The sequence below is a fragment of the Euleptes europaea genome, chromosome 3, assembly GCF_029931775.1.
Source record: "Euleptes europaea isolate rEulEur1 chromosome 3, rEulEur1.hap1, whole genome shotgun sequence".
Lineage (NCBI taxonomy): Eukaryota > Metazoa > Chordata > Lepidosauria > Squamata > Sphaerodactylidae > Euleptes > Euleptes europaea.
The window spans coordinates 70,851,729-71,418,900 of NC_079314.1; the positions used below are offsets into that span (position 1 = coordinate 70,851,729).

At 41.7% G+C, this 567,172-nt stretch overlaps 4 protein-coding genes across 12 annotated transcripts; 1 reads left to right on the top strand and 3 right to left on the bottom strand.

Moving 5' to 3' along the window:
- Positions 1-55,391: 55,391 nt before the first annotated feature.
- LLPH (LLP homolog, long-term synaptic facilitation factor) lies at positions 55,392-58,220 on the bottom strand. The gene is made up of 3 exons (XM_056847114.1): positions 58,196-58,220; positions 56,962-57,163; positions 55,392-55,582 (listed from the first exon to the last, which is right to left on the bottom strand). The coding sequence occupies exons 2-3, from the start codon at positions 57,149-57,151 to the stop codon at positions 55,419-55,421; spliced, it is 354 nt and encodes a 117-aa protein (XP_056703092.1). The 5' UTR covers positions 57,152-57,163; positions 58,196-58,220; the 3' UTR covers positions 55,392-55,418.
- Positions 58,221-61,220: 3,000 nt separating this feature from the next.
- Positions 61,221-68,433, bottom strand: TMBIM4 (transmembrane BAX inhibitor motif containing 4). The gene is made up of 7 exons (XM_056846897.1): positions 68,334-68,433; positions 67,620-67,728; positions 66,448-66,553; positions 65,233-65,266; positions 64,149-64,266; positions 63,737-63,782; positions 61,221-61,872 (listed from the first exon to the last, which is right to left on the bottom strand). Exons 1-7 carry the CDS (start codon positions 68,431-68,433, stop codon positions 61,666-61,668), a joined length of 720 nt encoding a protein of 239 aa, XP_056702875.1. The 3' UTR covers positions 61,221-61,665.
- Positions 68,434-79,489: 11,056 nt separating this feature from the next.
- On the top strand, positions 79,490-102,839 carry HELB (DNA helicase B). Its single transcript, XM_056847388.1, has 13 exons — positions 79,490-79,676; positions 81,097-81,453; positions 81,607-81,806; positions 82,715-83,584; positions 90,381-90,537; positions 91,821-91,962; positions 92,449-92,570; positions 93,513-93,597; positions 95,341-95,400; positions 98,086-98,332; positions 98,992-99,126; positions 99,944-100,387; positions 102,750-102,839. The coding sequence occupies exons 1-13, from the start codon at positions 79,490-79,492 to the stop codon at positions 102,837-102,839; spliced, it is 3,096 nt and encodes a 1,031-aa protein (XP_056703366.1).
- A 3,256-nt stretch (positions 102,840-106,095) lies between these two features.
- On the bottom strand, positions 106,096-395,726 carry GRIP1 (glutamate receptor interacting protein 1). 9 transcript variants are annotated; one of them, XM_056846357.1, is made up of 24 exons: positions 395,387-395,726; positions 227,338-227,418; positions 205,532-205,667; positions 204,661-204,806; positions 200,700-200,783; positions 199,126-199,201; positions 187,855-188,000; positions 163,841-163,988; positions 162,469-162,638; positions 151,098-151,250; positions 146,986-147,172; positions 146,260-146,405; positions 144,387-144,467; positions 139,946-140,015; positions 136,113-136,258; positions 129,328-129,472; positions 124,830-124,969; positions 123,388-123,573; positions 119,330-119,486; positions 117,178-117,280; positions 116,983-117,027; positions 113,328-113,561; positions 108,628-108,774; positions 106,096-106,578 (listed from the first exon to the last, which is right to left on the bottom strand). In XM_056846357.1, the coding sequence occupies exons 1-24, from the start codon at positions 395,517-395,519 to the stop codon at positions 106,342-106,344; spliced, it is 3,297 nt and encodes a 1,098-aa protein (XP_056702335.1). In that variant the 5' UTR covers positions 395,520-395,726; the 3' UTR covers positions 106,096-106,341. The 9 variants fall into 9 exon arrangements, with proteins under 9 accessions (XP_056702335.1, XP_056702333.1, XP_056702334.1 ...); XM_056846355.1 differs by having other exon boundaries at positions 129,328-129,505; XM_056846356.1 differs by having other exon boundaries at positions 136,104-136,258.
- Positions 395,727-567,172: the final 171,446 nt, after the last annotated feature.

Below are 567,172 nucleotides of genomic sequence, written 5' to 3' on the forward strand. Positions count from 1 at the left end.
GGAAGGAAGGAAGGAAGGAAGGAAGGAAGGAAGGAAGGAAGGAAGGAAGGAAGGAAGGAAGGAAGGAAGGAAGAAAGAAAGAAAGAAAGAAAGAAAGAAAGAAAGAAAGAAAGAAAGAAAGAAAGAAAGAAAGAAAGAAAGAAAGAAAGAAAGTTTTGTTTTTTAGTAAATATTAATAGGATCAAGTTAGTGGTAGAATGTTTGCAGTCAAAGCGAGAAGGCAAGTCATCTGGAAAGAAGGGGGAGGAATGCCATAGTACATTGAGGTTTTTATTGCAGCAGGAGCTACAACACCCTGCAAAACCAGGTGGACTTGACGGAGCTACGTGATTTGGACATTCAGGTTACTTTCAGTATTAGAACACGTGAAGCCTCAAAAGTGCCCCCATCCACCACTGTCCACAAAGCTCTTCCTGTTCTTCAGCTATACACAGCTGGATATGCAAGAATTACTCTCATCTTTCTGTGCTATGAATGCCAGTTTTGCCCAAAGAAGAATTTTGTGTAACTTAGAAGCATGCACATCTTTAAATTGCTATTTGATCTAATGAAGAGGAAAGAATTGGAAACATATGAGCTAGCTAAACAAACCCTGTTCCTGAATAGCTGTCCCTCCCCTTTTGTAGGTAATTTAAGCCTGGGCTTGTCCAAAGGTCTGATGCTGTCATACAGGGCGGGATCTACATTTTTTTTGAAGGGGGGAACTACAGAATGACACCCTCTGTATATTATATACATACTTTTTCTTTATATATACGTATATAATAAATGTATATAATATACACCGTCCCTAATCATTTATCCAAGTCAGTTTGGGAACCCTTTTGTACAGTACAACCTTATTACCTGCGCAGAAAAGCCCTCTTGAATAGTTCAGTTTTGCATAGTTCGCAGAAAGCCAGGTTTGCAGGAGCCTTCCTGACCTCCTCAGGCAGGACGTTCCACAAGGTGGGGGCCACAACAGAGAAGGCACATATACAGGCAGTTGTTGACTTTGCTCATTTGCAGGTTGGCACCTATAAAGGACCCTGCTCAGATGAGAGAAGGTTTTAGGGTTGTATCAGATAGCTCTATGAAAGTGTCAACCCAGTGTGTTGCAGTGGTGAAAAAGGCAAACTCTATGTTAGGGATTATTAGGAAAGGGATTGAAAATAAAACGGCTGATATTATAATGCCCCCAAATAGTTCTATGGTGCAGCCTCATTTGGAATACTGAGTGCAGTTCTGGTTACTGTATCTCAAAAAGGACTTCACAGAGCTGGAAAAAGCACAGAAGAGGGCAACCAAGATGACCAGGGAGTTGGAGCACCTTCGCTATGAAGAAGGGATGAAGAGTCTGGGAATTTTCAGCTTACAAAAGAGACAACTAAGGGGGAGCATGAGAGAGGTTTATAACTAACAACAACCCTGTGGGGTAGGCCAGGCTGAGAGAGAGCAGCTGGTCCAAAGCCAATGAACTCCATGGCTGAGCAGGGATTTAGAGTCTTTCCAACAACAGTCAAACTATCTAACCACTACACTTCATTGTCATCATTTCAGGAAGACTGAAAATAAGGAAAGTGAAGAACAGTGGGAAATTGTACTGGGAAAATGACAGGTTTATTTCCTGATAAACATTCAAAAGATACAAAATCACAGCAATAATTCGAAACATCTGTCATCTGCAGTCACAGTAGGGCTGCCAGCTCCAGGTTGGGAAATACCTGGAGATATTTGGGGCAGAGCCTGAGGGTGGAGTTTGGGGAGGGGAGGGACTTCATTGCCATAGAGTCCAATGGCCCAAGCGACCATTTTCTCCAGGTGAACTGATCTTTATTGGCTGGAGATCAGTTGTAATAGCAGGAGATCTGCAGCTAGTACCTGCAGGTTGGCAACCCTAAGTCATAGCCATACAAAAAGTCTCTCTAAGGCCAGGATTCCTCTCAGTTTAGACGGCCACAGAACTGCTAGAACATTGCGTGTGGGGGGTGGCGGCGGCTTTGCAGGGTTGGTCCTTGCCAGTCCCCCCACCCACTCTAACCACACTACACTAGCTAAATATGACCATCAGTTCTAGGCACAGAACTTTTCCTTTTAAACATGTTTTGTTTGAAATGTAGCACCATTTCATTCCCTCAAGCATATGGGAGGCTCAGCAGAAGCTGCAGTCTCTACATTGATCTGGTCCAGACAGCTCTGTTAAAAGCAGGGTTGTTTAAAGAAAGAAAGCAATGAACTGAGCAGGTCGCACTCTCCTTACCTTAATGTAAGATGTTAACAATGGCAACTGGCTGAGAGTGACAGAGTGCACATGCGTGGCAGGAAGAAACCATTCAAAAGAAATATTTCAGAATAGCCAGGCCCCTTGTTATTGAGGCCTATAAAGGTTAAACAGAGCTGCTGAAAACTAATATGCCACTTTTTAACCAGATGCGCACTAACGGAGGTGAGGAATAACAATCCACATCATTCTGAATGTGATACTGGCAGAAGAGGAAGTCTGCCAGGACTCGCATTCGAAGTTGGGCCTTTTAGCACTTGCAGTAAAACTTTGTCTCCACGGAAGTCGATATTAATTTTTTCTTATGGAACCAGAGTTTTCATTAATAATACTTGACTGAACCAGAGCCTTATCAATTGCATCAATGTGCTCATTAGAAAAACCAAGGAAAATGCAAGTATGAACAGCAGGACTGCAGGCGCTCTCTAATGACCAGCTATCACTCTCCAAATCCTTTGCTTTCCTTAATATGAAAAGGGAGATCATATGGTAGGGGGGGTCACTTGTGAATAAACAGAACCCCTGCACGCCATGCCAAGAAGCTGTCAGAAGAGGAAACTAGTTCTCTGGACATTTGAACTGAAATTCATCTCAATTTGCAAAGTCTCTGGAGCAAAAAAACCTTTTTTTAATGTTGGTAGTGCCTGTTAAGGAAAGTCTATGGCCTGTAATCCAAGAAGCAAAATCTTCCTCTAACCTAAGGAGACTTCGGTCGTTTATGCATGGTTGATTCTCCTGCAATTGTCTCGGTTCTCTGCGGGGGTTATGCATGATGTTCTCTTCCTTGAGGGCTCAGCTTGCTTCCGTCCCATGACTTCCCTGGGTTTTCTAATCCCTGTTTTATTCTGAATTTAACTCAGTTACAGGAAGGTGCATAGTCATGTCACAGGTTGATCTTCTCACACCCTGATACACCCCCGTTCTCCAATTCCTCCTCCAACTCCTCCTCCAGCCAGCCTTCAGCCTTCCTCTCTGCAACACCCCGGGAAGCCATACTGGAGACAGAGGCGGCCATGTAGCCGCCTCCTTCTCTGGGCGCCATTTTCCCCTTGCTGGTCTGATGGCATATCGATATAGCATTAAATCATCTAAAATATTAATCAAAAATGCACAGAGGCAGCAGAGGTTAGGATCATTTGCTCACTACCCCCCCCCCGGTAACTCATGACCCAAATGCAGGGGGAGGAGGCCAGCGAGTGCCCTATCCTAGCCTCTGCTGCCTCTCTCTGCAATTTGATTAGTGTTTTAGATTATTTAATGCTATATCGATATGCCATCAGACCAGCGGGAGAAAAAAAGGCTCCCAGAGAAGAACTTCCCTCCCCCATAGTGTCCTCTCCCATCTGTTTCAACAGTGTTTTGTTCACAGAATCACACATGAGTGGAGAATCTCCCTCCTCCCTTTTCCTTTTCTGAGTAGAGCTGCATTTTCAAGGGGCGGGGACTCAGACGCTTATGGGTTTTGGCTGGTGATTCTACAGTCCTCCATTTTGAGAAATGGGTTGCAAGTGGCCACTCACAGGTAAGAAAGGGAGGCTGGCTGGATGACGTTATTATCACAGTAAGCCCTGCAACCAATTACAAAGCAGCATTTTCAAGGGGCTTCCTAATTTCTCAGATGCTTCCTAATTTCTGCATGTAATTATGCATTGCTCCTGCAACAAGTCACATCATGCATAAGGTTTTCTGATACCGGGATAAAGAAGTGTGAGACAAGAGAGGGACAAACCAGGAACCTATCCATGCATAAATGACCTTCTTCTAACTTAAGTGGCTCCTCCCTGGAAGAGGCCCTTAACTTTGGGGAAGGGTCCTTAGGCTGGAAGAAAGCTTCTAAGCTTGCTGAACAGAAGGGTAGGATACAGATCTAAGTTTCCAAAAGAGAAACAGAAAAAAATTGACACTATGGGTTGGATTCAAGAACTCCCTTCTGTGAAGTGAGGAGGCTTCCTAATGTCTTGGTGTTTGGACAAAGACATCTCATTCAGCAAATGCATCCAACCTAATGAAGAATGATATTTATCATGTCAAAAGATTCCAGTTTCTGTGCTCCTCCCCTCCATCATTGGGACACCTGTCTATTCTGATTTTTGTTAGAAGGCGGGGATCTCAGAACAACAGCAGTTGGCTAGCAGTGGAAACCCATCATTGCGCAGCTCAAGAGCAGCTCAACAGAAATCCCTGTCTCAAGACAGATTAAAACTGACAGGTTCTAGAATGTTCAATTCTAGGGAATTCATCTACATTTCATTACAGTGCTGAGGAAAAAAATTCCACAGCATTACTTCTTGGGATCTGTTCCCATTAGCCAACAGGGTGAGATGACTATATATTTTACCAGGAAAATGTTCCCAATCACTCTAGCCTGCTACATTTTACAGAAGCCTGAACAAAGAAAGAATCACACAATGAATCCTGACTTTTTGAGTAAATCTGTAAGTGAAGTTTTCATTCAGTGGTCTCATATGTTCATGTAGTTTGTAACATGAAGTGCATAGATGGTATTTGCCGCACGTTAACTTTTCTTAACTTTTCTATTAAAAGGATCACATCACCATACTTTATAGGAATAAAAGAATAAATAATTTCAAAGGCTTGCTTGATAGCAGACTTCTTAATGGACCTTGAAAATATGTGGAAAATCTCCAACATAATAGTACCTAATTGACTAGTTACTGTGAAGGTCTTTAAAAGATCAGTTTCACGTATTGTGCGTAAGTAGATACAATGTCATCACTGGAGTACTAAAAGAATGTATTACAATTTGCCTTTTGTTTTACACATTTAGACCATTAAAGATTACATATTAATAAGTGTAGGAACAAAAACAGTCATTCCATACAAACAAGATGAAAAGAATTATGATTTAATGATTCAATTAGATTATTATTATATATAGTATGGTATTTATTGTTGTTAACCACCTTGGGTTGAGATTGTGCTGGGAGAAAGGTGGTATATATAAATACCCTAAAAATATTAATCCCACTCAAATTGATATATGCTGTGAAAATAAGGAGGGTGAGGGTTATGTCATCTGGCACAGTGACACACTGGCCCACCCAGTGCTCTATCACTAGGAAGGAAAGTACCAGCTTCTGTGTGTGTGTGTGTGTGTGTGTGTGTGTGTGTGTGTGTGTGTAATTGAGATGTATCTGGAATAAACTTATTGTTAGAAACAGGCCTTCACAATCTCTACAAAAGATCAATCCACACTCAAATCTGCATTTCATAACACAAAACAGTGTGCAACCTTTTGAGTTCTTCAGGAACTCTTTAATAGGCTTGATGTTAAAAACTAAATGCTTCATTATGAAAAATGATCCCTTCAAGTTTAATTCTAGTTCTGCAGGAGAAAGGGTGTTAGAAATTCTCCCTGTGCTAAGTTTTCTGCTTGCCAGTAGTTTTGTTTTATGGGTTATCATTCCAAGCATGCCCATGCCCTTGGGAAGGTGCAGAAGTTGACATTGTTGGGCATGTCCTGTTGTATTGCCCTTTTTACTGTGATCTCAGACACAGTTTTATTACTCCTGTTCTTCAAAAAATTCCAGATATATCTGAGGAATCATATATGGCCTTTCTTCTCTCAGGCCATGAGCCTTGTATCATGGATAAAGTGGTCAGATTTTGTGCAGCTGCTAGAGTTTATCACAGTTTTATATTGATCGAATGGATTATACTTACTCGTTTTAATACAATTTGTGTAACTTTTATATATATCTGTTACACACAGCTGCATTCTATGGAGTTGTCCTGGTCATAGAACCAACTTGATTGACAGGGAGTTCGAATGGAATTCTGAGAATGGCAGGTGGAGAGTTCTGACAGTTGAGAACTGACAGTTGACTGAGAGAAGTTAACAGACAGAGCTTAGAGACAGCGGTGTGAGCTTTAAGCTCTCTGGTGGAGGATTCTCCTCTGGAGTGAAAAGGAACACATTTGGGTTTTGGATCAGGAAGTATCCATAACTTCTTATCTAGAGAACTAGCTTTACAGTTGATAGAGTGATCCCTAAGAGTTTAAAGAGAAATAGCTCTGATGAAAGACGTTATCCCAGGCCAGTTTAACGAAGAAACTGGGGAAGTGTGTTAATGTTCCTAACTCCTCCAACTAAAGAACCACTGCATAAAAGAAGCTTAAGTTTAAGAAACAAACCAGTGACTGCCAAGAGTAATAACTCTCTGTAGAAAATAATACTTTAAACACTTGTATGTGAACCATCTTAATACATTTGGAATTACAATTTATCACTTGAACATAATCATCTCATATTCCTCAATTCTGTTATTCTGGCTTCCGGTGGTGCCGCTGGGGTGAGTGCCACGTTTCCCCAGGCTGTCCTGGGGGAAATCCAAGTTTGCATTAATCCTGGGATGCTATATGCACCCCAACCCGATCCTTGCAAGTGGGTCGGATAGCAGGAACTCCCTGCAGCCCGCAAAAGCAGTTTGACCTCCCAAATACTCTGAGGGAGCTTCTTTAAGTCCCTCGGAGTTTTGGACGCCGGTCCTGCGAGGGCACCAAGGAAAGAAATCGCCAAAACGCAACTTCGGCACAAGGCTCTACCCTCCACCACCTTATAACCACCACAAAGACTACTTTAAGATAAGAACCTCACCTCTAGACGCTCAAGTGAGTACGTAAGAACCCTTCGTCTTTTATTGATGTTACTGAATAACCGGGGGGTAGATGAAGACATTTCCAGAATCCTTGTCCCTCCCTTAATCGAACTGGATAAGTTTGACCTATAAAATCCATCAGGATTAGAGGCAGGAGCCTTATCAAGTTGATCAGCTTAAACTAAAACAAAGAGCTAGAAAGACGCCTATAAGATGGACTAAAATCTCCACCAATGAGAAATACTTTTGAGGGAAGGGGAGGGTGAACTTCTCTCTTCCGGTGGAAGAAGAAAAGGAAAAAAGGAGTCCTCCAGCCACGTTTGCAACAAGGAACTCCTTAATCCGGAAGACCCTCTATACCACCCTCTCTATCATCTGGCTTACAACAACAGGAAGCAACTCGTAGGACCGGATACATGTCGCACTCGAGCAACATAGAAATAGTTCCTGAAGGGAACAACCATCGAGAAGAGGCGATAGAAGGTCCACGGTGAAATCAACTTCCGGAATACTTCCTGATTGATCCGACCTAGAGCGGCCGGCAAAACTCGCTGGTATTTCAAAACTTTAAAAAGCTGTTTTAAAGTGAAATAGGGGTCTTTTCAAAGCGAAAAAATTATTAAGCTGATCATTGAAACATTTTCTATCAACAACTAATCAGAGGGTCCTGATTGAGGACATGTATTTTACCAGCCTTACTTCAATGTAAATGTCTGCATCCCGACCCCGTTCTGGCTCATTACATAGCCCTGCCTATACAAAACTGAAAGAAGCGACACAAACCTTAACCATGGAAAAGAAGTTGCAAGACATGTTAGCCAAGCAAACAGAGGCAACAACTAAGCAGTTTGAACAGATGTCTACACAAATGAAACAGCTGACTGCTATGATGACAAATCTTGGCCAAGCATCTCAAGCTATTAACCAAAAGCTAGATGTGGTTACAGAAGACCTTAAAGTTGTAAAGACCCAAATGAATACTATGAAGACGGATATGCAAGCAATGGATTCATCAGTTAAGAAAGTGATGGAAGAACACAAGGATACAAAGAAAAAATTAGAAAGCCAAGAGAAGGAGATTGAAACAATACAAACTAATCAGACAGCTGTTAAAGATCAGATAGCAATGATGGTGATGAGAGTTAGAGAAACCAACCTTCATCTGCGCAATTTTCCAGATATGATGGGAGACAACAAAGAAACTGTAGTCCCAAATCTGGCTTATTTATTTCAAATAGAAGAACAAGAATTGAACCAAGCCATCAACAGAGTTTACAGAATACCATTACCTGCTAGAATGAAAAGATCTAAACCAAGAGATCTCATGATTGTTTTTTATGACACTAGGATCAAGGATAGGATCATGAAGATCCATTATGACAGTCCAGTTTCAGCAGGAGATATTCCTCTAATATTATTAAAGGACATACCAAGACATTTACTCTCACAGAGGAATAATTACAAAGAATTTGTGTCTGTCTTGAAAGCTAAGGGTATCAAATATCGTTGGATTATGCCACAAGGCTTGGCTTTTACCTACAAAGAAATGAAAATGACAATCTTATCTCCATCGGAGGTGGGAAAATTTCTGAGGAAATACAAGACAGAGCTTAAAGGACTAACCCTGGAACAAAAGGAAGAGGAAGAAGAAGAAGAAGAACCACAGGGAGCAGAAGGAGGCACTGTGTTATAGACTGAATATTTTGCTTCAATAACTACTACATCATGGCAAAAGTAATTTCTTGGAATGTGAATGGTTTGAATGAAAAAACCAAACGGGCTAGAATTTTTAAACATTTACAGAAATACAAATACTCCCTAATTTGTCTGCAAGAGACTCATATAGCAATAAAACACAAAAAATACCTGGATAGGCAAATGCTTGGACAAGCATTTGTTGCATCGGCTAAAACAAAAACAAAGGGAGTTGTGATATATGCTCATTCTAGCCTTAGTCCTGAACTACTGTACAAAGACAATGAAGGGAGAATTGTAATTATCAAGACCAAAATACTGGGGCAAAAGACGATTGTAGTAGGAATATATGCACCTAACGAAGGAAAAGCTAAATTTTATGGACAACTACATGAACTGATTTCTCAGTATGCAAATGATCAGATTCTTTGATGGGCGATTTCAATGGTGTCACTCTCCCAATCTTGGATAAAAAATCAAAAGGAAAAGACGAAAATGAAGGATGCTTACCTAAAACCTTCTTCACCATGGCTTCAGAATTGGAAATACAAGACATCTGGAGAACAATGAATACAACGGCTAAAGAATATACTTTTTATTCAGCGAGACACGACTCACACTCCAGAATAGACATGATACAGGCTAGTAAATCTATTTTCACGCAACTACGTAAAATCCAAATTGTACCAAGAACTTTTTCTGATCATAATCCAGTTACATTTGAATGGAACAATAAACAAGCATTTAGATGGTGATTAAATGATAAACTTTTAAAGGATAACAAGATTCAAAAAGAACTACAGGATTTAATTAAAGATTTTTTTGAAATTAACCTTAATGGGGAAACTTCGCTGAATACAGTTTGGGATGCATTTAAAGCTGTTCTAAGAGGATTTATGATACAGAAACACACGGCCTGGAAGAAAACTCAACTACAATTTACCAATAATATACTTTGGGATTTACAAAATTTGGAGCAAAAACTGGTTATGGCTTTACATGAAGAAGAGAAAAATGATATACAAATAAAGATTTCTGTATCTAAACACCAACTAAATTTGATAATAATGGAGGAAATGAACAAAAATTTAAAATCCGCTAAACAAAAATACTTTGAACATGCTAATAAACCTGGAAAATTTTTGGCGACCCAACTGAAAGATGCATTTCAAAAGAAGATTATAACAAAAATTCAATCCGCTAAAGGACCAGTTTATACAACTACGGATAGTAGAAACAAAAAGAATTTGTTTCATTCTATACTAAGTTATATCAGAAAGAAAATATCTCAAAAAAGAAAATAGACAAGTTTTTAAATTCAATACAGATGAATGTCCTTTCAAAGCCCCAACAAGAATGGATAGATGCACCAATTACAAAGGATGAAATACAAGAAGCAATAATGAAACAAAAAACGGACAAGACACCAGGACCAGATGGAATTACTGCACTATTTTATAAAACATTTAGTGACAATTTAGTGAACTTTTTTGTATTACTTTGTAATACAATTTTGGATAAGGGAGCATCCCCAGAGACTTGGTCACATGCATTTATATCGTTGATACCTAAGGAAGGAAGAGATCCAGAAAAAACTTCAAATTATAGACCTATCTCGCTGTTAAATGTGGATTATAAGTTTTATGCTTCGGTCTTATCGAATAGGATAAAGCATTTTATTAAGGACCTTATACATGAAGACCAAGCAGGTTTTGTTCCAGGAAGGCAAATTAAAGATAATATAAGAGTTTTATTAGATTCATTGGAATATTATGATCAGAATATTCAACAAACGGCTGCCTTTGTATTTTTGGATGCAGAGAAAGCCTTTGATATGGTCTCCTGGGACTTTATGAAAAAGATATTGGAAAAATTAAATTTTGGAGACCGTTTCTTGAGAGGTATATCAGCCATATATACATCCCAACAGGCAAAAATTCTGGTGAATGAATCGATGTCTGACAACTGCGCAATCAAGAAAGGAACCAGACAAGGATGTCCTCTGTCTCCATTATTATTTTTGTTGGTGTTGGAATCACTATGCTGTAAGTTAAGGAGTATGGAGGACATTCGCGGATTAAAAATTAAAAAACATGAATTCAAATTGAGAGCATTCGCGGATGATCTTCTGTTAATCTTGGAGAACCCAACACAATCAATGAAGATATTGTTGGAAACTTTGGACGATTTTGGAAATGTATCGGGATTTAAAGTTAACCAGGAAAAAATAAAGACAATATTTAAGGATTTATCAGAAACAGAACAACAGGAATTCATATCATATACAGGTTGGGAGAAGGCTAATAAGATCAAATATTTGGGAATCTGGATCTCTGCAAAGAATAAAGACTTGATAACCAATAACTATCTTAAACTATGGGACAAAATAAAAACTGATATGATCATTTGGTCAAATAAAAAATTGTCACTTTTGGGACGTATATCAACAGTTCAAATGAACGTTTTACCAAGGATGCTTTTTTTATTCCAAAATATGCCTATAATATCACATGTTAAATACTTTGATACCTGGAGGAAAGACGTATTAAATTTCATCTGGCAAGGGAAAAAACCGAGGATTGCTTATAAACATCTGGTGGACTCTAAAGTTAGAGGAGGTTTAGCACTACCTAACTTTCAACTTTATGCTGAAGCGGCCGCTTTAGTATGGCTAAAGGACTGGATGAACTTATCCAATTTGCGTTTGTTAGATCTTGAAGGATTTAACAGTATAAGTGGATGGCATGGCTATTTATGGTATGGTAAAATTAAGATATAAGCATCATTTCGTAACCATATAATCAGGTCCTCCTTATTTCATATATGGATGAGGTATAAACATATTCTTGAACCAGTAACACCGATGTGGATATCACCTCAATAAATGTTGACATTACGCCCACTTAGATTGGACAAATTTATCACCTACCAAGAGTTAATTAACTGGGAAGGAAAGAAAAGCTCACTAAAAGACTTTCAGTTACTTAAAGACGATTTACAATGGCTTCAATATCATCAAATTAAATCAGTATTTACACAAGATATGAAGAATGGATTCTCTAAAGAAAAATCGCCTTTTCACAGGATGCTATTAGATAACAATACTCAACTGATTTCTAAAATGTATAATCTTCTTTTAACAATTTATTGTGAGCAGGAAATAATCAAACCAACAATGATTAATTGGGCTCAAACTGTGGGACATGATATTGCCCTAAACAAATGGGAAAGACTATGGGCGAAAGACCTGAAAGGAATAAATGCGCAGTCAATTCGAGAAAATATCTAAAAAATGATGTATAGATGGCATTTAACGCCTAAGAAGATTGCAAAGATCTACAAAGTGACATCCCCTAAATGTTGGAAATGTAATAAAGAAGTTGGTTCTTTTTATCATATGTGGTGGACTTGTGATAAAGCTAAGGATTTTTGGGTATGATATATAACGAATTAAGACTAATAGTACAAAAAAATATACCCAAAACACCAGAAATGATGCTATTAAGTATGATACCTGACGATTTGTTAAAACAAAGGACTTTTTTGATTTACGCGACTACAGCTGCAAGACTGCTTTATGCAGCAAAATGGAAAGGGGCAGACACTCCTGGGAAAAAAGACTGGACTATGAAAATGTTTGAACTGGTGGAAATGGCAAAACTTACAGCTATTTTAAATCAAAAAGACAATGTTCAATTTATGGGGGAATGGGAGGCTTGGATGAAATATTGTGAATATGAACTAGGACTGGGGAAAATGGAAGAGTACCTTTTAATCTGATCTAGAAGACATTGTTAACATAAAGAAACGTAATCAATTATATTGATAGTATAAAGTGATTGAAACCTAATTGAGATATAAGAATAATTAAGATCAGACCATATCATGATGGGATAGAATACTTTATTAAGAGGCGGACGGAGGTGATGGGGAAGTCAATAAATTTTCCTTTATTTTTTATTTTTATTTAGCACTTAAACAATTATAACAACATTACCTATGATTTAGTTTTTAATATTACATATATTGTTGTTTGTTAACATGGAAAATTTATATTATAAAAACCAATAAAATTTTCAAAAAAAAAATTATGTTATTCGGTTACAAACCACATTCTTGTTATGAAGCTTTGCTAATCTGTCTTTTAAATCCTCCCAAAGAGACAAATAAAACCATTTTAAGTTGTACTTCAAAAAGACTCTTGAGTGCCATATATTTCTAACCTTTTATAGAAAATAAGTGATCCATCCTAATTAGTGGCAATGGTATAACAAATTGTAAGTCTCAACAGAGATAGTGAGAGTTGGTGTGTGTGAGAACAAAATTAAAAAAATAATTGAAACAAGAGGAGGTCTGTCATAGTATCACTACTGCTATTGTATTTACTTCTGAGTTGTATTCACTTTAACTGTAGTCCCCTTTAACATACAATTCCCTATCTGTGTAGAATACAATGCCTGTTTCTTCATTACACAGTTAAAAACAGCATCCGGAAGATGAAGGGGAATTCAGGCCTTTTATGCAGTGACGTTTCCCTGTGGTCATCACCCTCTCTGACTGCTTTGGGGCTTCCTTTTGATTATGCAATGCCTTTTTTTGACAGTCAGAGATCAGCTCGCTCTCCCTATGCATTTTGCCTGTGTTTTCTGGATGCTGTTCTAGCCAGAATCTGGAAAATGTGGGCAAAATGCACAGGGAGAGCAAGGCGATCTCTGACAGTTGGAAAAGGCATGCATAATCAAAAGGAAGCCCCAAAGCAATTGGTGGGAAGGACCACCAATTTTATGCTCCTGCATAAAAGGCCTTAAACTCCTACCACCAGTGCAATCAGACGTAAAGTTACTCCTGTCTAAGCCCACTGAATGTGGTGAGCATTGAATGCAATAACTCTGCATAGAATTGTACTGTAACATCCTGCAGAGGAGAAGCAGAAATACAAACTTCTCATATCCATTTTTCTTCCTTCTCAACCTGTGCATGCATGGAGCTAAGTTTGTATCTATCTCCATTAGAGTGAATTGTGCCTCTTTTAAACTTAACCTCTTTTAAAAACAAAAGCTGTACACATGGATTTCCCCAAAAGGTCAAATAGTGTACCCCCAGGACTATTTCTGGTTGGAAAGATGGTACAATGGGGAACTCTTAAGCCCCATCCCCACCTGTGTCACAGCCACAAGGAATTGAGGAGCACCTGCAACTCCCATTTGACTGTTACACTAGTGACAGGGTACAGACCACCCAGACCCAAACCCTGTTTTTCATAACAAGTGAATCTGGATTGAAAAATGAACCTGACATACACATAGATAACACAATTGGCATGAAATGCAAGTTTCATTTTGTAGCTGATGCTGCGTTTTAAAGAAAAGGAAACCGTTTTGAAAACATTGGTACATCAGATATCAGAATTAACTTTTTAGCATATAACTGGCAGAATCTGTGCCTTTAAATACGTATTTAAAAAAACCCAATTTCAAAACAGTGCACCATTTCAACAAAGAAAAGTTAAACGTTTTAAAAGCATTCCCTTGCAGCCAGTGACAGAATTCCAACAGTCTTTGTAGCCTGTAGGATCACTTTACAGCAGACTTTATATCTACCATGAAAAGCTGTCTGGAATTTATTATGAAGCAAAAATGCCACCAAACTGGAAATTTCACATAGAGGGAAAACAGTGATATTGTTCTTTTAGCCTGATATGCTGGAGATGATGTAATCCAAGTATTATGATTTACAACAAATTCATACGTTATGCAGGGAAGTCATTCTCCAGGGAGATGTGCGGTAAATGGAGAATACCAGTGGCAAATAGAATTTACATCAAAGCAATCCTAGAAACCTCAAACACTCATTATTCTATTCATGACCTTTGCTATTGTGCAGACGGAGAATATAGCTGAACATAATGGTAGTTTTTACTGAAAACTAAACATTTCTATTTAAATGATTGCTGAAAATGAGATGAAAACCTTTATGTAAACAATGCAATAGATCCTTCCAATACTATGCACCCTTGTTAATCAGCAAATTGGCTATAAATCCTGAAGGCATTTTATTAAATTGATGCTGTTAAAATGGTGGGGTTGCTTAAAACGGTGGGGTAGCTTAGGTGATAAAGTGCCCATTGTGCACTATGGGGATCATGGCTTGAATCAAACCTAAGACATAAACCCAATGTGTTTGTGATCTCTACTGAGCTTTCTGTAGTCATGGAAAGCATTTTAACATTTTGCCCAACGCTCACTGCTCCCCACCGCCACCACTTGTGTTCAAGACCCATACCAGCTGCCAACCACTTTTCAAGCTACCAAAATGACTGTTAGTCCTTTCCCATGAGTACCTGTCTAGTAAGAAGCTTTTACCACTCATGTTTGGAAAACCCTGACATTCCCTATGCGTCAAAATTCTGATCTTCATGAGAGGAGATAGAAAATCTCATTGCCTGCTTTCATTGAGCTCATTTTTTTCCAGAGTTTTTGTGTCCACTGTTAAATCTCCCCATTCCAAGCTCCTGCACCAGGACCATTCTGCCTCCATTTTGTGGTGCCTCCATTTTGTGTGAGCCAGCTAGCTCAACCACAGAAAGGTGAAATGTTAGTACAGGCCAAAACAAGGCAAGGTCAGCTCCATACATGTTTTTCTAGGATATTTCAATTGAGCCAAAACACCATGCCCTGATTGCCTGATCTTGATATAGCCTAACAGAAGGAACCTCCAGAGATCACAAAACCTGTAATGAAAGAAAGTTGTTGCAGTGGTGCCCTATTATTATCTGGTTTGGGCTCCCCTTATTTGGAAAACCTTCTTCCTGAACGTATCTTTCTGTCTCAAGCCTTACCCTTTACACACTGCTCAGCTGACCCTGATCCTTATATCCAACACCTCTGCCTCCCTCCAACCCCATAAGAATCATACGTTTGTTTCTATTACTGCTCATCTCTTTAACAAGAGCTGCCCTCATCCTTTTCAATTCAGCTTTCAGCTCAGTGTTCCTCTTTGGAATCTTGACTGTATTGCAGGTCTGATGTGCTTGTCAATCCCAGCCTCCCTCCATATGCTGTACTCCTTTATTCCCTGAAATGCTGCCTGGATTCCCCATTGGCACCATCCCCAAGTGATCCCCTCCTTCTGCTCCTAACCTTCAGGTTATAACAGGTATGAGGTCCGCCTGAGATCTTTGGACCCTGGAATAGCATCCCAGTGCACAAAAGGATAGTCAGCATCTCCCTTCAATCCCCCTTCTCTTCCCCCCCTTTTCTTTTTTACCTCTGACATTCAAATTACACATTATGGATAAATATTGTGTAGGTACTAGAATCTGGGATATATATTCATGGGTACTTTAATATTACTGTATAGCACCTACAGATTACTCTATGTCCAAGTATCTTGGTTTCTCTCAACAAACTTTCTCTGATTACTCTTCTAAATTACCACCTGTCTTCATTTCAACCTTGTATTGGAGCTCTATTAGTTTGTCAAAAAGATTCTTAAAATAAAACTATGCTGGTCAAAATCCCAATCTGGGGGTGGGGGTGAATATTCCCTTCTAGCCTGGTGTTAACACCTGAGAGGCCTTTTATACAGGGACGTTTCTCCGCGGTCTCCCCTGCCAACTGCTTCAGGGGCTTCCTTTTGATTATGCATCCCTTATCCTCTTGTCTGAGGTTGCCTCCCTCTCCCCGCACATTTTGCCCAAATTTTCAGATTCTGGCTAAAATAGCATCTGGAAAACACGGGCAAACACAGGGAGAATGAGGCGACCTCTGTTGGGCGGGAAAGTGATGCATAATCAAAAGGAAGCCATGAAGCAGTCTGCGGGGGTGAACGTGGGGAAACGTCCCTGCATAAAAGGCCAAAAAACCAGGACAGGAAGTGTAATATGGCAGAAGAAAGCTTTCATACCTCAGAGTCCAGATTGGGAAGCAGACTCATTCACACAAGACACGAGCATAACTGACATGTGTAAAGACTACACATGGAAACAAGGCCCAATTGCATAAACTTTTGGTGTGGTCCCAGGGCACAGCAGGCAGGTCAGACATCGACAAAGACTGTTACCGGACTGCCTACCAGCCTTCATCGCCACTGTTAAGTCCGCGTGGGGAGGACACACGAGGTCGAGACGGAGTTCCAACAACAACGCTTTATTATAGTGAAGAACAGAACTAAAGAACACAGTGCAAACGGCCCTGCTTATATGCCCCCCTGGCTGCCCGCGGCCACTCCCCCCGATCCGTGATAGGGGGGGAACAACCCCGGGTCGCCAATGGCGCGTGCCGGTTTGGGCCAATGGCGCGTGCAGGGTTTAGGATCCTTCGTCCGAGACTCAAGTTCCTAAGTTTCCCCCTGCATATCGCCTAACTATATACATATATAACAAAGACCATGACAGGAGTGGACCAGCCAGGCAGGTGCTTCAGGTGCAGGCAAGGAAGCAGCAGAGTGACCTGTTGGCAGGGCATGGCCAGGAACTCCAATGTGGGTCGCTCATGCATGCTACACCAGTAAGGGGGAAAGGTACCCCATCAGGGCAGTGGAGAGACTGGGGCTGAAGAAGAAGAGTTGGTTTTTATACCCTGCTTTTCTCTACTGTAAGGAGTTTCAAAGCAGCTTACAATCGCCTTCCCTTCCGCCCCCCAAAAGGCACCTTGTGAGGTAGATAGGGCTGAGAGAGTTCTGAGAGAACTGTGACTAGCCCAAGGTCACCCAGCAGGCTTTGTGTAGAAGAGTGGGGAATCAAACCTGGTTCTCCAGAGTCTGCTACTCATGTGTAGGAGCTGGGAATCAAACACAATTCTCCAGATTAGAGTCCACCACTCTTAACCACGCTGGCTCTCACACTGACAGCCAGAAGGGCAGTAGCTAAAACAAAGAGGGCATGCTTGGTTATTAGGAATGGATCTTGAGGTGGTTGGAGTTGGTAGCTGGTGGAAGACTGAGTAGGACTGTGCGAAAGGTGCATCAGTCAGGGGAGTGCAGTGAACCACCCTTGATGGGATGAATTGTAAGGCTCCAGGGCAGCTAACATGTGAAGGAACACAAGCAAAGGAGTAATAAAGGATGGACTCAGACTGATTGCAAGTAAGCCAGTATGGACACAGAAACCCAGCCTCCCCCTAGCCTGTTGCAGGCATCCCCCCCCCACCCCCCCACCGGCCCTAGTCACACTTGTCTTTCTCTGAGACCACTATCCCAGAGCAGGTCTCTTGGAGTAAGGTTGCTGGTAAGGAGGGATTTTTGTCACATCCCTTCATTGGAGCCAGTGTGGTGTTAAGAGTGGTGGTTAAGAGTGGTGGTTTGGAGCAGTGGACTCATTGCAGAACTGGGTTTGATTCCTCACTCCTCCACGTGAGCGGTGGACACTAATCTGGTAAACTGGATTTGTTTCCCCACTCCTCCGCATGAAGCCATCTGGGTGACCTTGGGCTAGTCACAGTTCTCTGAACTCTTTCAGCCCCACCTACCTCACAAGGTGTATGTTGTAAGGAGAGGAAGGGAAGGAGATTGTAAGCTGGTTTGAGTCTCCTTAAAGGGTAGAGAAATTCAGGACGTAAAAACCAACTCTTCCTCTTCTTCTTCCCATAAAAATACAGCCTCCTTGCATATTACAGCAATAGCAAAACAGTGGGCTTCTTCTCACAAAGAATACAGCACAATGTGGCCTGACTGTATTTGTACCCTGCAACTGCAGGTTCATTTGCCACAGCCAGGGATCATCAGGTTTTCTTTGATGGCTTAGGAAACAATACAGTCTTTATAGCAAACCATGATTCAATGTAAAATAATTGCCTTATACCCATGATACCAGTCAAACATTACTCAATCTAGAAAGTAACAAGAGTGTGGGAACTAACTGAGGCTCTTGGTGAAGCAATAATGATAGAGTTACTACAGATTGAGGTCTTACCACATCTTGTGTTCCACCACAAAACTTCTGAGAGCATATTGATGGTGGCAAGTTTATGTGGGATGACCTGCAGACCGAGTACACGATGACTCCTGCAGCAGTTGCTCATGTGGTGCCAAGCTAGGGATCTATGGGAAACAAAAATGCAATTACCTGAGCCACACAAGATAAGAAGAAACAGTTGAGTCAGACTCACTAGACCCTGGTGGTAACCACAGAGAGTAACTACTTCAATATGGTAAAGCCTGCTGAGTGCTACACGTAACAGCTGCCATATGGTTGCTCAAGCCATCTGAGCACACAGCATCTAATCAGGGCACTATCTTTAAAGCTCTGCACACAATTCTAGGACAGTCTGCTGTGGACAAACTGCTTGTTGCATGAAAACAGCAACCAAAGGAACCCGGTATAGAGTAAGATATAATGTGTAAGACGCACATGTCTGTCCAAGGCTAGAGACCCAAAGTATTGTCTTTACAGATAATTGATGCATTTGTTGTAGGTGCTTTTATTCCCCCCCCCATTGAATTGGGTCTGACCCATATTTCTTTCTTTCCGAGAATGTCCCTTCATTGGAGCTTTCGCAGTATTTGGAAAAGGCCCAGATCTCATTCAGATTTGCCAACTGACCAGAGAGCAGCAATTTGCCCCACCCACCCATTTGTAGGGTTGCCAGATGGCTGCTTCCCCTGTCCCCACCCTCTCTTGCCCACCCTCACTTCGGTTCACAGCAGGAAGAAAATAGGGAGGGTGACACTTATGGACAAAGTCCCGCAAATAATGTCACTGACCTCCTCCTGCAAGATTGTAGGAACTGACCAAATTGCTATGGCATTTATTTACCATAGAGTTTTGTGGATTCCTAAAACATTTCGGGGAAGCAGTGAATTCAAAAACCCTGAAGTGATGTCATAGCAGCCACAAAGCTTCCTGTCCCAGGTCCCGACCCCACACAGCTCCTGGGTAATGTAGGCCTGGCATTCATATCCATTTAGCTTGCCTAAGACTCAATTTCAGAAAAGCATATAACTAAACTCTTCAACAGGGCTCAGTGGTAGAGGATCTGCTTTGCATGAAGAAAATCCCCAGTATTTTCAGTTAAAAGTATCAGGTAGTGGTAGTGGAAAGGGCTGTGAAGTGACAGCTGAATTGTGGTGACCTTGTTGGGTTTTCAAGGCAAGAGACATCCAGAGGTGGCTTGCCATTGCCTTTCTGTGCATAGTGACCCTGGTATTCCTTGGTGGTCTCCCATCCAAGTACTAACCAGGACCAACTCTGCTTAGCAGCCAAGATCTGATGAGATCAGGCTAGCATGGAGCATCCAGGTCAGGGCAGATCAGATAGTAGGTGATGTGAAAACCTCTGGAGAGCCGCTGTCAGTCACAGCAGACAATACTGACCTTGACCGAGCAATGGTCTGACTTAGTAGAAGGAAGTTTCATGTGTCCAATACACATCTGGCCAAGAACAAAAATGCCAGATCACAAATGCCATACAACAAGTAAAGACATGGGGTCAGCTGATCAAAGAATTTGTTCCGACAGGAATGTTTGTGTGTATGTTTGTATTACTTTTGTAAGGTTTTACAGCATGCTGCAGATGGGTGATTCTTTTTCTTCCAAAGTTAATATGAACGTGGTACTCAGTTTCTCTGGGCAAATCAATGCAGTATCACAAGAGGGGCAACAGGGGGCTCTGCCTGGGTCCTTGAGATTGCCATCACAGACGTGCTTTTTGTGTGTGGAGGCATGACAGAGAAAGGGGGAGGAGTGTGTGGGGATGATGTTCTTACCCACTTCTTCTCCGGTTTCTGTTGCTGCCATGGCAGAAGTGCATTTTTGCCACCCCCATGTGAAAGCAGCCTGAGGTGCAGAAGGCTGGATTTTTGGTCCCAAGTTAGCCAAGGCATGAGGGAACAGTTCTCTTACAATTCAAGTTCACTCTTCTATGGTCCATATTATTGAGGTTCAAACATGTCATTGTTTTCTGGAAAGAAAACAAAATCCACGTCGCCCTTTTTGTTATCTGTAGCAAGAGTGGGCTGTTGTCAAAGGCACTTCAATCACTTCAGTTTTATCTGCCCAAAAACTGGGCCAACTGGCACATCCACTATTATTTCTAACAACAAATGATAAAGGAAATGGTCATGAATATTATGCAGCCTGTGTGCTAAAAAAAGTCACATTAATACAGCAAATTACTGCAAAAGGTGTAGTAATCCACACACCACAAGGTACAGTTAAATATACACTCAGGAGCACAAACAATGAACAGCTTTTATTGTATTGGTTGTCCACCAAAATACTACTCTTTTGGATACCTTGCTATGCACATAGTGGGAATTCATTTTGTGACAATCATTGTAGCTCTTGCTCTGTGTTCTTTACCAAATGTTCATCACAAATAATATGGGAAAAGGAAAACGTTGCATAATTTCTGTTGTTGACTGTGGTTTGGATCCAAAGGTTACTTCCACCTTCAGGACGGAGAGGGTGACCTTTGCTAATTCCTCTTTTCACTATAGATTGTAGTTCATCTTATCCCTACCACTTTTTCTGAAGGTCACTTGTTCCCCTGGAGTGAGATTTCCAGGAGCTTAGGGAGATGCAGTGGAAGGGAGAAATCAACCAGAATCCTCCCTCCAACACTGGCCTTACACCGGAATACCACCTTTGGATTCAACCATATGTCTCATAGGTTCTTTCTTTTGTGACATATGGAAGGGATTATTTATATGCTGTACTGAGCTCTGCAAAGGAAAGGTAGGATATAGATGTAACGGATGGATATTATAAACATCTTTTTATTTTTATTTTTTACAAAATCCACGATTTGCTTTCTAGGACTATTTCACTACATTGATCAGAATGAAAATGTGGAAAGAAGCATAACATCATGTACTAGAGAAGAAGAAGAAGAAGAAGAAGGAGAAAAGGAGAAGAACAAGAGTTGGTTTTAAGGAGTCTCAAACTGGGTTACAATTGCCTTGCCTTCCTCTCCCCACAACAGTCACCTTGTGAGGTAGGTGGGGCTTATTAGTGGAGTTATAGCAAATGATAAGAGTACTTTCTTATTCAGTAAATAACTGTTAGACACCTCAGTTGTGCTGGTTGTTAAAGTTGAGTAAAGAAAAATAAACTTGCTGTTTTTACATCAGGGCTTCTCCTCCGCTCATCCCGGCTTAGATGAATGGCATCTGCTTCTCGGCTGCTCCCGTCCGAGTGATCTCCGCCGATTTCTCGGCAGAGACAGCTTCTAGGACGGAGCGCCTGCTGGCGCCTAAATCAGCACCCCCTCTTTCTCCAAGGGGTGCTGCTTGCCTGGGGGGGCAGTTTTTCTTGCCCCCCAGCAGCTTTTAGCCGGTGTGCGATCCAACGCACGTCCCACGGGGGTTCTTCCCTGTATGTACCCTTTTGTATTGTTTCATTTTTTGTTGTTTTGTTTTTTGTTATAAAAATAAAATAAAAATTTATTTTAAAAAAGGTAGGTGGGGCTGAGAGAGTTCTGAGAGAACCATGACTAGCCCAAGGTCAACCAGCTGGTTTCATATGGAGGAGTGGGGAAACGAACCCGGTTCTCCAGATTAGATTCTGCCGCTGTTAACCACTATACCATGCTGGCTCTCATAGATATTTAAAGACTTACCTGTTGACATGAGAAGCATATTTCACTGACTTGCCTGAACACATGAAGAAGCGTTATGTTGAGTCAGGTCACCAGTTCATCTTTCTCAGTGTTGTTCAACGTGCTTCTTGAGCTTCTCTACTGGAGATGCTGAGAGGTGAATTTGGGAGATGCTGAGAGGTGAATTTGGGACCTTCTGCTTGCATAGCAGCCAGTCTCATTGTGCCATGATCCCTCCCCATTACCTGCTACACTCCTCCCTATTACAATTCAAGCCCCCTCTTTTATTTTATTTTTACTCTCCCCATCTAGTTTTATATACCTTATTTTTACTGGAGACACATTGCAATGGTTGCTATAAATTGGGTCATGAAATAATTTCCTCGTTGGATCAAACCAAGGTCCTATTATAATGCAGCAGCCAAAGCCCTAGTCTTAGCATGAATGACACTATCATGGGGGAAAATACACGGATTCAGCACTCCCAGTGGGCAGCCTCAGAACAAGTAGTGGGATGTCCACATTCCTGGCTGTTGGTTAGTTTTCTTAACCATCTCCCCTCCCTGAAACTAGAAGAAGAAGAGTTGGTTTTTATATGCCGACTTTCTCTACCACTTAAGGGAGAGTGAAACCGGCTTACAATCACCTTCCCTTCCCCTCCCTACAACAGACACCCTGTGCAGTAGGTGGGGCTGAGAGAGCTCTAACAGAGCTGTAACTTGCCCAAGGTCACCCAGCTGGCTTTGTGTGTAGGAGGTTCACCAGATTAGCCTCCATCGCTCATGGGGAGAAGTGGGGAATCAAACCCAGTTCTCCAGATCAGACTCCACCGCTCCAAACCACCGCTCTGTCTTAACCACTACACCATGCTGGCTAGCATAGCAGGAGGAACTTGGGTGGTGTAGTCAGATAGTAAGGCAGAATGTGTGGTTAGAACTGGAGAGCACAAAGATCATCAGTGAAGATCAAGATGACCTTGATCCAGCCACTAACTTGCAGCCTTGCCTACCTCAGATGGTCGTCATGAGTATCAAACAGCAGAGGCGAGAACCACATACCTTTCTGTGAGCTCCATGAAGGAAAGGTGGGATAATGGTGATGGATAGTGGATAGTGATAGAGGATGGAGGAAGATGATGGGGGATAGTAACAGATAAGAAGCGCTGGCTGCCTGCTTGGGACTGAAAATGGTGAGTATGCATAGCATTTATTTATTTATGTATAGCCCATCTTTTTCTCTGAGACTCCGGATGGATGACGCAGCGTAAATCAATGCAATCATGTAATCTACAAGCAATGTAGTAGGACTAGGATTATAGCAACCTGAAACAAAGCCAAGAGCATTTAACATGATAAACAATGCAGAAAATGGTATTATATAAGAACATAACAGTGAAAGCAGGATAATACATTCAGCAAACGGATAATATATACTATACATACCTATACGAAAGAACTTTCCTGAACCATTTTGTTATAATATAGCTTTATTAGTTTCTATGAAACTGCCCACATGAACAACTGTGTTTTACATAGTTTGCAGAATGACAGAAGCATCAAAGCAGCCATACAAAATCACGTCTGGCTTTACAAAAGCCAAGCAAGTAAGACAGAATAAAGTTTTTCATAACAGGTAAAGCGTGAATGAATATCATTCCATTTTCCCCCTCTTAATGGTTGAAACACTTCAATCCACTAAGCACCAAAAATACAAAAAACCCAAAAAACTTCCATGCATTAAAAAAATAAAATAAACTCCAGATCAAAGCCACATATGTTTAACTGGGAGACTGAATTTGTAGCTTCTTTTCAAACATGCAAACTTGTCTAATTAAGAAATCCATATTAAGCTGGGCTCTTATTTTTCAAATTAATTGCAGATAAAGTGCCACTTCTTCCCGTACTGTGAATCAAGAGACCTCTGCCTTTGGAATTAACTCCACATAGTTGGTCTGGACATGAACTTCACAGTTATTCCCTCCTCCATCCTTCTGACATTTTCCCATTAATTTCTTTTTTCCTTTCATCCATTCATTGGCTGATGAGTCTATAAATACACTTCATCTGCTTTTACTTTGCTTTCTAAGGACAAACCAGTCCCAAACATGTTGTCTTGATTACATTCAAAAGCAAAAGCCCTCGGTGTTTCTATGTTGGAGTGAAAGGCTGAAACGTAACATTTTGTCTGTTATGTCAGAAAGCAGTTTCAATGGGCAATTTTATCATAATGTCAACAATGTAAAGAACCTTATGCTGAAGAAATGCCATATGTGTTAAAGCTGTATCTATTAGCACCATCAGCCAAACAGACACAGAGTTGGGCAGAAAGAAAAATTGGCTGTAGGATCTTGGTAAACTATGTTATTTTCTCCAGGTGTCTTACCCCATTTCTTTTGCCCTTTCCTTCCCCATTTTCAAATAAAAGATAAAATACTCTTTTACTGATTGAGATTCTTGGGTTTAACATCTTTTTCTTAGGTTCTCTGGTGGTTTGGAGCAGTGGACTCTGATCTGGAGAACGAGGTTTGATTCCCCACTCCTCCACATGAGCGGCGGAGACTAATCTGGTGAACTGGATTGGTTTCCCCACTCCTACACATGAATCCAGCTGGGTGACCTTGAGCTAGTCACACTCTCTCAGCCCCACCCATCTACCTCACAGGGTGTCTGTTGCGGGGAGGGGAAGGGAAGGTCATTGTAAGCTGGTTTGATTTTTGGGTCAGCGCCTGAGGAGGGAGAGTTTGGGGAGGGGAGGTACTTCAATGCCATAGAGTCCAATTGCCAAAGCAGCTATTTTCTCCAGGTGAACTGATCTCTATCCGCTGGAGATCAGTTCTAATAGCAGGATCCCCTTGAATAATTGGAATCATACTGTATGTGAAAAATAACGAGCGTGTTGTGTTTATGTGTTACGTTTAGTTTGATGTTACTGGAATCATATTATTTTTGCAGGGCTGTAATACCTAAGCAGAAGACAGAAGCCGGGTTCCAGATTGTTCCACGATCCAGAGGACTGTAGCAAGGGACTTGGGCACTTGGGGAGACCTGAAAGTTGGACTTTGCTCACCCTGAAGGGGTTTAAAAAGACAACCTGTTACTCAGCTGAACTTAAGACATTATTGGCTGCAAGTTTCTGTTCCTTGTTGCGCACTTCTGTGTTAAAAAAAGAAAGAAAGTTGTATTGCTCTGACTGTTGAAAGGTTTTGATTTAAAAGAAATTTCTTAACTTAGATTGTCTTGCAAGTTTAATTCCTACTTAGCCCCATGAAACCCATATGGAAAGAGGTTATAGGTAAGAAATCATGTAAGCAAAATAAACAAATAAATAACCCTCCAAATAAGAGTATTTTATTTATTCATTTGTGTATTTATTTGTGCTATTTATAGTCTACCTTTCCCACTGGGACTCAAGGTGGATTACACAGAGTGAGTCAATACAATCAACAGGATGGGACATTCAATAAACAGTGAAATAGAATTTGGGTTGTAGAATCAACCAGAAATCTTTTTTTAAAAAAAGAATCAAAACAAAACATAGGTGTTAACGTGACACATAAATTGATGCAAGATTACACAGTAGGATCCAATTTACAGCAAATTGTAAACAGTAGTATAGACCAAAGCTTCTTAAACTGTAGGTTGCGAAAAATTTGATTTATTATCTGTAAATGTTTGATTTGTGTACCTGCTTTATGTACCTATATATCCGGGGTCGTGTAAAAATTTCTCAGGCGAAAAAGGGTCGCAAGAGGGAAAAGTTTAAGAAGCCCTGGTATAGACCACAGTACCTAATAATTAATCCAAGTAAGTTATCCGGGTTGTGTAACCGTGGTCTTGGAATTTTCTTTCCTGACGTTTCGCCAGCAACTGTGGCAGGCATCTTCAGAGTAGTAACACTGAAGGACAGTGTCTCCTTCAGTGTTACTACTCTGAAGATGCCTGCCACAGTTGCTGGCGAAACGTCAGGAAAGAAAATTCCAAGACCACGGTTACACAACCCGGATAACCTACAAGAACCAATGAACTCTGACCGTGAAAGCCTTCGACAATAATCCAAGTAAGTTTGTGAATCATGTTGCACAGTGCTATCTTATTGCCCACACAGAAAAGCCTTCTTGCATAATTCAGTTTTGCATAGTTTGCCAAAAGCCAAGAGAGTTTGAACCTTCCTGGCATCCTCAGCATCATTCAACAAGGTGGGCGCCACAACAGAGAAGGCATATGTATGGTAGGGTTGCCAACCTTCTGGTGGTGGATGGAGGTCTCCTGCTATTACAACGGATCTCCAGGTGATATAGATCAGTTCCCCTGGAGAAAATGGCCGCTTTGGCATTGGACTCAATGGCATTGAAGTCCTTTCCCTCCCCAAACCCCACCCTCCTCAGGCTCCACCCCCAAAACTTCCCACCAGTGGCGAAGAGGGACCTGGCAACCCTAGTTTACGGGGAGATGTTGATTTTGCCCATTTGCAGGTTAGTCCATCCAAACAGACACTGCATAGAGAAGAGTTGCAGTTCGGCAAGAAAAGGGTCCTTGACTAGTCCAGGCCTTGTCCAATAAGGATTGGATTCACCAGAAGAGTTCTGGGAAGATGTTGTTGTAGCAGACCTTTCCCTGCCTTCCTCTTTAAGCAGCCTGCCATTTGTCCTGAAACTCCCCAGGGTTGGCAGAGCCTCGGAAGCAAAATGAGCTACAGGATGGAAGTTTGCAGGAACAAAACAAATTAACTTTTTCCTCTTCTGCAGTCAAAAGCTGTGAACGGAAGCGGGAAAGAGGCATTTGACTAGATTGCTGGTTGTTGCTGCAACCTTTTCCTCCTCCTGTTGCTCATTCACTTTGGAGATTCTGCCAGCCCTCAGAAGAGTTTCAGGACAAATGGCAGGCTGCATGAGGAAAGGGAAGGCTAGGAAAGGTCGCTTCCATAAAGGCTGTAGTGTTTTGACAACTCTTACTGTAATCCGGGCCAGTATTTTACACTGCCCCAGTCAACTGTAGTGCCAGACAGAGAAAGAACTGGACATTAAACTGTGCTCCTGTTTGAAATGTTGCTGCCTCCTTATTTTGATGCTTAGCATTAAGGACATGACAAATGCCTTATGTGAAGTCTTCCAGTGGATCCAACCCCAAGTATTCTGTGTGAAATAAGCCTTTCGATGGGAGGAGCACTCAGCCATGTGAGCCCCACTTGAAATATATGATTAACACCTCAAGGAAACTTCAGCCCAGCCCTCCTGCCACACACATCAGAAGGCAGGATGACTATCAATACATTCACCTCTTTTTCACATCAGAATGTGTGTGAAATCGCTGAGAACAGAAACAACCAGGCAGAACAGGTGGACAGCCTCCCTATCTGCATGGATGAAGACTTAAAAATTGAATCGTTTTGATTTTCAGCAAGTTCCTGATGTGTTTCCTCTTCAGTCTTTGAACTGTAGGATCCCTACTGACATTGACCAAGGGTTGCTGGTTCTACCAGTGCAGCCTCAAATATTCCTGTAGTTGAGGGGATATATGGCAGTATAGCCATTCCGTGCTCATTGAAGCATTGCAATTGGATCAAGTAGTGAAGCAGCTCTAAAGACTAAGGCCAAGGGCATAATGGAGATGTTGCTGAGGGTAAAGGTGGCCCTGTGTTGGACAGTCTATAGGGATCTCTTGAAGATCGTCCATACTTCTGGAGAAGTGATTAGCAACACAGTCACAGATGAAGAGCAAACATAGCCTCTCAGGGCAATAGACCCTTCTGTTTCAGCATTTTGAAGCTCAGTAATGAAGCATTATCAGTCCTCCCTATGCATCTCAATCAGGGTGAAAATAGCTTAAACTAGCCACAGCTACTTTAAAATTCTCACCTGGTTATAGATCACTAATAGGCAGCCATGTTAGTCTGTCAATAGCAGTAGAAAAGAGCCAGAGTCCAGTAGCACCTTAAATACTAACAATATTTCTGGCAGGGTATGAGCTTTTGTGAGCCACTGCTCACTTCTTCAGATGCAGCTGTGGCTCATGAAAGCTTATACCCTGCCAGAAATGTTGTTAGTCTTTAAGGTGCTACTAGACTCTGGCTCTTTTCTACTGGTATTTGAATTTTTAATGACTGAGACGTGCAACAGATTAAAACCAAGTGTGAGAAGATGTGCTTAGTGAATATCCCAAGCTTTGAGGGGACTTTCACCACAAAGATGCAATCCTACTCATATTCACTTGTAAGTAAATCCCATTGCTCGCAGGGAGAGGGGGAGGGAACAAGCCCTCCCACTGACATGGAGGGGGAGCAGTGGCAAAAGTGCTGCCCATCACCTAAACCGTTTGTCCCTGCCAAGTATAGGACTGAACTGTGAGTAAGCCCATTGAGTAGGTTTTTAAGTAGACTTGTTTTGAATTGTATTGTTAATCTGTGGCAACCAAAACTACGAAGACTAATCCATTTATCAAAGCATAACCTTTTGTGGACTCTGGCTCACTAACGTTTATGCCTCCCACAATGAACACATTAATTTTTAAGGTGACAGTGGAGTCTTCATCCTAATTATGTCTCCCCTCACAGCTAAATTTCACTGATTTCAACAGAATTTAGGGCTTTTCAAAACAATTTATTCTATCGTTTAAAAGAGATGTTGATTATATATGTATATGATATACATTGATTATATACATATAAAATAAGGAAAATATATGTATGTAATATATGGGGGGTGCCATTTTGTACTTTTGCCTCCCTTCAAAAAAAAAAATGTAGATCCAGCACTGATCCCAAAACATTTTATGCTGATCACTGATATCATTGACAATGCAACCAATGTCGCTCTGATATTGTGTTTTGCTTCTTATTACTTCAGATGACTAATCCATAGTGGAATTAGTTCAGTCTTAGACACAGATCCATAAACTATTTTTCCAGACAGGTGTGGGACTTTGGATTCCCCCAAGTGCTGGTAGCTTCTGATCCCAGTTGATTACGATCTCCACTTCTGATCCAGTCCCCTAATCCAACAAGTTAGTAACTCTCCCCCCAAAAAGGAGAGGCAGAAAGCTGCTCAGGAAAAAGCAACTGTGCTGTCCCCAGACCCACCCCAACTACCCCTGACTTAAGATTGCTCTGTTAGTTGTAGTTTTAAAGCCTGGGAAACAAGGAAAGTATAGTATGTTACATAAAGACAATTGATTGACTTGTTGAATGATCATTGCATTTTTGAAAACTTAGAAAACTTGAAAAGTGGCAAACGTTAGATATTTTAAAATTGATGTACTTATATTAAGACACAAAAGTCATTTTAAAGTGTTAGTAAGATTCATATGCTTTTCTTGTGGAAATTGTTTGGCTAATTCTAACTTCTAATTAATAGCCTCTGGATTTCAATAAGCTGTATACCTTGGAATGTTACCGGTGTGAAGTGAAAGATCAGTGTGTTACTGTAAGAGAGATCAAAACAAATCTTGTATACTCCGACCGCATTATATCCTGCTGTGACTTGATGGAGGATATTTTTTTTTCACTTGCAAAAGAAAAAATTAATTCATGATGTTGCCAGATGTTGTCCCCTAATTTTTCAACCTCACTGCCTGCCTACAGAGTAGGTGGTCTCCTGAGGTAAAGCTAAGTATGTGTACACAGAGCCATGAATATGCTTAGTTAAACAGTTTCTGAAATATTAAAATTACACCAGTGGAGGGAAAAAAAGGTAAGTAGCAAGTGGCTTTATGTAGTTAAAGCTAAAGCTGGATTTTTCTCATGCTCTCAAGATACATCCACTTGTAGGACTAAATATTCAAATGGAAAATATGTTGATAACCTTGTATCGGCCATTGATCCTAATCGTTGGATCCTACCACTTGATCTTACTCAATTTTCCTCCTCACAGCAACTTCTATCCCACATGCTTATCCCATAATTCCTGGCATAGCCTTTTTGGAGGAGAAAAGGGGCTCCTCCTCCTCCTCTTACTAAAGGGGAATCTGGTTGGATCAATCCTAAATCTTTACTTTCAAAATCAGAAATGAGCCAGAGGTCTAATCTGCATGGCTTATCTATAACCATAGTCAACCAGCACCTTCTAAGTCAAACTTCAATTGTTGACACATTAGTTTGTTTCCAGTGCTTTGCAACTGACAGTCTTACAGCCAGTATCAGATTTCTCAAAATGTAACCACATTTCTTTCCCAATGGTTCTTCCATTTGGCAGAATAACATCAGCATCGGGAGTGCACTTCATTTACTTACTTGAAGTTACAGTTTCACTTATGACTTTTCATACTTTGTCTCAAATTGTTTTATAATAGAACATGACCATCAGATACAATACAGAGAGAACCTTTCACTTGATGGCATCTCCAGCATTGATCTGAAGTATTAACATCTTCCCCCGTTTTTGCTGGGGTATAATACCATCTAAAAAGGAGCTTCAGGCCATTTCCCCTAATACTGATGTTAATTGATGTACTCAGAATATCTCTAAATATTTTTCCTATTTATCATTTTTTACTTCTAGTATCAAACCACTCCACCACTTTTACCTATGTATCCCAGATGTTTGTTGCATCTGATCCTTGCACCATGGCAACTTTGGATAGAAGTGAGGATCACCACCTCAAATGACAGAAACAGTAGAGATTCACTCACAGTGCACGGGAAGTTGAGACCAAATGTGTGGCACACAATACCAAACCGTGCCATCATTTCTTTCCATAAGCTGTCATAAGGTCAAGCACTAACCCTACTATTCTTGAGATAATGAGTATGACCCTGGGCTTGGAAGAATGGTCCAGATCTAAATATGCCTCTCAGCTTCAGGGCCAGCATCTCTGGCCTCTTGTAAAAGATATCTGAGTAGCTTGAAGGGAGGACATGCATATGAAATGTGCAGCAAGAAACTTTGAGAATACCAGCTTCAGGAGAACATACGTGTATATACATACAAGTCGGCCAACTAAGCATACATTTTATGAAGAAGGCAATAAGCCATGGAAGTTTATGTCCTAATAAACCTGTTAGTATTTTGCAATTTTACAGGACTCTTTGAATTTTGCTTCCCAAATGGCCCTTTTGCTCCCTCCCCATCCCTTCCAAAAATGTCTAACCATTTGAAGGTTGCTACTTTGGAGGCCCTCTACCAGCGAATACATCCAGGTCTTTTGTGTCTTTCTGTTTCTCTCAGATAAGTACTAATGATTATAGCCAAATGATTCTATTGCTAGACCACAAGTGAGCTGCTTTGCTCCCCTACTGGTTTCTGGGGTTTTTTTGTGTGTGTGTTAATACTCTGATTGCTCTCTCTACTGACACTCTTGTCAGTTTTGGTATTAGCAGTTGTCATAAACATTCAGTCTAGCATTGTTTAGGGTAAAAAGTTAAGCTTCCAGCCTGGATTTTATGGAACCCTGCTCATAATAACCTTGCTTTGGCTTGTTCACCTTTCAGCGTGGCCCTTGGTATTCTTTCGTTCAGCCTATTCCTTGTTCATTTAATAATTTTGGAACTAATCCCCATCTTTTCCAGATTAGCTAATAATCTCCCGTATAGTACTGTGCCAAATGCTTTAGTGAAATTTAAGTGGACAGGATGTATCGCATTTCTATTGTCACTAAAGCAGTTAACTTATGAGAGGAAATAGGCATGATGTGCCTCTAATGAACAGATGTTATTTCCCGCTCCTATGTTTCATTTGTCCCCGTTTCATCATAAGGGTGTCCTTAACTTTATTCTAAAGCATTAGTGATCATTATTTTAGACTGCCATCTATCACTTTTTTATGTAAGGTGTGTATGAGAATGATTTCCCAACTTACATGCAGTTATAGAATGACATTTCCAAAGTACATTTTAATTCGCTTTTGTCTCTAAAAATAACACGGAGGCTTAAGCCTGAATTCTCAGAAGATTCTTATGCAGTATGCTTGGGTTAGGTTACAGAAATCCTATCTGTCACAGTACTTAGGACAAGCATGTGACTGTTTTGAATTCAATGGCATGTTCTGTTTTTTTCTAATGCAGATTTAGAGCACTGTTTCAGACATTCTGCATACAACAGTTCCTCAGACTCTAATTGGACTGCACATGTGCTCACCTAGGCACAGCAGGAAATGTGTATGCATCAAAAAGTCTTTATTCCAACCATGCAGTAAGCTGATTGTCCCAGATAACTAAAAAAATGTCATATTTATCCAGGGTGTTCATTAAACACTTGGGAATCCCAGCTTTATTTCTTTCCTTGAATTGAGCACCACACAAAAGTGGAAGAGAGAGATGACAACGACTTTCTCGTCCCATCCTACTCCTTGGTTCTCCACAACTGCATTGAACATCAGCGATGAGACTACAGTCTGAAGGACCTTGGAGCTTTCCCTGGGGCATATATAGGTAAACTAGTGCTCATTTTCTACTCTGCCCTGGTACAGAATTTCCACTCAAAGCAAGCTGGGTTTTTCCTCTGCTGAATTACAGTACAGAAAAATCCGCTCCTGGTTTACTACTCTTCCCTGCTATTTCACTTGTGCTCAAGGCAAAGGGAAGAGAGGCATCCTTGCCCAGCATCCAATTTGCCTTTTAAGTCCACTAGAGTCATCATAGCTGGTGCAGTACTGTGCCTATAAGAATGGGTTGTTGACTGCCTGTTACATCTTCATTGTATTACGAGAAGCTGGATATCTGCATTCTATTGGCAGGCAGAGGTCTTGCTTCAGTTGCATATCTGAAGTCATTTTGTCACTTCTGCTCATCTAGCATATTGGTTATGCTACTGCAGTGCATAATCTCCTGCCGGTGGCAAAGAAGGACCTGGCAACCCTATCAATGAGGACAGCATCAATGTACTGTGGGGGTTTGGCTTGCTCCTGGCCATCTGCAGCATATGAAGGGCTGGGCCTGCCCCCTGTGCCTGCCCCAGCCAGATGTGAGGCAAGTCCCTATAGCTTGGAGCTGGCTGCCAGTAGTAAAAAAGGAAGCAGGGGGTGTACCTTGCTTGAAGCAACAAAGTACCTTGAACCTGCCATGATTTGTAACTGATTGTACATTCATCTGATTTATGGGAAGGCAGGGCATTAATATTATGATCTAATAAATGAATAACATAAAATTAATGTAAGACAGGTATGCCCTTGTATCTGCTGAAATAGAGTATTTTCAGAAAAACGCATGCTGCAAAAAATATTATTTTAATCCGCTGTAGGACTTTGCTGTTTTTGCTGCAAGAGATGTATCTTCCCTTTTGGAGTGCTGCATAACCTACCATTAGTAGCTGAAGCCTTATCTTTACAAGGGGGAAACTTGCAATGTTTCTTTACTACAGGCAAAACTGTACTCTGAACCACTCTTCTGGAGCAAGACAACTTTCTAGGCCTGAACTCTCAACATTAAGAGCATTGTTCAAGATTTCCACTATAGCCCTCCAGGGTGGCAGTCCCACCACAACTCCTTTCTTTCTTCTTTTAATCCCTACACATTTCCTTCCCTGAGAGCCTCCACCCGCCACTAACTTCATCTACAATAATGCCAAAGGAAACAAAGTATTCCCTCCCTTTTTAAAGAAGCCCAATCTTTAACCACAGAAACCACCTGAGGGCTCAATTTCCACTCTTCGTTAAAATCCAGTGGATAACTTGTGATAAATAAAGGTGAAAAAAATAGCATTGAACCAACTAAAATATACACAGGATGCGGATTCCATGAATTCACTACAAAGCGCAGTCAGATTTGGGTGTAGGTGTAATTGTTTTTTTCCAAAGAACCGTACACAAGCTTAATCATATTAAACAACCAAGTAGACCACTATTTAGATTTTGATGTGGGGTGGGGAAGGAAACAGGGTACACAATGAGACCGGGGATGTGCGGTCGGAATTGCCAACAGACATTGCTTTGAAAACACAAACTCAGGCAGATAACTACACTTTAAGCTTTCCGTTTCTCTTTTTCAAAAAGCAGACTTGTTGAATATATGTAATGCATTAAAGATATTTCACCTTTCAGAAAGCACACCTGCTCAAAAATATAGAGGGCAAGTGACATGGTTGTTGTCTTGCAGAGGGCCAGGCTTGGCAACAGTTACCCCTCAGCCCCGGCACGGAGAGTGAAGTAACTCCCTGGGTCAGGAGGACCAGACTTCGGCGGCAGCTTAGGGGGGAGGAGGGGGAGGGAGGGTCATCTCTTGCTCTTCATCCTGGGTGTTATTTATGCAGGCCGAGTGAACAGCAGGTCAATTTTCCAGGCCTCTGGAACATAACCAAGAATAACTGGTTTTAATATATATGATTCATCTTTTTTTTTAAAAAAAAATCTATACTAAGAAAACAAGGGGGAATCTGTGGCAGGAAGGAAAAGAAGAGGAGGAAGAAATTAACAAGTGGGCTTTGATCCCCCCTCCCCCCATGCTGAAACCTTTAGCAGCCTTGGAAAGCCTACGGATATTCGGATACTCATACAGCCAGAGGGTGAGACTGAAAGGGCATTGAAGGGGAAAGCACGCTCTCCGCAGCAGCTTATGAAAATTGCTGGCAGTGGCTCAGATCCGGTTCAGTGTGGGAATGAGTGTAGGAGTAGTGTCAGGGTGTGGGCGGTAGAGAAGGTTGGGAGTTACGAATGTTTGCTTAGAGCTGATTATAAGCTGCAACGCAGGTTATTCAGCACTTTTCTCATTTACAAGCTCCAGGGATTCCGATGACTAACTCACCAATCACCGACTTGGCAGCAGAAAGGTACAAATGTCTCATAGCAAACAAGGCTTTGAACAATCACTTGAGTTTTTAAAGAAGTCAGGCGCTGATTTAATTCTGCCTGCCTCTTTTACTGAAAACCATTCAAAGTTTATGAATGATGTATATAACAAGAATAATGAGCAAACTATGTACTGATTAGGCTTCAACTCGGCTCTGTTTTGAGTTTTAAAGCAGTTCTATCAATTGCTTGAACACACACACACACACACACACACACACATACATACCCTTCCTCAGCTAACTCCAAAAAGACATTACATTGTGGTCAATAAAATCATAGCAGCTGATCACCAGTGCAGTAAAGCACACCAGATGTCCCACTGATGCAGCAGGACAGGATTTTTATTTAGATTTATATCTTCACCTGATATCCTCCCCCACACCAACCACCCAAGCATGAATCAGACATGGCCAGAGATGTTGTGTCATATAGCAAACCAAAGGTCACTCCTACTCATGTCAGCAAGACCAGCCCATAGCCCCATGCCACCTTTACAAAGCTGTACCCATCAAACATAACCATTACTATGAGTGGTAAGCTTCAATGTGCATAGCCCAAACAGGAAAATGATCGGAAATAGGATACTGGCTTACTTGGATTGGTGCCAAAGCAAGTACCCGACAGCAAGTACCCGTCAAATGACACAGAGGCACAAAGCAACAATACGCTTCAATCCACCATTTTATTCAGTCTTGAATCATGTTGAGACCATGACTGCAGACAGACAGGTTAAAAACATTCTAAAAAATAAATGGTTGCTTTGTTTGTAACTACATTCAGTTGTTCCACTACTATTGCACCATTACTACCGCTTAGATCAATTTTATGGCTCTGTTGATCCCCTGCTGTTTTGGAGAAATGTTGTATTTCGATTAATATCATGGGGGAAATTATATATAAATGGCACCATCATTAGATCACATAGGATTTTAGTTTATGGAACAATTTTTAAAATATATGTATATAAATTTTATTATTGTATTGAATGTTTTATATTATTGAATAGTATTGTCTGTATGTTGTGAGCCGCCCTGAGCCCTACCTTGACAGGGCGGGATAAAAATCAAAAACAACAACAACAATAGAAGAAGAGGAGTTGGTTTTTATATGCCAACTTTCCCTATCACTTAAGGAAGAATCAAACCGGGTTACAATCACCTTCTCTTCCCCTCCCCACAACAGACACCCTGTGAGGTAGGTGGGGCTGAGAGAGCTCTAAGAGAACAGTGACTAGCCCTAGGTCACCCAGCTGGCTTCATGTGTAAGAGTAGGGAATCAAACCCAGTTCTCCAGATTAGAGTTCACCGCTCTTAATAGGCATAGGGACCCGAGAAAATGGAACTGTGCCAGAGGGCACTGTCTAGAAAGCAAATAGTGTTGAATTTTAAATTTCTGTGAAAATTTTATTCAGCTCTCGTTTTCCTCCTCCTTCATACTGGATTGTTTATTATACTGTCTTTATCTCATTTTTCTGAAATTGTGAAATCCAGTTCATTGGACCCTATTATTTGTGAAAATCCAGGCTATTGTATACATTATACAGTTTTTATTCCATCGTTTATTGTATACATTATACAGCTTTCTTGCATTATTCATTATATGCATTATACTGGTCTTTTTCACGTGGCTCTTATAACTCTGTAATCCACCTTGAGTCTCAATGAATGCAATGAATAATTAAAGCCTTAATTAAGTAACTGACTTGCAGCTGATCTCTTGTAAAGCTGGTTTTAAGCAATGTTTCAAGAAACTATTTCACGAAGTTGTGATCTGATCTATCAGTTAATTTTTTTCCTAATCACCATCACCAGTTAGTATTGTTGAGCTCAACGAAGGAGCACTTTGTAGTATTTAAACAAAATGGAACAGAGCAAGAGCCAATTATGGATGTCATGAGTGATCCTAATCCTTTGAATTAAAGCCATGCAGAAAGTCTTGAAAGAGCAACATATTCAAGTGCATTTCCTAGAAATTCTGTATGAGAAAAAACGTGTGCCCCTTCATGTCCAAACGTCATGTGAGTGTCTATTTGACAGAAGTACATGTATGTATTCCAGGCACATGTCATCACTGAAAAATAAGCACCTGCACAATTTTAACCCACCAGGAGTGGATTGGGAAGTTAAAACAAGCCATGCTGAGTGGTCCCGCAGCACTGCAAGCCATAACGTGCAGGGGCCACTGACTTCAACCCGATCAACAGTGGGCATTAGCTCCCCCATTGCTTCCTCCCACAAAATGGTGGTCAGTGTGGGAGGAGGCAACTGATGAGGTGACCCTGTTTAATGTTATTGTGGAAGGATCTAACCATTCAAAAATCATAGCTTGCTACTAAATGGAACCTTGACACAGCCAAAGAGCATAATCCATAACCTTTGATCATGTAGTCCTCATGCACTGCAGAGTTACAGACACCAGGCACAGTTCAGTTTGGCTCTGTCTGTTAGGTAAGTGAGGGTACTGAGTAAGATGACTTAAGGATGGCAGCCAGGACAGACCTCAGCCCTTTTGAAGCACTGATTTACCTCACCCAATTTTTTTAAACAGCCTTTTTCGTGACAAAGGAGAATTTCTGGGTCCAAAAGTTCATCTCGAACTACTATGACTGTCAGCCTCTCAGAGCGATTAAGGAGGGTAAAGGTAAATTATGACAGGTATTGTTTATTTAAGGAAGCTATTCTGTATAAGCAGGCTAAAGCATCTAAACTTAAAAATAGCTATTCTTAGCTTATACAGTTCTGACCCTAATAATTCAAATACAATAAAATATACATAAATAGAATTCCTGTTATGCTGGTTATGAGGAAGTCACTGATGTTCCCTTTGTGTCTTTGAAGTTCCACATGGAAATGTAGCAGCCTCACCAAAGGAGGAAGGGGGGGCACAGCCCTGCCCATCATTTGCAATCCAAGGCTGCAGTCCTAAGCATGCTTATTTAGAAGTAAGTCCCTTTGAAAAAAGTGGGATCTGAATCCCTAAAAACATACTTAAGATTCGGTTGTGAGTGAGCAGAACTTGTAATCATTAAAGATTGGTGATTATGGGGCATGAGATGGAAAAGAAATATGATGTTTGCTCAGAGAGTTGGAGGGTACAAATGTAGAGTACAAGATCACTTGTAGGGTTATTCTGGTGCAATGAAAATGGTAAATCCTGCATTCTGACAATTATGATGCCTTCCTAGTCCTGGGTCTGGAAGAAAGAAATGTAACACATTTAATAGTGTGTTATTTATAATGCTTAACCTCAGAAGTCATTTTTTTTCCTGTTGTGTCTGACAGATGGTCACCACTCAGTGTTAGGCACTTTCACACATCCTGAATAATGCTCTTTCAATCCACTTTCAATGCACTTTAACGATCGTTTGCAAGTGGCTTTTGCCATTTCAAACGGGGGACTTCCAAGATGGCGACCAGCACGCTGCTGAGTTATGCTCTCTTGCCAGAATTTTAGAGATTTAGCATTTATTTTATCTCATTTTAGTTTAATTTTAGTTGGAGAGATTGTTGATTTCTAGCAGTCCCAGGTAATTAATTTCATGTACTCCAGCTGGACTTATCTTTGCTGTGGTTGTAAACCATGAGCCCGCGTCTGAGATGGAAAAGAAAATGGAGGAGGAACTCAGGCCAGCTTTCTCCAACGAAGTCTACAAAACAACTGAAAATTGACAATTTTATTCCTTCTAAAGATGATGTCAGTGGCTTATCAGCTTTTTACTCTTTAAATAGATACGAAGCCATTTCACACAGTAAAATCCAGCTGCAAAGTGCATTGAAATTGGATTGAAAGTGCATTATTCGGCATGTGTGAAAAGTGCCTTATAAGTATAGGCTTATATATTTACACTAAGAGTTTTGTTTGTTGAGAACTTCATGGTGAACATCATTGCCAGCAGAACATACTAGGTTTGAGTGTTACGAGCCTTAGATCAGTTCGTCCCATTCTTACAGTTTATTATCCATCTGGAACACCAAACTGGGCAGCTTTGGTATGCTGTTTGTTTGCACAGGAGATAAATCAATTTCTCCCTAGAGTAGGATTGCCAACCTCCAGGTACTTAAGAACCAGCACACAGCTCAAATTTGCAAAAAGTATCAAACAGTTATAATCAAATATTATACAATACAGTGACTACAATAGTAAGGTGCAAGCAAGAAAAAACAACATACAATAAATGTACAAGGACAACAAAAATGATAGACAGAGAGTTGCGATGTCTCCAAAAAAGTATCACAACAGACTTTTCAAAGAGCCAGAAGATCCAACGATCTTTTAAAGGTGTCTAAGCAGACTTTTCCATACTGACGAGTCAAAAAATCCTCATGGACTACAAGGATGGAACAAAAAGGGGGGAAATAACCCCGGTACCACGGAAGAATGTAGAATGGAAAACGTCTTCCGGAATTATAACGTTTTTCGCAAATATATCGCTTCTTCAGCCTAATAAAAAAAACACATTTGTTCCATCCTGTTAGTCCACGAGGACTTTTTGACTCATCAGTATGGAAAAGTCTGCTTAGACACCTTTAAAAGATCATTGGATCTTCTGGCTCTTTGAAAAGTCTGTTGTGACACTTTTTTGGAGACATCACAACTCTCTGTCTATTGTTTTTGTTGTCCTTGTACATTTATTGTATGTTGTTTTTTCTTGCTTGCACCTCACTATTGTAGTCACTGTATTGTATAATATTTGATTATAACTGTTTGATACTTTTGCAAATTTGAGCTGCATGCTGGTTCTTATTTATCTGCTAACTGTACAGTGCAGGTGATCCTTGTGTTTGAACCTCCAGGTACTAGCTGGAGATCTCCTGCTATTAAAACTGATTTCCAGCCAACAGAGATCAGTTCACCTGGAGAAAATGGCCGCTTTGGCAATTGGACTCAATGGCATTTAAGCCCCTCCCTAAACCCTCCCCTCCTCAGGCTCCTCCCCAAAAACCTCCTGCTGATGGCAAAGAGGGATCTGTCATGATAGGTCAGGCCAGATAACTAAAGTGCACAGATCCCTCAGTTTGCCCCTACTCTGTGCACTTTATTATTTCTTTGTTGAAAGTGCAGCCCAGAGATTCTTCTAAAATATTATCAGCATCTGGCATATGGCTGAACTTCCTCATATTCATTTTGAAAAAATTAAAATGGCATTGGAACAGTCTGGAAATGTTAGTTCTTGGAAATAGCATCTTGGACAGTTAAAATTGCTGACTCCCCCCCCCCCCATTTTCTATTGTTGATTTCTGTTTAGTGGCTCAGACAAGGCTTCATTTTATGAAAAGACCCACACTGAACACTAAATCTTATTTTTTTCAGTTAATGTTTATGCTCATCTGGTTTGCATTTAGCATTCTTATGAGTCATTTCACTTCGATAGGAACACTATGCTATAGAAAATGGCCACAAATATTTCAACTTTGTAAAATCAAACATGATATCATGGATTCCTTAAAAACAAATGACAATTGGGGGAAAACCTAACGTTATATTTTGTCATTTCATGAAGTGAATATCTCTCAAGGTCGATAAGTCTGTAACCCACGTGTGATCAAGGACTTCCATCTTCTACTGTCATATCCTCTTCCATTTTTGGAAGCAGCCTCAGCAGTGGGATGAGGGCATCAGAGGAAGTTCAGATGCTCTGTGCTTCCTTACATCTGACATTTCACCCGGACAGTAGTGCAATATTTTTGTTTCTATCAACATTGCTTGATTACTTCTTCTGTTCTTATTCCATGTATTTCCTGATTTTAAAGTAATGGGAAAGTATTTCTTTAAAATAAAACAAAACACATACCACACGGGAAATAAACTACTCATAGCTGGGAATTTAAACAAGATTGTTGTTTTTTGATTTCATTGAAGTGATTTATCTGAAAAAAATGTACTAAGCAACCCATAAAATCCCCAAAATGTCCTAGAGAACAAATTAATTTCCAAGTACAGCTTTTAAGTATATCGTATAGTGTGTGACTAATGACTGATTCATCACTCAAAGCAGAAGGGGCCAACTCTACTTTGGAAACAGAACCATTTAAGAGCTATTTGTGGCTGTTAAAAGGAAACGTTCTGGAAAGCTGACTCTATGATGCCTCTGCTGGTTTTCTGAATACATTTCAATGTTTTAAATGGCTGTTTACAAACAGAACCTATGCAAACCCACTAATTTCAGAGCACTTGTGTAGATCAATGTAAACACAAAGAACGTTTACACTAGCCAACCGTTTTCCAAAACAATCCAACTTACCTCCTTAGAGTCTCCCTTCATTCTAGTCCTATATTTACTGCATTTAACATATTTAGGTCTCTTCCTTTGACAAATGGCACATTGCTTAACACCTGCTTAGAATTGCACGAATAACTGATTAACATTTGAACTGGTGAATTTCCCATCAGTACCAGTAAAAGCATTCATGAAAAAGCTTTCCAGGAAACCTAGATGGACAAGGCTGTCACATCCATCATGATGCTTAATTTAATTTTTAATTAATTTTTAAGATTAGCATGGCTGGATCTCAAGTTTTTTTTTTAGAACAACCCAGTCATCCTAGTCCCAGATTGGTAGGAACAGGCTCTGTTTCGTCGGGCAGGGGATAGGTATACCATACAGTCATATTTTGCTTTTCCACTAGCAAAATGTTCGTAAAAATAAGACAGAGAGGGGGCCCATGCTGCAAAGATCCTTTGAAGGGACAATATGTTCATGTATCACAATATGTGAGATATAATACAACTCCCTCTGAAAAGACTCCCAGTGGAGGTGGAGCCACCGTCAAGGGTTGGAGGACTGGTTTTGCTCCTGCTACATCTCCATGTGAAATTGCCCCATAGAACTAGGGGTGAATTGTATAACAGCCAAGTTTTCAGATGTCACTAAATTATTCTGGATGGTGAAAACCAAAAATGAATGTGAAGAGCTCCACGAGAATCTCCACAGATTGGGTGAGTGGATGACAATGTGGCAAATGAAGTTCAGTTTTGGTAAGTGTAAGGTGATGCACACTGGGACAAAAAATCCCAACTTCAAGTATAGGCTAATGGGGTCTGAATTTGCTGAGACTCAAAGGGCAAAAGATCTTGGGGTTGTAGTAGATAGCTCAATGAAAGTGTCAATCCAGTGTGCTGCAGTGGTGAAAAAGGCAAATTATATGTTGGGGATTATTAGGAAAGGGATTGAAAATAAAATGGCCAATATTATTAATGCCCCTGTATGGTGGCCTCATTCAGAATTCTGTGTACAGTTCTGGTCACCATATCTCAAAAAGGACATAAGTACAGAAGAGGGCAGCCAAGATTATTAGGGGGTTGGAGCACCTTCCCTATGAGGAAAGGCTAAAGAGTCTGGGACTTTTCAGTTTACAAGAAATGACTAAGGGGGGAACATGATAAAGATTTATAAAACTATGCACAGGGTGGAGAGAGTTGACAAAGAGAACGTTTCCTCCCTCTCCCTAAATATTAGAACTTGAGAGCATCCCATGAAGCTGATGGGCAGTAGATTCAAGATGGACAAAAGGAAATATTTATTTACACAGAGAGTAATTAAAATGTGGAATTCGCTGCCAGAGGATGTAGTGATGGCCACAGTCATAGACAGCTTTAATAGGGGATTAGATAGATTCTTGGAGGACAGGTCTGTTAGTGGCTACTAGCCATGGTGACTGAAGGGACTCTCCATGTTCACAGACAGACAGCCTCTGAATCCCAATGCCAGGAATCAACATAAGGGGAAGGTCTCTATACCTTGTTTTTGGTCCTCCAGAGAAACTGGTTGGCCACAATGTGAGACAGGATGCTGGACTAGATGGACCACTGGTCTGATCCAGCAGGGCTCTTCTTAGGTTCTTATATATGGAATTCCATTGACAAATTAATGAGAGCCTCGCTGCATTTTTTTACAATGATTCTGAAATGGATAATGAAAGGGTGTTTTATATACATCAGAGTTATTTCATTCATCAGATAATGTCTTTACCACAAATCTGAAACATACAGTGTACAGAATAGATCATTTTAAAAGTCAATTTATAAGTTTTAACTATGAATCAGACCTGCCACATCTTCCCACACTTTCAAGTTTGTAATTCAGGGATTACAGTGCCTTGCCAAAAAAGTTTTTTTTCCTCACAGGGAAATACATTACAGGAAAATATATTACATAAAGAATTGAAATTACTGTGGTGATTTCATATTAACATCTGGAATTTCCACTTTTCCCATTTGGGTTGCAATACCATTTGGGTAGCAAAACCTGCCTGCCACTGGGATTATTATTTTTTCTTTCTGGAATATTGAACAAAATGTTGACATTTGTGTTTGTGTGACATCGAAGTGTGCTGTCACACAGTAAATTAATTGATTAAATCACAAATATGTCACAGAGAATATAACATTTACCTGGTACCATGGAGAGATGAGAGCCAAGCATTCTGCACACCAATGGTCACTTTTTGCTCTGTAAAGTGCATGAACATAGCAAAGAAGATTGTTCATGGAATACATTCAGTGCTTCCTGGACTTCCTTGGCATCACTCAAACTATGTTTACATATGGTGGTGGGAAGTGACATCAAGTCATAGCTGGCTTATGGTGACCCAATAGGGCCTTCAAGGCAAGAGACTAACAGAAGCAGTTTGCCATTGCCTACCTCTGTGTAGCGACCCTGGACTTCCATGGTGGTCTTCCAACCAAGCACTAACTAGGGCTAACCTTGCATAGCTTCCAAGATCTGACGAGATAGGGCTAGCATCCAGAGCAGGGCACTTCCATTAACACGTGTGATTGTGTGTGTGTTAAGTGCCGTCAAGTCGCTTCCGACTCATGGTGACCTATGAATGAAAGTCCTCCAAAATGTCCTATCTTTGACAGCCTTGCTCAGATCTTGCAAATTGAGGACTGTGGCTTCCTTTATTGAGTCAATCCATCTCTTGTTGGGTCTTCCTCTTTTCCTGCTGCCCTCAACTTTTCCTAGCATAACTGTGTTTTCCAGTGACTCTTGTTGTCTCATGATGTGACCAAAATACCATAGCCTCAGTTTAGTCATTTTAGCTTCTAGGGTCAGTTCAGGCTTGATTTGATCTATAACCCACTGATTTGTTTTTTTGGCAGTCTATGGTATCTGTAACACTCTCCTCCAACACCACATTTCAAAGGAATCTATTTTCTTCCTATCAGCTTTCTTCACTGTCCAGCTTTCACACCCATACATAGTAATAGGGAATATGATGGCATGAATTACTCTAGTCTTGGTGGCCAATGACACATCCTTACACTGCAAAATATTTTCTATCTCCTTCATGGCTGCCCTTCCTAGTCTCAATCTCCTTCTGATTTCTTGGCTGAAGTCTCCCTTTTTTGTTGATGGTGGAGCCAAGGAATAGAAAGTCTTCAGCAATTTCAATTTCCTCATTGTCAACCTTAAAGTTGTGTAATTCTCCTGTAGTCATTACTTTTGTCTTCTTGATATTCGGCTGTAGTCCTGCTTTGGCACTTTCTCTTTTAACTTTCAGCAGTAGTCGTTTCAAATCTTCACTATTTTCTGCCAATAATGTAGTGTCATCGGCATATCTCAAATTATTAATGTTACTCCCTCCAATTTTCACTCCACCTTCATCTAAATCTAATCCAGCTTTCCTAATTATATGTTCTGCATATAGATTGAACAGGTAGGGAGATAAAATACATCCTTGTCTGACTCCTTTGCCAATTGGAAACTATTCCGTTTCTCCATATTCTGTTCTAACTGTGGCCTCTTGTCCAGAGTATAGGTTGCGCATCAAAACGATCAAATGTAGAGGCACGCCCATTTCCTTTAAAACAAGCCATAGCTTTTTGTGATCCACACAGCCAAAAGCTTTGCTGTAATCTATGAAACGCAAGCTGATTTTCTTCCAAAATTCTCTCATATGCTCCAGTAACCAGCATATATTTGCAATATGATCTCTAGTGCCTCTTCCTTTTCTGAAACCAGCTTGAACATCAGGAATTTCTCGTTTCAGATATGGTAACAGCCTTTGCTGTAAGATTTTGAACATGTGTAATTAGAAAGGTGATATAGCTATGCATTGTAGATACAAATGGCCTGTTTTAATTTTAAAATGTACTGCAGCATGTGTGTGTGTGTGTGTGTGTGTGTGTGTGTGTGTGTGTGTGTGTGTGTGTGTAAAGTGCCGTCAAGCTGCAGCCGACTTATGGCGACCCCTTTTGGGGATTTCATGGCAAGAGACTAACAGAGGTGGTTTGCCAGTGCCTTCCTCTGCACAGCAACCCTGGTATACCTTGGCAGTCTCCCATCCAAATACTAACCAGGGCTGACCCTGCTTAGCTTCTGAGATCTGACAAGATCAGGCTAGCCTGGGCCATCCAGGTCAGGGCACTACAGCATGTACTGTATGTTAATGCAGTCTTGGAAAGTGTTGCGATCTGTCCAGCCATCAAGATTCCCTTACTAGACATTTTTCAGTACCAAACTTTTTATTTCATTGTTGTTGCCAGTAAGTAATGAATCAGGGTCAGAACGATTAATGAGCTTAATCCACAGCTAACTTGGCATATTTCCTTTAAGTTCTTTTATCCGTTTAGCTCTTTCTGGTAGGCATGTGTCTTTTGTATTAGCCAGTTTTGTGACTTATTTGTCCTTTTACACTGATATTTATTCTAACACAACTTGCTTCCTTTTTTGGCGTATCCTTAATACTCATGTATAGCATAATGCATCCATTGAACTTGCATTTTGCTTTGCCATACCAAAATGGTGCTTTTCTTTTCCTAAAATTCTTTCTTTTAATGCTGTTGTATGAGAGGGTAAGCACACAAAATTTATTATACTCCTGAATTTCCCCAGCACACTTTCGACAGCCTTCTTTCTGTAGCCACGGGTAATGTTCTAAGAATGCACTTATAATTTTGTCCTCAAAAGGCAGGATCATTGAGTATGGGTTTTAAGGTTTTGAAAAATCATATAAGAGAATGATGTAAAGAACCAATCCCACATATGTGAAGATGCACATTTACTTAGCTGCTTTGTAATCCTACTACAAGTAGCCACCTTGTGTCATGTGAACTAAGTTGTCTGAGGCCCAAAGCATCCCATGGACACTTGCAGAAGTCACATGGGGCTAACTGCTCAATCAGTGTTCATTTCACACACAGAGACTGAGTTGCACAGCATGGCCACCACCCAATAGTAATAGTAATATGTCTACCCCAAAGATCCTTTGCCATACTTAGACCTCCAAAGGTTCTAAAAGGCACTCCCAAACACTGCTAGCCTCTTGATGTTAGTAGTACCCTACTGATAATTATGGACCCCAAAAAGCCATTTTACCACTTACATGAGAGATGCAAGTTTTGTACATACTAGGTTCGGAGGGATGGAAGTTTTGTACTTTCCTTCCATATGCCCCCATGTTCTCCATCAAATTACAGTAATCTTTTTAAGGGGGATGGGTGGCTTTGGTGTACAGTTATCCATGTTTCAGGTTTCCCCCTGCTTCTCTACAAGTTTGAACAGCAGGCATCAGTTAAGGAGGAGGAGGAAAAGAGATACAGGGGTTGCTATTTTAGTTTGGTTTTAACTGAAAATGTTTTAAACTATTATTGTAAGCCGCCTTGAACCACGAGAAAAGGCAGGATATACATGTTTTGATAAAGAAATTTTCCTCAAACTTGCTATTTACCAGCCTTTTTACAAAAATAGTAGATATATCATAATAGCAGTATTAGATTACCAACTACCTATTTTTTAGTCTTCAGAAAGCACTTCAGTGTTGTTTTTGGTGGGGATAAAGGGATGGCACGGACAGCCTCCTCATCTAGAGCCTCCACTGCTGCGGCTAATGCAGTGGCAACGAGAGCACACCAAGGACACCCACCCCCCATTTAGAAGCAACCCCAGCCAGTGTTTCCAAATGGAATCTTAGGCTATAGAACTTAACGGAGGAGCCATTGACAATCGGTCCCAGTCCCAAACATGCCAATTCCTCCCTGTCCTGAATTACATTTCTTGGTCACATGATAGTATGAGAATTTGAAAACTGCCTTTGTGCACATGATTAACTTTTAGCGTAATCCAACTTTTATTCATAGTAATTTTCATCAATTAAGGCACAATTTCCCCCAAGCGTTACACAGATACCTAGTCTCGGATCCCTGAATTGCACAGGGCTCAAATGCAGGAGCTGAAATTGACATCACTGGGTAGTGTACAGAAGCAATGCTTACCAAATTCCTCTCACTGGTAATGCGGTTCTGAGCAGACCTTTAGTGAACCAAACAGACTAGTTCATCTTTTAAATTCAAACAGTTCTTAAGAAAGATTTTAAAAATTATTAGGTCCCTGCATATAAGTAAGGATATTGGTTTTGTGTTGTCTTAAAGCAGACCTTCAAAAAAATAATAATCAAAAACCACCTTCACTGAATTCTGCTAATGCATTCTGAGGGAACTCTTCTTCCATGGATTTACACTGGGGTCCAATACAAACCCTTTTAGAAGGTATTCAGATTTATTAGCGATGAACAGATACAATCACAAAGCAACCCTGAGGAAGAAAAATGAACAGATTTCCCACTGAGTCATATCTGGATATGATCCAGTCACCATTCACATAACCAGATTGATTCACTAAGAACAGTTGAATGCAAGTGTAACTGAATAGCAAATGATATTTCTCTGCTACTTGCAAACTATTTTAAAAAAATAATTGCAAGGCAAACAGGGAGTGTAGCAAATTGTGAATTTACCAATTTCTTCCCTGCCCCCATTAGCCATGCCAGCTATTTCAACTATTTACAATGAACCTTAATTCTGGGGAGGCACTTCTCCCCATCATCATTTTTGTATGCATGTTAGATACACGACATAAATGGTTGTAATGAGTTCAGTTATGTATTGAAACAGGACCAAGGAAACATGGGTTCAGATCCAGCTCAGCCATGAAGTGGGCTGACCCTGGACCAAACAGTCCCAGGCAGATCTATTGTACAGGTTTACTGTGAGGATAAAATGGGGAGGTGGTTAATAAAATTCTCACCAAGTTAAATAATGGAGAATCAGCTCATTAGATAAGGAAGCATATTTGACTGTGAACTGGGGGAGTAGAAAGTGTATGGAACTGGGTTCTAGGAATGTGCGGTGCTCTCTCTCATAAAGTGGAGTTGCTGCCATCCCCGCCCCCCAAGTTACAGCCTGGTTTAAAAATGCCCTGGACTCCCATGCAAGCACAATCTTCCTTTTCACGTGCCTGAAATGGAAAAGACATTAATTTCACATGTATCACAGCACTGTTATTCTTCCATCCTAAAATTTGTATCAAGCACTAGCTTAAGCTTTAAAAAACAGGTCTATGGCTGCACCACCGTGAAGGGTTCCTGTCCTTGGAGGCTGAGATGCTCAGTGCTAAAAGTTGGGGGCAGATAAAGAACCCTTTGAAGCATGCTGTTGTTCCAAAAGACAGAAATGGCTGTCATACTATTTAGCTTGGTGTAATTTAGTAATTGCCCTAACAGGGATAGCCTAAGCTAGCCTGATCTCATCAGGCTAAGTAGGGTCGGCCCTGGTCAGTAATTGGATGGGAGAACACAAAGGAACACCAGGGTCACAACGCAGAGGCAGGCAGTGGCAACCACCTCTGTTAAGACTCTTCCTTTGAAAATCCCATGGGGTTTCCATAAATCAGCTGTGACTTGATGGCAAAAAATATATATCACTGGTGGCAGATGCTAATAGGCAGACAGAGGTTCCAAGCATATGCAGTCAGAGTGACACCTGATTTGGTGGAGGAGAGAGGCTGAAACTAGTTCCAGCTCATGTGTGCAAGAGGAGCCAAAAGCAGCAGTTTGGATGGAGTTTCCAGGGAGGTGACTCTGATATTGCAGTGCATCTGTGCAGCCATTGTGCTCGCTTCTGCACTCCACAATACCAGCCAGTTTATTTGCAAATGGACAGGATTACTAGAAGATAGCATAAGCCTCAAAGCCTTGTCTCTCTAAAGGAAACGTATGCTGTCGAGATTATTCTAAATTGCCCACCACATGGGGGAAAAGAATGAGAAGTAATAATTTTATTTTTGTTAAAAAAGATTTCTGTTTTCTGCAGCACTTTATATCTAGAGGATTTCTTTGGGAGGATTATATGTAGACACGAAAATACAACTTAGTATCTTATATCTTGAAATAATGTAGGAGGAGGAGGAGGAAGAGAAGGCTTTTATAGCCCACTTTTCTCTACCTTTAAGGAGGCTCAAACCAGTTTACAATCTCCTTCTCTTCCTCTCCCCACAACAGACACCTTGTGAGGTGCGTAGGGCTGAGAGAGTTCTGAGAGAACTGTAACTGGCCCAAGGTCACCCAGCTGGCTTCATGTGGAGCAGGGGGTGGGGGGAACAAACCTGGTTCACCAGATTAGAGTCTACTGCTCATGTGGAAGAGCGGGGAATCAAACTGGTTCTCCAGATTAGAATCTGCAGCTCCTAACCACTACACCACGATGGCAGTACTGATAATGAGATTTGTCTAATAATTACTTGTGTCACGGAAAAAAACCAAAAATGTCGTTTCACTTTTTGAAGAAAACCTTTAAAAAAAAAAAAACCTTTAAGGGGACACTGCCCTTCAAGATTGTTTTTGTAACAAACAAATGCTATTTTTGCAGTGACAACAGCTAATTTTAGAATGATTCTTTAACTGTGCATTGTGCTCATGTAATGTTTTGTCCTCTAGATTAGACTATTTATAAGAGTGGTCAGGCGCACTTATGTTTCATTTGCCAACTTCCTTGTCTAGCACTTCAGCCATACGGAAATGTTAAAATTCAAACAAAGCATCCTTATTTATGGCAATTTAAAAATAAATAACACAAAATACCAAGACATTTATTTACAATGATAAGGCAATACATTTTCGCAAAAAAACTTCAACTACCAAAAAATGTTAGGAAATTCTCACTTTTTCAGCCATGAATAAACACATTAATAAAGGTTAATTCCTATCAAACAACATGAAAATAATTATTGTATGAAAATGATTTTATTGGGGAACAATAAATAGAAGAAAAAATATTTACTGTAACATTGTTAAAATTCCTTTAAAACAAAATCAATTTGAGAGGGTTTTTGTGTGTGTGTAGCACCAAAAATTTCTAAGCACTTAAACTAATAGTATAATTGTCTTTACTGCTAACAGTACTAAAATGAAATTCTTTAGAAATATAAAAAAACTGGAATTAAAGCAATTTTAACTGCGGGTTTCTTGGCCACTTCCTCAGCATCCGAAATCTGATATTTTTCCTTGGCTTGTTAGTGGGCTTAACTGATTCTCATACTGCCATCTGCTGGACATCATGTAAACCTCAGGTTTTATTTATCTGACAAGTATGAATCAGGCTACTGCTGGACCAACATCTGAGTCCTCTCATGTCTTCCAAAATCATTTCTTCAAGAGTGAGTGAGGTGGACTTATTGCCCTGGATGTCAACAGAAGTCCCAATTAGTGTCAACTGGGATCGGGACAAGTGACAGTGGGGAGCTGGAGGGAGACCACCGACTCATACAAAATTGCCCAACTGAATAGCCATCAGAGGGTAATGACTTGTCATCACTGGGCTGTGTTTGAGCCAGTGACCTAGAGGTGAATAAAAAATGTCCTCTTGGATTACCAATTGCTCAGTTCATCCAGGCAACATCGACTGTGCGTGTTTTAAGGGAATTTGAGGATGTGATAGAGAACAGAGCTTGCAACAAGAGGAACAAAGAAGTAATAAACTTCCATTTGTCTCCTTTTGCCCCTACCTATTATGTCATGAAGCAATTCAACTTCACTGTGGGAAATTAATGCAGATCAGTCAATTTACCAGTGTTTCCTGAGAACAAACGTGTTTTGGTCAGTGGCACTTAATTGTGTGCACTTCTTCCATTCCATTTTTACTGCCAAATCACCTCTCTGTCAAAATAATAATCAGACATTTACATTCATAACCATACAGGTTATTAGATACCAGGATTGTAATGCTGGTTTTTTGTAATTACAACCGTAAATCTACGGAAAAAGTACAGATATTCTCAGAGCTGTATGAGCTCATATATGTAATCAGTGAATGCTATTCACAAATATCACAATATTGCCAATTATTATCAGAAGTATAAAAGATAAGAATGATAATCCAGCAAGTGCAGTCTATAAATCTGTACATATATGTGGCCTGGAAGGGAAAAAGAGGCCGTTACAGCCAAGCAGGAGTACTATATGTTCCCCATATATTTCCTATATCTGAGCACCAGGATGTGTGGGAAGAGGTTGGTAGGGTATTATCTCACTTTCTCCTATCATTGAACAGAGTGGAGTGCGCACATAAGGCAATGTTTAATGAGAAAGGGCATCCAGCCGCAGGTGAACCCAGAGAATGAACTTCCTTACTTTCTCATGCTTGTACACAAGAAAGAAATTAGGGATAAGAGGAGGAGGTACCTCTCACTTCTCCACCAGACAACTGTGTGTGCTGTGCAAACCGAGTTCAGCAGCGCATTGATGAAGAACTCCCCCCCTGCTGTGAGTACCAAAGCCATACAGCACACGAGAGTTAATGCAAAATGTTGCATATGGTGCTCAGGTAAAACATCAAAATAATGTGGAAGGTGTTCCTGGAATCTATCCATCCCATTAATTACTGGAAATCTCCCATGCCTTAGGCACATAGTGGAGTGACAAGGCAGGGGACAAAACTGTTTACAATTGTATAAAGACAAATCAGTAATTAACTATCCTTACCCAAAAAGATCTCAAAGGATCAGCTGTGAAGATAAATGTGGGGGGCATGAAGTATTTCAGAGTACAATTGGAAGTAACATTGGTCTATATTTGAAAATGCTTGAGTGAACATTTTTTCTTGCAGGTCACCGGAACTGCAGACCTGAAGCACATGTGAGAACTTGTTCAGAAATCCAAAGGGGTCAGTGGGCTTAAAAGTCTTGACAGCAAGGTTTTAGACACTGTGTGGCTTATTGCGCCCCCTAGAGATCATTCGCTCCTCATAGGTCACATTTCACCGTCACCCTTCCACTTTGTCATTCCAGACCCTAAGAAATAATTAACGTACCACTTTTCCTTCATGTGACTTTGAGTGGCAGGGAGCAAGAAATGTTTTCTCCAGTTACTTCCTAATTAAAATATTCACTGATTAATCAGGGGCTTATTAACTGTGGATTGCAGATATGAGATATACATCTAATTAAGTGTTTTACCATGCTTGCTTACCACACAGCTAACCAAGGATAGCAGTTCCACTGCATTTTGGCTTGAGATGTATAACTGACTGTTCTACTATTCAGAAAATCATGGCAGTCTCATGAGACTGTGCTGTGCCACTTTGCAGCACAAATGAAAAACGACACGTTCAAATGTATCTGAATTACAAAAACAAAACCCCCAACCCACTGTACTTGTGATGCTAATAAAAAGGCAATGCTAGTATCACTGTTCTAGGATCGTGCAATCAAAAATTAAATAACCAACATCTGAACTAACTCCCTTTGTTAATATTCTACAGCTGCTACAAGACAACTGGTAATCTCCAACAATTCTCGGAAAGAACTTGGAAAGGACTGGTGCCTCAGCACTTTTTATAATTGCACAGGGCAAGAGTGGCAAGGAAAGACAGTGACTCAGGGGATAACCTGACAGGGAACCTTCCAGTCAGAAAAGCTAATGTTCTCACCAGAGAATCATCCCTATAGGCATTTCTACACATGGTATTTCTACTTTCCACCTCTCATTACACAGTTGCAGTGGCTTGGGGAGGTTACCTGTTAGCCAAGCTTGGAAGCTTCAGACGGAGAGAGGAAGTAAGAGAGAGATGCAAACAGAGGGATATATTCCTCCCAGAAATAAGTATCAGAGATGGAGGCAGATGCCTTGCTTTTTTTCCCTGGAATGAACGAGGCAGAGGGAGAATGGTTGTACCACACTCCCCCACCCACCCATGAGCACCATGTTTGAAGGGGAGTGGCAAAGTGTTGTTTGCTGCATGCTACAAGGTAGGAAGGATGCTGCACAATATACTGGGAGAGGGGAGTCATAGGCAAATTCTTTCCCCCTTCTCCTGCAAAGGGAAGGCCAAAACAGATAAGATGGGAGAGATCTATGATGACAAAGAAACAGAGACATCTCTCTCAGTATAAGATCTCAGCATCTTTCATTTCACATAAAAGCAGCCACATTCTTTCCCTGATACTGTCTCAATGCAGGCGACAGCTACGAGCCCTAGTAAGGAAAAAGACAAGCCATCTCCCATCCACAAACAAAGAAAGCAGGGAATATAATTAGATGAAAAATGTATTAGAACCACTCTATTGTATACTGGAGGAGAATCTTGTTGCAGATATGATGTATGAAGAGTGTGTGATGTTTGTGAAGTTGTTTGTTTTATTAACAAAGAAAGAAAGAAAGGGAGAGAAAGCCATTTCAAAACAAAATTGGAGCAGATGGTCAGTGGGTGCTAAAGCCTATTCTCTAGCATACTTCCCATACTAAATTAATTAATTAATTTTATTTTTTCGGTTTCTTGCCCGCCCTCCTCAGCTGAGGCCAGGCTCAGGGCGGGTCACATCATTTAAAATGTGCTAGAAGTAATCCAGGCCAAAAGGAAAATGCTGCAACCCTCAAGTGTAGCACGGCAAAGTAGCACATTCTGGCTATCTTTAAAAGGAGAACCTCTGCACTTGCTGCTCGAGGATCATGGGAAAGGGGCAAAAACTCACTCAATCATCAACACGTCGCACCTCTCTGTGCAAGGAGCTGAAGTTAAACCGCCTTTTTGGCTGGGAGTGACTCTTGCATGAGGGGGAGAACCTCTGACATCATCATCATCCCACTGGGTAGATAATGAAGAGAGCTACAAATTGGCTTTTTAAATCATTGTTGCAATGGAAAGCACAACACATTAACTAATACTTTTAAACCTGATCATAAAAGAAAGAAAACACTGAACATGAAATAAAACATTTGCAAAGATTTTTATGCTCTACCAGCTGCACTGAACTTTCCAAGCACAGGGCTGGATCTGGTCAGCTTTTTCACAAAATGTCAACCAATTCCACTCCTTACTCCAGAGCCCACGCTGCACCTGCATTTTACCGACACAGATCCTATGATTTCCAGCACAGCTTTTCTGGTGATCAAAGGGGACCCCCTCTCCTCCCTTTTTCACTAGCAGAAAAGCTGGCTGGATTCAACTCAGAGAGTTTTACCACAGGAGACTATGTTAATGTTTCCACCAGCACCGTAAAATGAATATGTAAAAATTAATTATGTAAAAATAATTATGTGAGAACTGTACATTATTTCTCTGAAAGAGAACACAACCCTTTGTTTCCAAAACTAGCAATCAGGGCTTACATTGCAATGACCATTTACACTACCCCAAGCTCAGGGTCAAGGAAGATAGGCAGTTTATGTTCTCACCTCACATGGTGGAATAAGGATGCAAGATTTAGGGACATTCCAAATAATGTCCACATGTTTGCAAATTACATGTGGTTCTACTGGGCTGCAAGAAATACTTTCCAAAGTCCTTCTTTACTAAATAAATCCAACCAACAAGAGAAGTTCAGTAAGACGTCCTGATCGTCATCAGCTTCTGTTGTTATCTTTGTGCCCTTTTCACATGCAAGGACATATTAATCAGTTTATCCAGAATGAGACCTCCCCCAAAATTTGTCTGCAGTGCAGTCCCAAGCAGTTACACCCTTCCAAGCCCATTTAGGACTGCTCATGTACACTGACTCATGGCATGACAGTTAATCTGTATGCTTTTAACAAAACAAAGCCTGCTTAAAATTCAGTTACAGATTGGAAACAGAAGTTCTAGGGCATACACGCATTTTAAAAATTGGAAAATTTATTTCTGCTAGGGAAATCTGAAGAGTATAACCCCATATTTCAGGTGGAGTTGCTTGCAATGCTTATGTTCAATTTAAAATATTCTTCATGATGGGTAGACATGTTTGTCAATAGCAGCAGAAAAGAGCAAGAGACCAGTAGCACCTTAACAAAATTTAAGCTGCAGTACTGCAGTCAAAAGCTCTGCTCACTACATGAGTCCGATCCCAACGGAAGTTGGTTTCAGGTAGCCGGCTAAGGTTGACTCAGCCTTCCATCCTTCCGAGGTCGGTGAAATGAGTACCCAGCTTGCTGGGGGTAAAGGGAAGATGACTGGGGAAGGCACTGGCAAACCACCCCGCAAAGTCTGCCTAGAAAATGTCGGGATGTGACGTCACCCCATGGGTCAGGAATGACCCAGTGCTTGCACAGGGGACCTTTACCTTTACCTTATATGAGCTTTCTGAAGTATCTGAAGAAGTGAGCTATGGCTCACGAAAGCTCATACCCTGCCAGAAATTTTGTTAAGGTGCTAGTGGACTCTTGCTCTTTTCTATTAAAATATTCTAATTTGTTCAACAACAAAAAAGTATTTTAAAGACAAGGAGTCTTATTAAATAAGTAAAAAAGTAACCAACTCCCTGTGTGACTCTGCACAGGGCATGTGTCTTTATTTATGTTACTTCTCTATATACAAAGGTTTTTTTTCAGTTTCTTAAAACTCAACCAGTCTCTACCATGCTAATCCTTTTGGTACTTTGGGCTTATTTTTTCCTTTGGTACGCTTTGCCTTAAGCTTCTTCCTCTGCCTTGGATTCATCCATACTGGATACTGTCCATGTTGATCTAGAAGAGTCTTCTGATTTCTTTTGGTATCCATGTCCATCTTGCTTTCCTCTGAAACAGCATTACAAAATTTAAACAACAGAGCTCTTTACATACACAGGAGTTAAAAGCTCATAAAAATATAATGGAGGAGGCTGTATTGATATGTCCCAATTACAAGAATAAGACAGGAAATTTTCATGCTCGTATGTCTCCTTTTCTTTTCCATGCAGACACCACACTGAGATTGCAGGTAATTCTAAACCAAAAAAATTCAATCTTGGTGCAGAACACAGTAAGGGGAATGGAATATGTGAGCCCAAGGACTTCCTGGCTAATCATGAAAAATAATAGCACATTCATGATGGCTTAATGCATGCCAGTGATTCAGGCAATTTCTCTTACTGTAGTGCTGATAGGAGGGAACATGATTGGGCAGAGTTGGAGAGTACATGTATGTGTTGTACTAAAAGACAATGGCAGAGTCTTCAAAAAGAGGTAGAAAAAGAATTTCAAGATTGGAACAGAGAAGGAGAGGTAATAACAACTGGGGAATAAAGTCAGGAGATTGAGCAGTTTTGAGATTCTACTTCAATATGTTCTACACAAGTGTATTAAAATTGTGGCTCAATTTTACAAATCACAAATTACAACTGAAAACATACAAAATCAAACCACAAACAAATCCGCTCTGCCCAATATGTTACCTGTAGTCTATACACCACTAAAATTAAACTGACAAAATTAAACAGACTTCTTGTGCCAGTTGAAGATTTCCAGCGACAGAGAGCCAGAGTGATATAGTGGTCAGAGTACTGAACTAGGATCTGTGAGACCCAGGTTCAAATCTCCAATCAGCCATTAAGTTCACTGGGTGCCTACCTTACCTCACTGGGTTGTTGTGAGGATACAATGGAGGAAAAAATGATGTAAGCCACTTAGGGTCTCCATTGGACAGAAGGCAGGGTATAAATGAAGATAATAGATAGTGACAGCACCACCTTCACCTCCTCAGGCAGCCTGTACTACAGAGAAGAGCACTTGCCTTCCTGTATCTGATCGTCTGAGTACACAAGTATCAGTCCAACAGATGGCTCTATCCCATGGCCAGCCCCAAGGGACACTACAAATCAAAACAAATGAACAACAGCATATTGTCCTTTAATATAAATATTCTATCTGGTGAACCACAAGGCCATGCTCTACACTAACTAATACCAACGAGGTAAACAGCTGCTTGTACCTAACGGCTTTAATGGGAATGCTGAGAGACTCTGGCAAAGCAAAAAGAGTAATAAAATAACTAAAGAAAGTGGATGGGGAGGGGAGATGAGATCAGGTCAAGCACATAGAGCTACCCTCATATAGAACTAAAAATAACCAAGGGGTCTCGTTTCCAGAGTCCAACTGCTTTATTCCTTACAGCAAAATCTAAAAATAGGCCAACTTACCATTAAGATCCTTTTTTTCTTTGATTTTCTCAGCAGGAACAACAGTTGCTATCTCTTTCACTTCATCCATCACAACATCGCTGTTTGTTTTCAGGATGCTCTGCAATCTGGCAAGCTCCTTGGGGGCATTCTTCTTCCTTTTCTCTGCTCGCATCTTTCTTTTCCATTTGCTCCTTAGGCTTTTTGCCATTTTTGTTTGCTTCTATGAATGGAGAAATTAGGTTTAGTAGTACAGTACTTAACCCCAGCAAAGCTGGGTACATTATAGGAACTGTCTACATACAGAAATAGCATGAGGTTCACAGATGCATTGTAGTGTAATGCTATGTTTTGGTCCTCTTTCAGGCAGCAGAAGTACAGATATCTGTACAAGTTAGTCTAAATATAAACTAAACAATTACTTCTATGACAGGTAAGATCCACATCATACCCACGTTTATTGCAATTTTTTGTTTTCTTATTTTTTGTATATTCTATATGACTAGTGAGAATACAAGTTCTAAGAAAAATAAAAAATAAAGTACATAATGCTTAGTTCTAAGGTATGGCCTGAAGGTATTTGATCCACTGTGAAATTAAGTAGACATAGATATTAACATAGAGCCAGGGTTGTATAGTGGTTAGTTTCGGACTTGGATCTGGGAGACCCCGATTCGAATCCCAACTCTGCCATGAAAGCTTGCTTGGATGACCTTAGATCAGCCGTACACTCTCAGGAGTCGAAAAGAGCAAGAGTCCAGTAGCACCTTAAAGACTAACAACATTTCTGGCAGGGTGTGAGCTTTCGTGAGCCGCAGCTCACTTCTTCAGATACAGCTCACGAAAGCTCACACCCTGCCAGAAATGTTGTTAGTCTTTAAGGTGCTGCTGGGCTCTTGCTCTTTTCTACTGCTAGTGACAGCCTAACTCGGCTACCCATCGTGATCTACCTCACAGGGTTACTGTGAAGTTAAACCGGAGGAGAGGAGGGGGCAAGCTGCTTTGGCTCCCCACTGGGGAGAAAGGCGGCGTATAACTGAAGTAAACAGATAAATAATAAATCTTGGATGGGAAGAAAGAGGGTACAAATGAAGTAAACAAGAAATTGGAGGGGGGGACTAGGCACCCCCCCCCATAACACAGACTGGCTCTTTCATACTATTTTTTTCTACAAAAAGGGTTTCCCCCCCCCTCAGACAGAGAATGCAGGGAACCTCCTCGAAGCGGGGAATCAAAGTGCCCCCCAGCCCCTTACCTGCGCGTCCCTCGCGGCTCTCCAACCTCGCGCTCCCAAGGTTCCGGCTCACAAACGCACGAGACTCAGCACTTCCGAAGCTCCGCGCTTGCCGTCCGCAGGAAAGGCGGGGCCGCCGAGGCCGCCGCGCTCAGCACGAGCGTCACTCTCTCGGCCCCCCACAGAGCCCCCCAGCGAGCTCCTCCAGCACTGCAAGACCGTGCCGCGCGGAGGGAAGAGGGACGGGGGCGGCGTCGGTCCCGCTCGAGGGGCGCTGAAAGGAAAGGCCCGCAGGACTGTACAAACAAATAAATATCGCCGTGCTGACGAGAAAATCGCCCTCGATACGGCGGGCAAGTTACTGAAGACCTTCCTTCCGCCCTTGCCACATCAGTGCTTCCAATAGGGTTGCCAACCTCCAGGTCGTGGGGAGCAAAATAGACACCACTGTACCAGTATCTAAGGATTTGGAAATCAGTACAGGAGCGAAAACAATTTAAACAAAGTGCAAAATTCTTTATAAGCTACTACATGAAAATAAAGACAACACAAGACAAAATGTACACCAAAGACCTACAAAAGCCATATATACGTGTCCATATGTACAATAGGAATAGTTTTTCAAAGTTGTCTCAATTATGAGTACAAATTCTTGTTGAAGGCAAATATGTAGTAAGGTAGAAGCCAACAGTTTATGGAGGATACGGCCGTTTCAGATTCTTAGCTGCTAAACAATTCTTCAGTCCTTCATTGAATGTCCTTCATGTATTTCTACATATTTCATTTTCAAAATGTAGGTTACATCAGATGTCCCACAAAGGGTAAAGAGCTAGTGCACATCCCACGAAGGGTAAGGCTGCTTGGGCAATTGGGTTCTATGACATTGAAGTCCCGCCCCTCCTAAAACCCCGCCCTCCTCAGGCTCCACCCCAAAAACCTCCCGCCGGTGGCGAAGAGGGACCTGGCAACCCTAGCTTCCAAATTGCAGAGCTTTACTTATCGGCATGCTTGGCAATCGTGCATGCATGTGTGGGCATCCCTGCCCGTGGTGCCCCCATTGAGATTTAAGCCAGCTCCCAACTGCCTTATAGACCAGTGCTTTGGAGAAATTACGTTGCAGTGGGATGCGTTGTAGGAGGCGGTTAGGGACAGGGATTTAGATAAACTCCTAAACGGGACTCACAAGGGATTGGTACATGTGTGTGAGCAATAAGCCGCGGCGAGCACACAGAGTGGATGCGTTAACCCCCTTTCCCTACACTGTATAGGAGTTTAGTAGGAAATTCACACAGTGGATAGATGGGGTTGCTGCAGCTTGAGCAGTACTTAGGAAAGACAACTGAGAATGGAGGATGTAGTTTCACATCCAGTCCTAATTAGCAACCCTGAAGGTGCCAGATCCCAAGACCTTTGCACTGTTCACGTTTCATTGAAAGCACACACATGCATACATCTGTTTGTAAGAAAGAGCTAACATACATTCACTTTACAAAGGGAATGGGACCAAGACCTGGATAAATGCAGGGTTTTAGCCACACATTCAGCTGTACATGTGTTGAATATGACATGAGAATTACTTGATGCACATATATAGAAGAAACGAGTACACGATCAGAATTCTCAAAGAATTTAGCTCAAAGGAGCTTTAGGACAGGGGTGACTGAAGCTGGAAAAGTGTACAAGTATCTGCCAACCCCAAATTCCCTCCGGCAAAAGGCCCTGGGCTGGACAGAAGCAAGTGGTCATACAGCCACACAGAATGCAGCATACAAATACAGCCTGTTCTCCCCACACACACATACATGGTGGGGGGGAATGCCAGTATTTTTTCTTAACTTGTGACCTGTGCCAAAGTAACCTCTTTCCCTAAGGAACCACATTTTGGTATGGCACTGGTGTGCATGGAACTATCCAGTTTGCTACTGGAATGAGATTACAGAAGTCTGGCCACTATTACAGCAGGAACCTATCTGGTTTCCCATATCAATCAGAAAGAGGTCAGCCAAACCACTCACCCCAGTCCTGTGTTCAGAAAAGCACCTTCAAGTGGCAGTCACTATTTTGTCATTTTTGCTGTAAATAAAATTAAGTTGGGCCCTCCTTTATTAAATCTTCAAGCCTGTGGCTATAGTTTGAGTCAGGACTCAGTACCCAATTTTTAATACAAGGACTGAGGCTGTAAAAATTAAGCAGATGTAGAATGTCCTTTCCTTGCTGCTGAGTGACCTGACCTGGCTTTCCACTCCTGAGATTATATTGAACAGTTTCTAGTTTAGAGAGCATGGGGTGAAGGCAGCCTTCAACTCTGGCACATCTTATTTTATAACTTAAACATTGGGCAAGTCTAGGACAACATCAAAATGGGAAGCAGTTACCCTTGTGGAGCACAGCAGTAGGAATATGTTGATTATCAAATATTAGGATTCCTTTTCTGTTTAAATGATAAAGAAACTTCCTTTACAGTCTTATAGCACTAAACAATAAAAGACACCTGGCTTGCATAACAATCATTTCATATTATTTATTTTCATCCATTCTTAACATTCTAATGCAAGATCAGGTTCAATGGAATTGCCTCTCCTGTTCTGTCAACACTTCAAGTACAAAACCAATCAGAATACTATCCTATAAACACTCTACACATAAATATTTGTGTCTATTGACACAAATGTAATGTAAAACTGGAATGTAAAAACTTGAGATGAGGTTCAATTTTCTCCAACACCTCAAAAGGATTGGAAGAATTGTGAAGATATGGTATGTATTCCTTTCCCCATTTATTACAAATTTACCAACCTGCAGATCTTCACAACAAAAGAAACGGCTGGCAAATAAAATAAAATAAAAATTTCTGAGAGTTACCAACCTCCAGAACCAAGTCATCTAAAAATGCTATAACTTCACTGAGGTTATTCCTTTCAAAATATGGTAGTATTTGAGAATATGAATATTGATTTTATTTAAGTAAAATTATATTAAAACATTTTAACAGAAGTAGAACTATGTTTTGGAGTAACTCCTTCAATTAAAGTGTAAGCTTTCCAAATGACCAAAACCAGTACAATTTTGTCTTATTTAAATATTCAGTGTGCAACAGCAAAATTAAGGAGATTCAGTTTTATGTCATCCATCCAGTCACAATTGTGAATTTCAAAGGACACATCTGTGGCAATTACTGCAGAAATAAAATAGAATTTTAATACTGCTTGTTGACAATTGGTGGTTGATGAACAAGTCTTTCAATCAAGAATATGCAAACAGATGCAGTGAAGCCTTTGCAAAACAGCGAAGATGACTGCAATATGTAATTAACTGATCTCAGAATAGAATCATAACTATCAGTTCTAACACATCCTTTGTACTGAAAACACTCAATAGGCCTGGAATGTAAAAACAAGCTTCAGTCTCAAAGAACACCGTAGATTTTCTATGCCTTACGTTAACGCTTTAGACGCCATAGCCAAATCTCAGTTTTGAAGGACAACTTGCAATTACTTTTTATTAAATGCTTCTAGCAAACGCAGCAGGTGCAGAAACAGATTGATGATATCCAAATAGAGGTTGATTGCAGCCAGTATATATTCTTCTGGAGACAGTTTGTGCATTAGCAGATGAGTGTCATAGATAATAAATCCACAGAACAGAAGTGCTCCTGCAGCGGCAAATATCAGCTCTGCTACTTCACTGTAGAAGAAGAGCTACAGCCAAAGAGCACACATACAAACATATTTAGTTCAAAATGTCTAGTATAAAAACTTATCAGAATCTGAGTTAACCATAATATATCAATAATTAAAAATAGGAATATTTGGTTTGCTTACAGAGCTTACAAATCAGATATTAGAATCAAACCACTGCAACTAGTCAATCTCTCATTGATACTTGGCCTTGGAGCACAACTGAAATGAATGTAGGTTGTGCATCAGAAGTCCTTGGTGGTCTGAACAGATCGAATCGGCAAGAGCAGATACACCCTCTATCTTTATGGTGCCCATAGGAATGAATGGGGAGTAGTGAGCCTGGGAGCAAAACATTCCTACATGACACTTGTCAGCTCAGATGCAATAAGTAGGGCCATATGGGAGGAAAATGTATTTTTGACATCTGAAAGCAGCTTCAGGCTTGGGTGGAAGGAGCAAGTATTTAATCCTTCTCCCTAACAGTCTAGAAAATAGAAGGCAGGCCAAAAAGGTTGTGTAGGTCATGCTGTCTTCCTGGTGCATGCCTCTCTTCTAAGAGGTGGGCATACACCAAAAGTGGAGCACAATCAATGTACGGTGCAGGGAAGAGGTTGTCATGAACATGGGAAAAGGAATGACAACTGGAGTTGGGCGAGGGAGCAAGGACCTTCCTCCTGGATTTGTCTGATGGTGGAAACAACAGGAATCCTGATGGATTAGTTCCTCCTCCAGTGTTGCCAGCAACTTCTTCATATGCTTGCTGAACAGAACTCCTGAATTTGATTAGATATTTAAATCTGGAAACTGGAGCCATAAACAGATAAGAGATCTTTGTACAAACTTGAGAAAAGCTCCAGGTTTGCAGTAAAATCTGAAATCTTAAAAATAAAACCCAACCCACCAGGGGTTTAACCCGTCAGTAAAAGACTCTCCAGTAAGAGGGCCCTCTCCAGGACAGTTTTGGCCTGCCAGTCCACCCCTGCTCCTCTCCCTCCTGGCCTGCTTCTCTCCCTCATTAGGGGCCAGGCCCAGCAGTAACCACCAGGCAATTTCCTACCATGCAGTTTGTAGGACTCTCCCAGGAGCAGCAATGGCAACCAGATGACTTGATGCCACACAACATGCCTGGGACCAGTGGCAGGCAATGAACAACGTGTGTGACTTGGCTAGGCCTGGCAGTGACCACAACACAACTCACCTGAGCAACTTGCTACCTGTCCTGAGCCCAGCTTTGGCTGGGTATGGGGGGCAGCGGCTTGATATCCAAATAAATAAATAATAAATTTGAAGACTAGGGGAGGGGTAGATAAAAGAAAGGCTGGTTGGTGAGTAGGAAGGATTTCATGCATTTATGTTATATATATTTGTGTTTGAAATGTTTTTCCCCTTGGGGACCTTGGATCAGGTGAAAAGGCAACATATAAATGTTTCAATAAACAAATAAATAAAAGCATTATAAAGTTTCTTTCAATTTCATAATTATTAATACAGACAAATTCTCTAAATGGACTGTTTACTAGCACACTGACATAAAAGGTTTTGCCTTAAAGTTAATCAACAATACAAACTATAAGATAAACCTACATAATAATAATAAGAATGATTAAAATGATTTAGATCGCACCAAACCTTTCCACTGAAGGAAGGATGTCCATCAGCAAAGTACATCTTGCCTCCCTCTGAAGTCTAAAATGCTACTCCAAGGTGACTGCAAAGAACAGTCAGAAGTCTGCAGAGAGGGGAGGATTGATAAAAACTGCCCCACATGAAGAGTTTAACTGTGCATAGGATTGTTCTGACAAAATTGTCAGTACATAAATAGCTCTGAAATTGTAATTACCCATTACTGTTTTCAATATTAATCAAGAACATAATCTCTTACCCTTAGAAAGCCTGAGAGGAGAAGAATCCATAAGCAAGCAAACAGCCTGTGAACACAGAGAGGTATGTTAATCTCCTGAAAATTGTCAAAGCTCATTCTATCTTAGATTTAAAAGTATAGGACACCTAAATCCTCTGAATAAATATTATTATAAAATGTACACTCATACTCTGAACACAGATAATTACATAGCCCTAATGTAACCCCCTTGTTTTTTGTATGACGCTGGTCAGCTGCCTATCCTGTTTTGCAGCTCCGGAGGGCTCTTGATAGAAAGCCCTTCATAATATTGCAGCGTGAAAAAGGATTTATGACTTCCAACAATACCCTAAATTTACTGTTTATATATCAATTGTAGAAAGTTCAACAATGTAGTCCTATGGCTGTTTTGATATATTATTAGGCAACTTACCCAGCTCCAGCTTTGCTGAAATCCCTTTTGGACTGTAAGGTGTATACAGTGAGAGCCAGAAATACAGCAGTAGTAAGAATAAAGGCTTGCAGGACAACAGATACTTCATAGAAAGTCACTAAATTAAAATGGTAAAAAAGGGAACAATTAAATTTACTTACACCTCATGCATCATTCATTTGATATCATTGCTTGTTTAAACCAAAATCATAGGGACATTACACTGAAATGTCAGTCTGGCCTAAGGATGGTATCTGATATAAACCACTTATCCTATAAAGAACCCAAGATCTAAGCTCTAAATTCAAGATAAGAACATTTACCCATTTCTACAAACCACAATGGAACAGTAATGTGCACACGTCTGTGTTCTTGGGGCACAGACTACGTTCTGGTAAGTGCTGCACTTTTCTACTATTACTTGTTATATCATAGAAAAGTGATTTTGTTCACTTCAGTAGGAAGATGCTTAATAGGGAAGACATTAAGTCTGGCTCCTGTTGTTTACCCCTCTTGTTCTGCCAAAAATAATGAAGAAAATGATTCCCTTCAAAGGCTGAAACTCTTTTGTAATGGGAACAGAAGCAGCCGTTTGCAGCTGCTTCATTTACTAGCGCACCCGCAAACAATAGGGTGGCATGGGCATGGTTACTGAGTTTAGTCCCCCACAACTCAGGATTCAGAGGGCCATGAAGCTTCCAAACATACAGACTGCCACAGATGTCCCCAAATTTTGGTTATGATCACCACTGATCTTGTTCCTCCCTCTGGGTTCAAGTCTGTTTCTTTGTACTAGGCTTTGAGAGCACCTGAAAATGGAAGACTTTCAGGAAACAGGCAGGGGACTACCTTGGCAGTCACTCCAAAACAGTGAGAAGTATCACCCCTTCCAAAGCTTAACGTAAGGTTGATTCCCCAATTATCTCTGACTTAGCTCTTGACACGAAAGCATTGGCCACAGGAGTGTATTTATGGGCTCCTGTGTCACTGTACAGCTACCACTAAGCTGATAGTTACAAGAAGTAAAAATCTACATGTTTTTTTCTTACTGGGATGAAAAGACTACATAAGGGTGAATGTTTACCTGTGATAGCAACAGTCAGTGCTTCCAAAAGTGTCTGTAAGAAATAAAAATAAGGCACTATAATTTAGAGTCAACACTATAGCAGCGTCACAAACATTCCAATCCAAAGGGCTCTATGTGGGCAGAATTGTTTCTAACGCTGAAGAGATGGGAAAAGCCCAGCTCATGAGCTCAGTGCATACTGGAACCACTATGAGAAGTCCCTCATAAATCAGCCGATTAAAAAAAATTGTACACGTTAGATATATTAGGAGTGAGACACACTGAGATCCTTTCTCCTTCCTAGAACATACCAAACAGTACAAAGTGGACTTTTAGCAAGTGACCTGATATTAATGCGAGGTGAGGGCCTTTATGCTTGCACCAAAAGGTTCATCAGTATGACAAACTATTACTTGATTCTGAACCCTGAACATAATTTGTGTTTGGAGATATATTTAGGAAAATGCACACTGAAGTTTAAGAAGACAACACAGAATATGCAGTTATTTGTCTGGGACTTTTCAGTTAAGAAAAGAGTGGACTACAGGAGGACATGATACAAATTTATAAAATTATGCACAGGGTGGAGAGAGCTGACAAAGAACTCTTTCTCCCTTTTCCAAAATACTAGAACTCAAGGGCATCCAATGAAGCTGATGGGCAGTAGATTCAGACAGACAAAAAGAAATATTTCTTTACACAGAGTGATTAAAATGTGGAATTCATTGTCAGAGGATGTCATGATAGCCACAGGTACTGAAAGGGGATTAGATGGATGAATGGAGGATTAGGTCTATCGGTGGCTACTAGCCATGGTGACTAAAGGAAACCTCCACGTTCAGAGGCAGTCAATCTCTGAATCCCAATTCCAGGAAGCAACATCAGGGGAAGGCCTCAGCATCTATGCACTGTTGTTAGCCCTCCAGAGGAACTGGTTGGCCATTGTGTGATACACGATGGTGGACTAGATGAACCACTGGTCTGATCCAGCAGGGTTCTTATGTTCATATTTGACAGGCACATCATTTTACACAATATATCCTCCCCAAACATCTGTGAAATTTATTTTTAAAGGAAGTGACATTGGCAGAAATATAGAAAAAACAAAGAAATAATTAAAACAAAAGGTATTCTAAAAATATCAAGGGGTTGATAATAAAATATAAGTGGTCTACAACTATTTTTAAAACATTTGCAAAGATTTTGAGATTAAAAGGTAATGACAGTACTTACAAATCCAAAGAGAAGATATAAATTAACTGGATGCTGATGTCTGTATATAGTTAATGCCACAATCACAGCCAAAGAGCCAAGCAAGGACACCAGAAGTACAACAGGGCTGCAAAATTGAACCAAGAGCACAGGTGATATTAGAGAAAGAGTTACTCTTCCTACTGCTTTTGTCATATGTAAAAAAATTTAAATATTTTCATAAGAAATGTACATCTTGTTACTGCTGAGTTTTCCTTTAAGGCATAGTTCAAAAATCAAGTGGTAAGAAGAAACGTTGGGATAGGGAAGAAGGAGGGAAGAAGGAAAAAGACATCTGTATAGATCATACAGGCTTTTAAAAAAAAACATAAAATAGTTACAAGCAACAAATATTTCGTGCCTACCAAATTCTCAAGTCTTAAATGTATAAAATAAAAATACATCATGTATATTTGTTAAACAGCTTACTTCTGGATGAATGTTATGAAAGAAAGTAGATAGGGTGTATTAAAGGACACTATTGGAATGAATGCAAAGACTTTCCATGTCATGAGCCGGGTGGTAAGAACTCCAGGTTCACATCTTAGCTTTAAACTTAGGAGACTGCCATACATGAGCCATTATCTCGCAACCTCAACATCTCTCAACCATATGGGGATGATAATGCTGACCCATCTTTACAGGCTCACTGCAAGGGATACCAAGATCAAAAAACACTATTTGTGTATTATCATTTTAGAACATTAAATAACCACACCAGCAGCACCATTTCTATTTCCTTCTTTTGTAAGGTTCTCATCCTTTAATGCTGCTCTACTCCTATGCCATTAACAGAACACTAAAACACAAGCTGGCAAGGCTGTCCCATACTTTTATCTTCATCAGGAAAATTGTCAGGTGCTTGTTGTCTCTTAGATTGCTGTTATAGGAATAGATGCAGATAAAGTTTTTTCTTTTAAAAAAAGGTGGCAACCCCAATTCCTTGCTATACTAGTGATGACCAAACAAAAGTTCTTTATGGCTCTGAGCCCCTGATTATTCTCAAGGCAACTCTACTACAGAAGCAAAGATGCAATTCTTACAGATTTTCCTAAACAACCACAGTCTAACACTACATTAAAATATATGTCGTTCTTTACAGTAAAAGGTAGGAAGAAAGTGCTTATGCAACAGGATTCATTAGAGGACTCTACCTGTCATGTACAAATGTCCGAATTGTGGTGGAGTACAGAAAAACAGCAGCGGTCACTGTAGTCAAGAAAACTTGAGCTGAAAGGATGCTGTAGACTTTGCGCAAGAAAGCTAGGTAGGAAATAAAAACAACATATTAGCATGGATTAGTTACTGCTGAATTTCCTTCAAGATTTAATTCGAGAAGGAAATGATAAGAAAGAACTGAGAAGTGGATGATGCGCTGAAATGAGCAAGAATGCAACCATAAGACATGAAGAAATAAAGATGTAATAAGTGTCAACTGGATCCAAAATTGGTTCCTCCATAGACGGCAACAGGTCAACCTTATGTTTATTTAGCATTACAGCACTTGTAATATGGGGACAATGGTACTGGGCAGCCCCATTCCTTTAATATATATGAAAGATTTGCTGAGCAATGGTTAAGTTAAAAACAATCTACGCCTCCACCCACACAGCCCGTATGTAAAAGAAAATGAATTTGCTGGGGGGAGGAGAAGCGGGCGACCTGGAGGTTCTGGGTTTTTCCATCAGTCTTATGAGCAGTCGTTACTTTTATCTCCCCAACCGAGGTAGAGTGATGCCGTCAGACATAACCAGGAAGGCTGATCTGAAGACGAGCGCTTCCTTACGCCTGTGATAATTCCCTGGGTAGGTTTCAGCACAGGGGGGAAACGGGAGTGGGCAAAGGCGGGGACGAGCGGGATTCTTTACCCATGCGGATGTGCACACTGGCGGAGGCCACATTGCTGCCGTAGTTAAAATCGTCCTCAATGGACGTCCTTGGGTAGCCCTGAGTCTCCGCAGCCATCATGACCGCGGCCCTGGGTTCCGTAGCGAATATCGCGGCTCTACGGCGACGAGGCGCTTCTCTTCCGGATGAGCAATGCAAATCGATCGCAGAGAGCGCCGATCGCGCCGATCTCTCCTTTTCCCCCTCGACAAATGTTGTTTTCCTTTCGGTGGCAGAGCTTCCGCTTACAGAATCAGCCTAGCCCTTGGCAGAGGAAGGGGGCGGAGCCGGAGGGAGGTCAGGGGGTTACTAGAGGCTCATTTAAATTGAATTTCAAATTAAACGGCACCCCCGAACGGTGAGTTTACAGAGGCAGTCTTTGGAATGTGAGCGACGTCATAAAGGGTGAAAGGCCGAGAGGGTGGCGCGTTGAACAAGCACAGCTTGAAGACCAGAAGCGTTAAACATATATACAGCATTTCAGAACAGGTCTGCAGCGCTCGAGCGGAGAAAACCTTCCTTTCCCATTTTCACGAAGACTCTAGCCTCCAGTTGTAACTTGCCGTATGAGGGCAATATACAGTTATCTCTGTGTTTTCCTTAGATGCAGAAAATAAAAGCTTTGATACAGAGGGAAATAATCTATTGCACTTTCCTTTCCCATTCATAGCAAGGGAGGATGCGTGTAAAAGAGCCTGCATGGCGAAGTGGTTAAGAGCGTCGGACTCTAATCTGGGTTTGATTCCCCACTCCTCCACTTGAGCAGCGGACTCCAATCTGGTGAACAGGATTTGTTTTCTTAGTTCTCCACATGCAGCCTGCTGGGTGACCTTGGGTTAGTCACAGCTCTCTTAGAGCTCTCTCAGCCCCATCTACCTCCCAGGGTGTCTGTTGTGGGGAGGGGAAGGGAAGTTGATTGTAAACAGCTTTGAGACTCCTTTCAGTAAAGAAAAGCTAGGTATAAAAACCAACTCTTCTAAAAGAGAAAGGAGGCAGACGGGAAAGCTGGTACTATCATTTCCCCATCCACAGCCAAGGTGAATTCATGCATGTGTTGCCTTCTTCACACAAAAGAGAAAGAGGAGCGAAACTGCTGTGGTAGCTTTAACCAGTGGTAAATATTAACACACATAAGGTTTAAAAATGGTTGATGGAATGCTGGCTGCACAATTAGTATTACCAGCTTCGCAAGTGAAGATGTATTGTTTGTACTTTTCTTTTCAGCAAATAAGTAGATAGTCAATTAGATAACTTTTGACAGGCAGCTGCACCCCCAGCTTAGCACCCCAGGTGGTTGCTCGCCTCCAGAATCTAGGCCTCAGTCACTTTTTACTGGCCAAATCCCCATTCCAGCCTCAGCATGTCTTGAATTTTTTCTGGATAAATTCCTCCAAAGAAAATGTATTTATACCCAGTAACCTTGCAAGATGGATGTAAATGAGTGGATATAAATACCTGTGTTACACAACTCTTACAGTGCAATCCTGAAGGAGGGGTCAGTCGGTTTAGGAGCTGACGTGACCCCGCAGCGGCGTACCTGGTTACCTTGGGATAACAGGCACTTACACCACTACAGAGGGCATCCCTGCCGGCCTTGGGATGCCATGCCGCAGCACAGTGCTTGGGTGCTGGCGGGGCCTTCTGCTGGTGTTCTTCTGGCGCAAATCCCTGCACTGGCATCCCAGGAGGCGTTCCTGGGGTGTTGCAGGGGGTGGCACTGCCTTGAGGCAGCTTTCAAACCACTTTCACCCTGGGAATGTCTCCTGGGATGCTGGTGGTTCTGCACCACCTTTTTAGGTGGTGAAGGCCCGCTTTCCCCTATGGGGGAAAAAGTCTTTTCCCCTGTTTTTATTTTGAAGAAAAAAAAAAGGCTTTTCCCCCCTCCGTGGCAGCTGGGAAGCCTCTGAGGAGGCTTCTCAGCTGCTCTGTCCTGGCTGCCGTGTTTCAAACACCCCCCCCCCTCAGGAATGGGCTCTTAGAAAGATTTCAAAGTCACACTCAGTACAAGCATGAAAAATCTGAATAAAATAGGCTCTTGCCTTCTGAATATTCTTTGGCAGGTAAAAAAATTTGTTAGATCAGGTATCAACTGACTGGAAACATCTGCAATGTCTAGTGTGCAAGAGAAGTAGCTCTTACAGGGGGCAAGATATAGGAAAACAAGTCAGATAGGATGTGGCATACTCCCATTTTCTTTCTGCTAAACATATTTTCTTGTTTTTCCCCTAAATGCAATTCATAGGTTTTTTTCTCAATTTTTTTGTTCTCTCTTCCCTCCAGACACGTTGTTAGCATGCCTACTCATCTCTTGTCTTTTCTGTGCAACAATGTTACCTCCTAAAATAAACTACTTTGTTTTCTTTAATTGTCTCCACTTCTCTTTGCAATAAATAGTCACTCTGCTGACTCAATTACTATCAACTGCTTCTCAAGCCATAAGTAAAAAATAGGACATAAAATGCATTCCAGCCAAGGTGGATTTGTTTATGTAGGTTTATATGTAATAGACCAATCTAAGTCATACATTCAGTGAGACCCTTGTAGCTGACGGCTATCCGACAATTCTTAAATTGTGGGTTTGACTACTATCTGCAGTGGGCTGCTTTTTTAAGGATCTAAGGGAGAAATCTAGGATCTGGTATTTTACTCTCAAGATTGGGCAAGCAGTATGAAACAACTTCCCTCAGTTGGCTATCAGAAGCCATTGTAAATTGGGAGAAGGGACTGCTTCACAGAACATTAATCTTGAAAGATCTATGTTGCTTACTGTTTGTTTCTAATCCCAGTTCAAAGTGCCGCTTTGGACCTGAATAAAAGAGGAAATACCTCCTCCCATTTCTCCCCTCCCTTCAGCACTGGATTAACCCAGCTTTAATCCTGGGTTAGAACCCCAGTTTTTGAGGAAGATGCAAACTCTGATTTATCCAAGCAACCACACTTAGATGTCACGGTGAATTGGGGTTTGATCCTTGCTGGATCAGGGGAATTCTGTAGACATAGTTTATATTTCTGTAAGGCTTTTGATAAGGTTCCACATAGTATTCTAGTTGACAAATTGGGAAAATGTGGTTTAGATCCTAGTATTGTTAGGTGGATCTGCAACTGGTTGACAGATCGTACCCAAAGAGTGCTAGTTAATGGTTCCTCATCCACTTGGAGAGAAGTGACTAGTGGAGTTCCTCAAGGATCTGTGCTGGGCCCTGTGTTGTTCAACATCTTTATAAATGATTTGGATGAAGGAATAGAGGAGATGCTTATTAAATTTGCAGATACCAATTTGGGAGGGGTAGCAAATACGGTAGAAGACAGAGCCAAGATCCAGGATGATCTTGACAGGCTGGAGAAGTGGGCTAGAACTAATAAAATGCACTTCAACAAATGTAAAGTTCTGCATTTAGGTAGGAAAAATAAAATGCATAATTATAGGATGGGGGAGACTGGTCTGAGCAGTAGTGTGTGTGAAAAGAATCTTGGGGTCTTAGACCAAACACAACATGTGTCAGCAGTGTGATGCGGTAGCTAAAAAGGCAAATGCGGTCTTGGGCTGCATCAACAGAAGTATAGTGTCCAGATCACGCTACGTGATGGTATCGCTTTACTCTGCTCTGGTTAGACCTCACCTAGAGTACTGTGTTCAGTTTTGGGCACCACAATTCAAGAAAGATGTAGACAAGCTGGAACGTGTCCAGAGGAGGGCAACAAAGATGGTAAGGGGTCCGGAGACCAAGTCCTATGAGGAAAGGTTGAAGGAGCTGGGTATGTTTAGCCTGAAGAGGAGAAGACTGATAACCATGTTCAAATACTTGAGGGGCTGTCATATAGAGGATGGTGATGAGTTGTTTTCTATTGCCCAAGAAGGTCGGACCAGAACTAACGGGTTGAAATTCAATCAAGAGTTTCCGTCTAGACATTAGGAAGAATTTTCTAACAGTTAAAGCGGTTCCTCAGTGGAACAGGCTTCCTCGGAAGGTGGTAAGCTCTCCTATCTGGAGGTTTTTAAGAAGAGATTAGATGGCCATCTGTCAGCAATGCTGATTCTGTGACCTTAGGCAGATGATGAGAGGGAGGGCATCTTGGGCATCTTCTGGTCACTAGGGGTGTGTGTGTGGGGGTGGTAGTTGTGAATTTCCTGCATTGTGCAGGGGGTTGGACTTGATGACCCTGGTGGTCCCTTCCAACTCTATGATTCTAAAGGCCTCCAGAAGTCTTCAGCTGAGCTCTGCGTGCAAGGAGAAAGGGGATGGTAAGGACCTCACAAAAACAGCAACAGACTATGGTAGGTTCGGGCATGTTTTGAATGCAGTCACAAGTCTTCTGAGAAGCTTCATTTTGTCTTTTGACAGCATTGGCTTCTCTAGTAAAAATAACTTTCAAAATCTTTAAATAATTGCTGGTGACAGCCTTGAGATTTCAGCCTAAATTAGTGCTTCATTTTAGAGCAAACTCTCAGATGAAGACTGCCTCTTTCAAAGTGTAGAGTTCATTTTCCAAGTTGGAGTCATGGGCTGTGGTTCATGGATTTGCATACAACTGCATGATACAAGTTCAATATAAGAATCAACCACTGTCTAAAATTGTGTAGGATGGGGTCTGTGCATGAATCTATATTATATGTAGCAAAGCAAAATCTCTTGGACTAAGGTCAACACAGTGCTATATATCAAATTTATCAATCAAAAAATCAAGACTCTAGAAAGGTGACTTACTTATTGCTATAGGGACTTTTTAAATGATGATTTGAATTTGAGTGGTTAGGACTCCATATAGATCAAAGCGTGATAGATGAGTTTTTTTTACAAAGATAAAGCACCCGCACAGATCATGGTACATTTTTAATCATATGCCGATCAAATTTAAAAGATAAATAGTAGTAGCCATTTGCTTTATTTGGATGTTCCAGGGCCTGTACAAAGTGTGTCCCAAACCATCAATGTTTTAAAAGCCTGTCTTCCTGGTTTTATTATGAATTCCTACAGAATCATGGTATTGAATGTTTTCTTTTAACAGCCAGAACCACTCGACATTGCTTTATGGGACCTTTTATGTTAAAGGACATTGAAACAATCAATCTAATCAAAAGGTGGAATCAATTTACTTTGCTTTCAGTATCATGCATGAGTAGCTTTCAGTATGCTGCTTTTAATCCTCCTGACCTCTGAAAATAGCAATTAATAACCAACCTAGTGAACTTGAAATCAGTAGATAAGCGCAAATAGCTGGATTTCTGTATATGAAGAATCTTGGACCTGGGCTCTTAAGAGCCACTCACTGAAATGTACTACGACTTTTCTTTTATCACTTTGGGATGATTCATGGCTCTTTACGGCTACCAGTAATCTGTTGGAATGATGATGTATGTTAAGTGCTGTCAAATCAGTCGACTTATAGCGACCCCAGGTGGGGTTTTCAAGGCAAGTGCAGAGGTGATTTGCCATTGCCTTCCTCTGCAGTCTTTCTTGGAGGTCTCCCTACCAAGTACTGACCCAGCTTATCTTCTGTAAGCAAACGGGTCGCCTATCTCCCGGACTGGTCATGGCACCCGTAAACATTCTACGTGTGCGCCCTGTTCCAGCCGTGCGCCTGCCCTAAAAGCTACAGGGAAGGCTTGTGCGCGCCCCAGCGAAACTGACACGACTGCTCCAGTGTGTTCCGAGCAGCAGGCAGCTGAGCAACCGAGGCCAGAGCAAACCTCCAGCGAACCTGAGAGACGCCATGTTCCTGGTCACCTCTGTTCCAGCAGAAGCCATGCCAGAGAAAGCACACAAGCACGTAGCCTGCATCTGCATCCCCCCTTGCATCATCGAACTGCTTAAGCTAAGCCGTTCAGAGACATTAAGATAACGATGACTCGTTCTTCCAGCTATGCGAGATCACGATCTCTGACGATCTCTGGACGTTAGCAAGATCGCGCCTTGTGTTTAGGATCGTTAAGCCCATCAGTGAGAGTCTCCCAGTTCCTCCCAGGTTGCACAAGCCACTGGAATTGAATAATTTCCAAATTCCAATCTCCACACCCCAGTAGCCAAACATTAAAACTTTTGTCACCTGGGAACCTCGAAGGGGTAATCCAATCACCCCGCCCCCAGAAAAACAGTATAACTGGGGTCGCCCACACCCATAACGTTACCTTAGGTCTTTCCCTGGCATCTTTGCCGTTACTCTGTTGGTTCAGGTTTTTGCGCAGCCTGCCCACGCTCCCTCCCGCCTCGCTGGTCGAGCCGACGGGAAGCCCTTGCCCTCGCCCTCTCTATATTTTCTTCTGTCTACTGGAACTTGGGACAACTCCTCTACAGGAAAGGTGAAGTATTGCCCCACCAACGATCTCCTGCCACATTGGCATCCATCTCTAATCTACTCTTTTGAATTTTTAGATTTTCTGTATGCTTGTGTTGCACCATTGAATGAATGAAAACATAAACTCTCTTAATTCGGAATCCATTGTCTCTGTCGTTATTCTAAAGGTCACAGAATACTGGAACTGGTATACATAGGTTGCATTCCACTTTATAAATATTGTAGTTTCCGATTGCTCAGCTAATTTCCCCATTTAAAGAGCAATTTGGCTAACACTTCCGAGATCTGATGAGAACGGGCTATACTAAACCATTCCACATCCCTTGGAATGATGGGAGCAACATCTTTATTAGTTTTAGCATTTGGGGGCACCATATTTGGTCTTTGATTGCCATGGGGTCAGACTCAGCAGTCCTATCACTAGTAAGATTTTAAATTACATTCCTAAAGTAAGCCAGATTGCTAAAGAAAACTCAACAACATATTTTTATTGATATTCAGCAGGTACCATATCTGTTCTGGTTTGTTATTGGGTGAGGTCAAGAGCGTTTAGATTATGCCACCATACTGAATTGGTGACATCAGCACACCTAAAGGCTGGCACTTTCTGATGGGAAACAAGAAATCTATCCAGATACTTTTTATATGATGTCTATAAAATAAAACAAGCATTCCAGAATGCTTGTCTGCTCTTTCAGCCTCTAACATAAATTCACTGACCTCTAACTTTAAAGCTACCAGATTTGTCTTTTGAGTCAGTTCAAAAGCTATCATTCTGGGAAGTTATTCTGAGAAGTCTCTACTATGATGATAAGCTAATATAAGTGTCAAAGGGATGAGGCATGTACATGTCTTACCAGCACACTGGTGGTAAAGTGATTCTCCTGAATTTATGAAGTGTGAGTCTTTATTTCCCATAAATTAAATAATGATTAAATTTATATGTCATTATCTCAAGTTTATTAATTGTCATCTTGTAAACTAATGAATTGCTATTTTCTCATTTGTTCCACTGCCCAGCACTGAATTTGATGTTCAGATGAAGTAAAAAGCTAATGTTGAGGTTGTGGGAGATGGCTGCTGGGTTAAATTCCATGTTATTTCTGAAATACACTCCAATTTTTCAAAATGTCTTATAATGTAAAAAATTAAATATATATAGAGTTAGGCTATTTTCACACATATATTTCATAACTTGATGAACATAAGAAGAGCTTGCTGGATCAGACCAGTAGTTAATCTAGTTGACCACACTATGGTCAACCCGTTGCCTTGGAGGGTCAAACAGACAGGGTACCTCACCCCGGCTGCTGCCTCCCTGCGCTGCTATGCAGAGGTTTGCTGCCTCTGTAGACGGAAGATCCCTTCAGATAACTGCAGCATCACATGATTTCTTGGATAGAGACACAAGCTGATACAAATGCTGAGACTGAATTTTCTCATCATTCCAATGCATCCAATGAAGTCAGATCACAAATTCAGCTGCAAATGATCAAGTAATGTTTAAATTAGGTGAGGCATATGTATGTATAAAATGAAACTTCAATGTTATTCCCCATTACAAAGTCTCAGTCATTTGGCATGTGGTTTAGGGTACTTCCAACCCATTCGTAAAGGGGGGGGGGTAGTTGCAGCGAGCTCAGGAATGGCGCAGGCACCCTGCCCCCCTGATCAGTTTGCTGCCGGGCACAGCAAGCCGAAAATGGTATTTTAACTATGCCGGTCTTTTAGGAGGCGTAACTCGGCAAAAAGGGACGTTCCCAGACCGAAAGGGCTTTGGAGACTGCCTAAAGGCAGCTCCACCTTTGGGAATGCCCTCTTCGGTGCCCGCACAAGTCCTTGCGTCGGAAATATGCTGGCGGCGAGGCTGCGCCAGTGCCCATGGCACACGCTGCTGCATGGCTCCCCTGCAGCGGTATAAGTGTCCCTGCACTGGTGTTCATGCCAGTTTGGATGGTGTAAGTGGTACTTACGCCACCATACAGGGCATGCCTCCTCCTCACATATCAGCTAGGTTTGCCAAACTTCAGGTGGGGCCTGGAGATCTCCTGCTTTTAGTGTTGGGTCACCAAATGACAGTGTGGCATTGTATCCTGCTAAGCTCCTTTCCCTTCCCTCCCTAAATCCTAGCCTCCCCAGGCTTCACCCCCAAAATCTCCAGGTATTTCCCAATCCAGAGTTGGCAATTCTAACATCAGCCCATATGACAGATCCAAATGCTGGATTCAGAAATAACTTCCCCTTAGCAGTTTTTTATGTGCTTATTACAACAGATCAACTCATGTATTGCTATCACTGGATTGAGAAAAAATAAAAGTATAATTGCAACTAATTAGGAATAATTCAAGCAGATAATCAAGAACATCGAAGAACATTTTTAATACCACTTTGCAATCTTTTTTCACGACAAATAGTGCATTAAAAATTCAAAGCACTTGTCCTAACTGCGTGAAATAGGTTTAATAATACCACTTCTAGTTATTATACACTTCTACTTACAGCTTGCTTTTTAATTAAATTTCCCAGTATCCATATGTTCCCTAATTTTTCATTTTTAGTAATCCTTTGGTTTATGACTTTTTAAATTGTTGATTACCTTATTTTCATCTGTGCAAAAACAGGCCAACAAAACATTTTGCATTTGAAAGGAAATACTGAATTGAAAAATCAGTTATAAATTGCAGGTGTGTGCTTGGAAGTAAAAATTCTTTCAGAATATGTTTTTGTTTAGGTTCTCTGCAGTTTATTGACTTCAGTTTCTGTTATGGTTATAATTTCCCCCCTAAAATTATAAAAATGTACTTTAAGTTTAGAATTGAGAAAGACTGCATTTAAAAAAATAGGATTTACTGTAGCAGAATTAGATTTATAGCCCCATGCTTCTAAGATGGACTAGTGTTTACCAATATGGCAAAATACTGAAGTGTTGCCCTGCAGCTTGCACCAAAACATAAAATTTTTAGGCCCAGGTGTGTATCCTGAACCTGAGGTTTATAAAACTCCAGTTAAGCATGGTGTAGTTGTTAAGAGCGGTGGTTTGGAGCAGCGGAGTCTGATCTGGAGAACCGGGTTTGATTCCCCTCCACATGAGCGGTGGAGGCTAATCTGGTGAATTGGATTTGTCCATTCCTACACACGAAGCCAGCTGGGTGACCTTGAGCAAGACACATTCTCTCAGCCCCACCCACCTCACAGGGTGTCTGTTGTGGTGAGGGGAAAGGAAGGTGATTGTAAGCCGGTTTGAGTCTCCCTTAAGTGGTAGAGAAAGCCGGCATATAAAAACCAACTCTTCTTCTACTCTTCTAATCAGTTTAAAACAGGCAAAAATCCAGGTGGGAATTCACCACCACCACCCGCAACAATTCACACAAACTGTATTTCTGCCCTATTATCACTTAATAATGTGTAATATAAAGAAAGAAACCAGTGGTACCTTAAAGATGAACAAAATTTTATTCCAACATGAATTTTTCTGGCGTAGAACCCATTTTGTCAGATACATCCTGTTTATGCTGGAACTTGGTTAGTCTTTAATGTGCCATAGACTTGAACATACACTAAGCTGTCTTAAAATGAATCGGACCATTGGTCTGTTATAGTATTGTCTACTCAGACTGGCAGGAGCTTTTCAGGGTCTCAAGAAAAAATCTTTCACATCACCTACCACCTAATCTTTTTAGCTGGAGATCCTGGAGATTTAACCTGGGACTTTCTGCATACCAACTTTTAAGAAATATTGGTTAAAATAAAGCTGACACTAGATTGTTGGTGTATTATTCTCCTTCCCAGAAATAAGAGCTGTTTTGTTTGTTGCCTGATAAGTTTTTTTTAAGAAGAGGGTTGGTTTTTATATGCCAACTTTCTCCACCATTTAAGGAAGAATCACTGGCTTACAATCACCTTCTCTTCCCCTCCCCACAACAGACACCCTGTGAAGTAGGTGGGGCTGAGAGAGTGTGACTAGCCCAATGTCACCCAGCTGGCTTCATGTGTAGACGTGAGGAAACAAATCCAGTTCACCAGATTAGCCTCCGCCGCTCATGTGGAGGAGTGGGGAATCAAACCCAGTTCTCCAGATCAGACCCCACCGCTCCAAATCACCACTCTTAACACCACCACCATGCTGGCTCTATTTTTTTCCATCCCAGACTCTGGATAGTTGTTTTTAAACAACTCAACTGCAAGCATGGCTACTTCACTGTAAACCCCATTTAGTACAATTGGATTTTAAAGTATACTTTGACAGGTTTTAAGAATAAGGATATAGCCTCTAACCCGAACATGATTTCTATTGCATACTTGAACATTTATTATTATTCCCACCATACATATACCAAGGGTATTGAATGTTAATATGATCACAAAAAATATTTACTGCTTAATGAGTTTAAAATAAACAGGAGTCCTGTGACGTTTTAAAGGCTAACACCACTTTATCCAGCATAAGCTTTTGTGGATTAGAAACCACGTCTTAAAAAATAATGAGCAGATCTTCACCATTTCGTTTAGAGGCATGAACCTTGTTTTTTTTGTTTTTTTTGTCTTACACCCTTGTATAAAATGCCTAGTAAGGTGGGCTTTTTAAGTGGGCTCTATTCCACAAAAGGCTGTGCCGGAATAAAATGTGCGCCACAAGTCTCCCCTTTATCTTTGCTGCAGCAAGGAACACTACCACGCCCACCCCTCCGGAACGGTTTAGATAGGTACCAGTTTGAAACCGCGACGCCCGAAGGAGGCCGTGGGGCCCTCCCACCGTCGACAATTTGCCAGGGTGCGCCGGGGTGGGTGGATTTGGGCGCCGGGGTCAGGCCGCCCCCTTGGGTCGCAGCCAATCGGCGGGAAAATGGCCCGACGGAGCGGCCAGGGCAGCCCAGGAGCCTGCTTCGAGCTCCGGGGCTTGTTGCTGCCGGCCAAGACCACCGATGGAAAAGAGGAGGAAGACGAAGGGCAGGGCGACGACCCGGAGCCCCTGCTTGAGCTCCCCGAAGACTCGAGCCAACTGTCTTTTTCCCAGCCCTCGCTCCGGACAGGTAAGCAACTGCCCGCCGCCACCGCCGCACGTTTCTCCCGCCTTCCCCACTCACAGCCCCTCATTGAGGCCATGGTGTGCACGAGCGCTTCTCTGGGCGGAAGTCCCTTGAACTCTGTGAGAATAACTTCCGGGTAGACGGCGCCCTTTTCCGGCTGTGCCATCGCTTGCTTGAGAGGCGGGAGCCGCAGTTGCCCAACCCTAGGAGTCCTGCAGGGGCGGGTTATCTAAGGGGCTGGGTTGGCTTTGTTCTTGGGTCCACAGCATGATGTTAATTATCATCTAGACTGGCAAACACGAGAAGTCATCAGGAAAGCATCTCCGAGGCTGCAATCCTAGAATTGATGGAAAGGGGAGAGTTCATAATTACACTCATTTGGGGAGGGGCTGTGTCTCAGTGGTAGAACATCTGCTTGGCCTGCAGAAGGTCCCAGGTTCAATCCCTGGCATCTCCAGTTAAAGGGGCTAGGCAAGTTAGTGATGTGAAAAACCCCTGCCTGAGAGCTGGAGAGCCGCTGCTGGTCTGAGTAGACAATACTGACTTTGATGGACCAAGGGTCTGATTCAGTAGAAGACAGCTTCATGTGTTAATCACAAAAACTCACTGGATTAAAAAAAAAAATCCCACTGGAATGAAAAACAACGAAGAACATTGTGGCACCTTAAAGCCTAATAGAACTATTATGGTGTAAGATCTTATACGATCCACATTGTCCTAATTTGGCAGGTTTTACACATGATAAACAATTTTTCCATGGGGTAAAAAGTCTAGGAAATGTGCGAAGAACAAGATTTCTCTGCAAAGCTCAGATGTGCACAAGATATGTAAGAATAACTGCTGTTCACAACATCAGTTGCTGGTAGATAACTCAGTCTCCCCCTCCCCCTCCATTTTTGCTGTCACAGAATAACGGCTTCTTTTGAATTTGTAATTATTGAATTCAGTAGGATGTACTTTTGAGGAAACAAAGTTAGGACTGGGCTGTGATGGTGAGTAACTGAAAGCTCGCTTTATCACACACTTAGGTTTAAAAGCTTCTCCTAATTTTTTTTTGTATTGGACATAATTCTTTAAAATTTCTGAAAAGTATAGATCACTTCCTAGCCAAATCATTGCATTTTTGTAGTGACTTTAGCAGCCTGCTATAGAACACTGAGGAGATAAACTCTACTTTGGAGAGCATCCTGTTTCCTTAATTGACAAGTTTTTAGAGATGGGAATGAACTATTGGAAATGTTAAACAGAAGACTGATTTGTGAAATGGCTGCAGATAAAAATAATTGTTGCTGCTGTCAGATTTGTTGTTGTTCATCAGGGCCTAAGATTATTGGGATTAATCTGTGATATAGCTGAAACAAAAAAAAATTAAGTCACAATATTTTAATATGTTGACATCTTTTCCCCTTCTAAATGATTTCAGTTATAATAAAAGAAGAAAAATCCCAAAAAGAATACCAAGTGGTTGGACGATTTTCATTTATTGGCCCTTGGTGGAAAGTGAATGTTAAAGTAGTGCAGGATGGATCAAAGTACAAGGTACAGGGGTACCCATCTTACATTCTACAGACTCATCCAGGAAAAAATTGGAAAGCAGTTATTTCACTCTTTTTTAAGGAATGTAAGGTTCCAGAAGAATTTAAAACAGCATTTTTTGAGTGGCTTTCTGAACGGTCTTCCCTAAACTTTAAACACCTGGAAGAAATCTTAAACCAGTTTACAGTGTCAAAACTTCAGGAAGGAAGACACTTAGACATTTTTCATTACATTAAGAACTCACGTGAGTATAAATATTTTATGTGTGATTTTTTTATTATGATAGTGGCTCACTTGCTGCTCATAATTTTACTTATATAGCACTCAGATTTGAATTTACAAAGGCAGGTTAGTTACTGTAGGTAATAACCTTTTTTCTTTCTTGTTGGCTGTATAGCTGCAGGGAAAGCTGTTCTGGTAGCCTTGGTCTTCCCTGCTATCATGGAATTCTTGCCTACTCTTCTGCCACACAGTATATCCAGTTGCATTGGGTGGTTGGACTGGAGTGAAAGCAGTGACAAAGAATGCAAAAATGGTAAACTAACAAAACTGAACACAATCTTAACAGAAGAACCATGGAAACTTGGATTCAGCACAGTAAGAAAACATTTATTGCATCTGGTATATACACTAATATAATTCAAAACCTTTTTTTGAATGGTTTTTAACTTTAAAAACGCATGGACAGAGGTGAGACTGTTGACAGGCAGAAAGGACAGTCAGAGGAAGTGCTAGCAAAAGAGGTTTTGGTTTCGAGTATCTCTTGCCAGCCATCTCTGTAGCCTGTGGAGAGTGTGACATGGCTCTGAAGAACAAGTCAGGGTGTCTGAATTAGTTTCACATGATGTAGTTGACCTACTGTGGATAATAAACCAAAATTCTGATTCTGGTTTAAGGTAGCCAAGGTAACCAGTGTTAGTGAGATGGGCTGATTTCAGACAATCAACTAACCATTGTTGGTTTAATTAAAACAGTGGATTTGCAAGTTGTCTAAGACAAGGCAGGTTCTTTAACAAATTTCTCTTTCCAATTTTGTACCTCAGCTGTGTTTAGTTGGAATCATTCAGACCTAAGGATACCCAGCTGGTACAGGAGTGCAACCTTGGTGTTTTTTAGGGTTGCCAACCTCCAGGTAGGGCCTTGAGATCTGGAATTACAATAGATCTCCAGTCTACAAAAATAGGTTCCCCTGGAGAAAATGGCTGCTTTGGAGGGTGAACTGTACGGCATTATACCCTTCTGTGGTTCAGCCTATTTCCAAACCCTCCTCTCCCCAGGCTCCTGTCCCAAATCTCCAGGAATTTTCCAACCCAGAGTTGGCAACTGTAGTGTTTTGGGAAGCAAATTGGCTGAGTGGGTTTTTGAAGGGCTTTTGAAATTGTCTGCAATTGATTGCAAGTAGTCCATGGCAACTGATTTAAGGAGACATATTTTCTGTTTTTAACTTATGTCAGTTCCCTTGGGAATGCTATGTCTAAGTAATAGAGTTTTGCTTTCTCTAAAAGCTAGTATACAGAGATCTGCAGTCTTACGTTGGTGAAGCATCTTGGAAAGCCTTCTCTGAATTCCCAGAACTTCTTGAAAAGATTCCTGATTTACAGAAAAATGCATTAATAATATATGCAAAACTCCAGAAGAGGTGTAGAGACATGGGACATACATATGAAGAACTGGATGCATTGATGCGTATGGTCCCTGACATATCCACTGAACATACTTGGCAGTCACTTACATTTATGAAAGATGAGAAGATAGTGGTGATTGAGAGAAAATTAGTGTTCCTTTACAAGCTGTACAAAGCAGAAAAAGACATTGCATTGGTTATGTATGAGCTCCTAAAGAAAACCCCGTGGCGGTTGAATGTTGATGTGACAAAGGTACTTAATAGAGGTGCACATATTAACGGTTCAAAAGGCCCAGATGAGAATAAATTAAATGAAGAAGAGGAACCTTGTGAACTGGATCATGTAGAACCTAACAGCAATTTGGATGTGCAAGAAAATATGGAAGAAACCACCAATAAAGAAATGCATGAAGCAGAACTGGATCCAGATCAGGAGAATGCAATGGAATTGATTTGTTCCAATCCAGTGACTGTCATGAGTGGCAAAGGTGGCTGTGGGAAAACAACAGTGGTTAGTTATCTTTTTAGCTATCTAAAGCAGATGGAAGTTGAAGAAGTTAGAAGAGCCTGTGAAGATTTTGAGGCAGACCTGGATACATCAGAAGAATGGAAAACTTCTAGGCCGTCTTCTCATTTGAACATCCATTCAAATAAAAGTGAATCATTAGAAGTCTTGTTTACTGCACCTACAGGGAGGGCAGCAGGTTTGTTGAGTAAGAAAACAGATCTTCCTGCTTATACTCTGCATCAGGTATGAAATATTTTTAAAGTTTTCTAGTAATCTGGTGGGATTGTTGTATAACTCAAGTGTTCAAGAAATAGCACACACAAAATATCATATGCAAATATAAATAATTTGATACTTTAGGATATTTATCATAGCATTAAAAGACTTGGAAAGTTTTGTTTCCAACCTAAAGCGTATTTTCTTTTATAGTATTTTGGCTAGGTGCCATAAGTCTTCCAGAATCTGGAAGTTTGTACCTCTAGATCAGGGGTGGGGAACCTTTTTTTTGCCAAGGGCCATTTGGATATCTTGGACATTATTCGGGGGCCATACAAAATTTATATATATAAAATAAAAAGTAATCAGCAGTGCAATGTTATGCAGGTCTACTCTAAATCCTACTCAAGTCTAGTCAGCGGGGCTTACTCATTGGAAAGTGTCAACAGGTTTGTCCTGCAGATGTCTAGGATCTTAACCAATTGGCAATCTACCCATTTTGGTCCAGAGAAACTATGAAGTACATTTTGTTTATTGAATAATTTTACATGCTGCCTGGAACGTGACTTGGATGGCCCAATGTCAGGCTGCTATCTCGGTTTCGTTATTGCCTCTGTCTCTGTGCTGTATTGTCTGCCCCCCAAGGTCGCATACCTAGGCCTGGGAACTCAGCTCCTGGGAAACTGTATTCATGCGTGTAATCTCCCGCCTTGCCTGCCTTATAATATCTCCCAGCTAGTGAGCCTCTCAGAGCTGTCATTTTATTCGTTTGCACTGTATGCCTATTTGATCAGTAAAAACCATCTGTTTGGACTCTATATGACTTTGTGGTGACTTCTGGTTCTGTGGGCCAAGGGCTGACATTATGACAGCTCTCTCTCATCTTCACCATTTTTCTAGCCAGGCTGGAGCCCAGGGGGGTTCGCCTGCCACTTGGATGGGAGCTGTGCAGCTCTCCAGGTGATCTACTACCCTGGAGCCCTTCTCAGAGGATCCTACTCTGTTACAAGACTTAATCGCTGAACTTTTCCGGACGACCCGAGAGGTTTGCCGCTTGAGGGAACTGGTACAGGCGCAGTGGCAATCTCTTACAGGACGTCTCTGGATGTTAACATCGGAGGATACTGATGCTCGTTTAGATCTTCAGGACTTGGATCAATTACTGGACGATGCCCGATTGGCGACTGAGGATTTACAAATATTAACTGGACTTTTGGATAATCTTATTTCTCGACAAACTCTTTCTACCATGGCGGGAGCCCCGCCGGAGGGTTTTTCCCTGATCCCGGATGCGGCCAGCTGCCAGGCTGAGGCCAAGCGAGTCGCTATTAGCACCGCTCTTCTCCTTGTGGAATGTACAAAGGACACCCCGGTAGCCACCTTGGCTCAAGTTTTGACCCCGACGTTTGGAGCCGAGGCATCCGCACTGGCGGTTCGAGTACAACCTCTGCTGGGCGGGGAACCTGACCCCATACTCTTGCTCCTCGAGACAGAACTTTTGCCGCGCATTACGGCAGAGGCTGCCCTAAGACTTGAGAACGCCAAAGTTCTTGCGGATCAGCAAGCCGCCGAAGCGGCTAGGGTCGCAAGAGAGAGAGAGGCGGCGGAAGCAGCCAGGGCGGCTGCAGCAAGGATTAGGAATCAGGCGAACGTGGACACGCGCCCCAAGGACTATGTACTGGGACTATCAGGTCTAACTTTTTCCCCGGCGTTTGTCCCGTCGCGTGCGACCCAACGCGCACGCCGTTTGGCTGACCGACGTCGAGACTCAGATGAGTCTGAAGACGAGGATTTATATGGGGATAGCTCTCAATGGGCCACGAGCTTCCGAACCAGTAAGCCTCATCTTACTGGTGGCCCAAGTGAGGAGGTTCATCTTTTACGAGCCCAGAATCGGGAGCTCTCCGACCGTGTTGATCGACTCCAGGAAGTAATGGAACTTATGCTTCAAGAGAACAGGCAATTACAACACACCCTGATAGCTCAGAGACAGCCCGTTCCGATACCGGGTCAGGGGGTACCCGTACAACCACCCGCTAATGTGCCTGCTCCACCCTTACCTCCTGGAGCTCCTGTTGCTCCTCCGCCCGGACCACCCGTGCAACCACCTGCTAATGTGCCCGCTCCACCCTTGCCTCCTGGAGTTCCTGTTGCTCCTCCGCCCGGACCACCCGTGCAACCGGGTCAACCCGCGCCCGGCCCTTGGAAGCAACTCAAATTGAGGACTACGTATGACGGATCTCTTGAGACTTTGCCTTGTTTCTTGCATCAAGTGGACAGTTATATGCGAGAACAAGGTCAACTTTTCCCCACGGAAGATAGCCGGGTGCGGTACGTAGCTTCCCTCCTGACAGGCAAAGCGGCTGACTGGATGGTCCTCCAGTTTGACACCCGCTCTCGTGCGATTCGTTCCCTCAACAACTTCATGACTGCCCTGAGAAGGAGGTTTGAGGACCCCTTCCTGGGGGAAAGAGCCAAAACGGAACTCTTACAATTAAAACAAGGCTCTGCTACAGTTCGGGAATTTGCCGATGAATTTCAGCGACTGGCAAGTAAAATTGTAGGCTGGCCCGAGACCACCCTAATCCATCATTTCAGGGAAGCCTTGCATCCTGACATTCTGAACTGGTCTTACATGCGGGGCGATCCCGATACCCTCGAAGGCTGGATCCTATTAGCCGAGGAAGTGGAAAGCCGCCGCCGCTTTATTTCTCTCGTACGTCAAAAACACAAGGAGAAGGGCACCCAAAAGCCTCAACCCAAGGCACCACTGCTCGTCCCACGAAATCCCCCACGTCCGCTCCAGGAACGTGAAGCCCGATTTCAAAGGGGTGCCTGTCTTACATGCGGAGAAATGGGCCACTTTGCAGCCGTTTGCCCAGCCGCCACCGCAACAGACCGGAGTTCCCGCCCCTCCTACCCCTCCGACCGCTCAGCCGCCTGCAGTCTGCGCGCCGCCGCACGTAAGCACTAGCCCTATAACTGTTTCTCAGATCTCCATGACCGACGGGGGGGCTCCCTCCAAAATCCCCATCTCCGAATCCTTTTTAACTGTCCTTCGGGACCAGTGCCTTTTAGAACGTTCCGCTCATACCCTACCTCCTGGTGTTTTGGAACAAGGGGGGTCCTGGTACAAAGACTCAAAATTGTATGTACCCAAAGCTCTCCGGAAAGACGTTTTACATTTAGCTCATGGAGCCAAAACAGCTGGGCACTTTGGGTTTCTGAAGACCCTTCACTTATTGCGCAGACAGTTCTGGTGGGGGGGAATGCGTTCCGACATTGACTCCTTCATCCGCAGCTGTCCCGTTTGTGCCGCTGCGAAACGATCGCAGGGCAAACCCCCGGGACTGCTACAACCTCTTGAAACGCCCAGCAGACCTTGGGAAGTGATTGCTATGGACTTCATGACTGATCTCCCTCTCAGTGGGGGTAAAACTGTGTTGTGGGTTGTTACTGATTTGTTTTCTAAGCAAATACATTTGATTCCATGCGCAGGGATCCCCTCTGCTCAGAAACTGGCCCGCCTCTTCGTGACGCATATCTTTCGTTTACATTCGTTTCCGCGTAAAATAATTTGTGACCGCGGAAGTGGTTTCGTTTCTAAGTTTTGGAAAGCTTTCCTCAAGTTGGTGGGGGTGGAACAGGGATTGTCTAGTGCATACCATCCTCAAACTGATGGTCAAACTGAACGTGTCAATGCTGTACTTGAATGTTATTTGCGTTGTTATGTTAACTACCACCAGGATAACTGGGTGGAACTGTTACCTTTAGCAGAATATGCCTACAATAATGCCATGCATCAATCCACAGGTTTTAGCCCGTTTTTTGCTGTGTATGGACAAGATTTCAGTCCCATCGCTCCTACAGATGATGTAGAGGGGGAGGGGAACCCCGACATTGCCTCCTGGGCACACGCCCTCCGTACCACTTGGCCCTGGCTCGTTAGCAACCTCGACCGGGCCAAACGTAAATACAAAGCGCAAGCTGACAAACATCGCTCCCCCGGGGGTGATCTGCAAGTGGGTGCTTTGGTTTACCTTTCCACCAAAAATCTCCGTTCCACCCAACCGTGCCATAAGCTCAGCGCCAAATTCATTGGCCCTTTCCCCATTACTCGGGTCATAAACCCTGTCACAGTGGAACTGGCTCTCCCCAAATCCTTGAGGCGTGTGCATCCTGTTTTCCACATAAGCCTCCTCAAACCCCATGTTGCTTCTCCACGATGGCATCCGGACCCACCGCCTGCGCAACCCATCATGGTGGGGGGGGAAGAACACTTCGAAGTCTCCAAGATCCTTGACTCCCGTATTCACCATGGCAATCTGCAATATCTAGTTCGTTGGAAACATTTCCCCCCTGCCTATGACGAATGGGTGCGCGCACGGGATGTCTCCGCCCCCGACCTCGTCGACGCCTTTCACATTGCTTACCCGAACAGGCCAGCCCCCTTGCGAACTGGGAGGGGGCCTTGAGGGGAGCAGAATGTCAGGCTGCTATCTCGGTTTCGTTATTGCCTCTGTCTCTGTGCTGTATTGTCTGCCCCCCAAGGTCGCATACCTAGGCCTGGGAACTCAGCTCCTGGGAAACTGTATTCATGCGTGTAATCTCCCGCCTTGCCTGCCTTATAATATCTCCCAGCTAGTGAGCCTCTCAGAGCTGTCATTTTATTCGTTTGCACTGTATGCCTATTTGATCAGTAAAAACCATCTGTTTGGACTCTATATGACTTTGTGGTGACTTCTGGTTCTGTGGGCCAAGGGCTGACACCCAGCCTGATCTCATCAGATCTCAAAAGCTAAGCAAGGTCGGCCCTGGTTAATATTTGGATATGAGACCACCAAGGAATACCAGACTTGTTATGCAGAGAAAGGCAATGGCAACCCACCTCTGTTCATTTCTTGCCCGAGCCAGCAATGCCGTGGATTGAATTTAGAAGGGTACAGATTGGGGAGGGGCACAGAGTACACAGAGAGAGATGCTTCATGTTTGGTAGTCCATCCTGCACCGGGGACCTTCTGCATGCCTAACAGATGCTCTACCTCTGAGCCACAACCCCTGCCAAGCAGAGGCTCTACTCCTGATCCACAGCCCTTCCCAAGCAGTTGCTCTCCCCGTGATCCACAGCCCCTCCCAAGCAGATGCTCTCCCTCTGATCCACAGCCCCTCCCAAGCAGATGCTCTCCCCCTGATCCACAGCCCCTCCCAAGCAGATGCTTTCCCCCTGATCCACAGCCCCTCCCAAGCAGATGCTCTCCCCCTGATCCACAGCACCTCCCAAGCAGATGCTCTCCCCCTGATCCGCAGCCCCTCCCAAGGAGATGCTCTCCCCCGATCCACAGCCCCTGCCAAGGAGATGCTCTCCCCCTGATCCACAGCCCCTGCCAAGGAGATGCTCTCCCCCTGATCCACAGCCCCTGCCAAGGAGATGCTCTCCCTCTGATCCACAGCCCCTACCAAGAAGATGCTCTCCCCCTGATCCACAGCCCCTGCCAAGGAGATGCTCTCCCCCTGATCCACAGCCCCTGCCAAGGAGATGCTCTCCCCCTGATCCACAGCCCCTGCCAAGGAGATGCTCTCCCCCTGATCCACAGCACCTCCCAAGCAGATGCTCTCCCCCTGATCCACAGCCCCTACCAAGGAGATGCTCTCCCCCTGATCCACAGCCCCTGCCAAGGAGATGCTCTCCCCCTGATCCACAGCCCCTCCCAAGCAGATGCTCTCCCCCTGATCCACAGCCCCTGCCAAGACGCTCTACTGAAGCGTGCCAGCCGGGAGATCCAGCGGGGAGGGGCTGGCCAGGGGGCCTGCCGGCAGCCGCTCGAGAAGCATGCGCCAGCCGGGGGTTCAAGCAGGGAGGGGCTTGGCAGGGGGCCCTCTGGCTGCCGCTCGGGAAGTGTGCTCCAGCCGGGAGATCCAGCGGGGAGGGGTTGGCCGGGGGGGGCTTCCGACGGCCCCTCGGGAAGCTTGCTCCAGCTGGGGGTTCAAGCGGGGAGGGGCTTGGCAGGTGGCCCTCCGCAGGTGGGCCGGGGGCCGGATGAAATGATCCCGCTGTCCGTAAACGGCCTGCGGGCCGGAGGTTCCCCACCCCTGCTCTAGATCCTGAGTCCAGACATTTCTCTTGGTCCATGCCCTGTAACTTTTTATGACAAGGTTACACACCTACAGCAGTTATGAAATTGTGTTATTATCCCAAGTTGAGTGTGCTGTCTTTGCTTTTCAATATGCCTGATGAGACTGGTTGGACAGTTTTATCAAGATGTTGGTTTGAAATAGTTTTAAGCAAATTTCTAACTTGCTTGCACAACAAAATGGGGAAAATAAAGTGGTGCCACCTTAAGAATACTATCCTGGGAGTAAGTCACATTGGCAGTGAAAGACTGAGCAACAAGTTTAGCTAGTTTTTTTAAAAAATCTGATTGTGCTATAGAACGGATTGGCACTTAAGAGAAGAGGCTTGGGGGACCATCCCCTGCAGGACCAGCTCCAACCCAGAACTGCCATCCCAGGCCAAAATGAGAGGCAGGTACAAGCTGGAGGCACGGGAAAGGAGGGCTTGCCATGGCAAGGGACACGCTTGCTCAACCTCATGCCTTCTGGGCCTTGCTGAGGCAAGGGGTGGGATGCACCCACCCGGCATCTCCATAGTACGGAACTGTCCCAGCCACCCAGCTTGGTCAGGCACATCCTGCTTGGGGCTGGACAGGCAGCCTCTTCCTCCTTTGTGAGATGGGGCTGGGGGCAGGGCCCTTTTCCAGGGCCACCCCCCCCCCCATCCATCCCTGATTGTACTTAATGTAAAATTTATATGATGTGCTTTCAGGTTGTCTACAGCTATTACTCTGGGGCCAAACCATGGAAGTTTTCTAATGTCAAAGTGTTGGTTGTAGATGAAGGAAGCTTGGTGTCTGTAGCTGTTCTTAGCAGAGTCTTAAAACTCTTATTCCACAGTGCTCAACTTGCAAAGCTTGTTATTCTTGGTAAGTATAAAGCCTTGGTTAAAAATCAAGACAAACTTGAAATGAGAATAATATTTCATATTTCATCCAATTTATACGATGTCCTTCTTTGGTTCCTGCTACTTTCATTGAGATTTATGGAAAGAGATTACGTAAAGAATATATTGCTGCCCAGCCCTTGAGAAACAATCTAATTTTACAAACTAGTATCCTGACACAACTTTTACTCACTAATTTGTGCAGATGATCTAGTATTGGGACCAGATTTCTCTGGCCTGGCAGGAGATCAGTTGTGCACTGATTTTTATTTTGTTCTGATATGGACCCATCCTTATCAAGCACACACCTGTGTCAAAGGGATTAGGTTTAGCAGCTTCTGGCCATGTTCACAATTCCAGAAATCTTACTTGTAAAATAATCTCTGAATGCATATTTTTAAGAAGCAATAAGGGAAATCGTAAGAAGAACTTCAGTTTATATAATGTTCACTTTAATTCTTGAAGGCTACTTCCATAAATTCCTTCAAGTCAAAATTGCAGCCCTCTTTTAGACTCTGAAATCTCACATGTAGAGGGAGAGCAGGATTGGTAGGGCTCTGTTTGATATTCACATGTTCAGTTTCATATCAAGTGGTACAGTGAAAGTTTTGTTTTCTGGCACTCATGGGAAGTGAGTGTTGCTGGTTGATCAAATGTGCTGGATACTCAAGCTTATTGCTCTGCCTCAGTGCCTAGCAGAGGAATCCACAGTGATCAAACCCCATCCCATTTGGAGTGCCATTGGCAACAGCCTCCATGCCAGTTAAGACCTTTCCTGGGACCCTTTCCCCTGAACCGTAGAACCATCCTATGCAGCAGGCAGACAAGCTGCCTAGGGGCCCTCAAGCAGAGCTGGTTCCCAATGCCTCAGGGCAGGGTGAGGGGAAAGGAGGTACTTCGGGATAGTGTCAGCTGGCAGTGCTGCCTGTCAAAAGCCCAACAATAGCTGGAGACATCAGGCTAGCCAGCTGGAGAGATGTGAGTGGGCCATGTGTGTGCCCAGAGACACGTGTATGGTGGCTGAAATTGTCCTCTGGGCAATAGTGGCTAACTGAACGTTCTGGATAATCAAGTGCCAGACAGTAAAGCTTTTAAAGGTAAAGGCAGTCCTTTTTACTTTACATGATATTAGTCTGCTTTCTTTCTAAAAAGAAAAACATGACAATCAGATTTGGAGGTACTGAGAGAACCTAAGCATGGGACTGAAATGCACTTAACAATAATGGTTCAGTGTGACTATTGAATATAATTTTGCAATTTTTGTAGGTGATATTAGACAGTTACCCAGTATTGAGCCTGGTAACATGCTGTGCGATGTATTTGAGAGTCTGAAATCAAGAATTTGGTCAGTAGAGCTCAGAACTAATCACAGAGCCGAGTCGCAGTTAATTGTGAATAATTCAACAAGGTAGGATTTTTAAAAAATCTCTTTGGTTACCAGAACTTGCTCTACAGCATGTAAGATATTACATTCCCAGTTACTTTGTGGTGGCATTTGTTTGGACATTTTTCACTCTAGGATGCATATGATTGCTCAAAACCCTCCGCTTCACACTGTCATTTGTATTGGCGAGCAGCATTTCCTCAGTAAGTGTGTGTGTGTGTAAAAACATAAAACCACAGCCAAACATTTTGACTGAAGCTTTTTTTTAAAAAAATTAAACAGTCCCAGTACCCAAATTCTGAAGACCTAACTGTTGCGATTGGTCTGTATGATTTCTGTTGTACATAATGTGCAATGGGGCAATGTCCTCTGAATGTATTCTTAAGCACAAAATGAAATTATGGCACATTGGGTAAAACATAGAATGATGTACCAGGATGACAAAAATTCTGCCTGGGCAGCTGTGGCATCTTTATCATTCAACATTTCCCCCCTTTTTCTTGGATCCAGAATCTCTAAGCGGGTGTACCCAGAGTTTGATGCAGTTCTCAGAAGTTCTGACCAGAGTAAAACCTGGCCAATGCCAAGTCCAGAGAAAAAATTTATTTTAGTTGTCCTGTCTTCTAAAAATGGTAAGTGTTCAGCATTAGTGAGATCCGTGTTAAATAGTGCACTTATGCAAGATATGCTTAGTTGACACTGATTCAGTTTTAGCTTCTGCACAGTACGGGAGTAGAATGCCTTCAGCACTGCATGTGTTTGCATGACGGATTTTTTGTTTTGTTTTAACCAGGACTCTTGTGAACCCTCTGCTGTGTGTTAAATTGACCAGAGAGCAGAATGTACTCTTGATAGTTAAAGCATAAGTAACCTGTGTTAAGTGATCCCCAGTTCAGTTGTTTTGCAAGAGTACTAGCTGGCCAGTAATTGTCAACTAGAAATCAGCCAGTGGTACGTCAAGTGGACTCTTGCTTAACTTCCGCTTTCTCCTGATAGTTCAGTGGCAGACGGCTGGCCATTTCTGGTGGTCAAATTGAGTGCTGCAAGCGTGTGGTGGTGGAAAGCTCCATCAAGTCACAGCTGACTTATGGCGACCTTGTAGGATTTTCAAGACAAGAGACATTCAGAGGTGGTTTTCCAGTGCCTGCCTCCATGTCACAACCTTGGTATTCCTTGGTAGTCTCTCATCCAAATACTAGCTAGGGCCAGCCCTGCTTAGCTTCCGAGATCTGATGAAATTGGGCTAGCCTGGGCCATCCAGGTCAGGGCACTGGAAGTGTAGTTATCCTAATAACTTTCGGATGTCATGTAATTGGTGCAGTTTATCTGCCTTTGTAGCAAAACATATTTCTAATTTATTGTTTCCCATGGTTCAACATTTCTTAAATCTTTGCTCCAGCTCTAAGACTGCCTTGCAAGAGATTCATAAAAGAGTGTTAGTTGTACTTCCAAGAGCTGCACTTGCATTGTTGCAAGTAGTTACAAGCAGCTGACATTATCATGGTGAAATATCTTTTTTATTATTATTATTATTTTGAACTTATGCTTTGTATTTGTTATGTGTTTGTAATCAGACTTGGAGCCTGCCATAAAGTCTTTGCTTAAAGGAGGACCAGGGCTTGAAGATGCTGAACAGTCACAGTTCATTTCTTTTAGAAGGTAATAGTTGTTTATGTAGACATGAAGAGCTCTCCTGGCTATGTGCTAAAATTAGAACTGGTGCAGGTATGCCTGTTCTTCAGATAAAGAGTTGGGAGCTAGCTGCAGGATCAATTGCTTTCTGTCCTTGTTCCTCTCCTTACGCATGGAGGTTGCCCCCATTCTCCTCCTCCTCCATGACATTATACCCCTCTGAGTTCCTGCTTCTCCCCAGGCCTCACCCCAGATCTCCAGGAATTTCCCAATCCAGCACCATGCAACTGGGCCATAGTTTTCCTGGGCAGAGGCTACTGGGGAAGGGAAGGAGGCAAAGATGAAAACAGATTAAGGTAGGTTGGTTGGGGGGGGAGAAGGAGAAAAGGAAGCAGGGAAAGGGAGAGGCTGTGGGGATTTTTAAGGGAGGAAAAGAGGAAACAGAGTGGGGGGGAGGGGAAAATGAGCTCCCCACAAGTCCTTGTAGGCCCCTTCTTGTAATGACTAATACCAATTAAAGGCGATGGAGTAGGGGAGGGAATTTTAACATAAGGGAGAAAAGGTTAGCAGGGAGGAAGTGTCACCCATATAGCCCAGATGCTTAACAATGATTAAGGAAGGGACTCTTATGCACCTGTTAGACCTTAACGGTAGTACCGTCAGCAAAATCAGAAGGGTAATGAATAGCGCATCTGGTTTTTTTCTTTATCATATTCTCCAGATTGTTTTTTTCACCACCAAGGACTGAGTGTTGCAGAAGATGACAGTGGTGTTGCTGTGTAATTATGCATCTCCTATTCCATTATGCAATTGGCTAAAGTAAAAAATCCCAACTATCCTGTCTAATCCAGAGAACAGCCAGTGTATCATACTTTAAGTGTGTATCATACTTTAGAGTGACCAAGGGATGGAACACGGGGTGGGGATGATTGGAGCTATGCAGATAGTGGCTGGCTTAGTTTATAATGTTTACCATTGTGTTCTATGGGATAAATTAAACAAGTTGCAGACAGCTCCTGAGTATGCCTGTTTTAATGGTAGTACCGTCAGCAAAACCAGAAGGGTAATGAATAGCAGCACTTCGAATGAATGTCCTTCGCTGTTAAGGGATCCAACTAAAGCACTGCACTTGTAAATAAATGTAAAAAATAAATAAAATTGAGGAAAAAATTGCTACGTAGGGGAGGAGCAGTGCAGACACAGAACCCTGGCAATTACAGGCCCTCTCCATGTGCATACACCTTGCCTCCCAAGATAATGCTGGGCATATAACAAATGTTAGGTGTGGATCACAGGTGTTTTCTGATCTCATTTTGTATTATTCCTTAAGTCATAAAGTCTTCCTGTTCCTTCCCTAATAACAATTTCGGTATATATTGTTGGCGTAAATAGCTACTCCTTTCTTTGAGCAGCAAGCTTCAGTTCAGAAAGAATGGTGTATTACTGAGGGTTCTAGTAGTAACAAGAACAGCTGTTGGTATAAAGAAATTGAGGTAAAGATCTATACCAAACCTCAGTTCCTGAGGGCTTTTTTCAGGGTGCTGTGTGGTATGGTATACCTTGTTTTAATTTCTCAGTGGCAGCATTTCATTGTGCAAGTTTTTTTTCTGTTTGAGCAAGAAATAATCTATTTAAATATAGCAAGTGGTTTTTTTTTAGAGGTTGGTTAAAGACTGCATTTAACAACAACTATTATTCTGAAATGTTGCATGTGTGCTTGTGTTCATAATTAAACTGAATATGGTGTTGTTGTTTTCCCCCATGTGTTAGGGACGATTGTAGCATCATCAATGAACTCTGTTGTCAGCACTACTCAAATCATCCAATGCGGTATGGATCTGTTCAGGTTTTATCTTTTACCACTATTTGTGTTGTAAGCCAGTAGCGCAAGGAAACGTTCTACCTGCAGTAAAGGGAACTATTTTAAACTTCATCTTCATAGATACATTCAGCTCCCTAAATTTGTACTTTACAATTGGCAATCGCCTCACAAGAGCGCTTCTATTAAATGCAGGGGGCAGGGAGAGGAATATACTCCATCATTTTGTAGCAGGTCCTCACTTGTAAACACAATTTAGGAAGATGATTTGTGATCACGCTCTTGTGTGGGGCTTGAGATGCCATGGGGAGAGGGGTTTCAGAAGTAGTGATAGTAAAAAGGATACTTCTTCCCCACCTTCTAGAAATTTTCCTTATCCTCTGTTAATGGTAATGGTATTTGTAAGGAGTTCAACCAAGCACAAGACATCAGTTGTGCTGTGTTATCACACTGTAGAATGAAAGAGAAAGATCACCGTTTGAGCCAGTAAGGGTAAGAAAGGACATATTCTAATTTAAAAGAAAGGCCCTAGATTTGCACTAAACTTTATATTTTATCTTCCATATCAGTTATGACGCACCCCCCTTTCAACCACTTCAGTGTCCCACTCACTCAGCCCGGCCGTATATGCTGAGGGGAAAAGTGTTGGCCTGAGTATATTTATGAGGAGATTATTTTTCTTTCTCCTCCAGTCCCACACCCGTATTTACCTCAGTGAGAAATAGGAGACAAGAGGCTTTTCAACTTAAATAGACAAAACAGGGAAGTTTATTAAAGAGAATTTACAGAGATTGGTTTTTAAGAAAAGGCAGAAATTTGGAGGGAAAACTCAGGTCAGTTGCTTCAGAGAAATAGCTTAGATGTTTCCTTCACTCAAGTTCCTTCAGTTCTCAGTTTCTAGCTTATTTCTACCTCTCAGAACTATTATTCAGACGTTCAGACTCTCAGTCTGTCATTCAGCTTCAGACTCTCAGACTCTGTCCCCAGCCTAGCTCTCTCTGACTACCCCACCTTAGTGGCTATAATCCTCCACACCTTCCTGCTACTGGAATAGCTCTACCTCAGAGACTAATTCCCCTTGTGACTTGAGAATGGGCCCTCTCTAACCCAGTTCTCACTCCTGTCACTACCACAGGTTGTGTGTGTCAATAGCTTTGGCTTTCACTGAACCCTCAGGTTCACAGAGTATAGTCTCGCTTCTTCTTCGTCTCTTCACCCAGCTCTGAATCTATCACAGCCTTCTCTGGCTGGTCCCAAGCTTCGAATGCTTTCACAGCCTCCTGTCAGGCTGGGTCCCAAGCTTCGAATGCCTTTTGTCTCTCAGAGCTCAGGGTGTCAGCTCTCTGGCTCTGCACACTCTTGGTCTGTCAGCTCTTTCTGCAGATTAACCCCTTATCCATCACATCAGTCATCAAAGCTTTCCTAACTTGGCTTTGAAGTTGGGACCTTCCATTCGGAAGCATGTTTTAAGCAGCACTGAAACAAGTAAGAATTGGATAAAAGATTACCCTACAGGTGTATCTAGAGATATTTACAGAAGTGCACTGGCTGCTATTTAATCTGATTGGCTGGTGCAATTTATGTGGTTTTGTCAGAAGATAGCAAATGGCATTAAAAAAAATGGGGCTGAGAATAAGTGGTAGCCAGTGAAACCAAAGGGTACCAAATAGTATCAAAACCATGAAAACATTTGATAAAGTTAGTGTTTTCAGTAATCAGTTCTTCTGTGTCATATTCGCTAATTTCAAAGAGAAAATTAAAATGAGAGATATATGGTACATTCCCAAGTTTCTGGTCAGCAAACAGCTTCATATTAAAGCCCCATCATCCAACTTATCTATGTCTGCAGCATAATTTTACAGATCTGCCTCATATCCAAAAATGCTGCGAACAGGACTACTGTTCCCCCTATGGCAAGGCTACCCCTTTCCATCCTATTGGCTTGAGATATCGTTGTGGATTGAAAGTGTCATAACACTCCTGCACACTGTTAAAATCCAGGGGACTTTACAGTCCGAGGCCTTAATTGTGATTCTAGCTCTAATCAATCACAGGATAGAATCCTGTCCTTTCTCCAGCCAGCTTTGGTTGGCATACATGGTTCTTCCATTGCTGTTTCATCCTCACCACAATCCTGTGAAGTAGTTTAGGCTGAAAGAGGGTAAATGGTCAGAGATCACTCCGTGAGTTTTATGGCTGAATGGGGATTTGAGCACAGGCCTCGACTGTTCTGTTCTGGCTGTCTAGCCGTTCGGCCACTCTGGATTGCAATAAACAAAGTACAATGTTTAGAATCCAGGAGTTTGTCAGCTTTTTGACCTGAAAAAATTTGTTTCAGAATGGCTTTGTGTTTTGCTGTTTTTAATTGAGGTCCTGAAGTTTGGAAGCTATACTTCAAAATGTTTTTTAAATAGTGAAGATATAAGAGGCTTATTAGGGTGGTTCATGGAATTTCTGAAGAACTTTCTATGAGATTTCAGGGGTACACTCTTTGAAGCTATTTTCCTTTGTGCTGATGTGGTGAAGTTGCTGAATGTATTACAGAACCCCAATATCTTTTGTGGATTTTTTTCCACTGATGCCCTGTAGGAAAACTGGGAAATACTTTTGGAGGGTGTGTGGATGTGTTGGGGTTTTTCTTTTTGCAATTATGAATGCTGTAAGTGAATCTTCAATATGCTTCTCTTTTCATTCAGAGATCATAAAAACCAATTACAATTTCAGTGTGGTGATAAAATTAGTTCCACAAGGAATGCATACATAAGAGATCTTCTTCCAACTGATAAGACTTGCACAAAGAATAATAAAGATTCTGGTCCATGTGTTTGTGACATGTGCTTTACAAGAGAAGATTGCCTTTCTGGACGGACTGCACCTTCCCATGAAAATGAAGCTACTGATTATACACGCTTGTGCAACGGAGACATATTCTTCATTGAAGAGGCATGTGCTTTGTAACTGATTTCCAGAATCTCTTTTGAAGCAGAAAAACACCTTTGTTGTGTCATGTACCAAGAAGCAATTACAGGGCCAAACAAGATCTGTCACTGGGTGTGACTTTCTCCTCCCCACTGCCCCTGCTGCCCAAGTTGCACCCTGAAAAGCTACTCCTGGCGGCTGCAGTGGGGCTAGGAACAGCATGAAAGGGGAGTTGCTGCCAGGGGGGAATCAGTGCCTGTCGATTTGTTCAGGATCCAACCCACAGTGAGGAAATATTCTGCACTGCATTACTGTTTAAAATGTCTGCTGTTATTAAACTTCATTCAGTAGTATTGGTCTGCTGGTTGCCCTGCTTACCTGTTAAATGTTAGGAATCAGGCACAGAGGAAGTATTGCTGTTCTCCAGGTGCTTAGCAGCAAGCAAAGCACCATGGCAAGGAAGAAATATTGTGCAGCTGCTGCTAGCACTCTGGCCCATGTGGTTAAGGCATCCTGCTAGGATACATTCCTGCTGGAGGTAGATAGTTTTAAAAAAATTAATTTTCTTCTGCATCTGTTTTGGAATCATGAAGGGCAACTCTTGGGTAAGGTCTGAGTTGGCTGATTTACTGAGTACTCGCTATTACCTAATAAAGCCTTGTGTTTGTATATTGTGTTTGTAGGACCGAGAGGTTGACAAGTGTCGCCTCCTGACCATTAGAAGCACTGATGGATCTACATACACCCTGCTTTATCGAGGTCTCCTGAGAGTCTGTAAGATACAGCATGCCTGGGCCAGAACTATTCACACATTTCAGGTAAGAGAGATGGTAGTTTTAATGAAGTTCTGCCAACCTAAAAAAATGCTGCTTGTCACATGCAACATATTGGGAGTAATTTTATAACATCTGTGAGGTGAAAACATTGTAATTTTTTGACTTAGATTACTGTGGGAAGCCTAAAAGGCATCTTCTGTAAAGCTTGATTGTGATCCAGTTATGTCATAAAGTTAGAAATTAGTCATCCATTGTGAAAAGGGTCTTTAAATTTAGAAATGGTTTTTATGGGAGCAGTGATTTTGCCTTTAGATGGCATGTGATGGTTAGTGTGCTGTATTGGGGCCTGGGGGGGGGTCCCACATTCACATCCTTATTGAGCTATGAAATGTCACTGAATGACCTTTGTCCAGCTATACTCTCTCTGCCTAACCTACTCCACAGGCTTATTATGAGGACAAAATGGTGGAGACAGAACCATGCATGCCACCCTGCGCTTCTTGTAGGAAGGGTGGGATAAAAGTGTATAGTTGATAGAACAACGGAGAAGCCAAAACGAGACAGTATAAAAACCTTATCTGGTGCCTTACCAAAAACACACTTGGGCCTCTTTTTAAAAAATCCTGGTAAATTAAATGGGCAGATGCAAGCTTTCCGTTTCCATCTGATTTATTTGCTTTTGTGATTAAAGTTACTTAAAGTTTGTAAGACCAGTGGCAGCACTTGATTGTTTGCTGCCTTGGGACTCCAAGCTGGGTGGAAAGGCATCAAAAAAATGTTCTAAATAAATGGATAAGCAAGAAGGCTAACTGGCTTGAAACAGGTTTGTCCAAGAATTCTTTCTGAATACTGTTTTCAGGGTTCTGAGGAGAAGACCATTGTTTATGTCGTTGGAAATGCTGGTCGCCAGAACTGGCAGCATGTTTACACAGCTGTCACTAGAGGACGTAGCCGGGTCTATATTGTCGCTGAAGAAGACAACCTCCAAAAAGCCATAGCTACCAAAGAGTTCTCCAGAAAAACTTACTTACGAAAACATTTGCAAGATGCATTGATGGGAAAAATTGATTCTTTTGAGGAAACGTTTTCTTCTCAAAGGAACATGCAGAGTGAAGAGGACAGGATTTATGATTTTGCTACTCATGCTGGAAATAATTGTATTAACTGTGAGCAGTCTGCAGTTTCTGATGAAATTAAAGATGACAACAGATGGAGAACTGTTGAGCTGACTGAAATGTCACGTCACCCAAGTGGGCTTAAAAGGCAAAGAACCTTTCCAGAGGACTCTTCAAGCCCCTCTCAAGTAACTTTTTAAAGAAATTTATTTAGAAGCAAAGGTTATAAAATTTTACCTGTGCAATTTCTTCACTTGTAGAAATCTTTATAAGTTGTAATGTGATCTTTGTGGATATTAGAGTCCAGTCATGCCCCAGATCGGTAGGCTTTTAATGTTTCACAGTGATGGTCACCAGCATGGTGGTGTTGGCACTGGAAAAATGTCTCCTCATGAAGTTAGAAATGTGTAAAAGCACCACTCATGTGCTGCCTGGATTGCGCAGACGCTCCCTTTGCATAACTTAAAAACCTGAGAGGGAGCAGCAGTGATTCTCCATGAAGCATTGCATTATCTCCAGGCAATATAGGAGATCAGTGCTTTTCATGTTACTGAGGTGACTTTCATGTGGGGAGGTGGGATGCACAAAAGTAGTCCATAACTTTGGGCCTCTCCTTGAAATGTAAAATTTCTGGAAATTATGAAGTCAAAGGAGGGGGAAAACCTGAAATTTTGAGAAAAATGAAAATATATGCAAACCTAAATTTCTTTTTCTGATTTAATAACATAAAACACATCATTTATAACTTAGCATATAAAATTGTACTGGTTGGCATATGTATAGAATGTCCTCATTTTTTATAAGAAAAATTGCAAGTGTACCCAGTACTTGAGAGTGAGTTTCAAACTTCTGCAGCCTATTTTATCATAGCACAGGTATCCTAATGTTTGCCATCTGAGAGGTAGGGAAAATTAAAACTTTAAGGTAGAAAACAAATTCTTTAGTGAGCAAAAGAAATTGTAGTATTTGGATAGAAACACTCGTAGTCACAAGTGGGATGTGTTAAACAAATTATAGCACATAAACTGTTGCCGAAATTAATTTTTTAATTGTATACTGCTACAGTATACATCGGGATTATCATTATATAATCTGTAGATTCTTACATAAAAATTTGCATACTATATATTTTGAGTAAAACCTTGTCTTTCATTACACTCATTCCGAAAGGGAAAAAAACAAACACTGGAGCTTTTTCAGTGTTCTCTTAGGCTTCCCAGTTTTTCCTTGCAAATAATGAGCAAGTCCATCAGATTTTTTCATGATGTACATGTTGAATGAGTGAAATCCTAAACCACGTATATGATTCTAAGGAAGAGTCTTAACTCAAGTTTTAAAATCCTCCTTTTATCCTAATATGTATTTATTTATTTTATGCCAATAAAGGTTTTGATATTGATATTGAATGAGTGAAATGCTTTTTAAGACAGTTTTTCTCACTCAAAAAGAAAATAATTCATAGGAGGTTTTTCCAGTTTCAATTTCAAAAATTTCCCAAGTTTTAATGGAAATTTTTTTTTTTAAATGGAGGGAAGGATTCCCCCCTTGAATTTTTCCATTTTTTCCCTAAGCCTTTACATTTTTATCCTCTCTGTATGTTTAATGCAATGCCATGCAGAATTATACCCTTCTATGCCCATCAACTTTAGTGGACTTACAAGGGTTAATTCTGTTTAGGATTGCAATGTTAAGAGTGCAGTCTAGGCATCACAGTGTGGAGACTGAATTCTATAGGGGAATAGAATTTGACCTCTTGTACACATGAAGCAGTGCCTTGGAATCCCTAACGTTTCAAAGTCTGCAGTAAATACATTTTGTGAGCCAAGAATTTTTTGTGTGGAAGCTCGGTGCTTCGGATAGCTAAAAAGCTTTTAAAATGCCGAAAATCCATGAAACTGATTATAGGCTACATTACTGAGTAAACCCAAAAGAATTCTGTGACTTCACACACAAAATAAATATGGCATTTATGTCTCGTTAGAAAGTACAAAGATCATCAGGTTGGGCACAGCAGTAACTGGGAATAGTTGCAGGTTCGTGAAGGGGCTGTGGTGGCATTTTTTGTCTCACCTTGGCAAATAAATTTGTGACTCAAGATGGCACTGAAAGCAGCAGCTCAGGAAGTGGCATAAAGGTGGGGGAAACTTGTACTGTGAAGGCATTATATGATATGGGGAGAAACTGAGGTGAGATTGCTTATTTCAGCTTCCCTTAGCACATACTTTGTACAAATTACATTCATTAAGATCCACAAAAGTATCAATACTTTTATAAGTTAAGTTTATTGACAGCAATGATGGTCCTCTTTTGGGGGGATTTCTGCTGATTCCTCCTTTAAAAAATGTATTATGAATGTTAAACTTTTATTCAAAAATACACAGTATACAGAAAAAAATTACATAAAATAACTAAACAATGACGCTACTTGGTGAGATAACATAACTTAGCCAAAATGGGACTCCAAAGCAACCTACACAGAGATTAGGTTATTAAACTCAACCAGCATTACTTCTTCATCTCATTGTTGTTCCCTTTTTGGGCATGTCACAGATAATGGAAGACAACTCCACACCTGGAATTAACGGACTTCAAAACAAGGCACTGGAGGGTACTGTTCCTAAAAAACCTTTTCTATTGTAACAAATCTGTCATCTGGGTATGTGCTTCCTTTTGATTTGTTTCTACAAAGCATGCCTCCGAACAGAAGTATAATGCTAGGGGATGAGTTGTCAGTTTTTAAAAATGGATTTTTCAGCATAAAAGGGCAGACTTTTTTGTTCAAAAAAGTTATTTTAAAGAATTCAAATAGTATTATTTTTAATACAGTTATTTGCATCTCAGAAATTTATAATAGTAATCACCATAGCAAGCTTTTTATCTATTCTTACCAAGTATTGTATAGGGTATGCTATAATTTATGTTAAGATATATTATTATGATAATCACCATCTAATGTATTACAATGTTGTTGCCAATAGGTGGTGTCGACTTCTGCAGCTAGTATTCTGAAGATGTTACCAGAAGTTGTATGGAATAATTTGCTCCTGGTGAGAGTTTACATACTAAAAAGGATATGAGAATGTTATACGCTGGCTTTGTCGGAGGACCCCTTTCCCTAAAAGCAGCAGGGTATTATTGACAAAAATAATTTCATTCCAAGACAAATTATGTTTAACATTGTTTCTGCTTAAATGCTGTGTGTGTGAAGTACTAGTTTTAGATGAGGATGAGAGAAACTGTACTCACAGAACTCAATGTTAGACATGTATTTTCCCAGTCCATTCAGGGCTATGTACTCAGAAGCCAAAGTTATGCACTGTTGTCCTTCCTTGGATCTGGGCATAAAAATAGTTAATCTTGGTCTTTTAAAATCTGAAAAGCAGGGGAGCTTTGAGACCTGTGGGAGGGAAATCCCATCTGCCTCCTACTTTCCCCCAATTTCTCCAACTCCCTGCCTTATCACCACTTTGTCTCTCTTTTCCCATCCATCCCCATTTCCCCTCTGTAGTTTCTCCATGCCAGGCTGTTGGGGATGCTAAGCAACCTCAGTGTGTTTCCCAAAATCTTACAAGGCTTATCCATATTTTGGCTGACATTCTCCCAGTTTGGGGGAGATTTTGATCTGCTTGCTCTCTAAAATATTTTGGGATTTTTCCTGCAAACCAGGTTTGCCAAAGTATCTCCCCTTTCTGTACCCGGCCCCATTGTGCAGGTTTTTAATCTACACTCTTGGGGACAAGATCAGAATGTATGTGTAAGAGGTTTGTATGTGTATTAAAAGACGGGCAGCCCAATCCTGAAGGGGGGGCAGATCCGTGGCGGCTGGGAGCAGCGCAGCCACGTTACCTTCTCAGAGCCTTCCTGACTGCCATGGAGGCAAAAAGAGACAATCAAAAATTTTAAAAACAAAAAGGGGGGATCTTCCATTGCCTACAATGGGGCTGCACCACTGAAAAGGTGGCACAGACCCACCTCCGCTCAAGGGGACATGCCTGGGGCGAAAGGGCTGTGGAAGCTGCCTTCCGGGAAGCTGGTGGCGGGGGCTGGCAGTGCCTGGATGCTAGTGTGTTTGCCTTACCATCGTAGGTGCCACCTTATTTCGTGATAAAGTGGAACCTATGCTGGCACGGGGTCACGCCGGCTCCAAAGGCACTTTGCCCCCCCCTTCAGGAAATTGGGACATAAGCTTGGTACATAAGTCATGACAGCCCCTCACGTTCACTGAGAGGGCACAAGGCGGGAGATCAGGAGCGAGCAGTGGCCCCGCCTGGCCATCTGCAGGCGAGGCTGTACTTTCTGAAATCAGCGTTGTAGATGACAGGCAAGGAGAGTTTGCACAGCCATTCTTCCATGTGTGCTTAAGTAAAACTGTCTTTGTAAATTGTAAACGCAGTTTCTAAATCTTTCTCAGTTATTTGCATTTTAAATGTGAGACCTGGATAATGTAAATTATAGAGAATGATGGATAATTTCTTGAGAATGTTTCATTAACTGGACAGAAGTCAGCATCAAAAACACAACACATGCAAATGCTGCAAGAATATCATCGTCTTTAAATCATTGTTTATTTGGGTTTTTTTACATTTTCCATACAAATTTTTCAACAGTTTGAATTCCCAGAAACCATACATAGACGATAAATACCATGCTATTAAAGTATTAAATTTGTACAAAAATACTTTCATTTTAATACTCATTTGTTACAAATAAAAATACATATTAAGTGGGTCATGATTTGGGTTTCAGTTTCATTTTAAATGAATTTTCTCTGGCGGTGCTGACAAATGAGTAAAACATTTCACTGGTGTGTGCATAGGACAGGTAAGCTTGCTTATGAAACAGGTTAAGGAAAATAGCATTAGGGTTACATCAACAATTCAAATCGATGGAAAAAAATCCTGGTTGTTGGAAGGATTGCTAAAATATGAAGACTACAGTTATAATCGACAAATCCAGTGTCTTTTCACTCACCAAGTAACATTAATTACCATAACAATACAGTAAACAAATCAAAGCAGCTGCTGGTGAGCCTAAGAAGCAACTGGCGCATTTTATTGCTCTGACGGGAAGGGTGGGGGAGAGCAAAATTTGGGAATGTGTGTGCATGTGTGTGAGTGCAAAATGTATTTACAGTTTAAAAATTAATCGCCCAAAATGGTAAGGGTCAAGGAGATCCCACAAAGATTATTTAAATAGACATTTTAAAGCAATGCATTCACTTCAGTTTTAAAAATTTATCCTGTGTAGCTATCCAATTTAATTTGCATGTGTCCTAAGTTAAAGATTTGCATCAATATTCCTTTGCTACCATAATTCAAAGTAAAAAAAATCACTTGAATGTTTTCTTTGTGTATATAAACTTTTCCTTTTTTTTAAATATCACTAAAATTTATTTTACTGCATTTTTTTAAAATCAGTTATTCATCAGAAGTTCCAAATACCCCAAAGTCAAAAAATCCTTACAGGCTGCAAGACATATCCTGTTCAGTACATTGTTGCATAGGGAATAATATAACTCCTAATAAAATCATACTACAGCTGAGCGCTACACGTTCCCTTCCCCCACCCCCCGCATTTCAGATTCCTGCTGCACCCCTTTGCTCAAACCCAGTTGTAAAGCCACTTTGTAGTTCTTGTGTCCACCCCTTTTTCACTACAGCAGAGGCAGCGGAATCATAGCCTGCTACAAAGCAACTACTGTGATAGCCAAGATACAAGCCCCCTTCTGGGCGCAGCAGCAACGTTTCAACCTTCCTTCATTCAGTTACATCACCTGGTCTTCAAATGAGCTACGCATTCTGCAGATCAATCTGCATGTTTATGACAGATGTTAAAAGTGGTTGTTGTGTGTATGTCTGTGTGTTTAAATCAGGGCTTTTCTCTCAATTCTATCTTTCATGATAAAAAATAAATCCACTTTCACCATTCATTTTCGCATGAATTTAGGGTCTGTTTGGAATGGCACTGTTTGTGATCATAAAAAAACAAGAACAAAACTCTGTTTGGGAAGCAAGTACCAAATAACGAGTCTTGAGAAATAGTCAGGCTTCCCTGTGCTTCTTAAGAGTTGTGTCTCCAGTGTAGTAGAAATCTCAAAGGGATATAGCACCATTTAAATATCCTGTACTAATACAGTTTTTGGCTATAAAGTGTTCGTAGGTTCCCGTGGCATCTCTGATCCGGTGTTGTGTCCACTTTGTTGAAGGAAGGCATTGTTTGCATCGCTCCATTCCCCAGTGACAAAAGTCTGTTGCTCAGTGCTCATCTTTTGAGAGGCTAGAGGATTTCTGCTAATAACGAGTTCTAGTTTATTGCCAGACTCTGCTATGAGGGGCACAACTAGACAGCAGTCAAAGTCTCTTGTGCGGACATGATTTACCTGAAAGGTAAAAAATGGTTGTTTAGACAAACCCCCAAAGAAAAGCAGAAGAAATCTGACCTTAAGTGAAATGCTATCTTTGTTTCTGCAGGACCATATAAAGGATCATCAACGGAGGGAAAAAATATGACAAGAGGTTAACGGCAGAGGGGGTGGGGATGGGGTGGAGGGAATAAAGATCTTGTTGGCAACAAGCTAACAGTAGCTGAGGGCCAAACTAGACGTGACGGCATTCTTATGTCCACCACAGGGAAGTTGATGCAATTTTGAAGTGATTTAAACATGCTAGAAAGGCCTGATTGGGTCCACAGCACAGAGGGCTGAGGTGCTCTTGTTTTGTTTCCGGCACCTTTTCAAGCGCTGAAAGGTGTCTCCGGGACCTTTTCACAGCTCTTTGGCGATTAAAAGGCTCAGGGGAAACAAGAGCACCTCAGCCCACCATTCTGCAGCCCTGATCAGGATTGGGCCCTCCAGTCCTGGAATTTTAAAATTACTTTAAAATGGCAGTAGAATCCCTGTTGAGGACATGAGGATGCTGTCGTGTTTAGCTTGGCTCTGAGTTCCATCTCAGCTAAGTTTGTCTTCATGGAGTTATTTATTTATGTCATCATTATGTCATTTATTTATGCCCACCTTTCTCAACTCAAGGCGGATGCTTAACACCTGGGTTGGGCCAGTGGTGTGAGACCTTGAGGTCAAGCTGAAGGACGCTTGGCTCTCCGCCCAAGGTCTGCGTAAGCAGCTTTGTTGATCAAGAACCGCCCAGGATCTATTCCTTTTATTTGTTTTAGTTGTTTAATTGTATTATTTAAGAAATTAGATTTCATTACTTTTTCTGTGAGCTGCTTTGGATCCTTTCAGGGAGAAAAGCAACATACAAATGCTATTAATAAATAAATTATTAAGTTGGGTTTAGTCTGGCTTGTTAAGATTTAAAGCTGAAGAGTTGTAGCCTAATTCTGCGTGTGCTTTACTTGGGAGTAAATCCCAGTGTGTTCAATGGAGCCTATGGTCAAGCAAATCAAGCATATGATTGCAGCTTTCAGAAGCCTGAAATTATGCCAGATCTGATGATTGTTTTGCCCAGCTTATACTTCTATTGAATCATCCTTCAATCAATAACTAGAGCAGGGGTGGGGAACGTCAGGCCTGGGGGCCTTTTAAGGCCTGCAAAATCATTTGGTCTGGTCCTTCGTGGGTCCTGGCAGATCTCTAGCTCAGAAGGATCTAAGACTGGTGATCCGCCTCCTCCAGCGGACAGGAATAGCCTCTATTCAAGGCAGATGTGAGTTTGTTTTGCCGAGAAAAGGAACTTTTTTCCCCCTTGCAGAAGAGTCGTTAGCTATGGAGCTGCTAGGACCACACAAGAAACTGTGTTAACCCTTTCCCACCCGGGCCATGGAGAAACGTATTCCCTCTACTACAAGAGGGCTGGGGGCGGAAGTGGTGACAATGGAGGGGTTAAAAGAGGCAGGGTCAGAAAGCACGGGGGGGGGGGAGTTCTTAGCCAGTGTGTCCTCATTTCATCCCTGCAGGTGGAGGTAGCAGGAGCCGGCTGTAGAATCCAGCCCCGACCATGCAGAGCAGGAGCAACTTCAGCGTGAGGCTGGACTGCTACGTCCGGCTGGTGCAACAGATCATCCTGTGCCACCAGGTGGGCGAGTGCGCCACTGGTTGGATGCCTGTCTACTTGCCTATGCTTGGGGGATCATCTGGGGCAGCTGCCTGCTTGGGGCTTGGTCGGCTAATTTTTAAGTTGATAATTTTGTATGGCCCACGAATGATGTTATAAATATCCAAATGGCCCTTGGCAGAAAAAAGGTTCCCTACCCCTGGGCTAGAGTCTTCCACAGTTTTTTTCTCCCTTTCCTCTCGATACAGTTCTCAAAACAGATGAATGAGGGACATGAACTAAAATTTACAGCTTCTAGCAATTTTTGCCCATTATTGTATACTGAGTTTGGCTGCATACTTGTTCTCTCATATAACAAAACTAATGCCCTGTATTCAGACACTGTAGTTCAAGAAAACACAAGGATCCTATACTACCTGTAGAAGTCTGTCATATGGCTTCAAACCACCCACATCTCCAGGTCCAGCTGGCCGAATATTTTTAACATACACGCCTTTTTCCAGCAATCCGTCTGATACGCTGAACCCAAAGTCCTCCATGTCAGAATCCTTATACAAAGTTACCTGTGAAGAAAATACTTTTCTCATGTCTGCACTGCAAACAGTATGTCTATTTACTCTGTTCTGACCAGCTTTCCCATGATTTAGAGTTTGATACAGAACCCTGCTACATGTATTAGTTTGGGAAGGTGGATGTGCTGAAACAGCATATGTGGTCACAGAAGTGGATAAACTCAAAAAAGTTTCACTGGACTAAAGAGCAGAAGGCATACTGCTGAAAAACGCTTACCTTTTCTAGACACAGAATATTTGGAATTAAATCGAATTGAATCTAGCTCTTGATTATGCATAGGGCATTTCTCCCTTAGGTTAAATGAAATAGGGCTTTAGCAGAGATACCCCCAAAAATGAAATTTACAAAGAATAATAGTTCAGGCCCTTCATAGAAGAAATGTATCTGTACCTTCCTGTCCTCATCTGGTCCTATGTCTTGCTTGGGAGCAAGAGACCGTATGTGTGGATCCCTCCTCTATAAAGCTGTAGGTGTGACTGTTGGCAGTTTGGGAGAGGAAGCAGGAGATGGATTTGCTCCCTCTCCCCACAAACACTGGTCAGTATGATCAGAGAGTCTTTAAAGGGTGCACAGCTGCACCAGGGACTCTGTACTGTGTGTGTTAAGTCCCGTCATAAATTAATGTTCTCCAAAATGTCCTATCGTTAACAGTCTTACTTGGGTCTTGCAAACTGAGGGCTGGGGCTTTCTTTATAGAGTCAATCCATCTCATGTTGGGTCTTCCTCTTTTCCTGCTGCCTTCAACTTTTCCTAGCATTTCATCTTTTCCAGTGACTCTTGTCTTCTCATAATGTGACCAAAGTACAATAGCCTCAGTTTGGTCATTTTAGCTTCTAAGACAGTTAAGGCTTGATTTGACCTAGAACCCTCATTTGTCTTTTTGGCAGTCAACGGTAACTGTAAAACTCTCCTCCAACACCACATTTCAAATGAATCAACTTTCTTCTTGTCAGCTTTCTTCAGTGTCCAATTTTCACACCCATACAAAGTAATAGGAAATACAATGGCATGAATTAACTTGATCTTGGTTGCCAGTGACCCATTCTTACACTTAGGAATCTTTGCTAGCTCTTTCATGGTTGCCCTTCTCAGTCTCAATTTCCTTCTCATTTCTTGGTTGCAGTCGCCCTTTTGGTTCAGGATGAAGTCAAGGAATAGAAATTCTTGAACAATTTCAGTTTCCTCATTGTCCACCTTAAAGCTGAGTAATTCTTCAGTAGTCATTACTTTTGTCTTACTGATGTTCAGCAGTAGTCCTGCTTTGGCACTTTCTGCTTTACCTTTCAGCAGTAGTAATTTCAAGTCTTCACTATTTTCTGCCAGTAATGTGGTATCATTGGCATATCTCAAATTGTTAACGCGTTTTCCACCAATTTTCACTCCACCTTCATCTAATTCTATTCCAGCTTTCCTTATGATATGTTCTGCATATAGATTGAAGATATTGGGAAGTAAAAAACATCCTTGTCTGACACCTTTGCCAACTGGAAACCATTCTGTTTCTCCATATTCTGTCCTAACAATAGCCTCTTGTCCAGGATTCAGGTTGTACATCAAAACATTCAGATGCTGTGGCACACCCATTTCCTTTAAAGCCAGACGTAGCTTTTTATGATCCACACAGTCAAAAGCTTTGCTGTAATCTATGAAACACAAGCTTATTTTCTTCTGAAATTCTCTCGTATGCTCCAGTAACCAACATAAATTTGCAGTATGATCTCTAGTGCCTCTTCCTTTTCTGAATCCAGCTTGAACATCAGGCATATATTGTTCTATATATGGTAACAGTCTTTGTTATATGATTTTGAATATCACTTTACTCACGTGAGAAATTAATGTGCTGGTTCAACAGCTGCTGCAGTCTCTGACGTATCTTTTTTGGGAATTGGAATGTAAATTGACCATTTCCAGTCTGTGGGCTATTGTTTTGTTTTCCATATTTCTTGGCATATTCTTGTTAAGATTTTGATGGACTCCGTTTCTGTGGCTTGGAATAGCTCTATTGATATCCCGTTTGCTTCTGGTGATTTGTTTCTCCCAATTTCTCTTAGTGCAGCTTTCACTTTACTTTCTAAAACTTTGGATTTTTCTTCAAAAGATTCTTCTTGGAAGGAATCCATTATCCTTTCACCTCTTCTGTATAGTTCTTCAGTGTATTTCTTCAAAAGATTCTTCTTGGAATCCATCATCCTTTCATCTCTTCTGTATAGTTCTTCAGTGTATTGCTCCTACCTTTTCTTTATTTTGTCCCCTTCAGTTAATGTATTTCCATGATGATCTTTCAGCATGCCTAACCATGCTTTAATTTTCCCTTGGATTTTACTTTTTTGTTGAGCTCTTCTATTTCTTTACACTGGTTATTATAATAGTTCTCTTTGTCTCTATGTGCCAGTCATTGGAACACTACATTTAAACTTTTGATTCTGTTACTGTTGCCTTTTACTTTTTGCCTATGTTTAGCTTTTTAAGAGTTTTCTTAGTCATCCATCAAGGCTTTTTATTTCTTTTGGCTACAGGAATAGTTTTTGTGCATTCTTCTCTGATAATATCTCTAGTTTCAACCCATAGTTCTTCTGATTCACAATCACTTTAACTTAGTAATACAAATTTGTTCTTTACATGGTTTTTAAATTTTGTTCTTTACATGGTTTTTAAATTATTCAGGAATGGTGCATAGCTTGTATTTAGGCACGATGAATGTTTCAGTATTTTTCTTCAGCTTTATTCTAATTTTTGATATTAACAATTCATAGTCTATACCACAATTGACGCCTGGTCTTGATTTAGCAGAAAGAACAGAGCTCCTCCATACTCTGCTTCCAATTATGTAATGTATTTGATTTCTATATTGGCTGTCCAGTGATAACCAAATAAACAATTGTATATATGGACATCTGAAATGTGTTTACAATGAACAAATGATTGTCTTCACAGAATTCGGAGTCGCTCTCCTGCTTTATTTTGTGCTCCTAGCCCAAATCTACCAACAATATTTGATTCTGCTTTGTTTCCTACTTTGGTGTTCCAGTCACCTATGATTATCAGCACACCTTGTTTAGGTGTGTGATCAATTTCTTCCTGGACACTTGTATAAAAGCTTTCAATTTCTTCCTCATCAGCATCTGTAGTTGGGGCATAAACTTGAATGATGGTTATGTTAATAGGCTTTCTCTGAAGTCTGATTGATGTTATTCGTCATACCTTGCAATATAGCCCCTGACTACCTATGCTACATCTCACCTCGCTATTAAAGCAACTGTTTCTTCTGTTTTTGTCATTCCCGAGTAAAACACTTTGTAATTTTTTGACTGAAAATGTCCAAACCCAGTCCACTTTAGTTCACTCACTCCCAGGATTGAAATGTTTAAATATTCCATTTCTTTTTTACAATTTCAAGCTTACCTTGATTCACACTTCTCATGTTTCATTTTCCTATTATATGTGTCAAACACCTTGGGACTTTCCTTTTGTGTCCATTCACGTCAACAACTAAACATTCTTTCAGCTATAGTCCAGTTGTGTCATTAAGAATAGTGCTACTCGTACCAGCACTATATCTTCTTTCATTTTGGATTGTCTCATCATAGGGTTTTCAAGGTAAGGGTTGGTCGGAAGTGGTTTACCACTGCCTTCTTCGGCACAGTATTAACCAGGTTTAACTGAAGTGCCATTGTCGTTGTCTACAAAAGATCCTCCGCCAGTGTCACTTTCCACTACTGCTGCTACCCAGTAGCTACCTTCAAGGATTCCTCCACCACCACTGGAACTGTCTGTTCTCTTCTGCTGGTGTGGCCATTGATCTCTATACTACCCACCACCTTTTTTCTTTTATTTATCATGTTGTCTGACTCATCAGCCATCTAAGTTGAGAAACACACCATCTCCCTTCTGCAAATGGTAACAATCCCTCTTTGACAAGGTCACATTCTGTCCTTCACACCTGTTCCTTTGCACCATGAGGCAAAATTTGTCCTTTATATACAACCTTATTACTGTACACCACAAGTCCCCCCTGCAAATACAAATATCTTTCTTCTGCATTTTCTGAATTACCGGTAAGAGTGTAGCAAAGAGGAAGACTAGATCCTTTTTGTTTTTCTAGTCCCTGAAACTGATTCTCATGCCTTTGTTGTAAAGTAGACAGATAATGTTCTTTTACAAAGGGAGAGAATAAAATTTTATGGGGGAAAGAATTATTGTAGCTTAACACAGGAGTCAACAGAAAAGACGTGGCTGTAAATCAAATTGTTTTCTTTCAAGTGCAAAGATGGGGGTCACCGAGTATCTGCTCAAAATATGGTAGAAATGGCTTATGAAAGCCATTCACCACTGCAAAGCCTGCTACAAGAAGATGTAGATAAGCTTGACACCATTTCCTTTTCTTCAGTGACACATTATCAAGGACCTTACCAACAAGGTCATTCACATCCCTCACATTTATCTGAAGGACCATTATAGGAAGCATTGCCAAGTAGCTGGTTTCTTTGGCAAAAGCTTTGCAATCAACACTGTACAAAGAGGGACAATCAAATGGCACCTGTACCTTGTGTAACTCCACAGGAGTTGGTGACATGATCTCCTTCATCTCTTGCTTCATTTTTCGCAGAGCTACGGACTTCCTCCCCACATCAGACGGCAAAGTGTTGCTACGGGTTGTCTGGCTGTAGTGTGGCCTTGAAGTGCTTCTTTCCTGGAAGCTGGCTTGCCTTCCCAGATGGCTGCGATGCTGCGGGTTGTCGTGGTCCAGACTCATTGTACTCCCTGACATAATTGTTGCCTGCAGCATTAATTAAACAGGTTTTTTAATAACAAGTAGCACAGTGGAAGAAGATGAAGATCATCTGATGACAATAGGCAACCTCATCTGTTCTGTTGTCATTGTCAAACACAGTCATTTTTAGGGCACAGCAAATGGCAGGAGGATAGACGGACAATTTCTCTGTGAGTCCTTTGAGAAATTACTGGATGAAAGGTTACTGGATGACATTTTTAACCAGAATGCCAGGGAACTATTAAAAGCTACTATACATTCTAAGCTGAATGGCCAGGAGACTGAAATTAAACTGCAGAAATGTTTGCTGACAATTCAAAAGATTTTTATGTAACCATTTTTAAACATTCTAGAACCTACAGAATTAGCTTACCCTAATACGATAATGAAGATTTTTACTGTCATGGTGTTTTTAAAGATTTGAAGCAAACAGTGCAACTCATTAAAGGTGGCGGAAACTTTGATCATGGCAGAACAACATGAGAAAATGTCAAACAGCCTAGAGATTACTTTGATGTCAGGATGAAGGGGGAAAACACTTGAATAGAAAAATCAGGCTGTAAAAACTGCTTACAAAATGTTGGAGCATTCAGTACCTCCTGAAACAAATAGGTATTGCTCTGTCTTTTAACAAATCTGTCAGGGGTCTAACTACACTTACTTGTGTGTAATATGTAGCTAGGCCTCTAAGGGCAAAACTAGACATGACGCTGTTGCCAGATTCACACCCACCTTCAGGATGTGGCTCTATTTTGTAGTGCTGGTAAGCTGTTTAAAAATGCTGCAAGGCCCAGTTCTGGCTGGGGGAGGTAGGACTCCTGCCTTCCTCCCACAATGGATTTGACCTGAAACTCCCCCATGCTGCAGTGGTCTCGACTAGAATTGGCCCTCCCTGCAGCTTTCTTAAGTGACTTTCTGACACAGGCTAAAGGAGGCATGTCCCTGGGGGAAACCTGGGAATAGCACCCCATCTTGTGCCCTGTTTCCCATTGTGAAGTGTTCCTAAGGTTACTTTCTCAAAAATAAGAAGTCTTGCTGTTCGAACAGGAACTCATTTAAGTAACCAATGGATCGTGGAATAGCTCAGAAAGGTTTGTAAAAATATAGTGTTCAGGTGCCCTGAAATGAGAGTTTTCCTTACTCTCATATGCGATCAGCAGGGTTCAATGAAGAATTGGTCATACAAAGAAGAACCGTCTCTTTGTAGGAAGATGGCAGAATAGCAGAACACTTATGTCTTGACAGAGGAAGAGAGCAAGGCATCAATACTCCATATTGGAAAAGGAATAGGAAAAGCCGTACAACATTAAACATTCTTTGGGACTTAACATGACAAGCCTAATATGCCAAATCATTGTACCTAAAGCTATGCAGTAGAAGACCAGTAACAATAATTATGAAAATACCCAGTACTTTTGTTTCAGACTTCTTCAAAGTATCATCCACATAATCACGATTTGTGCTGAAGAAGCCACTGCCAAACTGTTTATGAACAGACATCTCAATGATAACATTCAAAAACATTCTCAGTGGCACATGGTACACAAAAAGCAAGCAACAAGTTAGAATGCAAGACATGGTTTCCTCTTTTGGAATATGAATATACATATTCAAAATCAGAAAACTGTCCTTCATTCTTCCCTACTATCTGAGTGACATGTTACACTGGTTGTTTCAGTAGGATAGCCATGTTGGTCTGCAGTAGAAGAAGATTTGAGTCAAATAGTACCTTAGAGGCTTACAAGATTTTCAGGGTGTGAGCTTTTGGGAGTCAAAGTTTTCCCTTCATCAGATACAAGAAGGAATGGAGATCCCTCAGTCCTTATATCCCAGTCAGAAGGTGGGAGGGGTGTTGCAAAGAAAGAACTCTGGATGCAACAGTACAATGCATATTGTAATCACCTTGATTTGAGCAAGGAGGAAATGCTTAGGATTCATAGTGGCTAATATCTTGAGCTGTGATAAGGGAAGCTATTTACTTTAAATCTTAGCCAAAAGCTCGTTAAATGGGCTTAGTCACTACACTCTTTCTCTGCCTCAATCTCTAATCTGCATTATGGGAATAATGGCCTTGGCCTTCCTGTTGAAGATAACTGTGATAATGCATGGCAAGTATGTTGAATGGACACACTGTATAAAAACAAATATGCTAATTTTTTAAGATGAACACTTATTATCAATTTTTCAGCGCATTTGCAATTAAAGATACAGACAAGTATTTTGGAATTCTAACCTGATTTCTTTTTCTGAGAACTGATGCAAGATCTGATCAATAATATTAGCTCCTTATTGTTGAGAAATGCAAGAAGGGTGTTCCTAGCAAGCATAAGGGAACTGTGCTTTGAGATGAGTGCAGAAAGGTTGGACTCATTGAAAAACAAGTGCCTGAGTGTGAACGTAAATTGCACAGCGGGTGCCTGATCACAGAGGTGCTGACAAGACAGTTAAGAATAAGTATTCTAGTAACTGCTCAATTAATGTGTTTCATTTTAAGAGCTTTAGGCTTCCCTTCAAACTAAGAATTAGCAATTTACTGGAATGTTCATTCTTGCTTATCTATTTCCATACCCATTTGCTGTGCTCTCCGCAAAGAACTCTGTAAGAGAAGCTTGAAGTACCATGCCTTTGACAAAAGTCAATCAAACTGACATATTTTTGCTGAAGTTCCTCTGGATTGCAATTAAACATACATCAGATCAACATTAAAGTAAACATACATGCAAGACAGAAGCCATAAATCTGAGGCTATGCAATCAACTGGAACTGCATGAGTCTTACCTAGTTATGCCATTCACATTCCTTGTGGCTGCTCAGGGATTTCGATATGACGTAAAAATGAAATGAAACTCTGCCAGTATTGCAGCACAGGGAGTTTTGAAGAACATAAAAGACAGTTCTTGAGAACTCACCCTTTTAAGCATTAATACTGCTTAATACTATATATTTGCTATGATCAAGGAACATACAAGCAACTGTAAACCAATGGGCATCTTATTACTTTGTTTTTTGAAGAAAATCTGGATGAACATGCAGAATTCATAAACGTCAGATTGCAGCATAATTGTCTTCCTTTTCTGGTCATTTTGGTTCATCGAGTGAATCCAAGTTTGAAAATGTTTAGGGATTGTTTCTCTTTTATGTTCTTCTCAATTCAGATTAAGTTCTGTTGCAAAAGGGGTACATGCTAAGAAAGTCCTTGTTAAAAGCAGCTGGGGTGGGGGGAGGAAGTATGTCATATGCTGCTTTGAGGGCAAAATAAGCCTGCAAACAGGTGCAGCCAGCAGTAGCACAAGAGAAGCTTTGGTGCGCACACATTGGTATAATTTCAACAGCAGTTCCATGAAAGAAAATAGCTTGATTAGGAAGGAAATGTGTGTTAGGGAAGGCAGCTGCACAAGCCAAAAAGATAAACATAAAGGGTAGGTACCAAGAGAGTCATGTTTCTCAAACACAGACGCCTGTCAGCCTTGTCCTGTGGAAAGGGGGTGATGGTTAAAGCTTTAAAATGAATTTGTGTGATTAATGCAAACTTAGAAAAAAGAAGGAGAAAAGAAGAGGGGAAAAATGAGTGTTAATTGAAAAAGAAATTGGAATAGTGTGATGGGATTAAGGTTGCTTCTACCTCTAATTCCCTTAGAATTCCTGACTGTCCACAGGTCTCCAAGTCCTCCAGTGCTTGAGACCAGAAATTTTCCTCCTGTTCAGTCTCAGGGGCACCTGCAAAGCTGGATTCATAGAGAAAGGTTTGCTTATCATGGCAGTGAAGTTCACAGGAATGGCTTATCACACATAGTATTAACAATACAATTGCAAAAGGATGCAGCAGGAAAGCAAGCCATGGAAGGCCGCGGATCATGGAGAACAAGTGGATTAACTGGCAGAAGACTTTACAATAGGCATGTCAATGAACATCAAGCAAACTTTATGCTGAAACCATCCATGCACTGAAAGGCCCTGGTGGGAATGTTCAGAGCTAAAAATTTGCCCGTGTAGCAGGGGGAAAACAGCTCAAGCCTTTAATTGTGTCAGACACAAAATACAAAAGGAGCAAAAACTTCCTGGTAAAGAGAAATTCATCCTTATTGGCCCTCCAAAAAAAAAGCAATTACAGTCCTCTCATCCAATCCCTTTATCACAGCCATTTTGCTGCTTCCCAACTGCTACAATTTGTGCAGGGACAAGGGCAGATGTGTTTGTGGGGACAGGAATAGATGCGGGATCAGAGTGCATGTTAATTCCATTGGAACAAATCCTGCAACATCTCCAGGCTCTACAACTATTAATGCAAACTAGTCACTTTGCACTTAAACCATGCTCCCAAGGTCACATAATGCAGATCAGTAAATGACTAGCGTTTAAAATAGGATTAGAAGGGGGAAAGTATATTTTCCCAAATGTATTAATCCATATTGGTGGAATTCAATCAGAGCCTTATTTCTGTGCCATATTCTAGTAGGTTTCATCCCAGATTTATTAATCTGAGGCTTTCTCCCAACCACTCAGCACAGGATCACCTGGCCACTAGGCACCCTTTTAGGCCATCGCCCGGGGCACCAGAGGGGGAAGGGTGCCTTCCAACCCTCTTGCCCCCCCCCCACCTGCCCATGGCATCTGGGTCTGCCACAGCAAGAAGCAGCCCTGGGCGGCACCCCCTGGCCCCAGTGGGAGGTCATGGGGACCCTGCTTTTCCCTCCCTCTATAGGGGGTGGGCCTGGCCCTCTTCCACCTTCTCTCTCTGCCTTGCTGCAGAGTGAGGTGGCAAGGAGGGTGGGTGCTGCCATGCCCCTCTGCTGCAGTGTGTGTGTGGGAGACGGGCAGGAGCTGTGTTGCCAGGGCACTAGCACACTTTGCCTTGCCGCCTCTCTACAGTTTGTGTAGGGGATTTGAGCAGAGAAGGCGCTGCCTTGCCGTGGTGCTGGTGGGCGAGGAAGGCAGGCAGCAGCTTCTCAGTGTGCCTCATGCAGGGGGGAGGGGAGAGGTTGCCAAGGGCACCAAAAGTGGTTGTCTCCCACCATCATGTAAATTTTGGTTTAAGACTTGCTTAATCAAGCCTTTTGCTTATTGCAGAAAATGAAAATGTGAACATCTTCAGTCCTGGCTAGAAATAATTTCTTCAAGACCAGTGATCCTTTTGAAATGGTAATACTGGGAACTAGCTAGAAATGCACATTCCAGTGCATTGCACTATTACCGATACCGCATGCAAAGGGAGACAAGCATAGGAAAGATGACATCCAGGGAAGTGTAGCATGGGTTTTTGAAATAGCAGTGTTGCTCACTTGTTCCACACAGTGTGTTTATTTCAAAGGCTACTGGGCCAAAATGAAACCCAGCCATATGGAAGAGACAATCACACTGCGTAAATACTAAGAAGCAGCCCTACTTAATGCACAGGTGCCATAGGTGTAGAAATGTATTATTTAATAGGAGACTTGAAAACAAAGCCTCTTGTAACCTGATGGGAAAGGATGGGGGTGAGGGAGAAGGGCCATTTTCAGCTTAACTTTTTCAGCTTCACTTTTTACATCAAGAATCAATGAGCTGTCCTTCGATGCACAGAAATTCACCAGCCGCACAAGTCTTGCTTTCAGCGCCATAACCTTTCATGAAGGTCACTAACCTAACCTAATAAATGTCATTCAGCATGAAGTGTAAATATGAAATATCTGCATAGATAGAGGACAAGTTGCCAGTTGGTATTTTGAGCCCACGAGGTGTACTGTTAATAAAGAGCTCTGCTGGCATTGTAAATAGGTATTGGGTACAGAACTTACCTGCTCGGGGCTGTTTTGTCCCATTCATCATCACTTAGCCCTGTATCATGGAAGGGGTTTGTTCTGGGTCTATTTGGAGGAGACAAACTGCCTCTTTGTTTTGGACTTCTCCATTCAAAGGTATTGAAGCTGTATCCTGAAGCCTGATAACTGGGACCTAAAATATCAATTGTATATTTAGGAATGCTGCTGTTTTCTAAAAAATCTATATCACACTTCTAATGTGCTTTTCTCCTCATCTTTGTTTTCCCAAGAACTATGTTAAACCACAGTTATTCCCATTTTAGAGACTTATCCAAAGTTGTGAGAATTGCTCAAAGCTATTAAAAGTCTGTGCTATGATTTGAGCCTGAAGCACAACCTTAACACACTGTCATTGTGTCTCAAAAGCACAGTTCATTTTTCAGACCCAAGGGGTGCAAATTCTCATTGGCATCTGGCATACATGATCAGGCAATTATTGTTCTTAGTTGTGTTTCCAATTAATTGTGCAAACAATTAGATTCATTATAATTAATTAAAATTGTCATGTATCTTCTGTATGCAACAAAATGTGTTCTGCTCCATACCCATTCTACTTGCTGTCCTGGTTATTTTCACTTCTGTCTTAAAGATCTGGGATGATGGAAAGCAGAATAAGAGAGGGACTGAAATTCAAACAGTCTCTCACAGATCAGCTCACAGAAAGCAGAAAGCAATGGCACCACAGAAAGGACAAAGATACTGAGATAATCCATGCAACAAGGCAAACCACATCTTTCAGTGGAAAGTCACTGCTCATCTGACCTTGGGGAAATTCCTTCCTCCAATTAAATATGGTCAAGACAGAGGCTGAGTGTGAGCAGAACCTCTCTACCAACAGTGACACTCTTTTATGCCCATTTACATCCATGGCCCTAGAAGGATGTAACTCTGCCTAAGATTGCGCTGTAAATAGTCTAACAGGAAATGTAACTGCGTCCATCTCTACCTGATTTGTCACTGGGCTGCAAGGCAGAACTGTTCAAGGAGAACAGGCAACAAACTAAAGAACGATGAATGAAAGGCTGTGTGCAAAAACACTTTGAACCACACAGCCTTTGCTCTGCCAACATTTTTGAAGCTAAAGGTAGCCATAGGGCCAGTTAAATTTATTCAGGGAAGCAGCATGAATTCTGTTCCTGCATGCCATTTTCTTGACCTAAAGAGATGACTTGGTACCCCTCCAAGTCTGGAAGAGACTGGCACCTACTCAGCTGCCTAGGTCTGCTGAGTGGATTGGCCGGCAAGGGCTGTTAAAATGTTTCCTCAATCAAATTACAGCACTCCCCCTCGATGTACACAGCAGGATGTATTTAAAATCAGAAGATCTCCTGGCATGATACAGTATATAAATATTGGATCTAATATGTGGTATAATCACTACGTGCCATCCCATATATGATAAAATGGCCTCTTAGCCACAAAGCCATATGCCCTTAGGATGTAGCAGGACTCTTTCATTAACTGTAGTTGCTCTTTTTTTTTGTACCTGTTAAATTTAGCAGTCTTGAATGTGAGTAGCCACAAGTGAATGCAGATGTGATATCAACAACAGGTTACTTCCTGTTTTTGTTAGAAATGGCTTGTTCATTCACATTCAAGAATCATGCTTTTCCCTTCACATGGCACGTCTCACAATCATCTTACGATCAATCTGTATTCCAAAATCCAATCGCTATGTTTCCCGCCCCCCAGATAATGAGCCCCCAAGGGATAAATAAGTGTTTAGAACTGTTTCCCCCCACCCCATGTGTGACCTTGAACTACTGAATTTCACATCTCTATTATTCAGGCCTGTGCACTGCAGTTCTAAGAAGTCATAATAATGTCTACTGCCGCCAGAGATGGGGGGCTCAACATTCCTTGAGACCTATTTTCATTTTAGAAAAATATTCACAATTCAATATTTCATTAGTTTTTCAGATATGTGAACAAACGGCCTACAGGGAGCCATGTGGGATTGATGTGCTGCTTACTATCAAACAAACTAAACGATTGCCTCATGCCGAAACTTGCCTTCTCCAAAGTTAAAAAGGATGACAGCTGAACAGTGATTTCTGGCACAAAGGCAACCTAAACTGAGTCATGCCCTTTGAAATTAAATATAAAAAACCCCGTTTGTAGAGTACAAATTTCAACTCACAAAAGTGAGTTTAAAAAGTAGGATTAATCAGATCTAACAACAATAAAATCCCTTTCAATATTTCAGTACTCAGTGATCAGTCCTGAAACAGCACATATAGCAGTAAGAGCCAGAGTAAGTGGCCTTCTGACCCTATTCTAAAATTATTTAAGAAACAAACCTGCAATCAATTTTTATATCTTTTCTTAAACTGATGGGACTGAATGACTATTAAGAAATAATTAGAATGTGTCCTGTGAACAAATATATAATAAATTACAGATCATCACTGAAAGTGATCCGTGCTTATCTGCCTTGATCTCAGTAATGAGTTTCATTTGGACCGCTTTACATCAAGTTACAAAAATCTCATACACAGTTGATATACATTCAATACACATAACCTGCCTTCCAGGCCCTGTGTTTTTAACAAATTTATAGTGTACACTTTGTAATAAAAAAATTTTTTATAGTTTATTGTGCAACCTTTGAAGCTCCCTGTACTTATCTGGTTGAACCCCCCCTTTTTTAGTTGTTGCCCTCTTTACATCAAGCCATAAACACTTTCACAGCCCTTTGGTGAAGCAGAAAGGTGAACTGGCCTCTACATAGATAGGGATGTAATTATTCTCATGAACATATAGTTGAAAGACATGCTCTTCTAATCAGGAAAACTGTGGCTGGGATATCTACAGTTGAAGAAGAAGAAGAAGAGTTGGTTTTTATATGCCAACTTTCTCTACCACTTAAGGAAGAATCAAACCGGCTTACAATTACCTTCCCTTCCCCTCCCCACAACAGACACCCTGTGAGGTAGGTGGGGTGAGAGAGTGTGACTAGCCCAAGGTCACCCAGCTGGCTTCATGTGTAGGAGGAAACAAATCCAGTTCACCAGATTAGCCTCCGCCGCTCATGTGGAGGAGTGGGGAATCAAACTCAGTTCTCCAGATCAGAGTCCACTGCTCCAAACCACCGCTCTTAACCAGTACACCACACTGGTGTTCTCAGTATCTTCATATAATCAGAAGGGACAAAGATGGGTTCTAATAGCTTTTACAGAGGAGAAAGTAAGCATGTGACTAGGCCATAAAGCAAAGTATAAAGCCTAAGAAAGACAATATTGTCCACTGGATCTCTATGATTTATTTAAATACTATCATAAAAACCAGTGGCTTAATATCTTAATTTAGCAGAAACAAAATATCTTTGTTCTTTTTCCAATCTCTTATGGCATTTTAAAAATCTACACTTCTACAGCTCAAAATTAAACTGAGATTTAAAGACAAATGCTTAAATAATGCTTGAATACTAAAAAGTAACCATGAAAATCTATAGGGGTAAAAGAAATTCTGTTATTCTTATTTCAAAATCTTCTCTCAAGCCAGTTATTATTCTGAAAGCCCCGACATTTTAATGTCAGGAGATGAGGAAGAAACAAAAAAAGGCAACAAATCACTGAATAATCCTTTCATGCTCCCCTTTGGTTTACAATAAATCATGACTACAGTCAACTTAAAAATCACAATGCATGGGCCTCAGATGTTCACATTAATGAACACCTTCAATGTGTTCTGCATCTTTTATTAATCTAAACTTGAAGGATAAACCTATTTAGCTGTGGATGAGCTATGGGTTGGCCATTCAGACATCAGTAAAACCAGCAGAAGGCTGTTAGGTATATTGATATATGGTTTATAACCTGTCACAGTATCATGAAAGAGTGAAACCAAGGTTAGGTGAAAGCAAGAGGTAACATAATGTGCTAAGGTGTGCAGTCTTAATGAGGCACAAGTATCCAGCAAACTATAAAGCTGAAAGGTGAGACTGCCTCTTAGGCCTGGCAAAGTCACCTTACAAAGTCTTGCCACTGAACTGCTACCTGCAGGAAGTGAGTTTGCTGAAATTCATGACCCACCTTGGCTTGCATAGCTGTTGTCTATACCAGAGCCATCCCATGACTCTACAGCACTGTCCACGCTTGGGACAGTAGTGGAGTATATTTCTGAAAGTTTGCCTGGTTTTTGTGTGGTAGCTGCATCTTCTTCCATATCACTTGATTCATTTAGGTGACCAGAGGCAGGGAACTTCTTGGGGCTCGTAACTGGCGGGAATGAAGGACATAAAGAATAAGGAGCCAGTTGTAAAATTAAATACTATGCACAGCAGGAATTTTTGCCTATAAGAAGTATACACAAACAGGCTGTATACAGATAATTATTTCTATCATGAAATCTAAGTGATGTCTCTTTTACTACTACCATGGTAGTAAGCCTGATGCAACAGTGATGGCTTGACATCTATAGAGATGTCATAGAGAAGAAGCCTTTGTCATATCCCCAATTATGACTATTTATTCCATACCAGTTAATTAAGTGATACTAGATCAAACAGAAACAATACCATTAAAACACACACATGTGTATTGCAACCACAATGGTTAACCTTGTGGAGGCTAGTTTAATCAGATACCATGGCTGGACATATATGTGCCACAAGATCTACAATAGTGCCTCTTCAGAAAAGCAACTGTCTATACAAAAAAAAAAAAAAGTCTATCCAAATGATTCCCTTTAAAGTAATGAATACACCTAGATTCACAGTTTTGAATAACTAAGGAGTTCTTTAAGTAACATCAGCCTTACAAAATATCCATACTTGTTTGAATATAGGTGTCCATGAAGCATTAGATCATGGAATTAGATGGGACCAGTGGATGCTCTGTGCCCAAAGTATTCCTGTCAAGATGCCTGTTAATTTTTCTATGAAAATCATCCAGAAGAGGAATTTTACAATTTTACTCAGCATTTTGTGCTACTGATGAATTAAGATATGAAACCTATCCTATGTAAATTTAAGCCAATGGGCTTCAAAAGGTGTAACTCTGTTTAGGACTGCACGAGAACTATCCTCACTGGATGTGGCAAATGACTGTATTTCTCCTTCCTGGTCATCTCTCTTAAATACTGCAAAGCTTCATATCTTAACTTTTTAAAAATCTAGGCCACACGGGTGCTGTTTTAGGCACCTTAAAGAAAGATAATTGTATGGACAAACTGAAAATGATCATCCTTCTTGAATCATGGCACTTAAAAATGATCACAGTAGTCCAAGGAAGTAGTACAACTACTTCATAAATCTGAATATATAATACAACTGTTAAAAAATTAAAATGGAGTTGGCAATTTTCTGCTACTCCATCCCATCACTGCTGCCTTTTCTGCTGATACCTCTGGCTTCTAACTAGATAGCTCCCTTCTTATGTCTGTAAAGTTGTTTCTGCTTACCTATGCATATGTATTACGGGCAGAATGTATATATAAACACTGTACATGGTGTAAAAATGCTAGTCACACTCACCATCTGTTTGCTTTTTGATTTTCAAGGTTACTGTTTCTCCTGCCATCTGTAACAAATGTATAGCTTCACTCAGTGGTTTTCCTTTTAAACTGCTACTGTTTATTGCTAAGATCCGGTCTCCAATGTGAATTGCACCTGTCCTGGAACACGATGAATAAAACATTGAAAAATCAAACAAAAAATGACAGTGAGCTGACATTTACTATATTTCACTATATTTTAGATAAGCAAAACCATGTTCAGTTTTTCCTTTGATTTCACATTTAATTTAAAGTGTGATATTACTAGGAGCTGCTTTCCAATTCTTGCCACAAAGGCTATGCGAATTAGATGGTCTCAGTTTCAGAGTCAGTGGCAGAGCCAATGCTCAGCAGCAAAGAATTCTGCTTCTTTCAATATCATTGCATGGCCAAGAGTTACACATTTATGACATAATCTTAACTAAAGTTACAGTCTTCTAAATCCATTGAAGTCAAATAGTTCTAAATACTTGATGCATTTTAAGAAAACAAATGCTCTATATAGAACCAATTTTCCAGTCAAAAGAAAAACACTGCAATTACAATGGTAACATGAACAACCACTTACTATCTTCCCGTTGCATGGACAAGAAATGAAGATGTGGATACGTGGGATTAAGGAGCTCAGATTAAACAAGCAACAATAGCCCACTCTGATGAGATGGTTGGGGAGCTAGCACACTCATGGACATCTATGATCATGGCATAACTCAGCTTACTCTAAAGCTGAATTTATTCCCCTTGTTGTGTGAGAGGGGTGTGAGGGAAATTCTGCACTGGAGTTGCTTGCAACACCATTGGTTGAACAGCTACCCATAGACATACTTGTAGGCCTCTCCAGTCTCGTGAATGCTCCATCATTTCTCACCACAACTATGATGCCCCTTTCAGACACATTCTCATAATCTCCCAATCATGGGTGCTTTTTCATGTTCACTTCTGCTAAAGTTGTGATACATTAATAAAATAAACAAGTATCCAAAACAGCCACATTTAACCAGTTAACTCATGATAAGAAAAATCCAGCCTAGGGGAAATACTACAAGGGGAAAACAAACCAACAAACAAACAATTCCTAACCAGAGCCAAGAGTAACCATCTGAGGCCACTGTGACCTTCCATTCAAGTCAGTAGATAAGAAGGTTGGGCTGTCAGATCTATATTTGCCCAATTACCGCTTCTCTCGCCTGACCTCCTTTCCAAACTTTGAATTTTATGAGGTTTTGGGTTGTGGATGGCTACTTCTTTCTCCAACTTCTGGCAGCTAGGGATGCCAGGCCTCCCATAATAGTGGGGGGCTTCTTGGTATCCTGGTGCTTTCCTGGGGGTGAAAAGGAAGAGCATCCTAGCATTGGACTGGAATGGCATCGTGGATGCTCTAGAATTTACAAAAACTCTATGGTAAACCATAGGGTTTTTGTAAATCCTAGAGTATCTAATAATGTCATGTCCAATTTTTACCAGATGTGATGTCAACACAACTTCGCCAGATTCCCCCCCATTTGTCCTAGGGGTCGCTGGCCATGGCCTGGCAACCCTACCGGCAGTTCCTAGGCCATCACTGCTCCTGTAGCAGTCCTTTTGCTTGTTTTGAAATATCTCAAAAATTCAGAAAACTAATCTTATGTTGCTAAATTATTTATGTCCTCGCGTTCTATGCTTATATTACTAAGTGTTGCAAAGGAAAGTCAGGATGGTCTTCCTGGTTCCCAAAAGAACTGATCCAAGCCACTTCTGAAGAAACTCAACGAGTTCATTTATATATTATACAACTTGGGCCTAGAAGCCCTAACTGCAACAACTCCAGCAGCCGTCTTAACAACAACACAATTTCTTCTTCCTAGACATCACCAGTAGGCAGAGTGGTCATTCCTCCCAAACTAACTCTTTCTTAACTGGATCATCCTTTGTAACTCTTTGCCTCACTAACAGTGCATTCCTGAAGGGGGGGGGCGAACCGTGGTGGCCGAGACAGCACAACTGAGAAGCCTCTTCAGAGGTTTCCCGGCTGCCCCAGAAGGGAAAAAAGGCTTTCCTCCCCATATGGTAAAGTGGGCCTGTGCCACGTAAAAAGGTGGCGCAGGACCTCCGCCATACCAGGAGGCATTCCTGGGGTGAAAGGAGTTTGAAAGCTGCCTAATGGCAGCTTTGCCCCCAAGAATGCCCCAAGAACACCTCCCAGGACACTGGTGCAGGGACTTGTGCCAGGAAAATGCTGGCAGGAAGCCCCACCAGTGCCCGAGCCCAGTGCTGCCGCTGCGGTCCAGAGGGGCTGGCATAAGTGGCACTATGCTGGTGTCCGTGCCAGTTTGCATGGGGCAAGTGGCATGGATGCCAGCGTAGGGGTCATGCCAGCTCCTAAAAGCATTTGCCCCCCCTTTCAGGAATGCACTATAAGAAATGCACCAACTGCAATTGTCTTTAGTCATGGCTGACAGTCTTTCAGAAAGGAAAATTTGCAAAGGAAGTAACTCACCCAAGATACCTTGACTGAAAAGCATATACTTAATGCTCAGTGGTTACAATAAATACCTGGAGAGACTTCTGAAAATGTCACCTAGAGGTGGGCTAAGATTCCCATGTGTTGAATTAACTGTAGGATAATCTTCTGCTGGGTAGTCACTAATGAATGGATGAAAGGAAGGTTGTACAGAAAGAGATCAGTTCCCTTTGGGATCTCTATGAGTTTACATGGATCATGTCCTCAAAATCAAGTTATTGCCCACTGGAGATGGTACAATTAAAATTTCTCAGGGTGGTATTATAAGTTCCTCGTTTTGTTTCAAATTCATGGGTTCGCCTGGAAACAGACATGTTGACAATTGAGGCAAGAATTACCTTAGCTTCTATCTCACTATGGTGAAAGTACATGAGGCCTCAGAAGGTCTTTTACCCTTGCTTAGGCTGGAACAGTTTAAATCTAAATGGCGGACGTGCTCTACTAAAAGAATGGAAATTCTTGGCTTCTCTCCCCAATCCCTTTTAGAGCTTAATCGAGAGCAAGTGAAGGTCTCTAGTGAAGCAAAGGATAGGTGACATTGAAAGACAAACAGAGCTTCGGAGATCCCTGGCTTATCTAGCTCCTATGAGAACTCACTATCGACTGGTCCCAGCTGAATATTTATCTACTCTAGAGCTGAATAAGCAAAGGAGAGCTTTAACCCTCACGAGAGGAGCAGCTTTACCCTCAGCATTACTGGAGGGGAAATTTAGGAAGTTCCCAAGAGCACAGTGGAAATGCCCTTGTGGGGCAGGGGAAATTGAAAATACTAGCCATGTCTTTCTCAGGTGCAGTTATTATGAAGGTATTCGGCAGAAGTTGATTTATCCTATTATTAATTCAAGGAAGGTCAGCACGGAGGAAGAGGAAATGAAATGTCTTCTATGGGAAGGGGACTCTTTCTGTCTTGCTCTAGCAACCAAATTCTGCGCTGCAGCAATTAAGATCCATTTGGAAAGGACTAATAACATTAAGAATGGTATTGGTTAATTTTAACTGGTAAATTTGTGATTTTAAATGTTTAAATCCTTTTAATTTTAAATGTTTAATTTTTTGATATTTCCTAGACAAAGAGATTATTTTACTTCTTTTAGGTTGGTAACATGGCTGAGGTGTTCTGGCTAATGCTGTAAAAATAAATTCATTCATACATGGATCATGAGAACAAGACCAAATGGAACACATCCTATGGACTTTCCTGCATTTGGCCACCTCAGTCTTCTAAAGGAAAGCCTGGACATTTTTAGGAAGCAGGATACAACATAACAGTGAGCCTCAGGCAGCCCTGCTTTAATCTATCTGGACTCCACCTCTCCCTCCACCAGTTTCCAGGCCTTTCCAGTTTCTTCTGAGGTCACCCATCCACATCAAATAGCTTTTCTCCCTTGAAGTAAATGCAGTTATGACTGTCTATGGAAATGACTACTCCTAAACATATAACACACTGGATTTGTAAATTGCTAAGAGAATTTTCATATTATAACCCTTCCACAATAATACTCAATACTTGGGATTTGTTTTAGAAAATAAACATGAGAAAGATTTATTGGCAGCCACTCTGTGTCACATATTTGTATGGTAAATATAACTTCCCATATTCTGATGTATAGCAATGTGCACATGCACAAAATAAGGCACAGATTACTAATTCTATCACACAAGTAAATATTAGTTTTTTTAAAAAAAAGAACAAGTTAATAAAACCATCACTTATCTCAGTGTGGCTGAAGCGGAAAGTTTCTTTATGTGATTTATGATGACAATAGCCTTTGCAAAATTATATTCTAGATTTAACAACAGCCTCGTAGCATATACCAGCAAGAAAAAGACTGAAGATCATTAAATGTTTTCTTTGTGATAAATTGTGGGAAATGCATAGATTGCTAGGGAAGAATTATTTCATATGACTAAATGAATTGTTACACATGAATGAACACAGAAAAATAGCTGCACTATGAATGACTTTATTTCAATTTACCTTTCAGCGAGTCCACCTTTAGTAAGACTGGAGATGATAATGGGATCAAAGGGCTCTTCAGTGCCAGAAATAGTGATCCCAAGAGGTCCTCCATACCGCTTGAGCTCAACAGTATAAATAATTGCTCCTGAGCTCTCTTGTTCATCTGCAATACATGCCAAGAGGATGCAATTGGTTTCTCATGAAAGAATAAAAAAAAATAACACATTCAGACTCACGATCAGAAACCAAAGAGCACATTCTCAAACCGTTACACTTCAGATACATAGCTTTCTTCCATTTGGAAGCCTACACTTGACTTCACTAGCAACAACAGAAAATCTCTTTCCTATTTGCTGAAGCGGAACCATGTATAGGATCCTTGTTTTGTTGGATATTGCACTGTTGTAATCCTTCACTTTCGTTGGGTTTCCTGTGTAGATAGGATAAGCAACCAGGTAAATATACAACAGCACTATATCCAATAATATCTGGATCTCCACCCAGCATTTAAAATCAGAAATTGGTTGTGATAGTATTGTATGCATTTTGATTGATTGGTTGAGTTAGAATCATTCTATGCTGCCTCTTCAGAGTCCTGCTCAAGGCAGCTTGCAATTAAAAACCACAATATTCAAACACAACCCATTAAATCACATTCTGATGTGTTTTCCTACACAGACACAACTTCATGACAAAATTATAGCAACCTGGCACTGGCGTCAGGGCTTCAGTCTAGCCAAAGCAATTTGATGTAATCTAACTTACATGTCTTGATACGGTTTCATGGTCATAACCTTTATCCATTGAACTCCAGTGCTTGCTAATTACTGTTATTCACACCTGGGCTGTTTATAGGATAGTCTCTACACTTGACCACATTTTCACTGAATGCAGGAAAACTACAACCAAGGAAGTAGAAATAAATAGGCCATCCTGCATGGTTGACTGAATTAAGTAGTCTATATATGGTGGTACATTCACTTTGGCTTGCTAGTACTGAAACCCTCTCAGGAGACTAAAAAGCACTAACCGCCCTAAGCCCCACTTGGGCAGAGAGAGGATATAGAAGTTGAAAAAAATAAAGAAATAAAGAAAAGAAAATTTCCAGTATACCAAGACAGCTTGTTGTCATAGCTTGTGGCTCTATCTGCAGAACTGGCTAGAACTTTACCACCCCTACAGCCTTTTGCACTGGGGCCTCAGGCCTCCAAGATAGTTTTTGCACATCAGGTTTCAATGATATTATCAGCAGGCAAGTATGGTGGAGCAGGAATGTCATGCTCCCATCCCCATCTCCATTATCTTTTCAGCTGTTCTCTTTTGATTTCATGAAACAAGGACTCACTGTTTTAAAGATTTAAAAATATATTTTAATAGCCCAGTAAGTCACTTGAGTATTTTGTATTAATACAGAAATGTTCATTGATTATGAATCTAATCTGTCTTTGTGTCCAAATTTAAATGGGATCATTTACCTTATAGATCATAACAGTTAATCATGTAGTAACAAGCAATTCACACAGTAGATAAAATAAATGTTTTCAATCTATGTAACATATTCAATTAGTAATAGAATTAAAAAGCTAGTCATTATTAGCTGCTGTAATTCACATTAAAAATATATTATCAGACTTTGTAACCACCAGAAGCCCATGTCTTCTGCTTCTGCACAAACACAGATTTGGATAGGTTGTAATAGTAATTGAACTGGAAAAAAAGGAATAATTGTTAAGGCTCATGGAACCATGACTTTTATTCATACAGTCTACTGATGGTTATGAATTGTCAGACTGAAAGCTATTCTAATAGCTCCCTGCCTTTCTAATGACTTCAAGTGCTGAAATGCTCTCCATTCCATATGGGAATGTATATGGGAAGTATAGCTTTTCCATGGGACTCTCTTACTTGGCAACAGCACTATAACTTGGGGGAATCTTAATTAAGAGGAAAATACCATTATGAGTTTTTTGGGACACATCTGTGGAAAATGCTCTTCTTAAGCTTATGTCTGAAAGCTGGACATTGAAGAAAGCTGATAGGAAGAAAGTAGATTCTTTTGAAATGTGGTGTTTGAGGAGAGTGTTACGGATACCATGGATGGCCAAAAAAACAAATCAGTGGGTTATAGATCAAATCAAGCCTGAACTGACCCTAGAAGCTAAAATGACTAAACTGAGGCTATCGTATTTTGGTCACGTTATGAGAAGACAAGAGTCACTGGAAAACACAGTCATGCTAGGAAACGTTGAGGGCAGCAGGAAAAGAGGAAGACCCAACAAGAGATGGATTGACCCAATAAAGGAAGCCACAGCCCTCAATTTGCAAGACCTGAGCAAGGCTGTCAAAGATAGGACATTTTGGAGGACACTGATTCATAGGGTCGCCATTAGTTGGAAGCGACTTGATGGCACTTAACACACACACAAGCTTATGTCTGAGAGCCTGGTTATCCTTATCTATCTATCTATCTATCTATCTATCTATCTATCTATCTATCTATCTATCAATCATTTCCCAACTCTGCGCCCTGCCTGTGGGTAATTAAATCTGCAGATAGAAGGCAGACTGACCCCCAACAGGTTTTTCTGCAGACTTGGGGGGACCCCCTGTGTGTGTGTAAAGTGCTGTCAACTCGTAGCCGACGTATGGCAACCACTTATGGGGTTTTCAAGGCAAGAGACTGAGGAGTTTGCAAGTGCCTTCCTCTGCATAGCGACCCTGGTATTCCTTGGTGGTCTCCCATCCAAGTACTAACCAGGGCTGACCCTGCTTAGCTTCCAAGATCTGATGAGATCAGGCTATATCATGCTGCCTTCCCTCCAGAGGACCCTAGTTCTGCAGAAAAAAATATGAAAATGTAAAAAAAATATTGGGGGGGGGTTTAAATTCCCCCCGTTTAAAAAACAGCATTGTCTGTACATGTGCCACTGAAGCGGTGCCACATAGATCCATGCCAGGCCTACTGTGGCTTTGAGTGGGCAAGGCCTCCACACACACACACACACAGCCCCACTCTCCTTGGCTCACCAGAAGCTGCTCCAGGTGGTCAAGCGAGGTAGGCCTCCCCTCCCACTCTCACAAGCTTATCCAAAGCTAAACTTTAAAAAAAAAACTGGGATGAGAAGGATGTGTGCCAGAGGAGAAATGGGGAAGGAAGCCGCAGTGAGTTTGACAGCAGAGACTGGGAGACTTGTTGGGCCCAGGATTGATGGCAATGGCGTTGTGGGGGAGGGAAGGAAGCCATACCCGAGGGGGTAGGTGGGGAGAGGATTAAAGGTGGAGGTAGGTGAGGAGAGCAGTAAGGGCGGGGGTGAGAGGTGTGCTATGGGTGGGGGTAGGTGGGGAGAACAGCAAGGATGGGGGTGAGAGGAGTGCCAAAGGTGGGTAGATGGGGAGATAAGTGAGGGTGGGGCAGGAAGAAATGCACCCTCTCTGCAAGTTTCTTGAGGGTCCCCACTTCTACTTTCTAATAAGAAAATGCATACAAGAAAACAAAAATCATGCAGAAATCATGTTCTTTTGCATGGTAAGAATATGAAGTATGAAAATGAGAGGAAGCTATGGACTGATATATATCATGGCTGCATTGGTAATTGCTATATTGCTATAGTGCGTATGAGTGGAGGGGAGGAAATGGAGGGCCCAAGGGGATGAATGAGGAAAATTGGTGGAAAGTCCCTTGTGAATTCTCTGTTGCCACTGCCTCTTTATTCACAGTATCAATGAATGTGCAATGGAAATTTTTTGCCATGGAGAAGTAGATTTTGTGTGTGAAAGAGGTAGCATTTGATGGCCTTAGCAATGAATTGAAGAGCGAATTTCTTTGAATTAATGTGGCGTCCTCTAAAAAGCTCCCCAACATTATTTCAGAAATTTCTGGTTTAATTTTTCTACGCAGCATTCAGAACTGGCTCTGAAGTAACCAGAGTGGTATAGCGGTTAGAATGTTGAACTATAATCTAGGAGACCCAGGTTTGAATCTCCACTGTGCCATGGAACCTCAATGGCTTACCTTGGGCCAGTCACTCTCTGTCAACCTAACCTACCTCACAGGGTTATTGTGAGGATAAAATGGAAGAGGGGAAAGATGATGTAAAAATGGGGCATACATATCTAAATAAATAAACAGAAGATGTTAAAGTATGAATTAAGCAAGAAGTGCCATTTCTCCATCAAGGACAGCCAGTGGCGGACCTACATTTTTGGGGCCCTGAAGCTTGAACTGTTATGGGGGCCCCTTCGCAACCAGCAACAATAGGGCAACATCCAACAAGGTCCAAAGGGCCTTGCTGCCCTTGCAAGCACCTTGAGGCCCAAATGGTGGAGAACAGGGTGGTGGGGTGGAGTCCTTGAAAATGGGCCATACAGTGAGCCCCTTCCCACCACCAACAAGATCTGGGTAACTGCTGTTATCTTCTTCAGTGGGGTTGTTCTATGGCAGATCACCACAACTTTTTAATAAATTAACTACTGCAGCTCAGATATTGATTAAAATTGCTGTACTGGGTTATCTCACATGTCAGTCACTGGTGTGAATAAAAAATGTTGTAGAAGCAAAACAATAGTTATATAAAAACTCAGTAGATGGCACTGGGGAGGACCGAAGATGCCATGAGGAAGACAGACTCGGGTCAACCATCGTAAAGGCATTATCCTCAACATGACCCACATGAATACTTATGTTGAACTGTCTAAAAAGAATTCTACCACTAGAAATTCAGTAAATGAGAAATAATCCAGGTCTGCCTCTTCCAAAAAACTCAATTGAATAAGCGAAATATCAAAAAAAAGTATGCTAGAAAACAGAAATATCTTGGTAAATATAGGTACTAAAGGACTAGTTGCTAGTTAACGAAACCTGTAGAAATAAACACATAAAAATATCATCCATGCTAACTATGGACCAAGCTTATAAACACACCTTGGCCTATACATCTTTAACACTAAACACTAGCAAAGATATAATCAAAAACTTACCAAAAAAGAAGAAAAAGAAAATTTGGAGGAATGAAAGTCACACTACCCAACATCAATGCGTGGAAAAAAGTATTGGTTCATTCTCTAAAAATGTGCGGTTGTCCTCAACAAGGGCCAGGGCTTTTTCGGCCCTGGCCCCAGCCTGATGGAATGTTCTTCCAAGTAACATCAGGGCCCTATGGGACCTTCAGAAGTTCTGCAGGGCCTGTAAAACAGAGCTTTCCCACCAGGCCTACAATTGAGGGCCACCACAGGTTGTCATCCTTACTGGCCTCCCTCTCCTCTCCCTCGGGGCTTCTGATATGAGAATTTGGCTGCTTGGCCAGGCCTCCAATGGCCCTGTAATTATATGAGTACCATCTTGTTAACTGTATTGAATAGTTTTATGAATTTTATTATTTATGAATTTCAGATATATATGATTTTATTATGATTGTTGTTACCTGCTGTCAGGTAAGAGAGAGGAATGGGGATCTTCAGTAGCTGCCACCACTCTGGTATGAGCCTAACTCAAGAAGGCCCAGAGCACCCTCCCTGCCCCTGGCTGCTGCTTCTCCCAACAGGGTGTACTTTCTAGGTGACCAAATGAGGCATGAGGACCCAGAACAGAGTAACAAACAGTTTATTAAAGAGGTCTAATAATAATAACTCAAGCCACAATAGGACAACAAAACCAGTAAAGGCAGGCAATGAAACAAATAAAAACCCCAACACAACTATCTTTACTGTCCCTAGCCATCTCCTGGCACTAGGCCTCAGGCTAACTCACCCCTTCCTGGATGAAGGATCCCTCCATCTGCAGCAGCCTCTCCCCAACCCTGCTCCCTAGGAGTGAACCCCCTCCCTTTTCAGGCAAGGCATTTTATTCCTTCTCCCCTGGCACCACTCCCTTACCCCTGATAGGCCCTAGCCTTCCCTCCAAATCCTCTTCCACCAATCACAAGGCCCAGAGGGTACCTGGAAGATGTAGGCCTGGTAACTACTTTAATACAGGCCTCCCTAGGGTCTGTAGGCTGCACTTGAAGCCTAGGATCATGACATCCAACCTGAGCCCGGCTTTGACCGGGAATGAGGGTGGGCTACAAATTTAACTAATAAATAATAATAATAGGGAGGGGGTCATCAGAGGGGGCACGTTAGGATAAAGAGGTGAAAATCTGATCTTTTGGTGTTAAAATGCACAAGCGAGACGAATGCAGCCTGAATTGAGAATTCAGATGTCTTTTTATGGTTCTGATTGGCTCTAGCCTAAGGGTTGAGCTATAGAATTATTAAGCCGTGCACCAATGAAGGATTTGAGGATCCAGCTGCCAAAATGTAGGCTATGAATGTGCTCAGTAAGCCCTTACAACTGGGGGTTCGAGCACCGCAAGCCCCCAAGAAAGTTTTGAAATTTGACCAATTACAGGGACATTTTGAGGCCATGTGAAATGGGTATTAGAGCATATTCTAAAGTCAATATTAAGTACTTCAACCCATTGGCTTATTATTCTATCACTAAAAAACTCTTATCGATTTTGTAGAGAAATTCACTCATTAAAAAAAAGTTGCTTCGGGGGGCCCTCCAGGATTAAGCTTAAACTTCATTAGTTTCATAGTAGATCCACCTCTGCTTCCAGCATCTGGCAAAACTGTTCTCTAGAAGCATTCACCTTGGAAGTAAGCCTGGTAGAGTTAAAAAATATTCAGACTACTGAAGTATACTGATTACCTTAATTTACATACACACACATCCATATATAACATTATAATATATAAATGATATACTGAACTTAAGAGACATTTTTGGAGCATGTAAAAATTTTAAAGTAGCTCACTATGAATACCAGAGTTATCTTCATCTTTCCGGATTTTTAGCTTTACAAGCTCCTCACAGTGCTGCAGGATTTGAACAGCATCTTCCATGGAACAGTTATCCAGTCGAATATTGTCTATGGCAAGCAGTTTATCACCTAGTTCCAATGTTCCAGTTCTGTTAACAAATGGAAATCATTATGTGATTAATTATTTGAATGTGTTGTCTCACATCCTATCAACGCAAATGTGCCCATTAACATTTTTAAACAATTTAATTAAAAAAGAAACAAGGATTTTGTTTCCATCTTGAAGTAGGGGAAATTAAAAGCATCCAGCAGAATAGTTTCACTTAGTTTAGAAATATTACACAGAACATTTACAAGTTGTGAATCTGTTTAAAATCTCTGGAATATGAGAATAGCCAACATAGTAACTTTTTTTTACTATGTTGGCTATTCTCATATTCCAGAGATTTTAAACAGATTCACAACTAGTAAATGTTCTGGGTTTTTTGGGGGGAATCCTCACTGTATGCCGCCTTTATAGATCTTAAGGCAGCTTTTGATTCTATTTCCAGATCCCTATTATGGGCTAAATTGGAATCCTCCTCCATCAACAGGAGGCTTCTCTTCCTCATACGTGCCCTGCATAATCAGACCACATTAAGAGTAAGATGCAGTAGGGAAGGACAGCTTATAGACCCACTCAACACCTATAAGGGAGTCAGGCAGGGCTGCCTTTTAGCCCCTGCATTATTTATTTACTACATAAACAACATCCCCAACTGCCTAAATGAAGCATCCCCTTAAACTGGCACATCGGCATATTTCGGTTCTATTGTATGCAGATGACACCGTTATATTATCCAGAACCCCTATAGGACTTAAAAGAGCTCTTGCCAAATTCGCCTTAGATTGCGACAATGAAAAACTAACCATCAATTTTCAAAAAACAAAGATAATGGCTTTTGGCAAACACCCAAAACTTAGAGTCTGGAACTTAAAAGGGCATAGGCTGGAGCAGGTGAACACCTTTAAGTATTTGGGAGTAGTCCTACAGGCTTCAGGCTCCAAGCAGGCCCACAGTAACTATGTGGCCAGCCTGGGGGATAGATCAGTCTACAGTATAACCAAATTCCTCCACACAAAGGGGGGACACTTCATCCCAGCAGCTCTCAAACTATATCACGCCAAAACACTGGCACAACTGCTCTACGGAACACATCTCGGACCCCCCTCTTCTTGTTTCGCACCACTGGAACGAGTCCAGTCTAAGTTTCTTAGACTGGTTCTCCAGGTCCCTAGATGTGTATCAAACCCCTTGGCACGCCTAGAAACAGGGATGCTAAGAGTAGAAGCAAGAGTGTGCATATCATCCTAGGGCTGTTGAAAAAAAAATTCAGTATAGTTCGGATTCGGCAGAATTCAGCCCGTTTCGATTTGGGATATGCTGAAGTCCGAACTCCCCCGATTTGGATCTGTGGAATTCGGCACCTAGTTCAAGTTCGGGGGAAAATTCGGCCAAATAAAGTCATTAAAAATGCATTCGCGCCTTTCCATGGCTTTTGGGGGGCATTTTTGGGGGTAGAGGTCTCAAACTTTCAGGGTAGCTTGAGGAGACGCTTCTTGCGAGAACCCCCAAGTTTTGTAAAGATTGGGTCAGGGGGTCCAGAGATACGGGGCCCGGAAGAGGTTGCCCCCCCAAATCACCCACAGTGACAGGAATAAAGCCACTTAAAGCACATTGGCGCTTTTCCGCGGCTCAGGGGGGGCATTTTTGGGGGTAGAGGTTTCAAACTTTCAGGGTAGCTTCAGATGAGCCTTCTTGCAAGACCCCCACATTTTGTAAAGATTGGGTCAGGGGGTCTCGAGATATGGGGCCCGAAAGGGGTCCCCCCTTAATGTGCATTTTTATTCCATTTACAGCATACATTCGAGCCACTCCATGGCTGCAGGGGGCGCATTTTGGGGGTGCAGCCCCCAAACATTCAGCGTAGCTTCAGATGAGGCTTCTTGCAGGAACCCCCAAGTTTTGTAAATATGGGATCAGGGGGTCCAGAGATATCCAAGGCTTCCCCCCCACACAGAAACTGCCCCCCCACAGACTTTGCTTTCCCCCCACATACACACGGGAAAAATTATAGATTAAAGCCCCAAAAGGGGTCTTACTGTGGATGTCTTCTGTTCCATCAGGAGGGACTGGGTAATCCAATACGATTCCATTTAAGCATGGGAGGTTTTGCCTTGGATTTGCCGCTCTCTAGATGCATAGGATCGGCTGATCCCATTCATCCCAATAGTGAAAAGGGGGGAAACCCATATCTCTGGACCCCCTGATCCCATCTTTACAAAACTTGGGGGTTCTTGCAAGAAGCCTCATCTGAAGCTACGCTGAACGTTTGGGGGCTGCATCCCCAAAAATGCGCCCCCTGCAGCCACGGAATGGCTCAAATGTGTGCTGTAAATGGAATAAAAATGCACATTAAGGGGGGTCCCTTTCGGGCCCCATATCTCGAGACCCCCTGACCCAATCTTAAAAAAACTTGGGGGTTCTTGCAAGAAGCCTCATCTGAAGCTACGCTAAAGGTTTGGGGGCTGTACCCCCAAATATGCGCCCCCTGCAGCCACGGAAAGGAGCAAATGTGCACACGCACCCCCCCATGGGGATTTCTCTTTCACACAAACAGATACTCTCTTTCTCTCCCCGGGCCACGCAGCAGCTGGGCTCACGTGCTCAATCACGACTGATTGGCCAGAAGAAGACCCTGCTTGGCCACCGATTGGCCGCGGGAGAATGCTGCTTACTAACTGACGGTTATGCTGCTATGCCGAACCCCGAATTTGCTGAATTTATTTGCCGAACACCCCAAACTCGCCGAATTCGGCTCCCCGTTTTCCAGCCTTTTTTGAGTTCGGTTCCATCCGAACTAAAAACCGCCGAATCGGGGGAAATTCGGCTGTTTTTCAGTTCGGGACGAACCGAATCGACAGCCCTATATCATCCTTCTTCCTATGGTTAAAAATAAAACTCAATCCCCATGGTCTTCTTCCCCTGATTCTAATTGACAAAATGGCAAAAGGCTGTGAAAAGCAAGCTGGAGAGTCTGGGTCTCTTCCCCCAGGCTTTGCTGAAGATGGGTAGAGACCAAGCAAAGAAAATTATAACCCAGAGAGTTAATGATATTGAAAGGCACACTGACTTGCTGAGGGCATCGGGATTTATGTCCACCCCTATGACCAGATACATTCCGGCCCCAGCTGCCAACCTTTCAATTTTGGAAATCCACACCCATAGAAGGGCATTCACTCTAGTGAGGTGTTCAGCCCTACCTTCTGCGGTCTTACAGGGAAGGTATAATAAGATCCCAAGCTCAGAGAGATTTTGTCCATGCAATTCTGGGGAAGCTGAAACACTGGATCACATATTTCTTAGATGCCCATTCTACAAGGTTGCCTGTTCTAAGCTGACTCGATCCATGTATGAGAAAATGTCAGGATATTCTGATAAATTTCAGGTTAGGAAGCTCCTCTCGGAGGAAAATCCTCACCAAATTAGTGAGGTTGCTAAATTCTGTGCAGCAATCTATAAACTTCGTCAAAGTCTTTTATTATAAAATCCAAAGAAATTACGGAAAACAAAAGAGAGGGATTTTTTTAAAATATGTGTCAAAATGTTTATTTTTTACCTAACTGTAAATTATTTTAATTATATATACTCTTTCAATTTAATACGACATAACTTTTAAATTATATCAATGTAGCCTTGGTAACATTGCTGTTATGTTCTTAATCTTTATTGGCACAATGCCGCAATAAATGTACTACTAGTAGTAACTTTTTTTGGCCAGCCTGAAAGTTCCTACCTGTGTGCTACACTTCCCTTCTTAATATCAGAAATAACAAGAGGGTCTCCTGGTTTTCGACTGGATGGAGCTGAAATAAATAAAACACATGTACACTGTAGTTTTAAATTTAAAATAAATCTCCCTGATTACACACAACATACGATAATGAACACACATATTTTATGTAAAATATAAATGACTTTTCCCATCTAGCAGATAGTCTCTTAAGAACATAAGTAAAGGCTGCTGGATCAGACCAGGGGTTCATCTAGTCCTGCACTAGGGTTGACAGGTACACTCTGGGAGCTGGCAGGGGAGGGGGTGGGGCAAATCTATCAGCAGCAAACTCAGTCCAAGCCCCCATGACGTTGAAAGTGACATCAACGATGTGGGGGCCAGGCCTCAGTTCGCCACTGATAAGACCCTTGCCGGCCAGCTGAATGGTGTCAGGGGGAACAGGCCCAAAGCGGGGGATCCCCCACCCCCAGTGGGGGTATGGGAACCCTATCCTGTACAGACAGGCCTACTAACCCCCCAGTTAGGGTGGGGGAATCCCCTCCACCAAGCTTCTGGTGTCCAACCCCACTCCAAGCAGAAGAGGGGGGGGATTTAAAAACTCATTGGTGTTGTGAGCATGATGACATAATTCCCAGGGGAAACTTGGAAGCAACTGCAGTAGCTCTAGGAATTGCTGGAAACACTATGGTTACTCAATCGTTTCCGGAAATTTGTAGACCTATAGCTGTCGCTTCTGGGTTTTCCCAGGAAGTGATATCTTCATGCTCATGATGCCACCCCCAGAATGTCCCTGCCCCCAACCCTCTCATCAGTTGCCAGGCTCAACTTGGTAACCTTAATCACAGATGTGCTTCTCACAGCAGCCAACTAGTTGTCCTGGAAGGTCCTGTTAAGTAAATGCAGGAGGCACGTGCACTGCCATAGGGCAAATTGCTTTATGTTAGGACTATTGTCCTAGATTGCTGCATGATACTTAACAAGATCAAAGTGAATTGCTGAAAGTTACCAATCCTGGGTACTCTGAACAATGGTACTGTTGGCTTCCGTGGAGGGAGCAATTTACTCAAAACTTAGCAAAATGCAAAGAGACCACAAAGATATCATGATTTTATGATATAGAGAAGCCATAGGAGCTTCCTTTTATGCTTAACATTGCAGACAGAAACTGGGAACACTGGACTTGTGCAAAGATCCACTGAAATTCAGTTCCATATCATATAAAGCACAGAGCCCATGAAACATGAGTTATTTTCTTCACATGAAATGTTGATATATTCCACATGTAGTGTGGAATATAGGTCTAGTTGTATGAAATTATTATTTTCATATTGCATTAGCACATACATCTTTTTGGACATCTTTCAATGCCCTTTTAAAATATTTGGTGATGATAAAGTAGCTGTGTTATAAAAATTGATCTTTTAAAGATCTATACTTCATTTCTCTCTTTAAAATCAATTTAGATGGAAAACAAATTAGATTAAATTAGAATTCTTTACTTCTTTTAACGGCTGTATTCCTTAGTAATTTGTTAAAACTGATCTGCTTTAAATGTAATGGTCCTATATGAAGCATATTTTGTACTACATCTGGTTCAAATGGCCTTAGTCATTACAAAACCTAAAATGTGTTAAGTGCTCCTCCATACAATGGCTGAAATGTAATATAGCAATCTAGAATGCAGACCAATAAACCAAGGAATATTTAGAAGCAAAGACTGGATTATGGGCATCATCACCTTCTTCACTGCAAGAAATATGACTTTATCTATTAATTTATTAATTAATTACTTTATACTCTGCCTTTCTCCCTAATGAGGACCCAACTCCACACCTTCAATTTATCCTGACAATGAGTGTGTGACTGGCCCAATGTCACCCAACAAGCTTCCACGGCACAGTGGGGATACAAATGTGGATCTCCCAGATCCTAGTCCAACACACTAACTGGCTCTCTATTAAACTGTGATAAAAATGTGGGCTGTTAAAAAAGGCTATGTCAGTGAAGTATTAAAACTGAGAAACCAGCAATGAAAACACTGGGACAACACATGTGATTTTATTATGAAACTCACACGCAACCATACTGTGGATTGATTCATTTGTTCTCTCTCTTCTTCAATGTCCTACTATAGGCCTTATTAGGGCTACATTTTTTCTGGATTAACAACCATCACTTCAACAAGAAAGATTAAAAACCTATTTAATATATGAAGCTTGGACCATTTATCCTTCAAGTTCAGTATTATCTATTTGACCAGTAGCGCATTTTGTACTGTGATCTTTCCCAGCCCTGCTACCCAAGATCCTTTTAACTGGAGATTCCAGGGAACTTCTATATTGAAAGAACTAATGCCCTACCCCATTCTCCTATTTCTAAGGAATAACTCCTTAATGCTTGAGCTATTGATAGGCTGCCTTTCCAGTCTGAGAACTGTCCAGAGTGGTGTTATAATCGCCACTAAATTTGCATAATGATTGACAATCATTCTAAATATCTAACATAAACACCTTTATTCCATAACTTTCAGCCACGCTCTCTTATCCTTTCCTCCACAGCCACAAAGAATAAACAGCTTTCACGCTTTAGTGGAATAATCTGAAAAATATTATATATCTGACTATTCCAACATTTCGTTGTCAAAAATCAGAATATTCTTGTATACTTATAACATTCCTATAAAAGTAAAGGTAAAGGTCCCCTGTGCAAACATCCCTATAGTCACATCAAAATAAATTTAAACTTTAGCACATCACATTTTGCTGTGAAAGAACTAAATATGTCAAAAAATAGCTAATCTGTACTAACACCTTTTGCAAAGTCTTCCTAAACTGTTTCAGAGTAATGAGTAGCGCTGCAAACTCCAGGTTGGGAAATTCCCAGGTATTTGGGGGTGGAACCTAGAGAAGGCAGGGACTTAAGCAGGGTATAATATCATACAGTCTACCCTCCCAAGCACCCAATTTCTCCAGGGAAACTGATGTCTGTTGTCTGAACATCAGCTGTAATTCCAGGATATCTTGAGGCCCCACCTGGAGGATGCCAACCCAAAACTTGCCGCAAAAGCATCATATGACTCTTGGTATTGCTTTGTTGGAACTCAAAAAGGGCAAGAGTCCAGTAGCACCTTAAAGACTAACAAAAATATTTTCTGGTAGGATATGAGCTTTCATGAGCCACAGCTCACTTCTTGTTGGAACTGTTTTCCATATTGTGGAAACCAAGGTACTTGGAATTTTGACAGTACTATAAATAACATGCTTGATGTTAATGAGCTACAAATGCCCAGAATATAACTTTAAGAAATTAGTTAGTGCAAAACCACTCACCCTACTCAACATTATCAAGATTAATTTCTGAGTAAATTAGCTAGAACAGAGCAAGTCTCAAACCAAGGCTATCCAACTCTTCAAGGATTTCATGATCCCCTGAACTTGTTACCTGATGGGCATAAACATTTTCATTAGAGAAATTTAAGAAATTTAATGTATGGATCAAATGAGATTTTCCCTATTGGAAGAATTGGAGAACCAGCATGGTGGTTGCAGTATCAGACTACAATATGAGAGACCTTTAGATCCCCACTCTACTACAGAAGCTTGTTGGATAACCACAGCCCAATCACACTCTCTTGGCCTAACTTACATCACAAGGTTGTTGTTGTGAGGATAAAATGGAGGAGGAGAGAATGATATAGTAAGCCTCTTTGGGTCCCCGTTGGGAAGAAAGACAAGGTATAAAGTGTTCTCAAAGTTTCAAAGAAAGCAAGAAATGTAATGCTGGATTTAAAGGGAGAATATAAGAACTCAAGATTAATATAGGTGGCAAATTTAAAATAGATAGCATTGTTTGCAAAACGTATCTCAACCAGACAGCATTAGAAGAGAATTTTGGACATAGAATTTTGACAAAAACCACAGCACAATGATGAGTGACTCATAAAAGCTGCACAGCAGTCAAAGCAAAGAACCATCTTCTGACCTTTCCCCAATTGTTAATGTACTTTTATCTTATTAATATCCTGTATCTGTAACTCATTTTGCTGACAAACCTAAGCTTTTAATTTCCTTCAAATTCTATTCCTTACTAAAAAAAAACCAACCTCTGTGATTAAATTTATAGAAAGAATCATAGAATTTTCATCAAAGTTTTAGATAGTATTCTTTATACTAAAGGAAAGACTTCGTTATAGCTTCTAGATAGAACTTTTGACCAATTTTGATGTACTCTGTAGTCAAAAGCTCCTAGAAAGTAAAAGAAAGCTCAAGATAATACTACAATAATTCTGATACTGAACAGCACAGAGAATCCCCAAGAACGATAGGAAAGGGGAGCTGGAGGGCTACCACAGGAGGAGAATGGGTGAAAATCCCCTTCTTTTTGATGGGTCGAAACCTATTTACGACATAAAGAAAATGACAAATATATATATTTTACTTACAGCTTATAGTGATTCCAAGCTCTACATTATGCTTCTTTGGTAGTTTTACATGAAAAGTGCCACTACTTGGTATGACAGACTCTGTAATTAAAAGCTGAGTTATTTATATTGCACACCAGGCTCAACCATATTTACAGAATTTTTGATATTCACACCCTGCCCATTCCTTAAAAATAACATACAAATTTGAGAAATGAGCACAGCAAATGTTTTATGTTTCTGCTCTTTATAGTGAAGAATCTAAATCACATTGCTAGAAAAGCGAAATAAGAGGTTATGTAACAAAATCCATATAATATCATACTGACAGTGCAATCCTAAGTGACGTTACACTCTTGTAAGTCCACAGAAGTTGAGTGGCTTAGAAGGGCTTCCCTCTGCTTAGCATTGCAGATGTAGCACTGATTTAAAGGTGGTTTGCAGATACTGATTAGTTACAAGAAATACAGTTCCAACGACAGCGAGTACATCTGAGCATACACACACACAAAAAGACGGAATTTGTTTAAGACTAAAGATGCTCAAACAGGAGCCAGCATGGTGTAGTGGTTAAGAGCGGCAGACTCTAATCTGGAGAACCAGGTTTGATTCTCCACTCCTCGACATGAAGCCTGCTGTGTTACCTTGGGCCAGTCACAGTTCTCTGAGAACTCTCTCAGCCCACGCAGAGGCAGGTAATGGCAAACCACCTCTGAAGGTCCCTTGCCTTGACAACCCTATGGGGTCACCATACGTCAGCTTTGACTTGATGGCACACACACATGTTCAAACAGCCAATAGTTCAGCTCACAACATGTTCACCTGTCATGAACAAGGGGCTGATGTATCACTGCACTGTTTGTCTATTCGTCAGCCTATTCATGGCTGTTCAGCAGGTTGCATCACTATGCTTCTTCCTAACAGTGCAGTATAACACCATTGGCCTTTTGCACATGCACATATTCACATAGCCCAATTGCATTCCACTCCCCCCTTTTTTGCACTGCTGCTTTGCCCAGCAGGCAATTGCTTATACAGGTTGCTTCCCCCACCCCTGCATGCCTTCAGAGAACTGTTAAAAAAAATGGCAATGACACAATAATATTCTAATGAACATTTGTCACAATATCTTGCTCAAAATGGTCTCAGACTTATTTTGTTCCTTTAATGAAAGCTGGAAATTCAGAGGAACTAGTAGGTTGTGGCCATAGATGGTTAGAAGATTATTGTAAAATTGTGATGTAACAACCCTCCAGTGGCATGGGGGAATGCATGGACAGTTAAAGCAGTCACACATTATATAAATTAGTCATAAATAAACATTGTGTTTAAAACTAAATCCTACCATTCAGTGTTCATCTTGGTAGTCCTTAGTGATGTTAATGGCTGGTGATCTGTTTGGATCAGCAGCATTTTGACACATGTGCAGTTTTACAAAAATACTGATGGAAAAGTTTTTTGATGCCATCCATCCATTTGGCAGACATTCAATTCATTGCCGAAAGAAATGGACCCAGTGATTAACTCATATCTGATCATCACAGTAGGACAAAGTAAGTCCGACTGTCAAACACATTTGATATGACATTTGTGGCATCCCTTCTTGTCTCATTGGATGGCAGCAACTATAGTATAGTATAGTATAGTATAGTATAGTATAGTATAGTATAGTATAGTATAGTATAGTATAACTAAGCTGCCGAGTCACTGAGCAAATTGTGGTCTGCCTGGTTACCCTATGTACACCACCTTTGGTTCCATAACAGTATAAAAGAAGGGTACAAATGAAATAAGAAGACAACTGACCCATGTTTGTATGTGTGATAGAAATTTCAGATTCAAAAGAAACAGGCTGGACTACTAGCATTCTAGCAAGATACTTGAGTATTCATACCTGCAACATCAAATTCTATTTCCAAAGTGACCTTGCTGGTGATAGAAGAATCTCTGAGGAGCTGATTAGCTTCATCAAAAGTGCTGTCTTCTGTTGGGATTCCATTTATAGCCAGTACCCTGTCTCCAATTTGTAAGATGCCACACCTTGATACAATAAACAGGTCAGCATTATAACTCATAAAGAATCAAAACAATAGCTAAAGAAATCCAGTTCAGTCCATACAACAGAAGGGTGGTACAACCATCACAACTTGCTTGGCATTTTCTCCTGAATTGAAAATACTAAAAAATGGTATATTAATGGGATAATTTTGTTATATGGAATGATTTAGACTATGTAATCCAAAACTTATTCTTAAACTTTGACTTCAGCTAAAACTAAACAGAGATGGATGCATTTTCTGCTAGTTTAGCATCAAAATGATTAAAGACTTTGAATTAAGTTTTAGAAACTCTATTAGGAAAAACGCTGTCTAATTAAAATAGTCCCTAGTAGCTTGTCAAAGGCAGTCTTCTAGATAAGGCACTCTTGTTTGTTATTCTTCCCATACCTGATCAAGACTTTAAAAATCATTTACTGTTGGGACAGAGAATTCATCCCATATCTTTATCACTGAAAAACATTCTATTATTTGTCAGAAATCTGAAAATAGCTGGCACAAAGCTACTGTGTAGAAGTTCCCAGTGACAAATATATACAAGGAATCCTTTCAAAGTAGCTCACCTTTCTGCTGGGCTGTCAGCCTCAATATATGAAATCAGAGGTGGTGAAGACAAGGTCTCAGTAGCAAACACACTACCCTGGAGCTGTATCCCAAACCCAACAACAGGGTCAGCTGTCAGCACTACTTCCGTGGTTTCTGTGTGGACAACCTGCCCAGCCAGGCCAACGGTGCTAGAAGCAAGGGACACTACAGAATATGTCAGACAAGGGTCAGTGACATCCAGAAATAGGCAGCACAATTTAAATCACTTTCTGAAACAAATGCCATCAAAAATAAAGTGTAACTATTATACATTTCTATTTAAAAAAAAATCATAACATTTAAGACCAACACAGCAAGCAACATTTAAACTTTTATTGCATATCGAAGTGAACAAATGAAATTTTACAATGATTGGTGAGATCACATTTTCTGAGTATATAATATATAATGTCTGTCTAATATGATTTTGATCCTTGAGTCACTAAGGATCTCAGAGTTTTTGTTGAGGCTTAGAGGTGTTGATTCAGAGTTTCCAGTTTTCCCAAGGTGTTTCCTAAAGGAAAATTATGTCTTGTATAAACCTGAGCCTATAGAATGCTGGCAATTCCATCTTAGACACATAGAATATTGACGGTTCATACAGGTCATCTAGTCCAATCCCCTGCTCAATTCAGGATCATCTTAAAGCATCCTTGACAAGTGTTCATCCAGCTACTGTTTGAAGACTGCCAGTGAGGGGGAGCTCACTGTCTCCCAGGGAAGCCAATTCTACTACTGAACTACTCTCCCTGTAAAACATTTTTTCCTAATGTCCAGCTGGTACATTTCCACTCATAATTTATACCCATTATTTCAAGTCCTATCCTCTGCTGCCAACAGGAACAGCTCCCTGTTCTCCTCTAAGTGACAGCCTTTCAAATACTTAGAGAGCAATCATGACCCCCCTCAATCTCCTCTTTTCCAGACTGAACATTCCCAGTTCCCTCAGCCTTTCCTCATAGGGCTTGGTCTCCAGGCCCTGTATCTCCACTGGGATTGCATCTTGTGTTAGATCCCACAGAAACTATCTGTTGACAGAAACAATTTCCATCAGCAGAGCATGACTTCCTTTCTTGCCCGCTCTCGCAGTCTAAACTGACTTTCAAAATGCTGCTTCTAAGGGACAGGGGACCATGAGCGGGAGGGTGATCTGCAGCAGGCAGAGGGGAATTGATAAAAATCACCTCCTTCCCATTAGTAGAATTTTACTGGTGGATCTTGTCCCATCTACGTAGAGAAAGACTGATGATTTCTTAAGATCAACAGCTAGTGTGTATGGGGGGGGGGGGGAGTCTCATAGACTGTCATGTATATGATGTTTTAATAGAAAAGGGGACAAAATACAGTTCTGTTTTATCCTCCCTATGATTAATTTATTTTTAAAAGTTATTATCACTCTTATATCCCACTCTTCCTGGAAATAGATGTTATAGACCAGTGAATATTTCTCAACAGATATTGTTGGCAATCCATATTTAATCTAATCGTTTAACAGAGTTAAGCATTAATTGGAAAATTTACTTCAACCATAACAAATTAATAGTTGTCAAATGTTCCACCTAGAATTGTTGCCAGTTGACTGGTTGTTCCAACCCCCCGTCCCCGTAATTTCACTAAATTTTGTATCAATTTGGGAATATCCCCCTTGTGCGTGTTAAGTGCCGTCAAGTCGCTTCCGACATCCCCCTTATCCATGTTTATAGACTTCACTTTATAAATACTGAGGAAAACAGTGAGGGTGAAAGCTTATGTCTTCCCAAGACATATTCTTCAAACATGAGAAACCAAGGGGTGTTTATAAAAGAAAACAAATCCTGAACAAAGGTAATAAATAGCATGTGACAGTGTAGGGCATCTTTACAGCCATGTGTTTGGAAAGCCTACATAAGTAATGCAGCCACTGCAAACCTCTGTTAATAAAAAGTTTATGGTTCCCTACACCAGCACAGTTTATTGTCAGGCATTTGGGAAGACTCTGCATCAGCTATGCAAGCTTCTCTACACAAAGCACCATGAAACTTTATAGCATCTTTCACTCATCCATATTCTAGACTTTCCAAGGCAGATTTATTAAATTGTGCATTTTTAAGTGCCCCATTAGAAACTGGTTTCTACCTCAAGCCTTGAATACATCAAGGAAAGAGAAACAAATGCTTTCACATAAAAATAAAATTAAGAACAGCTTTTGTCAAAGAGTTACTAGATGATGGAAAAAGCCATTTGTTTTGATATTTCTAGTTAACAATATATTTAGACAAGCTAAATATATTGTTATGAGTTGAAGGAGGTGGCCAGTTAAAAGCAAATGACTGCCACTTGTGATTACAAAGAAGATACTCTTGTGTGTGAACATTTTTAAACATGGAAAAAATGTACTGTCAGAAATTTCTTTATCAAATATTTTAACAAGCATTCTCTTCTTGCTTCTATATATTAGAGAAAGGAACAAGGACACTGCAGTCGGCTAGAAGAGAATACTTGCCTTATTTTTTTAAAACGGAATGTTGATTTTGTAATTAATACAGTAATTTTGGCATGATACAGAACGTTTTTAATTAAATGAAGTAAGACAAGCCATGTTTAATTATGCCTACTAGTGGTGGTGTAAAAACTGGTTTACAATCCTAATTGAACAACAACTGTGAAATGGGACCCTCATGCTGACTTGTACAGTGTTATTCACAGACATTAGGGATGAGTGCTCATTTGAGTTTCAGAAAATATTCCTGCATTCAGTCCACTGGGGCACAGTAACTTAAGCTGGCCTCCTGGCTCCGTTTTTGTTCCACCTTTGGTTTATTGTTTATTTACACCTGATCGTTCTCCCTCCACAATGTTCACCACTACTACCAGTATGGAGGTGTTGTTGAAGCTATCTGGATCTTAGACTGTATGGTTTTAAATTGCTTAATTTATATTGTATTATAGATTTTAAATTATTTTATATGTTCTATTGTTATGAAGTAGATCTAATTGGACTATGTTTTGGTGCATTGATGTATGCCGTCCTGAGCCCTACTTTGGTAGGAATTGGGCAGGATAAAAATCTAATAAAATAAAAATGAAATAAATAAAATTTCCTGGCCCCAATAAATTACTAAGGAGGAGGACCTTGGACACATTCATTGCCTGGCACCACATTAATCAGAATCCACTCTGAACTATAATTTAATCCTGTTGATTTAATATATTAATGCTATATGTACTAAAGCCTACACTCTCCATTTCAGCCAATCTGTTAACAATCTGTAGTGCTTTCTTCACTTCAATTAGGTTACGCAGGCTGCAATCCTAAGAACAATTTGCTGGGAGTACGTTCCATTGAATAAAATGGGACTTGTTTCTAAAAAGACCAGTTTAGGATTACTCTAGCAGTCTCTACTATAGCTTCAAAATGTAATAGGAGGAACTTATAAACTAAAACAAAGCTTTTTCAGTATGATGCCCAATTATAAACAACAAAATGCTGATAATTTTAGCAGTGCGTTGGTATCAGAACTCCATTACCTTCAACTCAGCTGAAGACCACGCTCAGACAAAAAAGTGACCTAAGTAACAGAACATTCTGAGCATGTGCAGAAAGTTTACACTGAGAGCCAATTCAGAGTTATTGGTAAAAAACCAGTTTTCTAATGGTGCTTGTAGCTGAAAACCCAATTAGCTCTTAAAATGGATGGAATTAGCCCACCGCTACTCTGTGGCAGAGCAGCTTAAAAATACAAACATTGCACAGGTAGGGGTTTGGGGAGATTGGGGGGGGGGGTGGAATTCTGTATTTTTGTTCCTGTGGGTTTGGGTTTTAGATACTGATAACACACTAAAAACTCCAGATGTTTGAAGTAACATTTTCACACATAGAATGCATAAATGAGTAACAGAAGGCAGAAGACATCATCTCTTTGATGCTGGATGTGGCAAATATGTAGCTTATGGCTGAACGCTCCTCTTGCACACCAAAAAGTACATGTAAACTATTCCCCTCTCCTAACTCCAAACAAATCTGAACTGCAGTGTACTGTTATATCGTTTGAAAGGTTCCCTTCACAGCCCTTTTGATTATATACTGCAAACAACTAAAGTGGTTACCTACATGAGCTTTTGAAATCCTTCTTTTTCATTCGCCTTCTCATCATTGTTCCCCGTGGGCTAGTAGAGTAAAGACTGCGAGGTAAGGTCCCCATGTTCAGGGAGCTTAGGCTGTATGCACTCATGGAGGCAGGAGAGAAGGATGAAGACACCAAGGCTGCAGAAAGAAAGGAAGCATTTAGCAAGAGGCATGTTACTGGGGGGAACAGTAAAATACATGCCTTTCACTCACTAATAAAAGGTAGACAGGGTTGCCAGCTCTGGGTTAGGAAATACCTGGAGAATTTGGGGGTGGAGTCTGAGCAGGTTGGGGTTTGGGGAGGGGAGGGACTACAATGGGGCATAATGCCACAGAGTCCAGCTGCCAAAGCGGCCGTTTTCTCCAGATTAACTGATCTCTGTCGCTTGGAGATCAGTTGTAATAGCAGGAGATCTCCAGTTGCCACCTGGAGGTTAGGCAACAAGAATAAACCAGCACAGTTGCCTAGTCTCTAGACAGCACAGGTGAATTTTTTTATGAAGACCACCTGGAGGTTGGGAACCCTATACAGTGCATACAGCACACAATAATAGTTCATGTAGATTCTGTTGCAAAATCACAAACTGCGAGAAACCTTGGCAAACACAGTCAGAACTTCAGGGTCATGTGGGGTATAGCCATAGATACCAACATAAGTATTTGTCAAATGTTTAAGTAGCTGACGTTCTCATGATGAATACAAATGACTTCAACAATCGTTTAAACATACAGCTGTGTGCATGTGCTTCAACAAACTGAATCTAGCAATGCATTTTTAAAAAAAAAGGTAATTTCTGACATAGGCTTTGAATGCAAAGTTAAGCTGCTAATAAGGTACAAAACTGGATGACATATCTGGGAAATTGGATCTTTTATGGTATTAAAATTCCGCCCCCCCTCTACTAACTATGTAAAATTTCCAGAATTTTTCAAGCCATGAGTAAAACTCTTTTTTGCCCCAAGAAAGAATGGAAAATTTGGGAGAAATTGAAATAATGCAATACTTACTTTCTTATCAAATCTGAACTTATTCTATTGGAAGACAGGGTTGCCAGCCACAGCTGGAAGAACCGAGGGAAAATTTTGGGACGGGGACAAACTGTTTAGCATCATGCCAGCAAGAAACCAGAAGTGATGGCCTCACACTGGGCGATGCTCTAGAATTCATCCTAAACTCTGTGGTTAAACCTAGAGAGTGAATCCCACGGCATTGCACCAACACAACGATGTTACTTCTGGTTTTGCACTAGAAGTGAAATTGTGCACTGGTGTGTGATGTGGAATTCCCCCTCCCCACATTTCTCGCTCTGGTCTGTCAAGCAGCAGCAGGAAACGGGGGGCCCAGGCCAGGAGAGCAGGAGACCTGCCCCCTTGAAAGAACAACATAAAGCACATAATTTATAGCTTACTTTGTATGTAAAATTGTACTGTTTGGCATACTGGTGAAATGTACAGCCTATCCTATGTAGTTACTTCTGTCTAAGCTAGGGTTGCCAGGTCCCTCTTCGCCAAAGGCGGGAGGTTTTTGGGGCAGAGCTTGAGGAGGGCGGGCATTGGGGAGGGGAGGGACTTCAATGCCATAGAGTCCAATTGCCAAAGTGGCCATTTTCTCCAGGTGAACTGATCTCTATCGGCTGGAGATCAGTTGTAATAGCAGGAGATCTCCAGCTAGTACCTGGAGGTTGGCAACCCTAATCCAATTACTTCAATTGCTCAATGGGTACAGTCCCACTGATTTCCTACCAAAAAAAAAAACCCTGCAAAGACATGCAGTGTCACATCCACTGCTACCTTAGCACATGTAACTTAGTTTATTCCATCTGAGAAGCAGGGGGCGGGAAACTGAAAACAGAAAAGGCAAATTTTGTGGTAAGAAAATGCAATATGTTATTTGCACACGGAGGGAAGGAAGGTGGCATGGTATAACCCAATCTTGTCAGATCTCAGAAGCTAAGCAAGGTAGCTCTTGGAAGGGATACCACCAAGTAAGACTCCGCAGAGGAAGGCGATGACACACCACCTCTGCTTCTCACTTGCCTTGAAAAGTCCCTTGCTGGGGTCACCATAAGTCACCTTTGACTTGACAGCACTTTACACACACACACACACACTTGTTCAGAGACAGTCTTATACAGTCACAAAAGGACTAGCAGCATATTTGGATATCAAATTAAAGTTTAAACAGTGAAATACGGTAGTTGTGTTTTAGCATTGTATACACAGCAGCATATTAATTAAGGACAAATCAGTCACATTTAAACAACTATATCCTTGAAAATGTTGCATATGTCTTTAGTGTTTACAGGAATTATTGCTCTCTAATACTAAAAAATACTATGCGTAGTGAGTAAAGCCTTGCTTCGAAAAGTATGTTGTACGAATTCCCAAAAAGACAATATTTCATAAGAGTTTTTTTAGTGGTTCCCAAAATTTACAATTTTCTTGCAGGATTTTTTTTTTAACGTCCTTGGTGAAATGTTCACTGTTTCCCCTCCATTCCTCCCTGAGCCGTTATATTGCTAACTAAAATCATGCATATTAAAGAAGAGGAAAATGCTTCAGATGTCAGAAATAACCTCAAAAGGATGTAACAAAAAAGTGAGACCTCTGTGAAATGGCAAGATTTTAAATCTCAAAATGGGAAAAGTATGAGCAGAAGAGGAGAAAATGATGATGACAATAATAATAATGATAATGATGATAATAATGATAATAATAATAATAATATGTCCAAAGGAAAAAACATGGAACATTACGAAGGTGAAGGTGTTTTTGAGGAGGCGTTTTCAGGCATTTCAAAGCTGGTGTCCTGCAATGGTCAGGATGGTTGGTATTATAATATTGGCAGGTGAGGAGGTCGCTGTGGCTGTTGGCATAAGAATCCCAGATAAGCTGCCTGTTGCTTCTTTGAACCTTTACTGCCCACATGAATGGATCACAGGAAATTAAAGAAAAGGACAGGAGAAGAGGGAAAGATAAATGGATTACATTTAAAAAAATAACAAAAATGAAAGCAGTTAGAAAAAAAGAAGAAAAAAATACCCCTTGCTTCTTTCTTGGTGGTGAGCAAATATACTAAAAGTCACAACAACCTTTTACAGTCATGGAACTAATGCATTTGACACCATTTTAAAAAGCGGTCAGTACTCAATCAGTTTTTAATCTGCCGCTGCTCTTAGCTGCTGTAATTAAATATATACAAAAAGGCACATTTAAATCAACATTATCAGGATGCATGATATACAATTAGTAATTAAGTTCTGAAAACATCCACGCCACTGAAAAGTACTTGTATAAATTTAAAAAATAAAATAAACAAAACAAAGGCACATATATCACATTTTGCATGGTAATTTACGAGAGCTTACATGCCACTCATTTCAATTTACTGCTTTGACGTTTTAATTTTGCCAGTATCCATCACTGGCATTATATTATCCTGGGCAATGAACTACATCTCTGAAGCATCAGCACAAAAATCCCATTTAGAGAACTTTATTAATCAAGACAAAGCCGAAATCAAAGTCATTATTTTTCATTCTGAAGTATGATTTTCAGACTGTTTTAGTCATTTCAGGCAAGCTAGCTGATTCCTGCTCATAGTCAGTATTGTGTCTGGTGCACCTTAAATTAGTCATAGCAAAAAAAAAAAAAAAACCTATCAAAAAGAAAAACGAAGAGAAGAGAGCTTTCCCATATATTCAAGCCAGAAGGCTTCAATACTCTTTTATTTTTTTAAAAAGGAAAAAAATATAGATGGCATTCTTATACTAATTCAAACTTCCAGACTATATACATTCAGACTTGCAATGTAGCATTTCTGCTCTAAACAAGATGAAGATGAAGACATGGGGATTTGAATTACCAAATGATGAAGGGATGGGAATTGTGCTCTTGGAACATTCTATCACTCATATTGTGCAATGCTGGCTGTTCTTGGGACATTGTTCTGGTAAAGCATTTGAGATAATGCTGCAAATATTTCCATAGTATCAAATATGTGGAATACCTTTTGCAGTAACTAGAACTGGTCCCCAATGATGAGCAATTCACCAAGACAGTCACGGGGGTGGATAACAAAAATTTTAAAAGAAAAAAATTAAAAAGTGCTTGGCCACTAGCATTATCTACAAATATGATTATAATTCTTCCTGTGTTTGTTTTTGGAACCTCAGTTTTGTAACCTATAAGCCCAGCTACTCACTGGCTACATTTTCTTTGCATTTCTTATAAAACACAGATCAAGCAGAATAATTGGAAGAATAGAAAATTCTGTCTGATGTAACTATAAAGTGCTGACTTCCTTGTAAGAATATGGCTTTGGTTATTTCTCTCATCTTAGGAATTCAAATGAAGCTGTTTTATCATCTTAAAATCTACCTAGATGATATAATTATTTTCTATATAAAATGAATACATTATATTTAGATTGGAAGAATAATTGAAAAGGGCCACTGGTGTGCTTTTATAATACAAAGTTTGCTGAGAGCTAGGTTTAATTAAAAAGCTCAATACAACAGGAAATTATATGAAGATTTTCAGTTTCTTTTCCAGCAAAATAGACAGTTAAAAAAAATCTTGAGAAAGAAAAAAGTTTATACAAAGAGCTTTCCTCACATTTTAGGCTAGAAGAATGGCAGTTTTGTCAATGGCATGATGTCCTTTCTGAGGGGAAACCCTGAAATGGCATCACAACATCGACCTGATGCTCTAGCATTCACTGGAAACTCTATTTTTTACTAATGAGTGTGTGGTGAATGCTAAAGCATCATGTTGATGGCATGACATCACTTTTGGGTTTTACCATGGAGTTTCAGATGAATGCTAGAGTGTTGCTTTGCACTTCTGAGTTCACCCCTAGAAATGATGTCTCTCTGTTGGCGCAACATGTCTCTGCCCAAGAGCTACCAGCTGGCACCTCTAGCCTAGACTGCAAGTGTTGGTGGAGGTCTAGTCTGTTGTAGTCTGGTTGAACCCTAATTTAGAGTTGGCAGGATTGTGGGTTTGGTGATTCAGGTGCATTAGATTTCCCAATGGAGCTTTTAGCTCTCTATGAAAAACAACATAGCAGTCTCAACAATTTGCTGTTAGAAGATTGAGGGCCTGTGCCTCTGTGGTAGAGCATCTGCTTGGCATGCAGAACATTCCAGGTTCAATCCCTGGCATTGCCAGTTAAAAGGATCAGGTTGTAGGAGATCTAAAAGACCTCTCCTGGAGACCCTGGAGAGCTTATGCCAGTCTGTGTAGACAATTTGAGGGATCAATGGTCTGATTCAGTGTTCACATAAATCCCCCTTACATATGCAAAACAATCCCAAACTGCTCCTCAAACTTCTCATATTTCCAAAAGCTTACCCTGACTTTTCTCCACCTATTCAGTGCTAGTTGTGCTTTAGGAGAGCCTCATGAGGCACCACTTTTGTGTTAACAGGGAGCACTCATTTCCAAATAGCTGCCTTCATTGTACAAGGACACTTGACTTGGAAGCTTCCAATATTTTGAGATTGGCCATGTCACCATGGCAACCATTTTGCTGTTGCATCCACTTAGAGTTGCCAATTCCAGCTTGGGAAATTCCTGGAGATTGGGGGGCAATGCCTGAAGAGGACAGGGATTTGGGAGAGGAGGGAACTCAGTGGAGATGTTATGCCATAGAGCAGGGGTGTCAAACTGGCGACCTGCGGGCCGGATCTGGCCCCTGGGGGGCTCCTCACCAGCCCACGAGCCAAGGCCCCCCCACCCCCCACACTCTTCCAGCCGCGCCTGGCCCTCCCCGCCACCCCCCCACTCTCCCGGGCGCTCCTGGCCCCAGCGCTTCTGGCCACTCTCAAGTGTGCTCCTCACCCTTCCCCGCCATCCCCCCTCTCCCGTGCCTTCCCCGTCATTCCCCCCACTCTCCCGGGCGCTCCTGGCCCCAGTGGGGGCCAGGATTGCCTTCCCCGCCACCTCCCCCCTCTCCCGGGCCTTCCCCACCATCCCCCCCCACTCTCCCGGGCGCTGCCAGGCCGCCGCTTGCATGGCGGTAGACCTGGCCTCCCGACGGGGACTTTCTCCCCCCCCCACGGAGGCAAGGTCTACTCATTGGTTTCTATGCCCATAGAAACCAGTGGGTAGACCTGGCCTCTGGGGGGGGGTCTCAGTCAGGAGGCCAGGTCTACTGCCATGCAAACCAATGAGTAGACCTGGCCTCTGTGGGGGAAAAAACCCCATCTTCTATGAAAACCAATGGGCAGACCTGGCCTCCGTGAGGGGGGGGGAAGCTTCCCAATGGGGACTCCCCCCCCCCATGGAGGCCACCCATTTTCGGCCCGACCACTGATGTTAGATCCGGCCCTCCTCACAAATGAGTTCGACACCCCTGCCATAGAGTCTGTTCTTGGAAGCTGCCATTTCCTCCCAGAGAACTGATCTCTGTGGCGTTGAGATCAGTTGTAATTCCAGGAGACCTTCAGGCCCCGGCTGGAGGAAGGATTGCCAGCCCTGCAGTGGGGAGGGGAGACTGCTGGGATGTCACTAAAAACCATAGACATCTGGAAATTCCAAGATGATCCTGATATCACTTTTGTTCCCAAAACAGGAAAGTACATCGTGGCATTGACTGATGCTATTTTATCCCCTCTTCTTCCCCACCACTCCATTGAGAGATGGTGGGGGATGGAAAGCATTGCTAGGAGGTCCCCAACCAGAACCAGGTTAGTAACTACCCTGCCTGGAGGCTGCAACTTACACCTATGACCCTCTCTCAAAACTCCAGAAGTGCCCTCAGGTTCATCAAGGTTGAAGACTCCTCTTCTAGCCTAACCTCTTACAGTTGCAGTGAGGCTAAAATGGAGGAGGACAGAACATTATATTCCATCCTGAACTCCATTTGCTAGATAAATAGACAGTGGTAACTCAGTATAGTGTACATATACCTACACAGTAAGCCTCCCCTCAGTAACCAGTCCTATTGAATAAGCTTACAGAAGAAATAAGGATGGCACCTCTCCTTCAGGTGTTCAGAAAATGCTATAAGGTAGTTAAGGTAGTTCTGTAATAGTTTTCTAGGCATTGTAGTTATTTGGGATGTTTTTTTCTTTGAGTTTTAATTAAATGTGAGACCCAGTGAGAAAGGTAGAGTATAAATGTTTAAAATAAAGTGATAGCTTGCAGTATGTGAGGGGAAGCTGGAAGAATTATAGTGAATCCCAGGTTCCTTCCAAGCTCATTCCTGCAGCACCAAACAATGGCTTGATGTTACATCTGAAATAGGGATGCCAGCCTCCAGGTGGGACGTTAGGATCCCCTGGAATTATAGTTCATCTCCAAACTACAGAGATCAGTTCCCCTGGAGAAAATGGCAGCTATACCCCATTGAGGTCCCTGTCTTCCCTGGGCTCCATCCCAAATCTCCAGGAGTTCCCTAACCTAGATCTGGCAACCCTACCCCCAATCCCTTGCCAGTGACCGGGGGCACCTGGCAACCCCAATCTGAAACAAGCCCATGTATCTCACCTTTCAAAAGGTTGTGATGCCCAAACACTTCAAAAGTAACAAGTTACAATTCAAAGTATATAGGCTCAGTCCCTAGCTGGTTAGCCAGAGCACATGTACTCTGCCACTGAACCCCCTCCTCCCTAAACATCTAATGAAGGAAAGCCCTTGACTAGAAGGACTTCCTGATGATCCTATTAATGTTTATGTCTTTGGAAAACCTTTTACCATCAAAGAACAGAATAGAAAGTGCTAAAGCAGATATATCATTATATTTAAAATAACTGAAGGCAAAGTGAACATTTTCAACCCTGAACCATACAATTTTCAACATACCGGTCACTCAGCACTTCATACACACACACACATATTCAAAATGTGGTGTTCCTGTGAGCTCAGGAAACATTTGTTTGATAGCATGAAGGTGTCCTCCTTACTTAAGATGGGCAGGTTAAAAGAATCATATCACCACTGTGCTGAAAGATTTGCAGTGACTGCCCATCTGTTTCCAGGCATAATCCTAAATGCTGGATTTTATTTTTAAGGTTCTAAATGGCTCAGAGCTGGGACACTGGAAGGGCTACCACTTCCTATACTGTGCAGCCCACCAGTTAAGATCATTTCCCCAAGTCCTGTGTCCCTGCTTGCAGTGCTGAGGTAGATGACAATGACAGACAGGGCTTTTTCAATGGTTGAGCCTCCTCTTTGGAAAGCCCTGTGCCCCTTGAGGCTCTCCTAGCATCTACCTTACTGTCCTTTAGGTACTGACAGGCCCCCACATTTTTTTAACTCAGGCTTTAAACGGAAGGATTCCATCTTTTAAAGCTGTTTAGTCTGCATCTATCCTGAGGACTGTTTTACGAATATGATTTTAAGCTTTTGAATGTTATTTTTGGATGCCCCAGCTTGAGTTTCTGGTTTTCTTTATTATAATAATAATTATTATTATTATGTTTTTGTGATTTCATTGCATTGTTTTTACTTTGTGAGCATCTTGAAATAGTCTCTGTAGAAGCAGAATAAATTTTATAAATAAATACATAGATCCTTGGTATTTCCTTACTGAATATGTGCAACTGGACATTCATCCATCACAGAGTTAGAAACTCTTTCTTGAAAGGGGTGAGTGTAGAGTTGCCAGCTTCGGGTTAGGAAATACCTAGACATTTTGGGGGTGGAGCTTGAGGAGGGCGGGGTTTGGAGAGAGGAGGGATTTTAATGGGCATTAAAATGGCAAATGAGATTCCATGTGAGTAAGTGTAAAATGATGCATATTGGGGCAAAAAATCCCAACTTCACATATATATTGATGGGATCTGTGCTGGCAGTGACAGACCAAGAAAGGGATCTTGGGGTGGTAGTGGATAGCTCAATGAAGATGTCAACCCAGTGTGCGGCTGCTGTAAAAAAGGCAAATTTCATGCTGGCCATAATTAGACGAGTAATAGAGAATAAAACTGCTGGTATCATACTGCCCTTGTACAAATCTATGGTGAGACCACACTTGGAATACTGTGTACAGTTCTGGTCACCACACCTAAAAAAGGATATTACAGAGCTTGAGAAGGTGCAGAAAAGAGCAACCAAAATGATTAGGGGACTAGAGCAACTGTCCTATGGGGAGCAGTTAAGACGCTTAGGGCTGTTTAGCTTGGAAAGAAGGCGGCTAAGGGGGAGACATGATAGAGACATAAAATTATGCATGGTTTGGAGAGAGTGGACAGGGAGAAGTTTTTCTCCCTCTCCCATAATACTAGAACACGGGGTCATCTGCTAAAGCTGGAGGGTGAGAGATTCAAAACAGATAAAAGGAAGTATTTTTTCACACAACGCATAGTTAAATTGTGGAACTCTCTGCCCCAGGATGTGGTGATGGCTGCCAGCTTGGAGGGCTTTAAAAGGGGAGTGGACATATTCATGGAGGAGAGGGGTATTCATGGCTATTAGCTAGAATGGATACTAGTCGTGCTGCATACCAATTCTCTCTAGTATCAGAGGAGCATGCCTATTATATTGGGTGCGGTGGAACACAGGCAGGATGGTGCTGCTGCAGTCGTCTTGTTTATGGCTTCCTAGAGGCACCTGGTTGGCCACTGTGTAAGCAGACTGCTGGACTTGATGGGCCTTGGTCTGATCCAGCAAGGCCTTTCTTATGTTCAATGGGGTATAATGCTAAAGTCCACCTCCCTAAGGGGCCGTTTTCTCCAGGTGAACTGATCTCTGTCGCCTGGAGATCAGTTGAAATAGTGGGGTTACAACCCTAAACAAAAACCTGTTGGCAACCCTAGGTGAATGGGATTATTACATCTAAGAAGTCCTTTTGATTGAAAAAGTATAGGAACAATGATACCATGGTGTGTAAGGATGTATAGTCACCTGGAATTGCATCCCAAATTGTGAGGAAATTTTGGCAATGTGTGCATCTAGAAATTTGTGAGAGTAGAAGAGTTATTTCCTAATTTGCAGCGAGCCATAGTGTGCCATTATGTCTGACGCATGGTTTGCACTTGCCCTGCAAACTGGGTTGTAAACAAAGGTTTGCAATCCAAGTGCAAGTCAGCATGTGGAAAAGTCCTTGGTTTATTCAGATGTAACATAAACAATGGTTTGCCTCAAATGGAATAACTGTTGAGCTCACAGTGTGTGCAGGGAGGAGGAAGCAGTAAAATAAGTAACCGTTTTATATATTCAAAGCTCCTTCTAATTTTATTGCCATAACCAGTTTTTAATGTTATTTCTGAACCAAGCATGGTTTCCATTACATAACAAAAAGAAGTCATTGCAAAAAATGTCACCTTGGTCTTAACTGATCACCCAAACTCTGTAAGAAAAACTGGATTCCATTTTTATCACCATATGCAACACTTCTCCCATTTTGCTGCTCTGTCTGTGGAAGGAGCTTTTCTATTCCTTTTGAGAGTGATTAGCTCAGTCACGTGTGTTCTACTTAGCCCTTAAGTTTTATCTTAATTAAGGTCTGAATATGTACATTATCACTGTCTTTTGCAATGAAATAAGCCATTAATTCTTAAAGTCTACCATGGATAACCTATTGCTATGTCTGCATCTGATAAGGAGAATGTAATTTTTTTGGTTGAGTAAATTAAACTCTAACTTCTTTATATAAACGAAATGCATATTAATCCAGTCCTGAAGCAAGGCTCATACTGTATTTTAAGTGAAAATGAATAGATGTACCCTGGTTTGAAAATCAGATTTCTTAAGGAATGACACTGAATTACTCTGCTTGATATGCCATATTCTTGTACATTACATAACAACGCTGATTTCTCTTAATAATCAATTCTTTTTATAGATGAAAATAAACAAGTAGTTGATAGATGAAAGTGAACAGGAATGTCACTGAAACAAATTCCTCTTGTTTAAGTGCATCTTTGAAGGTTAAGATAAACCAAAATTGTTTACAATTGATTTTAGATTTACCCCTCAGAATATAGCCCCCATCATTTTAAATGCATTTCAGCAAATTCCATCCACTCTAACTCCTAAGAATGCTTACAGGAAGTAAATCCTACTAAACCCAATGGGTTCTTGTTCTGAATAATTATCAGGTCTGGGCACCAGAACATAATAAGCATATTCAAAATTGCAGCCTTGAATAATAAAAATAAATTACTCAGAATCAGAATGTGTGGATCCTACCAGTTTTCCTAATGGCACAGATTTCACAGAAGCCCCAGTCCACTTGGCCTATTGTGACACAGGTTCCATAATTCTTGATATACCCTTTGTGGGGAGCTCTTCTCCCTCTTGAGTCATTGGAAATCTAGTAGGGGCCAATTCGATGCCAATAGTCTTCTAGATTTCTTCTACAGTAGAAAATGGAAGGGAAAAGTCATCTGTGGACTAGGAGACTTCCTACCGTGTTCTGGTCCCTTTAGAGCCAGCCGTGTCTGATGATGAGGAAGGATTTCAAGTTTGACATTGTCAGAAGTATTAGCCAAGAACTGTGTTGCTTCTGCTAATGTACAGTACTCCATGCTGGTGCCGTCAATGGAAAGAATATGATCCCCTACATGTAATGCGCCACATCTATGGAAAAAAAGGGGGGAAAGATACTATTTTAAATGGATTTTTTTGTACTGAAACTAACAACAACAAAAACAAACAAACCAGAAACTAGTCTCTTTCATGTCTTTGTGGTGTTCTAAAGAGCCAGACCAGATGAGATGCTTGGAGTTCCCTGTAGACAACTCCCAAGCACCTTTATTTTTTAAAAATAGCAGACACACAGGACACCAGATTAGGACAGGGATGTAGGAAGTACGGCATGTCAAAACTTCCTTGTTCCATTTTCCCAACCCAAAATGGTCCTGCTCAGCTTCTATTTCCCCGTTGCAGCCAGCATACAGGAGCATAGGTAACCAAAGATACAGAGAACTTTTCCCCCCTCTCCCAAAATACTAGAACTTGGGGGCACCCAATGAAGTTAAGTGGCAACCGATTCAAGATGGACAAAAGGAAGTAATTGTTTACTCAATGAGTGATTAAAATATGGAATGCAATGCCAGAGGCTACAAGCACATACAGCTTTAGAAGGGGACTGGACAAATTAATGATATGTCCATAATTGGGTACTAGCCATGGCGACTAAAGGGAACCTCCATGTTCAGAGGCAGAAAGCCTCTGAATACCAGTGTTAGGAGGCAGCATCAGGGGAGGGCTCTGGGCCTTATTGTTGGCCCTCCATAGTAACTGGGTGGCTATTGTGTGAGACAGGATGCTGGACTAGATGGGTCACTGGTCTGATCCAGCAGGAATATTTCTATATTCCTTGTTTCTCAAGTATTTATGCATTTAATTTATTTTAAACATTTATCAGCTGCCTTTCTCCTTGTGGAAATCATAGCAGCTCTGTGGGGTGAAGAAGTCTCATACTCCTTCCCCTGCACTGCAGTCCTGATCTTGTGTGATCCTGAGTGGCTGGTATTAAAAAATAAATACTTGGGAGTGCTATACATAAAACTCCCAGTGTCTTATTGGGCTTGGCTCTAAGATAGCGCAGAATGAAAACAACACCACCCCAAAATCTGATTACTGTACCACAAGACTGCAGACAATCTTAAAGAATACTTGAAGACTGCCAGAATACTTGAAATTTTACTGCCATCCTGCTGCCGTGTAAGACGTTGTTACCTGCCCTAGCTGCTCCTCAGAATGCTGCATTTTGATCAACAAGTGGTGCACTGAGACATAAACGACATGGGTGATACAGCCACTTCTGTACTACTCACCTGTCTGCGATACTTGCAGATTTTATCTTGTCAATGACAATGACTTGTTTGCTACAGCACATCGAGGTAGATAGTGCAACTCCCAGAGCAGAACCAGCAGTTTTGGCAACCTCAACAAGCAGTGGCCCAGAAGCTGTTGCTACCGTATCTATGAAAAGGAGACATGAGCAAAGACAATTCCCCACTATTATGTCTTTCATTCATTTTAGAGCTCTTCATTAACCTATACGGTCAAAATAAGAAAAAAAGGTGCTGCTGCTCCATCAAACTGGCTATATTCCCCCTTCTCTTATCTAGTAATGAAGCATTAAAGTGGGGAAGAACCTCCAAAAAGAAGGAGCAACCAGTTTAATAGCCCATTTCAATCTTTGCTAACTGCACTGGTCTTGTTAGCTGCAGCAGACTAGCAGCAGTCTTTGTGGGCGTGTGAGCCATGCTTTGCAACACCTCCAGAAGGAAACTGCTATCAATGGCAAGAACTGCTCAAATTAAAGGAACATTTAAGGCTCTGTACTGTGGTGCAACCGGAACAGCATCTCCTACTATTATGGTTGAACTAAGCCCTGACCTTGCTTATTAGCAAGGGAGTTTGAGTGGTAAAAGGCCCCTTGCAATGTGGCACTTCCGGATGTAAACACATCGCAAGGGGCCTGGGAGTCTGAGTGATAAAAGGCCCCTTGCAATGCGTTTACACCCAGCAGTGCCGCATTGCAACGGGCCTTTTACCACTCAAAACCCCAGTTTGAGTGGTAAAAGGCCCCTTGCAATGCAGCACATCCGGGTGTAAACCGGAAGTGATGCAACTGCATCAGTGCGGCCGCATGCACATGATCCCTGCCTCATCTCCGCCCCAAAACCTCCCACTGGAGGAGAGGGGGGACCTGGCAACCCTAGAGGTAGGTTAGGCTGAAAGTATGTGACTGACACAACATTACTTAGTGAGCTTCCATGGCAGACTGATTATTTAAACCTGGGTCTCTCAGGCCCTACTCTGAAGCTCTAACAGCTACACCACACTGGCTGTAATATGGTGGCTGCTGTTGAACAATAGCAAGCTGCCAAGCCTCCATTAGTCAAGCAACTGAGATGGTATCAAGTCACCAAGTGGTTGCTGCCAGAGGTAAGCCTGGACCAGATAAGACTTCCCTCAAAGGCCAAAACAGCATTAGAAAGGGCCCTTCCCCCTCCCCCTTCTACTGACAGAAACTAAGCCTAGTATATGTAGTTGCCAAGTAATGACCACTGAGGGTTTCCATTTCTTAAAGCTGCAGTGTTCTTTTTATCATATTGGATATTTTTACACACACACCCTTATTTTTTTAAGGTCGCATACTTTTCTGCAATCTGGGGTGCTTTTCAGGTTTGTAGAAAGATCTGGCTTGCCTGTTCACAGCTCCAGTCACCAGAGTTAAGTATCCTCAGATTTGGCCGATGGCTATTAGAATGTATAAGTGAGAACCTGCAAGGACTTGTGGGAGGCATCTAATTCCCTCCTTCTGTTCTTTAAAGAGAGCTGGAACCGTCTTCATGATTAGATGGCTACAATATTGTGAGAGCACAAATCTTTTAAACACATTTTAAAACCTCATGAATATTGAGAACAAATATGCAGTAGAGATACATTTAGGATTAATTGGTTTGTGTTACGTTCTACTGAAAGCATACCCTATAGCATAAAGCAGAAATTCTACATCCATGTTTGTGATTATGAGAATTAAAAAAACTCCAACAAAAACCTCTCTAAAAATGCCCCCACCTCAAAGTGTTCCCCTAGCTACCTGTAAAATTAGAATTAGCCGTTACTTGCATAGGGTCGTAGCAACAATCCTTAGAGGCCTTCCTGATGAACGTCTCACAATTCAATAAATATGCAGTTGCGGCTCATTAACTGAACAGGATCCAAATGTCTTCCCTCAAGTAAATACTTCTGCTTTAGAGATATTATATTTTCTCAATATTGTTGCTGGGGAAACCTGATCGTTTCCACAGCTTGCAGGACTATTGAAGTTTGAAGTGCTGTTTTGAGAGTGAATATGAGAGAATCACGTACAACTTTTGAATGGAGCTTACAAAAGCACTGCTCATAAAGGCACAATCCAATTCATTTAATGTTTTTAAACTGTTATGGTAAGCTGCCTTGAACCATGAGGAAAGGCGGTGTAAATGTTTTAATAAACTAGCAGCTAGTGTGCACTTGCAGAGAACCTCACATTTCTCTCTCCCCCCCCCCCTGCCTCCACACTTCCTGGAATGAGCAAGAGTGCCATTCTCGGAGCACTTTCCTGGGAGTAAGCCCCATTGAATAGACAAATAGATCTGCTTAGGATTGCTCTCAAAGTGAATGAAAGAAAAATGGATAAGGGTCTTGTTCAGATTCTCTGGGAAAAGTGTTCTACTTCTAAGTAGGGCTGTTGAAAAATAAAAAATTCGGTAAAATTCAGATTCGGTAAAATTCGGCCCGTTTTTATTCGGGAAATGCCGAAGTCCGAACTCCCCCGCTTCGGGTCCGTGCAATTCGGCATGAGGTCCGGAGTTCGGGGGGAAATTCGGCCGAATAAAGCCATTAAAATCACAACCGCACCTTTCTGCGGCTCCGGGGGGCATTTTTGGGGGTAGAGGTCCCAAACTTTCAGCGTAGCTTCAAAGGACCCTTCTTGCAATACCCCCAAGTTTTGTAAAGATTGGATCAGCGGGGGCTGAGATATGGGCCCCGAAAGGGGTCCCCCCTCCTTAATGTGCATTTGCAATTAGCAGAGCTTGCCGCCCACTCAAAGCTCCCAGCCCTGACAAACAGCTGAGCTGCGGGGAGCAAGGGCGGGCAGGTGCAAAGAAGTTTGCAAACCATGAAAAGCAACACAATCATGCAAACCATCACGTTTGCAACCATGCAAAGCAACACCTGAAGCCTGGGAGTTTGCAAACCATGGAAAGGGACAGAAGAAGTTTGCAAACATTGCAAAGCAACACAACCATGCAAAGCAACACGTTTGCAACCATGCAAAACAACACCTGATGCCTGGGAGTTTGCAAACCATGGAAAGGGACAGAGGCATGCTAGTTAAGCATCAGGAGCAGGAGGGGGTAGAATTTCCCCTTTTGCATCGGACTCGGGACCAGGCAAATGCATTCTTTAAGTCACAATTTGAAAACAATTTTTGAGCAAGCATCAAAATAGACCTAACCGATCTTATGAATGAGGGAAAACCTGAGGACACACAACTGAAGCCCCCCCCCCTCAAACCAGGGAGAGAGAGACTCGAGGGGGCACACACACCCCAGACAGAACGGGCGAAAGCCCCCTTTGGCTTCCCCCCCCACCACAGAAACTGCTCCCTCCCCCCCCACACACAGACTCTGCTTCCCCCCCACACACACACACAGAGGAGAAAAATTATAGGTTAAAGCCCCAAAAGGGGTCTTACTGTGGGTGTCTTCTGTTCCATCAGGAGGGACTGGGAGGACTGGATAATCCAATACGATTCCATTTAAGCACAGGAGGTTTTGACTTGGATTTGCTGCTCTCGAGATGCACACAGGATTGGCTGATCCCATTCATCCCAATAGGGAAAAGGGGGGACCCCATACCTTGGGACCCCCTGACCCAATGTTTACAAAACTTGGGGGGTCTTGCAAGAAGGGTCCCTTGAAGCTCCGCTGAAAGTTTGGGGTCTCTACCACCAAAAATGTGCCCCCTGCAGCCATCAAAAGGAGTGAATGTGTGCTTTAAATGGAATAAAAATGCACATTAAGGGGAGGACCCCTTTCGGGCCCCATATCTCGGGACCCCCTGACCCAATGTTTACAAAACTTGGGGGGTCTCACAAGAAGGGTCCTTTGAAGCTCCGTTGAAAGTTTGGGGTCTCTACCCCCAAAAAATGCGCCCCCTGCAGCCACAAAAAGGAGCGAATGTGTGCTTTAAATGGAATAAAAATGCACATTAAGGGGAGGACCCCTTTCGGGCTTCATATCTCAGGACCCCCTGACCCAATGTTTACAAAACTTGAGGGGTCTAGCAAGAAGGGTCCTTTGAAGCTTCGCTGAAAGTTTGGAGTCTCTACCCCCAAAAATGCACCCCCTTCAGCCACGGAAAGGAGCAAATGTGCACAAGCACCCCCCCACGGGGATTTCTCTCTCACACACAAACAGATACTCTCTCTTTCTTTTCCCGGGCCGTGCAGCAGCTGAGCTCATGCACTCAATCACTCAAACTGATTGGCCAGAAGAAGACCCAGCTTGGCCACCGATTGCTGCAGGAGAATGCTGCTTACTAACTGACGGTTATGCTGCTATGCCGAACCCCGAATTTGCCAAACCCCGAATTTATTTGCCGAACACCCTGAATTCACTGAATTCGGCTTCCCATTTTCCCACCTTTTTTGAGTTCGGCTCCATCCGAACTAAAAACCGCTGAATCAGGGGAAATTCAGCTGGTTTTCGGTTCAGGACGAACTGAATTGACAGCCCTACTTCTAAGGTGCAGGAAACCTAGCTCAGTTTTGTATAGGGGTAGGAATAAAAACCCTGGAACTTTCTGCATCTCAGCTACTGCAGTGCTTTATATATAAATTTGGTTATTGTGTTTTCAGGTTGGGCCTTAACACAACACTCGGCAAAGGTCAAAATGTGGTGGGAATTTGAACTGGTCATCCAGCGAAGTCCTCACATATCTATTCGAATACACTAGGGAGGCAAACCAGGGTAGACATTGAACAAAACCTGAGAGTCACATTAGGGCATGAAGAAGAAAAGAACTCGCACTTGGAGAGGTGAGAAAAATAAACACAAGGACAAGAAATCAGAAAACAGTGATCAAGCGCACCTTCCTTGACAGAGACAGATTAGTCTATCGTGGCAGGAGTAAAAAGCATGGGTATGAAAAATGAATCATACAGCTATAAATTATTCATGGGTAAAAGATGTTTCAGTCATTAAGATATTTACACCATGACTAGAGCACTTACACACTATGTTGATTTATCAGCTGTGTAATTACATAAGATATGCTGATGAATGTTTGCATGGAAAACACTCTTAGATTTTTATTTCGTTAATAAGTTTCCCCACTTTCAAACCCTGCGTCTCAATCAGGGCCCAAGGCTTGATTAAAGCTTCCCTGTGGCACTGAAATTACTTTCAGCATGCTAATAACAACCTTCACTGCCGTATTTTTCTTCCGCTAAATAACAGGGTACCTTTCTTTCTTAGTAAACACAAACCGTTAAAAAAAAAAGCACAAAATTTATTTTTAGTATCCCACTGAAATGGGAATTGGTATATGGATTTGGGTTGTTTAAAATAAAGCAGAACAAAATTAGGACACTTGCTCTTCTTTCACTACTTGCATAGAAATCTCTGGAAAATTAAAAAAAATACTTTCAGTGTTTATATGGAAAATGCTGAAGTAGCATTAAGCATACCAATCCTTGACAGAATCCAAGTTTTGTTTCAAACTCAATGTGCTCTGCAGGTTTTATTCTACACACAGATATTGAAAGGAGGAGCTGGTGCTGAATGTTTAAGTAACAGGAGGATGCCAAAGGAGATCTCTCGCTATGGGTGATGATTATAGTTGTGAGCAGCCATTTAAAACTATTTTTGACTAGGGAGGCTGGGTGAACAGAGAGTGATGCCACGGCATCCACTTAGAGCAGCTGTTGCCCACTGCCCAGAAGCTACTAGAATTATTCCATCTGTTCTTTAGGAAGTCCAAGTCTTTTACTGCTAGCGTGAATACTAAACAAGACACCCATGTTGGCTGAAATCCAGTAGTGTGCAACGAGCATGGCACAAGAATAAGGGTGTTTGTGGAGGGCGTTTATGCGGCTGCCAAAAAAAGAGAGAGGCGCATCTGCCTTCTTGTAACAAAGGATGGCAAAGAAAGCATTTCCAGGTATTGCAGAGCCTTGTTTCATCTGCACCCCCTCCAATTCTCCCACAGAAGGCACGCTCGTCCCTTCCCTGCTGCCTTGTTTAGCAATACACACAGAAGCCAAAAAATTGCCATTGCACTCCCCACCCCCACCCTTATTTCTGCTCCACCACTGACATCATTTTTTGACAGCAGCAACTCATGTTGTAGTACAAGGATCCCTACAAAATGTAAAACCTGCCTTTTCTGTGTTGCCAAGCTCTGTTTGACTGGTCCTCATGCAAATGTTCTAGCTTTAATCAGCACAGAATTTTTACTAGCACGGTCTGAATGCCAAGCAGATAAATCAAATAAATCTTACCTTTTGCCTTAACTTCAGTGGAGATAATGGCTTTTTAATATTATCAGTCTAACACCCAGGGACTAATATTGTTCCCCCCCCTTGGAAACATTTAAACAAGATTATGCATCCTTTCACATACAGCTACAAGGTTCTACAAGGAAATATGGGTAAGGAGCTACTGTAGGATTACTTCTTTTTAAAATTATGTAGGTTTGGAAGCATCAGGGTGATACAACCTTTAAAGAAAACATGTAGCAACCCCTCAAAAGCCAGCCTTACTGATTACGCATGGGTGTTCCAAACATTCCGCTTTGTACAAAGGTCATCCCCATACCAGTATTCATGTTGCCATTTGTTTTTTACTAATGCAACAGGGTTTATATCCTGGCTAAATCCATGCCTCATTAAGCAGAAAAATCTTTTATGCGTTCCAGTTCTCAAGGGAAAATCCAAAACATTATTAGTGAGCAAACCCTGACAGTGAAAGCCGAAACGTCCAAGCTGTTGCTAATTCACCTCAACAGTCTGAATTATATATTTAATATGGTTAATCAAGCATAAAGCCTGACTTCCAAAATAACATTGTCAAGGCATAGCAGAAAGTATGGAGGTGCTAAAGGAGGACAGTTTCTAAAGAATAAAACTATTTAAAATGTTAAATTATTCAAAAAATGTCTGGCTGGCCCAAAGTGTGGTCTACACAGTATTTACCTATGTGTTCATTCACAAGTACAGAACAATGGACCCCTCCCCCCCCCACTAGGGACTTAGGATTCTTATCTCACTACAGGTGCTAATTTTCTGCCCCCAAGCATTTCCTCTGTGCTCTAACCAAGCTGATTACAATATACATTGTACCTCTCCATCCTGAGTTCCTTCTTTGCAACACCCCTCCCACCTTCTGACTGGGATATAAGGACTCCATTCCTACTTGTTTCTTCCATGGTACAGGTGGTTTGGGAAAGAGCCACATCACCACATATGGTTCTTTTTTTCATAGTTTCTGACAAAATGTTGATAGTATTTGGGTGGCCTGTTAAATGTCATTACAGTATTATCCCAACTTGACTATAAAGCCTAGCCTCAAGAGGTTCTGAACCAAGGTACAGTGTGTGTGTCTAAAGTGCCCATCAAGTCGCAGCCGACTTTCGGCGACCCCTTTTGGGGTTTTCATGGCAAGAGACTAACAGAGGTGGTTTGCCAGTGCCTTCCTCTGCACAGCAACCCTGGTATTCCTTGGTGGTCTCCCATCCAAATACTAACCAGGGCTGACCCTGCTTAGCTTCTGAGATCTGACTGGATCAGTCTAGCCTGGGCCATCCAGGTCAGGGCTTGGTACTAAACTAAAAACTAAGACACAGCTCTGGTGTGCCCATACTAGAATAAAATTAGCCTAACCTGAGCCATTTCTTACAAGGAACTGGAGTTTCTTTGTCCTCTGTTGTTAAAAGTTACAAGCAATTTAAAAATATTGAACTGTTGACGAACTTGAAGAGACTGAGCTTTTTCATCACTGATGGAACAAACAGGCAAAGCAGAGAGACAGTGTAATTTGTGCCTTCTAGATAAATACAGCTGGAATGTCAGATTTTATGTGCTGGCCTTGAAAGCATACCTTTAAGTGCATACCACACTAAATAATATAAAGGACCTCAAGTGCTCATAAACTAAATTCCATTGCTAGGATAACTAGTTTTTGTTTAACAGAAACAACCACAACTACAGAAAGGATGGAGGAGAAAGAGGGCAGGAAGATGTCCCTCATGCAAGAAGTATCAGAGCAGACAAATCCTATTACCCTTTCTTATCTGTTCTGTTTAGAAATGCCATAAAGAGTGATCAAGTTAAATTTAGAGTCGCTGTCAGCACAGCCAATGTAGCAGCTTCTGAAGAATACACTAGGGTACATCTACGTACCTAGGTAAAGGTCCCCTGTGCAAACACCGGGTCATTCCTGACCCATGGGTGATGTCACATGTCGATGTTTACTAGGCAGGCTTTGTTTGTGGGGTGGTTTGCCAGTGCCTTCCCCAGTCAGCTTCCCTTTACCCCCAGCAAGCTGGGTACTCATTTTACCGACCTCGGAAGAATGGAAGGCTGAGTCAACCTTGAGCTGGCTACCTGAAACCAACTTCCCTTGGGATCGAACTCAGGTAGTGAGCAGAGCTTGGACTGCAGTACTGCAGCTTACCACTCTGTGCCACGGGGCTCTTCATCTACGTACCTACTAGATCTGAATTTTAAAAGGGCATATGCAAAAATATCATATCATATATTGACCATGCAGTTGTAAGTGGACAGAGCAATGTTCTTTTTCCCCTTGCCGAAAAACAACCATCACATACAACCCTTTGTATGAACAGTAATGGAATGTCATGGCTCTGGCCAAGAAATAGATGAGACCAATTGCTGGACTTGACCAAAAAGGACATAGAGGATGTTGTGGCACACACAGAACAACCCTAACCTCTCAGGGAAGCATGCCAAAAAGGGAATTTAGAGATCCAGAATAGAATAGCCTTGAAGGTCACCAAAAAGAATACAAAGTGGTAACAATTACATAGCCTTGTGCAGATTAGAAGCCATCTAAACTATGATCAGTAGATACAATTTGTTTAGGCCCAAGTGCAGAAGCATCTGAGAATTGTAAGAATGTCTGCAGAAGTGAAGATATGGTTCAAGGATGGGAGTATTGGTTGAGGGCCAAAGGTTATTCATATGTATGAGAAACCTGTAATATTATTTTTAAATAGATTTTGTTGAGATAAAAAGTAGCAAGAATTAACTAACATTTTGTATATATTCTAAGAAGCTATTTTAAGTAAAGAGAACTTTGCATGGTGTTTGAAGTTATAAGATAATGAGTTAGCCAAGGATGTGTGCACTTATCAAGTGGGACAGTTAGCTATTGATAGATGATTTTAAAATCCTATAAGGTCCCTATCGGTTCATTCTGGGCATAGTACACAATTAAATACTATTAGAGAATCCCTGCTTCCATTCTAAGCTTGTTTATTAAAGGATAATTATTATGTTCTTAATGCAGGGCTTTTCTGCATTCTCATTTTCCTCGCTTGTGTGTTCCTGTTGCTTCAGAGTGGGGGTTTCTGCTCTGCATGTGTTTTGCTCCCTCTAGTGGTCAAATCAATATTATATTGCTTTAGGTAAAGGTAAAGGTCCCCTGTGCAAGCACCGGGGTCATTCCTGACCCATGGGGTGACGTCACATCCCGACGTTTCCAAGGCAGACTTTGCTTGCAGGGTGGTTTGCCAGTGCCTTCCCCAGTCATCTTCCCTTTACCCCCAGCAAGCTGGGTAGTCATTTCACCAACATTGGAAGGATGGAAGGCTGAGTCAACCTTGAGCCGGCTACCTGAAACCAACTTCCGTCGAGATCGAACTCAGGTTGTGAGCATAGCTTTTGACTGCAGTACTGCAGCTTAACACTCTGTGCCATGGGGTTCCTTATATATTGCTTTATGTCCAGCATATCTCCCTGCAGATTTAAACCGCAAGATTTTATGCCTTACAAAAATTGATGTGATATTGAATCAACCACTAGAGGGGCAAAACACATGTGGAACAGAACCCCCTCGGAAGCAACAGAAATACACAAGTGAGGAAAATGAGAATGCAGAAAAGCTGTATGTTAAGAATAATGCTTTAAAAAACAAGCTTAGAATGGAAGCAGGGATTCTCTAATAGTGTTTACTTGTGTACTATACCCAGAATGAACCTATAGCATTATTGAGGTGTACCTCTGGCCAGGAAGGTATAGGAAAGCTAATTAGATGCCTAGGTTTTTTTAAGTGCATGCCCAGAGTAATCCAGAACAGAACATTCATTTGCCTTAGTGGTCACAAATGTGGAACAGAAGTTAGAACTCTTTCTCTCCCTTTCCCTTCTTTCTGATTCTTTAATTACATTTTAAATACTGTTTAGGCAGTGGGTTGTTGTTGTTATTATTATTATTATGTTGGTAATCGAAATTCTACTCTATGATTGTAGGCATTAAGCTTCAAGTTAAATGACAAATGACAAACTTTTTAGAAAATATGTCAACAAAATAAATCCAAATAATTCTCATCCACCTCCAGTACATAATCAACTTGCCTCTCCTTTTGTGCTGGGCAAAGATACAAGGGTAAATCGAAATAGATTTCTTACCGATTTAATTACTTAAGATTTATTGTGACATCAAGTTTTTGTGAACTAGAGCCCACGTCATCAGATGTAAGAACTGTATTTGTACACATATGTATGTGTGTACAAATACAGAATTACAAAAATTAGAAACATGGCTACAGAGGGTAATATTGAGACACAGGATATGCAAACATAATAGATGTGGAGGGCATTTTTGGCAGAAACATCTTGTTGAAACAAGAGAAGAAAGCTGCTCCTGTTTCTTTTACATAATCATGAAAGCGTATATAGATACTAGGGGCCTGCCCCTGATCGCTGCGCTTGCAATATTTAATAGTAGTTTGAATACTTAATGAGCTTTTCTTCCTCCTGCCCAAAGAGTTGCAGCAGTACCTGATGAAGCAACAGCTAAAGCAATCATCTTTTTTATGTGTGAACTGTAAGCAAAATTATACTAACAACAAATGTTATACCCTTCCTTTCTCCCTAATGGGAGACACAAAGCAGCTTCCATTGTTCCCCTGTCCTTCATTTTACTCTCACAACAACCTTGTGAGGTGAGTCTGGCTGAATGGGTGTGACTGGACCAAGGTCCCACAGCAACCTTCCATGGCAGATTGGGGGTTCAAGTATTAGAGACACATAAGAACATAAGAAAGGCCCTGCTGGGTCAGACCAAGGCCCATCAAGTCCAGCAATCTGTTCACACAGTAACAATCCAGGTGCCTCTAGGAAACCACAGACAAGACGACTGCAGCAGCACCATCCTGCCTGTGTTCCACAGCACCTAATATAATAGGCATGCTCCTCTGATACAAGAGAGAATAGGTATGCAGCATAACTAGTATCCATTTTAACTAATAGCCATGAATACCCCTTTCCTCCATGAATATGTCCACTCCCCTCCTAAAGCCTTCCAAGTTGGCAGCCATCACCACATCCTGGGGCAGGGAGTTCCACAATTTAACTATGCGTTGTGTGAAAAAATACTTCCTTTTATCTGTTTTGAATCCCTCACCCTCCAGCTTCAACAGATGATCTCGCGTTCTAGTATTATGGGAGAGGGACCAAACCAAGCATAATTTTATAGACCTCTATCATGTCTCCCCTTAGCCGCCTTCTTTCCAAGCTAAACAGCCCTAAGCATCTTAACCGCTCCCCATAGGACAATTGCTCTAGTATCCTAATCATTTTGGTTGCTCTTTTCTGCACCTTCTCAAGCTCTGTAATATCCTTTTTTAGGTGTGGTGACCAGAACTGTACATAGTATTCCAAGTGTGGTCTCACCATAGATTTGTACAATATAAGGTACATTACAATGGCAAAAAACTTTGGCATAATTTATACAAGTCATATAGGTTTAGGTAACGACCACATTTTTATAATATTCAATGTGAAAATAAAAGCTTTGTAAAAACAAATGAAGAAAGAAAAATATATATCCATATCCATGAGAGTATTAATTTCTTACAGCTTGGTAAAGCAGCATCCAAGGTCACCAAAATCTATAGGGGAAGGTAACAGTACAATGTTTAAAATCAATTACAATAAAACAAGTGGTATTTTAGCAGCACACTAATAGGAAGGGAGAGAGAATAGGTTTGTGATCCATGTTCTCACAGAAGTAAAACCTACAAGCATTTCAATTAGGAACTCAAGACACATGACCTGAATATGCAGCACCATGTTGGCTTCAAGCCCAGTAAGGGATTTTAAAGCAAGATGTGAGTTCTCCATGCTCTTGTAAACCTTTGATTTCATTCAAGGTGGTTGTGCAAGGGAACTTCCTGCTGGCTTTGTCTTAAGGACTCCATCTCTAATTTATGTATGAATAATCCCTTGCTGGAGGATGAAAGCTTTGGTTTTGCATTCAATTCAGGGCCATGATCATGCTGCTGTTGTTACTCTTTTTAGTCATGATTTTTATCTGCTTTTACTATTTTGTGCTGCTTATTTAGTTTAATTTTATTGGGCTGGATGCAGCCACATTTTTCATTCAATCTCACAATTCCCCTCCTTACTAAAGTCCCTCACCAACATGGCTTTTGTCCATTCATGCCTCGTGATCCTTGACACGTGATCCTTTTGTAGCGGTCAAAGGAGATCCTCCTTCATGTTTAGGGTTGCCAGCTCTGGGTTGGGAAATACCTGGAGATTTTGAGGGTGGAGCCTGAGGAGGGCAGGGTTTGGGGAGGGAAGGAACTTCAATGCCATAGAGTCCAATTGCCAAAGCCGCAAATTTCTCCAGGGCAACTGATCTCTATTGGCTGGAAATCAGTCGTAATAGCAGGAGATCTCCAGCTAGTACCTGGAGGTTGACAACTCTATTCATGTTTCACCAGAAGGAAAACTGGTTGGATCCAACCTATTGTATATAATTTTGTTGTGACCTGTTTAGAACAATGAAAATGGAAAAAAATAGTGTGTAAATATTATAATAAATAAATACTATCAGTCAACATGTAGAGCTGACTCCGTTTGAAAGTCTAAAGCTGAAAGAACAAAAAAACAGGCCCTTATTAGAAGAATCAGTTTCTGTGTTGTGGAATCCACTTGCTGTTTGCTGCTACCACAGACCATTACTCTCTAATGACTCCACTGGTCCTCCAGGAGTGAGACGCACAAGTGTCTCTGGGATTAATAGGAGCCAGTGATGGCCATGAACCCCCTGACTGGAGCAGGGGATAATGGATGAGGACTTGCTAACCAAAATGACTGGGATGAGGGGCAGCCATTCAGCACAAACAGCCCCTCCCAAGGGTTTGCATTTGATGGTGCCCGACTCCGACCAGAGCTACCAGTTAGCTGTCCCCATGCAGAGCTCAAACGGAGGAGCTAGGGCAAGCCATGCCTATTTATTTGGTAGGCACCATTCCTTTTTCTGCACCTGTCCTTGTCTATATGGTTGGTGTTTAACACCAGGGATGCTGGGAGAATTTGTCCTGACATATGCTAATTCCTGGTTGTTGCGGTGTATGGTTACAGGACTGCTTCCACATACAGGGTTCCTTACAGATTTGGTCTCTTTTTGTTCGCAGCTGATCACTCTGTTGCTGCCAAAATGTGAGCATTCCATTCTTGTCAGCGTTCCTCTTGGTGGGATCCAAACCCATGGCTCCTGATATTGGGAAGTTGTCATACTTGTTGTTTGTGAATGTGTGGTTATGTGTTCCACTGTTGCTTCCCTGGTCTCTGCAACTCCCCGGTCTGGCAAAAGGTTGGTCTTTCTGAGCCCCCCACCTTAGTATTTGAACCATTGTGCAGGAAGGGTCTTGGGGTTCTACTGAGATTGCACCTGCCAACTGGGCTGCAGAGGGGTGATATGGCCATGTTTTCTTCCCTGCAAGGGCATTTGACAAAAGGGAATGTTGTTCAAGATGTGAACTCAAAACCACTTCCTCAGGGCTCCCTGGCATATGTTAGTTCTAGAGCTTCTACTGATCACGCAACTGTCCTCTATACAATTGTGGGAGTGCTGTGCTCCCTTTCCTCCCTCACTGTATTCTGCATATGGGCAACGGTGGGATGATGTCAGGGAGTGTGGCCATGAACACATGGGGCAGATCCAGCCATCCTCCAAGGAGCCTTCCTCCAACTTAAGTACCTCTTCCTCCAACAGGAGGAAGACTTAAAACTTTGCTCAGTGAAGTGGTAGGATTAATGCAGGATCCACTCCAATGCAACTGCTTCCCTGTCTGCCCATCACAGGGGAGTTATCTGTATGCCGTGCCAGGACTGGTGGGTGTTGGCAAGTTGCATTTGATATGCTTTCTGGTGCATTGTTATGCTTTCTGATCCCTACTAAGGAGTCTTTCTTTCACATATTTCCCCTCTGCTGATTGAGCCTGGGGTTCTGATTAGGGGCACTGGCACCATGCCAATGTCACTGGCATCATGGTCCTAAGTTGGGGTTGTAAATGTCTAAAGATGTCACATGTTCGCTGACTCTTCATAAGCCACTAGTTTCACAAAATCCATTCCTTTGAGGGGCACTTGACAGTAGTATAAGTGAGTTTGTATAAAAAGTTTACAATGACCAATTTCACAATTTTTTCCAGATCCAGTTGTGGTCCTGGAACCTTGCTGATTGGCAAGTCTGTATCTATCCACCATGCCTCAGTGCACAGGCTCCCGTCCTTGATCGAATGTATTGTTCTGTTTATGATAGAGAGAAGATGAAGAAAGACAGTCACTTTTTGTTCCATTAGTTGGTCATGCAAGGGATGGTTGCATAATTCAAGTCGATGTGTTTATATTGGAAATTATTTACGAGAAGCTTTTTGCCTTTCCACTTGCTGCACTGGAGAAGTGGAGGCAATCTACAGCCTTTGAGATGCCCCTGTTATGCTTATCCAGGCCAGCATCACTGTCAGCCTTAGCTTTTCAAAATGTGCATAAAACTCTTAATCCAGCTTTATGAACACACCTACGGATCTACCAGTAAAATGCAGTGCCAGAAGAATGCCTGGTGTGCTTAATTAGTTTGTCTGATTATGGTATTTCTGCTGCAGCAAATTAATGTGCTTCACGCCCTTTAAAATCTTTGGCATATTTAATTATCAGCCTACTTGGGAAATATTGTATGATTTTAGTTCAAAGTTTAAATGTACAAATTGGAAACCAGTGAGGAATTGGGCATAGGGAAATAACCCACTGAGAAATTCCTGATTCAAGAGTCCGAGGATACTAAGTTTTTGGGATCTGCAGCAGGCTAATTTGTTCCCATCTTGCTGTGTTTTTTTCTTTAAGTTCCTTTAGTGTTTTGAGGGCAAAGAACATACACAGTCCTCAACAAAATGGCTTTTAGGGGGTGGGGGCTTCTTTTTTAATTTTTACCATGTACTGTTTTCTGCATACTCCAGGAGTCCCCTGGCTACACAGAAATCCCAGCCTTGTTGGGGGTAAGACCCTTTTACTTTCTTCATTATAGGCACTTATTAGAGTGAACAAGCTGAAGCCAAACAAAGAATCCACAAGGATTTAGATATTTAATTCATATATAAAAACACCCAGCTGTCCTCCTCCAGAATTCTATAAGTACACAGGGATAGATTAATTTCCCTTCCTTTCTGTTTTATTTCCCTGCAACTGATTATCAAGGAGGGAAGGCAGCATGGTACAGCCTGATCTCGTCAGATCTCAGAAGCTAAGCAGGGTCAGTCCTGGTTAGTATTTGGATGGGAGACCACCAAGGAATACCAGGGTTGCTGTGCAGAGGAAGGCACTGGCAAACCACCTCTGTTAGTCTTTTGCCATGAAAACCCCAAAAGAGGTCGCCATAAGTCGGCTGTGACTTGACGACACTTTACACACACACACACACACACACACACACACACACAACTGATTATCAACTACTTTTAACATTCCATATCTCCTGGAATTAGGATTGCCAACCTCCAGTTACTAGCTGGAGATAGGCTATTACAACTGATCTCCAGCTGATAAAGATCAGTTCCTCTGGAGAAAATGGCCACTTTGGCAATAGGACTCTATGGCATTGAAGTCCTTCCCCTCCCCAAACCCTGCCCTCCTCAGGCTCTGCCCCCAAAACCTTCTGTTGGTGGGGAAGAGGGACCTGGCAACCCTTCCTGGAATATATTTGGTCCTTATCAGGTCATTGGGGGGCAGTGTCAGGATAGAAGTCTATTAAATAAATAAATAATATGCAGACTTCCCTTGCTTGCCTATAGATAGCCTTGTTTTGCTGCCCTTGTGACTGACTTGAGCTTCTCCTTCACTATTAGATATAGTAGTGATAATAATAATCTTCCATGTTTATTTTTTCCTTAGACTTTAGTGAAATTCAGGCCTGGTAAACAGTGTAATGAGAGAGCCAGAGTGGTGTAGTGGTTAAGAGTGGCAGATTCTAATCTGGAAAACCGGGTTCAATTCCCCACTCTTCCACATGAAGACTGCTGGGTGACCTTGGGCCAGTCATAGTTTTCTCAGAACTCTCTCAGCCCACACAGAGGCAGGCAATGGCAAACCACCTCTGAACGTCTCTTGCCTTGAAACCTCTACAGCAGGAGTGTCAAACATAAGGCCTGCGGGCTTATCCGGCCCACAAGCCAGGCAAGGCAGCTGTCCCCCCACTCTCAATCTGGGCTGGCAAGGCATGGTCCGGCCTGACCAAGTGACATTTATATCATATCCAGCCCTTGTAACATTTGAGTTTGACACCCCTGCCCTACAGGGTTGTCATAAGTCAGCTGTGACTTGACAGCACACACACACACACACACCAACACAAATAGTGTAATCTATTTTGCCCCATAATAAGTAATATATGAGTTTTTCCAACAAAGCCACTCATTTATTTAGTATCTACTAGATTTAGTAATTAAAAGACAGGAATACATTTCTTTTCAATTACTACATCTAGGAAACTCCATATAGTCTCTTTTTACCTAGCTTTTTTTTTGCTGCCTTGAACTTTGCACATTAAATGAAACAAACAACAACAACAAAGAATCTGTTTCCTTGTAATTATCAACTTCATTGAGAGAGGCATTTCTAGTCTTTAAAAAGGCTGATATACATTGCCCCATTTAAACTCTAGTTAGAGGAATGCAATAATGTCAGGAAGGAAAGCTGGTTCACCATCTGCCCTGTCAGACTTGCAGCAAGAAGTTCTGTTAATCAGGCTAAAGGTTTGCCAGCAAACTGTAAACAAAACAAACTACATATTCTGTATTTCCTCCAGGTTTACATGAAAGAAAATTAAATACCAAGAACTCTGTTCTATGGCTGCTTTAAAAAAGAGGAGCGATAACTAAACAAAGCCATGTTTTTGAGGAGAGAAGTCTCAACAATCCCGGGAATGTTCAAGATATGCATATTTTCTCTGCAATGGAAATATGGAAGCAAAGAGGGAGGAAAGAATGAGCCAGCTGCAGCAAAGGTAAGACAGGACTGGCCTTTGCCAAGTTATTCACCTTCCAGTCAGCTTTATGGCCAGTTTTATAGACATGACAAGTGGGACCTCCAAGAACTTGCAGGGAGAGGGCATCCCATCCTTTGCTTCTGCCCCTCTCCCCACCCTTCTCTGTCACTCATTCCCCCTCCCCACTCACCAGGCTGCTCCTATGCCTAGGCCTCTGCTCCTCCTTCCCCTGCCTGTCTCTAGCATGGCCAACTCCAGGGGGGCATTGATGAATCCGCCCCCTGCCCCACTCCCTGGTTACCACTTTGGCAAAGCCTTGGTCTGATCCAGCATGGGCCTTGGTCTGATCCAGCATGGTTTTCTTATGTTCTTAAGATGAGCACCCTTTGAAAGGAATCACTATTGGCTTAGCAATGTTAAGACAGGTCAGAGACAGCCCTTGCTAATGTTGAGTTATTTGTCCACAACCCATTGGCTGAAATTCACTCAGTGGGAGTGACTGGTCAGATGCTATTCCTGAATGGGGGAGTATGTAGGCACCTTCTCATTTGAATTTGGAATGGAAATGGAAAGGCTGAGTGAGTGAGCTAAAGTTTTCTACTGAAGTTAGCACTTATCAAAACTATTGCAATATAAGTATTTTTCTTAACAGTATGAATTGCTCTTCTCTCTTGTTAATTCAGATAATGAAACTGTATTTGTACTTATTTGGCAGTAATTAAATTTCATTTCACCTTTATAGCCTGTCTTTTACACAGAACAATGTTTATGCAGCTGATTTTAATGAGGCCTAAGTTTCAAAATGCTAGAGAGAAATGTTAATGAGGTCTGTTAGAGCCATCTGCAAGTGTGTAGTATATCACTGCATTCTTTCTGCATCTCTTTTGGGAAAATGATACTAAAGATTTGCAACGATAAAACAATTGCCATATTTGAATACCTATTTATGAATTAATAATTCTTTCTCTTGTTTTTTAGAACTTGGTTTATACCGTATATACTCGCGTATAAGCCGAGTTTTTCAGCCCAAAAAAAGGGCTGAAAAAGCCGAACTCGGCTTATACGCGGGTCAATAAGAAATTCCCTTTTCTGGCCTCAAATTTGGGGGGGTCGGCTTATACTCAAGGTCGGCTTATACCCGAGTATATACGGTAGATGAAAACATTTATTTATTTATTTTAGAAAGCAGACTGTCACCTAAAAACAACATACCAGAGGACCATGAGAGAGCTAAATTGTTTCTCTCATAGGTTTTAAGTTTTAATAAATAAAGGCCAAATTACACGATACAATGGAGAATCTGTAAAGCTATCTCCTGTGGTTTTATTTCAGTGTAATGCAGCCATAGCAGGGTACGGTAGCAGTGAAATGTGTCAGAGAAGAAGTACCTTTCACTTACATTTTTCCCCTCTTTTAAATCAACCTTAAAGCTGTGACTAGTCCCATGGGGGAACAAATGCATGTTACTTCTATGATGCCTTTGTGTTTTCCTTCCTTAGAGCAAATAGTAGCCAGGGATGTGTCTGGAGGAATTTTTTTTTAAATATTTTTTTTTAATTTTCTACACTTAACATATCAACATAAAGACAATGTCCAATACTACTACTAATAATAATAAAAAACAACAAGTAATTAACAATATAATGACTTCCCCCTCTCCCACTTCTGTCTAGAAATAAATTGTATAAACTTTTGATAAAGGAGCTTATCCCAATATTTTTTTATAATTAACCTATTCTTATCATATCTAACATTATTAAATCTATACCTAATATAAGATTAATACAACGTATATTTTAACTAATATATTCTAGTCCTACTCAACATTATCAGATCAATACCTAATATAAAATTAATAAAAAGTAAAAAAATGGAATTAGATCAAAAAGTATTCTTTAAATGGTCCCATTAAGAATTAATTTTTTCCAAAAATTAAACACATAGTTTAACAGTTAACATAAACAGTAAAAATTAAAGACAGAAAGGAACCATTATTGAAGATATTTATATGTAATCAAAAAAATTTTAACTTCCCCTACACCTCCCTCCATTTCCATTAAGAATTTATTTTATGTCTTCCCTTTCTCCCTAAACTCATTTAAAACATTTTATAATTGTAGTAAATTAATAACATATATGATTTTATTTCCATTAAAGCCAATCCTTTTAACCAGTTCCTTTTAATCTTTCCCACAAGTGAAACCACGCTCTTTTAAATTTGTCCCTTAGCTCGAAATTTCCAGCATTTCCTTCTTTTTCCCATTAATAATAAGCACCGAAGAGCATCCTTGGAGGTTGTTGGTATATTTTCTTCTGCAGATAGGTGATCTTCATAGTATATCCACATTGCAGTATTTTCCATCTCAAATTCAAAGAAGAGAATCTTGACCACTCCAATTTCTCTACTCATTAAGTCCTCCAAGCAGGTATTGAAAAGTTCATCAGGCAGATTGAAGAGACAGAGGTCGAAATCACTCACTTTCAAATCCATTGTTGCCAGCTGGGTTGTTACAGTTTGTTCATTGTAGATCTCTATTTCCTCTGCACAATTCTTCTGTTCTTCATCTCTCTTGTCAGCTAGAGGGACATCTTTAGGATTTTCTATTACCTCATTCATTTTTTGAGTACTTGACTAAGAGTGTTCAGCATGGCAGTCATTTATTCCATCTGTTTTGACATCTGCTCTCTCGAGATCTTCCGGTACTTCAAAATAAATCTTGAAACGTGGCTGGAGGACCTTCCCGACCCGGAAGAGGCAGCGTGACCAAGGGGTAGGAGGGTTTTATTTCTCCTTTCCCCTCAAACGTCACAGAATCTGATTGGTAATTGCCCCGTCCTTCAGCTGTTTTGACAGCTGTTCATGATGTTTTGCAGTTGTCTCATTTTGTTTGGTAAACATATCCTGGATTTTCTTTTCCATATTTACGTCTTGCGAGAATCTTTAATTTTTTTCAAAATGTGGGTAGCTTAAAATCTTATGCTGAACCAAATTGCTTGGATATTTAAGTGCAAATCCTCCAAATCAGCTTAGAAAAGGACTTTTAAAATTCAAAGTACCATCGAGTTTCCTGGACGCTCTAGGTCGACAAGCAGACAGGAAGTAGGTAGTCGGTGAATAGGGCCGCGGACCTTCCGTCATCCCATTTCAGTAGTTTTTAGTGTCAAGCCTTTTAGTTGATACACCGAGGGGAATCCCTTCCAGTCCTGCGCACATCAGTCTCTCGAGATCTTCCGGTACTTCAAAATAAATCTTGAAACATGGCTGGAGGACCTTCCCGACCCGGAAGAGGCAGCGTGACCAAGGGGTAGGAGGGTTTTATTTCTCCTTTCCCCTCAAACGTCACAGAATCTGATTGGTAATTGCCCCGTCCTTCAAAGAACTCAGTTGTTTAGTCTACCCATACATCTACTTGATAGAGTCTTTGCCGTTTTATCTGATATCTTATCCAAATAAAAAATTTCTTGCACGATGGGGAGGGAGAGTGCGGAGTTCCCAGTTAATTCTGTCAATCGATTCAGCTTTCCTTTCCCAGTAAGATCAAAAGAATTCTTGTTACTCACTTAGATTTCAGAGGGTGAGGTTTTTTATACAGTTCATAAGTTGGTTATAGGTAATGGAGGTCCGAGCCTAATGCCAAAGAAATGCTTGCGGCGATGCTATCTCCCCTCGATGCCAACAGGACAAACATCCACACCTCCGGGGGGCTTAAAAAAGCTCCCTCGGAGAGTATGGGAGTCACACCGCTTTCTTTGGGCTGCAGAGGAATTCCTGCATCCCGGTCCACTATTTAGAACCGGGTTGGCATGCTAAAAGCACTCCAAATCAAAGCGTTTCTTGGATTCCCCTGGGAGCTTTCCCAAGGGACGTATGCTAGGACCAGCACAGTTACCAGACGTTGTGTCTGGAGGAATTTAGACTGGGAAAATGGTGTGTGGAGATGGATCAAAGTTCTCCCTGATACCACTTCTTTGACCCAGAAACCTACCAGGAGATCCTGGGGGTTCGTTGGGAGATCCTGGGAGAAGGGACAGTTGTGCTGGCATAGGTACAACATGCTGAATTAATTTTGGTTCAAAACCAGAAGTGAGGCCAACACATCGTGCTGACACTAGGACTTTCCCACTCTAGGATTTGTCTGGGGAGAAATCCTAGAGCATTTTTTGCACTGGAAATTATGTATTGCACCAATGCTGGTGAGCCCCCCCCCCCAATATTTCCTCCACAGGCCTGAGGAGCAGTGGAGGTTTCCCACTATAGCAGGAGATCTGCACCCCTAAGCCCGCACACTCAAAATGACTGCTTTGATCTTTTAGCAAAATCATGGATCTCCTGCTGACTAGTCATGTAGACTTCAGATTAATATGGTGGTTTCAGGAGGGTAGCTGTGTTGGTCTTCAGTAGAAAAACAAGCTTTGAGTCCAACAGTACCTTAAAGGCCAACAAGATTATAATTTTTTGCAAAGCAAAGCTTCCTTTGTCAGATACAAGTAGGAATGGAGATCCTTGAGCCCTGATATCCGTCAGAAAGTCATAAGGGTGTTGCAAAGAGGGGATAACCTTCTACAAGATAGTCCCAAAGGAAACGACAACAGAACACCATTGGTGGTCACATACAGCTCTCAGTTCCAACCAATTCAGTGCAACATTAACAACCCGCAACCTATGCTGGACAATTATACTCTTCTCCCACAGGCATTGGGAGATAAACCTTTCATTACCCATAGACAGACCTTTAACCTTAAATAACTTCTGACTCACAATAATGCCCTTCCTTACATGGGACTCTGGGATCAGGGCCTGCAATAATTCAGGATGTCAACCTTGTCCCCATATTCACACTAACAACACAATTATTGAACTAAACAATACCAGTCATACCATCTCAGGTTCATTCACTTGTTCATCTTCCAACATTATATATTGCATCAAGCATCACATGGGGGTAACTGAATGTGGGGGTCATGAAAAATTTGGCAACAGTAAATGGTAAAATTATATGTATACCAAAGGATTGTTTTAAAATAATTTTTTTATGATTTATTATCCGTAAATGTTTGATTTGTATACCTATATACCTATATACCTGGGGTCGTGTAAAAATTTCTCCGGCGAAAAGGGGTCATGAATGGAAAAAGTTTAAGAAGCCCTGGTCTAGACTACTGTGTTTAGCTGCTTACTGAAACTAGGATCGTACTACATAATTTTTGTATCAATTAATGTGTCATGTTAAGACTTATCTTTACTTCAGTTCTGTTTTTAGATTTCTGATTGGTTCTGCAACCTTAATCCTATTGTATTGTTTACTGAATACCCCGTCCTGTCAATTGTATTGGCTCACTCTGTGTAATCCACTTTGAGTCCAAGTGAGAAAGCGAGAATGACATAAAGTACTTATCTGTTAAGATTAAATCTGAGTTTTATATTTTCTGAAATATAAGCCATCCACTCCCTCTCAATCCATAATTATAAAATTCACTTGGCTACCTACAATGCAGCATTTGTAGTCTGAAACCTATTTGGCTAACTATAGTTTAATATTTCAAGTGTGAAAACAGGAGTTTCAGGAAGCTTATGCAGCAGTTTTCCATATAGGAACAACTTTTCCTATCTATACCATCTTACATAGTAACAGCTACTTTCCAGGACAGGATAATCACATTCAGTGTAAGATATTGCAGGGAAAAGTGCCCTGTGGGTATTATCTCACTTGCCTCATATTTTTCCTCCTCCTTATCCCTTATTGATAAGAAAATGAAGTTAATCTCCCTGTCGATGGCCTTGTGTAAGACCTACCATGAAAAATGAAAAAGCTATAAAGCCATGCTGTTTTATGCAATTTCTATAGGCTACTAAATTAAGGATAAGACTTTCATATTATTCCTTTTGAAGACAGATATAGTTGCTGTGATATTTATTTCATACGAACTATGAAAGATATATAACTTTCTCTAAATCTTCTAAAGTGTGCAGGTAAAGTATCATTTTTTTCATCGAAATTGGTTACTCAGAGAGGGGGGAAACCCCTCTTGAGACAATGGCTTGGATTCAAAGGTCTTCTTCCCAATATGGAAGGCTCTTCCCAATTTCTTTTGATTCACCCTCTAGATTCAGTGCCCTTTATCACATCCCATGGAGTTCCATCAGGTTCCTCAACTTCAGGAGGAGCTTTTCTAGAGGCTCTGGCTCTTGTCGGAAGAAGGGATAAAGAAGCCTTATTGAGAAAACAGATTATGGCTTCCTTTGATTCCAACCATTATTACCTCCTCTGTTCCAGAATGATGCCTTTTCTATACAAATTCCTATACAACTAGAACCCTCCCCCCGCTTTGCTGGATCACACAGCAATTCCAGGATTTATGCCTGTGAAACAGTTTCTGCTGTTGCTGTCACTATCTATTTGGTAAACAGACATCAAGGCTCATGTTATACCATGTAAGCATTTTTTTACTGATTTCAGAGAAAAAACTTATACACCGTTATCTGCTTTGTATAACTGAGCATCCCTTGAATCACTGAAGAAAGTTACCGCCTTGATAGGAGCTGTGGTATGCTTTCAGTCTACAAACCATGAAACAGTCAGACTCTAAATTACAATAAAATACTGCTCACCTCTCCACGAACCTAGAAAGATTAATGAGATGCTGCTGATGGGAGTATCTGTGCTACTGGAGGCATAACGGGTCATAATCATTGTTCAACTAGCCTCTAAAGGATGGACAGTAAAATGTCACAGATGGCTCCCAGAACGAAAGCTCAGCAATTCAACATACCCATTACGGAGACATCGTATTCTATCAGCAGAGTTGCTTCCTGCCCACATTGTTTGAGAATACTCATGGCTTCGTTGTGTGATGTTCCAACAAGCCGAATCCCATCAACGCTAAGCAGCCTGTCACCTGGCTTGATCGTGCCCTCTCTGAAAGAAGATGAGAAGCACAGTCATTATTAATTTTATGTGATGTGATCTGGAGATAACAAGTCACATGCAAAGTGATTCACTTATGCCCTTTCCTGCCATCCAACCTGACTCATTTTCTCTTAACATTTACTGTGACAGCAAGATAGTTCAGGGGTCACTAAAAAAGAGGGGAAAATTGCTTTAAACAGAAAACCAGTGATGAGAAAACAGCAGTGGAGTTAGCCTTTTGATTCAGCTGAGCTGAGCTGGGGACTACAGGCAGGGGTGAGTTTAAACTTTGCCTTTTTTAAAACACTGGGAAGCCTAACTAAACTGAGAATTTAATTGAGGTTTGCTGGGAGAGGGTTGTGATTGTTGTGCCAGTGGGTGATTAAGGTTGATTGCTGCCTGAAAGCTTGTTTGTTACCTTGTTAAGTGGAGATGTTGTGATTGGAGCTTGTGTGTGAGAGGTGGGGGCTGTGAGCATTTAAATTCCAAGGCTCCTGCTCGCCAGAGGTGCGAGCTTTTGCCCTGTGGCTCTTAGCCTGTGGATCATGACTGGGGATCTGTAGGGTGAGTATAAAATCTTGTTATCTTGGCAGAGTAATTCTCTCCATCCAGTTGGAGTACCGAGCCACTTGAATATCTATGTGAATTAGCAGCAGATAGCAGCAGGGCAAGGAACTTTGGCACTCAGTTCTTATTTGGTACAGGAAGAGTGCAAGAGAGTAAAGGGAAGGGTTACAACACCAAAGAATAATATAATGATTAATTAATTAATTAAATACCAGTTATGAAGGTAGAAAGCCAGCAGGGGTTGGGGGGCTATCCAGTGTGCTGCATGGAGTGTCACATGTATGATTATCTGCCTGCTAGACAGAAGTTGTGGGTGTGTGCTCGGTGCAAGGAGCTCCTGGCTCTCAGGAAGCGAGTTCACTTCCTTGAGGCCAAGGTAGCTCAACTGGAGGAGATGAGGCAAGCAGAGAGAGAGGTGACTAAGGACTCTGGGGATGAAATAGTCACATCCCAGTCCCAAGGTGATGGCAACCTGCTAGTCATGGTTGATGGAGCCCTTGGGGAAGGAGACCATCTCACTGAGGTAGGGGAATGTGGTACCTTAGAAGGGACCTTGGTGGATAAACAGATATCCTCTGGTACCAAGGATATGCCTCAGAGGGGAGGGGGGCTTCTTGTAGTGGGGGATTCAATCCTTAGGAATGTAGATAGCTGGGTTTCTGTTGGGTGCATGGACCGCATGGTGACTTGCCTGCCTGGTTGCAGACATTACCCATCATATAGGTAGTTTGGTAGATAGTGCTGGGGAAGAGCCAGCGGTTGTGGTGCATGTTGGCACCAATAACATGGGGAAATGTAGTCTGGAGGTCTTGGAATCCAAATTTAGGTTTCTAGGCAGGAGACAAAAAGCCAGGACCTCCAAGGTAGCTTTCTCAGAAATGCTACCTGTTCCATGTGCAGGACCAGCTAGGCAGGCACAGTTGGTGAGTCTCAATGCGTGGATGAGACGGCGGTGCAGGGAAGAGGGCTTTAGATTTGTAAGGAACTGGGCAACATTTTGGGACAAGCCGGGCCTATACAAAAGGGATGAGCTCCATTTGAACCAGGATGGAACAAGACTGCTGGTGTGTAATATAAAAAAGGTGGCAGAGCAGCTTTTAAACTGAACCTGGGGAGAAAGCCGACAGGAGCTGAGAAGCATCCGGTTTGGGCAAACTCAATGCATAAGGACAAAGGGAAAATTGCTTCAGATTGCCCAGATAGGAATTACTTAGACATGAAAGGGAATGGGGAAAAAATGATGGATAGCCACTTAAAGATGCCCAAAGGCACATGCCAGGCAAGTCGAAAGAGAGAAACAGTGTGGAGGTGTTTCTATGCTAATGCTAGAAGCCTCCAAGCAAAAATGGGGGAATTAGAGTGCATGGTTTTAAGAGAAAACATAGATATAGTGAGCATTACAGAAACCTGGTGGAGGGGAGAGAATCAGTGGGATACAGTCATCCCTGGTTACAAACTGTATAGAAATGACAGGGAAGGGCGTATTGGAGGGGGTGTTGCTATGTATATCAAGGAAGGCATAGTGTCTAATAAGCTAGAGACCATAAAAAGGGCAGACTCGTCCACAGAAGCCTTATGGGTGACAATTCCGGGCCCCAAAGGAGATTTAGTACTGGGGACGTTCTATAGGCCCCATGACCAAATGGCTCAGGGTGATCTTGAGATGGAGAATGAAATTAGGGAAGCATGTAAAGGTAATGAAGTAGTAATAATGGGAGACTTTAACTTCCCTCATATTGATTGGATAAATGTATGCTCCAGTCAAGCCAAAGAGATAAATTTTTTTAGACATCCTAAATGATTGTGCCCTCGAACAGTTGGTCATAGACCCAACCAGAGGGGAGGCAATCCTGGATTTAATACTCTGTGGTGCTGCCAGTGACTTAGTGCGGGATGTGGATGTAGTTGAGCCAGTTGGCAATAGTGGTCACAATGGCATCAAATTTAATTTATACGTAAGTGGGAAAGTGACTGGGAAATATCACACAATTACCTTTGACTTTAAAAGAGGAAACTTCTCTAAAATGAGAAAACTGGTAAAGAGGAAGTTGAAAGGAACAGTTAGGAGGGTTAAATCTCTTGAAAAGGCTTGGGGGTTACTCAAGTCCACATTACTAGAGGCTCAGCTAGCTTGTATATCGCAGGTCAGGAAAGGTAGTAATAAGTCCAAGAGGTCACCACCATGGCTAACGATAAGGTGAAGGAAGCAATTAGAGATAAAAAAGTCTTCCTTCAGAGACTGGAAGGTTTGCCCAAATGAGGCGAACAGAAGCAAACACAAACTTGCACAAAGGAAATGCAAGCAGATAATTAGAGATGCAAAAAAAGATTTTGAGGGGCATATTGCTAAACAGATCAAAACAAATAATAAGAAATTCTTTAGGTATATTAGGAGTAGGAAACCAGCTAGGGAAGTGGTTGGACCATTGGATGACAATGGGAGTAAAAGAACTCTAAGGGAGGATAAAGCGATTGCTGAAAAACTAAATGAATTCTTCTCATCTGTCTTCACTGTTGAAGATACAGGGCAGATTCCTTCTCCTGAACAGAGATTTTGGAGAGGGGAAAATGAGGAACTGAGGCAAATAGTGGTAATAAGACAGGAAGTCCTAGAACGTCTAGACAAACTGCAAACTAACAAGTCACAGGGACCAGACGGTATTCATCCTAGAGTTCTTCAAGAACTCAAATGGGAAATTGCTGAACTTCTAACAAAGATATGTAATATGTCCCTTCGATCAGCCTCTGTACCAGAGGACTGGAGAATGGCCAATGTAACACCCATTTATAAAAAAGGTTCCAGGGGGGACCCAGGAAATTGCAGGCCAGTTAGCTTAACGTCTGTTCCGGGTAAATTAGTGGAAAGCATTATTAAAGATAGAATTGTCAAGCATAAAGAAGGGCAAGGTCTGCTGGGCAAAACCCAACATGGCTTCTGTAAGGGTAGGTCCTGTCTCACTAACCTATTAGAGTTTTTTGAAAGCATCAGTAAGCATGTGGACAGGAATGAGCCTGTGGATATTGTGAACTTGGATTTCCAAAAAGCTTTTGACAAAGTCCCCCACCAAAGACTGCTAAGCAAACTTCATAGTCATGGGATAAGAGGCCAAGTCCTCTTATGGATTGAGAGCTGGCTGAAAAATAGGAAGCAGAGAGTAGGAATCAATGGTCAGTTCTCACAATGGCGGGATGTGAGCAGTGGGGTGCCTCAGGGATCTGTGTTTGGACCGGTGCTTTTCAATCTGTTCATCAATGACCTGGAGTTGGGGTTAAACAGTGACGTAGCCAAGTTTGCAGATGACACCAAATTATTTAGGGTGGTTAAAACAAAATCGGACTGTGAAGAGCTCCAGAAGGATCTCTGCATACTGGAAGAATGGGCATTAAAATGGCAAATGTGATTCAGTGTGAGTAAGTGTGAAGTGATGCATATTGGGGCAAAAAATCCCAACTTCACATATACACTGATGGGATCTGTGCTGGCAGCGACAGACCAAGAAAGGGATCTTGGGCTGGTAGTGGATAGCTCAATGAAGATGTCAACCCAGTGTGCGGCTGCTGTAAAAAAGGCAAATTCCATGCTGGCCATAATTAGACAAGGAATAGAGAATAAAACTGCTGATATCTGTCCTATGGGGAGCGGTTAAGACTCTTAGGGCTGTTTAGATTGGAAAGAAGGCGGCTGAGGGGAGATGATAGAAGTCTATAAAATTATGCATGGTTTGGAGAGAGTGGACAGGGAGACGTTTTTCTCCCTCTCCCATAATACTAGAACACGGGGTCATCTCATCTGCTAAAGCTGGAGGGTGAGAGATTCAAAACATAAAAGGAAGTATTTTTTCACACAACACATAGTTAAATTGTGGAACTCCCTACCCCAGGATGTGGTGATGGCTGCCAGCTTGGAGGGCCTTAAGAGGGGACATATTCATGGAGGAGAGGGGTATTCATGGCTATTAGTTAGAATGGATACTAGTCATGCTGCATACCTATTCTCTCTAGTATCAGAGGAGCATGCCTATTATTTTGGGTGTGGTGGACACCGGCAGGATGGTGGTGGTGCTGCACTCATCTTGTTTATGGCTTCCTAGAGGCACCTGGTTGGCCACTGTGTGAACAGACTGCTGGACTTGATGGGCCTTGGTCTGATCCAGCAGGGCCTTTCTTATGTTCTTATGTTAAGTAATGTGGATCATTGTTATGTATTATTTTAATTACAACATAAGGTCCCCCTCTTATGTCCAGTTTTCTCAACCACACATGGGTATATTTCAGTATGAACTCTGCAATAATCCTGAAAGCCCATGGGAAGTAAGTATTTTGAGACACAATAAAGATATAATAGCATGTGTAAACATACCCCAAATATCAACTTATTCAATATGAGAATTGTATACACTCACTTGCTCACTTGACCATTATATGCCACTCCATGTAGCCTAAATAGTTCAGTGACAGGGCAAGTATTTTGCATGCACTGAACCCCGGACCCAACCCTTATTGTGTCTATTTTAAAAAGATCCAGGAGAGCAGGGCTAAGAGAAGGCTTCTCCCTTGAGACTTTGGAGAGCCACATGAAGGTTTTGCTCTGTGTCCCCACCCAAACTGCAGTGGGTTTAAAAGGGCTTTTGCAGTACAACATTGCCATGCAGTCTTCCACGTTCCTGTTTTCCCTCCATTTCCCCCCAATGCTGATTTGATAAGATCTTTTAAAATCTGTATGGATGGGAAGGTGTTAGGGTTGCCAGCTTCCAGATGGGACTGGAGTTGAATTATAACTGGTCTCCAGTTGGCACCTCCCCTGCCACATCCAGCACCATTTCCTCTCACGGTGTCATGAGTCAGCCTGCAGAGAGTCAGCCTGCAGAGACCTCCTGTGACGAAGAGGAAGTAGAGGCCAGAATAGAGGATCAGCCAAAGTCAGGAGATGACTCACCATGCCTGCAGCCTGCCAGCTCAAGGACTCCAGTTGGACCTGACACCTTGCAACATGCAGTGTCTCCAGAGGCCTCGCCAAGGCCACTGGAGCAGAAAAGAAAGGTTCGTCTGGCAATGCAGCAGAGACGGCAGAGTGCTAGACTGAAGGCTTTACACAGGAACCTCCCCAGTAGCAGTGATGAGGAAGAGCAGGGCTGAAGCACCACCTGTGAACTCAGCCTCATCAGCATCAGCTGGCTCTGCTACAGCAGCAGGGGAAGGGATTTAAGCCATCAGTTAGGCTTGGCTGTTGTGCAAGCAACTTGTCACCAACCTCCTGGTGTACCAGCCTTGTTTCCCTGCTATCCTTTGGATTCCTGGTATCCTGACTTCTTGGACTGGCTCTGACTAACACCTTGGACTGCCCTTGCCTGTATTGATATCTCGGACTCTGCCTTCACTGTGAATGACCTTGGACTGTTCCCCAGACTACGCTTACAGCTTACAGCCCTCGCTCCTCGCCTGCACCACAACACACGGTCACCATTCCCCTTCTTTTCCAATAGACAGTTGTGCCTGAAATCCTTATCCTAGACGCTGAACAGTGTAGAAGGGCTGCATGGTAAACTGCACCACAGACTGTTGGTCAATATTAAGACATAAATCGTACACAGTGTGACTAAGCTTGACTAACTGCTATAACCAGGTGTGAAGCCAGACTGAAATGGTTGAAGTGAAGAAGTGGCATTCACATGATGTGACTGAAGTTGCCTTGCCACCACTCTCTATCCAACTTGCCCCCAAAGCATATGATCAGGAACAGGGCTGGCATTCGGCAGACCATCCTCAGGTATGGAGGGCTTCTTTAGCAACAGCTTTACCACCGTCTCTTTCAAAACTTTTTGAAAATTTTCCTCAACCAAGGAAGTGTTAATAATCTTAACCAGTGAAACTCAAAGCCAGGCAAGACTTTATGAGCCAGGAGAGTCAAGCTTTATGGTACCCCGTCCACACCATTCAGGAAGAGCAATCGAAAATGATTCAAAAACTGGGACAGGGCACAGTTCTGATACTTTTGCCAATAAATCTAAACTTAACCGGTCATCTAATTCAGCCCACAAGAAAGTGACTTTATCAGCAAAGACTCTAGCAAATGGGTCACTGCGGGTAAATGTACATTTTTCAAGGCCCCCATTGAAGCGACCAGTGAGAGGGTGGAAGTGGGGCAGTGGTCCAGACTCCGCCTTATAGCCTCACCTCCTGTAACTTTCCCTTTATTGGTGCTTACTGATTTCATGCCATTCACATACACACATGCAGCTTCTGCACAGAAGCAGAAGACTTCATTTTATATCTCAGGATTAAGAGCAAGAAAGTACATTTATTTGGATCTACTTATATTTTTAAATATTTGCCCTGATCTACAGTACAGCGGTGATCTACACATGAAAAACGTGTGTGTTTTTCAATAAAACCTATGTGGAAGTTAAAATTTATCCAAAGAAAGAGTGAAGGAAATCAATAGAGAACACTTCTTCTAAGAATGAAAAGGAAAAAAATCACCTTGAAATGTGAGAGAAAAGCATTTTGAAATTAAACCATATGAAGTTTACAAGATTAGAAACTAACCTTGCATCCTGCAAAGTACCCTATACTCCCCTTGAAGCATTTTTTGGGGGGAGGGGAGACACAGGCAGAGCAATATGGAGTGTGTCTGTGGTGGCCGGCTGCAGCATAACTATGGCACCGCTAGTCCACTCCCTGTCGGGTTTTGTTACGTGGCAGCTGGCAGGGGAAAAAAATTATTTGGCTTTCAGTGGCCGCAACCACATCAGCATGCCTAACTACCATGGCGCTGCATTCCTTGGAGGTGTTGTGGGGAGTCGGTGGGGCTGTGACGGACAAGGCAGTCAGAACCAATTGGGAGTTGAGAGGCACGAGGCTGAGCCAAGGGCCCATCACAGTCCAGGGGTGGAAAGGGGTGGGACCAGGGACACTTGCAAACTGTCAACAGCACAGCCCCCCACACTTAAAGGAACAAAGTCCTGTCACATGTTCCTGGCCATCTGCCAGTGGTGGCATGGGCCTCTGCATTGCCCCCCCCCACAGACACTCAAAGCCAGCCCCTTGCACATTGAGCATGAGTGGGTACAGGAGCACATCTGGCACAGGAAGCTCCTTGCCACCCAGGCTGCCTTTTGGGGTGCTACACCCTCTGGTGTCCTTGGGAGGGATGACCCGGCAGCCGCAGGATGAGCATGGCCCCATTGTCTTTCCACCATTTGTTGGGGTCCACCACCGCTTTGACACATCACTTTCCCATGCCAAGTTCCACACTGCATCCACAACAACTGGGTACAGTCACCATATGCTGGGTGGGCTTATTACGGGGGCCAACCCCTGACAATTTCCACTCAGCTTAGCACCTGCACAGCCTGGCCACAGGTGAATGGGCAAGGGCTGGGGGGGGGGAGAAGAAGATGCCAGCTGCTGCACCGTCCACTGCAGCCACAAGCCCCTGCACAGGCCCCATATAACCCTGAGTCAGCCAACACAGGGGAACGCAGGGGTGTGTGTGGCTGTTGGAGCCCCTGAAAGCAGGGAGAAGGGCTTTCCAAAGTACCATCCAGGGTTTTCTGTCCTGTTTTTTACATTTAGTTCCCCTGAAAAGTGGATAGGGAGGAAGTGACTTCAGAGCTAGGAATTCCCACATTCTGTGAACAGTAAATATTCTGCTTCATTAGGGCGTGGATTTATTCCTGCTGGCTAAGAACATCTGAGAAGCAGATTTTTTTCTAGATGTTCATCCACTTTGGGATCTGGAAGGAACCACACATCTGTATGGATGACTGATCTCTCCACAGTGCACTCTCGAGCACACACCTCACAAAGGGTGGGTGCTTCTAGCTCTGAGGGCCTTAGGCCTTGGGATGGAACAGAGTCAGCTGTAACTTACTGCTTGGATCCACTCAGCCCTTCCAGGCTTATGTAGTGCTAGACCCCCTGAAGAAGAAGGAGAAGAGTTGGTTTTTATATGCCGACTTTCTCTACCACTTAAGGAAGAATCAAACTGGCTTACAATCACCTTCCCCTCCCCACAATAGACACCCTGTGAGGTAGGTGGGGCTGACAGAGCTCTAAGAGAGCTGTGACTAGCCCAAGGTCACCCAGCTGGCTTCACGTGTAGGAGTGGGGAAACCAACCCAGTTCACCAGATTACCATCCACCACTCACGTGGAGGAGTGGGGATTCAAACCCAGTTCTCCAGATCAGAGTCCACCACTCCAGATGAATGCAGGAGTGCAGCAGCTGAAATTGGCCAGGCTGTTTATCAATGCTGAAAGGCAGCCATTCAATGCAAATGCCGGTGATGAGGCGTTTCTAGTGGACGATGCCACCAGCTTTATCTCCAGACAAATGAAATAGGGCAGACAGGGTAAAACTATGTTTCATGAACCCACAGAGCCTGTTCCAAGTGCCCTTCTAATCATTTGGAATTGTTGGCAAAACCTAGCTCTGAGCTGACCCATCCCTCTGCAATGCAGCACTGGCTCCAAGAACCCAGCTATTTCAGCAAGGAGTACTCTCTGCACCCTGCAGGTCCTCCATGCATGATGCATGGTATTGGCTGGGGGCACACAATTCGGGGTCTGAGACCCCTTGGTCTGTTCAACCAGATGAATGATGGTTACTAGCTGGATGAGTGCCATCTGGTCCTGGCAGACTGAAGCATCTGCAGTCCAAATGAGCCTCCCCGCCCACCCTCAAATGACACCCACACCCACACATACACAAAGACACATGTGTAGCCAATGAAGACACTTTATTGGAGATTTTCAGGGGCAAAGGAGCTGAGAGAACCAGAATCCACCTCCGCATAACCTCAGGGGAAATGGATGTAACTCTCCTGGGCCGGCGTCCAAGTGGGGCGGAGGACCAAGAGTGGCAGTAGGGTGCATACAGTTGACACCTTCTGATGGCAGGTTTCTTCTGCAGCCAGGGCACAGTGTGGCCCAGAGGTCCACTAGCTGGAGCCAGAGCTCTCCCCATTGGATCTCCATCTGCAGAATGACAAACACAGCCAGGTACATCTGCAACAACAGGCCAAGTGCTCCTTGGTGTGTGCAGACAGGTCCCTCAGGGGTTGCTGAAGAGTCTACTTTGTGGCCTTTTGGGTGGACTTCTGCTGCAACTGCCATCCCCCCGCCAATGGCTCACAACATCCAAAACACCCTCACCTGCCTGCCATCATGTTCAAACCAACAGCAAATGATGCTGCTCCACTGGACTCCATCTGCTCCACTGGACTCTGCTCCTGCAAGGGAATGAGTACAAGGATTGTGTGGATATCCACTCCACTCAGCATGGTGGGATTCCAGCCTACCCATAGCACCCTGTCCATGGGGGAGCCCAGCAACTGCTTGAGTTGCCAGACCAATGCAGAGCCAAAGGTTTGGGTCCCCTCCCCCGGCAGCTGTTCCAGCCCTGTCCCCATGTACCCAAACCCCTTGTGTGTGGGGTAATGGTGTGTGGGGGAGGTCCTGGGCTCCTGCTGCCCTCCCTGGCTACTGGGCTTGGGTGTGGGAGATGGTGTTGCCAGGGAGGCTCCTGGCCATGGGCAGTGGGAAAGGGAGAAGGAGGTTTGAAAAACAGTCCTCTGCTTACCTGTCAGTGTGTGGCCGTTCGTTTGGGTCCTGGCTGAGGGGATGGGGTACCTGTTTGGGTTTAGAACTGAGAGAGGTCAGTCACAGGGTGTGGACTTTGCTCTTCCTGTTGGGTGTTGGTGCAAAGTGCTCACCCAGTACTGCTAAGTGCCCATCACCAAGGTGCTCAGTGCTTGGTCTAAGTCTGCATGGCAGGGAGCTGTAAGACAGCATTCTGTGCTGTACGCCCTACCTCATGAGTACACCCTACCCCTGGCTGGGGTTTTTGTAGGGCTGGGAGGCCATAATTGGGTGCTGGGGAGGGGGCATTGCCGCCATAGGCAAGGGAGGTGATTAGTCGCACCCTTAGTTGGCATCCTGAACTGCTTGGGGCTTCTGGAGAATGGCCGTGGCAGTGGGGGGGGGCACTTGTTTTTTGCCACTTTATGGCTGCCTATAGGCTGCCTTTTTTCTTGGCGCAACTTTGCCTTTATCAGGGTTTTTTCCTGGGCTGAAAGGCGTTAGGGAGCAGACTAACTCCAGCCTTGCCCTGTGATCCGCCCACAATGACACTGGCGCAGAGCCCTGAGCCTCAGTTGTGCTAACATGCAGCATTGATGGTGCCTAAGAGCAGCACAGCCGTGCTGAGGCCCTTCACCAGCATAACTGGCCCTTACGCCAGCGTATCCTGAGATACACCAGGGTAAGGGTCAGTTAGCTCCCTAAACCCATTCACACACACGTCTTAGGATTGCGCTGTAAATCCTACTTGACAAGTTTGGTTTCTAAATTAAAATTCATACTGTGTAGTCTTGTGCTATGCCTATCATTACTGATACAATTAAATGTATAATTTATAAAAGACAAAGGACTTGATTTGAACATGTCTGTTGTGCTTTGCAGATGTGTGTCTCCTAACTCGCACCTCCCTCCTATAATTTATCCCATTGCTTTTTGTATCTCTTCTCTTGTGTGTGTCTCTCCCCCTGTGTGAAGATGAATTGTACCTGTCAGCAGGCCCTCCAGGTCTAACACATGTTATTACAACAGGACGAGATTTATTTCTGTCATCATGTGCTCCACCTAGGAAAGAGAATGAAATAGGCACCTTCTTACCACTTCTTGTATAAAAACCCACTTCCAGACTAACTATCTTAAAAAGGCTGCAGCATCTCGTTCTCTTCCCCAATAAAACACCAAAATATCAAGCCACTGAAATAACCCCAGGCTATTGTTCTGGTGGTGTATTGTTAAATTAGTTCATGATCCAGATAGCTGGTATTCTGTTGGACACAATCCAAATGAAGTGGGTTGTGACTAACACTGCTTTTACATATATTAGATAAAGCATTTTCAGTGCACTATAGCAATTGTTTGCAACTGGGTTTTCCTATTTCACACAGGAAAATCCAGTTGGAAACGACTGCTATACTGCATTGAGAGTGCACATCCAACAATGTATGAAAGCAGCCTAAATCCCACAAAAAACAGTACAACAGAAGTTAGGGTCACAGTATGTGTGTTGTTGATCACAGATCTCCATTTTAAGCTCAATTCCAGCTGAGCATGGCTTGCTTCAGACTGCAACCATGTGTGTGGGTGGAGGGGACTGAACCCTTTCACTAAACGAAACCCACACTCCCCATGCTGTTATTAGTTCATTAAAAGAAAAAAAAACACAGGTACATGTCTAGGGTTGCCAACTCCGAGTTGGAAAATACCTGGAGATGTTGGTGGTGGTGCCTGAGGAAGGCAGGGTTTGGGGAGTAGAAGGACTTCAATGAGGTATAATGCCATAGAGTCCATCCTGAAAAGTGGCCATTTTCTCCAGGTGAACTGATCTCTGTAGCCTGGAGACCAACTGTAATCCCAAGAGATCTTCAGCCACCACCTGGAGGTTGGCAACCCTATAATATGTCTTTGGCCCTTCTTTCTGTAAAGGGCTACAGCAATTGAGGAACTTGGTTTTGATTTACAAAACTATGTGGGGACAAAGGGGTTAAGTACCTTCTTTCTGTCCCTATATAGCCCCAGTCTGAATTGGAGCCATGTATGGCTGTAACTGAGCTTCTAAAAAGCTTGGGAAGATCAGGTCACATGGACATTATTATGCATAAATAGTTAACTACTGAAACATGCATGCTTGTCTGGTTTTAATCCAGATATTCAACGGGCCAAACTAGATGTGCATTGGGAGTTCTCCATTTGGAATGCCCAGTGATGCTTAAAACTTAATTTTCAGGTGCCGAGCAGCCCAATTCGAACCAGGACTACAGCATACAGGGAGTGACAGTTTAAATCTTTCTCTCTTGCCCTATTTTCCTGACCTGAAATGGTACCAGGGAGCTGGTTATTGCTCTATTGGGCTAAACTTACAAGGACATTATCTGAGTTTTTTTTTTTAAATCCATCGAGCTCAGAACATGGTCTGGTTTGGCCCAGAATGTGACTTGCACTGGGTTGATATTTGTTAGGCAGGTATTAGTTTGTATTGGGTTGGGGTGAGTGGAAGGTAAAACACGTTAAGAAGGAGACATGTAACTCAAAAACTTTGAGAAAGACAGCGTAGTGGAGAACTTACCTCTTATTACAAACCCAAAAGTGTTCCCTTCTTTATGCAAAGTAACCTCTACAGTTCTAAAAATGACACCTGATCCTTGTACAGCTGAAAAATGAAAAATAAGAGTTTTCTAATTACACTAATAAATTACCTCATATTAATAAATGAGACATTGTAGAATTACAAAAATTAAGATACAAAACAGCAGTGGTTTTTCCAACATCTTCAACATCCCTCCCAATCCTGATTTCGACAAAGTTACGCAGACCCCTATGACCTGAGATGTGTTTCTGTTTAAATAACAGTATGACCTTATTGCAAAAACTAAAAAAAGAGGGGGAGTGTCAAGCTGATAACCAATGAGACACAGGAGTGCTCATATGTCTTAATGTCTTGTGTGTATATAATGAAGAAGAATCTTACTCTCCTGACTCTTCAGTGGGAGGCAAGAAGCCCTTACTCTTTTCAGCCACAGAAGAAAGAATGCAAGGGTTGAGCCCTTGCCCTGCCCGGGCTTTAAGGATGTTTCATGTTCTCCCTCCCCCCCCACATCTTTGTGCTGGGCATTCTGACATCTCACCCACTGTTCCTTAGTATACACTGTAAGTTGGGGGCCAAGTAGGTTTTTTGGGGAGACATAAATGCAATGTTGGAAGCAGAACTGTTTGGCTTATTCCATTCTGTGACTATGATGGGGGGCAATGGCATGAGAAGCAGACAGTAGATTTGTAATCCAGTTTACCCAATTAGTGAATTAACAGCCCCAACAAAAATCTCAGGAAAATTACAGTGGGAGAATCCAGAGGCATTCCTTCAATAATGATGAAGCATCGCTAGATCTTGCTGTCTAAAGAAATGTAACTCCTCCACATGGCCTACCAGGCTCACACATTGCTGGGTAGGGGTGCTGACTTCAGGGTGGGAACTTTGTGGAGATTTGAGAGTGGAACTTGGAAGCGGAAGTTTGGGGAGAAGAGGGAGCTCAGCAGCGATGTAATGCCCCAGAGTCCCCCTTCTGAAGCTGCCATTTTCTCTGGGGCAACTGGTCTCAGTGGTCTGGAGATCAGTTGTAATTCTGGGAGAACTCCAGGCCCCACCTGGATGTTGGCAAACCTAGGGCTACTTTGCTTGGGTATATATAGGTCTTCTTAGCATACTTGTAAGGCAAAGTACATGAACTGCTCTGAGGTTTGAAGCTGGGGGAGATAAATCAGAGAACTTGAGGAAGCAGGGATATAGTTCATCCACTCCAGTAACAGTGAAGGTAGAAGACTCTGTTATGGTGATATTCTGAGACAATAAAGTTGTGGTTATGCTTCAATCTGAAACTGAAGCATGTGAGATCTTCCTTCCAGATTATGGGAACAATGGCATATTGTAACTACTGCAGACTACCCTGAAGACTAACAAAGAAACTAAAATGCAGTTTTATGTCAAGATATTTGTGCACAATAGGAATTATTTTTAATAAGCAAAACAAGGAATTTCAATTTCAGATCTGACAGAAAATCAGTGGAACGTGTACGTAGTTAGCATAATTCCCCTCCCCACAGACATGGTGAAGTAAAATCAAGAGTGAAAGCAATTCCCAGGTGAGAAACATAAAAATGAAGGATGTCAGTATGGCTGATGAAAATGTGAAACTAGATTCTCCAGGTCTAAGTAAAATGTCCTCCCTATTGGTCCTTAGACAGCATTTCATTCTCTCTCTCTCTTTGTGCCTGTGAGATGAGAAAAGGTATGACATTACTAATATAGGGGTAGTTGTATTATAACGAATTGAGTTTGTTCAGTTGTTCACCAAAAATTGATAGTAATAGCTAGACACCTGTCATTCAGGCTCATTACTAACAACACTTGAACAAGGTCAGGAATTCTGAAAACTTAAATGAACAGTTATGGCTGTAAGTGTAATGTAGTGTGACAGACTCATTTTTCCATTCAGTGGACAAAAATCACACTTATATTGAATGTGCACATAACATAGTAAACAGAGTTTTCAATTCAAAACGAATATGTTTCCCTATTAAGTTTGCTGAATGCTCGGTTGATTTAGTTAATCAAAACCACCTAATTTGGATCACAAAGCTTAATTATTTGCAGCAGCCAGCAAACAACATCATAAATAGAGCATAGCAATTTGGCAGTGTTAATAAACATAAAAGGTTTAATTCAATCATCAGCACCTAAAACAAAATATGTTCTACTAAATTCTTAGACCACAACAATTCCACACATCGTTACCAGCAATTAAAATACTATTGATTTTGGTAACTGAGTGCTGGCCAGCACTTTTCAATTCATATGGGATTTACAGAGAAGAATATAGAGATCAGTTTGGTAATATTCATTGTGTGTGTATGTGTTTGTGCATGCATATGTGTCCTCACACACACACATCTAGAGAGAGAAAGAGATAGAAAAAGCGGCTGCAGCAAGAGGATGCTGCTGGGGCAGAAGTCTTAGGTGGCCCCTTTTATTGAACTGATTTACTCACACAAACACATGCCTGTCCTGAGGTGCCAACACACTTGACAGCAGTGATCCCCCACATGGTTCCCATAGATACTATGGCATCCTCCAGTGTGTTTTCTGGAGCCCACTTCCTTGTTCCCTAAAGTATTTCTCTCCCAAAGCAAAGAGCTGATTCCGACTTTCCTCTACCTCACAGGAGCAGAAACTGCTTCAGAATATCTGCAGGATGCACCCATTCAGGAACAGATTCCTCCATTGTAGGAGGAGGATGGATTTGGAACTTCCCAACATGTTGTGATTGGCCTCAACCTTCACAACAGCCATTTTCAGAGCACCCTATGGCACCCATTCTTTGTTCTCAGGATTCCAAAAGTGCCCAATAAGATTAGGGCCTCTTCACTGGAATGACCACGAAATGGAGCTCAACTAGGCAGATGGAAGGGTAGACAAAGTAAACAGATTGCAATCTAGGAAACAATTGGAGGGATCAACCTACTTCTCATTTAGTTCTGCTGCCCTCCCTTGCAGATCTAAGCCAACATATTTCCTTTCTTCACTACCAATAAATACCTGTCATTCATTAATTTAGGGGGAAATGAACATCAGAACAAATGTTGAGGTAGAGGCAAAACTTGTATACCTGCAACAGTGGATTGTTCTGTTGCCACCAATAGCTGACCTCCCCCAAGGCCAAGCTCCTAGAAATATATAGGCCCTTTCTGCACAGATATCACACACCAATTATAATGAAGAACATTTCAGTCATGATAGATAAAGATCAGCAATGCCAAAGATATAATGGTAGTTAGGATTACCAGCTTTGGGTTGGGAATTACCTGGAGATTTTGGGGGTGGAGCCTGAGGAGGGCAGGGTTTGGAGAGGGGAGGGACTTCAATGCCATAGAGTCCAATGGTCAAAGTGGCCCTTTTCTCCAGGGGAAGAACTGATCTCTAGCACCTGGAGATCAGTTCCAATAGCGGGAGATCTCCAGCCACCACCTGGGGGTTGGCAACCCTAATGGTATTAAGGTTATACAGAAACCTTAAAATTAAGGTTGCCATCCTCAAGGTGGGACCTGGAGATCTCTCGGTATTTCAACTGGTTTCCAGATGACAGAGATCAGTTAGAAAATGGCTGCTTTGGAGGGTGCACTCTACAGCATAGTACTCTGCTGAGGTCCCTCCCCTACCAAACCTTGCCCACCACAGGCTCCATCCCCCAAATCTCCAGGTATTTCCCTACCCTGAGCTGGCAACCCTACTTAAAATGAATCTGGATCTCACAAAGAAAGTGGGGGGAGATCCTGAAAGGATTTATTAACATGGTTCAGACACAAATCCAGAGACCAAATTATAAAACATACATTAAGCTATGGAATGAAATACAACTCAATATTACCATTTTCAATTTTAAGCAACTAATAATAGTTTAATAGTCCCACTAACCTCACTAACAAAAAAAGCATATTACATATAGGATTACTACATTGTGCACCTCTTTACTTACAGACTGGTGGCAGCTCATACTCCACTTCTAATACAACTCTTTCACCAACGTTCTTGAGTAAACTAATGATCTCATCATGTCGAAACTTGGTCAAATTGATGCCATTCACAGATTTGATGTAGTCTCCCACATCCAATTGGTCACTTCTGCAATATACATACTTTCTTAAGTGAAGTCGTATTACAGTTTGTCTTTAACAGTAAGCAATTTTACTTTATTTGTAACATACAAAATAAGGCTTGCAATATTTGCAAATTAAAGCAAATGATTTGACTGTGAATTTTCTAAATGGTAATTTAATGTTTATTATTAGTTATTATACAGTTCTATCAGAATGTGTGACACTTTACAGAATTCCACAGACAAAAAATAGAGAATTCTGCCTCAAGGAACTGTTTATTCAAACAGCTTTAGTGAAACATGGTTTTAAAATACAGTGCAGGAAAAGGTTATTACGCTGTTTGTATCACATGTAGAAGTTGCTGCCACTTATATGAACTTGCTAGACTATAATGAAGTAAACTATTATTGTAACAATTTCTCCATTGTAGTGTTACACATTTTTGTACATTTTCTTTAAAAATTGCATTTTATTTCATTTCAGAAATAAAATTATTCAAGAGACTCTATGTATGGCTTGTGCGTGTAAGTTGGAGGGCATATAAGTTTGTACTTCAGAAACAATGCTAGGGCCCTGAACTTAAAGGAACTCCAGGAAAACCTACAACTGAAATGTTTTGGTCACTGTTGTGCTCTTATCTGCTATCTTATAGGTGCTGGTGCTTCATTATTTATTAGTGAACTTTTAGTGCAGTTCATGATTTTGATGCAATCACATTCATTTGTGCTCTGTAACTTGAGGATTGTTTACCTAGCAGCAATTCCTCCTTGGCGAAGGTTGGATACTCTTGGTTTCCCATCCTTGTCAATTCCACCAGATACAGTAAGTCCCAAAGTGGTGCCTTCTTTCTTCATTAATTCAACTATTGTTGAGCCCTTGAATTCCTCTGTTGAAAGAAAGAAAGATTTTAGTAATCTAAAAATGATATCCAAGATGTTGATTCTGTGAAAATAAAAACCAGGTATATTTGCTTATCCAAGGGCTTTTCCACATTGTCATTTTCCTCACTGGTTTGTTTCTGTTGCTTGGGGGTGGGGTGGGATTCTGTCCAGCACGTGTTTTGCTCCCCCTAGTGGTTGATTCAATATTATATCACTTTATGTCCAGCTATCTTCCTGCAGATTTAAACCACACGTTTTTATGGTAGACAAAAAGTGATGTAATATCAAATCAACCACTACAGGGAGCAAAACATATGGAGAACAGAAACCCCCCCCCCCAAAAAAAAAAAAAAAAAAACCAGGAACATACAGCTGAAGAAAATGAGAATATGGGAAAGCCCCAAGTTACTGTTGGTACCATGGAGGCTGAGATTACTGTTGGCCTGGTGTATTTAGCACAGTTCCGCAGGGTCTGTAAAACGGAGATGTTCTGCCAGACCTATGGCTGACGGCAGCAATGGTTTTCATCAAAACTGGCCTCCCTGTTCCTGCTTACTATGTAGTCAAGCTTAATTTCATTTCCCACCTGCCTTCCTCTACTGACTGAGGGCTTATATATGTTTTATTGATGCTTATGGATCTTATAATGTATAACTATGGATCTATTGAGAATTTTAAATGATAATGTATATGAATTAATATAATTTTTAATTGATTGTACATGTTGTTGTTACCTTGGTTGGGGAGGGGCAGGATATAAATTTAATAAATAAACAAACTGGATTTTGAAGATTTACAAAAACATTGTATACCTTAACAGATCTACCATTTACTTTAGATTTCAAAAGCTATGTTGGAGATTTTCAAGTTCCAAAAATAATTTAGCACTGAGTCTCAAATCAGAGATCAGTCTCCTCTGTGCAAAGTGTGCAGAGAAAAACAGCTTATACCTTAAGACCACAACCAACATAGAGGTAAGCATGCTTAAGCCCACTGAAATCAGTGAGCTTAAATGTGCTTAACTGTGTGTTCAGTTGTGGCCTAAAGAATTTACTGTCTGGATTTTGAACACAGGGTGGTTTGTAAAACAGAATCTATCTCTGATACAAATGATACTATACTAATAGAACTCACAGGCACAATTTAATTATTCCTGAACTAAATGCTGTATTTTTGAATGTTTACACTTTAATAGCCGTGATCGATGCATGTTTACTCAGTAAATTTGTGCTTAGCCACTAACAGTATAGTCCAAAGCACAGTTACAGCTTTCTAAACCCACTGACTTCAAAAGACTTAGAAAGATGTAACTCTACATAGGATGACATGATTAGGCTCTAATCCTATAAACGGAGGAGAGGGGTATTCATGGAGGAGAGGGGTTCATGGAGGAGAGGGGTATTCATGGCTACTAGTTAAAATGGATACTAGTCATGATGCATACCTATTCTCTCCAGGATCAGAGGAGCATGCCGAATATATTAGGTGCTGTGGAACACAGGCAGGATGGTGCTGCCGCAGTCGTCTTGTTTGTGGGTTTCCCAGAGGGACCTGGTTGGCCACTGTGTGAACAGACTGGACTTGATGGGCCTTGGTCTGATCCAGCATGGCTTTTCTTATGTTCTTATGAATATGAGAATAGCTCCCCAAATCCCATCTATGTCTAAGTTCCTGTGTGAAGTTTTGATTGCGAATATGGCATACTCTCTAAGCTAATGTTATTTCCATATTCTCTAAATGAAGTGTGCTCAAATTTCCTGTCTTGTTTGGAGACCAGGTACTGAGCTAAAATTGTCTTTGGACTACTAAGAGGACTATTAATTTGTTATAATTAGTGTAACAAACCTGCTGTCTTAATAGAAGTCCTCTGCTTCCTACAACAGTAAATTGTACAAATATATTCAAGGGGATTTAGGAGGTTATGATTTCTCTGTACTTTTCATCTCAAAAGACTAGCATCTGTGGGCATGCTTTGAACTGGCAGCTTCATACAAAAATATAGCCTTGGACAGTAATTAGTAGCATGATGGTTTGTGATGTGGGATAACTTTAAATTTCTACCAATGTCAGCAGATACCATGCTGCAGTATTTGTAATATTAAGTTATTGACAGGGTCATCCTAAGTAACACCCTTCTAAGCCCATTGACCTCAATGGATTTAGAAAGGTGTGGCTCTGCTAAGGACTACACTGTAAATAGGGATGCCAGCCTCTAGGTGGGGCCTGGGGACCTCCTGGAATTGCAGCTTATCTCCAGAGATCAGTTCCCCTGGAGAAAATGGCTGCTTTGGAGGGTGTACTGTATGGAATTATACCCCACTTAGGTCCCTGCCATCCCCAGGCTTCACCCCCAAATCTCCAGAAGTTTCTCAACCTGGATCTGGCAACCCTATCCCCGTCTCCTGCCAGTGGCCAGGGGGGACCTGGCAATCCTAACTGCAAAACATGTACCACTTCTGAAATTACATGAAAGACAGGATGCCAGTTTCCTCTATTAACTTACAATTGTATACATACTAGCTCAGGGGTAAGTTCCATTGACGTCATAGGGCCTTATTACCATGCCAGTGAGCACTGATGACACCAGCAGCACTTACAGCCAATCGTATCCACAGCTTTAGCTGATTGTGATGCAACCCTGTGTTAAATAAGCAGGGAATTCTGGAGGGCAAACTCAGCTCCCAATGCACCTGATGTACACTAGAGCACCCAGTCTGGCTGTTTCCAAGGCCACTGCCTGAAGATCTAGCCAGCTGGTTGAATCAGAAGCTGGAATTGTGTGATTTGTAAACTGGTTTATCTGCTAACAGTTTACATACAGATAAAGAAATGTAAAATACTGCAGAGTGCTGGAGGAGAAGAAATGATAGAACTTTTACTGTATTAAGGTTAGTCCACAGAAGTATTAAATACTTAGCAGGAAGGATAACAAACAATATATTATTTGAGGAGATTTGCACTGATGAGGATCTTTGTCTCTCTGTGCATGTATATAATGAGGATTAGCCTCTGAAATCAGAAATGATGTATAGATGTTACTGCTTCCTTGCCGTATAGATAAAAGATAAGATCCTTTACCCCAGCAGTTTATTTGGCAGGTAAAGCAAATTCATACTGCTACTAAAAACATGGCAATCATGTGAGCTGGGATCCAAATAGATACGTTAGTCGCATCTAAGAGCACAGATATGGCCTGTGGGACATGCCCCCACTTTTTGCATTCACATAACAGATTTCTCATGCTGTTTCTCAAACTGTTTGGAAAATCCCCTCAGCTTCCTGAGAGGCTTGTTTCCAGAAACCATGGGAAATATCTGTCATCATTTAAGCACATATTCAAAGCAACCTTGGGTATGGCACACTAGGTACATGGTTCTTTGGATGCATGCCACATACGATTCAGAGCGATGCACACTTACTCAGAATAAAGTCCTACTGTGTTCAGTTGGTTCACTCTTACATTAGTATGCACAGGAAAGCACTTCCAGTACAATCCTACAAAGAGTTACTCTGGTCTAAGCCCACTGAAATTGATGGGCTTATACTGGAGTAATTCTGCATAGGATTCCACAGTCTTCCCCCCCCCCAACAGTTATATAGGCTGATGACTAAGACTTGCATTAAAATAAATAATTATATTAGTAAAATTCAGATATGTATGAAATTTTTTTGCAGGAAATATTGTATTTATGTGGGTAAGTTTCTGTAAGTACAAGTGACCTGCAAATATGAAGTATACAGTAAGGATTTGCCAGGCTGTGCCCTACATTTATTATTTATTTATTTGGCAAACTTCTCTCCCCCTTCTTTGCCCTAAGCCCCTTGGTGTGCCTACAACATAAATAGGGTTTCCAACCTCCAGGTACTAGCTGGAGATCTCCTGCTATTACAACTGATCTCCAGCCGATAGAGATCAGTTCACCTGGAGAAAATGGCCACTTTGGCAATTGGACTCTATGGCATTGAAGTCCCTCCCCTCTCCAAACCCCGCCCTCCTCAGGCTCTGCCCCAAAACCTCCCGCCGATAGCGAAGAGGGACCTGGCAACCCTAAATATAAATAATATCATACAAATGAAAAACAATCACATACCAACAACTTGAAAATAACAATAATACTATATAGGTCAGAATAGATATCACTTATCAGAATATATATAACATTTTAGGGTAGCCTTTCAAATTTTACAAAGCTGAACAAAAAAAAAAGCAGCAATAGAAGGAAAATATCAATATCAACTCAGTATCAGGAGAGTAGGTGGGGGAGATCATATATCTAGTAGCCCTGGGTTAGGGTTGCCAACCCCCAGGTGGTGGCTGGAGATCTCCCACTATTGCAACTGATCTCCAGCTGATAGGGATCAGTTCACCTAGAGAAAATGACTGCTTTGGCCATTGGACTCTATGGCATTGAAGTCCCTCCCCTCCCCAAACCCTGCCCTCCTCAGGCTCTGCCCCAAAAACCTCCCCCTGGTGATGAAGAGGGACCTAAAAACCCTACCCTGGGTGGTCCCACTGTGCATATCATAAAATCTGCACAATGGAGACCACCCAGGGCTAAGGTAGATGGCTCTGCAAATCCAGGGAAACCTACTGGTTTGTAGAAAAATCTTTAACTTAGAAAAATTGCAAGCTTAAAAATAAACAGGCTTGCTTGATCTTAGAGAATTTTCACAGGCTGAATTTTTTTGCATAGACAGGTACTCAATTCCATAGCTGTGAAACTGGGGGGAAAAAGAAGTTAATAAAACTAGTCACAAAAGAGTCACTTTCACCTAACGTTCTGACTAAGAAAAGATTCAGATAAAAGTTACTTCCATACTGAAACTAAACATAAGATTACACTACTTCAATGTGAAATACCAGTTTACATCCAAATGTTCTGAATTTCAAATGCTGAAAGGGTTTATCTTTTATAGAAGTTTAAAGATGTTGGCCAATATGAAATAAATCTGTAATTCAAGGCTTTCATTCTTCTATTCTGTGCTCTGTATTTACTAAGCAGACTTTTTACTTGTCTCTTGAGGTCCAGCATATGAATAATGAAATCATGGCTAAGAAGAATGAAGATAGATGCAGTCATTTGCATTAGCCAACTTACCATACAGGTAAGAAAGCCCACTGAAAAAAGCCCTTTGTATTGAAAAAAGGCCTTTCCTCTACATTTAATTTAATTAACCAAAAATTACAGCAATTTCTATATTAGAACACAAAAAGAGGATTGAGCTATGAAGGAATGAGAAATAATAATATTTTTTTTAATGATAGGGCAAGAACTTTCTCAGTGTTTTTACATCCAGCTCATTCTTAGGATCAGTAAACATGAAAACAAAATACCATAGATTTGTCAAAATTTTGACAGTCTTAGTTTAGCAAAGTTCTTCTCTATTATCTCAGGTGGATTAGTTCTGGAGCAGGATGTTAATATTAACCTGGAGTCACTAAGTATTACTAAATATATTACTAAGTATTACTAAGTATATTACTAAGTATATTAATGTGTAAAATTTCTAAGCAGAGCTCAGTATTTTTGAGTATTTACAAGTCATAATATCAGGGTAAGCAGGTTCTCATTCATATCTTTCCAGCTGGTTGACTTACTATTTCTGAAAGAAAGGCCTGCAGAAGGAAATATCAAAGGGTAGGAGCCAATTTTCTTTTCTTCCCAATCTTAATAGCTAGTAGCTCGTATATGGGATGTGGACTAAAGCAGTGGGAAGGTTATTAACAGTGGTACAGCTGGTAGTAATATGCAGACTCCTGCAGGATCAATTTAGAGCTGATAGGGGCCCTGGTTTGTTCATCTTGGGTTGGTGTGATTTGATTTTGATCGTGAGAATTTGTACGAGATGTCTTTTGAACTATGCCTATTAAAGGTTAATGAATGAATGAATGAATGAATGAATGAATGAATGAATGTAGAACATGACCAGCACTTACAAGCGACATTGGAGTAAAAAAAAAAAAAAAAAGTAAAGGTCCCCTGTGCCAGGAGTGACGTCACATCCTGACGTTTCCTAGGCAAACTTTATTTACGGGGTGGTTTGCCGGAGCCTTCCCCAGTCATCTTCCCTTTACCCCCAGCAAGCTGGGTACTCATTTGACCAACCTCGGAAGGAGGGAAGGCTGAGTAGCTTTTGACTGCAGTACTGCAGCTTACCACTCTGCGCCACGGGGCTCCTAGACATTGGAGTACAGTGAGAAAAAAGATTCTCCCCTTCCTCAAGAATTCTGAAATTGCTCTTAATTGCCGCCATCACAAGACCAAACCCTTTTAAGAACCACAAATTCACCAGTAACCGCACAAACTCTTTAGCTGGTGGCTCTAGTTCCTATTAGGCCTGTCTTTGGTAATGAGCAGACCTTGTACCATTTAGTCTGACTCTTGGGCCATTTATACTTGGTAATTAGCAGCATGTTCCAGGCTGAAGTGCCCCACATATTTTTTTCTCTCTCATTGAACTGTCATTCAGGAACTGACTGCAAAGCCGGCGCATACCTACTTCGCATTTCTTAAGAGCCCCTTTAACGTGACCTTTTGTGTTTGCTCCGCCCCCGCCTCGAAGAATCCCCTCAAGGAAGCATACAAAACGACAGCCGCGCGTTAGCTATGCAAACGGCGGTTGGCTAATGGAAGGAACAAAGGAGCAGGAGAGTAGGGAGGTGGAATGTCTCCTTTTGCGTCAGGACCGTGAATAGGCATTTTAAAGGTCACATTTTTAAAAAGAACTTTTAGTGAGCATCAAAATTGACCCTGAATAAATGGCCTTGGAAAAGGGCAGGCTGGTGTGAGTGGAATCCTGTGTGTGTGAAAGGATCCAACCTAGTGGCTAGTCAGTGAAAACCTATTTGTACTAGAAAGCACTAAAGAGAATTCAAATGGCTGTAGCTCAGTGGTAGAGCATCTGCTTGGCATGCAGAAGATCCCAGGTTCAATCTCAGGCATCTCCAGTTAAAGGGACTAGGCAAGTAGGTGATGTGAACCTCTGCCTGAGACCCTGGAGAGCCGCTGCTGGTCTGAGTAGACAATACTGACTTTGATGGACCAAGGGTCTGATTCAGTAGAAGGCAGCTTTGTGTGTTCGTGTGTGTGTTCACACTCTGAAGCCCTAACTGGCTTAAACTTATATGGCTCAGCCAGGTTTCTCCTTTGACAATCTCGAGACCTGTGCTGCTGATCTGTTCTTTAAAACCAACCTGTAAATAAATAAATTGTATTTGTTATTTACAAACGCTCCTACTTAAGTGATCTCCTTTCTCACCACAAAAATTACCTCACAGCAGCAAACCCAAAGCCATTACACTTGCTACCCTAAGAACACCTGGTAACTAAGGGGAGAAAAAGTGCTGATCATTTGTTAAACAGTTCATATGGTTGGATCTCCGCCTATCCCATCCTTTGGAACAGAAAAGGCTATTGCCAACACAATTAGCAGAAATGACAAGCTTGAGCCAAGTACTGAAATGTTTTGGGACATACCCACATTAATATTTGTTATAGTGAAAGATGCAAGTAAAGCATGACTGCAAAGGATATTATTTGTACAATGTAGAGACATTCCAGTTTGTTATCATCTTTATTATTGCAGTTTTTCTTTGGAACAGTTAAATGGAAGTGTATCCCACCTGTTCATATACTTTTGAATATGTTAGCCTGAATTTGATTTATTTAGCAATAACTGAAATCTTTGAGTCAGTTTTTACACTAAAGGATGCAATATCCAGCTCATTTATATGTGCAGCAGACTGAAAGGTCAGGAAAAAAACCCTTCCATGTGTCTTTTTAAAATAAGCACATTTAAGGTTTGTTTTTTGTATGTGCTCTATCAATTGTATTAAACTAAGAGTTGTGTGTGTGTATGAGAGATGTTTAACCTAATAGTCAGAGAAATTGTATAAAAAAGGAGGACTTAATTCCTGGGGATTTAATCCCTTGGATCCATCTGTTAGCAGAAGTACTTTCTTCTGGTGGAAGGTACTGTCTCCTGATGCAAGATCCTTAGATCAGGAAAAGGCTTCTTCCGCCAGATGAAAGTGCCTCTGCTAGTGGAACAGGCCCAGGGGATCCAAGTGCTTTTAACAGTTTTGCAGAAGAGGAATTTCTGCAGATGTCACTTTTTTCAATCCTTTATTACAAGCTTCATCTTCCAAAAATCCCTCTTTCTAAAAGTGCAGGCACATTGTCTTTCTCTTCAGTATCCAGATAACTCTATTTCTAGCATGTGTGGATCAAGAAAAGCTATGGGTGGTTTTAAAGGAAATGGGTGCCCCACAGCAGCTGATTGTTTTGATGTGCAACCTGTACTCTGGACAAGAGGCTACTGTTAGGACAGAATATGGAGAAACAAAATGGTTTCCAATTGGCAAAGGTGTTAGACAAGGATGTATTTTATCTCCCTATCTCTTCAGTCTGTATGCAGAACATATCATAAGGAAAGCTGGATTAGATTTAAATGAAGGTGGAGTGAAAATTGGGGGGAGGAACATTAACCATTTGAGGTATGCCAATGTTACTACATTACTGGCAGAAAATAGCGAAGACTTGAAATGACTACTGCTGAAAATTAAAGGAGAAAGTTACAAAGCAGGACTACAGCTGATCAAGAAGACAGAAGTAATGACTACTGGAGAATTACTCAACTTTAAGATGGACAATGAGGAAATTGAAATTGTTCAAGACCTTCTATTCCTTGGCTCCATCATCAACCAAAAGGGAGACTGCATCCAAGAAATCAGAAGGAGACAGAGATTGGAAAGAGCAGCAATGAAGGAGCTAGAAAAGATTCTTAAGTGTAAAGATGTGTCACTGGCAACCAAGATCAAGTTAATTCATGCTATAGTTTTCCCTGTTACTATTTATGGGTGTGAAAACTGGACAATGAAAAAGCTGACAGGAAGAAAGTAGATTCCTTGGAAATGTGTGGGAAGAGAGTGCTACGGATACCGTGGACCACCAAAAAAACAGATAAATGAGTTCTAGATCAAATCAAGCCTGAACTGTTCTTTGAAGCTAACATGACAAAACTATCGTACTTTGGTCATATTATAAGGAGACGAGAGTCACTGGGAAAGATGATAATGCTAGGAAAAGTTGAAGGCAGCAGGAAAAGGACCCAACATGAGATGGACTGACTCTATAAAGGAAGCCACGGCCCCCAGTTTGCAAGACCCGAGCAACAGAGGCTGTTAACGAAAGGATGTATTGATTCATAGGGTTGCCTTGAGTTGGAAGCAACTTGATGGCACTTAACACACACACACAGCATGGCAAGATTCCACATAGTCAATCATCTTTATAATTTATAGAGATCTCCTAGTCCTTGCAATTCTTGCTTCCTAGTAAATACCTTGCAGTGATGTGGTAGCTGAATATGTAAACCACCAAATTATCTCACATACATGCAGACACCTGAGGGTCAGATCACATGACCAGCTTGAAGTGCTCGCTATGCCAGCTTGTTTCCAACTGAAGGGTATTGCACTAATGTGATAAGGTTGGACCTGAGGCACACTATTGTACTACTTATCACTTGAGAAACACATGTCCATTAGATGGGATCAATTCCTAATTCTTCTTGGCTGATTGCATACTGGTAGCAAACAGACAAAAGGCTGTTACTGATTAGAAAGTTTGTAACAAACTTCATTTGCAATTAAAAGAAAAACCTGTTAGAAGGATTACACAGACATGGAAGAAAGATAAAGGTCACACACAGGGTCATCACATTTGCATGTGCACACACACACACACAGCACATTTCCTTTTCTCAGGTCACAGCAGTTTTTTTATTATTATTTTTCAAAATAATATCATTTAATTATTCAGACCTGCTTAATCAAGTGCTGGAAGATTTCTCCCAGTACATTCAATGCTGACTTTCTATCTGTCTATATGAGCAATACTAGTGGGATCTGTTATTTAGAGAAGTTAGTAATGCCTGAATTTCCATGTTCCATGGTCTATCTAATTTATATGCAACCTTTCTATGGGTTGTCTCCCTTCTACTTCTGGGCAAGGCTGGAAAAAATGGGATGTCTGAGTAGTGGAGGCAGGGGCAGAGAGAGAGAGAGACAGAGAGAGACCTTCTAACGGGGCAATGATGTCTTGGGCAGAAGAAATGGCAAGGTGTGAGGAATGTATCACTAATATTGTGGAACATAGCAGGATAGATGGGGTAGTCCAAGGAAAGGGATGTCCTAGACCATCCGACAAAATATCATATAACCATATAACCAATAGAGAAACCAGGATCACCAGATTATATTTCTTTTCATTCACCCGCAACAAACTATTTAGGTTTAGGTCTGCCAAAATCAGGCCTGGTATGTTTTTTGGCTACAAGTATGAAGATTGAGAGAGTGTGAGTTTTATGTCAGTTGCTGTTTGTTTCAGTTTTGTTAGTGTAGATGGAGTCTTTGAAATGTATATTATTAAATGTTTATATTCCCCAATGACAAAAAAGAAAGATATTGGTAATAGTTGGGGGGAGTTAAATTTAATATTGGATAGATTGGAAACTGAGTATTCAGAAATTCCACTCCTATGTATGGGAGATCTAAATACTAGGCTGGGCCCATTGGATGAATAACTTTGGATGAAAGTCCTTGGGGGGATTCCAACAGTTGAGAACATCCTTTTCTTATTTGGGAGTAATTTTAGAGACCAAAAGGTGAATATGGCAGGGAGACAATTATTTTTACTACTTATTTAAAAGAATTTAGTTGTTTTAAATAGAAATAGACAAATTGATAGGATGGGAATGTGTGCTTATTATGGTCTAAAAGGAGCTAGTGTTATAGATTATGTAATTATTTTACCAGCCCTTATTAAATATTGTATTAATTTTGAAATAGGATTTTTTATGGGAAGTGACCATTTCCCTATATGGACGGTTTGGTCCCTTCCTGATATGATAGTTTTATTAGATAAATATGATTGTATGTTAGCTCGGACTTCACAGTCTATCCATCCACTTAAATGGACAACTGAGAGAACAGTAGAAACAAAGGAGATATTGCTACATTACCTGCTCAGAATCTGACGAGTCAGGTTGAAAGAGCCTCAGATGTAAATTAAATTTCCCCTCTTGTTTTCTTATTGGTAAAGCATATGTTTTGTTTTTTTAATTACGATTAAAAACTACCAGTACAGCCATGCCCACTTGAGCCATGCCCACTTGTCCCGAAAGACAAAGCTGAGCCTGTCTTTGAGGACTGTTTGTGAATCATTTGTTGGCCATTTCCAGATGGGCCATTTGGAAGTCAGGTGATAGAGAAGTCTGGAGAGCTTTTGGGAGAGAAAAAACTAACCTGTGACTGAGAAAAAGAAACTTTGTGCTGTTCAGTAACCTTTTTCTTATTACCTAATGTGGGGTTCCTTTCCTCCAGTCTATTTTACTAAACTATAAACAATAAGTTTTGAGCTTTGTGATTACTCTATATACTCAATTATAACATCATTCTCATCCTCCAGTCTATTTTACTAAACTATAAACAATCAAGGTGCTTGAAACAGTATAAATACAGGCACAGAAAGACTAAATTTTCAGACCTCTCCCAGAGAGTCTCGAAGACGGTATTGGTATGTATGGCCTTGAATTTTATTCTAGATATTGTGAATTAGATATTTTGAACTAGATCAGACTTATTTGACAGTTATATTTTAAAAGTTAGATTTTCAATCTGAATAGTATGTAAGACTTGCTTGCTGTACTGCATACATTGTAACTGAATACATTGTTACTGCATACATTATAACTGAGTGTAAAGACTTTGTAACTTGCATTTACACATATTTACTAGAAGTATATAAATAAAAAGACTTGCTTTTTAAAAGCAGGTAAAGTCGTTGAGTCCTGCTTAGTAGGTGACCATCTGAATAAGATAACATATCACTTCTCAGGAAGTGGTCCATTCTAAGAGTATAGCCACTCAAAGGCACTACCCGCTTCACTATGACAGGATGAGGAAAAGCCAGCATTGTGACCTCACCAGTGCCAAGGGCAGGGTCATGGCCAGCAGGCCAAGAGAGCTGGGGAGGGGAAACACAATCCCAGGAGCTGTACTGCAGTGAAGAAAAATCCAGCACTGACAGGTTCAGAGACCCCTTTCTGGCAAAAGCTTTCCCTTGTCTGCTTTGTGTTTCTCCCCCCACCACCAGAGGCCCAGTGATCCTCACCCATGCTTGTCATGTTTGAAAGATCAACTTTCTTAGAGAGAAAGAGCTTAAGGGTTTCATTTGCCTACTTGTGGCAGGCAAGCTCCCAGCTCTACACTTCATCTCCTGCTCTTGATCAACAGACAGCAAGAGGGGGAAAAAAGGGTGGGGGTGATGTTGTCTACACTGAGATGTAACATCTGTAGCACTTAAAATTTTCCCTAAACTCTATGGTATTTACCATAGAGACTGGGGAAATTTCTCAAGCGGTGCAGGGAGGGCTGTAGGGTTGCCAACTGCCAGGTAGTAGCAGGAGATCTCCTGCTAATACAACTGATCTCCAGCCGATAGAGATCAGTTCACCTGGAGAAAAATGGCCGCTTTGGCAATTGAACTCTATGGCATTGAAGTCCCTCCCCTCCCCAAACCCCGCCCTCCTCAGGCTCCATCCCAAAAATCTCCCGCTGGTGGCGAAGAGGGACCTGGCAACCCTAGAGGGCTGTGATCTCAAAGCAACATCTCAGTGATCATCTGTAGCACTTAGAAATTTACCATAGAGACTGGGGGAATTTCTCTTGCGGTGCAGGAAGGGCTGTGATCTCAAAGCATCCGTGACATTCTCCTCCCCAGGATCCATCCCACAAAAGCTCCTAGGGCATGCTGGTGATGAGCTGGCAACCCTAGGGCTCCATGTGCACAGAACATTGGAAGTCTGACTGGAGGGGTGGTGGTGGGCAGGGCTGAATAAGGAGGGACAGAGAAGAGGCTTCCATACTACAAATATACTTTTGAAGACATGGCAGTGAGGTGTGGCTAGTTATGCTGGGCAAAGAGGAAAAAAGAAGGCAAGGAAACACTTTTGTGAGGAGGGAGATGTCTCTAAACATGTCTGTGCTAAAATGGAATTATTTCGATCACAGAGTGTTCTGCACACAGAAACAGACAGGAGTTGTGGATTTTTTGCTGTCTTCACATACACATTAATAGCAGGTCCTTACAAAAAGCCGCAAAATGATGGCTCTGTAGGGGTCCAACAGGTGTAGCTCTGTCCCGACAGATGTAGATTGACAGATTACAAAAAAGTAGGTAGCTATGTTGATTAATAACAATATCCAAACACAAAAGACTTTTAATACTTTTTATTAAGACCGGTTAAAATAGTACAACTCATTGTGCAAGCTTTTGAGATCTCCAGAACTATCCATCAGGCTGGATGTTAAGGGAGGGGTAAAAAAGATCTTGCAGGCCATGATCTTAAATCCTCTTTGTCAGCATCCTGTGTAGAATGCTTTCAATGGGCACATGGTGTGGCTAGCTAAAATCAGGTCACACTTTTGGTCTGCTGAGACAGTGAAACAAAAAATGGAAGTAATCCAGTTGAAAACATAGCATAATGATCAAATGTCTCTCTGTTGCCGAACAGATTACAGTAAGTGGTCATCTATAAGCAAGACGAAAGGGGGAATAAGGAAGTAACTTCTAGGAAGTTGGAAAATAAATGGGTAACATGAATTTTTTTAAAAAAATGACTTCTGTTTACAAAAATAAAAATGCTTTACAACAAGATTTCAGTGCTAGATTTTTTAATGTAAAAAACCAAAGCAGAACATTTAATAGCCATATACATTACATGGGGATGATTTATGGCCTTTGGTTGTCAAAAACTGGAGAAGAGATTGACTGTGCTGTATAAACACAGTCAACAGAGTTAATCATCTTATTTATCAGGGGATTTTTGTGGATTTCCTGAATAAATAAACTTTTCTGAGTGGTACTTTACACCAATTTTTCCATGATGACAACAGCACAAATGTTTTGCTGAGCCAAATATTTCATTTTTTGTTGTGACTTTATCATACTTTGGTCACATTATGAGAAGACAAGAGTCACTGGAAATGCTGGAAATTTATTATCAATGACTTTAGTGGTATGTCCAGATGAAATTAGTAAGAATAAAAATGAATATCTGTAAACATTTGGAAATTATCAAATAACATTTTTTAACTCTTGCTCACAGTGGGACCGTAGCATATAATAATTAGAACTGAAAAAAATGTGAAAAAATAGTCTCAAATTCTCTTTGAGCAAATGTTATTTTTTTTTCTTGCACAAAAAACACACATAAGAGCACAAACCTATGCAGGCCTATTCAAAATCCTACTCACATCTATTCATTGAGGCTTACTCCCAAATGTTCTTAGAATTGCACTGTTTATAGGAAAACGTGTGAAACATCACAGCATAGATTATAATGTATTATTGTCGAAGGCTTTCACGGTCAGAGTTCATTGGTTCTTGTCGGTTATCCGGGCTGTGTAACCGTGGTCTTGGAATTTTCTTTCCTGACGTTTCGCCAGCAACTGTGGCAGGCATCTTCAGAGTAGTAACACTGAAGGACAGTGTCTCTCAGTGTCAAGGGTGTAGGAAGAGTAATATATAGTCAGAAAGGGGTTGGGTTTGAGCTGAGTATTGTCCTGCAAAAGTATTGTCCTGTAAGTATCAAGATAATGTGCTAATGAGGGTATGGTATGTTAATATGGAACCATTGTATCCTGAAGTGATCTGTTAATGTGTGTAATCCAAAACTAATCTGTATGGCTATTGTTGAATGTTGTCTTTGTCTGGAGGTTTTTCAGGGCAGGAAGCCAAGCCTTATTCATTCTTAAACTCTCCTCTTTTCTGTTAAAGTTGTGCTGATGTTTATGAATTTCAATGGCTTCTCTGTGCAATCTGACAAAATAGTTGGTAGAATTGTCCAGTCTTTCAGTGTTTTGGAATAAGACCCTGTGTCCTGTTTGTGTCAGTCCATGTTCAGCCACTGCTGATTTCTCAGGTTGGCCAAGTCTGCAGTATCTTTCATGTTCTTTTATCCTTGTTTGTATGCTGCGTTTTGTGGTCCCGATGTAAACTTCTCCACAGCTGCAAGGTATACGATATACTCCTGCAGAGGTGAGGGGGTCTCTTTTGTCTTTTGCTGATCGTAGCATTTGTTGTATTTTCTTGGTGGGTTTAAACACTGTTTGTAGGTTATGTTTTTTCAAAAGTTTCTCCATCCTATCAGTGACTCCTTTAATAAATGGCAAGAATACCTTTCCTATGGGAGACTGTTTTTCTTGAGTTTTCTGATTTTTGTTTGGTTCAATGGCCCTTCTGATTTCATTCTTGGAGTAGCCGTTTGCTAGCAGTGCGTGATTTAGATGGTTAGTTTCTTCCTTGAGAAACTGTGGTTCACAGATCCGTCTTGCACGGTCCATTAATGTTTTGATTATTCCTCTTTTCTGTCGGGGATTAATGTGTGTGGATTACACACATTAACAGATCACTTCAGGATACAATGGTTCCATATTAACATACCATACCCTCATTAGCACATTATCTTGATACTTACAGGACAATACTTTTGCAGGACAATACTCAGCTCAAACCCAACCCCTTTCTGACTATATATTACTCTTCCTACACCCTTGACACTGAGAGACACTGTCCTTCAGTGTTACTACTCTGAAGATGCCTGCCACAGTTGCTGGCGAAACGTCAGGAAAGAAAATTCCAAGACCACGGTTACACAGCCCGGATAACCGACAAGAACCTATAATGTATTATGATTGCACATACATGTATTTTACAATAATTTTTTAGCTTACTTAATATCAGTTCAGACCACTACTAGTATCTGCTAAACTATGTGCTATAACAAATAAATACTTTTACAAGTGCTGAAGAAGGGCCAATTACATGGTACAATTTTGTCGAGCCTTTGCAGCTGCATGCAGAGTATTTTCAAGCATCTGCGGTTCCAAAGTGTAGCTCCAAAGTTATGCAAATAACTTTCTACTGGGGCCATGTTGCCTCGGGCAAAAGCATGAGGGGAGGCAGGACCCACCAACACACATTCCCAACTTGAATTTTGTTCCCACCAACGTTTAAATGCTTCTGTGTGGCTGCAGGGAAAGCGAGTCAACTCGTCAAAAAACATGTTTTTATTGCTTGGCCGTAAAACAACATATAAATAAGCAACATACAAAAACAATCACATTAGTTAGTGGCAGCAGGAAGACCATATGTGTGTGTGCATGTTAAATGCCATCAAGTTGCTTCCAATTTATGGTAATCCTCAAAGCAACAGCAGAAGAATTTTTTTTAAAATGGCCATTGGGCTGATGGCGCAACAGCAGTTGTGAGGAAAACCCAGAAATTATGTTAGTCCTCTGTAGAAATCAGTGGATTCTGGAGATTCCTAGAGATGTCACTTCAAGGTTTCTCCCAGAAGTGACATCATATAATCACCAATGGCCACTCCCTATGTCCCTGCCCCCAGTCTCCTGCTGATTGCCAGGCTCTTGCAACCCTAGGTGCATCAGATGTAGAGATCTGGCCCCACCCATTATGATTGTAATGAGAAACCTATGGGGAAAATAAGTCTTTAAAGGACTTTTCCTCATCCACAGCACCAGGCTGCAGCTCCAGGCCAGGTGTTTCCAGCTTTTCTCTTCCACTTTCTCAGCCATGGGTGATCATCGGGTGACAACTTTATAAGACATTATTTCTCAATCATGTCCACAGGCTTCAGCACATCCTTCTCTCAAGCTCTCACTTCCAGGCTACACTAATTCCAAATCTGGCTCTTGAAAATTATTTCCTCAGTACCTCTACAATTCCATGATATTTTCATCATCTTCCAATGAAGATATGACTTACTTCCATTTAAAATGATTGTGTTTCAGAAGAAGCTAGGCAAGGTGGGCATCTCATTCCTGAAAGGGGGGTGAAGCTCCTTAGAAGCCGGCATGATCCCAGGTCAGCATAGGTGCCATGGAATAAGGTGGCACCTTCACTGGCGTGGGGGCATTACGCCGGCATCTGGAAGCCAGTGGCCCCCTCCACCAGCACAACCATGCTAGCAGGGCTTTCCCAGAAGAGAAAGCCGTGCCGGCATGGGGGCGTTCCTGGGGTGTAGCTGCCTTTGGGCAGCTTCCTAACCCCGTTCTCCCTGGGAATGCCCCAAGTAGTGGTGTGGCAGTGCCACCTTTTTTGGTGGCGTAGCCTTGCTTTACGCAATGGGACATTTCCCTTGTTTTTCTGTTTTTAATTTTTAAAAATATTTTTTCCACTCCGTGGTGGCCAGGAAGCCTCTGAGGAGGCAGCCCAGCTGCGCTGCTCCCGGCCGCCATGGATCTTTCTCTCCTTCAGGAATGGGTTCAATATGTCAGCAGTTTTTGATCTGAGACTACAGTTTCTCATATGATAGTCATTAGTTGATATCATTGTCAAATAATGAACACACTTGGGGGAATGTACTTTTATTATCAAAACATTGTGACTGAGTCTTCATGCTCTGAAATTAGAATGTTCATGAACATTCCACTTATTTTAGCATAGCAAATCCCTTTCCCTATGCTAGTGTTCCCTTCATACTTCAGGTTCTATATTTTAGCATTTCTCTCAATAAGTAGGGCAGTAGGGGACAGATGGAGCTGCAGATAAATGGACCAGGCACAACAAATGCTATTGCAGTTCCATTATTGTACGTAGCCCTGGGCAGGAGAGGTAGGCTAAAATTATTCTGCCTTGGCAAAGTCCCAAAGTACAGCCAAATAACATGAAGTAGTCTTGTGAACTGAATAAGGCTCTTACGGCACCCAGCAATAAAGTTATTTATCATCACCTCTAAGTCAATATGTGCCTCACCTAACAAAACAACAGGTTGCACAAAGCACTTTCCAATATTAGTCTCCATAATTTAAGCAATCAAACTTCAAATCATCATTAATCTGCCATAATCAATACAGTTTGCTTCACTGATTTTTTTGCATGGCCTGCTCTTTAAGGCATCAGCAGTTTTCTATGCTCTGGTGAGACATATAGGATCAGATCCAGAAAGTGCTCAGACATTTACCTAAATCTACTTTAAGACAGGCATTTAAAACATACAAACTAGTACCATCAAAAATAAGCTGTTTTGAACATAGACCAAATCCTTTTGACCCAAATAATTTGCCATCTAACACCACAATGTATTAATTATTACACTACTAGTTATTATATATGATGTACTACAATTATGAAAACTCTTTGACTCAGATTTGTATTCTGTTGCTCTGTTCTTACAAAAAATACAGGGCAATACAATTGGCTTCTTAATCAGTGGATGGTTGTCATACACGTTTAACTCAGAAATTCCCCACTGAAATAAATGGTAGTGCTAAACAGTGAGTAAACTATACAGATATTATGATCTTGCATAAAGTGAATTAGCTTGGCTAAACCTGAAGCTTCATTCAGTATGGGAACATCTATATTGTACATCAATTTAATTAACCACATTTACATTCAGCCCACCCATATATAATCAGTCATTGGTTGACTTCGCACAATGAGAAAACATGATGGAAAGCATCAAGTATCCTCATGACACAAATAAGACAGCTATCTAAATAATCATTACTAGCCAAAGAGACCTCCAGAAGATTTTATATCCTCTTCTCTGCAACCTGAGCACTGCAAGCTGCCTGAGCAACAAATAGATTTAACTCAGACATTCAAGCTCTACTAGTGCATTCCACACATCCATCCATTTCTCCTCATCCGTTGGGAGTATGAAAATGCTCATCTGGATATTCCCATCTGAGCCTGCTGCTTAAATTGTCAAAAGATCTACTGCATCCCAGCCTCATTCCCCTCTTCTGCAATAATAAAAGAGAACTACTATGTAATTTCCAACCACTTCAGAATTTTATACCCTCCTGGTAAATAGAGGTATGCTTGCTTTGCATAATCTGACAACAGCACAAATATAGTCAAAGCTATAAAACTAGAACACCATTTTCATACCAAGCAGTCATCTTATTAAAACAATATCCAACCACTATTTTCCACATATAGGTATCAAAGTTTTACATTTTTGTTATTACAGCCCAACCAACTGCTAAAATAATGTTCTGAATTTTAAAATTCAGAACATATTAAACAACGTTGTGAGATCCAGATTTAGATAAGAAATGTATCACTAAGCCATTAAGTAGTATTTCTTTTTCTGGATTGTGTATTTCAAGTTAAATGAATTTCACTGGATGCCCTCAAGTTCTACCATTTCTTTCTGTTAATTTGCTAATTGCTAAATGCTATACAATATTTATAATCTTGTAAAACTTGTATCATGCCCCTGTAATCACCTTCTTACAGAATTAAAAAGCTCTAATTTCATAAACCTTCTTAAGGAAGATGCTTTAGATGTCCTTTTCCTCATCTGCAAAACCTCTATAACCCCTCCCCCATTTTGAGATGAGGAGACCAACATTGAGCATACTATAGAAATATGAGGGGAGGAGCCAAAGACACAGAATTATAGGTATATTTGCCTTTCTGCCCATTTGAACATTAATAGTGTAGTTCATGATAGGATTGTTCAGCTATATAAAAAACATCTATCAGTGGCCTTTGACACAGTTGACCACTAAATCCTTGTGTTGTAATTCTGATCTCTGGAGGTGCTGCAAGGCTTTTTTGTTTCCCAGAGCCTTTGATGGGATATGGGTTTGATCTGTAATGTTTATTACCTGGAAGCTGCCTTTAGCCGCTAGGAAAGGCAGAGTACAAATATTTTGATAAATAAATAAACAGTGTTTCTCAGCCATTCTTTGCTCAGCCTCCTGATGAGGGCAATTGTTTTAATAGTAAATGAGAATGAACCTGTAAAAGAGTTGTTCCCCTTCTTCTCTTCCTTCTCTTTGTCCTTGCCTAAAAGGCACAGGGGAATCTGCATGTATGGGAGAGGGCCTGCTTCACTTACCCCGTCCTTCCTCTTGTACAGGGTAGTGTGTCATCACTCAAGCTGTGCCCTTACTCTTACCCATGGCTTGAGTCAAATGGCCAAAGTAGATGGTACAGGTGCCACAGGTCCAACCCAAATTCTTCTCTAAGATGGTGTTGGTGGCCACAGGACAGACCCATGGCTGCCATAATATCTAGTTTGGCTCACAGACAGAGTTGTGTGCATTTGGGAGTGTATGTATGTGGGAATTACCCACACACACCCTCTCCATAGCCCTCTAACTGTCTGTAGCCCAGTCAGGAGCTTCTGGTCTATGTGTGCAATGGGCAATCCGGCTCATAGGTGGCATTTTTGACCACAGTGTGAGATCTTAAAAAAAAAAATTAACTACATCTTATTCACTAAAGCACACTCTCAATTCACTAGCGCACCGGGCATTGGAAAACTATGTCAATACACTACAGGGTGATACACTACAGGCTAAGAAAAACACCTGAGGCTAACTAGGCTGTACCGTCACTGGTGTTACCTTGGAATTTCCTTCCCTGGAATGCCTGCAGAAACTTTGCAAATAGAGACTGGTTAAGATAGATTTCATTCAGTTTGCTCCTTGACCTGGCCCTTGGCTTGCATACTTCTAACAGAGTATTCAGATCTTTTAACTCTTCCTGTCCCGGCTGGGAGGGTTAAACTTTTGTTATTATGAAACTGGGAGTGGATCTCCACATGTACCTTTTCTCCAATCAAATTAAGGTGCGTATCTTTAAACTTCCTGTGACTCCACTCATTATATCCAAATAGCCATCTATCTTGCTCCTTCCTGACGGGTGAGCAAATGGTCATTCCCATCCTGCCTGTCTCCATAAATGAAACTCATCTCCTCCAATTGAGAACTTTATAGTTCGGTTCCCAGAGAAATAATGCTTTCTCTGAGATCAGGGCCTCCCTGAGTATTAATTAAGTGACTCTGCATCTCAGTATTAAATTGAAACCAAACCAACCTTGAACCTGTATATGTCTATCTTTGGAGCAAGCTCCTGACACCTTTCCAAGGTACTATAGCTTTAGCTGGTTTTCCAGTGTCAAATCTCTACATTCAGAAGATAGCAACAAATGGCAATGTATTTCACCTTCTAAAGTATTTGATGCTTGCTGTCTATTTTTGGAGATGAGACATGGGCTAGATCTGATTTGCAGAGCTATGGATAAATTACAAGACATAAGGTATCTTTAAGTGTTTAGCAGTTCAATCCTAAACAGAGTTTTATCCTTCTAAGATTTCAGTAGATTTATAAGGGTGTAACTCTGCTTAGAATGCCCCTGTAAGCCACTGTATTTCCCTGCTCAAACATCTCTATATCTAAATACATGGTAGAATTAGTGAGACAAACAAGCTCAATTTAATGTTACAGCATGTACCCACTGTAAAATTTGGACATTATCAACAAGGAGTAACTTGCACTTGTACTGCTCATTCTTCCTATGTAAACTGCAAAGTGACATGTTTTACTGCAGGGGAGATTTGCTTCCAAGAAAAGAGGAAGCCATCCCTATTTACGCTTTCTTTGTCACTGTTATAATAACTGCCAAAGAATACTTTGTATTGGTGATTAGAAGAAGAAACTCCAGCTTTAACTGGCTTGATCAGTTTGAAGTGGTTTTCACAAGAAGAACAAAGGTTACCTAATTAATTCAATTTCCTCTTAACAGTGGGACAAGAATGATTTGAAACTAAAAAGAGCAGTATACCTGGAATACTTTGTCTCCTTACAGCTAATGCTCCTTCAGGTGGTTTGGTCTGGTTTGCAGATTTAGTGTATGGACTCTCATCTGAAACAACAGAAAATGTTGACAGTTTCAGTGGCAAGTTATTACATGTAGCTTACATTTCAACTGACTTCACAGACTTTGCTACGTTGCAGTAAGAGAAACATTTATACACCAGGATTAGAAGAACATCGCAATTTCTACTGAAATGCACACAGCCATCAAGGGCATCTCACATGACAAATTTAAAATGAATGTGAAACATAAAGTGTCAGTGGCTTCATGGCTGTCCATTTCATGTAAGGTGTATAAAATTAGAAGCGATGACAAGAATGCCTTAATTCTTTTTCTTATCCCACAGAAAATTACAAATCAGGAATAGATTATTCCATATTTTAGTCACAACCTGAAGAACTGCTGGCACATCCTGGAACATATGAAGGTGCTTCATACTGAGTCAGACAATTGTTCTGGCTATTGTAGAATTGTCTACGCTGACTAGCAGCTATCCATGATCTCAAGTGGCAGTCCTTCCTTGCTACCTGAAATTCTCTAATGCCACCCATAGAACATGCGACTTTGGCTACGCAAAGCATGTCATTCTGCCACTAAACTATGACTCCTCCCCAGTCCTTGATAATATGAATTAGAAATCTTGCAATTTGGAGTGGGGAAATGGTGCGTAGAAAAAAGACTTCCCATTTCCATTTCCAATCCCCCTCTGCCATAGTGGCTTTTCATGTTAAAAGGGGATGTCAGTGATAGTTACGTTAATCTGAATACTGTGTAGCTTCTTTGGGAGGCATCAGAAGCCCAAATAAAAGAGAAATACACAGCAGATAGTAGGAGGTTTCTATTACTAATATACATTCATAAAAAGCTGTATTGTTTTGCGTTTTTAAAGAGAACTCTATTAAAAAATTTCAGTCTTTCAGTTACTGAAGTAGGATAATATATTTTATACAAAACCAAGACTTTAAAGCAGCTGTATTTTAGTAGCAATATGAGTTTCTTTCCAAGATCAGTCATTTAAATTTACCTCTGTAGGTACATTGCAAGTGAACTTTTTAAAAAGCAATGATGAACAATCTATTTAATGGGGTGAAAGCTATTCATGTTTAATACCAGTTTGACTAAAATATTTATATCCAGGATGAAGTGTTAAGGGGTGCTCAAACATCATTAAGGGCTGTTGAGAATCAAGAAATTGTCTGCGGAAGTTGGGAAAATGAACAGCATTTACTTCCTTTGCTCAATAAGCAATAAAGATAATAGAAAATTAGATTCCATTCTAGTTCTCAAGCAACTCTTAATGTACCATCAAATATTTGTGCTTGCATTGTTTCCCTTTGAACTGTGATTGCCAATCGGTTTAAACAACATGTATTTTTTAAAAAATGGATAAACATATCAAAGAGTAAAGTTAACTAGAGTGTCATCCCACAATGCAGCAGAAATGAATAGATTAATAAAAAAATTAATTTTGATTTGGGTTTTATTTTTCTTTCCTGATTACAATATTTATCACATGTAACATCTAGGATTCTTTCAAAAATAACTTCAAAGAAGAAAGCTCATTGGTTCGACAATATGAAGAAAGCTCATTGTTTTTTATACAATATAAAAGTTGAGTTTTTGTGAACATAATTTAATATCCCACACAGGAAAAAGAAGTCTGAACAATTACCCAGTGTCGCCTGCCCTAACACAAACTACGTTTCCATCACTATATCCCATTCAGTAAGCTAAAATTAGTATATTTTGTAAAGAACACACTGAAAATCAGGAAGAATCCATTATGCTGTCATATAAGCCTTTTCTTCAGGGAAAAATATGAAATAAGAACATAATCATTAGGGCCCAATGGATTTCTCTGGCTCTGGTCTGCTGCTGTTCCTTGGACTCATTCCACCCAGCATTCTGCTTGACTTTCCCTTCAGTTTAACACTGGAATATCAAAAATTAATTCAGGTATCAGCATGTGTCCAGTAGTTTATGTACGTATATGCTGTCAAGCCACAACCAACTTATGGTGACCCAGCAAGGGGCTTTCAAGGCAAGAGAGAAGCAGAGATGGTTTGCCATTGCCTTCCTCTGCAGAGTCTTCCTTGGTGTTCCCCCATTCAAGTAGTGACCCTGTTTAGCTTCTGAGATCTGACGGGATCCTTCTCTGTGCAGTAGTTTGCCCCAGCTTTAATTTCCATTTGTTAGCTTAGATCCCACAGAGTATTTCTGCAGGTGGAGGGATATGTGCTCATGGAACACAACTTTCTCATCTCCCCCTCCTGTGGCAACCTGAAATGCCCCTGAAATCCTGCTCCTAGGGGTCCCAGGGGCCATTTTAGGGGCAAGAAAGCGGGAAGGCAAGTAAGTTGCATTCTGTGGGTGCATATCCCTCCATCTATGGAAAGATTCTGTGGGATCTAAGCCTTTGTTCTTGCCTTCCCTACTCCTACCTTATGAATGTTGACAACAGTTGGTGACATACAGCATGTATATGCTGACCTGATCATATCAACAGGATTTTTTTCTGCACTGTAATTTATTAGTAAGATAGAAAGAGCAAGAGATGAAAGGAAATTAAAACAGCAGCAACCCGTCTACATGCCACTATTTCTACAAAGTCTAGAAATCCAAAGATGGCAAATTCCTATGGCGTTGCTCCTCAAACAAGAGATAATTTGAAACCCCAAAATCTGAGCAGAATTTCAGGTGGGAAGAATGTAACAAAGATCTCTACTAATATTGCATCAGGGGAGTAAGCATGGTCTGAAATATTGTAAGAGGGAGAAAGGGAATTGTGGATTATTACAAAACATTGCAATAATTGCTAAGCATAACCTCTTCAAATAAATTTTGTTTTAAAGTTTCAAGAGTTTGTGAAATGCTTTTATAGCCATTGGCCAAAAACCTGGAAAACAGAATCAGGTTGATTTCTTACTGAGGATCAGGTAAAATGCTGCCAACAGTTTTTTTTTATATATATTCATTTTTTAAAAATATATGCTGAAATCCAGAAAATGTATCTGGACTATCCCCAATGAAGCTGAAGAAATGGACAGATTGAAACAAAACAGGTAATGCCAGAAAACCTAAGTATTTTTTTTTAAAAAATGGATCCCCTCCCAGTTTCACAGAACTTCCAAAAGAAATCAGCACTGTTTTTAATTTTAGTATGCATTTTCATTTTAAAAGCTGCAATCATTTTCTTTATATTTATACATATTTGTTTCCATTATTATATTTGTTTTGATTTTCATTAGTTGAAATGAAAAATACATCTTGAATGGGAAACACATTTGTTTTGTGTCCAATTTGAATCATGCCCATTACTCAAGGGATGCTTCCTAATGTATCTTGATAGATAGGAAAACAGGGTCCTAGTTTTACAGGCAATTGAAGGTAAAACCTATTTCAGGTTGTAACACATTTGTTTTCCATCTAATATGATGATAGACTCAGGTGGAAACCATCTGTCCAATGAATATGAACATTTCAATCGGTGATGCATTAAGATAAACTCTGTATTAATGTGTGCACTCTCCCATGGGCATTAAAATCACATACAGACAAATTCACAATTTGTGTATGGTTCAGATAGATTTTAACTAACTGAACACTAAAGGAGGTGGAGGAAAATTCACATCAATATATCTAATTCTGAACTTGGCTAAACATGTGGATACTTAAATCTACAGATCCAGGCCATGTACACACTATAGATTAACTTCATATGAAATTTTGCTCAGGCAGATGTGTGTACAAAAGCATTTGAAAAACATTTTAAACTTTTAAAAAATATGTCATTGCTAATCCCTATATAAACTGGGTATCAGAGGGAATGGATTATCAACCAATTGCAATAAAAGTCAAGATGATAATTTATGGGGGTGATGGGTCTCAAGAAAAATTGACACGGCTTTTATGAGAAGAGGAACACAGTTGAATTTAGAAATGGATATATATAGAAATATTATTGATTGGAAAGAAGGGATATGGATTTTAAAAAGCAGGGAAGAACTTGATATAAAAGATTGGCTTTTATACTATAAATTAAGGGATATATTTAATAAAGATAATCAGTTTGGATTTAATAAAAATAAATCAGAATTAGAGAAAATATTAATAAAAGGAAACAAAGGATTGATAGGCAGAATGTATAAACTATTAACGATAATTAATTTAGAACAAGAAAGAATTAAACCAATTATGATTAAATGGATGAAGGAGCTAGGTTTTAATATAGATTTGGAAGTATGGGAAAATCTATAGAAGAGAGAATATAAATTCACAATAACTAATGAAATTAGAGAAAATTTATATAAAATGTTCTATAGATGGCATATAACACCAGTGATGATATCCAAAATGAATAGTGAAGATAGGTCCTATGTTGGAAATGTGGGAAGGAAAGAGGTACATATATGCATGTATGGTGGTTTTGTAAAAAAATTAAAAAATTCTGGAAGAAGGTTGTGAGAGAAACGAATAATTTATTAATTGTGGAGTAAAAAGAAAACAATTATTTTGTTTATTGGGAATACCACCAAAAATATGAATGATGATGATAGAATTATTTGCCAATATAGTTTTGCTGCTGCAAGAATTGGGATAGCTAAAGTTTGGAAACAACCGAATAAACCTTCAATTAATATCTGGAGAGAGAAACTATGGTTATATATGAGGATGGCCAAATTAACAGATTTCCTACACGGGAAAGATATGGAAAAGTTTAAACAAACTTGGTCAAAGGCTGCCTCATATTGGGATAAGTTGGCAAAAATGGATTTTATGGTTATAATTAACGAGTTATAGAAATTAGAATAATTTTATACCTTTATATTTTTAAATATTAAAAACTGATGACACCGTTACGGAAGTCGGGTGAAGGGTCACTGTTACTGGTGGGTGGAGGGGGAGGGGTTATCTTTTTTTTGAATATTAGAAATTTTATAATTAAGATTGTAATGAGTAAGACATATTGATACCCTTCTGAGTTTGTATTTTGTATTTTGTGTTAATTTTTTTCTTTGTATTGTTTTCTGTTTATAATTTTTGTATTATTATTTTTTATTTCTGTTAAAAAAAAACAATAAATTTTTTTTAAAAAATTGACACGGAAAACCAACAAGGAACAGTGTTTAGAGGCAGCTGCTTAGTAGCAACTGCCAGCATGCCCTGCTTGGCTATTCTGCCTATCTCCTGTTGGAAGTAGAATAGTAGACTAGATGGCTTTGCTCTGAACCACAAGACAATTGTGCTCTTTCCCCTCTATTACTGTTATTAATGACTATATAGGACTTTTAAATTTGAAAAAAGTATAATGCAATCTTTCTTAGATTTGACCTCACAAACCCTGATGATACCCATTAATACCCATTCTAAAGACTGGGTGAGTGAACTAAAAGAGTGTGAGGTCACTTACCTTTGTAGAGTTACTCCAGTCTGAGCTAACTGAAATCAGTGACTTTAGACTGGAGTAACTCTGCACTGGAGTGCACAGTTAGTTAATCTGTAGCAATGTCAGCTCCTGACCCTTAGAACCAGAAATCACCACAGAGTCATATAGAATCCAAGCAGATGGCTTTTACTGGTCAAAAAGGCAATACAGTGCAAACAGGAAAGTATGGCAGCTATGAGAGTCTCACTAGCTGGAGGATAATATAAGGCAGTAAATGGCGGGAGATTACAAAGCATCAATAACACACAAGCAGAATACACTTTCCCAGGGGTAGCATTCCCAGGCTTTGGTATGTGAGGCCGACCTTGAGTCTAGACAGTTCAGCACAGATACAGAGGCAATACGGAAACCGAGATAGCAGCCTGACATCCTGCTCCCCTTAAGACCCCCTCCCATTCTGCAAGGGGGCTGGTCTATCCGGGTAGGCAACGTGAAAGGCACTGATGAGTTTGGGGGCGGAGACATCTCGTGCGCAAACCCATTCATCATAGGCAGGGGGGAAGTGTTTCCAACGGACTAAATACTGTAGATTTCCATGGTGAATGCGAGAGTCAAGGATCTTGGAGACCTCGAAGTGTTCTTCCCCCCCCCCCACCATAATGGGCTGTTCGGGAGGCGGATCAGGATGCCATTGTGGAGAAGCAATATGGGGTTTCAGGAGGCTAATGTGGAAAACGGGATGCACAAGCCTCAGGGTTTTGGGGAGAGCTAGTTCCACGGTGACAGGATTTATGATCCGTGTGATGGGGAATGGGCCAATGAATTTAGCATTGAGCTTATGGCACGGACGGGTGGAACGTAGATTTTTGGTGGAAAGGTAGACCAAGTTACCCACTCGCAGATCACCCCCGGGGGAATGATGTTTGTCGGCCTGCGCTTTGTACTTGCGCTTGGCTCGGTCGAGATTGCTAATGAGCCAGGGCCAAGTGGTACGGAGGGTGTGCGCCCAGGAGGCAATGTCGGGGTCCCCCTCTCCCTCCATATCATTTCTTGGAGTGACAGGACCAGTCTTGTCCATACACAGCATAAAATGGGCTAAAACCTGTAGATTGATGTACAGCATTATTGTAGGCATATTCTGCAAAAGGTAACAGTTCTACCCAGTTATCTTGGTGGTAGTTGACATAACAGCGCAAATAACATTCAAGTACAGCATTAACACGTTCAGTTTGACCATCTGTTTGGGGATGGTATGCACTAGACAATCCTTGCTCCACCCCCACCAATTTGAGGAATGCCTTCCAAAATTTAGAAACGAAACCACTGCCGCGGTCACAGATTATTTTGCGCGGAAACGAATGTAATCGGAAGATATGTGTCACGAAAAGGCGGGCCAACTTTTGAGCAGAGGGGATCCCTGCGCATGGAATTAAATGGATTTGCTTAGAAAATAAATCAGTAACAACCCACAACACAGTTTTTCCCCCACTGAGAGGGAGATCAGTCATAAAGTCCATAGCAATTACTTCCCACGGTCTGCTGGGTATTTCCAGAGGTTGCAGTAGCCCCGGGGGTTTGCCCTGCGATCGTTTCATTGTGGCGCAAACAGGACAGCTGCGAATGAAAGAGTCAATGTCGGAACGCATCCCCCCCCACCAAAATTGTCTGCGCAATAAGTGAAGAGTTTTCAGAAACCCAAAGTGTCCAGCTGTTTTTACTCCATGAGCCAAGTGTAAAACGTCTTTTCGGAGCGCTTTGGGCACGTATAATTTTGAGTCTTTGTACCAAGAACCTCCTTGTTCTATTACATCAGGAGGCAGGGTGTGATTGGAGCGTTCTAAAAGGCAATGGTCCCGAAGGGAATTTAAAAAGGATTCGGAAATGGGAACTTTGGCGGGTACCTCCCCCCCGGCAATAGTGGTTTTAGGAATAGTTATGGGGGTAGCGCTTACGTGCGGTGGTGCGCAGCTTGCAGGCGGCAGGGCAGCCGGTGGGGTTGGAGGGGTGGAATCGCCGGTTCGTTGCCGTTGTGGGGGTGGCTGGGTAGCCGGTGGGGTTGGCGGGGCTCGTGTGCTGGGTACGGTGTGCTGCTGCTGGGATCGAGTTTGCACGGCCAGTACAGGAAGGGCTCCTCTTTGCGTAGGGGTGAACAGAGAGTTGGTTGGCCTCTCGAGCTTTGCCGGGTATTGAGGTAACCGGGAGAGGGCATCTGCGAGAACGTTTTGCTTCCCAGGGACATGCTTTAGGACGAAACGAAACTGAGCAAAGAATTCCGCCCAACGTTGTTGTTTTGCCGATAGTTTATGGGACCCCGTGAGGGCAGCTAGATTTTTGTGATCGGTCCAAACCTCAAAGGGGACTTTGGACCCCTCTAAGAATTGTCTCCATAGAGTTAGTGCATGGTGAACGGCCGCTGCCTCTTTCTCCCAAATGGGCCAGTTTAATTGTGCGTGCGCAAATTTCCTCGAAAAGTAAGCGCAAGGGTGAAGGAGACCATCCGGACCTTTCTGGAGGAGGGCCCCTCCCATAGCTACATCGGAGGCATCGACTTGCACGATAAACATTTGATTTGGGTCCGGGTGCTGTAGCACAGGTTCCGAAGTGAAGAGGCGTTTGAGGGCCACAAAAGCGGCTTGGCATTGATCAGTCCACAGGATTTTCGCGGAGGGTAAGGTAGCCGAGTTTGCTTTTCCTTTGGTTTTTAGCAGGTCAGTGATGGGTATAGCCACTTGGGCGAAGTTAGGGATGAACCCTCGATAGAAGTTTGCAAATCCCAGAAACTGTTGTACTTGCTTGCGGTTGGTGGGGGGAGTCCAATCGAGAACGGACTGGACTTTGACAGGATCCATGCGAAGACCTTGGTGGGAGATTATGTATCCTAAAAACGTGAGTTTGCTTTGATGAAACTCGCATTTAGCCAGTTTTGCAAAAAGCTGGTGGTCGCGCAGGCGCTGCAGAACTTCTCGGACTAGAGCTACATGCTCTTCCATATTTTTCGAATAAATAAGAATATCATCCAAATAAACCACCACCCCGCGATATAGCAAGTCATGAAGGATTTCGTTGATAAGTTGCATGAAGACCCCCGGGGCCCCTTTTAATCCGAATGGCATCACGAGGAATTCATACATTCCGAAACAGCTAGAGAAGGCAGTGAGGTGCTCATCCCCTTCGCGGATACGGACTCGGTAGTAGGCTTCCACCAAGTCCAATTTGGAGAATATCCGGCCCTCCTGTAACTGTCCCAAAATATCAGATATTAATGGGATAGGATAGGCGTTGGTTTGGGTAACTGCATTGAGTTTTCTGAAGTCAATGCAAAGGCGAAGGTCGCCTTCCTTCTTTCGGACGAAAAACGCGGGGGCCGAGTTCGGGGCATTCGATGGGCGGATGAACCCTCTGGCGAGGTTTTTGTCTAGGAAGTCCCGGAGAACAGTGCGCTCGGAAGCGCTCATGGGGTAAATCTTGCTTTTGGTTAATGTGCAATCCTTGACCACTTCAATCGCACAGTCCGAGGCCCGGTGGGGGGGCAAGGCATCACATTCTTTAAGGTCGAAAACATCCGCAAAGTCCCGGTATACGTTGGGTAGGTTGGAGGTGCTGGGACATCGGAGGTTAATGCTGGGACGGGCGAATATAACAGCGCAAAGCGCTGTCGATGCTGGTCGCAAGTGGGACTAGCGAAGGAGATAGTGTTTGTTTCCCAGTCAATACTGGGACTATGTCCTTTAATCCAATTAATTCCCAAGACCACTTCAAATCGGATAGGGGCTATAGTGAAGTCTATTTGCTCCCAGTGGGAGCCAATTCCCATTGCTATCCCTATGGTGCGGTGATCAACTGGACCCCCCTGGAAATGGCTCCCGTCCATTTGGGCAAATTGGACGGGGGCTGGTAAAGCCTCAGATTCGGCTTTGAGTGCAGCAAAAGTGGCTTCGCTTATGAGAGTACGACAGCAGCCGGAGTCAATGAGTGCTTTGACGGGTAGTTGGGGGCCCCCGTTATGGTGTTGTAAAACTGCATCTACGTAGACGGTGGAGTCTACTTCTTTGATTTTAGTGGGAGCATTTGGTTTAGCAGGAGGATCTGCCGAGGTCTGTGGAGACGCTCCACTCACCACTGACCGGAGCCGTTTTTTGACAAGTCAAGGGGAGATTCCAAGTTTAATGCTGGAGAATTCCATGGGTTTTCTTCATCCGAGGAGGGAAAGTTGTCCCCCAATGGGGCACTTGTAATCCGAGACCCGGCGGGGTCGTTCGTAGTAGGCAGGGAGGTTAGGTCTCCAGCATGGAGTGCAGAGGGTGTGGGTCTTCCCGGCGCTGCGCTGCGGGTGGCCGCGGTGCCTCTGCGTGGTGGACGACCTCTGGCTCGGGTTATCGTGCTGGGACGAAGTAATTCAGGGCGGTGTGGGCAAACAGCTGCAAAGTGGCCCATTTCTCCGCAAGTAAGACAGGCACCTCTCTGAAATCGGGCTTCACGTTCTTGGGGTGGACGTGTAGGATTTCGTGCAATGGGCGGTGGCGCCTTGGGTTTTTGGGTGCTTTTGTCTTTGTGCTTTTGACGGACAAGAGAAATAAAGCGTCGGCGGCTTTCCACTTCCTCGGCCAATAGAATCCACTCTTCAAGGGTATCGGGATCACCCCGCATGTATGACCAGTTCAGAATATCAGGGTGCAGGGCTTCCCTGAAATGGTGAATTAGGGTGGCCTTGGGCCAACCCACAATTTTACTCGCCAGTCGTTGAAATTCATCGGCAAATTCTCGAACTGGAGCAGAGCCCTGTCTTAGTTGTAAGAGTTCCGCTTTGGCTCGTTCCCCCAGAAAGGGGTCTTCAAACCTCCTTCTCAGAGCAGTCATGAAGTTGTTGAGGGAACGTATAGAGCGGGAGCGGGTATCGAACTGGAGGACCATCCAGTCAGCTGCTTTACCTGTCAGAAGGGAAGCCACATAGCGCACCCGGCTGTCCTCCGTGGGGAAAAGTTGCCCTTGTTCTCGCATATAGCTGTCCACTTGATGCAAGAAACAAGGCAGAGTCTCGAGAGATCCGTCGTACGTAGTTCTCAATTTGAGTTGCTTCCAAGGACCGGGTGCAGGCTGACCCGGTTGCACGGGTGGTCCGGGTGGAGGAACAACGGGAGCTCCGGGAGGCAGGAGTGGAGCAGGTACATTAGCGGGTGGTTGGACGGGCACCCCCGGTATTGGAGCGTGCTGTACTTGGGCTAGCAGGGCTTGTTGTAATTGCCTGTTATCCTGAAGCATACGCTCCATTAGCTCTTGGAGTTGATCAACACGGCCAGTGAGCTCTCGATTCTGGGCTCGTAAGAGGTGAACATCCTCGCTTGGGCCCCCGGTAAGATGAGGCTTGCCAGTTCGGAAACTCGTGGCCCATTGAGAGCTGTCTCCATAAAGATCCTCGTCCTCAGACTCTTCGGAGTCTCGGCGTCGGTCAGCAAGGCGGCGTGCGCGTTGGGTCGTGCGCGACGGGACAAACGCCGGGGAAAAAGAGAGACCTAGTAGTCCCTGTACAGTGTCCTTGGGGCGAGTATCCATTTTCGCCCGATCCCTATCCTTTGCGGCCAGAGCCTCGGCTGACGCCTTAGCTGCTTCAGCAGCTTCTTTCTCCTTTGCGGCCACAGCTTCGGCTGCGGCCTCAGCCGCTTCGGCGGCTTCCTTATCTGCAAGAATTTTGGCGTTCTCAAGTCTCAAGGCAGCCTCTGCCGTAACACGCGGTAAAAGCTCCGTTTCCAGGAGTGTGAGTATGGGGTCGGATTCCCCGCCGAGCAATGGTTGTATTCGAACTGCCAGCGCGGGTGCCTCGGCTCCAAATGTCGAGGTCAAACATTGAGCCAAGGTGGCCACCGGGGTGTCCTTTGTACATTCCACAAGGAGAAGAGCGGTGCGAATAGCGACCCGCTTGGCTTCAGCTTGACAGCTGGCCGCATCAGGTATTAGGGAAAAACCCTCCTGCGGGGCACCTGCCATGGCAGCGTTTCCCAGGGTAACAGAGGGAAAAGTCCCCCGAGAAATAAGGTTGTCCAAAAGTCCAGTTAGTACTTGTAAGTCCTCAGTTGCCAACCGGGCATCGTCCAGTAATTGATCCAAATCCTGAAGATCTAAACGAGTATTAGTATCCTCAGATGTCAACATCCAGAGAACCCCTCTTAGAGATTGCCACTGTTCCTGTACCAGTCCCCTCAAGCGGCAAACCTCTCGGGTAGTTCGAAAAAGTTCAGTGACTACGTCCTGTAACAAGGTGGGATCCTCCGGAGAGGAATCCAGGGTAGTAGGTCACTCGGAGAGCCTCCCAGCTCCCATCCAAGTGGCAGGCGAACCCCCCTCGGGCTCCAGCCTGGCTAGTAGTACAATGAAGAAAGTGAGATAGCTGCCATAATGTCAGCTCCTGACCCTTAGAACCAGAAATCACCACAGAGTCATATAGAATCCAAGCAGATGGCTTTTACTGGTCAAAAAGGCAATACAGTGCAAACAGGAAAGTATGGCAGCTATGAGAGTCTCACTAGCTGGAGGATAATATAAGGCAGTAAATGGCGGGAGATTACAAAGCATCAATAACACACAAGCAGAATACACTTTCCCAGGGGTAGCATTCCCAGGCTTTGGTATGTGAGGCCGACCTTGAGTCTAGACAGTTCAGCACAGATACAGAGGCAATACGGAAACCGAGATAGCAGCCTGACAAGCATGAAGATATGAAAATAGCTTTCCCAGATCTATCTAGCAACTGAAACATATTATTTAGTAATACTAACCCACTAAACAAATTAAATGCTTATTTGCTAAGGAATTTAATCATGTTTACCCTAAACTAGCACATGAGCATAAGCATGCAATGTAATGTGCAATTTTACTTTTCTTTTTTCCAGGGGATTCATGTTGCAGGTGTCTTTTTCTACAGCCACAGTGGAAATGGAATCTCTATGTGGATGCATTCCTTGAGCTGCATTCATTACTAGAGTGGTCTTTTTTCTTTTCTTTTTTTAATTTCCTCTGGCTGAGAGATTAGACAGCCTGAGATAAACAAACAATTTCCAGCAAGTCATTATGTTCTTCTGAGGCAACTGCTGTGCCAGCAATTCCCCTAACTCAGTGACTACAGAAAAAGCTTTTTATACAGCTAACAACTGCATTATCTATTGGTAAAAGATGGATATCTAGTGCATTTCGAGGGGGTTCATGTCTACAAGCTATCAAGTTAACACAACATTTTCACCCATGTTATTGTAATAAAAATGGTACGAAAACAGCAACCACATTACTGTCACGTAAATTGCCACATTCTATCCAATCCCATATCAGTAGACACTGTTACCATGATTAATTGTAATTATGTCCCCACCCATTGTACTTAACGTAGCCAGATGAAGAGTTTTAGGAAACTTAAAAGCTTGCTATTTCATGATATTTTTGTTGGTCCCATTAAAATGCCACTACAGGAGTTATTTTTTAAATGGATCAGGACAGCTCCTTGCATTCTTCAGGGCTCTCTCTTATTGAACTTATTGCAGTACTGTTATGCCCTTTCACTTGTTGCTTCTGATTTTAGCCTCTAGCCAAATTACTGCACCTCTGAAATAGGAGAGATAACCTAATGCTGGGGTCAGCAACCTGTTATAATTAAGGAGGCAAACTACCTTGACATTCAGGACAAGAGAACAACAAATAGCCAGTATAAGAAAGGCCATATGAATAACCGAAAATACACAACTTAACATTCCTGATAATGATGATTAATAATTGCTAATGTTTCTGTATCCCAAGCACTGGAAATTATGAGTCCTTTATTAAGACGTGGAACACACAGGGTCTCACAGTAACAGTGCAATCCTGAAGGGGAGGCTGGAGCCGCTTAGGAGACAGAATGATCCCAGCGCCAGCATCTGTGCCACTTCATAGAATCAGAGAATCATAGAGTCTTTGTTAAAGGAACAACTTACTTCTCCAACACTGAAAGGAAGACATTTCACAGAGCAGTTGCACGTTTGCTTTAAGAAACATATGTCGTTTATGTTAGCTTGTGAGGGTAAAGCTGTTTTTGAAGTACTATAATAGTATTAATAGTACTAACCATAAAACCAACATAAAACATAAAACCAACCATAAAACCATTTTAAATGCATTGTTTATAGAACGCCGGTAGTAATCAGAGGAAGTCTGCGATGTGAGGTGGTCAACTTTTCAACTTCTGGAGCATGCCTGTGCAAACAGTAAATGACCCCCCTCCCCATCCCCATCCCAGGCTGAAGTTAGTAATGGGGGAGGCAGAGGGAGAACCAATTCCTACCTATCAAACCCCAAAGAAATAAAGACACAGCTGTGACACAATCCAGACATTTACTTAAACAGCATCAGGCACCAAGTTCTGAAAGGAAGGCATATAAATGGGGTTGCCAGCAAGGCTGCTGTGCCTTTGAGGACTACACAGGACTGCAGGTCACAGGCCCAGCTATCCTTGTCACTGCATACTCATGAGGTGGACACCAGGCAGCTCAAACAACTGTCTGTCAAGCAGCTTGCAATGGTGCAGGGGTCATGGTACAAGAAGTAGGTTGGCAACGGCACAGCATGCCAGGCAAGTGCACACATCTCACTGGAGCTGTTGGTGGTGTTGCAGGCTCAGCAAGTAATTGATATTGCCAGTGTGAATGGACTCTATTCTGGCCTCTGCCCTATTGGAGGACTGTCAGCAAAGACAGAAGGATAGTCATGAGCAATGTTCCATGACAGCAGCACAAATTACAAGTGTGCTCCACAATTCAGCAAATGGGGAACTTGATTTTCTCCCATACTGCCTCTCCTTTGGGAGTTTTTGTGGCAGGATGCACCTCCTGGGGTGGAATGGCCATAGGGCTAACACTTACAGGGAATCTGCTCTATGGGGCTCTAACACATGGAGCTGCCTTATACTGAATCAGCCATTAGACTATCAAAGTCAACATTGTTTACTCAGCCTGGCAGCAACTCTCCAAAGTCTTTCACAGGACCTACTATCTTATCCTTTTACTTGGAGATGGACTGGACCTGGGACCTTGGATTAGACCTGGGACCTTCTGCATGCCAAGCAGATGCAGCTGTTGAGGAGGGTAGCTAGCTGGGGAAATAAACAGAATGAGAAAGAAGGACATGGGAAGGCACTTGTCGCAGTCACAGTTTGGGGCAGGGGGATCCCTCCCTTGTTTACCAGTGTGAGGTGCATTGTACTTGCACTCCAGTTGGAGGAGTATGTATTCTGAACTGGAGAACCTGTAAAGGACCTGGACAGAGAAGTGTTAAACACATGCTACAACAATTATTGTACCTTCCCTTCATTTTTAGTGCAGAGTATCCTTTCTCTGGCATTCCCACCACCAAAGTCTCCCCATAAGTGTTTGTGAAAGGCCTTTTTTACCTACTGAGGGGACCCTGAGCTTCCTATGATTTTGAACTATAAACCTTCCCCTCAGTTACCAGGTGCTCTTATGATAGTAAGTGTATAGGAATGGCTTCACTGCTGTGAGGTAAGTTTTGTGGTGCACAAGTAGAATATGGAGATCACTGAGGCAAGATTAGTATATGAACAACAAAGAAGATTTTGTGTAGTTACAGGTTGTTTTCAAGAAACAGATCAGCAGCACAGGTATCATGGTACACAAAAGAGAAACCTGGCTGAGGCACATCAATTTAAACTAGGTATGTGCTTTCAGGCACAAACAGGCTTTTACTGACTAGCCACTAGGTCGTATCCTCTCTGACACAAAGGATTCCACCCACACCAGCCTGCCCTTTCCCAAGGGTCAGACTAAATGGTACAAGGTCTACTTGTTACTGGAGACAAGCCTAACAATTGGCCTGAGCTAAACCACTCTGCCACACTACCAGGCAGAGTTAGCTTTCATTCTGTCTGCTGTTTTGCTGAGCCAGACGTGAACTATCGCTGCATCCCCCCTGAGGCGGATCTGAACCAGCTCCTGCTGTACTTCCCTCCAACATGCCATCTCCCTTCTCAAAGGCAACTAGATGTTGCAGCAGCACTCCTATAGGCGGTTTTCCCCCTTCAGGAACAGGACAGCCTCCTGTCTGTCACAGTGTTCTAACTGTGCATGACATGAGGCCAGAGACCTATGGCCCTACACAATGTAACCTATTATCTAAGCTATGGGGGTCCTGAAAGGGATTTATATAGTGCTTAGGAAAGCTGTGATTGGCTGCTTGCTTCACTGGAATTTTAAGATGCTCCAGGGTTAACAGGCCCGGTGGAAGGTGGTGGGTGTACACAGTTGATTTTCCCTTTTAAAGTGCTGTATGGGTTTTTTTAAAAGCTGTCCCAGGGTTACCAGTGGTGGATCATTACACTGGCGCAAGGGGAGTGACCACGGCAGCTTAAGATGCCAGCTATGCCTAGGTCTGCCCACAAATCACCCCTGACAGTGCTTATTCCTGTGCCAGCACCAGATTTATACTGGTCTGATGCTGCTTGAGGTTTCTATGTCTCCCCGTATGCTAGTTTATCTTGGAGTTAAATAGGAGTTGAACTTAGCTCTCATCATAAGCCATTCAGAGGCAGCATCTCCTGATCTTCTCAGAAAAAGGTAAAATGGTCACAGATAACAGGACAACTTATCCTAATCTCAAAAACTACCACACGCTACTCCATCAAATTTCAGAACTATTCTTTAGGAAAGTTGTGAAAATGGATTTGAGACTCTCAGAGATTCTCTGAGTTGTGTTTGATGAGGTTGAGGTTACCAAGCTCTTATTCAGTAGTGATTCTCAGCTGTGAACAGTTTTAATGAAGATTGTGGCAGATGGCATTTTACCCTTGCCGTATCCATTTTCAGCCCAAACTACACAATTTTACAGCCAGTAATTTCAGAGCATATATGCAAGTGCCTGCTCAGTGCCAGCACTAATATTACTGGTAATGTGGAAAGTCGTGTTAGTAATATCACATTATTCATAAAAGCTGGTATGGTATGTTGATCAGATACAGAAAAGTACACATTTAAAGAGGGAAGTTCTTGCTTTAATATGTGCAAAGTGCTACAGAGATTAAAAATAGGATGAAATGCTAAATATTAAATGTTGGTGAAGAGGATAACATATTCAAGCAAAAATAATTTATGATCACACTGGCTCTTAAAATCTGCTGGGGGAAAACCGCCCAGTAATCTGAAGATGATTCTGAAGCTGTAATGGAGTCACATTTTCAGAGAAGAATTTTTTAAATAACTGAGAACTGCTCTGTCAGAAGGTTTAATTTTAAGACATCAAATTAGAGCAACTATTTGGACTACAGTTATCATATCACTACTACACTGGAGAAAGAGACAGAGCAATGTATAGACAAAGTGTTTCCTTCCAGCTGTGTAATATGCATTGCCTGAATTATCTGCTTCATAAACTTGCAAAATGTCAACAATCTGTGATGCACATAAATTGCCCTTTTTCACTCTGGCGTGTCAGGGAGTCGGTGGGCAAATCATCAATGAAGTGATCAATCTTTTTTCTAGCCAATGGTTCAAACAGTTCAATTTTGAATTGCTAGTGGCTGATAATACATTTCAAGCAGTTACTCTCAATAGCGAATTGACAACTACACTGCTTATGTGGTCCTTTTGTTGTACTTGCCTTTTCTCTCAAAGAGACAATTATTTCTACACTGTCGACATCAATACAATTTAAGGTCAGTGTCAGCTTTATCTGCTAGCTCTTGCCTCCCAGTAGGAAACAAATACTTGTTAAAAAAAAAAACCCGCAAAAAAATGTGTCTAAAAATCACATTATTTACAGCCCATTCCTGAGCTTGGGGCTGAATGGGCTTAGGAGGTGCCATGACCCCCTATGCTGGCGTCTGTGCCACTTGTGCTGTGCAAACTAGAATGGATGCTGGCATAGTGCCACTTGCACTGGCTCCCCAGGACTACCGTGGCAGAGCAGTCCTTGGACACTGGCTCGGCCTCCCACCGGCATCCCAGGAGGCATTCCTGGGGCATTCTGGGGTGTGTGGAGCTGCCTTTCAGCCCAGGAACACCCCCTTTAGCAACTACGGTGCCATGCCAGCTTTTTGTTGGTGCAGCATCACTGTTTTCAGTGGGACTTTCTCCCCCCCTTTTTAATTTTACTTTCTAAAAACACCCTTCCCCCCCTGCTGCAGCGACTAAATCTCTTTGGAGGCACCATGGCACCACCACGGCCACGCTGTCCCTGGCCATTGAAGCTCTCAGGAATGGGCTGTTAGAGTTTAGCTATCTAGATCAAGGTTTCACATCAGACATTTATATTAATATGTAACAGTACAATGTGAAATATTACTATCTATACATTAATACCTCTGCTGTGTCCTAATTTGGATGGCCCAGGCTAGCCCAATCTTGTCATATCTTGGCTGCTAAGCAGGGTTGGTCTTGGTTAGTACCTGGATGGGAGACCACCAAGAAATACCAGGGTCGCTATGCAGAGGCAGGCCATGGCAAACCACCCCTGAATGTCTTTTGCCTTGAAACCCCATGAGGGGTCACCATAAGTTGACTGGTACTTGATGGCACTTTCCAGGGAAAAAAACCTGAGTAAATCTATCAGTAAAATAATATTTTAAAAAACACCAAACAGTGCAATATCTATGAAATATTTTAAGAATGAAAGTAACATTAGTAATTAGATTATTGGTATGAACCTGATTCCAAATAGTTGACTTCAGCCACTTTGAAGTATCTGCTAGCATGCTTTTAGGACAGTGAGGCTGTGTTCACATAACACAATTTCTGTGTCATGCAGTGCTTTCTATCAGAGATAGGGCAGGAACACTGGTGGTAGCTACTGCCCAGCAATAGGCTTAATTAATCAGGAACTTCTAATTAATACACATTGAGATCCAGTTATGCCTTTGAATCTACTCCCAATAAGGTTATCTCACCAATATATTATTATACGTTTGCTGATTAAAATCTCACAATACAGTCAACATGGCTTGGATCCCATCTTGAAAATCTGTGATGATGGAAGGATTTCTATCAGTGGAGCAGAACTTCTCTACCTCTCCCGTATCACTGCAAATCAAAATGCCTCCCTGAAATGCTACTCCTTGGGACAGGCAATACCCCACCCCTGAACAGTACGGGGGGGGGGGGAGAGAAAGTCTGAGGCCTACAGTGGCAAAAATTGCCCCCTCTCCATCAGTAGAAATGATCAGCAGGAGGATCCAACCCAATATGTGGAAGATATGCTATATGTAACAATGGTTGCATAATAAATATCAAATGCCTGCTTTGAATATTTATTTATTTCCTTTATATATTTTGTGTATGCCACCTTGACCCTTTTACGAGGGGAAAGGTGGGTTATAAATACGTATTTGCTCTGTTAGTGTGTTATACAGAGTAGTGAACAGTGAAAATGGTGCTTCTGTCTAGGGGTGTGTGTTTAGCAAAGCCAAACTAAACCCCCAGGAAAAAATATATTTTTGGGGGGGGAGGTTGCTCCCCCCAAAAAAATTGGCAGCAATTTAAAGGGATCCCAAAAGTGGATCCCAAATCATGCCACTGTTTACGGGCTCCACGTGGAGCTCAGAGGTACCTCTGTGCCCGCCACCATCGCAGCTTCTGGGTTCTATCTTGGGCTCAGAGGCAGACACTACAGCCCTGGAGTCAAAATAAGTGGGGGAGATGAGGAGGGGGAAATGGGGGGGGGCAATAAAATTCAGATTCAAGTCTCTCTAGAACCCCCATAGGGCTAAGAAGAGCCCTCAAGAGGCTAGCAAAATATTGTGATGAGGAATATCTCACAATTAATTATCAGAAAACCAAAATGATCGCTTTTGGGGAAAAACAGAAAACTAGGTTATGGGCACTCAAGGGGCATCAGACAGAGCAAGTGACCAGTTTTAAGTACCTGGGGGTTTTGGTTCAAGCAACAGGATCTAAGACTCACCATTGTAAACATGTGGCAGATCAGGGAGAAAGATCTGCAAATAGTATAGTTAGATTTCTACGATCACATGGTGGTCACTCTATTCCCGCAGCCTTGAAACTGTATAAAGCGAAAACTATGGCTCAGCTCCTATATGGCTCCTTTTGGGGCTCACCCTCCTCCTGTTAAGCCCCATTGGAGAGAGTCCAATCCAAATTTCTGAGAGCGATCTTACAGGTTCCAAAAAGTGTCTCAAATGCCTGGATCAGATTAGAAATTGGAATGATGAGGATGGAGCCAGGGTCAGTATTATGTCCACTTATTTATGGCTAAAAGGAAATCTGAATTCTCAGGGCCTTTCCCCCCTGATATTTAGAGATAAAGTCAAAATGGCTACGGGCTGTTTTGAATTATGTTAGGAACTTAGGTTTATCCCCTCAAGCCCTCCTAAGGAGTGGGCTTCATCAAGCAAAACAGCTGATCAGGCAGAGGATCGAAGACACTGAACGTCAAGCTGATATATCTAGAACACCAGATTTCATATGCCCACAGAGTGCCAAATATGTGGTCGCCCCAGCGGCCTATTTGGCCACATTGGAATTCAATAACATCAGGAGAGCGTTCACCCTTGCCAGGTGTGCAGCACTCCCCTCTGCGGTTCTTGAAGGCAAATTTAAGAAGATCCCTTTTATAGAAAGAAAGTGCCCATGTCTGCTCCATGAGGTGGAAACGATCGATCATATGCTCCTACGGTGTATCTTCTACAGGGAGGCTAGAATTAAAATGATTAACCCTTTGCTAGAAAAACTCTCTGGAGAAACGGACAAAACTAAAGTGGATCACTTGTTAGCAGGAATAATCCCCAGGACTCGATCAAGGTCGCTAGATACTGCATGTTGATATGTAGGGTTCAGAAATTACAGCTGTAACTTTTTAATTCTAATTTATTTATTTCAGTAATGGTCATACTCCTTTTTGATAATGTTCTTAAGGTTTGTTTTCAAATTTGTCTTGACCTTCTTAGTAAGGCCGACGATATTAATTCTTGTATTTTTATAATGCTGGTCAAATGACAGTAATAAATCCAATTGAATTGAAATTGAATTGATTCAAGTCTAATAGACCCAATTTTTTTTCAGGAATCCGGATATTTTGATATGGGAGTTCAGGAATATCCAGGTTTACCAAAAAATGTAAGGTTAATTAGTCCCGTATCTGAATTTTAATAAAGAATTTTTTTTTTACACTCTTTTACTTTGAAAGTGCTTACTGTCTGTGGGATGAATAAAATACCATGGCTTTACTGAAAAACCTCTATGAAGGTAGCTGACTGGGAGAAAGAGAGAGAAAAAAGCTGTACTGGTATCATGAGTGTGTGTGTGTGTGTGTGTGTGTGTGTGTATGTGCGTGCCTGTGTGTGTGTGTAAAGTGCCGTCAAGTCGCAGCTGACTTATGGCGACCCCTTTTGGGGTTTTCATGGCAAGAGACTAACAGAGGTGGTTTGCCAGTGCCTTCCTCTGCACAGCAACCCTGGTATTCCTTGGTGGTCTAGTACAGCAGAAAGAAATGAAGACATGGTAATTGATGAAATACCAAAGTGTCTGGGTTCAGGCAGGTAACAGAGGCAAGAGACTAAACAGCACAGTCAAAACATAGTCCAGGGGTCAAAGCACAGGTATTCAGTATTCCAGTTCTCAAAACCAGTAGGGAAAATCCAAAAAGCACATCAGGTCACGGTCCAGAAGGCCAAACACACCAAGGTTCAGACCGAGGCAAGACCCAGTGGCAGGCACGTGAGGCTTGTGGGTGGGTTACTTTTACACAGGCTCGCCCTTTCCTGGCTGCTTTTATCTGTAAAACCCTGCTGAGTTGTTACGCCCCTGTACCTATAGGCCACATAGAAGCCTATAGGAACATATGGAGCAGATGGATTTGTAGAATTTTCCTATTTAAAGTTTAATTGTAAAGCCATTTGGAGGTTTGATTCCCTTTTAGCTGGACCAGCCTAGACATGTCTGGCCAAGAGACTCCTTTTGATTACTTTCTGGAAAAATAACGCTTTTGGAAAGTTATGTTTCTGGATTATTACGCTTCTGTAGTTTTACACTTTTGTATTTTTCCAAACTGTTACCTAACAATGACTAGTCAGCAACAGCTGTCTAAAAACATTACCTAATGGTAATATATAATGCTATATTGGATTTTAAGGTTTAATATGAAAGAATTATAGTAGAATGTTGAAAATATATTCATTTTTATCGTGTTCTTTAGGAGATGAAGATGTTGGTAAAAACAAATCATTATAGAGGTATATCAAAGACACAAACTGACTGTTTAGTATATGTGCTGCTGGAAGAGGAACTCCTTATATGGTAAAATCCAGGAAATTTGCGGCCAAAGGAATACAGTAGTTGTGCGCAACCTCAGAGGGCATCTCAAAGATCAGATCAGATAAAGTTGGAAAAAACTGATCTTGAAAACATATAAAAGAAGGAGCTTTCTAGCCTAAAGTTAGAGCTTCCCAGAGTTTCCTAGCCTAGAGCTAGAACTCCCTAGCTGGGAAGTTCTCATGGATCTCTCCATCCCTTGCATGGGATGGAGGCTTTCAGACCTTGATCCTTGCGTGGATTGAGGCTCTTAGAGCTTCCCAGTCCTGATGGACTGAAAGAGCTAAGATCTTTCCAAGTCTTTTTGCAGATATGGAAGTTCTTAGATTTCCCTAGCCTCAGGGCTAGAAAGGTCTTACACAGAACTATTTAATCTTTACATGGATTAAAGGTTCATAAAGCTTTCTAGTTCTTGCATGAACTAGGGGTTCACACACAGATCTCTCTGATCTTTGCATAAATCAGAGGTCTCTCAAACAAATGGAGAGGCTCATAGACTCAGTCCTTGCATGGACTGAGAATACTCAGAGATTTCTCTAGGCTTTGCATATACTAGAGATTCTCAGAGACTCCAACAACAAATAGAGGGCCTTAAAGGTCTACCCATCCTTAGCATGGACTGGGGACTCTCAGATCTCTCTAGTCCTGATGGACTGGAGAACATCACAGATGATTGGGTAAAGTATGCCTACTTATTCTTATGATAGTCTAGATACTTTGAATTAAGATACCTTTTACTAAAACAGATCTTATTTACTGCACTAACCATTTTTACAGATTTCTGTAACTTGTATTTTCTGAATGAAATATTACTGTTTTAAGGTTTGAAACTCTCATATTGAGGTATAAAATAGAGATTGTTTAAGATTGCTTGTAACATGAAACATGTTTAAGACTCATAATGTCTTAACTTTTGTAACATTTTAAGACTTTGTAACCATCTACATACATACATACTACATTATGTTAAGACTGTACACACACACACATATATATATTACATATTTTTCATATTTTTTGAAGTTATTCAATAAAAAGCTTACTTCTTGTAAAATTAGTTGAGTCCTGCTGATTAGGTGTCTAACTGAATAAGATAACATACTTCTTCTCAGGAAGGGGTCGATTCTAAGAGCATAGGCACTCGAAAGGCACTGACCCGCTTCAGAGTCACTTAGGAACAGGTGCAACTCATTAACCTGCTGAGTCATCCAAGGACTAGTGCAACTCATCAATGGCTGAACAACCATCATGGTTGTCAGCTCTGATCCTGTGGTGACTCAAACTCACAGGCAGAGGTTGACTGGTGCTGAGCTGCCAGCCATGTGCTATGGCGCCAGTTCTGCACCTCTCTCTGGGCTCTTGTGTTCCAAGGGCTCTGGTGACCCTGGGGGTGAGGCTGGTGGCTGTAGGGCTTCTGCTTCTGTTTAATATCCCAGGCTGCAGAATTGAGGGCATGGCATGCTGGCCTTGGCCCGAGATTCTCCCTCTGCACATGAAGAAGTCTCTTCCTTGTCCGGTGGGTCCTCCTGCAGCATCTAAATACTGGGGCTGGCTTCCTGTCTCTTCTTCATCCAAGCAGGCAGACCCATAACACAAAGTATCTAAAACTGAGTTAATAAAGTGTGCACCACAATCTGTGCGCAATTTTTAGCATTCTCTTAATCAGGCTGGATGTTCAGTAAAAAAAAAAAAAAAAAAAAACAGGAGCAGAGAGAAAAAGTATTGTATTGGAGCCAATGGAAGCCAAACAGGGTATTATTCTGATTGGTCCCAACAGAAGATATTAAAAGACTTTTGTTTTTGGACTTTGTCTGCAGACCAAAGTAACTACTTGAAACCATCAGGTAGGAACCTGAGTTTGAGTATTTTGACTTTTAAAACATACTGAATGTGCAACACCTATGCAGAGTTTTGCTTTAGGTAATTCTGTTTTTCAAAACTGCCATGGCTAAAATTGCCTCCCCCCCCCCCCATTGACACCTACTGAATGTGGTAAGAAGAACTGCTGCTAGTCATTCCAGTGGATTATTCTGCCAAGAACTAAGAGACATAATAGATCAATCCTAGGCATGTTTACTTGAAAGTCAGTCCTCTGCTTGTCTACCTGGAAATTATTTCAGTGGGACTTAAATCCAGGAAAGTATAAGGTTTATCATTATCATTTTACAACTGCCAAGTTAAGGTGATTTCACATTCCATCAATATTTACTTTTTATGTTGGCTCAAATATCCATTGGATGATGTTCCCAGAAAGAGATATGAATTTTTTATAAAACTATCACAGAGCTCAGTATACAGAGAGATTTAGGATAGAAACAAGGTGAGCCAATATAAGCAATATCTTGAAACTCTCTCTCTCTCTCTCTCTCTCTCTCTCTCTTTCTCTCTTTACATTTCCACCACACACATTGGTAATAATAAATTTCACTATTAAAGAAGTGTATGAGCTACTGTTTCTACTTGCATTCTGAGCATTACTAAACAAGTTGTACACGATTGTTTAGTACCGTATATACTCGCGTATAAGCCGAGTTTTTCAGCCAAAAAAAAGGGCTGAAAAAGCCGAACTTGGCTTATACGCGGGTCAATACGGTAGAGGGGGGAGGGGGGAGGAGGGAGGAGGGAGGAGGGAGGAGGGAGGGAAGAACTTACCTCCATCACCGCCGCCGCCGGGCCCAGGCGCCTTCCTCTGGCCGGGAGGGGCCTGCCTGCGCAGGCAGGAGGCCCCCGCCGGCCACGTCGCCGCTGGCCGCGCGCCTGGCCGCCTCCCTCTGGCCGGGAGGGGCCTTGTGAAGGCCCCCGCCGGCCGCGGCGCCGCTGGCCGCGCGCCTGGCCGCCTTCCTCTGGCCGGGAGGGGCCTGCCTGCGGCTGGCAGGGGCCTCCTGCCAGCCCAGGAAGGCCGCACCGCCGCCGCCGATTCGCCGCCTCTTCAGGTAAGTAGGGGGTTCAGGGGCTCTTCCCCCTCCCCCCCTTGGATGGCACTGGGGTCGGGGTGGGTTGGGGTGGGTTGGGAGGGCCCGGAGGCCGGCGGGAGGGTGACCTGGGGCAGGGGCCCTGCGCTCTAAAATGGCGGCCGCCATTTTAGAGCGCAGCATTGCCGGTAAAGGGAATTTCTTATTGACCCTCGGCTTATACGCGGGTCAATAAGAAATTCCCTTTTCTGGCCTCAAATTTGGGGGGTCGGCTTATACTCGGGTCGGCTTATACCCGAGTATATATGGTACTTATTAAGAAATGTAGTTGAAATCAATGCCAGATAGAGTTACCAACTCCTAAATATCCAGGAATTTCCAAAAACTGAAATTGGGAACCCTAACCCCAACTCATTTCAGTATCTAGAACCTTGTGTGGTACCATGGTCAATAACGTTGTTGTTGTTTTGGCCCTCAAGTCACAGCTGAGCTATGGCAACACTGTGGGATTTTCAAGGCAAGAGACTAACAGCTGCCTCTACATCATGACCCTAGACTTCCTTTGTGGTCTCCCATCCAAATACTAATCAGGGCCGACCCTGCTTAGCTTCCGAGATCTGACAAGATCGTGCTACCCAGGTCAAGGCTAATAGCTTTATAGTATGCTGCAAATAGACAGGTATATTAGCACATGAATCCTGGGAAAGTGTGACAAGCTTTTAATACTAGTAATTTTTACTGTATAAAATATGTAAGTATTAGAAAGGTATACCAAATGTGAAATGATTTAAATGCCTTATTTTAAATTATGTTAAATTTACCAGTGCAGCCACAGTATTTCATTACTGATAGCAAGATCTTCTAGGTGTTCAATTAGCTACAAAAGATAACATCTATTGTTCTTAACTATAACACAAATCCACTGAGACTTGGAAATAGAAAGTTAATTAAAAATTGAATGAACAGACTATATGGGTCAAGCAAAGCTTGTTCACTCTTCAGATGGTGAGTAGCCTGTATGTAAAAAATAATTCAAATGAGATATCTTGTTTATCCTTCACTAAATGAAGGGAAGGAGGGAGAATGGCATGGTATAGCCCGATCTTGTCAGATCTTGGAAGTTAAGCAGGGTCAGTACATGGAAGGAAGACCACTGAGGAAGGCTTTGTAGAGGACGGCAACAGCAAAACACCTATGCTTCTCACTTGCCTTGAAAACCCCTTGCTGGGGGTTTGACTTGATGGTACTTTACACACACAAATTAAGGGGAAATATCTTTAAATATCAAATGAGTACCCAGCTTGCTGGGGGTAAAGGGAAGATGACTGGGGAAGGCACTGGCAAGCCACCCCGTAAACAAAGTCTGCCTAGGAAACGTCGAGATGTGACGTCACCCCATGGGTCAGGAATGACCCAGTGCTTGCACAGGGGACCTTTACCTTTTTACTTATCTTTATTTTAAACACTTTCATTCAAAATTGGCAACCATTTCAACACTGTGTTTTGAATTGTTATGCCAAAATGTGTTATTCAAAGGAAGTAATATTTTTCCTAATGAACTTGCTTAGAGGTGAGTAGCATTTGGGGAAAGCAAGTGGTTCTTTCTTGACACCATCCTTTTAACAAGGCAACTGCACACAGGTGTATTTTTTTAAGCAACAGATAGAACTGACAACCTTTTGTGCACCCCCTTGTAAAACATGCTTTTTTTTTTTTTTTCCTCAGGAACATCATGTCGTAGGATTAGGACAAATACAGAAAAGGAACAGTACAAAGTTATGGGAGGGATCCTAGCAGTACTAGGAGTGGTTGTGCACCCAATACAGCTGGGTATGAGGGATGGCAGTGTGAGCCTCAGTCCCTACCATAAGTTGGAGGACAATGATAATCAAAACCATGAAAGGGCACCGTTGTAGTACAGTAGCTAGGTTTCAAATGCCTGATCAGCCATTAAACTTAATTGGTTGCTCATGATCATCTGTTGTGAAAGGTTCTGTGCATGATGCCTTTTCAGTCCTTTAGCCCTAGTTTCAGGTGTCTGGGGAGGAGGAGGAGGACAGTAGCTCTTTGTTGGTAAATAAAATCCATTCTGCACATGCTCAGAGGCATGCATTTCCTTTTCACAGGCAATTTCCAGCAATGTGGTTTGAATTCTTGATTAAATTCAGATGCTGTGCTGGGTAAAGCTGGAGGTTCATTTTCTTCCCTCCTACTCCCTCCCATGGGCCTACCTACTCTTGAGGTAACCCCAGAACACGGTATTAATCCCTCTCCAGTTTTCTACCCTATGTCATGACTCATCACTGCTGACATTAAAGAGGACATAAACTAGCAAGAAAGAATCCATGGATCTAGGGAGAAAAGGAGATGGGACAGAGAAGAGAACAAATTAGTTCAAGAAGCGGTTTCCTCTCCCAGTTTCTCCAGCTGGTTTGCAGCTGGTTTGCAGCTGGTTGTAATCTGGATAAAAACTACTAGCACATTTTCTAGGACTTCCGGTGGTGCCGTTGGAGAGAGCACTCCATTTCCCCAGGTTGTCCTGGGAGAAATCCAAGTCTGCGTTATTTTGGGGGTACATAGATACCCCAATCCGACCCTTGCAAGTGGGTTGGAAAGCAGGAACTCCCTGCAGCCCGCAAACGCGGTTTGACCTCCTAGGTACTCTGAGGGGGCTTTTTTAAGCCCCTCGGAGTCCTAGACGCCGGTCCTGCGAGGGCACTAGGGAAGGACATCGCCAAAACGCAACTTTGGCAGCAAGCTCTACCCTCCACCGCCTTAATACCAACATAAGGACTACATAAAGAAAAGAACCTCACCTCTTGACACCCAAGTGAGTACAAAAGAACTCTTCGTCTACTTACTAGAAATTTGAACAGACGGGAGGTTGATAAGAATATTTCTGGGACCCCCTCCCCTCCATAATCCGAACTGAAAAAGTTTGATCTGAGTTAGTCATCGGGATTAGCGACAGGAGCCTTATCGGATCGATCAGCCTAAACCATAACAAAGAGTCGGAAGGATACCTTTTAGATTGACAAGAATTATCACCAATGAGAAGGTCCGAAGGAAGGGGAGGGTGATTTCTCTTCCTGATTTTCCGGCGAATTCCTGCCACGTTTGCAGTAAGGGAGTGCCTGGAACGGAAGACTCTCTATAACACCCTCTCTATCATTGGAACTAAAACAACAGGAAGTAGCCGCGGGACTGAATATCCGTCGCACTCGAGTTACTTTCAAATCATTCCTGAAGGAATAACCATCGAGAAGAGGCGAGAGAAGGTCTGCAGCACTAGTAACTTCCTGTTTACTTCCTGATTAATCCGATCTAGAGCGACCGAAAAAACTCACTGGTATTTTAAAACTTTAAAATGCAATTTTAAAGCCAATTTCGACTCTTTTCAACCCGAAAAAATTATTAGGCTGATCTTTGAACTATCATCTTTTAACCAGCACCTTAAAGGCCCTGTCGGTGGACATGTATTTTACCAGCTTTTTTTGAATGTAAATGTCTCGACCCCGCTCTGGCTCACTACATAGCCCTGCCTATACTAAACTAAGGGACTCTTTACAAACCTCGACCATGGAAAAAAAGTTACAGGATATGCTAACTAAACAAACTGAGGCAACAAATAAACAGTTTGAACACATGTCCACACAGATGGCACAGTTGACTTCTATGATGACAAATCTTGGTCAAGCATCCCAAGCTATTAATCAGAAATTGGATGTGGTCACTGGAGACTTGAAAGAAGTAAAAACTCAAATGACTGTTATGAAGACAGATATGCAAGCGATGGATGTATCAATTAAGAAAGTGATGGATGAGCACAAGGACACAAAGAAAAAATTAACAAGCCAAGAAAAACAGATTGAAACAATACAAGCGGATCAGATGGCGGCAAAAAATCAAATGGCAATGATGGAGATGAGAGTGAAAGAGACCAACCTTCGTATACGCAATTTTCCAGATATGATGGGAGATAATAAAGAATCTGCAATACCAAATTTGGCCTACTTATTTCAGATAGACGAACAAGAATTAAAACAAGCCATTAATAGAATATACAGGATACCACTACCTGCTAGAATGGGAAGATCTAAGCCAAGAGATTTGATGATAGTGTTCTATGACACCAGAGTTAAAGACAAGATTATGAAGATTCATTATGAAAATCCAGTGTCAGCAGGAGACTCCTCTCTTATACTACTGAAGGATATTCCAAGGCATCTACTTTCACAGAGGAATAACTACAAAGACTTTGTGTCTATACTGAAAGCTAATGGCATCAAATATCGTTGGATTATGCCACAAGGTTTGGCTTTCACCTATAAGGAAGTGAAAACGACAATTCTATCCCAAGCAGATGTGGGGAAATTTTTGAGAAAATATAAAATGGACCTTAAAGAATTACCTGGAGAGAAGGAGGAAGAAGAAGAGGAAGAAGAAGAGGTACAGGGTGCAGAAGGTGGTACTAAACTATAGACTTTTTATTTTGCTAAAAAATACTACATTATGGCAAAAGCAATTTCTTGGAATGTAAATGGACTGAATGAGAAAACTAAAAGGGCTAGAATCTTCAAATATCTACAGAAATATAAATACTCCCTAATTTGCCTACAAGAAACCCATATAGCTTCAAAGCATAAAAAATACTTGGAGAAACAGGTGCTTGGACAAGCATTTATTGCTTCTGCTAAAACTAAAACAAAGGGAGTGGTAATCTATGCCCACCCCAGTCTCTGTCCAGAACTAGTATATAAAGATAATGAAGGAAGAATTGTAATTATCAGGACTAAAATATTGGGACAAAGGACAATAGTGGTTGGAATCTATGCACCCAATGAAGGGAAAAAATCCTTCTATGAAAAATTACATGACCTGATAACCCAGTACGCACAAGATCAAATTTTATTGATGGGCGACTTCAATGGAATTATTCTCCCATCTCTGGACAAAAAATCAAAAGCAAAAGATATCAATGATGGATGCTTGCCTAAAACTTTCTTTGCCATGGCTTCAGAATTAGAATTACAAGACATTTGGAGAACAATGAATACAACAGCTAAAGAATACACCTTCTATTCAGCAAGACACGATTCACACTCCAGAATCGATATGATATGGGCCAGTAAATCAATTTTCACGCAACTACGTAAAATTCATATTTTACCTAGAACTTTTTCTGATCACAATCCTGTTACCTTTGATTGGAACAATAAACAAGCATTTAGATGGCGAATGAACGATAAACTTTTAAAAGACAACAAGATACAAAAGGAATTACAGGTTTTAATGAAAGACTTTTTTGAAATTAACCTTAATGGGGAAACTTCTTTAAATACAGTTTGGGACGCATTCAAAGCTGTTCTGAGAGGTTTTATGATACAGAAACACTCGGCCTGGAAGAAGACACAATTGCAATTTACAAACAACATACTTTGGAATTTACAAAATTTGGAACAGAAATTGGTAATGGTAACACAGGAAGAGGAGAGAAGAGAAATTCAAATACAAATTTCTGCATCTAAACACCAATTAAATTTGGTAATAATGGAGGAAATGAATAAAAATCTGAAACTTGCTAAACAAAAGTATTTTGAATATGCAAATAAACCAGGAAAATTTTTAGCAACACAACTGAAGGACTCATTTCAAAAGAAGATTATAACAAAAATCCAAACTGCTAAAGGACCAGTTTATTCAACTTCAGAAATTCAGAAAGAATTTGTTTCATTTTACTCTAAGTTATATCAGAAAGAAAATATTCCAAAACAGAAAATAGATAAATTTCTAAACTCAATACAGATGAAAGCTTTGTCAATGACCCAGAGAGAATGTATTGAAGCTCCAGTAACAAGGGAAGAAATACAAGAAGCAATACTGAGACAAAAAACGGATAAAACACCTGGACCAGATGGAATTACTGCACTATTTTATAGAACATTTAGTGACAATTTAGTTGGATTTTTTGGTTCACTTTACAATGCAATTTTGGACGAGGGAACATCCCCGGAGACTTGGTCACACGCATTTATATCACTGATACCCAAAGAAGGAAGAGATCCAGAAAAAACATCTAATTACAGACCTATATCGCTCTTAAATGTGGATTACAAAATTTTTGCTTCGGTTTTGGCATGTAGGATAAAGCAATTTATTAAGGATCTTATACATGAGGACCAAGCAGGTTTTATACCAGGAAGGCAAATAAAAGACAATGTAAGAATTTTACTAGACTCACTGGAATATTATGACCATAATATTCAACAAACTGCGGCTTTTGTATTTTTGGATGCAGAAAAAGCCTTTGATATGGTCTCTTGGAACTTTTTGAAACGGATTTTGGATAAATTGAATTTTGGAGATCGTTTTCAGAAAGGTATATCGGCTATTTATACCTCCCAACAAGCTAAAATTTTGGTTAATGAATCAATGTCAGATAACTGCCAAATCACGAAAGGGACTAGACAGGGATGTCCCTTGTCTCCACTTTTATTTTTGTTGGTGTTGGAACCGCTATGTGTGAAACTAAGAAGTATGGAGGACATCCGCGGGCTAAGAATTAAAAAACATGAATTTAAGTTGAGAGCATTCGCGGATGACCTACTGCTAATTTTGGAAAACCCAACACAGTCAATGAATATACTTCAGGAGACTTTGGATGATTTTGGAAAAGTATCAGGCTTTAAAGTGAATCAAGAAAAAACAAAGATAATATTTAAAAATTTATCGGAAATACAACAACAGGAATTTATATCATATACTGGCTGGGAGAAAGCTAACAAAGTTAAATACCTGGGAATTTGGATCACTGCAAAGAATAAAGATCTGTTAACCAACAATTACCTCAAGTTATGGGGTAAGATTAAAACTGATATGATTATATGGTCAAACAAAAAATTGTCATTAATGGGACGTATCTCAACGATCCAAATGAATGTCTTACCGAGGATGCTCTTCTTATTCCAAAATTTACCAATAATATCACAAACCAAATATTTTGAAACTTGGAGGAAAGACATTTCAAACTTCATCTGGCAAGGAAAAAAACCAAGGACTGCTTATAAATACTTGGTGGATCTAAAAACTAGAGGAGGTTTAGCATTGCCTAACTTTCAACTTTATGCTGAAGCGGTAGCTTTAGTATGGCTAAAAGACTGGATGGATTTGTCAAATGTACGTTTGCTAGACTTGGAAGGTTATAATAACTTAAGTGGATGGCATGGTTATTTGTGGTATGATAAAATTAAGTTACAAGCAACATTCCGTAATCATATAATCAGGTCCTCTCTACTTCGTATTTGGATGAGATATAAACACATTTTGGAACCAGAAACACCGATGTGGATATCGCCCCAAGAAATGCTAACTTTGCGCCCACTCAGACCAGATAAATTTATTACTTATCAAGATCTAATTAATTGGGAAGGAAAGAAATGCTCACTAAAAGACTTTCAACTGCTTAAGGATGATCTACAATGGATTCAATATTACCAAATCAAATCAGTTTTTGTACAAGATGCAAAAAAAGGTTTCTCTAAAGAAAAATCTTCTTTTCAAAGGATTCTACTAGACAATAATACAAAGCTGATTTCTAAAATGTATAATCTCCTTTTAACAATATATTGTGAGCAGGACACGATTAAACCAACTATGATCGATTGGGCTCAAAATGTGGGACATGATATTGTTTTAAATAAATGGGAAAGATTATGGTCTAAAGATTTAAAAGGAATAAAAGCACAGTCAGTGCGAGAAAACATCTATAAAATGATGTATAGATGGTATCTAACACCCAAGAAAATTGCAAAGATTTATAAAACGATGGCCCCTACTTGTTGGAAATGTAACAAAGAAATTGGTTCCTTTTATCACATGTGGTGGACCTGTGACAAAGCCAAAGACTTCTGGGACATGATTTATAACGAACTGAGATTAATACTACAAAAGAATATATCCAAAACACCAGAAATGATGTTATTGAGTATGATTCCAGACGACTTAGCAACACAAAGAACCTTTTTGATATATGCCACAACAGCTGCGAGACTGCTTTATGCAGCGAAATGGAAAGGGCTAGAAACTCCAGAGAAAAAAGACTGGATTGTTAAAATGTTTGAAGTGGCAGAAATGGCAAAACTCACAGCTATTCTAAATGAAGAAAATGACGTTCGGTTTTTGGGGGAATGGGGGGCGTGGATGCATTATTGTGAATATGAGTTAAAATTGGGAAGAATGGAAGAATATTTTCTAATCTGATCCAGAGGATTATTTTTGATTTTTTTTTTATATTGAATAAGCATAATTATATTTACTAACAGATTATGGTTTTTTATATATGGTATTGATATTTTATCAAGATTAGATTACCTATGACGGGAGGAACTTTTTATTAAGAGGCAGATAGAGGTGATGGGGAAGTCAAAAAAATTTTCCATCTCTTTTTTTTCTTTTTTCTTTTCTCTTTTTAATTATATGATATGGAATTATAGCAACTTTAGGTTAGAATTGAAATTCGATATTGTTATAGATGTTGTTTAATGCAATGGAAAATTTCTATTATAAAACCCAATAAAATTTATATATATAAAAAAAAAACTACTAGCACATTTTCTATACAAAAGAGCTACAGACTTACTTAAGAAATTGAAATCTTGAAATATGAAGGTGGGCATCACACATTTGGAGGATGTTGTCTCCGAATGATCGCCCCAGTAGCTACAGGCCTGTGAATATTCAACCCTTTCCTTCCATATCTCTTCACAGTTTTTAAAATAAATAATTGTGTGCTGCCAAGTCACAATTGACTCATGGTGACCCCAGGACCATAGGGTTTTCAAGGGAAGAGCAGAGCAGAGGTGATTAGCCATTTCCTTTCTCTGCACAGAAACCTTCAACTTCCTTGATGATCTCGCATCCGACAACTAACCAGAGCCAACATATAATAACTAAGTGCCATTAATTCACAACTAACATATGGCAACCGCTCATGGGGTTTTCAGGGCAAGAGGTTGATGAAAGGTGGTTTGCCATTATCTTCCTCTGCAAAGCAACCCCAGTCTCCTTTGGTAGGTTCCCATCCAAGTTGTAACCATGGCCAGCCCTGCTTAGCGTGGTGTAGTGGTTAAGAGCAGTGGTTTGGAGTGGTAGACTCTAATATGGAGAACTGGGTTTGGTTCCCCACTCCTCCACATGAAGCCAGCTGGGTGACCTTGAGCTAGTCACACTCTCTCAGCAACACCTACCTCACAGGGTGTCTGTTGTGGGGAAGGGAAGGGAAGAAGATTGTAAGCTGGTTTGATTCTCCCTTAAGTGGTAGAGAAAGTCAGCATAACAAACCAACTCTTCTTCTTCTTTCAAGTTCTGGCAAGATCAGGCTATTCAAGGTTGTTTAGGGCCCCAGAAAATTTATGCTGAAAACACCTTATTTAGCAACATGCAATTAATTAATGTTATGAAATTTTGGACAGAAAATATTTGCTATCATCAGATAATCAACAAAGTCAAGTGGGATCAGATCAAAAGCCATCTAGCATCTCCAAGAATGGATAAGCAGATGCTCCCTGGAAGCATCTGGGAAATTGCTAGATTAAAAAAGTACAAAATTTGTCCCTAGTGTGCAAGTTCCATCCAGTTTTAATGTGAAACCAGTGAAGCTTCCATCATTTTTGTCCCACTGGATGTGATAAACTAGGCTCTTGTCAATGGCTAGAATCCAAAGAGCTACTTTAGCAGCACCCAAGAGCATGTTCACAGCAAGTGGGATTTTGGGCTTCCTTTCCTTTTAAACACTCATCCAATGTGCCATATCACAAATGGTTTTATAAAAGCCTCCTTAGTTCTAAAAGCGGTATGCTTTGTGCATGGGGGTGGTTGGGCTGCTGCTGTTTCAGAAATGCAAACTCAAAGCCTCCTCGGGGTGTACGAAGTGAGTTAAATAAAGTGCTGCAGGAGAACAATGTTGTTTTTGTTTTGCAGACGAAACTTGGCCATTCTTATAGTGTTATTTTCTTTTTAACAGGTGCCGTTCTATCGTTTAAAATATTCAACAGTATCCCTAGAGTACCCCTAATTTTTGTATTAAACTTTTCCACATTTCCTTATTTTATTCTTACTGTTCTAATACATAAACAGCCAACTCAATGGTGTTATTATTACAAGTATCCTTTTTACACAACACAAAAATCACAATAACATTGAGAACCTGGAAAACATATAATTCAGAACCTTGCAGCGTACAGTGCAGTCATAATTATAATTCAATGTGTATTATATTGGCATGCACTGTTCAGACTTACTTAGTTCTGTCTGATCATCTTGGCTTAGTCCACAAAGAAGGGCCATCACAGCTAAAAATGGAACTGGTTTCAGAATCTTGTCAAGCAGCCAATCACCTTTCTTTCTTGGTCTGTATTTTAGCTTGAAGCTTGTCCAGAGGAATTAAAATCCAGACTTTATGTTCTGGATCATTCCAACTATTCCGAAGGACTAACGTCTAGAAGTCTTTAGTACTTCTTCCAGTCGGATCAAATAAAAATCCTGGTATTTCTTAGGACTCACCCAGGTTTGTTATATCCAAGCAGCATGGCCAATGACTGCTACTACAGAAAGAGTTTCAGTTTAGCATACAGAATCACCAATTGGACATGCAGCAGCAATAATATTTCCATATCTGTTTTCTTATTTCAGCCACATGAGCAGTTAATATATTTGTGTCAGACTGCCAAAGTTATGGAGGAACAAGGTACAGTTCAGTAGTCTCACAAATGATATTTGTGAGATGTAACTCTATGAATGTAAATGTAGCTTCTCAACTTTGTATCTGTACAGCTATTTTAATAACCACTGGTGGCTAATTTTAAACAGAGCAACTGCTTTTATTATCTTCTACAGAGTTTTGCTTCTGCTCTGCACCCGGCTGCTAGTCTAAATTTAATAAGCTCACGAGCAAAGGCATAACAGATACTACAGAAAGTAAGGCATAACAGATACTACACCTTCAGCACTGCAGCAGAGTTTGATGACTGGGCCATTAAGAATGCACTGCTAAAAATAAAAAAGAATACTAAAGCAGGGTATTAACATATCCGGTTTAATACTTCTAACTCTAAAAGAAAAAACTATAATGTTTTATCTATGAAAGATCTACAATTAAACAATCTTGTAAAAATGAAGTGAGTTTGTAGGGTCAGTTCATTGAACTTAGAGTAAGTCTAGGCGACACAATGAATCCAACAGTTAGTATGTCTGGTGTTAAAGACTTGAGCCAGCAGTTCTAGCCAAAGCAAACAACTACAGGAATCCAAGCAGATCAGCTAGGAAGGGCCTTATGAGCAATAGCTACTACAGTGCTCCATCATTAAAACTGGCTATTTCACACATGGACATGTATTAAGAACACAATCCTAAAGCAGATCTGTAAACTGTGTAGGATACCAACTGAGCCCCACACTGGCATAACAAAGAGCAGCGGTTCCCACTTAGCGGGAGCCAAGCTTATGGGTCCGCACCGGGAGCCAGAGGTCCGGCTGGGACTTCTTGGCCTTGTCCGTTGGGGTGGGCGGGGGGGGGAAGAGTTTGGGTGAAGGCTGCTGGTGGCGCGACTCCCCTCCCTGGCTCCCAGTGAGCAGCAGGGTTTTGGGGCTGGCCGCAGTGGCAACAGCAAGTCAGGAGCGGCTGGCATCACTCTGTACATGCAGAGGGTGTGGGGAATGGTGGCGGCCGGACGCGCGCCGGGAGTAAGCGCAGCCCACCATCTGAATGGCCCAATTAGGGCCCCAGTGCCTCACTCCTCCCCAGCCAGCAGAAAATTGGACAGGAGGTTTGCACTCGGTCCCGCCGGCCGGGTATTTATTGCCTGCACACTTCCTGGCCCAGCCAGTCCACTGCTTACTTTGTAACAAAGAGATACTCCAGCACAAAATCTGCTAATGCTACATCATTATAAACCCCACACCAGCGTGGCTGCATCAGATGAGAGGGCATGTGATATGGAGCTACATCTCTCTCACTTCATGTGCATACAACAGCACACACACAAGGGGAACTCTAGAGAAAGGGTATTTTGCGCCAAAGGAAGCACTTTGCACTAACAGTCAAGGAGAAAAACAAACTTACACTGTTCTGGTCAACTTAAAAAAAATTCTTGTTTTATTTTTCCATATCATTCTACACTCAGTTTTTAACTTGCTCTTCCCATGCAGATGAAAGTTACAACATAGTATTTATCTGAATTTGTAGCCTGATTCATCCAATAGATTTGGAGAATTTAATTACATTTTAAAGGCAATCAAAAGGAAAATATTACATTCTGACATATAGAGATACTACATTTTAGTCCTGCTAAGAAGATTATATATTGTATCAAGCTGATACTAAGGACTGTTTCACATGTTATAGATTTAACATGTAACTTGCTTGTTCCCTGGAGTGTGTGAAGTAGATAAATATTACATGTATATGTTTTTGTTTCCAGCGAATGTACATACCTTGTAATAAGAAAAAATTCTCAATACAGTTAAGACAGAAGAGTTTAAAATTATTCAATGCAGAAAAGTTAAACATTCAAACCTCTGGAGTTTTTACTTATCTTTGAAGATACCAAAGGAGTTCTAAAATTAATCTCTCAAGACAGCACTACACAGACCCAGAATCATAACCCAAAAGCCCAGGTTCTGGTAGAAACAATTTAGGATAAATGTACTGCAATTTATCCGAGTAATTGTAGCAAGCTGAAAAAAGTTGTTCTCCAATAGCCAAACACATAAAAGCAACCACTGGCCCAAATGCAAACAGTAACAACAAGCTGAACAGAACCAACATCAAACCAGAGAACACCAGCAGAACTACAGGCCAATTCAACCAACCTCAAACCCCAGAAGCAAATCACAACCAGGAAGCCGATGTCAGAACAGAGAATCCAAGCCAAACCATCTGCAGGAGTATATCGTATACCTTGCAGTTGTGGACAAGTTTACATTGGGACAACAAAACCCAGCATACAAACAAGGATAAAAGAACATGAAAGATATTGCAGACTTTGCCAACCTGAGAAATCAGCAGTGGCTGAACATGGACTGACACAAACAGGACACAGGGTCTTATTCCAAGACACTGAAAGACTGGACAATTCTACCAACTATTTTGTCAGATTGCACAGAGAAGCCATTGAAATTCATAAACATCAGCACAACTTTAACAGAAAAGAAGAGAGTTTAAGAATGAATAAGGCTTGGCTTCCTGTCCTGAAAACCTCCAGACTAACAAAAACTACAGTCCACAATAGCCATGCAGATTAGCTTTGGATTTCACACATTAACAGATCACTTCAGGATACAATGGTTCCATATTAACATACCACACCCTCATTAGCACATTATCTTGATACTTACAGGACAATGATTAGCACATTACCTTTGATACTTTTTGCAGGACGATGATTCAGCTCAAACCCAACCCCTTTCTGACTATATATTACTCTTCCTACACACTTGACACTGAGAGACACTGTCCTTCAGTGTTACTCCTCTGAAGATGCCTGCCACAGCTGCTGGCGAAACGTCAGGAAAGAAAATACCAAGACCACGGTCACACAGCCCGGATAACCTACAAGAACCAACTAAGTAGAAGGAATTGTAGTTCTTCTTTCTAATCTTTTTTTTTTTTTTTTGCTTTCAGCTCATAGGATTTCACAGAATATCACTTTGATCTGAACGTGATGTGCTTGAAGTTGTAGCAGAACTGCTAGTTTGTACAACAGGTAACAGTCTTACGTTTAGACTGCATTGTTCTATTAATGCTTCAATGAGAGTTTTCAGAAGGCTTGTATTTACTCCAGAAATTAAGGTTTCCGCAGGCTGAGGAACATAACCAGACTCAAAGCCAGAAATTCATATTGGTAGTACTTTGAGGATTAAGGAGGGGTTGCTGCAAGAAGAGGTGTTTAACCCTTCCCCCTCATGCGTCTTCAATAATTTAATTTCTACTTCAAAACTGTTATTAGCTCAATGGGAAGAAAAATACAGGTGCAAGTGCTGACTTTTTCTTCACATGGAAATAATTATAGCTTCAGAGAGGGTAATTTAAATCATTCAAAGGCTTGAGTGCAAGGGGTTAAATACCACTTCTCCCAACAACCCCTCCTTGATCTTCAAAGAAACTGCACAGGTCTTATAATAAGCTTTTAAAAAACACTCTGAGATACTCTAATCATGGATTTCTTCTGTCACCTCTGGTTTCATCTGGATTCTTGTGAGCGCAAGCAGTTCTGAGCCATGACACTGTTTCTTTTGATAAAATATATATTGCATTCCTCATGATGAGAAAAGATATACCATATTTTTCGCTCCATAGCACGCACCGGACCATAACATGCCCCCCCCCCAGCTGGCCGTTGGGGCGGGGAAAGCCAGCTCGCAGTGGAGCGACGCGAGCCGGCTCTGTACGTCCTGCCCGCCTCCCAGCTGGGAGGTGGGTGGGGAAAGCCGGCTCACGTCGTTCCAGCACGCCCAGCCGGCTCTGTGCGCCCCGGGGCGCACAGAGCCGGCTGGGCGCGCTGGAACGACGCGAGCGGGCTCTGTGTGTTCCGCCCGCCTCCCAGCTTGGAGGCGGGCGGGGAAAGCCGGCTGGCTGTTCTAGCGCACCCAGCCGGCTCTGTGCGTCCCGCCCGCCTCCCAGGAAAGCCGTCTCGAGTCGTTCCAGCGTGCCCAGCCGGCTCTGTGTGTCCCGGGGCGCACAGAGCCGGCTGGGCGCGCTGGAACGGGGCGCACAGAGCCTGCTCGCTTCGTTCCAGCGCGCCCAGCCGGCTCTGTGCGTACATTCACTCCATAACACGCACAGACATTTCCCCTCACTTTTGAGGAGGAAAAAGGTGCGTGTTATGGAGCAAAAAATACGGTACATTCTAAGAACACTTGTTATTCTAACACAGTGGGATTTTAGTCTTTATAGAAAGGTTCTATGCCCTTTAAAGCTGACTGACAGCAGTCAAGGATGTCAGGATGCTTGATAAGCATAAAGGGTTTGTGTCTTCTCCTTGTCAGTGCAATCAAACACATCCATGGCTAATTGAAACAGGTATTCTGCAGTGCAGCAGAGAAGAAACAGCCTCCAGCATCAGACTCTGATGTGGTTTTGAATTTTACATGTGATATTTTCATTTCCACAACAGTCTCTATGATAACAGAAGAACCCGTCAAAAGGAATGTTAGAACTCCTGTTAGTATAAACAAACATGCACAATTAGTGGAATGGAAACAAAGCTAGGGAAACATTACCTTTTGCTCCCTTACATCCCTTTTTCTCTCACCACTCACTTATATGTGAGCAAATGGTATAGATGGTCTAGACTCCACCCACTAATTCCCCATCATTCCCCTTAGCTGGCAGCAGCACCCTCCAGGATAAGGAAGGGGGCCCCTGCAGTGGCACCTGGGTGGGCAGCTGGCAACTACTGTACCATTCAATCCAAGTGGGCATAGATCAGCCCTTTCTTGAGTTCTGGGGAGTGGGGACTTTGTGTTGATTAAGTAGAGGGAATGTGGCAGGATAAGGTCCCTTTGCTCAATCCAGTCCAGGACATAGATAACGCCTACCTTATCAATAGGTGGTTGGCTTAATACCTACTATTTTTCTGAAGTGGAACAGGGTCTCCAACAGTGGTAAAAAACATTGTCCACTCTAACAGAATACTCAGTCATTGGTACCCTGAAACACCAACTTGAAATATAAGAAATGGTTTTAGTACATGGAGCGGGGCATGGAGAAACGTATTCCCTCTGTATTACAAGAGGGCTGGGGGCGGAAGTGGCAACAATGGAGGGGGTTAAAGGGGGCAGGGCCAGAATGCACAGGGGGGGATGAGTTCTTAGCTAGTGTGTCCTCATTTCATCCCTGCAGGCGGAGGTAGCAGGAGCCGGCTGTAGAATCCGGCCCTAACCATGCGGGGCAGGAGCAACTCCAGCGTGCAGCTGGACGGCTATGCCCGGCTGGTGCAACAGACCATCCTGTGTCACCAGGTGGGCGAGTGTGCCACCGGTTGGATGCCTGCCTACTTGCCCATGTGGAGGGGTCATCTGGGGCAGCTGCCTGCATGGGGCTTGGTCAGTACCCCCTCTCCCTTCTGGTTCTTTCCCCTCTAAGTCCTGCAAAAGACGCGTAGGGCAGGAAAGTGCCAGATCGGGCTCCTTTGCCTACAAGCCCCGAGTGGCTTGTTGCTCACTCCATCTTGTGTTTGCTGCCCTGCCTGAATCTCTCAGGCCCAGCTGGGGATGGCAGAGCTCAAAAGTGAGTCACTCTATGTGGCAGACACTTGGAGCCGTGTCCGGTTGTGCCTCTTGGCTAAATGTTTGACCAATTAAAGCAGGCTGATTTTTAAGTTGATAATTTTGTACGGTCTGCGAATGATGTTATAAATATCCAAATGGCCCTTGGCAGAAAAAAGGTTCCCCACCCTTATACTATTGAAATCATTGATATTTTTGTTTTAATGGAACTGGATAACACCCCAAATTTTATTTCAGAAAATGAGGAAAACCGGAAAGACAATGAAAATAAATAATATTTTCTTCTTCATTCAAATATAAAACCTGTCAAGCATCTCCACTGTCTGTTAATTAATACCCACCGAAAAGCATCCCCTGGGAACCAAGGCCATTTGGAGTACATGTATACACATGGACTAGATTTTTAATTACTTAAATTATTAATAAGTAGAATAGCACCAGTGCTATCCAGCTGTGTGAAAATAAAGAGGGGTGAGACATCTTAGTTTTTCGCAACCTATTTCATTGAAAGGTGGAAATGCTTGTAATTCAATGGATTTTTCAATGACTCTAATTTGCCAGAAAGAATTTTAGTCGGCACGAGAGATGGCCTTGTAGACTTTCATTTTCACAGAACTGAGAAACCAGGAAATGAGAATGGGTGGCTGGCAGAATATATATCTTAAATGGGCATTATTACATAGTTTGTTCTCTCTTTGCACAGTTTCTTTGATTTCTCCTTGTCTTCATGCAACCTGCAGAGTGATGGGGTTGCAATCACAGTTAACATAGGCTGTTCCCAGAAAAAGGGAATTAATCACAGCAAATAATGGAAGATTTGTTTTTGTGTTATATACCTACTTTGTAGTGAACCTTAATGGTACTGAAGATGGAAAAACATGCCTGATAATTGTGCTTCCTTGCCCATTTCTTCCACTGTAGTAGTTCCAACTTTTGCTGATTTGATAGTGGTTGAGGGGAAGCAAAGACTTACAATCAGATCCCACCAAAAAGGCCATATGCCCTGTAGATCAAGTTAATTACTACTTAAGCCATCTACTCTGTCTCAGGTTAACTTATCTCATGGGGTGTTACAAGGATACATAGGGCCGACTACATTGCCCTGATCTCCTTGGTGAAGGACAGGATGCACATTTAACAAACAAATATAATAATGCGTGCCTGCTGACACCCCTGGTTCCTACATTTGCCTTGACTGGCAATATCTGGAAGGTAGTCTTTTTTGTGCCCACCTTGCTCTGCTCTCCTGCCTTCACAAGGACTCTTTGAATGAATGCAAATGTGTTCAGGTTTAAAGTATACATTCCATCTGTACTGTAAAAAAATTGCAGACCACATCTCTTTAAAATGTTCCAAGGAACCCCTTCTTTTTTTAGTATGCAAATACATAGCTAAGGATGCCCATGGGCATCCTTAATTTGGCAAGGACACAGTTTTCACTGTAACTTGCTCCAAACAGCTAAATCTCTATAGCTAAGTCTCCATATGACTCTTTTAAAATTTTTAAAAAGCCATGAATTTAAACCTTTGGGAGCTTCAGATTGCATCTGCCATGTCCTATAAAGCCAAAAGCAATCTGAAACCAAAGTTAATGCATCCTTTGACACAGAAATCCAATAGGCGTTTCCCCATAAACCTCCTGTTCATATCTTAGAAGCAAGATGCCAATCATCATAACTGGCAGGTTAGGATAGCATGGTCTGCATATTGCAGGACCTGCAAATTGCAGCCTATTTACTTTGCCCTATGCAATTCAATGTGAGTCCCTGAGAACTGAGCCAGCCACATTTGCACAGGCTGCCATGGGATCCATTTCTAGGTCATGCTAGACAAAGTGGGTAGAATCTCTCTCTCTCTCTCTGTGATTATTTTATTTGTGCTGCAGCTTAAGCTAATTATTTATACATAGCCTACAAAGGAAAAGAGGGTTTTCAATGTTACTGGTTTATCATGCTTACAGGCTTAACATGGAGATACTACAGCTTTGCAGTTTAATTTTTCTCTCTCCAAACACCAATGCTTGTAAAAAGCTCCACAAAACTTGAAATGCTCTCATCAGCATTTTGAACATTGAACAATGTCCTCTATTTTAGCAATAGTATGTTAATTGTTGAAACCATTTTGTATTACATACGTTTATCACATTAAATTACTTTCTTTAATATTCTTCTGGCTCTTTTCTGATTATTGGAATTACTATTTATACATTCAAATGTCCCCTCCTTTTCCATTAATTGTTAGGCACTGAGGCTGCATCTTCACTGAAGGGGAAGATGTAGCTCATGCATTCATGGTATAATTCACATTTAAATCAATGAGAACCATACACCCAATTTTCTTAGTTCACGAGTTCTCAAACTTCATTCTATTGCATCTTACTGAGTCATAAAAATATACACATGCGCACTTCAAACTCCTCTTTTCCACCCTGAGCATTGTGTAAGGCTTCCACTTCCAGGCCAAGTTGACTTGCTTTCCTTACAGCAGCTGCTCTGACTATTAACATCCTCTAGCCAACCTATTTTTTCCCAGTTGGAAAGAGTATAAACATTCTGTGACATCAGAGCAGTTCAGCTACTGGCTAGAATGTCTGCGGGAAGTCTATAGACTTGTACTTGAGACACTTGGTAGAAAATGTGGAGAAGCCATAAAAATATGCTTTTGCAATACTAGAGATCTGTGTCTTAAATACACATTACATTCCCCTTGAGTCCTTCCCAAGTGTTTCACAATGACTTTTGATTAGATGTGCCTTGCAAGTTCCATGCCCGGAACTCAGTTCCCAGGCTATCAGAGACTCAATTTGGATCAGGACCAGAGCTCATGGGGAGGGAATTTAAGCCTTCCCTTCAATGCCATTTTCCTGACTTAAATGGCCCCAGATAGCTGCTATTCCACTCCCCCCCCCCCCGGATCAGTTAATTTAGATGTAGTGGTAACTACACATAAATTTCCCCAAACAGCAGTTCCTAAGGGCTGTTTCAGGGCGGAAAAACGATGTGGATTGGGAAGGCTTAAAGCCCCTTCTCCCCATGCATCATGGTCCCAATTGCCAGGGAATGGAGTGCAGAGAACTTGCATGGCATATCTGATCAAAAGTCCTCATGGTACACCTGGAGACAATGTGTGTGTGTGGGGGGGAGGGTTATGTAATGTACAGTTAGCCCGCTGGTCTTGGTGCACGGCATATTTTTGGCTACAGTGGAGATTGCAGTACACCTGTATTGTCTGGACTACTTTATATTTATTCAATTGTGTGCATGAGCATGTGACACACACAAACACACACAGAGAACTAATCACAAGTTTTGAAGTGAAAATTGTTATAAAATGGTACAATACAAACAAGAACGTTTGGCTTTTTTCGACCCAGCAATGATTTTGGAGTGGATTGAACCATCTTTCAAGAAGCATTCCTCCAACTTAAAGTTATTCCCCCGCCAGAGTAGAAGAAAGTACGGCCCATTTATTTTCAGAAGAGATTTCACTGATGTTAATAAACAATGCATCCATTAGCTTTTTGAAGATCCTACAAGTGAGGTGTCAACATGTGCCTCATATAAGCCAACAACAGTTTCCTTTCCTTTTTTTCCCTTTCCGTTCCTTTCCTTTTATCCCTTAGAAGCTCCTTGATCAATTGATCTTGAGCAGCAGTTCCATTTCTGAAAAAACAACAAGATGTACAGGCACAACAGAAGGCTAGGACAGCACAACATGCTATATGCAACAGGAACTATAATGCATAGGATCACAGTGTTTGTTATAAAGCCTGCAAACCTCTTTTTCATCCCAAAGTATTTTGCTTCTTTGAAACAATGAATTATTTAAACCATCTGAAAACAATCTGCGACATTTCCTGTAGCAGCTTGACTGTACAGATTAGTATGTGCAAAATTCTTAATCATCTCTTCATGAAAAATATTTTAAAGGTTCACAGCTCCCTGTTTTATAGATTTAATTTCAACAGAAATGAAGGTAATATTTTGCTGTATGTCTGAGAATGTGTGCTCTTACAGCCTTGGGGCAAATTATTAACTACAATTTTGGGTTTCCATTTAAAATCAGAGTAGAAAAGATATTGGGAAAAAATTCAGTATAGTATTATTGGAGATCCGAGCACATGCAAGAATTGTTCATTAGAGTGCAATGCCTATGGTATGTCCAATCAAATATTAAAAATTTATGGATTTCTAACAACTCATTTGTTACAATCATATGCAGTTTTTCTGCTGTCATGACACAAGGTTTTTCTAGGAATTCCTCCTTCATTTATTCTCAGCAGTCTCAAATTATGCTTGCTTCCACACCTCCTTGGTAGTTTCTATCCATAATTGGTTCTTATGTACTTCTGTCATAGTTGTACCCTATTATAGGATCATAAGCAGTCTTTCTACACCCTTTATTCTTCTCCCTTATATTTACAATACTGCATTATTTGAGCTGTCTACATGTTGTTAATCAAATCAGTTTACTTTGGCTTGTTTTCCCTTGTCATGGATTTCTGAACAGGTAATCTGAAATGTTATTCAAGCTTCCCAATTAACTTCTTAGTATGAAGGGGAAAAAACTAACTGTAAACTAGGACTGATTTTATGCCCAGGGTGCAAAATGAAGACACTGATACTAATGGTAACCAGAAAAAAACCCACATGAAAAAAGCCCACAAGAAAATTGCTAACAAAAAAAAAAAAAAAAACACGGTCATAAATGCACTCAAGAAAAAAGCCCACATGGAAAAAAGCTAACATGGAAAAAAAGCCCTCACGGAAAAAAGCCCACACGGAAAAAACCCAACCCAGAAATAAGCCCACGCGGAAAAAGCCCACATGGAAAAAAGCCCACATGGGGAAAAGCCCACACAGAAAAATACTCACATTTGAATACTTAATATTATTTATTTGTTTTGTTTTTTAAAAATTACAGCCATAACATAATTTTTACAACCCATAACATAAATTTCACAACTATTAACATCAACAATTACTTAATAAAAAATAACTAGATCAAAAGGAACTGTATTTTATTATTTCCAAATCATGAAAACCACTATTTGTACTGGTATGATAATACCTGATAATTATTCATTTTTTATGTTTACATTTCACATTAATTTTATTCACACTTCTCTAAAAGTCTATTTGTTATTTAACTATATACTTTATTCCTTTACAGTGATTATTTGACATGAAATTAAAGCCATTTTTCACTGTTTTAATATCCCTGCCAGTTCTTTCATGTGACATGAAAATGAAGCTATTTCACTGTTTTTAACGTATTTTTCGCTCCATAAGACACACCTGACCATTAAACGCACCTAGTTTTTAGAGGAGGAAAACAAGAAAAAAAAATTTGGATCACCAAGAGGATGTGCCCTGCCCAACAGCTGAGCATTGGGCCAGGAAGGGGGGGGAAAGTATTCCGCGGGACTCCTGGGAAGGGGGGCGGTGGCTCTTTAAAGTGCTCTGCACTGCCTGCCCAGGCAGCGCGGTGCACTCCCCCCCAGCTCAGCTGTTGGGTGGGAGCATCGGGACGGGAAGGGGGGAAGTGCTCCGTGGGACTCCGGGGAAGGGGGGCGGTGGGTCCTGCCCAACAGCTGAGCATTGGACCGGGAAGGGGGGGGGAAGTGCTCCGTGCTGCCTGGGCAGGCAGCGCAGAGCACTTTAAAGACCCACCGCCCCCCTTCCCGGGACTCCCTATCAGCTTCCCAGCTGGCTCCCGGGTGTGCCGGGCTCCCGAGGTGCGCTGGGCGGCAGGGGGGAGGGCCCCCTGCCCCCCAGCTGGCTGTCGGCTTCCCAACTGGCTCCCGGGGTGCGTTTGGGCGGGGTGGGGGGGCGAGGCTGAGAGGCGCGTGCGCGCCCTGCCCCCCCAGCACGCGTGCTCCTCCCTTCTCCTCCTCGCCTCAGCCGAGCATGGATGAGTGGAGCCGGGGGGAGGTGAGCCGTTCAGGGACGTGCATGCCCTTGCCAGCCGCTCTCCTTCCACGCTCGCCAGACTCGAGGGAGGCGAAGCAGGGAAGGGAGAGGAGGGAGAGGCGCGCTCGTCCCCAGCTAGCTGTCAGCTTCCCAGCTGGCTCCCGAGCAAGCCGGGCTCCCGAGGCGTGCTGGGCGGCAGGGGGGAGGGCCCCCCACCCCCCAGCTGGCTGTTGGCTTCCCAGCTGGCTCCCGGGGCGTGCTGGCTCCGTGCTGGGCTCCACGGTGCTTGGCGGCTGGGCCCCACCCCCCAGCTGGCTGTCGGCATCCGAGCCGGCACACACACACACAGACATTTCCCCTCAATTTTGAGGAGGAAAAAAGTGCGTCTTATGGAGCGAAAAATACGGTATATCTCTGCCAGCTGTTGAAAGCAAACCTAGAATGAATGCGCCCCCCCCCTGGATTAAATGAAGGGTCCAAGGCCATGAAGGGTTTTGTATTTAATAGCTAATATCTTAAATTGAGCCTGGAGCAAATGGAATGACTGCAGAATGGGAGTAATATGAATACCCCATCTATCACCTGATAATAGCTGATCTGTGGCATTCTGCACAACTAGAGTTTCCAAATTGATTTTGAGGGGAGACCAATGTATAATGAATTATAGTAGTATAGTCTTGATGTCACCGTGGCATGTATCCTGGTGGCCAGATTAGCTGTATCAAGGTAAGGGGCCATTTTTCAAGCTAGGCTGAGTTAGAAGAAAGTCTTTTTTGCAACTGCATTAACTTGCTTCTCCAGCAATAATATTGGGCCCAGTTTAACCCCAAGGCTGTTTACTGAGTCAAAAGTGGGGTACATAAAGTCCTTCAAAGCACATAGATTCCAAAAATTAAATTTGAAACTAAACAAAAAAAGGTTTTAAAAATAGTTGGATATTATGGCATCCTGGCTAATATTTAAGAGTTTTTTCATGTTTTGTTCCTGTGCTTGAGCAATATAATACACATGATGTTTGTGATTACTGCTACAAGAAAGGAACTGAGGACTCATGGGGGAAGGCAAATTGTATTTCTCCCACCAGTCCCTGCTTTTCACCTTCCTGGTAACTCAGTCCCCCTTGGCTGTGGCTTTCCCCACTAACCTCTTCTTCCCTGTGGTAGGTTGCTGCTTCCACAGCACTCTCATAATAAGGAATTGGCTCTAGAGTTATTGCCTTCTCCCAAGCATCAGCTGACTGACCTAGCAACTGATGCTTGGGAGAAGACACTAAAACCCACAGCCAGTTACCTAAAGCATAACACGAAGTGGAGGCATTGGCTTCCAAGTTCTTCTTGCAAGGCCATTTTTGTCTCACTAGGATCTCTTAAGTTGATGTTGGGTTTTTTTTGAGATAACAGTAATTGCTGCACCATTCTGTAGTACTTCTATGCCTTAAAAAAAAAAGAAATGGATTTTCTGCAAACCTAGGGATGCCTTAGGATTGCAGAAGCGTAAATTGTATCTGGGGCAGGAATCATTTTGCTGATTTAAAAAAAAATCTGCATGTATGCTAATCACTGGCCAGATATCTGAAGGATTAAAACAAATAATTCATAGTAATATAGAAAGGTCATTGACTTGAAGCAGTTTGTTCCTTAGCTAAGGAGCACATCTTCTTCCACTTTATAGACTAAAGGCACTAATGCCAGCAGTTCTCCATGTAAATCTGATTCCATCTTGGTTTTACAAGCTGCCATGTGAACTGCATCCAAAACAGATGGCTGAATTTTGCCCACTCAAAGTATTGGCACAACTTCCTGCATCTTCACATGAATGGAAATAGCTAACACTTCACAGATATCAGAACTGGAATTCTTCCCAACATCTGACAAGGAAATGCTATTATGTCCAGCACTAATTGGCAATGGTTGTATGATTTCCCCATTTCTACCCTCAGAGACCTTTCGGCAATGTCCCTAAAGATTTTCTTTCTGGCTTTATCAATTGATAATAGAGAGAAGTGATCCTTCTGAAGGCCTTTCTCCAGCACATTAATCCAGATTCCAATCTATGAAAAATTTATGGCACTCTAAGGAGGTCTATGTAGTCTATGTCCCAAAATCAGAATCAGTATGTCATGTTGTTGTCATGGTAGTACAAGTGTCTCATTTGGCTACACAGGTAGAGGAAGACGGCTAACATAACTCTGGTTCACGCGTCCAGGCTACTTGTCTGTTGAATCATTTTATTACACAGGTCAAGATTCAGCTCCATCTTCGTTGCCCTGTTCTGGACATGTTCCAGCTTGTCTACATCCTTTTAAAATTGTGGTGTCCAAAACTGAAACTCTAGGTGAGGTCTAACCAGAGCAAAGTAAAGCGATACCATCACTTCGCGTCATCTGGACACAATACTTCTGTTAATACAGCCCAAAATCGCACTTGCCTTTTTAGCTACTGCACCACACTGCTGACTCATGTTCAATGTATTGTCTACTAAGACCCCTAGATCCTATTTGTACATATTACTGACCCCATCCTATAATTATGCATTTGATTTTTCTTACCTACATGCAGAACTTTACATTTATTTATGTTGAAATTCATTTTATTAGTTTTAGCCCGTTTTCCAGCCTATCAAGATCATCCTGTATCCTGGCTCTGTCTTCTACTGAATTTGCTACCACTCTCAATTTAGTATCATCTGCAAATTTAATATTCCTTCATCCAAATCATTTATAAAGATGTTGAATAACACAGGGCCCTGGACAGATCCCTGAGGCATTCCACTTGTCACTCCTCTCCAAGAGGATGAGAAACCATTAACAAGCACTCTTTGGGTGCGACCTTGTCAACCAGTTACAAATCCACCTAATAGGATCCAAACCACCTTTTACCAACTTGTCAACAAGAATATTATGTGGAACCTTATCAAAAGCCTTAATGAAATCAAGATAAACTATGTTCACAGCATTCCTCTGATCCAGTAAGGCAGTAACTTTCTCCAAAAAAGAAGAAGAAGAAGAAGAAGAAGAAGAAGAAGAAGAAGAAGAAGAAGAAGAAGAAGAAGAAGAAGAAGAAGAAGAAGAAGAAGAAGAAGAAGAAGAAGAAGAAGAGAGAGGTAAGGTTAGCCTGACATGACTTGTTCTTGAGAAACCTGTGCTGGCTCTTAGTAAATGCTTTCTAAATGCTCAAGGACTGACTGTTTTATGATTTGTTCTAAAACTTTTCCAGGTATAGACATCAAGCTGACAATTCAGTAATTACCCAAATCCTCTTTTTCCCCCCTTCTTGAAGATAGGAACAACATTTGCCTGCCTCCAATCTTCTGGCACCTCACCTGTTCTCCAAGATTTCTCAAAAATAATGGGCAGAAACTCAGAAATTAAATCTGCAAATTCTTTTAATATCCTTGGATGCAATTAATCTCTCCATGAGAGAATACAGTGCATTCCTGAAGGGGGGGCGAACCACGGTGGCTGGGTTGGTGCAGCAGAGAAGCCTCCTCAGAGTGTTCCCGACCACTGCAGGGGGGGGGGGAAGCCTTTTTTCTAAAATCAAAACAGGAAAAAAGGCTTTTTCTCCCCATAAGGGAAAGCAGGCCTGTGCCACCAAAAATGGTGGCACAAGACTGCCACCATCCTGGCAGGCATTCCTGGGGCAAAAGGGGTTTGGAAGCTGCCTCATGGCAGCTCAGTCCCCCAGAATGCCCTGGGAATGCCTCCCAGGACGGCAGCACGGGGACTTGTGCCAGGAGAACACTGGTGGGAAGCCCCGCCAGTGCCCGAGCCCCACACTGCCACGGTGGTCCAGGGGGGCCAGCATAAGTGGCCCAATGCTATCGTCCATGCCATTTGGCACAGCACAAATGGTCTGGACGCTGTTTAACATCTCTTGCTAGCCTAAGCTCATATTGAGCTTTAGCTTTTCTAGCACTCTCCCTACGAGCACTGGTTATTTGTTTAAATTCATCTTTAGTTATTAGACCCTTCTTCCATTTCCTAAACGAATCTTTTTATTTCTCAAATCTTTAGAAAGCTGTTTAAGGAGCCACCCTGGCTTCTTTAGGTACCTCCTATTTTTCCTTCTCATAGGAATCATTTGTCATTGTGCCTTCAATATTTTGCTTTTAAGTAACTCCCACTCCTCCTGAACTCACTACTCTTTAAATATTTCTGACCATGGGGTTCTAACCAGCATAACTTTAAGTTTGTTAAAATTTGCTTTCCTAAAGTCCAACCTATATGTCTGGCTATGTACAACTTTTCTCTTGCTCAAGATTGTAAATTCCAAAATTGCATGGTTACTACTACCCAGGGTACCCACTACATTCACCTCATCAACCAGTTCTTCCCTGTTGGTGAGAATCAAGTCCAAGATAGCAGATCCCCTTGTTTCCTTCTCCACTTTCTTGAATATGAAGTTGTCAGCAAGACAGGTCAGAAATGTATTTGACCTTTCATTTTTAGCAGAGTTGGACTTCCAACAGATATCTGGGTAATTTAAATCCCCCATGACCACCATATCCCATCTCTTTGAGAACTTGGTTCTGATTACCTAGCCTTGTAAACCCAACATATCCCTTGAACATCATAGTCCAAAGAATGGAATCTTCCACCTGTTTCATCCATTTCAAAAGCGGTGAGACACACAATTCATATACATTATACCCACAAAGATGAAACAAAACTCAGTAAAAACAAGGCAACAGTATAGCATTAGCTTTATATGCAGATGGTTCCATTTCAATCTGTTACAACTGCAGTTAAAAGGAACTCGGGTAATAGGTCTTTATCTCTGCTTCAGACCTTGAAGTAAGCATAATTGGAAGAATCAGCAGTTGACTCAGAGGCATGACTCACACTATGGAGTACAAAACACTTTATGGGGACAACAAGTGGAAATCCTTGATCTTGTATGCCCCTCCTCCTTGTTCCCCTAGCATTTCTACGCTATGTTGGTCAATCTATGTCTGTCTATAAAGTTGTCTATACCATGGTCTCTGGTCAAGTTCCATCTTTTGCAAAACTCTCTTTAACTGTCTGAGAACTTACATTTTAGAAAAGTCATGAAGCTTACAACAAATCACAGGAGTTAGTACCTTAGCTGTATTGCGACTAGGAAATGATGGTAGAAATCACTGCTTTGCATATACACCACTGGAAATATAAAGGAACTAAACAATAGTTCCTTTTAGGAACTGGAAAAGGTCACTGTAACCTTCAAATGAAATACAAATTGCTTATTAGCATGTCATGGTTCAGTATTAACTGTATATGAAATGATCTGATGTTTCATTTCACTTTGTTTTATAAAGGGACCATCTGTGTTTCTCTCTGAACTATATTTTATTGCATTAGAAGACAAAGCAGTTTCTGGTTATTGCCAATGTTTAATCATGATCAACTGTCACACTTTATTTAACTTTAATTCTGTGAAAAGGTTTTCTATACAGTTTGAGGTGAGGACTGACATTTAAATGTTCAGATATATAAGTGGTGAAACATAATCTGTATTTATTACCATTTTATCCTGTTAAAAGTCACTTTCTCTATTTTCTACTTTGTGCTTCCGATGAAGTAAGCTGTTGCCCATGAAAGCTCACCACACAATAAAACTAGTTAAATTCCAAGACATTAGATGATTAGCAGTATTCAGTTGCTATAGACTACTAGAATCCTTATTTATTGTTTAACTATGAAATAATAATTTCTTTACGAGGCTTGTTCCTAAAATACATGTATTACAGGTTGAGTATCTCTTATCCGAAAATCTGAAAACTGAAATGCTCCAAAATCCGAAAGCCTCATAAGCTTCCTAAGTTTGCTGGTTGCCATCTCTTTGTCGCAATCCCTTTTACGTACTTCTGTACTTGGTCTTCCACTCTAACCTTCCCAGGCAAAAGGTGCAGGTGTTTCACCATAGAGATGCATCCCTGAAGCCACCGAGAGCGGAATCAAGGTGTGCTTCTCGCCCCCACCCTTTTCTCTCCCTCCTCTGCCCACCAAACAGCTTCACTTGCTCCCATATCCACCAGTGGGTGCAACCACTTCCTGGTCCACTGGCCACTCCGCTGCCCCCGTTGCAGCTGCCCCTTCTCTGCCCCTTCTCTGCCTCCTGTGAGCCCAAGTCCCCTTGGTGGTGTTGGTCTTCCAGGCATCCCTTGGGTAACTTTTGCTGCTGCTGCTGTTTTTCCAGACAAGGAATAGACAGACGGGCAATGCAAAAAGGCAAATTGGGAGATCCAGAGAGAAGATTGCTGAGGAACAAGAGTTTGCCAAGAAACGCAGAAGAGCCATTCCACTTTGTTGTGCCACCTGGAGGCCCCCCCTGGACTCAAGCCCTCTTCCAGCTCTCTCTTGTCTTCGGGCTATTTTCATCCTAGTTACCGTATTTTTCGCTCTATAAGACGCACCTGACCATAAGACGCACCTAGTTTTTAGAGGAGGAAAAAGAAGAAAATATATATATATATATTTTAAAGACCCGCTGGGTCTTTAAAAAATATATTTTTCTTCTTTTTCCTCCTTTTTCCTTCTCTTTCCCCACCGCCCCCCTTCCCGGGACTCCTGGGAAGGGGGGCGGTGGTGGTTTAAACTACTCTGTGCTGCCTGGGCAGGCAGCGCAAAGCGGTTTACCCTCCGCACCCCTCCCCCCGCACTTCCCGGGCCCGAGGCTCAGCTGTTGGAAGGGACCAACAGCATAGAGTTGGAAGGGACCACCAGGGTCATCTAGTCCAACCTCCTGCACAATGCAGGAAATTCACAACTACCTCCCCCACACACACCCCAGTGCCCAGAAGATGGCCAAGATGCCCTCCCTCTCATCATCTGCCTAAGGTTACAGAATCAGCACTGCTGACAGATGGCCATCTAACCTCTTCTTAAAAACCTCTAGGTTGGGGTGGCTGCATAAAAGGCTACTCCCATATTTATATATGCTATGTTTTTAAATGTGTTTGAATTATATTTATGATTGTTAGCCGCACTGAGCCCACCTTCAGCCAGCTTATAGAGCAGGATACAAGACCAATAATAAATAATTCTGGATCATAGCTCTAAATCAGTCTTAAAATCATAGAATCATAGAGTTGGAAGGGACCACCAGGGTCATCTAGTCCAACCCCCTGCACAATGCAGGAAATTCACAACTACCTCCCCCCCACACACCCCCAGTTACCCCTACTCCATGCCCAGAATCTGGCCAAGATGCCCTCCCTCTCATGATCTGCCTACAGTCATCGAATTAGCATTGCTGACTGTCCCGCGCCGGGGCAAGCCCCGGCGGCGAGACTACCCGGCGGTGCACTTACCGGGCAGGAAGGCCGGCCGTCCCTGGTCGGGGGGGCGGAGCCGGCTGTTCCACCGCCCGCGAAGGCCCCGGAGGGACTAACGTCCAGGCCGGGAGGGGTGGAGCCGGGCAGCGCAGCAACGCAGCCCAGCGACGTGAGGACCCCAGAGTCGCCGCCCCTAAGAGCCGTGCCTGGGCCCCCTGCCCAGCTGCAGCCTCCCCCGGCGGAGAAAGAGCCGGGTGGGGAAGGGCCGGGGAGACGGGCGGGCGCGAGTGGGGTAGGCGGGGCAGGAGCTGCCAAACAGGGGAGCCGGAGCTGTGGCCCCACTGAGAGCGAGGGCGGGACGCAGATGCGGGCGGGGGAGGATTGGTGGAGCCTCAGCAGAGCAGGAGGGGAGGAGCGGGGAGGAGCTTGACCCGGGAGGAGCGCAGAGGCTGAGGAGGAAGAGGCTGTGGAGCTTCGGGCTTAGCCTGAAGAGAAGACTGAGAGGGGGATGTGATGACCATCTTCAAGTCAGTGAAGGGCTGTCACATGGAGGAGGGTGCCGAGTTGTTTTACCCAGCTCCTTCAACCCTTCCTCAACCGACCCCCCCCCCCACGTTTCTTCACCCACCAGGCCGAGTGGCTCGAAAAAGCCCCCTCGGCTTCTTGGCAGGTCAAATCCCCCCCTACGGCTCCTTCCCTCTGCGGGAGGGGGGGAGGAGGAGGAGGCAGTGGGGGGGCAGAGCAATCCAACTTGGCTGCCGCGGCGGATGCCCTCTGCCTGAAGCGGCGGAGTCCCCGGGAGTCACGTGGGAAGCAAGCTCCTGCCAACCGGCGCGCATTGCTCGGGAGGCCAAGGGAGAGCCGCGGCGTTGGCTTGCTTGCCAGGCGACCCGGAGGGAACGAGGGCGGCCGCAGATAGGGGAGGGGAGGAGGCGCGCGCCGCCGCCACCTGCTTCCTTCCAGACGTGCTGTGATGGAAGAGGCTAGGGTGGGCTAGCGGCGCCGCTCTTTGCCACGAGCTCTGGGGAGCGAGAGAGGGGGGAGGCGGCGGTCTCCTCGGAAGGGCTGGTTTCTCTCCCGCCTGCACCTTTGCTTGCCGCTCCCTCCTCCCCCCCACACGCCCCCCTCCCGCGCGTTTTATTGGGTGCCGGAGGAGACTTTTCCCTCTTGCACCGGGACGGGAAGCAACAGCCCACCCTCCCTAGCAAAATGCACTTGACAAGCAGAGCAGTTTAAACCACCACCGCCCCCCTTCCCGGGACTCCCGGGAAGGGGGCGGTGGGTCTTTAAACTGCTTTGCGCTGCCAGGGCAGGCAGCGCAGAGCGGTTTACCCTCCGCACACACACACCCCGCCTGCCCGCCCAACAGCTGAGCTTCGGGACGGGAAGCACGGGGGAGGTTAAACTGCTCTGCACCTGCCCCCAGCTGGCTGGCGGCGTCCCAGCCGGCTCCCGGGGCAGCCCGGCTCCGTGCCCCGCTGCCGCTGCATTCGCTCTATAAGACGCACTTACATTTTCCCTCACTTTTGAAGAGGAAAAAAGTGCGTCTTATAGAGCGAAAAATACGGTATGTTATTAAACTACTAGCTAGCTGTTGAATATCCCTTATCCAAAAAAATCCCAAATCTGAAATACTTCTGGTCCCAAGCATTTTGGATAAGGGATACTCAAACTGTAATTCCTTGCAGTTCATAGTTATTTCTTCAAAATAACTCATCAACAAGCAACATCATACACTACGGCTGCCAGGCAAGGTCTGACAACCAGTGGGGGAATTTATGAATGGTGGGGGCTGGGCAATGCCAGGGATGCTCAATGTTCTGACGTCACTTCTGCGCAATGTGCTGATGACACCTCTGGGTGCATGAGGAGTGACATCAACAATTTGGGATGTTGCTGGTGTCCCCCCTTTTGCTACCATTCCCCTCCCCCATCAGCCAGCTAAGAGGCAGTGGAGAAGCACCCACTGGGAGCAGGAGATCCCCTGCCTCCCCTTTTGCTACCATTTCCCTCCCCCATCAGCCAGCTGAAAGGCAGTGGAGAAGCATCCACTGGGAGCAGGAGATCCCCTGCCTCCAGCAATGGGATGGCAAGCCTATTATATTCTTAGGATTGAGCAGGCAATATGCACACAGTTCCTAAAGCTTATATGATAATTCTGCCAAGCAGGATGCTAGAAAAATGAATAACATTCCTAGAAAGTATACAGACCATCTGGCAGGGACAAGCCATAGGGAGAGAGAAACAAAACTGAATTCATAAAATGATTAATTTAGCAGCCCAGGTAAACATCCTTACAAGAAGAGGAATGCCAGCCACATATAAAGGACGGAAACAGACACACACAAGATATGGTTTGGTCTCTTGATGTTTTGGGAGCACAAATGGAGTTATTGCTGATGCAAGTAAAGACCACCACTAGGTCACCGGGGGCGGCGGGGAGTAGACAAGTTATTTTTCCAGTTTTTTGCTAGAATCTAAATTGTATCAAACTGAAAAAAAAAGAATATTCCCTAAGCAATTCTGGAGAGAACAGTTGGTACAATAAGCAGAGTTGAAAGATACAACTGCATTGGATAGTATTTGATATTTTTCTACAGCGTGTTAAACAGACCAAGCAGTATTGTGGTGTTTTGTTAATATAAATATTTTGTGTGTGTTTTATTTCTGTGATTTAATGTGGGGTTTCATATGTATGTTGCTGTGGGTTAAAAAATGTAGGCCTCTAGAGTAACAAAGAGGGGGGGTCAGACAGATGATTGAAGTGTGTTATGATTGCATGGTAGCAGTACCCTAGGGGCAGAGTTGACTGGCTTGCAGAGAGTAGGGTTGCCAGTTTCCCCCCTCCCGATCAGTAGGAGGTTTTAGGGGGCAGGGTTGGGGTAGCCGCAGGTGTGCACGGCTATGTGCACGTGATGACGGCACTTCTGGTTTTACTTCCAGAAGTGCCACATTACCGCGGCAGATTTAACACTCAAACCCCCAGATTTAGCTAGCTGTTGAGTATCCCTTATCCAAAAAAATGCAAAATATGAAACACTTCTGGTTCCAAGAATTTTGGATAAGGGATATTTAAGCTGTAATTCTGGGGGTTTGAGTGTTAAAGCAGCCGTGGCGATGCAGCGCTTCTGGAAATAAAACTGGAAGTGCTGTCATTGCATGCGTGCACTTGCACACCCATGTGGCTGCTGCTCTGGAGCAGCTGGGTGGATTGGCGGGCAATTGCCTGCCAATATCTCTCACCTGGCAACCCTAGTAGAGAGTGAGATTGTTCACTGTGTGTGGGAAAAGAGGTGAGTACGTGAAGAGTGTGAAGTATGAGAGAAATCTCTGTTCTTTGTGGAAATTATTAGCCTAAGTGGCAAGTTAGGAAATTAAGCTTTGTGGCTAGGTCTACTTAAGTACTTTAAACAGAAAAGGATCCTATCTGAAATAATTATGCTTATGAACTATGCTAAAACCATTATGCTGTTATACTTCCAAATAAAATCTACTTACATTGAGGTTAAAACTGTTTTATTTAGAGTAAAGGAACCTTTTTTACCTCAGAGCCACCCCCACATGCTGACCGTTCTGTCATTCTACCAAATATTACTAAGCCATCCGGTTCTTTGGGCACAACGAAGAATTCAAAGAACCGGATGGCTTAGTAATATTTGGTAGAATGACAGAACGGTCAGCATGTGGGGGTGGCTCTGAGGTAAAAAAGGTTCCTTTACTCTAAATAAAACAGTTTTAACCTCAATGTAAGTAGATTTTATTTGGAAGTATAACAGCATAATGGTTTTAGCATAGTTCATAAGCATAATTATTTCAGATAGGATCCTTTTCTGTTTAAAGTACTTAAGTAGACCTAGTGGCACTGAAAATAAACAGGAAATGCTAAGGATGGCAAAGGAGGTAGTATAAAACACATTACCGCAGAACACTATGGAGAGGTACCTTTACAGATGTTACATATAAGGGGTCTCTGGAAAGACCAAAACCTTACAAGTATCAAGACCAGCTAACACTGGTTCTCCATCTTAAAAGCTATGGTTCATTGCACTGAATTCATTACAAGCAAACCTACCCTATAAAAAATACACCCAATTATGTTTTTGACTAGGCACATATTCACAAAACTTGTACCTGCAGTCCTTAACCCTGTACACCAGGTGTGGGGAACCTTTTTTTCGCCAAGGGCCATTTGGTTATTTATAACATCATTTGTGGGCCATACAAAATTAGCAACTTAAAAATTAGCCAACCAAGCCTCAAGCAGGCAGCTGCCCCAGATGACCCCCCCCCCAGCATGGGCAAGCAGGCAGGCATCCAGCCAGTGGCACACTCGCCCACCTGGTGGCACAGGATGGTCTGTTGCACCAGCCGGGCATAGCCGTCCAGAGGCATGCTTTCAGGAATCTTAAAGGGCTGCTTGGAGAATGGAAATGCTGGAAACTATTGCTACCACAATCACTTTCTAGATCATTGGATCCAACCTGCAGAAATAACTGAGACCAATACACTATATATATAGAAGAATATTAAACACTCGCTACAGTACACAGTAGATAATCTCTTCAGATTCTTGAGCCAGTACTCTCCTTTCACATGCACACTAATTTCACGGTTGGGAATAAGAAGTATAAGATCATTCAGTATGAACTGACAGTCTTTTTTTTAAACCATATTGCAATATGATGTTTCCATTTCTAAAATGCATAACTTCATATTTAAACATACACTTCCCATATGAATTACAATAGCATCTTCAACACATTATCACTTGAGTTCCTTATAACATAGATCAAGACATAGATCAAGTATACAAATATCCAGCTAGGATAAGATGCTAGCATCTGCATAAGTTCTAGATAAAAATAAAAACCCAGGAGTCTTTTATGTCAGGAATTAATGTAATTTACTGATATTTCAGTAACTGTGAATTTCAAACCAGTAGTGAATGAATTGTAATCTTGAGCCATTTGAAAAGCCAGTTTCCAGTTAATACTTGTCTTTTCCCACAGATTTAATACTGATCAGTGTAAAGTACCACATGGAGTAAGTACCTTGTTCATTATACCTGGAACAGTTATTTTCTCAGTCCAGCACATTTGTTTTATGCTGTAATTTTCATTTAAAAATTTTAAACACCCTCTACTACATTATACATATTCAGCTCTTCTGCAGTTTTACAAGATTTGGAGAGTACCTAATTTTGAGAAACATAAACTACTTCAATTGCAAAGTTAACTTACCTTCTTTAAACTTGGGCTGTAACCAATAAAACATTTATTCTAGCATAAATGCTGTTAGCTTCAGTTCATATGACAACTGATCTGGATTACATAGCTTGTGTGCTATATCCTCAACAATCAAATATGCAGAGGCTATTACCATGATACGCCAAGTTCCATATACACATGCAAAGGAATCAGTTTCATCACTGTATCTTCAGGGCACTGCTCTTGCATTGTGGTAGAGGTGGAATGTCTCCTGGTTTTTTTAATTACTGCAGGTGCTTTGGGAGAGGAGTTTTGAGTCTGATCAGAGCACAAGTGCAAAGGGGAGAGAGTACTTAAGTAGCACCCCCACCTATTTTTCTGCCTGTAGGGAGAAATATATAGCATTCCCCTCCAAAGGAAAACTGCTTTGGGATTGTGATTTGGATGAGGGAAATTACTGGAGGGAAAAGGTTTAGGTATCCACTCTTTCCTGTGTCACTGATCAAACCCAGAACCCTCCATCGATTGATTTAATTTTAGGGTGTTATCAGTAGTCAATGCATTTATTCTATCTGCCTATATTTTCACCTCAGTTGAGAAAGAAAATCTATTGTCAGGATATTTATTACTCATTGATGAAAATATTTATATCTTGACTTTCTTCAAGGTGACTTACAAATCAATAAAAAACACAATTTACAACATACAAAATAAAATCTGAAATAACCTGCCTCTCCAAAAGATGCCTGTAGACTATACCCAGTTAAAAACCCTGGAAAATAAGATAGCCTTGCAGCATTTCCTGAACATTTCTCAAGACAGTGTTACTTGCTGACTACCACACACTATTGCTGACTGTCGTGGGTCATCCACAGAATGCTCAGACTTGTAAAAAAATAAACTATGCACTCTCTTCATCCATACATACTATATAACAATTCTTCTTTGCTTAAAAGACCATGAAGAAGGTGAGTCAAAAGCTCTTCTCAATTTTGACAAGAGTTGTTGACTTCAGATTTGCTATGAGCAAATTGATGAAGTGAAGCAAATATATTCTTGCTCCAAACAAACCAAATAATTAAAACAAACCTTAGTGGAGAAATTTGTTAAAATGTGGAATTTCAAATCAAGTAAAAACGGCTGACCGTGAACTCTGTGGCGGAGTAAACATTTCTACTTACTTTGTCAACTTGTGCGATGTTCACAAGTGTTTAGCCAGATAAACTATAAATGTTTCACTTTTTCCTGTTTCCTGCTTGAACATTTTGCCTTGACATTTGATGCCAATGCTTATCAAATAGAGCAGACATACATTGTCATTAAGTAATTATATCAGCTGGGAGGGGGGGAAATCCCTTTTACTTCTCCTTTCAAAGTATGAATGCTACAGTGTTCACACCTTTTTGTGAAATCCATAATAGCAATGAAATATAGAATTTTTATGAGACTTATTATTTCAAATACACTTTAATATCCAGGTCATCTTCCCAGACTCATTGAAAAAGGATGTGCATTTTGGCTAATATGCCCAATTATACAATAACACAATAAACTTCCCATGCTGACTTGAGATACAGGTGGCCCACATCCTTTATTTCTTAATACATTCCTTCTAAATTGAACCACTTTCAAGGGAGAAAATACTACATTAACCCCTTACATTAATGCTTAAGCACTGTGGTCAAATAACCAGGAATCAAGGCAAATACAATTAATGTTCAAAGGAGTTGGCAGTAGCTTGTATGGAGCAAATAAATTTTGTGACATGCTCCTTTGAGATATTCCTGCTTTGATTCCACGGCCAGAACTCAACAGGTTGAGAGATAAAAACATAAGAACATAAGAAAAGCTATGCTGGATAAGACCAAGGCCCATCAAGTTCAGCAGTCTGCTCACACAGAGGCCAACCAGGTGCCTCTAGGAAGCCCACAAACAAGAAACTGCAGGAGCATTATCCTGCCTGTGTTCCACAGCACCTAATATAATAGGCATGCTCCACGGATACTGGAGAGAATAGTGTGGTGAGAAATTCTTTAGTATTAAAACATATTACTAGTTAGTATTAAGAAAGAACCATTTATAGGCTCTAACTTATAGTTTAAAAATCATATTAAGGCCTGACTCTGGCTTTTAGCCTTAAGCTGCTTCTAGTCTGACCCCATCTTCATATTAGGGCCTGTGATCTTGGAAGAAATTACATTACTAGGAAATAGGTGCTTGAAATTCCTTTCCGGGACATAAAGAGCCTTTAAGCCAGCAACAAAGTTATCTGCTAAATTGAGGGAATTTACTTAGGCACACAGGCTGCACAAGCAGACAATTGACAGAGACTCTTTCAACTAAAGTAACATATCAGGAACAGAAAGTTTCAAAGCACAGGCCCATCTCCGGAGAGTTTGTAAGAAGGGCTATTGTAAAGATCTCTTTCCCATGGTTTAGCCTTTAAAAAGTCTCGCGAGATCCCTGCTCTTTATCATTCTGGGGAAAGAAATTAGGCTGTAGCCATCTTTCCTTAGAGTGATCCAGAGATCTCTGATAACTGTTTGTCTGTGTATATGTGGGTCTGTTAAATTCTGCCTTAAATATTAAAGTTGAGTACTGTTTCTTTCCTTGCTTTATATTTTCCTGTAAGCTTAATAAATCTGTCCGGTTCACTATCATAACGTTGTGTTTTATGTAAGCGTTTTCTGATGCATGCTCTATGTTTCACTATTTCTTTCCCTGATCATTGCTTTGGTGAGTAAGCAGGCTGGGAAGTCCAAATACAACGAACCAAAGGAAGGAGGGGGGAAATTCTCCCCCCCCTCAGTTGGAAAAATTCTCACATCAAATAGGTATGCATCATGACTAGTATTCATTTTGACTAGTAGCCATGGATAGCCTCTCCTCAATGAACATATCCATTCCGCTCTTAAAGCCTTCCAAGTTGGGGCAGGGAGTTCCACAATTTAACTATACATTGTGTGATGAAATACTTGCTATTCTCTGTTTTGAATTTCTCACCCTCCTGCTTCAGCAGATGACCCCGCATTCTAATATTATGAGAGAATCCTGTCCACACCATGTATAATTTTATAGACTTCTATCATGTCTCACCTTATCAGCCTTTTTTCTATGCTAAACAGCCCTAAGTGTTTTAACCACTCCTCATAGGGCAGTTGCTCTAGCCCCCTGATCATTTTGGTTGCTCTTTTCTGCACCTTCTCAAGCTCTGCAATATCATTTTTAGATGTGGTAATCAGAACTGTACACAGTATTCTAACTGTGGTCTCACCATGGATTTGTATAAGGGCGGTATGATAGCAGCAGTTTTATTCTCTATTCCTTGTCTAATTATGGCCAGCATGGAATTTGCCTTTTTCACAGCAGCCGCACACTGAATTGACATCTTCATTTTTTTAAAAATTATTTTTATTATTTTCCACAATTCAACAAAATTAAACATATCTCAACAATATATTCAGTTGTAACTATTTATAACAAAAAAACCTCATTGCTATTACTGAGAATATGTTATCTATAGTATTCAATACTATCTACTATATACGACTTCCCCACATCTTCTTCAGTCACTAAGTCTACTGGTTAACACTTTTGCATTTCAAATTAATTTCTAATCCTTATTTTCTTTCATACAGACTTGCTTTAAGCTATCTATACTACTTCTATAAGCAGTTTCAAGTCCTACATATTTATAATATCATCATCATTGTCTCTATATAACATTTTGTTATTCTATAATGAAGGGATTAGATCAATACATAAACAAATTTTCCCATTTAAAAATTCATCAAAGTAAATCCACCGTGCCTCCCTTACACCCCAAAAATAAGCATCATCTTAGCCATTTTCTTGTTTTGGGAGGGGATCTGCCAGTCCTTCTTTATTTCCCAATTCCCCCCCCCATTTTTCAGTATAGTAGCTGCAATTCTGGCCTCTGAAAATGTAAAAGAGGATCCCAGTAGTTGCATCCATTGGCTTTTTGTTAAAATTTCCTGCAGCTTCTTGATAAAATCCTTCGTCGTGTCTCCCTCCATCGCTGGCTGCCAGGAAATGTTTTCTTGGGATAATAGTGTTCCTCCTGTCAACAGTAACTCAGACAAGTAGAATGTAGAGGTATTGAATTCTCTCATGTTGCTCTCTCTCATTGCCAGCTGGTCATTTGCAGCTACCTCTTTTAGCATAAATTGTTCTCCAGATTTTATCACCACTTCCACATAGCAATCAGTTTTCATCTCCTTAGTAGGACCTTTTATTTCCATTGGCATATTTGTTGTCATATCTTGGGACTTCATATCATGGATCTCCTCAATAATTGTATCCAGTTTTCCACTGATTAAGTTAAATAGGATATTCATCTTCTCAGCTAGTTGAAATACTTGATGTGAGAGCGCTTGTTGTTTTTCAAAGACTAAATCTTGTTGCACTGCAAATATGTCCATTTGTTTGAGTAACATATCTTACATCCTCTTGTTTGATATATCTACTTGTATTCTTATATAAAAGCGGGCTTTGTAATTCTCAAAATATCCTCAATTATGCTTCAAAATGGCACAGATAAAGAAAAGGAAGTAGACAGGAAACTGCAGTATCATAGACCCTGTGTCATCTCCTCTCGGTGGTTAAGTGGTAGGAACGATTTGATGGTTACACTGGGGAGATTCACTTCAAGTCTTCCAATCTGCCCTGTCTTTTCAATGGTAATAAAGCCCTTCTTATTATCTTCCAGTCTTAAGATGCGACGTGGCTGGAGGACTGATTGAATCAGAGAGCACCGGAAGTGGGGGGGGGAGGTTTTTGTCTCACTCCCTCCCCTCAAAGCATTTAATTGGTAGTTGTAAAGTCATTCAAAAGTCCCTTTTATTGCGTCTACTCACTGATCAAGTTGATAAGGTCTTCGTCGGTTTGTTTAATGGCATTTGTTAATTTAAAAAGACTCGTTACGCTGGGCAGGGAGTTGCGGTTTTTGTAGGTGTTTTTATTGTCATTCAAGTCTTCTCAATCAAGATAAAGGCAAAAAGTGTCTTTTTACTCACTCTGACTTCAAAAGGTGAGGCTTCTTGTTCTTTTCATAGATTCTTTGATGTTAATGGATAGAGGAGGTCAAAGCCTAAATCCAAAGAGTCGTCCGCGGCAATGGTAGCCCCTAAGTGCCGGCAGAGATAGCTTCCAAATCTCCGAGAGGCTTAATGAAAGCTCTCTCAGAGAATATGGGAGTCCATCCGCTCTTGAAGGCTGCAGGGGAATTTCCTGCTTCCCGATCCACTGTTTAGGACCGGGTTGGGGTGCTTTTAGCACTCCAAATCTAAACGACTCTTGGTGTCTCTTGGGAGCCCCCAAGAAACAATGGCGCTCGAACCAAACTCTCTACCGGAAGTCTGAATTGACATCTTCATTGAGCTTGCTATCCACTACTACCTCAAGATCCCTTTCTTGGTGTATCACTGCCAGCACAGATCCCATCAGTGAATATGTGAAGCTGGGATTTTTTTGCCCTAATATGTTTCACTTTATACTCGCTCATATTGAATCTCATTTGCCATTTTAATGCCCATTCCTCCAGTCTGGAGAGATCCTTTTGGAGATCTTCACAATCCGTTTTAGTTTTAACCACCCTAAATAATTTGGTGTCATCTGCAAACTTGGCCATCTCGCTGTTCACCCCCAGTTCCAGGTCACTGATGAACAAACTGAAAAGCACCAGTAACAACACAGATCCCTGGGGGACCTCACTGCTCACATCTCTCCATTGTGAGAACAGACCATTTATTCCTACCCTCTGCTTCCTATTTTTTAGCCAGCACTCAATCCCTAAGAGGACTTGTCATCTTATCCCATGACTATGAAGTTTGCTTAGCAGTCTTTGGTGGGGGACTTTGTGTATTTGGATTTCCAAAAGGCTTTTGACTATGTCCACAGGCTCATTCCCGTCTACATGCTTACTGACACTTTCAAACAACTCTAAAAGGTTAATGAGACAGCACCTACCTTTGCAGAAGCTATGTTAGTTTTTGCTCAGCAGGGCTTGCCCTTCTATATGTGTGACATGTCTGTCTTTGATAATGCTTTCCAACAATTTACCTGGAGCCTTTTTTTCCTAGATTAGCTTCCTTCACCTTACCCGTTAGCCATGGCGGTGATCTCTTGGATGTTATATTTCCTTTCCTGACCTGCAGTATACAATCTAACTGAGCATCTAGTATTGAGGACTTGAGTAACATACAAGCATTTTCCAGAGATTCAACTGTCCTAACTGTTCCTTTCAACTTCCTTTTTACCAGGTTCCTCATTTTAGATAAGTTCCCTCTTCTAAAGTCAAATGTAGATGTGTGAGATTTCCCAGACAGTTTCCCAAATATATATAATTTAAATTTGATGCCATTGTAGTCACTGTTGGCAATTGGTTCAACCACATCCACATCCCACACTAAGACTGCAATACTGAAGAGGGGCCCGAATCCCCTTAGGAGCCAGCATGACCCCGCACCGGTGTAGGTGCCACTTTATCTTGGAATAAAGTGGCACCTATGCCAGTGTGGGGGCAAACACACCAGCATCTGGGAGCCACGGAGCTCCGCCAGCCCACACTGCCAGTGCAGCCACTCCAAGAACTAAATCCCGGAAGAGAATGCCCACGCCGGCATGGGGCAGGCGTTCCCAGGGGTGAAGCTGCCTTTGTGAACCTCCCTAACCGTGTTTGCCCTGGGAATGCCTTCTTGAGCTGCGGCGTGGCTGCACCAGCTTTTTTGGTGGCACAGCCTCGCTTTGTTGAATGGGGCATTTTCCTCGGGTTTATTTTTTGTTATTTATTTTAAACTGATCTTTTCCCCTCCACAGTGGCCATTGCCTATCTGCCCCCCTTCAGGATTGGGCAGTTAATCTCTGGCAGCACCACTGATTATCTACGCCTTGCTTAGTAAGGGGAAGGGGAAAAAAAACCTACTGTTTGTGCTGAATGAATAGGTGTTTCTTTCTGCAAAAAGGGTGTATGTTGAATAAAAAATGTGTAGAAATATGTGTTCATATTGAGCATGCTAATGATGCACATAAGCACAAGGGTAATATCATAAAAAAGATTAAGGATTTTTTTAAAATAAAGAAAATTAATGTTTAAGTGAAACTAAACAAGCCTATTCATTCTTGTAAAGTAACTACCATAAAGTGACAGTCAACCTGCTGATGGATCCAGGACATTACATAACTCAGAATGGTTCCTTAGAATTACTGGAATTAACTATTTTTTAAAAAATCAACTTTCCAGCACACATGACTAGAAGTTAGCATAGCTTCATTTGGGAATATGAGAGCTTGATTTGTTAAAGAAACAGAGAATCGATTAACAGAATCCCCAGTTAATGGCTTTTCATCTTACAGAATTTTTAAATATAGCAACATTTTTCAAGAGGCAGACTTTCCCAAAGAAGAAAAAGCTTTCAAACTACAGTGCCAGGTGGTACGTGATGCTAAAAGCGCTGATCCAGGGAGTAATTGCTACTCACACTGTGCATTTATTAAAATAAGAAGATTATGCTAATATTGAAAAATTATATATAATCAATCCACATGGAATGACAACATTGAAATTAGCTGCAGCCCCCTAGCTCATTAAACATTTTGGATGCAGCCCTCACAGTAGAACTACAACTGCCCACTTCCACTACAGGGATGTCTTTGTATTATGCAAAAATGCTGTCTGTGAACTACTCATTATTGAACCAAGACATATTGAGTTGTATCCAATGGATGCAAACCTTGTTTTGCTTCTTCCATCCTCTAGCACTGTCTAGAAACTTTTAACAAGCTGGTGAAATTCCTAGAGATTTGAGGGAGGTGCCTGGAAAGGGGGTCATTTGGGAAGAGAGCTCAGCAAGGATATGATGCCACTTCCTACAGGGGAATTGATCTTTGGAGATCAGTTGTAATTCCAGGAGAGCTACAGGGCCCAACTGGACCCTGGCAACCCTAATTCATGGAAGCTTTGTAGATAAAATGCCTTTGTGCAGGGGCAGCTGAAAGCAAGGAGGTGGGAGCATGTGATATTGCTCCTCTTTGCTCTTCCATTTGTAGAGTTTCTGCAGCTGCAAAAGTTTTCATTCACATAACTATTGGATCCAACACAGCCTGTCTTTGCTCAACCTGTGTGGAGGCAAAAAAAAAAACAACTGCCACTGCTTTGAGTCCAATGTTTCCTTTCTGCTAAGTTAAGAATCTTCCATTGGAGAAAGGGTCCTTCTTCCAATGGAAGTTTTCTCATTTCTCAAAAGGGAACTAGGTCATCCAACTTATAGTCTTCAGAGGAAACATTAAAAGTCAATATCATACTATTTAATTTTAAAAAAATTCAAAACAGCAGTTTTTTTTGCAACTTGAAAAAGAGACAGAACCATCAATGTTAAGGTATGGTTGTTGATCAAGCATTGTGAACATGTAACTAACTATGTTAAGAAAGTAGCAAGAGAGCATGTCAATATCACACTGTTCAGACACTGATTTAGAGCGGCCATAGACAGAATTAGGCAACTAATTCTGTACAGTTGATCAGTGGTTCCATGAAGTGGTTCTTGTTGGGTGGTGTTCTGATGAGTGAAGAAAGAAGAAAATAATGTGGAAGATTGCTCTTAAGGAAATTGTACTTAATCATACAATATTAATAGCAAGTTAGATTATTGGAACTCCCTCATATAAATCAATCATGCACAGGTGACTTCGGTAAAATAATGCTAAGAGGAAACTGAAGATATTCACTTAACAGAATGCTATGTACTAAAAAACTAAAGCCATAATATCCCAGATTTGAGAGGGTCTGTGGAAATATTTTATGACGACTAGCCGCTCATGGTGTAGTATCAAGCAACTGAGTTACAATTGCTCTCTCTGGCAAGTCCTTTTTCTTTCCCACTTACTGTTCCAGGACTTTCCCTCATACCACCTGCCTCCATGTTTCAGCAACATAAAATATTAATTATGAGCCATGTAACTGAAAGGCAACTAATTTTTCAAACTAAAATGTTCCTGACAAGTTCATTAACGTTTTTTGCAAGTCCACTGCCATTTAGCATAGTAATATCCATTTACTGCTTTCTTAGGGCTTTCATATTCCAGTGCTACAAACTACATGCCTTTCTTTGTTTTCAGGCACTTACTGTAAGTAGAAGGCTAGATGTTATTTTTTTTCCCACCAGCAGTATTTTAACAGTCTCAATGCTGTCTTTAACTTGAGATTGCACATATGTTTGTTATAATATGTTCATTTCTACAAGTTTTAATATTAACTTCTTTTGTAATACACATAATCTTCAAGAAGGATTCAAAGAAGCCTCTTTACATTTCTATACTAAGGTTAAATAGTATTTTTAAAGTTTTAAATCATAAAAAGAGCAATTTTTCTCAGCATTATGAGATTAACTTAATATCCTTATCAAGCCAATCAACTCCTTTCAAGAATTTTCCATTTTTAAAAATGAATAACAATAGTAAAAATCTGGGCTTCAAAGCTATCAGATATTTTCATTATTTGGGGGAAAAAACTCCTTATAATCTTTCAAGGATGTTTACACACCAACAATATGAATAAAGCCACCCTTGGTTCAGGATATTCCTATCAGCAGCTTTTACCAATATATAACACAGAATGACACAAGCAAGATCTCTCCTGACCAGTTAACAGGAATACAAACCAATAATATCCCATAATAACTTCAGCACTTTACTTGAAAACAGATTCTCCTTTGAGCAATGAAACCGTCCAAAAAGCACAAAGCAGTACCACGCTGCAATGTGAGCACAGCATGGGGCATTTGAGGCTTTTAGCAGCTACCTGTACATCTCTCTCTTTATATATACACATATACATACACATATACATATATTCACAGAGTTCTTTGTTGCCTGACAATAAAAAGACAGTCATATTTGGATGTAAAACTATTAGGCTATGTTTATGGAATGCTGCAATACAGCTGCTGAATGAACAATAAGGAAAGCACCATACCTTTCGTAAGTCTCCTCAGAATTTGACAACGGCATTTAAAAGAGACAGCTATCATTCTTGCTTACTGCCTTCAGCAGCAAAGTGTACTCAAGGCTCTGCTTTGGTGGATGCAGCAGAAGCATATGAATTCCTCCCGCACATGCCAGAAGAAAAGGTAGTCCCAGTGGGGAGTGACAAAGCTTAATTCCTCTTGGCTGATGCAGAGATCAGCTCCATGTCATCTGGCAAAGCTGTGTCATTCAGTACTACTACTTCTGCCGCCACCCCTTGCAGCACCAGATCAATGGTTTGAGAAAGCAATATTTCTTTTAACAGCGGCGAAACATCAAATGGTGTAAGATGCTGGCAAAGGCTCTAAACGGAGCTCTGCTACAGTCTCCCAGGCTTCTGCACTGTGCCGTGAGCTCCAGTTTCTGTTCTAGGCAAAGGGCCATATGCATTTCAGCACCATCAGGGGGATTTTCCCCTCCTCTTCCCCCTCCCCCCAGTTCTTCAGATATTTAATTCTCTCTTGGTATTGCCCACTGAACAATAACAAGAGAAAACACATCACCCTTCTTCGACTTGAATGGCAAATTATTAAATTGTTCTGCAGTTTAAATAATGAATTTCAATATGAAAGGATTCACTCATCTTCCCGGGGAGTGAGGGGGAGGGGACATGAAAGAGAAAGAGAGAAACCCACATGCCATGCAGTAGGGGAATAGGAAGAAGAGAGATTTCCAAGTAGATAAAATCATAATAATGATACACTGAAGACACTCAGCGAGTTAGGATATTTGCAGGACGGAGAATTAAACAAAAGCTCTCGCCTACACCCTGTTTTGCTGTTTAAAACAAGCAACCAATTCTTGCCAAATTTAAGCACACAGCTCCATATTACTTGTTTATTTTGATATTTTATCCATACAACCCAAATGAAGTTGGAATTTACATTTCATTCACAAAATAATGAGGTGGAATTTGGCACTGACAGGTTTTCACAGCCATTGCTTGTTACCAAAGGCTTTTCTTGTTGAAAGGATCCTGTTCTAAAACTTTAAAGGTTGACCAGAGATCCCCTTTATAGTCTGTAGGGGACTGCATAGGCACAGCAGAGCTTTTCAAACTTTTTTTCTTACATTTTATAAGGTGTGAGACATTCTAGGTCATGGGAGGATACTATTTTAAAGTCCATCTAAAATAAAAGCCAGACAAAACAAAATATATTCATGAGGTTAGCTTGCTAAAATGTTAAGCATTGCAAGCAAAAGCTGAATATTTAAAATATATATCTTCAGTCATACTGAAAGATATTTGGAGCTTTGAGAGTTTGTAAAGGGGAAAAATAGCACCATCGTTGTGAAACTACCACCAAATACTCCACTCTACATGTTGTCAACATGTTACATACCAATATGCATTTACAGATGACCTCAGAGATTATGGGACTTGGCTGCTTATGGCTTTTGAGCTTAAAACCCAAATACTGAATAATGCTAAATAGGAAGGCAGTGCAGGTGCTGGAGCAAAAATATTATATTGTTGTGCACACTCCATTTTCTCAAGCAGTGAGAGGTTCCAGGGGCCAACATGTGTTGGTTGCCTTTGGAGGAGAGACCACTGGATACTGATGGCATTTCTGTATGTTTGATTTATTTACAAATAGTGGGTAGAGTGTTTGACTAGGATCTGGGGCCCCCAGGTTCAAATCCCCACTCGGCCACGGAAACTTGCTAAGTGACCTTGAGCCATTCACACACTCCCAGCCGAACCTACCTCACATGGTTGTGGTGAGATAAAGGGGATAAAGGCGGGGTATAAATGAAGTAAATAATATACAAACAAATAAACACAGGTGGAGAAACAGAGACACTTACAGAGCACTAGATCTGCTATCCTACATCAGATCCCCAAACAGAGCAAGAGAGAACTCCTGCCACCAATGTGTTTTAGCCAATTCCAGCAGTGTGATTCTCATCCCATAGACATACCTTTGTCCACTCGCGTCACATCTTCCAATCTCTGAAGGCTGCTTCCTAGAGCCATTAATACCCACTGAGGGGTATATATACAATAATTAAGAAACATTATTTTAGTTATTTACTGTATTTATAGTCTGTCTTTCACACTGAAACTCAAGGCCACTTATGCAATATAAGCTCATGCAGTCAATAGGATGAGACATCTAATAAGCAATGTACTAGGACTAGGATTACATAAACCTGTAGTATTATATTATTAGAAAATAATGCAGTGACAGCAAGATAATAGGGTACTGCAAACAGATATTATCTCCTGTGCACAGTGGTATACTCCACATTTCTTTCCCTTTATAAAGATTCTTAAAGGTTACAGTATAGCCCTATTACCTTTAAAGAAATCCCTTCTTGAACAATTCTATTTTACATAGTTTGGCAAATGACAGAAGTGCGGGGCCTTTCTGGCCTCATCAGGAAAGCCATTCCTCAAGGTGGGGGTCAGAACAGATGATGCAGGAACTCTGATTTCTCCAAAGCATGCCAGTGTACATCAAGGCTAGAGGATGAAGCCATTTACAAATTCCAAGTTGGTAATAATATTGGGGGTCACAATGCCCCCTGTTTGGGAGGCAAGCTCCCTCATTCTGCACCACATTTTCCAAGAGGTCTTCATCTTGAGTCCATTTCACTGGTCAGGTCATTGAAATTATGAAGACTTGAGTGAATGACAGTTGCCTGGTACCAAGGAAGAAGAAATAGGCACAGCCTTCCTTTCATGCAGAATGCTTAAAAACGGTCTTGGTCATAGCTACTGGTGCAACAATGAATAGAAAATCACCCCAACTCTACGATTCTGGATGGGAAAAACAGGAAGATCCCCATAATTTTTCCCATTAATCGATATCACATCTTTTTCAGACAATTACGTGTGCATTTGAAAAATATTACAATTTTAATTCTATATTGTAATTTCAGAAAGGGCACAATCATTTCCAGAGCAGCAATTTCTTTAACTAAATGGCACCCCCTAAAACACAACAAATGAGCATCAGTAAACCTAAGAGTAGATTAATAACCACAAACCAACACCCTTACTGCAGAGAACACAAGTGTGTCCTTTTCCTAAGCAACCATCCCCTGGGAAAAAGAAAAGTTAGCTACTACTACTAATCAAAATGAATCAAGCCAGTGGATCCAGCAGAGAAATCCAAGGACCAGGCCATGGTCTGCTTACTCCAACCAAGTTCTAAGCAAGGCCTCCAAAACTGATTTATAGCCAGAAGTACATGAGGGGCAGAGGGAGGAAATTGCTACATGAAATAGATGACTGGCTAAGGGAAGCTTTCCTGATTCCTTCCCCCCAGAAATCAGATTGGCTGGGAGACCTGAGTCTATCCACATATGTACACACACGCACACACATTTCCAAGGCAAGCTGTAGAGAAATGACAACAAATCTCCTGACCTGATTTCATTTTTTTCTAATAATTATCAGATAAAATCATTGGAACTGGGAAACTATCAGATAGCCTTTTGCTATGCTGAATATTGCCAACCTAATCTGATAATGTGGAAAAAAACACCTTGACATTTTATTAGACTATCCTACAGATGATAGTTACAGTCAGCTATCACTATTTTAATATTGTTTGCCTTAGTTCTCAAACATTTCGCTTATGTCTACTACTGTCAGATAGGCTCTCTGTCAACCCCGGAATGAAACAAGATAGTTTCCACCACGGACAAAATGGAGTTTTTGCACTCCGTCCCTTCCCCCGTTTACACCCAGTCTCCCTCCCAAGATCTAAACCTCAATGGAGACCCGCCCGGGAAATCGCCGATCTGATACCGGGTCCCGCAAAACAATGACGGAGCCCGGGAAGATCAGCCAGTTAACGCGCGTGTTTATTTTCTGTACGCGTTTGCTTAAGTACTTGCCGGTAGTTAAATTCTGTATTGTTTCTTTGTTTCTCAAAACTAATCTTCCCTATTGTATCTGCCCTATATATGTATCACTATTCCCCCATGCCTGTATTTTAGCCTTAAGTCTTTTACCTGCTGAAACCACTGACTTTCTGTAATAAACTTTTAACTCGCTGTACAGTCTGGAGAAAAGTTATTGCTAGGAACGCATTGGATTACTGAGGCCTGACAACTACTAAACTAACTGAAAAAGTCCATATGGCTCAAAACAGAGACAACAAAGAATCAGATATGGGTACAATCAAAATCTTCCCAATATCCCAAACTTCACATAAATGATCAGACTTTCCTGGTTACCAGGGCAAAATCATGACCAATAGTACCAAAGGCCAATAGGCTCCAATTTCTAACCAGTGCTATGGTGAGATGTATCAACTTAAGCTACCACTGCAATCCCAGTGACATGTTCAGTATAAATTAATTTGAAGCGACAGCTTCAGCCCAGAAAGAATACCCAGCCTTTCCGAAGAAAGACACCTTTGTCTGTTTTGTCCAAGCCATCATTAGTATGCAGTGAGCTTCCAAGACCTCCAACTCCAACAATATCAGAACTCTAATTCTTGTGATAGTGTTGCAATTTTGTCAGCAAAAAGTTATTTATCTGAAACCTAGCCTTCCTCCAACTATACCATCTTATCTACAAAGCAATCATAATATAGATTATGCTGAGATATAATGATATGCCCCAGAGCACAAGGCCACTGAGCTCAATGCAACATGCAGGAATACCAATGATTGCTATGCATTCCTACATGATTCAAGCTGCCCTCCAGAATGCATTGTGTGATCCCATATTTGCAGCCAAGTCCCACAATACCACTGTATTTCTCTAGTTCTCCAGACAGGAACCCACATCTCAGGAATCTACATTTGTCATTTGCAGCCCATTCCTGAGGGGAAGGACTGAGCTAGTGGCTGGAGGCAGCACAGTGCAGCTGCCTCCAAAGGAGGATTCCCCTGACACACACTGAAGTCGGCACTTTGCCCTTACCTGCGAGCCCTACATAGCATTCCACGGGGCTACGCCACCTAAAATGGTGGCGTAACTCCAGGTAAGGGCAAAGGGGGCATTCCCAGCCTGAAGGGGGGTTAGGAAGCCACCTAAAGGAGGCTCCACCCCAGAATGCTCCCTGGGATAATGATACCAGCAGGAGGCCAAGCTGGCGTCTCAGGGCCACGCTGCCACAGCAGCGCGGGGAGGCCAGTGTGCGTGCCCCAACACCGGCGTCTGTGCCCCTCTCGGCAGCGCAAGTGGCCTGGGTGTTGGCGCAAGCTGCCTGGATGCCTGCGTGGGCCCTTGCACACCTCCTGAGGACTTTCGCCCTCCCAGCTCAGGAACGGGCTGTTAGCTCTCCTGACAAAGAGAAGAAACAGATAAGCAAGGCATCTCTGGAATCACCCACAGCTACTATGGCAGAATACTACCTAATTTCCCAGTTACCAGCTAACACTTCTACAATGTTATTTTCAATGAAAATTTTCTCACACCAGTCTGCTCTTGCTTACAGAAAACCCAACCAGAAGTTATTACTCATCGGCAACAGTGAATCACCAAATGTCAATCCAGGAACTAATTCCTGTAACAAACCCCATTGTCAAATCTGCTGCAGATGAAAGCCAATAGATCAAACTATTCAAGGTCTCATTTATATAGAATCTGTTATAATAGGTACCATCATTAATAGTTTCCTTCTACAGTTTGCATAAACCATACAGAATTCCATCTCTATGAAGGTGGATAAATGAACACAAACTAGTAATGAAAAACAGCAGGCAAAAATATTTGGGAACCATTTCAGGTTCCCTAACATGGAAACCACCAAATTTCAACAAGAAACGTTTCAAAACAAGGTTCTAATATAAAGCTGCTCAATTAAAATTAATTAGCAACTCTGATATTGTAGAATTTGAGATTAACAAGCATTGGGATTGACTTCCTAGGTTCAGAAAGTAATTGTTCTACTTCAGGTGCTAATACGATCTTTCTTGCTATGTTAATTTATCACTAGCAGCTGCTAGTTCAGAATGGGTCAAGCCCACTCTAATTAGATCTTGTACTCCTTTGTGTTGTGCCTAGAAATTTGGTACAGCTACCACTTTTTGATAGGTTTTCCTGGCATTTTTGCTCTATTGTGTAAAAACTGTTTTCCTTTTTTTGGTACCCATATACTCACTGGCTTTAGACTACTTTATGCTTTGACAAAGTAGGCTTTGGTTTATGAAAGCATATGCCATAGTAAATGTGCTACTCTTTAAGGCATCACATAGTATGCACCAGTAGAATCTATGATACAGATTTTCTAAATTCATTGACTGTCCCCTCATCCATACTTATTTTTATTACGCAAGTACCGTATATACCCATGTATAAGCCGACCCGCGTATAAGCCGAGGTGCCTAATTTCTCCCCAAAAATGGGGGGAAATTAGGCACCCGCGTATAAGCCGAGGGTCGGCTTATAACCCCTCCCCCTAGGGCTGTCAATTCGGTTCGGTCCGAACTGAAAATCAACCGAATTTCCCCTGATTCGGTGATTTTCAGTTCGGACGGATCCGAACTCAAATCTGGCGGGCAACCGGGGGGGGGCCGAATTCAGCGAGTTCGGGAGTTCGCGAATAAATTCGGCCAATTCGGCCCCCCCTTCAGGGAGGGGGGGAGGCTCAGATCAGTTTAAAGGGCAGCCCGCCTCCCTTCACGGGAGCCCGCTGAAGGGAGGCGGGCTGTCCTTTAAACTCATCTGTGCCTCCCGCCCGGGAGGCTCAGATGAGTTTAAAGGGCAGCCCCCCCCCTTCACGGGAGCCCACTGAAGGGAGGCGGGCTGTCATTTAAACTCATCTGAGCCTCCCGCCCGGGAGGCTCAGATGAGTTTAAAGGGCAGCCCCCCCCCTTCACGGCAGCCCGCTGAAGGGAGGCGGGCTGTCCTTTAAACTCATCTGTGCCTCCCGGCTGGGAGGCTCAGATGAGTTTAAATGACAGTCCGCGCCTCTCCAGCGGAGCCCGCTGAAGGGGGGCGGGCTGCCCTTTAAACTGATCTGCGCCTCTCAGCTGGGAGGCTCAGATCAGTTTAAAGGGCCCCCGCGCGCCTTCAGGGAATCCCTGAAGGCGCGCTTCGCCCGAATTTTCCCCCGAACTCCGGATCCCCCCGAATTACCGGGGATCCGAAGCGGGGGAGTTCGGACTTCGGACCGTACCGACCCCACAAGGGTCAAATTCGGCCGAATCCGAACTGTACCGATTTTTTTTTTGACAGCCCTACCTCCCCCCCCCCCCGCAGGCTTACCTGACAGGGCTCTCCAGCGGCGAGGGTCCGGCGGCGGCGCGGCCCGGGGGGCCTGGGCAGCCTTCCTGCGGCTGCAGGAGGCTGCCCCAGGCCGCTCCCGGCGGGAGGAAGCGGCGGCGAGGCCCAGGGGGACCCGGAGCAGCCTTCCTGCGGCTGCAGGAGGCTGCCCCAGGCCCCTCCCGCCCGAAAAATGGCAGCGGGGGGCGGGGGGGCCTTGGGCAGCCATCCTGCGGCTGCAGGAAGCTGCCCAAGGCCCCTCCCGGCCGAAAAAAATGGCGGCGGGGGCGGGGGGCCTTGGGCAGCCTCCTGCAGCCGCAGGATGGCTGCCCAAGGCCCCTCCTGCCCGGGAAAAATGGCGGCGGTGGCGGGGGGGCCTTGGGCAGCCATCCTGCGGCTGCAGGAGGCTGCCCAAGGCCCCTCCCGCCCGAAAAATGGCAGCGGGGGGCGGGGGGCCTTGGGCAGCCATCCTGCGGCTGCAGGAAGCTGCCCAAGGCCCCTCCCGCCCGAAAAAAATGGCGGTGGGGGCGGGGGGGCCTTGGGCAGCCATCCTGCGGCTGCAGGAGGCTGCCCAAGGCCCCTCCCGCCCGAAAAATGGCAACGGGGGCGGGGGGGCCTTGGGCAGCCTCCTGCAGCCGCAGGATGGCTGCCCAAGGCCCCTCCCGCCCGGGAAAAATGGCGGCGGGGGCCGGGGGGGCCGGGGCAGCCTTCCTGAGGCTGCAGGAGGCTGCCCCAGGCCGCTCCCAGTAGCAGGAAGCGGCACGGGCCCGGCGGCGGCGACGGCGGTAAGTTTTCCCCCTCCCTCCTCCCTCCTCCCTCCCTCCCCCCGTATTGACCCGCGTATAAGCCGAGGCCGGCTTTTTCAGCCCATTTTTGGGGCTGAAAAACTCGGCTTATACGCGAGTATATACGGTATTTGGAAATTCTGTAACAATGCTATGTATTATATTTGGAATTTTTTAAAAGGTGCAATTATGCATACATGAGAATTACTTGCCACTCTGATGCATCCATTCATCCAGTCAGCTAGCTAATTTAAGTCTGGGTCTAACGAATGCCAATCTGCTTCATTAACTCCTGAATTTTGTTTTATGTTTTAAGCAGTTCTAAAAAGAAAGAACAAATTGCTTTAAAATTCTCCTGTTCATATATATCAATCTATTGAATGCACTCCCCTGTTAATTGCTAGTATCAGCAAGTCTTCTGCCTATGTTTCTGTGCGAGAAGATCCTTTAGATTTTTAGTGCTGGAGAATGAATCTTTTTGCAACTAAGGCATTTCTGCCTATCTAATCTCTCTGCCTTGACTGTAGCAGACAAATAGCTGGAGTGTATCCAAATATCAGGTGATTCACCTTAAAAGATAGTTTTGTGGGAAAGATCTGATTTACTATCCAGGCAATACTGATGTAACCCATACAATTCTCAAATATTTAGTTCAATGAATGCTTTAAATGTCTTCTAGGTTGTTCTGATGCAGAATACATTGTACAGTATGTTTTGTGAATCTATATTTTCTGAGGTGTGCAGTTAAAGGGCAAATTCAGTGCCACAACTAGTTACTTCAATCAGTCTTGAGACCATAGCTCCACATTCATATACAAGACCTTAGGAAAATTTCATATAGACATTCAGGATCATGTGTTTTACTGAAAGAAAGAAAAATAATTCCATTTATACAAGTTCTTTTGATTTTGATGGTTATTTATAGCAGCTATCAACGATTTGGTGCAATTTCTTCTGCATACTCATCACTACTCATAGGTCTATCATCTTTTGCATTTTCCTCATGGTTTGAAATACATCTAGAGGACTATAATTTACAGTATTACTGCTCTTTTTTAACGTTATAGTTTATGTAAGTAATAACTCATCTTCAGTTGGTGCTTAAGTATGTTGCTTAAGTACTTTCCTGCATATGGATTACTTGGCTAACTCAGGTGTTTTATGACAGACACTGTACATTTGTCGTTTAACTGGACTAATAAATCCCACTTCTCATTTTGCTGAGATGCAGCATCATTCAAATATCATGATATGATTTAAATGTATTACCTAGGGGTGTTTGTGTGTGAGAGAGTTTCTAGTGACCCAGAAGCTGACCACATAACACTAAACTTACACCCAATATTATTGTACATAGCTGCTGTTATACCACCTTTAATATGCATAATATTCAAATATTTTTACCTCCCCATAACCTAGGAAAATGACACAGTAGTCAACAGTAGGATGCAAGTTCCCATTATCCTGCATGTAATGATACATTGTCAAGATGTAAATAAGTGTGAAGAATCCTTTGGATCACACATTCCCTTCCCATCATACCCAGTTTGATTTCCACTTTCCTAGCAAACCATAGTTTGCAATCCAGAGTTGAAAGCAAGCTTGTACAGGCTGGTAAAGAGTGTCAGTCAGAAAGTGGTCTTCTGCTTCAAGCCCCCTGAGAAAAACAGTACCAGTAAGAAATTTAAGTTCGTTTTAACTCCTGTTGAAATCACTGGAGTTTCCGAGTACCACAAACTACATTTAGCAGCATTTTCTACACACTGGAATAACAAACCAGGGCAAAGCCTGATTTGCAGGGGACAGAATAACCATAGTTAGCATTTCACACATATGGTTTGCCACATAAGAGCACAAGAAAGGCCCTGCTGGACCAGACCAAGGCCCATCAAGTCCAGCAGTCTGTTCACACAGTGGCCAACCAGGTGCCTCTAGGAAGCCACAAACAAGACGACTGCAGCAGCACCACCATCCTGCCTATGTTCCACTGCACCCAAAATAGGCATGCTCCTCTGATACTAGAGAGAATAGGTATGCAGCATTAGTATCCATTCTAACTAATAGCCATGAATACCCCTTTCCTCCATGAATATGTCCACTCCCCTCTTAAAGCCCTCCAAGCTGGCAGCCATCACCACATCCTGGGGCAGGGAGTTCCACAATTTAACTATGCGTTGTGTGAAAAAATACTTCCTTTTATCTGTTTTGAATCTCTCACTGTCCAGCTTCAGCAGATGACCCCGTGTTCTAGTATTATGGGAGAGGGAAAAAAAACTTCTCCCTGTCCACTCTCTCCAAACCATGCATAATTTTATAGACATCTATCATGTCTCCCCTTAGCCACCTTCTTTCCAAGCTAAACAGCCCTAAGCATCTTAACCGCTCCCCATAGGACAGTTGCTCTAGTCCCCTAATCATTTTGGTTGCTCTTTTCTGCACCTTCTCAAGCTCTGTAATATCCTTTTTTAGGTGTGGCGACCAGAACTGTACACAGTATTCCAAGTGTGGTCTCACCATAGATTTGTACAAGGGCAGTATGATATCAGCAGTTTTATTCTCTATTCCTCATCTAATTATGGCCAGCATGGAATTTGCCTTTATTACAGCAGCCGCACACTGGGTTGACATCTTCATTGAGCTATCCACTACCATCCCAAGATCCCTTTCTTGGTCTGTCACTGCCAGCACAGATCCCATCAGCGTTTGTGTGACGTTGGAATTTTTTGCCCCAATATGCATCACTTTACACTTACATTGAATCTCATTTGCCATTTTAATGTCCATTCTTCCAGTATGTAGAGATCCTTCTGGAGCTCTTCACAGTCCAATTTTATTTTAACCACCCTAAATAATTTGGTGTCCTCTGCAAACTTGGCTACTTCACTGTTTAACCTAAACTCCAGGTCATTGATGAACAGGTTGAAAAGCACCGGTCCCAACACAGATCCCTGAGGCACCCCACTGCTCACATCCCGCCTTGTGAGAACTGACCATTGATTCCATATAGTTTGCTATTAAAGTACAAGTCTTTAATGAATGATCCTGCATTCAAAGGGAGAGAAACACATGAACATAAGGATCCCTCAAGGCTGTTGTCCAGCCTGAATCATATCATTGTGTGTCTTTAGACCACTTCATACCCTCCATCCTTTTCATGATAAAAATAAAGATGCTCTTGAACTTTGTAAACAGCCCTATTCTCACAAAAGGGTCATTGTCTGAGCCTCGTCTCTTCTAGCCTCGTTACACATTGGCTGTTAGTCTTTATGTTAAAATAACCTAATAGTTTATTTTATATAAATTTCAGAATGTTTAAACTCACTTATTAAAGAATAGCTACAACTAAAGTCCATTCAGCCTCATTTACAAGTTGAAGTTTGTTCATGGTGAACGCAACCCAGTTTATTTGAAGGTTTGTGTGATCCCTCCTCCTTCTCTTGTATTCACAACATTAGTAGCCTAAACTAGTATTAAACTGTGCTTTAGACTCCGTTACTGGAAAATCCCAGGTTGTTCAAGGATCTGAATTTGAACATCACAGCAAACTGGAGTTAGACTTTCTATACTAGGAAGTCTTGGATTCCAGTTCTGTGTACAAGGACAGGAGGGAAGGAATATGGAAACCCGAAAACAAAATAGATTTGTGCCCCTCTTGAACTCCATCTTGTTTGTGATTTCAGAAAGCATCCTCAGAGATTTAACTTCTTGGCAGGGGACTGACTCCAAAACAGCATGCCTTAGTATTGCAGGAAGACTGCTACAGCAATGCTGATTCCCACCCTAGTCATGCATAACAATATTTTGCTACCCTGTGCCTCTTAATGCAAGAGGAATTGAAACTAGGTCATGGCCTGATAACCTTAATCCTTGCAAATCAATTACCCGCTGAGAGAAGTAAAAGTGATTGTGTTGGCCATTATGAATGTGTGTGTGCGCGCGTGCGCATGCACTGCATTTATCCACAACAGCTTTGGAACAGACATTCCAACATCTGTCCAAAAAGCAAAAGCAAGTTCCTTAAAGTTCAGTAAGCACAATTAACTTGCATTTCATCTTCACTGATTCATTGTAACTTGTGAAACTACTCTGAATTACAAATTATGTACAGAGAATCAAAGCACATTTTGTTTAATGACTTATTTATAAGCCTTGGGGAAAATATCAAGGTTTGGTAAGTTAGAGGTCTGGTTTAGTGAGCGTGTTTAATATACTACTGTATGTACTTTATTATAATATTGCTTATTCTCTACATTCATTTATGTTATTCAGGTGCAAAATATTTGTAAGTTACTATTGTTAACTTTCAAATCTGTTTTTTGATATTTCAGCAGAGACAATAGCTTATAATATTGTCAAAGGCTTTCACGGTCAGAGTTCATTGGTTCCTCGTAGGTTATCCGGGCTGTGTAACCGTGGTCTTGGTATTTTCTTTCCTGACGTTTCGCCAGCAGCTGTGGACGGCATCTTCAGAGGAGTAACACTCAGAGACACTGTCCTTCAGTGTTACTCCTCTGAAGATGACGCCACAGCTGCTGGTGAAATGTCAGGAAAGAAAATACCAAGACCACGGTTACACAGCCCGGATAACCTACGAGAACCAACAATAGCTTATATTTGTCATTAGCAAGGCTAGGATCAACTGAGATATTGTTAGGAAAAAACTTTTTCCCATGCTTTAAGCCTGAATTCCTAATTGCATGTGATAACATACCTTGTGTATTAAGAGGCCATGAAAGTTTTTGCCACAATCAGTGTATTAGTTTTGCATGAAATGAAAGTTTTTTTCACTTACATGTCAGAACACTAGGATTGTGAACTGAACCATTGTTAGTCCAGATGATTTGTGAGGGTTTTCACACCTTTCATCCAACATGTCAATGATTTTTTTAACCCAAATTTTGTTTTGTGCTCTCCTGCACTGTGCACACATTTAAACAAGGCAGGAAAGACCAGGAGAACACGTGGCACTGTAACCATGGGCGAAAACGCATGGTCACTTTATCCTCCTTTAATCCCTGTTTCAGCCAGGATTCAGCCAGGATCGAATGCATGCGTTTCGCCTAATGTGCATTCAATCTTGGCTAAAACAGGGATTAAAGGATGATAAAGTGACCATGAGTTTTCGCCCCATGAGTCCAACCTGATGCTACTGTGCATCACACCTGGCAGAAATGGAACGAAGAAGTCGTGCCTGGGCAGGCTGGCTAGCTCACACAGTCACCCACCTGCCCAGGAACTCAGGGGAGCTTCTGGTGACTCTGAGCCCTTCTCCACTAGCACCATCAGTTTGGGCAGTTTTTAAAAATTCGTACAAGGTATGAATGAGAGAGACAGAGAGAAGAGCAGAGATGGCGGGTTATACACTGCTGTATGAATGAGAGTGGGAGAGAGAGGAAGTGGGTGTATGAATGAGAAAGAAAGGAGTGTATTTGAAAATTTCGTTGGTTCCTGAGGTGCTACTGGACTTGAATTTTGTTTTGCTACTACAAATACGGCAACCCACCTGAAACCACTTTCTTAATTATCTTGTTAAAACCACCTAGAAGCTGGTTGGCGACTGTGTGAACAGACTGCTGGACTTGATGGGTCTTGGTCTTATCCAGCATGGCTTTTCTTATGTTCTTAAGAAAACATGAGCCAGTGTAGCGTAGTGGTTAAGAGCAGTGGACTCTAATCTGGAGAACAGGGTTTGATTCCCCACTCCTCCACATGAAACCTGCTGGGTGACCTTCAGCTAGTCACAGTTCTCTCCGAACTCTTCAGCCTCACCTACCTCACAAGGTGTTTGTTGAGGGGAAGGGTCTGTAATCTGCTTTGAGACTCTTAAAGGTAGAGAAAAGCAGGGTATAAAAACTAACTCTTCTTCTTATGTTCTTAAATGAATTTTGAGTTGTCTGAATTTGATCAGTCTGAAGCTATAGTTTGGCTCACTTCCTTTGTATTATCTGCCTTACGTAGATCGTTTTTGAGGGTGTCAAAACTTCATTGATTGATCTACAGTTTAGCAAACATCAGACAGTGTAATACCTGTAAACACTTCATAGAATAACTTCTATGTACTTTATTACTTAAAAATATGCTACATGTGTTATAGATGTGACAATATGTAGATTGTACCCAGGCTCTCCTACTTTACTTGTGCCCTTTCAGTTCTTGCTTGTTTGCTTTAGAAAATTTCTATGCTCAAGGTGGCTTACAAAGTAAACAAAACAAAAACATAACTTAGAAAAATCATTAACAGTTAAAAAACCCAGCAAGGGCATAAAAACAGTATAAAAAACTTGTTCTTGTGACACAGTTGGAGTAATGACAATCTGTGTCGGCCTATTTTCATGGGTATGGATATTCCAGGGACTTGGGAAGCACTTACAATATCTGAACATCTTGGATGAACATAATGTGTTCTAAGGGCTCCACCCCATGGGTTGGATCCAGATCAGGTTTTTCTTCAGTGGGGGGGAAGAAGAGGAAGAGGAGGAGTTGGAGTTGGTTTAATATGCCGACTTTCTCTACCACATAAGGAAGAATCAAACTGGCTTACAATCACCTTCCCTTCCTCTCCCCGCAACAGACACCCTCTGAGGTAGGTGGGGCTGAGAGAGCTCGAAGAGAGCTGCAACTAGCCCAAGGTCACCCAGCTGGCTTCATGTGTAGGAGTGGGGAAACAAACCCAGTTCACCAGATTAGCCTCCGCCGCTCATGTGGAGGAGTGGGCAGAGCAATCCTAAAGGGGAAGGTTTGTTGCAGGACGCCTGGGGACAGTGCAGCTAAGCTGCCTCCTGAGCAACTTGCAGTGGCACAGCTGCAAAGTTAAAATAAAATCTTCCCCAAGCCCCGTGAAACTGCTCCATAAAGTACCACGGGGATGTGCCACCATTTTTGCAGTTGCAAGTTCACACTGGCAAAAGGGGTAATTAAATTTAAAAGAATGAAAGATGTGGGTGTGGCTCAGTGAAAAGCTTGATGCTTTTGAGAAGGACATGTGATCATAAGATCTTATAAGTTCAAACCACTGTTTTGTCCAGCCCAGTACACTCTGTTTAGACTCTACTATCTGACATCTACACAGTTTGCATTGATCACTGAATCTAGCCGCATGTGCACTGCAACAGACCTTCCAAGTGGGAGTTTTCTGCTCACTTCCTCCATTTCCCTTGATTTCCCCCCAATATACTACCTCAGGACTTTCTTAGGTGTTTTTTTTTTACGTAAATGGTATAGTGCTCTGATCTGGATGTCCCAAGCTAGCCTGATCTTGTCAGATCTTGGAAGCTAAGCAGTGTCATCTCTAGTATCTGGATGGGAGACTCCCAAGGAATCTCAGGGTTCCTATGCAGAGGAAGGCAATGACCAACCACCTTTGCCTTGTACACCCTACAGGGTCACTGTAAGTAGGCTGCGACTTGACAGCACTTTACACACACACAAATGGTATAGCAATCAACACTAAAAAAAACTATCAAAAAGACTTCTGGTGGTGTGGTAGGCAAAAATGACAGCCATGCGGAACTGAGACATGAAAGAAAAATGATGCCAATGTGGACAGGATCTTTGAAAATATACATCTTCCCATTCAGACAGTGTAATAATTCATGTAAACTGTGATCTTCTCAAAAGGTTTGTACAAAGGGTTGTGCAGTCGGCAAAGCTTAACAAAACACAAAAAACAAAAAAACCCTGAAAAATGCCTTATCAGTATTTTTCGGGAAGGGGGGAGGTTTATCCCAAAAAAAGTGGTGATGATTTAAGGGAGCCGAAAAGCAGATGCCGAATAATGCTGAGTTTTTTGGCATTTGGGGGCTGCTTTGGCCCCACTGCCATTAATAAAAAAGACTGGGGGGAATCCCCTCTCCCCCTCCTCACCTGCTGGCTGGCTGGGTCTCGGAGGTGGCAGGCGGAGCAGAGCTGAACACTGGGAATGGCCTGGTCGGGCCCAGCATTCAGATCTGTGCTGCCACCTCCAAAGTCCATGTGGGTCTTGGAGGCACAGCCTGCTGCCTCTGAACTCCACGTGGGTCTTGGAGGCGGCAGGCAGTATAGAGCTGAATACTGGGCCCGGCCTGGCTGAGCCCAGCGTTCCACTCTGCGCGGCTGCCTCTAAACTCCACATGGGTCTTAGAGGCGGCAGGCAGCACAGAGCTGAACGCTAGACTCAGCGTTCAGCTCTGCACTGCCGCCTCCAAGACCCATGTGGAGTTCAGAGGTAGCTTAGACTTTTTTGGGTTTAATATACCTGAAAATTTTCAATTTTTAAAAAAAAAGCAAAACAAAAGACAACAACAACAACCCACACACACACCCCGGTATGGAAATTTGGTTTTTTCCCTCCCTTAAAATTTCTGGGTCTACAAAACCCGAACCTGAAAAATACCGGGGGGGGGGGGGGGAAATGGTGCACATCCCTGGTTTGTAGTGAATCAGGATTGGTACACAGTGTGCTAATCTCAATTAGAATGAAACATTGTGTGGATGCCACAAATAAAAACACCATAGTTTGGACACCTTCTTTCTCATAGTTTAATTATAGATTTCAAGGACTGAATCTTGGTCTTCATGCAAGCGCTATGGACCTTCTGTGACAAGCCACTTTCTGTTCTGGAAACTCAAATTAAAATGATGGGCAAGGTTGTAAAAATGCTCTGTCCAAGACTGTGAAGAATCACTCCAATCTGAACACATAGGTCCGGGATAGATGGGCCATTGGTCTGACTCAGTATAAAACAGCTTCATATAGAATATTCTTTATCCCCTAGCCAAGATTCGTTTCAGTTTTGGATTCTTAAGCGTGGCATGTCCCATTACAAACAGAGCAAGTAAAAAATTACATTTATGAAAATAAATAATTTCAGTTCATGCAGTGTCTTCAAAGGAGAACAGAGGACAAAGTGCAACAATTAACAGGATCAGATGAGAATGTGGATTGATGTAGCAACTTTAACATCAAGGCAACAAGCAAGAAGATAAAGCTTTTAAAATACAAGAAGGGTGAAATAAGAAGAAAAGTTTCACTAACACAAAGATGTCCATGTCTGTGTGGAAACAGCAAAGACAGTATTCAGTTTCCTTTGTATATCTGCCAAGTACTGAAATTGTAACTGGCAAGTGAAGCCTGAATGCTTTTCGTACAACAGAAGACCAGATAAACACTCCTTTTATTCCAAGCTTTGTTTATTCTATTTCTTACATGAAGAGAAATATGTGAAGAATATGGGAAATGAGATCATATATCCTACATCAGAGCATGTCAGGAGAGTAAAACAAAAATATCTGGAACTTAATTTAATGTGCTGACAACAAACTGTGATACAAATGTGCTTCCCTTCAAAAAATAAAAGGAATACAGGAATGGTGTAAAAGGTAAACATGATCCACATGCTTCTATGTATCCATGCACATGTGAGGCTATCTCATTACAATTACTGGATGCAATCCAGGATTTACTTGCAAACTCATAAATCTGATTGAAATGCAATTTATAAGCTTATAAGTAGTTCCAGAATTATGCCCTTTTTCCTGCACACTTAAATTAACTCTTTTTTTAATAAATCACTTGCTATTCTCAATTCATCTACACAGTAATTCAAGCAGAGGAGTAAAAGTACTCTAAAAACCAGTGGTCGCTCTTCATTTGAAAGACAAAGTTATCAGTAATGAATTTGTGTTGTTCTGTGAAGGGCTGAGGTCTGAAGCAGGATGCCCTTCATGGGACCTAGCCAAATAAACTACCCTTGGATTTTATCTGCTCAGGACATACAGCATTCTTCAAGCATAAAATTCAACATGGACTGTTTACGCAATGTTAGCTCCTATAATTGGCAGGTAGAAACCTGAATTTCTGCTTATACCTCACCAAATGAAGCAGCACCTCCTTTTTGATGCATTTCAGGCTCCAATATTTAGCCTCCTGTCCCACCAATAGACCTCAATGGCCATTAGCATGTGTACCAAATCTAGATTCAGGTACAGCTGCTCAGGACCCTGGCTTACACTGGACAGGCACTGAAAGTTTTACATAAGGCCCTGTGTTTTCTAGAAAGGTGCAGAGAACAGGATATGGAATCTTCATATCATGTCATTCTGAAAAGGTAAAAGTGACCAAAACTCTGGGAGGCTGGGATCACAGGAACACATGAAGCTGCCTTATACTGAATCAGACCATCAAAGTCAGTATTGTCTACTCAGACCAGCAGCGGCTCTCCAGAGTCTCAGGCAGGGGTCTTTCACATCACCTACTTGCCTAGTCCCTTTAACTGGAGATGCCGGGGAATGAATCTGGGACCTTCTGCATGCCAAGCAGATGCTCTACCACTGAGCCACAGCCCCCCCCTCAATACACCAACTGAGAGCAACACTCTCAAGCACAGGAGCTGCAGAATCTGCAAACTTATACCAGTAACATAGGTCAGAAGTATCTCAATGACACATCACAGCTATTCATCACATTTAACAGCTTTTTCTAATAACATTTTAAAGGCACCAAAACTGGCATTATGAAATATATAGAATGTGTTCTTCTCACAGCATGCTTACAATGTCTCAAGGTAATTTGCTCTTATAAGCAACATCATCAATAACTCACCAGGTGCAACTGAACATAGAGATTCATCAAATATCTCTAAAAGGGACAAAAACCTGCTTGTCACCGTAATAAATGTTTCCTCTAGGAAATTAAAAGGCTCATCAAAACCTGATTTACAATCCCAAGATCTATCTATAAAGCAGTATTCCCAGACTTACATCATTTACTAACTTATTATTTCATTTGTATTAGCCAAATCACTATTGTAGTTAATTTCCCAAGGTAATTATAAGCTTCCCCTCATTCACGAATTTCTTCTTGCAACACAGTTGTTTTATTGCCATTGCGATGTCCATTTTGTATAAGTTACAATAGAAGAGCAATAATGGTCCAGAGCATTCAAAATGGAACTCATGGTGTGGCTTGTGTGTGCACAGATTGGGATCAAAAGAAGGTGGTTTATGCCAAAGGGAACTTTGGCCTCGTGTTTCTCACATGACCCCCTCCATGTGCCACATTAAGGTAAAGGTCCCCTGTGCAAGCACCGGGTCATTCCTGACCCATGGAGTGACATCACATCCCAACGTTTACTAGGCAGACTTTGTTTATGGGGTGGTTTGTCAGTGCCTTCCCCAGTCATCTTCCCTTCACCCCCAGCAAGCTGGGTACTCATTTTACCAACCTTGGAAGGCTGAGTCAACCTTGAGCCGGCTACCGGAAACCAACTTCCGTTGGGATCGAACTCAGGTCGTAAGCAGAGCTTGGACTGCAGTACTGCAGCTTACTTCTCTGTGCCACGGGGCTCTATGTGCCACATTAGCAAACTGCTTTTGAAATGGGAAAAAGTTTCAAAAGCAGTTAGCAATATAAGAAGGAAACCCCATTATACATGCCAAAGTCCTTGGCCACAGCTAAATAAATTATTTAGTCCCTGCTTACCACCCTCTTGCCACACATCCCCCCCAAGAATTTTAACCCAGAATGCCTTATTTAAAATCATTACCTAATGTCATAACTTCTAAGAAAATATCATTCTGTGTACACACCTACTGTATGTTTAACATCCTTCCAACTGGTTGTACTCCTGGAAATAAAATACAAAACTGGAAGTACACAATGGCTCTTATATCAAATCTTCTTCCATGAAGATGTTTGGAAAAACCTAAACAAACATAATTGATCAAAATGGGGTCATAAAAGGATGACATATTCTGCACAACCATATGCTAATGCATTGCACCAAACTCTAAGAACCCACTCCTCTCAGCAAAGTGCCATAAAACTGTTGAAATGATAGAGCTGCTTTTCGGCTGCTATTTAGTATGCAGAAATTCAGAACAGCATGTTATACATATGGAGAGAGCAGGGAGAGGGCATGACTCTTAACAGGCACCTCACTAATGCAAAGATCAGTGTATATTCCATCTTCTAAAAACAACGCTGCCTTCCTTTCCTTCCTAATCAAGATATGCTCAGCAGTAGTTCAAGGCAAGAAGAGCTACTGGGGCTAAAAATGGAAACCAACATAACTAACATTGTGCATGATTTGACGCCAGCCTCTTCCATCATGGGCAAATAGCCATCTTGCAGATTAAAAATCAACCTTTTGCCTCTTCATTGTTGTCATTATTTCTCTGTCTTTCTTCAGAACCCTCTTTTGCCAGAATATACCTTGCCTGACTGTCTTGTCACAATACATTAAAAATCAGGCTGTGTGTTCTCATGCATGTTCATATGAAATGCATCTGGATGTCATCTCATTACAATATGAATTCCTGTCATTTTGGTTGGGATGCAGAAATACAGTCATAACAATTCAGAGGACATGAGACTATAGCAATCAATCTCCATCACTGATGAATCTGTGGAATGCGGATTTATTATCAGCTCATTTCACATCTGATAAGAAAATCCAAATAAAGATTGAATACAGCATCTTCTGTGATGCATGAACATGAAAGGTACCTCAAGCAGAAGGCATTAAAGATTCACCCTCAATTTGGCAAGCTCCTTGTTTCAAGATGCTTGTGTCAACAGAGTCATCTGCACCTGAGACCCAGGTTTAAATTACTGTGGGAAAGCAATGTGCTGCAAAGGAGAACAAGAACAAAAAGCTGGATTAATGATCTGATTGGGATTTATTAGGCTGGAGAGAACAGAGGGGTTCCACAGAGAACAAAAGAGGTGGTAAAAGCTGATCAACCAAGGTCTGGCTGAACTTCAGGTTTCTAAAGTTTCTAGTGGCATTGAAAGTCATTGCTTAAGCCCCTGAAATATAAAAGAACAGCGAGTGAAAACAGAAGATATTCTTTGGCACCAAGAGATATTGTGATCAGTATATGTTGTATATCTGTGGATGGAACTACATCTGATACTCACTATGGTTCTTCCATCAAAACTCAACATTTAGTTAGGCTTATCTGTGCTGTTTCTACACATTCCTTCTCCTGTGATAGACCGGGGCTTCTTAAAATTTTTTCCACTTGCGACCCTGGGTATATAGCTATATAAAATAGGTATACAAATCAAACATTTACTGATAATAAATCATAAAGAAATTTATTTTAAATATTTTTTTGGTATACATATAATTTTACCATTTACCTTTGCCAAATTTTTCGTGACCTCCACATCCAGTTACGCAACCCCATATGGAGTCGCGACCCTCAGTTTAAGGAGCTTTGTGATAGTCAATGATGGGGAGTGGGAATAAGGGAAAAGAGAAAACTGATGCACATCACACTGAACATTTATGTTAAGTTGGAAAAAAGGTAACATGGAGGGGTCACATTGTCCAAATGTGGGCCATTCTACTACTGTGGTTAAGGTACATAAATCCTGGATCTGAAGTTATGGTTTGAAGTTGGTTTATTAACTACAGTCTTAATGATGGTTATACTTGCTGTACAAATAATTGGTATCTTGGTTTTTAAAACCACTTGTTTTCCTGTGCTGAGGTCACTGCAGGGCAAGCCAGGATGTCTGCAGGGGAGGCGGGACAAAGAGGAAAGCCAATGAACCCAGCATTCATTGAGGCAAAGCAGGATTTTCATGGACATCTACGAGCAGAATAAGAGTGTCACAAAATAACCCTACTTAAAATAAATCATGGTTTCATGTTATGTTTGAATACACCCTTTGTATGTAAAGGCTCTACATATAAACAACCATTTTACTTATTCTTTTTTTTTGTTATAAAAATATAAACATATGGGTAACATTGACAAGGGGATGTGGCATGTATGGTATAGCCCGATCTCATCAGATCTTGGAAGCTAAGCAGGGTTGGTACTTGGATGGTAGACCACAAAGGAGGACTTTTAAGATGAAGGCAATGGCAAACTACCTCTGCTTAATCACTTGCTCTGAAAATCATATGGGGTCGCTCTTAAGTGTGCTGTGACTTGACATCAGTTTACACTCACACGGCATTGATAATAACCCATGCAACGGTTTGTGTCACACATTGCATGTTCTGTCCTTTTTGTGTTTATTATATGATCTGTAATTCCTTAATAACACACTGCATAATATCTGTTATGTACCGTATATACCCGTGTATAAGCCAACCCGCGTATAAGCCGAGGTGCCTAATTTCGCCCCAAAAATGGGGAAAAATTAGGCACCCGCGTATAAGCTGAGGGTCGGCTTATAACCCCTCCCCCCCCGCAGACTTACCTTCTGGGCTCCTGGCGGTGGGAAGCGGCGGATCCGGCGGGGGTGGCCTTCCTGCAGCTGCAGGAGCCCCCCCCCCAGGCTGCTCCTGGCGGCAGGAAGTGGTGCGGCCCGGCGGGGGCGGAGGAGCGCCCTCCCCGCGGCCGCAGAGGGCCTCTAGAGGCCTCTCCCGGCCGGGAGAAGGCGGCGGGGGTGGTGGAGCGCCCTCCCCGCGGCCGCAGAGGGCCTCTAGAGGCCTCTCCCGGCCGGGAGAAGTCGGCGGGGGCGGCCGAGCGCCCTCCCCGTGGCCGCAGAGGGCCTCTGGAAGCCTCTCCCGGCAGAGAAAAGATGGCGGCGGTAAGTTCCCCCTCCCTCCTCCCTCTACCGTATTGACCCGCGTATAAGCCGAGGCCGGCTTTTTCAGCCCTTTTTTTGGGCTGAAAAACTCGGCTTATACGCGAGTATATACGGTATGTGAGCAAATGTGTAAACTCTACTGCTCTCACATAGCTATCTGGCCTTCGAGTTCTTGCTTTGTGATTGTGGTAGAATAAGAATATGTTCTTTCATAGGTTTATCTTTGGTGATCTGTTATCATATATGAATGTATTGCCTGGTGTGACTTGTAAACTCTTCAGCTGTGCATCAGATAAGCAGTGTTTTCTGTTGGCTTTGAGTTTTTATTCCTCAGCTCTGCCCCTGGGCAGGCTCCACCCCTGGGTGGGCCTGCTCCAGGCCAGATTAGTGACTTGCAAGAGCACGCCTTTCAGACTTCATAGCTCTGTTTGCTGTAACTAACAGTGGGAGTTCCTTGCAAGTGGGGGATCATGTCCATCCCATTTGCTCATCTTTCAAAGAGCGATTAAGCATTTCCTTTTAATTAGCAAAGAGATGCCTAATTCTTGACTGAATGATTGTCAGTGAACTGAGCAAAAAGGGCTCTTGAAAGAGCTCCCCCACCCCCCGGCAAATAATCTGGATAACACACACAAAGTGACATTCTTAAATTACTTCAAATGTTATGTACTATATCTCTAGTCAGGAAGTAAGAAATATTTATTTAGGCAAACTGCCTTCACCAATAGATGCCTCAATGTGCTTGTCACGTTTTTCCACCCAAATCACTTTAAACAATGTATGTATTAATTTTAAAACTTTCTAAAAGAAGCAATCAAATACACTAGTTTGTATTTATTCATTTATTTATTCATTTTGTATTTATTCATTTGTATTTATTCATGTAATTCTGGTTTGAGTTGTCACCAGCAGGTAAAGGTAAAAAAAAGGTAAAGGTCCCTTGTGCAAGCACCGGGTCATTCCTGACCTATGGGGTGATGTCACATCCCAACGTTTACTAGGCAGACTTTGTTTACGGGGTGGTTTGCCGGTGCCTTCCTCAGTCATCTTCCCTTTACCCCCAGCAAGCTGGGTACTCATTTTACCAATCTTGGAAGGATGGAAGGCTGAGTCAACCTTGAGCTGGCTACCTGAAACCGACTTCAGTTGGGATCGAACTCAGGTCATGAGCAGAGTTTGGACTGAAGTACTGCAGGTTACCACTCTGCGCCACAGTGCTCACCAAAACATGGGGTGAGTCCACCCTGGCTCTAAGCTTGGCCAGTGCTACAGCAGCTTTACACCTGATGCCTCAGTTAGGCCCTTACTAGTCTACTCTGATCAGGTCTGATTAAAGAAGCTTAAGTTTCCTGATAGTACGAAGCTGTGACACAGGAGCTGCAAAAGATCTCCAAAATGCTTAAAACATGCACAGATGGGTCCAGTTTGGATTGGAGTGGTAGCACTGGGCTATTGTTTTATTTTTTTTACAGCAGAACAGCTGTATTTTTTGTCCATGTAGGGAAAAGATAAGGAGGGAGCATCCCTTTTCTCATAATACACATGAAGCTGCCTCATACTGAATCGGACCTTTGGTCCATCAAGATATTATCTGCTCGGAATGGCAGGGTCTTAGGTCTTATGCTTTACCTACTACCTTATCCATTTAGCTGAAGATGCTGGGGATTGAACTTGGGACCTTCTGCATGCCAAGCAGATGCTCCCTTCTCCATGGTCCCTTCTCCAAGTGCAGTTACTGCATTCAGAATCAGGGTTCTCCTGGACTTTGTTAGAGAACTCATAATGGAAATCCTTGTGGTTTTGCCATCATAGGTGCAAAGAGAAATAATAATTAGAGCCTGTCAAGCTCTACCATTTTATTTTATTTATTTACATTAATTATATTCCACCTTTCTCATAGGGACTCAAGTTGGATTACACATAGTGAGTCAGTACAACCGACAAAATGGGACATTTAATAACCAATGCATTAGGATTTTAGAAGTCTGGAACCACCAGAAAGAACTGTAGCATAGCATAAGTATTAACATGGCACATTAAGCAATACAAAAATTACATAATAGGATCCTACTTACAATAAGCGATACACCACAGTATAGACAACAATCATTTAATCAATTAAGTTTGTGAACCATTTTGTAACCCTAATTACCTGAGCAGAAAAGCCCTTTTGGATAGTTCAGTTTTGTATATTTTGCAAAAAATCCAGGAGAGTAGGAGTTTTCCTGACCTCCTCCAGCAAGCCATTTCACAAGGAGGGAACCATGTTTATTGGAGAATTACTAGTAAGTGTTCCTTTAAAAAAATCTGTGTGTGCATGTGCGCGCGTGCACACACACATAGGAGCTGTGGCTCAGTGGTAGATCATCTGCTAGCCATGCAAAAGGTCCCAGTTTCAATCCCCGGCATCTCCAGTTAAAAGAACTAGGCAAGTAGGTGATGTGAAAGACCTCTACCTGAGACCCTGGAGAGCCGCTGCCAGTCTGAGTAGACAATATTGACTATGATGGACCAAAGGTCTGATTCAGTATAAGGCAGCTTCATGTGTTCACATGACCTATATACCATCCTATTGTTATGCATTCAAGTTCTGAAAATGTTGGTTGACATGAATAAATTGTGAGTATCAAACAGGAAATAGAGGGCTTTTATTTAAATCAGCATCACAGTAACATTTTCCTGTTTAAATTTGTCATTGCAATTACTGTAGTCACAATCCCATATCCCATACTAGGTTTTCTAACAAATGATAAACTATGCAACATCTCAATTTATTCAGCTATTAACATCCCACTCTGTTATGTCTAAGGACAGACACATCCAGGATGCCTGTTAGTTTAATCCTAGGCTCTGGAGAAATATTTCCATTATAACTGAATTTAGAAAATTGTGTAAAATGCCACTGTCTCTGAGAATGAGCTTGTTTAATTTATGTTTTCATCTAAATGAAACTGAGATTGAGAGTGGGGGCAGAAAAAAAGTTTTCTTCTCATCCAGAAGAGAGCTGTGCTGTCAGTTTTAATTTAGATACAAGTGAGAAGTATACTCTTGATCAAGTTGTCATGCTAATATCTTGCACTTAAGGCAAGCCTGATGAAGAACTCCTTCACACAGTCATTGCTTGTTTGCTGTGTAAAACATGCCCTCAGGGCAACAAATGGAGGCCCTTATTTTTAATGAAGGCGCAAATGCCTAAGAAAGGACATATGCACATAGGTTTCTGCATGCTTTTTACAAGCCCAGAGAAAATTGCTTTTCAACACAGTATGCATCCAATTATAAGGAAATGAGTTACAACAATAAGTATTGGAGTAATAAAGATAACCTCAATTAAAAGTTACATTGGGTAAGATACACTGTACTATACATTAATAGTCTTTTCCTCCTCCAAAATCTAAATACTGACTGGACCTGAGTGGAAGATATAGAAATGAATTGCTATATATAAAGTGATTAAAAAAAAACATGCAGGACTTTGATCAATGACATTAGAGAACAAGAAGAATTAAAAAAACAGTTCAGACAAGCTTTACAAATTGCCTATTTTAGAAAATTCATTTCAATCTGCTGTGTCTTCAAGCAATTCTGTCAAACACCCCCACACACAAACTTGTTTTTTTGTTCAAGAATACTTAAGGTTCAGTTTCATGCCAATTCTTAACCCCTAGCTGGTTGGATAAAAAAGCAGGCGAACAATGAAGAATGTGCTGCAGCCCACAAGGAAGTTTGGACACGATGCCTCATAGCAAGCTGTTGATATGAAGTGAATTTGGTGATTTTGCCACACTGCATGGCAAACATCTTTTTTCCTCCGGTTTGAGGTGGCATCAATACTTCCAACTTTATTGTGAGGAACTGCACCTGAATGATCAAGCAAGGAAGACATGTATAGAGTTCCATATACAGAGCCAACGCACATGCAAATCTCTGGGTACCTATCTCCAACTATAATGTGATGCTTATCTAGGCACTGCAGAACTGAACAGATGTGTCTTAAAATGTGTGTAAAGATGCACATCCCCATCTAGAACCTCTAGATGCTAAATACAACTAGTTGCTCATAATCATACTCAGATTAGGCCCACAGCATTTAGAGGGGAAGTAATTACTTGACAAATCAAGAGAAACACCATATCGCCCTATGCCCCAAACCTCAACACTAATGGAATGTTGCCTGGATATGGCAAGATCAGTGGAAGAAAAAAAAGGATGACAGACCAACAGTGCATTCCTTAGAGGAATGCCTGTGCTGGTCACTGGAGGAAACCCGGCTGCGCTGCCTGCAAAGGAGATTTTGGCCCTGCCTCACCACTTAGAGCTCAGGAATACACTGCAAGTATGCTAATCTGTTAAAGTTTGCAAACATACATTTTTAAATAAAACTGAATCCAGTGCAATGTTTACTTTCACACTACACAATGGGATGTAGGCCCTTAACTTTGGCCTTGTCTGTCATTGGCAGTTGTTTTCCAAATGTGTTTCCAATACAATGGTTTCTAACTTGCTTAAATTGTGTGTGTGTGTGTGTGTGTGTATAAAGTGCCTTCAAGTCGCAGCTGACTTATGGTGACCCCTTTTGGGGTTTTCATGGCAAGAGACTAACAGAGGTGGTTTGCCAGTGCCTTCCTCTGCACAGCAATCCTGGTATTCCTTGGTGGTCTCCCATCCAAATACTTGCCAGGGCTGACCCTGCTTAGCTTCTGAGTTCTGACGAGATCAGGCTAGCCTGGGCCATCCAGGGCAGGGCTGCTTAAATTGTACAGGTCACAAATTAACCTCTGTTCTTGATACATGGCTGCTAGGACTGCATTTCAAAAACCTGCATAGTGACTGAAGGAACTGCTGTGCTTTAAAGATTTATTGAGGGTTTGATGAATATTTAAGTGTCTGGCTAACATATGGCTCAGTAAAAATCTATGAAACAAATACAGGATAATTTCATAGATGAAACTAACAGTGCTACATTCAAATTGCATGAGTTTTGAAAACAGTGTTCAGTGCAAACATTTTGTGGACATTCTGAACTGAAATTAATCTGTGAGTAGTGGATGGATTTTGATTCAAATGTAGTGTCTAGCCTGCCAATAACATATTGACTGGCAGTAAATTCTACTTTGAACAGCTTTGGTAAAAACATTTATCAACGATAACATTCCAGTTGTATGGCAGAGTATATTCTCAATACTAGTGGATTTTGCTTGCGCGCTTATTTCATAGGTGCTGGAAATGAAAGATGGAACACTGCAATTTGTTAAACCAATTTCAATTTGTGCATCAATCCATTTGAATTCACAATGTCACAGGGTTTTTTCCCATTTCTATATAATAAATTGCACTCATTAGCTAAATTCTATCTTTGTTACATGATGTTTCTCAGTACAGAGAATTAAGAAGTCTATGAACAGTTCTACAAAGGCTTTTTTTATATCATATGCAAATGCTGTTGCTGGAGGTGCTACCAATATGACTGCAAACGACACCCCGGTGCTGGCTAATTTCTGTATCTAAAATTCTGAAATTTGTTAGTCCTGACAGGCCATAAAGGATCTCAAGTAGTCTTAAAAGAACAAGGGCAAATGCACAGTAGAACTTCCACAGTGCGGGTGAAGGTGTTGACTTTATTTGATGAACAGGACAACTATCTTCCAGAAGACACTGAAGAATGAATACTTCTTGTCATATTACAGAAAAGCATATGACAGGTTGTAAAGGCTGCAATCCTATCACTTTTTTGGAAGTAAACCCCATTGAATCAAATGGGACTTGCTTCCTGAGTAGACTATTCAGGATTCTTCCCAAAGCAATTGTGATGTTGCACTACCACAGTTCAGGAAGTTTTAACAAACCAGACATCCTAACCAGTCAAAATAGAAAAGGGGTGGTGTAGTGGTTAGAGTGTTGGATTAGGATACGGGAGATGCAGGGTCTAATCACCACTCTGCCATGGAAGATTGCTGAGTGACCTTGGGCCAGTTGCGCACTCCCAGTCTAACGTATCTCACAGGGTTGTTAGGAAGATACAGTGGAGAAGAATAATGTAAGCCACTCTGGGTCCCCAGTGGAAAGAAAGGTGGGATACAGTAAATGATTAAATTCAAAACAAAAGTACAGAGCGTGATTATGAAGATCTTAAAGGCCCCTTCAAAAATGAAAAATAATGCTGGCTATCATTGATGGCTACACTTTGTTATGGCTGTAACACTGCATCTCTGTTAGTGATGGGAAATCACAGTGTGGGACATGTGATCAACTTTTCCAAATTTCATAGGCACAGTCAACTAAATATCAGCATCAAAAGGCAGGCAACCTGTTGGGGGGGGGAAGTAGGCACCCTATCTGTGGATTTAAGTATCCGCAGACAGGGGGCACAGGTGGCAATTAGATATATAGAATGATGATGGTCTCTTCATGTTCATGGCTGCATTCTATTTCAGATCACATTCAAGTTCAAATATCCACACACATTACACTTTAACTGCAGAATGAAGTTACAATCAAAATAACAAGGTTTTGAAAGTTCAGAGCTTGCTGTGAAATAATACAGGCAATGTGGGTGAAAGACAACCTATTCTGGAAATGGTATGTGAGAAAAAGAATTGAAAAGTGGATATCCTTGATCATGTTTAACAATGTATTTTTAAACTTTAATATTATGCCAAATGTTACATTTTATGCATTTTAAATAAGTACTCGATAAAGAGAAATAATTGAATATTTCAATTAATGTAACACTATAAATTCCTTTAAGTAATGCTTACAAAACCTAAATTAGTGTTAACAGACTCCCTCTACTGGTAAAAATTGAAATTTATCTAAAGATAAAAAATAGTTGCATTTTGGTATCTTTATTTTCCCCAAAATGTGACCAAACATGTAAAATTAATTTTCTTTTGCTAAAGTACTTCAGGAGTCAACTGAAGACAATAAAATAGTGACTATACATAATAATTACAAACACATAATCCTGCTAAGAAACTATCAGTGCAATCCTAAACAGAGTTGCACCCTTCTAAATCCAGTGAAGTCAATGCATTGCAAATGGTTCTGTGTGAAATACATCTCAACAATGCAATGTAGCTAACAGCTTTGCAAAGGGCCTTGGTTACTGAACTAATGTAGGGTTTGGTCATATTGTCTGATAACAAGTTCTGCAGACAAGCAAGCTCAGGTTCCATTGCAGTGGCCCACTTGCACATTAGTGGTCAAGCGTGTCAGCAATGCTGATTCTATGACCTTAGGTAGTTCATGAGAGAAAGGGCATCTTGGCCATCTTCTGGGCATGGAGTAGGCATCATGTCGGAGGGGAGGTAGTTGTGAATTTCCTGCATTGTGCATGGGGTTGGACTAGATTACTCTGGTGGTCCCAACTCTACGATTTTATGAGACAGCCTTCTGTTTTGTATTCTCGGTTCTTGCACATTATTTTTATTATTAAAAAGTAATAATAAATAATAACATAAAAATGCAAGATTCATGTCATTTAAAATATTTACGCATATCTTTTAAAAAAACAGTTGCTCTTTGGGTCTAGGTCATCCCTCCCCATCAGAAATAGAACAGGCATTGGGGAAGAGAGAGGTTTGAGGTGGACCAGGAAGACCAGCTAAGGGAATTGCATATATCCTTTTTCAGTCTGGTACTTATAAGGGACATAATAATTGGCTGATTGGCTATTTATACCATCTTGGTGCCAGCATGGACAAGATACTTTATGGTTTCTTCTTTCCAAGACTGTGAATAATAAGAACATTAGATTCATTTTCTATACGCTATTGATTGGCTATATTAAAAATATTGCTGTACAATTCTGAATATATGACTAGCACTTCTGTGGATTTGGCTACCCTGTTAATTCTCAAGACAGATTTGGAAATGTCTAGTGATTCAAGTCAGATGAAGGCTCAACAAAATACAAAATTTCCTTTTAACACCTTCTAATCACTTTAATTTCTTTTGCCTATTTCAGCCTCAACCCTTAAAACAATATCTTCTTGCATCTGCATGTGCTCAGGGGGAGTGACCCCAACTCTTTCCCCTCTCCTTTACTGAAATAATTATTTTGCAGACTATGGATGCCATTACAATGTTAGTAACAGCAGGTTACACACAGCCACAAGACAGGAACATAAATCCTCAATGAATAAAATGTTCTACAGCACTGCACTGCAGCTATTGAATTTGGTAGTATTCCAAACCCAGTTGAAGATTATCCGGGTGTTTTCACACACAATGCTAAACCACAGGTTTTTATGATGACAGAGAAATACTGCGGCCCTTTGTACATCATTTACCCCTCACAAGATTTATAGGAAAAATCTAATCAGCAAAATACGTTTTTATATTTTGTAGGCAGAGGGCAGCATGCTCAAACCAACAGAGCTACCACACATTTCTGTGCAGATTTTAATTAAAATCTCATTCTCACTGGGTAGAAGTGACTCATCTTTGTGGTACAGCATTATTAATCTCCTCAATGCTCAGTCCCTCAAAAGAAAGCAAACTGCTTATGGATGTTCATCTTCTTGTAGATGTTCAAATTCCAAACTATCCAAATCACTATTTGTTCTCAGTAAAATGCTAGTCAAAAAAAGACTGTACCAAAATGTTACTACTGGTTTCCCAAAGGGAACACACCAACAATGAAAGCTCTGTGCTGGGGAAAAATAAATATAAATGGCAAACTAAGTTGTCTTATTATATTCAGGAATCATAACATCAATAGGGATATCTGTACAAACAAAGAAAGTATGAAAAATGTAAAGTTAGCTAGCTCTTTTCTCACAAAGGACTCCATGAGCTTGTCTGGGAATTCAGCATTTAATTTTAATTATGTCAGGCAGTTATTATCATACATGTTAATTTTAAAATAATAATGGATATTCATCTTACGTGACAAGTTGATGGATGAAATTCAATTTCAGTCATTCTGTAGAACAAAATATTGATCTCAGCATTTAGGAAAGTTATATATATATTTATGATTGCATTTTTATTAACACAAATTGGATGTACTTTTGCAATATGAAGGTTTAGGTTTTGACCTGTAACTGATACACATTTAACTAGGAATAGTCAAAGAATACATTTAGAGTTTGGATAACCATTTAACAAAGGGTATTCCTTAGACTAAAATGGGGGGGGGGCAGGTCTCCCATTTTTTTCCCCTGTTCCCTACTGCAGTTTCACAGTGCAGCTCTGTAGGGCACAGCTCATAGTGTCCAGAAGTGATAGTATTACATCAGGACAAAGATCAAGGATTTGTCCAAAATGCTACGGTTTAACCATAAAGTTTGGGCAAATTCTAGAGTATTGCCTTGATGCAGTGATGTCACTTCTGGTTTTGCACTTGGTAGTGATTTTGCATGTCGGAATGATGCTGGCACAACTGTCCCTAACTCCCAGCATCTCCTAAGGGGTTGCCAGCTGCAACTGGCAACCCTAGCCTTAAATTAAGCCTAACTATTTGCATGTGTTATTCTTGCCTCTCCCATTCTTTTCATCTTTTCCCTTCCCACACTGTCTCTTCCGCTGTTAATTGTTAGTCTTAACCTTTAATCCGCTAACATCCATGAAATATGCAACATTATCCCTGAATTCTCTTCCTAAACCACAAGTAAAAAACAGGGCATAAAAACTGCACTCTGGACACGGTAACTCTACCAGAGAACCAGGCACACCACTCTGAGCACTCTGGAGAGGAGGAAGGCAAAACATGTAATAAACAAACAAATAAACAATTCATTGGATTCTGTTGCAAACAGAAACAGAGATAAGTATGATCTGCGTATTGATGATATTTTAATCCATACCATCCACCTTTTCAAATGGCTCTTGAAAAAACGAATGTGGGATAAGCTATGTGGTAAGTTAAAGTATACCATAAATCTTTGACACTTTAAAACATCCAGTATAGGATTTCCTTAAAAATACTTCCTTCTTGATAAGTAGGATGATATCCTGGAGAGATGTCAATACTCAGCAATACTCAGGAAACAATGCAATTCTCATGACATTATTTTCAAATATAAGGACAATGCACACCTGAAGTAAGTTAAAAAGCTGGAGTGGAAAAAATGCCCTCACAAGAGTCTTAAAGCCTAGCAACTCCTTAGAGATTTGGCTGTGCTTACAGATCTAAATGGCCCATGTTTCATCTACATTCTGCATAAAGATTGGCTTAACTGCTTCCTACTACCTCTAACAGCAGATGAGGTACTAAGAAGGAACATTCTAAAAAAACGAAATATTCAGCTCTGCACAAGAATAGTTCTAATCCTCCAGCGACAAAGTAAGATGCTCTATATATTTAGAGGAAAGAAAAACTGTTACTTCTTTCTTATTGAATTCAGAAGCTGGATAGGAATTGACATTTTGGGCTGGAGGCTGAAGTCTAATACTGAACATTTCACTTAACTATCCAGAGGTAATACCCTGTAAGATTCAAAATGCTTGCTTGTGAAAGAATAATAAATAATATTAGCCCACTTCAAGATTTCAGATCGGGAAGGTGACATGGTATAGCCCAATCTCATCACCTCTTGGAAGATAAGCAGGGTCGGTAATTGGAAGGGAGACCACCAAGGGAGACTGCAGAGGAAGACAATAGCAAACCACCTCTGCTTCTCACTTGCCTTGAAAACACCTTGCTGGGGTTTCCATAAATTGGTTGCAATCTCACATCACTTATGTACATACATACAAGATTTCAAAACATATTATTAAGCGTATTTGGTCTTACTTTCATAAATTGCTGAAGCAGATGAGCACAGCTGCTCAGAGTTGGAAGCAACATACAATATAATTTTATGCAATTGGATTAGAAAGGTGTAACTGTGCTTAGAATAGCACTGTAAGTTATTCTTCTCATCCATGATAGGGACAAAATGTATTGCTCTTTTCATTTGAAAGGAGCATATACCGTTTTCAGGCTTGAGTAACACATTTTTTCCTACTTATTCAACAGAATTGTAGTTTTGTAGATGTAAAAAGAGGTTTCAAATAGATTGACAAGATATATTCCAAAATAAATAACTTATTTAGTTGTACCACTATCAAGCACACATTTAATTTATTGGTAAAAGGGACTAATCCATTTGAGCCATAATGTAAAAAAATGGAGGAAGGGAGGAAGATGCTGTATGCCACTTTGGGGGTGCCAATGGGGAGAAAAGCAGGGCATAAAGATAGAAATAAATAGAAGAACACCACATAGTTAAACAGATAGTACTTACAACCACAAACAATAGGAATGTGTCTGGGATAAAAGCAGAATTTGTGTTCCCCTAGTTCCAAGCAGAATGCACTTTCCGCCAGGCACAATGGCAGTCAGTGGGCTCAGCCATAATTCATGGGACACCAGCAGGAGCTGCAGTGTTGTGGAACAGAAGAAGATTTATTAAAAACACTGTGCTCAAACCCAGGACATCAGGGATACTATGATTCAGTATGCAGAGAATGAAAGTCAGGGAATCTAAGTCAGGTTTTGCTCATTCAGTATTAAACTACAACAGAATGCTCTCTTGCTAGCAGAAAAACATACAGCTTGGGCTTGTTTAGAATAATTTGAACTTTAAAAGGCTTTTTTAATTGAGAAAGTTGTGTAACAGATGTGTGTGTAAATAATGCATCTAAACCCATTGTTACAGATTAAGAAAAAAGAAGACCTCAATTGATTTCGAATTATTTATTTCCTAAGCCCAAAGTAAAACAGAGTACCAAAAGGACAAAAATTGGGGGAGGGGAGAATGACTGAGGCCCAAATTAGACATTCCACCAACCCAACTGTGTTCCTTTGAACAGTCAGATGTAATGTCAGGGAACGAACACTCCGAAGTGTACTGGAGCCTGATTCAGCTCAAGAATGCAGCGTGAAGGGATCAGGAGCGTCAGTTCTTCCTCCTGGGCTATTTTCCCCAGAGCCAAAGCAACTGCAGAGAGCCGTATCTCTCTACCATGTTGGAGGGCTGCACGTGCACTGACTGAGAAGCTCAATCAAATATAAGTCATCTAAGCAGGCTGTCAAAATAAGTGTAACCAACTAAAAAATACTGAGTGCATCTTTATATTTTAATAATTCAATATCTTTAGCACGGAGTGTTAACTTCTATCAATTTCTTTCTCTAGTGATGCAGAAATTTGGGGTTAAAGCCTCAGAGTTCATTTATATTTTGAGCTTAGTAATAAAAATGTGCATGTATAAATTTAAAAAGAAAATCCCATGTCAAGTTTTAAATAAATCCCAAATGGAATTAGATTCCTTCCCCCCTAAAAATAGTCAAGAACACCCAGATAAGCATATCTATTATATATGAAAGACATGAATATGGCAAATGGGTGTATTTTTTCAGTATTCTGAGCCATCCATTTCCCAGTGGAAGTTGTTAAAGTTTTAGATCATCTCAACTTGACATTTCATGAAATAGGAACTAGCAACTAAAGTGTGTAAAATATTTCAGCTTTATCTTACAGTACCTGATTTGACTTTATTAAAATATACTTACATTAGTAACCATGAACAACTTATGACCATCTTATATTTGAGTACATCAACAAAACCCAACTGTGCTCAGCAAGCAGAGTTGAAAGGGATACTTTGATACAGTGTTTAGCATTTCTTAATTTATGAATGAAGTAAGCTCTGTTTACATATCTATAGATATCTTTCAACCTTATCATGGATTCTAGCGACTACACTTGTTAATTTTCTTTTGCACAATTTTATTCACATACATACATAAATAAAAGCTAAGCCCTGAGGACAAATAACATTTGTCTCTTAATGTTTTAAATAGTCTTTTACAGCTGTAATCCATTGGAATTTAACAAACAAGTCTCATTATAAGCAAACAAAACACCTCTGATTATATAAATATGTGAATTGTTGTAATACCCATGAGTTAGTTATGAAAAAAGGACAAATTTCAAGGCTCAATTAGGAATTGCTATAAGTCACTCTCAGATGCATGGGCATACTTTTTTCTGTGATTTACATTTTATATCAGATTATTTTATATCAGATTATCAGAAGAATCTACGTTTTATTGTACTTAAGGTGGTGACAGCTTGGACACTAGGGTTGCCAGTGTACCTCTTCACCACCAGCAGGAGATTTTTGGGTCAGAGCCTGAGGAAGGCCAGCTTTGGGGAAGGGAGGGACTTCAATGCCATAGAGTCCAATGACCAAAGTGGCCATTTTCTCCAGGTGAACTGATCTCTATCAGCTGGAGATCAGTTGTAATAGCAGGAGATCTCCAGCTACTACCTGGAGGTTAGCAACCCTATTGGACACTGGTAGCCCCAGGAGCCTAAACACTGATGGCACCATGGACACTTGGGGGGACCATGGTAGCTCCAGGAGCCTAAACAGCTTCTGTGAAGGAAGAAACATGGTACATCTGTAATTAAACAGCACACAGGGACAGGCTAAGGACTTCGCAAAAATTCAGGAATGGAGTGAAACTACACAGAATTTAGGAGACAAGAAAGAATTGAAGTGGTGAGCAAGAGAAACCTGAAGGAAGATGGGAAGTGAAGAAGGCCTGAGGAAAAGGGTGGAGGAGCCAGGGGGGTTAGTGAAAGAAGGGGCTAATCAGAAATGGGGCTCTAAACAAACTTCACAACCCCACAAGTGGCTGTATGCTATGGAGGCCAGGAAGGGAAACTGGAGTACTGGGAAGGCTAGTCAAGATAGTGACTAAAGGAAGTGGTTTCTCCTCAGCTGTACAATTTCAGGCTACAGGTAAGCCAGCCTTCTTCCTGACAAACTATTTTTCTATACTGCAAAGTCTTTTTTTTTTTAACCCTATGGGGTGCCATCAGCATGCAGCCACTTTGCATCTGAGGGTTAACAGATATGGAAAAGTTTACCACTTGATCATGTTGATTGTATAATAAGCATGTTCAGTCTAGCTCCTGTTAATAGCCCAGCCATGGCATTCTCAACCAGCTAGAGTTTCCAAGTTGATTTTGAGGGGAGGCCAGTGTACACTACAGTAGTCTAGTCTTTATGTTACTGTGGTGTGGATCCAGGTGATCAAGGTAAGGGCTAGGCTGAGTTAGTAGAAAGCTTTTTGTGCAGCTGCATTAACTTGCTTCTCCAATAATAAAGATGGATCCAGCATGATCCCATGGTTTTTAACTGAGTTGGCAAGGGACATCTGAACATCAAAAGCGGGGAGAGTAATGTCCATCAAGACCTCCTCCTTCCCAACCAGCATTATTTCTGTCTATTGAGGGTTAAATTTCCATTTGTTCACTTTTAGCCAGTTAACCACTGCAGTCAGGCAGTGATTTAGGACCTCTACCATATCACCAGGAGATTTGGATAAGGATATATAAGAGCTGAGTATTGTCAGCATATTGATGACAAGCAGTCTCAAAACTATGAATGATTTGTGCTAAGGGCTTTACATAGAGATTGAAAAACATGGGGGATAGAACTGCACCCTGTGGAACCGCACAAGATAGGTCCCACACCAATTACAACTGGTTTCCAATAGCAACACTTTAAGTCCCATTCATGAAGAATTGTTTGAACCAGTTCAATGCACATCCCCTGATACCTACTTCTGCCTCCAGGCGCCTCAACAAGATGTCATGATCTACTGTATCAAGGGCTGTAGATAAATCCAATAAGAGCAACAGAGAGGCTTGGCCTTTTTCTACACTCAGCTGAAGGTCATCAATTAAAGCTAGCAGGGCTATCTCTATCTCATAGCCTGGCCTGAAGCCAGACTGAAAAGAGTCAAGGACAAATCCAAGAAGACTTGGAGTTGGTTTGCTCTGCTCTCTCAGACACTTTGCCCAGAAAGGGTAGATTAGAGACCAGACACTAACTGGCCACATCATTTTTTGTAGGGATGGTTTTTAAAGTAGTGGACAAATAACCACATCTCTTTGAGTGGTGTAGTAGGCCTTTTTTCCGGTGCACCTATGTTATAACTGACATCCAGATCAGAGTGTATTCTCAATATTTTATCAGCAAAAAACTTGGCAAAAGTATCACAGCTAATTGTCTGTTCCTGGAACATTAGAGGTTCAGATTTAGGCATCAGCAAATGCTGAGCTACCTTAACCTCATTCCTGGGAGGGAAGTGGTACAGCCTCCCAGTTATTGAAAACAATTGTGGCAGTTTAAAAAAAAAGTCTGATTTGATTTTTTTAAATCATTTTTCATTTTAGAGGTCATTTTTTTAATTTACTTTGTTTTAAAACATACTCTTGTATGCACAAACATGCCTGCCATTTCCCACTGTGCTCCTGGTCACATGCAATGTATATGAAAAGGTCACATATAAAAAGAGTTCGTTTTGCAACTGTTATGGTTGGCTGGTTCTGTCTTCCTTTCTGGGTTTTTTCCCCTTTTGCTTTCATCTAGACCCTGAAATGAACTGACATTCACTACCAGAAAAGCAGAACTAAACAAGTTTCCCCCATAGACTACACATTGGCCTGTGGGACCTGGCTTACATCATTATTTTTGGCACAAAACAAAAACTGCAACAGCAGCTTCTGAACTTTCCTGCTGCTTTAAAAACAGGAAAAGGGCCCAGGAAGGTCCAAACTAGCCCTGCTAGCTCCAGCCTTTCCATAAAGAAGAGTTACTTACTGTCAGGAGAGTGTTGTTCTGGATTGTCTTTGGGCTTTCGATAGGCAGTAAGCTAATAGAGATATTTCCACTGACTCCAAAGAGCTTTGCATCAGTTTTTTTTAATGCACATTGCTATTATGCTGATATTTTGAAATAACACTCATTTGCACAACACTGAAAATGACTGTTTTAAGCACATCTGAAAAGGTTTTCCAATACTACAAAGGCTTAGGTGAGCTAAAACAAGCTGTTCCTTCTCCCACTGCATCACGGTGTTGAAACCACTACAGTCTGAAAGGACTCTCCAGAGATCCCAGGGAATGCAGAGAGAGGGGCTGGGCTGATGCTGTACAGCTGACATTTTTCCCTACCTTATAATGTTGTTTAGACATATGCTTATAAGATGAATCCTTCCTGTTGCTGCAATTCATAAGGATTCTGTCATTCTGCCACTTTATAATGATCTACAGTTATTTCTTACATAGCAAAGATAATGTTTGGAATGGAACCAGAAACTGTTTGGGCAGAATTAAAACTGCAGGAAGGGGATCACTCTTGAAGACCCACTGATTTCTCATGAAAAATGGAAACAAGAATATGTCTAGACAGTTATTATTTTCCTATTCTGAAATTTGGCATTGCTGCTATATATTACTAGATAACATTTATAGCTTAGTTTAGTATTTTCTATCATTATTTATTGTTTATATTATAATACTACCTAGAGATCTCACACCATATTTGATTTCCATTACAAACCTGAACAGGTTTAATCATCAGAGGTTACGTTTGCAAGGATACAGTGCTGCAGTGATGGAAAAAACTGCAACTGGAAGAATTCCCCTGTCAGTACTACAGAGTCCTATGCCACCTTTCTCTTTCTCTTGCCTGGCCACTTCTTTCAGTCGATAGTGTTCAACTGCACCTGTTCCATACCTATTTTTAGTTTGCCCCAGACCTAGTTTCTCCTGGGCTCCCTTCTTCAGCTCCAGGGTTCCTTTCTTCAGTCTTCATCACTCATTGTTTCCTCAGGTCTCTGTTCTTTGGGATACTACCTACTCTCCTCTACTTCCTTCGACCATCATGTTTCTTGACCAGCCTCACTAGTAGTCTTCTTCTCTATACCACACAACTCCAGCCCGATATATACAAATACTCCTCTCTGGTGAGCCCTGTCTTAATCTCAGTTTCCTGTCTACTCTTGTCTTTTCTTCCACTTGTCTATCTTTTGGGTTCTTCCTCAAACCATTGTCTATTCAGCATCCTTCTTTCAGCCTCTGTGTCTCTGGGCTCTGCGCCCTTCCTTATGTCCCAGTCCTCAGCTATCTCCTGAGTGAAGTTTTAATCCCAGCCAAACTATCATCTTTTCCTTTCTTCACAGAAGCTGGCCTGTAAAGTGCTTTATTTCCTAACCAGTCCAAGCCATCACACCAGCTAAGCCAATCAATACCAGAGGTTTCACTGCCACAAGCACAATACAATACAATATAAATTCCCAATGTGCAAAATGAACAAATTGGTTGACACATCACTTGTAAAGACAATTGAAATGTAGGCTTTCTTGTGATATGCAGTTGTAAAGAAGGCTACTACAGATAGAATCCAGATAGAAGTTATTTGACAGAGGATAGGTTGAAGAGAGGAAAAACTACATTAGCAGTTACATATATGAGACCGGCCAGCAGCACTAATTGTAAGCTAAGGAGCAGTGGGAGGTGGGCAGATACAATCATGATACAGTGACAACAAAACAGACCTTGAACTGTGAAGCCTCTCTCCCGCATGCCCACAAACAGTGGTACAAAAATTAAATTCAAAGAAGAAGAGTTGGTTTTTATATGCTGACTTTCTCTACCACTTAAGGAAGAATCAAACCAGTTTACAATCACCTTCCCTCCCCACAACAGACACCTTGTGAGGTAGGTGGGGCTAAGAAAGCTCTAAGAGAGCTGTGACTAGTCAAGGTCACCCAGCCGACTTCATGTGTAGGAGTGAGGAAACAAACCAGGTCACCAGATTAGAGTTCGCTGCTCATGTGTAGGAGTGGGGAATCAAATGCTGTTCTCCAGATTAGACTCCACCGCTCCTAACCACCACTCTCAACCACTACTCCAGATGAAACAGTCCACCAAGATTATCATAACTAGTGCAGCAAAGGTCAGCACTATTCTCACAAAGGATGACACAGAGCAACTGATAGTAGGAGAATTCTAAATAGTAGAAAATATTAATCTGAAAATACAAAACAGTGACTAAAATAGTCTCAATACAAATAATGGGATGTTTTAAATTAAAAAATAACAAAAATCCCAATAATTCCCATATCACCATGTGATATTATTCTTGATAAGCAATGGCCTGTTGCTGCAAATAAATACATAGTACTGTTATGTCTTCCCTTGCTGACTCACTACATTCAATTCATTCTATGCTTATTCTCTACTCTCTCTGACAAACTGTCATAAAAAAGATCAGGTTTACAGAGGTTCAAGCCAATGCACTTATACCAAAATTGAAGTTCCTATGAGAGAAACAGAACTGATTAAGGGGGAAAAGCCCAATTGTCTCACAAAAACCCAATAAGAGAACACCACCACGTATCAGTTTTTCAGAGTCTGTGACCAGTAGCTGCTATTTTGTGGTTGTGTAGTGTTCGTCATAATTTGTGAACCACTTTTCAAATGTTTCAGTTGATCCCCCTTTGAATTTTGTGTCTGGATTAAGCAAAATGGATGCACTTGGATGCACTTTTCATTTTAAGTAAAATGTCACAAAAATGAAGATAAAAATACAGATTCCATTATGTGTGCTCTGATTCAGCTGAGCTGTGTCTTTTTTGTAAAAGGCTTTCTTCCCCTCCCCCTTCATTGCAAACTAAGCAGAACCTTAACTCTTTAATAGAAACGCAAATACTAAACAAGCCATTTCTTCTCTATGAGGTTACCTCCTAAGGGATGGGCAAGACAATGTTTTGATTAGTAACCAGAAATATGGCCAGGCACTAGTTACCAAAAAAGAAAAGAAAAAAAGCACAGGTTCCAGATTTTATTCCCAAAATAGGGAACTCTTTGTCCATTGTGTCAGCCAAAATAGAAGCAAAAAGCATTGCGGCAAATACCAAATTAAACCCCCAAATTTGTCAGAGACCTTCAACAGGCATTTTCAACACATGGTTCAGCAACTTACACTCTGCAAACACAGAGAGAATGATTAGATGTCAACCTCTATATTATCTCAAGAGCAATTAGACTGGAAGCTGGAGCACTCTCTCTGCTATTATAAAGTGAGCTGTTGGGTACAGATATGAAATATAAAGCTGCTTGGCTAGTTCATTTCTCTCAGGGGCCGAGAAGTGTGTGTGCGTGTGCGGGGGGGGGGGTATCTAGAATGGATGTGAAGGGAATTAACAAAAAGGGTGATTCAGCAGAGCAGTATAAAACATCTGCAACAAACTACAGCTCTTAAGCGCTATGGAGGGATGACTGCATATGCTAAGACTCCCCAATATCAGGTCTAATATAATTTCTCCTTTAAATCTCCCATTAGCACAGTAACTCATTATCACAGTTCAGGTTGTGTCAGCATTTTTGATTTTATGCACCTATTATAATGCAGTTCCCAAAGATTATGTTTTTGTTGACTGCTCACACTCGGCTCATCCATGTCAGAAACAGATTTTGTGATATTTGGTCTACATGTACATAGCTGCAGATGCCCCCACTCCCCTTTTTGATCTGTGCTTTTGAAATGATGGGACACAAGTTGACTGTCCAAGTGAAGAAGACACTGTCAGAAAAAAACCTCAAGACTAAGCGTGAAAAAGCAAGCCTGCAAGAGAAAAATCAGTGACTCTTTTACCTAAGGACTTAGTTTTATTTATCTGGCCTAGATAGCCATCATTTGCATAGGAACCAGACATCAATGTATCAGTAAAGAGGCCATAGCGTAGCTGCTTCTCTCACCCACCTTGTGCCCTATCGTTAGAGTTGCCAACCTCCAGGTAGTGGCTGGAAATCTCCCACTATTACAACTAATTTCCAGGCGACAGAGATCAGTTCCCCTGGAGAAAATGGCTGCTTTGGCAATTGGACTCCATGGCATTGAAGTCCCTCCCCTCCCCCAAACCCCACCCTCCTCAGGCTCCTTCAGAAAGATCTGCAGTCTGAATAGGAGGTGGGAATTTTGTGCACTGGAATTCTGTGTCCATGTATATGCACTCCCCAAAATCTTTTCAAATACAAAGGACAATAATTTACCAGAAAATAGGAGCTGTCACAGTTAAACTTAAGCACAATTAGAACACATGACATACATATATGCATGAATATGTATTGTTAGGAGAGTGCCAATAAGCCTGACCCCTCCAGGATCTTCCCTGACTTGCTCCATAACTTCAGCTTGGAAGGGTTTACAGCAGCTGGCTCCTCCTCCTTCTGTCAACCCTGGAGAAGGCAGTCAAGTCTTCTTCTTGGCCAGAATATACCCTTGTCTTATATAATTATATACTCTTCCTCCCAGTTGTACATGGTCCTTGGTCCTTTCCTCCTCCTCCTCCTCCTCTATTTTCTCCACTCCCCATTCTTCCCTTTCCTTCCACCATACAATTGCTATTACATTATTATTTAGACCACTATAAATTCTTGGTTATCATTTAAGCCCATGCCGAGCCCACCCCTGAAGTTAACACCCTTGTTCATTAAAGGTTGCAAACTTCTGTTTTAGTGTATTGTGGCACAAGGGCTAGATAGTCCAAATCTAGTCCACAAAGTTAATTAAAAGCTGATTTTTAAAAGATGAGATATATTCATGAGAAATCCACCTTGTCCTCCAGACAAATGCTCTCAGTAATATACTATTATTATGTTTTTGAAGATATACTAGTATTTGTTTAATGTTCTCTATTATTCTATTTATTTGTGTTAACTATTTATTATTGCATTTTAATTTTAATTACATAAATATACCCAAGGTCTCTTGATATAGGTCAATGATAAATTCAAGCAACATTTAATCACACTAAACATTGTTCCAGTAGCTAAAAGTCCACATTACACACAATTGGTGAAATCTGCATTGAATTCAAAGGAAACACTACAATGGATTTTAACCAAGATAAGCTACATTTACATTGCAATCCTAAATATCTATACTCAGAAATCAATGGGACTTACTTCCTAGTTAGTGTGTTTAGAACTGCATCTACAGTATGTTTGAATAGTCAAGAACCTGGAAGAAGTAAAGATCCATATTCAGAAAATGTAAACAAAACATGTAAATTATAACCTGGTGTACATCTGTGATTGATAAAGCATTTGAAAAGAACACAGAATATTTGGTCAATTTATATTTCCAGAATATTTAGTCAATTTATTTACATCTATTGCAGGGGTATTTTGAATTTTGGGGTATTTTGAAGTAGACCTGTGAGTAAAATAACCCCATTTAGATAATAGCAAAAAAGTTTATAGGGTGACGTAAAGTCATAAAATCCTGAGAAAAAAGAACTCTCCTGAAATAATAGTGGCATTTAGGACATAATGAGACCTAACCAGTGTAGTGCATTCATTATTGTTAAGCATGGCAGTAGGATATAACTGATAACTCAGAACTGCTTGAAAAAAGTGAAAGACAAATGTAAACTATCTCTGTAAATAAACAAACGAAGCAATACTAAAATAGACCTTCCAACACTGATGAAGAATTGCAAAAAAGCTCTTTTCTGGTGCTCAGAATTTTCTCTCTGGTGAAATAAATGTTTTTGGGGGTTGTTTAAAAACAACAACAATAAAAGGTTGGCTCTGAAATACAGTTGCATCTGTTCCCATACAGACTGACTCAGGATGCATTAGGAATTGCAACATTATATGAGGTTAGGGTAATGTTGTCAGTGAGTAACGACTTCTGCGAGCAGCATAATGGCCGCTTAATAAAACACATAGCTGAGTTAATACAGCAATCTTTTTCAGCTGAAAAAACTGGATTAAAATTCTCTGTTGATATGGCAAAACCCAAAATTATTGAGAACATTTCATGAAATATAATTCTACCATTTGCTTTACCCAAAATGCATCATAGCCACAGTTTAGGAACAGAAGAAAAGTAGATCCTTGATATGATCATAATATGTTATTTGCTTGATAATCTGGAATTCTCACAGCATGAATCTGCCTGAAACCAAACTGGGCCCTTGGTCCAGAAAGGTCAGAATTGTTTACTCAAACTGGCAGTGGCTCTCAAGGGTCTTGGGTTGAGGTCTTTCACATCACCTACTACTTGGTCTTTTTAACTGGAGATGCCTGAGGATTGAACCTAGGCCCTTCTACATGCCACACAGATGCTCTACCACTGAGCAACAGCCCGTCCCCTACATGATAAACTTCTCTGAAAACACGAATGCAACCTTAGATAGCATGACAGCACAATAAAAAGAATGAGGACAACCCCACTATTACTGCTGCAGGAATAAAGCACAGTGATATTAATCACTAAAGCAAATGTCACAAGAGATAATGATGATGTGCACAAACGAAGCTCCTCATCAAGACACAAGAATACAAAGCACCACCTAAAACTCAATATTAATTATATACAAATCACAAATGACACTGCCATCTGCTAAGTGTGCATTGCACTCTCACATTATCGAAGGGCTCGTTTTCCTTCTTCCCCCCAAACTTGCTAGAAGTCTCCTTTTTCAGTTGAAGTGACATAAATTATAAAGCAGTGTAGCAAGCACTTACATTGCCTCAACAAGAGATATGCTGGCTGGCTCCAGTGGCACTCTCTGTGAATAGAGGCTTCCTCAAACTAGTCATTATGCTAAGATGAAGAGGCAGATGATCGCTGGAGAGAGAAGAAAAGAAAAACCTTCTCTTTTCTTTTTTTGCACTCTTAAATCAAATTACCAAACCCAAGTGAAATTCCAGAAACAGAAGCAGTTTTCTATGCATTTCTCACGAGAAGCAAATAAAAAAAATCTACCATTATTTTTTTTACTATGAATTCATATCCAATGGCCAGTAATCCAAAGCATTCAAAGTAATGAGACATAGTACTACAGATGTTACATATCGTCTGTTTTAGAATAAGCTGTTTGTTTATTTATTTATTTTCTTCATTTATGCCCAACCTTTGTCCCTATTAGCAACCCAAAGTGGCTTACATTGTTTTCCTCTCTTTCATTTTATCTTCACAACAACTCTGTGAGGTGAGTTAGGCTGAGAGTGTGTGACTGGACCAAGGTCTCCCTGCAAGCTCCTCAAACCTGGGTTCATCCAGATCCCAGTCAAACCTGGCTCTGATTGCACTGGAAGTTTCCAGTGACCCAAATCTCTACTTTGTTTTGTTTATCCTAGGATTGTTGATCAATCCAATGGAATAAGAGCTGAACATTGAAGAAAAACAGTGTTGCACTTACCTGTAACTGTTGTTCATAGAATGGTCTTCTGTGCAGTCCTGCATGGGACTGCACTTGCGCAGGCCAGCCACGGAGAACTGACTAGAAAGCTTTTAGGAGCTTCAGAGCGCCTGGAGCGCTCCCCCTCACCTCCGTCCCAGGCCAAGAGTGAACCGGCTTCCCGCCCAATGGTCATGTGACGGAGGGGGGAGGAGCACTCCTCCCTCAGTTCTCTTTCGTCACTGTGGAAGAACATAATAGCCACTAAACAGTAGCCCACAGCGGGGAAAGGAGGGACGGATGCATGCCTGCACAGAAGACCACTCGATGAACAACAGTTACAGGTAAGTGCAACACTGTTTTTCATCTTTGTGGCTTCTGTGCAGTCCCGCATGGGAGAATAGCAAGCTCACCTATCATGGAGGCGGGTGTGGGCTTGTCACCAAATTAAAAGACAACTCTCCCAAACAGCAGCTTCCCCCTGGAATCCACATCTACAGGGCAATGCCGGAGGAATGTGGACAGAAAGACCAGGTTGCCACTTTACAGAAGTCTTGGGGATCTGTTGTGGCAAGGAAAGCAGTGAAAAAGGCGTGAGCCCTGTTGCAAGGGGCTTCCACCTGGAGTGGACAGTTTAATTCAGCATTGCTATAAACACAAAGTCTTGCAGCGTCCACCCAACCGGAAGCGATTTCTAAAGAAGCTGCTGCTTCAGCCTTCCATGCACCAAACCAATAGGTTGTTTGTGCTGTAATGAACCTGAAAGACCGTCCTCTGGCACTGAGTGCATGAAGAGATTGGCCAGTTAGCGACTGAGGATTCGGAAGAAAACAGGCTAGGCAATGGGACCTTACCCTAGGTCGAACTCCAGGTTAGGTAATACTACCTTAACCAGATGGAAAGTGAAAACAGAGCAATAACTCCCCCGTCATTCTGGTTAAAATGATAGCAACCAGAACACCACCTTAGTGGATAAAAGAAAAAACCAGGTTAGACGTTGCCAGAATACCAAAAGTTTAATGTTTAACTGACACTATACTATATAACGGCAAAGAATAATAGGGGTCTTAGCGTATGGAAAAAAATAGACTAGCCAAGCCCCTCAAAACCATTAGCAAACTGGTGCTACAAATATTGAATAAGAATTAATCAGGAACAGAGGGCTGAGATGACCGTCAGATGTGCTTGACGGGAATAACAGCCAGGGCAGTATCACTTAATAAGCATGAGTAATGACACCCCACATAAAGGTGAAGTAAGAGGTTGCAAACCGTCTGACCTCGATCATCCAAAAAACTAAGCCCACTTGGCAGCATAAGATGATCATACGTGCAGTATGCATAATGCTATTCACAACATTGTGACTCTAGGTTGGTCTTAATCGATGGTTGAGATGACAACGCCACCCAATGTAGTGAAGGGACATTGTGGCACAGTAGGGGCTGTCTTCTTGAGAAAGTACCCCAAAACCCCATCAGAAGTAATCTACAGATTGGGAAACAGAAAACATTGTGGCCAATAGGGACCTAAGAGCATCACTGGTGTCCTGGGTCTGTGGAGCCAGGGAACAAAAACACAGCATCAAAAGAAATATGGCCAGTGGAACTGGAAAATCTCCCTGAAGGCCTCATGGCAGCCAGTGTCCCGGAGAAAGTAGGGACATTTTGCATCAGCACTTGAGATAATAGGACTCTACCAACCAGGGAAAAACCGTATTCCCTAAAAAGGGAAAGCAGGGAACATACAGTGAGGGACTACTTGTGGGTTGATGAAACCTGTCTGCTCAGGAAATCTGTACGAGTAGACTTCTCCCACCACCTGGACTGCCGGGAAGGAAATGTGTTGTTTGGTCCTTTGCCGCAACTGGAAGAACCTGGGACAGCAGGACAGGGAACCCTCCTTCATGCTATAGATATTTACGTTGCCGTGCTGTATGCCCTCATGGCAGTGGCTGAAAAAAGGTACAAAATGGTACTGGATCGTCCTGACTTCCAGAAGAAGAATGTGATCTCATGAAGGGAAATATTTAGGTAAACACCTTTGAACAAGTGCTTGCGAGAACCTTAGTACTGGAGTGAATACAGCACAGTTCTGGATATAGGAAGACTATGTCTTCAGGTGGTATCAGTATAACAGTTGCCCTGTCAGACAGGATCTGTACCACTAGTCTGGGAGGGAGCAGGAACCAAAGGAGTACGCAATAATTCCAATTGTACTAGGGGCTACAACTGGAAACATTTTTGGGGGGGGGTATGGTTTTTAATGTCTTCTTGAAGACCCTTGTTTTGTAAAGTCGGCTACCAGATGTCTAATGGTCTTAGGCTAATGATCCACAATACACACAGAGGGGTATATTCGACAGTCTCAGAACCAACCTGAAACCCATTAGTGTGTTTGTTTAATTTTAATATTATTTCATTTTATTTTGAAGCCACAAGGTAGATACCCTAGGATCCAGTCCAGTAACTATGGTGATCAAAAAGATTCTTTTTAAGAACTGATCTACACTTGTAGATAAATCGTGCAGCTACCAGAGACTGAAAGGCCACGGGCCATTGAGTCACTAAAGGTTTGGAGAAAAATCATTCAAAGTAGCTGCTGAGAATGCTATTCTTTGAGTAGGTAGCAATTGGGATTACAGAAGAACAACTAGCAAACCCAATGACCCACAGGGATTAGGACGCGACAGACAGGCAAAACCGCAGGACTGGTAAAATTAATTGTCCAATAACCAATAATCCAATTACAGATCTACAGCGCCACCTGCTGATGGCAGGGGAACAAGTGCGACAAGCCTGTAACATACTAGGGCTAGTTAACATAATTGTCCTTAGGTACAGGACTACAACCAAAAAGGCCTCCCAGGCAATAGAGGAAGGACTTTCGAAAAGGGAAGTTTCCTGAAAATTGGGCACCTGTGGATCCATATTAAGGATCCTGAGGCCCTGTCAGGGTCCCTTATCAGCATTTTCCCTTATCAAAGAGAAAAATACTTAAGAGTAAAAACTTGTGTGTTCTTAAATAAAGGGGTTCATTCATTTGCAGTGAAATATAGAGACCTCAGCAGCAATTAACTCAATATGGAGGGAACCTGGTGCCTTGGATGGTTAAGAGCCCCATTCAGCACCTAGCACTAACATACCCTGGAGTTAGCATTTATTAATCTGTAGTCATGCCACCTGAAAAGTCCTTGGGAAGTCAAACAATCTGTGAGTTGAGGAAATTTTCCCCTGATGTTGGGTAAACGCAGAATGCACAGTGTCGCAGGAATTTTTTGTATTGAACATTAGTTCATATTAAATATATTAGTTTATATTAAATGAGTTTGGGTTAAGAATAACCACATGCATACCTTAATATCATAACCTATAGTCACACAAAACCTAAGGCTTTCAGAAAGCAGCCCTTTAACTGACCCCAACTTTTCCATTAGGTTCCTGACCTTAGATAGTAACAGGAGATTTGCATTGCTAACAGTTAATCACCCACAGCACATCAGATGCCCCAAATTTATGTTTATAACACCAAGGTTATTAAAACAGACAACAATTTATCTGTCCACTTAAGGGAGGAGATTGTTTTGGTACATTGACGGATGGACAGGACAATCAGATATCAGATCCCAATACTGAAAGAATTATTATGGAACAAGATATTTCTAAACAATTTAGTCATGATTTGCAGAAACTCATTTCCTAAAGAATGTGACAGGGAGGGGTCTGTTTGAGACCCTCTCCTCACGGTCCAGCCCATAAAAGGCTGATCCAAATATCCAGTCTTTTGTCCTTCCACGGAGAGACCACAGACCCATGGAATGGTTGCCATCTCTGTCTCTCTCTTTGGAAGTAACCCAAAGGCCTTTGTTACTGTCTGTCTGTGAGTCTGTTACTTTCTGTCATATATATTTAGTTAAGTATTGCCTTTCCCTATGTCTTATATTCGTTTGTGAATCCAATAAAGCTGCATGATTTACTTTATTTGTTCTGTGTGCTGTTTAAGAGGGGCTTGTGTGCAAGGTTAAATTCTCTGGCTGTGCCTTGGTAAGTGGAAGGCAGAAGAGACCAAAAAAAAAAAAAAAAAAAAAATTAAGGGGCTCAAGGGGGAGAGAACTTTAAAAATTCTCCCCACACACAGGACTTATCAGAAAATGTACATAAGTTGCTTCGGCTAATTACAGCCCTAACACTGAAAAGTATTCTTCCCTTAATGGGAGATTCAGTGCTCCTGCCCAGAGTCAAAGCGGTAGCCCCCGCAACCCCCGGAAAAAAATGGGAACCTGAGCCATATTGAGATAGAAGTGTCTCAGCAACCATCAACTAGGTGAGGGATACCGTAAGAGGAATCCAGCATCCTCCTTTCAGCTTTCTATAGATTTTCCACCTTCTAGGTGAAAGCTTGGCTATAAAAAGAAGCCAAATGTATACCACATATCTCTCTTTGCCGCCGTGGAAAGAGCACTAGCTTTGTTTCAGAGCGTCTTTTCTGTTACCTCAGACAACTGAGGGGGGAGCGCCCCTTACCCCCCTCTGTCACACGACCATTGGGCGTGAAGCCGGCTCGCTCTTGGCCTGGGACGGAGGGGAGGGGAGCGCTCCAGGCGTTCTGAAGCTCCTAAAAGCTTTCTAGTCAGTTCTCCGCAGCTGGCCTGCGCAAGCGCAGTCCCATGCGGGACTGCACAGAAGCCACGAAGATGAACAAGGGGCTCTTTCATAGCACCACAATTTCCTCTCCCTCGCCTCTGCTGGTTTGTTGGCCATTGTTGATGTGGTTGGGCTTTTTGGTTAGGCTTTCCTGGTTTTGGCAGAGGCAACAGCAATCTTACTGATATACCAACATGGCTCTTTCCCCCATGTGTGAACATGTACATATATGCCTGTCAACCAGATTGCATATTTACTGTCCAGCCTGTGTGCCTATCAGCCTAACTGCATTCTTCCCACCGGTCTCAAACACCCAGTCCTAATGTGATGCAGACTTTGGGCGAAAACGCATGGCCGCTTTAGCCTCCTTTATTCCCTGTTTCAGCCAGGATTCAGCCAGGATCAAACACATGCGTTTTCACCGAACGTGCGTTCGATCCTGGCTGAATCCTGGATGAAACAGGGAATAAAGCGACCATGCGTTTTCGCCCTAGGATCTGGGAGACCCAGGTTCAAATCCCCACTCTGCCATGGAAGCATGCTGCGTGTCCTTGAGCCAGTCATATTTTCTTAGCCTAATCTACTCATCGGGTTGTTGTGTGAGGATAAAATGGAGAGGAGAATGATGTAAGTTGCTTTGGGTCCCCATTGAGGAGAAAGGCAGGGTACAAACCTCTCCATTCTTCCTCTCTCCCACCCCTTGCTATCATTGCCACTGCCAGCTCTCAGTTTTCATCTGATGCCTCATAGCAAAAGGCAAAATGTTGGCCACTTTCCAGGCCTCTTTATTTAAAGAAGAAATCCACATATGCACCATTGGAGTTCCTGGGCTCTTATGAGAACTGGAGCTCTTGTGAAAGCTTGATAATCAGGACTTGCCTTGACCACCATTCCAGGCATATTGAGCCTCTTAGGATCTTGCTTGAATCTTGCCAGCCATCTCTTACAGTGCTGCTTCATTGGCACCAAGCTGCCATAACACCACTGAGCTGGCACAACTCAGTACTGCAGCCAGTCAGGAACATGGAATCCAGAAACATATGCTGGAGCACTAAAACCACCAGAATTGGCAGTGGAGAGGCTGCGGGCCACAATAAATGTGTTGGTGGGCTGCATATGGTCCCTGTACCAGATGCACCCCTGATAAATGCACATGAAGCAGCAACCTTGTTGAAGTTAAGCAGATCTGGATCCGGTGAGTTCCATGATGGCAGAATGAGAACTACACACATGCACTTGGGAAATAACTGATGAAAATCCATACTGAATCCCCTGGTTTCTTTACTATATTTAATATTCAGTATCCAATTATTGAAGATTAAACACACTCTAATCTCTGGAAATAATCAGAAATGTTGATGTGCTTAAGCTCTTTTCACAGTTGCATGAGGTGACAGCAACAAGGACTATAATTCAGCAAATCATGTTAAGTGACAGGAGACTTTTCCAACCAGAAGAGGTAGCAATATTCCTGACAAGGAGGTCATCATGATGAATGTTTCTGTGATACCAATAATTATACAGGCTTGAAGAGGATTTTCTGTATACAAGCAGAAGTATTTTGTTCTGTATTTGGATGCTGTTCCTGCCTGGTTGCTAAGGACCAAACACTTTGCTTGTAGTAGAAAAGAGCAAGAGTCCAGTAACACCTTAAAAACAAAAAATATTTTTTGGCAGGGTATGAGCTTTCGTGAGCCACAGATCACTTCTTCAGATACTTTGCTTGTAGATTCTGGAAGGAAACTAGCTATAGAATTGCTGTAGAATAGCAGTGGAAACATTTTTTTCCTGCCCCCTCCCATTTTTTTAGCAAATTGTTGTGGGCCTACTAGAGCAGGGTAAGATAACAAGGTCTCTCCATCCCCCCTTCAAAATAGTGGGGAGGAGAGGGCAGGGTATGGCCACTGGCTAGCGGGAAGGGAGGGCTAGTCTACGCTCACGCCAGAGGCCTGGTGAGGAATATGGGGGTAGCCCAAGGAAGGGGCCTTTATGGACTGCTTTTGGCTGTCTCTTTGGAGACAGCAGATGGAGGAGGCAGAGATCATCAACAGAACCATGCGCAATAAGTACCAGGGGGAGGTCTTCAATGGTTTTTAACTCACCAGGCTCTCCTCTTCTACAGCAGCTTCCCAAATAGGGAGAGGGCTGGGGTTTGGCTATTAAATCTCAGGGTTCCCATTGGACTAAATCAACATACTGATGGTTCCTTAAACATCCTCAGTCAGCCCTTCCTTTGTTTCCTTGGAAGGGAAGCCACTTTCAGCAGCCATGGGGTCTTTTACAGCAGGGTTTCTCTTCCACTACTCTGGTCTCCTCTACTAATCCTGGCTGGGAGCCCCTCTTCAGTGCACGGGCTTTTCCTACTTTTGGGTTTTCCTGCATTTACTCTCATTGTTTTAGAGGCATTTCTCCTCTGCTGAGATTGACGGGGAAGCTAGGACTGCAGCTGGTGTTCTTTGGGTCCTGTAGTTTGCTCTGTTGTTTTCTTGCCTTTTGTGTGTGTGTGTGTTTTGGCAGGCTCCTGCATGCCTTAGTCTCCATTTCACAATGTCTGCGATTATGGGCACATGGAGCCCTTGGAAAACTAGGCGCAGAGGGGAAGCCTCAGCGCCAATAATGCTGCTCTGAGGGGATGCAGCAGGGCAATGGATTGCCAAGCAACATTCATGCAGGTGAGTACATGGTCACCATACATACAGTGGGTTTGCCACTGGATCCACCTCTATATTATGCCACTGAGACACTGCAGGCTCTGGGGGATTGGTTGGGCATAAGTGACATGGTCCGGATCACGTGGCTGGGGAGAAGAAACATGCTGTGGGGCCAGTTGTTGCCAGCTCTCCACCACCACCTGAAGGTGTCTCCCCCACCCCACATCATACTAATTCACTTGGGCAAGAACAACACAGGAAGACGTGCAAGAAAGTCCATTGTTTGGTAAGCCCCAATGTACTTTGAACACTTGAGGGCATTTGTGCTGGGCGTACAGCTTGTATGGGCAGATATGCTTCAGCAGCATGTTTGGAGTGGCCTGATGAACCCGGGGCACCTGGAAAGGACATGGGCTAAAGTGAATGGTGAAATGCAGCATGGGGTTGCTGCCATTGGTGGCACACATATTACACACCAAAACATCCAGCATTGTCTTCTGCACCTTTACAGGCCCAGTGGAGTCCACCTTTCAGATGAGGGCTATGGCTTTCTCTTGAGGTATCTGCAGTGGGGCCTCTGCAGTGAGACATATGGGGTAATCCTAGATAGAGTTGCAGTTGAAGTCAGCGTCCCTATTATTCCTTGCACCCCAGCTGACAAACGCTTCTGTTTCCCTTCCATGCAGTAACCAAGAGGAACTGGGGTATTCACACCTACAAGACTGGGCTAGTGGTTTCTTTCTTTGTTGCCACTGGGGACTTCAAGAGATGCCTCATGGCAAGTACAGACTCTCAGCAAAAATCACTCAAAGACAATCTTGGTTTCATATCTTAGTGTAAATTCTGTAAGACAAGTCAGTCCCCTAAGGACCTGAAATTTAAAGTGTTTCATGATACCTACTGGAAAATGTTAGTACATTTATATGCGTTATGTTACATGAAGGAAGGGAAGAATATATCTGCATTAAGAATGACATTTAGAGTGACCTCACTGTTCCATTTCTTGCAGGCTTCACCCATTTTACCAAAGTGTTGCTCCTAGCAACAACTAGGCTTAAAACCAGTGTGGTTTCAGTGTCCAAACTCATTGCTACGGTCATCCACTGAATAGAAAACATATTCTTTATCTGCCTAAATTTTGAAAACACTATTCCATCTTTCTCTTATAGAAGATGTTTTTTACATCTTTTTCATGTAAAAGAAATTAAAATTATGATGCTAGCAGGTTACTCTGCTAAGTTTATTTTCCTTTTGCATCTCCAGAAGTGTAAATAGAACAAATTTATGAAAGTAATATGACAAAAAGAAGCAAACACTTTGGCAGATAAACTAAGGTAACAGAAATAGTGTAAGTTTTGTACAACAAATATCCTAGCATGCCTCCTGCAGAAAACATGTGCCTATGATAAAAAAGAAATACAGTAATGCAAACTCAGACAGAAGAATAAAAGTCAATTAAATCCTCACCAATTTCAATGAATCAAGGACAGGGGTAAACAAATGAAAATTTTTTTCAAGGGAAGACAAGTATCTTTTTGACCCGAACCAGTTACAACTAAAGAACTGGATTAAAGGTACTCATCAGTTTATTCAGGGCAGTGTGAAAAAGTCAATCATACAGGACCCACATTAAAGCCTGAGCTTCCAATAAAAACGCAGTTGCTTACACTGCACAATATCAAGTGGTTTGCTGAAATTAAATTGACTAGGATTGATCACACGTCCTTTGTTTAGGAAATCAGTCATGTTTTCAAATAATTACTTTATTATTAGCTTGATATTTCTGCCCTTGGTGAACTCAGAATGCATTAGATATCATTGACCATTTCCTTATATATCTTTAATTAACAGATAATACCAACATACCATAAAATCAAAGCAAAAGCACTGCACATCTAAAGTCATGTAGACTATTTGCTAGTTCAGCACCATTCCAGAGTTAATTAATCATAAATTTATTGATTAAAGAGGTTATTTACTTTTCCCTGCCTCTCAGAGCACATTGAGAACTTCAAATGTTTCTTCACCCTTATGGAAAGTGTTATTTGCTTCTTTCTATGTTACTTTACAATGGATTATATCCAACAACTTCATTTCGCTGACAACAGGGCTTTCATCCAGCTTTCTACTCACAGCAAAGATCCTCTCCTCTCTTGCTTTCGGAAGTGGTTTCAAGGTTATAAATGCATATTCCTGAACTGTAGACATTGCTAATTGCTGTTTGATTACCTATTAGTATCTGAACTGCAGGATCTTTGAAGACAGAATTACCACTGGACCATCTGAGTCCAGGGCTGGTTCAGAACCTCAATGACCTAAACAGTTGCTTGGGGTGGCAAATAGGAAGAGGTTGCTGCATGGGAGTTTGCAGCAGGTGTGACTTGCACCTGTTGTCATCTATTGGACCAGGGAGGCTGCACAGCTATTTGCAGTCTATTCTTGGAGTTGCACACGAAGAGGTTCTGTTCCGTCCCCATTCATTTTCCTGCCACCTGGCTCCAATGGGCTGCAGAGTTTGCAGCAAGCTGGGAGGGATATGTGCCTCTTCCTGTGCCAATGCCACCTTGGCTCCGTGGGCTTCTTGGAGCTGTGGCAGCACAGTGGTGACGGAGCAGCCTCCCAGGGGTGATCTTAGTGATTCTGGGGACCTGGACAAGATGCAGCCCCATAATCACTGCCACCCCTCTCACCAGGGCCAAGCAATGGGTGGCCCTCATCCTGTGAGAAGTGGGTGGGTGCCACTGCTACCCCCTGCTGCCCAAACTCCAGATGGCGAGTGTGTGTGGAAGCAGAAACCTGCTCTTCGTCTTCTCCCTCCTTAGAGGGGAGGGGCCGTCGGTGGTCAGGGGGACCATTTCTAATAGGGATGAACAATTTCTAATAATCTATGTATGTTGCAGCACTACTAGAATAAGGAAACTGGGCATTCTTGCCAAAAACGTTTTAAAGTATTATTATGTTGAGAATTTTTATGCAAGTTCTCCAGGGAACATGCCCAAGGCAGCTTACAAAATCAAACATAACAAAAAAAACAGAAGACACTAACAATTCTTAATTAAAACCCAGCAAAGGAGATTTAGTGCTGGGGACGTTCTATTGGCCCCCTGACCAAATGGCTCAGGGTGATCTTGAGATGGAGAATGAAATTAGGGAAGCATGTAAAGGTAATGAAGTAGTAATAATGGGAGACTTCAACTTCCCTCATATTGATTGGATAAATGTATGCTCCAGTCAAGCCAAAGAGATAAAATTTTTAGATATCCTAAATGACTGTGCCCTCGAACAGTTGGTCATAGACCCAACCAGAGAGGAGGCAATCCTGGATTTAATACTCTGTGGTGCTGCCAGTGACTTAGTGCAGGATGTGGATGTAGTTGAGCCAGTTGGCAAAAGTGATCACAATGGCATCAAATTTAATTTATACGTAAGTGGGAAAGTGACTGGGAAATCTCACACAATTACCTTTGACTTTAAAAGAGGGAACTTCTCTAAAATGAGAAAACTGGTAAAGAGGAAGTTGAAAGGAACAGTTAGGAGGGTTAAATCTCTTGAAAAGGCTTGGGGGTTACTCAAGTCCACATTACTAGAGGCTCAACTAGCTTGTATACCGCAGGTCAGGAAAGGTAGTAATAAGTCCAAGAGGTCACCACCATGGCTAACCGGTAAGGTGAAGGAAGCAATTAGAGAAAAAAAAGTCTTCCTTCAGAGACTGGAAGGTTTGCCCAAACGAGGCGAACAGAAGCAAACACAAACTTGCACAAAGGAAATGCAAGCAGATAATTAGAAATGCAAAAAAAGATTTTGAGGGGCATATTGCTAAACACATCAAAACAAACAATAAGAAATTCTTTAAGTATATTAGGAGTAGGAAACCAGCTAGGGAAGCGGTTGAACCATTGGATGACAATGGGAGTAAAGGAACTCTAAGGGAAGATAAAGTGATTGCTGAAAAACTAAATGAATTCTTCTCATCTGTCTTCACTGTTGAAGATACAGGGAAGATTCCTTCTCCTGAACAGAGATTTTGGAGAGGGGAAAATGAGGAACTGAGGCAAATAGTGATAACAAGGCAGGAAGTCCTAGAACGTCTAGACAAAATGCAAACTAACAAGTCACAGGGACCAGACGGTATTCATCCTAGAGTTCTTCAAGAACTCAAATGGGAAATTGCTGAACTTCTAACAAAGATATGTAATATGTCCCTTCGATCTGCTTGGAGGGCTTTAAGAGGGGAGTGGACATATTCATGGAGGAAAGGGGTATTCATGGCTATTAGTTAGAATGGATACTAGTCATGCTGCATACCTATTCTCTCTAGTATCAGAGGAGCATGCCTACTATATTAGGTGCTGTGGAACACAGGCAGGATGGTGCTGCTGCAGTCATCTTGTTTGTGGCTTCCTAGAGGCACCTGGTTGGCCACTGTGTGAACAGACTGCTGGACTTGATGGGCCTTGGTCTGATCCAGCAGAGCCTTTCTTATGTTCTTATAAAACAACTAGCCACAGCATTAAAAATACAGACAATTAAGCAGCTTACAGTGAATACCAATTTCCAGACACACACACTATGAAAATGGTGGTAAAACATCAACCCCTTCATTTGAAAGCCTGAGTAAACAGAAACGTTTTGGCCTGGTGCCTAAAAGCGAGCAACATAGGCTCTAGGTGAGCCTCAGGCGGAAGGGCATTCCACAGACGAGGTGCCTCTCCTGAACAAGCCCTTTCCCTGGTTGGCACCTGCCTCACCTCTAAAGGTGGGGAAAGGGGACAAGGGCTGCATGGCTTGGGAGAAAAAAAATTTTTTTTTTAACAATTTGATATTTCAAGCTGATCACTGTGTTCAGATCTCTTAGACAAACCTTTGGACAAGACAACTTATTTTTCTTCATGTATTCATAAAACCATTCAATCTTGTTAAGACAGAAATCTGAAAACATTTTCACCTGCTATTTTTGTGTGCTCCCATCACTGAAACAATTTTATTCTCTCAAGATTAGTGTGGCGTTTAAAATAAATATTTTCAAGTTTGGAAACAGATAATGCTGTTCCTCTGAAAAACTGATGTTCAAATCATCCTTGACTAAAGACTGTTGGTACTTGCGTGTGTGGGACAGTCTTGTCCTTAAAAAAGAGAGGTCCACTCTATGCAGTTGTTTTTCATAGGCTAAGAAGTTTACGGAGGATGTTTGTTACCTTTGGGGAAATTACTGGAAAATAGGTCAGGTATGACAATTGCAAACAGTCAATGTTGCTTAAGGCAGAGAAAGGGAATGTGCAAGAGAAAATCCACCTCTTTTGAGCATGGCCAAATTGAGGCTTTGGCAGCTGCTATGTATTCAGAGCATCACAATCTTTTCCAAAGGCTACAGAAAATAAGCCTTGTTAGTTTAGAAGAATCCATCTGGGCTATTTTCTGTAAATTATTTACAATATTTACATTAAGTAAAGCATTTCATGTGTATGTAATTATCTCCCTTACACACACACCATTTTTTTCTTTCAGTGTACACACTAATATTACACAGCTTACCTCCCTTTTGGAGTGATCAGAAAGGCTTTCGTTTCAATAGTGTGTCCAGCTTGGGAGACACTAGTATTTAATTGAACAGCATTGGTTTATTGTGACCACTGGTGTTAATAAAATGCTGTAAAACACGGGTTAAAACAAAAACCACTCCCCAAACTAGAACTGCCCCAAAATCTATGTGCATGTCAAACCACATAAACATTGTTTGACTGTGACCCTTTGTAACCACGTTTAAATAATTTTACACAGCATTTAATGCTCCCTCGAAATTTTAGCTTCATTCCTGTATATATTCTGATTTTCCCCTTACAACTATCTAGCATTCATCAATCTTCAAACACAGTCAACATATTTTATAACTACTTGAAACAAAAGTAAACTTCAAGCAGTTTTGCCTACTTAGAATACTTCCAGGCTTGCCAAGCTTCAGTCAAGGAACCCTAAAGACCAGGAAGTTATTTTGCAGAAAAGTTGTCCTGAGGCCAGTTCGAAAGTACAGGAAAGCTCTGCCACAGATTTGTTTTGGAAGATTTGTAATCTAGACTGGCAGACCAAGGGAAAAGACAGGCCTGAGAAAAATAGGGATCAACTGCCAGAGTAGATAATAATCTTGAGGTTATAAAGAGAGAATTTCCCTTGTAACCCACTAGTGAAAACTGCTCCCTTTTGTAAGTTTGACAGCTCTTATCAATTTAAAGCACAGCCACGAGTTGGTCTGACCTTGAGGCCCAAACCCTTTGAAGTCCTCTTCAGAGGATGCTACACCACCACTTTCCAAAGCATCTATCAGGATATTCAATTCTGAGTCATTGCATGATGATAACTTTTAGGCAGGGTGGATCAGTTCTTCAAATAGACATTCCTCCACAAATTTCTAGCTATTGGCCTAGTTCTCTCTGCTTTGGGGAAACCTATTATGACAGACTACAGGTAGGACGTTCACATTACAAAGTGTTTCTCTACACATTTCCCTCCAAGTAGAAAATTTGTGTGCCATGGAGAAACCCTTCTCCCTGACAGCTAGTTTTCTATCTACAGGTGTAATTGAAGCTGGTTGGAGTGGGGGGGAGGCCTGGCCAAGGGTCGCTCCATGGGGCAGCAGATAGATCTGTGCCCCCTCATCCAGTTACTCAACTTCCACCCATCCCTATTAATTCTGGATGAACTGGACACAATACTTGTTGAATCTGTCTCTGGTGATTAGGGAATCATTAGAACAAACCGGAGATCTCTCTCTCTCTCTCTTTTAGTTCCCTTAGCAACACATTATTTATTGTGAGGGCAGAGTGGGGGTGGTGCAGACATGGGGGGGGGGCTGTTGGTGATGGTGTGATATCTTTTCCTGGAAAACCATGGTAGTGACATCATGCCTCTCTAGGAATTGTTGGAAACTCTATAGTAAACCCACAGAGTTTTCAATGATTCCTAGAGAATACTTAGGTCACTTCCAGAGTTTTCCCTGGAAGTGATGTGATGCCATAGGCCTGATGACCATTTTAAAATTATTCTTCTGCCACTGCTCAGAGATAGGTTCCCTCAGTGGATCTTGCCTGCTTCAAGTATCCTTCTACCTAAATGCCACTTCATGGGAGATGTGCTTATCCAAAAGCAAAGCCAGTGTCAATAAGATAGGAAATACTGTCAGTACTGTGTTAACCAATTCTACAAAGTAAAACTGATTTCTTCATTTAATAATGGTCTCCCTTGAACTAAGTAGTTTTACTGCACTCATTAATATAATCTGAATCCCTAACAGACTGCAAAGCTCCTACCTAATATGGCAGGGGTCCCCAAAGTGGTGCTCATGGGCACCATGGGGCCCGCTGACACCTTTTCTGGCACCTGCCAAGGTGTTTTTAGGAAGTGGGTGGGGCCAGGTAGGGCTTTTCCCCAGCAAGGGTTTTGATTGACTGTTGTAGATTTGACTGGCTGTGCATATTTTTTAAAATGTTCTGTGGCAGCAGCTGCCAGCACAGCACAAGGATCTACAATGTGTTACTGAAGTTAAGCTGTGGCAATCATTTTGTGGCTGGCTCTACCATCCTGGGGCAGCCATTTTGTGGCAGCCATTTTGTTGTACCCACCGTGCTGTGTCAGAATTCCAAATGTGCCCACATGCTCAGAAAGACTGGGGACCCCTGTAATAAGGTATAGCAAGATAAGCAGCAGATCACAGACTCTACTGTCTGGTGAGAAATGGAAGCTTTAAGTCATCACAGCCTTTGCCATCAGGACTACCTTTAGCTTTGCAAATCTATGGGGCTTCCTATGTGGCTTTCCACTGCATATGAAGAATGAAATTCCCTTCCCAGAGCATGTTTCATCATATGAATTTGGTGTTCAGAAACGGAAGATGATAGGGCTTGAAAACCTACTGTCACAAAGGCCCTTTTCAACCTGCCTTTATAATCTGTTTGAGCAGCGGGTTGCTAATAGATTTTTTGTGGCAGTTCAGACACAACCAGTTTGGCTCCCGGCTGCTAATGGATTTTTTTTTACCTGTTCAGACAAAGCTGCTTGCATCCCGTTGGCACCACAGGGCTCTACCGCATTTTATGAAAACTGCTTTCAACTGTTTTCCGTTCTTCCTTGCGCTTCTGAATCGCTCCAGTGTGCTGTTTGAATTGTCTGGAGCACCTCTGAAAGGACTACGATTGTTTTCCCGCTTTTTTTGCTGGCACGTTCTTTTTTTAACAGGCTGGGATTTGTGCTATAGCACTATAGTAATACCATTTACATGCTTACAACTGTTTCCAGGAGAAACAAAAGGAGAAAAGCAACTCATTGAATGATGGTGGATCAGTATGGTTTACAAATCTGATTGTCAGGAAACACAAACAAAAGCATCTTCACAATGCTACTCAAGTTGGAAAAAGATATGAAGGACTTACCAGGATTGCATGGGCAGATGTCCTGCAAGCTGATAGTGTCATGCTCCTCACTGCAGAGAAATTCTTCTGACATATGTTTGGGGGGCAGTGGGCATGCTGGCTGGTATTCCTCAAAGGAGAGGCTGTGTACCAACCTCTTTGGCCTCATACTAGCATCTCCCTTCAAAATCTGATCCAGTTCCCTATAAAAGGGAGGTGTGACTGGTACATTTACAGACCTTGAATTGTGCACAACCACATGCTTATACTCTAGCCATGCCTGGGCATCTCCTCAGCAAACCTCTGAAAACAAAGCTCCTGTGAGAGAATCATAACACCTGCTGGATCCTCTCCTCCCCCCAAAATGTGAGGAGATCAAGAGTCTCCTATGCCCTCCAAGCCATATAAACACCCATCTCTGTATCGCCTTATTCTGAAATGGACCAAAAACAGATGACATCCAGTTTAGAACAGTAATCTGAACAAGGCCAAAGAAACAAGACTAACACACAGTTAGGTAAAGGATCCAAGTGGCTGTAGGATGGGAGCAGATGAAGGATTCATACTCTCATTACTCGCTGAGCAAAGAATTGAAAAATATGCTAGAAAAGGATTCTCTGATATTTAGTATACATGTTTTGATTAATTGTTAAGCCACTGAAGTTTATGTTGCATTGCAAAAGAACCAGTGTTCCATCAGCAATTTAATTTCTATGCCAAACAGCTGACTCTGGATACTTAGATCAATGATGTTCTTAAAGCATTTGAATAACTTCCACTTAGCGGCATAATGTGGCTTATTTTCCCTCTACTGCTTTGATAGGAAAGCTTTAAGGACTATCTAGAAAATACCAAACAGGGTCGTTGTTTTTCTTTGAAGGCATCGCACTGCCTGAATATTAGATTTTCAAAATATTGTCTTCATTTCTGCACCTTTTTCCATACCATCAAACCGAGTAACATTTAATTTCATGCAATGCGCCTGGCCAATTCCACAATACAAAAGCAGATAAAATCCATTAAAAAGTAATTTGGATATTTATGAAGGAAATCTAAAATATTCAGAGTAGAACACCCTCCTCAATACATTTAAGCATAACAATTTAGACTGCATAATATTTAGTACAATATTATTTCTGTGAGTCAACCTAACAACTGAGCATGGTGGATTTAATGAAGTAGTCAAGGACATCCTATCTTATGACCACACAAAACCCAAAAATAATTGAATCAGTGGCAAGGTTCCTACAGTTAGCAATCAGGTATCATGAATGGTGTGTAGCTTTCCTTAATGGCTGATTTGGGATGGTTTTATCCAATTTTATTTATTTGTATTCGGTTTTATCCAAATATATGTTCTTCCTTTTTATATGCCAATAAAGGCTTGTGTTGTGCTGTGTATGAAGTAGTCAAGGTAAATTTCTAGTAGAAATACTATGAGTTTGTCTTTCATAGAACCCCTTATAATAATTTGATAGTGTTTTCTGCACATCATCAAATTACTTCATAAAGGTTAGAGCTTCCTTGGTCGTCAGAAAGGAATGATGAAGAACCCTGCTTTATGTGATCAGTAATCATCTTCAGTAATCGGCTTCAGCATGCTAACAGTGAGATGCAATTTAAATGTAATCAATAAATAATTACATAATAAATAAAAAATAAGAAGATTCTAAGTGTGTAAAATGATAGACGTTAGAGCTCAAGCCTGCTTTGAAGCTATAGTCACAAAACTGAAGTTAGAGTGTTGGAGTAGGATCTGGGAAACCCAGGTTCAAATCCCCACTCTGACATAGAAGCTTGCTGAGTGACTTTGGGCCAGTCACATGCTGTGGCCCTAACCTACCTCACAGGGTTGTTGTGAGCACAAAGTGGAGAAGGGGAGAATGTTGTGAGTTGTTTTGGGTCCCTGTCAGGGAGAAATTTGGGGTGTTAATGAAGTAAATAAAAATAATCACATGTATGCAGAGACACGGTTGTGGTTAATTGATTAGGAAAATTAGGGATTAGTGTGTGTTTTGTCTCAGTAGCTTTTGGTACAACATGAAGCAAGTTTTTCACCAGCCACTACTTAATTCATTTACATCTGCAACATGTCCAGTACTCCATTTTAAGATTCTACAAGCCACAGACTTCTCCATCAAACTTTTAAGACATCATCTTTCTCGTTCCCCTTCCCCATGTTTTTTTGGTACTGAACATCCAGCCTGATGGAGCTCCAGAGGACTTGAAAGCTGATGTGGTATTCTGATTGTTCCTACAAAAATATATTACTTGTTTAATGTCTGGAATTTTTGTGTGGCCCAACATTAGGGAAGTTCCATGCCCTTGAACCATGGAGACTGCCTTGTGCCATAAGGAAAGGTGAGATAAGTTTGAATAAATCATAAATAGGTCAATTACTCTGCAGAGAGACTACTGGCTTCTGAATCTTGGCAAAGAAACTTTAAAAACTGGAATAATGCCCCTCTCTGATACCCCACATCCCAGGTCAGGGATCAGCTCCTGCGGCATTGTCCTCACAAGCCCTTGCCTGTTTTCACATTGTATCAGCCGCTGTGGAGCAAGTATCCCCAAGGCTTCTGTGCTACTTACTACTGTGTCACAGCATGGTCTACATATGAGTAATCTGAAGAGGATACCGCACATCATTGAATTTAAAAATATGACTTACACCATTGTAAAACTGTAATCAGATATACGGAATTTTTGCCCATTGAGCTTTTTCCAGGTTTCCCTGGATAGAAGGTACTGCCACATGAAATATAGTACTCTCTTTCATTCAGCACTGAGGTTTCAAAAGTCCTTAAAATTTATAAGTCCTAGTTTTAAATAAGCATAGCTGCAGCAGACCTTATTATAGCAAAGGGCAGACCACACTCCCCAAAGCTTCCTCTGGAATATGTGCAGCTTGCCCTTAATACTTTTTTGGAATTTCCTTTGTTTCAGCGGAATGTGAGAAGATCACGGCCCTTGTCCCTCAGTCATAAATATCAGTTAAAGTAGAAATAAAAGCAGTGGATTGAGGTTTGACTCAGCACTCCTGCCATAAACACTAAGATGTCCGAATTTGCACAGTAGCCCACAGACCCAACAGGGTCAACCTTCTGACATTAATCAGTACTGGGAATTAAAAAAAACCTCTGGTGTCTCAGTATATAGATTGGAAAAATATGTAAAATAAGTGTGTAAAATAAACCAGCTTCCAACCAAATTCCATATATGTTTGGCCAAAACTAGACAATAACAATATTACTACACAACTTAATTTAATAAAGCTGTAAACCCCATCATTTGATCTAAAAAAAAGGTAATTCCAATGGATAATTCTTGCATGAACTTCTGTTACATCAAAGGAATTCTGCTTAGGTCAGCATTGTGAAGGGAAGGAACATTTGCTGCAAGGAACAAAAAAAAAATACAGACCTTTTCCACACCAACAGAAGGGATGAAAGAATGCTATAGAGAGCCCACTGGTCTTCAAAGGCAAAAAACACAGCACAATCCTAATGGGGGAGGGAGCACTCACGAAGTGGACTAACCTTTACGACAGCATAGCTCCAAGATATGTTGGCATAAGGGCCAGTTATGCCAGCAAAGGCCTCCAGCATCGCTGTGCCACTCTCAGGTGCTGGTGCAGCTCTGTGGTGGCCACCCACTGGCGCAACCAAGGTGTAGGCTCCTGTGCCAGGTTGGTTGTGGGCAGTTCTGGGGGCATGACCAGAGTTAGTCGGCTCCCTGGAGTCCTTTCACCCCAGGAACTCCATAACGCAGCAGTTCCAGTGTAAACACAGAGGTTTAAATGGGGTTCATGCTGAAAGCATTGTTACCATTCCCATTACGGCACACAAAAGTAAGTGCAGAATGGATTTTGAATGACAGTCTCTGGGCACAGATGGATTATTCAGGGAGTGGGATGAATGCCCAGAATGGAATGACGGTCATTCTAGTCCCAGACTACTTTTGCTCCTTTGAGGAGGCTATTGGGGGACCTGAGGGTGGAACTGCATGCCCCCATGTCTGAGCCCACCCTAGTGTACCCCTCTCCTGATCTGCTGGTGGTGGAGGGAGCCAAGAGTGTGGGGCGGGGGCACCCTCGGCAGCATGGCCATACTGCTGGGAGGAGAGTTTGCTGGTAATGGAGGTCACCCGTCACAGGACATACTCTCCCTATGCCCCTTTCAAGGTGATGGCAGCCTGTGCATTACTTTAGCCAAGGGCCTGCTTGGGGTCTCTGCGGGAGAGGGATTGCAGGGGCCTTTGCCAACTCACCTGCCCAGGGACTGATGACAAACCTGGCCCCTTTAAGGGGGTGGGAGACTATGCTGCAGACATGGAACCTGGCCCCGCCCTTCCCCTCCCTTGGCTGGGACATGCTCAGAACTAGGCCTCCCACTTCTGCCAGTCCCAACTGGTTCTGCCTGCCTTGCCCTTGCAACACAACACCTGGACGGGATGGTATTGCTCAAGTACTGGGAATGCTGATGTGGTTACGGCCTCCAAAAAACCAGTGACACACTCTTTTTCCTACCAGCCGCTCACTAACAGAAATCCTTCAGGGAGCAAACTAGCACTGCCATAGTTACAGTGGTGGCGGCGCAGCCCTCAGGATCGCTCTCTGAAGTTGGTAAATTTTGTTTGTACTGTACAGGTGGCCACTTCATTTTGCTGTTCTCATAAATTCTCTTTATTATCCACCTTTCAAGAAGTTTGGTTTTTCCAGCATCTGCATCTCTGGAACAAACAAACAAAGGTTTCAAGCTGTTCTGCTTTCATCACATTGCTGTCCAGATGTGTAATTATACAGTGTAGTTCTACTGAATACGAAATATGAATGCATTTGATGATATTACTCTATTTTACAGAGAACAAGAATGATTTCCATAATGCAGTTCCAGTGTAAACACAGAGGGTTAAATGTGTTCATTCTGAAAGAATTGTTATCTTTCCCAAACACTACCAATGGGGCAAGTTTAAAAAACAGCAACAAAGTAAATAATTTAATAAGTAGCCACTTGCATTAAAAAACTGAATATTGTCTTAACATTCCATAAACAATATGATAGCTCTTTAAAAAATCACCTTTATTACTATAACACAACTTATCAACATGTTTGGGTCAAAGAAGAGGATGTTTCACTTGATGTTTGTATTATGTTAAAGTGTTTAAAAATGTTAATTAATTTCTAAGGATGGGCTCATGCATAAAAATATATTGGCAAGAGTAAAATACTTTTGAAAGAAATCAACTGCATTAGACTGAGTAATGTTTATTGAATTTGGTGCTACAGGACAGTGTTTCTGTCAACAAAGGTCCTTCAAACCCAGATTTCCAGTTTAGTTTTAATGAACAAGGTTGGAGTCATGAATTGAAATAAAAATAATGCAGAAATTATAAACTGCAGTAATAATATCTGTAATGCCCTACACTGACTGCTCTTATACTGAAAATACAGCGTATACTAAACAAATACCGTATATACCCATGTATAAGCCGAACCGCGTATAAGCCGAGGTGCCTAATTTCTCCCCAAAAATGGGGAAAAATTAGGCACCCGCGTATAAGCCGAGGGTCGGCTTATAACCCCTCCCCCCCCCGCAGGCTTACCTGACAGGGCTCCCGGCGAAGGCGGTGGTGGCGGCGGCGGGCCCCCCGCAGGAGGCTTCCAGGGCGGGGGGAGCCAGGCGCGCTCGGCTGCCGGCTTCCCCCGGCCCTTCCAGGGCGGGGGGAGGCAGGAGCGCTCGGCTGCCGGCTTCCCCCAGCCCTTCCAGGGCGGGGGGAGCCAGGTGCGCCCGGCGGCGGCGGCCGCAGGAGGTCCTCACAGGGCGCTCCTGGCCGGGGGAAGCCACATGGGCCCGGCAGCGATGGCGGCGGTAAGTTGCTTCCTTCCTCCTCCCTCCTCCCCTCTCCCCTACCCTACCGTATTGACCCGCGTATAAGCCGAGGCCGGCTTTTTCAGCCCTTTTTTTGGGCTGAAAAACTCGGCTTATACGCGAGTATATACAGTATGTCCTTACAGACTTAAAGCTTAATAATTTTTTTAAAAAACCTAATATCACAGATTTACACTGTAAGAACCATAAAATGTTATTCTACCTGGTCATGGCTAAAACTGAGGACATCTTCAAATGTGCAGCTCCTGCCTTAACTACTCGGTAATTGGAATCTAAAATCCACATTGACTGGAAAGCTCATCTAAATTACAAATGCCTCCCTCCTACATTGACAAATATTAACATGTAGTAGGTGAGAGGAAGAAATGTTGTTTAAGCCTCAAGTATGAAACATTGCAAAACTTACCATAATATTCAATCTTATAAATATTAATAGACACAAGTTAGTTGGTTGACCACTGAAGGTCAAATTAAATTCCCATGTATGTTCAATTTGTTAAGGAAAAGATGCCGGTGTGTCTTAGTTGTGGGGTTTCCAAACTGGGAGGAGGGGCAGAATCCATTTCACAGACTTGGGCTGTACCTGTGTGTGTCCTCTCTTGCAAAGCTTCCATATTCACAAACATCAAACGAGTGAACACAAACCTCACCCACTTTACAAAGTGCGCAGGAATTTTGACCTTTTGTTTGTGATTCTAGTATATCTGAAATTTTCTCTCCGTGGTATAATTGATGCAAATCTCCTGGCTCCCACTCCTGGATTTGCCATTGCCTTCCTAATATGTTTTCTACCAGGTTTGGTTTGTGTAAAGCAGCTGAAACATCTTCTAGTCTTTCTGTATCTCTTTGTACCTTGACACCGACCCACTCCACTTTTCAAAACCTTGTGCTAAGCAAATTTCAGAAGGCTAGCAAATGGTACACTGAAATCATGAGCTCAGATTGGAATAACTCTGCATAGGACTGTGCTGTTAGTCCATTTATAGTAACTAATAAAAGCTCAAAAGACCAGGGGTTCCACATTAACATACCACACCTTAATTAGCACATTACCTTGATACTTACAGGACAATGATTAGCACATTACCTTTGATACTTTTGCAGGACAATGACTCAGCTCAAACCCAACCCCTTTCTGACTATATATATTACTCTTCCAACACACTTTGACACTGAGAGACACTGTCCTTCGGTGTTACTCCTCTGAAGATGCCTGCCACAGCTGCTGGCGAAACATCAGGAAAGAAAATACCAAGACCACGGTCATACAGCCCGGATAACCTACAAGAACTGATGAACTCTGACCGTGAAAGCCTTCGACAATAGCTCAAAAGACCCTTCTTAACGATTATTACACGGCGATATAAAAGTTCATGGGTTAAAAGCCACTTTGTCAGACGTTCTGTTAGGTATTCTGCTAACAAAATCCCACGTATTAAAATAATACATTCTAATGTGCTTTTTGGGCTATAATTTGGAAAGGTTACCTAAAAAGCTGTGGTATATGATATTGCAGTTTCCGGCAGCAATGAGAATGATGATAGCAAGGTACTGGAGGCAGACTACTTTAACAAATTATGAAATCTGGTTGAGAAAAATATGGCTTGTTATGAGCATGGACAAAATAACAATGCTAAACCAGGATTGAAAGAAGAAAAATGCTCAGGAATTATTTGCACAGTACTAGTCTATGAGTATAGATTTCTGGAATAAAATACTTTCCTATGGAGTCAGGAAAGAAGGAAGTACTGAATATGTTGTAATGTTTGCATGGTAACACTTGGAAATATATTTAGAAAAAGGAATAAAAACAGGACAAATTGTAATGAAAGTAAGATAATTTGGGGGGCATCATATAAGTAATTGTTTATAAAAATAAGTAACGCAAATTTAATGTATTTTGTCATTATAAGTAGGTTGTGCACTTGTAAATAATATGTAGGTAGTATATGGTTGCCCTGTCCTGGATGGCCCAGGCTAGCCTGATCTCGTCAGATCTCAGAAGCTAAGCAGGGTCAGCCCTGGTTAGTATTTGGATGGGAGACCACCAAGGAAGACCAGGGTTGCTGTGCACAGGAAGGCACTGGCAAACCACCTCTGTTAGTCTCTTGCCATGAAAACCCCAAAAGGGGTCGCCATAAGTCGGCTGTGACTTGATGGCACTTTACACACACACACACACACACACACACATACAGTATATGGTTATTTTTTATATTTATAATAAAATAATGATAATAATATACTCTTGACGGAAATCTTAGAAGAACATTTTAGTGACGTGTAGACCAAAGTATCTAATTAGGATAATCCTTAGAAATTATCTACTTCTTGTAATTAGGCAAAAAGAATTTCATATCTTGTACAGCATCTCTACTATTTAATTGTCCCCTTCACCTTAAGGCATTCCCCAATGTCTCAAGTCTGCTATGACAGGTGGTGGTTGGTGTATGGTTCAACCCAAGCAACGGGCATACATACTTCCAAGTAACTAAGACTTAATAAAAACACTGAAACAATACCAACAGCTCATAGTTCCTATGACACACTGAAAGCTGATAATAGAAGTAATTTATATAATCCTCTGAGTATGTTTATTTGCTGGAATGCAACATTAAGCTCTATGCATTTTATATCATGGCATGAGAGAGATATCAGTTTCACACTATAAAGTACAGCCTCCCCTTTTTTCAATACTGTTCATTGTACACCTTAACTATAACAAAATACATATTTAATATAATTCATTTTAACGAGTAACATTCATGGTATCAAAAAGATTACACTAAGGAAAAGAACAACTGGGTCAGCTAAACCCACAGGGCCCAGTGCAAAATTTTAAAAATCGTAAAGTCACGGACAATTACTGCACAGCACATCACATTGGGATTGTGACATACTGCAAGCTGAATTTAGCTCAATCTTACATTCAAATGCTTATTTGTTCTGCTTGTTTTTCTTTAGAGTAACATTGATTTCCCTTCTTGTGAGGTGCATTGTTTCACTGAATTTAAGATTTTGACTGCAGTAAACATTTGGTGGGTGGCAGCTGATTCTATCTTCAAAAAGCTGACAAATATGTCTCCGAAACTCAAATTCAGATCCAATGCCAAACTTTGTCCGGGTACTACATCAACATTTTGTACTCCCACCCCTTTCTCTCTCCCTCACAAGAGGCAGTTCAGTTAATTACTTCTGCATTAGTGTAAATCATACATCACCATTATATCTGAACTATGGCTTGCAATCCTGGTACAAGAAAGCAAGTTCAAACCACAGTTTGCTAGTTTTTATGTAATAGAAAACTATAGTTTCTTCTAGAGAGAGCCTGTGAGAAGAGGGTTGTACAAGCACAAAACTCATTTACATTGACCCAAACTATCATTTGGTGTGACATCTGAAGCACTCTGTAGGCTTTCTAGCTTTTACAGATCTGCCGTAATACAAAAACATAACTCAGACTATACACAATAAATCAAATGAAGTTTTAATTAAGTGATAGAGGTTTCTTAATTTCTTTATGTATATTGTCGAAGGCTTTCACGGTCAGAGTTCATTGGTTCTTGTAGGTTATCCGGGCTGTGTAACCGTGGTCTTGGAATTTTCTTTCCTGACGTTTCGCCAGCAACTGTGGCAGGCATCTTCAGAGTAGTAACACTGAAGGACAGTGTCTCTCAGTGTCAAGGGTGTAGGAAGAGTAATATATAGTCAGAAAGGGGTTGGGTTTGAGCTGAGTATTGTCCTGCAAAAGTATTGTCCTGTAAGTATCAAGATAATGTGCTAATGAGGGTATGGTATGTTAATATGGAACCATTGTATCCTGAAGTGATCTGTTAATGTGTGTAATCCAAAGCTAATCTGTATGGCTATTGTTGAATGTTGTCTTTGTCTGGAGGTTTTTCAGGGCAGGAAGCCAAGCCTTATTCATTCTTAAACTCTCCTCTTTTCTGTTAAAGTTGTGCTGATGTTTATGAATTTCAATGGCTTCTCTGTGCAATCTGACAAAATAGTTGGTAGAATTGTCCAGTCTTTCAGTGTCTTGGAATAAGACCCTGTGTCCTGTTTGTGTCAGTCCATGTTCAGCCACTGCTGATTTCTCAGGTTGGCCAAGTCTGCAGTATCTTTCATGTTCTTTTATCCTTGTTTGTATGCTGCGTTTTGTGGTCCCGATGTAAACTTCTCCACAGCTGCAAGGTATACGATATACTCCTGCAGAGGTGAGGGGGTCTCTTTTGTCTTTTGCTGATCGTAGCATTTGTTGTATTTTCTTGGTGGGTTTAAACACTGTTTGTAGGTTATGTTTTTTCAAAAGTTTCTCCATCCTATCAGTGACTCCTTTAATAAATGGCAAGAATACCTTTCCTATGGGAGACTGTTTTTCTTGAGTTTTCTGATTTTTGTTTGGTTTAATGGCCCTTCTGATTTCATTCTTGGAGTAGCCGTTTGCTAGCAGTGCGTGATTTAGATGATTAGTTTCTTCCTTGAGAAACTGTTTTTCACAGATCCGTCTTGCACGGTCCATTAATGTTTTGATTATTCCTCTTTTCTGTCGGGGGTGGTGGTTGGAGTTTTTGTGTAAGTAGCGATCTGTGTGAGTTGGTTTCCGGTAGACCTTGTGACCTAACTGAAGGTTTGTTTTACGGATGACAAGGGTATCAAGAAATGGGAGTTTACCCTCAATTTCCTTTTCCATGGTAAACTGAATGTTTGGATGGATATTATTGAGATGGTTTAGAAAGTCCATTAATTTTTCTTCACCATGGCTCCAAATGGTAAATGTATCATCTACGAACCTGAACCAGACTGTAGGTTTGTAAGGTGCTGATTCTAATGCTGTCTTTTCAAAATATTCCATGTAAAAGTTTGCTATTACTGGACTGAGTGGACTTCCCATTTTGCAGGACAATACTCAGCTCAAACCCAACCCCTTTCTGACTATATATTACTCTTCCTACACCCTTGACACTGAGAGACACTGTCCTTCAGTGTTACTACTCTGAAGATGCCTGCCACAGTTGCTGGCGAAACGTCAGGAAAGAAAATTCCAAGACCACGGTTACACAGCCCGGATAACCTACAAGAACCAATGAACTCTGACCGTGAAAGCCTTCGACAATATTTTGAACGCCTCTACGGGGAGGAAATATTTCAACAGACCCGGAGATTGGAAACACTTCGGAACAAGAAAGCACATCTACTTTGTTCTTTAACTTTTCTACTGCGATGCAGAGACACTGGAACCATTCCATCTTTTCTCACAAGTAAAAGAATCTTTAAAACTTCACGAGCTAACCGCATTTATGACCATCTAGAACGGGCTCTCTTACGAGAGAGAATTCACACTACCCGCAGAGAACTTGCTGCCACAGACAAGGAGTTGTTTTCCTTACATATCAATACTAGCCACAAAATGAGAAGCCATGATTGGGACAAGATTGATAATCTCACCTACAGAAAAATGGAACAGGGGTTAACCAGCCATACTTCCAGACAGAAGCAAAAGTTTAACAAATTACAGGAAAGAAGACAGAACAGTCCAAAACTTGACAACAAACGGATTATCTTCAATCTGACAGACCGACAACTCTCACCTGAAGAAACTTCCATCTTAGCTAAGGGAGGAAACTTTGCAGTCACTCCCACCCAAATTCCAGTGGAAGACATCATTGCAAATGTAGAATCTGCCATTCGTAATCTACCTGAAGAAGATGCTGAGGAAATAAGAGGAGAGACAGCAAGAATTCTACGAAAAGCAAAGCCCCCTGCTAGCAATATAACACGCAAGGAGAGAAACGCCATCAAGACCCTCAATGCAGATCCAGAAATCATTATTCTACCAGCCGACAAAGGCAATGCCACAGTGATCATGAAAACAGAAGAATACAAAAAGAAGATTGAGGAACTTCTGGACCCTGCCACATACAAAAAACTAAAACGAGATCCAACTTGCAAAATTACCAGGAAAACTAGCATTCTGATCAAGAATTCCACTCTTCATCCCGACACACACAGAAAACTATGCAAGACTGAAGCACAACCACCACGATTATATGGACTACCTAAAATTCATAAGGATTCCGTTCCACTCCGACCCATCGTGAGTGCCATTGGTTCCCCAACATATGAATTAGCTAAATATTTGACCACCCTCCTACAGGACCACATTGGAAAAACCACTTCTTACATCAAAGATTCAACTCACTTCATCAACAAAATCAGTCCGTTAAGACTCAATCCAAAGGATATTTTAATCAGTTTTGATGTTGTATCCCTCTTTACCAAGGTTCCAGTAAAAGACACAATCTCATTGATTAACCAGATTTTTCCAGAAGATATAACAGCCTTATTTCACCATTGTTTGACAACAAGTTATTTCCTATGGGATCAAGAATTTTATGAACAGATTGATGGAGTAGCTATGGGAAGTCCACTCAGTCCAGTAATAGCAAACTTTTACATGGAATATTTTGAAAAGACAGCATTAGAATCAGCACCTTACAAACCTACAGTCTGGTTCAGGTTCGTAGATGATACATTTACCATTTGGAGCCATGGTGAAGAAAAATTAATGGACTTTCTAAACCATCTCAATAATATCCATCCAAACATTCAGTTTACCATGGAAAAGGAAATTGAGGGTAAACTCCCATTTCTTGATACCCTTGTCATCCGTAAAACAAACCTTCAGTTAGGTCACAAGGTCTACCGGAAACCAACTCACACAGATCGCTACTTACACAAAAACTCCAACCACCACCCCCGACAGAAAAGAGGAATAATCAAAACATTAATGGACCGTGCAAGACGGATCTGTGAAAAACAGTTTCTCAAGGAAGAAACTAATCATCTAAATCACGCACTGCTAGCAAACGGCTACTCCAAGAATGAAATCAGAAGGGCCATTAAACCAAACAAAAATCAGAAAACTCAAGAAAAACAGTCTCCCATAGGAAAGGTATTCTTGCCATTTATTAAAGGAGTCACTGATAGGATGGAGAAACTTTTGAAAAAACATAACCTACAAACAGTGTTTAAACCCACCAAGAAAATACAACAAATGCTACGATCAGCAAAAGACAAAAGAGACCCCCTCACCTCTGCAGGAGTATATCGTATACCTTGCAGCTGTGGAGAAGTTTACATCGGGACCACAAAACGCAGCATACAAACAAGGATAAAAGAACATGAAAGATACTGCAGACTTGGCCAACCTGAGAAATCAGCAGTGGCTGAACATGGACTGACACAAACAGGACACAGGGTCTTATTCCAAGACACTGAAAGACTGGACAATTCTACCAACTATTTTGTCAGATTGCACAGAGAAGCCATTGAAATTCATAAACATCAGCACAACTTTAACAGAAAAGAGGAGAGTTTAAGAATGAATAAGGCTTGGCTTCCTGCCCTGAAAAACCTCCAGACAAAGACAACATTCAACAATAGCCATACAGATTAGCTTTGGATTACACACATTAACAGATCACTTCAGGATACAATGGTTCCATATTAACATACCATACCCTCATTAGCACATTATCTTGATACTTACAGGACAATACTTTTGCAGGACAATACTCAGCTCAAACCCAACCCCTTTCTGACTATATATTACTCTTCCTACACCCTTGACACTGAGAGACACTGTCCTTCAGTGTTACTACTCTGAAGATGCCTGCCACAGTTGCTGGCGAAACGTCAGGAAAGAAAATTCCAAGACCTTCTTTATGTATATTTTTTAAATCAAAGAAATATATACTACGGCTTTGCTTAAGATTTGAAAGTTATTTCCAGTTTTTTTATGATTCAATATCTTTGTTTACCAACAATGAGTGCAAACTTGTTTCTACCGCATTCCCATTGTTAGCTATAAACAAACACTTTGTTCTATCATAAAATCAAAGATAATTTAGCACAAGCTGCATTTCTCATCTCCCTTTAAATCTATCAGACTGGAGAGTCTACAAAAATAGTTCAAAAATAATTACATACAAAAGTTTTCATAACACACCAAAGTCCTGTTTTGAAGTATTACAAAATACTAGACTAATTCATAGTATGATCATTTTATTAAAAGATGCTTTAAAACCTGAGTTGTGTGCATTTGTCTGAGCCACAATTTAGCTGACTTGAATATTAATAAGCAAGTCATTCCACATTATTGTCGAAGGCTTTCACGGTCAGAGTTCATTGGTTCTTGTAAGTTATCCGGGCTGTGTAACAGTGGTCTTGGTATTTTCTTTCCGGACGTTTCGCCAGAAGCTATGGCAGGCATGAGACACTGTCCTTCAGTGTTACTCCTCTGAAGATGCCTGCCACAGCTGCTGGCGAAACGTCAGGAAAGAAAATACCAAGACACGGTTACACAGCCTGGATAACCTACTAGAATCATTCCACATTATTTTTCTTTCCTTAGCAGTGACAAACACATGAATTATATTAATCATTTCCAACAGCTCTGCTATAAAACATCATGGGTACATCTTGGTCATCCTGAGTTATCAGCAAAAAGTCCATGTGATTTTGATGAGCAGAATTGTGGCTTATGACTCTAAACAACAGTTAATACAATTAGAAGTTTAGCTATTTTTACAGAACAAAATTAATTGTGAATGAAGTGTAATTGCAAAATGACCAATTATCTTTCAAATACAATGGACCTCCAGTCCTCCGGGCTACAGTGAACTTATACTAACTACTATGTTCACTCTCTGGAAACAATTTTTGTGACACATAATCTATCCTATGGAATCTACAGCCTCATTAAAGTTTTGAGTAAAGGAAGGAATAATCCTTTAAAAATATGAAAGAAGTATGTTTCAAATCTTTTATACAGCAATTTAAAAAATCCTTACTGTTCCTTATGTTGAGGAAGTAGTTTGTATTTGGTCCTGACTGCTTATAACTAAAATCTTCACTAAATTTGAATTCCTACTGCACTGCTTTAGCCATCTGAAAGCTGGAGAGAAGAACTGCCACTAAAAAAGCCCCCATTTTGTATGTCTCTGCCTCCTCCCCCAATGTGGACTTGTGACTAGTTGGATGAATGCCACTCAGAGCTGGGCCCCAGTTGCATTCTTGGGCCATTTATAAAACCATGAATAAGAGTAGGCAGGACAGAATAAAGGCACTCTAGTACCACAATGGAGCTAACCCAGTTAGGCAATGGGTTCAGTAGACTATTGATCCAAGCATTTTGGATTTAATTAATGGCTTCTCAGACCTCTTGCTACATTCCTCCTAACAAAAGAAATGCCAGAGACATTGTCTCCTAGTATCAAAACTGTGCCCTGATCTGGATGGCCCAGGCTAGCTTGATCTCATCAGATCTCAGAAGCTAAGCAGGGTCAGCCCTGGTTAGTATTTGGATGGGAAACCACCAAGGAAGTCCAGGGTTGCTATACAGAGAAAGGCACCGGCAAACCACCTCTGTTAGTCTCTTGCCTTGAAAACCCCATAATGGGTCTCCATGAGTTGGGTGCAACTTGAAAGCACTTTACACATACACATCAAAACTGTAGGAGGCACAAGCTTTTTAATCATTAAAGTCTTATGATTTATATGTCCTCTTTGCTTTCAGTCTTCTCTCTGTGATGCTGCAAATATCACTTTTAGCACATCTTCCTTCCACCCAGGAGGAAATGTTGTCACACTGCAAAATCCTCCTAGTCACACTTCTTGTCAATCAGGTGACTATCTGCTCAGTTCATGCTTCTCTCCAAGCCAGGAGAATCAAGTTCTTTGGTTCTATAATTTCTTCATTGTTATATCAAAAAATTTTCTAAGATAACTCAGTAGTCCGATCATGAAAGCTGCTCCTCAAAATGATTTTCTGTCATCTACAATTTGTGTAGATACAGTGAATTGGACCCTCCAAAGTGTGAGTGGAAATGGTGCTAATAATGATAGAAGGGCTCTAGTGGTTCAAGAGATGGTTGGTGCCCTATTTTTATTTTGCCCTACCCCCTTTCTCGGCAAGCCCCATATTTCATGGAATTTTGTCTACAAGGTTCTTGCAACTCCCAACATCAGCTTGAAGGGGTTCCAAGTTCCAAGGGGCTTCTAGAGGAAAGGGAGGTGGATCCAAGAGCATTTTTACAGCCATCGCTTGTAGGATCCAAGCAAGTGTTATCGAATACTATTAGGTTTACAACAAATTGTATGTATATCTCACTCAGAACATAAAAATAAACATAGCATTCTGTTTTATATAAAGTTATACAAGTGCTGCCTTTTGAATTTTCATAAATTTTGCTTCTTATAAGAGAAATTGAAAGACCATAATTAAGTCCCTTAGATGCTGCTTAAGAACACCAGCTTTGGTTCAGCTCACATTGCCTAATATTAAAAATTGATTTAGCAAAGCCAAGAAGAGAAAAATAAATCCGATATTACATGTTAGATGTGAATGGATGGGGAATTAGAAGTGGAGATAGATGAATGGCAGATCATGAAAGGAAGAGAACAAAATGAAGAGAAAGTGTGGGAAAGAGTTAGAGAAATGTAGGAAAAGATAATGAAAAGTTCTTTTTAATTATTTTGCTAGAGCACACTAACAGGGCTGCCCCTTTGCAAGATCTGTGGATAGGAATAAAGCCTGATGGTGATAATGACCTTTTTAGGAGGCTGCATCTTGGCAATCACTGAGCTTGTCCTGGCTGGTCTTGCCTTGCTCCAATACTGGTTTGGCTGATGGGTTTAGCAGGGTCTGAGAAGCAAGGGTTACCCTTACCCAATGCAAAAAGAAGCGGCTGTTCAGTATTTTGCATGTTCAACATGCATTGTTTCTTGTTCAACATGTAAACCCTAATCTGACCCTTGTTGTACGTAGTTAGTGTGACAAGTAATGCAGGAATGTGGATGGATATGTGCATTCAGATGAGTATGTATCATTTGTTGTGGGTTGTATATTCTTTTATTTCTTAAAATAGAGCTGGACCTTACCCTTCTACTAATATAAATAAAATAGTATTATTATTATTAAATCCTCCTATTCCCTCTTGCCAAATCTTCCTCCAACAGAAACAGTCTTTTGCCATTGCAGGAAGACTTGGCAGAATGGAGGGAAACTCCTGTTTTTATTCAGCTTTTCCAAACAAATTTCACTACTTGGGACCAAAACAGATGTGACCTTGGAAGATCTGTGATTGGATCATCCCTATGTTTTCAGAAAGCTAGTAACTGCTACACCGGGTCCTGATTTGGTTAGGGACATATGGAGGGTAAAAAAGATTTAACCCTTCTACCCCACCATGGTTTAAATGAAATGCAGAGGCAGATGCCAGATTAAGGCAAGCCTGTATTTATTAATAGGATTCCTGTTTCTCCTTGAAATCAGCAACACATTCCCAAATGTTCAGTCTTGCTCTCCTTCCCACAAATCCCTAGGTTGGTGAATCCAGAAAGTTCTATGCTGCAGCTGCTTCTACCAGGAAAATGAGTTTGATCACTATAGGGGCATTTCCTGGATCACTGGCCAACTCTTCTACTACAGGTGTACAGGCAGGAGTTCCTGGAACCCGTGCCCACTTCCTGGCTCCTGCTTCCCTAGCTTGTCATGGCAGCATTGTCCACTTTGCCCCTTCTTCCTGTGTGAGGCCCAGCCTTGATTTATGATCCAGCAATTGGACTGACATATGGCCAAGTAGTGGTGGAACAGACTTCAGGCGAAAACGCATGGTCACTTAGCCCAGTTTCAACCCCGTTCCAGCCCAGTTCCCTCCCAGTTTCACCCAGGATCAAATCTTCACAAACGGACGATATCTTATTTACTCTTCTTTCAGCCCTGTATCGAACCGAAATGAACCTGCCCTTTCCCATTCCTCTTCTGGGAGAAACAGAAACAGAAATAGGGGGAAACACTGATGATTGGCATCTCTCACAGCCAATCGCGAAGCAGTGTTTGAAGCGGCAGGGATTCAACTGTTTCCTGCCTGCTGCTACTTTGGAGCTTTTTCTGAGAAAAAGAAAGTCTTTTTTAAAACGAGGCTTGGATTCTCCCCCCCCCTTCTTTCAGATAGCTCCGTTTTTTGTTTTTAAGTTCTTAAAATGCTTTTAAAATTACAAGCGGTGGGGGGGAAGCCTCCATTAGTCAATTCAAAAGGACCATTCACCAGGAGCTGGGGGGGGAGGGCTTACTCAGCAGGAACCCGCATTTTCTGTTTACATGGATCCATTTGCACACAGTTTAGTCCCTGCTCATTCCAGGTAATGCGGGTTCATTGGATCCTTGGTGGAACGGGGATGAAACTGGGCTACGTGACCATGCGTTTTCGCCCTTCAACTGAGCCAAGACTTCTGTGGGGAGGGAGCAAGCAGGTGTCTTCTCAGTATACTTCTACATCAACAGTTAAAGTAGTGCAGTGCATATACATAGTCTGTGTACTGGATATGCACCCATGGCTGCAAGTCAGGTATGTTTCTGAAGGTGGATCTGAACATGGATGCTGTCCATGCACACTGTATTACATCTATGGACCTACATTCATATGTGGATACAATCCATCTGCAATGAACTATTTCCAACTGTATACATACCCCCACACACATCCTGGCACAAGAAGTCATATGTAATTTACCTGGAGTATTATTATTTAGCAGGAAAACAATTAAAAAGGAGAGAAAATATTTTCAGACTGTAAACCAGTTGATTGGGATTGTAAACCTGCTTAATATTGTAAAGCTCTATGTAAAGTGGTTGATAATGTACAGAGCTCTAGAAATAAATACATAACTGATTATATTCTATTCATTGTGAAACCTGTTCTTGAAAATTAAATTAGGAATAGAATCAAAAGTTAGCAATGCATTAATTGTAGTAAATAACAGAAAATTACACATCGCTTCCTTTCCTAAGAAGGTTGCATATTATCTTTATTAGAGGGGGAAAGCCATTCTTATGGATTTAAACTACATCAAGCACTGCTATCCATATTGCATCCACATTTTCCACAATTTTCTTATACGCAGCACTTCATCTACAGATTCATCCCCATATTCAAACATCCAGAGCCAATTGCTTGTAACAGAATTCGCAAGCCTCAGTACTTAGAGATCACACCCAATGTTCAAGAGGGCATTTTTACACAGGGATTGGAAATGTAGTAGAATGGAGCAGGAGGGCTCCTTTACATTGGAAGAGGACTGCAGTCTACTGCAACAATTACTGTACCTATCAATTGCATTGTCTTCTACCTTTGTAATCCTACTTTCTTCATTGTTTATAGTATACCTCACATTAGACAGTTTGCATTGTTTTCTGATTCTGTAATAATAGTCCTATTGCATTGATTGCCTTTTGGTGCATGATTGTATTGTTTGGAATTCTGTGATTTGGCTTGATTTTCATTGAGAAAGGTGGGGTCTAACACACACACACACACACACACACGGAATGCTCATCTATCTGTACATTTTTATCTGGCTCTTCCTTCGTGGAGCTCAGACTATGTAAATGGTCCCCCACCCTTTATACAGTAAATCTAAATCTAATTCCCAAGTATGAACCCCCTCCAAATCCACACAATGGAACAACTCGGGTTTGCAGAAAAATCTGAAAACTTTTTAAAAAGTTACAGCACAAAAAATTTGAGCAGCATTTGCATTCAACAACAGAAGGAATGGGGAAAGAGAGAGCAGGACTGGCGAAAGTAGGGGGAAACAGTAACTACAGGGGAGAAAGAGCACTGATGCAGGTGGATGGAGTCAGTGAGACAAAAAGACAGTTGGGCAAGGTGATTGGGAAGGAAGAGATTCATGGGAGTGGGTTACACTGGGAAACATGATGGGGAGGGAAAGGGGAGAGGGAGCAGGGAGAGGAATGACTGTGAAGTCTGGTGAGCAAAGGGTACCTGGAGTGAAGAAAAAATATTGGAACAGTCAGTGATTGGAGGAAGAGCACGGGTGGGGGGATAAAAGGAAACAGACAAAGTAGAGAAAGTGTGACCATATGGCACTGGATGAAGAGGGAGGAAGCAGCAAACCAGTGGGAGAGGAAATGAGGTTTCCCTTTCCTCAGCTTGTGTGTATCTCTGGGTGTGCGCAAGCAAGCGAACACCCTTTATAAATGGTATCTTACATGTATATAAATTTATTTTCTTTAACTGAATGCTTTTTAGCATAATGTACAGAAAATATAACATCTTAATTATGTTTGAGTAGTTCCTGGTTGGAACTAAAAGATCGGTTCAAAATCTACTGTTAAACCAATATGCTCTAAGAAAATATTTTATGTTGTAATTTCATGTGTTTTCAGTTACTTGTGTGTGTAAAGTACGGTCAAGTCGCAGTCAACTCATGACAACCCCAATAAGGGGCATTCAAGGCAAATGAGAAGCAGAGGTGGTTTGCCATTGCCTTCCTCTACAGAGTCTTTCTTGGAGGTCTCCCGTCCAAGTACCAACCCTGCTTAGCTTCTGAGTTCTAATGAGATCAGGCTACATACCATGCCACCTTCCTTCCCCTTCAGTTACTTAAGACCTCAGAAATCCTTTAGTTCTCTGGTCATGCACCAATTTGAAAATATTTTCTAATGAAAAAGAGATAGATTAAACTCGTTGGTTGGGAAAAGATACAATTTGCTAGGAATGACATTGGGCTTATCCACACGCTCTATTTACTCCTGATTTTCTTGGCAGTAGATCCACCAGCAGTGGAATTGGTTTGAGCATGGTTCTTCTGCACGTCTACCCTCCCTCTGCATTTTCACAGTTGTGGAGTCAGTTTATTTTCTTCTGCACATGCCTTAAATGATGAGGATTTTCAAGGGAGAATGCTGTCATCATTGGGAGCATCACAGCACTCCCCCCTTTTACTTTTTGCACATGTTTATATCAATATAGTGTTGTAGTGATAGTTTAAGCAAGTTCTTTGAATTCAGAGCTTTCTTTCTTTCTTTTTTTAAATGGGTCTCTAGCCCAGAGGTCCCCAACCTTTTTGAGCCTGTGGGCACATATTGTTTTCTGATATGGCATGGTGGGTGCAGCAACAAAATGGCTACCACAGAATGGTTGCTGCAGGAGGCTGAACCAGCCACAACATGATTGCCACAGCTTAATTTCAGTCACACAGTACAGATCCTTGTGCTGTGCCAGCAGATGCTGCCAAAGCAACATTTAAAAAAAATCTGTGCAGCCACTCAAATCTCCAATAGTCACTTAGAAGCCTTGCTGGCCAAAAGCCTACCTAGGCTACTACTTCCTAAAAACATTTGGCAGGTGCCAGAAAAAAAATGTTGGAGGACACTATGGTGCCCTTGGGCCCCATGTTGGTGATCCCTGCTCTAGCCCCTTCCCTTGCAGAGATATGCCTTTTCTCCATGAGGAATGGGGCTAGTGACTTACCTAAAAAAAGAAAAATCAGAGAAACCACTGGTTTTGGAGGGCAGGAGAGGGAATGGTTTGACAATGATGATAGTCCAATCATTGGAAAGTGGGCTGGAGTGGGGTGGGAGTGGGCGGGACAAAGAAAACCGACAGAAACATTACAAGTGAGGGAAAAACTGACTCACAATCAGCTTCCAAAAAAGACCAGGGTAAAAGTGGTTCCAAATTAACCCCCCCCCGGGGGGGAGGTAACAAAAAAATAAGCAAAACTAAAAGCACAAAAATATATGTGGAAACCAGAGGATAAACTGAAGCAGTGTGAGGGCAGAACTGATGGGGGAAAGCCATGTGGAAAAGCCCACTGTCGGGCTTGTATTATTATAGAAAGATACATGAAAAAAGTGTATATCCAGGTCAACTTGGAACTTTTATTGTACACAATAGTCTCCTAACACAATAGAAATACTAGCACAATTACACTCAGATAATTTTATATTAAAACATGGTACATTAGGATATTATGAACTTGTGTCAAAAGTACTCTAATTAAGAATGTCTGTTATAACAGAATGTACACTGTTCTAAATCTCCTGATTCTTCAAATTCATTCACTTTTCCCCCAGAGAAAACAAAACTTCCCAAGGCTAACTCAACCCATTCAACCATAGCAAGTGATTTTTTGCATGCTATGACATCAAGGTCCGAGGCAGCAGCAACTTCTGTGGTGGGGATCGTCATCCAGTTTGACCTCTGCAGAGTCCTAGATGGGCTCCAGAGGCAGCATCTCTCTTCCCTGCCATGGACATGAATAGCTACAACATGGCTCTAGAAGTCAACGATGGACAAAAACCACACCCGTTGCCTCCTCTCATATTTCCACTCGCTCCAAGTGCCTGGTTGAGACACTTGGGTGGTGAATTGACACAGCAATTTTTATTTGCATGCACTTGTAGATTTTCTCCATGTGTGGGATGTTCCCTGAACCACTCACATAAACAATGTTATACTTCACCTGCATCAGTATCTGAAAGTATGACAAAAATGTTCACAACAGATGGAAATGAAGGGCCACTCTCTTTAAATATAGGTCTGTCTCAACATTCACTTGTAACACAAATCTCTTTTATGTAATTGTGGCACACTGTCCTTTTCTATCTCATCATAAGCTCTAGTGGGGGGGGGGAGTAAGAATCTTTTCAAAAGATGATGTAGGATGAATCCTACCACTAAATATTCTTTAGGAGGATGGACTAAGTACAGTAATGCATATTTCTATGGAATAGTCAGAGAGAAATCAAGCAGAGTGATCCACTGCATGTCTAAGATTCATCACAGTACATATCTTACTGAGAACATTGGGAAGACAATATTGAAAGTGGGACTACAACTAGGAAATAAGAGGTAACCTGCACATGTATGGCATGTGTGAAGATTAACCTTAATACTTCACAGGTGAAATCCAAAAACCCAGGGTGCTCATGAGGAAGGCTTTGCAAAACATACCAAGCCAAGAATTGCACAGTGGTAGATGTGATCAAGGAGCCTCTTGACAGACATTTAAACTTTACAGCAATGATGTCTAGCAAAAACAGAATCTTCATTAGGAAAGAAACTGAAATAAGCTTTTGAATAAACTGAAATGATCTAATTATAATTTTTCTTTTGTCACAGCTAGAGTGCACTCAATGTTTCGTTAATAATATGCAACCAAACTACACATGACTTGGTATTCACTTCCAACATAATACCCAATGTCAGATGCAAATATGTATAATTCTCAAGGTTTGTTTGTCTAAAATAAATATGCTATTTTGTGTGACGAGGGCTCGGTCGTTCTCCCCCTCGGAGAGGAGCTCCTCGTCCGAGTTGCCCCGTTCGCCCATCATCTTGCTCTCTGGAGCGAAGACGGAGGAGTGGGAAAGGGGGGGGAAGGTAAAAGAAGCAGGAGGGAGACTGTCTCTCTCTCTCTCTCTTTTTTAAAGACCGGGGAGGAATGAGGAAGTGAAGAAGCCAAGGGATCCGAAGGTAAAGGATCAGAAGATAGGGGAAATCCCGGGTAAAAGGGTACTCCAATGGCAGAGCCTGTTGGCGAAGCTGCTTCCCTGTACAGGGCAGGACGGAAAATGGATATGGATAGAGCTCCCGCCCAGGAAGACAGGAAGTGAAGTTTTTAGTCCTGCCTCCCTGGGCATGTGATGGTAAAACCCACAGTTGCAAGATGCCTGGAGAGCCCAGAACGAGAACTAATCCTCTTGGGGAAAAGATCACTACAATTTCTAAACAGAGTAAAACTATTTTGCTTCTTCCATATACTGTACAACTACATAATGGACATATACAAGCAACACCTTATTCCGGAAACCCACTGACCACTATACATATCTATATGATTCCAGCTACCACCCAGATAATACCAGCCATCTATTGTCATACTCAGGCATTATGTAGTACATGATTTGCTCCAATCTCTCAGACAGGGTCTCTCACCTACAGAATGTGAATATCAGGCATTCCTTGAATTTACAGCACCCACCCAATGAAGTAAAGAAGTAGATCAACAGAGCCAAATTGACACTCAGAAAGAGCCTAAAGCAAGAGATGACAGAAGGAGATAAAAACAGGTTGTCATCTACAAGTCAAACCAGCCCAGTGCACCATGAATGACCCACAGCCTCTCCTGGATTACTGGATTTCTCTATCACAAGCCTTTCCTTTCTTACAGGCAGCCTCCTACCCTAAAACAATTTGTCATGTACAATGGACCACCTAAAAAAGTCACAATTCAGGAATCCGTTTCTGCAACAAACCTAGATGTCAACTTTGGCCTCATACACACTCAAACAACACAAGCACAGGACCTAATAACATCCACTGTACCACCTTGGGCTCATTCATCTATTCATCTTCCAAGGTAATAGATGCCATCATAGGTCAACAATGTCCTTCCATTCTATGTATTGGACAAATGGGTCTGTCCCTGTGCAAAAAAAAAAAAAAAAAGGACACAAATCTAACAAAGGAAATAGCAATATTGAGAAACATCCTGCTGTTGATCTAAAAGTCACTCATCTCCTATAAACAAAACAGATAAAAGGAAGTATTTTTTCACACAACACATAGTTAAATTGTGGAACTCCCTGCCCCAGGATGTGGTGATGGCTGCCAGTTTGGAGGGCTTTAAGAGGGGAGTGGACATATTCATGGAGGAAAGGGGTATTCATGGCTATTAGTTAGAATGGATACTAGTCGTGCAGCATACCTATTCTCTCTAGTATCAGAGGAGCATGCCTATTATATTGGGTGTGGTGGAACACAGGCAGGATGGTGCTACTGCAGTCGTCTTGTTTGTGGCTTCCTAGAGGCACCTGGATGGCTACTGTGTGAACAGACTGCTGGACTTGATGGGCCTCGGTCTGATCCAGCAGGGCTTTTCTTATGTTCTTAAATCTCAAAAGGAGATCACAACCCAAAATTTTTAATCACATTTTATATTAATCCTACTTTGCCTACCTATCAACAGTTGGGAATGATCCTCAGTTACTCAGAGTAGATGGATTACTCTTTGAGTATCTATTTTTTTTGCGTCTATTTAAACTAACCTCCCTTTGTAGTAGCCCCCCCACACACTGTTTTTATATTATTCATGTTAATGCATCAGCCTATTGGATACGTACTTCATCCAACTGATGAAGCTGGGTCACAAAATAAGTAGAATAAATTTTATTAGTCTCTAATGTGCCACTGGATTCCTGTTTTGCCCTTCTTCCAAACAGGCTAAGAACTCTAGTTTAATTCACAAAAGTCACAAGGTGTTGGTTAGGCCTGGGTATAGCAATTGACCCAAGTCTTTCAAGTGAACTCTTTACCCTAGCAGGAATCTGAATTAACGTGTCCCATATCCATTCTGAACAATCTCGACACTGTTACACACTGCTACTGATTTTAGCATTCATTTTACCTTTCATTAAAAAGCTGTGAAATGTAAAAAAAAATGAAAAATTCTACAAATGGTGTTTATAACATATTTGTATCTGCAAATGTACAGTATTAGTTTAGATGGTTCCACTGAAATTAATGATGAAATGATAATTAACATCAGATTGAGCCACTCTCTGAGAATAAGGTATAGTAATAGTGAATTTTTGGGTATTATTTGTCCTACTTAATCCTTCCCTCTCCCTCTCAGAAGCACTGTGCTGTGTGTGGAATTTCCACATATTTTACCTCCCTTCATTTCGAGTTCATTAGAGTTATAGTTATAACATTTTAAGCATGAGAGACTTTAGCAAATCAGTCAATTTTTCAAAATGGATTTTCCATTTGGTCATTCTATGAAATCCAAGGGCATTCATTTGTAGTTTCCATCCCTGCAGCTTTCTGTATCACACTCATATTGTTTTCCTTTGATAGATACAGATACCTCTTCAAAATAAGGTCACTAACAGGGCAACATATCCCCTAAGGAATTACAAAAGGCTGCAATGCTACACTTGTGTTATAATAACAGTAGTTAGGGAGACTTCTCAGCATGAGCATTATCTTGGTGCACATGATTAAGGACAGATGAGGATGGGGAATACTGGTGGCAACAAGAAGACATGCAACAGTCAAGGGATCCCAGCAGGAGTGGAAGAAGCAGACAATTTACCTATTAAGGCTACAATAAGTGTATGGGGCTATGCCAGCAGCTAGGCTATGAAAGGAGCTCTGGATAACATCAGGATCTGCAACAGACATTCCTGGAATTAAAATAGCCACCTGATGTAGTAAGGAAACGGATTGACAAAGCCAGAATGATACCAAGGGATAACCTGCTACAAGATCGGCCCAAATAAAACAACAAAAGGACACCACTGGTGGTCACATACCGGTTCAACACATCATTAACAACCTATAACCTGTGCTTGACAATGATACTTCTCTCACACAGGCATTGGGAAGCGAATATTTTCTTGCCCACAGACAGCCTCCTAACCTTAAACAACTTCTCACCCACAGCAATACCCTTCTGAACAGGGACTCTGGGACCAGGCACTGCAACCAACCAAGATGCCAGATCTGTCCCCATATTCACTCTGACAACACAATAACTGGATCTAACAACACCTGTCATACCATCTCAGGTTCATTCACCTGTTCATCTTCCTATGTTATATTTGCCATCAAATGTCAGCAATTCTGCTCCCCTTTCTACATCGGACAAAAAGGTCAGTCCCTATGCAAAAGAAGAAATGGACATAAATCTGACATTAAAAACCGCATCACTCAAAAACCAGTGGGAGAACATTTTAATCTTCCGGGTCATTCCATTGATGACCTAAGAGTGGCAGTCCTCAAACAAAGAAATTTCAAAGGGAAATTACAGCACGAGGTTGCTGAACTCAAGTTAATTCACAAGTTCAGGGCTGATCAGGAACATAAGATTTTTATCTCACTGTAGATGCCAATTTTCTTTCCCCCCAAAAAAACATTTCCCCTCTGCTCTATTCAAGCTGATTACAATATACATTGTATCTTTGCATCCTTTACAAGCATTCTTTACAACACCCCTACCATCTTCTGACTAGGATAAAAGGACTCAGATCTCCATTTCTACCCTGCAGTGTTGGTCAAAGGGAGTTTTGACTCTGGGAAGCTCACACCCTGAAACTCTTGTTGGTCTCTAAGGTGCTACTGGACCCAGGTCTAACTGTTCTACTGTAGACCAACATGGCTGCCCTCTGAAACTATCTGGATAATATATGTGGATTCTTCTTAGAGGCATGAAAGAAGTAAATAACTGACTAACTGGGATTTATGAATATATTATGGTCTGTTATACACATCTGATAGACTAACCAAGTATGAACCAAAAACTGTGGTTTAAACAAATCAGAGTGCATCTTGATGTCGGAATGGCAGGACAATCTCAACCTAAGAACGAGTTTCCTCACTACGGTTTAAAAGGCCATTTTATGCCTTCTTCAATAATTCTTCTTTCTTCCATTTGTTACTCTAGTATCTTCTGATCACCTCCACTAATTCATCATTCATTTTACTAAGTCAGTCTTTTCTTCCCTTCAGTTTCCTTCTCATGGTCATTCACTGTTTCATTCATTATGCTGTAATATAAGTACTCATAGTCTTGAACATCTTGGAAAGTGAAACAGGCTATCCATTATATCAAAAATGAAGAAGTGAAACAGTACAACTGAAGGGGAAAAAATCTCAAATAAGGTTCAACCTCAACATCATGAAAGATACAAGACCACAGAATCCACAGACATGGGCACAGAATGACTTTTCAACAGACTCATAGTAAGATACAATAAGTGTAGTTTCACAAAAAGCAAAGGAGAGGATAAACATGTTTTTTGGCTGTACAGTTTCTGACTACAGCAAGAGCTCACATACTTCAATACTATTTGTGCTAAAGTGAGGTCTACAGCCTCCTGTCTGTCTTGTGAAGAAATCTCCTTGCTAGGTCAACAGCCTGAAGGATTAAAATTCAATGTGAAGATTGATGACCTTGCAGTCCTTTTCACATTGAATAAAGGAAAACTGTTTACAACAAACTGCTCTTTTTGTTGCCACCACTAGGAAGAAAGAGAGCTGCAGGTCAGTCTTCCTACCAAATCAACTGTCTCTTTAAATCATGTTAAGGAACCCTTTTCAGTATGGTTCCTCAGATTCTCTCCTTGACAATTCAGTATTCCTCCTTCCAGGAGAAATGGTTTTTCTATGTAAAGATTTTTTTTGTAGAGATTAGTATTCTATCATGAATGCCCCTACCTGCTGTCTGAAATGGTGCAACCCAGAGACATGTTTATTACCTCCTCCTGCTGAATGAGAGCACTGAGCTATAGTTTCCTATTTCTCTGACAGACTGTGTGGATTAGTACCAGTGCAGTTCAATGAAGAGTATTTTAAAGCAAAAGAGTAAATTATGTACTTGATATCCCTGGAGATCTTCAGATGATAGCCTTACATATTATTACTGCTTCCAGATTGGTTTTTTGCCAAGAATTGGAAGCAAAACAATATCCCCAAGATTTAAGATTGGCTGTTGAAAGTAAAAGACATCCATGTCTTGGTGAAATTAATAGCTTACCAAGAAAACAGTGATGTATCCACACTAGATTCATTATGGTCAGGAGTTGTACAGAATAACTAGAAGCAGAATCACGATAGCTTAGTGCAGGTAGTTTTATTTTTATGCTTCTGCGGATATTATGTAATGAGTAATTTTTTGACAGTATACTTACTTGGTATGTTTTTGTTCCTCTCTTTTTTGTTGTAGTTTAATAATTTTTTAATTTAAAAATAAAAACAAAAGAGTAAAATGGCATTCAAATTTTTATTAATGAATGGCCTTGTTTGTCAGGATATCCATAAGACCTCAGATTCTCAAGTCACCTTATCTATTTTCCCGTATAACCCAAAGTGGCTGAAAACTACTTTGCTTCTCACTAATTCTAGAGAATAGACTTCCAATGAAGATTCTCTGTAGTTGATCTGTTATGGTTTTATTATCTTACGCCAAAGGTATTATTTATAGTATTTCCTTCCTATAATTCTGTCACTTGCCATTTTTTACTTAGTCTTGAATTCATATATTATCTTAGGTATTATTTATAGTCTTTCATTCCTATAATGTTAACTGTGACTTCTTGGATAGCTGAGTTTATATCAACCTGAGTTTGACTTTGTTTGTAAGTCTGAATTGAGCATCAGCCTTCGTTTCCACAGTGACAGAGTACATGTTAGGCATTGAAGTTGTACATCCTATATTGTGTATGGTGCTGTGACACATGGAAATCAGTCAGCAATTCATCCTTCTGCTGAAAGAATGATCAATATTTGCTAGTGCTTCTGATGTTCTGTCATCCCAGGATTTACTGTGTAAATTGCTCTTATTTAATGTTTCTGAGGCTTGCCCAGAGAGTGACTTGCTCTGAAACCAACTTCATCAATTGGGGTGAGGATAGTTGGAGACTGTTGCATCACAGTTAGCTGCTGTTCTGATTAATTATTTGTATAACACTTTAATATGAGCAATCTTTACTTTGCTTCCTCTTACAATAATCCTACGAGTACTATTATCTTTTTACAAACGGGTTCTGATAATCAAGGATGAATTTACACAATATACCCCTTACCTGAGCTGGAATGAAAACTTCTGTTTAAATATGTGTCTTCTCCAGATGAGAACATGGTGCTTCTCTACAGTTGTATTCATTGTAAATTTTATTTTCTTTCTCCATGTAGTTCTGCAGGGACGTTTGTTGCATATTCATACATTAATGAGACAGCAAACAGTCTTCATGCATCAATGAGACAGAAAACAGCAATATGGCAGGACCTAATAGCCACATACCGTATTTTTCGCTCTATAAGACGCACTTTTTTCCTCTTCAAAAGTGAGGGAAAATGTAAGTGCGTCTTATAGAGCGAATGCAGCGGCAGCGGGGCACGGAGCCGGGCTGCCCCGGGAGCCGGCTGGGACGCCGCCAGCCAGCTGGGGGCAGGTGCAGAGCAGTTTAACCTCCCCCGTGCTTCCCGTCCCGAAGCTCAGCTGTTGGGTGGGCAGGCGGGGTGTGTGTGTGCGGAGGGTAAACCACTCTGCGCTGCCTGCCCTGGCAGCGCAAAGCAGTTTAAAGACCCACCGCCCCCTTCCCGGGAGTCCCGGGAAGGGGGGCGGTGGTGGTTTAAACTGCTCTGCTTGTCAAGTGCATTTTGCTAGGGAGGGTGGGCTGTTGCTTCCCGTCCCGGTGCAAGAGGGAAAAATCTCCTCCGGCACCCAATAAAACGCGCGGGAGGGGGGCGTGTGGGGGGGAGGAGGGGGCGGCAAGCAAAGGTGCGGGCGGGAGAGAAACCAGCCCTTCCGAGGAGACCGCCGCCTCCCCCCTCTCTCGCTCCCCAGAGCTCGTGGCAAAGAGCGGCGCCGCTAGCCCACCCTAGCCTCTTCCATCACGGCACGTCTGGAAGGAAGCAGGTGGCGGCGGCGCGCGCCTCCTCCCCTCCCCAATCTGCGGCCGCCCTCGTTCCCTCCGGGTCGCCTGGCAAGCAGGCCAATGCCGCGGCTCTCCCTTGGCCTCCCGAGCAATGCGCGCCGGTTGGCAGGAGCTTGCTTCCCACGTGACTCCCGGGGAATCCGCCGCTTCAGGCAGAGGGCATCCGCCGCGGCAGCCAAGTTGGATTGCTCTGCCCCCCCACTGCCTCCTCCTCCTCCCCCCCTCCCGCAGAGGGAAGGAGCCGTAGGGGGGGATTTGACCTGCCAAGAAGCCGAGGGGGCTTTTTCGAGCCACTCGGCCTGGTGGGTGAAGAAACGTGGGGGGGGGGGGTCGGTTGAGGAAGGGTTGAAGGAGCTGGGTAAAACAACTCGGCACCCTCCTCCATGTGATAGCCCTTCACTGACTTGAAGATGGTCATCACATCCCCCTCTCAGTCTTCTCTTCAGGCTAAGCCCGAAGCTCCACAGCCTCTTCCTCCTCAGCCTCTGCGCTCCTCCCGGGTCAAGCTCCTCCCCGCTCCTCCCCTCCTGCTCTGCTGAGGCTCCACCAATCCTCCCCCGCCCGCATCTGCGTCCCGCCCTCGCTCTCAGTGGGGCCACAGCTCCGGCTCCCCTGTTTGGAAGCTCCTGCCCCGCCTACCCCACTCGCGCCCGCCCGTCTCCCCGGCCCTTCCCCACCCGGCTCTTTCTCCGCCGGGGGAGGCTGCAGCTGGGCAGGGGGCCCAGGCACGGCTCTCAGGGGTGGCGACTCTGGGGTCCTCACGTCGCTGGGCTGCGTTGCTGCGCTGCCCGGCTCCACCCCTCCCGGCCTGGACGTTAGTCCCTCCGGGGCCTTCGCGGGCGGTGGAACAGCCGGCTCCGCCCCCCCGACCAGGGACGGCCGGCCTTCCTGCCCGGTAAGTGCACCGCCGGGTAGTCTCGCCGCCGGGGCTTGCCCCGGCGCGGGACAGTCAGCAATGCTAATTCGATGACTGTAGGCAGATCATGAGAGGGAGGGCATCTTGGCCAGATTCTGGGCATGGAGTAGGGGTAACTGGGGGTGTGTGGGGGGGAGGTAGTTGTGAATTTCCTGCATTGTGCAGGGGGTTGGACTAGATGACCCTGGTGGTCCCTTCCAACTCTATGATTCTATGATTTTAAGACTGATTTAGAGCTATGATCCAGAATTATTTATTATTGGTCTTGTATCCTGCTCTATAAGCTGGCTGAAGGTGGGCTCAGTGCGGCTAACAATCATAAATATAATTCAAACACATTTAAAAACATAGCATATATAAATATGGGAGTAGCCTTTTATGCAGCCACCCCAACCTGGAGGTTTTTAAGAAGAGGTTAGATGGCCATCTGTCAGCAGTGCTGATTCTGTAACCTTAGGCAGATGATGAGAGGGAGGGCATCTTGGCCATCTTCTGGGCACTGGGGTGTGTGTGGGGGAGGTAGTTGTGAATTTCCTGCATTGTGCAGGAGGTTGGACTAGATGACCCTGGTGGTCCCTTCCAACTCTATGCTGTTGGTCCCTTCCAACAGCTGAGCCTCGGGCCCGGGAAGTGCGGGGGGAGGGGTGCAGAGGGTAAACTGCTTTGCGCTGCCTGCCCAGGCAGCACAGAGTAGTTTAAACCACCACCGCCCCCCTTCCCAGGAGTCCCGGGAAGGGGGGCGGTGGGGAAAGAGAAGGAAAAAGGAGGAAAAAGAAGAAAAATATATTTTTTAAAGACCCAGCGGGTCTTTAAAAAATATATATATATATTTTCTTCTTTTTCCTCCTCTAAAAACTAAGTGCGTCTTAAGGTCAGGTGCGTCTTATAGAGCGAAAAATACAGTACATTATTTGAACTATGAAAAAAGCATATCCTGCATTACTTGTCTATGGTATGGAGGAACAAAGCTCTGCAGTTCCTTAACTTACATACATGAGAAACCATAACGGATAAAGTGATTTCCATGTACAACAGCAACACACAATATAGGATGTACAACTTCAACATGCACTCTTTTACTGTGGAAAAGGCGGCTGTTATACAATGCAAACTTTCAAACAAAATCAAACTTACATAGATATAAAATCAGCTATACAAGAAGTCACAGACAGCATTATAGAAATCAAACACTATAAACAGTATACTTGGCTTAAGATAATATATGAATTCAAGACCCAATTGAAAATGGCAATTTACAGCCCATTCCTGACCTCAAAGGACAAAAGTCCTTTGGAGGCCAAAAAGGGGCTGCGCTGGCATAAGAGGGATGGCTGCAGGCGGCCATCCCACTTATGCCATCCAGGTGGGCTCAGACACCGGCAGGGGGACCTGGACGCTGGTCTCCTGGTGCTGCCGCAGCAGCACCACCCAGGGATGCCGGCAGGGCCTTCCGCCAGCATCCCATCAGCGTTCCTGGGGCGTCCCAGGGGACGGAGCTGCCAGTAAGTAGCATCCTGTCCCCTTTTGGCCCGGCCCAGCAGCAAGGAGAACAATGTTGCTGCGCCTGCTTTTTTGCTGGCACAGCCTCGCTGTTCTCAACAGAGCAAAATGCCCCATTTAAAAATTTAAAAGCTCCGAAAGGCTTTTTAAAGCCTTTGGGTGGCTGGGAAACAGCTTTGGAGGTGCCACGGTGGTTCCATAGCAGTGCCATTCCCAGCTGCCAAAGGCTCAGGAATGGGCTGCCTGTCATAGTTTTCACTGAGATGGCAATCCTCTCTCTGATCCGTACCATATTAGATGGATGACATGGCTGACCATTCATTCACATTAAGGATTCCTTCTCCATTCCACTAGAAGTCAGAATCATAGCCATCTCCCTGACATTCTGTTTTTTGACATATATTTTTGTTGTTACAGAGAAGCACCATATATGGTGCATGTGCAGTCTTAAGTGATACAGCCAAGTATAGGATTACCATCTCCATGAGAAATTGGCCTATGACAAAAGTTAAAATCCTAACTTTCTATCCAGAAGAGACATCAAGTCTCTCTCAGAATCACTGGAAATTTTGTGATAAACCCATAGAGCCTCCAGCAATTCCTAGAGAATACAAAAAAAAAAAAAAAAAAAAAAAAAAAAATTAAAACGTCACCCCATCTCCATAGAAAATCAAATGTCAAGAAGTTTCTAACAGCCCATTCCTGAAAATTGGGCCAAAACGTCTTAGAAGGTGACGTGACCTCACCGCCAGTGTGTGTGTAATCGCGTGTTTAAATGCACTTACGCTGGTGGCGAGGCCAGTTCCGTGGTACAGGCGTCGGTGTAGAGAGGCCGTGCTGGCACAGGGGGCCATTCCAGGGGAGTTTTAGGGGAAGGAGCCGCCGGGTAGGCAGCTTCCTATCCTGTTTCGGCCCTCGCCGCTTTTTAGCAGGCGCAGCCTCGCTGTTCCCTATTGGGTGAAAGGCTTTTTTTTGTTTTGCGGCGTGTGTGATTCGGCTTAGGAAGAGGCACCGCTGCGCCTCTTCCCGCCGACTCCACACGCCGCATTTTCAGGAATGGGCTGTAAGTTATCTGCCTCCCTGGCATTGAATTTTCCAAATGAAAGGTATAAAGATATATATTTTTCTGGATGACAGAAAATTCAAGAAGCAGAACAGCCAAATCAAATTTTACTAATTTGATGCCCAGATATTAATACTGATTGCCAGAACTTTCTAGTCAATTATTGTCAACGTCTCTTACAGAAATACCATCATTTTGGAATATTGAAACCTAGTGCAATAATGATAGAATAACCTTAGTTTAGGACTGAAAGTGTTCCATTTTCCAAACTCAGCTACTTCTAAGGTTATCCTTCAGAAAGAAGCTTCTCTACTGGAAAGTCTACAAAAGATGACACATTTCTCATTCTTAAATCACTGCTGCATCACAAATAGTGGCATGTGTAGAAATCTAGTCAGCCTTTGAAACTGTCCAATAAGCTCTACAATGTGTTTCGGATATTTTTTTCCCCCTGTCAAGTCACATCTGACTTATGGCAACCCCATAGGGTTTTCAAGGCAACAGACATTTGGAGGTGGTTTGCCATTCCCTGCCACCACGTAACGACCCTGGACTTCCTTGGAGGTCTCCCATCCAAATACTTGCCAGGGTCAATCCTGATTAGCTTCTGCGATCAGACAACATCAGACTAGCCTGGGCTATCCAGGTCAGGGCACTACTACTAATACAACTTTTAAAAATAGTTTGTATGTGGTTGTTGAAAAATATGTTGCCATAATCATGAAATTGCTTAAGAATCACTTCATCTGTACCTCTGGCTGCAGATGATGAAAACCTGGAATGCTTACTATAGTGATAGGTATGGTAAGTAAGCGGTGTATCCCACTGTGAGGTCTCTCGAGAAGCTGAACTTGTGCAAGGGATCTTCTAGAGGTTCACAGAGGCCAAAAACACATGGTCCCTTAATCCTCTTTATTCCCCGTTTCAGCCAGGATCAAATTTACCCTGTCTGGGGGGAAACTGTATGCATTACCTTGAACAAGCAGGAACGAAACTGGGCGCAGATCAATCCATGTAAACAGAAAATGCAGGCAACTTAGAGTTCCTGTTTTGAGTGCAACACCCCTGCCCCTGGTGATTGGTCGTTTCCTGGGGCAGGGAAGGCCCTCATTGGTCAATTTGAAATGACCAGTCATCGGGGGCATGCCAAACTAAACAGGAACTTGCTTCTCCTGCATTTTCTGTTTATATGGATCAATTTGCTCACAGCTTCATCCCTGCTCATTCAAGGTAATGCGTAGTTTCCCCAACAGCCCAGGTAAATTTGATCCTGGCTGAAACGGGGAATAAAGTGGTAAAGGAACCATGCATTTTTGGCCAGAATGAGAAAGACCTTTGCTCCTCTTTCAGCTAGCAGAACAACCAACTGACTTCAATGAACCTAAAAGGGCATAACTCTGTGTAAATGCTGGATTATGAGTGCAATTTAAATTCAGTGCTTTTATGGTGTAATATAGAGAGCTCACGTTACAGGTATTCCAATATATGGCCATTTCATCTTATATCATTAGATACCTATTCTTGTTTTTATTATACTAGCTAACATTTTAGCTAAAATTATCCTTGCTGTCATATGGTTGTTTCTTCCAATATTTATTTTTAATGGTAAAGGAAGAACAAAGCCAGTGATTTTATGGGGGAGATCTTCAAGAACACAAAGGTCAGAGAGGCATCCCATTGATAATGTGTAACAAAGGCATCTATATGTGCTACGCCTGTGCTTCTTTTAAAATCTTACCCAGGTTTTAAAATTACAGTGTCTCTTAACACAAAAAAGTCAAAGTGTAGTTGTTTCACATATATAAATAAGTGATTCTTCAAAAGACAAAATATCTTGGCATCCATGCTAAATGCAAACAGACAAGTTTGAGAAACCCTACCACTCCATTAGTACCATGTACCACAGTACTCAATTTAACTATGTATTACAGTTTCCTGGAGAATAAAGTAGTATAAATTGTGTGATCCAAAATGGGACAAAAGGTACAATGGTACAAGGAAAATATAGTGTGTGGTCTTTGTGATATTACATTTGTTATACTTTTTATTAACCATACAGCTTTTTGCCAGCTTTGTATCCAAAACTCACTCCAACCTTGCATCTGAAGTTGAAGGAGCTATTTAAACATTGGAATTATGGTGACTAATTGCAAAGGCAGCCATCAATTACAACATTTTTAAAAGGAGAAAAAAATCTGTTGTAAAGCCTATCCATCAGCCTGAAATTGGGATATATTTGAATTTGAAAGGCAAAAGCATATGGAGAAGTTTCTATTATTCATCCTAAATGGAAAAAGAAAAAAATCATTACAGACAATTCTATTCACGCTCTTGCTCAGCGCTGTTCCTCACAGAATTATGACTGACCCACTTGTTCTCTTTGCTTTCTTTTGATTTCTATTAAAGGATATACTTCAAGATACAAGTAGGGAAACTGTTTGATTAGCTGCATACTCTGGAAACAGGAACAAGGGCAAAAGTTGTCAACGTTTAATCATGGTCAGATTCTACAGAGTGTACACAGTAATTTATGAACAGTGGATAGTTTTAGTGTAAGATTCTACAATTGCTTAAAATGTAGGAGGATTGCACTGGGCAAAGATCATGAAACTAAGTACCCAGGACAACAAATGAGAATCAAATTATCATTTCAATAATAAGATTGTACAATTTTTAAAACTAATCTGGAATTTTAGTTGAAATGGACAGGCAAAACGAATCCAATACAGAACTTACAAATACAAGAAATAACTGCAAAAGTGAGCCTATCCACAATGTAAATCCAACTAATCAGAAACCTTACTGATTTTGATTCACACATCAGAAGTTCCACCAATGCACTTTTTCAGAATTGCAGTTTAACTGATTTTTCCCCACTGGAAAAGGAAACATGCTGCCATTCAAATGTGACCTGAAATTCACTGTTACAATAAAAATGGCTTTAAATACATTGACATATCATATGCTTATTTTAATTTTGTAGGCTCCAGAAAAAGCAGAGTGGCAACTAGTCACTGCAAAGATTTCAAACTAGTTTAAATTAAATATTGCATATTATGCATCCATTTGTGGATGGCTGCTTAGGCTAACACCATCAGTTTAAAGCATGGCATGATAAACTCAGCAATGCTTACATGTAGCTCCCCTGCCCATTGTTCCCTCAGGCATTTCTGGGCATCTCCAGTCCCCTGGGACAGGCAGAAGACAAAGCAGGAGCTCAGAACACTGACAGTCACAGATGATATTTTGAGTACAACGTATTTTCAAAAACCTGACGTTGCACAAGACTTAAAACATGCTTTTTGTTGTCTTTTCATGAGCTGCAGCTGTAGACACTTTGCTGCAGAATAAATTAACAGAACAATTAGTTATTTCTTCAGCAATACTAAGAACATGCAGCATGAGAGACAATAACTTTCTTCTGAAAATAATATCCACAAAAGGATGACTTGCATTCAACATTAATCTTTGATTTTAACTTCAATGAATTCATCTTTTGTAATGTTCTTTACAACTGCAGCTATGGATTTTTATATACACATACCGAACTATGGCACTGTTACAAAATGATCTGTAATATCAGTTTACAGCATAAAGTGCCTTTATAAAAGGCTTGCAACAATAGAAATCAATTAACTGCAACTGAAATATTAACTACGCCTTTGAACTGTGTCTTTCTTCAATCCATCCAGATCACAATAGCTTCTTTTGCCTTTAAAAAAAATAGCCAACACTATCAACAGAGACACACAAATGGGTAATGCTTCTGAATGCTTTTATACCTGCAGGAGGTATTCTGGTCAGCATTAGCCTTTTACACCAAAAACGCAATAGCAAGCATTCATCGCAGCAATCAGAACACACGTTTATACCGTCCTTACTTGGAAAGTGCTCAGAGGCATAATAATAGACATCCTCATAACCCTCATGATAATCCTCCTCCGGTCGGTACTTTTTGCCTTTTCTTCTCCTGGATCTCCTTATCTGCTTGACAAAGCCCAAGAAACGCTCCATCTCATTCAGCAGCCCACAGTATCAGGTCCGTGTACCTTTTGTTGCTATTGCCCAAGAGCCACGCTTCACAAAAACCTGTCTGAGCATGAATGAGCAGCAAATACAGAGGGCGAACTGGCCCCTTTGACCAGCCAGCTTGGTACCATTCCAAATCAGTTTCAGCTCTGACAATAAAGGACACGGCTTTACCTTTCCAGAGCCTGAATTAAAAGAACTGAAGTTACTATTTCAGAATAAAAGCAAAGGTTTTAAAAGAAGAAATCAAAAGCTGAAAAAGGAGGTACGTTCTTCATGTGAAGTACTCCTTAACAAACAGAGCAAAGTTCAAAAGATCTGAAAGCAAGAGGAATCCCAGCACTAGAATTTCACTATTCTGTGTCTCCATCACTTGAAGAGGGGCCAGAGGGGCGGAGATAAACGTTACTCAATGGACTAAACCACATCTGAAAGCAAAAGAGATTTTCTGCAGCTTAGTAATCACTGCCTTGCTATTTACAATTGCACCCCTTAAAATGATGTGTGGTTGCTCTTCTTAGCTTCTTTTTAATGTTGGTTTACAAACAGTAAATAGAAGGATCATTTTTGATACTATACCATGAAGTCTGAATAAACAGCAAAGTGGTTTAACCCATACACACAGACCACTCACTAGCAAGAGTGCGCTGAATGTGTTAATTGGAGCAGCAGGGAGAAAGCTTGGCAGCTGCTTTTAAATGACACACTTACACATGGAGCATTGATACATTTCAATCATTAAGAAGTCTAAAATATTATAATATGTAAAAAGTCTCTGTACACAGTCAGCAACCATACTTGCAGCAGCAGACAAAGGATACTACATCAAACATAGCCTATAACCCAGTGTTTAGATTACTCATCTAAAAACCTTTTTGCTGAGTTTTAAAACTCATACCCGAGTATATACGGTATATTGGTGCAGGACTGGAACACAACTAATAAATCAGCATTGGCAGCAAAGTGGTATATAGGGCAGCACATGCAACTATTCACTAACAGCAATCAAGTGGAAAGGGGACTCCAGGTTCATATTGGCAGCCATCACTGAGAGCAGGGAGGTTGGTGGTTCAGGTGGTGATGCATGATGTACTCTGAAATCAGATGCTCTACAAGCCAATTTCACTATTGGCCACATTGGGTTCTATTGGCATTGAGCAGCAATACTCTTGCTCTGTGCTATTTGTCCAGTGTCTTCTAGACATATGTGCCAATATGCTTGATGTTCAGTGGTAGTAGCCATTTACTGCCACTGCCCCCACCTTTGGGCCACTACTGCCAAATTCTCACCTGAGCTTACTCTGTTCTTGCACCAGAAAACATACTCCTTTCTGTTTCAGTGGAAGTCACCTACAGCTTCCTGTAAAAATAAAATTATATGACCGTCCTAAAATTGGACAGTGAACTCATTCATTCATTAATTTATTGTCAAGAGAAGGATCACTGATTCGTATTTCCCAGAAGCCCCACCACACCAGGCCTGCAATTCTAATTGACCAAGCATCCAAACTACATCAATCTCAATCAGCCATATCACTGGTGGTTAATTTGAAACATAATTCAGATAAGATCAGACCAGGTTTCTGTTTTCAGTGCCACAGCCCAGCCCCTGAATCTTTATAAGATAATATTCAATCCTTCATCTTGGTAACACCTGCTTCTATATCCTGCTAGAATCAGGGATGTACAGGAATATATCTAACGATCTTCCAGGTTTTCAACAACTGTCAAGCTAACTTTTAAAAAAGCAGTAGCAGCTCAGAATTAATTCTCACAGAAACCACGCTGTGCAAGACCTGAGTAACAATGCAATGGAAAGCAAAGGATGCTTATGATGTAATTAGAGACATCTGCTTACCTTACATACACAGCCCCAATCAAATACAAAACACTAAGGTAGATTTGCATTTCATGACTTGATGCCAGCTTTCAAAACAGATTCCAAGTTTTGACACCAATGAAAGCAGTTCACATTAAGAACTGAAAGTGTCCCTGGTCTAGCTGTTAATGTGTCTTGTCAATATAAGCATAGCTTAAAGGTACATTTGTTTCTGTGCATGTGTGTGTTAAGTGACATCAAGTCATCTCCAACTCATGGCGACCCTATGAATGCATGACCTCCAAAATGTCCTATCATTGACAGCCTTGCTCAGGTCTTGCAAACGGAGGGTCGTTGTTTCTTTACAGAGTCAATCCATTTTATATTGGGTTTTCCTCTTTTTCTGCTGCCTTCAACTTTTCCTAGCATGACTGTCTTTTCCACTGAGTCTAGTCTTCTCAGAATGTGACCAAAGTCTGATAACCTTGGTTTAGACATTTTAGCTTCTAGGGACAGTTTAGGTTGATTTGATCTAGAACCTATTCATTTGTGGGTTGTTCGTTTTTGTTTTTTTTGCAGTCCACAATATCCATAACATTCTCTTCCAATAGCACATTTCAAAGGAATCTACTTTCTTCCTGTCAGCTTTTTCATTGTCCAGCTTTCACTCCCATACACAGTAATAGAGAATATTATGGCATTAATTAACTTGATCTTGGTTGTCAGTGACACATCCTTACACTTAAGAATCTTTTCTAGCTCCTTCATGGCTGCCCTTCCCAGTCTCAATCTCCCTCTGATTTCTTGGTTGCAGTTTTCCTTTCGGTGGATGATGGAGCCAATGCATAGAATAATCTTGAACAATTTCAATTTCCTCATTGTCCACATTAAAGTTGAGTAATTCTGCAGTAGTTATTACATCTTGATGTTCAGCTGTAGTCCTGCTTTGGCACTTTCTCCTTTAACTTTCAGCAGTAGTCACTTCAAGTCTTCGCTATTTTCTGACAGTAATCTAGTATCATCAGCATATCTCAAATTGTTAATGTTCCTCCCCCCAATTTTCTCTTCACCTTCATCTAAATCTAATCCAGCTTTCCTTATGATATGTTCTGCATATTTGTTCCTAGTGAGAGGCAATCTGTAGGACAGTATAATTTAATTAAATTTTTGAGCCTTCCAGGTCCTGACCTACATACATACCTGGGGCCATCACCTGTTTCTGGTATGAATCAGGTGAAAGTTTTCTCAGCATGGGGAAAAGAAAAAAGTACAGACTTGGCAGGCTGGTCTAAGACACTTGATGGATCTACCAAGTAATGACAGATATTGTAGGGTATATACTGACACAACATATTATTTAGTGTAGAACTGGGCAAATCTCCTAATAAGAGCTGCATGTAGAAGAGCGTTATGGGTGAGATTCACAACACATGTAATTTCTAGCACTATACCAGCAACTTTCTTTTTTCCAGTATTTAATCTTCCAACATAATGTTTATTTGTTCCTGACAGGAATGCTTCATAAAATGGAATATCTGTCTTATAATCAGCAGTCATTTCAAGTTCTTAGTTAATTGCAGTCGTCTTGCAGTTGTCTTGTTTGTGGCTTCCTGGAGGCACCTGGTTGGCCACTGTGTGAACAGACTGCTGGACTTGATGGGCCTTGGTCTGATCCAGCAGGGCCTTTCTTATGTTCTTATGCTTTAAAAACTGTACTTGAAAATTTACCACCTTGATTTTATTCTTCTTTAATAAACAACATATTTGACTACATTGGGACAGTAGTGTGAAGGAAGATGAATATATTTATACATAACAGAAGAGAGTGCTAAAGTATTTAAATATGTCCCAAAATGTGTCTCAAATTAATAAGGAACAAGCAGAAGAATTTGGTCTGAAACATAAAGGAAGTTTATGGACTCCCAGAAGATCATCACTACACAGTGTTTACTGTTGAAGTATGAAAGTTAATTAGATGTCTAATGATCTGGGTGACATTTTGTGAACAACATGCTTATTTTCTGCAGCATAAGTTCTTTTGCTAAAAGATGGCTGGCAAAAAGAATAAAGCACATTTGATTATACATGCTCTAAATCAAACAAATTTGACATTAAATCATTTTATATGTAAAAAACTCTGTTTTAAGGCTATAGGATCCTACACTGAAGACTCAACGAACAAGAAAATATCTATCTTCCAAAATATGCCATATAATTATTATGTCCTCACTTTCTGCTACAGTACCTAATACATGCCTTGTAAAGCATTCTATGCATTCATTTGTTAAAATATTTGAAATATATTGCATACAAGCTAGAGACCCAAGAGGAATTGAGGAGGGCATCTCATTTCCCCCTCTCCCACTATTTCCTTTTCCCCTTCTCTGAAAGCCCCATAGTCTCACCCCTTTTCATGCTTCACTCTTCCCACCCTTCCACCACTCACCCCACCTTTATCTGTCCCCTTGTCTTCAGCTTCCCCTCCTTCCCTCTACTTGGGAAAACTATGGCTATGTTGCAAAGGGCCAGCTGCTATACTGGGCTCAGATGCATGGTGAGGAACCCACAAGGACTTCTATATCCCCTTCCTCACACTATTTTTTCTTCTATATCCCCTTCCTCGCACTATTCCCTCTTTCCCTCCTCCTGGCAACCCCCGTATCATGACATTTCCTTGCTTCCTTCTCTCATCTCCCCCCCACACCTACTTCTTATCTTCCCCCCATCTTCAGCTATAGTTATTATTTATTCGCAATGGGGACCCAAAGCAGCATATATCAGTCTCTCCTCGTCCATTTTATCCTCATAGCAACCCTGTGAGGTAAGTTAGCTAGAGAATGTGTAACTGACTGGAGGTCACCCAGGGAGTTTCCACAGCAGATTGGTGATTCAGACCTTGGTCTCCCAGATCCTAGTTTGACACTTTAACCACTATAAAGGTTTAGCTTACATTGCAAATAGTATTTGGAAGGGGAGGTTCTGGAGATAACCTAGGCCCAGATATTCCAATTCCTTTCATTTTTGCCCCTGAAATTCCCATGATATCCTGAAGGTGGCGGCCAATTTTGAGATTCCTATTTTCTGAGGAGTTATGCCTGTCACAAATGGACATATGGACATGCAGATCCTTTTGTTTTTATAGATTCGTGGTAACAGTCAGCCAAGTGATTTGTTTTGTTATGATATTTGTCCTGCCAAGGCAGGGGTTCTTTAAGATTTGGAAGCAAGGAAAATACTAGTAGGTGGAGAAAAGGCAATGCTTTACTTATAAAGTAACACAACATTCAGTTTATCAATTTATAATCCACAATACAAAGTAACACAAAGTAATAACACTTTACATGAGTCTCTCTCTCCTCCTTGGCTGCAGGGGGCTCCGTGTGCAGCATCCAGAGAGATCCCAGGGTCAACAGTCCGGCCATACAGCATCCAGGCTGATCTGTGTAGAAGCCCCACGTTCATCTCCTTTCTTGGGTTTTTCATTTAGGCCAGGTACTTTGGGTTGATTCAGGGCACCTGGCCCACAGCCCTGCCTTCCTGATCATGCACACCAGCTGCTGCATGAGTCGGCATAGACTGCCTAATCAGCTAGTGAGTACATCTGGCAACACAACACTCCCCTTTTTAACACTACAGAAACAAACTACACCAGGATTCATTACTTTCATATAGGGAATATGGAGGGATATGTGACATGTCAACCTAAAACTCCTCGTACAATATTCTTCCGCATATGTGCCACTACATATTTGGTCTGGATCAGAACCCGATGGAATCTTTGCCCCCCTGGAATCTTTGCCCAGGGGCCCATGATGGCTCTCGGCAGTCATGCATGACACTTCTATCACAAGGACAAAATAATGGAATGGCTTTTTATACAGTTCCCAAATCAGTAAAGAAGAAGGCATAAAATCACTAAAGGGAGAACATGATACCAACATAAATGACTCCCCCACTTTCACCATCCTCATGAGAAAGCAACTAACAGAATATAGCATTACTATTTAAATGATGTTTCAACATGGGACACCAAAGAGTTGGTAAGGCTACCTGGCAAACATCTGTACACTGCCTTGAGCTCCCTGAAAAAAGGTAGGATAAAAATGTTTATTGATTTTAAGACCCACTTCAGACCTGCACATATAACTGTGTAAGCTGCATGCATCAAGCTTTTTGCATGAGGTGACTCCCCATGAGCCAACACAACTCTTTTTCACAGTTAACATTCACATAATTAGACTCTCCCAAGTCACATGAGAATCTGCTTCACACAAATAGCTTGCCACATGGACCTGCCTCTCATCATGGATCTGCCTAGTCATTTTAAGTTGCCGCAATATTAGGTGACTTTCATTGAAGAATGTTTGAACTGTAATGACTGTTCCATATGAATCACAGAAAAAACAGGATAAAGAATAAAGGCTGATCCTCTCCCTCTCGGCTTCCCTTGACTCACACACATGTACACTGCAGAGAAATGTTTATGTGTGGTCCTTGGCATAGGGTTATTTTGTTCACAGATCTGGAGCTGTCCTTGTGGTAACTGAATTGCAGTCTCTTATGCAATTCCTAGTAGTTTCTGGCAATGCCAGTCCTCTAGAACATTAGAAGTGCCTACATTGTGAGAAGATTTTGAGCATTATGGCCCTCCATACAAAACTGATGTATGCTGGAGTGTTTTTCACTCATCTTCATTTGAGCTGGCATTCAAAGAGCTGCTGACTAGCTCCTTGTTGGCCCCATCTTGAAATAAAAGGAACTAGCCTTGCCATTTAGTGTCATTTCTTTCTCATAGTTCAGAGGGTAGACAATATATTGAGAAGAAGGTGATGTTCAATACATTGCTGTAAAATAATTGAAGTACAAATTTTGTTTCTAGTCTCAGGAAGCTTGCCTCAAAAAGCAAGTATATTTTGAAATATTATACTTTACTCAATACAAAGAATATCAAGAGTTTGAATATGGATTAAGGTAAGCAAAGAACTAAAGTTAAAGTGCTGGATAAAGCCCAACAAGCTTCCCGAAAGCAAAAAGTAACCTGCAGTCATAAACCTTCCAGTTATTGCTGCATGAAGATAACAATGATGAACAGAAGCTTTTTATTGCTGGTGAACGCAAACAAGCAAATTCTGGTTAGTGATAAAAAGGGCAAATATATCCCCATAGTCTTAACACAGTCCCAATCTTTCTAAAGCATCATATACAAGAAAGCAAGAATGTGACATTTATTAATTCCTTGCCCAAGTAATTGTTTCAATCTCTGGATAGTGCTATTAATTACTAAATAAATACATTGATTCAAAGGCTTTTCTTATTTTTGTATGTTTGACATAGAAACTTAGTTTTAAAATAAGCAACGTTAATTGAGAACACAGAAAAGCAACACAATATCAATTATAGGACAACCTCAGTCACCAGCCTGGTAGTAGAGACCATTCCATCATACTTATTGCTCATATCCCAGAATTTCATAGTGATGCACTGCAAGACGTCGTGGACTATGTGGTAAGAACAATGAAGAGGATGGAGCCCAACCAGTACCAGGACTGGCCATATCCCCATTCACCACAGAGCACTGCACATCTCATGTCTTATGTATAAACTACAGTTGAAGCCAGCTAAGGCAATGATAGGAGCCAGGAAGGGGAAAGACAGAGGAAAAAGAGGTAGGGCTTGCCTAGGATAAAGCCAGGCCTTATCTCCACAGGGTAGAGCTGTGGAAGAGAAACAAGCAAGGAGGTTAGCCGGAGAAGCAGATCTTTCTCTTGAAACCAAGCAGGTACTGGCAGCAGCAATTCCAACACTGAGTGTTGGAGTTGCCATGGCAACTGCTAGCAGAGAAGGCTCACCTGGGATTGGGAAATCCCCATCAGTCCTGTGGAAACCCTTAAGACCCAATTTCTCATCTTCTGGCCATCCCAGAGCTAATCTCTATTGAAGGTAATAGGGAGAGCTGTAGCGTCCCTAGGTTTATTTACCTACTTTTGGTCTGCTGATTACCCATTTAGGGGGGTCAGATGATGTAGCCTGGGACCTAGGAGCAGTGCAAATCCAGCCTTCTTTTAGTTAGTGTCCAGAGATAGTAACTAGATAGGCCTGGGGAGGGCCCCAATTATATCCTAGGTAAGTGTTCTGTACCTAGAGGATGATAGGCTCAGTGACCCCCAAGCACACACCCTGTGACAGACCAATTCATTGCACTGTGGAAAGTTTTAAGGCAGGGAGACTAGTTGAGGTGCCAAACTGGCAAAGGACAGAAACATGGGAGAAGGTGGCAGGTATGGCTTGCACCTAGGGCTGCCAGCCTCCAAGTATTAGCTGGAGATCTCCTGCTATTACAACTGATCTCTAAGCCGATAGAGATCAGTTCACCTGGAGAAAATGGCTGCTTTGGCAACTGGACTCTATGGCATTGAAGTCCCTCCCCTCTCCAAACCTCGCCCTCCTCAGCCTGCCTTAGATACTGCCAGAGTGGCAGTGACACAAGAGGAGGCATGCGCCTTGTTTTTGTCACAAGGACTTCAAATGGGCTGCAAAGAGAAGTGCTGCTTCTGCTTAGGTTTTGCTGGGACAGGGCATGACACAGGAGTAGGGAACTGCAAAAAGCTCACTAGCACAGGACAGCCCTGTTTTTAGGATCACCAGAACTGACCCTTGCTCTAGGCAGACTCAAGCAATTTCTTAGGGTGACAGAGGGCTGGGGCACCAAAAGAGCCCTGGCAATGGCAAGCTGCAGCTCCAAGCAGCTTATGAGCTCTTTTTCATAGCCTCCCTTTAGGAGGAAGCAGACTGGATCTAGAGAGGTTACCAGGAGGGCACACACTGATTTGTAAGTTCTCAAACTTAGTATCCCTGGGTAGAGGAAATATATGGGCCAGAATAAGGTCTCGGTGGTAAAAGCTACAGAAATCTTAATCAAGGTTGGAAAACCTTAGAGAAATTTGTCTGTTTCACTTTCACATGGTAAACTGGCAGTTTCTGGCTGACAATCTCTGTAACAACTTACCGTATTGTGACACTGTGTCTCCAAGTTAAGTCAGTCAGTTTATTCCTGAACAACAAAAGCTTTATTTTCACCTATAGGGAAATACACGTGGGAACCCGCAAGGACTTGAGGAGGGCATCTCATTTCCCCTCCTCCACTATTTTGTCTTTCCCTTCCCTGAAAGCCCCATAGTATCTCCCCTTTTCCTGCTTCCTTCTCTCCTTCCCACCTACCATTATCTGCTCCTCTGTCTTCATTTTTCTCTCACCAATTCTGGCAGCCTTTACCTAGGAAAACTATGGCCCAGTTGTGCAGTGCCAAATACAGGGCCAAGCTCACTTGTATGGTAGGGAATGTGCAAGGACTTGCAGGGAATACCCCTCAGTATCCTCTTCTATTTCCTCTTTCTCTTCTCCTGGCATCCTCTCCCCTTTCAGTGTTTCTGGCCTTCTCATTCATTTACCAACCTACTTTTTATCTGCTTTGCATCTTCAGCTATATTTATTATTTATTTACTTCATTTATATCCCCTTTATCTCCACAGTAGGGACCAAAGCAGCTTATACTGTTCTCCTCTCCTCCTTTTTATTCTCACAACTACCCTCTGAGGAAGGTTAGGTTGAAAGTATGTGACTAGCACAACATCACCTAGTGAACTTCCACAGCCGACTGGTGATTTGAACTGGGGTCTTCCAGACACTACTCTGAAGCTCTAACCACTTCACCACATTGGCTTTCATAGGGTGGCTGCTGTTGAACAGTAGTAAGCAGCCAGGCCTAGGTGAGTCATGCAGTTGGGTGGCATAAAGTCACACAGTGGTTGTTGTGGAGGTTGCTGCCAGGCCTGACCCCAATGAGTCCTCCCTCAAAGGCCAAAACAGCACCGGAAAGGGACCTGCCCCCTGACTTTTACTGACATAAGTCAAGCCTAGAATGCTGTGGTTGCCTAGCAACGGCCACTGTGGGTTTCTGTTTTTTAAAGGTACAGGCATTCTTTTTATCATTTTGGTTGTTTTTTTAACCAACCAACATTTTTTAAATTTCAGATTTTTCTGCAAATCTGGAGCATTTGTAGAAAGATCTGTCTTGTTCGTTCACAGCTTCACTCCCCAGATTTAAGAATCCTCAGATTTAGCCAATTTCGCTATTAGTATATATGATGATGATGATGTAAAGTTCTATATTTGTTTACCCCTGGACTCTTCCTTGATAAATACAAGTGGACAAGGTTATAATGGGTTAAATACCAGGGCAGGAGAAAGCACAATTGTGTCTCCCCAGCACACCAGAGGCAGGTAAAAACAGCATCAATTATTTATTGCACAGATGGCTTGTGTGTGTAAAGTGCCAACAAGTCGCAACTGACTTATGGTGACCCCAGCAAGGGTTTTCAAGGCAAGTGAGAAGCAGAGGTGGTTTGCCAATGCCTTCCTGTGCAGAGTCTTCCTTGTTGGTCTCTTATCCAAGTAAAAACCTTGCTTAGCTTCTGAGATCTAAAGAGATTGGAATATGTGATGCCACCTTTCCCCCCTTTCACAGGTGGCTTGCATCCGGTGAATTACAAACCATTAGCAGGCCAGTTCCTGAATGATTCTCTGGCCTCCCTCCACCAAAATATAATATGCCCCAAGACTTTCGCACACGCTTAGATATAATTATAAAAGAGAAATCAAGAAAACCCACACAAGCCATGCTAAACAAATGTCACACCCGGCTTGCAGTGTGGTGGTAGAACCTTGCCTGCCCAGGTCCATGCATACCGAAGTCATGGGGGCTCACCCTGCCTACTTCCCCCCTCCCTGCCCTTGAGAACAGGGGAGGGAGGAAGAGCAGGTTGCTGCTGTCTCCACCACCAGGCTCCACATACCATCTGGTTGAAGGGGCAGCAGCAACTCCTTGCCTACCTGGGGTCTGTGAACACCCAAACCACAGCAGCTCCACATGCATGTGAGCTGCAGTGAATGTGTGTGTGTGGGGGGGGGAGTTCCAGGCTAGCATTGGGGGGCATTCAGCTCACGGCTTGCTTAGGGCACCAAAAGCCCTTGGGCTAGTCCTGAAGATCTCCAACAATTCCTCACAGTAAACCCAGTATTGCCTTTAGAAAAAGTTGGGGGGGGGGGGAATAAACCATAATTCCATACGTTATCTCTTTCCATTGCTAAACTGCTATTGATGCCAGAAAGTTCTGAATCTATCTAACACTCTGGTCCAAGGAGCAGCTTAAAACAGCCTTCATGGGGCAGCTGCTTCACAAGTGCTACTATAGATTGCATGAAGAGGCAGCAGCCAGAACGCTGAATGACGAGAGAGAACCATGCGTAGCACACAAAGAATGGCTGTCTATACGGTAGGGCCCCCCTGTATGTTACAGAGTCTGTTGTAGGCAGCTTCCTCATCAGATTGCAACATTTATATTAGCTCTTGAGTTACCGGAAATGAAATAACTGGCTGCAGATCTATGCCAAACACTACAATTATGTCCCATTTGGCATGGTTGGCACTCACATGATGGTATCTAGGTACAGCTTCATGGCCATTATTGTTTGCACTTTATAGAAAGTAGGCAGTGTGGGTTAAGTGCTGTCAAGTTGCTTCCAATTCATTGTAGTTAAACATTAATCTTTAAACATTTTAAAATACCTAAACATTTCTCTTCTCACCTTTACTTCCCCCCCCCCCAATAGGCTAAAACAGGTTGCTTTGGGGACTAGTTATTTGTTCTGATTTTTGTGACTTTTATCACTTCGTGCTTACACCCATCTAAAAATGTGTCAACTATTTTTTAAACAACCTGGATCCAGCATGGGAAATGGCTTCCATACATGCACCTGCATATGGCAGTCCTCAACTGGCCCCTGTTAAATTATCTGGACATGTGTTCTAATATGAATGGAAGGGAGTGTAATCCCAGCTGGAGCCACTACAGCTAGTTACCCACAACTACAGCTTGATTTGGTACAATACTTCAATCATTAACCACAATAACTTTGTATGTAGATTTTTCACTCAAGTAGATATCCATTTGCTCCTTCCAGCAATTCATTCTAGACCAGGGGTCGGCAAACTCATTAGTCAAAAGAGCCAAATATCAACAGTACAACGATTGAGATTTCTTCTGAGAGCCAAATTTCTTAAACTTAAACTATATAGGTAGGTACACTGTTTATTAACTTAATAAACTTTAATTAAAGTTTTAAGTCTTAACACTGAATAAAACTTGATATTATACTTAATAGTGATCTTATTTATTGATAAAAATTAAATTGTAAGTCCCTGCCATTTCCCCTTCCCCGTCCAGAGTCCTCGTCTGGAGGCCTGGTCTACCACCATAAAAGCCTATTGGTAGACCTGGCCTCCGGCTGAGTCCCATTGGGAGGCCAGGTCTCTCTCAGGCGCGCCGGCTCCACAGCCTGGCTGCTGGCGTGAGCGGGCGCAAGAGCAGGGGCTCCGAACCAAGTTCGGAGAGCCGCACTCAACGGGCCAAAGAGCCACATGCGGCTCTGGAGCCGCAGTTTTGAGACCCCTGTTCTAGACCATATTTTTCTACCTTAAATTGCGATACTGTCTTATAGAACAGTGTCAAAAGCCTTATTGAAGTCAAGATATACCACGCCTAATGTACTTTCAAGCCCATTAATCAATTTATTCAGTTAAAACAAAAGACATTAGGTCAGCCTGGAACAACTGGTTTAAAATTGATTTCTTTATGTTTTGGAGAATTATCTAATAATATATGGAAAAATTAATCTCTCTGGGTTTATCTTGGTTTCATATAATTTTTTGTACACTCGGTTCCTTTCTCTACTTGGGATATTGCCACAATTTATGGTTAGATTGAATAAAATATACTATAAAATATACTATTACTATTGATCTGAGGGTTTTCTTTAAAAAGGAGTGGAGAAAACAGGAAAATGATTAACTACATATCTTTTGGGAGACCATTTGCCCAAAATTACGCTTGTTCTCACTGTTATACATAGAAAACAGTGGTCTAGATTTTCCCCCCTTTTCACAGCTGACAGTAAGAAACCTTCACTATGTATACAGTGCTGCTCCGCCATCCTAGGCTTGGCATTTTTGCTCTCTGCAGATGCACCACTCAGATTTAAGGTGCTAAACTGTAGCCGCTACATGCTGAAACCATTTTCATAGCATGAAACATAAAGTAATGAATGAATCTGGGACTGTGCCGCCCATAGGAGGATTTTCACGGCATGCTTTCAGGATAAAGCACAAAAACATGAATCTTTGGGTGTGTCCATATACAAGTACACATTGTGTTAATTGAAACCATTGACTAATTAAAGAATCAATCATTCATCACCTGTCTTGATTTTTTATTTTACTTTATACCCAACCTTTCCCCCACAGTGGGGACCCAAAGTAGCTTACATCATTCTCCTTTCTTCCATTTTATCCTCACAACAGCAACCCTTTAAGGTAGGTTAGGCTGAGAGTGTGTGACTGGCACAAGGACACCCAGCAAGCTTCCATGGCAGAGTGTGAATTCACACCTGGGTCTCTCAGATTGTAGCCAACACTCTAACCAACATTCTGATTCATTGATCACATTTAAATAGAATTGCATATTCTCAAAACTACTATATGTGTATTTTTATAGGTATAGTAAAGGAAGAGTAAAAGATAACTTAACCATCCAATAAACAAAGGCTACAACATGAAGTAAGAATGAAAGGCCATCTTTAATATTTGCTTTTTCATTTTCTGTCACATTCAGAACCAAACTAATATCTATCTGGGATCAATCATCAAGATGGTTTGATTTGCCCAACTGGAAGCGGGCATCTTGAAATCAAAAGTGACATATCACTACTGAAGACACCGTGAAAATGATACATCACCAATTACAAAGGAATTTCCAGAAAGAAATATCCAAGATGGAGGGAGCCCAGCAACATGAGGAAGTTTGTGGGATGCCATCCTACTACCACCATTATCATAAGACAGTGAAGCCACTAGAAAGCAGGATCATTGTTACTCCCCAAAGAGAGAGGAAACAAACAAGAAGAGGGCTAAAAATAAGTAAGCTGCCCTCTGGGACATCTATGTGTATTACAAGGACTGACACTCTAGCAGACCCAGTTACTCCAACAGTGCAATGCTATGCAGAGTTACTTCAGTCTAAAGCCCACTGAATGGAGTTAACTCTGCATAGGATTGCACGGTAAGTCCTCCAGAGAAGCCAATGATAAGGCAAACATTTAGGGTTGCCAGGTCCCTCTTTGCCACCGGTAAGAGGTTTTTGGGGTGGAGCCTGACAAGGAGTGGTTTAGGGAAGGAAGGGACCAATGCCATAGAGTCCAATTGCCAAAGCGGCCATTTTCTCCCGGTGAACTGATCTCTATCAGGTGGAGATAGGGTTGCTAACTGCCTGCTTATGGAGGGCAATCTACTGCCCATTACTGCTATCGCCCGCCAACTCTCAGCTGGTTGGCAGGTGGAAGTAGGTGGGGGAAGAGAGGAGGAGTGACCAGCGTCATCTACACGGTGATGTCACTTACAGTGTAACTGGAAGTGTCGGTGAGAGGCTTTCCCTGCCCCCTCTTGTTCCTATCTTAAGTTTCCAACCAGCTGGTTTCGCTCCCCCACCCTACTGCCACTCATCTGTTTGGCAAGGGTGCGGGCTTTATTTTTTACTTTGCAGCATCTCCGCAGCTTCCCTGGCACCCCAACATGTGAGCTTTATTTGGCGCACTCTGACCGGTGTCCCAGGCAGCTTTCCTCCACGGCCACTTTTCCCAGGTTTCTCATGAGTGCTAGAAAGCTTGCATGCTGGGGTGCCAGGGGAGCTGTGGCAAAGCAAAAAAGAAAGCCTGCCCCCCCGCCAAACAGCTGAGTGGTGGTAGGGTGGGGGGAGCAAAACCGGCTAGTTGGAAACTTAAGATAAGAACAGAAGGGGGCAGGGAAAGCCTCATGCCGGCACTTCTGGTTACACTGTAAGTGACATCATCGCGTAGATGACGCTGGTTGCCGCCCCCAACCCCACCTCCCTAAATCTCCCGCCGGTTGCGAGGTGAGACCTGGCAACCCTAGCTGGAGATCAGTTGTAATAGCAGGAGATCTCCAGCTAGTACCTAGAGGTTGGCAACCCTACTAACATTCCTCCTGATAACCTCTGGCATGCAGGGGTCTATGGCCAGAGAGTGTATCACAGCCTAAAAAGGTGTTTCCTTAGTTCTTAGCTCCACAGATTATAATGTGCCATCATAGATTAGAAATGACCTCTATTCAGTAATCATCAAATTTATTAAAGGTTAAGATTGCAGTGTGAATTTGTCCAATATTTATTTTCAGGACTGAAAGAATTGTGTATTCCCACCAAGAATTTGAAGTACAGTTAATAAAACTGCCAACAGAAATCAATTGATCTGTAATTTTCTATACTACAGGATTAGCCTCAAGCGTGGATCTGTAGCCCTGAGCATTCAGCCCTAAAGGTTGCTAAACCTTTATATTGCAGCTATAGAAATCTGCAACAAAGTTCCCTCAATAGCAATTGCTTTGAAATCATGGGCAAGGACATCTCAAAATACCACACTTGCATAGAATTAAAAGGAAATGTTTAAACACATCTTCATTTTTACTTGTATCCATTTTTGAACCCTTAAGACGAACAGCAATCATTTTTTCAAGCTATGCTGCCCAACTAGGAGAACTATAAATTAGGATGTTTTCTTGTATTTGGTTTCAATCATGAGACTCATGATAAAAAAAACACAAGTATTTACAGTTTAACAGATACTGCTTTTCTGTGCAGAGGTTTAAATGGGAATACTGAAATCCAGTTTCAAATATGGTCGTCTACAAAAGTAGGTTTATATGAGATTATTCCCTCTTCAGTTGATTTTTTTTCTCATCTTGGTAGAAAGAATGAGCTGAGCTGCAGGGGTTTACAACACAATGCTTTTGGGAAGCTAAGGATGACTGTTTGACATTTCATTTCCAAAGAAGTCTAAACAACCACAATACATTTACAAATGTAGGCAAGCCACACTGTTAAATTTCATTTCACGCTCAGTAAGCAAACATTACCAAACTGTCGTCCTCAGTCTTTTTAGCTAGAAATCTTGTAGCCAATAAAGATTTGACCTTGAAATATTTTGCAGATGGTTAAATTGGCTTAGTTCACTAGTCAGTCTTTTATGGAATCTACGAACCAGGAAGATAAGAATACATTTACTATTGGAATATCACATGTGCCTTACTATGACACTTTGTACAAAGCCTAACTTGATCACGAAATGGTGTGCCCCACACAAAACATTTACTGCACAACTGCAATTAATTCCCTGAATTGTTAAAATACTACCTTTTGTAAACAGCTGTTGAAATACTTAGAGTAAAGTAATATGTACCGCATTATCCATAATAGATAATACTAATAGATTATAAATGATGTTTGTCTTTCTGCAGCCTTAGACCATAAGTAGTTATATGGTAAAGGACCATTAACTATTGCAGGTCTCTGTTCGTCAGTTTTGCTTGGAGTGCATCTACGCATCAAAAAGAAAAATCACCTGCCTTATAGACTCAAAGGATGTTTATTCTCTTTTAGCATATTATCAATTCATTTGGAACATAGCAGCCAGCAGCAAAGGAAGCCTGCAAGTATACAAGAAATAACCTTTAAAAAAAATTGAGCTACTCCATAACTGAGTTTAATTCCATATAACTTCAATATAGTGAAACAAATGGTTTTATTACTGTCTCCCTAAGAGTATGAAATCATGAACTGTATTAAATAATTATATGAAATCACCAAAATGCATAATTTTTTTTACAAAAACACAGAACACAACCAGTATGTAGTTGGATGTTACGATATGAGACAGTGGCAAATGTACCAGTGTTACGTATTTCGGCCACAATCCAACACACAGACCTGCTTAAATTAACTGAAATAAATCCATGCCGTGTGCTCTTATGTAGTAGGGGAAATAAAGCTTTGTCCACAAGAACCACAACATACAATTCAAATTATTATCACCTCTCACGTTGAGAAGTGAGATTCCATAACAAGGCAGGCAATTTGGGGTTGTCAGCTTCGGTATGGTAAATTCCTGGAGATTTGCAGGCTGTGTCAGTGGTGCAGGGGAATTTGGGGAGGGATTTCATGTAGAATCTATGGTATACCATAGAGTCTGACCTCTAAAGCGGCTATTTCCTCTAGGGGAACTGATCTCTGTAGTCTGGAGTCCAATCACTCTCCAATCAATTAGAAATAGTTCTTGCTCCTGCTCCAGTGCTCTTGCAACTGTAATAACTTTTTTATCCTTCTCTTTAAAGGTACTACAGCAGCTTCTCTCCTGTTTTTCTTCATGCACATAACTTTGCTCTGGATGTGTGTGTGGGGGGGGGGGGGACAGCACTAACACTCTTTCCCATCTGCTTTTCCTGCTCCTTCATGTGCATGCATATGCAGTCTTGCTCTGAATGGGAAAGGGGTATGGAATCAAGTGTTTCCTATTGCATCAAACTGTTATGTGCCTTTTCCTGGGAAAACCAGAGATAACTGTATATTTCCCCTCTGCAGGGCATGTTACAATTGGGGGGGGGGGTAGTTTGGCAATCACAGTGCTCAACTATATGCTTCAGGAAATTTCTCCTTCTCCACCCTTCCCCAGTAAAGGACTACAAAATGTGTGACATGACATCATCACATTGCAGAGGAAGGAAACTTATAACAAAGGTGTTAAGTCAAATTGTATAGTTCCAGACTTTACTGGAGAAGTATGGAAGAACAAAAAGATGGGATTGCTCTTTTGGTGACAACTGTATGATTTTCATAATGTCTAGTTAAACCTACAGGCAGGCCCATACTTGAATGTAGAGAGAAAGAAATATATTCATCAGCTTCTTTCCTCCAGAACCAAAGTTCTACTTTGTGAAAGAAAAGAAGCATTTACAAGCCATTACTTCCAGCAGCTTTACATTTCATTACACTTACAGGTGGCATTCTGAGATCCTTTCCCATAATTTTTTCTTATTATTCCATCCTTTCCTTCCCTACCTAGTATGATGTTATGTTTTTTCCATCTCCCTCCCCCCACTCAGGATTGCGAGATATTTGTAAAGTGGCATGGAGGCACGAACACTCTAGATAACATCCTCCCTAAATGTGGAGATTCTTGGTGCCATCGGGGTTGGATTGTATCTATTGAATTTTAAATTGTATTGTATTTATATTTTTACAGAACTGAAATTATGTTGTATTTATATGATGCTAACCACCTTGAGCCTGGTTCACCAGAGGAGAACGGGATACAAATAAAATTTTATTATCATCATCATCCTGATAAACCACAGTCAAACCATCAAACTGATTTATTAGTTGGTTCTAAATTGAGATTCTAAACCACATTTTGTACTTGGCTTGGAAGCTATAACTATCAATAAGTATGGTTTACTAGAATGTCAGAATGCAGAAATACTAGATTATCAAATAATGCTGCCCCACTCACTGTGCTGCTTATAGATATTGTAGAACAAAGTAGAAGAAAAACCTAGTGTAATGGAATTTTTGAGGAGTTACATATCTTAACAGTCCTGGCCCTGTTTCTGACACAAGAAGATAAAGTTGCTAGGTGGGAGACTCACCTTATAGGAGAGGGGGGCTTGCCAGCATTATCATGACACTGCTGACAACATGGTGACATCACTTTTGGTGCAGCCCAGAAACAAAATCACTGCATCACTGGCAACAGTCAACAATATGCTTTAGGTATTGAGTTTAGAGTGAATTCTAGAGTGTCACCCAACTCAATAACATCACTTCTGGGTCACATCAGAAGTGATGGTGTTGGCATGACAGCAACACTCCCCTTTTCTGCCACCATTCTTGCCCCTTGCTGAGTGACAGCAGGAACAGCCAGCAGGAGATGAGAGGTCTCCCTAACAAAAGTTCTAGTTAAAGATTCACCCTTGGAAACCAGTTATTATTTCTCACTCCTTCTTACAGGAATGTTCCCTGTTAACTCATCTAATTCTTATTGCTATTAACTATGTGTCACTTCAGTTATTGAAATAGTTATTGAATAGATATAGAAGTACTATCCCTGAAGGGCTTTTAGTACTTGTGTTAAATCTTACTTGCAAAGACACACTACAGATTTGTATTATTATACTAGTCACTGCAACAGCAATAATCTGTAATGGTACTTTCTCAGAGCACACTCTTCTTCCCTTCTCTCCACAAATTCCTTCCTACTAGAGATGACTCAATAAACAGGGCAACAGCTCCAACCATTCCCAGTAAACCAACACACACAGTAGAAGTTGCTCCACCCAAAATACTGTTAAAATCAGAAGAGGTTTAGAAGCCACATTACCATATCTGTGGTATATTTAGTTACAATGGAAGAGTCCACTTTCCTCCTCTGATATTTGTGTAAGTTAGGTGGTTAGTTGGTTAGCCTCATGGGGTGGAGTCCCTTCTTGGTTCTTTTAGTTGGAACTAGGGGTGTGCAAAAAATAATTTTGGTAAAATTCGGGTTCGGGTTTATTGGGCCCAATTTTTTCAGGAAACCCGAAACAAGCCGAATCCCCATACCAGTAAATATGGGAATTCGGTTCCTTTTCGGGTTTCCTGAAAAAAATTGGCCCTGGGGGGCATTTTTTGAGGTAGAGCCCCCAAACTTGCAGGGTAGCTTGCAAGGACTCTCCTTGCAAGAACCCCCAAGTTTGATGAAGATTGGGTTGGGGGGGGGTCCTAAGCTATGGGTTCTGGAAGAGGTTGCCCCCTCCCGCCTACTTACACAAGCAATGGAAGGTAAGAGATTCTGTGTTTGCTAATTGGCTAATGCTTGTCTATGGAGGAGGGAGCTACCCTGAAAAGGCTAATAGGGTTAAAGTACATACACTCATACCAGGGATGAACTGGGAGGCAAAAATGGCTTGGAAAGTGTCCAGTCCCCCCCAGGAAGGGGGAATGTAGGAAAAGCAGGCTTGTGGCAGAGGCTGTTTGTTGGTGTGGCCTGGGGCACCACTTGCTTGTGGCGGTGGCTGCTGCTCTCCCATCCCATATGACAAGGGCCACAGACTCACTTGCTACAATGGCAGCTACTACTATTGCTGCAGCTCACTTGCTATGATGACAGCAGCAGAAGTGGTGGCAGCTGCTGATGCTTTCCAGCATGGCAGGGGTCACCGGCTCCCTTGCCTGCTCACTGTGACAGCAGCTACTGCTGCTGTGGTTGCACATGTAGAAAGGGCTGCTGGCTCACTTGCTGCTATGGTGGTGGTTATTCAACCCTATGCAGTCACTATGGCTAAATAATATAATATATAAGACAATAACACCCGTTTTGAAAATATTCAATTAGTATATAATATAATCATTTGTTATTTTGTAATAACCAAATAATACTTGTTCCTTCACAAATTCATGCAATTCATTTTCCATACATAGTTGCAGCTCGAATATAAAAGTAAAGCAAAATGCTTGTTACTTCACAAATTCATATGATGATTCTTTTTCTCAATTATAAGGTAATCAACCAAAAATACTTGTTACTTCACAAGTCCATATAATAATTCTTTTTCTCCATTATAAGGTAACCAACCAAACCAAGACAGGAATCCGGTAAAATGTCCTGTTTCAAAATCAATTTTCTTCAGTTGGTGTGTGCACAAGAGTAAAAAAAATTTTTTTTCTGTTCATCTAAGTAGCTTTGTTTTCCTTTTGTAGATTTCAATTATCCAGGCTGCAATTTATAGAAGGTCAGCACTCTGTGCCGTCTTCATTAAAACATACTTAATGTTCTGTTGTTAAAGAAATTTTTTACAGGCATTATTGTAAAATTAATACATGGTGCAACTTCAATATATTAAAATAAAAATTAATGCTAAATAGCAACATATATTACTCACCAACTTTTTAATCATATCTTACATAGATCCTAGCATATGCTATACAGTCAATGTTTCAAGAGCATTATGCTGGATAACTGTAATTGGAAACTTTCAAGCTATATGGGAAATGCTTATTGCCAGAGCGGCGTTACAGAAAGGCTGAGTAATTACAGGCGGCGTTTAAGCCATTTGGAATTACCGTATTCATCATTGTAATAAAGCGGGCCTCTTGTTGATTTAAAATTTTATCCACATTTTCTTTGGCAAACCACTTTTTCTCATATCGCCAGAGAGCAAAAAATCTCAAGTCAGTGTCTCTGTGTTTATATTGAGTAAAATGGGAAACAATCGGTGCCTCTAATACAAAATTACGTATTCTCGATCTGTGCTCGCCGATTCTTAATCTCAGTGCTCGATTGGTTTTGCCTACATAAATTAATTGGCACGGGCAGAGGACGGCGTAAATCACGTTATCTGAGCCACAATCTGTATATGATTTGATCTCAAATTTAAAACCTGTTTGAATACAAGTAAAACTTTTTACTGGCATGGTGTAGGGACACATTGCACACGAGCCACATCGATAATGGCCCCGTCTACTTGTCGGTGCAGAAGGATCGATTCTATCAGTGTGCACCAAGCAATCCTTAAGGGACGCTGTCCTTCTGTATCCTAGCAAAGGTGGTACTGAGCAATCTGGAAGAGAGGCGACAACGTGCCAATGTTTATTTATAATCTTTCTTATTTTACCAATTAATGGAGTATATTGGAATGAGGCGGTTAGTCTCTTATCATCCCTTTTGTTACGTGAGAAAAGTTCCTCACATGGTCGAGTGTCGGTTTTGTTTTTGGCTTGCTCAATTAATGTAGTGGGATAACCCCTTCTGGCTAGAGTTTCTCTTAGTTGTGAGGCTGCTCTGTCAAAGTCCTCCTTCCTTGTAGAGTTTCTCTTAAGCCTAAGCATTTGTCCATATGGAAGGTTCTTCCTTAAATGTTCAGGATGATTAGATTTAAAGTGGAGTAATGCCATTCTGTCTGTCGGTTTTTTATATGGCGAAAGCCATATTTCCCCATTGGTATCTTTGTTTATCACAACATCCAAAAAATTAATACAATCATTTTGTACTTTACCTTCAAATTTGATATTAATATCAACATCATTCAACATTCTAGATAATTGTTCAAAACGTGTTCTATTATCTATGAACATCACCAAGTCATCAACAAATCTAAAATAATGCAATACATGTTGCTTAAAGAAATCATTTGAAAATAAATACATTGTTTCAAAATGAATCATAAATATATTTGCTATAGACGGTGCCACAGCTGACCCCATGCCACTCCCTTTATTTGTCTAAATAGTTGTTTTTTGAATCTAAAAAAATTATTTTCAAAAAGAAGATCTAATAGATCCATCAGGAAATGCGTTGGTGGTTTTTTAATATCCCGTCCGTTAAGTTTGTCCTCTATAATAGTCCTAACCTCATCAAGGGGTACATTTGTATATAGAGATATGACATCAAATGTAGCAAGGACTGCGTCTGGGGGAACCCTGACACCCTCCACCTTTCGTATGAAGTCACCTGTATCCAAAATATATGATGGCGTTTCTATAGCAAACCTGTGAAGGTGATGCTCCAAAAATCTCGAAATTGGATCTAGAATGCCATTTATGCCGGATATTATTGGTCTCCCAGGAGGGGGAGCAATGGCTTTATGAATTTTGGGTAGTACATAGAAAATAGGCATTTTTGGGTATTTATTATATAGGAAATCAGCTTCTTTTTTGGAGATGTAATCCAATGCTAATGCCTCATAAGTTACAGTCTTAACCACATTCATGACAGATCTCGTGGGATCTCGCGAGACTTCCTCATAAAATTCTGATTGGTTCAATTGTCTTAGACATTCATTATCATAGTCTTGCGTTCGGAGAATTATGATGGCTCCGCCCTTGTCTGCGGGTTTAATAATAATAGAAGGATTTTTAGCCAAATCATCTAAGGCTTCTTTTTCTTGTTTGGTTAGATTATTTCTACAGTAAATTCTCCTTTTCTTTTCTAGGTTTTGAATATCACGCAGCACTAAATGATGGAAGGTTTCAATCAAAGGGTTTTGGACGGGCAGTATAAATGTAGATTTAATTCTAAAGTCAACCCTGTCCATTTCCCTACCCTTAAAAAAATCTTTAAGCCTTATAAGCCTGATAAGTTTATATAAATCAATATGTGTTTGCGTACCTGAGTATTGGGGAGAGGGAACATAACCCAAACCCAGGTTTAAAACCTTCCGTTCCATCTCCGTGAGTTGGTGATCAGAAAGATTCACTATTAAGTCTTCATATTTCTCCTTCAGCGCCTGGGAAAATAACCCCCCCTCACGTAATAATTTTGATAATTTCTAGGTCTAAGGGAGTATTCCCTACTAGAAGCCCTGCTGGAAATACTAGATGACTCCGTGTTATTATCAGAATATGAGCCGTCATCAACCCTTCTACGTTGCTCTTCCTGTCTACCTTGTGGATTAAGTCAAGTGTAGACCATTTTATTTTTATAGTCTTGCATGTCCCTATCCAGTTTTTTTATCTTGTATAGTCTGATTTGTTCCATATACTCCTCCAGATCTAATTCCATTTGTGTTATTTTCTGCTCAAAAACCTCCACCTCCATACGTCTTTCCAATTCCTCCTTCTCCTTGACTATTTCCTTCTCAATTAATTCACATTCACTGTTAGCTTTCTCTATTATCAATAGCATCAAGTCATTAGAGCACTTATTTAATATTTCAACCCATTTTCCCTTGAAAGTTTCATCATTTTTAAAAAGAGCTGGGGCTTCTGTTCATCTAAGCTACATAGATGAACAGAAGAAAAAAATTTTTTACTCTTGTGCACACACCAACTGAAGAAAATTGATTTTGAAACAGGACATTTTACCGGATTCCTGTCTTGGTTTGGTTGGTTACCTTATAATGGAGAAAAAGAATTATTATATGGACTTGTGAAGTAACAAGTATTTTTGGTTGATTACCTTATAATTGAGAAAAAGAATCATCATATGAATTTGTGAAGTAACAAGCATTTTGCTTTACTTTTATATTCGAGCTGCAACTATGTATGGAAAATGAATTGCATGAATTTGTGAAGGAACAAGTATTATTTGGTTATTACAAAAAATAAAAAATGATTATATTATATACTAATTGAATATTTTCAAAACGGGTGTATATTATATTATTTAGCCATAGTGACTGCATAGGGTTGAATAACTAGATATTTGCGGTCCAAGTTCATTATTTTCTAGCTATGGTGGTGGTGGCAGCTGCTGCTACCGCTCACTTTTCACAGCAGCTACAGCTCACCCACACGGTGAGGAGTGCTGGCTTGCCATGGGTGCTCATCAACCATGCATGAGGTGAAGGTCATGTTTCCTGTGGGTGGTTTCCTATAGGTGGTTGTTGCATGAGGCAGGCAAGGACCACCTCTCACTTGGGGCTGGTATGATCTCAGCGATGGCGGGTGGTCTCCAAAGACCATTGGCCCTCAAGGAGTTTTCCCAGGGACCTTAATGGCTGATCTGTCCCCTGACACACAGATACACACACACTTCTGTATTCAAACCAACCCTCACTTGACGCAAAAGAAAAAATAACAAATAGCACTGGGTTTCATTACATAAACCACTGTATAACACACTGTTTTCTCCTTTAAAATGATGCCAGCCCATCTCATCCTGCTTCATGTTTTCATTTAAATGGCTTTTCCCTTCACGACAGCTGAAATTTGCTAGGTGAACGGTCTGCCCTCGTCTTAGTTACACCTGGAAGAGTTTTGACCATTATTTTCTGAAGTTGTGACTTATAATATGGAACTACTATAGCAGGCAATAAGATCAATAAATTTCCAAAGCTTTCTGGATAATTTATAAAATATTGATATAAAGATAAAAAGTGATATAAAGATTTTAAAATGATAAAAAAGAAATATTGTCCTTTTTGGTTTTTGAAGTCCCCAAGTAGAAGAAGATTCAGTGCTGAATCATTATCTAGGACCATATGAGTTGTAGTTAAAGGGTTTGATCAAATGGATTTGTAAAACTGAAATGTTACAATATGAAATATTAATCATTACCCAACATGTGGTGACACTAACCCTGCATATTAGAATCTATTATTAGACACTAACCCTGCATATTGTATCTGAAGAAGTGAGCTGTGACTGATGAAAGTTCATACCTTGCCAGAAATTTTATTATTCTTTAAGGGGCTATTGGACTCCTACTCTTTTCTCCTGCATATTAAAAAACAGTTGCAAACAGTTGGATCAGAGCAAAGATCCACCTAATCTAGCACTCAATTTCCTTCAAATACCCTAGAAGGCTCACAAGTAGGCCAAAGCCAAAAGGAGATCCCTGAAACTGGCATTCAGATGCTAATGGCTGTTGAGAAGCCCTAGGGTTGTCAGACAGTGGCAACCAACAAGAGTTTCTTTTGGGGGGGGGATGTCAGATTGACAGTATTGTGATAAATCATAGAGTTTCTGGTAATTCCTAGGGAGGGATGATGTCACTTCTAGGTTTTCCCAAGATGTGATGTAACATCATTGCAATGGTGTTTTATTTTTCTCCCATCAGCTGACAGAACAGTGGCAGGCAGTAGGGGTTGCTGGAGGGACATCCCCCACCATAGTGGGAGACCTGATAACCCTAAGAGACCTACATGCCAAGAATTTTTCACATGTCCTTTTAAAGTTATCTAAGCAAGTGGCCATCATCTTGCAGCAGTGAATACAATAAATTAATTAGGCCCATCGGTTTAACTGGGCCACACTGATTTCTAATATTATGGAAAGGGGGGTTCTTTCTACTTTTATACTTTTAAAATGTCATTTTTTTTCATGCCATGTATAATTTTATAAAACTCTACCATTTGCTTCCTTAATTTTTTCTAAACTAAAAAGACCAAAAAATTTAGCCTTTCCTTCCATTGACCATTTTTCACACCACTTCCAATTCTACAGTCTCTTTTCCTACACAGGGCAACAAAAACTGTATAAAGTATTCCAAATGTGTCTGCACCACAGAGCTGTATAAAGGCTATTTTATTTTCAGTCCATTTCCTAATAATCCCTAGCATGGAGTTTGCTTTTTTCATGGCTGTTGCACACTGAGTTGATGTTTTCATTGAACTATCAACCATGATCCCTAAATGTCTTTCCTTGTCACTCATAGCGATTCAGGTTCTATCACAATATGAATGAATATACTAAAGTTCATGCAACGTTTCTGCAGGCCCCTTATCCTCCTTCAGCACTTCTTGCCATCATCTATTGTCTCCCAAACTGGTTTCTGACTTCTGATGTATTTATAGATGCTTTTATTATTTGTAGAAATACTCTCCGCAATTGTCGAAGGCTTTCACGGTCAGAGTTCATTGGTTCTTGTAGGTTATCCGGGCTGTGTAACCGTGGTCTTGGAATTTTCTTTCCTGACGTTTCGCCAGCAACTGTGGCAGGCATCTTCAGAGTAGTACCACTGAAGGACAGTGTCTCTCAGTGTCAAGGGTGTAGGAAGAGTAATATATAGTCAGAAAGGGGTTGGGTTTGAGCTGAGTATTGTCCTGCAAAAGTATTGTCCTGTAAGTATCAAGATAATGTGCTAATGAGGGTATGGTATGTTAATATGGAACCATTGTATCCTGAAGTGATCTGTTAATGTGTGTAATCCAAAACTAATCTGTATGGCTATTGTTGAACGTTGTCTTTGTCTGGAGGTTTTTCAGGGCAGGAAGCCAAGCCTTATTCATTCTTAAACTCTCCTCTTTTCTGTTAAAGTTGTGCTTATGTTTATGAATTTCAATGGCTTCTCTGTGCAATCTGACAAAATAGTTGGTAGAATTGTCCAGTCTTTCAGTGTCTTGGAATAAGACCCTGTGTCCTGTTTGTGTCAGTCCATGTTCAGCCACTGCTGATTTCTCAGGTTGGCCAAGTCTGCAGTATCTTTCATGTTCTTTTATCCTTGTTTGTATGCTGCGTTTTGTGGTCCCGATGTAAACTTCTCCACAGCTGCAAGGTATACGATATACTCCTGCAGAGGTGAGGGGGTCTCTTTTGTCTTTTGCTGATCGTAGCATTTGTTGTATTTTCTTGGTGGGTTTAAACACTGTTTGTAGGTTATGTTTTTTCAAAAGTTTCTCCATCCTATCAGTGACTCCTTTAATAAATGGCAAGAATACCTTTCCTATGGGAGACTGTTTTTCTTGAGTTTTCTGATTTTTGTTTGGTTCAATGGCCCTTCTGATTTCATTCTTGGAGTAGCCGTTTGCTAGCAGTGCGTGATTTAGATGGTTAGTTTCTTCCTTGAGAAACTGTGGTTCACAGATCCGTCTTGCACGGTCCATTAATGTTTTGATTATTCCTCTTTTCTGTCGGGGGTGGTGGTTGGAGTTTTTGTGTAAGTAGCGATCTGTGTGAGTTGGTTTCCGGTAGACCTTGTGACCTAACTGAAGGTTTGATTTACGGATGACAAGGGTATCAAGAAATGGGAGTTTACCCTCAATTTCCTTTTCCATGGTAAACTGAATGTTTGGATGGATATTATTAAGATGGTTTAGAAAGTCCATTAATTTTTCTTCACCATGGCTCCAAATGGTAAATGTATCATCTACGAACCTGAACCAGACTGTAGGTTTGTAAGGTGCTGATTCTAATGCTGTCTTTTCAAAATATTCCATGTAAAAGTTTGCTATTACTGGACTGAGTGGACTTCCCATAGCTACTCCATCAATCTGTTCATAAAATTCTTGATCCCATAGGAAATAACTTGTTGTCAAACAATGGTGAAATAAGGCTGTTATATCTTCTGGAAAAATCTGGTTAATCAATGAGATTGTGTCTTTAACTGGAACCTTGGTAAAGAGGGATACAACATCAAAACTGATTAATATATCCTTTGGATTGAGTCTTAACGGACTGATTTTGTTGATGAAGTGAGTTGAATCTTTGATGTAAGAAGTGGTTTTTCCAATGTGGTCCTGTAGGAGGGTGGTCAAATATTTAGCTAATTCATATGTTGGGGAACCAATGGCACTCACGATGGGTCGGAGTGGAACGGAATCCTTATGAATTTTAGGTAGTCCATATAATCGTGGTGGTTGTGCTTCAGTCTTGCATAGTTTTCTGTGTGTGTCGGGATGAAGAGTGGAATTCTTGATCAGAATGCTAGTTTTCCTGGTAATTTTGCAAGTTGGATCTCGTTTTAGTTTTTTGTATGTGGCAGGGTCCAGAAGTTCCTCAATCTTCTTTTTGTATTCTTCTGCTTTCATGATCACTGTGGCATTGCCTTTGTCAGCTGGTAGAATAATGATTTCTGGATCTGCATTGAGGGTCTTGATGGCGTTTCTCTCCTTGCGTGTTATATTGCTAGCAGGGGGCTTTGCTTTTCGTAGAATTCTTGCTGTCTCTCCTCTTATTTCCTCAGCATCTTCTTCAGGTAGATTACGAATGGCAGCTTCTACATTTGCAATGATGTCTTCCACTGGAATTTGGGTGGGAGTGACTGCAAAGTTTCCTCCCTTAGCTAAGATGGAAGTTTCTTCAGGTGAGAGTTGTCGGTCTGTCAGATTGAAGATAATCCGTTTGTTGTCAAGTTTTGGACTGTTCTGTCTTCTTTCCTGTAATTTGTTAAACTTTTGCTTCTGTCTGGAAGTATGGCTGGTTAACCCCTGTTCCATTTTTCTGTAGGTGAGATTATCAATCTTGTCCCAATCATGGCTTCTCATTTTGTGGCTAGTATTGATATGTAAGGAAAACAACTCCTTGTCTGTGGCAGCAAGTTCTCTGCGGGTAGTGTGAATTCTCTCTCGTAAGAGAGCCCGTTCTAGATGGTCATAAATGCGGTTAGCTCGTGAAGTTTTAAAGATTCTTTTACTTGTGAGAAAAGATGGAATGGTTCCAGTGTCTCTGCATCGCAGTAGAAAAGTTAAAGAACAAAGTAGATGTGCTTTCTTGTTCCGAAGTGTTTCCAATCTCCGGGTCTGTTGAAATATTTCCTCCCCGTAGAGGCGTTCAAAATATTGTCGAAGGCTTTCACGGTCAGAGTTCATTGGTTCTTGTAGGTTATCCGGGCTGTGTAACCGTGGTCTTGGAATTTTCTTTCCTGACGTTTCGCCAGCAACTGTGGCAGGCATCTTCAGAGTAGTACCAACCCCTTTCTGACTATATATTACTCTTCCTACACCCTTGACACTGAGAGACACTGTCCTTCAGTGGTACTACTCTGAAGATGCCTGCCACAGTTGCTGGCGAAACGTCAGGAAAGAAAATTCCAAGACCACGGTTACACAGCCCGGATAACCTACAAGAACCAATGAACTCTGACCGTGAAAGCCTTCGACAATATTTTGAACGCCTCTACGGGGAGGAAATATTTCAACAGACCCGGAGATTGGAAACACTTCGGAACAAGAAAGCACATCTACTTTGTTCTTTAACTTTTCTACTGCGATGCAGAGACACTGGAACCATTCCATCTTTTCTCACAAGTAAAAGAATCTTTAAAACTTCACGAGCTAACCGCATTTATGACCATCTAGAACGGGCTCTCTTACGAGAGAGAATTCACACTACCCGCAGAGAACTTGCTGCCACAGACAAGGAGTTGTTTTCCTTACATATCAATACTAGCCACAAAATGAGAAGCCATGATTGGGACAAGATTGATAATCTCACCTACAGAAAAATGGAACAGGGGTTAACCAGCCATACTTCCAGACAGAAGCAAAAGTTTAACAAATTACAGGAAAGAAGACAGAACAGTCCAAAACTTGACAACAAACGGATTATCTTCAATCTGACAGACCGACAACTCTCACCTGAAGAAACTTCCATCTTAGCTAAGGGAGGAAACTTTGCAGTCACTCCCACCCAAATTCCAGTGGAAGACATCATTGCAAATGTAGAAGCTGCCATTCGTAATCTACCTGAAGAAGATGCTGAGGAAATAAGAGGAGAGACAGCAAGAATTCTACGAAAAGCAAAGCCCCCTGCTAGCAATATAACACGCAAGGAGAGAAACGCCATCAAGACCCTCAATGCAGATCCAGAAATCATTATTCTACCAGCTGACAAAGGCAATGCCACAGTGATCATGAAAGCAGAAGAATACAAAAAGAAGATTGAGGAACTTCTGGACCCTGCCACATACAAAAAACTAAAACGAGATCCAACTTGCAAAATTACCAGGAAAACTAGCATTCTGATCAAGAATTCCACTCTTCATCCCGACACACACAGAAAACTATGCAAGACTGAAGCACAACCACCACGATTATATGGACTACCTAAAATTCATAAGGATTCCGTTCCACTCCGACCCATCGTGAGTGCCATTGGTTCCCCAACATATGAATTAGCTAAATATTTGACCACCCTCCTACAGGACCACATTGGAAAAACCACTTCTTACATCAAAGATTCAACTCACTTCATCAACAAAATCAGTCCGTTAAGACTCAATCCAAAGGATATATTAATCAGTTTTGATGTTGTATCCCTCTTTACCAAGGTTCCAGTTAAAGACACAATCTCATTGATTAACCAGATTTTTCCAGAAGATATAACAGCCTTATTTCACCATTGTTTGACAACAAGTTATTTCCTATGGGATCAAGAATTTTATGAACAGATTGATGGAGTAGCTATGGGAAGTCCACTCAGTCCAGTAATAGCAAACTTTTACATGGAATATTTTGAAAAGACAGCATTAGAATCAGCACCTTACAAACCTACAGTCTGGTTCAGGTTCGTAGATGATACATTTACCATTTGGAGCCATGGTGAAGAAAAATTAATGGACTTTCTAAACCATCTTAATAATATCCATCCAAACATTCAGTTTACCATGGAAAAGGAAATTGAGGGTAAACTCCCATTTCTTGATACCCTTGTCATCCGTAAATCAAACCTTCAGTTAGGTCACAAGGTCTACCGGAAACCAACTCACACAGATCGCTACTTACACAAAAACTCCAACCACCACCCCCGACAGAAAAGAGGAATAATCAAAACATTAATGGACCGTGCAAGACGGATCTGTGAACCACAGTTTCTCAAGGAAGAAACTAACCATCTAAATCACGCACTGCTAGCAAACGGCTACTCCAAGAATGAAATCAGAAGGGCCATTGAACCAAACAAAAATCAGAAAACTCAAGAAAAACAGTCTCCCATAGGAAAGGTATTCTTGCCATTTATTAAAGGAGTCACTGATAGGATGGAGAAACTTTTGAAAAAACATAACCTACAAACAGTGTTTAAACCCACCAAGAAAATACAACAAATGCTACGATCAGCAAAAGACAAAAGAGACCCCCTCACCTCTGCAGGAGTATATCGTATACCTTGCAGCTGTGGAGAAGTTTACATCGGGACCACAAAACGCAGCATACAAACAAGGATAAAAGAACATGAAAGATACTGCAGACTTGGCCAACCTGAGAAATCAGCAGTGGCTGAACATGGACTGACACAAACAGGACACAGGGTCTTATTCCAAGACACTGAAAGACTGGACAATTCTACCAACTATTTTGTCAGATTGCACAGAGAAGCCATTGAAATTCATAAACATCAGCACAACTTTAACAGAAAAGAGGAGAGTTTAAGAATGAATAAGGCTTGGCTTCCTGCCCTGAAAAACCTCCAGACAAAGACAACGTTCAACAATAGCCATACAGATTAGTTTTGGATTACACACATTAACAGATCACTTCAGGATACAATGGTTCCATATTAACATACCATACCCTCATTAGCACATTATCTTGATACTTACAGGACAATACTTTTGCAGGACAATACTCAGCTCAAACCCAACCCCTTTCTGACTATATATTACTCTTCCTACACCCTTGACACTGAGAGACACTGTCCTTCAGTGGTACTACTCTGAAGATGCCTGCCACAGTTGCTGGCGAAACGTCAGGAAAGAAAATTCCAAGACCACGGTTACACAGCCCGGATAACCTACAAGAACCAATGAACTCTGACCGTGAAAGCCTTCGACAATATTTTGAACGCCTCTACGGGGAGGAAATATTTCAACAGACCCGGAGATTGGAAACACTTCGGAACAAGAAAGCACATCTACTTTGTTCTTTAACTTTTCTACTGCGATGCAGAGACACTGGAACCATTCCATCTTTTCTCACAAGTAAAAGAATCTTTAAAACTTCACGAGCTAACCGCATTTATGACCATCTAGAACGGGCTCTCTTACGAGAGAGAATTCACACTACCCGCAGAGAACTTGCTGCCACAGACAAGGAGTTGTTTTCCTTACATATCAATACTAGCCACAAAATGAGAAGCCATGATTGGGACAAGATTGATAATCTCACCTACAGAAAAATGGAACAGGGGTTAACCAGCCATACTTCCAGACAGAAGCAAAAGTTTAACAAATTACAGGAAAGAAGACAGAACAGTCCAAAACTTGACAACAAACGGATTATCTTCAATCTGACAGACCGACAACTCTCACCTGAAGAAACTTCCATCTTAGCTAAGGGAGGAAACTTTGCAGTCACTCCCACCCAAATTCCAGTGGAAGACATCATTGCAAATGTAGAATCTGCCATTCGTAATCTACCTGAAGAAGATGCTGAGGAAATAAGAGGAGAGACAGCAAGAATTCTACGAAAAGCAAAGCCCCCTGCTAGCAATATAACACGCAAGGAGAGAAACGCCATCAAGACCCTCAATGCAGATCCAGAAATCATTATTCTACCAGCTGACAAAGGCAATGCCACAGTGATCATGAAAGCAGAAGAATACAAAAAGAAGATTGAGGAACTTCTGGACCCTGCCACATACAAAAAACTAAAACGAGATCCAACTTGCAAAATTACCAGGAAAACTAGCATTCTGATCAAGAATTCCACTCTTCATCCCGACACACACAGAAAACTATGCAAGACTGAAGCACAACCACCACGATTATATGGACTACCTAAAATTCATAAGGATTCCGTTCCACTCCGACCCATCGTGAGTGCCATTGGTTCCCCAACATATGAATTAGCTAAATATTTGACCACCCTCCTACAGGACCACATTGGAAAAACCACTTCTTACATCAAAGATTCAACTCACTTCATCAACAAAATCAGTCCGTTAAGACTCAATCCAAAGGATATATTAATCAGTTTTGATGTTGTATCCCTCTTTACCAAGGTTCCAGTTAAAGACACAATCTCATTGATTAACCAGATTTTTCCAGAAGATATAACAGCCTTATTTCACCATTGTTTGACAACAAGTTATTTCCTATGGGATCAAGAATTTTATGAACAGATTGATGGAGTAGCTATGGGAAGTCCACTCAGTCCAGTAATAGCAAACTTTTACATGGAATATTTTGAAAAGACAGCATTAGAATCAGCACCTTACAAACCTACAGTCTGGTTCAGGTTCGTAGATGATACATTTACCATTTGGAGCCATGGTGAAGAAAAATTAATGGACTTTCTAAACCATCTTAATAATATCCATCCAAACATTCAGTTTACCATGGAAAAGGAAATTGAGGGTAAACTCCCATTTCTTGATACCCTTGTCATCCGTAAATCAAACCTTCAGTTAGGTCACAAGGTCTACCGGAAACCAACTCACACAGATCGCTACTTACACAAAAACTCCAACCACCACCCCCGACAGAAAAGAGGAATAATCAAAACATTAATGGACCGTGCAAGACGGATCTGTGAACCACAGTTTCTCAAGGAAGAAACTAACCATCTAAATCACGCACTGCTAGCAAACGGCTACTCCAAGAATGAAATCAGAAGGGCCATTGAACCAAACAAAAATCAGAAAACTCAAGAAAAACAGTCTCCCATAGGAAAGGTATTCTTGCCATTTATTAAAGGAGTCACTGATAGGATGGAGAAACTTTTGAAAAAACATAACCTACAAACAGTGTTTAAACCCACCAAGAAAATACAACAAATGCTACGATCAGCAAAAGACAAAAGAGACCCCCTCACCTCTGCAGGAGTATATCGTATACCTTGCAGCTGTGGAGAAGTTTACATCGGGACCACAAAACGCAGCATACAAACAAGGATAAAAGAACATGAAAGATACTGCAGACTTGGCCAACCTGAGAAATCAGCAGTGGCTGAACATGGACTGACACAAACAGGACACAGGGTCTTATTCCAAGACACTGAAAGACTGGACAATTCTACCAACTATTTTGTCAGATTGCACAGAGAAGCCATTGAAATTCATAAACATCAGCACAACTTTAACAGAAAAGAGGAGAGTTTAAGAATGAATAAGGCTTGGCTTCCTGCCCTGAAAAACCTCCAGACAAAGACAACGTTCAACAATAGCCATACAGATTAGTTTTGGATTACACACATTAACAGATCACTTCAGGATACAATGGTTCCATATTAACATACCATACCCTCATTAGCACATTATCTTGATACTTACAGGACAATACTTTTGCAGGACAATACTCAGCTCAAACCCAACCCCTTTCTGACTATATATTACTCTTCCTACACCCTTGACACTGAGAGACACTGTCCTTCAGTGGTACTACTCTGAAGATGCCTGCCACAGTTGCTGGCGAAACGTCAGGAAAGAAAATTCCAAGACCACGGTTACACAGCCCGGATAACCTACAAGAACCAATAAACTCTCCGCAATTCTTTTTTCACATGCCTTACTGTCTATGTACATTTGTTTTACAAAATGTACACACTTTTGGCTCTCCTTTTGTTTTTCTTCTCTTGGGCAATTTTTTTTTTTAAAAAAAAAGAAGTCTTACTGTTCTTTATAATGTTCTTGACTCTGGCATTCTCTTGGATTTGATCATATCTTTTCCATTATGTAGTATATATTCTATATGAAACTCAATTTTCAGGTTTAAATAACCTGAAAAGGTCCTGGATCGCACTGACTATCTTGACTCGCCCTTTCAAATCCCTGCTAATTACTCTCATTCTTTAGAAGCTTCCTCTTTTGAAATCAGCTGACAGCATGTTAGACATTCTGAACAACTTTCTACATACCGTACATGTGTTAAATTTCATAACACTGTTCCCATATGGCTTGACAATCATTGTTGTAACAAAGAGAAATATGTTTTTCCCCTGATTAATTAGCCTTAAAACATAAGAAATATGTACTTACTATTGCTGAATGACAATTCAAATGTCAGAAGTCCAGTTCAGATGTAATGCAAAGCTCAGGGGATTCTTCCTGCCATTTTACTAATGGGGAAAATGATATATATGCAAATGTTCATCAACTATGTCAAGAGCCATGCTCATAAGTCTGCCTATACTATCCTACCATCCCTTCTGAAATGATTTCATTGTCACATGTACAAAAAGTACTATTAGAAAGTTGGAATTGGGGGGGGCAATGTGCTGTTTTAAGGGGCAGTGGACCATTTTGGCCAAGAGAAAATGCCTCCAGTGTCCTTTCCTTCTAAGAATTTTAATGGGGGAATGATACAAGTAGATTACCTTGGTGTAAAATATTGAGTTCCTTTATAAGTCCACAACCAAGAGAACCCCCCTCTTCTCACACTGTTTTGATTTGTTACAGCTACTATAACCACAAGCTAGTTTAAATGGATGCCTAACAACAGAGGGCCCCTACTCTTATATTGAACGTGTCACTTGACTGGGGTGCCCTCAGCCAACCCCTCCCACCCAATATGTTGCAGCAACAGTTCATATACCAGTAAAATTCTCCACCTGGAGTCTCTTTTCAGCCCTGGTTAGCTCCAGCATCATCTCCTTTAAACTCGCCTTCCTCCTACTAACAGTGGCTTCTTTACATAGCCCATAAGATCTTGCTTAGTATGACTGTCACCAAGGTTAACTGTACCTTCCTAACAGAAGTTACACCTTTTTAAGGGCACTTTCACACATACCAAATAATGCACTTTCAATCCACTTTTAGTACACTTTAACAATCATTTGCAAGTGGATTTTGCCAGTTCACACAGTAAAATCCAGCTTCAAAGTGGATTGTAAGTGGATTACTCGGAATGTGTGAGAGTGCCCTATGTCTATTTAAGTCAATGGTTGTAAAATGGTGTGATTCTGTTCAGGATGTAACGGGAACTAATTCAGCACAACTTTTTAACTAATTCTAAACAATGTTATCATGTATCCAAACCTGATGTGATATGTGACTCACTGTTACTAAGAAGAAGAATGCCAATTTTTACATTAAAATTTTTGTGCCAAGCAGCAGTCAATTGGCAAACACTAGGAAACAGGCATGAAAAAGGTAAGATTTGGTGGAAACTTTTTCTCCGAGACCCATTTTTTGAAAAATGTTTGCTGGAAAACATCCATTTCAGCAGCAAGGAAGAATGATTACCAGAAAGGAAAATTATCATAGGTTGGCTCCCAAAGATTCTCTTCTCCTTTACCCAGAGGTCTTGTATATGTAGGACAAATTGAATTAAATCAGTTCGTTCAATTGTATATACGGTCCGACAGGCACCAAGAAGATTCTCTCCCTTTTTTTCTTCCTGCACAATTAGACAATTTTGTACCAGCATTGAAGAGGTTGCACTTGCGGTTCTTCCACAGCAACATAATAAGGAATGCAAATGTCACTTATCACTGTTTATGGGGGAGGAGGTAAACCATCTGTTTTCATGAAATTTGTGTTATGCTCTGATATAATATACATGAATTAGACTTTAAAATCTTAAATTATATTTAAATGTATGTATTTGTTATTTATGGATGATCACATGTTTTATTATATGGTATATTAAGCGGCCTCTCATGGAAAATAGACAGGCTTATGAGTCACATATTAAGTGTATTAAATAGAGGCAAATTCAAATTATCAAGACAGTGAAGCGACATCGATCCATAAAATTAAAAATCTGCCTTCATGTGCAAAGGAAGAAAATAGTCTGCAAGTTTGTGCCCCTTTGTCCTTATGGAAATAGTGCAAGGAAAGTTATAGCATTTATTTGGAAGGAAAAAACATATATTACTAAATGTAAACTCACTAGTGTACATATGTACTATGAGTGAACACATAACTGAGCACAAAACTAACAGTGCAATCTAAGTGCACTCTTCTGGGACTAAGCCCTGTTGGAAAGACCTGAGTAGGATTTTGAGTAGACTGCCTTATAACTGTTTTCTAAATAGGGCTGCCAGCTCCGGGATGGGAAGTACCTGGAGATTTTGAGGGTGGAGGCTGAGGAGGACAGGGTTTGGGGAGGTACTTTAAAGGGGTATAATGCCATAGAGTCCACCTTCCAAAGCAGCCATTTTCTTCAGGTGAACTGATCTCTGTTGCCTGGAGATCAGTTGTAATAGTGGTAGATCTCCAGCCACCACCTAGAGGTTACAGAAATGGGCAGCACGAAAGGCTCAAAATATAAACCAAACTGGAAATTCGACACCAAATATATATTCAAAATGAAGCATTACATCATGCAAGAATCAAAAGAATACAGTCATGATCGACTTAAACAATAACAATAAGCCCACAAAAGAACTAGCTTTCAAAATGGGGCGGGACCTTCCCATCCAGAAAGTCTCTGCATGTCCAAAAAACGGAAGTCCGTAAAGATTCAAACAAAGGTTCCAAACGAAGGTTCCAAACGGTGAACACGAAGTCCAAGGAAAGAAGGAAGGAGGAGAACGTGTGGCTAGTCGCTGGTGCACGTTTCAAAAGGCTTTCTTCAGCTCCAATAAAACAAAGCAACCTCAGCTTTTTAATCCATTTGGTAGTAAGCCGGTTGTCAATGAGACCGTCAGCTGAGCAGGTGGTAAGGGGAGGTAAGGAAAGTCCAGTTCCCTCTATAGTTAGGGTTGCCAACCTCCAGGTACTAGTAGGAGACCTCCTGCTACTACAACTGATATCCAGCCAACAGAGATCAGTTCACCTGGAAAAAATGGCCGCTTTGGCAATTGGACTCTATGGCATTGAAGCCCCTCCCCAACCCCCACCCTCCTCAGGCTCTGCCCCCAAATCTCCAGGGATTTCCCAACCCGAAGCTGGCAACCTTATCTATAGTTGCCAACCTCCAGGTGGGGCCTGGAGTTCTCCTGAATTACAACTGATCCCCAGACTACAGTGATCAGTTCCCTTGGAGGAAATGGCAGCTTTGGAGGGTGGGCTCTGTGGCAACACATCCCTGCTGTGCTGCTTCCCCTCCCTAAACTCCACCCTCCCCAAACACCAATCCAGAAATTTCCTAAGCTGGAGTTGGCAACTCTAGTTCCTCCACCCACATTCACTTTTAGGGTTGTCAACTGCCTAGAGGGAAAACTGTGCTGCTCCTTTAGTAGAGGCTTCATGGAACCTCCGTTACCAGATGATGTTATGCCATGAAAACCTTCATTTGCCCAATTCCACACATCAAGCCTCTATTAAAGGGGTAGGACATATTTTCTCCAGGCCTTTTAGCAACCCTATTTACCTTCTGATGTAAAACTTAAGCTCCCTGCAACACACTTAACAAATGACAAATGTAGTTGTCCCTGTTACACCTTGTTTAGCCCTGAAAACCCGGAAAGGCAACAACTGAAACAGCTGAAGCTACTAACTCAAACAGCATTTGCCAGTGCTGGTTATGCGTCTCAGGTCAGCAGCTCCATGTGTTCCTAAATCACCAGCACTGTTTTATTTTCATCTGATGGCAGGCAACATTATAAAAAATTTAAGCTAATGGTATAAGCTCAATGAACAATAGAGCGGTTAGAAGTTCATTCATAAATAAATAAATGATGAGGATCATTGTGCTACTGTTTCCAGGGGGAACTGAAAATGATTGGAGGGAAAATCCATAGAAGTTCTATAATAAGAGATTAAAAACTTCCATATGTAAACCTACTGAGCTAACGTTGCTGTTGTTGTTGGCACTAATTATATAACAGGATCAAAAAACTAAGGGAGGAGGGCTCAACCACAAAAAACAGATCGGGTAACCAAAAGGGTTAAGTAAACAGACCTCAAAATACACATACAAATGAAAAACAAAACAAAAAATTAGTATTAATCCATTCATTACAATAAAATAATAACCAGTAGACCACTCAAACCATAAATCATTGCTCTACTATATATAAATCTCTGTACAAAAAAGGCAGATAAACCATTAAACTACTTCATACAGAGCAATCCCCATATAAAACATATTCAGTCGGTCAAAGAATTTCCACCAAATGCATTTCTCCTACAGCCTTCCTCATTGGTGCAATATGTACATGTTTGATGTATGTGATGAATACAATACATATCAGATAATCACTATATACAAGTGTACGTATCCATAGATATATATTAGAAAATCTCCTTATGTTCAGCAGATATTGTAGACTTATGAGTGAGTTGAAAGCAAGGAGACTTCTTACAGTCTACATTCATAACAAGGCTTCTTTAACGTCCTGCCACTATATATGAGCTGTGAGGCACATAACCAGGTCAAAATGAATAGGATATTTGTATAGGCATCAAACAATATTCAAGACTGGAGAAATTCAACTGGAGAAATGGAAGAAATTCAACATCCACTATTTGTACATATGCATATAGAGAACACAGTAAGATGCAGGTCTAGTGTTGCCCGCAGACCAAGAGAAAACTGTCCCTTCAACCGAGGTCTAATGTGTAGAAATGGCAGCTGAAGCATTTCATGGCATGGAAATAAATCACCTGGAAAATAACATTCCATCAAATTTCTATTTAAGGAACAGGACTTTTTTCCCTAAACAGTTGATGACCCTGTGCAGGTTAGGGTTGGCAACCCTCAGATAGCGCCTGGAGATCTCCTGGCATTACAACTGATCTCCAAACAACACAGATCAAGTTCCCTTGGAGAAAATGGCTGCTTTGGAGGGAGATTTGGGGGGTGGAGTCTCGGGTGGGTGGGGTTTGGAGAGGGGAAGGACCTCAGCAGAGTATAAAGCCATAGAGTCCACTCTCTAAAGCAATCATTTTCTCCAGGGAAACTGATCCCTGTGGTCTGGAGATCAGTTGTAACTCCATGAGGTCTCCAGGCCCCACCTGGAGGCTGGCAACCCTATCTTTAATGGTCCTCCAAAGCAGTGCCCAAAAAGTATGAGACTACTTCAGTATGTTGTGCACACACAAGGTCACTCTGAGTCTTGCCTTTTGAGTTGTTAGTCACAGGTGGGTTTTTTCCCCCCCTGGATAATACCCCTTTCCATTCTTTTGGCTAATACAGAAGATTTTGGCTAAAGAAATGCTTAAAAGTGCCTTGCATTTGCTGAGACTGGAATGGGGGTGAGGCTTCCAAATATAAAAATTAGTTAACAAGACAGATATTCTACTTGCCCAGAGGAATCATGGAAGATGAAACCTGAGCAGACAAAATTGAAGACTAGGTCCAGAAGGCTTTCACAACCATCCATGCAAGGGAAAAAGTAACCTTAGAAATCAATATTAGTTGATTTGATTAGGAGATGCAAGGAATCACTGCCTAGCTCCAGTATAGGAAATGAAAAGTGTAAAGGCCAACAGATTTCATAAAAACATTGCAAATGAGTCTGAATTGATACAATAGACAGAATTAGGTGAATTAACCTCTGGGCAATAGCAATGAGGATGTTAAAGAGACAGGAAAATAGAAAAGAGGAGACTTGTATGTACAATAGAAAATATTTTTATAGCAGCACGACTACAGGACATGTTTTCTATTTTGGCTTTTTCCTAAGCGGTACATGCATCTCTCTTAAGAGCCCTCCACACAGCAAAAACATAGGTTAGTATAAAACAAATATCCAATATGAAATGAGAAATTTTGTCATTGAAGTTTTCATATAGGCTGTTGAACGCTTCAAGAAAAGTTCTGTTAGTTAAAATTGGTTTGAGTTAGTCTGGGGGTTGGGAGTGAAGCGCAGTGAATAAGCAGAGGATGCTAGAACTATTTGAGACAGTGGATGTTCTGAACAAATGCTTGAAAGTGGTAATGGGCTGGTTGAAGGTCAACAAACAGAAGCTCTATCCAGACACATCTGAGGTGCTATTGGTAGATAACATAGCCATAGATTAAGGAGTCTCCTGCTCTGGATGAGGCTGTACTCTTGAACACATGAAGTTGCCATATACTGAATCAGACCGTTGGTCCATCAAAGTCAGCATTGTCTACTTAGACCGGCAGCAGCTCTCCAGGGTCTCAGGCGGAGGTCTTTCTCATCACCTACTTGCCTAGTCCCTTAACTGGAGATGCTGGGGATTGAACCTGGGACTTTCTGCATGCCAAGCAGATGCTCTACAAATGGAGCCACAGCCCCCTCTCCCCAAAGGAGCCGGTTCATAGTTTAGGTGTATCATTAGATCTGTATCTACGGATGGAGGCACAGATCTTCTTGGTGGTTTGCAGTGTGTTTAAAAAACCCAGTTGGTACAACAGCTACAACCTTTTCTTGATCATCAGCAACTGGCCCGTTATTCATGTTCTGACAACATCCAGGTTCGATCACTACAATGTGCTCTATGTACAATGTGTTTTTGCTTGGACTGTTTGGAAACATGATAGTTCAGTACTAGGATGGCCAACTGTGGGTTGTGAAATTCCTAGAGATTTGGGAGTGGTGCCTGGGGAGAGAGGGGCTTGTGGAGGAGAGGGACTTGTGGGTTATAATGCCATACAGTCCCCTCTCCAAAGCAGCCATTGTTTCCACAGGAACTGTCCTTTGTAGTTTGGTTTTTTCCCATAGAGGCAATTTGCAATATTATCATTACTTCCAGGATGAGGTTTGCATATGGCTATGCAGAGCAGCCCTGGCTCTGTACACAGCACGTATTTATTGTATCCAAGTAATGTTTTGTTGTGGAATCCTGTTTATATTTGATGACCACTGAAGAAGACATGGTCGAAATGCATCTGGTCATGCATTTCTGATTTGTTTTGATGTTTTATGTAGACAGGGATATTTTGTATTTACTTTTGATAAGCTCTGGTTCCCGCCTCAAGGGGAGCCATGTTTGCTGCCCGCGGCGGGAAGGGGGGAGGCCGGAGCGCTAGGAGCTGGGAGAGAAAATGGCCGGCGGGCCAATATGTGCGTTTGCACGCACTCGTCGGCCCGTGCTAGTCCTGCTCTCCCCGGCAACAGCCTCCCATTGGCTGGGGGCTGGGGCTCATAGCCAATGGGGGCCGTTGGGGGGGGGGAGCTCAGAGTAGCCGGGCTAGCCCCCCCGAGCAGTATATAACAGAAGGCGGGCTCGCCTCCAGCTCATTCCGTCTTGGTTTTTGAGACGGAACGGAGCAGAGACGGAGATTGGAAACTCAGAGAGAGAAAGAGCGGACAAGCGAGAGAGACATTGAAGGTGAGCGGACAAGCAAGAGAGAAGTTTCATTTGGAGCGGACAAGCACAGAGAGACAGAAATAATTAGGGCGGACAAGCACAGATAGAGAAATAAAGTGGCGAGTGGGGAGTACGGGGGGGGGACTGATTAAGGGCCACAGGTCAGGATGGCCAGGCGAATTTGCGGCCGTGCCCCTAATGGGTGGGCACCACTTGTATCAAGGCAGCGCCAATATTAACGCCTGGGACGCCGGTTCCAATGCAGATACAGGCTGATACCGCCCCTTTTTTTCTTGTTTTCCCAGACAATTTCTCTGCATTGGGTCATACCGCTCCTCCTGTTGGAGGCAGCAGGTGGCATTGTTATTTATTGCTCCTCCTGTTGGAGGCGATACTTTCAATCCCCAATCCCTGTCTTTTGGCCCCGGATCATCTTTTGCACAGCACCTTGCAAATACACTGGGCAGAAGACGTGCTGTGGGTAGCTGGCGAGCAGACTGAGTGTTAGTGTGTACTGGTACAAAGGAGCACAGTTTGCAGTCAGAGTATACCGAACAAGGTGGCCATTGCCAGAGTGATACTACATTCTGCAAGAAATCTAGCAGAACGCTGAAAGGCAGAGTACATTAAGCACCACAGGCAACCTCAGTGGTAGCGCAAGGGCACACGAAGCCATTGCAAGTAGGCATTTGAGGTCATACAAACCAGGGCACAGCCATGCCGCCTAAGCAGAAAAGTAACCCTAATAGTGGTGGGCCCACTCCTCGCACCAGGGAGAGGGCAGGGGCAACCAGGAGGTCTTGGTCAAGCCTGGCTCCTGGCGGTCCGCAGCTCTCCAGACCAGGGTGAGGGCTACCACCAGGGCTTCTGTTTCAGGCACCGCCGGCAATGCGGGTAGCCATCACACAACGCCTGTTGTTACCAACGACACCACAGCATTTAGAACTAGGCAATCAGCTCGCTCTGGCGGGGGGTCAACTATAGCCTCCGCCTCAGCCCAAACTATCGCAGCTGGCCACAAGGACAGGCCATGGGCAGCCACCCTTAGGGACCTTTCTTATGCTGCGGAGCAGCTTTCCAACACTGTGAACAAGCTTAATGCACAGCAGCCTGTGGCTGTGGCTTAATGCACAGCAGCCTGTGGCCCTAGTGGCCTTGCACTGTTGAGAGGCCGTCATGCCACCCCTAGAAGGAAGAAGAGGGGACCCTCTTCTTCCAGCTCACCAGACTCCAGCGAGGCTCCACGCAGGGCTAGGCGCAGAGGCCAACCTTCCAAAAAGAGGGGCAGGAGGCGGGCGGCTGGAAGGACCAGGGCTGCTGAGTCCGACTCTTCGACCTCTGATGGCGAGACATCTTCATCTAGCGACTCCTCTGAGAGCAATGGGGATGACTACTGGCTGGCGGCGGCCTCGGTCCCAGGTTTACGGCCTGGGCCCTCAGGTGAAGGCGTCACCAGGTGAAACACCGTGGGGAGGGGGAGGCCAAGGATGTCTGGGAACCCCCCCCCCCAACTTGACAGTGCTTCTTCCTCCCACCCACATTCCAAGAGACTGGCCGAGACTTGCAAGTCCAATCTGATGCTGCCAGCAGCATCGGTTTTGGGTTATATTTCAACGGGCAGTGGTGTGCCCAGCGTGGGCCCGACAGGTGGCTCGGTTCTGACATTTGCAGGGATTTGACCTTCCTGGAGCTATTCCCATTGGTAGTAGCCATCACTGTTTGGGCTGGCCTTTTCAAGAACAAAAGGATCCGTTTCTGGTGTGACAATCAGGCGGTTGTGAGGGTCGTCAACAGGCAAACATCAAGGTCTGACAGAGTTATGTGACTAGTTTGGCACCTGGTTTTAACATGTTTATCAAAGAATATCACTTTTATAGCACAACATGTACCTGGTTTAGACAACTGCTTAGCCGATGTGTTGTCTCGTTTTCAGCTGGACAAATTCCGTCGTTTGGTACCGGAGGCAGACCGGCTCCCGCTACACTGCCCAGAGGAGTTGTGGGCTCTTGGGGACACATTATTATGAGTGGCATTCATAGCTCACTTTCCCATGCTACGGTCCGAGCTTATGACCGAGCCTCAGCACAATTCCAGGGTTTTCTGCAGCGTGCGGGGGGACCCAGCACATAGTCAATCACGGAAACAATGGCACTTTAATATTTGGCACAACTAAAGGATTCAGGGTAAGCTGCCAGGACCATAGGAGTTCACATGGCAGCCATATCGTTCTTTTCCAAAGCCCACGGGTTTCCTGACCCATGCAGGTCATTTCGAGCCAGGAGGGCCATGAAGGGCTGGCAGCGGAGCACACTGGCCGCCAGAGATGTCAGGAGGCCTGTTACTTTAGACATGCTGGCCGGGATTAACTCGTGCCTCCCCTGGACGTGCAGGTCACCTTATGAGGCCATTTTGTTTGAGGCAGCGTTGGCCATTGCTTTCTTCGGGGCTCTCAGGGTTGGGGAACTAGTAGCCCAATCTTGACATGACGGGTCGGAGAGGGCACTTAGACTGGGGGATACTCGCATTTCCTCTACAACATTAATGCTGGTGATAAGAAGGTCCAAAACCGACCAAGATGGAAAAGGGGCATCGTTCCAGCTACATGCCACAGGCAAAAAAGGGCCATGGCCATGCAGGGCATTGGGTCAGTTTTTAAAAGTACGCCAGAGGGGCGATGGATATTTGTTTATTCATGCAGATCGTACGCCATTGACGAGGTTCCAGTTCGTCAGTGTGTTCCGAGCCACAATCAACATGATGGGTTTCCCCGCATCGGAATATGGGGGACACTCCTTCCGCATAGGAGCGGCCACGTTACAGAACGGTGTGGATTGTGGGCCACAGCATCGTTTTTTGGAACGGAAGATATGCCACAGCGGCTGGATGGGGACGGCATTTGGGCTTGGAGCGAGCTGTCCGGATTTATTGGCTGGGCCAAAGGGGCATGCAATGGCATTCGTTAATGCCGGTGATGTGGCAGCTGTTGAAAGAGCACGAGGCCCCCTCACGCTTTGGTTCTCCAATTGGGGGAGAACGACCTTTGCAGCACATGGGGTAAAGACCTGGCAAAGGAAGCCTGCCGGGCCTTGGCAGCTTTGTCAGCAGCATGTCCGGGCATGGTAATCTGCTGGTCGGATCTTCTGGAAATAAGGTCTTGGAGAGGTTCCCTACAATGTCAGGCGTATAGATGTGGCAAAGAGAAAGGTCACCAATGCGATCGCCAGAAAGGTGATCAGATTGGGCGGAACGGTAATACGTCAATGGGACATTTCTTTCTGCATGGCAGCATTATACCGTTGGGATGGCGTGCACCTCACCAGCTGGGGCATGGATCTTTGGCTGCAGAACATTCAGGGGGGCCTGATGAATTGGCTTCAGCTGTGAGAAGTGGCAGAAGCTGCACTGGCCTGTGAGTAAAGGAGGGCCCAGCGCAGCTTTTTGGCGGATAGGCATGGAGATCTGTCAGTTCGGTAGGAAAAGCGAACTGGAGGGGTCGCTTTCCTAACTTTTGGAATTCCAACACGGGGTTTGGGAGAGGCTGCAGGGCAGGTGGTTTGCCTCTTCCCAAGCGTTGGGCGAAGACACCCAGTGACGATCGTCCTGGTGTCTTCTGGGCCTGCCATTCTGGTTGCTCACAGCGGGACCGCTGTGGGTGGGTTGGTAGACCAGGCTGCATTGGGGTCGGCCTGGGCACCTGACACATCATACATGCTGCGCCACGTGGGTCGCAGCTGTTGCCAATTCCAAGTTGCGGCTGATTACATTCCAATTAACAATTCTATCTTTTCACTGTTATGAAAATTGTTGTTTAATAAAATTAAGTTGTAATAAATGCCTATCTAGAATTTTTTATCTATATCTGTAGCGCGGCCGTATTCCTTCCCATTTAGCCCTGGGTCAGCAATATACATTTTGATAATATACAAAATATACAGTGTCAAAGAGCTCCAACCAGCCTCCACCAGCTGGAGCTGCTTTGGTTTGGTCAAATGTTTCCCAAAAGGGACAAAACATTAAACTCCGGGTCTCCACCCCCAGTTTAATCAGTAGCTGCCACCAACTCTGGGCCAAAAGTTAAGCCTCCAGGCATGGGGTCCAGAGTAACCCCTGCCAAGCTTCAAAAGTTAAGTGCAACACTTACCCTGCAAGGTAGAGGCCTGCCAGGGAAAGATTACACTCCCAAAATGTCTTAGGTTCTTTTGGTAGGTGGTTTTTATACTCAAACAAGGCACTTAGAATTTAGGCTTGGAATCCCAAAATCAAAAGACACAATCCATTTAAAGGCTAACAATTTATTATAAGATTCAGGCTGGTTTACAGGAAAGGTTCATGAAGTTTCAAGCAAGAAAATAATAAACTATTTAGCATAGCTAACTAGTACATTCAAAAGACTTTTTGGTTCAAAAGGATTGGCAAAGGTTTCTTGCATCAGATTTATAGTTACCAAGTTCCAAAGATGCTTCCAGCATTCAAAAGTTTCAAAAGGTTGTCCAAAGTTTTCTCCAAGCAGGTCAGCTTGACCAGAGATTCCCCCTCAAGGGCCAAAATCAAATGGGTTGTGATGCCGCCAGCACAGCTCTCCTGCTGTACCCCAAAGCGTGCATAGTTTGCTTAGGGGTGGTTTGTCCTTATATCCGTTTTCTCAAAGGGATGAGCTCATAGAAGCCAATTGAGAAAACGAAAGCAATTAGCTGGTAATTAATCGCTTGGTCAGAAATGCTGACTCACTAAGAGGTGTTCAGGTCAGGAAGCTTACAGAACTACCTGCACCTGGACATTGTCATGATGGCTGACCGATTTGTTACTATGGCAGTGCACAGCCTTGCATTCCAGAAAGGGGAGAGAAGGCTTTAATGAGCACCAGCTGAGGCTTACCTTACTCCCTCTACAGAAGCAGTTTTCAAAAGGAAACTTATTTTGCTGGTCTAAAATCCCAATAACACAGAATTCATAGGCTTCTAGGCCTGAACTCAAAAGAAATAATACAATCCAAGAAATTGAGGGACCTCAATTTCTTGACATACAGTACTTTTGATAATATATTGTTTCCCTGCAAATTCTTATTCTTTGGATTGCAGATTCAGTCTGGATCTAGCTCTTCATATGTCTTTTTCCTTCTCATCCTTCCTAAATGCTCTTGGTTTTATGCAACAAAAAAATCCTACTCCAAAATGATGTAAAGAAAGAAAAAAGATAAAAGGGATTTTAATCAGAATAGTTAAGACAAAAGCAGATACTAAAGAAGTCAAGCTATAAATCTGCAAGAGTTCCAAATGTAATCCAGAGATTCTTACAATACTTTCTGGAAAGCCAAGTACCTACTCAGAGTTTGTTTCATATTGTAATACTTCTTTTGCTTTCTGGAATCATGAATATATATATATATAAGACATATAAAGGAAAATGCCATATGTTTGATGAGGAAGGTTTGCCATCAGTAGAAAAATTTAGTCTTGTTTCTGACAATCCTAAAATTGTGCCTTCTCTTTGTTCAAAGGAAACATAATAGCAGAACACTTCAGAACGAGTTTGGTGTTCATGGGTTCTAGAGAAAATCCTGAAAATGTCATGCCCCAAGGCAAATAAAAATAGCCAAATTTACAGAGCTTAATGTAATAATTTAAACCAAGTTCATTTGTTGTGAAGCATACATAAAGCTTATTAAATATTTGTAGTTGAGAGTACTGGAGAAGATGATGCATTACAGAGATAACATTTTCGTTTACCCCCCAATTTTTTTCATCATCTTGATCTGACAAGTCTAACAAAGACTTAACAATTGCCCAAAGATGAATTATGCATTTCACCTCTGCAATACAGATATTCGGTAAGATCACAGTGTCAGTAGCAGAACCTTCCACTGGAACGAGAAAACTTGTGCTTAAGGATGACTCCGCTATTAACAGAATAGAACCATAGGATCCAATCCAATATATTCATCGTCATTAGAATGAACATTTTGTTCACATCTTTTACATCATTAAGTCTGTACTATAAAAATAAAACCATCTTTTGGTTTGCTGGATCTGCTTAATGGTGAAATTCAGTAGATGACAATCTCAGTACAAATGTCAGTAGCTGATTGCCAACTTGAATTTTGTCAGCAATGACAAGTCACATGACCAGGAGCCTGAGGTTAAATGCATGACTGCCACACTGTCCTCAGCATCTCTGCCAGCTCAGAAAGCAAGAGGCCAGAGTGAGTTATTTAGCTTGTGTAACTATTATATTAAAATTGATGACACTGGCCATTCCCTCGATCATAACTGCACCACAATCTGAAAGAGGGGAGGTTGTGAAAACCACAGTGTTGATAAAGGAAATGATACATCCTTTCATTGAATAAAAAGTTAAGGATTGCTTTCAAAGTCTGTTTTTATGAGTATGTTTCAGACACACTGACCTTGCCAGTTTTTTCAAATTGCTTGAGTGCTCACACCTTCAAAATAAAGAACATTAAGGGATAATTCTCATGAGAGTTTTTGTACTGAGGGACCTGTGTATACAAGTCACACATAGCACATTGATTTTCAAGTGGCATAGTGCCTTTAAAATATTGTGAGTGGCCATAATGATCAAAGTGCATATATTGTAAAGATAAAGACGCCCACATTCAATGAACACCCATTAAAATGGGTGAGCGTGTTGGGGCAGCTGCCTACGGCCTCATGCTAGTTGGAGTCCCACACTGGTCCCCATTCCACTGCCATGCAGCCTTTGTTTGTTACTGGCCGCTGTGCTGCCTGAGTTGCAGCTGCAGGGGCTCGGCCTATCAGCTACAAGGGCAAGTGTTAGTGGGCGAGGGCTATGGCTGGCTGCGCAAGAGATGGAGGCATCAGTGGGCCTTCACCTGCCTGCCCAACAGTTGTTTTTGCCCTCCAGCCACAGCCTTTCATCCCCACCACAATGCACCACCCCCATGTAGCAGCAGCTGTAGAGGGAGTGGAAGGGACCCCATCCTCCCCCCTTTCTCCATCTTTCATTGCAGTATTTCTAAGAGCAGCTACTGTGAGGAGGAGCAGCTGCAGCAGCCACTGCCAAAAAAGAGAATTCACTGTTGCCAGCTTGCCCTTCCTCCTTTCCCCTCTCTGTTGAGCAGGTGGTGGTGGTGCCATTTTTGTTTTGAAGTCTGCCCCTAGAAGTAGGGTGGGGCAGAGCCTGACTGTCCTGGGATCCTCATGTGGCATCTCTGCAGCTGGCTAAGGCTGCAGCTTCTGCCCTGAGGGTCCCCTCTGCTGCCATCCAGAGGCAAATCAGTGAGGTGGAGCGATGGAGGCTGAAGGCTCCCTCCTTCCCCAATGCCCAGGCCCCAAGACAACTATTCCAAACAACACTCAAGAGAAGCAGAGCACGGGCTTGGTTTTGCATTTTGATACTGGAGAAGCTATTTTTTCTCCATAAATACTATATGAAAAAGGAGAACGAGCTAGAGCAACTTCCCTTTCAAAACACACTGAAAGTAACAATCCATAGAGGTGCTCCACCTGGAAACCTAAGTGCATGGCTGAACGGCTGCCCCAAGTACATGTTCACTACACTTTTTTAATAGGTAAAATCAAACAAATCTGGTAGCAATTCATGTGCGCCTCTGTTTGAATCACACACAGCCTATGCTGTAAGCTGTCAAGTGGGCGCCTGACTACTTTTCTACCACACAAAACCTGTTGCTGCCTGATAAATGATGAAATTGGAGATACATGCTTCTCACCTCCCCCTCTGTAAATAGCTAAAGTTTCAAATTAAAGGTTCAGCTGTACTTTCTAAGAAAGAGATTATTGATTTGCAGGTAGTAAGACCATTTACTAGACACTTACAATTAATCCATTTGTGCCAGAACTAAGGAGAAGACAAACTGTGTTTTTCAAACACTAGGTATCTAGAGAAACATTGCCTTATGTGGCTTAACTGTAAAGGTGGAAGAGGCATGCTTCTGAAATTAGCCAGCATTATTGTCCATCTCATGGGGCACTGCAGAATCTTATCAAGATATCTCAAGTGTGGCCTGATATAACAGCCAAGTATCCAAAATGGCTGACACTACTAACATTTGTCACCTGCTCTCTTTATGAAGCTGGATGTACTTAGTGCTTTTAATTATTAATATATCAATCGCTTTACTTGTTCACTGCTCAGTGTGGGGGGAAAATCTTAACTTGCTTTGTCAATCAGAGTTCAACTTCTGTGGTACATTTCAATTATCATTAAGATAATGAAAACATGGAAGACATTTTGTTAGTAAAATGGTTGGCATGCCTCACTATTTGCTAAAGCAGCTCTACAGCAGGGGTGTCGAACTCAGTTGTTATGAGGGCCAGGTATGACATAAACGTCACTTGGTCGGGCTGGGCCATACCTCACCAGCCAGATTGAAGGGGCGGGGTGGCTGCCTCGGCTGCCTCGTGGGCTGGAGAAGAGCTCTCAAGGGGCTTCATCTGGCCTTATGTTTGATATCCTTGCTCTACAGGGCAATCTGGAGTGGAGTAATATCATAGTAGCGCTGCACAGAAGCAAAATACAAACTCAGTTTCTTGCCTTGGGGGGGGATTTTCAACAGCACATCATGAAGCAACTTCAAATAATTATTTTGTATCAGTGTTTTCTACCAAAGAATTTGCAGATTCAGAGAATCCGTTACACAAATTATTGTAGCATTATATTGAGTCAACTGTCATTTTTTTTTAATGAAAAAAACCCTGGTGGAGGGGAATGCCTGCAGCCAGGGAACTGGGACAAGAAAACTGAGGGGAAACCTCCTATGTGGACGTCCTGCTGCTGCTGAACTTTATTGGCAGCCACAGCAGCAACAAGGAACCTATATGTAGGTAGGAAAATCTGGGTCTGAACTGACAGGTGGAATGAGAAATCTGAGAAAGATACAGTTGGATAGAGGAAAGAAAGCAGAAAACAATTATTTTCTTGTAATTTATGTCCATTTTTGCGCCTTGTGTGACAGCGAGAATATACTAAGTTGGAACAGACCTGAAGTTCCAATGTAATGAGGTCCCAAGAGGTAAGCTGCTGCCATTTGTACAGCAACAGACATCAACCAGTTCTAAAAGGACATCCCAAAAGCACTAGTCACTATTTCTTTGTCTGAATCACAGATCTCAAAACTGAACTGATCAAAAATGATTCAGCCATCAGCAGGGCTTAATGGTCCAGGCACTTTGATGTGTTCAACAGCAGCACAAGGCTTCCAGCACCAAATAAATGGAGCAGCTTGGATGTCACTTACTGGAATTCCTTCATGACTCTAACTCTAAAAAACAAAATCTCTAGTTATTGGTAAAGATGGCTAAACATTAGCTGGGATATATGAGATGGGATCTGCAGACTTGGGTTTGAATCCCCACTCTGCCATTCAAGTTTGCTAGGTGACCTTGGGACAGTCAAACACTTTCAGCCTAACCTACCTCACAGGACTGTTGTGAGAATAAAATGGCAGAGAGGAAAATGATGTAAAACGTTTTGAGTCCTCATTGGAATGAAGTTAAATACATACATACTTGGAATTAGATCGGGAATGGTGTCTGACTCTCTCTCCCTTCAGCCAATTCTGTACATTTGGCTGGTTGAGTAGGGGCACTGATACACCATTTGCAGTTTCTCTCTTCCAGTGTTCACGTCCCCTCTCTCTTCCATCTTTATATGAACTCGCTTGTCCTAGGCAGTCTCTTTTGTTCCCATTCTCACTTTTTCCAGCTACTTCCTCTTCTCCCTTTTCTGATTCTAAGAGAACATATGAGCAAAATCATCCAGTCAAGCAGCTGACTCCAAGGAACTAGTAAATAGTTTTGGGGAAAAGATAGGTTCCAACTGATCATTAATATTTGAGGGGAAGACACACAGCATATGCTCAGAAGCACACTGGTATGGGGAAGGAAGGAGTTGCAATTCTCCAGTAATCGCCTGAGAAAAAGGCCTTGTACTGCAGATGCTCAGCCTCTTTGTCCCTCATGTGTATTTCCTTTTTCCTTAGTTTTCCCTCCCCCAAACCATATCTCTGTGTTTTTCTCTCAGAGGATCTGCATTCCCATCTCTGTCTCCTGTCTATGTTATATCTGTTATCTCCTGTCTCCATTAATACCTCTTCGTTACTTCTCACTCCTGGAGTTGTCCTTTTCTGGGTTGTTGTTTTTTGTAGTGGGTTCCAGTAGTTCCATGCAGTTTAGGGTTTGATCCTTCTTCAGTCTGGAGATCTTCCACTGAAGTTCATAAACCTGCATAGAGCAGAACTCCGAAGCAGAGATGGAACAGTCCACCTTACTCCTCCCCCCCTTCTTATTCCCTTTCCCCAGTGTTTCCAGCAACTGCAGTGAGAGGAAATTCGCAAACCTGGCAGTCAAAGGTGGTTCTGTAAGTGCTATGGTTGCTTCTCCAAGCCCACTGATTCTGACACTTACAGTGCATTCCTGAGCCTGCACCGGGCTTAGGAGGCAATGCAGCGGCACTGCCTCCTAAGGAGGTTTCGGCCCGGCCAGTGCTAAAAATCTGTGCAACCCACATAGGGTTGCTCAGGAGATATGCCACCTAAAATGGGGTGTATCTCTGCAAAAATAAAAGGGGGCGTTCCCACGTCATAACGGCTTAGGAGGATGCCTAACAGCAGCCCCGCCCCTGGCCAGCGGCATAACGCCCCAGAAACACCTTCCAGGATGCGGTTACACCCCATGAATGCTTTGTGGGATGCTGTAATACCCTGGGAACACCTCCCAGGTCGGCGCCGCGGCCTTTGCTGGCATCCGGACGCCAGTAGCAGGCTCCGGCGGCATCCGGGCCTGGTGCTGCCGCAGCAGCGACCAGAGACCAGTGTCCTGCCCTGCACACCGGCGCTGGGGCCACAAACGCCGGCATGCACCGCCTGGATGCTGGCGCTGTGGGCCCTTGCACCGGCAGAGGCTTTCGCCGGCCTCCAAAGGCCTTTGTGTCAGGACACCAGCGCATGTCAGGAATGCGCTGTCAAAGAATCTCTCTAAGTGCTTCAATCCAATGTCTGAGCCCCACAAGTGTGGAGAAGCAATCCTGGCTTCTAGACATAGTTTGTTCAGTCCCAGAAATACTTCTGATGTATTCCTGGCAGTTATAGGACCATCTCTAAGTGACAACATTGAGTCTCAGACACAGACTTGGTTGGACTGCTCATCAGAAGTCCCTTGGAGTGGGATTTGATCTCAGCACCAGCAGTCCAAGGAATGGTTACCCTGATTCAATTGTGAAATCCAAACTTATCATTTTTCAGCAGCATCCCAAGTTTTCTTATTTTTGAGAAGTGGGGTGTTTTGTTTTGCTTTTCATCCCCTCTTAAATTGACCAAGCTGGCCAATCTTTATTGCCAGCAAAAGGGAGGTGAAATGTTTGGTTTTTTAAAAATAATTTTTATTGTTTTTCTACATTAAATCAGCATATACATTTCTACAAATGATAACAATCATAAAAAAACACATTATATTGTTGTTGAAAGTATACAATATAAAAAAAAGAAAAAAGAAGAAAAAATAAAACTTCCCCTACATCTTCCTCCATCCATTGATAAACCTATGTACTCTTTAGTATAGGTAATTCCAATCTTAATATTTTTAGTTTTATCCATTAAACTAAATCACATACAATTTTAAAGATAACACGTTGAATATATTCGTTAACAAATTAATTGATACTAACACAATTTTTTAAATAAATTTAATTAATAGTAAATAGATTAGAATACTAAGTAACATTTATTACCTCCTTTAAAAGTCATTTCTCTGTAAACCCTCCATGTCTCCCAATCACCCATAATTGCAAATTCTTTCTAGTATATTAATATAGTAAATTGTTCCATTTTCACCAAAGCTAAGCCTTTTAACCAGTTCCTTTTTTGTGCCAAAGAATCTAAACTCTTTTAACCAGTCTCTTTGTCCGGAATTTCCAGCGTCTTCAGCTTTTCCTCTTTAACACTAAACGTCGGAGAGCATCCTTGGAAACTGTTGGTATAATTCCCTCTGCAGACACAGGGTTCTCATAGTAAATCTGCATTGTGATTTCTTCCATCCCAAAGTCGTAGTGGGAAATCCCAGTAACTCCAGCCTTTCCACCCTTCAAGACCTCCAAGCCAGCATTAAAGAGTTCTTCAGGCAGATTGCAAAGACAGAAATCAAAGTCTCTCACATTCAGATCCATTGTAGCCAGCTGATCTATTGCAATCTCTTCTTGAAGGTATGCAGCTTCTGGTTGCTTATCATGGCTTTCCAGATCCTTTATAGGATTTTTCTGTTCTTCCGCTGTCTTCTCAGTTAGAAAGTCCACTGCTCCCACATCTGGCTTCATTGTAGTAGCTTGGTTATTCGTATCTTTAAATTCGTCTAAGATGATATCCAATTTTTGGATAATAGATTGATGTTGAGAATTTATCATAGCAAATAGTTGATCCAGCTGATTAATCGCACGTTCCATGATTGCTGCTTTTAAAAATTCTGTTGAAGCTTAGTTTGTAAAGTCCAGACAAATACACCAAAAAAGAAAGAAAGAAAAGAAAATTTGTAAATAGTTTGGCAGGATTCTTATATTGTGGGTAGCACTTTAATATTAGAATACCATCGAGTTGAAGACACTCTAGCACGGAGTACTGCAGGAAACAGGATATACACAGGAAGTTGCAAGATAGTGGACGTTCCGTTACCTCCTCTTGATATCCAGGAACTTGGGAGATATTTGCCAGTTACTCAAGGGAGACACACTTCCGGTCCCACGATTGATGATACTGCGATGGTATTAGTCGCCTTAAAGAGCAACAAGTTTCTTACTGTCTTCCGGTTCGCCAACGTAAGTCGCTTCCAGGGAAAACATGGCTGGAGGACCTACTTAAATTGGAAAGACGTCACCACTGGGGTGGGGGGGTAACTCCTCCTCCCTCCCCTTTCTACGTCATAGTGTCTGATTGGTAGTTGTAGTGTCTTTCAAAAGATCCTGTTTGTTATGTCTACCCACCGATCAAATTGATAAGGTTCCTGCCAGTTTATCAGACATTTTCTTGTTTTCAAAGAGGCATTTATACATTAGGTGGGGAGATGCAGATTTGATAGATGTATTTAACTATCCTTCAGAGCTTCCAAATCCAGGTAAAGCTAAAGAGTTCTTGTAACTTACTCAGATTTTAGAAGAGTAGGTATTCTTGCTTCTGTGTAGTTGCTTAGATGGTAATAGATAGAGGAGATCTTAGCCTAATGCCAAGGAAACGTTCGCGGCATTGTATTTCCCCTCGATGCCGGCGGGACTGCGCCCAATGTTTCCGAGAGGCTTCCAGAAATTCTCTCAGAAAATATGGGGGTCAGACCGCTCTTCAAGACTGCAGGGGTATTCCTGCTTCCCAGTCCACTACTTAGGAACCTGGGGGGGTGCAGGATTGCACCCCAAATTCGGACGTTTCTTGGGTCCCTCGGGAGCTCCCGAGGAACGTGGCGCTCAGATCAGCGTCTCTACCGGAAGTCAAAAGGGAGGTGAAATATAGTCCCCTATTCTGTCATATCTCTTAAAGGAAAAGAAAACCAAAAATCTCAAAATTTTAGTAATTTTCAAAAACATAAGATTATGATGAGTGACACTGGTAGCAATGTTTAGTCCTTGAGAGCCAGCGTGGTGTAGTGGTTTGGAGCGGTAGACTCTGATCTGGAGAACCAGGTTTGATTCCCCACTTGTCCACATGAGCGGCGAAGGCTAATCTGGTAAACTGGATTTGTTTCCCCACTCCTCCACATGAAGCCAGCTGGGTGACCTTGGGCAAGTCACACGCTCTCAGCCCCACCTACCTCACAAGGTGTCTGTTGTGGGGAGGGGAAGGGAAGGTGATTGTAAGCCACTTTGATTCTTCCTTAAGTGGTAGAGAAAGTTGGCATATAAAAACCAACTCTTCTTCTTCCTCCTCTTCCTCCTCCTCCTCCAGAGATGGCTTTGTTTTTGTTCAGTTTCTAAGACCACAATCATATGTACAGTTACTTAGATGTAAATATCAGGTTGTTTGTCCAAATTCTGCACTGAAGTGGCAAGTTGCTGAAGAATGTGGTCCAGTATAGGCTGTACTCCTCTGCACACTTTCTTGCCTGATTAATAGTCAGTTCATTTTTGCTTCAGCTTTCCCAGTTGCAAAATAAGACTTTATGCCATTTGCTGAATCAAGTTGTGGTTCCCTAAAACATTCAAACAAAAAAACAGTTTCTACCAAGGTTTCAAGGACTGGCCTTGGGCTCACTATCACTTAATACTCAGCCTTAGTTATTTCTCACCTATAAAATATAAGTATTGTGGCTGTCTGTGCCTAGATTTGTGAGCTCTGCTGGCCATTTGGGAGCTTTAAACAGATGTAGTACTTGTAATTGCAGGATATGTCAATAAATGACTACTGATTATCAGGTAATTGGTTCCATCTCCTGAACAACTATTTTCTGTCTAATCTCACCCCCAACTACACCATTTGCACCACATGCTGTGATTGCTGGCCTTGGGGTCCAAACAGGTTCAAGCCACAGTGGACCATACAAGCTTAAAGTCTGCCCATCTCTACAGGCATGATATGATAGGCAGATATTCAGTTGCCTGCTGTGAGTTTTCTTGTTAAGAATCAGGATGCCCAAAAGAGTCCTCTCCATTCCGTATTCTCAGAAAATATTTCAGAGCCTTAGGCTGCTTTGTTTGCATCCCTTCCCATTTGACCTATATGATTTGTGCCATGCCTCACACCAGACAAAGACAACTGAATAAGGAAAAGGGAGTGGTGGCAATACAAAGAGGAGGCAGGGGTCTACCCTATCAGAAGGTCAAATCCCAGTTATGGCTTACAAGTGCCAAGTGGGATTTTCAGGGGTTACTAAATTTCAAATTTGTGGTTTCAGGAGGGTAGCCACATTAGTCTATAGTAGTAGGACAAAGGCCAAATCTAGTAGCAAATGAAAGACCAACAAAATTTCCCAAGGTATAAGCTTTTGTGAGTCAAAGTTCATTATCTGATGAAGTGAGGTTAGACTGATGAAAGATGATACCCTGGGAAACTGTGTTGGTCTTCAAGGCGTTATTGGTCTTGGATTTAAATCTTGAATTGTTTCTTACCACTATTAAGTACTTGCTCCTCTAGGTTGATTATAGGTATCTGTCAAGAAAAGTAAAAAGTTATGAGTGCAACCAGAAATTCTCCATGTTCTGCATAAATTGATATAACTTTCTTTTCTTTCTTCATCGTGTTTAAAATTAGCCCCTTTTATTATGCTTGGGTACATTTTAAAAAGTTTTTTTAAACCTATTATATGCATCGATCTGTGGCCTTTGCTAGATGAATGCTAATCCTCCTGCGCAAACTGGAAAGAAAATAGTTCCTGGCTGGAGTCCAGGATGAAGGGTAGAAGGTTAATGGGCCATCATCACCCATTTGGCTGCTTTTGGACCAGGCTGACTTTTGAATGAGAGCAGAATGTGTAGAATAAATTTAAGTACATGACAAAAGATAGCTGTCTCTGTCAGCCTCACAGTTTACTCTGCTTTAGGAGGCAGATTAGATTCCTTAGACTCCAAGCTTACTTCTAGGGCCTGCCCGAGGACAGAAAGTCTCCACCATGGACTAGAATAATCCAATAGGAAGAGATATACCCATGAACAGTTGAGGAGAAAATGAATCTTCTTCTGGGTGGGGCCTATGCAAAAAGAAGTAGCCTGTCTAAGAATGACTGCTGTGAATCCCTTGGTGAGCATGAGGGAAACCCAGGTCTATGGGACTCTAGAGAGAAAGGAGATGTGAGTGAATGTTCCTGCATTTCAGGAGAAATCTTTGGTACCTTTCTGGTAGACAAGAAGCAATCAACACACTAGAGAAGAAGTGATAGTTCAGCCTCCCCACTGTCTCAGAAAAGAAACCACCCTTCATAATATTTATGGTAATTAACAAAAGCAATTCAGAACAAAAATTCCCTGCAACAGAACAGCACTGTTTATGGCAGATACTTCAATCCCAGACCATTTTGGTTTTATAGGTCAAAGTCAAAACTTTAAATTGTGACCAGGCAAAAACGGGCAATGAAATTTTTTTAACACTGCCAAAATATATGTCTCCTCTTTGCCCCCTTAACAGCCTTGCGGCTGAATTCTAGACCAGTTGACATTTCCAAACAGTCTTCATGAGCAACTCTATGTAGTGTTGTCGAAGGCTTTCACGGTCAGAGTTCATTGGTTCTTGTAGGTTATCTGGGCTGTGTGACAGTGGAGAGACACTGTCCTTCAGTGTTACTCCTCTGAAGATGCCTGTCACAGCTGCTGGCAAAACGTCACGAAAGAAAATACCAAGACCACAGTCACACAGCCCGGATAACCTACAAGAATCTATGTAGTGTATTGCAGAAATCTTACCTGGATATTACCAGGGCACAGATAACTGACAGCCAGATCACATTATGGCATTTTATGCATGGTCTATTTCTGCTGGATTGGATGCTCTTGAATTGCACAGTATTTGCACTCGAATTCTCAAAACATTATGCACAGGGGCTTCCCCCCCCCCAAAGAAATTCTAGGAGTACCTTGTGATCAATTATGCATCTCCAGTGAAAATGTGGAACTTCTGAACCACACATGTGTCCTTCCCTCCTGAAAACGCTGTTTTGTAATCGGCTGTAGTGTATTTTTTAAAATATGTCACCAGCCCCCATCAGCCCCACATTGGGATTCTTTCATTTGAACTGAACCTAGTGGCCATTTTACAGCCAAAGCAGAGAATGGTCCAGACAACCCACCCCCACCAATTTGTGGGGAGGGAGAGGGGGGGAGAGAGAGACAGACAGACGGACAGACAGACAGACAGACAGACAGACACCGACAGACCAAATACTTAATTTGGCTTTTTCCAGATATTCAGAAATTTCAGGTTAATAAACTCAAACCCGAAAAAAACGGTGCAGAGCTGAAGGCTGGGCTTGGAGTGAGCCCAGCTTTCAGTTCTGCGTCTCCACCACAGCTGAACTTGACGCAGCTGAACTCCCAGCCATCCCCGCCTTCAGTTTAACTTCTCATCAGTTGTGCTTCACCGTGGCAGCCGAACTCCAGCTAGAGTTTGGCTGCCCTGGAAAGCAGACAACAAGTAAATGAGGGAGTGGGAGGGAGGTTAAAAATTGTGTCACTTTTTGGCTCCCTTTTATTGCCACCCTTTTTGGTATAAAAAACCCTCAAAAATACCCCAGAGGTATTTTTCGGGGGGGGGGGGTTAAGTTCCGCATATCGACATGCACACCCCTAGTGACATCAAGTTAATTCATGCCATATATGTATGGGTGTGAAAGTCGGACAATGAAGAAAGATGACAGGAAGAAAGTAGATTCCTTTGAAATGTGGGGTTGGAAGAGAATGTTACAGATACCATAGACCACCCAAAAAACAAATAAGTGAGTTTTAGATCAAATCAAGTCTGAACGTTCCCTAGAAGCTAAAATGACTAAACTGAAGCTATCATACTTTGGTTACCTTATGAGAAGACAAAAGTCACTGGAAAAGACAATAATGCTAGGAAAAGTTGAAGGCAGAAGGAAAAGAGGAAGACCCAACATGAGATGGATTGACTCTATAAAGGACATCACTGGGCCCTCAGCTTGCAAGACCTGAGCAAGACTGTTAACGATAGGATGTTTCGGAGGACATTGATTCATAGGGTCGCCATGAGTCAGAAGTGAATTGACAACACTTAACATACATGCATACTTTCTAAACCCAAATAGCAAATATTACATAATAGGCTGGATCCAGCTAGCTTTTCCACTGTTGAAAAGGGGAGGATGCTTAGTTAACAGTTAGCAGTTAAACACTCACTTTGACAAATCTTCAAATAGTATAGCCCTGCTTAATATATTCATGGAAACCCATAATCAGCCTAATGAACAGGAAATCTATAGAGTACTTCAGCAAATCTGTCTCTGCCTGTTCCTTAATTTATCAATGAATCTGCAGATAAGAAATTTTGCTTATCCAGGGCTATCATTTCATAATGGTGTGCTCAAATATATTCCATGGATACTCTGAAAGAGGCTGCTGAACTGGCTAAATTATGAATCACAAATTCTCTAGGTCCCGTCTCATCTTGCCTTGAACTCAGTAGGTGGCACAGGCTAAGCAGCTCCTTCTTCATCTCATTCTCTCATCTTCAATATGGAGATAATAATATGGACCTACCTTGCAGGACTATCACAAGATAGTCTATATGAAGCTCTATGAATATTTGTAAAGTGTTATAAAATGCTCAGTATTATTACAGGTAAAGCAAAATCAGCTGGAAAATATGCATCATGTACAAAAATATGATTTCAGACTCCACAGAGATATTTCTGGTAAGTTAGCTCTCACACCTGGAATTTTATTACTGGTTTGGGAAGGATAAACAATGAGACACTGCATCACACTTAAGAAATATATAAAGTTGCTCCAATTCCAAAATAAGAAAAAAAAAACCAACTTTACTAACAGATGAAAAATTCAGAGGGAAGGATGTCATGGAGATCTGTGTTTATCGAAAACTCAGAGGAGGAAGTAAACAAACCACACTGGGGAAAAATAGGAAAAATACAACGTATTTAAAATTGTGAAAGTTTCCTCATCATTTTCTCATCAAGCTATAATACTGAAATTCAGTAAAGGGGTATTTTGAAGGATCTTTTTGTGATTGTTTAAATTAATGTGAATAATTTCCCCCACGGTTACAGTATGTGATGATGATATACTACTGAAGAGATCAGTACTGTTCATTTTAGCTTAATATCCAGATTTATGAATAGTCCTCAATACTGTGATCTGTTTGGCTAGAGGCAGGCACTAGGGTTTTTTGTTGGTTTGTTTTAAGGAAGTTGGCAATAGTTTGAAAGAGGGGTTATTGATTTGGGTGTATACATTATCACTGTACCATTTTCCAGATAATGCTGACTGTGTGAAGAGGAGGCTGCTTTTAAATCCAGATAATAAAAGCTTTATTTTGTTTGCCGAATGGTTGATGGTTTTTATTTACAACTCCTATTTCTTCCCTACATATCCAACCATCATAAACTAAGATGTACTTATGTATCTTCGGAAGCAATTGCTTGCTTTTCCATTGCTAAGATTGGGTATATTTGCAATTGGCTTTTAAATTGTATATGTATACAAAGCATAACAATTATATGTGTTAACTTAGTTGTGCATAATGCATTTTGTGTTCTTACAGTAGTACGTTTAGATCTGATATGAAAATAAGTACTGCTTATCTCTCTATTTTTCCAAAATGCCAGCCCCCCCCCCAAAAAAAGAGCAAACCCATTCAAACCCTTAAGAACATCTATACTCCCACCCCTTGGAGTTAAAGATTCCACTTATGCATTCACCCTCTCTGTGTTTAAATTTAAAGCCACAGAGACAGTTCTCTACATTAGTAAATATTGCACAATGCATACATTAATACAGTCTAAAACTTGGCCGGCACAGATTCCCTAATCTCTAATCACAATCTCTAATTACATTCCCTTGTTCAGGCAAGCTATTTTAATATTGGTGTTATCATGGGAAGGAAAACTCTGCTTCAAAATGTATATAACACTTTGCTATTATGTATTCATGCCTTAAAGATTAAATTTAAAATCTCCCCATATTGTCATACCATGTTGGTAACTATAAAATCTACACAAATATTCACGGAGTATTCTCTGTCCAAATATCATCGCACAGTTACAAACCAGTGCCATCTGCTGGTCATTTGTTGTCATACAACTGATTTTACAGTTTTCATTACAGATTATCCCCTCTATTTGCAAAAGCCCAAAGTAAAAAGACCTACAGTTAAAGCTTTACTTATTGAAATAGCTGTAATTCATACTCCCCTTTTCAATGTACAATTTAGCAACTTGCGTTTTACATTAGCATGAGAATGCGAATTTTACATATTCACTTCTGCCTATATATAAAACACAGCACAGATGCATGCTGGCATATGGATGAATGCTGAATGCAGAAATCAAATCGGACTACAGGGAAACATTGCTTCTCTTCTCACACAGAAAAAATGATTTTTGCATCCACAGCTGGATTTTATAGGCGTCATCTTCAATAAAATATTAATAAGCATATTTTGCTGCCTTCTCTCATTAAAAATCAATGCCTTGGGCTAAAAGGAAGTTGCCAACGTTTTACATAGCCTGGTTTCCTCTTGCAAAAATTTTTTACTTAAAGCCCATCTGAATTTTTTTTAAGTCTTTTAAAAGCTCAGTTACTGCCCCTCCTGCAGGATTATCTGTTTGTGTCCAACAGCAGAAAGGGAAAGGATGCAAATGCCCCGGCAGCTGCTCAGTTTAGGACCTGGCTGCCGATTATACCCCACCCTCTGTCCAGTTAACAGTGTACTGGGTAGGCAGGGACTGGGATGCCAATGGAGGCTGCTCTGTTCTAGTCTGTCTGATCAAAGCAGCTTTCAAGTGCTTGAGGTCATTCTTGGCCTGTCATGATTTGGCCAGTATGATGAAATGCATAAATAGGCATTTCAAGTTTTTAGTATCTATACATCTAATTATGAATCTGGTCTCAGACTGCAGATTAAAATATTCCACACATTGGGGCCAGGAACAAGCAGGGGAGATACTTCTGCAAACCTAACTGAGGCTCCGGGGTTGTTTTTTTTTTTTAAGGAGCAAAAGAAAATTTACATTTTAAAATAGTAAGATCTTCCAAGATTACCTCAAAAGCCCTCGGCAGTCATTTAGGATTACGCAGGCAACTGTAGATTCCTAGATAATATAAAATGGCTGCTGCAGTGTCTATTCACAAACTAGAAGTAAGCTGAGGAGGAAAGGATTTGGCAGGCAAGAAACACAAGAAAGGTGGTTGGTGAAGCTAGAGCAGAAGACTGGAGGAAGAATGGTGCAAAAGGGGAGGGATTGGGGCTGCAGGGGAGGAATATGAAAAGAGGAGAAGCTTGAGGGGGAAGGAGGGACTGGAGGGAAAGCAGCAGAGGGGGGAAACTGAGGAGGATAAGTAGGAAGGAAATACACATGGAAAGGAGAAATGTTGCAGGGGCTCTAAGGGAGAGGTAAAACTGAATGCTGAGGGGGAGGCTGATAAAGATAAGTAGATGAGAAGGAAGTAGGGAAAAGGGTGAACTTGCAGGAAAGCAAGGAAAAATAAGATAATGTGACAAAAAAGATCAGTGTGTGTGTGTGTGTGTGTGGGAGGGGGTCCTTATGGGACCCCTTCTTGTGGTGGTACTCTCTGGTACTGCATACCAGCACCTTTGTGGGGGCTCTCCCAAGTCCTGAGGAGACAATCGGTGGAAATCAACCTTATATATGGGCACTGGCACTCTTTTGTTTGTTTATGAGAAAAGTACTATGTTTAACAGGAGAGCTGTTACTTTAAATTAGAGTTGTAGGCCCTGGGTTGGGAAATACCTGGAGATTTTGGGGGTGGAGCCTGAGGAGGGAAGAGTTTGGGGAGGGGAGGGACTTCCATGGGGTATAATGCCATAGAGACTACCTTCCAAAGTGGCTATTTTCCCCAGGTGAAGTGATCTCTACTGCCTGGAGATCCGTTGTAATCGCAGGAGATCTCTAGCCACCACCTGGAGGTTGGCAACCCTAGTTTAAACTGTTATACATGAAGCAGGCTGGAGGGAGAGGAGGTGCCACTGTGGTCCTCCATCTGAGCCAGTACAGTGAGCTGCCACCCCGCTTCTCCTCACAGGCTCAGGCAGTGCAACTGGTGAGGAGAAGCATGGAGGTGCTCAGCTTCATCCTGCAACACAGGGCAAAGCTAGGCGCCACCATCCCTGTATTCCTCCCTACTGGTTACACCTACTGGCTACATCTCCCAGCAGCTCTGACTCTGGAGAGACTGGCCTTCCTCTTTCCAGCGGGGATGAGGAAGAGAGTGTTGGTGGGCCTAATTCAGTCAGGACCAGGCTGGCTGTGTGGAACAGGCAGCAGAGGAGAAATAGGCAGGTGGAAAGCTAGAAAAAGGAATTGAGGACTGGAACAGAGAACTTTGGGGATTCCTGCTGCAGGACTGAAGCTCCAGGTAGAGACTTTGTTGTTAGACCGTATCAGGCGAGCCCTGGGAAGAAGGGCCTGGAACTAGTGAACTCTTATTAGTTGACTGGTGAGCACTAAATGTAGGATTGCCAGGTATCCCCTCGCCACCTGCTGGAACTTCAGTGTGGTGGGGAGGGAGGGTGATCTGCATGCGCCACAATAACGTCACTTCCAGGTTTACCCCGGAAGCGACGGGGACACTCTAGTACATTCCTCCCAAAACTCTATGGTTTCCATAAAAAGAAACATGCTAGAGCATCCTCTTCGCTTCAAAGTAAACCCGAAGCGATGTTATCGCGGCATGTGCCCCCTCCCACGTTTCTGCCAACTGGCCAGCTGAGGAGTGGCAGGCAGACCTGTTAATTGGTGGGCAATTGCCCATTATTACCAGGCATCTGGGAACCCTAACTAAAAGGCCTTGCAGATCAGTTTCCTCCACCACCACCACCCTTTTGGATTTGCTTCTGCATTAAAGTTCCTGTTCTGTACAATTAAGTGTGACTGCAGTGGCTGGAACCCACTGGGGTTGGGAAGAGGTTGCCAGCCATGAAGTGCCTTCTGCACTTGCCTCAAGTCTGAGTTGCACAAGCACGCTACTTACTTGCACAATTATTGCTGCTGTGGCAAGCTGGCAGGCAGTGATGATATAATGCAACATCAGTTTTAAAAAAATCACATCATTACTAAAGATGGCTTCTACTAAGAAACTTGTGCAGGTGACAGAGGGAAAAATAGGTTCACACAACAGCTGGAGAAAGATAAGCGTTATGTCCCATTGTCTTGTTTTGTGGAAACACATTAGCATTTTGAAGCTGGCATACATCAGTTTATCCTCCTTCTATCTATTACCTTTTAAAATCTGCCTCATTCTACCCATCCCTGTGCTGACAACAAAAGGCCAAACTAAACAATACCATGCTGGACTCCACCACAAGGACGTAGTGTAATTTTAAATTGTTGCTGTTATTGCTATTGTTGTTGTTATGCAGGGAAGCCCAATACTGCTAGGGGAATGAGGGTCTCCTCCCCCCCCCCGCCAATTCTGTTTTTAAGAGGTGAAATGGCCGTGAAGCTGTTTTGGCTCTCGAAAACAGTGCCCTCATCCCTTCAAGCAGGATCAGGGCCCCACAGTATTTTTAAAATTTAAAAAGAAAAGGATCTAAAATGGTGTCATGTCTCTGTAAGAAAGAAGTCACCTTAGCACCAGGCCCTTGGAGGTAAGGAACCGAGTGATAGGGAGTGTGTATAAATGTCCTCACTGAAGTTAATTGGGACACCTGTGCTGACTCAAAAGGGCAGTTTGGCCTTGGGACCTGCGTATGGGGGTCATGGGGAGGCTTGAACCGTACAGTCTCCATGATGACTCAGGGCTGCAACATCATTTAGCTTGGCCCTGAGACAGTGGTGTTAGATACAGATTGCCTAGCAACCACCAAAATGGCCATGAAATCTCACAATATAGTCCTGCATAACTCAGCGTACACCATTCTTAAAGAAGAAGATATTGCTTCTCTGATTTTGGGTTTTTTTCTAACCTGCAATGTACTTTTAAAATACTTCATATTCATCTACAAACCTGGGTTCTCACCTCAGGCTTATAGGAAGATATCTGTACCTAGATTTTTTTGATCCATACTCTATGGGTCAGTTCAGAATTAGATAGAACAAGTAGAAGAACTGCAAGGACTTGTGGGGGGAGCATCTCCTTTTCTTCTCTGCCACTATTTCCTCTTTCCCTTTCCTGAAAGCCCTTTCCCCTTTTTCTGTTTCTTTGTCTCCTTCCCACCCAACTGCAAATCTACCTTTATCTGACTGTCAAAGATGGTGGTTTCTGACCCATCACTTCTTTGCAAGGATGATTTGATTCCTCTGTCTCCAAACCTGGGACCCTGGAATAAAATCTCCAAATTAGAAACCAGGTGATAATCTATACCAAGAGACAACACCAGAAGTAAAGTTGAAGTTCAGAAGACAAGAACACCTCAATTTCATTCAAATTCTCCTCCTTTCCCTTGGTAATTTTTTCTCACCTAATTTTTTGTGTGACTGCCAAATAATAATAATATTTAAATAAATATCACACTTAAGTATCTGCTGATATTTTAGAGAGGCAAATTTTGTGTTTCAGCATTGCATAAATGAGGAATACATTGCCAAATGTGCTATAAGCCAGAGGCAACATTCGCTATGACTTTTACTTGTTTCACACAGGGTATAAGAAAATTAGCACAGATACTCCTTCAGTTATGATATAAAGTAATTTATGATATAATGGTAGTAGTACACACTATGGCATGCATTTTATATACAACGAATACCCTGAACAATACTCTCAAAATACACTGAAGGAACATAAAAGCTGTGGATTTTTCCAAGTCTGCACCCATTACAGAGTGCATATAAGTCCCTTTACAAGCAGTGGAAATGTCCACCCTATTACACTTTCCACAAATGATAAAGCTGATTTAGAGTTTGCCTGTGAGGACCCATCACCATGAGGCCCATCTGCAATATAGACTCTGATTTCTTGTCATGTCATGGAATCATCACAATTAGATGTTTCTTTAACACTGCTCTTTTCCTAAGGACACATATGTCAGCAGATACAGCACAAATTAAAAAGAGAATATCCTCTTGAGGAAACAGTGTCACAACACTTTATTTATCTACAGAGAAGTCAAAGATTCTCAATTTAGTATAATGATATCTGTAAAGCCTGTGACAAAATCTTAAAGCCTTTCAAATGGTTGGCTTGTCCTATTACACTTTTGGCCTCTGCTTACTGGAAGGGTTCATACTAACTCATTTTGTTCAGTGTAGAGGAAACATGATACAGAGAATAATCGTAATCAGGTCTACTCAGAAGTAAACCCCACATTATGCAACGGGGCTTACTCCCAGGAAGGTATCCCTAGGATTGCAGCCTCAAGCAACAGCTTTGGTAAGATTAAAAAAAAACACCATCTTCTGATTATTCTCTTTCAGTAACTACAGAATTAATTTCTGTAATAACTGGAGACATTTAACATCATAATATTACCATCATAATAAAGAATGATGTGTGGCAGTTCAGTATGTAATAAGCAATAATTTGGATAAGATAAATTTAGATCTTTCTTTGAAAATCATTATTAAATTTCAAACTGGGAATGAAATACGAATGCGCTTTGGTCTGTCAATGATGTTAAAGAGCACCCGAACAATGGCCTTTTATGAGTTATTTCTGCTGGATATGTCGCTCTATTGATACATGGTATTTGCAATTGAATTCTCAAATCACTCTGCACAGGGGCTTATTCCCCAAAGAAATTCCCAGAGTATTTGGGATTAAATTATTGCATCACCAGTGAAAATGCAGAGCACCTGAATAATGGGGGAGTGGTCTCTAATGTCATCTTTGTTATGCAGCTTGCTACTCCCTTTTTTGGTTATGCACTCTAGTGATAGACCTCTAGATTGTGAATAAAAAAGGTACTCACATAGTGTTTATTTTGAAATACACATGGTCATTTGTGCTATTTCAGCATTCTATCGCTAATTTTGTTCTCACAAACAAAAAAAGATTGTTGGGATTCTTTCATTTTAACTGAACCGAGTAGCCATTTCACAACTATGCAGAGAATCACACACAGTGAATATAATTTTTAAAAGGGTCCAATTCCACACACCTGTTTTACTGTGATTCCACCCAAAATTACCAAAAGGAGAAATGTCCACCAACGCACCATTCCATTACAAATTTCTTGGTATCTCAATGAGGAGACACAGGAACACACGCATGGTCATTTGTGCTAGTTCAGCATTCTATCAACAATCTTGTACTCACAAACAAACAAAAAAGGAAACATGGGCAGGGGGAGCATATGAAGAGGACAAGTTCAATGGAGAATGGAGAAGTAAGTAGCCTCATGGGTCATTAGTGATTATTCCAGCATTCTATCAATAGTCCTGCTCTCGCCAAAAAAAAAAAAAAGGCTTCAAGGGGAGGGGCTGAAGGGGAAAGACAAGTGGGAGGGAGAAGTGAGAATGTGGGCGTGGGGAGACAAACCCGAACTAAAACTATGCATAGGACTAGAAATTGATTTGGGCTTGATGCTAGGGCTGTCAATTCGGTTCGGCCCGAACTGAAAATCAGCCGAATTTCCCTTGATTCGGCGGTTTTTAGTTCGGACGGATCCGAACTCAAAACTGGCGGGCAACCGGGGGGGCCGAATTCAGCGAGTTCGGGAGTTCGGCGAATAAATTCGGCCAATTCGGCCGTCAGTAAGCAGCATAACCGTCAGTAAGCAGCATTCTCCTCCCCCGGCCAATCGGTGGCCAAGCTGGGTCTTCTTCTGGCCAATCAGTCAGGATTGAGTGCTGGAGGAATCAGCTGATGTGCGGCCGGCCGGGGAAAGAGAGAGAGAGAGGGAAATCCTCATGTGTGTGTGAGGGGGTGCTTGTGCACATTCGCTCCTTTCCGTGGCTGCAGGGGGCGCATTTTTTGGGGTACCGACCCCAAACTTTCAGGGGATATTCAGACAGGTTTTTTTAAGAGACCACCCAAGTTTTGTAAACATTGGGTCAGGGGGTCCCGAGATATGGGCTCCCCCCCTTTTTTCTTTCCATGGCTGCAGAGGGCGCATTTTTGGGTGTGCCGACCCCAAACTTTCAGCAGAGCATCAGACTAGGCTTCTTAAGATACCCCCCAAGTTTTGTAAACATTGGGTCAGGGCCCCCCGAGATATGGGCTCCACCCCTTTTTCCTCTCCCCCCTTTTCCATTTTCGTGGCTGCAGGGGGCGCTTTTTTGGGGGTTCAGCCCCCAATCTTTTGTCATAGCTTCAGAGAATCCCTCTTAAGAGACCACCCATGTTTTGTAAAGATGGGTTCAGTGGGGGCTGAAATATTGGCTCCCCCCCTTTTCTCTTTCCATGGCTGCAGGGGGCACATTTTTGGGTGTGCCGATCCCAGACTTTCGGCGGAGCTTCAGTCAAGGCTTTTTAAGAGACCACCCAAGTTTTGTAAACATTGGGTCAGGGCCCTCCGAGATATGGGCTTTCCCCTTTCCCCTATTGGGATGAATGGATCACCCTCGAGAGATGCATACATATGGATCTTATATTGGATACAAATGGAATCATATTGGATTACCCAGCCTCCCAGCCCCTCCTGCTGGAACAGAAGACAGCCACAGTAAGACCCCTTTGGGGGCTTTAATCTATATTTTTTCTTTTCTGTGTGTGTGTGTGGGGGAAAGCAGAGTCTGTGTGTGTGTGTGGGGAGGGAGCAGTTTCTGTGGGTGGGTGGGGGAAGCCAAAGGGGGCTTTTGCCGGTTCTGCCTGGGGTGTGTGTTCCCCCTCCAGTCTCTCTCTCCCTGGTTTGAGGGGGGGCTTCATTTTTATTCTTCAGGTTTTTCCTCATTCATAAGATCAGTTAGGTTATTGATGCTTGCTCAAAACTGGTTTTCAAATGGTGACTTAAAGAATGCATCTGCCTGGTCCCAAGTCCAATGCAAAAGGAGACATTCCACCCCCTCCTGCTCATTATGCATAGCTAGCTGCCTCTGTCCCTTTCCATGGTATGCAAACTCCCAGGTGTCAGGTGTTGCTATGCACTGTTGCAAAGGTTTTGCATTGTGTGCTTGTGTTGCTTTGCAGTTGTATTGTTTTGCAAAATTCTTCACACCTGCCCCGCCCTTTGCATATTTGCAAAGGGGTTGCTCTGCAGTTGTGTTGCTTTGCAAAGTTCTTAGCACCTGCCCCGCCCTTGCTCTCATCAGCTGTTTGTCCGGCCGGGAGCTTTGTGCGTGGGCGGCAAGCTCTGCGGAGAGATCCACATTAAGGGTGGGGGGGACCCCTTTCAGGGCCCATATCTCAGCCCCCCCTGACCCAATCTTTACAAAACTTGGGGAGTCTTTCAATATACGTCCTTTGAAGCTCTGCTGAAAGTTTGGGACCTCTAAGCCCAAAAATGCCCCCCAAGAGCCGCGGAAAGGCGCGGTTGTGTTTTTAATGGCTTTATTCGGCCGAATTTTTTTCCCCGAACTTTGAATTCCCGCCGAATTGAACGGATCCGAAGTGGGGGAGTTCGGACTTCGGCACGTACCGAACCCACAAGGGCCAAATTCGGCCGAATCCGAACTGTACCGAATTTTTTTTTTTTTGACAGCCCTACTTGATGCAGACATTAACCTCAGGCTCAAATAGTATCTAGAAAAGATGGGAGAAATGCAAGGAGAGAGCAAAGTGACTTCTGAAGGTCGGAGAAAATGTGCATAATGAAAATTAAGCCCCAAAGTAGTCAGGGGGTGATGGTGACAGAAACAACCTGTGTATAAAAGGCTAATGTTTTAGGGAAGATGACCTTTGACTCCACTAGGAGCTGATCATAGAAACTAAGTTGGATCTATGAGCCAGTAAGGTAGCTGTACAAATGCCAGCTAAGCAATGAATTGGCTAAGTGGCTAGAGGCAAACACTTTTCTCTTTTATCTGTTTCTCACATCCAGTATGGAAGACCATAACACTGGCCTAATTCACAGGGCTATTTCAAGGCTTACTGACAAAACTCTTTTAACATTCTAAAACACGGGGGACCCCATTGGGGTGGAAAGGCAGCATAGAAATGTTTTAAATAAAAATGAGCAAATAAATATTTATGCACAGCTGACTTATAGCAACCCCATAGGGTTTTCAAGGCAAGAGTCATTCAGAGGTGGTTTGCCATTGCCTGCTTCCGTATCACAACCCTAATATTCCTTGATGGTCTCCCATCCAAATACTTGCCAGGGCCAACCCTGCTTAGTTTCTGAGATCTGACGAGATCAGGCTAGCCTGGGGCTATCCAGGTCACAGTGTCAATGAGCTTAAGAGTTATTAAACAATCTTAAAAGACAAAGCTCTGCTGTAACATATACTGAAACTCACTATTTATATTATTCTCATGATGGAACACATAGCCTGATCCTGTTGTTTCATGTTTTTGTCTTAATATTTAAGAAATGCTGGACAAGTTCTCTAAATCTCCCGATTCCAGTGCAGTGCAATCCTAAATGTTTACTAAGAAATATATTCATTTGAGTCAATGGAACTTACTCCCTAGCATGTGCATTTAGGATTACAGCCTTAATGCCCATAAAGTATTCTGAGCTCTGTTTTATCTTCACAACAATTCTGTGACGTTTTTAGGCAGGAAGAGAATGACTGGCCCAAGGGAAGCTTCATCACCTTATCTGTTGGACTGTTTACAAATATTTCCTGACATTATACCAATTTAACCTGGGGGTTACAGAGGATTCATATGCGATCTTATGCCAGCTTTTATCCTGTTCTTGTTCCCCTCGCTTAGGAGGTTCACAAACAGTGACAATCTATTCCTGGGCTTACTTGGTTATGGCCTCAGTGCTTTGGAGTGTGCTGCCCCAGGGAGCCTGGGATATCTCATACCTACTGCAGTTTCATAAGGCCTACAAGGCAGTGCTTGTTTTTTCTAGAGCATCCAGGTAAGGCCTCAGGACAGTTCCCAAGTGATTTTTTTATGGTGGCTTCAGACTACCATGAAGGAAAATTTTTATTTGTTTGTTTGTTTATTATTTCAATTTGTATTCCACCTTTCCCACTGGGGATAAAAACATTGATAAAAACTTTCAGTCAGTCCTTAAGCAGATTACAAAATATTGTAACATTTGGCTCTAACCGCAAAGATTCCTAATAAAACAAAATAAAGCAGTTGGGCTGAAACTGTAGAACAGAGGAAAGGTAAAAGGGCTATAAGGCATGCAAACCTCTCTGTTTTAGGCAACAAGACAACCAGTGTAGGAAAGACTCTATCCCTAATAAAAGTCACATCCTGAGCTGAGCCCTTACACTACAGCTTTGCTCCTTCTACTACAATGCCCTCCTGAAAATTCTGCTCTCCGCATTTTGTGAAACAGAAGTGTGGGGGCCTTCCTAATAGGCTCCAATAGACTGTTCCACAATGCTGACACCTCCACAGAGGATGTGCTTGAATGGGCAATTGCTGATTTTACCTGTTTTCAGGGTGGCTCCTTCAGAAGGCTTTGCACAGATGAGTGGAGTTGTCGCAGTGCAACATATCAGGAAAGGTGGTCCTGCAAGTATATAGAATCAATGCTTTTAAGGGATTTGTAGGTGATAACCAGCACCTTGAATTGAACCCAGCCACAATGGTAACTAACAGAATTAGATATGGTTTACTGTATGTTTTAACTGAGTTGATTTTGTAGTGTGAGATTTATACATATATTGCACTCAGTTATTTCACTTAGTATAGAGAAATAGATAGAAGATCTTCTGGACTTTGCTGCAAAAGAAAAAGCAACATTTGTACATCACAGAATGGATGATACATTCCAGAGTATATGGAAACCTTTCCTAGAACTTTATAAATAATAATTCAGCAGATAACTGCTACCATTACTACTCTTTCTCTCTCTCTCTCTCTCTCTCTTTTCTAAATTTAATCTAATCTAATGTCTGAAAAAATTCCAAAACATGGTAAAAAATCTTAAAGCATTCATTTTGAAATGTGAAACTTAAAGAAGTTAAGGTTTGTATCACTCATGATATAAAATTGTCTCTATTTGCAAGGAATATATCATTTGGTGCAGATGACACCAAATTGAGATGAGCAGTGAACACACCAGAAGATATAGAATTAAACGAGATCTGAACACACTGGAAAAGTGGGCGGGTGTGAATAAGATGCAATTCAACAAGGATAAGTGCCAAGGTCTACATCTGGGTACCAAAAATGAGGGACACACATACTGGATGGGGGATACACTTCTGCGTAGCAGTGTGTGTGAACAAGATCTTGGGGTACTGGTGGACCGTAAGTTAAATATGAGCAGCCAGTGTGATGAAGTGACAAAAAAAGACTAATGCAATATTGGGGGTGCATCAATAGAGGCATAACATCTAAATAACAACATATCATAGTTCTGCTGTACACTGCATTGGTCAGGCTGCACTTGGAGTATTGTGTGCAGTTCTGGAGGCCTCAATTCAAAAATATGTGGACAGAACTGAGCAAGTGCAGAGGAGAGTGACGAGGATGATCAGGGGCCTGGAGACCAAGCCCTATGAGGAAAGTCTGAGGGAGTTGGGAATGTTTAGTCTGGAGAAGAGGAGGCTGAGGGGGTCATGATTGCTCTCTTTAAGTATTTGAAGGTCTGTCACTTAGAGGAAGGCAGGGAGCTGTTCCTGTTGGCAGCAGAAGATAGGACTCGCAATAATGGGTTCAAATTGAGGGTGGAAAGGTACTGGCTGGATATTAGGAAAACAATTTTTACAGTAAGAGTTGTTCGACTCTTGTTGTTGTTCGAGTGGAATCAGCTACCTAGGGAGGTGGTGAGCTCCCTCTCACTGGCAGTCTTTAAGCAGAGGCTGGACAAACACTTGTCAGGGATGCTCTAGACTGATCCTGCATTGAGGTTGGACTAGATAGCCTCTATGGCCCCTTCCAACTCTATTATTCTATTATTCTAAACTGATCATGTGAGTCAGACCAAAGGCCTCAGTTTGCTTGGCCAATAATTCTATTAAGTAATACATTAATTCCTGAAAGAAAATTTGACCTGATGTCTTACACTTTGTTAGTCAATTTTCCTGAAGTCACAATACAGAAACAGCTTTCCATTTAACTGGGCCTGTAAATTTGTTAACATTGCATATCTGCATTATGATACAGCCTAGCTTTAGAACTACATGATGACATATGATTGAATTTGACAAAGTCATGAAAGTTCAGATTAAGTTTCTATTAAAATTTACAGTTTATGACAGATTTGTCAGTTTTAATTTATTGTTCAGACATGTTTCTGGTTCAGTTGTATGAAATTATGCCAATATGAGATCTCACAGTGTGACTTACTAAGAATGAACTGTCCAATTGCATGGGATGAAGATGAAGGTGGTGGTGGTGGTGGTGGTAGAATGGACATCACAGCAGGGCCCAATACTCTCTTATCCATCTTAGATGGATTAAGTTTCAGCTGGCTCAGTCTCAACCACTTTACCACCCTCTCCAGGCAACTAGCCAAGTCCATTGCCACCAATCCCAACTGGTCATCCGTCAACAAATAGAGTAGGGTATCATCCGCATATTGATGACAACCCAGCCCCAAACTCCTGACTAACTTGGCAAGATGGTGCATATAAACATTGAAAAGCACTGGGGAGAGGACCGTCCTTTGTGGCACCCCACACAGCAGGGGGAAATTGCACAATACCTCCCGCACAGCGGCACCCTTTGTCCCTGACCCTGGAGAAAGGAGGAAAGTCACTGTAAAGCCACACCCAAAGTCCAAAATTACCCTGTCAATCTTGATTATTTTTATCCTGACAGGTCAATGTGCATACAAAAATTAGCTAAACATTGGCTAAATTCTGATAACATTAACAAAAAAGAAATCCCTGCAAAATGACTAAACAGAGAAATAAATACGAGCATATTACGGAATAGGGCAGTGTTTCTAAAACCTTTAATACTGTGGGACTTACTTCCTGGCACTACTTACCGGAGCCAGCATTTGCCTTGCTTCACCAGGCTATTCAAGATACTTCAGGCCTGCAGGGAACTATTTTTAATTATTTTTCCTTGCAACAGTTGTATCTCAGTACACATGTTTTTCTTGATATACATTTAAGAATTTCCAGAATAGGGAAATGTTCTTTATGACATACAAAAACGTACAATCCAAATGTCTGAAGCCAGGAATAAGAGGTATTCAGCAGATTCTTATACTCCATCCAAAACATAAATGATGTCTTGCAAAAAGTATTTTCATTATTACCCAGAAGTGTGCAATTGTCTGTGCTCACTGTAATTCCAATAGAGAAAATGACTTTTGGGGAGAAATCAGTTTGCATTTTTCAACTTAGAAGAACACATTTTAAAGTTGTATACCCGTTTGTGTGTTTTTGGCACACTCATAGTTACTATCACCCAAATGAATACTTGTTTTTAAGAACTAAATGGCACATCTGCTACTATCTACAGGGAGATTAATAGAAAAGCTGCTCTTGGGGTGAGGTACAATTACCATTGTACTTGGTATCATAACACAATATGGTGGCAGAGAGACAGAACTGGGCTAAGACTTATCTTTGTTGCTTTAAAACTACAGTCTAGTTATCTCACTTTTCTATAGAGTTATAATTCTCAATTGTTTATTTGGCACATAAAATGTTTTGCACTGCTGCAGAACACAGAAGTAAAATAGTAAAATAAAATATCAAGAAACCATCCAAAGTACTTAAATTTTTTTGTCTTGTTTGTGTACACAAAATTTTTGTTTATGTCTCACCATGCAGATTAAGAACAGAGATCAAGATGGTACAACTTGATGTCTTTGATTAAGCACATATTTTATTGTTTTTCTTCAAAGGCTACATTAGACAACTAAACCTCTCCAACTAGGAAGTTTACCCTCTGCCTCTTGACCACCCTTTCAGTTTCCAATGCTGCCACAGCTTTCTTCATAACTGTCAATTGTCACCAGCCTTTGCATACTTTCCTTCCCACCCTTCCTTTTTCTTTCCTTTCCTTCCCCTTCCTTATTTCACCTCCTCCTTCCTCCTTTCCCTTCCCTTTCTTGCCCTTTTCCCCTCTTCCTTGTTCCCTCTCCCTGTCCCCATTCCCTAGAGGACCTGGGATTCTCGGGGTCAATTTTGGTCTCCTGAGTGTCATCTTAGACCATTCTCACCATTGAGGAAAATTTGTTTTATGAGGCAGATCATGGAGTTAGGCCGCCATCTTGTCAACGTAACCAGGATAATTGGTTTTAAATTCTATGTTTTAATCTCATATTATATTAATATATTGTGATTTATTATGTTGGAAGCCGCCCTGAGCCCAGCCTTTCCGGGAAAGGGTAGGACATAAATCTAAATAAATAAATAGTATAGAGTTAATCTACAGCATTACATGGTGGTAATTCTTGTGTACATTATAGATGTATACATAATATTTTCAAGGATATATTGTTTTACATTGGACTAATTTTGAATATAAATAATATGTTACAATGTGTGTTATAATAGTATTATTGAAGAATCCATTGTTTTCAATATTACAACTTGATATCTGAATATGCCTTTAATCTTACTGCATCAGTTTCTGCCAAAATAGCACAATCAATTTTGTGCTTTTTATTTTCAACTTGGGTTTTTTTGCTTACGTATCCGATAGCTAACAAAAGATACATACACAGAGGTAGCATAAGATAACTGTTTTGCTGCTCATACATTCTGAGCTGTATCTCTGAGGGTAGAAGATTTTTGTATCTAAATGCTAGTTCCAGAAGTTTCCAAACTGAGGCTTTGCAGAATATCACAGCCCATCAGTATGAAGGCACAGATGACTGCTCAAAGAACAACAGTCTTTCAATTTTTCAGACTTACCAACCAGTGTCACCTCTGCCTTATCTGTATTAAGTTTCTGCTTGTTTCTTCTTAGCCACGTGACCAAAGCACTGAAATACTGGTAACTGGTTTAGTGTAGCCTGGACCCAAATCCCAGCTCATTTCTCATAGGTGCATTGCTCGATATAACCAAAGCACTAGCCACCTTCTTGCAACAAATCACTTTGTGCAAGCCAGCTGATGAGACAGTGGTGCCAGCAGCAATGACCTTATTGCATTTCTGGGTCTGCTCTTTGAAAAAGTGCAAAGCCATAGGACCATCAAGCCCTAGTGAAGGACTTGTGATTGACCTCAAACCAGACATATGAGTGGGAACCAATTCTCCCATAAATTTGGGTTCCCATTTCCATGTCATTTCCACATAGTCTTTCTTTTTAATGTACCCAAAATTAACAATACTGAATTGTCAGAGGTATAAACAAAACAAAGTGGACTATTGTCCACCCCCAACAGATTTAACTACAGAGAGACATTTGTTTTGGCCAGTTATTTCACATTAACAATGAAGAAAACCTGTAATTTTCAAATGGTTGTTTTTGCCACAGAAAGTCACTTGTTCATAGGGAGGCTGCTTCCACATGGAAGTGATAGGATGTGTAGCATTTAAAGTGGCAAGAATTCACACAACAATTATTTTCCTGCACTTTCCTTGCTCCTGCCCTCTGCAGCCACCATAAGCCCCCTCCACCAGAAGATTTTTTGGTGTGTTTTTTTAAAAACAAAAAACAAAACAGGAATTTTGAGATTACTATAGCATAATAAACTGATCATAAATTATTGCCAAGAACTACTAGTTTCCAGTTTTCATGTTTTAAGCCTCATGTTTTAAGCCTCTAGCCCTTTCCACATGTAAGTCTCTAGCTGTACCTTTCCCCTTATAAGTTTTCAGGAAAAGAGCTAGAAACTTACTTTTCTTCTTTTAAATGAAAGCTGGGAACCAGCAGCTGGTGGTTATGCATCATTATAACATTATTGTACCATAGCAAACTGTGAATTGCTTTTCTTAAGCCTGAAAAATGACCTGTGGTGGAGGTCAGGGGAGCTGGGGCAATGAAAATAGTGCTGATGTGGGTATTAGGTTGCTAACGTCTAGGTGGGGTCTGGAGATCTCCCAGAATTGCAACTGATCTCCAGATGATAGAGATCAGTTCCCCTGGAGAAAATGGCTGCTTTGCAGGGTGAATGATATGGAATTATACCCTGCTGAGGTCCCTCTCCTCCCCAAACTCCATTCTCCCCAGGTTCTATCCCAACTGTCAACAAATTGCTCAACCCGAAGCTGGCAACACTATGTGAGTGGGACCTACAGAAATGCACTTCTTGCATTCCACATGGAATCCAAAATTACTTCCAAAAGATCATACAAAGCTGGGTTTGGAAAAAATCACAGTCTAAGTGGGGGAAAACACAAATGCAGCAGGAGTAGAGGATGATATCATGTGGATGATATAAGGAAGCCAAGGCATAGCCAACTATCAAAGTGTAAACCTCTGAAATACCTACCACTGCTGCCAATCTGCCTGCCCTGAAAAGTTACTGGAGTGAATCGCAGAGGCAGTGTCTGCACTTTCCTTAGGCAGTTCTCTTTATAGGCCAGCCCCACTCAGCTTACACTGAAAAAAGTATTCTAATTCTACAAAGCCTAAGAATAAAAGAAACAATGCCTTTGCTAAGTAAAGCAATCTAGATTTGTATGTTGTTACAGCAACATTTCCTCAACAAATGTCAAATATGTATTTGGTTATATGCAAAAAGGCAGAGAAGCCAGCATTTAAACTTCTTTGTTTCCTTTGTAGAAACAAAACATCAGTTCTGTCTTGTTAGCAATTTATTGTCCCTAGCTTGCAACTCCCTTTGGAATTTCACAGATCATAGCAACAGACATAAATAACATCCTTTAAACCAACACACCAAATATTTTCCCTGTAAGCTGGTTTAGAGTTAAACTGGCTCCATGGGTTTTAACAGGTGCTACTATTGTTATGTTTTCTCCCACCTCCAAGACTAAATAAGAGACCGCCCTTCTTGCTGGGACCTGCAGAAAAATGAAGAGGAATACCCAAAGGCTTGCAGCACAGGAAAAAGATTTCTAAAGAAAACCTATTCTTGAGATACAATCAGTTCAAAGACAGACACTGAACGCAGGGCACATAAATATATGGTAAAATATGACAACAACAACACTTAACTATGTAAGCTGTGGCAAGACAGCCGTCTCAACAGAATCCCTAGTCTGCTAAAATACTGTTATGTGCTCTTCACTTCCTCAAATGGTGGAAAGGTCAGTTTCCTTTACATGAGAGAGCTCTGGAGATATGTGCAGTCTTTGTAATGTTTGTGTTATTTATAAATATGAACACATGAAGCTGACTTTTAATGAATCAAACCATTGGTCCATCAAGATCAGTATTGTCTACTCAGACTGGCAGCGGCTCTCCAGGGTCTTGGGTCTTTCACATCACCTAGTACCTGGTCCATTTAACAGAGATGCTAGAGATTGAACCTGGAACCTTCCGCATGCCAAGCAGATGCTCTACCACTGAGCCACAGGCCCTTCCCAAATGTATAAGCAGGCCATAAGTGGAAGTAAAGAAGTACTCCTTCAGAAGGCAGCATAATTACAAAACACTTTCTCTCCCTCTCTCTCTCTCTCTCTCTCTCTCTCTCACACACACACACACACACACACACACACACAAATACATTCACTCTCACATACTCTGGCAGAGATGCACCTCTGCTTAAGAATTACCAATTTAAGGGACCATCCACAACCACTTGGAAACATTATTTTACTAAGGCCTTGACATTCACAGTGATCAAGTCAGTCAAACTCAATTTTAAAATATATTTTTCTTTTTCTGTACACTGATTTTTCTATATCTATCCTAGAACTGTTTTTATACACATATACTTCTAATAATAATTAAAAATTATTTAAAAGGTCAGTCAAACTCATTACATATTACTACAAACTGAGCCATCAACTGTTATTGTGTACTCATTCTCTTCTCAACGTTGTGATGTGCAGTGGCATTCAAATCAAGCAAACTATAGTTACTGCTAACAGTTGAGCTCCAAACCAGAATAAAAAACAAACTCCAAAACAGGTGTTTCTTATTCTGGTTTAGAGGCAAACCATGGTTAGCAATACCCACAGTTCCCCTGATTCAGAAGTTATCCCAAACGATGGTTTGTGGAAGAGGAAGGTGGAATTCACGTGCTTTAAATCAAAATACAGGTGGAAAAACCAAGATCCCACAACACTGTGTTGCGAGATCGTGGCGGCACTGGCATTGGCGCTGCAGTGGGGAGCAGGAATAGGAGCCACCACTGCCCGCCTGCCACCACCATGTGAGGCAGTGTCACTGCAGGCAAGTGGGCAGCCCAATGAGCAAACAGGGAGAAAGGAAGAAATCCTTCACGCAACCACAAGCCTCACATGTCCCTCACTTTTCTATAATGCTAACACTAATTTTTAAAAATTGTGAAAATAAGCTGAAGCCACGCACGTGCCAGCTTAAAACTAGTTTGCTGTGGTTCAAACCCTGATCTAAAAAGACATATCCATTTTTTCAATATGTACTGATAACTACAGAGCCCTCTGTTAGCAGAGGTATGACATAAGCACTGTGGTTCTGCTCTGTTCAACACATTTGGAAATCAATATTACATTGATTGATGTTCCCCACATTGGCATGTCTTTGGCCTTGGCCAGTGTAAAAGACAGAGGCATGTCTGTCCATTCCAAGAAGATAAACAGGGGCTACAGCTGTGCAGGCAGAAGGATTTGACCCTCTCCCTCTCACAATAAAGTGCACAGGCACACTTGCAGCCAATATAAGAGAACAGTCTGGGTAATGGGAAGCCTGTTGCAACTCCCATAACCCCATCTAACTCACCCCCTTCACTCAATCAGTGAAGATGAAATTGGAGCTTGTGTTCCCTTGACCAAGTAGAGCAGGGAGAGGTGGAAGGGAACAGCAGATGTACACACATATTTCTCATTCCTAGCACACTGACTGCATACGCGTTAAAGGAGGAAAAACAGGGCTCTATTATGACCTACAGGGATTCCTTCATATGCAAGCAGTACACCCCTGCAGGGAAGGATCATGCCCACTGACTATAAAATTCAAAATTAGTTCAAGCTTACAATAATAGCAAAAGTTATTGAGTAACATAATAACTGTCATTTTGAAAGATGACAGTTGGTTATTTAAAAGGATTCTGTAAAGATATTCACTTCCTACCTGACATGCAGGCATCTTGCAGGCATATATCAGACATCTTGGAGTTACAGAGTGACAATCCAGGAATATTAATTAAGGATTAAGTAAAAAAAATGAAACTATAATATTAAATATTATATAGCCAGGTATCAAAACATTAATCTAAAAGTTACTGTGTTGAAAATCCAATTATTTCTTCACTTACTGTTAACCTATTATTGCTTTAACAGTACTTTTCAAATGAATAGCACAAATTGCCCTAGGACTTTGAAGAGCTTTGCCAACGTAAGCAGCTTTCACATGTAAGGGATTTTTTAAAAAAAATATGCCTCTATTGTATGACACAGGTTTGGGGTTTAACTTATTATACTGTCAGAACACATACTAAAAGGCAGTTCTGATGTACAAAAATTGATCCATATCAAATGACTCAATCAACCCCAAAATATAACCATGTGGGGAAAATAACTTCTGATTCATAATGGCTATGGATACCGTACATCATATTTCTCCAGCAGTTGCACTGCCAAAAAATTATAACTTTGTGTTCAATCAGATGTTGGAGCCAGGGATGCTGTGAACCTTGGAATGAACATGGTCAACAGCTGAACTTACCATAATCAAACTGTTCATTTACATGTGAGTCAAACCCTCTGACATTTCCATTCAGTTGAATGACTTGCTAAGCAGCTTTGTGCCTGAACACTAGGTAATTCTACAGGCTTTCTTTCATAAATTGTTTGTATGCTACTGGGTAATGAGCACATGGAGGCAGCCAGTCAGAGGAACTCTCCATTATGACCCAGAACAAGAGGTCATCCCCCCAAAAACAACTACAACAGTGCAAGAATGCAAGTAGAGATTTAAGTTTAGTAATCTCACACTGTAAATTCCCCTTGAAGATTATCTGTTTGAGGACTGCTATTACTACAGATACTAATTTTCTGCCCCTCAAACATTTTCCCTCTGCTCTAATCAAGCTGATTACAATATACATTGTACTTCTGCATCCTTTACAAGTATTCTTTACAACACCCCTCCCACATTCTGACTAGGATAAAAGGATTCATAGACCTCCAATTCTACTCATGACTGATGAAAGGAGTTTTGATTCTCGAAAGCTTACACCTTGGAACTCTTGTTGGTCACTACAGAGCTACTGGACTTGAATCTAACATCAGGAAGAGGATCATACTAAATCCACAAAGAAACATTCAATACGCAAGTGGCAAAATTCATAATTCTACTAGTTTATCAGTGCATTCTGCTTGTCAAATCAATTCTTATCTTATCCATACAGCTGCATTTCTGGGCCAGACCTAGGACACTCTACACAGAATAACATAAAATGCCTGAACCAGTCCTAAATGTTTTTTGAACACATTAAGCTGTCTTATACTGAATCAGACCTTTGGTCCATCAAAGTCAGTATTGTCTACTCTGACCAGCAGCGGCTCCTCAGGGTCTCAGGCAGGGGTCTTTCACATCACCTACTTGCCTAGTCTCTTTAACTAAGATGCCAAGGATTGAAACTGGGATCTTCTGTGTGCCAAGCAGATGCTCTACCACTGAGCCATGGCCCCTCCCCATTCCAGTCACTGAAACAAAATGAGAGAATTACAGCTTGTGTTTCATAGATTACAGCAAAGCTTTTGATTGTGTGGATCATGAAAAGCTATAGCTGGTTTTAAAGGAAATGGGTGTGCTACAGCATCTGATTGTTCTGATGAGCAATCTGTACTCCAGGTAACTACTGACCCGTTATCTTGACATCTATACCTGGAAAAGTCTTAGAACAATAATCAAACAGTCAGTCCTTGAGCATTTAGAAAGGATGGATCTGATTACTAAGAGCCAGCACTGGTTTCTCAAGAACAAGTCATGTTAGACTAATTTTATCTCCTTTTTTGAGAAAGTTACTACCTTGCTGGATCAGCAGAATGCTGTAGACATAGTTGAACTTGATTTCAGTAAGATTTTTGATAAGGTTCCACATAAAGTTCTTGTTGACAAATTGGGAAAATGTGGTTTATATCCTATTACTGTTAGGCGGATCTGTAACTGGTTGACAGATCGCACCCAAAGAGTGCTTGTTAATGGTTCTTCATCCACTTGGAGAGGAGTGACTAGTGATGTGCCGCTGGAATCTGTCCAGGGCCCTGTTGTTCAACATCTTTATAAATGATATGGATGAAGGAATTGAGGCAATACTTATTAAATTTGCAGATTATACTAAATTGGGAGGGGTAGCAAATATGGTAGAATCAGAGCCAGGATAGAAGATGAACTTGACAGGCTGGAGAATTGGGCTAAAACTAATAAAATGCATTTCAACAAAGATAAATGTAAAGTTCTGCATTTAGGTAGGGAAAATCAAATGCATAATTATAGAATGGGGGAGACTTGTCTGAGCAGCAGGGTGTGTGAAAAGGATCTTGGGGTCTAAGTAGATCAAACACTGAACATGAGTCAGCAGTGAGATACAGTAGCAAAAAAGGCAAATGCAATTTTGGGCTGTATCAAGAGAAGTAGAGTCCAGATCATGCGAAGTGATGGTATCGCTTTACGCTGCTCTGGTTAGACCTCACCTAGAGTACTGTGTTCAGTTTTGGGCGCCACAATTTAAGAAGGATGTCCAGAGAAGGGCAACGAAGATGGTGAAGGGTCTGGAGACCAAGTCCTATGAGGAAAGGTTGAAGGAGCTGGGTATGTTTAGCTTGGGGAGGAGACGACTGAGAGGTGATATGATAACCATCTTCAAGTACTTAAAGGGCTGTCATATAGACGATGGTGTGGAGTTGTTTTCTGTTGCCCCAGAAGGTTGGACCAGAATTAACGGGTTGAAATTAAATCAAAAGATTTTCCGGCTAAACATTAGGAAGAACTTTCTGACAGAGCGGTTCCTCAGTGGAACAGGGCTTCTTGGGAGGTAGTGGGCTCTCCTTCCCTGGAGGTTTTTAAGCAGAGGCTAGTTGGCCATCTGTCAGCAATGGTGATTCTAGGACCTTAGGCAAATCATGAGAGGGAGGGCAGGAAGATTTGCATCAGTATTTTGCTTTCATGGCCTTTTTTGCATGCCCAGGGTAGTGCCAATTACCACTTTGGGGTCAGGAAGCAATTTTCTTCCGGGCCAGATTGGCCAGGGATCCTAGAGGGGTTCTTTGCCATCTTCTAGACGTGGAGTAGGGGTCACTGGGGGTGTGGGGGGGAGGTAGTTGTGAATTTCCTGCATTGTGCAGGGGGTTGGACTAGATGACCCTGGTGGTCCCTTCCAACTCTATGATTCTATGATTCTATTCTATGGCTCTATAAAGCAAGCCATAGCCCTCAGTTTGCAAGACCTGAGCAAGGCTGTTAATGATAGGACGTTTTGGAGGACACCGATTCATAGGGTTGCCATGAGTCGGAAGCAACTTGACAGCACTTAACACACACACAAAAAAAAAAAACACTGAAAGCTATGAATTAGTAACAAGTGGAAGGGGGAAGTACTTCATAAAATATACTTTGTTGAACATTGTGGGAAACTTTGTATCTTTTGGGTAGGAAGAGTTTTGTTTGTGACTGAGGATCTTTTTCATTTATTCTGCAAAGAGACAGAGACAGACAGACAGGCAGGCAGACAGACAGAGAGCATGAACCACTGTGTGGTGGTATGATTTTGTGATCAGTCTGTTAAACTAAGACAGGGTAGATCCTGACTGACCTCACAGGGTTGTTGCTAGAATATAATAGAGGAGTGAATAATGATGTTTGCCACTGTAAACTCCATGGAGGAAAAGTGAGATAAAAATGAAATAGAATAATAGAACAATTATTTTTTTAAAATGAATGAATGAACAGATTACCATATTAAAGAGCTTGTGTGCTAGCTAATTTAGTCCTGTTTGAAGGTTAAATTTAATCTCAGCCCTTGGAGAAGGCAAAAAACAGGAGTTTGAAGAATGATGGGTAGTAATGTAATAAGATATTCATACAAACAGGTAATTTGCTGAGAATTCCTTTCCTTGTGTGATTTGTTGAGTCAGCATTCACATGCATATTTTGCTCTGGTAGTACTATTAAATCCTACTGTGCTAAGACTTGAACACGCAATTAGAATGCAGTCTTGCAGACATGAATGTGTTTGAAATTTCACCTGCTGTCACTGCTGTGGTGGTTACACTTGGAAAAGCGAAGAGCAGATTGTTTTTAAAGAATGACTTCAGGAGGAGGTAGCAGCAATATGCAAAAGTTATTAAGACTTACCTAACAGAGCTTCCATTCCTCTCCACATCAACCACCAGCATTCCATAAATGAAAGACATGCAACTCAGATAGAATTAGAAGATAAAAGATAAAATATTAACAACAATCATTTTCTGGTCATGAATAAAATATGCAGATGCCTACTGCAATAGAAAAAATGGATATCTGCGGCAAAAAAGAGAGTTCCCCAACAAATATTTACAGAATAGAATACATTAGATTCACTATGAGTGAGCCAGCCAAAGGTGTGTGTGTGGTAGATAATCTTCAAATTCAATTGATTTTAGTGGAAGAGTTAAAGAAATGCTTAAATCTTTCCCAGTTAAATCAAAGGGATGAAAAGTGCTTGACTTTGGCTTGCTGTGTGCTAAACGAGAATTATTCATTGTAAATGTGCCATCAAGGTGCTTCTGACTTATGGTGACCCTATGAATGAATAACCTCGAAAACATCCAATCATTAAAAGCCTTGCTCAAGTCTGGCAAACTGAGGGCCATGGAATCCTTTATAGAGTCAATCCATCTCATGTTGGGTCTTCCTCTTTTTCTGTTGCTTTAAACTTTTCCTACAATTAATGGGGGTTACCGCACTTTGTATTCCCAGCGATGTATTAAGAGTTTGAAAATGTTGTAAAAAACATTGCTTTAAAGGGTTTTTGGATACCACTGCTTATAAATGGTTGGAAGACGTCTTCACAGCTAAAGGGGCCAAACAAAGTGCGAACAGTATTTTTATAACGTTTTCAAACTCTTAATACTTTGGTGGGAATACACAAAGTGCGAACAGTATTTTTTATAACATTTTAAAACTCTTAATACATCACTGGGAATACAAGTGCGGTAACAGCCATTGTCTTATCCAGCGATTTTTGCCCTCTCATGATGGAACCAAAGTACAATAGCATCTGTTTAGTCATTTTAGCTTCTAGCGCTAGTTCAGGCTCGATTTAATCTAGAACCCACTTATGTGTCTTTATGGCAGTCCAAAGTATCTGTAAAACTCTCCTCCAACACCACATTTCAAGTGAATCAATTTTCTTCCCATCAGCGTAGTTCATTGTCCAACTTTCACATCCTTACATAGAAACAGGGAATACCATGATATGAATTATCTTTATTTTAGTTTCCTGCAATACCTTTTTACACTTAAGGATATTTTCTAGTTCACTCGTATACAAATTGGATAATTAATTCTGAATCAGACATTAAAGATTCTATCTCAAAATATTCTAAATATGCCATATGCAGTATGATAATTAGGAGCTCATTCTCTGTGTTCTAGAATGAAAAGAATAAAAATGCTATTCCTTATAAATTGATATAATTTCTCCTATCAATAGGGGATTTAGCATTAAGAATCACTTTCATTATGTAAAAAAGCTATCCAGATCTCTCAACAATCAGATGAAAAATGGCTGAGTTACTGGCTGGAGGACTCTTGCTTCCAGTCGTAGTTTTCTTTCTCTAAATAGTGTATCTTACATTTCTGTTTTAAAAGGGTACAATGATTTCAAAAATGCAAATGTTCCGCTTGGGTATGTGTTCACTAATCTAATGAAAAGGTGTTAAGAATTTTAAGAGGCTAAAGAGTACCCAGCTTGCTGGGGGTAAAGTGTAGACGATTGGGGAAAGCAATTGAAAACTACCCTGTAAACATAGTCTGCCTAATAAATGTCGTGATGTGACATCACCCCATGGATCAATGATGACCCAGTGCTTGCACAGAGGACTACCTTTACCTTTTACCTAACGAGTTTCTGTTTTGCTCAACAGAGAGAGATGTGTAAGCAAGTAGCAAATGTGTTGGGGGTCTATGTTATGAAATATTAGTGTAGACATTGGTTGTATACCATGTGTGAAACCTGTTTCCTGAGGAAACTCTGGGTTGTCCATGTAGGCCATCTACCTGTGCCTGCCAGGTTTTACAACATGTGAAGCATGTGCTTACACTCAGCTGGATGATGTAATGGAGTTATTTGGCATCATGGTGATTATTGTGGTGTGTTGTGGGGTAATGGAGGGACATTGTTGCTGAGTGCCATCAAGATTGGTGAGTTGCAGCAGAATTACTAGGGACCCTGCGGGAATATCTGTTTTTTTCTACATTAGCATTTGTTTCTGCATCTACACTTGTGTTGTTTAGTTTATTTTGTTATTTAGAAAATTTATGACTCACTTTTCAATAGAAAAAGTTCTCAAGGGGGAGGAAAGACAGCACTTAAACAAAATGCAATATAAAATCAATCCACACACACACAACAGAAAAGAGATGAGCCAAGATTATTCCACAGCCAACAGCAGTTTCAGTAAAAGTAAAACTATCTACAGATATCCTGTGCAAACAGATGGACGTTTTGAGCTTGTTTAAGAAGACCAAAGTCCTGAATCTAGGAAATTGAAGTAGGTATAATAATTTGGAAGCCATTACCAAAATTGTGGATTCAGCAGTGGATAACAACCCCTAAAAGATTGTTAATACCAGAACATAAAGGGAGAAGGATGTTTATAGGAGAGTCTGCTCTTTCAAGTACTGTTGAGTCTGCTGCTTGCTGAACACAGAGGTGTAAGTAACAGCCATGAAGTGTAATAGGAAATACAGGATTACCCTACCTATGCTTATCCTGGGAGTTGCTTACATACTGGTTACCTGGAGAAAAATGAGTTGATAGAGAGACACCAAGTGAATGGCTGTAAGAATTAACAGTCTGGGTGCAATGCTGCATGCCTGGCATGGCGGCAGACGGAAACCTACATCAGCTGTTATGAGGCAGCTCCACACCTCTGCGTGGAGTGACGGAGACAACATCCTGTCTGATTTGCCAGTTAACACTGTATAATGCTACCTAAAATCAGGGATGTTGAGGATTTCAGTGTGAATGTGACCTCCTATCAAATTTTTCATGATTAAACTCCTTATTTGCATATAGCTAGTCTCCCTGGCCAGACTGCCTTAACATTGCTGACAATGTTCAGCTCAAATGCTGTGCCTGGAACCTTTGCCTCTGTGCAGGAACTACTTGTGATATAAAGTTATGATGACAAATTTTGCCTTGCTCCATCTGTAACTTATGCATTGCAGCTTATAGGTGTTTTTGCACATGAACAGTTGCCTTACAGAACATTCTTGATCACCAGTGAAGGCACACGTCTCCCAAAATTATGGTAGGGTCATGAAAATGACATAGTTGTTGAACACTGAATCACTTAGTTTGCCCCCTCATTGCACCTGCACCATCAGCTACATCATTTAAATGACCTACAGTGGAAATACTGCCTGCAAGAACATACATATCTCTATCATGGAAGCTCAGTTGCCTTTCATTCTATTTTTAATTGCAGGTATTGTCTGCCAGTAATATTGTGGCAAAAAAAGTCCCAAGACATATCTATTTGATTACTCATCAGCTTAGACAGCATGTTTTTTTTCTTCTGCATGTGCAGCACTGACCTTTGATGGATGACTGTCTCCACAATGGAGGACAGCACTAGCCAGGTGCACATGACAGCCCCACACTGGCCCTGCCCCCTGCCTCTGCCCAAACTCTTCCTCCCCGTGATCAGTGATGCTCCAAAACCAGCATTGCTGATCATGGAGCAGGAGGGTTTGCATGGCCACTTCCTCTGTGTGGTTGCCCCTGTAGATGACCAGGCAATTGTGCAAAGGCAGGGGGAAGGACCAGCACACTCATGCTCGCTCTCCCTCCTCACATGTTCAGTGATGCCATGGGGCTGTCATTTGTACCAGGCTACTATGTGTGTGGGAGGAGCGTATAGAATTGAAGCCTAAAAGTTTGAAAAACATGATTGTGCAGGGGTGTGAGACAGTATGGGTGGGGGCTTCAGTTCCCATTAGGCAGTGCAAGAATATACATGCATGCATTTACTGAGATCTGGCTGGCACCACAGTCAATAACAAATACTGAGGGACACTGCCATAAGGGACAGAGACAACATAACTAACTCATCTTAAACTATGTTTTTTGTTTGCTGCTTTTAACAACGTGCCTTTCAGTTCTTAGAGGTGGTGGATATGGTGTGGGAGGAGAAAGCTGTGGTGAAGCAGTAGTTAGTCACACATGCCCCAACATCTTTTTTCATAATTGACCAAAGTTGAGCTGTTAAGACACAAATGTTAACATTCAGCTTGGTGATCCACAGCTTCCAAGGAAGCTAAACTAAATTCCTTGTTTATTCAGCAAGTAGTGAGGTCTCACAATTGGAAAACAATGAAAATTAAAGTTATATTTAGTTAAAAGCCTAGGGGTCTGGCTCACAGCTCCAGCCTATGGGTTTGGCTCACAGCTCCAGCTATGAGCCTCCTTGCCTCATATTATGTTATAATATCACATTTAACTAAATATAACTTAAATTTTCATTGTTTTCCAATTGTGAGGCCTCACTACAAGGAATTTAGCTGTACAGGTTACTCTCAAGGATTCTCAAGAGTATAAGAAGACATGCTTTTATCTATTTATGTTAACTATCTATTACAGGACTAGTTTTGGGAGGGTAGTAGGGTTGCCAACCTCCAGGTAATAGCAGAAGATCTCCTGCTATCAGAACTGATCGCCAGCCAATAGAGATCAGTTCACCTGGAGAAAATGGCCGCTTTGGCAATTGAACTATGGCATTGAAGTCCCTCCCCTCCCAAACCCCACCCTCCTCAGGCTCCGCCCCAAAAATCTCCTGCCGATAGCAAAGAGAGACCTGGCAACCCTAGAGGGTAGTCATGTTGGTCTGCAGTAGAAGAGCTAGACTGTAGCCCAGTAGCAGCTTAGAGGCTAACAAGATTTTGGGAGTAAGACCTTTCAAGAACCAAAGCTCCCTTTGTTAGACTAGTATTTGAATATTTTTCAATGTGCTGCACATTAAAATTTTGATCATGTAGGAACACGGCCACATCAGAAAGATAACAATTAAAAGGCAGTTATGATTAAAATTTTATATGAGAGATGAATGTACTTTCATGACAGCCACCACTAAAGCACTTGACCATCATTTCCATGGCTACAGTGTGATGTGTGATTTGTTCTTATAGGTGGAGGAGAGAACAGAGTCATGATTAATGCCATGAGAAGGGGAAATGGCAGGCTTTACCTATAGCATTTCACAATATTTAACAAATAGAAAATGTTGGCTTCTAAGGATTTTTAGTGAGCCACTATAGAATATTCACAGTGGGCAGCCGTGTTAGTCTGTCTGCAGTAGTAGAAAAGGGCAAGAGTCCAGTAGCACCTTAAAGACTAACAAAAATATTTTCTGGTAGGGTATGAGCTTTCATGAGCCACAGCTCACTTCTTCAGATACAGCTAGAATGTGAATCCATCTGTCTTTAAGTAGAGGAGAGTGAATTCAGACAAGCATTAGTATGTAAATGTTAACAGTATGTAAATGTGAATAGCAGGCATGATGGGATTAGGTGTGGTATGCAGAAGAGTCTGTGATGTCCAGGGGAGAGATGGGTGTGGAGAAATCAGCATTGGTAATGAGCCATGAATGCAAGGTCTTTCAGCCCAGGTAAATGCATTGACTTTAGTTTGAATATCAACTGTAATTCAGCAATTTCTCTTTCCAATCTCCCTTTGAAATTCCTTTGTAAGAGAACTGCAACATTCTGTTGCAGATTTAAGAGTAGCAGTTCTCTTACAAAGTGATTGTTTAGATCAGGGGTCTCAAAACTGCGGCTCCAGAGCCGCATGCGGCTCTTTGGCCCGTTGAGTGCGGCTCTCCGAACTTGGTTCGGAGCCCCTGCTCTTGCGCCCGCTCACGCCGGCAACCAGGCTGCGGAGCCGGCTCGCCTGAGAGAGAGAGCGGGCGAGCGGGCGCGCTGTCTCTCCCTCCCCACCCACCACCATGGAGAATGGCTGGGTCCCCCTTTCCCTTTCCCTCAATGGTTGGGAGGCTAAAGCCTCCCCTCCCCTCTAGCTGCGCGATTGCTGGGCGGGCGGCTCGGCGGTTCCTGGCCCCCCCTGCCTATCAGCTGTTGGGCGGGGTGGGCTTCCTTTGGTAGACCTGGCCTCCGGCTGAGTCCCATTGGGAGGCCATGTCTACCCACTGGCTTTCTTGGCGGTAGACCTGGGCTCCGAGGAGGGGGAAAAAGTCCCCCTTCAGAGGCCAGGTCTACCAATTGGCTTCTATGGGCCTCCGGAGGCCGGGTCTACTGCCAAGAAAGCCAATGGGTAGACCTGGCCTCCCAATGGGACTCAGCCAGAGGCCAGGTCCACCAATAGGCTTTTATGGCGGTAGACCAGGCCTCCAGACGAGGACTCCAGATGGGGAGGGGGAAATGGCAGGGACTTACAATTTAATTTTTATCAATAAATAAGATCACTATTAAGTATGATATCAAGTTTTTTCAGTGTAAAAGGTAAGGTAAAGATCCCCTGTGCAAGCACCGGGTCATTCCGACGTCACATCCCGACGTTTTCTAGGCAGACTTTGTTTACGGGGTGGTTTGCCAGTGCTTTCCCCAGTCATCTTCCCTTTACCCCCAGCAAGCTGGGTACTCATTTTACCGACCTCAGAAGGATGGAAGGCTGAGTCGACCTTGAGCCGGCTACCTGAAACCGACTTCCGTCGGGATCGAATTCAGGTCGTGAGCAGAGCTTTTGACTGCAGTACTGCAGCTTAGCACTCTGCGCCACAGGGCTCTTCACTTTATTCAGTGTACCTATAGTTTAAGACTTAAAACTTTAATTAAAGTTTATTAAGTTAATAAACAGTGTACCTACCTATATAGTTTAAGTTTAAGAAATCTGGCTCTCAAAAGAAATCTCAATCGTTGTACTGTTGATATTTGGCTCTTTTGACTAATGAGTTTGCCGACCCCTGGTTTAGATTAATGAAACCTCACTGTATTCTCTACTAGGAAACCCCACTGAAGATTGTGAAAGCTTATTTTTAACTCAGAAAACTGAAAATTAGGTTGGCTTTTTTGTTTTTTGTTTTTGTGTTTTCAACAAAATAGTTGGCTTTGAGCCATGTGCGTTGTCATCAGACCACTGTTTTCCAGTGCAAGCAGGGGGTGGTGATTAGAATGCCAGAATCCTAATTTGACATGAAACTTGTTGTGTGACCTTGGACCAGTCACTCTCACTCTAACCTACCTCACAGAGAATTGGGATCCAGACAAATTTTTCGATGGAAAATGTCTTGCCTCTCACTGAAGCCCACTAATCTCCATGAAATGCTGCTCATGGGGATAGGGAACCCTGAAGAATGACAAGATGGCGGTCCGTAGCAGAAATGGGAATCAGCTGAAATTGCCAGTTTAGTCTGGATCCAACCCAGGGTTTAGAGGATAAAATGGAGGGGAGGGAAATTATGTTGCAAGGCACTTAGGGTGCTCATCGGCGAGAAACCTGGTATATAGATATGTAAATAAATGAATAGACTGTAGAGCCTTAAAAATCCACGAAAGTGCCCCAACTACACTGATAAAATATACTAATTTTCTTCAAGGGAATATGTACTGTACTGCTAGTAAGTCTTAATAGCAGAGATTATTTTGAATTAATGAACCATTTTGTTTTTGAGATTAGAGCAATCTCTGAAAGTGATATGGGGTTTCTCTCAATAGATGTAAAATGGAGCTTAACACTGTGAAACACCAGACTATGGTTTAAATACACTGTACTTAAAATATTGCTTTAGATGAATATTTTTAAAGCAGTAGGCAACAATAATTTCTGAATAAGAGGCTTTTCAAATAACATCCTGCCTTTATGCTTCTGAATAAGGTATCTCAGAGTATGTTTGTAAAATGGATATAAACAAAAGAAAATCTTGTTATGGTTTTCATAAACAAAACAAAACCACTTTCATTACTTTTATCCACCCACTCACCACATACTTTAATTAAAAGTACATAGATGAGTGAGGAAAGGAAAATTGTTTTCCCTGTTCTAACCAGCTTTTTAATATCACTAAACTATATAGTGATTTATTTTAAATTACTATAAATAAAACTCTCTTAAAATCAATGTGTGTGTGTTTGTTAAGTGCCGCCAAGTCACCTCCAACTTATGGCAACCCCATGAATGAAAGTCCTCCAAAATGTCCTGTCTTTGACAGCCTTGCACAGATCTTGCAAATTGAGGGCTGTGGCTTCCTTTATTGAGTCAGTCCATCTCTTGCTGGGTCTTCCTCTTTACCTGCTGCCCTCAACTTTTCCTAACATGACTCTTAAAATCAATACCACAGATCTAAAAAATACAAGCAATTTCAAAAAGATGCCAGCAAAGTTAAAAGGTTTATTTTAAAGGTTATCCCTCAATTAACAAGGAACAACCTTTCCCATAAGGCTTACTGGTGTATGCAAACTCATCACTGGTATCTCCCTTGTCTTTCCCCCTTAAAGGAGACAATTCAGTAGAGTCACCCGCTGACAAAAGTAAATGGTTCTGTATGGCCTTCTACAAATAAGAGGGGTGACATTTGGGGTTACATGTGTCAACTTTGTCCTAATGAATGGGATGTCTCTCGGAACATGACTGAGCATCTATCTTTTCTTAAAAGGAATAAAGTAATATTGGGGGTTTGGATGGACTCTGGAATTGCTTACAAATTGGGATAAGGGGGGAGTGTTAAAAACATATTTTCTCTCATCGAAAGTATAGAGGTAACTTTGGAGGATTCAGAGTCACCATGTTCCTTCCACATTTGGTTCAGGTACATCTGCCACCTCCTAATACAATAAGGGGTGACTCTGTTGGTTTGGATTAAGGGCATACTGAGAATTTTGGCACTAACATGATTGGCAGATCAATGTACTTGCTCAAATTCCTTTGATCACATGTGACTGTAATCCTCCTAACTAGATCTCCTCAATGTTTCTGAGCAAAGGAACATGTGTGGCCTTTTCCAAAAGAGAGAATATAGAGAATACAGGCTTTTAGAGAGAATACAGAGGGTGTACAGATGGCCCTAGCTTTGTCCAAAGGATAAGGGGGACTGTGACAGATCGAAGGGGAGACTTGGATTTTTCAGGGAAATCAAGTGAGTTAGAAATCTGATGGCACACAGAGGCTTGTGGTAAAAGTTCAAAACAACAGGAGTTTATTTATAACAGAAAGGTAGGATGAGGGCTTAGGCAGGTAAACTTGGGTTTCAGAAAGGTATTCGGATTTTCCAAAAAGCCAACAGAGAGTAGACCCTTCACAATAATATATATTTACATATGAGAGACTTGGTTCTTCTTGATGGTGTGGCTAAATTCACTTCTTTGTTTTCACTGGGAGGCTTGTTTTTGTTCGTTACTTCCTTGTTTAGATTTCATGTTCATAGATGGGATATATAATAAATTCCCATTAGAAGCATGTAGATGCATATGCAAACAGGATGCTCTTGAAACCACCGAACACGTGCTATTTGAGTGTAAATTATATGATCATATCCGCACAGGTTCATTGATTCCATGATTAGTGGACCGCCCCAGATTTCTGAGAAAACAACATCTAGCGCTCCTCCTATCAGACACAATAGCTAACTTATTATTTGCTTGGTTAGCAATGAAAATAAGGCAAAGATCGCTTAAGTCTATGTAGCCGAGGAAATTGAGAATGAGTAGACTTACTTCTGATAGACTTGTTTTACCAAGCTTTTGCTATTATTAAGCATTCCAATTTTAATAATATACAGCTTTCGTTCTCTTTGATATTAATTAGCTATGTACCTCTGCATTTTTTTTACATTTTAAGCATTTAAATTTTAATTGTATTTTGTACTTGTTTTACTCTATATAATTCAGCAGTGTAAACTCAATTTCTTTGATGGTCTATGACCGCAAATAAAATTACTGACTGTTTAGATTTCACTTGAGTTGACTTTAAAACACACTCCAGTTTCAGTTTCTGGAGTAAGGAACTACACTCTTCAACATCTTAACTGGACTGGGATTGCTCAGGACTCTAGAGACTAATTCTCCTCAACCTTATTTAGGTTACTTACTTACTCAGTCCATACCCCTGAGTTGACTTCCCTCTCCCTGGTTTTTGAGAACTCTCTTTTTCTTTAGAGCTAACTCCCAATATCAAAACCCAGACACACTCTATTCACTCAGAGTCCATATGACCCAGTTGCTGATTCTGTATTCATCAAACAACTTAAAATCATAAAACTTTATGTTTCACTCCTGAGAACTAATCCTCACACAGCACGCAGCTGCCGCTAGCTTCTCAGAGCTCTGCCCCTGCTGAACTCCAGAGCTGAACTCCACCTCTCATTGACTGAGAGCTGAATGTAACACTTTCACTAGCCACTCCCAGGACTCCATTTAGCTGTCAATCAACTGCCTCTAAGGCAAGAACAGCTTCCGGGTTTCTATTGCCTTCTTCACAGTGACTCTGATAGTGGCATTTATGCTTCATATAAATTTGGCCTTAGCCAAAATAGTGTGGCAGCATGTGAGGTTTGAAGAAAATATGGCCTCAATCAAAAGACAAGAGGTAAAAAGTTGGCTATAGATAGCAGCCTAGCCTTACCCAAAGGATTTGGCTGACTTGGATGTTTGGATTAGTGCATGGCTTATGCCAAAGTTGAACGGCAATTTTTGAGCTTGTATGGGTATTAGACTGAAGGACTAATCAACTGAATTATGCAGCATCTGGCATTGCCCATATAAAAGAAGAGGATTTGGGGGCTTCGTATGGAGTGCATAGCCTCAGCCAAAATAGAAGAGTGGCAATGCAAAGCTTTAAAAATACATTAACTGAAAACCCCAGTGGTACAGAAAGTAAGATAAATTGCAACATGCTCACATGAACACTAAATTTTTTAAAAGTTGCAAAGCAACAAACCACTAGGTTGGATTCAAACTAAATAGGCAATTTCCACTGATTCCCACCTCCTGCTACAGATCCACTCAGGTTCCCCAGAGTCCCCTAACATCCAGGAGCAGCATTTTGTGGAGATCAGTGGGCTGCAGTTGGAGGGAAGAAGCAGGAAAGTTCTGTTCCACTCTTGAAAATGTTACTTGAAATCCAACCAACTATAATTTAAAACTTAATTTTCTATAAAAACTGACAGACCCCCCCCCAAAAAATATGCAGAAATACCTTTACATATCATAAATACAAGAACACAAATACTTGTGTTATGTTCAGCTAAAAAGCCATCTGAATTTATCACTAAAATCAGTCTCCTTGCTGAAAAATAAGAAAATACAAAGAAAGGTATGGAAGATATTTGCAGCAAACATCTCACTGCCCTTTTCTCCCAATGCTGTGATCGGGCCAGACATAACACGCAAGCTAGCACAGTAACCAAGAATAGAATTAACTTTGGTGGGGTGGACCTTTGTTGCTTTGAGAGTAGGTGCAAAGATTTCCCTTAGTGTCACTGAGTGGTTAGTGATGGGACACAGGGGAAAGATTATGCTGTCCTGCTGTTCAACCATCTTTTCCCTCAGAGCCTGCTTGCTACTAACAGTCCATTTGATAAACCCTTACCTGCACAAAGGAGAGTAGAATCATAGCCATTTTTTATTTTACAAAATTTATACCTTGCCTTTCTGCCCTTAGAAAAAGCTGTCAAGGCAGCTAATGAATTACAATATACCGTACATAGTAAAATCATGTTTTAAAGTCACCAAACCCACAAAATCACATCTTTAAAACAATGGAACACACATCATTAAAACAAAAACAGATCTAAAATGCATACCAAAAAAAACAACATTGGGCGGGAAAGAGGAATCACTGAAGGCATGCCAAAATGTTTTTCTTCACACAACGCATAGTTAAAATGTGGAACTCCCTGCCCGAGGATGTGGGGATGGCTGCCAACTTGGAAGGCTTTAAGAGGGGAGTGGACATGTTCATGGAGGAGACGGCTATTCATGGCTACTAGTAAAAATGGATAATACTCATGGAAAACAACAATGTAATTTCAAAAACAACCCCCAGACCCAATCACCTATAACCATTCACAAGTAGAACTTATAACACAAGTTAATTCAACAAAGAGGGATGGGGAATCAAAGCAGGGTGTGCATCTATTAAACGTAGGCAACATAACCTAAAGTGGGAAGCAAAGAGAGGATAAGAGTCTTTTATTGTCTCTCTGAGGCCTTCGGCAAGTCTCTCACACGCAGTATTTAATGCTGTGACTTGACTGGTTCTCTGTAGTATTGCTGATGCTCTTGGGGCTGTAGCAGATCTCCAGGGCTTGCAGCTCTCTTGAGACACCTTCTCAGTCTTCCCTGTGCTCTTCACCTGGATCCAGGTGGCTTCTCTTCTCTTCAGAACCCCCTCTTTTCCCTCAGAACCTCCTTCAGCACCCTCCTACAGCTCCCTCTCAGAAACAAAATACCTTCCTCTCCCCAACTCCACCAGAGGGCCAAACCCTTAGGGTTACATCTATATTTGCAGCTGAGAACAGGTATCTTTCTCAGCTTCAGGAGGTATAAAAACAAAAACATGACACAAACACAGATAACAAATGTCTTTTGAGTTCCTCTGCAAATGAAAGGTTCTGAGCCTAGCACTTTGTTAGCATGAACAGAAAGTGAGATGGCAGGAGTTGGCACAGGATATTCAACATCAATATGTTTTTTCAAGAAGAAGAAAGTTTCAATAAAGGTGGCTGAATGACTTGAAAGGGCTCCACCCTGATAAAGCCACAGGTGTAGCAAAATGCATGGTATGATCTGCATTTTGTGGAACGTATCTAACCACCATTCAACAAACAGTGACAGATTTTACTGACCAATTCAGGATGGAAACCTTTAATTTTTAATTTTATGTATTTTACTTAATTTCTATCTCACCTTTCTCCCCGATGGGGACCCAAAGTGGCTTACGCTGTTCTCCTTTCCTCCATTTTATCTTCACAACCACCCTGGGGGTAGGTGAGGCTGAGAGACTATGACTTTGCCCAAGGTCACCCAGCACACGTCCATGGCACAAGTGGGGATTTGAACCCGGCTCTACTAAACACTACAAAAACTAATTTCAGCACTAAAAATGCACTGCAGTAAAGGGGTTACCGTGATGTATTAAGAGTTTGAAAATGTTATAAAATGTTATAAAAACATCGCTTTAAAAGGGTTTTTGGATGCCATGGCTAAAAAATGGTTGGAAGACATCTTCACAGCTAATGGGGCCAAACAAAGAGCGAACAGTATTTTTTATAACAGTTTCAAACTCTTAATACATCGGTGGGAATACATAGAAAGTGCAAACAGTATTTTTTAAACATTTTCAAACCCTTAATACGTTGCTGGGAATACATAATGCGGTAACACCCCAAGACACAAACACCCCTTCTTCCTTTGTGTGTGTAGAAAAAATGGATGAAAAAATGTTGGATCATTTGAGAACTGCCTTCAGTATAGCATACTACATTGCTAAATACAACAAGCATTGCAGTGATATTGAAGGACTCTCAGTATTGTAGATAAATTGGGTTTCCAAGAAAGAAATGGATAATCTTCATAAACGGTGCCAAAAAATGTATTATATTGCAGTTGTGATACAAAAAGGAACCACTCTGTGATGTGCAGGACCAGAATTACATAAAAACTGTAAGGAACCAATGATAAAGTAAGGGTGGAGGAGCTTATATTGTACACAAGATACATTAAGAAAGAAAGTCTTCTTATCTTGAAAAGTCACTGCAGGAGGATATTTGGAAGCCATTAAAAATTAACTTGAAAGGCTCGGTCTTTCAAACCTGCTGTTTTCTGCTGATCATCTATTTGGTATCAGGTTAGATGGAACAGCTATTATGGTCAATGTTGAAAATGGCTCTGTGCAGAATTTGCTTCATCCAAGTGTCATTCGCTGTATTGCACACCGATTAAACTGGTTTCAAGGCACATGATTTCCAAATAATTGAAACTGTCAACAAAGAGTGCCAGAGGAGTGAAGGCATACTAGGGGAAAACTCTTGTCAAAAGAGCCCTATGGTTAGGTGAGCCACGTTAAATACAGTTTTCCTGCAGTTGTTGGAGCTCAAAAGACTTCTGTTCTGTGAAAAAGCAATTTGTGTTGGCAATGTAGACTTTGGCTCATGAAGTATGTTAGGACCCCTGAGAAACACACTCTCTTGACTTGCTTGATTTTAACGACATTGCTGAAAGAAAGAGAAGCCGCTATGGAGAAAGGCAGGCATACAGAATCAGTTCTCAGTTGAAATCATACAATATTTTTTGCAGACATCTTCAGCAAAGAAACAGGACAGAGCTTTGTGTTGTAAAATATGTAGAGATTTGTGCATTGCCTGTAATACATCTTATCTTATTGAGAAATGCTCTTCTGCCTTAACGTGACAGAGACAAGAGGAATGGTAATTCCCTACAAAGATCCTTCAGGTAAATATTTATTACAATTACATCTTGCTCAGAGTGCATAATATCTAAATGTTTATTTTGCCAATACAAGAATACAGCAAATTAACAATGAAATCCCAAACAGATCTACACACTTCTAAACCCATTAGGATTGTGCTGTAAATCAACTCACTTCCTTTCTCAGGAAAGCCCAACATCAAATTTTTCACTATAATCTATTGAAAAAACAAAGCATTTTTCCATCCCTACAATTGATATGAAAATACCTTTTAAAAACGTTTTCCTGTAAAACTAGGGTTGCCAACTCTGGGTTCAAAAATACCTGGATATTTGAGGGTGGGCTTTAAGGAGGGGAGGGATCTCAGTAGGGCCTAATGCCATACGGTCCCCCTTACAAAGCAGCCATTTTATCCAGAAGTGGAACAAATGTTTTAAATAAATAATAAACACGCTATCTATGTAGTCTGGAGATCAGCTGTCATTCCAGGGGATCCCTAGCTCCCACCTGGGGGTTGGCAATCCTAGGCAAAACACTTGCATCTTTAAGGAACAGAAGAGCTATGTCTGCTGTAGTGTGTATAACTAGGGCAAGATGCTACTCTGACTGTTATTGTTATATCTCTGCAGTGGTCTTGAGCACACAAATAACTAAGGATATAGAATAAAGCATCTTTGTTACTAAAGAATGAAGGCAGTAAGTCCCTCATGTAACAGCAGTCTCCCCACTCTCAATTTTCTTCTGGTTTTCACTTACTGGTTCCTTACTTTTTGCCTCCATACCATTTCTTCCGTACAAGAGTCCATATTCTACAAAATGTCACATGTCATGATGAAAAGAATTCATTTGGGCAGAAGATACTTAGGCTCAAACTGAGCGTTATGTACAAAAAACAGATAAAGATTATTATTTGTCATGCATACAGTCTTTTACTATGCTTTAAAGCCTTTTCATTTGCTTTTCAAAAATCTACTCTTCCTCTTTTGCAAACAGGGAGCTGAGATTAAAAGATCGTATCTTGCCCAAGGCTAAACAGTCCATAGCAAAGCCAAGTTTAATACAGTGCCTTAACAGTTCTCACAATAAATTATAGTGTGTTCTTAATTAACACTGACAAACCACAAGCTCCTAGTTCAGACACAAGGAACAGTTTGGTGGAAAGCAGACGGGAGCACAGAATCCCAGCCAGGGCCGGTGCCAGTCATTTTTGCGCCCTAGGCAAGGCTAACTACTTGTGCCCCCCCATTGCCAACCAATTTTCAAAAACAGATGTCTTGTAGAAAAACAAAAGCACAAAACTTTTTATAAGACGTTATAATTAATTATATTCCATAGCACTGCTGTGGTACTTATCTTAAAATAAATAATATAAATTGGCAGTTGCATTTTTTTCAAGAAATGAATCGGTTTAAAACTGTGCCCCTCGGGCCAGTTCTGAGCCCCTCTGAGGTCTGCGCTCTAGGCGACCGCCTAGTTCGCCTGATGGTAGTACCGGTCCTGGTCCCAGCTACAACCAGATTCCAACAAAATAAAATTGCTGGAATTTCCCCTCTTCAGTTTTACTTGTAGTGTGTGTGTGTATGTTGCGGGGGGGGGGAATCATAGGAATTAATAATTTGGTGGCAAATAAACTTTTAGGTGAGTCTGATAAGCAAATTCTTTTTAATAGAGTTTCCTGGAAATTTTGTCAGTTACAAAGCAAGTGTTTATTGCAATTGCTTAGAGACTACATCACAAAATATTTTTGCTTTTATAGAAACAAAAACAGAGCAGACAATATCTGGGTTTCTTGCAAAGCTGCATTCTGTCAAGTAAAGGCAAAGGTGCAACAACAAGAGAGGCAGCACAACCTATTCTGACTGACATATATCTGCCCTCCATGAGTTGAGAAGGAACGCAAGTTGTCAAACAGACAGCCAGGCCCTCCTCCAGGGACCCCTCCTGAGCCTGATATGTCCGCTTGCACTTCAGTAAACTGTGAAGGAGCAAAAACTATCCCTTGACTTGCAGCCTGGAAAAGTTTTAGCACAGCTATGACGCTTCTCTATTATTTTAACACATGGATTTTAATTGATTTAATGAAATATATACTTCAATTAATAGGGGCATCAAGGAACAATACAATTTTTATTTTCTGCTAGACTCCTTCAAATACAGCTGAGTTCTGAAATGAATTAGACAAAATTGATAGATGAACCCTACAGTGCCAAATTCATAGATTTTGTCAAAACAAACGAGGCCCTCCATCTCAAAAAGAATACCAAAAGGTACACATAAGAATGAAGGAATTGTTCCTTCTGGCATCTGTACGCAATGTGGAAGATTTGCTTTCTGGGGATTCTCAGAGTGATATTTTGTTATATGTAGTCGTATAGATAACCTTTTAGAATAAATCCTGATTCTTCCCCTTCCATGAGGAAGATCAGGAAAAGCAAATGCTTAGCTCCCATCTTGCATGAAGTAGGCATATATGGGAGTTGAGACCTTTGTTCTGCTCTGCCCCATTGAAGGGGGAAGTAAGGAACGTAGTTCCCATGCTCCGCATCAATGGTAAGTATCACTGGGCACCTGCAAAACCCATGCAGAGGTATAATGCATATTGCAAAGTGCTTGATTAGAGCAGAGGGGAAATGCTTGGGAGCAGAAAATAAGCATCTGTAGTGAGATGAGAATCATATGTCCCAGGGCTGAATAGGGACATAGGATTCTTATCTCACTATAGACATCAATTTTTCTGTCCCCAAGCATTTCCCCTCTGTTCTAATCAAGCTGATTACATTATGCATTGTACCTCTGCATCCTTTAGAAGCATTCTTTACAACACCCCTCCTACCTTCTGACTGGGGTAAAAAGACTCAGATCTCTATTCTGCCTTGTGTCTGACGAAGGGAACTTTGACTCAGAGCTTATACCCTGACAATCTTGTTGGTCTTGAAGGTGCTACTGGACTCAAATCTAACTGTTCCAAGATTGTGTTTTGCCCTGAGTTCTGGGTTATCTCTCTGCAGCCCTGAGAAGGGGTTCTGGTGTTCCTGAGCAACTGAGCTGGGGAAAAGAAGCTGCTGCACCTGATCTATCTTTTGGCTGCCCCAGACTATCATCCACTGTTCGGCTGCCATCCCATCACCACAAAGGCTGCCCCAGATGAGAAAGGGCTGACTGATAGCAGTGAAGATGAGCAGCATGAGAGCAACAGCACCAAAGGGAGGTGAAGGAAGGGATGAATGAGTGAATCCTAACCCACAGGCATGAGGAAAGGATGGGGCTCCACTAGGGGCATCTTGCCTGCTGCCAAGACTACAGATGCTCCTGCCCTACCCATAGGCTTAGTTGAGACAACAATATTTCAACCTGGTATATACAGTTTATGCACGTTTACATCAGTTTTAGCTTCAAGACTTGCCTACATTAGTGATTTGGCTAAGATTAGTGAACATAATCAGAGAATTAAACTTGTCTGCTCTACTTCTAATACCCTCTTTACTGCACCAACATTCCTTTATAGACACACACATGTACAGCAGCATTCTGAGTTCTGAAGCCCTTGATACAACCCCCCCCCCCGCTTTATTGCAGAATATTGTTTAAATTTTAATGAACCTGTCTGGGCTTCATGATTGTTAACAGCAAATTAATGACATGCCATCTTAATTCGCCTCCAATCTTGAAAGGGGAACAAATGTGCGCTGTTGTTAGCAAGCCACAATGTTTCCAGCAGAAAATGTCTCCCTCACACAATTTCTCTGGGAAATCTTCTCCTCCTTTTCCCTTTACTAAAAGAATGCCTTGTTCATAGAAAGTATGTCCAACTTGAAACATCTAGAGCACTAAGAGTTGTAAAGCCTTTAAGCAAAACTATCAGTACAGTCCTAAGAAGAATTTTCATCATCTATACACTAATAGCCAAGTCAGCAAAATCTGAAATACTTCAATCCGGTGACTGAAGCTGTGAACATGCAAGACAGATCTTTCTACAAACCTGAAAAGGGTCTTGGGTTTTGCAGAAAAATATTAAATTGGAAAAAAAATACATGGTTGTTTTTTTTTAAATCCAAAATGATAAAAGGAGTGCCTATAGCTTTGAGCAATGGATTCCCTCAGTGGCTCTTGCTAGACAACAACAGTATTCCAGGCTGGGTTTCTGTGAGTAAAAAGGCAAGGGGAGAGGGCAGGGTTCTTTCTAGGCCTATTTTAACCTTTGAGAGAGGACTCATTAGAGTCAGGCTTCACTAGGGCTGCAAGTTCCAGTCTGGGAAATTCCTGGAAGTTTTGTGATGGAGTCTAAGGAGGGCAAGGTTTGGGGAGGCGAGAAGCCTCAGGCAAATATAATACCATAGACACCCTCTAACACAGTTGTTTTCTCCAAGGGGATAGATCTCTGTCATCAGGAGTTCAGTTGTAATTCTGGAAGATCTCCAGGTCCCTGGCAGCAACCACTGGGCGATTTAATACCACCCAACTTGCATGACTCAACTAGACCTGGCAGCTTTCTACTGTTCAACAGCAGGCCCCCCTATGAAAGCCAGTGTAGCAGTCAGAGCTTCAGAGTAGGATCTGGGAGACCCAGGTTCAAATCTCCATCTTGCTGTGGAAGCATACTAGGTGATTTTGGACCAGACACATGCTCTCAGCCTAATATACCTCACAGGACTGTTGTGAGGAAAGAAAAAGGAAGAGAGGAGAATAATTTAAGCTGCTTTGGTCCACACTGTGAAAAAAGGTAGGATATAAATGGAGTAAATAATAAATATAGCTGAAAATGGGAGGCAGATAAAAGGTAGGTTGATTAATGGCTGAGAAGGAGAGGATGAGGCAGGGAAAGGGGAGAGGATATGGAGGTTGCTAGGTGGAGGGAAAGTGAAAATAGTACAGGGAGGGGATACAGGGGAAAGTGAGGTGCCCCCCTACAAGTTCTTGAGCCCCTTCCATGCAAGTGAGCCTGGCCAAGCAGCCAGTACCACACAACTAGGCCAGAGTTTTCCTAGGTAGAGGCTGCCGGGGGGTGGGGAGGGAGCTGAAGACAGAGGGGCAGATAAATGTAGGTTGCCTGTTGGGTGGGAACCTATGGGGGCTTTCAGGGAAGAGAAAGTGGAAATAATTGGGAGAAGGAAATGATACGCCTTCTGCAAGTCCTTGCAAGTTTCTGCTTGCACCCGTCTAAATCCGTGGGCTTAGAAGGGGGTAACTCTTCAGGACAGGACTATTATAGAATGCCTTATTTAAAGAAGAATCTCTAACAGCTATTCAGGAATGTAATAACAGATTTGAATGTTTATTTTATAACCAAAATCCACTTTTTCCCTATGAGCACCCCACCACAAATATAGGCACATATGTGATAGTGTCCATTATAGTAATTTACAGTTAATTTTTTACAAATACCATACCAGTAAAAAGAAACACTGGAGGTCAGATACCAGAATGACTGTAATATGCATCTGAATGCTTAGGTGGGAGCATCAAAGACAGACAGACAGACAGAAAGGAAAAAACCCACAGATACTGGTTTATAAAATGAATGTGCAAAACTACCTGGCTTCTGAAGCTTAAATGGCTTGTAGAATGATTACCCAGATACACAGGTAAATGGAAACTGCATTGTCTATGTTGTTTCTCTCATATGTAGCAAAAAGCAACAAACTGTATGTGTGTTGTAATTTCTTTCTGAAAAGCAGAAGATTTTGGTTTAAAAAAAACTGGAAAATTTCAACTGGGAACCATACTTTCAACACGTTCCTGACCGGAATGCCTGCGCCAGGCTTAGGAGGCAGCACAGAGCCAAAAAACCGTGCAACCCCCATAGGGTTGCACAGGAGATACGCCACCTAAAAGGTGTATCTAAAAGATACTAAAAGGTGGCATATCTCGGCTGGGGGAAAAGGGGGCGTTCCCGAGCCGTAACGGCTCCGGAGGCCTCCCCGCCCCCAGCCAGTGCCGTGACGCCCTGGGAACGCCTCCTGGGATGCTGTGACACTCCGTCAGCGTCCGGTGCTGCCATGGCAGCAGCCGGCAACCGGAGTCCGGCCCTGCACATCGGCACTGGGGCCACAAATGCCAGTGTGCACCGCCCGGACACTGCGCTGTGGGCCCTTGCTCCAAAGCAGGCCTTCGTCAGCCTCCAAAGGCCTTTGGTCCTGGCCGCCAGGGCATCTCAAGAATGCGCTGAAAGAATGCACGAAGATTATATGTATGTTGCTATACTAAGTAAAACATACCAAATGCTTCATGGAAAGTGCAGGAAGGCACCAGGATGTAGCTGCATACCAAGAAAATAAAAGCAGAAAATGATCTGACATGGGAAAAAAAATGTATGTTGAGAAAGGAAGGAAAGAGCAAAAGGGGAAGAAGCATCTGGGTCAGTGAGGCAACCAGAGATAAAGAAAAGCAATGTACAAACATTTGAAAATAAATATAGACTCTATATGCACCAACTGCAAATGTTGCAAACAAGAGTTAGTATGGGATTCAAGAATCTACTCTGAAAACAGGTGCAAAGGATAAGATGGTGATTTAGACAGTAGTAAAAACACCTGTGGAAGTTATGGATAATTTCCTTGAATTGAATGTATACCTGCGACGGTACTGAATGAAGCCTTTCTTATCACTACAGACCTAAAATTGAAATTTCTTCATTATGTACTTCATTCATACTCCATCTTTTTCCCTCAATGGGAACCTAAAGGGGCTTACGTTGTTCTCCTTTCCTCCATTTGATCCTCACAACTACCATGTGAAGTAGGCTTGAAGAAAATTTTGTCTGAATTAACATGGTTTGTTGGGAACCTTGGAATAGTTACTGTCTGACACCAATATTCAGGTAGGGCGGAGGCAAGGATCTGTTTTGCTGTAATAAAGTATATACTGTAACTAATCAGTCTCCATTGTTAAAGACTAAAGCAAGCCTGGACCACCAGCAGCAGCAGCTCATACTAGCATTAACATCCTGACCCCGCTGTTCCTATTTCTCACTGGCCATTTTTGCATGGTCAATTTTGATGTTCACTCAAAGCTCTTTTTTAAAATGCAACTTTAAAAATGCCTTTTCACGGTCCCGATGCAAAAGGAGAAGTTCCACTCCTCCCACTCGCCTGCTCTTTTGTTCCTGTTTGCATATCCATTAGCATATGCATAGCTAACGTGCCTCTGTTGTTTTGCATTGTTCCTTGAGCAGGATTCTTGGGGCAAACACCAAAGGTCGCGTTAAATGGGCTTCTTTGTAATGTGAAGCAGGTATGCGCCAGCATTGCAGTCACTTCGGGAATGACGGTTCAGCTTTCAAAATTTAAAAAATATGTGGGCAATTCAGCCTGGAAGAACGCGCTGCTAATTACCATGCAAAAATGGCCACTAAAAATGTCTCAGAAATGTCTCTCTAGGTGCCCTGCTGAACCTACTAGGGCTGCTAAAGTTTCCTAATTTCTTTTCTTCTTTTTTAAGACATACAGTACACACATATAACACACCACTTTCATTCCTCATACTTATTTGAGTTTCCTAATGTCTATACAGCATATTAAAATGTTTCATTAAAATGTTTTATTGGAGCATCCCTCTTTCACTGCAGCTCTCAGCCTCGTAACCCCTTTATTCTCATAGGCTCAAAACGAACTTCAACAATGCATGAAATGATAGGCTCTACTCTTAGGGTTGCCAGCTGTGGGTTGAGAAATTCCTGGAGACTTGGGGGTGCAGCCTGGGGAGGACAAGGTACAATGCCACACAGTACATCCTCCAAAACAGTCATTTTCTCCAGGGGAAATGATCTCAATAGTGTAGAGATAAATTGTAATTCTGAAAGATCTCCAGGCCCCATGTGGAGGCTGGCAATCCAATTTATACTATGTCACCTTATGGGTTTGTGTTTGTATGAATTTGCACTAGATGGTTTCACACCACACTGATTTCTACATGTGGAGCTGTTGAGCCCTCAACTTTAGCAACCCATTCTACCAATATTTTAATATGCTACCTCCAGTACCAAAAACAGGAACAAAATAGAGGCAATGATTTACTAAGGATGGGGAACAGAAAATAGGAACTGTCCCTGGAAAACAATGACACTTGCAGAATACTGAATGGCGTTTGTTCTGTAGCCTCTAATTCTGCTTCTAACTCCTTCCAGCAAATTTAACGAGAACTGGACACCCCACTGATACAGGGAAATAAGTCTGCATAAATATCCTTAAGCATAGTCTACCATTTAGCTTCAAATTAATATATACAGACAGAGTTTGAAGCTAAATGGTAGACCACGCCTATAAATTATACAGAGAGAGAAAGAGAGAGAGAGAGAGAGAGAGATGCCTTTCTTCCAAGCATCTCAGTACCAAGGCACATAATAACAATATTTTTTTTAAAAAAGTAAAAACATTTATAAAATCAATCTAAAACCACCTCATGCATCCACTAGGATTCCCTTTTTCCCTGGCTCAGACTGCCCTGAAAGCTCTTCAGAATAACTGCTTTTCAGCCTCACTAGAAAGCAGCGAAGATAAGAAACTCCCCTGGCCTTTCCAGAATTACGTCTGCAGATGGCCATCTAGCCTCTGTTTAAAAACCTCCAAAGAAGGAAAGCCCACCACCTCTGTTTAAAAACCTCCAAAGAAGGAAGCCTATTCCACTGAGGAACCATTCTGTCAAAAAGTTCTTCCTAGTGTTTAGCCAGAAACTCTTTTGATTTAACTTCAACCCGCTGGTTCTGGTCCAACCTTCTGGGGCAACAGAAAACAACTCCACACCAGCCCAGGTTGATACAGAGGCAGGCGATTGCAAACCACTTCTGTTAGCATCTTGCCTTGAAAACCCTAGGGGTTTGCCATAAGTCAGCTGCAACTTGATAGCAAAAAAAAATGTTATATGACCACCTAACAGTGGACATATATGTGAAACCTGGGCCATGTCCGCACTTACCATTTGCGGCGCCGGCTTCCGCAGGCTTTCCTTGCGTGTTCCCACTGCAACTCACCCGAAGGATTCCAAGGACGTCTCCAGAGCACAATTTTGCCGCGTTAAGCGCATCCACTTATTCGTCAAATTAAAAAAATAAAACGTCTTCCACCTCCGGAGCCTTAAAGTGGGAACATGCAATGAGTATTAAATCCACTTCCTGCTGCCAGCCCACTTCCTGCTGCCAGCCAATCCCCGCACTCCCCCCGCCTCCCTTAGTGACGCTGACCAATCGCCGTCCTTGCTTGGAGCGGCAACTGGGCATGCGTGGGAGCGTGCCGGTCTGGGGATTATCAAATGCAGCGGAGAAAGGAGGCGCGGTGGGAACAGGAATTTAAAGGCGTTTTGGATACTTGCATACTGGACGCGTGTAACTTGCGAGGTAAGTGGCTAGTGCGTTCACGGGCCTGATCTAATTTTTGTTTTCTGAATGCCAAAACATTGCTCCTAGGAAGCTTGAAATGTTCTTAGTGGCTTTAGGAGTTGGCTCTAATGGGGGGGAGTGGTGTGATTGCTTATTCAGTCTCTTTCTGCAAGAACAAGCATAGCAAGAAAGTCAAATTTCAAGGTTGCACTAGCCATTAACTTTGAAGTATATAAACGTTAGCCCTGTTACAGGTTTTAGCACAAATACTGCACTTTGTTACTGTATATGTTACACAATTACCAGCCTGTTTGTATCATGCACTCCTTGTTCAGTTCTATGTACTGTCAGAATAGAAATGGCATATAAGGTTGAATACTTCTTGCCTGATTCTTCTTCCCATCATTTGTTGGTTCCCCTGTTTGTATCAGGGGAACTCATGGTTATTCAACTATGGGATATCCCTCCTGTTTCTTGAACCTGGCCTTCTCTATATTTTGGATATGGGTAGTAGATGTCATGGAACAATCTTGATAACTATTACAGTAATTTGATATCTTTACTATATTTGACTCAAGGTATCAAATTTAAATTAAAAAGCCTGACATAGCAACAACCAATTGATTTGAATGTGGTGGAAGGAAAAAACTTCTGTAATTGGCAGTCATAAATAGATGCAGATATTGTAAATATGTCAATAAAGAAGAGTGTGTTCTGTTACAGCTACAAGCATTTAATCCCTAATGTTCTCTTCTGGCAATGACTGAACTGCTTTCAAAGCAGTATGACTGAATAAGAAATGCTTTTCATTTGTTCACTTCAGACAGCACAGTTGCTTTGGAAGAGTTCGACCTATAAGGACCCAACGAGCCATTTGTACTTCTTTCTACACATAAATAAATTAGTCTATATTCCGGGGTATTATCAGACTAGAAATAATGTTCCGTAATTGAACTTAACTTTTCCTTTTGGATATTCAAAACAATCCCCAAAGTGAATTTATGGCATAACGTAATGCAAAGCAGACTGGAACGTGGTTAAGGTATAACACACTGCATTCTTCCTCTTAGAAACAAAATTATTTCTTGTGTAAATACTGTAATGCAATTTTTGAAGAAATTAAATATTTTGCCCTGGAAAAAAAAACATTAAAGTTTTAAGGACACTTTATTAAAACTGCAATTATACTATTAATGTCACACATATATAAAGGCAAATAGAAGGTTTTCTGCATTAGATTCCAGAGAGATAGAACGAGTTCTGTCTTGAGCAGTTTTGTGGTCTGGTTCCCTTTTTTAACTCAAACCATTAATTTGGAAGGGGCTACAGTGGTAAGATGCAGTACTGCAGTCAAAAGCTCTCCTCACGACCTGAGTTTGATCCCGACGGAAGTTGGTTTCAGGTAGCCGGCTCAAGGTTGACTCAGCCTTCCATCCTTCCAAGGTCGGTCAAATGAGTACCCAGCTTGCTGGGGGTAAACGGAAGACGACTGGGGAAGGCAATGGCAAATCACCCCGTAAACAAAGTCTGCCTAGTAAACGTCGGGATGTGATGTCACCCCATGGGTCAGGAATGACCCAATGCTTGCACAGGGGACCTTTACCTTTACCCGTTACATTGCTCTCAATAAAAGTAGCAAGGGTTTCCCCTGTGATATATTTCTCAAGGAGTGGGAGCTCTGAGAAATTAGCCTGCAGATTTCAGAGACAAATTCCTCAGGGAGCTTGGAGAGAGGGCATCACTTGAATCAGTGTTAAGCTAAAAAGGTATCAAAATGGGAGGAGGGAATACAGTATTCTCCATCATGGAGATAAGCTACCAGTTCAGAAATACCACATCTAGACTGTAGTGCTTCTAATGGAAGCTGGAGATAGATGTATAGTACTGTCATATGTCAAAAATCCCTGCCTAAGGAAAGCTTGAATATTGGCGAGAAGAACTCTAGCCTAGCCTTGTCCTTTATGGCAGTGTATGCCATGGAGTTTGTTTTTTCTAACATGAGGAAGTAATTAAAATATGAGATTCCCCCCCCCCCCACGGAGTGGTACACTCAGGAAAGCTTGTAATACAGCATATATCTGAAAGTGTGGTTCAATTTCATAAGGGAGTATTAAAAACACTGTCCAGGCATTTATTTATTTAAAATATTTTTATGTGGCTTTCCACCGAATCAGGGTCCCCAAGGCACATAAAATATTAAAACATTTGAACAGTTAAACAACATTTAAAATTATAAAACAATTCAATAAAAATACATAAGCAAACAATACCTGAACCAGGAAGGAGGACCAATAAAAGTTATTGGGGGTATACTAACAGCTTGTTCTTGAGCCTTGAGGTGGCAGGGGACGGCATAGCCGAGGCGTCACCTGGCTCCTCCAAAGAGGTTCCCTGGCTGCTGCAAGGCTTAAAAAACTTTTTTTTAAGGATAACAAAGAAAATGGGGCTTTTTTCCCATAGAAAACAGCAATGCTGCTCAAGGAAAAACCTGGTGCAGCAATGCTGTTGCTAGAGGGGGTGTTCCTGGGCTGGAGGGGGGCTTTGGAAGCTGACTACCATCAGATCCCAGCCTGGGTACACCCCCCCCCATGCCAGTGCCACATATCTCTTCCAGGATTTAGGCCCCAGAGAGACTGTGGCATCAGAGGAGTGGCGTGCAGCTCTGCGGCACCCAGACACCAACGGAACTGCCCCCGCCACCAGCGTAAGTGCCTCTTATTCCGTTATAAGAGGCCACTTACACTGGCGGCAGGGTCATGCTGCCTCCAGAGAACTTTCAGCCCCCCACCTCAGGAATGCACTGCAAATGAAACAAAAATATCTTCAGCTGCTGGCAGAAGACACCAACAGAGGGAGACAGAGAATTCCCCTGGGGAGGGAATGCCAAAGTTTTGGTGCTATAACCAAGAAAGCCTTTTCTTCTAGCCTCAGATGGCAGGGGCAACCGAAGCAGGGCCTCTGAAGATGGCCAAAGTGAACAGGTACATTCATATAGGAGAAGCCAGTCCTTAAGGCAGGGGTGGGAAACCTTTTTTCCGCCAACGGCCATTTGGATATTTATAACATCATTTGCGGGCCATACAAAATTATCAACTTAAAAATTAGCCGACCAATACATTTCTCCATGGCCCAGGTGGGAAAGGGTTAACACAGTTTCTTGTGTGGTCCTAGCAGCTCTATAGCTAATGACACTTCTGCAAGGGGGGGGAGGTTCCTTTTTCTCGGCAAAACAAACACACATCTGCCTTGAATAGAGGCTATTTTTGTCTGTGGGAAGGGGCTGATCGCCAGTCCTAGATCTTTATGAGCTAGAGATCTGCCAGGACCCATGAAGGGCCAGACCAAATGATTTTGCGGGCCTTAAATGTATGTGCCTTAAGGTATGTTGGTTCCAGGCTGTACAGGGCTTTCTTCCTTTAAAGCCCTGTGTAAATGAAAGCCAGAGTAAATGGAATAAGACTGGAGGGATATGGTCCCTACAACCCACTCCAGTCAACACTGTGGCCACAGCATTCTGTACCAACTACAGTTCCAGACAGTCTTCAAAGGTGCATACACATACAGCACATTGCAGCAATCTAATCTAGATGTTACCAGGGCATACACCACAACTGCAAGAACTTTTCTGCCCAGGAAGTGCTACAGTTGGCTCACCAGCCAAAACTGGTGAAATGCACCCCCAGCCACTGCTGCCACCTGATTATCCAACAGGAGGCCCAAGTCCAGGAGCACCCCCAAGATGTGAACCTGCTCCTTTAGGAGAGTGCAACCCAATTCAGAACTGGGGATAACCAATTTTCTGGGTCAGACCTCCCTCCAACATACACCAGTAGCGCCTCTGTTTTGTTAGGAATACATTTCAGCCTCCAGGCACCTGATCACAATTTCCACAGCCTACTTGGGATGTTCTGGTAGCACAAGAGAGCTGAGAGTCACGTGCAGCCCAAATTTCTGGACGACCTCTCCCAGCAGTTTTACATAGATGTTTAAAAGGATGAAGGACAAGATGGAACACTGGGGAAGCCCAAAATCCAGGGGGCAAAGGGCATACCAACAGTCCTCTAGCCCCACACTCTGAAACCTACACTGGAAGTAGGACTGGAACCTCTGGAGAACAGTGCCTTCCAGTCCCAAAAGGCGATCCAGGATACCATGATAGATGGTGTTGAAAGCCACCAAGAGGTCCAGGGGAATTAACAGGGTTGCACTCTCCTGTCCATCTCCAGGTGCATGTAACCAAGACTGTTTCAGTCCCATAACCAGATCTGAAACCATATTGGAACTGATATAAACAATTTGTTTCATTCCGGAACCTCTGAAATTGGCCAGCCACCACTCAGTCAATCACTTTGCTCAAGAATCCTACATTTGAGACTGGACAGTAGTTACCCCCTGCAGATTAAAGCAGCCAGGAAGAGCAAAGGTCACACCAGCAGGTGGTGGGTCTCAAACTTCCAAGAATCTTCCTCAGACTGCATAAGCTGAAAGGTATCCCAAAGAACCAGACAAATTGGCACCCTGTGACCATCCAATCCTGTTACTGCTGATGTACAATCAAAGTCGGAATGGGTGCGAGAGATTTTATCTGCACAGTTCTTAGCAAAATTATTGCAGCAGGCTGCAGAGCAGGCTGCCTCCTCCTATTGGCCAGATCCCAATAGGCCTCTGACAGGCTGGAATAGCTCTGCAGGTCTACACTGTGCAGATGCAACGGAAGCAGAGGAATGAAAGGGTACAAGTGACAGGATCCATTCCTTGTTCCTTCTCCCCCTGTCATGGAGATTGCTAGCCCACTGATATAGCTGGGAGCTGGCTAATATGAAGTGGGGAGGGAGACAACTGGAGTGACACCGATGGGCAACTAATGCCAATTCAGAGCCCATTTGCAAGACTATAAAGTGGCAGTGATGACACCAAATTATTTCCTTCCCTCTGCTCTCACTATATCAGCAGACTCACAACCAACAGAATTCTTTAGGTTACTTGTGGTCTTTTAGCCCTTAAACCTGACCCTTTGCAAGAAGATGCATCCAGCACCTGCTCTGACTTGTTTTGTTTGTTTTTGTTTTGTTGATGAAGTCGCTACTATACAGTCGTGTTTGGATGCTAGGTTAAATTCAGATCCTATAATGGCTGCATGGAACCATCACTGATAGAAGTTGACTGGAACATTTTGCATTGCTGTCCCAGACAAATGTAGAGAAGTTGCCCAAGATTTGTGAAGGCAGCTTTCTGAAAATTGGATCCTTGCCAATTTAATCTGATTAAATCTTGCTGTAAGCAGTTAAGAATACTTATATCAAGAATAATTAACAACCTCTGTCAGAGAGAGTAATTTTTTTCAAGCCCTCAAGGAGGCGGTAGCATGGCCATGGCTGGAAAAAACCCTGATTACCAAACAAACTCCTGCCCTTCTTACCTGGGCAGGGTGATTCACCATGTGGGGCAGAACAACTTCAAGTGTTCTTGTTGAATGACATATCTTTACTTGACCCATTTCAGTCTGGCTTCAGATCTGGCTATGGAATAGAGACAGCTTTAGTCACATTGGTAGATAATCTCCATCTGCTGATCGATAGAGATAATTTAGTTCTGTTAAATATTTCTGCAACCTTTCCTATGGCTGACCATTTCTTGTTAGAACATGTGGCAAGGGTTTCAGGTAATGCATTCTCCTTGCTTTGGTCTTTTTGTGCAGCAGGGCACAAAGATTTTCTGTTGGGGAGGTGGAATCATCTTCCTGGGACCTAATTTGTGGAGTTGGAGTCATCTTCCTGGGACCTAATTTGTGGACTCCCTCAAGGCTTACTGTTATCATGTATGCTGTTTAACATCTATATTAAACCACTAAATGAGATCATCTGGAGCTTTGGGGTTGGTTGTCATCAATATGTTGATGATGCCAAGTTATAAATCTCTTTAACTAAGCACCCAGATGGGACTGTCTCCTTGCTGAACCTTTGCCTGGATGCCATGGCCAAGTGGATGAGAGAGAAAATTGGATCCAGTCTTGCTTTCAGAGAAGCAGTTTGGCATTCTGGCTAGGAATGCTTTCTTCCATTTACATTGGTAAATTGTCTTCCCCTTCTAACTGATTTAACCATGATGATCCACACTTCTATCACTTCTGGATTGAATTATTGTTTTGCATTTTAGATGGGACTGCCCTTGAAGACAACTTGCATGCTTCTGCAGACCTTCCCATTTTGGACAGAATTCTCTGACAAATTTGTGTTGATTTAAAGTTTTATTAGCAATAGGGATTTTTCCCTATTTGTTATATTAATTGTACCTTGACTGATTGTAAGCAGCTTTAAATTTCAGAATAGGTGGGATGTAACTGTTTAAAAAATAAATATGTAAAGAGGACTTTTAAAAATGAAACTTCTGAAATAAGTAATGCATTTCCAAACATTTTCAATACGGAACGAGGAGCTGCTAACATGAAACAGTCCATGGATTAACTCTAGGAACTGTAGTTTATTCTTTCCTGTTGTCAATAATTAACAACAAGCCTACGCTTCCCACATTTGATTCTTGCAAGAACAAATGAGAATACCTTTCCCTCTTTCCCCTCCCCTGCAGTTTGATATGTTTTGTAAACATTTGAGAATGAAAAATGGCAGGTGATTGGGTTACTGTTGATTCATCATGAGCCATGGGAAATTCAGAAAAGGATTGAGCTCCGATCATAAGGCCGAAAAGAAAATGTTTTCTTCCAGCTTCATCAAGTCTAATAGATGGCTCGACACCTTGACTCAGCCCACCTAGCCACCTGGATCTATGCCACAGTAACATCAAGATTAGACTATTGTAATGCATTCTAGGTGGGTCTGCCCTTGAAGTCAACTCGGAGACTCTAGTTAGTACAAAATGTTGCAGCTTGGTTATTATCAGAAGCTAAGCAGGACATGCACATCATACCCACTCTGCAGTCACTTATTGGCTGCACATCAGCTACTGGATTAAATTCAAGGTAATGATTATGATGTACAAAGCCCTGCATGGCCTTGGACCTGCATATCTGCAGGACTGCCTCTCCTAATGTTTTACTACAACAGCTCTGCTCATCTGTTCAGGGCTTCCTGCAGGTGCCTCTCTGCAAACAGGCAAGATCAGCAGCTGCTCACACACATGTAGAATGGCCTGCCTGAGGAGGTCAGGAAGGCCCCTTTGCTCCTGTCATTCTGCAAAATATATAAAATGGAGTTGTTGTTCAGGTGAGCTTTTCTGTAAGGCTATATAATAATAGTTCAGGAAGGCACTTTATAAAGGGAAAAGGACTATAGATTATGCCACTGTGTATAGAATGTATTATCAGTTTGCTGTGTATATTACTCTTGTTGTTTAGTTATGTCCACATTCTATCGTACCTAATATGCTAAGCATTCAGATTTCCATAATCCTTGTCCTAATACATTGCTCATTCATAGATTTGCCAAATCAAGGCTGGGAAATTCTTGGAGATTTGGGATTGAGCCTGAGAAGGGCAGGGTTTGGGGGACTACAGTGGGGTATAATGCCATAGAGTTCACTCTCCAAAGTAGCCATTTTCTCCAGGAGAACCAATCTAGAGTTCTAGTCTGGAGATCAGTTGTAATTCTGGGAGATATCCAGGCCCTATTCATTTGTTACAGGCCCTCATATTTATTGTATTGACACACACTGTGCTTATTAGATGTCACTTGGCTTGTTATTGATTTACACTGTGTAATCTAATTTGAGTCTCCATGAGAAAAGCAGACTATAAATACAGTAAATAATTTTTTTAAAAAATCTAGATCACCTCTCCCAATTCCCAAATTTTTTCCTGTCACTAGAAAAAAACTGATAGAAATGAATACAAGGGACAGTATCTTCTGAATCTTTTGCTGATGACCAAAATTATTCCCATTCTGATGAGAGTTTGAAAATAGAATTTTAGCACAAGATTAAGTGCCAAGAGCTGAAACATTTCCAGTGCTTCAAATGGAACACATTTAAAAATGAGATTTAAATATGGTTTAAAGAAATAAGGAGCTCTTTGGAGAATAACAAGCACTGAAATTTAAGCAACTTAAAATGGATCCCCCCAATTTGTCCAATAGAATTAATAACATATATAGTACTTTATAACTTTTGGAGCCCTGACCCAGATGGTCCAGGCTATCTCTTCACATTTCAGAAGTTAAGTAGGGTCAGCCCTGGTTAGTACTTGAATGGGAGACCAGTAAGGAAACCCAGGGTTGTTATGCAGATGCAGACAATGGCAAACCACCTTGCCTTGGAAAACCCTATAGGGTTTGCCATATGTCAGCAGTGACTTTCCCCCATATAACTTTTGGAATTGTAATAAACACATTTCTTCTTTTAGGTCTATAATCCTTTGGATTTAGGTGATAGCCTTTCTTGCAGTAGTCTGGGGAAATATTTTAAATCATGATGTGATTTTAAAAAATGTCTTAGTGACAATGGCATTAATAATTTGAAATCAGTTTTAATGTCATTATTAATCAGATTGATTTGTACACGCTCATGGTCAAACAGCACTATCAAACAAAGGTGTTCTAATCCAAAACTCGGTTGGGCTTTAATGTGCAAGAAGAGGTTAAGTGTTATTTCCTGTGAAGAACTACATACAAATACCACAAGGCACTGTGTTGCTTTAGTCTGGGTGCAACCAAAATGATTAGTAATCCATCTGTTATATGACAGAGTTACACAAGTATATAATCACAAATACTCTGGTTTTCTTTTTATTTCCATTCACAGAGTAGCTGTTAGACAATTTCCAAGCCAAAACTACTATTTACCAACAATAATAGATAGGCATTTGCAGATCCTAGAACATAGTACATATGGTTGCAAATCTTCAGGATTGCACAACTTCAACAGATAGACTTTAGATGACAAGCCACCAAGCAGCTCTGCATTGTGATACCACTTTAATTCCAAACCATAAAGACTTTGAAACTGCAGTTTACTAACAAATCTGATAGCATTTCTATCACTGTTGAAAATAAAGTATTTCCCATTTGAAATATTGTCGAAGGCTTTCACGGTCAGAGTTCATTGGTTCTTGTAGGTTATCCGGGCTGTGTAACCGTGGTCTTGGAATTTTCTTTCCTGACGTTTCGCCAGCAACTGTGGCAGGCATCTTCAGAGGATTAACACTGAAGGACAGTGTCTCTCAGTGTCAAGTGTGTAGGAAGAGTAATATATAGTCAGAAAGGGGTTGAGTTTGAGCTGACTACTGTCCTGCAAAAGAAATGTGCTAATCATTGTCCTGTAAGTATCAAGATAATGTGCTAATGAGGGTATGGTATGTTAATATGGAACCATTGTATCCTGAAGTGATCTGTTAATGTGTGTAATCCAAGGCTAGTCTGCATGGCTATTGTTGACTGTTGCCTTTGTTAGTCTGGAGGTTTCCCATTTGGTTTCATACTGGGTGCTCACAATATGGCTTGTGCTCGAAAGTTATCCTTGGTTATTGTCTTGCTAATTTCATTTTAACTCACATGTATAATATATCTACTGCCTTTATATTCTATGTCAAGCATGTAGCGAAGTAGGCCAGAGTCTGCTAATAGGAAAATAAATACAGCTGTTTACTATAGTGACATAGCTGACAAGTGCCATACTACTAATTTCTATACAGGACAGTAGATGACATAATTAACTGCCATTCCAATACCACCCTTTTACAGGGCTGGGTTTTTTGGCACAAACACTACCATGTCATCCATCCAACCCAGGTGGTACCCATTTACAAATACAACTGATATAACCTGGCATCCAGACACACAGAAGTGCCACCATATCACAGTGATAACTTATTAATCAAACTTCGGTCTTTTGCTTAAAGGTTTTTTTCCCCCTCTTCTTTTTTTTAATCGATACAGACTAGGATGGTAGCATTTCAAGAACTTGTCTCAAAAGTGACAGGGTGTCAGTTTGGCTCAGCACAAACACTGTCATTGGTGATGACTCCCTATCTTCTTCTCTTTCTCTTATTTTTCTTTTGTTCTCTTATCGTCCCTGTGGGAAATTCCCCTCACATCAAGTGCTGTCATCCAGCTGGACGATGGAAGGGTCCATGGGGGTCTGCTAATGCATTTGAAAGAGCTTTTGTTTTGTAGTGAAGTTTGAGAAAATAAAGTCTCATTATGATTTTAAAAGTTCATTTTAATATCTGTGTGCATAAGCAAAATATCCTTAACAGAGATTTTAAAAATTGTAATAAACACACTGATGGTTTTTCATCCTTCCAGTACTGCAGAATGTAAAGTGCTAATGGTCAACATTCAGCTGTTTCCAGACAACTGAATTGCAGTTTCACAATACAAGGTTGAGGGAGTAGTTAAAACTCTCAGAATTATATCTGCTAGGAAGCTGACATCATAAAAGCACTTAACTCTATCTAGTTTCAGAGGGTAGCCATGCTGGTCTGCAGAAGAATGGTTAGATTTGAGTCCAGTAAGAGTCTTAAGAGTATAAGCTTTCGAAAGTCAAAGCTCCCTTTGTCAGACACAGTAGAGTAGAAATGGAGATCGGAGCACTTTTATCCTAGTAAGAAAGCGGGAGAGGTGTTGTAAAGAATGCTTGTAAATGATGCAGAGGAACAATATATATTGTAATCAGGTTGATTAGAGCAGAGGGGAAATGCTTGGGGGGCAGAAAATTATCTTCTGTAGTGAGATAAAAATCCTATATCCGTATTCAGGCTTAGGGGGTCCATTGGTCTGAACTTGCAGGAGTCCTCAAACAGAAATTTCAATGGGAAATTATAACACAAGATTGCTGAACGCAAGTTAATTCACAAGTTCAGAACAATGGACCCCCAGGGCTGGATAAGGACATAGTATTTTTTATCTCTGATGAAGGAAGCTTTGACTCTCGAAAGCTTATATTGTTGGTCTCTAAAATGCTACTGGACTCAAATCTAACTCTACTGAACATCAGGCTGCACCTAGCTTATTATTACCAATAGTACCAGTTAAATAAAATCATAGAAATATAAAAGCAAATTAAGCATTTAAAAATAGTAATCCTAATATGAAGGCAGCAAGTAGTTCTGCACTGTGACACTGCTTTGATTCCAATCCATAAACAGGCAGCAGTCATTGTTCACTACATTCCTGCCAAAAGTGATCAACTGCGCAGCTGACATAAGAGACCCATAAAACGATTTCATTCAATGTGATTAGAAAGAATACTGAACAGTGTCAAATTGGAAAATACTTTCTTTCCTTTTTCTGTTTTCCACATGTCACCTCAAAAGTGTTTTTATAACTGGATTTGGATTAGAGGTTTAGGCAGAAAATCTGGAGGAAAATATGTCCTGAATTTTAATGATATATCATACTACATTGGTGGGTTTTTATATGCCATTGCTAAGGTGACAGGGTTTACTTTAACAGCTACATTACAATCTCATTACTCAACAGAGACAGAAATTCAGATCTTTTATTTAACAAAATGAAGTCCACCTGTGGTAATTCAACTGTACAAAATGAAAAAGACCATTTTTTTTGTTACAGAATGCCGAAGTTATGGAAATAGCAATTTTCTATCCTGAACTAAATCTCAAATTCTGTTAACCAGAAAGCCTGATCTATACTGAGCCCCTAAATACTCTTATTCTGAGGTGAGGCTCACTGAGGTCCACAAAGCTAAGGCCTAATTCAGCCTGTACAAAGACTCAAGGTTAAATTAGATCAGCTACTGAGAGATATACAAATGGGTTTCCCTCATAATTATACCAGTAAATAGCAGTTGTGGAACCCTCCACTTTAGACTAGGGTCAGAAGAAGGGATTAAGTCATTTTGTGACCTCAGTTACCACCCTGGAGCTCTTATTTTCCCTGTTGGGAGGAAACATGTTTGCTATCATAAGGAGATATATATATATATATATATATCTCACCAAAGCAAATACGTGTAGGGCGTATGAATAACAGATAATTTTACAAATATTTAAGTGTTTTTTTTCCTGTAATATTGGTGCCAGTAGGAAAAAGTTATTAAAGAGAAAGAAAATGGGAAATGAAGGAGATTGACAAGAGCTAAAGATAGATGGGGAAAGACTATGTAGTGAAAAATGGGACAAAGAAAAGTAGTTAGTATACAACTAGGGGACTGACAGTTCTATCTGACGCACAGCTAAACCCTCCTAAATCCACAGAATGGGCTTAGAAGAGTGTAACTCTGCTTTGAATGGCACTGTAAAAGGACAGGTGATGTGGAATACAGTAAAAGATGGGTAGGTATAGAAATTATCTATGAGATTGGAACTATAGTGACCAGTAAATGTTTCTGGAGTTGAGCCAGTCAGCTTTCCCCTGCTGAGCTGATCTACTTTCTCTGCTTATCATAGAAAATGTTTCATTTTCTGTTTTGTAAGATGTTTACAGTGTAGTTCTATACAGAGTTACTTCAGTCTAAGCCTATTGAAATCCAAGAGTTTCAACTGGAGTAAAATCTACATAGGACCGCACTGCCAGTTAAAATGTGTAAAACTATATGTTGGTTTTTTAAAGTGGATACAGTTGTAGATGATGGAAAGAAGTGACTAACGTAGAAAAGCTATGGAGTTCAGGGTGGTTGTTGAGTTATGTAGTGTTCTTTCTAGAATATTTTGAAGGAAAATGCAATTTGGCCACCTTAATCTAAAGTTGACTGAGCTCATTATATTGATATGGAAGAAGGCAGTACCTCTCCCCAAATAAAAAAAACACATCTTTCAGACATGCGGACCATCGGACCACCATACTTTAAATGCCAGTTTCTACGGCACTGCAATACATTTATTTACAAATGTACATGCAGCTCACAAAATATATATTAATACATATTTCTACACAGGGAAATTATATTTTGGAAGTAAAGATGACTTCAATAACGGGGAAAATATGGGGCCCTGATTTCTATAAATGAACTTCAGAATGGAAATATTATCTACTAACAGCAGAGGGAGATATAAGCAAACTGGCTTTGAATCAGAATTTAACTGTATTTGCAATTGCCTTCCAAGTCAACACCATATTAAACACTAAAGATGCATCTTCATTTCATTACAAAACTGGCCATTTTTCTGATTAGTTTAAAAGATTTATCTAGACTCTTTTTCATATCCAAATTCAATACCTATTATTTATGTTGATCACTTCATATTTTCTTTATATCCAAAAGAGAAGAGAGATAATTGAATCCGAAGAAGCACTGAAATTTTGCTAAATTGATTAGCTAAGCTTGAATGATACAAAATGAACTCTGCCTCAGAAATGCAAAATGCTTTTTATTTGCACAAAAGAAAATGTTGTAATAATAATGTTATAAAAATGAGTGTTGCTGAACTCCGTTATGAAAATAAACCTAACAGAAAATGCATATTAAATAAACAGGCATGAGAACTATTTACAAAGCAGCATCTCTACTGGTGCAGAAAAGATCAAAGACATCCAAAGGCAATTGTTGCGTTGGCATAACAAAGAGAGACAGTGAGAGAGAGAAGATAAAGCAAAAAACACTATAGCCATTCCTGACTCTGATTTTTACGCACAAAAAACTATTCTCTGGTTTCACTGTCTCTGCTATACAGTGATTAGATCATTTTGAATCTTTCCTGCATTCAAATAGTGAGTTACCTTACTTTGTAACAATATATCATCCACATTTGTTTTTCCAGGATGTGAAGGTGTATTCAAGTCAGAGAGGAGAATGTTGTCTTTTGATATGGTTTACTATACTACTGTGCTAAAAAGAGTTTATGCAAAATATCTGCTGCACCCATTTCAATTAACCTTTAAAAACCAAGAAATGTTGTACCTAGGTGCCTTTGCCATTTACAATAAATTTTATCAACAAGAAAAATACTACTAAACATTCATTTCTTTGAATATACTGGAAATGTCCTTATTTAAATATATTCTCAGTGGTCAATATTTCTAACACTTCCATCTATAGCCAATACAACAATCAGAGGAACAACTCATTAGTCAAGTCAAGCAAACAAAAATCATCCCTACCAGAGGAATGTGCACAACATTAGGCAATTTTAGGCAATAGCATATTAAAAACCTGGGCATATCACATCCTAAATAAGGCAGTTCAGCCTAAACAAATTCACACAGACACACACACAATATCAGGATAGAGAAAACCCAATGACAATCAAAGCTGGCTTCTATGTTCATTACACAGCTGTAATGTGAATTCACAATACATCCAAAGCTTTGTTGATTTTGAAATTAGACCAGAAAACATCAGGTCCTGTATGTTGTAACAGATTCAGTGGAAACCAAACAACTCCACGTTGTATTGACATACAAACCTTCCTTTGTTGCTAACCAAATACCAATCCCATCTACCCCTCAAAAGCTGTTTTTAAAAATGGGATTTGGAAGTTGTTTCTTATTCCACCCCATCCCTATGTCACTAAAATTACAAATGTATTTCAAGATATCATTGCCCGTGAACAGAACAAATCATGGAACCATTTTTTAAATTCAAGGCTGTTCACCATACTGATCTCTTGAGGATGAGCTTTCAATGCTGACTGCTTCTAGGCACGTGCAAACTTCTCATTAGTAGCAACTGTGATAAAAACTTAAGAAACTGGGAACCTTTTGGTCATCAATAGGGATTAATGGCTGCCTTGCCAGGGCTTTGGGCAGTGTGTGTGTGCCAAGTGCCATTTCTGACAATACTTAGAGGGTTTTGTTCCTTTTTAAGGTGAACAAAAGTTGCAACAGTAAACAGCGACCATAGAGCAAAACCCTTCAAACTTCCCCAAAGAGTCCAACAAACACAGCGAGCACCAAGCTAAGTTCAGGAAGACTGACTGCTTGTCAACAAGGGTTTTGGGCAGCGTTAGGAAAGAGGAGCCGCATATTCTCGTTCTTTAAAAGCGCACGACGAAACAGTCCCTCACATCAGACAATCACAGGTCCTACACCTCGAGTGTCCCTTTAAAAAAAAAGAATGCACGGTTCCACCAAGATGGCTGACCAAACTTCCAAAAGCTACAAGTTGGAGATCTGGCGTAAAGACCATCCATTGTCTGTGGTACCGACAGTTATTTCCTCGGCTTAAGAGAGAAGATCCTCTCCAAATGAGGAAAACCGAGCAAGCCCAGGAGTTCCCGGCATTCCAAGTCGGATGCCACTGCCGTCTTATTGCAAACCCAGAGGTTCGGGACGGCGGGTCTGCCCCAGGAGACCCAGAACGCTGCCCGGGGTCGCCCTCGGGCGTCACCTGCCCCGTCAGCTGCTGGGAGGACGGCTCGCGGGCTGCGCTCCAACGGCGCGCGGCCGGGCAGGCAAGGAGGTCCTGCGGCGCCACAGCACCCGCCAGCCCTCTTGCGTGGGGCAGGCCCCGCCGCGGGAAAACCCTCCGCCGTCGTTGCTGCACATGCCCCCCAGCACGAGGGCAGCGGCCCCGCCGCCCAGCCCGCCGCCAGTTTCTCCCGGGCCAGAACGTCTCTGCCAAGCGACTTCAGTTCTCACCCCGTCCAGAACAAGCCGTGGTCCTCCCACCCCCACCCCATACACACACCACCACAGAAAAAGAGCAAGGGATGAAACTTCGCCGAGTCTCTTTGTATCCCCAGGCGACCAGCAGTGCAAACCCAAGCCAGGCCACCAGGAGGGAGGGGAGGAAAGCCGCCCCCCCCGCCGCCGCCGCCCAAAGGGGAAGGCAGCCAGGCGCCCAGGCAAAGAAAAGTTAACTTGCGGCAGGAGGACGTGCCGCCCCTCCCCCTCCCCCAGGTGCCTCTCCGTGGCCGACACTCCCCCCTTCGCTGGGCTGAGAGACCCCCCACCCCCGCGCGCCCTCCTTTCCCGCCTCCTGGAGCGGGAGGCGGCCCCCTGCTTGGCAAAGAGCCCCTGAGGGAAAGGGGGGAGGGCGCGGGCGGAGACCGGCGGGAGACGGGGGTCTCTCAGCCCTCCCCTCCCCGGGGCGCCGCCGCCCAAGCCCAAGCCCCCCCCCCCCCGCGCGCGGGGCCCCCGGCGCTGGCTCGCCCACCTCGCTCCTGCTCGGCTTGCAGGCAGACGGGGATGTTCTTCTTCCAGCCCGGCATGGCTCCTTCAGGGCTGCGGCGGCTGCTGCGGCAGGAGGAGCAGCGGCGGCGAGGGGCACATTGCAGTCCGAGGCGGCGGCGGCGGCGCCTCCCGTCCCCCGAGCCGCGCGCGCGCCTGGGGAAAGGAAGGCGGCGGTGGCGGCGCTTCGGGGCAGCCGCGGCGGGGAAGGAGGCGCAGAGGCGGCGGCGGCGCTGCTTTATACGGCGGAGGGCCGCCTGAGTTTGGGGAAGGGACGGGCGCGGCGGCGGTGGCGGCTCCGGAGGGAGGAGGGGGCTCTCCCCGGTTCAGCTGGGGACATCCGCGCGCGGCGAGGGGTGAATGGAGCCGGGCGGGGGGGGGGGGGGGAGAGAGAGAGAGAGCCTCGCTCGCTTCGCCTCGCCGCCGCCAGCAGGTGGGAGTGCTGAAGTCGCCAGCTGCACAATGCAGGCAGGGCGGGAGGGGAGGCGCCGCCGCGCTGGGCTCCTTTCCCTGGGGGCCCCCCCAGGCAGGGGAGAGGGAGAGGCGGGCGGGCGCCCCTGCTTGAGGAGCAATGTGGGGCTGGCCTCCACTGACCCCCTTTCCACCCACAGCTTCATCCCACTCCCTCACACCACTGGGGACCAAACCCACCCTCTAGAGAGCCAGCGTGGTGTAGTGGTTAAGAGCGGTGGTTTGGAGCAGGGGGACTCTGATCTGGAGAACCAAGTTTGATCCCCCACTCCTCCTCCACAGGAGCGGCGGAGGCTAATCTGGTGGACTGGGTTGGTTTCCCTGCTCCTCCACATGAAGCCAGCTGGGTGACCTTGGGCTAGTCACAGCTCTTAGAGCTCTCGCAGCCCCACCTACCTAACAAAGTGTCTGGTGTGGGGCGGGGAAGGGAAGGTGATTGTAAGCCGGTTTGATTCTGCCTTAGGTGGTAGAGAAAGTCGGCATATAAAAACCAACCCTTCCTCTAGGTGAGTCCCCACCCCAGCCCCGCTCTCAACGTCAGCCCCACTAAGGAACGTTCCTTGAGAGGTCCCCATCGATGGTAACCATCAATCTTGCCGCTGGTTTCAATAAATCTTTGGCCGAAATCACCAGCGGGTTGTAAACCGCAGGAAGGTTGAAAGGCAGTTGTAAATCAGCTTTCCCTGCAAAAGCCAGCAATCGATTCAGAAACAGGATAAAAACGTCTTTAAACCTGCTTTTTTGTCATGGGCTTCCCGGCCAGGGGAGAAAGGCTGAAATTGCATGTTAAGTGGCGAGCGTGAGTTCAGGCTTCCTCCTAAGATACGGTTCTTGCAGTTTTATGCTCGGGAGTAAGCCGCATCCAGGCCTCTTTGAGAACTCCAAAGTGACGTATGATGGAATCAGGGTTTAATAGAGCTGCCACTGTCTAGTTGGATCAAAGGTTTCACACTGTGCAAACCGTGGAAGATAATCTATTGAAAGGCAGCAGGATTTGAAGGCCTCAGGTCAGGCTTGCTCTTTTTCCAAATTGCCTTCCTGCATATTTTGGCCTTTTACAGAAAGTAGATGTAAATACAACAAAACAGACGTACAAAAACACTCAAATGAAGGTTCATGGTTTTTAGTGGATTCCCTTCCTCTTTTATTTGTACACTAAAAATTAGTCACAATATATCTAGAGGCATAGTCTCAGATGTTTGGGGGGTTTGTTGGTGTTGTTAAATGTCAAGATGGAGATAAGGGCATCTGGACTACTTGGAACAGAGTACTTTTTAAAAACACTTAGAAGAAAAAATTCAGTGAAAAATATTGAAAGCATAATACCATGGTCATAAAAATAAAGCCTTGCAGAAACATTCAATAATATCTTTTACACAGTATAATCTTCTCACCTGCCACATACAATGATGAAAGAACCATCTTTGTGTGACAATGTGCACCTTTCCAAAATACTCTTGCTGTGTGGTTTCATTTAAGAGACTATCTCAAAACAAAGTTGTAGTTATTACTGAGAGAGAGAAACTAGCAGTAGTAGCATACGTTAATATTCCAGGCATCGAGGGAAAGGGCCTATTAAAATAAGCTCTCCCCCTACCATTATTTGAACATAGTCAATATTTATATACAAATACCAAGACCCTGAAGTACACTGCCTTGCTATGGTTTACATCTGGCTTTATTTATGTAGCATTTATCCCAGGACAACAAAGTTAATACCAGGAAAACCATTACAGTTGTCTCCTTTCCACCTATTGATCCAGTTCTCTGCCCATTCTTATCATACATGATATTCATTATGAAGCAGTATTTACCATACCATCACACTAGCATCTTTGTCTTTTCAGTACTCAGTTGCCATCTTGTTGTATCTGAGTCACAGTTCTATACAGATACGTACATAAACACACACACACACAATTCTAGGATTCTGTTCACAACCCTGGTGGTCCCTTCCAACTCTTCGACTCTATGACACTGCAGGGTCCCGCAAGGCCTATAAAATCCCAGCTGTTCTGAATTTACTCCACAGCTATTAAAAATTGATGGTAATTACTTTTAAACATGAGCCAACTCTTTCATAAATGTGCACCTTGAATAGTAAACACCTGAGGTTGGTAATTTGGCATTCTGTAATGCTACACTTTCTTTGGAGGAAAAATCTTTTTAAATTAATTAGTTGCTTTTCCTGATAAGTATAGTAAGTCTCAGTTATAGTTTTCTAGCTGAAGTCAATAGAAACTACATGAATTTAGATTACTCTTGATACTCATAAACAAAAAGGAGTCTTGTGACACCTTAATAGGCTAATAGATTTACTGAAGCACAAGCTTTTGTGGGATAACAACAAATAACGTATTAAGTTGACAAATCCCAGTACACAGCAATTTTGGCCATGTCAGACTACCACATGAAGCTGCCTTATACTGAATCAGACCCTTGGTCCATCAAAGTCAGTATTGTCTACTCAGATCAGAACGGCTCTCCAGGGTCTCAGAGGTCTTTCACATCACCTACTTGCCTATTCCCTTTAACTGGAGATGCCACGGATTGAACCTGGGACATTCTGTATGCCAAGCAGATGCTCTACCACTGAGCCACAGCCCCTCCCCAATGTTTAGGTGAAAAGATACTAGATAGGGAATACAGATTGAATTTTATTTTTGCTTTGTTCATAGCGATGATGATTGCTTCATCATCTGGCCAAAGTCCCATTTACTACATCACTACTATGCTTTGGAAAGTTAGTTGAACTAATGACATGATGAAATGTAACTATGTGCTGAAAAGCATGATCTTGACACATGATGCAACACAATGAACTGTTAATTATAGCAGAGGCCCGTTTTCACCTCTACTGCACCATGCCACTAATTTCAGATAGGCTTTTCACTTTTTAAGAAAATTGATTTTAAATATCAAGAAACAATACACCAACCCCAGCTCCTCTTCCAAGCCCAATGCTTTTCTTTATAACTATTTACCTGTCATTACCCATAACAAGTTACAGATTTCCTTTAAAATGTGTATATTTTTCATAAATATGTGGTTCAACATAGCTAGATTGTGCATTGTTTCAATATGCTATTAATGGTCACCAACCTTGCACAACTCATAATTTGCTGTGAGAGCATGTCCAGAAAAGTTTCTCAAAGCCAGCCTACCAATTTCCCTATAATAAGGGTTGATAATGTTTCCAACGCTAATCAACATATAAGCAGAACAGAAGATGAATTGTTTTCTGAATACTGAACAATAAGTTTTCTTTGTTTCTTTTATAGCAACCCAACGACATTATATGACAACATTATATATTCCAACAGGGAATCCAGTTGGGTCCCCCAATTCTGAACAATGTTAAAACAAATTCCTTTCGCCTGGTATGAAAGTTCTGTTTATTACATCCAGCATGTATCAGGAAGATAACACCTAACAACTCTCTTTTCAGTTAACACTTAGATTGTGCAGGAGTTCCAATCCAAATTATGGACTGTGTTTCACTGTGAATTGGTTGCTCTAAAATGGGTTTCATATTTCATCAGAAGGTTAAGTATTGTGGATCGAAATTAAAGTGAAGAGATACAAGCTTTTACAGAGTCTATGGTAGAATAAAAATATGCATTCTGAAATATAATCTGGTATTTGGAATTGTTTAGTCTAACTGGAATTTTTCTTGCTGTATTGATGATAATAGTTGGATTGTATGGATCTGTTTCACATAGACATTTATCTAAGTTTCTTTTTCAGAGGTTGTGGCTGTGACTAGAGATAGCATCTTTTCAGTTGTGATATCTCTACCATCAACAGATTCTTCCAGCAGTCTGTGTCTGCCTCTGACTTGGGGGTCGTAGCCAAGGATTACTCCTGTCTTTATCCCTGTTCTCTCCCCAGCCATTAACCAAGTGCCTGTTAGATTGTTTTTCTTTTCTTTTTTTTACCTGTTTTGCAGAGACTTTGTGTAGACATATCTAAAATATCAGATAAAATATGCAAAACATATCAAGATATTTGAACAATCTGGGAGCAGGGGAGAGTCTGTGTAAAGGCAGTCCTCCTCTAGGTCCTGTTTGCAATCCTGGGCATCCACCTCACAAAGGGTGGGTGTTCCTATCTCTGAGGGCCTGGCATTGAGCTGGGGGAAGGAGTGCCTGGGTCAGGGGGAGGGAGGGGCTGTGCCACACATGCTGGAGCCAGGCACTGGGGGGGAGACAAACACGCCAGGTGGGGTGCCCATGCTGGCACCCTCCTCTCCTTTTGCCAGGGGCAAGTGCCCCTGCCAGACCCCCACCCAACCCTGCTGAAGGCACTGGACCACCCACAGCAGCAACCACATTTTTGTTATCATTTTGTTATCATTTTGTCATCATTTCTCCAGGCATGGACCAGTAGGAAGCCTGACACACAATAGCCACGGCACAACTCTTGTTTTCCTTTTTGCTGATTAAGCCCAAACTCTGCGAATTTTTCTCATTTCCCTCCTTGATGTGCACACCCAAATAGCCCAAAGTTTGCTGGGAACCATTCGGCCCTTCCAAGCCTCCATAGGCCGAAACCCACCCACCCCCGAAATTGACCAGCATTGCTTTTTGCAGCCGCAAGAAAGCCGATCTTTGAAAAACTGGTGCCAACTCATTGTGCATGGTCTTTCCCCCCTGCTTGATGCCCAAACAAAATGTACACTGCAGTCAGGCTCAAGCAGCATTAATGTTACTTATTTTCAACTTTCCCAAAATCCCTCCCATTTGATAAGATGCGTTGCCACAACCAAGACCTGAGCCAAAGCTTTCCTCTCCACTCCAGCCCTGACCTCGCACATCATATGGTAAAGTACCAGACGCACAACCCTCAAACAGACAGAGGCACAATTATGGTGGGCAACAAAACTTTATTGATCAGCAAATGGGGGAAGGGGCTGGAGACTCTGGAGACCACCTCCAATGAGCCACAGAGAGATGGACTGTTCCTCTCCTGGGGCAGTGAGCATCCAAGAGGGACAGAACTGTAGACGGAGCAGCAGGCTGAGAACAAGTCATCTTCTGAAGGCAGGCTGGGACAGTGGCCTGAGCAGAATGAGGGCAGGGGAAGTACTGGCCCAGGCTGGATTTCACCCTGTTGCATCTTTACCTGGAGAAAAGCAAAACAGACACATGCAGCAGCAACAAGCAGCCAGGAGTGCCTTGCTGGGTGCAGTCATGTCCATCACTGCCCTCCAGGGACTCCAGTCCATGGCCCATGGGGCAGGACTCTGTCGTAATGCACCTCAGGCACAGGCTGGTACCATCTGAACCACAGTCACCTGTCCTGCATTGAAGTGCTCAGTGAGTGCTAATGATACTGACACCACGGCAGCTGCAGCACAGGGCTCTGTTCCTGCAAGAGAATGAGTTCAAGGGTTGCCCGGCAACCTACTCCACTTAGAATGGAGGGGCTCCACTACACCCCCCTACGCACACAAAAATGCCCTGTCAAAAGGGGAGCCTAGCAAATGAATTAGCTTATATCCCAGTGTGGAGCTGAAAACAGGCCCCTCTCCCAAGCAGCTCTCCTGGGGCACTCCCCATGCACCAGTCCCTGTGAGCGAGGGGAAGCCACAGCTCCTGCCACCCCTACTCGACTACAATGCTGCTGGGCTTGGGTGTGGAAGGCAGCTTTGCCAAGGGGGCTCCTGGCCATGAGCCAGGGGAATGGGGTAGCCGGTTTGGGGAACAGGTCCCTGCTTACCTGTCAGCATGCAGCTGTCCCTTTGGGTCCTGCCTCTGGAGATGGAGTACCTGTTTGGGTTCTGGAATGGGAGAAGTCAGCCACAGAGTGTGGACTTCACTCTTTCCTGTGCGTGTTGGCACAAAGTACCCACCCAGTAGTGCTAAGTGCCCTTTCTGTGCTTTTCTCATCACCAGAGTGCCTCACCACTCGCTCTAAGTCCACATTGCAGGGAGCTGTCAAACAGAGTCCCGTGCCATGTGCCCTACCTTGTGAGTTGTGTGCAATCCTAGCCAGGGTTTTTGAAGGGCTGGGGGGCATGATTGGGTGCTGGGAAGGGGGCTTGGCCACTGCAAGGGAGGGAGATGATTGGTTGCACCTGAAGCTGGCATCCTAAGCTGCTTTGGGCCTCATGGGCATGGCCGCAGCAGCAGGAGAGCACTTGATTTTTTAGTACAATTGGCTCCTATGGGCTACTCCATGATTTTTGTTAGTATAACTTTGCATCTCTGAAAAGGGGCGTTCTCAAGCTGAAAGGGCTTAGGGAGCTGACCAACTCTGGTCACACCCCCAGAACCACCCACAGCCAAACCGGCACAGAGGCCTATGCCTCAGCTGTGCTGATGGACAGATATAGTGGAACTGTGTCTGTGCCCGGGAGTGATACAGCAGTACTGGGGGGCTTGCATCAGTGTAACTGGCTTCCTGGCCACATCTCCCCCCCCCCTTAGGATTGCGCTCTTAGCCCCTTAATATATATATTTTAGATACACACATTTTTGGCTTTGATACATAATTAAAATAAAATAACCCAACTTGTCACTGTAACGGTTGTTCTATTATGGGAAATTAATTATTTAAATCATTTAACAATATGTGGAATAACCCACTTAATGAAAACATCATGTTATGAGAAAATGTGCAGTTCAAACTATTTGCTTTTTGTCATATGCAGAGGCAGAATTATAACTCTAATTAGATTATTAACAGAAATAGATTTGAGGGAAGAGGATGATAAAGGTGCTTAAAAAATTCAATACCGGAATGCCACAAACTAGAGACAAACCTCTTCAGTGCCTTCAATATTCATGTTGTGGTAAGAGAAACGTTTAACTTTTATTCAGCTGAACAAAAACAATTAAATTTAATATCTATTTAGAGTTATTCTGCTAGCAAGTGTAGCAGTTAAGAGCATGAGCTGTGATTTAGCAATAGCTCAAGCTACCGTCTGCCCCAGTTGCACCATCTTTAGCACACTGATAACAATGGTAGGATGTTTTAAGGACGCGGGATATAGTTGTGAAATGATTGGAGTGCTTAGGGAAAGCGTTAGATAAATACAAGGCAGTATATTTACATACTTTTACTTGGTCTTTTGTTGATTGCTAAGCATTTATTATTTTGAAGCCTAATACTGCAAATGGGATGATAGACTGGAGAGTCAGGTGAACTTCTTTGGCTTATTGATCTGCCCTTTTTGTGTGATGCAGCCTAAATGTCATGTAAAAGCATTACAGTAATCTTATATAGAGAATTATTTTGTAGGTTACAAAATTAATTAGCATCAAACTTAAAGGTATATATGTAATACATATATGTATGGCTTCTTAGGATTTGTGAATGCCACAAACAACAGCTGGGACACAAGCATGGGATTAATTCAAAGGAATTTTGTGACACATTAGTGTGCCCTTTGTAACATATTGCTGTGGGTCGTGTTCTTTAATGTGCTTCTGGTTATTACATTTTTCATATATATACTTTTACAACTTTTCTAATGTAAACAATAGCTTGAACAGTAGCTTTGAACTTTAAATAAACCACAGTTTCTTCATGGAAGTAGTGATTCCCTTTTTACACATTGTAATAGTCATAAAGAAGAAGGTGTCGTCATGGTCTTTTAGATTGACAGGTTTGCTGATCTGCATAAGAGTGCCTGCATACTTTTATAACCCATGGGAATGGAAATCAGATGTACCTGCCATTTTCTGGAAAGTCATTGCAGTAGGGCTAATGGAAACCATTAGAACCCATTTCCAAGTAAGAGAAGATCACAGTCCTATATACACAAACCTAAGCTTTAGTCAGAACAAAGTCACATTGTTTTCATTGATGCTTATTTCCAAGTAGCATATTTAGTATTGGGATATAACATATATACAAGTGTCACTAGCTTTTAAGAATAGCTTGCTATAACAAGAAGAAAAGAAATAAGAAAATACTGGTGACAATATTCCAGACAGATTAAAGAAATACTGCAAGTACATGAAGAAAGTACATGGATGTTATGACATTAAATTGCTTTATTCCTTTGTGATCATTAGGGTCCCAAACAAAATAAAATTGCTTCATTCATAAAAATAAGAATGCTATGAGCAAATGTGGGAAAAGAAAAATCTCTTATACTATGCACTGTATGTAATATGGGCAATATGGATGACTACTCACAAAGAAATTAATTCTCACATTTACTGATCATTCTTGGCTATATGCCATGTCTTCAATTTATCTGACATCCTTTTTCTTAATGGGTTAACCCTTTCAGACAGATGTTCACTGCACTTTTCTTTGAATTAAATATTTATTACATTACAAAACAGCAGGTTTTAAGATAAAGATGCTGAAATCTTTTAAAATATACATGTATCAACAAATGACTAGAGAACATTTTATTTTAATATTTTAGACAGCCATGGCCAAATGAATTAGCTCTTGAGTAACTACATATTACTATTAATGAATTTGTATTTATAAAAATGGATCAAAATTTAGAAAACAAGGACCATAGAAGTGTTAAAAACAGGGTTACAGTCTGATCCTATGCATTTTTACACAGAAGTAAATTTTATTTTGTTCACTAGAACGTCCGCGGCACGCCTAGTTAAATCAAAGAATCTGGCTTGCACTAGTTAATGAGGCAATTCTAAGCATATTTACAAGGAAGTAAATAATTTTGGTCAATGGTATTTATATCCTAGTAAGTGGCTGTGACCCAGAGAAATTCAAGAGCCAGGCACATATCTGATTTCTTTTGTTGAACTGGGGCAATTCAACAAAAACAGCTTCTGATAGTCTTGAGGAAAGATTATTATTTTTAAAACCCACTGCACATTTGTACTGTTTTGTAGGCCCGTATGGAGCATGAGGGATTACAAACAATGGGTTACATATCAAGACATCAAGTCTGATCCAACTGGTGGCACAAAATGCATGCAGTTCTTCCACAAGTATGGTCTTCATTTGTAGCAGAGGGAAGGTGAGTGACATGTTGGAGAACTGCAGGCTGAAGGGGTGGGGATAATGTGGCAAGAACTGGATTATGTTCTCTGTGTTTTAAAACTATGGCAATTCCCATAGCACATTAAGACTATTCATTTTTGCTGTGTATTTTTTAACCAAGTTTTGACATCATATTAACCAATACAGGATCACCCCCTTTGTGTTCCCAAGCATATGAGAACAAAAATCCAATGTTATAATCCAAGTGCAACAAGAAGTACTAGTTATCATTTCATATATAGTATATTTGTGAATAAATTGCTGGAGGTCATATAATAATTTTGTAATCAATTAACATTAATGCATAATTCAGTGCAGCTGTGAATGTTAACCACAGTGTTTCATTACGCTAAGTTTATTAAGTGTGACAAAATATTACTTTGGCATACATTTGTTCCTTTCTTGATGCCCATGTTTTGATCTTTCCCACCATGTATTTGTTTTAAGTGCTGTAAAATGGGTTAGCAAAGGATGCTATATGACTAAATTGTTAGAAAACACAATACTTTGCATTGTGGAAATGCCAGATGAACCAATATTGAGAGCTAAGATTTTGCAGAAATGCTTCCTTGTCGTGGACCAGTCAGGACTTGAGCAATGCTGAAATGCCAAGTCCAGGACAGAGTCCAGGATGAAATCAGGAACATCTGAACAAATTAAATAAAGCAGAGAAACACACAAAACAAAGGGTCCGTTTGTAAATTGATTTTTGAGGCTCTGAAGACCTCTAGCTGAACTATATCAGCCAATATCACATTTTCACATGCTGACATTTATTTAGAATATTTATATCCTTCATTTTTATTTTAAATAAGTTCTCAATTTTTAAATACAAAAGTGTTAAAATGCACCATAAAATAGATTTAAAATGAAAAAATCATTAATGATCACTAACACACCAGGAAAAGTTTCCCCCCAAAATGGATTCTGGAATTTTAAACAAGGCTTTAATTATAGCTGGAAAATCTCAATTGAAAAAAAATCACCCACGGTGCAAGGGAAAACAAGTTTCACAGAGCAGGAAAAGTAGCTGACAATATCTTCATGCAGATTCCTACTGATCTGAGGATTTCAGCCAAGGATTCCTGCAACACAGCTTCCTTGCCCAACCTTAAAGCACAAGCTCTGGACACATAATGGGGGTGTTTGTCCACAAGACACCTTGGACACAGGCCATTTAGGGTATTACATGTTATCACCAGCATTTTGTATTGGGACTTTAAGGTCACTAGCAGCCAGTTTAATGGGACCACTGCAATCAACCCATTAGCAACCCTCAGCCACATTTCAAACCAGCTGAACTTCCCAAACTGCCTTCAAATGCAGCCATATGTAGCATGTGTTACTATAGTCTAAAGCCTGAGCGACAGTGGCCTGAGATCTGCCTTTTTCCAGAAAATGCCCTATCTGGCAAAAGACCTACATTGGCAAAATGCACTCTTGTCTCTTCCTATCATCAACTAGGTATCCATGATCATACCTATACTGCAAGCCTGCTCCTTCAGGGAGAATACAGTCCTGCCTAATGAAGGTAAACACTTATTTCTGGGTAAGATTTACTCCAGCCCACTGCACCTTGTATGGATTTAATTTCCATGTGTTTACTGTCATCTAGTCCCTCACCACCATATCCAAACATTGCTTATGCTTATCTGCAGTTTCTGTGAATCCTGATGTAAATGAAAGGTAGCGCTGAGTGTCGTCCACATATTGGTGACAACTCACTCCAAATACCCAGATGATTTCTCCCAGTGATTTCATGTAGATGTTAGATAGCATGGGAACAGGGTTTCTAACAATCTCCTGGCATTTGTGTAAGCATTTTGGAGGACGTATCTGGAGATGGTGGAATTTGGGGAGGATGTGATGTCACTTCCGAGTGATGTTGTAGGAATTTCCTCCGATCTCTAAGGTAAAGACCATAGAGAATATGAAAATCATTTTTTCTCCTGCTCCTCAGTTTCTCAAAAATGAAAGAATGGGGCTGGGAATTCCTCACCAGGCCTGGGCAATTGGAAAGCCTACATGAGAGATAAGATGGAATCTTGTAGGACCCCATAGGCTAATGGCCAGTCTCCAAATACCATCTTCTGAAAGCTACCCCAAACCCTGTCTAATACAACAACAGGCAGGCCTATCTTTTCTGGCAGTCCAGAAGACTACTATGGTTGATGATATCAGCAGACCAGCACAAATCATCTACAAGGATAATCAGAACTGTTCTATGCCATGACTTGGGTGAATGCCAGGCTGAAAGGGTTCAAAATAATTGGTCTTATCCAGACACATGGAGCTGAATGTTGACCATCTTCTTTGAGATCTAATTCAGAAATGGCAAATTTGATTTAGATCTGTACATTTTTTTCTTCCCATCTACATACTAATATCCCAACCGAAGCAATACTATATTGCAATGAATAGCAGTTCTTAACACTTTGGTATTAAGCCTCCTCACCAATGAATGAAGGTTCCAATGGGCTGCAAGGGCCAGATCTTTCCATTTGCCTCCTCCCTGATGCAGCCCACTGGACTCTTCAAAATGCTACCTGAGGGGGTTCGGATCTCTCACATACAGCATGGAGTATATGTGGAGGTTGGCAACGGAAAGGGGCAATTAGCAAAAATTGCCCCTCTTCCACTAGAGCAGGGGTGGGGAACCATTTTTCTGCGAAGAGCCATTTAGATATTTATAATATCATTCGCGGGCCATACAAAATTATCAACTTGAAAATTAGCCTGCTATATTCTTGGGTGGTCCTAGCAGCTCCATAGCTAACAACTCTTCGGCAAGCGGGGGGAAAGGTTCCTTTTCTCGGCAAAACAATCTCACATCCACCTTGAATAGAGGCTATTCCTGTCTGCGGGAGGGGGCGGATCACCAGTCTTAGATCCTTCTGAGCTAGAGATCTGCCAGGACCCTTGAAGGGCCAGACCAAATGAGTTCGCCGGGCCTGACGTTCCCCACCCCTGCACTAGAGGAAGTATCTTTCTGAGAACAGAAGATGATTTTTGATTCAACCCATGGTTTTTTAATGTGGCTGCACAGAGGGAATGGTGAGAACCTTTTGTTCCAATAAAGAAAATAAAGCCAGCTTATGTATATCGATCTAAGAGTAGCCCATAGGTTGAACCAAATTTTGTTTGATGTGTTTCCCACCTCCTTTCAATAAAAAACCCTTGAATGAGCAAGCAGCAAAGGCAGCTTAGTAATCTTTTATTCACTTCTGGGTGATTTATTCATTTGGAAAGGTAACAAATGAATTGCTTAGATGGGACATAAAAAACTAAAATACTTAATAGCATGCAATATAATTAAGTTGGTAACACTTATTGCTGTAGGCTTCAAGCTGAGATCCAATCAAATCTCATAGTTTTAGAAAAGGGACAGATGCTTCAAAATAATTGTGGTGATTCTGTAGATGCAAGTCTTCCATTTGACTCAATTAATGTCACATAGCACCTATGGAGTAATCCTATCTTCAAGTTACACTGGCTGGGAGGGGACTACAACTTTGTGCTATGTCGGCAAAATACTATGTTTTGCCAATGTGTGTTCATAACACCAGCAGAACTGCTAGCCTAGTGGACTACTGCCAGGGCAAGGAGCAACAATGGACTAAATTGTAGGCTTGGTATGGAAGGACCAGGATCCTATATTAGCTCTGAAACTGGTCCCACTCCTAATGACAGTTAACAAAGCAAAAGAGATGGTGTAAGTTATAACTCTTCTGATCAAGTTACTGGAGAGCCCAGACAATTGCACATGCTCCTCTGCAACCCAGCCACATCAAGGAATAGGATTCTGACTTACTCAGGAGACAATCATGGCACACTGCCAGAAGTGTGTTAAGTCCCAGTAAGTGAACACATCTCAGATACTCAGATCTTCAGCTTATGGCTTGCTGGACTCCTGAGTGTCCTCCATCTATCCTTACAAGAAAAGAGATGGCTGGGCAGAAAACGCATAACATCCATCTCCCATTCCATGCTGCAATAAGTGTAAGTGTACCAGTTTAACCACCCTCCATTGCTTAGCAGGTAGAAGCAGTCACTGAAGAGGCAAAAAGGGGCAATGAGACATTGAAGGTACAAGGAGATTTGTGCTGTGAGGAAAGAGAAAAGGAGATAACAGAAGTGGAAGCACAAAGAGTTCTGTGACAGTGCAGAAAGAACACATGAAATTGTCATATATTGAGTCACGCCATTGCTCCCTGAAGGTCATTTTTGTCTACTCTGACTGGTGGCAGCTCTCCAAAGGCTCAGGAAAAGGTCTTTGTCTTTATCTACTACCTGATTGTTTTAAATGGAGATGTTGTGGATTGCAAAGCAGATGGTCTACCACTGAGCAATGGCCCCTCTAAGAGAGAGCATGACATGAGAAGAAAGAAAAAGAATATATCTTTGTGGAGGAGAAACCAGTGCAGATGAGGAATGAACAATAAATGGAGCTGCCGAGAGACCTAAGGAATGTGAAAGGAAAGGTAGCATAGCAGACTAGGTATGTTTGAGTGCATGCCAGTTAGGTTCATGTCCTGCTCAACAGCCATGAACAGGAAGCCAATTTTTCTGCAAACCATTCATCGACCCATTTGTGGCTGATCAGAACGCTGCTTCAACTATTCCTTCTTAACAGTACAGTGCAATAAGCTTTTCATGCATGCTAATTCTCACACAGCTTTATGGAGTTCTCCCTCCCTTGTTGCAGCATTGCTCCCCTTGGCAGGCCATAGTTTAACAGACACCTAAATCAGTCACAAATCATATGAATCAGTCATACAAAAATGCCACATTTATAAAAAATCTTTAGTGTTTGACTGTGCAGCCCTTGATAATGTTAACAGCTGCTAATCTGTTCAAACCTGTTCAGCAGGTGATTGAGTCATTTGGGACCGAACTAAACAGGTCCAGCAATCAGCTCGTGTCTGATAGACACAATCAAATGTAGTAAGTTCTGCTGTAGGACATGTTCACTGCAAAATTAGTGGCATCCCTATAGCTCGCAGGGAAGGGGCAAAAACCTGTTGTATGGGAAACTGAGAAGGGAAGTGCAGAGTAGTAGTGCAAGGGGAGGAGTGCAAGAAGTAGAGTTTTATGGGGAGATTACAGCAAATATAGCAAAACTATAGCAAAAAGGGGTGTGTGAGAAGGGCAGCCCTGAAGGAGTTAGAAAAGATCCTTCTTTTCCTTCCAGAACACTGAGAATGCACTCTTAATTATCATACTGTATATGGCATATTTAGGGTATATAATAGCATATTTTGAGATAGAATCTTAAAAATCTGGTTCAGAATTAATTATCCAATGTGTACATAAAAGAAATGGAAAAGATGCTTAGGTGTCAAGGAGATATTGCTAGAAACCAAAATAAGATAATTTATACCATGGTATTCCCCTTTTTATTTTTGTGTATGGATGTGAAAATTGGACAATGAACAAAGCTGATGGGAAGAAAATTGATTCATTTGAAATGTGTTGGAGAAGAGTTTTACGGATACCATGGACCACCATAAAGACAAATAAGTGGGTTCGAGATCAAATTGAGCCTGAACTCTCCCTAGAAGCTAAAATGACTAAACGGAGGCTATCATACTTTGGTCACATTATGAGAAGACAAGAAAAGTTTTAATTTGCCCCTCTTTCCTATGGAAGCTTTTATACTATTATTAACTTTTCTCCAGCATTTTGAAGCCAGTAATTAAACTGATTTATGGAGCCAGAGTGTTGTAGTGGTTAAGGGCTGTAGACTCTAATCTGCAGAACCAGGTTTGACTCCCCAGTTCTCCACATGAAGCCTGCTGGGTGACCTTGGGCCAGTCACAGTTCTCTCAGAACTCTCTCAGCTCACTCAGAGGCAGGCAATGGCAAACCACCTCTGAATGTCTCTTGCCTTGAAAACCCTACAGGGTTGCCATAAGTCAGCTGTGACTTGACAGCACACAACACACACAAGCAATTAAATTGTTATTTCGTTTCCAGTTCCTTCACTCTCATATAACACAATGATTCTTTCTCTACCTGGATATCATGTCCAAACCCTGCAACAAGGACAGTCTATAAAAACCTTATTCCAGCTATCCCACCATCATGTTGGTTTTGATACACATTATATTTGGGTTCTGTGATTGCCCTTTAACAGGAGATTAATGCTGTTTGATTTAATGATCATTTGGAGTCCCTAACTGCTATGTGCAAGTCTTATGTCCTGGAAATACAGACACTTGGTTATACCAAAGCAGTTATAATTAAAAATTAGAAAACTCAAATTTCTGAGTGAAAAAATGCATTGTAGAATGTAGTCTAGCAAATATCACTCACACTGGTTTATCCTAATATAACTGCCTTGGACCAGAGGAAATAATTTATTCTACATATGGGAGATAATATGCCAGAGGGGGAATAAATGGACCACATCGGTCAAGTCTGTCACATGAAGTATAGAATTATAATAACTACATATCTGTGCTGGGAGATGAAGCATTCTAGGAAATAGCAGTGTAGTTGTTGGAGGGAGGGGGAGGGATAAGCTTGAATGGTTGAAAGAAGGTTTGCTTAAAACAATTAATGAGAAACTGTCATGATAGTTAAGAGTGAATGTGATTACACCAGGGCTTTGCATATTCTGCATTTATATTCAGGCAAACATCTGTGTCTAAAAATGACTCAGTTAAATAACTGGAGCGCATGCGAGACTAAAAACTTCATATATTTTTTGGCACCATGGGATGAGTCCCATCTTGACTGAATTTATTATTAAACAGGGTGTGACTCAAATGGTAATGCAAAGAAAATATGTAAGTCAAACTTTCTCCTTGAAGGATTTGCAGCTTTATATTTAAACAAAACAATATAGCAGACTTGTCCAAACAATCAAGTTCAAAGCTATTTATGCTTGTATATAGATTTCCCAAAGAGAAAATATTAAATTTTTGGCATTTTCTTTTTGGGTATTATCTGAATATTTATTGGGATAATATTATGTTTTGATGCAACTCACAAGTTATGATATTCTATTTTTTTGTATCTTTATCAAACTAAGAGCATATGAGCAGTATCTCTTCAAGTTACCAGGGTAAAAATTAACAAAGAAACTTTGGGTAATGTTTGAAAAACTGCATAAAATTAGAATTCTCTGACAATATTGAGAAAAGTATCTGTAGAAGGTGAGACTATGAACACCAAAGTGCTTCTGTTTGTACACTATATGCTGCATCAAAACTGTTTTCTTATCCCTCTGAAAGGTATCACCTTCCAAAGTCAGGGGGAAAGATGTCCATCTATCAACTAATATTGCCTTATTTTTATAGCCCCTGACTACTTGTCAGATGTCTGGCTGTGGCCTCATTCATAAGAATCAGAATAGACAAACTGATAACATAAGCATGAATTAGACCTGCAGTTACTCAGTCTCCTTTCAGAGCTCCTGGACACACAGAACTTCCATGTGTGCAAGGACCCTGGCCTTCTTTAATGCTAGAGGAAATCCAGGCAAGTATTTGTACCATGTGCTGCCCTAACATGAAAGAAATGCACTCTACACCTACTCAGGGTTTCCTATATTTGTTCTCATTTTCTATATTCCATGGTTATCCTGACATTGAAAAAGATGTTGAGTCTGACTACTGAGGAGCCCTGGCACAAATTAAACCCCAATTTTGTGCATGGAGCTAAGAATCAGAGTTTCTTTTCTCAAAAATTTGTAGGTAAGGATGATTTGTACATACAAATGGCTTGAAGTAGCTTGGAGGCTATGGGCAAAATCCGTTCCATGCCCCATTACTTCATTTATACCCAGGCTTTCTCCCCAGAGTATGTTGTTCTTCTTTCCACTTTATTGTGATGTAGGTTAGGCCAAGTGAGTGTCCCACTGAGCTTCCTAATTCAACGCTCTTAACCAGTAAACCACATTGAGTAAATCACATGAATAATAATTTGCACAATGAATACAATAAATATATTTGCACAATAAATAAAACATGGTGTGTAGTGGTTAAGAGCGGTGGATTCTAATCTGGAGAATCAGGTTTGATTTCCCGCTCCTCCACATGAAGCCTGCTGGGTAACCTTGGGCTAGCCACAGTTCTCTCAGAACTCTCTCAGCCCCACCTACCTCACAAGGTGCCTGTTGTGGGGAGGGCAAGGGAAGGCAATTGTAAGCTGCTATGAGACTCCTTACGGTAGAGAAAAAGCAGGGTATAAAAACCAACTCCTCTTCTTACTAAAGAATCAAGGTAGAGTTAAACCACCTTTCAAAACCAATGCAGGACCTTTAATTTATTTATACCGTCTCCCCCGGCAGTTGGGGACCCAAGGAGGCTTACTACATTATTCTTCTCTCCTCCATTTTGTCCTCACAACAAACTATGTGAAGTAGGATAAGCTGAGAGTGTGAGATTGGCCCAAGATCACTGAGCAAGCTTCCATGGCAGAGGGGAATTTGAACCTGGGTCTCCAAGATCCTAGTTCATATACTATATAATGCCGCTATTCATGTGCAAAAGGAAGGCCAAGAGGGAATAGTCAGCAAAAAGAGCTCCTGCATGTGGTAGCACTATTTGGCAAAGAAAGGGAAGATTCAGGGGAACAATGGGTCATGCGCTCTCTCTCTGTGTGTGAATACAGTAGTATGTGCAAAAGAAGACCCATAATTTTTACATATTTAGTGATGCTGTAATATTTATTCAAACTTTTACATATACCGGTAATACCTTGCAAAATCTCTTACAGATAATAAATGAACCTCCTGTTTATTTGTTTATGCCCCCCCCCCAAAAAAACAAGCAGGATAACGAAAAAGCAAATAAAGTAAACCACTGCTTTTACCTGGAGCCAGCTGAATCTTGTTTAGAGTAGTGATAAAAGGAAATGATACATTAAAGAAAGAGAATTGTTTGTTCTACATTAAAAGGTAAAGGTCCCCTGTGCAAGTACCGGGTCATTCCTGACCCATGGGGTGACGTCACATCCCGACGTTTGCTAGGCAGACTTTTGTTTTATGGGGTGGTTTGCCAGTGCCTTCCCCAGACTGACCTCGGAAGGATGGAAGACTGAGTTGACCTTGAGCCGGCTACCTGAAACCAACTTCCGTCGGGATCAAACTCAGGTCGTGAGCAGAGCTTGGACTGCAGTACTGCAGCTTACCACTCTGCGCCACGGGGCTCTTCGTTGCTCTACATTGGAGACTCTATAATGACTTTAAAATTAAGAAATATTGTGTGTCTTAATTCAATCCTGTTAATTTCTGAATGAGTATTACTTTAAGCATAAGGTAATAAATGATCCCATAAGCAATTGGAACACTAAGATAAAAGGGCCAGTAATGACAGCTAAAACCTCATGAGAAATCTGATATCACTCAGATTCTCTTGGGACTTGTCTACAATAGGCACAGTGTCCCTTGCACAGCACCCTCTTTCCCATGATGCATCTGCACAGGAATTCACCATGCAGCTCTACGCAGTTACACCCTTCTAAGTAAATCAAAATCAAAGGGTGTCATTCTACTAAGGACTGCACTGTAGTGTGGTAGAGCACTGAGGTCTAGATGGGCCTTGTATATCCCCATTCAGCCTTTTCCACTCAGTCGCGGCCTGTCAATTTACCATGCCTATCCAAGGAGAGGGGGCAGGCAAGATGAGAAGGCATGTGCAGGTAGAACAAGTTTATGGTATAGGGTTATTTCTCCATGCACAGACACTACAGCCACAGAGGGCTGCATTGAGCTCTTGTTACTTATCGTCTGGTGTATGCAGTTTTACAGAGTGGGTTTTTGTTTAGATTGCTCCTTGATGAAGAGCGGCTCTCTAAAGCACTGAAGTTAGGCAATAAAATACACAGTATACATGAGAAGTCCAGCCAACTTTCTAAGCGAGCACAATGAAGTATGAGCCCAAGAAACAAATCAATTTTTCATGTTGAAGCAGCACAGGACTCTCTGTAAGATTAAGTTTTTGCTTACAGTTGGGGGTGCTAAGATTACCAATAAGAAAAGTGCAAAGTGTGGTACACTGTTCTCCTCTCCCCCATCTTATCCTTGAAATAACCCTGTGAGGTAGGTTAGGTTGAGTGTGTGTGACTGATATCACCCAACAAGCGTAGGGATTTGAACCTGGATCTCCAGATCCTAGTCTACTACTCTAAACACTCCTTCCCGCTGGCTGTCAACAACAATGAATCACACACCTTTACTTGTCTGAAATCTCTTTCCAGGCAGACCTGACAAAACATTGTTTAACAAGCTACCAAGTATCAGCTATTTCCCAATAAAAACCAGCTGCCTACATAAAACCAAGTTCCTCTGCCTCAAGCAGTACTTTAATCTTTACACTGGTTACTTGCTATCCATCTCTCTCTCCCTCTTCCCAGTCTAACTGACTTTTTCAACTGCCCGTTTCTTAGCTGTTCCTTTCTGATGACATTTCCTAACTGACTCCACCCCTTAGAACTGTGTTCCTATTAATGCCTGCGGTGGTGAACAAATTAGACTGACACTTCCATTACACAGTTCCCTTTTGCAAGGCTGTAGATCGCAGCTACATTTCAGTGGCAACTATGTAAATGTGTCCCTGTTCTGTATCTTTTTGTATTTAAATCTGCCTGTTCAATATATGACAATAAGCACAACATTCTTTCCTTTCTTTCTTTGTTTCTTTTCTTTCTCAGCACATTTCAACAACTGACAACATACATCACATGAATCTGGAAGTTGTTACTACTGCAGCAACCATGGCAGAACATCCAAATACCATCCCCATTTATCACACAGACTGCGTTGCTCTGCTTATCCACCATCACCTTTGACTATGGCATTATTGTGTTTATGCACATGGTCTAAACTTACTGCAGAGAAAACGTTTTATGAATAAATTGACAAGAGCTGAATGTATCATGGATATCTGGCAATTCAATCTCTAGCTCCTCCAGGACCTTTAGATGAAATGGTAGTCAGCAGGGTTATATTAAGACTCCACAGTCAAATAAAAATGTGCTCAAACCCGGCTTGTTGCTGAGGTCCTGTGTGCACCTCATTCCTTCCCCTCCCTTATTGTGCAGAGGATGTCTGCCCTGTGGAAGCCAGTTCTTCCCGAGGAAGTGGATTGTACAGAGGACTGCAGTCAAAAATGTACTCCTATTACCCATGATGTATAAATGCTTTCAGGCTAACCAGAGTTAGTTTCCCCACTCCTCTAGAGTGGATCTTAATCAGGGTATATCCAATGTCCCAAAATGGTTTTGTAATTGGTGTTTACAACATAGCAATAATGTCCTTCAAGAGCTAAGATGCCCTGACCTGGATGACCCAGGCAAGCCCAATCTCATTCTCTCGGAAGCTATTCTTAGTCCCTAACATGAGGAGCATACGGTCAATGCTAGTGATGGTTTTCACTTGAAGTCTGTGGAAGTTGAAGTACTCACAGAGGATGATGCCCATGCCCTCTCCCCGGCCAACTGTGCATGATTGATGGAGGACTGCATAGCCAGGTGGTTTTAATTGGGACAGACACATCCTTTTAATTCCTTTGGAGTTTTTTTTTTTTTTTTTTTTGCAGTAGTATGACAAAAGTAACTGGACAGTATTATTTTTGAGTGCCTCTCCAGACCATTTGGAAAGTATAGACAGTAAGAGTGGACTTATGTGCAAGCAGTATATCTGAAATCTTAAAATTCTGCTGAAAAATAGTTACCCACTACATTAAAGAAATTTCAGGCTCATTCCACCACAGTGGTTTGTGCCAGAAATGACATTTTTCCCAAATGTAGTGCAATCTTTTGAACAGAACAGAAAAGCAGTATATTAATAAGGAAAGCATCAATTTCCATTTGAATCACATTAAATTCTGATGACTGCAGAGAATTATAAAATTGTCCAAGTCTTTTACTACTGCAGATGAACTATAATCTTCCCCAAGGGTGTACATTCTATATTTAACTCCTTCTCTTTCTGTTTTCATATCATATTCTGCCAAAAGTACTTTCCCCATTGTCTTCTTTTTAAATGAGGGATAAATTAGTCAAGTAGGAAATGAAGTTGAAATCAAGATCCTTTAAAAAGAATACCAAACATAAATGTAACCTGAAAGCAGTCCTTGTTTATACAACGTATGGCTAGAATAATCTCCATAGAAACTTCTAGCTCCTTATTGTTCTCACTCCTATAGCCAGCAGGACATGGGTTTCCTTGCATCTTGTACTATTGAAGGTGAGGGAGCAAATCTAGAAATTGAGCCCAGTTTTTCAACTCTGCATCCCCACTTGTAAGTGATACCAGCATCAGAGAAGCAACAACATAAAGAAGTATGGCGATAATCTTCAACCTTTCCAGATCCAGGACCCAACTGGAATTTCCAAGCAGCCGCTTGGGATCCATTGAGCTGCAAACACATGGCATCAAAGTGACCTGACAGGAAATTGAGTAACTAAAGTTATGATTTCACTGGTGTCAAGATTCTTCATTCTTTAAAAAAAAACCTCAAGTGGCTTTCTTTACAGATGAGATGCTTGGTTTCTAAATGCCTCAAGAGCTTTATCTAGGAAATATTTATGCTGCTTCTCTAGCGCCTGCTTTGAGGGCTTGCATTTGTCACTGTCTCACCACATAGAACTCATTGTGGAAATTGTAAGCTGTTTCCTTCCGTGCAGGTGAATCTGTAATTAAGGCACTGGGAGTCAAAATGATCAGAAGATTAACTACTGCTAGATAACTTTGCTTGCTTTTTGGAGTTTGTGCCTGGACAGTTCTTCTGTGGAAGGCAGGCTACATGTCACAAGCAAGTGCGGAATGCCAGAGGAGAAACTGTGTGCATGTAGTCTGGGATTGACTGAAAAAGCAGAGAAAATGAAGTAAAAGTGTAGTGGGGAAAGGGGTTCTGTGCTTCAAGCACTAGAAGGCCAACTGATGGTGCTGGGCTGGGATGAGGAAGAGGCAGAAATCAAGGAAATGCTTTTACAGGGAGGGGAGTCTTTGAACTCACCTGTGCAGGAAAAGAATTCACTATTCAGTGACTTTGCCTTGCCCTCCTGAAGTTCTTGTCATGGTGTGCACAAAGAGAGACATGAGGTGTAGAAGTCTTACTCTCTATGGAGGCACACCGGCAGCAAGTCTATCCAAAAAGCAGCAAAAAAGGAATCAGGTCTGTAGGAACTGGTAAGCCAGCAGGCAGGCTTCGGTGATCCACTGGAGAGTTATGACCCCAGGGTTGAAGACCCTATCTGCATTCTTGGAAGAATCTTGATGCTCTTCTTTGAATGGGGAAGAAGAACTGCTACAGGGTTGATCTAACCACAGAAATATAACCTTATCATGCATTTTAGGCTCTCTGTCTGCAGGACCAGACCAGAATTCGTAGGAATAGCACACTCACCAAGTTTTTTTACATTCACTGTAGCATAACATTCCTGACAATATATGGTGTATCATTCCTAAACAATATATGGTGTATCATTGAATAATACTGGTGTTTTACCAACAGTCAAAAGTTATAAAATCTGACACAACCTGAACACCTCCAGCAACAAAGGAGATTAGCTAGCTTTTGTTAGATCACACAGTGCCTTCATGAGCAGTATGGCTTTCTCACAGTTGAGTATTGTCCGGTTTTACCTCCTGCTCCTTCTGCTATTCAAATGTGTACTGATTTTGCTGCACTACAATGAGTTGTAGAGACACATGCACTAGAATTACTATTGGGCTACTAATCAAAGGGAACATTGAAAGATGTTGATCCTTTCCTTTAAAGCATTAATTCTTCCAGCAATCCTGACCTATCTCAGCTTACCCTTATCACTGGAATCATCTGACAGAAATATTGAACCAATTGTTTTCATTGACTACCCCCTCCATTAGATTCAGCTCTCAACTCTGTGTTACGCATTGTATGTGTGTGAGTAATACATATTCTATGGCCTTGGGTAGAATAGTCCGTTTAGATATCCATCACAGCTAGCTCAGAAATAAATCTTTTCCTGGTTTCATATGACCCAGTGCAGAGTAAAAAGATTAATGCTCTCCAGACTTAAGCTACAGATTTAACTGCAGCACTGATAGAAATTCTTGATGTTCACAATCCTTGTCCACATCAGGCTGCAGTCCGCTACACTATTTTGGTGTTTAAATGTCATTGAAGTCTTTGGAATTTAAATAGCCTTAACCATACTTGGGCTTTCGGACCTATTCAAAAGCAAAGAGAAGTGTGCATTAATATATATCAGTGCACATCTGTAAATCTCCCACAGGGATAGTCATATGATGAACTAAATGTGTTGAACCTAATTTTACAATTGTTGAACCTAATTCTAGTTGCACACAAAAATTAAGATTAACATGCAGAGATGTGAGACTTTGAAACCAAAGCTTAGAAGTCAATAATATAAGCTATGTCGAAAAATAACAAGATGTACGACACCTTTAAATGAAAATAAAGAAAATTTCAAAAAATGATGAGTTTTCAAAAGCCAACATATATTGATCATCTGTTACATTGCCTAGCATGAACAGTGATTTGTGGAATAAATCTTCTACTCATTTTTAAAGGGAATGAGGAGAGAGGAACATGAATTATGAAGACTCACGTTTAAACATTTACTTCACCTTCATTTTGTGCTGCTGGTAACCATACTGATTGTTCTGAAGATTGTTCAGGTGACATGACCACCCTGATCCTAAAGACTTGTGTCATGCTCACTCTATTACTCTACTACTATTCGCAAGAATGTTAGCTTTCTTTCAAAATAAGTTCCATAAGAATATCAGATTTCTAAATACAGACAATTGGTCCATCCCCCCAAAAAAGTGATGGAAGTTCTCTTTCTTCAAGCACTGGTCCTGTCTCTAGAGTGCACAAATGATTACGCCAATATGAGGTGGGTAGCAATATAGCCTGTCTTCTGTTCCCCTTTAAAAACAAGTTTTACACACATCAGACAAAAGAAAATATAACAACATTTTTCCCATGGTGAACTATTGCAGTTGGGAAAGGGGTTAGTCTTCTTTCTGTTTGTCATGTTTAAAGGACTGCCTGAGAGATGCTGTACAGCAAAGAAATGCTTTCTCAGAAAGACTTTTGAAAAAATTAGAAGCAACCCCCAAACAGTTGCGTCAGCATGGGGAAAAGGTAGTATCTTTTAATATCAGTAATGTTCAGTAATGACTTCTGAATCTTTTGAAGAACCTACAGTTTTGGAAAGTGAAGTAAAAGCTGCACCGACAGCAACTGGGAGAAATAAATCACCAGGAGTAGATGAGATATCAATAGAGCTATTCCAAGCCACAGAAACAGAGTCCATCAAAGTATTAACAAGAATATGCCAACAAATATGGAAAACAAAACAATGGCCCACAGACTGGAAACACTCAATCTACATTCCAATTCTGAAAAAAGGAGACTGCAGCAACTATTGGACTACATTAATTTCTCACACAAGTACTCTCAAAATCTTACAACAAAGATGGTTACCATACATGAAACAAGAAATGCCTGGTGTTCAAGCTGGATTCAGAACAGGAAAAGGCACTAGAGATCATATTGCAAATGTACATTGGTTACTGGAGCATACAAGAGAATTTCAGAAGAAAATCAGTGTGTGTTTCATAGACTACAGCCATCTCATAGTTTTAATGTACAACCTGTATCCTGGACTAGAGGCTACTGTTAGGACAGAATATGGAGAAACAGAATGGTTCCCAATTGACAAAGGTGTCAGACAAGGATGTATTTTATCTTCTTAACTGTTCAATCTTCATGCAGAACATATCAGAAGGAAATCTGGATTAGATTTACATGAAGGTGTAGTGAAAATCAGTGAAAGGATCATTAGCAATTTGAGATATGCAAATGACACCACATTAAAGGCAGAAACTACTGCAGACTTAAAATGACTACCGATGAAGGTTAAAGCAAAAAAAAAAAAAAATGCCAAAAGAGGATTACAGATGAACATCAAGAAGACAAAAAGTAATGACTACTGGGGAATTATACAACTTTAAGGTCGACGATGAAGAAATTGAAATTGTTCGTGTATTTCTATTCCTTGGCTCCATCCTCAACCAAAAGGGAGACTGCAACCAAGAATTCAGAAGAAGATAGAGACTGAGAAGGGCAGTGTGAAGGAGCCAGAAAAGATTCTTAAGTGTAAGGATGTTTTGCTTGGAACCAAGATAACTAATACCATAGTATTCCTCATTACTGTGTATGGATGAGAAAGCTGACTGAAAGAAAGTTGATTCATTTGAAAAGTGGTGTTAGAGGAGAGTTTTACAGATAACATAGAATTCAAAAAAGACAAATAAGTGGGTTCTTGATCAAATGAAGACTGAACTCTGACTAGAAGCTAAAATGACTAAATGGAAGTATGACAAAGATAATTATTTTAAATAATAAGATGGTCAGAAATATTTGGCACTCGAGAGGCTTTTTGAAATACAACTTAAAATAGTTTTGTCTCCTTTTGTGGGATTTAAATCTTTATTTATAGGCCCCACAATTCCAGAATCCAAGTGTTTCTAGTAGGATGGAAGGTACATGTCATAATTTCCCATCATTTCTGGATAGTTAGCAGTTAAAATTATAAATTCTTCATGATTAAATTATCTTGTTCTAATTGCTCTCTTGCATGTAATTATCAGAGAGTGGATTTAATAAGCATAGGAAACGGCACTACATGCCAAAATGTAAAAATAAAACTGAAACAGCTCCTGGATTTAAATTATAAACATCTCAGTCAAACTCTGTAATTAGAGCTTCCAGAGCTGCATTAGCTCGTGTCAATAAGGAACTTTGCCCCTACAAGCCCAATTCAACAGGCAACTCGAGCAGCAAGCCAGGAGATGGGTCACAATTCAAGACATATTGAGCTACCCTAGAAAATTTACCATGAAGAATTAACAGTGGCTACGTTAGCCAAGTTCAGCCCTTCTATCATGCTAATGGCTTCCGTGGACTCCGAAGGGTAGAACTCTGCTTAGGATTGCACTGTGAGTATGCTCCATCCCCACCCCACACCTAGGCCAATATAGTCTTAGTCAGAAGGCAGGTATGTTCAAACCCATTAATTCTCTCAGTTGCAGAACCCCCTCTGACTGTTTACTTACAAAGGAGGGAGAAAGGGCTGCAAATTAAAAAATAATTGCAAAGGAAGGAATTTATGTTTGCAACAAGATGCTAGGCAGGAGCAGCAAAATTAATTTTTGCCCAAGGCAGCCACATAGCTTATACTGGCCCTGACATACAAATAGCACAAAAATAATGTTAATCAAGTTAACAGTTTAGCTTTAGTTGAGAAAAGTGTGAGCAGAATGCCAGGTTCTACTTCAGGAAAGGTATATTGAAAATGAAAGCTTCATTTAAATTTTGAAAGTGACTAAGAGAAACCTATGAAATGCAAATTCCTGTATAGTGATTGTAACATCTGTCCTTCAATAGACAAGGAATGATTTAAGTTAAAAGAACTGGCAAAACTAATAGTACATATATCAGATCCTTAGTAGTAAGAACGCGTGGAAGTGTCCCAATAACAAAATTTAAATGTTAAATTAGCATAGTAATTTAACCAAACATACCCGTCTACATCCATTGCAGTCAATGGGCTTAGGAAAATGCAACTCTGTTTAGGACTGCACAGTGTCTTGGAAGATTGTATTATTAACTGTTACCGCACTGTGCTTATCTTGAATTCATTTGTGTTTTGCAGAGAAATGTCACAGACTACACATTTCATGGCATTTTACCCCGTTTACAAATTTTCTCTCTACCCATGCATATACCATATATTTACCAACAGAGGACATACCTCATGCTGCTGATGAACTGGGCTCTAGCACAAAAAAGCTTAGGCCATTTTAAATTTTGTAGTCCTCAATAAGGCACCCAACTCATTGTTATTTCTCTAACCTAATGCAACTGATGAAAAAAAATTAAAACCAAGGTTATAATTCCAATGAAAGTCAGTCCAGTAAAACATATTTTCAAGGTGAGATTTGGTCCCAAAACATAGTAAGGTTCCCTCCCTCTATGGATAATGTATGCCTCTCCATCAAGCTCTACATTGCTTGCTTAAAATTACACATAAACCAAATCACACCGGCAATTTCCTTATGACTTCATCAGGAAGCAATTTACATTTTTTCAGTTTATCAAGACATTTAAAATATGGGACTCTGAACAGCATGAACAGCAGGTTTATTTATGCTGCCGCTGCTCATAATCCCAGTATTTTAAACGTTTCAGCAAATGCAATAACCATTCTGACTTATTTATAAATTATTTCAAATGATACCACTACCGCCAGGTGGAAAGGCATATGATGTTGCTGTGACAGTAGGTCTGATTACTGTAAATGGGTCTATCCTATAGATTTGGTCTAAAGTGCTAGGTCTGGGGGGAAACCAGAGCCTATAACAAAAGCAATGGTAACGTTCCTTAACAATTGTAGATACCTTAAGTGTTACAAAAGGGCTCTGTCCAAGCACCCAACAGCGCTTTGAAGAGGTGATCCTCCTAGCTGAGAGGAAGAGGTAGATGTCTTTTTGTGAACAAAGAACAGTTTAGACTCAGGAAAAGAGAGAACTGTGATGTGCCTGAAGCATCATGACGGTACAGGATCTCTGTCTGGGGCTGTGATGTGTGCTAAACATCTGTTGACCAGTAGGAGTGCCTCTTTGCTTCCATCTGTTCTCTACTTGATTATGGGGATAGAAGGCAAATATTACTAAATGTCTGTCTCCAGTGCTCTGTCTCTAAACCCACCGCTGCTCTTGGAACCTCTTGTCACTCAGATAAACAGGAAGAATATAATATATAATGTCACTGTGGCTGGGAGCCTATGCTACAGCACAAGAGGTCTAGCTGGATACGCTATACTACAGTATGGATTAAATAAAGATTTTCCCATTGTTCATGTGTTTTCTTTACTATATTTGTACAAATGCAGAGTATGTGGCATGAGAGAGTTATGGGTCCACTGAGTATGGTATGCTGTGTTACTCAGACTACTTCTGTAATGCCTTCTTCCATGCATATGGCAAATGCTTTTTCTTCCACAAATATTCCTAAAATCCTATTGAATTATACAGAAATGCATAGAGATCCCACAGGACAAACTTCAGATATTTTTGCACCATACTCTTCTACTGCTGATTTTTAACAACATACAAGAATATATAACTGTTTCATGTCTTTTTGTTTTTAAGATGGGCCCTGAAAATGATCAAAATAGACATTACACTCAGTTTTGTGGAGCTTTCCCCCTCTCAACATTTTTAAAAGTAAAAATCAGTTTGGATTGATTGAAAGTCAGCTAAGATCCTTGGAAGAAGGATTGGATATAACATTAGTTTTTCTATTATGCATTAACTACCATAATTTAGTTGACAGTTTATAAGACTACTAGTACTGCATAGAATTTTCAGAATAGATGTTCATAGCATATTTATTCATGTAGAATAGTTGAGACCACAGTGGCTTACATACTTAAAGTAATCAACAAACAAAAGTAAGGGTTCAGTCACTGAAAATCTAAATATATCATGGCATCAATTACTCACGAACCTGTTATAACACTCAAACTGACTTCCAGTCCTTTCTTTACATCACTCATTCCTTCAAAATTTGTTTCAACAACTGCAAGAGATCTCCAGAGCAGCAACTGATCTGTGGGGGGGGGGGGGGGACACTATACCACCAAAACATATCTACAAAAACAATAATTAGAAAAGCTGGCAGTCTGCAGGCTAAGGTAGTAAGCATCCAGTCCCTGCCCAGTTCCAGGTAGTGGGTCTGTGTGCCATCTGTGGGCAGAGGGGTGGTGGTGGTGGAGCTCAGCATGAAAGGCCCAGGTGGCAAGCAGTTTCACGTGAATAATAAAGAATCCAAATGTAGACACACTGAAGGCAACATGTGATCCTTTCTGTTCTCTTGCTATTGTTACATTCTATTCTATAAAAGACTTTCTAAATATCCTCATGGTAATATCCAAAACAGGTGAAAGCAAAGTTAATGGACATTGGTCATGTGGCTCTGTCATCACATTTTCCCTGTATAAGATGTTCCCTGTAGTATATTTCACAAATGACTGGGGTATATACCATTTTAGCATAAAGGAGAAACACAAGTATTTTGAATAAAACGAAACAGATGGAAAAACAAAAGGGAGTCTTTAGCACCTTAAAGGCTAACAGATTTATTACAGAATAAGCTCTTATAGGCTTAGAGCCCACTTTGTCAGACATGTGGAGTATGTAGACACACTTGGAGAGGAAAAAAACTGAACAGTGGCATGTATCTTACCACACAGCTCTGAAGACTTCATGGCACTTAAGTCTATTGATTTTACTCTATTGATACACAAACATATCTAGAATAACCATCTTGGAAATGAAGGAAAGGCAATTCTAAATATAAACATGTGCTTTCTATTGGCTGCAAAAGGTAAACAATACAAAAAAGACAATTTAAGATACAATGCAAAAACATTTTTTTTAAGAAAGGCACAACAAGCAAAATACCCAACTGGGACCAGTTTAGACAGACACTTGCTGTGCAGAAAGAAACTTGACAATGTCCTCTGGGCATATCTGCTTGGATGAACATTAAAAGCCAAAAGAGGAAATCAGCAAAATTAAGGTACAGAAGAGATATTCTTATTGGGGAACCCTGAGAGAAGAGACCGATGAGGGAGAAGGGACCTATACTGCCTAGGATGAGAGTGAAATGAGGTAGGCAGAAGGGAGGGAATTTTTAAAATATAATTTTTACCCCACTTTTCTCACTGACACTCAAGGCAGGTGAGTAGGGTGGGTGAGAAGCAATGAAGATCTGCTATACTGACAGGAGACAAGCATGGGGGATTGCAATGATCAACAGAGCAAACTGGAAGGTAGAAGGGAGAGAGAGGACACAGCCAGAGGTGGGAGGATGAAGGGGGTGCCAGAAGGCTTGGTAAGGCTCGAGGGAGAGCTGCTAGGAGTTAGGCAAAGAGGTGGGAGAGGGTGTGGGGTACCCACGAGCAAATTGCTCAACAGGCAGAAAGAGCAGACTTGAAGGAGAAGGATATTTGGGGTTCATACTTTACCTGATCTAGTTGCATGAGCACAGTCTCAGTGCTCAGGTCTACAGCTTTGTGGTAGAAGGCAGTTCTTGGGGAGAAACTGACTCAAGGGCCCCAAGAATACTTTTATCTTCAAAATTCACAGACTTTGGGGCCATGTTATTTGAGAACGAAGGGTAGGGACTATCCCATTGGGAGTCCTTCTGGGTCCAGTTAATCTGTGAGAGGAGATGGTCTTGAGTTTTGTTAACCTACTCAAAAGGACAGTTTGAACACCCCTATCTGATGGCTCTGGAATTTTATGGGCCACAATACTGCAGTGATAGTGTCCTTGTACAGTTAAGATTCTGGAGTAAAAATTTTTTAATACTTTCTTTAAAGTATTTATATCCTGCCTTATGTTCTTAGACTCAAGTGTAATGAGTTGCAAGAATGTAAAACACAAAACTCCATTAACAAATATCAAAGACTTGATTAGACAGTGATTGTCATTTGACATTTGAATGGGATTACTGAGGTAGCAGTAGAATCCCCTATGGGAATGTTATTTCCTTTGCTGGAAATTAAATATTACTTGTCTTAGCAGTTATCCAACTGACTATATATAGCACTGAACAATACTTTCTCAAATATTATGGTTCATCAGCTATTAATGTCAGTCAACAAGTGAATGGGCTAGTGATGTAGCAGCAGTTTCCCATTATTGTTGGAGTACTAGAGTGTGGGGGGAAATACAAGCTGTGATAAGAAGGCCTGCTTTTTCTGATACAGATAGCATTTACCATGCATTTCAAATGTAGAGGTATCTTGTGAAACAGGTACATAAAATGTTGGCCTTCTAAAATAAGCCTTTCCATATGAGAACGCACTTGAGGTTTCTGTGGCTTTTTAAGTCAAGTAATCCATATGTGACCATTAAATATTACTCAAAATGTATGTTAATTTTAAACGTTAACAATATATATTAGTGTATAATGTTCATGTTTTTTAACTGAAACTGAAAGAAATCAGACACCAGCTGTTTAAACTGGTCAATGAATCCATTCTGGAACACAACTGTGAGAAACAGCTTACTATAGAATGGCCACCGCAGCAGTGATTTTGTAGAAGAGATACTATTTATGCGGCCCTAGAAATAATACTAGTGAATCATTACGTTTAGGTTACCTCGGCCAACTATCTCAGAGTAGTCAATAATAAAATTGATGTGCTGCTCTCAAACATTGATTTGTAGAACTTTTACAAAGGCTGCAATAGAATAGAGGAGGAGAAAGTCAAATAAAAGCTATGTGGCACAGAAATTGTGAATTGCAGATCAACTAAACAATGCTGGAAAGAACAAGAAAAAGAAGCCAATGACCGGTAAATTTGGACAAATTGTGAGAGTTGGTCAAGGCCACAAACCTACATGAAGATATTTCACACACACACACATTTTTAACTTCACTTTGCAATCCATTTTTAATTTAACAACTTTGGATGTCAACAAGAAGGTCTGATGGTGCAAGACTGCACAAAAGAACAACCAACTTATTTCCAATCTAAGTTCTGATAATAAAATAGCACTATAAATTATATATATTGCAAAAGATTTAGTTGGGCTTTTCAACAAATCCCAAGTCACTGATTCAGCTAGGAAGACCAGCTCAGTTCCATGATGGAAGAGAAGTAGCTTTTGCTAAGGTAATAATATAGACAGAAGACCCCCCCCTCTCTCTCTCTATATATATAAATAACTCATTAAATGCACCTAGTGTTCAACATAGGGGACTTCACTAAACAGAGATCTGTTGACTCCTCAAAACGGTGAAGACAGTGAAGATGACAACAAAGCTTTCAGGAACAACATATATATTTATCTGTGACAAAAGTGCTGGTGAGGCAGTGAAGCAAGACTTCAAGGAAGATAACAAGGAAGACGTGCTAGCGCTGATTTGAACTGCAAAAACAATTAGATCAAAAATGTTTGTGCATGTTAGCACTCGTAATGGACAACAGTTACCAAATGAAACATATATCCTGAGCCAGAGCTGTGTTAAAAATCAGATTCAGAGTTGGATTGTATGTCATTTTACAAACCCTACAGAGCTATTCAACAGTGATTTACACTGGCTTCATTGGAAAACATTAAAGAATGCACCAAACACGCACACACACACACATTTGGGAAGAAATTCTTGGGGAATGTACCCCTCACCCCAAGTATCCTCTCTCCCAAATTTCAGGCAGGTAGAAGAAGGTATAACTTCTCTATAGGCAATTAAAATGATCATTTGTAGAGCAAGGAGAGGCAAGTATGAATTTGAATGAGTTAGCTTTCCACTTACTTCTTGGGATCCTGAAGCAGTGTGTTTGTGTGTGTGTGTGTGTTTAGTATTTCACAGGAAAAAAACCCTGAGCACACAGGTAAAAGAGCCTAAATTCTGCCACTCCCCAATTTTGCTGTGTTGCTTTTCTTTCATTTTTTCTCCCAACATGACCAGCTTCCCAGATTTGAGCATGGCTGAAAAGTGCTTGGAAGACTCCAAGATTGGAGTCTCATTCCTAAAAGATTAGGTGTGCAGCTTGCAGCTGTGGATTCCAGGTGGCAGCTGTGAACAAAGCACAGATTTATTAGCTGAGACTGCTGCCACTTCTACAGAAGGATGACTTGACTACTGCATGATATGCTTTGCTATCTTCCAGGGTGGACAATTATGATCAACTTTATGTGTAGGTGATGCAGCTCCAGTTTTAAACCAAACTTTTTATCTTTCTGCTTCATAGGTTTCCTTTATAGTTGTAGAACCAGTATTTTAATTTACAAAAGGTTTAAAAACAGTAGCAATAAACACATAAACCACTCTGAGAACATTTTTAAGCATGTGGAATATATATGGAATGAATAAATAAAACAGACATACTGTGTTATGTCTAAATACAAACAGTTGGTACATGTTTGCATTTAATTGGAACTAATAATAAGGTTTACGATGCACTAATATGTCCTCGATCCATTACAAAAGGAAAACTGCAACACAAAAGCAAGACAGATTTAACACACAAGCTACCACTCATTATCAGAAGGGGAAGGTGTCATTAATATTTTGTTTTCCATTCCTCTGATCGCTCTAGGTCCAACTCAGAGGGGGAACAAAATAAATAAAAAGGGATTTCCCCCCACGCACCCCAAATGTCCACTGTCCTGCCCATCAGATTGATATGCCAATCCATAAATTGTTGTTAATAATATTTTGGACAGAAGTCGATTTGACAACATGATTTTTATTATGTGTTAATCCATTACTGAATCATTTCTAAGTAAGGTAGTTCACTGGAAGGCAAAGTATTATTTCACATCTCTGGAAAATAATATAGATAAACCTCAGCTGATGGGAATGCCTTACCACAGTATTTCTTCAAGACTTCTGCATAAGTGAAGATTAGATCATTCTGAACTGATGTGATGCATAATTGCCCATATCTGCTTTGTAATCAGTTCCTGGGGTTTGGTTGGAAGGGATAAGAATAAAGATACAGGATTATAATGAAGTTGTTCTTATTACTAGAATTACAAAAAATTTTTGAAGGCGTGAGAAATACTATTACAATTGGCAAAGAATGTGATTCATGTTAACACAAGGGGAGCTTTAACTGCGGGAGCATTAATTATACTTGAAACATATCTGTTGACCCACCACCTCGCTGACATTGGAGTATGCAGGACAGTCTTGAAATGGCTGACTTCATTTCTCCAGGGCCGGGGACAGAGGGTTGCACTGGGTAAGATGATCTAATCTCGACACCATTTGGTCTGCCAGGTCCTGCAAGGGGCAATCCTCTCCTCGATGCTCTTTAAATTCTATATGCACCCCCTTGCCCAGCTAGTCAGGAGTTTTGGGCTGGGTTGTCATGAATATGCAGATGACACCCAGCTGTATCTGTTGATGGATGGCCGACCAGATGCCATCCCAGGAGATCTGGCCAGGTGCTTGGAGGCTGTAGTGGGATGGTTGAAGCTGAGCCGCCTGAAGTTTAACCCATCAAGGACAGAGGTCCTGTGGCTGAGCAGTGGCAGCTCTGATCAGGGGATCCAGCACCCTACTCTTGACAGGGTACTGGTTCCCACTGTCAAGAGTCTGGGTGTAACCCTGTATGCCTCCCTTTCTTTGGAGGCCAGGGTTGCAAATATGGCTAGGATGGCATTTTTACATCTCCATCAAGCTCATCAGCTGGCCCCCTATCTGTCCAATACAGACCTGTCCACAGTGATCCATGCAACTGTCACCTCTAGGCTGGATTACTGTAACTAGCTTTATGCAGGGCTGCCCTTGAGGTTGCTCCGGAAGCTTCAACTGATCCAGAATGCCGCAGCATGTGTTCCTTGGGGAGCACATATTCAACCTGTGCTCTGCCAGTTCCACAGGGCCAGCAAGATGGAGTTGTTCCATCAGGCATATGGTTGAGGCAGCAATAGCTAATAGAGCAGTTGGCCACCCGTCCCTCTCTTTCCCCTTGTCTCCACCCCTAGGGAATTTTATCAGACTAGACCATTTGGCCTTCTGCTTATGACCGTCGTGGGCCCTCCCCACCTTTAGCAAATTATATTTTATCATTATTATGGTAGGTGTAAATTAGATGGCCGTCTTTTATTGTGTGAGTTTCAAATGCAACGTTTTAACTTATGATTTATAAATTGTAGGACACATATTGTTGGAAGCTGCCCTGAGCCCAGTCTGAGCTGGGAAAGGGCACGGTATAATTTGAATAAAATAAAATCTTTATTTTGATGGAGTCATATGATTTAAAAATTCAGCACTCCTTTATGTTTCCCCCATTTTCAAGCCATAGCTTTAAAACATTTAAAACGTTTATTTCCAGGATGTGCCATGGATCAAGGGATCCTAATCAAAGCAAAAAAACACCATATTTGTTCTTTGGAAATATTTTCTGAATGGAAACAGCGAAAAAACACTGACAGCTGAAGTGATGACTGCCTTTTAACTGTCTGAATCCAGTTTTGATAGACACTGTTACATGAACTAGTGACAAATTACCCTGACTACTCTGCCACCAGATAATGAAATAGGACCACTGAGCAAGTTTGCTTTTCCTATAAGAGGTGACACTGTGGCAAAAGTGAGAGATGCTAGTTCAATTTGTTCTTGACACTGTTTAGTACGTGTGACATCATGAGGGTAGTGAATTGATTTCTGACTTGGCCTAATCATGGAAAGTGCTTTCAGCCTTTTCCTGCCATTTGACATATTTTTGTCCTCATCTCACCTTTAATAAACTAGTTAATTGCTCCTATTTCGATCAATGCCCATGTTTCCTTACTGTTCAAAATAAAAACAGTCTTACATGCAGTTTAAAGTTCACTGCAGTTCAGGGTGCTCAGATATGAATCAGGAAACTCAGTTAATAGAAACATGTATGACAGGCATGAAAAGGCAACTCTTTTGTTAAAATGGCACATTTCATCGCTATACCTTAAGTCACTGGCAAAATAAACCAATGTTTGAATGATGTTACCATAATTTATGTTAACCACTAAAAATTTCTTATGCTGTGATTCAAATTTAACCAGGGCAGCAGCATTTCTTAATAAATCAACTGAAAATTAGGCAGTGACTTGGAAGTTACTGGAGGCATTTTTTACAGGGCATGATCTGCGTTATATGATTTCTTCCTTTGTGTCAAATAAACCAATAAAATACCAATCTTTCAACATCATGCACAAGAGAGACCAACTAAGGCCGAGTTGTTTATTATAATAAGTAATCAGTGAAGTTTGCGCTGGAACTGTTCATATTTAAAATTCTTGAGTTATCAATTCATATGAAATTTAGTTAGTAAAATCACATTGGTCAGTTCATCGTTGCCTGACAGCTTTGATTTGGAAAAAAAATTTCTGGGGGTGTTTTTCAGAGTTCTGTAAATGTGCCATCTGAATTAATGGCCACACTGCATTCATGCCAGTTCATCTCACTTGTGCTTCTATAATGGCTGCATTTGTTTTATATGGGGTTATGCTTGAGAATGGTCTGGAAATTTCAGCCATTGCAGACCTTGATAGTGCAGCTGAAAAAATGCTGCACTGGAATGTTGGTGTTTTTATTTGTTATTCCCAAATTCTGCAATGGTAAGGAACTAGTTCCATTATTCCAGGTGACAGTTTCAGAGAGTTACTGCAAATTTTAAATGGCATTGTGGTTGGAGGAGAAGAGACGGTGTTGCCCAGCTCACATAACATCAGCACAGGAGTGGGCAGTGTCAGGGGCCTGCTGGAGGTAAGAACTGGACTTAGTGAGCATCCGAATCCTCCCTGGTCTGCATCTCACTCCTAGTGCAGGTGCAGCTTAGGGTACTGACTACATTTGCAGCCAATCGTAGCCCTCCTAAGCACTACCCAAACTCCAGCTTAGAAACCTATAGCTTAGATCAGGGCATGTGGCAAGGTGTGCCGGTCTGTCTCTCTGGTCTCATGTTGTATTCACTTGGCGAGGGGCATTTGGTGCGGAGGTTCACATACTGAGAGCCTAACATCCCCTCGCAAAGATCCCATAAAATGCCAAGGAGACTGCCCTCACACAGTTTAAAGGCCTCCAGGAGAACCTCTATTTTTCAAGTCTAATTTCCTCCTCACCCTCCTCTTTTTTTCAAGTCTAATTTCCTCCTCTTGGAAGACATTCTTTCTCTGTACCAAATCCTTCCCTTCTTCTGTGAAATTTAATTGTGAGTACTGTTATATTTATTAACCTCATTTAATCCTTGCCTTTCTCCACAATGGGAACCAAAAGTGCCTTAAATTGTTCACCTATCTTCCCATGTTATCATTCCAACAACCCTGTGAGGTAAGTTAGGTTGAGAGTAATGACTGGCCCAAGGTCATGCAGCAATCCTCCATAGCAGACTGGAATATTTGAACCCCAGGCTCCAAGATCTTAGTCTGACACTCTAACCATTAAACCACACTAACATAGTATTATATATATAATTTCCAAATAATAAAATAGTATAACAGCAAAGTCTATGTGACAATATTGAGGAATCATTGAAGGCAGAATAGAATTACCTTTCAAAATCAGTGCAGGACCTTTATTTGACACCCCATTCCCCCCCCCCCCCCAAGCTCCTTACATCGTTCTCCTCTCCTCCATTTTATCCTCACAATAAACCTATAAGATAGGGTTAGCTCAGAGTGTGCGACTGACCCAAGGTCACTCAGCAAGCTAACATGGCAGAGTGGGGATTCATATCTGTGTCTCTGAGATCCTAGTTTGACAACACTCACCTGGTGAGACACAATTAAAGCAGTGTAAAGGGAATGTAAAGTGTGTAAAGTGCCGTCAAGTCGCAGCCGACTTATGGTGACCCCTCTTTGGGGTTTTCATGGCAAGAGACTAACAAAGGTGGTTTGCCAGTGCCTTCCTGTGCACAGCAACCCTGGTCTGCCTTGGTGGTCTCCCATCCAAATACTAACCAGGGCTGACCCTGCTTAGCTTCTGAGATCTGACGAGATCAGGCTAGCCTGGGCCATCCAGGTCAGGGTAAAGGGAATAGAAGTGGCAGTTTCAGTGTTTTAACAGGCTATTTCATATGAATTTAGAGTGCAGTGGACTGGAAAACTAAATGGATGGTAAACTCATGCATTTAGAACTATGACTTTGGATTATCCACCCTTTAAATATCCTGATAGGACCAAAGGGAAGGACATCAGTTCCTGGTGACAACATCTTTGCTACTGGAGCTAGGTAGGCAGCCCTACCACAGTCCAGAAGGAAGGATGGCTTCTAGGTTTTTTAGGCTATAGCTTCCCAAGGGACCCTGCCCTAAGCAGAATTCTGCTTGCAGATTTGTTTTCAATGGGCTATTCATCCATTTCACTCTTTAAGGGGCTTGTGGTGAGTCAAGAACTATGTACTCTTATCTAAGAACCTCAACTGGAATCAGAGCAGTATACACATTCCAAATGAACAGCAGTCTGCATTTGGAGAGCAGTTCTCTTTTGTTGTCTTCATTCCAATTTGAGATGCCAAATTGACCAGGAAAACAGAAATGGTTCCTAAATTTCACAGTTGTTAACAGGATTATTCCTATTGTTTCTTAATTCCAGAAAAACAAATAGTTAATTTTCTTATACTGCAAAATGCAGTATAAAAGAAAACAGCCAGATACAAATAATGCCAGTGATGGAGGAATAAGTATTCTCTCCTTTGCCTTTAATGGTGTTAGCACTGTTTTATTCATTACTGTGCAACTCTCTCAACAGGAAATAACTTTTTCCAATAATGAGCATTTAAAAAACAAACAAGAAGCCATCATTTCACAAATGAGATGCGTATGTGCACTCACGCAGATGCACCCCCCCCAACAATTCAGCAACTGAATGAGTAAAAGATGCTGATCTATACATTTCTATACTACTTTTCACTATACATATATATTTCAGGCCACCGCTTGGCAATGGAAGTGATTGGCCAAATATCACCTCTCCAAAAGTACCCTTAACGCTCATGAGGCAACACTAATTATATATGTTTAATTTTTATATTCTATAGAATTACATTGCTATCAGGCTTTCACAGCAGACTTCCTTTAAGAGGATTTTTCTCAACCTATTAATGAGGGTTGTGTAATTTGTGGCTACATTTCATGCTGTTTAATAGCATGCTTGGTATAGGTTTTCTTGTATTTACAAAACAGGCCACCAATTCCTGACAGTCTTATTATACTTAACACATATACACGCATTATGAAAGGACCAAGATTTAAACACCCTCGCACTGGGGTTCTGAATGCTAACTGTGACTCTGTCAGAATCACAATTTACAGTGCAAGGTATGCCCTGAAAGGGCAAAAGAAGATCAGCTCAGCATACCTGCCCCTCCCGCAATATCAGAAGCTATTACTGTTAACACAAAAATGTTTCTGGTTCTTCATGGAACAGATTTTCACAGCAGAGATGTTCTAATTTGTGTTTGTGACACTTAAAGCTGTAATCAAAAGGCCAAGGAGGCACAGGATGAGAATGTATGACACATTGCACTTCCTATAACCTTGCAGGTTTTTAGAGGCACTCTCTCCACCTTTCTCTTGATCTTTTTACATCTGTGCAGATAATTTCAGATGAAATTCTCCCTATTTGATCCATTGTGTTAATAAGCTTCATTTGGTTAGAAAGTCCTTGTTCTAAATCACATCGATAAGGAAGAATGTCCCAATGAGGTTAACTTTCAAATGAACATGTTTATGATAAGAATGCTGGAAGGAAAAAACAGCCAGCCATTTACAGTGTTCTGTGCAAAATGTCCAATCGGTAAAATGCATAGAAGCACCCCAACAACACCCCAATGGAACAGCAGCTTAAAACCAGACCAGCAGCAACACAGCCGCCAAATAACCATGGAGTGACAACAAGGAAAAAAACAACACCCTGCACCCCAAATGTCCACAAGTACACAACATACTTTGCTTGGCATTTAAACAGACAACAAGAGAAGGCATCCAGTAGATTTTCTTGTGAAATGAGCAAAGCTTGCATAGGATTGTTTTGGGAACCCTCTGAGGTTAAACTAAGAGACAGTGACAATCCCAAAAATATCCAGTTAGCTTTGCAACATAAATAACCCCAGCTTTTCCTTCCTTCCTTTTTTTTATGCCATCAAGTCACATCTGACTTGTGGTGACCCCTGACGGAATTTTCAAGGCAAGAGACGTTCAGAGGTGATTTGCCATTGCCTGCCTCCACTTCACAACCCCAGTATTCCTTGGGGGTCTCCCATCTAAATACTTCCCAGAGTCTGCCCTGCTTAGTTTCTGGAGATCAGGCAAGAACCTGACCAGTAGTAGGACTCACTGGATCCACACCCTTGAGCTGGCACCATCGGACAAAAGTCTTCCAAGAAGTGTTGTAAATCCTCATGGTGGATGCCCTTTAGGATGCTAAAATCGTGTCTGCCATCTCCGAACCATAGCCGAACGCTAGAAACCAGTTCCTCTCAATACCCAGGCAGTCAGACACAACCAGCCTGGATATGGGTGCCAGACTGAGCCTTGATGAAGCATATCCGGTGTTACTTGCAGGCACCATGGGCATCTGTACCAATATTTCCATAAGGGATATAAACCAGGGTCTGCGAGGCCACTCCAGGGCAGTGAGGATGATGGATGCTCTCTCTTGTCAAATTTTCCTGAGCACCTTCAGAATGGTTGGTATGGCAGGAAGGCATACAACAGACCCGGAGGCCAGTTGAAATTGAGAGCATCCTTCTGCTCTGCTGCAGGATGATAGTACTTGCTGAAGAATCTCTGAAGTTGGTGATTTTTTGCTGATGCAAACAGGTCCACCCTCAGCAGGCTGAACCAAGACGCTATAACCTGAAACAGATCCTCTTTGAGTGCCCACTCATTCTAGGCTATGACCTGACAACTCAGCCAATCTGCTTGAACATTGAGAATCCCTTGAATGTGTTCCACCAGAACGAAGTGAGATGGGATTCTGCCCAACTCAGGATGAGCTTGGCTTCCCGATGTAAGGAGGAAGACCTGGAGTCCCCCATTTGTTTATATGGGCCTTCACAGAAATATTGTCTTTCCTGACCAATACGTAGTGACCCACAATTTAATGCTGAAAGGCTACAAGAGCCCTGTGGATGACTCTTAGTTTTAGCTCATTTATGCTCAGCTTGCTCTCCTCTGAAGACCATAGGCCCTAGGAAAGATGACCTGTTAGGGAAACCCCCCAGCCAGTTCGGCTGGCATAGGTGAATATCTGGATGGGTGCTTCATGGATATACTGTTGACCCTTCCCTAGATTCTTGGGTCTGGTCCACCAAACCAGTGATTGCTTGAGCGATAGTGGGACGTCCAGCTTTCTGTCTGTTTTTAGAAGACTCTCCTATTGGTGGGGTCGAAGAAACCACTGCATGGCACTGAGTCAATGCAGGATACCATGAACCCCAGGAGACTGGTCAACACTGACAACCTTGCTGCTTTGGAACAAATTATGTCTTTGGCCAGGTTACAGATTCCTGGGAGGAATATCTTGTTTTGATTGGTGTCTACAACAACCCCCAGGTGTTGGAAACGTTGCACCTGATTCAGATGACTCTTTTCCATGTTGAGTAGACACCCATAGTCTCGTAGAATCTGTACAACTTGGGCAGTGTGGCTTGTTGCTAGGGTCTTGGATGGTGCACAAGCTAGTCACCAAGGTATGGATGTAGTTGAATACCTCACCTCTGTGCTAAGACCAGCAGTGTCACCAGCACCTTGGAGAACACTCTCAGGGTGGATGCAAGACTAAAGGGCAGAGCCCTGAACCAATAGTGATGATCCAGTAACAGAACTGAAGGAACCTGCGGTGCTCTTTCTTTACCTTCTCTCTTCTCCCCAGACAGGCCACCCATCAGCTGGTTCACTGCTACAGTATGCCCTTCCTTGCAGTGAGGCTATAACTAGCTCTTTTGCTGTCACATGACTGAATCGCATGACTTCCTGTCACATGATTGTAGCTCAGTGGGTCCAATGCTGCCACCTGGTTGTTAAAAGTGGACCTTTGATCTGGAACAACTGAACACCAGTGCTCTAAGGCCTGAAAATTTCATTCAAGCACCCATAGTGCTTTTTCCAGTCCAGGGAAAGATCACAAGAGATCTCTCCCAATTTCTTCTCCCACTCTCTTTATATGAAGCAATAGCAAGGATCATCTCACAGTACTACTGGAGAATGAATAATTCTTCAAAGAAAAAGAAGAACCTGCTGTCAAGTTGCCACCAACTCTTGGAGACCCCATCCATGGGACATTCCAGACAACAGATGAACAGTGGCGGTTTGCCATTGCCTTCCTCTGCACAACAACCCTTGGTGGTCTCCCATCCAAGTACTGACCATGGCCAACCCTGTTTAGCTCCCAAGTTCTGACAAGCCCAGGCTGAGCTGGGCTATTCAGGCTGCTTCAAGGAGAAAAGCACCACAGAAAGCTAGAAACAGGCACCAGAATAGACCTGCACTAATTTTGCTGAGAAGTAAGAACAGGTAATAGAGGCAAACAGGCTGGTAGGTTGCCTTTTAGCAACTACCTTGAAAACTGGTTAACAGAAGAGGTTCATCCATTCTAAATTATTATTGCTGCCTCAAAAATGCTCTATGAGAAGAACTTTAAACACAGAGTTCCTGAGAACTGCTGCCTTAAAGCAAGAGTCTGGCATATTGCTTCAATAATGCACCCACAGGGAATGGAAATCAAAGCTGAGCGCTTGACTAAAAGAGGCAACAGAGATCCACGCTGACATTTGGCAGACTATTTAAGCGATGTCCGAGGGTAAATCAGCTCTTGAAGGAGAATAGCTGTGAATCACTTTATTCTACTTGATCCCACACATGAAATCAGGACTAAATTTTTTCCATTCTTGGCTTCATAAAATTTTTACATTAATCTTAACACTGATTATAAACGAGCATACACAGTACTAATAGTAATCCATATTCTGCTCAGATATTTACTTACCACTCCTAATACACATCTCTTTGGAATCATTCCAGTTATTTCAAGGCATCCTACTTCCAAATGTTTACTTACTGATTTCTTTCAAAAGCAGCCTGGTCTCTTATGCTTAATACTGAATTTGCTTGATTCTATGGACTGGAGAGAAACTGTCTGACAAAGAGTTGCCATGTACATGACCAGGGTGGATAAAAATCAATGATTAAAAAAAATTAAACATCTTTTTTATTTAAATTGGATTTTTGATTTAAATCTGTTTTTAATAAAATGCTTTTTGAGGAAAAATCTACCTAAAGATAGTTTAAATAATTTTCTATTTAAGATACATTATAGTCCAAAGGATATTCATCATAAAATAAGGATTAGATTTAATTATGTAGCATGAGACTGTATATTCATGCAATGTTTCCATTTTTTGGTAAACGAATTCCATTAATCCATTCACAATGTCATGCTCTTCCAGAGGTTTCTCTAAGATTATTTTGGGCAATTTTCCATGTAAAAGATATTATCACAGATGCTTGATTTTGCAGTCCTCAAAACTGTGAATTTGTGTCTGCGGAGATAACATGCCTCTTCTTCACAGTGGCCCAAATGAAACTGGAGATAGATAATTATGAAATTATTGTGAGGTGAACTCTCTATGTATTTCTAACAGTATAAACAATTGGTAATTTTTTGATATAACTATAAAACTAAATTGAAAAGTTATTATTCTAAAAATGAAACCTCAATCTGATTGTAAATATTAAGATTATACCAGCAAGAATGTGTCTTTATGTAGAAAAGAATGATTTAAATCCAATCTTACGAACGAGTGATTTAAGTCAATTTGATTTAAATCAAATTCACCCTGCTCATGACACATATTGTTCTGCCCATCTTGCCATATGTTTTCCTTAAGACAGGAGAGAGCAGAAGTTCTGTGTTACACAATCAAGTCAAGAAAAAACTCACAAGGTGATGCATAACAGGTTGTCTCTGCTCAGGGTCCTAGTTCATAACAAAGACTGAGACGTGGCTCAGTTGAGCCACACAAGGACCAGCCTGGAGTACTGGCCCCACGGAATGCCTACAGCTGATCCTACAAACCAGAATTTTAGAAAGAGAGGACATTATATTTTAACTTGAATTAACTAAAGTGCTAGAGATGCATTATTCCTTAACACAAGACAAGCCAAATGTAAAAACCTTGACATGTAACCCAGGCCAAATGCGAAAAAAGGTTTTGACAGAAGACTTTAGCTAAAAAAAAAACCTCTCAAATTCTCCTTAACCAAGAATAAAAGAACCCCATGGGGCCATCCAATTTATTCAGCTTTTGCTGAGTAAGCACAACTTGGATATGCTGGAGAACTGAGCCGTCATGATGGATGAACTATGCTAGTTAATTTCAGCAATTTATACCAGCATGAATTTTAGCTGCAATTTTTTTTCTTTCCTTGCATGAAAAATGCTGGACTCAGCCCCAAATGGGCCAAACCCATCGGCTAAAATTAATGAAGCAACATTAGATTATGAAGTTGGCCTTAGTTTGAGTTCCAACATAGAATTCTATTTTGGGGGGAAGAACAGTATAACTGATTAATGGACTACTTAAAATTGTTAATGAATTACTTTGGATACTTGACTTGGCCACCTCTGCGATTGCAACTAATGTCAAGAATCAAAAATGTTTAGGTCCAGGTCAGAATATGAACAGATGCCAATATATAAGGTTGCAGGTGAGGAAAGATGCCAGATTGTGAGCCAAGAAATTACCCAAAGGCAAACCAGAAGCCAGAAATAAGCAACTGGGAGTTGCAGCCAAGCTGGGCTCTGGAACAGGGCAAGGCACCCAGGGTGACCTAGGAAGCAAATATGACATCTGCATATGCCAACAACAGTGAAAAGCAGTGCCCTTGCACCACCAAGGTCATTTATGTATGGGTAATTTCACTCACATTCGTCCCTGGTCTGTCTCGGCTGTTCCTTGGAGTTATGCATGAGTTTTCCGTCCATTAGAGATAACCTCACTGCCAGCCCTAACAAATCCCGGGACTTTCTATCCCTCTATTAACCCGATTCTTCCATCTCCCCTGAGATCAGCCCACTTGAAATCCTCATGCATAAGGCAAAGCGTGGGACAAAGACGCTTGGGGGAGTGATGTTTCTCACAGAAAGCACTACAGCCAATTACAAAGCATCATGTCAAATGCATTTTTTCCTGTGAGGCCAGTCATTAAGTCTTATATTAAAATGGAGCTTAGAGCATAAGAAAGGCCTGTTTGATTGAAGACAAAGGGTGCACCTAGACCAGGGGTGGGGAACGTCAGGCCCGGGGGCTGTATAAGGCCCACGAAATCATTTGGTCTGGCCCATTGTGGGTCCTGGCAGATCTCTAGCTCAAAAGGATCTAAGACTGGCAACCCACCCCCTCCCGCGGACAGGAATAGCCTCTATTCAAGGCAGATGGGAGTTTGTTTTGCCAAGAAAAGGAACCTTCTTTCCCCCTTGCAGAAGAGTCATTAGCTATGGAGCTGCTAGGACCACCCAAGAAACTGTGTTAACCCTTTCCCACCTGGCCCATGGAGAAACGTATTTCCTCTGTACTACATGAGGGCTGAGAGCCCTGTGGCGCAGAGTGGTAAAGCTGCAGTACTGCAGTCCAAACTCTGCTCACGACCTGAGTTCAATCCCGACAGAAGTCGGTTTCAGGTAGCCGGCTCATGGTTGACTCAGCCTTCCATCCTTCCGAGGTCGGTAAAATGAGTACCCAGCTCGCTGGAGGTAAAGGGAAGATGACTGGGGAAAGGAACTGGCAAACCACCCCATAAACAAAGTATGCCTAGAAAACGTTGGGATGTGGCGTCACCCCATGGGTCAGGAATGACCCGGTGCTTGCACAGGGGACCTTTACCTTTACATGAGGGCTGGGGTGGAAGTGGCAACAATGGAAGGGTTAAAAGGGGCAGGACCAGAATGCGCGGGGGCGAGTTCTTAGCCAGTGTGTCCTCATTTCATCCCTGCAGGAGGAGGTTGCAGGAGCTGGCTGTAGAATCCAGCCCCGACCATGTGGAGCAGGAGCAACTCCGGCATGCAGCTGGATGGCTATGCCCGGCTGGTGCAACAGACCATCCTGTGCCACCAGGTGGGCGAGTGCGCCTGGTTGGATGCCTGTCTGCTTGCCCGTGCGGGGGGTCATCTGGGGCAGCTGCCTGCTTGGGGCTTGGTCGGCTAATTTTTAAGTTGATAATTTTGTATGGCCCGCGAATGATGTTATAAATATCCAAATGGCCCTTGGCAGAAAAAAGTTTCCCCACCCCTGACCTAGAACATCATCCTGTTTTTCTCAGGAGCCAACTGGTGCTTCTGGAAAGCCCACAGAGAACGAGGGCAAAAGCCTCACTCTGCTGTTGCTCCCTCCCCCAAGTAACTGTCATCCAAATGTGTCTCTGCACCCAAAGGAGAGGGGGAAATGAAACACACACACAGACAACACCACCACACATAAAAGCAGCCCTGAGGGAGGAATAAAGTGAAGCATTTTATTCCTGGTGTCTTTGTCTCTTCCTCTCTGCCAGCCACCCAGGCCCAGCACATGGAAAACAAGCATGTCTCCTCAGAGCTGGGACAGGGAGTAAAGGAGAGAAGCACTTGACTTGGTTGTGCTGCACCCAGTTGGCTGCTGCGGGTGAAATGATGTAAAACACTGCACTCTTGGGGAAGCTAAGTAAAGCACTGCTCTGTACTCCCTGCCTCTGCATTTCTCTCTCCCTCCAACTGCCAGTCAGGTGCAGCACAAGGAAGTCCAGCATTTTTTCTGTTTTAGTTACTGACCCAGCTTTCATGAGAAGCACTTGGATTCCTACTGCATCTGAGTGGTTGACAGGGGGCCATGGCCCACCCCTCTCCCTCAACCCAGCTCCTTCCCTCACGGCAGGCCCTGCTTACCAGATCCTGGATCCTTATCCAGTGAGCAGAATCCAGCTTCAAAGCCCCTTTATTTATATACAGGCAACCAATCATAGGCCCTGCCTTCACTCCGGTCTTGGGCACCAGGGGAAGTTCTGGAAGGCACCATGGTGCTCCTGAGGTTAGGG

Bases quoted from the DNA above. Each gene is read 5' to 3' on its own strand.
- LLPH (XM_056847114.1), bottom strand. From the start codon at position 57,151: ATGGCAAAAAGCCTAAGGAGCAAATGGAAAAGAAAGATGCGAGCAGAG. The intron at 55,583-56,961 runs GTAAGTTGGCCT...ATGCTGTTTCAG, and splicing joins AGAAAAAAAGGATCTTAATG to AGGAAAGCAAGATGGACATG.
- TMBIM4 (XM_056846897.1), bottom strand. From the start codon at position 68,433: ATGATGGCTGCGGAGACTCAGGGCTACCCAAGGACGTCCATTGAGGAC. The intron at 65,267-66,447 runs GTAAGTACTGTC...TATTTCTTACAG, and splicing joins TATATCTTCTCTTTGGATTT to ACACTTTTGGAAGCACTGAC. The intron at 64,267-65,232 runs GTAAACATTCAC...ATTTTAATTTAG, and splicing joins ACTGACTGTTGCTATCACAG to TGACTTTCTATGAAGTATCT.
- HELB (XM_056847388.1), top strand. From the start codon at position 79,490: ATGGCCCGACGGAGCGGCCAGGGCAGCCCAGGAGCCTGCTTCGAGCTC. The intron at 83,585-90,380 runs GTATGAAATATT...ATGTGCTTTCAG, and splicing joins CTGCTTATACTCTGCATCAG to GTTGTCTACAGCTATTACTC. The intron at 98,333-98,991 runs GCATGTGCTTTG...TTGTGTTTGTAG, and splicing joins ACATATTCTTCATTGAAGAG to GACCGAGAGGTTGACAAGTG.
- GRIP1 (XM_056846354.1), bottom strand. From the start codon at position 395,519: ATGGAGCGTTTCTTGGGCTTTGTCAAGCAGATAAGGAGATCCAGGAGA. The intron at 144,468-146,259 runs GTATGAATACTC...TTTTAATTACAG, and splicing joins AATAGAATTTGATGTTGCAG to AGTCTGTCATACCAAGTAGT. The intron at 123,574-124,829 runs GTGAGTGTGACT...CATTCCCGCCAG, and splicing joins AATCAAAAAGCAAACAGATG to TTACGAGCCCCAAGAAGTTC.